Raw genomic sequence first — 576,716 nt, 5'->3', positions numbered from 1 at the left:
TATGCAAGGAAACAGTGGGTGGCCTATTGAATAGTAACAGCAGCACAGATGAATGAAAGAAATGTCAGCAACTGAGTGCTGTAGTTTCAGCTGGTTGAGTATAGGCTAATACTGCAACTGGCTTTCTGCAGTTTTAATGATGACTGATCCCTATAGTTAAAGAAGCAAAATTCAGCCGAAATATAACACAAGACTGTGTGCAAAGTCTGTACACTGCTTGTTCAGATTTCTGCTTCCCTTTGATCTTCATGCTCATTTACTGGTAGTATAACCAGCTGATTATATGATCTTATTTAGACTTTAATAAACTTACTGTTAGATAACAGCTCTAGCAGACGCAAGATGCATCCTAGATCTGAGTGTCTTTTACACTTAGAAAAAGAGGACTTTCAGGAATATATTGATACTTAGTTAAACAGAATCTAGCTTCTAAGCTTTACTGAGTACTTATTGCTGCAGCCATTATTATAAACCACAAATCTAATGTTACAGTTAAAAGCCTATCAGTGGATGACCACACTTTGCCTCCGATGCTTAGAGTATTTCCAGCCATTGCAGGAAAAATCTACAGATCACAATTATGTCAATCGTTCAGAGTGTTCCAATACTGTCAGAAAGTCTCTCACCTTTGGGATTTATATTATAGTGCTAATATCAGTGTTTAAGGGTTCTATAGACAAGTTTATTTCTATCCAGATACCAGCATTACATCCACAAATTCTGAAGCGCCCTTAGACATTTAGGTATATTATGACAAACACTCAGATAAATACTTTAGCTCTTATGTCTAAGTATAGCCCTTAGAGGCCTATGTAGTTCTATAGATCCAAATAAATATATGCCTAGATCTGAATATAAATATACCTATAAAATAAACATGTTGTGAATTGACTTTTGTGGTATGACCTTTGACTAATTAGAGTAAGAATACTTTTCCAAGCTATTGTGTTTTATAATTATGTTGTTAAGGGAACAAAGAGGTAAGGAAATCCCACTTAGTGTTTCTCATTTTCCATCTTGCAGCATATCTTATGCACACTAAAGACCTCACTTATTGACATATTACTTACAGCTTGACACACAGAAGAACTTCTACTTCCACACTGAGTTGTACTACAGAACTAAACCCTTAGTACTTTTCCAGAAAGGTGGTGATCTTCAGTGCAGATGCTTCAGTCTCATGTGGGGAAGAGCAGTGGTGGTAATGTCTGTGAGTGTGCTCAGGTGGCTTCTCAGGTGCTTCTGTGTGCACTGCTCTTTCCATGCACTTTTCCTTGGATGTGGTGTGTGATTCACTTGTGAATACTTGTCTAAATTTATTTCTCTTTAAGTTACCCCTACGCAGCATCTTTGAGCTTGCATTTCAAATTTCAGTTCTCAATATTACAATCTTATATTTATTAAAATTCTTTTTTTTATGTTCCCCATGTTGGTCTGTTCTTTGATACTGTTACTGTAGTTGGCTGTTTCTGCATGGAATTGGTATCAATATGTACAGATATTTCTGTAAAATAAAATGGATTTCCAGGAAATGGAAGAGTTCTGTTTACTCAACACTCCCAAATTTACACCTTTAAAAATCATGTTCTCCTAAAAGTAATAATATATGGAAATTCTTTTCTATTGTATTTTGAACACTTGGGGATTATATTTAAAAGGTCTCTGCAGTGAGATCTTGCAACCGTAAACAGAAGTTGATAAAAAGTGTTTTCTATATTTTAAGTGAATGCTAAAAGTATTATAAAATCATTGAAATCCACAGTGCAGTGCTCTGTGGAAAGATACAGCAACCGCATCAAAACTTCCCTGCAGTGCTGTCATGGGAGTTCCATAAAAATGTTAATAACTTCACGAATATTTTCTCTAGATAACTTTTTCAGTGAAATATTCCAGCAATGTGTGATAGCAAATAATTATCCATATACTGCAGGAGTAATTTTTCCTTTTTAGGCCTGATTCATCAGGCAAGTGTCCATTTTCAGTCTCCCAGCATCTTCAAGGAATTTCACCTTCATAATGAAAACAGTATCATAGATTTACAGTATAGGTTATTATTTAATGGCAGCACAGCAGCTTTTTCTTTATTTTCTATGTGAGTTCCTGAAATACACTCTTCAGACATACTTCAGGAGGGCTACAAAATATATTCAGGCTACTGCTTGCTATTTCTTAGAAACAGCAAGTTTTATTCCACTCTCATCTAACAAGCCAATTTTGAAGTGATGATGTTATAGTTCAGCAAGTGTAGATTTTGAGATGTGAGCCAGGTTCATGACACATAAATTATATAACTTAAGATGGAGTATAACGCCTACGTTACAATAGAGCTATGTCTATTTCCTGAGTTGTAGAACACTCTTGTCTTCTGTCAGTGCAACAGCAACATTATAGGATTTTTTTATGATTAGTGACTCTGTATCATATTTGCTCAGGTTCTAAGTAAAAAATGAAAATCTTCCCAGCTGCAACCCTGCACCTGCATCCTCACCCTGAGATTTCAGACACAATATATCCTTTCAGGCTGTCCTATATTTACTGGCAAAAAAGGCATCTACAAGGCTAAAGTCTCTTTGCAGTTACTACTCCCTCCATTAGGTTGCACAGGTGTAATTGAAGGTAGATTTTATACCATTAATGGAATTAACACTATTGTTGAAAATTTATGAGATGGAAACCCCTCTCTAGCTTATTATTCAGCTATTTATGTCAGTCCTGCTACTGTTGCATCTCTCTAAGGTTACCAGGTGTAGAGAGTAATAATGGTTTATTTCTTCCCTTGAAAATGCATGATGGAAACCTGAAAGCCCTTGAATAATAAGCCTTGGAAGAAGATATCATTGTTACACAAATGCTTTTTTCAATTAAAAGGGTGGAAAACCATGTAAATGAGACAGTTCAAAGTGTCTAGATTTCATGAGCTACGATGTCCAGCTTTAGACAGCACTAGCAGAAGACAATTATACAATAATTTTGGAGTGTATAACTGTGTAGTTCATGGAAAGCAAATTACATCTTTGCTGTTTAAAGCTTGTCCCCATGGACATACATAGAATTCAAATTATGACTGATTATGAATTTATAGCTAAGCATCTATATCCTCTCTTTACCCCTTGAAGATATTCTAGCTTTAGAAAAAGATCAACTAATTTTGAATTTGCTTAATATCTTTTCTGATATGTTGCATGCTAAGACTGCAGTAACAGAGGTAATTCTCATGGTATTTAATGAGGCAAGAAACAGGAGGTGCATACATTAGGAGAATGAGGTGCCTACTGGCTGGATCTCAGATTTACAAAACTCAGTTCTGACACATCCCATTTCTACTACTTCCATCTGTAAATGGCTTTAGTAGAAAGATTTAAACTCTGGGTTATACCCACCTGAAGCCTGTGGGGATTGCTACCAGTCCATCAGTGGTGCCACAGGCTGAAGGTGCTCCCTTGGTGTCAGGAGGCAGTCCCAGGGATGTGTGTACTACATTAGCCAGGTGCCAGACATGGGGTAATTAAGGCCCCAAGTGCTTGCAACACCATATTCTGACACGCCTTTGAATTTTACCATCCTGCTCCTACATGAGATTCCTCTAGTGTCTATGTGCGTGTTTCTGTTATGGATATTCACCCTGTCCTTATGCATACTCTCAATGAGTATGAGAATATATATATAACACTATATGAGAATAGTGTTCACAATTTAAGCTTTTTTTTTTTTTCTGTCTGTGATACTGGCCTGCATGGTGCAAAGGACAAAGCCTTTCAAAAGCAAATAGTTGGTAGATGCCAGAATCAGTAAAATCTTCAAAATTTGGAAGATTTTATAGGGTTGTCACCCGTTATGGTACTTTTTGGAGAACAACCTGCAGGGACTGCTGACCCACCTCCAGGAATCCTGGAAGAAGCAAGGGGCTGCTATGAATCAGAATGTTGTACAACACATACTAGGATAGAAGAAAATACAAAACTTTTTCTATCCTTTCACTGGGAAAAAATCTACAGTCAGCAGCAGCACACAGAACAGATTTTTAATGAGATCAGCCTTATTATTGATACAGAAATGGGCCATCAGGTATTGTTGTTTTCCCTTGCAGAAGACGAATAGTTCAAAGTCTTCTGATATTATGGGCTCAGAGATATTCAGCAGAGGAATTTTCTAGTGAGAAAATGGTGAAGGGCTCAGATTTATCATGTTTCTATCCCATAACAGTGGTAGACATAGAAGATAATATGGCAAATGGCCTACTTCAGAAGCAGCTGGAACCTCAGAAATCTGATGAAGGGACCAGAAATATCATTTGGGGTTACTCAGCTCTTGGGTAGCATGGAGAAGTTAGATTGATAATTAAAAGCTTTTGGAAATGATTGCTTCTATAACAGAAACACCTGAACCTGGAAGAGTTTTACAAATTACTCAGATCTTGAACAGCTACAGAATAAAGGCAAATTATGGGAGACAGTACAGTTAGTCATTACAGCATTACATAGAGAAGGCTGCAGCCTAATTACATTAGTTCCGGAATCTTATCAGCATATCTGATTTCTGTATTGATTTCTGGAAGCTAAATGTAATATCTGGTTCAGATGTACATCCAATACCTCAGATTAATGGAATGCTACTGGGCTTGAGTAATGGCTAATAAGTAACTAAACTTAACAAGTGATATTTGCAGATGCTTTTAGCTTCCCAGATTCTAGAAGACCACTGCCTTTTCTATACTCCAAGAGGAGTATAGCTAGTTTTACCAGTCAATTTTATTGACAGTAAGCTCCAGCAGCATTTTCACACTGATAAAGAAAATCATTTATCTTAACAAGAGATGCACAGTTTGATGCAGTGATCTCAGTTATCTAGATATAGGTGGAACAGCTACAGAAGGTGTAGATGTCTCTGGAACCTTTTAGGATGCTCACGCTGCCCTGCTAACATGGCTAAATGACAAAACGGGTGCACTGAGATGAAATACAAGGGAAATATATTTTTAAAAGTGCAGGGAGAAGACTATGTGCTGGGTTTGACTGGAAATGAGTATGTTTCTCTTATATCAGTCCCTATGGCACTATGTTTTGGATATGTGGTTAAGACAGTCAACTGTTTGGTTTATTGCTAAGCAATGTTTGCACAGCTTTCTCTGTTTCCCACCCTGCCACCAATAGCAAGTAAGCTGGAGGTTGGTAAGGAGCTTGAAGGAGACGCTAGCAATACATACCCAGACTGACCAAAGGAATGTATAAACCATGTCCAACAATAAAATCTGAGGAGAGGGTATTTTGGGGGAGGTAGCCATTACATGGAAGCTGGCTGGGCATCAGTGTCCTTGTGGGGAGTAGTGAGTGTATGCCTGCATATCACTTTTTTTGTGTACTTTTTATTTCCCCTTGTTTCAAGGAGGGAAAGTGAGCAAGGGGCTGTGTAGCTCATAGTCACTGGCCAGGGTCAACCCATCACAGACTGATGAAGAAAGGGCTTCTGCAGGGTGCTCCATTCCTACCAGCGCTAAGCAAAATATTTTTTTTTCTTCTGTCTTTATCTGAATATTGACAAGTTACAGATGATTTTTGCCTTGGTAGGTTTGTTCTAGAACAATGTATTCTGTTAGGTATAGTCATAGCAACTTGTGTGAGTGCAGTAGGTGAGAGAACAAGAATCTTTTGATTTTTATTGGACCCTCAGAGTTAAAGGTGTTCAGATCCATTCCTTCTCTTCCATGGAAAAACTATTACACTGTGATAAGCATTGACTGTCTGCTCACACAGAGGACCGTTAAGACCTTAAATACCACCTGCTTGAAGTCTGTTAAGTGGCTGAAATTTACCCATTAAGATACTAGAAGATTATCCATAAGGAAAAACCGTTACTGACTGTGTGATACTTACATGTAAGACCCTTGCAGAGAGACACTGATTAAATGTCACATTATCACATTAACTGGGACCACACATACAAGTCAGACTTTTGCTCAATGTAGAGTGTTTGGTAAGAGAACCTATGTCAAACATCTGGTTTTACAGATTAAACAAGTGATAAGAAATGAAACTTTTCCTTCTGCATCATGGTTCTCAATCATCCTATCATGTTTCCTATAGCCCCAAGACAGCAGCCGATGTCTGCCCCAGCCTATGACTGCCTGCTTGAGTATTTTCAAGATGCAACTTTTTGAACAGCTGAACGTTTCAATCATGAAAAAAAAACCCCAAAACAACTAAACTCAAAGCTCCCATAACATCCTGTCACTGCAGATAAGTTCCTGGATGTGCATATTATTTCTATACAGCAGTCATGTCAGAAAATGCAAATCAAAGCCTGTTACAATGTATGACACAGCAGAGCAGCAAGTGGATTTCACCAGGTCAGGACCAGATGTAGTTTACATGTGTGAATACACAGAAAAATGGAAAATCTGTTCATGCATCCTTCCAAACAAAATAACAGTTTTATAACTGCATTAGTGCGGGGCCAAACCACAGCTAGCATTGCTTTCATAAGCTGAAAATGAAGTTGTATTTGATTCTACCATCTCTGAGATGACATAAATTCTTGCACATATCTCTGCCAGATTTTGCAATGTATGTTGAGTCTCAGTCAAACCTTTGGACACAGTCAATTTGTTCAGGGTTGAATTGGCTCTACGCTGCACCTAAGAAAACCTTTTCTTTTTCTTTCTATCTGTGGTTTCGTTAACAGAGACTTCTGCTCTTTATAAATGCATGGATTTTTTAAAAAAATTTTTTAGAAGAGTTCAGAACTAAACAGATGACAAAATATTCATATTGAGTTCTGCTATGGGCAATCTCTTGGGACCACACATAAATTACACTACATTGGAGTATATGATGGAAAGAGTCTGTACACAGCAGAACAGAAAATAAGATAGAGGGAATCAGCTTTAAAAGTGGACTCAGGTCCTCCATTCCATTCCCTGCCTTAACTGAAAGCGGTTCTGTTTAATATAAATTAGCAACACACACTAGTGCTAACCACAGAACAGGCACTGCAATCCACTTCCTTGTCTTGTTTATGGGACTACAGCCCCATGTATGTAACCTAATAAACACCTTTTTTTTCTAAATTTATGTGTATAAAATCTGGGACAGATCCTGTTCCCCATCACTGATTTTGCTATGGGACCAATGTTTAAACATTAAAGAAGGTAAGTTTGACTGTTTTATCTGTGGCCATGAGAGGTTAAATGAATTCCAAGCAGCTTGACTCCATATAGCTCCTGAATGACGAAGGGGCAGAGAAAAAGAATGGATGTCTCTCTATTGGAGAGACAACAGAGAGACAATGAATGACTCAACTATGGGTCTGTCTCAAACTTGTAGAAAGAAAACAACTAATGGCTGCTATTATTCTGTCCACAAGTTACTTAGAGAAACAATACATGCATTTATTCCTACCTACTTGAAAAATAACAGCAACTTTTGCATTAACTCTGATATGAACAACACCAAATCATTATTGCACTATTACCATTAAGGTTTCATAGAATTTTCTGCAAAGATAAAAAAAATTCTTTTGAGTTGGGAGTTCCAGTGAGATGGCCCCCTTTTTTTACTGTCCAAAGTTTTCCCACTCCTCCTTTTTTTTTGTGAATCCTAGTAACTCCACCATTATTATGAAATACACCCATTTGATCATTATCTGTGTCCTTGAGCATGCTTAATCCTTTTTTTGGTAAAAAATACACATCTGTTTTAAGTCCAAAGTTAATAGAAATGAAGACTTTTTGGAATGTCTTTGGTCAGATGCTTAATGGTTGCACATATGGTAGGCTTAATAGCTTATGTTCAACGTGACTGTGAGGAGTAAATAAACTCCAAGCAATTTCACATAATTTAATTCCTGAAAGAAAGTTTGACCTTGATATTCCTTATTATGTATATAAATAAAAATAAATTAAGAGGCTTTGTGCTGAGCTGACTAGGGGATTCTAGAATAGCTATGAAGCTCTACATTGAATCAAGGTGTTCCATAAACCTTTAATTTCCTTGAAAAAACAGTAATTTATTTCATGGTAATCTCCTTTTTGCTGAACAAGTGGTTACATTTTCTCAGTGGGAAAGTAAACCAGCTGGAGATTTAATGCAAGGAGTAACTCAGCACTGCAAAATACTGTGTATGTAAAAAGATTTGCAGTTTAATTCAGAGGTCAAAAGACATGTTGCTTCCTAATGATATTGGAGAAATAGCTTGGAATGATGCCCCTTCCTTAATTCTGAGCAGTAAAGAACAGACAAATTAAAATGTCAGTATACTCAATTGAAAACTGTTTTATGATAAGACGCTTGAGCCAGCAATCAACTTTCCAAATACCACACGTGATAGTAGATTTACAGTTCTTGATGGGAAGACTAGTGCTAATTTCAGCATTCAACATATCAGTGAGACAGTGCTGGAATTCAATATTCACTTTTATATCAGACTGGTATTTAAAAACAAAAAAAAATCCTAAATTGGGGTAGATATGGCAGAAAAATCTATTTCAGTTGGAAAGAATTGGGTTTACTTGTTACAGGCACTGATATTTATGGTGTTACTTAGTAAAATGCTGTAAATAACTTCATAACAGTTTAAACAACTGACAGAAAAATATTCTGTTTGAGACCGAAGGAAATATATAACTATGAATTAAAAAAGAATAACTTTCTCCATGGCATAAGATGATGATGAAACAAATAATGGTATTTTACTAATTCTGCTGCGAGCCTATAAATTCTGAAGATATGTATGCTGAGCAGATTCCTTTGTTTAGATCTGAGTTCAATAAGCTTTTTACTTAATAGGAGTTGATTTGGAATGCAAGCATATTTGGAGAATAAAATCCAAGAGTGATGGCTCAGTCAATATTTTCATTGGCTAAAAAATTAGCAGCTGATTCATAGCTTTATCTTCTACTTCTCAGGATAAATTTGTTCTTCAAGGATGCCTGAATATGCAGATAGTGGGATAAAAATACTGTTGTTAGGTGATGAATTTTTGTATTGCCATGACTTCTTAACTCCTATATTGTACTAAACTCCAGTGGCTGAAGGTGCCATACTCCTTAACCCCTCATCTTGAGAATGGTTTTATAAATTCAAATGCAAATAATGAAAGAAAAAAGTACATTTTTCCTCTGCAAATATGGTTGTTCCTTAAGAACTTCTTTGTCTCAGTTCTCTCAGCAGATTATAGGCATCTAAGTGCCCATAATTTTGTGTCAAAAGTTTCTAGTCTTACTGGTATCTGTCTTCAAACTCTATTTACTTTAAAGAGCCAAGGTTTTCCTGTCACACTGCATTATTTTGGGCTCATGGACTTCAGCATTAATACTTCCACAGTTCTGCACAAAGACAGCTACACTGTGAATGCCAGTTTTTGGGAACTCCCACTTAATCAAATTTCATTCAATACACTTTCAAATGTTTTCCCTAGGTAGCCTAAAGTTTTAAAGGGAAAAGTCTCCAGTCTCACAGCTTGCAGTACTAATGAGTGTTCCTGCAACCACATCCATACACAGAGGTAATCTGATGCATTCCTCTGTATCTGGATTCAGAGGGCAAATATGTGGATGGTAAGAGGAGCAGCTACAGAAACAGCTACAACACAAGGTGAAAACATGAAAGTAGGAAATGGAAAAACATTTAACCTCTCATACTCCAACCATAGCCTACCAATTCTTCTTTCCTTAGGATAACGGACAGCTTCCTAGTAGATTCACCATCCTATTATCAAAACACCATTCATTCCATCTCAGTCCCACAATTGTCTTCAACTGTCTAGGATAAAAGTGTGTCTATAAGTACATCTTGTGCTTACACTATTTAGGATTAACTAATATCAGGAGGAAGGTTTGGCATTCATTTAAAGAAAAACATCTCTTCTACAACCTGGGGTTCTTGGAGGAATATTCTAATCTCTGAACTTCCATGCATCGTTTCTGTTATTTTACTCTTATTTTTGCAGGTGGGATTAGATTTGTTTTTCCAAAGGATAGAATTCACAAATCAGTTATTTATTAGAAAATCTATTTAACAGAAATGTTCTTTTCCAAGATACAGGGATAGATATTTGGGCATGGAGAGCCTGGAAGGGAGTCTGGCTGTTGTCTGTCTGTTCATATTACAGGTGGATATATCAAGACCCAATCTAACATACAAACCAAGACCAGAAATAAGACATGTATTTTAAGAGTAAGAATAATTACTCTCTAAAAAATTTTATCTATAGAGGATGTGTACCCTCAACTCCATGCAGAATTTAAGGCAAGATAATTTGCTATGTTTCCAAGCTGTGTTAACTGATCCAAATGATGGGTTTGAGATAATAAGTAACTCCCTGATATTCTCTGGTATTCACTAATTCAGAATGAATGTTCTAAGTGGCACCCTCTAGCTATAAAATCTATGGGTGAATGTAGAAAATTTCTTGAGAAAGTACATTCATTTCTCCTATTTGACGTGGAACTGATTTTCATAAAAGCATAATGCTCCTCACCTGAGACTTTCAGTTCAGTACTTTTTATGTGCTTTGGACCAAGACAGAAATAGTTGGAGGGTCACCTATCTTCTGTTGTGACTACATACTTGCAGGGTTTTTGCTATCACATGACACCACCTGAGAGGGAGCTCCTATTTTTTCTTTCCTCCCACATGCGAATATTTCTGTGGGGAAATTAGTCAATTTGCTGGCAGAGCAAAAGAGAATAACATGCTTCTAGCATTAGTAAAGGGAACATAAGTAATTTCTGCTGATGACAATGTTGAATTGACTCTACCACAATTAGGAATTAACAAAATTCCTTAGGTAGTACTCTCTGAAAACTGCTGGCAGTTGCTGACTTTAACAGCAATCCCAGCACCTGCAATTAGGTCAGCTATTTGCAGTGTGCCCCCAGGGAACTTGGCCAGTCAGGTGTTCCAGTGCCTATCTATCACTGCTACCCACTCCAAAAAAAACCACGTTTATCTTGATACAGCTATATGCTGCTGTATCATTTTTTCTCTACCTCTACCATCTATTCTGCTTTTTATCAGGGTACTTCTCTGCCTAGCTAGATGCTAATGTAGCCTTTGTCCTCAGATGATCACTATTTGTGTGGAACAACCACGATGTCAAAGGAAGAAAACATCTTAGTCCTATTTATACGTGGTACACTGCAGACATGTTCCAATGTTAGAGGTGTGAATGTCACCCCAAATCTGAAGGGTACCCATAAGATTTCTTCTGATGCTTTTTCCTGGTCTTAAAATCAAGAGTCAAACATGGTTAGAAGGGAAAAAGGGGTTTTACCTCTGTATTTATTTTAAGGATCCTTAGGTGCACATGTCCAGGTCATATGCACTGAAATGCACACTGCAATGGACACCCCCAAAAAGATCTGGTATAACATTATAGGTTTTACTAATTAGCATATCTATCAAAGGTTCCCCAATGAGAGGCTCAAATGAGCCCCCCCTCCCCAAGGAACCTTCCCCTGGATGGTTCTATCTTAGTTTACAGAATGTGTTCTGGAGAGGACCTTGGGGTCTGGGGCACACTGATCCCTAGCTATGAAGCTTCTAAAATGTTTAGTCTCCCAGCTGAACAAACAAGTCCAAGAATGTAGGCAAAAAGCACTAAGAATACAGAAGTTATAGAAAGGTATGAAAGGGGTATAAAACAAAAGGCAAAATCATCGTGGCATCACTTCAATAAATATGTTCGTATAGAATACATTTGTAAAAATATGGTGTTCCCATGAGGAAATATTCATCTGTGGTAAACACAATTGCTAAAGTGTTTTTTCTATTAATTAATGTACTTTTTCATTGGACATCTATTTTCTATGGAAATATAATGTAGTTTATTTTCCTAGGGAAAATGTTGGCTCAGCTTAACAGGTGACTACCATTCTCTGACATTTGAATGAAGTGACACAGACTTCTAGGACTGTGTTTCAAATCTATTCTTAGTAAGACAGACATCATTTTAGTACCTTATTATTCTTCATTTTCAAGGGTATGGGTTTTGGTCTTTCTCAGACTGCTAAGCTATTATTATGAACTCATTAGATATACTCCTTGGTTTTTAAATGTATGTAGCAGGATGATTTTCTGCTTAAGAAATATAAAACTTTAAAGGACAAAATGAAGCACTTCTCCAGTACTAGTCACTTTATGCCTTACTTCATAATATTTTATCTACACTTTTTGTTACTTTTTTTTCCACATTTTCTCCTTCCTTTTGCTCTCTTTACTGTAAAATAATCTCATTTATGAGTTTAATTTATTCAAATTTTTGTTTTGTATGATGAGTCATACACTTTTCAACAATGTCATGATCAAATATAGATGTAAAGTTAGGAGTCAGAGATTAATTCTATTAAAATTCAGGAGTCTTCAAATTTGGTATTTTGTTTCAGAGTCTGCTCTGAGTTGAATAGTTTTTTTTTTTTATTTTCAAAGATGGCCTTATTGAGGCATTCCTGAAAAGTAAGAAGAATAACGATTGGGCTCTCATTATGAGACCATGATAGATTTGACAGAACACTGAAAGGAGCAAATACAAATAATCAAAAAACAAATGTAAAATGGTCTTTTTGGGCTTCAAGAAATACATTCACATTCTCTTTAATTTTCTCAAGTTGTGTCTTCTTTTTGGGAAAGCATCTTGGAATGATTCAGCTGGAAGTATTAACAAGCATTACAATTGTGGATGGATAACAATTAAACTAGTTGCCTCCTTTACTCATCATCGTCTAGCTACAATAAGAAGTCTTTTGGGCAAGGCAGATACACCATTAAGTGAGCTAAAAGATGTGAGAAGAAATATCTATTAAATTTCTGAGGAGGTTTTCTACAGACTAGAACTGAAGGCCATTTTACTTGCTCATAGACTAACACGCAATCAATATTAATTATATATAAAAAAAGAGTTAATAACATTCTTGTGATAAGATCAGTACAGAGTAATGAACTGAAGCAACATAAAAGCATTTTTCAGTATAGTGAACTCATACATGACATCAGAATTTTAAAAAATAGATTAAAAAGTCTCTATATTCAGAAAGCTATAGGCTTCACTTTGCTTTGTCTCTCTGCAAAGTTAGGTACAGCATACTGTGTAGTTATCTCAGAGAATAAATAATAATGGCACTCTGAGTGATGTTTTTTCAACAAAACTATGTTCAGAAAGGAGAAGCCCAGTTCAGTTTACAGTGCAAATTCCACATAAAGTACCAAGAATCTCAGTGTTTTACAACATGGCATTATCAGTTCTTTAATCAACATGATCTGCCAGAACATGCTGTCATAAAAGGCATTCTAAATAAAATAAAATGAAACATTCTTCACTATGCATTCTTAAACTTTATAATCTGATCATTTTCATCAGTTGTTATGCACTGCATAGCAATGATAATCCACTTTGTTAGGTAACAGCCTGGATTTCGTGGGAGGTGGAAAAAAAGAAAAGACTTTCATTTCTCCAATTATTTTACTTCATTTAATATTAAAGAAGTGCTGATCAAACAGTTAACAAATGTAAGACAATTGAAAATTTATCACATTTGAGCTTGATTCATCCCATTGAGAGAAGTCTCCTTTTTATAGGATTTTAGGAGACTGTGTTGAGAATGTGGTGGAGATATATCAATGTTTATATTGATCTGGACCACAAAGTTGTGGAATGAATTGAGTTGCCTTTGTGTATAGACTGTGCCCACTCAGCACAACTATGATTTGTCTGAGTAGCATGCAGTAGTAATTCAAGAGGTCTGGACTGTTCACGCATCCTACAAAAAATACTCAATGTAGCTGCCAGAAATACCATCTTAGAGTGCTTAATCTCAGACTCTAAATTGTTCAGAACATTCAGCCACACCATTCTAAATCAGATTTTTATGTCAGTACTTTATAGATTACCTCCATATTGCACTCGCAGCAAAACTGACACAGTGCTGCAGATCTGAAATCTTTAGGTGGAATGAAACATGTGAATTACTGAACATGAATACTAATAAATGGCTTATAATCTGACCAAACAAGAATACTCATGAAATATCACTCTACTAAATTACAGTGTAATGATACAAATTTTGCTTTTACAGAAGTCATTATTTAAAAGCCAGGACACATCATACAATGTTAGAGATCATATCATGTTTATCTACCACTCCAGAAAACAACTACTTGCTTGGTTTATAGAATGTTTTGAAAACATTTGAATAATCAAAGGGAAGAATTATATTGAAGTATTTTCAAAAATGGCACCATCTCCTCACCATCAGTAATTTTTATTCATTTGCTTTGTTAGAGTATTAATTCCAGTTTCATTCTTTGGATGTATATAACTGGATCTTACTTCGTTTATTTTTAAATTTTCTTTTTTTTATTTAATGAAAACAGCAAAAAAATTGTAACTAGTATTTCTTAGTAGAAAATATTCTGTATGCAGTTTTCACTTTTCTTCCAGGATAGATCTTTTATTCTCTCATACTGCTTAAGAGAAGCTTCCAAGAAGACTGTATTTTTAGTTCTTGCACAGTCTTTCTTGACTGGTGAAATTGTGGATTCTTGTGCCTATCTATTTTATCAGACTAAGGGATGTTGACCCCTCAAGCCATGAATGTAATAGTGCAGGTCTGTCTATTCTCCTGGATTGTAGATTCATAAGACAGTGTTCAGCTTGTATCCTTACTTTGACAGAGCCTCTTTTCAGACTCATTTCTGTCAGTCTTCAGAGATTAATTCAGCACTGCAATTTTATTCTGTACATATTACAGAGGGATATACAGCTCCTTCAGGATCTAACCCTCCAAGATATTCCACTCACATTAAAATCTTAGGAGAACATTGCTGAAATATGTGGAAAGATCAAACTCCTCAGCTGCCCGAGTCCGTACTTACAATAGGGTTGGTCAGAAATTGGAAATCATGGTCTTGGAAAACTACAACTTTTGAGAGCAAAATGGTCAATAGTTTTCTCTAGTTCTAATGTGTATCTTCCATCAAAAATAGTATAATTATTCTTTTCAGAAAGAATGTACATTTAACAGGGGCACCAGTTAAAGGTTTATTATTCCTTTTTACACAAAAAATGTTCACTTTGTTATGCCTGCAATGACTCTTACCTATTTACTTTTGTGGTGTTGATAATAGTGATTAAAACAATGTTCTTAGACTCACTTTTGCTCTCCACAAATTTTGCCTCATGAAGAGAGGAAAAAAAAAAGGTTTTCTTTCTGTTACATATACTCTTTTGGTATTCTGTTTCTAGAGAAATATATCCTACCAGTATGTTTCTCACTATGGAAAATTTTTTGTCCAAATAGGCACTGGAAAACAAAGACTATTAATGCACTCTGGGTATTCTGAGGTGTGGTGCCTGCTGTAGTTCTTCATTGAACAAACTGGAGATTATACTAATTCAGGTTTTATCTCAGTCTAATAAAAATAAAGGTTGGTCTATAGTTTAATATTGGTTTCAAATTGGAAAACTTTGAGAAATTTCAGGAATCAGGAATGGCGTTATTTAGGCAGAAGGGCTTAGAGACCTCAGTATGAAAGCTTTCAAGGCATAGAGATTTTCTGGAAGCTGTTCTGAAGAAAGGAGAAAAAAAAACCTTATTAAAAAAGACCCCAGATGTAATTTGTTGAGAATTGCATTAGGAATAGCAGCAATGATATGAAATAAAAAAGGTAGGTTGTCATACAAAGAAAATGCAGAGCTTAAGAAGAAATTCCAAAACAAAATCTGAACTTGAAAATAATGAACACAACAATAATAAAAAATTGCAACTGTTTAAAAATAAGAAAATACTAAAAGGTTAAATTTTAAAGGAAAACTAAGTATTACTGAAATGTAAATAAATATTCTGTCTTAGCTTTTGATGAGGAATGTGCTATCAGGAAAGATATAGAAACCCTGAAGGCTAGAAGTAACTGATCTATTTACGGTCAGGTGGAAAGAAACTTCAGAATTTAGTACACTCTATGCTGAGTGTGATAATAAAATGCAACATGTTTACCAACAGTGAATAATGATTAATAAAGGCACCATCATTTTTAAGAAATAACTCATTACATATTTAATCTATGTGAAGAAATCATAGCTATTCCTCCTTGGAAAATTACTGGCTAACTTCAAAAGCTCAGAAATGTAAACTGCAACCGTGGACAGGATGCAGAAGGGGAACTTTAGACATGAATATGGGATGTATGAAAAGGAGAAATATCTATCCAGCTACAGGGAATTGTTTTGTGGATTTATGCAAGGATTGGTTCTGGGGCAGATCTTGAGGATATTAGCTGTTTCAGCATGAAAAAAAGAACTGCAGTTATGAAATGCTGATAACCAAGTTGGCAAACATCATCACCTGGAGAATTGGAGAACTGGAGAATTAGAGTTTTCTATAGGAAAAACTAGAGCTTAGTGGTAGAAACAGGATGACATTTATTGTTATCATAGAATGGCATTTAGTGTTACAAAGTTGAGGTCATTACAATATTTTGTTATTGGGCTGTACCAGAGAGTGCCTGTCACCTACAAACAACAAGGCAGGAGAAAAAACTGCCTTATCCTGTCAGTGTGAAATCTGTTTAAATATCTTCCAAGTTTTACAGGTCTTGTTTACAGGATGACTAACATGTATCAAAGTAATACACCATGAAGAAGGTGTAAAGACTATAAATAGTAAGATAATCCTACTAGATACTACAAAACATTACGGTTACTGTACAAGTACTTGCTGAAGCTCCATCTGGAATGCCATATATAAAGCTGGTCACCTATATGCAAGAAAAATTAATTTGTACCAGTACAGCTGCTGAGGACTACTGAAATGCTGAAGAGAGAAATAAGCTTGTTTAGTCCAGCAAAATACAGAGCTTGAAAAGACATTGCATTGTTCTCAGTAAATACATATGAAATAAAAATACAGGGAGAGAAAACTCACATATAAAGCCATAATAAAATTTGAAAGAACAAATATATTTTAATAAGAGAAGAGTAACTTTGGAAGAGACTTCTAACCATGAGACTGATAAAATTGCAAAATTCTCTATGCAGAAGCCCTCAAACTATTCACGAACAAACTCAGAGCTATAGTAACTGCCATCGGGTGTGCTGGCTAAACTACTGCACAGTTTCCAGTTTTACTATACAAACAAAACATCTCTCAAATCTGGGTACTGTAAAATCAAAATCCTGCACTTCAGATGTAGCAACTTTTGTTTCTTCATATGTGTCAGACAGGGAACCACTAAAGAGAACCAGAATACTGTGGATACAATATTGCTGTTAACAAGAATTTTTCCTGCTATTTTCTAAGTCTGTGAGAGACTTTTCTCTCTCACAGAAGATATTCGCAGAGTTTTGTAAACCATGAACACCTGCAACCTTGGAAAAGTCTTGTTTATAGTACAGTAGAAAAATATTTTGACAACAGATATTTTAGGATTTTAGCCAATCACCCCCAAGGGGTGGCTGATCCTTTGTCCAATTAGTCTATGAAGAAAAATCTATAAAAGAGTTTGTAAAATAATTAAATAAATCAATCTTGCTGCACAATTCCTGCCTGCTGGATCTTCTCTCCTCCTCCTCCCTATGGCTGCAGTATACGGTATAATCACTATGGTAATATTTACTGCATTAATAGAATACTGTTAGTTTCTTGATGTGGACTTGATCAATTGATTTTAGTTTAGGGATGTAGGAACCTTTTCTATATTATATTTTGTGTCCTCCTCAGCAACATGGTCCTATTACAGGATCTTCTATGACATGTACAACAAAAACAAAGGCAGGTTACTGTTTTTCTCTTCTGGGGGCTCATGGAAGAGGGGATGTAGAAGGGATTGGATGGCCACTCAGTCCATAGTGCAACATGTGCCATCTGGTAAAAGTTGCTTCTGTCCTTGGACTGCTGCAGTTTGGACTAGAGCAGGGAGCAAGGGTGCCTTGACAGATTCTGACAACTCCACTTTCTGGCTATGCCCAGTGTATTCTGCTGAGGAGACATAACTATTGCATTTCTACTTACCCAAGTCAATATATTTGACTAAGTGCCGAGTCAAAACTGAAACATACTTCAGTAGTTCATTCTTTCCTACAGTAGCAAAGCTGTAATAATTATGAATATCATTGATGGAAAATTTTATTCACTCACCCTTAAGCTGTAGAGTTCATACAGCCTTCATTGCAATAGTCTTGTCATTCTGCCCTTATAAATAATATTCATTATACCTCCCTGGTTTCATACAAGGACTGTCTGAAAAACACATGAACAATATAATTTAATTACAGAAACATAAAAGATATTAGGGATGATAAATGAATTTTATGACCTTTAAAATGAAGCCAGACAACATTAATATCGTTTCTGTTTCTTCATGCCTTGGTGAATGTCTTGAGTTTCAGAAAAAACCCCAAACTATTTTGATGGAAACTGATTCTTCTTCCACATTCAAGGGGATTTGCATTGCTGGTGCTGTGAATGATATATCAGTTTTTCAGTCACCACACAAGGTGCTAAGATAAACTTTCTCCAGGTCCTGACACAAAAAAATATATTAGAATAGACAGAAATTATTCATTTAATGACATATTAAAATCCAATAGCATAACTTCAGAATGCATTGAAATTATTAGGTATGTGACCAAAAGGAATTAGAACTATAAAATGCTATCTACAGGTGATACTCTAATAACTATGCACCATATTGCATATAGCTATATTGAATTCTTATTTACAGTAGTTTACAATTTCACTGTTAATAGAAATCTTTACAAAAATAATCTCTGCCAAACATTAGAATTCCAAAAATCATCAGAGTGGCTGACTAGGACTGTAAAATAAAGGTCATATCAATGCTTTCTTACATTCCAGAAATGTATATATTTATTTTACTTTTTTCCTTGTTTTTCTTTTTTCTCCTAAAGAATGAACTGCATTCATTTAATAACAAAATTGGAATTGCAATAGAGAGAACTAAATAGCATTTGGCCAGCTTGGGCTGGCTCTATTACAATTGGCTTAGAAATAGTCAAGATTTATATCAGAAAAGACAATTTGGTGCAGAAATATTTCCATTTTTAGATGGCAGTGCTAATGTTAACATACCAATGACAAGTAATGTAACAATATTATTTATATAAAAATTATTTCTCATATATTTTGACTACTTCTACTTTACTAGCATTATTTCCATTTCAGAGATCCTGGCAGCCAGAGTTTTAAAATACATTTAATACATTGCTTTTTTTTTTTTTTCCCCCAGCAAGACCGCTTGTTTTAGTCAACCTGATTACCTTAGTTCAGGTATGAACTTAGTCACAGTATATGCAAAGGTAAGGAAAAATCTCTCATGATAGTCTACAAGCTTAATTTAGCACTTGGAATGTTGTGTTTCTGATCTGCTGAAATTTTAAAAATACATCTTGGTAATTATATCTTTTTGCAGATGTTAAAATTGTAACTATGTGGTAATTTTTGGCTCTGAGTGTTAAAGAAAGTAGGTATGTTCCAAGTAACAAACAATGTTAGTTTTTCTTTTTTTCTTCCATTCCTTTTTCAGGCCCAAGGCAAAGGTGTCGATCCAGCAGTGAAAGAAGAGTAAATACCTCTACTATTATTGCTTAGCTGTTATTGTCTGGTTGGATGGCAAAAAACAGAGAGAAATGTCATGGTGAGGACTCCTAGCATGCTCAGGGATTATACATTCTGTAATTAATTTCTTTTTCCTTTCTTAACTGGAAGCCACTTTGAGGCCATCAGCCATCAAATGAATGCAACAATTCATACTGCTTGGAAAAGGAGATATCTGAATGACTTGCATAACACACTGAGTAACTGCTGGCATCCAACTGTATTTTTGGTTGTTGTTGTAACTTCATTTGCTAAATAAAAGTTGCTCTTCTCTTTTGCATATTTTGTGCCTGAGTCAATCCAGACTTTCTTTGGCTTTGCTGTGCAAGTCTATATTTACAGCAGACAGAAACCTATGTGTTGATCACTTACTTTGTTATCTCTTTTTTGTTATGGTGTAAGTATTTCGCCTTTTCCCTCTGTGGATAAGCACTTCACTCACGAGCTTTCTGAAGCTGTGCTGCAGCAGCTTAATTCTGCTTATAAGCTAGTTTCAGGCTTTAAAATCTTCTTGTAAATTGATTTTCACACTGTCAGCTGAAGATCTTTCCCTGCTGCCTTCTCTGAAGTCATGGCAAGCATACTTTTGTTTCGTCTTAGTCGCTGCTACTGATAACACTTACCATCTCTCTAGAAAGGAAAATTTCACTTACCTTGTTCATGGGATCTGGGTACACATCAGTCCTACTTAATTTTTAATTTAAAGAGCAAAACATGTTACCACCTCTTCAAAATGAAGAGGCATTCAGTTGGAATAAATATCAAAATATCCTAAGGTCTGGAATATCACTTCATATTAATACATATTTGAATATTTGATTACATGCTAAATATACTAATCACTGAGAACAGTGTGAAAAATAAGATTTTCACTCTACCATTACTCTTGTGTAAATGTACACACTAAGGGAAATAATAAACAATAGAAAAAAATATTTCTAAAGTTACAGAGAAGAGTATGATTTTTCTATGTAAAATCTAAGTTTATAACACCTAATATATGTTGTAACTATCAAAACAGTATATATGAAGCATTAGAGAAAAGAGATTTCTGCATCAACTCTTTCTAAGTAAACTTTGATTCATTTATATCCACTGAAGTTTATTTACCCTTCCAAGCAAGGTTAAAGATTCCTCTACAATGTCAGGACTGGGCAGTTGGGTCTCTCTTCCTTGCCTCCACCCTAGAACTTGGACCTCTTTCCTCTTGTCATATAAAAGTTAAAATGATAAACAATTTCACCTATGCAAAAGGCATTCTTTAGCATCTGCAACTTCATTTCTTGGTAACCTTCTTCTCTGATGTCTGTGAAAATTATTTTGTGTCAAAGAGTAAAAGGGACTCCTCTGTCAGCCAGTAGCACTGTACTAGAACTTCAGCTGTGAGCATGTCCGTAGGTAGACAGACTTGGTCAAATACTGCTCTTGCTTACACTGCAAATGCTCTTGAATCACAGCAATGAAACAAGTTGAATTATGTTGATCTCTCCTTTTCTACTGTGTTCAGGATAGTGATGAATTTAGTCCCCTTCCTAGATTCTTTGAAAACACTTGAAAGCCTGCTCATGGTCAGCTTGAACAAATGTTTTCTGGCACTTGATAAACAAGGTTCATACTTTTTTGGAAGAAACAGGCCCAAAGTAACATAGTATCTATTAGAGGGTAATAAAGAGGAAGAGGAATATCACTTTGGGCCAAAACTAAGAAGTTTGAGGGAAATCTTTATAACCAAAGTTTTAAAAAAATACCTTTTAATCCCAAATGGAGAAGAATAGTGAAGAACGTCATAAGGAAATGGAAGAAATAAATTCATTAAGAACAGCAGCAGCTCAAAATGGAAGTTAGCAAGGTGGTAGGCTATCTTTCCAAATCACAGGATATTAAGACTGAAATAAATACAGGTAATAATCAGGATAGATTTAGACATTTATTTAGATATTCAATCACAGTAGTTGCCCCAGTTTCCTTATTTTGAAGATGTCAGGGTTGCTTTCCTTCAAGGTGAGTTGGAATAATGTGAATAATTTGTTTGGGTTTTTTTCCCGTAACATTGGCTCTTCTTTAGATTCGCGAATATGTTTGGTGTTGGCACATTATTTTCTTCTCATCTTAACAACATTTTGCTGTTTTTGATACAAAAATGTACATGCTTGAATATGTATGAACATATGGTACCTAGCACAATGGCCACCTAACTGGGACATTTGGGGACTAGCAGTATAAAAATAGAGGAGGAAATAGACTTATCCACAGACAAAGTAATCCCTGAAGTATAGCTCCACCAAACTGCAAAATTTTAGCTTCAAAGTCTCCCTTAGTTATACATCACATGTTTTCAAAATGGACAAGTCATTTGTAGGCAAGAGTTCTAGTTTTATGAACTTTTTAAAGTATGGAATTAAACACAGAGCTCACATTCCAACCAGATTTTTTTCCTGGGGTACAGTAGCTATATGCAGATAGGCATATAACATAAAATTCTGTTTTTAGTCTAGATTTACTTATTGCAGTTTTTCCAAAGCATTTAAAAACCCCTACTCTTGTTTTTAATAAATAGTTCCAGTCAGTTCCCAATATTGTTAGTACAGCTCATTAATATCAACTGTCTCCTGTACTCTCTTCCACTTTCAAAATTAATTAAACTAGTGGCACATTAACTGGAAGGAAGAGGCCATAGCTTTATTTATGCAGAAAACAATAAGAACATAAATCAAGAGGAGTAATCCTAATGTTTTGGAATTGACCTTATGAAGGGGTACTTTGCCAAGTGACAACAACATCTGTTCAAATGGAAAAAACAAACATAACAAGTGAAAGGAACATCCACTTCTCTCTCAAATATTGTGGAAATATTACTCATTGCTTGCAGTCACCTGCCACATCAAAAACCCTCTTTGGTGCCCATTATCCCATCCGCTGTACCATTAACAGTCAGTTTTCTTTTGCCTTGTAATTTTTTGCCCATCAACAACTTTAAAATCTTTATTTGAATACAAAGATACTTAATATTATTATTATGATAACTGATATGGTATTTGCCATTCTTCTCTGCTAATATCTTTAAAGTAAAGTTAGCCTTCTGGACCTTACAATCTTTTATAAATATATGTATATTTATACATGAACACTACCACTGAATTAGCTTAAAACAGCTACAGAAGTTTGATACACTAAATAGCTGTAGAAGCTTGTAAAAGGACTGTTTTCTTTCTGCAGCTGTTGAAACAGTTGGCAGCATGTATCAGAAAGAAATGTTTGTGAAAACTGATATTTCATTGGATCTTCCTTCACATATCACTGACTAAAAGGTGACACACCTTCCCCTGTGGGTGAGCCACTACCAGATCCACAGCTGCAGGCAATATTTTGGCTCTGCAGGCTGGGAGCAGGAAACCCAAGTGTGGTGCCTAGGTGATATGCTGAGGATGCTTCCTTGGGCACACAGCTGGAGAAAGAAGGCTTTCCCTTGCATGCTGTAGGCTGCTGCAGGACTCCAGCTCTTTGCTCATTCTGCACAGCTACCAGGCTATGAAATCCAGCCCTGCTGAGGCAGCGTCTCCCAGGAGGGAAAGAATGGAGGAGTCCTGCAGTCTAAGTGCAACCTGAAGGGTGTTGGCACCTGAGTTTTCACCAGCCTTTCCTCTTGAAGCCAAGGACCAGGATTCCATTACCCACCTCCGAGGGTCCCTGTTGACTTTCCAGATTTATTTCCGCATGCAACCTGCATCTTGTTTCCCCCATTATCACACAGGAGGAACAAGCTTTCTGATTTGTAATTAAAACACTTTGGATGATGTGTCAGACAGATGCTTACCAACCCTTGGGGACAGACTTTGATCACAGGTTCTGAATATATACTGCTGATTGATATTTAAAGTAATAATTCAAGAGACCCTTTTCCCCAGAAGCTTGTATGTCTTTGTAGATCTGTGAGAACTGATTATGTTCAGTCTGTATCCTTGTGATCCGTCTTTTGTGATTTAGTTTAATTGAGGAGTTAGACAACCTTTCTCCTCTTTCCCATGACACAGCCCTCTCTCTTCCTCTTGGCCTCATGTCACCTGTCCCGTGTAAAAGCACCTGGATTTCTGCTCAGGACTAGGCTTCTCCTCAGTTCCTCCATTTCTGAAAGCGCTGGTGATATCCACAGAATACACTGGAAAAGAATACCGAGCAGGTGTGGCAATTTGGAATCTTAATTAGCAGAAAGTACTTGGGAAAGTTATTGTTCTGGTTACCAAGCTAAAAGACTTCTTTCAAGACCCTTTCTTTGCTGGGTGTTGCTGAGAGCACCCACTCAGATGTGTGACCTTCAACAGTGTTCTGCAGTAGGCCTGAGTTACACCTGGGTACAAATTTGAATTAATGTAGGAGGCTTAAGGTTTTCTTCCCTTAAAGGGCTTCCTTCTGGAAGACTGTGGCAAAAGTTGACTGAAGCAACTAATAGAGCTTTTGCCAAACACAGCATGTTCTATCGATTCCTCAAGGGTATCAAACATTTAGGATAAAGAGGACTGATTGCTGATGCACCTGTATTATTTAGACCTTTTAATGTTGCTTAGCCAGCTTCCACTCTGACAGAGTCATCCCAATGTGCTTATCACTTCACTCTTCTAGCAGCCTTTTAGCCCACCATGTTCCTTCTCTCTAGAAAAAGTAAAGGTGTTCGTACTGTGCATGCTTCCTCACGTGTTCTTTAATATAGCCTTGAGACAAATAAAACTGGGATGCAGCAGATAAAAAACACTTTCTTGTTCCCTTTAGATGACACATTATCTTGTCTCTGCTTTTAGTGGATCTAATCAGGCAGCCTGCCACCTCCAAAAAGCTACCAGGACTTTTAAGACCAGAATCCTGCTTTTACTTGAGCAAAAACTGAAACAGGGCTAAAAAGATCTTTTAAAACAGAACAACTTGTGAATAGTTAAGACAGACAGAATGAAAGGCATCACAAACATGCACCCTAAAGAGCAGCCTCTTTCTTCTAGGTTTTCCCTCAGCCTGGAGGCCCTTCAGGGACTTCCTGTGCTGTGGCCATCCAATCCAAATGCAGCTCCATACGATGTTACCTCATTCCAGGAACGTCACTTTTTTCCCCTCATCTTGTCCCAGAGTTGCCTTTGTGCCACCCTTTACTCATCTCATCACTTTCTCAGTACTTACAATGCCCACTCTCCCCTGTGAGACACAGGCTGCTCTGGGGAAGCTTCCCTTCCCAGCACATTCAGACAGCACCCGCAGTGTGCCAGGGCAGGGGATGGAACAAATGACTAAAAAATTCCCTTTTTATCCAGGGACTTACACTTAATCCAAGCATTTCTTACTTAAAGGAATCAAGCACAGCAAACAGAAGAAGAAAATGTCATGTATCATGGTGCTAAAAATGAGAAAAAAATAATGAGTGTATAAATATAGATGTTTATGTAAATATATATGCATATATACATATATTTTGCACATATGCAAAACTAGATATATTTATATACATACAAATTCAAAAGCACAAGGAAATAACTGTAGATGGGACTAAATATTTTTGTGATAGGAAACAATAACTTTATTTCTGTGTTGAAAATATTTTGGGAAAAAAATTACAAAGATCCTGATTAAATACCATTCATAGAACTGAAGGATGCATATGGTGGTGCTGATAACAGCCATTCTCTCATATATTCCAGACCCTTTGTTCTGTATATCCCTCCTGTACCTATGCCCCATGGTGCGTGACCGTATGCTAAGTACCTTATAATACAAAACTCTGGGGTGAACTAGTTTCAGTTTCACCTGGTGATGCTTTTCTACTTAAATATTCAGTGGTTGAGAAAGACAAAAGCACATCAACTTAATTGTGGGGCATATTTAATTGAAATTCTTGTTCTGGATAAGATTTTCATGTCTCAAATCCAAACATTCATCTGAAAGATATTTAAAAGGCAGCATTTGCTCAGTATCTGCAGTTAATACAGGCCACTAGGCTCAGAAGACAATCTGTCATACTTGGGGGAATAAATGAAATACCCTTAAAGCCATCAGCTTCTAGAGTCAGTCTTGATTCATACCCAATACTTACAGGGTCAGAGTCAAGGGGAGATACTCTGTGTAACCACCCCAATATACATCATAGTGTTGTAAGAAGGAGTCCTTGTTACAATATGGGATTAATACCTTTCAAGCTGGGGAGAAAATTGATTTTGTGCCTCCATCAACCGAGATGAATGCCCTAACCAGGCACGAAGAGAAAGAAACAGGATCTGTATCACTTTCTTCCAAGTTTTATTAATCTACTCTTTCCTACATTTTTAAGTAGAAGAACCTATCAAATAATTTTAAGTGAACTGGACTATTTTTAAATAATAATTTTATCAAGAAGAAAAATATTTCCTGTGTTACACCAAGGCTCCTACACTGAATATAGGCAGTTAACTGATTTCTGCTTGAAAAGTTGTTCCACCTGTTCTGAAATTTTATGAAATAGGATACTTAAGACTGAATTGTGTCAGCTTCTTACCCTGCCTTTCAGTCTTAAAAGTCTTCATAAACTCCTTTTAACTATTCAGGCAGCCTACAGCAATACACCATTGGAACACAGGAACTCACATAGGACTCACAAAGTTAACACAGTCTGCCAGAAAATCTCAGCCATAAAATAATAATGCTACTTCATTAAGAAATAATCCATTCATTTAAAGGTTATGTATTAATTCACTAAATGGTTTTGTATAGAATTCATATTACAATGAAACCTTTGAATTTCTTGCTCTCTAATATTAAGTAATAATGAAATGAGAGCAAAGTACCATTTTAAAACTTCCAATTTGAAATTATGCTTTAGCTGTAATGAGACATCTATCTAACTTCTCAAAAGTATAATTTAATTACTTATGTTTCAAGTAGCATCTATCACAATTACACATATGCACTGACTCCCACTCACCACTAAGATCAGCACATTATGAATGATAACTCCTCATTGAGACATACCAGTAGGAGACATTTGAGGATGAAGATTTATGAACAGGCAAAGCTTCATTTAAATGAATGAAGCACAATATTTACAAGCAGCAAAACTTCTGACCTTCATATTTCAACTTCTTTCATTTTTTTGTGTTCTAATGAAAAATGAGTGTTTTAAAATACATCCTGTTTTGTAAATAGATGCTGTTTTGTTTGTATACAGATTCTTGTAAGATATGTTTTTGCCACTAAGAACAAGCCAAACCAACTTCAGTCAACCAAAATTTTTTAGCTTAATCTAAGCATAAGATCTTTGAACCCAAACAGAAGATTGGAACATTATAATATTGGACAGGGAGCTTTAAGTCTGCAATTCAGTTGTCGCTAACAATAGCTTTTACTGTGGAAAAAAACAGCAATAATAGTAAATTTCATTTATGAAGTGCTGCTCTCAGAGTTCCAGGGAGTTTTGCATCCCAAGCAAGTAAAAGCAGCACAGGAAAGAGATCTTTTAAATTCTGCTTTAAAAAGCCAAATCCACAAACTGCTTTCCAAATATAAATAGGAATTTCATTTCGTTGGAAAACATACAGTAAAAGCTCAGACACCCACAGTCTTCAAAGTATTTTTAGACAAAATCATGAATTTTGATATTCTGACCTAAAAATTATACCATTAGGAAAGAGAATAAAAGAAAAATTGAAGAACTAGGACCCAATATTGCCAGAGTCCTTATAAAAATAAAAAACCAAACACAAAACTTTAAAATCAAAAACATAATCAAAAGAAGGACACTACTTCTGTATTTTTATATTTTCATGTATTTTTCTTATATCCATAATTCTGAAGAAAAATCTTTAACTCAACAAAGCAATAGACCAGACTATAAATATATTTATATATATAAAAATAAGTATGACTATATATGTCACTAATGAGTTCTGCAGGGTTCCATCTTAGGCCTGTGCTCTTCAACATCTTCATAAATGACTTGATGCAGAACTGGAAGGGATACAGAGCAAGTTTGCAGACAATACAAAACTGGGAGGAGCTTGACTCCTGTGAGGGCAGAGAGGGCCTGCAGAGAGACCTTGATAAATTGGAGGACTGGGCAGTCACCGACCAAATGAAGTTCAATGAGAAAAACTGCTGGATTCTGCACCTGGGATGGGGCAACCCTGGCTGTATGGACAGACTGAAGAATGAGATGCTGGAAAGCAGTGCCATGGAAAGGGACCTGGGTGTCCTGGTCAATGGCAAGTTGAACATGGGTCAGAAGTGCCCTGGCAACCAGCAGGGCCAACTGTGTCCTGGGGTGCATCAGGCACAGCATTGCCAGCTGGGAAAGGGGGGGATTGTCCCGCTCTGCTCTGGGGCAGCCTCACCTCAAGTTGTGCGTGCACTTTTGGGCACCAGAATATAAAAAAGACATTAAGTTATTGGAGAGTGTCCAAAAGAGGGCCACAAAGGTGGTGAAGGGCCTTGAGGGGAAGCCATATGAGGAGCAGCTGAGGTCACTTGGTTTGTTCAGCCTGGAGAAGAGGAGATTGAGAGGAAACCTCTTTGCAGTCTACAACTTCTTCATGAGGGGAAGACGGGCAGCCAACACTGATCTCTTCTTTGTGATGACCAGTGTCAGGAACAAAAGGAATGGCCGGAGCTTGTATCAGAGGAGGTTTAGGTTAGGAGAAAAAGTTTCTTCACCCAGAGGGTGGTTGGACCCCAGAATGGGTTCCCTGGGGAAGCGGTCACAGCATCAATCCTGACAGAGTTCAAGAAATGTTTGGACAACATTTGCAGGAACATGTTGTGACTCTTGGAGTTGGTCCTGTGCAGGGTAAGGAGTTGGACTCAATGATTCTTGTGAGTCCCTTCAAACTCTGCATATTCTATGTTTCTCTGATATCATATCCTAGTGGACAATGGAATAAAAAAGAAAAGTTTGACTTGTGATTCCAAAGATATGTGGCTCTGGCCCTTGAAAGCAACCATATATTAAGAAAAAAAAGTATTCTCTTTCCTATGATGGGAACAGAAAATGGACTTCTTCTGTTGCACCTGCATTTAGACTTCTACCCTGAAAGAACCAGATTTTTTGTGTCATGACCAAATCCTAATCATTAACCAGGTTGTGTGCCATAATCTGGAATTTTTTTGTGCTGTCTGTAGAAAACAGCTATAATCATCAAGGATTTTTCATCATGTCATCACTTTGTCTTAGTAGTTTTATGTGGACAAATCAATACTTATTTCTAAGTGACAAGTTCTATCAGAAAATCACTATTTATTAATCATTTAAAAAAATTTATAATGCTGTTACGTTGCAGATGAAGAGCTGCAGTATTCTGTTTATTTGGTCTGCATGAAATTTAAGGAATAAACAAACATCTTTTTAAGCACATAAATGAGTATTGTATTTTTATTCTTTTTCTTTATGAGAATGTATATTACATGGGTAAATGAGGCAACAAGGAATGCATCATGCCACCAAAGAGAGGACACACCAGTGGAAGCAGGTTTTACCTACTATGAGACTTGAGATTAATTATATCTGTTCACAAATACATATTTATATAAATATAGTGGAAGGATCTTGACATTGATTTGGAAATTGACATATTCAAATGTGGCAATGAAGTAGATCATCTGTTATGTTAATGAAGCAGATTTATAAATGTTGTAATTGCATTAATCAAATGGGCAAAAAATAAAACCTTCAGCCCCACTCAGTGTTCAAAAAATACCCAAACCAAAACACAGGTATTCTTCTTTGAGGTGTGCAATCAATTACCAATGATAATTACAGAGGAGGAGAAACTTCATCATTAATGGAACAAGGGAAAGAAATAGAATGCTAAAACCAAATGCCAAAGGTAAGGCTAACATCAACTCACGAAGGTGCATATACATTAAACATGTCACATCTACGCTGCTTTAGAGAAGGCTACAGCATTTGGTGATAAACAAGGCAAAATTTCAGCCACAATTAGTCCAGGCTCCCAAACCTTCACTCTAATACCACGTCCAGTTACCAGTTTATCCTGCTACAATAATTTCTTTACCTCTCCCCTTTTCTATACCTTTCAGAAATATATCCAGTGTTAAACCATCATTGCTCAAAAATCAGTACGTGTCTTTCATTTTGCTTAATTTAAAACTTCTGTAGACAAAAACATTTATTGTCAATGTTTTAACTGAAATTACATTTTTCTGCAGTCATCCTCTACTTCTAAATGAGAAACAGTTTTACATGCTCAGTGCTGAAAGCCATTGATCATGAGATTTGAAACAATAGGTTTGTGGTGTTCTTACAGCTGAGCTCAGGCAAAAAAGTCTTTAGAGTGTGAGTGGTTAACAGAAAAGCTGCTGAGTGGCACCAGCTGGGTCATGAATATAAAAGTGCCTATTGTCCTTTTAAGTCTGCACTTTAATAAAGCGTAGTGAGAAAAGGTCTATCAATTTTCTTTGACTAAGATCCTTCTTGGCAGATAGTAAGCCATGTGCTCTGTGGAGCTGAATCTTACCGGGTGTTGCCATGCAGCCTCCATGATGAAGCACAAGGAATTCTTCCTGACGTTACAACCCCTCATTTGGGAGTCTGTCCAGATATCTTTAGCCAGGAGCACAGAGACTCTGCAAGTGGTGTATACACAACTTTAAAGATGTTTTAGGGAGCTATTTGGCCAAGCACTGTCATGCTCGTATTCCCTGATACAGCACACCAAGACTGTACACCACAGCACACAGGTGCCAGACAGGTGGTCCCCACAGGGCAGCAGTGTTAGCCTCAGTATCTACCTGTGACTGGTCCTGGATGTTGCTGAGCTGCTGTCTCCCATCAGCTGACAGCTCTGACCACTCAACCCAACGACCCCCAGCAAAACTAATTAGCTTCCCTGTTTCTCTTTTGGGCTTTAAATGATTCCTTGCTGTTGTTTTCCCTCTTGCTTTATTAATGATGCTGTATCAGCAATTCTATTTCTGTAACTTATTTTATCTCTATAGGCTGTCTTGTGGCTCTTTCTCCACAGCATGAGCCAAGGTAACACATCTAAGGCCTGTGGGCTAGACCATGGATCCTTCATATCCACGCAAGTAAACCCCTGGAATAGGGGGAGCACATGGCAAAGATTTCAGGGAGAGGGTTTAATCAGAGATCCTCGAGAAGACCTGCAGGCATAAAGCTGGCACAGAAGCAGTAAGTTTTGTAAACCTCATCAACAATGACTTATATTCCTCACTGCTATAGACTTGTTCATTGATTTAGTACCTACTTGTTCATGTATACACAGGCAATTTTTTTATTAACAGGCTTCATAATAACTTTGTTTCTCACACATATAGAGAAGAACCAGTTGCAGTAACTGAGATCATGAATGCAGATAGAACAGATTTCACAGCATCTGCATGCTTTATGCTTGAAGTTATTTCCTCTTTTTAAATAATTATTTTCCTAAAGTCTGGCTCAGTCTTCTATGAAGTATTACAAGAGAGCAGTGTGAGATTAAAGCTAAACATATTATCCAATTAATAATTAAAAAACAAACATTAACTTTCAAAACCTTGCATATTAAAATAAAAAAGAATAGAACCATCTGTGTTTATTAAAAAAAGTCAATTAGATTGCTTTTTAAAGCAATATGTTTCACAAATTGTGCCTAAAGACAGTAAGAAATACTTGTCCCCTAAGATGAAATCAGAAATGCAGAAGTAGCAGAACCTCTGCTGCATTGTTCTGTGTTAACAGTGATTTTCATTTCCAAACCAACACAGCAGTTGTTCATTTCTTCATCTGAATAATGAGCAAAATGTCCACTGACCTTTTTCTGTAGTTCTCTGCCTATAATCATGGAGCTAATACTGCATTGTATAGCACTCTGATTCACAGGGTGGTCAAATGTGACTGCCAGTGTGGAAATTCTAAACAATTTTTACAAGCATCTCTTTCAAAACATGAGAAATAGAGTTTTATATAAGTGTTCTGAAACACTAGGACAGGACTCCTGAGGTGGATAACGGTTGGTTTTATGTGAGTAATGGCACCACTCCATGAACTGCTGAACTCATGTACAAAATGTTCTCCATATGCCTCATTGATATAGACCATTTGATTGCAAATGTGCTCCCTGGTATTAATCAGTAGATTGTTAATCTTAATATCGTCTTGTGTTGTCACTAGACATTTAAATAAGTAAGTAATATAACAGGGAACTTTTTCCACTGATATGCTAGTAAATGTGCATTAGATGTTTCTGCATGCAGTGAAAGACTGCAATAAATATAGATAGCACAGAAAAACTCATCTGGCAACAACACAGAAAACATAGTAGTTTTGTATATAGCCTCCAAAGTTTTTCTACATAGTCCTAAGAATCCAAAGAAGTCTAATGAGTTTCCACAAGCCTCTTGCTTTCTCTTATCCTCAGGTTTTATAGTAGAAGACAGAGGAGTGTGTAAGTAGCTCCAGTAGCTCTAGAGTTTGTTGCATTTTTCTTTGCCACCTCTTTTTTTTTTAACAAGTGACTTTATTGAATAGAGAATTTTAATTTGTATAAGCTAGAAAGAGACAACAGGTGTATCACAGAAATAAAGTCATAAGGCTAGGATTTGGTCTATGTCTTAAACAAAAGGTAAATATTTTGGGCATGGTATCAATGAAGAAAATTATTTACTTGTAAAGAATAAGTTTATAAGAAAAAGAATATAAAATGGTCCTGGCACAGAAACACAGCATAACAATAAAAAAAACCTTCCTGCATTATCTTGCTATTATTGTAAGATACAACCTTGTTTTACCTCAAACCCTGTTGAGTTGCTTGTCTCCAGTCCACTCTTTAACCTGCTTGAGAAGGTCTCAGAGGCTGGAGGAGATTGCTGGCTTGAAACATTTCAGGTACATGTGTTGGGGGAAAAGGCAGGTCTTGCTCTGGCATGGTGATGCTCTGGTCTGCACTCCCCACCCTAATCTAGCCCCAGAGTGACCAGATGACCAGAAGACCCACCTGGGGGAAAGGCTCAGGCAGGCCAAAGGGTATTTAACCTGACATACAAGGCAAACACGACTTGACCCTACCTCCTGTTGGAGGTTTTATCACCTGAACATCACTGAACCAGGAGTAATAGTTATGTTTGTTAATTTCTGCATCTTTTTGGTCTTCTTCTCTTTCTTCTTCTAATTCTCCCTTTCAGATTTTGTTTAGTAACTCAAAATGTACAGGCTTAGAGTTTGCTGATGGGCTAAGTCAATGCTTTGAGAAGTGTTTTATGTTGATTGAGTGCTGTTCTAAACCTTCTGCCGAAGTTCTTTGATTTTCTAAAGCTGCAGTAAAGTTTTTTTTGTGTTTTGACCTCTTGAGAATAACTCGTCAGCATTTCTCCTCTGCATCTAACTCAGGAGTACATGAAAAACCATAAGCCCTTTTAAGTGGCTTGTGGAGTGAGCTTTCTGGGCCCTACAGGAGGTCACTGCACTGAAATTAAGAAACCCTTTTCCCCCATAATTTCCAAGCAAAGTTATTTTTTGCAACATCTATATCTACTTTTATTTTAATTTTGAATTTGCCCTCTTGAATTTTAAAGATTCTTCCCCACAGATGGCCTACTTGTGGAAACTTTCCTGTCTGACCATCCAGGAGCCACTCTGGCAGCCACATTCCCATTATTAGAGACTGACTGCTGGGATCAAGGCCCTTTCACAGCAGGTGGTTACAGTGTCCCAACAGGTGCCCTGCTTGGCTCCCTACACAACCTACATTCACGTACTCAGACCAGGTTTCCTCAACTCAGGATTCCCGTAGCAGTCTCAGATGTCTGGATCCATAAAGTACAAGGCAAGCACATGACCTGACCCTGCCTGCTCTTGGAATTTCTATCAGTTGAACATTACTGGAACCAGGAGTGGTAGTTATGTTTGTTATGTCCTTTGAGGACATAAGGCTTTCTCTTCACCGGGAGCAACATGGAGATGACATGGGGCAACAGGTACAAATTACACTGGGAAGGGTTTCATCTTGATCTAAGAAAGAAATTTTTACAATGTAAACAATTAGTCACTGAAACTACCTCCCCAGAGATGTGGAGGAGTTCCCATCACTGGAGGTTTTCAAGGTGTCATTGGACAGGGTGCTAGAAAATCTCATCTGGCCTTCCTTTTCCACAAAAGGTTGGACCAGATGATCTTCTGAGGCTTCTTCCAACCTCAGCTGTTCTATCATTTTGTGATTCTATATTACTTTTCTAGAATCTTTTCTATAATTACCATGCAATAGGACACCATAAATTTCACCTTTTAATAAATTTATATGTGTTGGGGGCTTTTTTTTTGTTTGTTTGTTCGTTTTTTTCCAATCGTATTTGCAACATCTTTTCATCATGTCTTTGATACATGCATTACTGTAACAGCTCTTGCACATCACATCCATTTTCTTTCTTGAATTCATCAGTGTACCCTCCTTTTCTTTATTTTCCTCATCTTGATCATTAAAGTGAAAAGTAGAAATCAGTAATTCATCTTATCTCATTCTCTGTATTCTACAGCAAGATGTGTTTTTTCATGCCAGCTTCAATCCTAAATGACTGATGCATCAATTTGAATAAATTCATTTAAAAGCTTCCTTTGTTTCATTAGGAAACTGTAGTCATGTATTCTTTACAATACTAACAAAGGGTTTGTCACCTTCTAATCAACTTTGACTTGGAAAAATGTGACTGACCATCACACAAGTTGTCACTTTTTTAATATCTACGATGACTGGGCATATGCATTTTTCCCCTGTAATTTAATTTACCTCAGCATGAAGGATGATCAGTGAATTCTCCCACGTTCTAACCAAGGTTTTTCCTCAGCTTCTGTGCTACATCTTGATACCTTTATCCTGTCCTCTATAGCCTCCTCAGATTATCAGTTTTTATTAATAAAGTATCTTGAAATACTTTACATTAGCTATGTTCAGTAGATGCCTATAGATCTTGCAACATAGAATCTGAATTGCATTCCTTGCTTGTTCTTCTTCACCATGTTTGAAACCTACCAACATCTGCAATTGACTCCCTAGTCAATGCATCATCTCTTCCTGCGACACTTCCATAACATTGATCACATATTTCCTATATAATCTAATTGTCTTTTACTCCTTTCCATAAAACAACCATTTTGCTTTCTTTTAGCTCTTCTTTGTTTTTGGTCTTTTCCCCCCCCCCATTCCTTCTGTTGCACTCTTTCCACGTGATCTTTTACTTCTCCAGTCCTCCTTCTGTTTGTCTTGAGAAAGAAATTTAGTGATTCATTTACAGACTCCTGAGTTCAAAAAAATATGCTATCTTATCTATCTTATCTTATCTCTTATTTCCAGCATCTCAGGGACCACCAGAATGCAGCTGAAGGCTAGGCCACCATAAAGACTGCTATGAGATATCCACTGTCACTCACTATACCACTCATTTCTAGGTCAAGTAAGATGTCTTTTCCATCTCAGCAATGCAACTATAGTAGTGAAATTCTCAATATATTGAATTGCCACATTTGTATTTGTCTTCAAACTGGAAGGAACTTCTGACATTATCTTGAACACAGAGTTCTATACCTAATGCCCCAATTTAACAGTTAGCCACTTTTTGTCCTGAATTTTTCCCCTTATGTCAAACTAAGCAGTGAGAAGCCAAGGGAAAAAAATTAAAATATCATTGTATACCTCAGTCATGTAAAAATTATCAAGCCAAGTACCAAAAAATAATAGATTTGAAGAGTAGATTTTTAAGAAAGACTAATTTTTTTGTCATGTTTAAAGCAAGTAGGATAATATCTTTTACATCACCTCTTTATTCACTGTAGAAACTTGTTATGTAATGTCAAGTTCTAATTTAATTTTATATGATCCCAGAAGCTAAATCTCTTTGAGAGGCTCTAAGATGGTTGGAAGCAGTGATACTAAGGGTATTAGTCTCAGATATCCCTTGGCTTTTTTCCTGGAAGAGTGAGGCATCGCACAACAATTTACTATGTCTTCTTATGAGACTAAACTCCAGAAATGAAAAGGAAAGAAAATAAAGAGAAAAAAAACCCCAAGCAAACAGATTTTTGGCTTATTCATTTTTTTCATTTCTGTGAAGTCACTATGCCTTCATAGAAGTTAGTAGAGTTGAAATAAAATTTTGAACAAAAAAATATAGATAAGGGATTCATAGCTCTTTAATGTCATTCCTGAATGATAAGGTTATCAGTGCAAGAGAAGGAAAATCTTGTTACTTTCATGGTGAGGTAATAATTTGCTTTCAGCCTATGCTGTCCGTTTAGGCTACCCTGCATTTTCAAAATTATGTTTTGCATGGGAAAGAACTGCGAGCTGACGCTTCAAAATGTGAACAGTTATTTATCAGGGTCAAAAGGACCAATCTCTTAATTCCATGAGCATTTCTTTGTGCAGACCAGAAAGGACTTGAACAACTACTATGCATTACTTCATGAATCATCCTTAAAAAGGCATTTTTTTTTAACCGTTAACGTTATTTCCACTAAACAAAATGGCAGGAAAATAATTTTTATTCTATTTTCTAATTAAAAATAATTTCTTCAGGCTTTCTGAAAAGATGTGTACCAGATTCATATTGTTAAATATCAAAGCTCAAACATTTCATTTAACATCATTGTAATGGATGTTCTTATTTGAGTTCTAATTGGCCTATAAAAGTCTTCAATTCTCTTGCTGATGTGTTTACTTTTTGCTACACACGGATACTCATTCATTTTCATTGTCTTCCAGTCAAGGTTTCTGTTTTCCTTTAGCAGACATCAGCAAATAACATTAAAAAAATTCTGATTTTGTGTAAATTCTTTTCTTTTGATGTAACTTATTCTCTGTAGTGTCAAAATGCAACAGCAATCACCTCGTACTCCACATCACCTGGATATGTTGTTATATTTGCCAGTATTTATTAAATTTTTCCATTTCCCCTGCTGGGGAATCCATATATAAAGTAAGCCCATATGCCATACACAAGATCGGTATATACAAAAAATAGTGTGTGTGCCTTCAAAATCCCTTTGTTATAACTAGATACCACTTTAATATTTCTCTAAAAATATCACAATTCTTTTACACATACTCCGAGTTCTGCTTTACATTTATTAGCACTAAGCATTTATAATAGAGTAACCTTCCCTCTCTTCTTTAACAAAAAAAGATGAAAGTTGACTTATTACATATCAGAGGAAAAAATTTCGTGGCCATAGCCAGGGCTCAGGGAAAGCATGCAGTAGGTAAAATTTTGCCATGAACAGTCTTGTGAAAGGGTTTTGTTCCTGTGATAGTTAGAATTTTGCTCTTACTAAATTTTAATAGAGTTATGCTTTAAATCATGCGTGATCTCCAAGCATCTACTCTAGTAACATTAAAAGCATAAGTATTTAGATATGCTTTATATAATAAAACAAGTATTTGGCATAAGTATCAAGACTAAGGGAATGAAAGTAATACATATAATTATTTTAAATTGATTATTTTAAACAAGAAGTAATTAAAAAAAAGAATTTGAATGCCTTTAGGTACAGTTTAACCAAATGGCAATTTATGCCCTGTAGAGCCAATCTGTTATAAATATTCATTATCTCTGTTCTTGTAACAAAAATACAAAAAGATTTTCCTATTTGGCACTGCAAAGTTAAAAGGCAATGGCACATCCCATAGACAGATATCATGGCAAAAAAAATGAAGAGGGTTCTTACATAAGTTTATATTTCTTTGCATGAAATTATTGTCAGAAGACCCAGTGGAAGGTTCAAACCTGTTTGGTTTGGATCCTCTGATGTGGATGAGGCAATGTTGAGGCCAGTGGGGAGTATGATCATTTTTTTCAGCACAATTGTTCTGAAGAATTTCAGCCTGATATTCACCAATGTTGCCATCCCAGTGCAGTTTACATCTTACCCAAACCTTCTGCCTTTAGTATAAGTTTGTCTGTTCTGTTATGCACAAACAAAATCCTGAGGCAGGGAGGCTTCTGTGGCTAATCTGATAGCTTTGCTTGAAAGCTAAAGCCAAATACAAACACATTCACATTGTGCCTTTGCAGGATTCTTTCACAAAACCTATCTTCAGAAGGGAAAATTTGCCACATATTATTGAGATAGATCTTATTTAGATTTAAGCAGCCAAAAATAGCAAATGCCATAGGTTAGTCTTATGCTTAGTGCTCCAGCTGTGGTGTAGTTCATTAACAAGTCTGCTAGAGGAAATGATAAGAATTTACTGCTAGGAAACTTCTAAGGTGATTTTCCCAGCTTTCTCCCAGCACTATTATTAGGCGCTACCATCTATCTTACCTTAATTTTAAGTCATTGACCTACTCTTATTCTCTGTCAGAACTTCTTAATAGTTTTAGTTCAAATGGAAAATGAAATGAAAAGCGGAGGAGATGAAGTATCAATATATGACTTTTTTCTTATAGTGAAAAATGAGATAAAATCTAAAGACAAATTAATAGACAAGGTACCTAACTTATTGCAGTATCCAAATAAAAATTCTAAAACATAGCACTGTCTTTTTTCAAAAATGTCAAAGTAACCCAAGTCTACTAAAGCTTGACTTCAGGAATGAACCATTGGAGCACATATCTTTCAAGGAAGTAGAAATTACTCATTTTGCATGTGGATCAACTCAAGAAATCCAAGTATACATGGATGGATTTTGCTACTGACATAATTTTATTGTAGAAAAAGATGACATTTAGTATGATGTTCCAACCAAAGAGATAAAAATCAGTGCCAGTATGAAAGCCAAAAGTGCCTGTGTTATGCATTTCTGTAACTAAATGGAAGATGTCAAAATATCTGAGTTTAATGATAAAGTAAAAAATCGACACCTGTTGTTGCAGTGTATATGAAAGCACTTGAACCAGGATAATCTTTGAAATTAAATCTCCCACATCAAAGAATTATTGCTGAGTTTTATTTCCTGGGGATAGTAAATATTTCTAAAAGGGTTTAAACTCAAGTTCTGTTTATAATTGAACAGAAGAAAACATTTGATCCACAGTTTTAAGTAGCTTTTGTCTACCACAAAAGCCACAAAACAACAGCCAGTTTGTATGTCGGGAAGGCAACAGAAAAGGAAGCGATGCTTTGAAAGGGTGGGAAAATGGGTAGAGTAGATGAACATCCACCAAATTTTTTAAAAAGTCAAAATATTTCAAAGAAGATATGAAAGCCACAAAAATCTGAAACAAGACATAGTCTCAATGAAAAGCTTCAATGGAGAACGTATTTATTTGTGAGAGCAAACACCAATGCTAGCTCAGCAGCGACAGCAATTTTAGCAACAACAGCTCAGCCAGGTACAGACCAAATGTTTATAGAGATTACAAGAGAGAAAAATATCAGCAAGCTAAGTTTAAATTAGAGGGTGATGTATAATTCAGTGTAATATCCATAGGGGCATGTGAACAATTTCTGTTCTGAAAACTTCACATCTGGCACAAGAAGATTGCCTGGTCACAAAGGGGAGAGACTACGTTAAGGGCAAGGGGTAGGAATAATGATCAAATATCACACAGAGAGTCTATTGTGCATGGAAAATTCAGAAATACCCCCAAGGCTTCATCCTAAAATTTGCTTGGCTCTTTCTTTAATTAAATTAATAACAACATAGTAAGCATTCCAAGTATTCCAATACACAGCAGGTGATTTACTCAAGGGCAATGCAGATGTACTTTATGATAAAGGCACTGTTCTGCTGAATATAAATCTCAGACGTGAATAACTGAAAATCTTTCAGCAAGTCACCCCTCTCTCCTCCTTATACATAATTTTTACGTGAGCTCTTCATACAGGAAAAGAATAGGAATAACAGTGAAACAAACTATAAAATAGGAAAATATCCTACAGGAAAACTGATGCTGTAAGAGATCAGCAGGGTCAGTAAATGTACAATGAAACCAGACTATTACAGACAATGTTATTAGTTACACTGGATTATAGGGGTTTTTTTATTTTGTAAGACTTCAACACTAGATATGAAAATCAGAGATCCAGTGTGAAAAACTGTCAAGAAACAGAGAGAGAGAAAGAATTGGGAGATAGGGATCTGCAGTACTGTAAATACATGTTTCTGTGCCTTTAGGAAAAAATATGATACTGGGGAGCGTATTACATTGGAAAGACAATGGGGCGGAGAAGATGCCTTAAGTCTAGTCAGACTCAGCACCACAGCTACAGAGCTTTAATATCCTACTTTCACTAGAAAATACCAAAGTACTTTTCTGGAGATGGGAAAGGGTTAATCAGGAATGAGGTTATATCACCTCAGGTACAGGACCTGTACCCAGGTTCTGTATTTATGCACCCAGGAGCAGCATGTTTATGTTGTTTCATTCCATAATTGTATGTACAAAGCCTTCTATCTGAAGGAGAGATCCATCCATTTAGGTTTCTGAAATGATTAAATTATATCTCCTGTACTGTCTTTTTAGCATATCTGTAGCATAAAATCTTAGCATCTTTGTTGTTATCATTATGAGAATTTTGGATGTCATGGATGTCATGGATTGTTTTTCCAGTTACACAGGGTATAGACCTTTTTTTCAATTTAATTTGATTTTGTCATAACCAAATTTTGGCAAGGGCAGACAGAGAACTGTTGGATCCTTTAGGAGCTAGTTTCCTCTTATCTTAATAGTTTCCTATCTTTCAATTTTCTTACTGCATATGCTGTAACCTGTGCATATATATAGTGGTTTTCATAAAGAAATTTTATTTTTTTAATTCAAGCCACATTGCTTAGTAATATTAATTTAAAGCAAGCATCTTTCCATTTAGTCTTTGGTCCTAAACCTAGAGATGTCAGAAAGTGATTGTGTGATTTGGCCTTGCTGAAAACTCTTGAAAAATCATCAGAAAAAAATTCAATTCCATCATTTGCAAACATTCAGAAAAATGTTACAATTTCCTCTTTTAAAAATATTTTCATATTCATATTTTGCAAACAATTTACCGTAATTTTCACCAAGCTATATAATGAACAATATCTGGGAAAAACAGCTTAATAAAAATATTCATAAATTACATTTTTCATAAATCATGTTTGATCAACTCATTCTCTTCTACAATAATACTCTATTTTAATCCTAATTGTACTGGATGAAGAGAGAAGATAGGTGGCAATTATTATCATTCCCTTTCTACTCTTAACTAAAGATGGACATACAGATATAAGTAAATTTTGGTCTGCTTTTCAGTCTCTCTTTATGTGTTTATACAACATCAAACAACAAAAAAAACCTCCTCCAACTGTATCCACAAAAAGCCATAAACTTTTTCTTATGAAAAGGACATACATTGATTTCATTAATATAGAATTCTGCTTCAAATGATGAAATTTTTGTACAAATTCAAAAAAGTAATGTTACAGTAATTCTTCCCTACCTAGCAAAAAAACCCAGAACACATGAAAACTAGCCCTTAAAATATTTCTTTACTTACCATCACCAGAATAAAAACCACATACATATACACATATATATACACACACATATTCATATGAATACATATGCACACACACACACATACAATGTATATAATGTATATATTAAAAAATCCTTCTGCTAGCTATTCTTCTGCTCAGGGATTTGAAAATGCTTTCTGGGAAGCCATGAGGCACATTCAATACGGGCATTGCCAAACAGGTGAAATGTTAACTGGTGAAATTTCCTGAGAGCAAACCCAAAAGATTTCTTCTCTTTTTTTATCTTTTTTTTTTTTTTTTAAAGGATCACTTCTAGGCATACTTTAGGTACTTTATCCCCTGAATCTGCTGCAGCAGTAAGGTAGAAAGCTGAAGTGATAAGATTAGCACATGCTTCTTCCTCCTGGCTTGCAAACATTGTGCCATTTGGTTTCTGACCTCTTAAATGAAAGGTGGAAACTTTCTCATGAAACCCTAGAGACTGAATTTCTCAGAAAGGTTATTTTTTTTTGAGGAGATAGAAGGGTTAAGTATTACAGTACAACTAAAATAATATTAAGAGGCCTGAATACAAAAGCCAACTGGCCTGTAATATTAACATATGACAAATAATATATTAGGAGTCTCATACATTTTGATATTTTTGACTTACCTTATAGGTGGATCTTTTTGTCATGATTGGAGATCTTTTTATGGTGATCTCAAGTTGTGAGCTATATACGCTGCTGTGTGTGCAATACTGCAGCTTCTTTATTAACAGCATTGATCTATGGCCTTGCTGGCCTATAAAGACACTTCCAAAAATTCAGGGAGTTTAGAGTCACTCTCCACAGTCAAATACAGACAGCCTGATGGGGAATGAAGAAGTGTGGCAGCTCAGACTATCTCCCCGGCCAGGGAGTGGGTTGCATTATACTAAAATAACATACATGAGACAGCACTACTCTGACTCCCTTAAGAATAACTGAAGTGAGGTATAAATAGAAAAAGTGAGGAATAAAATAGAGTAATTCTGACCTGCTGAAGCCATTTTTGTCAAGTAAATTGTCCTTAGCAAGCTCTGGAAAAGTATAAGTTGGCTAACCTCCTCCTACCTGCATCAGAATGGACTTTTCACTTGGGTGAAGATCTTTTGTTTTAAATGAAATCTGCAAAAGATTAATGACAATTTCTATCTTCTCTTCCCATTTGCTTTCATATATTTTACCTCCACACAATTACTAAATTATTGAATCATATTCTACCCATCATGACAGAGATCTCCTCTCAAAGCATTTTCCACAGAAATTATCCCCCACTTTGCATAGGACAAGATACACTTCATTGTCTCAGAATTAGGTCTTGAAATCATTAAAGGGAACAGTTTCACAAGCTTTACCATATTCTTGTCATCTGACAGTAATTTCAGACTGCCTCCAGATCTTTAACTGTTTCATTTATAGCTACAGCAAATGTCAATAAAGTTAATATGAATGGAGGAACATTTTTTTAAAAAGCATTTAAAACTATAGAAAAGAACAGTGTTCACTGGAATTTTTATTCTCATAAAATTATGTTGTGGCTTCTGTGTTATATGAGGCCACTGTATTGGCTGAAATTAGGTCCCACCTGTGCTGCTGATTGAGCCAAGAAATCAGCCAGACCCTTCCACACACAATTTAAAACATTGTCTTTTTTCTGCAGTGAGATTATTGAGAGATTGAGAGCAGAGAGATTGAGAGATTGAGAGATGCAGTGAGCTAATCAAGAAAGGAACAAGGAAATTACCAAATAAATCAGTCTTTTGGAATAAATAGTCTGTCATGTGATGACAATTTTTTAGGGTATGTATTGCATCCTATGTATATATTGCACCCTATGTGCTGTTCCATCAGGACCTTAATGGAGCATCAGGTGAAAGCTGTTCCCTTTAAGTTAGGATTTAAAAATTTTAACACCTTGAAGCTATGTTTTCTTTGTTTGTTTATACTTTTATTTAACCGAGTTGGAAACTTTTTATAGAAAAAGTAAAAGGTTATATTAACAGTCCAACATGATGGAACCTTTTGGCAGGACCAATTAGAGCACAGACAGCAGCAGTGACTTAGGGTCATTATTTCCATTTGAAATGTGCTTTCATCTATTGAAGGTGGTATTTCATATGGGAAGTTTCTTTTCAGGAATTTCATAAAATGCAGTGCCATCCTAGAATAGACAAGCAGCAGCTAATAGGAGACTGATACTCATGGTCCCAATCAACAATTTTTGAAATAGGGATTTAAATCTGGATCACTTAATCAGACTGCTTAGGAGTAAAGGTGCACTTTCATCTTCATCACAAAGAATCATTTAAGCTATAGACGGGGAAAAAAAAAGACTCTATATAGGAAAATGGGTTTCATTGTCTGAGTGTATTCCAGTGAGAAGGGCAGAGATCCAAGATTTATATCTTTCCTTAAGGTATACAGGGAACTACATGTATTCCAAGCATAATCAAGCCAACAACTCAAATTGCTATTGCTCTTTGCTTTGTGGTCACTTCTACTCTCAGTCTCAGGTACCCATTGCTTTTAGAAGTTTATGGGTGAAACCTATGAGTGGTATGGTCTAGATGCCAGATTTCAAAATACAGCTCTTGTCATCTAATAGGAAAGGTAATGCTTTTTCCCACTCTGCAATGCAAGGAAAATTGTTTTAAAGAGAGCTCTAAAACTAAGCACATAAAAGCAGCCCTTGCAGACAATAAAGCCTACATGATGAATGTTTATTCCCAGTGCTACTAATGATAAAGGTTCTTGGCTTGAATGATAAGTGGGTTTGGTATCTATCACTAGAATGTCAGCACCTTAGAGGGCAGATTTTAGCTGTAAGGACATGAGTTTCTGAAAGACCTTCACTTATTAGTTACTGCTTGTTCACAAGGTTAAATCCCATTATGGACAGTCATTCCCTGTTCAGAGTTAATCAAAATGATAGTCAACGTCAATACTAGAAATAAAGCTTACGTGCAACTGCGACAAGCACTTAACAGAATGAAGAGGGCATAAAGGGCTGATGCTATTGGAACAGTCACTAGGAGAATGTAAATTTCATACCCAGTGGCTGACTCTTGAGAAACACCATGATTTGTGAAGTAGTTTTAGTTTTTCTGTAGAAAAAAGATATACAGGTCACTTTAAATTTAGAGGAATACAAGCAAACTTATCTGATTGGGATTCTAGAGCCGATTCCAGCAATGGTGCATATCTTCACTGCTGCTCCTTTGAGATAGGGAGAATTTCCAGAATCCAAGAGTTTGGTTCACCAAATCTGAGGTATTAGTAAATTGAAGGACACAATGGAGGTTAAGGAAAAGCAGTAATAAGAGAAAAGTGTACTGTATGATCTCACCATGCTGCACTGCAAATGAAAGTTCTGACTCATCATTTTGTAATGACTGCTGTAACATCATGCTAAATTAATTGGTTTTAGAAATCAGCTGGGGAAGAGTCAACAGGAGTTCAACCAACTGGCATAAGTAATTGTCCTGGGTTGCAGTGTATTCTATTACCATCCCCATCAGCTGTTGAAATCAGGTGGGGCAGTGTTTCCTTGCCTCCTCCCCCCAGACTATCTTGCTGTTAATTGCCCATCATTGTCCTGCCGCCTGACTCAGAGATAACTCCCTCCGGACTATCTTCTGTTAATGAGCCTGATCAACACTTGGCCTCATGACTCGTTACCCCATTGTGAGATGCTCCACCCAGAGGGAGGAACCAAGCATCCCATCGTGGATATAATCTGAGGCTGAACACCAGAGACACTGGCTTCCCACTGGATTTCCAGAGGACAGGAGCTACACAGCCACCATTGGACTTCCTGAGGAAGAGCAGACTCTTTTACTACAGGATCACTGCTTCAGAGGACTGCAGCCACCATTCTACCAGACTGCTACTACCACCCTGCCTAACAGGGTGTCAGGTTGTACCTTGACTCTGTCAGTTTGACAGTGTTTTCTTTTACCTTTTTTTTCCCCTTTTCTTTAATTTCCATTAAATTGTTATTCTGACTTAGTGCCTCCCACTGGTTTGTTTTCAAACTAGTACAGTAATGATGAGAGGTTTTGTATGAAAGCAAAACAGTATTCTAAGAAGAAAGGTTTACTATTGGTAAGAGATGACAGAGAATACAAACATCATACTACCTTACATTTAGGAATTTGGCTTTAGAGGCATTTAGTGATATGTTATACAGTTGCCTTTTTTTGATTAATATTCAAAAAATGGCCTAGGTACCAAGTTTTCAGCTGATATAAATTAGTATAACACTAAACTTTAGTAGATTGATATGGGTTCTTACTGGCTCTTTCCAGCATATAAAAATTGGTCTATAAAGGCAAGAATATAATCCCAATCACAAGGCTGGAGATATCCTACATTTTCATTATTACCATAGAGGAGAATGGGCCTCACTGTGATTTCTAGAAATATTTTCTTGTTTTAGTTTTATCTTGCATGGATAGCAATAATACTTGAATTCTAGTTTTGTTACATTTTGACACCAGACAACCAGTTCATATATACAGAACGAACAAAATGAGCTTCACCTCTGTTTCATGGCAGGAAGGAGGGGAATGTTAAACAAAAGAATTTTATACATGGCTTTTACAACTGTAGAGACAATTTACAAGATGGCTTTTACACTTTCTTTGTCGTGTGGCCTCTACCAAAGTAAAATCTACAGTTTCCTTGGAAACAAAATTTCATGCCATTCAAGACTTGGAAGATAAAATGGATTCTTACTCCTTAGTCATGCAGCATTTTGGTTCTGGAGTCAAACATTATCTCTTTGATATGACATGAAAAATCCAAATGGAACAGAAAATTGGATAATGAAAATGAAATCTGACATCTGTGAGAATCTGAATTAAGTGAAGCTTCGTGAAATTGCAAAATTTTTTTCTGATATGCCACATTTAATTTATTTTTTTAAGTTATCTGCCACATATTTTCTTCCTTCAATTCAGAAATCATGGACAAGAGATATGGACTAGAGCACAGAAACACATGCTTCATATCTATTCATACTTATATTCATGTCTCTACTAGAAGTTTTATTTGTTATTTGAGCAAATTACCTTACTTCTCATAAAAGATTTTGAATCCTTTTAACCAAAAGTTTCGTTTGGAGGAGGTTGAATGGTTTAAAATTTTTGGAAACATCAAAATAGCTTGTGCTGGCAACCCTGAAAACTTTTTTATGGCGATAAGAAAAAGTAAAGTCTACATTCTCTAATCCATTAGTATGCAAGCCCCATCAGTTATTTAATACAAAATTTTCTGGAAATTAATAGAACCTCTCTGAATTCTCGCCTCATCCTGGAGGATTTTGAACACTTTTTTTATCCTTTAAAGGTATTGCATAACATCTTGATGTAGATTGCTTTCACTGCTTTCCACTGAAGTCATTCCATCTTACATGGAATACTTTATATATGCATTGAAAAAGAGAGATAACAACTCCAATAATGACCAGAAACAGCAGATTTTTATGTCTTAGATATTTATATAAAATAGAATTTAAGTCAACATGAAAAAATGAAAATTTTCTCATTTCATTCTCCCTTACTAGAGGGAGGGAGTACTCCACAGGCTACTGTGATTAGGAACTTGATTTGTAAGATAGAGCTAAGATAAAAGATAAAATTCCTTCTAGGAGAACTCTATAACTAAGATGAAGTGTAGAAAGGAGCAAGACATATTCCTTAGAAATGGAGAGACATCCTTTAAATTTAGTGTTTCTTTCCATGGTTTTCCTCAAAAAAAATTTTTTTTTGTGTTGAACAAAACATACTTTTCAACATAAAATAAAAACTTTTAAATTTTTGATGAAAAAGAAGTTTGTTTTAAGTCCATGCAGCTGTGGGGTTTTTTTTCTTCAGTCCTTCCTCAGAAAATATTATTCACACTTTTCCTGACTCTGTGCCTCAGCTGCTCATCTTTAATAAGTACTTAACAATACTTCTTTCTTCTGCTGTTTTCCCATCTATTCTATTTATATGATAACCTTCCAAGAGCAGAAGCTATTCCTCATTTAATTAGAAGCATTTATAGCATTCTAGTCTCAGACATGGCAACTAGACACTATTGTAGCAAATAATGAAAGTTTATCTATGAATAGTGGATTCACACAGAAATTTCACTGGAACAATTGATAACACACAGCAGTACATCAAAATTGCACTGAGTAAGTTGAAATGAGGAGACCATTGGTAGGCAGTGTAATTCCTGTATGGCTGCATCAGGCTTTAGTTGCTCTTCCAAATTATTAAAACTTTTAGGGAATGGAAGGACGGGTGTTGAAAGATAATGCTGTAGCAACTATTCCAAGGTGTTTTCTTGGGAGGAGACTATTACAGCCAGGACAATAGTTTTCTGATTATTAATAACAAGCCAAGAATCTAAAACTAATTATTTATTAATTATCTGTTTTCCTATTAAATTCATGAGAATGCTCAATCATAGGGACTCCTTTTTGCATATTTTTCAGATTTATGGTTGGCTGTTGTTTCTGTCAGTTGTTTGTTACCTTTAATAAAGATTTGCTTAATCATTATGACTATTACTCATGGTGTATTCCAGGAGAGACACAAACAGCAAAACCTTAAAATATGACTCCTCTCACACCTGTGAGGACTTGCAGAGACAATAGGAAGCTTAATTCAGTTTTCTGAGCTTCCTAAAGGTTGTTCTATACTCTGAGAGTTCTTAGGCCTCTTGAAAAGAAGCATATATTCAGAAGCATTAATAAAATGTACGTAATTTTTTGCTTGAAATTGATGCATTAAGTACATCAAAGAGGAAGTGGAAATGTAACGATTCATATTTTAACCTATTCTAAATTAAACCTAGAGCATGAACTCTTAAGTTTATGAATTGTTTTGTAGCAATGAATCTGGATGCATATGATCAGTATTGAAGAACTCAGCACATCAAGTTCTAAAGTTACAGTTCCTGTGATATTAGTGGGTACAGTATTTAATCAAGGCAGTAAGCACATGCATCCATCCATACATGGGTGAACATGTCCAGAGTCACTCTCTGTGGGATGATACATGGATCTGCAGTCCTTTATTCTTAAACACAAACTTAAGAAACTGGGCCTGCTCATGTCATAAATGAACAAAGAGAAAGCTTCTAACAGAATTTAGGAAAAAAGTAAATGAAAAATTAAATGGAACTTGATTAACGATATGAGATAAACTTATTAACATGTTTCTTTAAAGGCTAAGCAGAAATATATATAATCATGACAAAATAATTACAATGTAGGTTGATATCTGGCCTGCTTTAATATCCAGCTTTTAGCATTAAAAAGAGACATCCCAGCAATTCCAGAATTACAAATGGATGAAAATGAACATTCAAAATAAGAAACTTCAATTTCTGCGTGAGCTATGCATGAAAGAGTAAAATGATGGAAAGGATTTACTAGCCAAACACCTAGCATATATCTTGAAATACTTCAAACATTAAGATTGCGTTCAAGTCTGCAGTCAACCACTATCTTTATAAAAGCCTTCAACCACAGAAGCTCAGCTAAAAAGCATCAGGATCAAACAGGGAACTCAATCCTTCAGACAGGCCCAAACTTTATTTCCATTATAATGAGAAAAGCTGTCACAAACATACTCAGCACATTTGAAATTCAGTGTTTCTGCCTTAATGCCATGAGGTAAGGTATATAGACCAAACATGGTTTTAGAAGGCTGTACAAGACACATGCTTCTTGAACCCCAGCGCAGAACCACCTGAGATGTTAGGAAGAGCTCACTTTTTTTTTTTTTTTTGCTCCTGTGCCTCAAGACACACCCTATGATTTTAAGGTTAGGCCTTCAGGACCTAGCCTGATTCTTCTTCCTCCTGCTTTGGCCAACCTGTCTTGCTTTACAAACAGTTTTTAACACCTTGGTATTTCAGTCATGTCCACCAAAAGCCTGGTGTACTTTCTCTCTAAACCTTCTTAGTTGTTGCTTGGGAGAAAGGTGAAGACATAAATAAGGTTCTGATTGATCAAAGTAGTTGTTCACAAAAAAAGCCCTACCAGGCAGAAAACAAAAGCTTCGAGGGAGAAATCTAGTTTAAAACATATTTAATTACCACCAGTTAGATGAAGAACAAACTAATATATCCCTAATTTGAAAGGTTGCCAAGAAATGAGAAATCAAAATGGAGTGTAATTGAAACAGCACAAAGGGAAATTTAATATTTGCTGATCAGACTTTCTCAGTGGATGGGGAAAAAAATGTGTTATTGCAACCACAGCCTTTTATAATAATCTCACAAATCATGCTGTTTATATCTAATAGAGATTATTAAATAATGAATCTGGGTTTGTATCATATCAGAGACCTTTTGTTGAAGAACACACTCAGAGCTGGTAGCTCGGTGAGCAGCTGCGGTGCCACCTCCAGGCTGAGCTCTGGGTGGTGAGAGCCCCAGACAAGAGGCCGTGAACTGGAACCAACCCTTGCACAGCAAAGGGCACGGGGGCCTGTGGTGCCAGCCAGGGACCAGACACTCAGAGACACAGCAGGAGCTGAGGACTCAGCTCAAAAACCCCAGACTTCTCTGCACTTTGACTGTGAGGGTATAAAAGCCCAGGGGTTCCTTTGCTCAGGGCTCCTCCCCAGAGGCACCAGCTTGAGCTGTTATTCTATTGTTGCACCAGGATTAAATTATTGAAAGTTGCACCAGGATTAAATTATTGAATGGATCCAGAGGTCTGAGACTCTGCTATGGAAAGCCTGGGGTTGAGCTGGTAAGGAAACCTGGTGTGACTGTGTGAGTGAGGGGTGTGTAGGGAGCCAAGTGGGGCACCCATAGGGTCACTGGAGCCACCTGATGTGAAGGGGCCTCAGTCCCAGCTCAGGTGTTGCACATGTGACTCCCAGAGTGTGACTGCCTGAGTGGTTCATGGATGGTCAGACAGGAAGCTTTCTGTAACACTTTCCTGGTTGCCACTAGGAGGTACCTCTTAGTGTCCTGTTCTTTTCAGTGCTGGTTATAAAAGGTGCTTGCAGATATTTTCTAGATGTTATTGCTATGTAATATGCACATGAGAAAAAAAAAAAGAGTGATTTCCCATCTGATATATCAAGATTTGCCAATACCATACAGTTGTTTTTATCCTTTTCCTACAGAAGCATGTTGCATTTCATAAATATTTAGTTGTATGTAGGCCTCCAAGGCTTTTATGTAGATTAAACACTTTTTCCCTTCTACATCCCTAAAACCAGTATTTCCCTTGCCATCATCATTCATGTTCCTATTCAGTTTATTTTATGTCTTTCTGTGCACTGATTGATTTACCTCATACAAAAATCTAAGTAGAATATGTTTATGCAGTTCATTACTTCACTGAGATCAGAACAAAGTGAGCAAAAATTTTGGATGGGAATGGTTTTAGATTAGACCTCCAAAATTTATATTCTTTAAAACAAACTGGAGAGGATCAAAAAGCAAAAATTAGTGTTTTGATCTTTGCAAGAAGTAGGCCATGAAATAAGCAGAAAAGGGCAGTTTTTGTAACTTTGTTAGATGAGAGCGACCTGTAGAGTTGACTGTAGAGTTGACAGTTCAGGTGTGTCTTAGGCATGCTTGGTGTGACCTCATCTATGAAGACAGGAGTGCATATGGATTGTTTGCCACATTTGCCTTTATCCTTAGGCAAGTACAGAACTTGAGGTGATAGACCAATTTCTGTATCAGCCTAAAAACAGCACCAACAATATCTGGATTGTTTTAGACTGTGAAATCACAGTGGGTCAGAGAGTCACATAAACAAACTCTAGAGTACCAGCAATAATAGATCTGAATTTCAATGAGACATTTGACAAGGCATGAAGTGCTTAAATCCCACATTTGAATAGGAAAAGGCTTGTATGAACTTTGTGCAGTAGTTGAAGCAGGCTGCCAACACGGCAATTCTCAATTCGTGTACTAGACACTTGAAATACTGCATGCCCAGCGCAAGACATGGCAAGGAGTAATGCTTTTTACTTCAGTGCAACATTAGTCATTAATGTTAACAGCCCATCCCAAATCTAGAAAGTATCTACCAAAACCGGAAAGAAAGCAGATATTTTGACTGCTGAATGGGGCAAATGTATGTCCATTTGGGACAGGAGAATTCCAAGGGCTGACAGTGGGCACCACCACAGATACACAGAATCAGCTGGTCCAAGATTGCCAGCTCAAGAATACTATGTCAATACCAGGAACGTGCCAGTCAGAACCTATCCAAATGTATCTGTGCAAGGAGGCTAGAAATCAGGAAATCACTGACAATCTTTCTTGCCATGACTGTACATCACTTTACAAGAGCATTATTTCAGATCAGGTTCTTGTTAAAGATAGTTATATTTAATATTGCTGAATAAAGCAAGGTCAGAGAACAAGCCAAACCATGGAAGCACTGGCTATTCTCTCTTTTTAGTTGTTAACATACTTCCTGACTTCAAGACAATAATTTCCAAAAGAAATTATGGTCAAGGCAGAGGAAGGTTTATTTCCTGTTAGAGAATCTTCTGTGCTATCCCAGAAGACCCTGCAGCCTCAAGTCTCCCACATAACCTCCCACTGTACTCCACAAAATCGATGGGATAGGTAAACATCACTCTGTCGTGCTGCAACCCAGCTGTCACATTAATATCAGGCACTCTGGACTGAAAATATCCACCCCAGACTCAACAGATGGTAATTCTCCTTTAGGAGCATATGAGCATCACACAGAGCCTTTGGAAGGACAGGCAAAATATACCATAAATTCAATATACCATTAATTCAGCCATTCAAGACCACTTGCACACAAGACCTGAAGACCTGACAACAGTCCATGGTCCTCTTTTATTTAAAAGGGCAATTTTATCTTAAAATTTTCAAGATTAACTCCAGCAATGTGCCACAGTAAAACAAAATAGGAAACAGCAATAAGGAAGTATAGCCTCAAAACAAAATAGAAACCAAACTCCCAATCAAAAAACAGCAAAACATACAAATATGTAGAATGGGATCAAGGTAGTTCTAATGAATATATAAGCAGGTGAAAAATCAACAGATATTAAAAATAAAAACAGGAGGCATGTAAAGTTTTAAATAATATGAACTTAGATTAATTTAATTGTTCTTTAAATAAAATAGAACAAACTAAGAATTTGCTCTAAATGCAAATGCGAGTGAAGTAGAAGTCATTAGCTTAATGCTTGGAATTATTTTATTGGAGTAGTAATCTTTCTTTTAACATATGCTTCTTCTTCTGCACATACAGGAAGAACAAATTCTTTAGTTAAGTTTCCAGCTAATTCAGTTCAATAACAACTTCATTCAAAGCTGGAAAATCAAATAAGATCAGGAAAAGCTTTTTTTTTTTCTCAGTTTCAGTCTGAGACTAAAATAAGGTATGTGGTACTGTGATTTCAGACACTTCTGAAACCTTGAAGGAACTCAGTGACATTTGCCTTAAATGGTTTGAATCAATTTTTTGTGTGTGAGAGTGTGTGGTCAAAATATAATTTGACATGGTGTTGGGAACCTATTCCTGTCAGATATTATCCTCCTTGTGATTTTTCACTGGATGAATCGATGGTTTTTCTGAAGTTCTTCAGGGCCTCTTGAACTCATGCTCACTGAGTAATTGAGAATTTTTGGGTCTGATTTTACATCTGGATGGAAAATTTTGGAAGCATGTGCAATGTAAAACATATAGGGAGCAGCAACAGGGCTTTCCTGACCAAAAGGACTGCTGGATTCTCTCTTTCTTTGCTTCCAAACAACACTGGCAGACTGTTGAGTTCTATTTCATCAGGTAACAATACTCGCTGATATCACCTCAAACTCATGATGCCTTTTTCCATTTCCTTTGTCCTCTCCACAAGATGGAAAAGTGGAGATGAGTAGCAGTAGCTGCCCCAAGTTTAAAAAAGAAATATGTCCAGGACCACCACGGCAGCTTCTGAGAGCTCTTGGTTCATCTAAGACACAAAAGTAAAAGGAGAATTAGTAGCGTTATTATTGTGAAATACTTTAAAGTAGCAAAAATCTGAAAAAAAAAAACCCTCCTTGAGATCTATGAAACCAGAAAGATTATCAGGAAGTTTTGCAGCTTGAGTTCTGGTAGCAAAAGGAAAGGAAGGATCATGATTGATTTTGTGTGAGGCACTCAATTTCTTTGATGACAAATTATAAATACATTTTACCACTTCACGCAGAGAAGCTGTTAATAATAATGGTGAGATGGGAATGAGAGCTCCTCCGTGTAGTACAATGCTATTACTCTTCTGGAGCTATGACAGCATTGTGTATACAAAAGTGTGAATTCTCAGGCTGTACTCATCTTTCTCCATACTGGTAAGGATGTTACTGTGTGCTCATGTGAGCAGGATGTGGCAAAAGATTTCTCCTAAACTAGACATAGCACAGGTAACAAAAAGAGGCTGTGTCTCATCCTCACTGACCAACTTCATAGTTCTATTTCATAAAATGGTCAGGTTATTAAGGAAACTTTCCTGTTTGTCCCTCGAGGAGCCACTCCATCAGTCACTCACACCACCTGAGCTGGGACTGAGGCAATGGGAGGCTCTGTCACTGAAATCATTGGGAAGAAATGAAACCCTCCAACACCATATTTTAAGTGTTAGTGAGCCAGGCATTACTTTATTCTGAACAGGGTATGTAGTGAATCATTCCAGTTCACACACACCTTTTAAGACTTTTCACTCATTAATACACTTTTAGCAAACAAAGAAATTAATATTCATTGGTTCTAAGTTATATAATTCTCTTCATTAATTTGTATTCTATCCCCTATTGGTTATTGACTTCTTGCACTTCATGCTAATTTGGTCCACATTCTTTAGTGCTCTTATTGTCCTTTCTCAGACAGGGAGTCTTCAACTGTCATGCTGTATTGTCTTTATTAATGTCCTCTGTATCTTCTTGTTACTCCAACATCTCCTTGAAGGGCAATAAATTTAAGATCCCAGACACCCAAACTTCAGCTCCTTCAGGCTTTGTTTATTGCAGTTTATCAGGTCTAGTCCAGTGAAACTCAAAGCCTCGATGATTTAAAGATCAAATCAATGACAAAAGTCTATGAAAAGAAACCCAGCCACTTGCTGGCAAAGTGGACACTGTCTATGACCAACAATCAGTTAAAAAGTTACTAAAAAACATTAATTAGAAAAAACATTTAGGAAAGCTATATCATTTCCAATAGCTCCAGTGACCCTATGGGTGCCCCACTTGGCTCCCTACACACCCCTCACTCACACAGTCACACCAGGTTTCCTTATCAGCTCAACCCCAGGCTTTCCATAGCAGAGTCTCAGACCTCTGGATCCTTTCAGTAATTTAATCCTGGTGCAACAATGGAATAACAGCTCAAGCTGGTGCCTCTGGGGAGGAACCCTGAGCAAAGGAACCCCTGGGCTTTTATACCCTCACAGTCAAAGTGCAGAGAAGTCTGGGGTTTTTGAGCTGAGTCCTCAGCTCCTGCCGTGTCTCTGAGTGTCTGGTCCCTGGCTGGCACCACAGGCCCCCGTGCCCTTTGCTGTGCAAGGGTTGGTTCCAGTTCATGGCCTCTTGTCTGGGGCTCTCACCACCCAGAGCTCAGCCTGGAGGTGGCACTGCAGCTGCTCACCGAGCTACCAGCTCTGAGTGTATTCCTCAATGGGATTCTCCATATATTTTCCCAGTATCTGCTCTGTCTGTACCTATCTATGCCTGTGTGGACACACTGATGTAAAATGCCTGTTGTCACCATTTGTACAGAAGACACGTCACATAAAAAATGTAATTATGCCTGATTCTTTAATTCTGAGGTTGTTTGTCCTGCAGGTTTGTAATGCACTGGAGCTGGAATGACCAGTCCTTTGTCAGCATTTGTTGTATCTCTGCAGCACGGCTCCTCCTGATGAGTAATTCTTTTTATAGAGTTATTTTACAGCACCTTCTGATATCTTTAATAGTAATAAGGTGCCTAGATACCAGCTGTCTAAAAATACCTAAGATGGTCTGATAGACTGAATAGGCACAAAGAGTGAAGTCACGAAGACAGAACTGAAAAACAAAGTAAAAGATTTGGAAAGTGCTAAAGCAAATCAAGTATTCTAGAAACTGCAGTTTGATATAAAATCTTGAGGAAAAAAATCTAGATACTACATGGAAAAATGAAGAAAACTTATTGAAATAAAAAACTATGTTAAATAATGAAGAGTTCAGAATGTAAATAGAGATGTGGGAAAGTGTTAAAATATGAAGCATTGGATGTACATTATAAATGCAGTATGGAGACACTAGAAACATAACAACTGTAATCTTTTATTTCCGTCTTCTTTAGCAATGTTTAACTCTTTACTGAAATAGAGGCCCAGAACTGGTTGTTTTCTGGAATTTTTGCATTCCTGCATTTGATATGCTGATGCCTGTGGTTCTTATATTCATCAAAGATTGACTATCGTGTTCTTTTTGATCAATAATAAAGTAATAGCAAGAAACAGAACAGAACTGCATACAGTTTATTTTCAGTCTTCTTTAAAGAGTTGCCATTAGTAGATTAATTGTCATTTGTCATAACATCTACTGTACCTTGTTGTTCTTTATAATAAATGTTTCCACTAGAATGTAGAATATACAGTTTACATATATGTATATTTGTTCTTTTGATCTGTATTCAAATCTTGTCCTCTAAGACTCCGTAGCTTGATCCTAACATGCCGTATGCTATCCACACTCTTGGCAGATTGAAATGTATGACTTAATCATATTCATTTTTAAAATGCTCAGGGGCTTGCCACTGAGCAGACTGCCTGTGATCTCTACAGCTGGTGGAACATCTCTTTGGTCAGTAGCTGACTGCTTCTTATCTGCTTGTGGTAAAACTGGCAGCCCCACCTCCATTAGCAGGCAAATCTCTAAATGCTGCTTTGCTCATTCGTTAGTTTTACATTGTAATCTTTGACCACATTTATAACCTTTCTTCTTAACTGTATCTGAATATTTTCATTGTACTGATCCTGCTTGCAAACTCCAGAAAAAAAAGTCCCATTCCCTTCCCTTCTTTTCCTTTGGGTTGTACAAAATCAAAAAACTGGTGTGTAAAGGACATGAGCCATCATTTGACAGTTTAGCTAAGGGGAAAGAGAATGAGGAAGTTAAGTATACCAGTTTGTGTTCTACCCAGAGTCTTTCAAGGATACTATGAAAAGAAACTAAGTAGTTCCTTGATGGAAGAAAATATTGTGCAAAAGCACTGAAAATTGAGATTATCATGTGATGATAAGAAACCTTCTGACAATTTTGCATCAGTCAGATAGAATTCCAGTGTTACAGCATTGAACCAGAAATCTTTTCCTTTCTTGATATTTTTGCAGATAAGAGAAGACCTCAGAATGTGATCAAATATAAAAAAATTTGCTTGTAGAAGATAAATAAAATAGGCAAGTGTAATTGCACCTATTTACATGCAGAAGCCTGTAGGATAACTTTAAATGCCTTTATGTAATCCCATTATATAACTTCATATAATAAACTTCTTAGGGGTCTTGGAAGGTTATAAATCATTCAGGGACAAATTGCAAGCAATGTTTCTCTAAATCAGGGTGCATTTGTCAGCTAATATAGGAAGCTCCACTCTGTTGGCAGCTCTTTAAAGTGAGTCTTTGTTTACTGTACACCTAGAGATCTTCCAAGAAAAGTGAAAACCTGCAGGTGCAATTTACCATCTACAAGGCACTACATATTCCAGGATTCCCCACAGAAACTCAATTTCAGAATGTGCTGTAAAGGTTTCTCCTAGTGAGACATTGGTATCCCACTGAACTTTAATGATTGCTTGTGGGTTAAAACTAGAGGGGTATATCAACTCTCAAAAAAAAAATTTGAATCCACTTATCAAGACTCCTGCAGATAAAAGGCCTCCTACTTATCTCTGATAGACATGATTGTGCCTTATTGTTTCACAGCTTTAAATATTCCCCTCGTTAATGGTAAGATAATTATCATTCCACCAACTCTGACAAAGCCACCATTTTTCAAAGTAACATTCCATACAAGATGTGGAGAAAAAAAGAAAACATTTAGACAAGACTATTAATAAGATGAACTTGCACGTGAATTTTGAGAGCACAAGTCTTACTCACTTTCAGTTCTAGTTTAATTTAGCACCACTACACTTCAACAGAAGTTTAATGCATCTTAATCAGACCAGAAAAATGCACAATTATTTTTTAAATACTATGTACAGGTATGCCTGATAGACTGGTGGATAAACTATAACTTGAGTAAGTATAAATATATTTATGTATGTATACATCTACACACAAATATATGCACATTGGGAGGTATTTAAAAGACCTGTAGATGTGGCAGCTGGGGACATGGTTTAGTGGTGGACTTGGCAGCATTAAATTTCTATTTTGACTTGATGATCGTAAAGGTCTTTTCCACCTTAAACTATTTTATGATTCTAAGACATGCAGATGACACCATGCTGGGGACACCAGCTAGTATGCTCATGTGCAGGACTGCCATCCAGAGGGACCCAGACAGGCTGGAGGAATGGGCCAATGGGACCCTTACAAAATTCAGTGAAGGCAAAGTCCTGAAGTCCTGCACCTGTAAAGAAACCAACCCCTCCAACAACACAGCCTGGGGACTGCCAGGCTGGAGCAGCTCTCTGGAAGAGGTTCTGGAGATGCTGGTGGGCAGTACCCAAGCAGCAAAGAGGGCCACCACCCCCCTCATGTGCATTAGCAGGGGCACAGTCAGTCAGTTAAAGGAAAGCATTATCTCCCTCTGTAGAGCACTGGGATCACCTTCAGGACATTTTTCCCAGCTTTGGGCCACCCTGTACAATAAAAGTGCAAATCTAGAGGAGATTGACCAAGCTGGGAGGGACAGGATCACGAAGCCTCTAAGCAGAGGCTGCATGACCAGAGCTTGCTCAGCCTGGAGAATTTTTTCCTATGTGGGACTTAAGAGTAGTCCCCAGGACATTCAGGGATGTTGTTGAGAAGATGGAGCCAGGGTCTTTGTGGTGGTGCATGGACGGGAGACAATGGGTATAAACTGAAACACCATGAGATGTTCAGACTGGATGTAAAGAGGACTGTTTTCCCCATGAGAAAAGTCTGTCAGGTCACCCAGAGAGGTGTGGAGTGTTTCAAGACCAGACTAGGTAAACCACTGAGCAACCTGGACTGATCTCCCATCTGAGTTATGCCATGATACTATAATGTACTATATATTTAAGCTCTATATTAGTATCTGTATTATTACTAAATATGTTAGAGAAACTAATTGACTAGACTAGATGGGCTATACTAGTAGAATACAATAAGTTATATAGAGAATTTGATTGCAAAGGCAATGTAGGAAAAGTTCTTAAACCAGATGCTTCCGCTAGATCACGGTTTCTACAGGGTTGGGACTGAGAAGAATTCTATATATCCATATCATTTACTGAAATCAATAGGGCTACTCAAAAAGTGAAACTAGGCACTTGAGGACATATTGCTGGGACTGGTTTTGCGCTCAATTCCACAGAAACTCTTTCTGAGCAGCAGGATGGAGTTTAAAGTTTGCCTACTAAAAAATTGAGCAAAAAATACTAACAAACGCTGTGAAGAGGACTCACTTCATCAAATGGAGATATTTTAAGTATACAGAAACAGAATTTTTCTACTTGGACTTTTTCATAAACTGATAAAACACATATGAAGAGTATTGTATTTGAAATTTTACATGTGGTGTTTTAAAACATCTCTGATAGAAAATGAAAACTGATTTGCTTTGTCTGCATAAGCAAGAGATAATTTCCATTTTCTTCCAAAAACAATGTCAATATATAGTCAGACAAGCTATATTTAGTAGGAAATGGCATAACTTTTTAAATATCCATGCAGATAGAATAGAATAGAATAAATTATGTATTCTCTCAGCTTTCACTAAAACATTATGAACAAGTCTAATAAATAAAAAATTTACTTCAGTACAAAAAAAACCCCAAAAAACCTCCAGGTAATTTTATAAGGCAGAATGCTGTTCTGTTCACCTCTGTATTGTCCTTTTCTTTACTTTTCTGTGATCGAGTTTATATTCCTTACAATTTATGCCCAATGGCTGAGATAATGAAGCTAGCCAGAAGGCAATTGGAAAAAGTGTTTAAATTAACATATATGGGTATGTGTATAAAATCAGTGGCAAAAATTATTGTCAGAAGGTATTTTAAAGCAACAAAAAACAGGGTATATAGAGTAAATCCAGATTTGGGGGGAAAACCACCCCAATTTGTAAAACATATTTATATAACTATGGATATAGTCTTATGACAACAGGACAAAGTCTTGCTCATAGAGTGTTGCATCATTTAATTGGGGTCGCTGAGAACCAATATGAGCAAGAAGCTGGTGGATTATGCTTTTGGTCTACAAAAAGAAAAATGTTTCTTATACATCATATAGATTTTTGTTATGAAAATAAAGAGAACATTTGTTCAGAAATTCAATGACGTTTTACGTTCTATCTTATACCAATCTTATTGATTTAAAAATAGTCTAATTTACTCATCTTTAAATGGAAACAAAACTTCCTAGATGAATAGACGATATTAGATTGTGCCTCATGAAGGCACTGCCGTCTTTGCCACAGGAATCTCTTATGACATTGATGTAAATACTAAAACCACAGTTGGTCAGAAATCATTCTTAGAAGTCTGGTCCTGTTCTGTTATCTCTGGTTCAGAGAATATATTTAATCTTGAAAATATGAACATAGGCATCACTTTCAGAAATTATCATCTTTTTTAAAGACTTCTTCCTTCAAGCTTTTAGGTATAGGTTGGCATACTTCTCTTTTTCAAAAGGGAATAGACAATCCATTTACTTGAAACAAGAATTTAATCAAAGTTAGATTTGGAATGTCACCTAGACTTCTGTGTGTTATCCCTTCTAAACTGTACTAAACAGTACATACTTTAAGGATTCCTGTGCTTGGGTTTTTTCATGTTAGCTTGTCCCTTGGGATATTGCACTTGGGTTCAGTTCCACAGAACACTTAAATTGTTCATTTAACTGATCTTCAACTGAAGAGTAGACTCAGTGTAGATAAGGTTTTTTCAGTCCCACAAAACTTTGAAAAATCTGAACATTTTAAAACTCAAATTTAAATTAATCTTTATTTTTTTTTTTTTAAGGAATCTGTCAGAGACCACATGTAAAAGAAATGAAAAGGCAGGATCCAGCAAAGCCAGTAGTTTCATGACTGAAGAAGACACCAAGGACAGAAAGAATCAATCCCCCTAACTGGGATGGGAAGCATGGATAGTCTGCCTTAGCATAATCAGTAATTTGATTTCCCATGGCAGGAGTGAAATCTGAACATCCCCTGCCCTTTGAGCAAAGCGCAGAGGAGGGGAGCAGAGCTGCTCCAACTGAGCCAGTAATCAATTCATAACACCAGGAAATTCAGTTCTATACTACGAACTTGTCAAAGCTGACAAAAATTGACATCCTGAACAAACATTTTTTGATAGTTTTGCATAAGTATGTGCTTTCTGCTGGACAATGATAATTAAAGGATTTTTTTTCTGCTATGTTGCAGCACTAATTGTGCTGCTGGGAAAACAGACGTCCATGAGGCATCGTCATGACAACGTGTGTTCTTAGGACTTCCTTGCACTTACAGGGTTTTTGGATGTCCAATATCCTTTACTCTGGTGTGCTTACTTTGTAGATGATGTCAGAGAGATATCACATTTGTGGGGACCACTGGCTGTGCTGCAGCTGCAACATGCAACTACAGCCAAATGTAACTGATATATAAGCATCATGCTGTAGCACTACCGATTTTCATCAGTGGTAGTCTTAATCTCCAATAGTCTCAACACATCCACTGAGTATGTACAATGTGACTTCTCAGTCAGCAGCAATGTTCCACTCATGCTCTCTATTCCTCTATTGAGAACGGTTAGGAAAAGAGAATGTTAGTGTTTAAGGAGTTTCTCATGTAAAGCTTTTGTTTCAGGTTCCAGTGATGTAGAGGTCCCATCCATTTCTCCACCACTCTTACTACAAAGTATTTTTTAGGTTGTCTACCTTTGAATTTTTACCTGACACGCATGATGAAACCCAGCTGCCAGGGGAATTTTAGAGTGTGTGTAAAATAATGTATATAGGCACCTCCAAAATTCCTGTTTATTTGAAATAATATTTCTTTTTCCAGACTCACCTAAGTGTACTGCTAAGTGCTTGAACACTACAAAGTAATCATCTGTCACCTATCTGACATGCTCTAGTACACTGTGTAAGACAAGAAGCCACTCTCTCTCAAGAGTTGTAAAAGAGCTGCTTGTACTCTGATTGGTTAGCTAATATTTAAAATCTGTTTCAAATCAGAGGTGAAATTGATTTATACATTCAATAATATATTTTGGGTATTTTTTTTCCCAAGGTATTTCCTCTGTCCCTGGATAGAGATGGAATAAACAACAAAAGACAGATTTCATTCTTCAGAAGTTCATGCAGTGTTTTTAGCTAAATATTTGTCAAAAAGAGTCTTTCTCATTGTTTTCTCCTTCAGCTAAACTCACTTTGCCTGTCTTTTCAATCCTTTACCCCTGAGACATTCCATACAGCTTGGAAATTCCTTTGCCATAGCATTTGTTATCTGTTCCAGAAACAGCTTTGCTTTTCCAGAATCTTGTTTCAGCCTCTTTATGAAAGGACTGACTCTAGTAGAAGCTTCTATTCTCTCAGCTAACTCCAAATAGGAAGATTTAATTATTCCTTCATTTAACCTGAAAGAGAGTTGATCTAGCATGCTATCATCTTCAGTGAAATGTGATTGTTGATAGATTAAATATGTTATTATCAACAAACAGTACCCCTAAATGCAGTGAGTGAAGAGTATGAAGGGCTCCAATTTTTTGAATTATAAAGCAGAATAAAACACTTGGGGCTTTATTATTATTATTTTTATTCTTTTATTGTCTTCTCGTAACAGAAACTGTGTAGGTAAGATACTGGCCTTTTGGTACATTTGGTTAAATGGGTACTTATTTTATATTATAATAATATCAATAAATAACACTATGCAATCCCTATGTGGATCATAAAATATCACTTTAATTAAAGAACTCATTAAATAACTACAAGATTGATTACATTATCCAAGTGTGCTTTCACCAGCAATTTTACCAGGAAGACAAAGGAGGAGAAGACAGATAAAAATATAAATAATCACATTATCCCAGAAGGAGTGTTTTCTCTTCCTGTTCGGGTCACAGAGCAAGATATATCTGCTTCTCAATGTATGTGTGAGGATCTACTCATTTGACAAGGTTATTACTGGTAGACAAGGTTAGATGTTCCCTGTGTGTCAGGGAGCTAGTTCACAGCAATTTCTTTGTGCTTAATAATAGGTGTCTGTTCTTGAGAAATTATTTTTCTTTGTCTTTCATGTGACTGATGACCACATATTTATTCATAGTTTAATACCAAGAATTTAAAACTCAGACCAGATAGCTCCACTGGCCACATACTACTGATTCAATCAGGAGAGCATCATTGTTCTGGCTATCACTGTTAGCATGTAAAATAAACTTCTGGGAAAAATTTTCTCAAAAACCTGTGTAAATGTGCACCAAAGAATAGCAGGATACAAACACCGTGGTTTCTCATGTGTGTAAACCTCCTGTACATACAATCCACAAAATGTGATTGTCAGGGCCTGTGTCAACACAATGTATCATTTACTTGTCTCTCCACAATGACTGTAAGGTATTTGGAGTGGTTATGTCTTTCACAGAATACAACAATTATCTTGGATTTTTTCAAAGTACAGATAAATGTCTACAGTTATTCTGGATTTTTTTATCTGCATAATGTTTTTTCTGACAAAATATTTGATTTCCTTTCCTTTCTTTTTTAATGCTGAGAATGTTTGAGAATTTTTACTTTTCAGCTAAAAAATTTGATATTTTATGTGAAAATTTACAAGATGGCATTCTGAAATGTAAACACAGTGACATTTTAAAAATGTTTTATTGGAATCAATTTTTAGAAACAAAGCATTTCACTATCTTCAATGCACTCCTTCTAGCATAATTTTTTGGCATGTCAAAATTATTATATTTCAAGATAAATCAAGTATTTCCAAAGAACGCTTTATGGAGCATGAACCCTGTTTTTCACATGGCTCTATCTTTTCTCTTTAGACATCTTTGTGACAAGTTATCCCTCCTGAAAGTTTTCCATCTTTTTCTTCCCTATCTCAGTGTTTCTCCATTGAGCAGCAGTTTGCTAAGTTATGGTCAGAATTGCTGCTTTAGTTTCTGACCATAAAACCTCTAACCTCTGTGAAAGTCTGAAAAATCATTCTCTTACAGGGGTAAGAAGACTGAACATCCTCAAATATACTTTTTTATATAGGCAGGTAATTTCATGCTCTCAGTGAGTTCCATCATAGTAGAGTGGTTTACTTATCTCAGTAAAGTTGTATGTTATGTATATTTCCAAGATTTTAGTTGTTGCACAGTTAAAAAGTCCACCTTGTAGCTGAGAAATGTGAAGAACACAAGCTCTTTTAATGGTGTCTATAAAGTTTGAAATTCACCACTGTATTGTATTATCTTTGTTTATATATTTTACATATTTTTATGTATATATATGTCCTGTATTTTTATATACTTTAATTGCATTTGCATAACAGTCTGCTAGCAAATGCTTCATGAAGACAGAAATAACCCAAACCAGCACCACCTCCACCAAAAATCTCACTACCAATAGAAAAACACCTGGCCTTTTCAGGACTTACTCCCACATGAGTTTAACAAGTCTTCACCACTTATCAGAGTGAAAAGTATTGTTTAGTCACTTCAGAGTAAGTGAGGTTGTTATTTGAGCTAATATGCTATATAACACACCTCTAAACTAGAAATGGTGACTGTTTAGGCTGTAAGTTTGTCCTAGTCAGGATGTAATATTATTTGGAATAGAAGGAGGATGATATTTTAAGAACTAGCAAGGTTCAATGAACACTAAGATATATAATTTTTAAATTGGTATGTAAACAAAACCTTCTATTGAAACAACAGGAGATAGAAATTTTTCAATTATATTATGTGAACCATATTTTTAAACACAGATTTTCCTTTAGCTCAAGATATTATTAAGCACCAAAATATTGTTTATATCAAAATAAGGGTTATAAGACATAAAACATTTTTATTAGTAGATCCTATGGGCATATTATTAGCATAAGGCATATTATCAAAGTAAAGGAGCATTTGAAAGAAAAAGTGTGACCAAAAAATTATATTTGCCACATATTTAGATCTCTTCAGTGTTGACTGTGATGCTTTGGATGAATTACTGCACGTAATGTATTAATTTGTCTGGCTTGAATATGGTTTAAAGTCGTGGGTTTTGTCATTTTTCTTTCCTTATCTCTGATTTTTTAAAGGAATTTATATTATCATGTCATTGTGGTTTAGTTGTTTAAAAGAAGCAAAAGCTCAGGAGCAATCTTAAGTTTTAAACTTAGTGGACTCTAAGCTGTGCAATTAAAATTCAAACAGCCAAAGAAACCCCCAAAAACAAAAATCAAAGTTTATTTCAATTCCTCTTCTGAAAAATATTGGGGTATTTTCTATTCTGCAGAAACAGAGGAAGTTAGAGTTTCTTAGAAATACTGATTATTTACATGTGTAGTGATCCACATCTTTGAACCCTTGTGATCACAAATGGCAGAGAGGCTTAAGTATCCTCAATTCTAGACCAAAGTCATCTCCTTAAAACCATGTTGCCTGTCACTCTAATTAGGAAAGGCAAGACAGAAAGGAGTATTTTGCTGTTCACAGTAATTTGCCTAATAACATTCACTTCACTGAAGCAAGCAAAAAGACAAGGGTCTTAAAGTAATAAACATTAATATCATGCTAAGATAAATTCTTCAGAGGCCTCTCCTAGCATTTAATGTCTTTCTTAAAAAAAAAAAAAATTGAATAACAGTGAACTTTGAGCATATTCTGTATATTCAAGCCCACATAATTTACTTGAGTTCTCTGTAATACAGTGATTTCCTTAGAGAGGAGTCATACATGACTTTACTGATAGAGCACTACTTCAGTACATGCTGTCACCTGCCTCTTTTGAATCCAATCCTCTGGTCAAAAGATAAATAAATAAAGCAAATGATAGTAAGAGAAACAAAACCCCAAACCAAACAAAAATAAAATCCCATCTGCTCTTACTGTGGAAGAAAACAGCTGCTTCCAAACTTCTGCAAGTTTTCCCACCTGGGCTGGCTTGGAACTGTGAGCAGATGTATCTTTCATGGGTATCCTAGGTGATGCTGACATGAGTAGGGCTGTGAGAAAATTAAATAGATTTAAAAAGCATGCTTGTTTATTTTGTGCTTTCTCATTGTTTGAATTAATTCAACATTCTTGAAAATGCTTTGTATCTTTCAATATAAAGCAGATTCTATTTTCATGCCTTGTACTGCAATCTCTTTGACACATGCTAGGTATCTGTGTCCAGAATGGGCAAAGTCAGTGACCCATACTCCTTAGTAACTGATGTTCAAGCTTTCTATTACATTCTTAAAAATGAATGTATTTCAGTCCTGACTTTCATCACTTGTTCTGATCCCAGCTCTGAACCTTTTCTAACCAGAGACTGGCAGTCATAAATAATGTGCTACATTTTGTAATAGTTTTTCACTGTGAAAAGAACATCACATAGAAGTTGAATGAGATCACTGGCTGTATTTCTACTTGTGCTGACAGAAACATGGCTATCAAATTTGAAAGTGCTTTACATGCTTTACACTTAGCCCACCCATGTCAAGCACTAACACAGCTGTTACAAATAAAGATTCTGCACATGTAAAGAAAATGAGTAATGGAAAAGTTAAATATAACAACCTTTGTTAGGATAATTCATAAAGAAAAGTTCAAAAGAAAGTACCTGGGTAAGCCCTATGCATGATGATTCTTCTCTACAGTGAGTAGTCTTAAAGAGACTTGTATTATCTTTATGACGATTCTTAAGAAACTAGAATAACATTCTCTGTTTCCTATGACAACACAAGATGGTGTTACATGTTTGTGATCTTATAATCAATCAGAATGTTCTAGAGCATACTGTTGTATGAATCATTTAACCTTGATCCAGTAATTACATAAGTAAGTACATAAAGTAATATCTGTATTCTTATACCTGTACACATACATAAGCATGTGCAGAAATGTGAGTGTGTTCATGCATGCACATGCATTTCACAAAGGTGAAATACTGAGTTAATAAAAAACATAGAGATGTTCAACAAATGAGTTTGTATATATTTCCCCAGTATCTACATCTACTTCAAATTCAGATATACTCAGATAACTTTAAAAAAGTTTAATAATTGTACCTTTATTCTTAATGAGTTCAAGACCTTTGTCGTTCTTTAACATCAGACCAATTAGAAGCCTAGGAAATACACTCTTCAGATAACATTCTGACTTTTGAATTGAGATTAAAGAAAAAAAAGCTTGGAATTTTTTATAGCTATGGAAATTATGGAATGTATTGTAATCAAGTGGTTTTATCTTATATGAATCAATGGTGTTGGATGCTCTAAGGATGAAGAGGTATATTAAAACTGACTGGCTTCCACAAACTAACTGTACAGTTGAAGTATTAGAAAACCATATAATTCAGAAGGTCCAGATCAGAGTTTGCATAAATTAGAGCTAGAGAAGTTTCATTACTGCTGATTTATTGTGGCCTCAGGTAGGCCTTATGTGAAACACAGGCAAGACAATGGCTTTACAATAGCTCCATTCATGGAGCTGAGCTCTGCTCAAGAGAGAGATGCTGTAAATCAGCAGCTTTTGAAGTACCTAACCCGTTACAAAAACACATGAATAAATCTAAAAATCTTCTAGATTCATAGAATTATAGAATCATAGGGTTGTTTGGGCTGGAAGGGACCTTAAAAATTGTCTAGTTTCAACTCCTTTTCCATGGGACAGCAGGGACACCTTTCACTAGACCATTCATAATATATAAAAATATTGAAGTTTACAAACTGCTATTGATAACTTTCTCTATTTTAAGCTAGATTTATCTTCCTGGCAAATCTTACTTTCTGGCCCAATATTACACCGAGCCCAAGAAGAACATCTTCTTTGATGTCACAAGCTCCAGTTTATGAACACTTCAATACCTGAGAACTACAGGCATCTCTACAGCCAAGTTTTTTCCTAATTTTTTGTAAAATCAGCATGATTATCTTTCAAGAAACACAAATTAAATAGATTTTGAGGGTACAAACCTGCTGAGTAAAGAGGAGTTTATTATTTAGGACTTTGATTTAAATAGAAAAGAAAGACCCAGCTTTGTTGCATTAAGTTTAATCTGAAAATGCAGCTGATAGGGATTCCTTACTTTGCAGCCAGTAACTAGTCTTTCAGATCATCTAGGTACTGCTGGTAACACAAGGTTGTACCCTGTAAAAGGTTCTCAATGCTCCCCTCTAATTATTTGCAAAGACTTGCCATTTTTCACAGAACTTCTCTGTAACAATCTGTAAAACCTAGTCACTCCTCACGTTCTGTCCTTTTTTTCAGGTTCTCCCTTTGTTATTTGTTATATCCAACAATTTCTGTTCTGTAGTTTCTCATTTTCTGCTCAGTAAACCTCAGGCCAGGATCCCCTGCCTGCATACTTTAACAATGTTCCCCCATGAAGAGGAAAAATTATTAAGCCAAAGCACTGCCTGTGGTTATCTAAGCTCCCTTAGAAATTTTCCAAAGAGCAATTAAGTCCAGTCTTCTTCTAAACTTAGCTTTAGGTGACAACATTTCACTTAGGTAATAACATTTTGTATATGCTTTTTATTCTCCCTCAAAAGAAGGAAAAAACCCTAGCCTCTTATCCCCTCAGTTCCTAACATATCGAATCTACTGGTAGAAAATCTGACCTCAAGAAACTCTCCAGCCCCTTCATGTTTTCCTCTGTCTGATGCAAAATATCTTTATTAGCAAGTGAGCAGAGGGAATTGATTGGAGGCTCCTTCACTACAGCATTTATTTTATCTTTCACACCTTATATTTAACTTTGTGTGAAGGCACTCTTTCTTCAGCTGTGACTCAAGATGAGGGTATATGCTCAAGACATGCAAGAATTCATGGTTTCCAGGGGTAGAAGGGGAGCAAGGTCAGGTCCCCAGTTCCAGCTGATCAGGGACAGACCCTTCTTCCAGTGTCTATTCATCACCATTAAGTAGAATTGATTCAACTAACCTTAAATACAACTCTCTACTATTTCTACACTCATGACACATCACCTAATGGTAAATCGCAAGAGGTCACAATTCCCCAAGATAAAACCAAATTATAACAAGTAGGCACAGCTTCAGAGAATGAGGGGGAAGATTAATATGGGAAAAAAGTAAATATATGAAAATATATGAAAAGAAAAGGAATGGAGAAGTAAATCCAATAAGATATTAAAAATGTGTGAAATAAACAAAAAATTCAGAAGCCTAGAGTAAAGGAGAAAGACACCAGAAACCTTTCCAGTGAGAAAAGAGGAAGAGAAAGCTCATAATATGGGAAATGAAAAGGAAAATCTTACCAAAATATGACAAAAATATACAGAGTGATAGTTGATCAGTAAAGAAGGAAAGATCTTGACAGAAATTATTTTCAGTGAAAAAACAAGCAGAAAGGCCTATTTCCATGGAGAAGAGATTATAGTTTTCCTCCTAGTAATAAGGATTTCAATAATGTCTCTTAAAATCTTAACAGAAAATATAGCAGGAAATTAAACCCTAATTAAGGGAGGGAGGTTTGCTTTAATTTATCAGGAAAAATTTTACAAAGCTTTCTTCTGAACTGAGAGTGTGCTCAGCAATTTTTAAATCCAGATTATAAATGTTGCTGTTTAAGAAGAATTTTGAAACTGAACATTCATTATCCAATTTTCAGAAATCCTTTAAGACCTTTTAGTTCACTGAATCTTGAAAATGTTTTTTTCTATCAACTTGTTTCAAACTTTCCAGTCAAATCAGGTGTCATGATGAAGAGCACAGCAGTCAGTCATGCTTAAACAGTTCTGCTTCTCATAGGCAAAATGAAAATTTGTCAGACCATATAGTTCTAAAATAAAATAAAATAATAAGGTAGATTAGGCCTGAGGGACTTAAAATATTAATTTTTTTAAAGGACCTGTTGATTAATTCTATAAAAAAATGTAACAGCAAAATTTATTTATCTTGCTTTCGTGTGAACTTTTTTTTTGCAAGACAGGTTTTTTGTTGTTTTTTTAATGAGAAAATCATAAATGTATAAATGTTTTTAATTTCTGTCTTAGGTCAAATAACCTCTTTTTAGCCTTGAAAAGTATCTTCTTCACTGCTACATTTGCTGCCCATTTATGAACAAAATACCCAAAAGCACCATCCAATTTGAACAGTTAGTTCCTGCAATAGATTTATCTACTGCAGCCAGAAGAAGGGAAGTGTGGGAGATGGTACTATTTGCTCTTATACGAGTCAGAGCTCAAACCTAGAGACTTAGGTGTGCTTTAATCCTGCAAGTTGTGTAGCTCCACAATAGTTTTGAAAGGCCTTGTGTACCTTGGTGTGTGTGCTGGAGGCAGGAATGTGTGGGTGGACCAGGCTGACCAAGCCTGTGGCACTCAATCCTGGAGTGGCACTCAATGCACAGGCGCCTGCCCCAGACTGCAACTCAGACAGGACCTAGGGCAAAATAGTAGCCTACAGTTGTGCATCAAAATTAATTTCTACCTTCCTTTCCATCAGCACCTTACATGTGAAAAGGGAGATAAGCCAGAGATGGACTTTTTTTATGCTGTGCCACTTAAAAGACTTATCTGAAGAGGTGTACAGACCTCAGAGGAATTTTGACCAAACCACTGCCCAGCTCATCTGAGCTACCTTCCAGTGTGCTTGTCTGGAGGCATCTGCACTTTCCCATGTAAACTCTTTGTTGACTATAGAGCTAAATAATTAACATTATAGGTTTAAAATCTTACTTTAAAGCTAAGAATCAATGTGGCTCCAGTCCATGATTTGAATTATAAACTGCTCTTGGAACTCAGTAATATTTACTAAGTAAATATATTCTTTAAAAAGCACGTTAGAGTAGTGTATAAACAACCTTATACCATCAGAACAGAGAGTGCATTTAATTTTCAAAATATCAGAGAAAATAGGAAGAGATTTTTTCATAGATGTGACCCACTACTTTCAATATCTCTAGAAAGCTGAGGAAATATTTTTTATTGGACTGTCTGTCATCATTCTAGGAAACACTACGAATTTTTTCATAATATTAGGTAGCCAGAGGTTTCATATTGAAATCTGAATGTCCAAAAACACAACTGAGCTTTAGCTCTCACTAAAGTTGATTGAATTTGCAAATGACTAAGTAAATAAAAATATAGCACAGTTTATAAAATATTACCTTTTTATATCCCATGAATATTATTTATGATAATAAATAAATAGTTCCATTTTAAAATTAAGAAAGTGGAGGTATCAAAAATTCCAGCTGTGTTTATGTTTCATGATTAAAGGTAATAAGGCAAGGTGGACATGGTTTACTGAGAAGGGAAGCCATATTTTATTTATATTAATTCTCTGTTTCTTTAATAAATCATGATTTAAAAACACACGTACACACACAACTTTATTTATATTTAGGCCTCACTTCCAGTCTAATTTCTCTGACAGTGGTGGCAAATTAATCTGAAAGCCATTCTGAAGAGTTGAAACACTGTAGGTAGAGACTCTTTCAGGTTAACTTGACTCCTCCAGGTGGCAGTGAACTGCAGGCATCACGCCTCCTCGGGGCATCATTGAAAACCTAGTCACAAATGTAGGGGTCATGTGTGACAGTGCGCAAAAAACAACATTTTTTTTCCCTTGGCACACAGCCTGGCTGCCTACTGAGCAAAGAAATTTTAACATTCAAGGAGGACAAGTCTTTAAGGCTGGGACTCTGCAAGGAGATTATGATGACCTGTCAGTGACCCCATTTTTATTGCCCCAACTGAAAAAATCGTCTAATGGCTTCTTGAAACCTCTTGCACTGAAACAGAGACAAGTGTGGAAAGTCTTCTGCTGAAGAATTAGACAAGTATCGGAGGCTGCCGCCACGGCAGCAGCCTGCATCAGCATTGCTGCCGCATCGTGGCCCCAGCGGTGCTGGCAGCCCCGGCCCTGCAGCTGCCTGCCGAGCCTGCCAAGGAGCCAGCAGCTGCTGCTGCTGCTGCTGCTGGAGAAAATGTTTTCTACAGCTGAGCAGCTGGGGCCCGCCACTGCCATGCAAAGGTTTGAAATAATAGTTTGAAATGGCGAGGGATGTGGCACTGGGAATTGAGCATTAAAAATTTCTGTTACAAAACACAACAAAAGTGTTTAAACAAAGACAAATGGCCCTGAAAACACTAAGTGCTGATTTGTTTGAAATAATCGAAGTTATAAAAAATTGAGTACATTAAGCAGTTTCCTTAGCTACTTGCAGCAGTAAAGGGTGGGGGGAGAGGTTTGCTCAGTTCAATCCTTATTATTTTGGCTGTAATCTGCCAATAAAAAAAAGGCATCTAAAACAGATACTAAATCTTAACTAGTCTTACCTAGTGATAAACTGAAGCAACTTCCATGATGCACTTATAAATCCCCCCAAAACATCTAAACAAATTCATAGCTAAACAAAAGTTCTGAGGAAGGACGCTCATGCCCAAATTTGGATGCCTGAAGGATTATTCTGAGTTACAAAAGTATAATATTTCCACCAACTCAAAGTTTCAAACTACCCCCCCAAGTGGCTCATTATTAGGGTCTAAAATGTGAATTTAAGAACTGAACTCTAGATTTAGTTTTACAGGTTTCCTGCTTTTGGCTCGGAGGTGCAGCTGCACTCAGGAAATGAAGATGTAAAAATAGCATTGTCTTAGTCAAGGATTTGGCCCATATAAGTAGATATCTCTTCCAGCTCATAATGATGTATTTAATTGATTAAAAAAAAAATCACACAAAAAGCTTCCAATTTATTCCCATCAAACATGTTCCAGGAAAAATGTGCTATAAGGACATGCATTTGTTTCTATTCTGCATGAGCATGTACTAACTCAGAGCTGTCTGAGGTACTACCTCCAGACATGCTAGTAAGGACAGTTTTATTTGTCTTACTGGTTTTGGGGCTATTGGTATTTTTTGCAACAAAGCTATGCCCTGACAGCTACTTTCCTTAGGACCGATGAAGTTGTCAATCATGAGAGTGAAGTCTGTACGAGCTGAGGGTGCCTCACTCAGCAGCAGCACCCAAGCTTGGCAACTCATTACCAAGGGTGATTAGGGTGAACACAAACCTCCCTGGCTTCAGAGCAAAGCAAAACATTCACTTCCTTAGCTTATTTCTCCTGTCACTTCTTCAAATGAAGGTGAGAAAAAGGAAGAGGAGAATAAGGAAACAAAGGGAGTAACAAAAACAAAGAGAATGAAGAGATGGGGGGAAGGTAGTGAACGCTCCACTTCTCCTTAAAACTATCCTCACTGAGAAATTAAAACCATGAAATACTACACACAAACCATTATCAGCTAGGACATTCCATACTTGTTAGAAGTTGTCCAGAAATCATAATTTTAGGCAAACTAGGGTATGAAAAGAGACAGATTCCCACACTTTTGTTTTCAACTGTGACGTGACAAATGATTCATGGGTTTCAGGACCAGAAGTGACCATTATAACCATTTCATTTATCTGCAGTTTAAAACAGACTCATATCACTTGAAAGTCCACCCTGATCAGGTCCATGACTTTGGTTTGATTGGCAGAGCGACCATCAGAAAGACCATGAGGAATGTATCACACACTGCAACTAGAAGCGTGAGATCTGATGCGCTCTTATCTTCTGAGCACCTGTGGTTTGGACCATTTTTTGTGGTCTAGAGGGTGTACTTTTATTTGCGTGATTTAATTTTGTTTCCCATTGGTTTTCATCAGTTATGTGCAGTTCAACATCTCTTACCTTCTAAGCAGTTTCACAGACTTCAGCCAAGCACTGCATCTTATTAAGAGAGAAGTATTTTCATTTTTTTGAAACATTCAAGATATTTCAAATTCTCTCTTACCTCAGGTGCATGGAGTAATTATCAGATTGGTGCATAAGCAGAAAACCACTTATATTTTCCAGCTGTTGGATATTACACTTTACTCCATTAGTTGATAGAGGGTTTTTCTGGATGTAAAATATAATACAGTAATTAACTAGGTCTCTATCACTTGGACTTCCCTGGCGTTGAACAAATGAAATGGCAGTGTTTTCTGTCTTCTCTCCTTTACATGTCCCAATTGTTATAATAATAAAATAGCTGATGAAAATATTGCTGCCTTGTTACATAATTATTTTAACCGGCATTTAATTTAGAGGATGTTGAAGGGGGTGGTCAGGGAGGCTTCAGCTACAAGAAAAATCAGTATTTCTGATTTAGAGGGCATCCGTATCTTCACTGAACTCTACACATTCATTCAGAATAATTTGATCAGTCACTCTTTTCTTGTCATGATCTAAAAAAGGGGTTTTCCTTGAAAATCCTAAATTCAGTTGAAAGTCTCACATTTTCAGTTGTTTACTTCATTGGACAAAGTGACAGTATGTCTCTCACTGACTTTTATGAAGATTAAATGTTTAATAATTTAATACGTGCAACCATATATTACAAGCAAATGTAGATACATATGTATAAATACCTACTTTTAAGGCTGGAACTGAAGACTCAGACAGGATAAAAGCTTTTACCTAAGAGATGGCAGTGCTGAGAATGATTCTGCATGTCAGAAAGCAATCCCAGAAGTGACTCTTTTATTCTGTCAAGTAGACTGTAGCAAGGAAGTTTACAGTATGCTGGCTTGGTCAGCCATGGAGACTACATACAAGCTGGATGTCGATAACATCAGTTAATGTCAATTTACTTTTGGAAAGCAAGGCATCAAATAGGAAGAGTTCCTGCCATCCCTACTTCAGCTGGATTATCCTTTTCAAGGCAGACTGATCTGATCCTCCTCCTCTTGCAGGACTATAAGTAGAATGGTTTGATACAATATTTTAATTATTAATACTCATTACTCTCACCCACTTACCGCAGTTGTATGACTATGCAAGTAATATTTGACCCAGTGCTATGAAATGCACAGTGATTAGATGTTACAATTGCTGTATCAGAACTTCATTATTCCTATCACCATAAAGATGCAAGAGCAGTCTGGATGAAATATTGATTCATCAATTAATCATCAGTTAAATGTAAGCAATAACTCTGTACTGCAGAGAGTAAACAGCAAAAGAACTTTTATACCTATGTCTGTGATTTTTCAATCTATTTTTCACTGATCTGACTGTAATTAAATAAAAAAGCCATTCTGAATGGTAGTATTTTCTTAATGCAGAAAGATGATGTGAATCAAGTTTTTACTTTTTTCCATCAGTGAAAAGAAACATTTCTTGGGTGCTGGGAGCTTACACAACAGTGCGTAAGTTTAGCAGATTGACATGTGTGTATCTGCCCTATTTCTTATCCATCATATTTTTTTTTCCAATTTCCTCTTTATGATTATCTATAACCTCTATTAAATTACTTATTCTGCATATTTTATTTCAGTATTTTTCACTGAGACAGGTCAGGGCAAGTAAGTTCCATGATGAAGAGAATGATCTGAGAAATTATTATCTCCTTAAAAGCAAAATATAGAGATGATTATCCCACTGTATTCATCACTGGTGCAGCCTTACCTTGAGTGCTGTGTGCAGCTCTGGGCCCCACAACTTAAGAAGGATGGGATGGTCCAGAGGAGGTCTGTGGGGTATGCCCAGCCCCTGCCCTGGAGGGATCTCTGCTGAGATAAGAGATTTCTCAATCGCCCAGCAGGACTCCCTGGAAAGGCAACTACTTTGGTCACATCGAGAAAAGACAGACCCACAATCCTTTAGGAGAAGCTATGCAGATCCTTCGTAACCCATTGGCCTGTACCCATCCCAGATCCTCTGTAACCCATTGGTCCTTTACCAATCCCCTGTATCCCTATAAAAGCAAGCCGTCTGGCCCTGTGGGGCTCAGAGAGGGTTCTCGTCCCTGGCTTTCCCCTTCCCCGGAGGGGGCCAACAATAAAGCTACCTCTGTGTGGAACCAGCCACAGGAGTCTCTCGTCTCTCTCTCCAGTCTGGTTTGGCCTGGAGGCTGCCCTGCAGAGCTGAGCTGGAATCACGAGCTGATATCACTAAAGAGCTGACAGCTTCTGCAAGGGCCCTCCTGCCAGCAGCTGAGAGGAAGACACCGGACCCCGGGAAGGCGATTCCTTTCGGGTCCATCTCCCCAGACCGGTCACCTCTTCCTCTGACCCCAGTCTCCAGCTGTAATAGAGGGCAACAAAGTTGGTGCAATGGCTGAAAGGCCTATGATGTGAGGAAAGGCTGAGGACTTTGGGTATGTTTAGTTCAGAGAAAAGGAGGCTGAGGGGTGATCTCATTGCTCTCTTACAGCTTCCTAAGGAAGGGATGTGGTTGAGAGGAAAGGACTGAGCTCTTCTCTCTGGTATCCACTGATATCCAATATGGGAATTGTTCAAAGTTGCACCAGTGGAGGTTGAGACTGGACATAAGGAAGTATTTCTTTACCAAGAAGGTGTTCGAACACTGGAACAGGCTTCCTAGAGAGGTGATCTATCTCCCAAGGATGTCAGTGTTTAAGAGGCACTTGGACAGCACACTTAACAATATGCTTTAGCTTCTGGTCAGCCCTGATGGTCAGGCTGTTGGACTAGATGATATTTGTAGATCCCTTTCAACTGAAACAGTCCATCCTGTTCTGTTCTGTTCTGTTCTGTTCTACTCTATTCTATTCAATGAAATCACAAAGTATTCTATTCTGGCGTGAAGAAAGGTCTTACTCATATTTTATATTTTGCCTCTCCTAATTATGTTTTACATTTAGAAAGGGATACTCCAGATTCCAAAGAAGAGAAAATTTGAAAAAAATCCAAACTATTCTGCTGCATCAGAAATTAAGTACTATCTCTGCACATTCCTGAAAATAATCTATATTATAGTCTTATGTAAATGCTTCTTATGATCACCCCAAGACCATTGCAACAACCTTAATACTGGTTTGTCTTTTATTGTATTTAATAACTATCTCAATCTTAAGAGACATTTTTGGAGATATTAATTCTGTTATTGTTTATCTGAAACAAAGAGAGCTCAAACAATACAAAACAGTATGCACATGAAAGTCCAAGAGCATGACAGTTTCAGTTTCTGCTGGAACAGAAAGTGTTCAGAAGTTAACACACACTCTGAAGTAAAATTGATACTATAAAACCAGACAATTCTCTTAGAAAGGAATGGGTACTCAGATCACAGCCTCATTTGAAGTACACTAAGCATTACCTTATAGACTTGTGTGCACGTGCGTGGATATCTCCAGTAAAATAAGTTCTCGGTTCTTCACTGTGACACTAAATAATTTCAGGTCATGTGCAGTGAGGTGCCTGCCAGCTTCTCAGGCTACAGCTGCACTATGTAGTACAGCCCAGCAGCAGGAGGTGGGAACAGCGCTGAGGACTGATGTGCACAGTACATGCTTTTCAGAATTTTATTTCAGGCTAGCTATAGCCTGGCCCTGAAGGACTGAATGTCCATCAGTAATTGGAGGGAAGAAAGGTACTCTTGGAATATATTTTCTAGCTCCTCACCACCCAAAGGGGCAAGAGAAAAAACACATCAGGACTTTCAAAGGAGCCAACTGGAATGACAGTGTTGTTACCATTGTCCACAGGGCACTATATGGAGACACAAGGAAAGGTTCTTCAAAAGCACACCCCCAATCCAAAATGAAAAAGTAATGAAGAAGCACCTGTAGAAGTGTTATTAGGTGCAAACTTTAATCCCTCCTGACAGTTGAAGGGAACGAATTGTGGTCTTCACAGCTTGGGTTAGTGATGTAATTAGATAAAACAGTGGTAGTATCAGTGGTGCTCTGTCTGGCTGCCATTTCCTGAGAGAAAACCCGCTGTGCACCTTAATGAAGTCTTCTGTACAACCACTTTGTGTGTTATTTGGTGCCTGCTGTACTTACACGTCAGAATACCCGCCAAATCTGGCTGTTCGCAGAATTTAGGCATATGTTTTGTGATCAGATCCTGAGAATCAGGCCCTGCAAATTTCCTGTGAAATTGGTTTGAGAGGTTTTCCAGTTGGTGGGCAGGTTCTTCCTGTGGCCTTTAGCAAACCACTGCCCTATGCAGACAGAAGGTGTTGTGCCACCTCCTAACCTATGGTTATACAGCCTTTATGTGGTGCATATACTCCCAATAAAGAATGGGAATGGGGAATTTGTGGGGTTTTTTCCTGAAAAGATAATTTTCTTGAACCATTGCAATGGGAGTTGGAATTAGGTCACTTCAACTGCACCAGGAACGCGCATTGAATCTGTCATATACCTTCATCAAAACGTTGAAATGAGATAGGTGAGTGTGTAACAGGAACTTTTAAAGCATTTGAGGCTAAGCTTTACTGACTGTGAATAAAAAGAGACAAGGAGGAAGAAAAATGAATAAAAGTAGCATTGAAAAGGAAGCAAATCTTCCATTATCTTTAAGCCTGGATCTACTGGAGGTAAGCAGGGGCATGCTGGTGTGACTAATATTTCAAAAATGAAACATATAATTTCTTTATTTTTTTCCTAATAATCTGAAACCCATTGGATCATCACTGATAAAAATCACAGTGTATCCAGGCAACCCAGAAATCTCATCTTTTGTACTTAACATTGGATAAATATTCAATGGGTTATCAACATACAAAATGCAAATATTTCCTTACTTTAGCTATATTGAAACACAATAGCTTCAGCCAGCTTCTTACTTTTTCACTGCTTGCTGACATTGTAATTGTATTTAAAAGTGCTTCGTAATGTTTTCTTTTTATATATATATTTAACAATGAATTGAGAGCGGTAATCCAAGCGTTATCATTGTTGTTATTATTCTTATTATTTACATTTATGTCAAATCTGTCATGGAAATATCCACAAAGAACCACAAAGGCATCACCTTCACTGGTTCAATTACTCAGGGAAAGCCTCAGAATCAGTTCTGGCAACTGCGTGACACAAACGGTCTGTCTAACTATTTTCATATGCTTGTAGCTTTAAAGTTATGCTAGCAAACATTGAAGGTCTCAGAATGAGATCTTGGTTTGTTCTCAGAACTTAAAATTTTTTTGGAAATATATTCAACATAATGAGTAAAATAAGATTAATTTCTAGCTATAGAAAGTCCTTTAGGCTTCTGATGTGTTATGTATTCCAGAATTTCATTTTAATTGGTAAGAGCCATGGAGTGGGCACAGGGGAATAAATGAGAACAGAGCAGCTATTAGGCAGATATAGATCAGCATATAGACCTCAGCTGCTAGTAGATCACCTTTTCCAGAGACCTAAAAAGCAATAACATAAGCGAGAGTCTGACTCAGCATTGCTGCCTTAGTGGAGAGCAGCAAGCAAAAATGCACATGATTTTGGTAAATAACATCTAGTAATACAAACTGGAGATCACATGTTTTACCTTTTTTTTCAACTCTTCCTTTTTATCAAACCAAGAAGGTAGTTCATTTAGTACCAGTCGAGCTTGTGATGGTGAACATATACGTAAAAATGATAATGAACAGATATGTTCCTGCACTACAGATGGTTATCCTATGAATCTCTTTTTTGTCCATTTTACCTAGCTCGGCAGAATGAGCTCTACTCAGAGCTTCAGCAAATAAAGTCTCAAACACACTGATCAGGTACACCTTAAGTAGCTATGATTTATGATATTCAGTAGCTAAATTCAGACATTGTACATTATGTTGTCATTTTGGAGACTCGGGGATCTAAAGTGATACCAATAACTTAAGGAGTTCATTTTTTCACACAATTGGAGATTTCATATCTGGAAGCTTTCATTATCCAAAGGCAATGAGGAGATGAGGCTGGTTTAGAAGACTGCATTCAAATTGGTTGAATTGCTAGTTTTGTTCCAGATTAAATTGAAATCTTCACAGGTAAGGTAAGAAAAATGGTTTGAAGAGCAGCTGAACTCAAGAAAAAAGCAAAATAAAGGAAACATGGTTATGTGATACTGCTGGGATAGTCACAGCATGCATTTCTGAATCAACATCTGTCACTGATGGGACCCCCTCAGAGGAAAGTTTACAGCAGAGTATTTACTTCATCAATATCATTGAGTTTTAGTGATGGCTGATGCTGAGAAGACAAAATACATAGACATGTAAGGAAGTGCAATAGCAAAAAAAAAGGAAACTAGGAAAAATTCATGCTCTCATGCTATCAAATTAATAAATAATTTTTAATAGCATAAATTTACTTTTTCAATATTCATATTCCCAGAGATATAGGTATTTATATTTCAGTAATATTTTATTATTTCATAGCATGATAAAAACAATCTAAAAAATAAATACGTATCATAAAAACAAAAGGAGATAATGTATTTTTAAAATTCTGTATAAATACCCATGTCAGCCTAACCTGTTTAGAACGGTTCTATGAATATTATCTCTATAAATTATGAAATATATATAAATATATGTAAAGTATGAATTTACCTAAAGAAACAATTATTCCTGCCCATAATTTGTTTCTGGCTGAGACTGCACAGTTCTACATCATCCAGTCTCAATAATTATCTCCACAAAGATTAAAAAATGTGAACCTTTGTTTACCATTAAAGATGTTACTAAAATATACTGTGAATGTTTCCAATAAATGTTACAGTAGCATAGAAGTCTCTCTAGTCTGGAAACTCTCCTATTTCTATAATCAAAAATCACATCGACATTTGTAGGGAGTGTAAGCATGAACGGTTACTTCATATGTAAGAAAATGTAAGAAATATTATCTCCCCCTCCTTCTTGCTATATTCCAAAACTTTTTCTTTTCCTGCTTACTAGGTTACAGTCACTGCTCTGCAAAGAACTATTGTGCTCCTCTGTCTCTGATATGCAACAACATGCTTGATGGAATTAACATACATTTTGTTTGCTTGTATCCTGAGAGCAAACAATCAAGTTACTTTCTGCAATTTCTTGTCATCATCAATGAAACTTATTGCTCCCCAATTTTCATGTGAGACCTTTAAGTTGCACTTGCTATATTTTTATGTTTCCTTGAAATTATTGACAATTTAAACATGGAGATAACAAGAACTGATTTCATAAGAACCTCCCTCTCTTCCAATGTGCAGACATACATCTGTGCTTTGGAAGGCGTAATCCAACTCAAAAACTCCCTTCTCATCACTTAAATAAAGCTATTTCTAAGGCAGATTGTTACAGCTGTTTAGTTATTCAATTTAATACCAGTCAAAAGATCTGGGGAAAGAAAATCCCAAACATATACAAAAAATTTTTCCTCTCATTAATGTGGACGTTGCTTTCTAACCTCTAATATTTTTTTTTTTTTAAGTGAATGGAATCTTACCTGGTTAGTTAAATTCATATTATTTCAATATATTCTTATTTATTTAGTAAGTTCAATAGGACAAATACAGGATGTGCTTTTTCAATGGCTTATTTCTCCCCATACTCAGAACAAGACTCAGTGAGGAATAGGATAGGCTTTTGATAATGTGATCAGTAAATAATCTATCAAAACAGATTCTATTTCAGATGCTTCATAAAAACCTTACTTAAAGGAATTACAAAGATTTCTGTCTTAAATATTTATTTTAAAAAAATCGTAGTCCGAAGTGGATGCTTTGTACAGTAGGAAAACTTGCAACTCAGAGTCTCCTGACTAGTTCTAGAAAAGACACTGGTGATCCTTAAATTTTAAGGCAGAGAGAAGCTTTGGGGTTAATTACCACAGGCCTTTTGAAATTTCCTGTCTATTGACACATCTTCAATATGATGATTTATTTACAGGAGTGAACTCACCAAAGAGGTAAGGTTTGGACAAAGGTCAGTAAAAGAGAATGCAAATTGCCAGCAAGAATCTCTCTTGTATGAAAGCCAGCAAACCTCACCAGGTCTCAGAAGTGATGTACAGTGGATGATTCAAGTGAAAGGTTAAAAGGAGTGTAAGTACAAAAAAGTTGCACCTCTCTTGGTACAGTTACTGAGTTGTTGGTAACCAGCAGGTAAGGACTTTTTGGTCTTGAGATTGTTCTCCGGACATTTCCTTGTACTGATGTTTGATTAGCCTATCATACATTAATTTCCCGATTCTTCTAGCCCTTATATTAAACTCTATCATTCCATGAAAACTGTGACTATATTGTATTTATTAATAATAAGACCTTCTCTTTAATTTCTTTTAAGTGTGTTCCGTAACAATTTTGCTGTGAGGTAAACTTCACTTGGTTATAGTATTTGCACTGTTCGAGATTTTACATAATCCTGTTATACACTCCTCCTATCAGCCATCTCGTTTCTAAAGCGAAGAGTATTTTTGATCTCCATATTTCTGATCTGATTTATCTTCTACCTCTAAAACTGCCCTACTTCTGCTGCTTTTTTTTAACAGGCATGATCAGAATTACATCCACAAGACGTAGACTCACCAGACATATAGGGTGTCATAACGACAATTTCTATTCTTTATTACTTTCATAATATTTCCTAAATTCTATTTACCACTCTAACTGCCTCTGAACATTCAGCTGATGCTTTCAAAAATCTACTTATAATGACTACAAGATCTTTTAGAGCTCATTATTGTGCATCTGTAGTAGGGTTATTGTGTTTCTCCCACCAAATGCATTTTTTTGCATTCATTGGCACTGAATTTTATCTGCCATTTCATTCCCATTTGCAGAGTTAATATCACAAGATATTCCTGCAGGTCTTCACAGTCAGCTGTAGATTTTAGCTCACTATTCTAAATGTATCTTTTACCCACACCACTGACTGTCAAAGGACTCCAGCAGATTTGAGAAGCAAAAATTATGTTGTAAATCACATTCCCTTTACATAAAGCATATTGACCTTTTTCAATGCATTATAGTTACTTCACTATCTAATAAGCCTATCTTTCTCATAGCATTTATTTACAAGTCTCAGTTTTGAAATCAAGCACCTAGAAATATCCAGATACCTCCTGCTGCCCTTCAGAGAGGCTAATTTGACTGACAGATTGGTTACCATAGTCAGTATTTCAGCAATTTGATATTTGAATTTCCTTAGTTCTCCTAGTTAAGAAATTGTATTGATATCTTGCTACAAGGTATTCTATTGAACTCTTCTGACATCTGACACTGGGAGACAGTTGCTCCCTCCTCCTCCTCCTTCTTTGTGTATTAGTGAAAAGAATGAATTTAAATTTTATGCTATGGCCTTGTCTTTCTCAACATCAGTCAATATATTTCAGTTGTCTATTAAACTTTATTTCTGGTTGGATTCCTGCTTCTGATATGTTTGAATGAAACTGGGGATTTTCATTTTTATGCAACTAACAACTTGTTCCTTGAAATCTCTTTTTGCTTTTATTGCTTGGGGTTTATACTTAGAAAAATAAATTCATACTAATGGTTTAAAGTTTCTATGTTATTTCATATTTTTCTTCTTCTAGGCTTTAATTTCTGTGAAAATTCCTTTTTTTGTCTAAGAGTTTCTTTTACTTTGATGTTTTAGTAAAATAAGTGCCTTACTTGATTGCTTACTTCAATTTTTAAGGGGAATTTTGATAAGCAAAGTGCAGGAGAGTACGTAGTGCTAAGTAGTCTTCACTCTGTCGTTAGCATTTTACTCTTCTAGCTGTTCCTTCTCATACCTCTAGTTTCCAAACTGCTGCAGATACTAATGCTTCATACATGGAGAAAAACCCCAAAAGAACAGGGGCAACATGTAGTGATACCTCCCTGGACTCTAAGTATTGTGGGTCTTGGATTTCCTGAACAAAGGTCTTGGTATTTATCTTTCGATTTTCTCCACATATTTGTCAAGTACATTTTTAACTCATGTATTGCCTCCTTTTCTATGCTTCAGACCCTCAGGTACCAGCTTCTACTTACAACGCATTTCACTAACAAGTATACAGATGTCTACACAGTTCTATCTTTTATGAACAGCAATTTTTTCAAAAACCAGTGAGAGAAATGTTCTGAAGTTTCTGCTAAGGCAATAAGGCTGCGTGATTTGGTAGGATTAAATTTCTATTTGTTTATTTATTTGCATAATCCTGGGTAAATGATCGGTATTAAATGAAAGATGTTTGATCTAATGATTGTGGCATATTCAGTTGAGACTGTAATTTACCCCGTACATGTAGATGAATGGAGTTTAAGACCATGTAAAATTAAGATAGTTTAGTAGGATTGCTGAAAGACCTCTTAACACATCTTTTATTAACTTCAAAATATGTGATTATTTTGACCATTGCAATTTTGGGTCCATTAGGAATGTCCTAGAAAGATTATGCAAATGAGGACTGCTTATTAAGCTCTTGCCTTCTCTCTGAGTGAGCTCATCAGGTTTTTGAAGCTAGTGACATTCAATCTTTTGGTCACAGTACATTTTATTTTTTTGAGGAACTGAAGAAGGGAAAATGTTTCCAAATTCAGAAGTTTATGAAATTTGCTTTCCTCACTGCAATGACGAATGGGTTAAAAGACACGAATTTTTCAGCTTTGAAAATTAGTTTTTTTATATCTGTGCCCTGGCACCACTAGGCAGTGTGGGCAGCAGCCAACAGGTGTGGCTCCCAGGGTTACACTGGAGAGAGGGACTCTTCAGAGGTTTTGTGCACCCCTTTTCTGGGAAGAGGAGGCCAGAAGGAAAACCAGAAGGAATTCTGGAAATAGGTGTTATTCCTGCTTTGCATTTGGGTCGTTGGAATTGTTTTGATCTGATTTACTTCTCGCTTGCAGCATTTGGTTTGCAAGCTGCCAAAGCAGAGTTATTAGTAGAGCATTAGAAACTCAGACTTCTTCACCTTTGGGTTTAAAATCATACATTCTGCTGCTGGGATTCAACTTGCATCAGGAAACAATGGTGTAGAGTTTCATCACTAAAAGACAGTAAAAACAGTTTTGTGGAGTCTTACCAGAATGTTTGAAATGTCTAAAGAACTTCTGTGGGGATCCACAGGCAGAATTAGAGATCCTCTGAGAGCCAGGTTTAAATATTTTATCATCAGAACTATCATTTTATGTAAAGATGATGTGCTCAAAAACTACACAGACGTTGTTTTAATGGCATCTTAACCGAAAGATTGTTTCCATTCTTTCCATACTGTGACTGATCCCACATCTGGGATAAATCCAATGCTTTTTCCAAGAGAAATCCTCACAGTTGTTTCCTAATTCCAGCAAATGCAGTGTAAGAAGGCAGGCACTGCTACTAGGAGGCATCAGAAAGCACCAGACAGGGGAAGCACAGAGAGAAGAGAGGCTGAATTTCCACCTGTAAACTTGAAGTGGCTGACTGAGCTTGATTATAATTTATCTGAGAAGGGGGGGAATATTTATCTTTTTGCAAAGCTCCTGGGTTTATTCTCTTTTGTGTTGACTTTGCATGCTTTAAAAGACTTTCTTTGGACTTCTGGGGCTGTCACCTAAACTGTGGGAAAAACAAAAACTTTCCAACAACACTTTTGATGTTAGAGGATTAAGGCATTACTTTATTCTGGCCAGGATGTTGTTGACTAAAGTTATATAAAAAATTTTAAACTTATTATTTTTTCTAACAGGGCCTTGATGGTTTTGTTTTGTATTGGTTGATTTGGGTCTCTTTTTGCAGATGAAAATGCTTCCTTCAATCTGCTAGACCACTGCCAAGGACCTCTGGTTTATTTATTCTCCATTGCAGTGGCTTCTGTTTAGCTCACTGAATGGCAGCCTGATTCCTGGCAGCTGCTTTAAATCTGCATGACCAGAAAGGTTGGGAGGATAAGAGGGAGTGAAGAGCCCCATGTGCTCTTTCAGAGGTAAAATCTATTCAAATTTTATAGATGTTTTAGGCATGAATGCATTTGGAATATAACTAATTAATCTATTAATATACTTCTGCAACGAACCAAGAAGTGGTTATTTTCTACAAGCTATCAGAGCAGTTACTACTTGTGGTCTATTTTGCATATTACAGGAAAAAGATTATACTAAAAGTTTTTACAATTCTGCATTTAACACCTTTTACATTTTTCTTTTCATATTTTAAATGAAAAAAAGGGTATTTAAATGAAAAAAGGGTATTTAAATAACTTCCACACAGCATTTTATAGTTTAAATGAAAGAAAAAAAATCTAGTTTTAAAGTACAGAGCCTATACTCAGAGAAGCTTGTGACACTTTGTGATAGATTCACTTGCTCCTTGCATCAGGTCCTTTCATACAAGCACCAAGTCTGTGATGCGGCACAAACTCCTATAGCTCTGCTTTGAAGAGAAAAACCCCTTCAGAGGAAGTGCAGAAGAAATCCTCTGTGCTTTTGCCCGGAACAATGAATTTGAAGCCCTAATATAACGCATCCTGATGTCTGTTAGGCCTCCTCATCATGACAATTCCTCTGGTTGTCCTGGGAAAAGAGCCTGATAATTTTGCTCTTTTGAACCGGTAAGCATAATAGGTGCCTAAATATCTATTAAGTACCTATTATGTACCCATTAGGCAGAATAATAGCCTATCTGAATATGGCCTTAATTGCTTCTGTGTAAATGTTCCAGAAATTTGTGTGCTAACAACAGTAAAGACTTCCACTGCTGAAAGAAAACCCATAGCAAAGTCACAGCTTCTTGATAATGGGCCATTATCCATTAACTGTACTCACATAAAAAGACATCTCTTTCGCAAAATGCCCTTACAATGGGACTGCAGCTGAGAGATGATATTTCCTCTAACAAGTGTTGTCTAATCAAACAGAGGCAGCAATTTGCAAAGGCCAGAAGGGCAGCACAGAAATTATTCTGAAGGCCCAAAAGGTGAGTTGGGTGCTGGGAGGATGCCTGTAAAATAATGTAGGAAAAGCTGATGGATTCTTTGGGCAGGGAAACCTGCAGGAATTGGCCAAGGCAACATAAGAGTCTCCTAGGAAAACACAGTCTGAAAAAAGCCTGAAGAAGAAATTGAGAAAAGAGTAGCTGTAACATAGGGGAGTGTCCATCTTCAGGCCTTTTCTTGCAATTGGGACTACATATAGTCTGTGTTTTCTCATTATTTTCCTGCTTAATGAGAGCAAAGTGGAGCCTTTTCACTGGATATGAAGGAAATGCATTTTCTTTTTATGTGACCAGCATTTTTCAAGTCCAAGTCCATCGAGCCTTTTCTTTACAGTATCCAAATTCTCTTGTAATATTTTGCATGCAGAAGTTGAACTCTTAACTTCTGTACCAACAGAGGAATGGCAGTCAGAAGACTTCAAGCAGGAGCTGAAGGCAAAAGCCAAGGAAACAGAGCCCAAATTTTGCACGTGCTTTCCTACACAGAGATGCTTCAGCATTTCTGTATGAGTTTGACACGTACTGTAGGTAAAAGAGGTTTCCCTTCTTCTCTCAGAGATATGGGGGACCAAAGAAAAAGTGCTACTATACTTGAGGAACAGAGGAATTATCACAAGTCCTGTGATCTAGTATTCCATGGAGACTTCATGCATTTCTATTGTTTGGAGTGAACAGAAAGCCATAAGAACATTTGAATGAGATAAAGAGCATTCTGAAATTTCTTGTGTTCAGGTGATAAGGAGTTCTCTGTATCATCACACATGTATCCTCAAGTAGTTTACTTATCATGGCAAATCCCAGTATTGTATCTTGGCTAGGAAAGTGATTATTCTCATTTTTCATCTAGGGACTCCAAACAACAAGAACTAATTAAGCATAAGAGTGATGTGACACTGACAAGAACAATTTCTTTTTTGTTTCTGACAATTATCTAATGTGATTTTTTTCTCTTTCTGAAAAAGTAGAATGATCTTTAATTAAAAATGCCACCATTTGAATGTCTCTTGATGACAGTGAGGTAAAAGAAAATAATTTCTGGCACCTTTAATCAGAAAGCCATGAGACCATTTTACATGAATAATACAGTCAAAATAACAGACTATGTGCTAGTAAGGATGATTTAATGTTTGACACTTGTTTGCTTAATTTTGTTTGCATTTATGCAGAAAGAACTACTACATCTTTTGCTAACGGCATAAATAAGTACATCAGCTTCCAGCTCTCATTCACATGGTATCTGCAATATAATGGAGCCCTCAATGCATTACACTGCTGCTGCCCAACTCCTGGCATGCAGGTTGAATCTATTCCCCAGGTGATTCATCATGTCATAAAGTTTGTTTGTTCTCTGGTCCATGAGCAGCACACTGTAATAAAATCTGGCTATAGTTGTCAAAGAAGTTGAAGAGTCCTGTTTTATAACACCCTTAGGCAAGCTAAGTTACAGAGAGCATCACTAAGAATGCAGAGTTACCTAGTCATCACAGGGATTGAGAAAAAAATTCCTAAAGTAGTCAAATGGTTTTCTGAGATTTTTGATTCAAACATTATTACATAAAAAGCTAAAACTGAAATTAAAAAAATTCCTTTCCATATGTAAAGAAATTTTTCTGTTTTGGTAATTTAGGACGCTGACTTGCACAGCAGTGCATAAGGAACATGCATGGGAGCTTTTTCTTGACAACATTCCTCTAAGAGGTGAGGAATGACCAGCCAGGGTAGGTAAAGGATGTATTCTATTGAGCCATCACTTCTGGCTTTTTTTTTACTAGGGAAATAAAATCCAGAAAAATACCTAGATATTAATGCACATATTTTCATCATCAGGATCTCTTTTAAATTAATTTATTCCAGCTGAGGAAAGTTTGCATTAATTTTTTTAAAGTTTCCATTTTTATTTAAAACAATTCATAATTGAATACCTGCTTGTAGTCTAAAACATCTTACTCCTGACTAAAAATAAAGGGGTGCAAACCAGAATTATTTTCTTTATTCAATAGCTCGTCTAATGAAATGCTGTACTGAAAATTAATTATACAGAACTGAATGCAACACAGATACAAAATAATCTATGTATTTACAAAGCTTGTTATCTTTAAGAAATTTTTATCAAAGTTATGAGAAACCAGACTTACATCTGATTATTGTCTTGTTGTCTTTCTATAAATGTTCTACTCTATTTTGAGATAAAAACTGGTATAGATTTTATACAGAACAGATTTTATAGGTTCTTTTTTTCTCATATGGACTGTTATAGCTCAGACTGAATAAATGATGGGTGAAGCTAGTGAGTAAAGTAGTTGCAGGGAGTTCAAGACAAATTTTAAAAACTGTTAAAGTCAAATTTCTATCAGGCATTTCAAACCCAGATCCTAGTTTGGGTAATGCTGTGAAAAACTGCTCGGAGACAGAGTAATGGAAGTGAAAACTGAGGGAAGATCTTGAACATAGCAGCAGTGAATACAGTTTGCATCAATAGGCAAAATCCTTTCAGAATATCACAAACTGAGAGAGGAGACAGTGCCCTTTGGAAAGGAGACTTAGGAACTCTAAGCAGACAAACTGTCCTAAGCTCCCTGTGTTCAGAAAAACAAATCATATCTATCAGTTGATGGTAATGACAATAATGGGTAAAATATCTTAAACCCAAGCAATTCCATCATCTTATTTCTTTGATATCAGCAGATATTTTTTCATTATTTGGGAAAAAGACCCTAAGGCTTTGTAACTCAGAAACAGAGATTATCTCAGGGAATTGGCTTTTTTCCCACATCCAAAACTTTATCAGAACAAACAACTTTGAGTCCTGGAAGCCACTTTGCCTCCTAGCAAGACCAAGGTGGCCAGTATTTCCCATTTCCAAGAACCACACTGCTTCTGTTCACTCTGCCTGGTTTCCATTGCTCTGGGCAATGCTGCAGGACAGTGAGGATACATTCAGCACATGCTGCCACTGCCACTGCTGCCAGGGGTTCCCAGGCCAGGGAATGTCCTCTGCTGCCAACTGTTTTGGGAGCTGGAAGCATATGAATAGGGAAGATCACCTACAGGTGAAGGAAGTGGCAGCATTAATTGCACGATGGGTGCAGTAGGGAGTGTTTGCCACACTGCCCAGCACTGAGCTGGAGCTGCAGGTCGGGGAGAGCACAGCAGCTCTTGGCACAGATCCAGCCAGTCCTGGTTGTGTGAGGAGGAGACGAAGCCTGGGAGATATTTTTATTGAATAAAAGGGAAAGTTTCCATAGAAACTTCTTTTTTATTTTAAATTATTTTAAATTTAAAAGAGAAATTTAGCAAACTATAAAATCAAGCTTCCAGAGCCCAATTTCAGCTATTCCTTATTGATTGCAATACAAATGAACATAAAAGCCTGCAGCCTGGAACTGACAGCGAGAGACAGGCTTCTGCCAGCTCCCTTCTTCCTTCCATCAGTGCATAACCTCTATTAGTTGATAGTGGCAGTGACACACACTTTCTAGCACCCTCCATTTTATAAAAGGAGCTTTCTTTAGAGCATCTCATCTAAAGGCTCTTTGTTCATTAATGAAAACACATTTCTTGGACTTAACATGCAATGCAGGCCTCTTCTTTATTCTGAACATCTCTTACTTTAAATTCAGTTATTTACAAACAAGCAGAGCAGATGCAAAGTGGCCATTTCACTACTACACTACATTTCCTGGAATACCAAAATGCAGCACTGAGGGTCCACACCCCTCTACCAGCTGGAGGTACAGGAGATGGTATCCCTCTTAGCAAGTATCTGCTGCAGTGGAGAAGGTATCCAGAGGAAGCTATTAAATAAGCATCTTGGACTCAGCCACACATATGGCTTATTGAAACAAAAGCATACTAAGGTATGCTTTGACAATCATTAAGTTTTGCACATACCATTTTAAAGCCAGACCCAATTGCCCTCCCCCTCACAGTTCTTTCAGCAAATTCTTTAATATTCAACATACGCTACTAATGGAGCCCTTTGAAATATCCTTATTTTCTTAACACTTAATATTTACTTAATTCTTAATTGTCAGGCTTTTAATCAATGTTTACTGCAATGATAATGATACAAGTTTGTTGGTGAGGTGTAACTACAAAACCTTCCATGTTGTTTTAGGGAAGCCTTATACACTGGCAGCGCACTGTGTACTCCAGTAAATGCAATGCTATCATTCCACGCCACCCCATTCAAGTCCATCATGAATGAGTGGTTTGGCTGCTTAAGGAAACATTGTCAAAAGTACTGGCAGAAACAGGGTTTAATACTAATTTGGGAAAATGTGACTTTACCGAGTTTGATGGCAAGGTTCACTCCATTACATACTACACAGATCAAGGCGTACAAAGGATGATCAAATTAGAAGCAGTTTGGAATGATTTGCATGGAACCTGGAAATGCAAAAGGGGATAGCGGTGAAAAAAATATAGATGTAAAGATAAGGGTGCAAAAGGGTTTAGCGGCTCTTAATCATTTACAAAGCAATTTGATAGGGTTCACCACAATTATAACAATGACTTAACTACAGATTTGAGATAGTAACTTTCAAATCATAATCAAATCACATTCATACAATTAAAGCAATATGTCCACCTATTTTTTTTTTGTGTAAAGGTACCTATAATATATTCCCCCTCAGGTTCAATGAAATACTCACATCCTTTGCATTTCCCAACAGGCAATGGGTTGCAGCTCAAGGAGCATGCAGATGTGGCGGGGATATCAGCCCAGGCCTCATCTTCAGAAATGGTTTGTTGATACTGCAGGAGGGTTTGTGAGCTCCAAGAGGCATCCCACTCAGAGGGAGATGCTCGTGCAGCTTGCTGCAGTCCAGGAGAGCTCAAAGAGCCTCTCTGCTGTTTATAGGGTTGCAAGATGACTAACTTCGGTAATCAGTAAGTTTCCATCCTGATGACAACCCAAGGTGGTAACTACTGCACTTTTTTTTTCCCAAAGTGCAGTGACAATGGTACAGTTCCTCTCAAACTGCAATTCCCAATAGTGCTGCTCCATTCAGGCCATGATTCAGGAAAATGGTTTACCAAAGCTACAAATGATAATTACTTATCCTTTGTTTCCCACCTAGGTTGGGGAGCTGATGTTTCTGATTGTTCCCACCTTTAGCATGCGAGAGCTCCTGGTACATCAGGGAATGCCTCTCAGACCAACTAGTATGGCCAAGGGATGATGTACTGCTCAGCTGGTTTGGCCAGGGCTTATCAGGGAGCTTCTCAGATCATAGAGGAGGCTTGAGGATGAGGAGGGATTCAGATGCAGCACCACAAAGGCACTGCTCTCTTTACTGGCTTCATATAAAAATGGTTAAGTTTTCATTAAACACATGATGGACATTTGGCATGACAGTCATGGTCACACAATCCTCCAGTGACCTAGCAAAAAGGTTGTTCTGCATTTTAGTTTCTCAGAGAAAATTAAAAAAAACACACGCTCCATAAAAGACAGGCTGCTTTTGATCCTGGAATGACCCAAATATTGGAGGTTAGCACATTTTCCCCTATAGCAGATTTTCTCCTGTATATAGGAGCTGCTTTACATCTGCTCTGACAAAAGAGGAGTCCAAATTTGCGTCTTCATGAGTGACACAGCACTGAGTAGGCTGAAAGGGCAGATGGCACAACCTCTCAGTTGCAGAGAGGGAATGAAGGATGGGATCACCTGTACAGCCAGTTCTTTGTAATTTGGCACTGCTATGCTTCTGCTGCTCTTGTCCCTTCATCTTGTGAAAGGATCCTGAAAATTGGAAATATTCCTGCTTTTTGCAAGGATAAAACAAGATACTAGTCGGAACATTTCTTTTTATTTCACTTAATTTTAAAGCTGGACTTCTACCCTGAAGTCTGCTGCCAGGTTTCTGATGTGAGAATAGCTAGAAATAATGAAAGATGGAGCAGCAACAGTGTAAAGGGTGTTCTGGTGGTACATGCTACTTGTGTTAAGGAGGAATCATCTTACCTGTGTATCATGAAAACGGCCAAATAGATTTAACATCTCAGAAAAGAGAAGTGCAGTTCAATCTGCTGTTATTCCACTTTTTGTCCTGTGTGAGCTTAAATCTTAATTCCAAGTTATAAAAGATAGAACAGGTTGGAAATCACATATGCTGACTCACTGTGAATTGTTATGAGTAACTTAATAGCTTAGTCATCAAACATAGAGATATATTTGCAAAAATATTGAAATCTGGGAAGAGGAATGAAGTGTAACAGAGCATATATAAAATGCTCTTGTGTTTTTCTGAGATGAAGGTTTTGATTCTCATCTGTTACATGACAATTGTAAGAAAAGTACTGCCTCAAATATTGAAAAATAGTAGTTTTACAAAATAATATTTTCCATTTTATTTCCACCTAGAAATGAAAAAAGATACCCTGGAAAAGAAATGTTCTCCAACATTTCAGTTACATCTCACATAATAACAATTTAAACCTATTGAAAGAGATAATATTTTTGCAAAAAGTTAAAATTAAATTAATCAGAATTTCAATATTTTTAGCCATTTGTTTTAAAGTTAAGAATCAATAGAATGGGGGCATACAGGTATGAGCAAAGATCATGTTTTCACTATCAATTTGTGCCCAGGCTATGTGTGAGATCATGTGTTCATAGGCATTGCTTCAGAAGACATACGCGTATTACACATAAAAATAACTTCTTTCTACATTTTTGCTCCATCTGTAGTTACATGAAAAAAACATAAGCAAATGGTCTTCATATGGGTTATCTTTAGATGATTAACATTTATTTTCAACTGGACTTACCAAATAGCATGTTCTACTGGTGCAAACAGGAAAAGCCACACATTAGGCCACTCAGGCACTGCTGGCTGGACACTGGGTGGGGGGCAGATAAAAGGCTGGATGCTGCTCTCACAGCCACCTAAGAAGGCCAGTGTTTCAGAGCAAACCAGCTACAACCACTGACCACCATGACAGAAACACTCAAAGTGGTTCCATTTAGTGTTTCAGATGGAGGAACTCCTGAAGGTGCTACGTATTTGTGGTATATAAATATCAAAGAGGATAATTTCATCTTTGTTCATAACACATTTCAGTATGTAGATTTGCATGAAGTCAGAGAGTATTTCAGAACACTTATGTATTACTATTATTATTATTATGAGTTTAGTTCTTCTTAAAAAATGGGAAAGTATATTCCTTGGATTTAGAGCACTAAATTTAAATAAGATACAATGAAAAGAAGTAGCAAAAAAAGAGTAGAGCAGGATGTAAAAAATTTCTAAACAGGTCATTAAAATACATAGTTTAGACAAATGCACATCTTGCATTGGATTTTCTTTGGTGGTTGGTTTTTTTTAAGTTTTGTTCCTTAGCACAAAATTTTACTTTGAAAATGTCTCACAGTTTTGTTCCCTGCAACTCCTAACTCTTGCCAATATTCCTCATACAAGGCAGGATTAATCCCTTGGAAAAGAAGTGAGAAAAAAATAGGCTAGGATTATGGAAGAATATTAGCAGTAGTATAGAAGTTAGTAGCACAGTTAATACTTTGTCATTTCCGGATTTAACTTTTCGGATCAAGCTTTGTGCTGTTTTCTTTTAAAAATGGATGACTACTATGATCAATCTTTGCTGTCAGAGATAACCCCATGCACACTGTATATTAGGATCTGAATGAATGACTCATAAAAATCAGATAAAAGAACAGATGCTAATAATTTATTTAAATATAGCCTTCTTGAAAAGGTTAACTTGTCACATTTCATCTTCAGTCATAAACTCCCTATTTTTATAATCGGCAATATTGACTATCTGCTCTCCTTTTATTGGATGGGAAAGAACACATAATAAGTATTAAAAATAGCCTAAAAATTGAGCCTTTCTCCATTTGTGGAAAATGGTGTCCCGGAAACTATGGTAAAGGTTCTTAACATGTACAAAGGTGCTGTAGTTAAGCTCTTTCTGCCACCTAAAATTCCTTTATTTCTACCTCTTAGTTCAACCCATTCAAACACTGTCCCTCTAAAATTACTGTGTGCTATGAAAAAATTTCATACTGTTATTAGAGCTGCTACACATGAAGTGCTCTTGAACTGTCCTGGCATCTTATTTACTTTTAGTTTATCTCTAAGAAAGATCTTTTCATCATTAGATTTTATATTTATTTATATTTAAGTAAAAAAGGGGGAAAGTCTGAAATAAACTCTTCTACTCAATCCTAACTTACATATGTTGCTTTGCTGGCAGAGCATCCTCTCCCATGCAGTTAGATGTTTGGTACTAGTAGGTGGTAATGTTCAGTTTTGCAGCTGCTATGTGCTTATTAGCCCAGAGGTATGCGCCACATACCTCTCTCAGCAGTCATCAATAGTCATTTATTAGGACTGGGTTTGAAACAGAGCCCACAGTGAACTATAAAAACCCCTTAGAACAGCCCATACTATAAAAAACAACCTTAGAACATTTTTTATTGCAGGTTTACTAAACATTAGGTAGCAATGGAGATGGGTATGGCAGCCTTCATTTGTCTTAAGGAGTTCAAGAAATTCTCAGTGTGTGGATGAGCTTGGGAGGAATGGTGAGACTGCAGAGCATTTCCTCATGAAACTGAAGAGTAATGCCTCACAGAGATTAAGCAAAATGGCTTATTTCCAAACTTCATTTCTTAGAACAAAAAGTATCTCCCTCCAGGACTAAGACCTGATTATGCCGTCAGATAGGCACAGCACTGAAAAGAGGAATAATTTATGCACTGGAAGGGCTAGCTGCAACCCCCATGACGAGCTGCTGTTTGTTAGAGATACTGTCTTCCAAGAAGCCATGCATTGTGCCAGTTACGCATGGTTGCTTCTGCACTTAAATATTTCCCCAAATGCAGGATAAGTTTGACTAGATGTAATGTTGTGTTTCTACATTTAATTTTTTTTAATGCTGTCTTAGATGAATAGAACACTTTGTTGTTGTTGTTGTGCACCTTATTTTGCTCTTAAAGAGGTAAAAAATACCCACGATTACTGGATGTAGTTCTCTGACTGCACCATTTCAGCAAACTCAAAATTCAAGCACTAAGTTTCATCAGTATGCTGGAATACACATCCAATGCTAACTTAGACCAATAGCTTAATATATTGAAAAGATAAATGATATGTATACTTTTTATATTGCCTTGAAGGACATATATGGAAACTCCAGACGGTGTTTGCCCTCTGACAGGACTACAGGATATGGCCAGCTGCATTCAGTCCAGCACTAGAGATGACTTTTTTTTTTTGTAATAAGAAACAGAACCAGATTCATATATTCCCTAATACAATTAACATGCTATTGTTTACATGCTGTATTGTTGGTTGAAAATAGATGTAATAGCACATATGTGCATAAAGATTATATAACAAGAATGTAACAGATAAATGTAGTAATTATAGCAATATAATATAAAAATTGTGTAGCAAGAAGTTATCTGACTACTGCACCTAACAAAGCCTGTTTTCTATTGGATTTGTCTTATGGTTGACAGACATTTTAACTGAAGTAATCAAAGGTTGCAAGATGATCTCACCCTTAACTAGACAGCAAAGGATCCAATGAGGAGATAAAGGTAACTGCAAAAAAGAAGGTTTTTGTCACGTTGTTCCTTGTTACATAGAGAGGATCAATAAGGGGCTCTAAGCTTGGTGTCTGATAGCTGCATATTTATGCATAGAGCTCCTTACTGTTTTCCTGCAGATTTCTGGGTACCTACTAAAGTACACTGACTTTACCCTGCAGTTGTCCTTTTTTTTAGTGAAGGTATCAGCACAGTCTTTGTTCTCTCCCGTTTCAAGTTGTTTGTTTTTACGAATAGGTGGGAGGATCTACTTCAGACTTCATAATGCAGTTTGAAGCTGGTCATTACGTTCAAAAGTTGCTAATGGGCTCAGAGAGGTGTCCATGCACACGTATAAACATGCAGTACCTCAAACCACACAAATCCCTTACCCTCCAAAATCTGACTTACAAATATGTGCAGATTACCAACACACAGCACCCGGGTCTTGGTATTACTTTGAGATAGCTCTAGTTTACATCGTAACACTGTTATGTTTACATTCAGAGCTGTAAAGTAACATGGTTTTCTGAAAGTATGCTCCTCACTCAGAAATATTATTAATGTTTGTGTATTAAATATTAATGTATACATGTATCTTTGCATGGCACTTTCCAGATATTAAAAAGAAAAGGTCTCTGTCCTCAAGAGCTTACAGTATAAATACCATTGTTGTAAAAAGCACTTGCCTCCTGATGAAACTGAACCTACTCTGAAACTATTTTTTTCCTATGGAAATGTCCAGCTTCTCTAAGCAGTGCTCTGGAATATAAATGTTTTTTGTTACATGAAGTGGGAATTTTTTTCCTGATTCATAACATTTATTTTCATTATAGCTACAGGTTTATAGATTTTTCAACCTGATTATATATTTGAGTATTTACTCATTAAAGTGCTCACTTTGCTTGCTAGAGGTCAGCGAATAATTTTGCTAGGAAGTTTTGCTTTTCAGGAATCTGTATGGTTAAAAATATGCATATGGATTATACATTATTGGAATACCTTAAATTATTTGAGATGCAGAAATATTGTGCTTTGTTGTTCTGGAAGTGTGAACAGTGTTTCTTTTTTGAATACCCAAACTGTTGGGCTGCAATTTGGATTACTATGTGATAATACTTTGCAGACTCTTTAATTCATAAACTTACACAGATGGTTAAATATAAATTCCTTCATCTTACAATTGTGGAAATGGATGCAGTAAGGAACATGAGTTATTGAATTACATAAGGTCACAAAGCAGGTCATTTGCAGAGCAAAAGCAGTCTCCCTAACTATGTCATCCCTTGGTTGGATCATTCTATGCATAAATTTGATCTCTTGGAGCAATTTGGTAGAAAATGCACTTTTTCATGAAAAAGATTACCTCATTTTTGTCCCTAGTAAAAAATAATTCTTAATGTCATCGTCTTACATTTTTTCTGAACATCATATTGCTTATTTTAATAAAATAATTTAATTTAATTGGCAAACTAGGCATTATAATGAATCGTTCCAACAAGTACTATCTTTCCTGTACAATTTCTAACACATCAGGGAACTGTAATTTTGATAGGTAGTATTTGAATCTCAGCTCCTAAGAGGGAACATAATCTAAAATAGTTGTATTAAAAAGTTAAGTTCCTCTGTATCAGCTTTTAAACAGGCCTTGTACTGGAATCTTCACATGTAACTTTGTTTAACATGTGAAGTTAGTGGTGGAGACTTTGGAAAATGAGAAAGAAACAGCACAGGGATGGAGAAAAAGGAGAAGAGTTGTTTGGATTGGGTGGAATGATGAGAAAGGCAAGCACAAAAGTTTTGGGAAGGAAACACCTGATCTTTCCCAGCCTAATACAAGTCAAACTACTTCATTTCCCAAGGCTTTCTTACTATTAATGCGATCCAAATATTGCCTTTACTTCTCCATCTTTCCTATTTGCCTTCAGATTTCATTCATACTTTTCAAAGATCTGTAAAGTATTCTAGGATGATGAAGAAGGGTGGTCTTGAAAAAGCAACATACGGTATAGTGCTGCCACTATATTTGTTTGGATCCAAGGTCATAATAAATCCAAATCAATGCAAACTCAGACCATCAATAACAATATATCTTTAAACATACCATTTTTTGCTCATTTTAAAAGTACTTCTGCATTTAAGGGAAGAATGGGATGAGTGTTAGACCTTTTTGTTACCAACACATTTATTTTCTCACACAATAATCCTAAACATAACAGCTAATGGGAAACATGTATTTGCTCTCTGCTCTGTTTTACTTATTCTAGTGTTAGGGTTCTTCTTCATTCTTATCTCTCTTAAGCCCCAGGGCATAGCAATGGTTTACAGGCCCCTCTGCAGCCTTTGCTAAGCCAAGGATAGTTATTTCTTCTGGCTTGAGATGAGTTCTGAAGTATGGAAGACAGTTTGGTACCTTCAGCCCAATTGTTTTATGTTACTCCAAATACTCTTCCTGAGAGGGAACTACAATGTGCCATATATGTACCTGTGTTAGCCTGACATTTGCTATTAAAAAAAAAAAAAGAAAAGTTATATGTTGTGGAGCAGCATAAAAAAACATTTTCAGGTATACAGACTTCCCTTACAACTTGGGAAAAATTAAGTCATTATGTTTAAGAACTATATTATTATTCATCTGTTCTCATATTTTATGCTGAATCTGTATCCCTAGCCTGAAATACTGGGTTTGTGGGTTTAGGAGTTTTGGTGGGTTGGGGTTTCTTTAGAATGGAAAATACCTATGAAATTTATCAAAAGAGTTGTATTAGGTTTTGAATTAATCTTCCATTCTTACTAATAGTACATTAGGAAAATTTTCCTCTACTTTGAAAGGATGAGAAATGAGAAAGAGCAACACCTGTGTCTTCACTCTGATATATTCCATATTTTTCCATGGTTTCATAATGATTTACAACCTTTTTTTCAGATGCATATGTGTAACTCTGGCTTGAGTTCAGTCGTGTCTGTATTAAGCTATTGAGTATGCAGTCCCAGATTCAGTCATCTAAGGAACTCCATGCAGTCAGAAGGAAACAGTCACTCCCAAGATGATCCACACCTTTGTGAAAGAAGTGGTGTTTATCTTCCTGCATGGGCTATCTGAGAGCTTAAAGGAACCCAGTAAGATATTTGTACCTAGAAAAGACAAACCCACACAAGATGATCTTCTAGGTGACCCTGTCTTGGAAAATCCTCTGAGAAAAAGTGTCTTCCAACAATGAGACAGACGTGCTGATGAGAAGACAAAGCACTCTGTGCCATGTCGTTTGGGACATCATGGGGCTCATCTCTCCATGTCTGGAAAGAGAAAGAAATCATTATAGCTATCTAGCACTGAAACTACTGTGCCTATTTAAAAAAGCATGAGTCCTTTCTAAAAAGCTGTACCTTCTCACTGCTCCCTGCACAGATTCAAACTGCACTTGCTCAGTATTTGGATGTATCATAGGGAGAGTTGGCTGCAATTTCTACATTAGCTTGCTAATATCTTATGATTATAAAAATGTTTTTGCAGACTTTATTTAGGAAAATATGCTACCCTGTTGTTTGCATGCAGTCTTAAATGACTGCAGAATTTAATTCTTTTAAGTTCAGGAGGTAACTTTTCCTTATTGGGTAAAATGCTGCTCTGATCTGACCATTGTGAAGAACTGCATATGTTCTCTATCCTGCTCTTGTATTTCAGAATCCGCTCTGCTAAAAAATGTACAACATAGATCAGGAGAAAGCAAGTCTTTCTAGCCCAATAAAAAGAAAAAAATACCAGTCTAGATGACTAATACCAAAAAATAATCTACACTTTACCTTAACCTAAGTCTAGTACTTCAAAGTTAAGAACTCAGTTTTCAAGGATGCTTATTCTTCAAGGATTCTCCTGCCATACAGCCCTTAATTATATCCAGACAACACAATCTTTAATTATATTGGATTTATAATACTTAATTATGCTTACCATGAATGCCTTCCTTACCAGGAAGACTGGGGGACAGAAAAGACATAGGACTAGCCAGTGACCGACATTTTCACAGTGGCTTATTAGTGGGAAAAAAAAACCAACTGAAAAAATTACCAGATGAATGCAGGAATAAAAGTGAAATAGTACCTAAAGTAGCTGAATTTACACAAACTAACATAATTCCTTCATTGGTCTACCACATGTTGACCTGTTGAATCAAGGGCCTAGGTCAAAGTCATTGCTAGGTGAGTTTGCAGACTGTTGCTTTCTTCGAGTTTTTTATTTCCAGACACTCATCTGCACCAGGTTCAGGCATCATTTTCAGAGCTCAAGCTCTAATTTGCTTAAAGATTTGCTGGTTCTTTTTGGCTCTAGCCTTTTGGCTTGGTTTCAGTTTCTCCCTATATTAAGTTTGCAAAATTTTGTGTTGACACTTATGCAGAACACAGTTGTTAACAGTGTTGAATGAAACAGAAAGCAATCTTTAATGAAAATAATAATTCCACACCATGTGCAACAACTAAGACATAGGACCATACTTGAATAATGAGGATGAAAATGCCAGCCCTGTCTTGTGAATTAGAGCTCTGCCATGAGAAAAGAGATGCCTTACAGATTATACACAAGATAAAAACTAAGATATCTGAAGCAACTAGAAGTTTGGTATTAATCAAGTTCGGCATGCCTGCCTCAGCAACAATAAACCCCCCACTTTCAAAGTCACTTGTTAGGCTGTATTAACTATGAGGAGTGAAACATATTTTAAAGTATTATTCAAGGGACTGTCAAAATCAATTTCTTTTGTCTTGTTTACTAAGGAAGTTAGGCTTATATGAGTGTCCTGTCAATTTTCCTTGTCTCTTCCCTGAGCTCCTGACCAACAGCCAAATTCAGCAGAGGATTCTCAAATGCATCACATTGCCACAGATTTTGTGCTAATATGAAAACAAATTGAGGAGTGCCAAATCCAAGAAATTCTGCAGTGTAGTAGCAACAAGTCAGCAGAAGATCAGGCTGCTGCATGTCTTTGGTCTTCTGTTTTTATGAAGTTGCATTTTGGGCAGCTACTTGTTGATCTATTAAGCGCCATGCAAACAGGCATGGATTTAGGGAGAGGCTCAGGAGTCTTCTGGCTACCCAGTGGCACCAGCCAGGGCACCACGGTGCTCTCATGCTGTGTCCCCTGGTTGGTTTCACACACTGGGGCAGTCCTTTCCTCTACCCGTCTTGCTTATTGACACATTTTGGGAGACTTTGGAGTGCCTTCTGAGAGATGTCTTTCTCTAGCATGGTCTCTTACAGAGGCCTCTCTCCAGCTTTCTTATTTGGGGAGGTGGGTGGGGTAGGGTGGTATTTTTATTTTAGGTGAAAACACTCCCTTAAATTTATATAGGTCCTACAGCGGCTTTAGTGTCCTCTCTGGCAGTCTTTTATTTGTACATGAGCATTTAGGTTTACATGGGAACGCCAGACCAAGAGTTCAATCCTTACAAACTGCAGTTCTAGATTAACGATAATAACATTTACAATGCATTCACAATGAACCTGGAAGTCATGCACCATTTGTGCAAACAGGAGAAATGTCATTCGCCTGCGTCTGCCTCGCATCTGTGGTTGTCCAGAAGATGAGGGCTATATCCAGTCTTCAGAAGTAGCTATCACTGGCCATCTTTCAGGGCTTAAGCTTCTACTAACCTTGAAGTGGTGGAAGCTGCAAACAAATCTATACTGAACTGGGAACAGAGTGTATACTTTGAGCTATGAGGTCTGTCTACTTAAGTCAAATTATCAGGAGTATCAACCCTGTTAAAACCAGTGCATAAGACAGGTGATAGTACTTGAAAGTGGTAATCCTGAATTTGCCGTTGATGGAGTTCATAAATAAGGTCCCCAAAAAGCCGATATCAGGAAGCCAAAAATCACAAAAATCTTCTCCAAAACTGCAAGTGACAGATTTATGAAAAAAACTGGTAAAATCTTGGTGGGGAGGAATATGAATTTTTAAATCTAATTTTGGTTCTCTTTGGAGTGATCTGAGAACTAGAACACAGTGGATCCTTTGAAAAAGGGGATTAGTAAAAGTAACACCCTGAGAGAGTCTCAGACTTAATCCACATGCCACCAGAAACACTGCCCCATCACAGCTGCAGCCCATCAATGATACACTCAACAGCTGCACAAAACTGTGCACTACAAGCCAAAGACTGAGAAGTTCCACATCACCTTATTAATTTAGACACACCTGAAGATATAAATACATATATTCATTTTTATACAGAAATATACATGAGTATCATACAAAGCAGTTACAAAACAGATGAAAAGCAGTACCGGCTTTTAAACTGGCCACTGTGCCTGCTATTCAAACCCCTTGGGACCGGCGAGAGGAGCCCTCGGGATCGTGTGGCAGGGGCCGGGGGAGGCGGAGGGATCGCGGGTAGCTGGGAGGGCGGCGCTGGGAGCCGGGGCTGCTCGGGGAGGAAACGCTGCTGTTTGAGAGCTGGAGAAATCCCCCCGCGCGAGCCGAGAGGAGGGAAGTCAGTCACCTGGCGGTGAAGGACAGTAAAACAGGGACGGAGACGGAAATCTCTGCCTCTCTCTCCCTTCTCCTCTGCAAGAGATCCAGCTCCTGTTTTCCTCCCAACTCTTTCAGCATAACCTTCAAAGAAGACTATACCTTACAGACTTTATTTTATTATATATATATGTGTGTATATATACAGTACTATTATTATTATTACTGAAAGACTATCTTTAGCTGCAAAACAATTTTTGAGCCTATGCAGGACTTGGGGGATTTTTTTGTCTTGCCAGCGAAATTGTTCATCGCTAATGTCTTGCGCTCACAGGGTGCTAAATTAGCTACCAGACTACTCTGGTCGCATGACGGAGAAAGGCTTTTATCACAGACTGTTCTCTTCAGTTTGAACACATTTGCTTGAAATTTGCTGCATGATGCTGTCCAGGGAAGCAGAATTTTTTTTGCTCGGGATACAGCGATTCGCCGCTTTCTGAGCTTATTGCAGAAGAAAAAAAAAAATCTTTAAACTGAGTGGATTTGGGTTTGTTTTCTTTTTTTTTTCTCTGCTGTCTTCTCCTTTCATTGCCAGAGGATGCGAATCTATTTCACCAGGGAAGGATCACCTGTCGCTTTAATCCTTAAGGGAGTTATTTAAAAAAAAAAAAAAAAAGTGAAATATTTTATTTATTTATTTATTTATTTATTTATTTTAACCGGTGGAGGCGTGATCGCGGAGAATGAGACTGAGGGGAGCTGCCAGGGTTTGGAGGACAAGGCTGAGTTTAGGCTGGAAACTGAGAGACTAGATTCCCCCCCTCCCTTTTTTTATTTTCTCTCCCCCTCTTGTTCTTTTTTATTTTTTGGCACAACTTCCGTAGTTTCCAGTCCGCTCCGTTCAGTTTCGCTCTATGGACAGATCAGCAAACCTGGACACGGAGGAGCTCAAGGTAGGCGACCCGCCGGGCGCAGTCGCTGTGGTTGGGGTTGGCTCCCCTCCTGCCCTGTCCGCCGCTCGGCCGCGGGGGCCGCACGGGCGCTGCGCGGGGCTCCCGCAGCCCGGGCTGGGGGCGCGGAGCCGGGCGCAGCCGCCCCGCGGCGGGGGGAGCGCGGGAGGGCGGCTGCCCCAGCCGAGCGCGGCTTCCCTTCTGCCTGCGCGGCCCACAGCATCGTCATGACAGTATTAATAATAATAGTTGAGGTGATGATGGTAGTGGTGATGGCACTGCCCGTGTGCTCTCGACGTTGCATGAGCACTGGGGGCAGCGCCGGGGACAGCTGGGAGGAAGCGGCAACTGACCCCCGGCGTTCCCGGCAGAAGTTGCCTCTGAAGCCATTCTCGCCTGGGCATCTCCTCTTCTTCCTCTTTCTCCTCCCCTTGCCGCCGGGAGCGACGGGGAAACCCTTCTCCACCCCTCCACCCCCCCCTCGGCTCGCCCCCAGCGCGGCGTCCGGTTCCCCCAGCCGAGGGAAACTGATGGGTAGCCGGCCCGCTGGGCCCCGGTTCGGGGGCCGCTGGAACAATCAAACTTTGCATTAGGACGATGCGAGCTGGGAGGATTCTGCTCCCCCCCGCCCCCCGGCCCAGCTCTGGCTCCCTCCCCGCTGAAGGAGCATGCCTGAGAGCGCTGAGCATGCTCCTTTGCGGAGATAGCCTTCCTACACCTGCTGCCAACTCCCCTCGGCCCTGAGCGGAATTGGGCTGAAGTCATCATCATCATCATCTCATCATCATCATCATCATCATCATCATATAAATCTCTCTATCAATCTATACGCGGTAAAGAGGGTGGCTGGTTCAGGGAGGCAGCGGAGAGGGAGCGGGCGCACAGGGCGAGCTCCGCGGAGCCGCCGGGCCGGAGTGAAACGACGGCCAAGCCGGAGGGGCGGGACACACGTACACCTCGCCGCGGTGGCGGCGAAGGTAGCGCTAAAGAAGCGATGAGAGAGGCCGGGGAAGACAGCCTTCCTTCATCCACAGCCATCCGCGGGACACCCTCTCAGGGCGCCGGCTTCCCCGCGGCCGCGGAGAAGGGCTCGCCTTTGGGAAGGTAAATTGGCGAGCGCTGAAGTGCTGCTGGGGGCTCCTTTCCTTTTCCTATAAACCAGATGTGAAAGTACTGAATAAATATATTCGCCCCCCAGTCTTGCTCGGAACTCTTACTAATCTCCCCAGGGAAAGGCACCCCAGGACTGTAGCGCTGTTTGAGTATTTGAGGTGACGGAAGCGCAGGAGAGGAAAGATGATAAAACGATTTGCTTGAGATCCACGGATCCTCACAGCGCTTCCAGGGCTTCCCCGTCGCAAACGCTGCTTGCCTGAGCTGCCGGGGAGCCCTCTCCCTCCTGCCTCTGCCTTCACAGGATTCACAGGAGACAGCTGGTGCGGGAAAGGCAAAAGACGAGTCTTCCGATTAAGGGGGGAAAAAGTTTTATTGTACCGGATTATTTTTAAAGGGTCTTTAAAGGAGATATGTTTATGCTACAAGAGGGCAGCATTTAGCGTGAATTGTCCGTAAAGCCTGAGGCACGTCCCGCTATGAGCAGGGCATCGAGCCTAGGCTGAAGAGCAGGGGCTTTCTAGTAATCCCGTAGTTATTTGCGCTGCAATTAGAACTCGTGCTGCAGCGTGTAGAGGCTGAGCGACCTCGAGCAAAGAAGCAGCTGAGAAGTAAGCATTGGCACTTTCGCCGTCTCCTCCCTACCCCTTCCGCTCGTAAGGATAAGAAGAGCTTCCAAAGGAGGCATTTCTGCAGATGCTGATAGGGTCTGGGCAGCTCTCTGGGACCATCCGCTTTGGCACGATGCACTTTCTGGCTTTCCCGGGTGTTTTATTGATGTGCGGCTGCTGGGAGAGATCCCAGGTGCCGTCAGGACGCCGCCGGAGCGGGAGCCGGCCCCTCCGGCCGGCAGGGGGTGGTGCGGGCCCGGCCGCCAGCCCCGCGCCAGCCGGGAGCGGCTTCCCCGCCTGCAGCGCTGGGTGCGCCGGGCCGCGCGGAGAAGCGGCTCCGCACCTCGCTCCATCCAGCACGGTGGGGTTTCCTCGCAGTGCGAGCCGTCCAGACACTCTCCCACCAGCAGAAATACAAGGTGGGGGCAAAGCTCTTGGGGGTCTCGGAAGTTCCCAGCTGATGACCTCGCCGTAATTGGGCACAGTAAAGAGCATCTCCCGTATTGCTCCAAGTCGTGAAAGCTTTCATTAGTTTCTGGGTAGTTTCAGGAGAGGTGAAGTGCGCCACTCCTTTTCCCCTGGGCCGACACAGCTCCTTACCAGACCAAAGAGACAGGGCACACTGATAGCAGGCAGCCAGAGGTCCTGAGGTGTTGAGTGGACTCTACCACACCAGACTGCATGGAGGGCTCGTGTCAAGAATGTCAAATATGGTTGTGCCTTACCGCAGCAGAGCTTGCCAAGAATTTTGGAAACATGCTGGACACTTTCTTGATACTGGGTTTCCTCCATTATGACACATATATGCCAGTAAACATCAGAAAGAATAGTGACAGCTTCCCTACTCATAAAAATCAAATGTGTTGTCTCTAAAGATGATAGTAATAATGACACTGAAAACGTATACTATGTTATATATAAAGCTTCTATACACCTCAAATCAGGCATTATATACAAATTCAAAATCTCTATATTATTTATTGCATTGATTGTAATGAATTCTGAATTATTTATCTTGATAATAGACATTTTGAAAGGTGATTTTGTGAAAAGCTCAACAGGTATCATGTGTGCAACACCTGCTAATGAAGGTAGGTGTGCTTCCCCTTACTAGTCCATGCATGAAACCCCGAGGAAAATAATCAGTATGGAAAACAGAGACTGCTCGTCCAGAGGTTTTGAGCTGTTCTGGTTTCCCTTTGATCTGTCTCATCTCTCTCCTCTGACTTTCTAATTCACAAGCCTATGGGGTTTTTGTTTTAAAGGAATAGTACTGAAAACACAAGCTAAATAATTCTGTCATAGTTGCACTGTCGTCTTGGGTTTAGTGTTGTGAAGGGCTTTCTGTTACCTAAAGCATATGCAAGTCTATACCTACATTTTGAACCTACATGAAACTGGTTGGTTTGTATGAGTATTATGCATTTTACAGGGCTCTGTAGTTTGTATATGTATATAAAAGATGACAAATTAACTTATTTTGCATTTAGTGTATTTAAGAACTATGTGGAGGCATGTAATTGCTTGAAATTGTCTGAGCGTCATTTGCAAAGAAGAGTTGGGAGGCATTTGTGTTTGCTGGACGTTGTTGACTTGTTATTTGCACTGACACTGGATAGATTATTACAGATTTTTTCCTTCACATTTGCGCATTCATTTGACAATATAATTCCTCTAATGTGTATCATGACCATTTCTCTTACATGCGTTTAGCAACCACAATTTGTGTACAGTCTTAGAGGGAGATAGTATTCCTTGTAGTGTGTAAACCACTGATACTTCTCTGGTGAAAAGTTGGTTTGTAATTGAATGTATGATAACAGTAAAATTATTAATATGATGGATTAAAAAACATCCTGGAAGCTATTTATTACTTGAAGGCACTGGTTCAGTGAGAATTCTTCATTACAATCGCAAGATGTTTGATTAATAGTGTGCTTAAGTGTCTTGAAATTACCACTTTTAATATGCAAAAGAATTAAACACTTTATTTCTGAATCATCTTGTAAATATTAGCTGATTTTTTTTTTATTCAGCTTGGGAGAGAATATATATAGTGTGTTTATAGTTTTACATTTCCTGGTGATATAAAACTAGTGACTTAACAGAGCATGAAACTGGTCACAAAAGAGGTTTTTGTGACAATTCCAGTGCAATTTATGTAATTTGTAAAATATCTGATAAAGAAATTTAAACAAGGAAACCACAAAAGTTTAAACAAGGGTAGTTTTGTGGTCTTAAACATGTAAATCACTTCAGTATTTAAAAACAGGAGGACTAATACCCTGAGGAATTCTGTAATTTTTTATTTGTTTGTTTTAAAAGAAGGAGCCAGGGAAATTCATGTGCTTGGTGTGGTGTGGGAGGACCTTTTGATGAGATTAAGTAGGTGTTTTTATCTCTATTTAAAGTCAGTCACTCCATAATGGAAAGTGTAGTACTCTATAACACTCAACATACTCTTATGAAAGTCTGTTTCATTTATTCAAGTCTTCTGCTTGGGACATGGACATCTTTGTGTGGATATTAAAGGATTTGTCTTTTTAATGCAAAACCTTCTCTCTCTCCTGTCTTTCTTTAGTACGTCCCTCCAAGAAACCTTCGTGGTTTACTAGGGTTCTTTCAGCAATACTCAATCAAGACAATTAACCTTTGCATTCACAGTCAAAGCATTCATCTTTTAAAGCATTCTTCATGGAAGGTCAAGCTGAAATGGTTTTAAAGTAATATGCATGCAAATTTCTTTTCTCTGTGTTCCTATTGTGGGATTTCTTCTCCATCTCTCAATATGTGTAAAGACTAGACAGAGTCCAGGCGGCTGGAGAGAATTCTATGCGTAAGATATAGTTGTTCAGCAGACACAGAAAAAAGGTCAAGACAATGGCAGTGTTCTCACTTTAGAGTATTCCTGTACTATCACTGCAGAGAATCTGTATAACCTGTGGCTGAGCTTTTTGACATTGTACATTACAGCTTTGCTAAGCTCAACACTCTTTAAATGGAAAATGCATCAAAATCTGAAGGCTTGGTTAAAGGGAAAAAACCACTTCGTCTTCCTGTTCTTCACGGTTTTGGGAAAAATACTGTTTTCCTCTGCTACTTATTTTGCACTTAAAAAAAAAAGATGAATGAGATTAGCAAGACATTTCTTTCTTTCTGAAAGAAAGTGTGTGATGCTACTGTAATTTGGGTTGTTTCTATAAGTCTGAATGTAAGATTTGGAGACAATGTAAAACTCATGCTAGAACCTTTCAAAGATAAATCTCTAATGTGAAGACATATTTGTGGGTCCCAGTCATGCTTTCCTACTACATTCCTTAACCTTTTGGAGGTTGATACTGTTTTCCCATCTTCCTGATAAGGCCAGGAATAAGATTGCTTGTAAATCAATCTTTACTTAAAGTGTTATGGTAAAAATGTCACAAGAGACGTTTCCTATGAAATCAACCTTGTGGTATTTAATATAAATTTTGTAAGTCAGTATCTAGCATAGTTGTTTCTATGTCCTCATACAGCATTCCAAAGGATAAGGATAAGGATTCAAATAACAGTAATAAAAAAGGCTCTCTGAGTTACGAGTAGACACTTTTTTTACTTTGACATGGAAGTTCCCCACAGGGAAAGTACTGTCATTTTCTTTCCTCCTTCAAAAGAAACCTGGAGAACATGGCTTAGAAATGGTACCATTTCCTTTATTTTGAAACACTTTGTACATTTAAAGAGCTTACAGAAATGTTCTTAACGCACTGTAGTACTTTTGACTGCAGCCATGTGTAATGCCCTGTAAAGCCAGAATTACTTAACAGTCCAAGAAAAAGACACATTTATCTACTAAGCCATCTGATCCTTTGCTAATTCTTAGATATGACATGTTAACTCTTTGATCCACAACAAACCCCTTCTTTGTGAAAAAAGATGTTGTGAGGTTGCTATCCACAAGCACTGGGTTTTGTTCCTTGTCACAGGAAGGAATGACTGTTGGCTAAGCCACAACAGTGAGAGACACAAAATGTGAGGCTTTATTCTCAGCAGTATTACTGCAGCTAATGACACAAGGCCAGATTTACAGAGGTACTGAGTAAGTCAAAGCAAGCTTCTGGTGTTCAGCAACTTTATTAAAAAAAATGTTCTTTCTGTACCTACCTTCTTATACCTCTAGCTAACACATTAAGGAGGATTGTGTGATATAAACCCTGTGTATTTGCACTGCTTGAAAAGTAATAAATGAGGACAGAGTATCTTTCTGCAATTTAAAATTAGCAGTACTTTGTTGAATCACTGCAGTTACATCAGCAAAAGCACATCAGTGATATGCCTATAAATCGGTGCCATAAGCAGTAGAAAGCCTCAGGCATAAAAATCTGGCCTTCAGCCATATTTCTCTGTTGTAGCAGTTCTCTTCAGTTCATGTGGGCAGCATGGTCTGGAATTTATAGGTTCTGCCTTCCTGCTCCTACAACTCTTGAACAAATTATGTTAGTAAACAGAGGCTGCCACTTCTGAAAAATCACATCCTTTCCAGTTTGTATTAAGGTAATTGTGTACATTTAATGGTAGCACATAAAGTGAAAACAGAATTAATTTTAATTTGTGCTTTTTTAAATGCACTGTTCTTTGTACCATGATCAGGGTGGAGAGTACAGATTGTTGGATCAGGTCGGCAAAAGCATTTTTGTTATTTTCGCTCTTCAAGATCGGGGTTGATGGTACTTCTGCTTCTCAGTTATGGAGGTCTTCTTCTACACAAAATTGTTCATAAGTTATTTTGAGTGGGATTCAAGAAAGGGGAAGAACTTGTGTTCATATTGAACACAAGCAGCGCAATTGCCCGGATATGCTGGGACCTCTAGTTGAGCAAATAATGCTGTAAGCCACTGTAATTACAGAAAGCATTCTTTCCAAATGAAGTTAATTATTAGTACTAAATTTTATTAATTCTAGGTAAATATAGTCCACATGCACAAAGCACTCTGTAAAGAGCTCTGCCCTTTAACTGATTGAAGACAAGTGTATGAACTTTGATAGAGGAAGGTTTCATCTTTGCTTAACTTAGACTTGCATTTAACGAATTTCCAACGTGTGAAACAAAACCAAAAGTAAAAAATCAATAGAGCCTTTGCTACTTTATGAGCTAGTAAGTTTCTGAACATAGATCAACAAATACGACAAAGGTTGAAAGGCAATATAAAACTTCATGAGCTACCTATAATAAAGGGGAAGAGAGTTAGTTGAATTAAGCCTCAGAATCTGGGTTTTACATCGCTTTCAATTTAAAGCCTAATGTCGGGAAAGGTGTTAAATCTGAACTCAGAAAGGTGCTTGGCTGCCACACATCCAGCCTACCTGCTCTGTGCTGAGAGGGGTCAGGGCTGGGCAGCCCCACTCTCCACTTTGTCTTTCCTGATTGCACTTGAGGCTTGGGCAAAAACACGGTTTGCTTGTAAGTAGCTTTGGAAGTAGTCAAGCCATTACCTAGTACACTTTGAGAGTTCCAAGTTCTGTTTTGCAGGAACATTCATTGTTTCCCTTAGGAACTGCTACAGGGAAGGTGCCTACAATGCAGCAGAGACTTTGTCCTGTAAAGGAATCCACAAAGACCCCACTTCACCCACAAGGCACAAAGTGCTTCAGTTTTCCCTGCTCATGCTCCTTAGGCACATGAAACTAATTACACATTCGCTTCCATATTTCCCATCTGGACTAAGAGGAGTACTTTATGATTTATCCTGCTTTAGGGCCGTTGATATCCATCCCCCAGATATACTGAATTCTCCTGGGCATCCCAATGAGGGTGCTCAAAGATGATTTATTTGCAAACATGAGTTTAGCACATAATAGTGACCCCAATGGCTTTCACTGGGTAAGTGGCCAAATGAGGTAAAAAATTCCTGGGTCTTCCTTTTAATGTGATTTTTTTTTTTTACTGTTAGCTTAAACCACATATATTTTAAACAATGAAAGAAGACTGTAACTCAACTTGGAGGGTTTGTTTCTATTTAGAAAAAAAGATTGAGCCAGTTTTATGTATTCAAAGTGATTGCTTGGTCATCACAGTCCTGTAGAACTTCTAAAGATGTGAATTGCAGTCTGTACAGAAAATTCTTCTGTTGTAAGGCTTCAGGAGATAAGTAAGAATTCAGTCTGTGCTTTTTTTTTTAATTTTTTTTTTTTTTTTTTTTTGTAATTTGTCTTTGCTAATTCAGGAGTCTCTCTGCTGAGCAGGCCGGCCGTTGTAAACCCCATTCACCACCTAATAGATGTGTGATGAAGGAAGTTGAATGATCTATGCCTCAATAAATGGCAGAGAGAATTTCAGCATGCATTACAAAAAGTCTGGAAGTTTTTCCAAGAAGATTACTTAGCCTTAAAGCTGAAACTCATGGCATCATTTATTACTTGAAATAGTTTGAAAATTAGCTCTGAATAAGTACAAACTAGGAGACATTCACTATAAAAATCCATTCCTCCAAAATGACACAAAATCTTGATCCTCTCAGAAGTTTAGAACAGTTCAGACAAAAAGAAGAAGACAAAAATTGTGATCAAGATCCATCTGTAATTTTTTTTGGCTTGAGTCATCACCAACAGATGGTAAATACTCCATAGAAATCACTCAGCTGAATTACTCCAGTTTATGGGGTTCATAAGGCATCTACCCTTAGTCCTAGCCTCTAATACTTTTTGTCAGAACCTCAGTTCCTTCTGAAGGTTCTGACAGGTACCAGCACACAGGCTTGTGTATAATTATGCATTTAGGTACAGTGCTTGATACGTAAATATTGGTAGTAATTGTCTTCCCTTTTATTTCTTCTGAAACAATAGGACTTAGTCCTAGCACAAAACTGCCTAACTGTGTCAAGCTTTATAGGTTGTTGCAGAAATAGCTAGCAACAAGCTGGTATTGACTGTCACTTCCTGTAGGACTTGAGTTGACATCTACTATTTCAGATACACATCAGCTTAGAAATACTGTGTGTGACATTTCCCAATGATTCCTGCAGTTGAGCAGACATGAGATGAATGCAAAAACTGCCCATTGTATAGACTCATGTTCCCACTTAATCTTCATGCAGAGAAACTTATTCTTCCATTTCATCAATGTTTTATTAGATTTTCCTGAAAAAGCTGGCAGAAGAATATAATTCTTCAGAGGACTAACAGGTTACTTAGTGTGTGCTGTTTCCCCAAGACTGGCATTGACATTGTCATTTCTGTAAGTATATCTTGTTTTCAGGGGAGTGAGCTACCATTTTTAGAATTGATTTCATACCTTTCTTTGTTTCTACCCCAACTCACTAGGTGCGAGTATGTGATTTGAAAATGATCTTTGTTCAGAAAAGACCTCTCTCTAGTTAAGCTCCCTGTTTTGTTCAGTGTTATTTTAGATGAGGTAAATAACATTCACTGTTCATGCAAAGATGTCTACTCAGTCTAGTGAGACCACCTGCACTATTCCTTAGTAAAATTATGAGATTGTAAGTAGTGTCTCTGTGTCTCATGATAAAATTTCCATCATACTGCTGACAGGCATAAAACAGAAGTCATCCTTTGCTGAGGTGCTGTCTATCCTACTGAACTCGGACTTTGCAAACCTTGATCAATGAATGAATATACCTAGTAGGCAGAAAATTGCAGCATGATGAGCAGGCCAAAAAGGGAGCACTAGGAGAGCTGTGCTGAAGCCTAGCACCTGATATGTCAAGAATTATAGATTATATTGAGTAAAAGTTATTTTGGTTTTGGGCATATGCTGCTGCATCAGATGACAATACTTTATTTTGTAATATTAATGCAGAGCTTGCCAAAGCAGTTTTATAATAGCCAAGTGGAATGTGAAGATTTGGAGCTGAAAGGGAAGCCTGAGGGGTTCAATAACAAATGACAGCACAGTGATGGTGTGCTGAGGTGGTGACAAACTGAATCAAAAGGTCTGTATGGCTCTCTGCACTGTTGCTGGTGCCTCGTGGATGTATCTTAATTATTCACAGGTTTTTACTATACTTTGCAATTTTTAAGACATAGCATAACCCTGTGTTTTGTGCTAGTATTACTATTTAGTAAGTAATGTATCTGTGGCATATGCAACATTTAAAGCATATGGAAAAAAAAAGAGTGAAATTTATTTGTTGAGGTGATAGAAAACTTAATGACTTACTCAGAAAATTTGTAGGAAGCCCATGTCTAGGGGACATGGGCCTGCAAGGAGGTGACTGGGCCAGAAAATCTCAGAACCTATGAAAGCAGATGAAATTACTGTCCCAATGGAATGTTACCACTGAACTGGTATGCAATGTGTTTTATAGTTTACTTGCAGTTGACAAGGCATCTTTGTGTGTGGACTCTTTTACATTTTAAATTACAGATTTCTTTAATAATTGATAAAATGCCAAAATATCCTGTAGCATTGATAGGCACTTCACGCCTCTTGTGACTCCTCCCAAATAAAGCCAGTAGCATGAAGAAGGGAAAAGGAGAGATAACAAGATGCAAATCTACTGGAAGAAGCCAATAGCAGAGTGTGAGCCAAATGAGGGTGCCTTCCACTGTCTTACCCAAGCCAGTTCAACACAGTACTGTGCTCTTCTCTCACCCTCATTTGACTTGATAGCCAGTTGCACAGATTGACTGGACAATTCTTCTAGCAGCGGCAAATTTTAATTTTAGGGGACCCAAGCACTTTCAAATGAGATCCAAAGTACAATGCAGCTGACTCAGCAGTCGTGCAGAGGTTGTAAGCTCTGTTGGGGGGGCTGGCAGTGGCAGCTGGCAGCTGTAGCATCTTAAGCTGGATCATCCCTCACAAAACAGAATGTTTGTAACAGTGCTAAGTGCCCATTCTGCATATGATATTTTCCGGATATGTGTATGCTGAGTTGCCACTATTGATATTATTCCAGAATTTGGCCCAAGAATCATGGTGTAAGGTCAGATGTTTGGATCACAATACATAAATTGCCTGCTTGCTGTAGACAGTTATGATGGCAGTTCTATTTCTTGCTTTTTTTTATTATTTACCTTAATTTTTTTCTTCTAATCTTGTAAATGGAAAAAAAAATTGTGAAATTTTTACTATGAAAATACTGTTTTCTACACGAGGAAGTTAAATACTTATTTCCAGTTTAAATAAACCCTACTTTATCTTATCTTGCAATGATTTAGTGTTCACTCATATGTATTTTTACCCCACTAACATAAAAAGAATTGTTTTTTATGAAATGAATTATCTGAAACAGATTTAAATGTAACCTTAAAGCACAAAACGAGAAACAGGAAAACAGAGTTAAACTTTTAAACCAATCAATTTTATTCTGAACACAGCAATTGCTTATGCTGTCAGCAGGAATAAAGTTTACTGCTGTTGGAAACTTGTAAAAAGTCAGATGTGTTCCTGTAAAATGCCTTGTCAACTGCAAGTAAACAAGACCACACATTTCAAGAACCAAACATCTCCTAATTTTAGTGTCTATAAGGTTTGTGTTCTAAACACCTGCTCATAAATAGTTACAAGAATGTGAATTGAACAAAGAGAAGGAAATGCTATATTGCTAAATGGCAAAGAAATCCTGCTTATTTACCTTCTGAACTGCCTCAGCCAGAATACACAGGATTCAGCTGTTTATCTAAGGGGTAGCCAAGACATGCCTATATTCAATGCTGAACTAAGATTAGTATGGATGTCTTTGTAATTATTATGTCCAAATAAAACTAATCCTTATATCAGTACAAGTTGTATCACAATTAAATCTTAATGACGGATACAATCCCAGCTTTTTATTGAAAAAATACCTTCTGTGTACCTTTCAAGGGAAGAGAAGACAGGAGGAGGAATAATTATTTGTCTGCTCAGTTTAGTCTATTTTAATCTAGAGCCAATTAAAATAACTAATTAAAAAAAAATCTACCTTTAAAAAACATACCTTTGAAAGGAGAGATAAAATTGTAATGCATCCCTCACGTAACTGTCTGTATCAGTATCAGTTTGATGGGTAGTTTGCTTCTATTGGCACCTTCTGAAAAAACAATACAAATTAAAACCTCAAAGCTGTAAGCTTTAACAATCCAGGGCTAAGAATGAGATGGTAGTGCTGTTTACTGGGATAAATCAGGTGCTACTAAACAAAATTTCAATACCAAAATGTAATAATATCATCATCAGTAGCTCTTGAAAGAGACCTGGCTGCCTAAAGGCAACTTAATTTTAAACACTGAGACAAGTCAATCAGTATGCACCTAAAAATATGCATTGAGGGATGCAGTTTGCATTCATTAGAGGCTAGTTTTTTCTTTCTAACCTGTGAGATCTTGAATTCTTTTGTTTGCTTATTCAGGAACATAGGCACAGGTGCATTACTTTGTAGGGTATGGGTCTGCTTGCTGCTGGTTACGGGGTGGAGAAAGAGAGTTTCTATGGGAAGTACAGGACACAGAGAAATAGCCTTCTACTCAAAATTCTGTGCTTTCTGTCCTAGTATTAAAACATCTTTCTCACAAGACTGTTTATCTGGAGGTAGGGGCATGTCGATGATCTGGAAATGTAAGTGTTAGCTCAGCCAATGTCCATTGACTATGGCCCGAGAGGTTAGAAGGTGGGCCCATTTCCTGTTTTTACATTTTTCAGTATCAGAACAGATAGCCTGTAGCATTTTAAGTGGCTAAGGGCACAGTGGAAAGCAAAATACTGAGATGTCAGTAAAGCTATCTCAGTGCTTTTGAGAACAGTATCCTGGATCATGACTAAATGGTTGTTTCTGATTCTGACCAAATGCCAACAATTTTGGCAAGGCTGTATCAAGGACAAAAAAAATCTATGGAATTTAACTTTTTATTTTTTAATTAAAATGTCTTTTATGAGCTCCAAGTGTATTTTTGTGTTTCATGGTGCAGGGAGGAACCCATTTTCACCTGACAATCTGTTACACCTTGTGCTTTGAATATGCTCTGATTAGATTTGTTATGTAAATATCCACATAGGCTGGTAGAGAAGGTATATCTGCTCATGATCACAGGGTAAATTATGAAAAGTATTATATCCTAGACATCTATTTTGACTGTCAACCTCAGAAAGAAAATAACTCTTGTCCTTTTAAGTCACATGGAAGTATATGATTTATGGATGATAGTATAGTTACCTGTTGACTCCTGGAAAGAAATACAGCAAAACTTGATTTTAGATGTATTTAAGAACATAATGAATACCGGAAAGTTACAGTTTTATCAAGGGCATTGGTCTCAAAACTTTTCAGAGCAGTCGTTTTGAAATGTTGTCACTAGCTAGGCCAAATAATTAATACTGCAGCAAAGTATCAGTGAAAAAGAATAGCTGGTGACAAAATACCATATCACAGCATCATAGAGTAGTTTGGATTGGAAGGGCTCTTTAAAAGTCATCCAGTCCAACCCCTCTGCAAACAACAAGAACATCTTCAACTGGACTAGGCTGCTCCGGGCCCCATTGAACCTGACCTTGACTATTTCCAGGGATGGGGCAACTACCACCTCTCTGGGCAACCTGTTCCCTTGTTTCACCATCCTCTTTGTAAAAGACTTTTTCCTCATATATTGCATCACATTTTTAAGAGATTTAAATTTTGCTTCTGGGAAAGACTTTTGTATCCTCTCTTCTCTAGAAAGGCAAGATCTGCTTGAGACATTTGCTTTATCTGTGCAGTTAAAGAGAATAGCATGTTCTGTTTTCCAAATACATAACCAGGAAAATACTTATCTTCAATAGCTTGCAGTTGATATGGATAAAGAGGACAAAACATAATTAGTATACTACAGGTTTTTGATTCTGTTTTTTTTTTTTTTTCCATTGCTTTTTTGTACCTTGCCTCTTCTGATTTAGCTTTGTGGCCCTTCAGCAGTTTTCTGAAAAATTTCTCTATATAAAAGACTTTTGCTGGGCAATCTGCTGATTTAAGGTACTGTATTAGCTGAACCAAAGCCATCTTTCTCTCTGAACTCTGCTTTCCTCTAAGTATAATCATTCAGTCCTCTTCTAAGTAGTAAAAGTATTAAAAAGTGTCAATATGTACGTATAGGGCCATATGTGTGTACAGCTTTTACAGGACTGTATTTTTCACTTCTCATTTCAAGTTTTTAAACTTCTTTTTGACAACAGTGCTATAAGAGATGTGCTATTCTTGGTTGGCATCTGATTCATAAGTGCTCATCAGAACACTCTCATTAACTTCAGTAAAAAGAGGGAATATTTGCTGAGATTTTCAAGACTTAAAAAGATGTGGCCTGTATTGTGATATGTTTTTAATAGAAGAAATAGTCAGAGAAACAGGTGGGAAAATTTTTCCTATGTCATGATCAGTGAGATCAGTACCAGATTTATGCTCATGGACCTTGTTGCTGTCTAGAGGCTTTCTTATGTACTCCTTCATTGATGGCAGCAGAAGTTCAATCAACACACAGAACCAGGCCAGTGTGTGGGTCTAATTCCTGCAGCACTGTGTGTGTATGTGACAGTGGGCATTTTGTAGCCAAGAGGAAAACAACAAAGATGGTAGGCATCTAAATTGAAAGGTCTCAAAAATAATGGGCAAGGACTACCTCAGTTTTTAGTAGCTGCCATAGCCAATAATCACAGTGAGCATATTTTGATTTAATCTTTTCTCAGCCATTATCTTCCTGAACAGGCAGGGGCTGTGCTACCTACCCACCTCCTGTTCTGCAGCAGGGACAGACCGACCCATGCTCCAGCGTGGTGTTGGAGCGCGGTCCCGGCTCTGCTGCAGCCATCTCTCCCAGTGCTGCAGTGCCAGAGTTTCTTCAGCTGGGTCTGCTGGGAGGGCAGTTCCTTTCTCCATTGTAAAAGTAGCCGTGCTGAAAAGACAGTGAGGTCTCAGGCCATATTAGTTTCCCTTATGATATCTGTAAAGAAAGGCAGTCCCTGTTGCTGTGTTACATTTGGCTTGAGCCCCATGAACATTTTCCTTCTCAGAAGACTAAGCTTCAGCTCAGCTTCAGCTCAGAAAATCAAGCCCAGGCATATATTTTACAGTTCATAAGTAGTTATAGTGATGGAAGAACATGTAGACTAGTCATCAAAATAAGGGGCAATGTTACAGCTTTTGCAGCCATGTAATAAAAAATATTCTTTCCTTTTTTGCACTGAGCCACTTGCAGTCTGTAATATACTGAAAAGAGATTTTATGTTTCCTTTTTCCCCCTCAGTTTCCAGCATGGAAAACAAATGCTCTGCTTCAGCAAGTGAATCCACCCATGCTTGTGATAACATACTGGCTGTGTGTGAAGATTATACCAATAATTACTGTTTAGAAGTGCTCTGCATGCAGATGCCACAATAGGGCATTGAGAATATATCAATCACACAGTTATGGGAAACACAATAGGAATCTTTCTGTGAGTGAAATAATTATATTTTAGCCACGTTGGAACCAAATAATCTAGCTAGCTCTAAGTCTTTATTGATGTGTAAAATGATTATTTATGCATTGTAATGCACCCTTGTTCAAATAATGGTGCTGGAATATTCTATGAAAGTTTTTGAACAGCTCTGGAATAGCTATACTGTTGGGTGACAGCAGTATCATTAGTAACCTGCATGAGTATTTCTAACCATGTGCAAATTCATCTTTTATTTCACTGTAATTTTTCCCAGTGTTTTCACCTTCTATATATTTCAAGATAAATTATCTTTCTTGAAATGCTTCCCCAGTGCAAGTAGCTCCAGTGCATAGGTTAGATGATCCTGTGTTGGTGTAGGAGAGAAGTGGCACCCTGTGCTGTTCAAGGCCCACCTCTGCAGGAAGACAGAGGGGTTCAGAGGAGAGCCACAACACAGGGAGGATTGCTCTTTAAGGTCTGTCTGTCTGGAGAGGCACAGTAACAGGGTAAGGCAACCGGAGGCAGCTCTCAAAGATCTCTTGTGCCCATTCAAAATATTTTTAATGAAGTCCTTTAGCAAAGGTTCTTAAAACCTTTAAGCATAAAGATCCTCTCATAAACAGTAACTGAACAAAAGAGAGGACATATATTCTCCAGGAATGGAAATTGATGGAAATATCCCTAAATACTTATCTTGTCTTTATAGGGTGTCTCCAAGTATTCTCCTACAATGACCCATTATATGTCTGATATGCTGCAGCTGTTTTTGCGGTCATAAATAAACAAACAACATTGCTTCTAGTGCCTGCGTGTCTTGAAACAGGAACATCATCAAAAATACCCCCCAGTGAAAATCTCAATAAGCTTGGCCTGTTTAATTTAACAAACAAACAAACAAAAAAGAGACTTGATAGAATGCAGGGCAACTTCAGCATATTAAAGGACTTCATTGTAGTGGAGAAGGGCATAATAATAGGTGCACAGGACATGTACATATCCCCATCAGGCAAACAAAGTTATAAAAGGGAGCATGATTAGCTGCTGGAGTAAACTTACCAGGAAAGAGATGAATTGGCAGTCCCTTGATGTTTACGGGTTGAGACTGAGTGCCTTTCAAGATGATATGCCTAAGGCAGTCATAAATTATGCTTTAGTCTAATTTATGTTACCAGCTTAATGTGAGCAAATAAGGTAAATGAGTGAAATAAACCTGTGACATTGAAAATAATCCAATTGTTCCGTAAGACATTAAATATCTGGAAAAATGGAGTAATCTCAAAGTCTCTGACTAAATGTTTAACAAAATGAAGCAATGTTTGCAAGTGCCATGAGCGCATTTTCAAATTAGCTGCAGAGTTTTTAGCATGTACATGCAGAGATTAATTTTCTCACTTTTTATTTTGACCCAGGGTTTGTGGAAAAGATGTACTGCATTTCTGAAGGTAGTGTAGCCGTGCCAAAATGAGTTGCATGTATGTGCTATAGCACCTTTGAGAGGTGCATATGTATAGTATCCAAATGGCAGTCATGGCTTGAATTTGATTGCATTTGTTGTGAGGATCAACTTCTTCCTGACTGTTTCAGAAAAATTTAGTTGCACTAAGATTTAAAAAATAGATTTGTAGGATATATTCCTTAGTTGAAAAGGCCTAGCATCTTTTGTTTGGAAAATCAACCCTCCTGTCCTTCTAGAAGCTAATAGAAAGTATTTTCAAATGGTAATAGTATTCTAGGCAGAAATCCAGAGCCTTATATTTGCTGCCTGAGACTATAATGTAGGAGTTGTAATATATTCCCTAATTAAAAATATCATGCACAGTAGTGATTTTATTATTCATTTATTATCTGGACCATTGAACTAAACTGAAGAAAAGCAGCATTCTCAGGGACACAAGTGAAGAGGTTCCTTTCTATTTTTCCGGCAAAAGGGACAATATTTTTTGTTTGAAAAATAAGGACTTTCCATAACTTGCTACACTATTATTGTTAGACTTTAGCTAAATAAAGGTTTTCTTGTCTGAAGGAACATTCAGGATTACTTTTGTGACCTTTATGTTTTGTGGTATATGGATAATACTTCATAAATATAAATAAATAGGAGACTGAGAAGTAATAAAAAATAGGAGATTGGAAAATAATGTATAAAATCTTACAGTCCTTAACTGTGAGACTAAAGCTAATTTTCAATCATTTGAAGGAAATTGGAAGACATAAAGCTTAAAAATCAGAAGCAGTTTCTCTCGAGTTATTTTCTTGTTGCACCAAGCTTACAAGTATAGGCTTTTAGCTCACATATATTGCAAGTTTCTGTCCATGTCAGTGACAAATGGAGTCAAGCTGTTACAGATTCTGGCTGCAGAGATTTGGCTGTGAAGCAGTAGACCCAGATGAAGTCTGCAGGTCCCCAATTCAGTCCCAAAGTCATAAATTGACACAATCTCCTAATGACAGAATACACTTCTGAATACTATACTGTATAGAATATATAGTGTTTAAAATCCACTATATACTTTATACAATTTGTCCTCCTTTTCATTGTATTGTGGGGTTTGATGCATGATGTTGGTCAGTTCTTTCCTTAGGCATCTTTGCCTACCAATGCTACTGCTTTTGCTCTTCTGAACTTTCAGATGCTATCTTTAATTCAATAACACTAAACTATAAAGAACAAAGCTTTATTTCTTCTAAATTTTATTAGACCCACTTTACCTTTTTCAGCCTTCAACCAGATCATGGGTTTTGAATTTTTGTGGCTTTTTGACTACATATCTTTTAAACCTTTCCTACCTTTGTTCTCCAAAACCTTGAAATCAAGAAGTCAAAAATCTGTTTACATAGTAAAACATGTAATCCATTTTTAGTTTCTTAGTAAACTTGTAAAGAGTAATACTGGACATTCAGGGCAAATAGTTTGGAACACTGAAGCCTGAACCCTACAACTGAGCAATGCTACAGTGACAACCGAGTGGTCACCTTTTCTTCTTTAGATTTCCAGATGCTGAACCTCCTTTACTGGAATTAAAATAAAACATCAAGCATGTATATGTTCTCAGACCTTTTTCTTTTGGAAAATCACATTATTTGTATTGCAAAAATTTCTGCTCAGTTCATTTTACTGAATGTTTTTGTTGTACCACGGGTAATGTTCTTTACGTTATACTACTACTTCATTGGTCTATGCTACAAAAATAATTATTTAATAATAACCAGATTAATAACAATGTGTATGTAGCTGAGTTCTAATTTTGATTTTGTCTATCTGAAACAAATTCATGTTCCAAACTAATTCTTCCAGACTGTTTAACTCATGGCATGGTGTTTTATTTGACGAATGCAGCATTAAATGTAAGGATTATGTAGACAAAGCTCAAAGGTCAACTCAGTGTTCCACTCTGCTGACAAAACTTACTTATTTATCTTAAAATTCTGAGCTGTTATATTTCAATAATTCTCTTTTACACCACAGAATATATCTAGAGTATTACACAGCATTTCTAAATTTTCTATGGATCACAACACAGAAATTGCATTTCCTTTTTATTTGCTGAGTGCTGTCTCACAAAGAAGTAATATGATACAGAGAGAAGATAGCCTGAAGCCCAGTGTATGGTTATGGCCTATAAGCACTTTGGTTTTTCTCAGCATGAGTTTGTTAATTCACATATTGATTGGTGTTCACATATCATCACTCTGCCATTAGGAATCCAGTTACTTTATTCAAGCACAATTTTAGGAAGATTATCTCACCATACTTTTGGTTGGCACAGGGTACTTTTCCTTTCCTTGAAGGAAGTAAGCCCATGCAATACTGGAATAGAAATGCTCGTTGTAAAAGGTTACACAGATACATGTGTACCAAAACTTTTTACAGTTTGTGTGCTAATAAATTTAAGTAAGAAACTTATGTACATATCCCTTAAATCCATTACTACGTACAGCTTTACCTTCAGAGAAAACCAGATTAAGCCATTTATTGTTTAACACTAGGTCATAAACAGCAATTTTTCCCTTCATGATAAAGCAGCTTAATCCATTGATCCTTATGAAAAATGTAAATGTTTATATTAGTCAATTAGAACAAGGCTTTGTTGTGCTCTTGTTCTCTTTCTCTTTCAATATACACCTGATCTATTATTCAATAAATTTTTTCTTTTACATTTTTTCTTTCTACACCGTGACTTCACTTTTTGAAAATCCAGATGTATTTTCTAAATGTTGCTAGGGAAAATCAAGTTTTATTTTGGCTGTAAATTTTAAGCAAGTGTTATTACTTTCAAATCTGAATTTATGTCTATTTTTTATTTTTCTAATGGAATAGCTAATAGTTATTGATCGAAGGTTTGATGTTGTTCCTTACCCCAGCAGCCAAAATACACAAGCAATTGCAATGTCACCTGCATTAAGCTCCCTAAAATGCAAAACTGTGGTGGAAACTAATACCTTGGTGTGGTGAAGTGAAAAATTCTTGCATAATTCTTATTAAACCAAGGGAAGCCAGGAAGAATCATCTCAAAATGGTTTAAGATGATGTATTCTTTTATATCAAGTGAAAATGGAGGGAGGCATATCTGCAACTACTTTGGAGGAGAGGTTTAAGATCTAAAACAATCTTGTTAATTGGTGATTTGGTCTAAAAAGCAGGATGCAGTTCAAGCAGGACAAATGGAAATTATTGCACTTCAGTAAGAATACTCAGCTGAGCAATGAAAGATAGAAACTGCCTAGCTAGCCAAAAGTTGCAGAAAAAAAAATTGAGATGGCAATACCAGTTGTCAAATTCGTATTGTTTTAAGGGGAAAAAAACCCAACCAAACCCAGCAGCTGATATCCTGGTTTGGTTATTGCACTTGAAATAAAACATTGGCCAGCTGAAGAGATTGCGGAGAAAAGTATGGAGAATGATCAGAGATCCAGAAAACATGACCTGAGGAGGAGGGAAATAATTGGCTTCCTTCATCCAGCGACATGAAGGAATGAGCTAATGTTGGAACAAGGGGCATACAGACATTAAGACATATTTTCAAAGATCTGGGGCAGAGTGAAGAGAGCTGTTGTAGAGTATTCAACAATAGATGTTTTTATTGAATGGCCTACACAAAAGCCTGTAGGTGTGGGTGATTTTGGCGCTGTTGATTCTGACTTAGGAGGAAGAAACAGACAAGATCTTATGAGATACTTCCAGTTCAATTTTGTGTGGTTAGTAAATGTGGGTATTCCAGCATGGAATTACATAAAAGAAAGAGTAATATTTAAAAAAAAAAAAAAAGGGAGGAAAGAAAACCTGCTACTTTTAATTATTTACATGTTTTTTAGTTTAGGAAGTTTTAATTTTTCTTTTTTTTAATTATGACCCTCCTTGAATAGCTTCACCTTTCATACACTTTAATTCAGCCTGTGCTTTGCCAGTTAAACTGACATAAAAAGTTGCTGCAAGTTTTTCCTACACATCCCCTTCTGCATGATAGGAACTAACCAAAGAAATCTATAAAGGACTTACTTGATCTTTCCCTGCATCTTTGCTTAAAACTAATCCAGGCTCTGAAACTTACCCAGTCTTCAGTAAGTTACATCCTTGAATTTTGTTAGAAAAATTGTTATTTTGTTGTTTCCATGGAGAGAACCCTTCCCCCCACCCTTTCTGCATTTATTACTTGCAGCTCAACAATATGTCTTTAGATGCATCAAGAATCTGAAAAATCTTTCAAAATACTCTCTCAGGCCAAATGCCAATGTTCTGGCAGGAATGCCCACTAGCTTTTATCAATATTGCTATAAAATCCAAGTCTCAGCTCACTTGAGTTTGTTTCTGTCAGCTGATTTATGTCTCTAGTCAAAATGTATTGAAAGCATAAAATGGAGCTGAATGGCCTTCAAAAAAAGAGGCGTAAAACTGCAGTGCTGAACATAGGAAAACATTTCTAATCTTACAGTCTTTTTCAGACTGCATTATTTCTACATTTTATTCTTCACTGGCCATGTTTTTAACCTCCTTAGGTCTTCTTGCCACTTTAGAAAAATAACTGTTTCCTTTATAAGATTACCTTGGGAAATTAAATTTTCATATACTTTACTACAATTGACTCAAATAGTGCTTAGATTTTAGATTGCCTATAATTTTCTATTGGGAAAATTCTAGAGAAATGAAACAAATGAAGGGAATTTCCATTTGTCAACCTCTCTGATTCAGTACTGGCATCTAAATAACCCTCTCTGGTTCTTTACCTTACTCTGTTCTCCCAAGGTCATTTTAGTTCTTTCCTTAACTGTACCCCAGCATCTTTGGAACTGGAATTGCAGCCCAGTTCTGGGTCTGTCATTCAAAGCCACACCCACTTCACATTTTCCCTATTTTGTACTTCATCTGTGTCCCCATGTTCTCAGACAGAAAAGGAGGTCCTAGAACTAAGTCCAAAAACTGTCTCTCATGCATCTCAGCATCTTCCATGCTTGCTCTTCTCTTCACTTATTTTGTCCCTGGTACAACTCCTACTCGGCTGTGATAAATCTCTAGGCAGAGGAAATATACTTGTCCAGTGAGCCCATGTAGAACATGAGTTTTAGAAACACATTTCTGGAAGAAAAGGGGGAGAGGAGTAATGAAAAAAATGGGTCACAGCACTGCTGATGCAGAGTAGGACTTCTGTATTATATCACACGTGCTTAATGACTTTAGCTGGAAGCCAGAAACATTTTGCTTCCCAAGACAGTGGGAGTAAGATATCAAGGAAAGAAAGGGAGAGGACACTTTCTATAACACAGTTCCGTTTTTATGGACGTCATGAATAAAAATATTCCAGAAGACTGAATTTCTCATTCATGGCCTCTGTTTTCCAGATGGATGAAAAGTGGATAATTATAAGTGAGGAAGACAGAAGGCCTGGTGCTGTAAGAACCATTGCTGTGAGTCATGAGCCTGGAGCACATTCCTTTATGACAACTTTGTATATCTTACCCTATCCATGAGGTTATTCATTCCACAGCAGTAATCACCAGCACATTGGGTCAGTGGTGTTCTGAATATATTCTTTCCTAGTACAGAAGAAGATGATGTCATCATGGACATGCCTTTCTTTGACTTTGGAGACTGCTTTAACTGATGATAAATATTGGACTTCTGTTTCAGACGTACAGAAAATGAGAGATTGGAGAATGTTTCTGATAGAGCATCAACCTGTACTTACTAAGTTCTTTCTGGAAAAAGGAACTAATCAGCAGGCCCGTTATCACAAGCACCCTTTCCCCTTTTGCTACCTAAGTGTAATTTGACAGCTGGTTGAAAACTTGATCGTCTGCTCGAAATCTACTTTTTTTTATGTTGCTGGGCTTTTAAAATTTTCTTTTAAACAGACTGACATATTTCTTTCCACAGTCACAGATATTGAACTGGATTTTTGGGGCATGTACCCAAGTTAAAAAAATACCCAATTGCCAGCCATGAAAAATATTTTTCTCCTCTACTGGAAAAGGTCCTGCTGCTCTCAGTTTATGATCTCTTTATAATTTTATCTCCAAGCTTGTCTGAGTCAAAAGCATCACCCTGGCTTCTGGCCCCATGTATTGGCTTTGTGTGGCAAGGTTTTAGTAGCAGGGGATATACAGGTGTGGCTTCTGCGAGAAGCTGGTAGAAACTTCCTCTGTGTCTGGTGGAGCCAATTGCAGCTGGCTCCAAGATGGACCCACTGCTGGCCAAGGCCAAGCCCAGCAGTCACAGCAGCAGCACCTCTGGGATAACGCATTTAAGAAGAGGGAGAAAAGCTGTGTAACAGCAGGCAGAGAGAGGAGTGAGGATATGTGACAGCAACAGCTCTGCAGACAGCAAGGTCAGTGCAGAAAGAGAGAGAGAGAAGGTGCTCCAGGAACTGAGATTCCCCTGCAGCCCATGGTGAGGCAGCTGTGCTTCTGCAGCCCATGGAGGGCCACAGTGGAGCAGAGACCCATGTCCAGCCCATGGAGGACCCCATGATGGAGCATGTGATTGCCTGAAGGAGGCTATGAGCTCTTGGAATGTCTGTGCTGGAGCACGTTTCCTGTCAGGACTTGTGACCTCACGGAGGACCCACATTAGAGTAGTCAGTGCCTGAAGGATTGAAGCCTGTGGAGAAGTTTGTGGAGGTCTGTATCCTATGCGAGAGACGTTTGGAGAAGGGGGGGTGTGAGGAGCCCTCCCTGTGAGGGGGAAGGAGCAACAGGGGTGTGTGATGAACTAACTCTAGCTCCCATTTCCCACCCCTCTGCCCTGCTGGGGAGAAAAAGATTGAAAATTTGGGAGTGAAGTTAAGCCCAGGAAGAAGGAAGGGGTGGGGGAAGGTGTTTTAAAATTTAGTTTTTATTTCTCATTACCCTACTCTTGTTTTGGTTGGTGATAAATTAAACTAATTTCCCTAAGTCAAGTTTGTTTTGCCCATGATGGTAGCTGCTGAGTGAACTCTCCCTGCCCTTATCTTGACCCATGAGCCTTTCATTATATTTTCTCTCCACTGCCCAGCTGAGGAGGGGAGTGATAGAACAGCTTTGATGGGCACCTGGCATGCAGGTGACCTACCACACCCCAAACACCCATGAACTTGTTGAGTTTGATTGAGGCATCAGTAGTGACTCTGGAATACTAATCAATAGAACAACTCTCTTAAAGAAATAATGAGCTTTTGTTTCACTCTGTTCAATCTATATTATTCAGTTGTGGATTCAAAAATAACTTGCAAGATACAATTTTGCTAAATATAATATTTGTAAAATCTTTATTGAAACAATTTAAAAATCAGAATGTTTGATAATGTTGCTGTTTCTGCTGAGATTTTGGAACAAGATGAATCAAAAGAAAGCAAACTCTAGAGTCCACTGCATTCTTCCACCAAGGATTTTTAAAACCCAAGTATAATTCCTTGCATGCAACACACCCATTTCTCACAATGAACCTATGTCAAAGTTTTTGAAATTATTCTCACAGTTTACCATGTTTTTATGTTTTTTCTTGAGTATTTTCATGTAATTCAGTAACACTAGACAAAAGACAGTGACAGAGATTATTTCACAAATAGTGCACCTTGCTTCTCTTGCTATTTTTTGTTTTGCTATTTTCCCCATATTTAGACCCTAGACTTGTCATTGAGAAAGACAAATTGGAAGAGCTCCACTTTTGAAGTTCTTTTTCTCTGTGGAAGAATATATACATCTTTTTGCTAAGGCAGATCTTGACTGGCATTCACTCTTGGCTTATTGGTCTATATGGAGCAGCAGAATCTCCACACGACCAGGCAGCTGCAGGGCAGGCACACTTGAGCAACAGTGAACAGTCTGACTTTAGTGTCAAACAGTTCATTGACTCTATAACTCAAGAAAGTGAGTGTAATATATGCCTGAATAACCATGGAGTCAAAACTTTGCAAAAGTGTAAAATTCACATTTATTGGGATAAATGGGAAAAGACAGCAAATTTTAGAGTTAAAATAACTTCCAGAAATAACTTCTAGAGATTACACATTGCACTTGAAGAAATTTATTTTCCCTAATTTAGGAAAAAAAGCACTTTTTTTAAAGTTGTGTAGTCAAATATGATTTAACTTAATGTATAATTTACAGGAAAAAGAAGAAAAGAGGTAAAATTAAATAGGTTGAAATAAATACATAATATGCTTCTTGTGGAAAGAAATGAAAAAGGCTGTTTTCCCCACTATTGGGGGTAGAATAAGATTATCTTATCCAGGAAGAAAAATTTAGTCGATGATATTTGCATTAAAATTAGCAAAGAAAGATTTGCAACAAATAAAATGGTTCAACCAGCTTGCTCTGCATTAGATTCTTCAATGATAAAGTAAAATTAGGAAGCTGCAGAATAGTGTGAATTCCTTTGTATCCATCTTTTCATGCTTAGCATTTATTAAATGGCCAGTTAATCAAAATTGTCTACTCTCCTGTTCTTTAAAGGAGGTGCTTTTAGTTCATCAGCTTATTTTAAGCCTGCAAGTGTACTTGGAAAAATGACAAGACACATTTTAGCTAGACTACTTGCATGTTTTACATTACTGTTGATTTGGCAATTGACTTCAATTATTATTCTTGTTACAATTTTCAGTGTAGAATGTAATCTGTTAATGTTGCCTGCCTAATGTTACTGAAAGCTCAACTGTGTTTTTTTCAGTTTGTTCAGTCACTGGTGAGACATTTCATTATGGTGTCTTTTGTTAGATTCAGAACTGAAAATGACTGACATAAAATGGCAGAATTTTTTTATAAAAGATGTTAAGAGCTTGTACTTCTGTTTTTGAAAATGAGTCAAAAAAGTATCAAAACACTGGGTGTTCACTTAGAACTAAAAAGTCTATGACTGCAATACCCCAAGTCCTAAGGAGCTCAATATTTAAGGTTTAACTTGTTCTCAGTGAACTTCTTTCTATGGGAACAATACTGATAAATTGGTTGACTCCTTTGAACTATAGTATGTGTGGTGAAACTTATGTTTTATTTTACCAAGTTCTAGTTCTTCTGTCACAGGGAGGAAAAAAGGACATTCCTCCTCCCTGTCCCTTTTATCCTAGCTGGCAATTCGTTTTATATAATCAGTTGTTACATTTTAATCTGAAGAGAAGCAGCAGGAAGTGTGATCAAAACTTCCCATAAAGTTGTTTCTTTTCAGATTACAAAAGAGCTCTTCAAAATGCTTCAATAGGAGAAGAACGTACAAATGTACTTGTTAATTGGTTGTGGTAGAAGTGAGTGCCTAATTTCTAATTTTAATATGTGTCACTTTAGCTTCTAATCTTTGCTTCTTGTTTCATTTTCTCAGATAGATTAAAGAGCTCTGTACTACCTATCTTTTTCTCTCTGTGAAGATACTTTCATAGAATAATCAAGTTATTCCTCATACTTTTTGTTAAAAGAAGCAGCTTGAGCTCTTTAAATCTTTGACTCTGAAATAGGTTCTTAGGTATTTAAATTTTATTTGTGTTTTTCTTTCAACATACTTCCTAATCCTTCAGAATCTATTTTGAGAAAGGAGCACTATACTATTGAGATCGCTCTGATGAGCTGAAAAGATACACTGCAAGGTCTATCTCAGAGTATATATTAATATGAAAATATATTTTATATATATGTGTGTGTGTTTGTGTGTATAGGTGTGTTTATGTGTCTAGTCAAAGGTTTTATTAGTCCTTTTTGTGTTGGCATTTTACGGATGACTTGAATTCTTGAGCATATTTTCATTATTGGCCAGAGCACTAGTCCATTTTTTTCTCTGTTTAGTCTGTATTTAATTTGTATCTCTTGTTCCTAGGTATGTATGTGAATTCTGTATTAGTTAAACTCACACAGTCCACAGAGGCTCTGTCCCAGGATGGCAGCTCTAGAGGTGACACACCACAGCTGTGTGGTACAATGTACACCATTTATTGCTGGGCACCATTTGTTTTCTTGGTCGTGTAGACCAGAAGGTTCACATGGCATCTTCTAGTGGGATACCAAGTCTTGATGACAAGGAAGATGGAAAGTATCAATGACTTGACTTCTCTAATAATTATTGTAAACCTATGGTTTTTTTCAGTTTTTACTTCCACGGGGAGCTTCTGAATCCATAATTTTAGTGAATTGTCTCTTTTTGGATTGTTACTAGCAGATGGTACAAAAGACCTTTGAGAATCCAAACTTTTATGAGTGCTTCAGTAAAATGACAAAAGCATGAACCTCAGCAGCAAGAAAACTGGATTGCTACTATTTTGGAATCTGGCCCTCAGCAAAGTAATGCACAAAAGCACATGGAAACGCACAGTAAATATGAGTTTCAACTACTCAGTGATGCACATATCATTGATCTGATTTTTGAAGTGCCCCTATATTTTTCGTAGTATACCTAAAATTATGAATAAATTATGAAAAACTGTCACTGTGCATAATGTATTCACATAATGACTGTAAATTCTTAAACCATAACACCACAGTTATCATCTATCTTGTCACATTTACTGTAATATATTCAACTTGGGTTGTGATTATATGTAGGTTCTAGCTATGGAGACCTTTTGGATTTATGAAGAGAAAATGTAGCTACTGAAATACTGTATAATATTTAAAGTTCAAATATTGAGGATTCTCTGTTTTCTTGCCTTGTACACATTTCACCAATTATATGACATATTTAATAATAGCATTTAATAACTGTACAGTATGCTCTCTGCAGTACTGTGTAGCTCTTTATGAGCCAATATGTAAGGCTCATGAGCGAATCTTTCCTAACTGAATACCATTGCTATAGGGCTAACATATTAAAACACACTAAACACATTGAAATTAATGAAATACTGTCTTTCTGTGCCCAGTGGGTGCTGTATTAAGATTTTGGTTTGGGGCATATACAGGTAGATTTACAGAAACTGTGAAAGAACAATCAGTTTAGATTAGTTAGGATTAAGTACCAGATTGATAGCCACAGGAATAATTCCTGTCCTTTTTACCATGTCAGAAGAACTCTATGTTCCTGCTAGTTTAACTTCAATATTACAGTCTGCCTCCTGATTTTTGGCATAAAGCAGATAAATAGATTTCCTCCAAAGAAATTGGTCTAATTTTGTGAGGACAACACAGGAACTGTAGAATACGTTGCATACTCTAGTATCTGTGCTGATGATACCTTTGGCTGAACTGTAAGCAGTGTTTCCCTTCACTCCTAAGAGGGCTGAAAAAAAGATAAACAAACTTTATATTGAAGATTTGGTGGAAATGCAACAAGTAGAGAAGATCCTCAAAAGAAAAGCAGTATTTTCATCCTTTTTTTTTTTTCCTTTGGCTACACTTTTTTTACATAGAGTATAGGGCAAAAGAGGTTGGAAAGGACCTCAGGAGTTGTGCAGCCCAAATTTATGAAAGGAGGTTAGACAAGGTTAGTCAGGTCTTTACTCTGAGTCAGGTTGTGCTCAATCTCCTTGGGAAACCAGCTCTACTTCTAGACTGTCCTCGCAGTGCAAAAGTTTTTTTAATATCCAATTAGATAGGCTTTAGGTGTTGTTTTGTTGTTTCTTAGTGTGTTTTACTCAGTCCATATACTTAAAACTTTTTTTTCACGCATTGTTTTTCAGGAAAAGGTAGGTAAGAATACAGTTAATGTCAGAGTTCAGAGTCCTAGGGCTTCAATATATAGGACACTCTTCTGCAAATCTTTGTGTTTAAATTTCACAAGTTTGCTGAGTTATCAGGTTTCCCCATGGCAGAAATAGCAGAAGTAAAGCTCTTAGTGTGTTGCAAATAACTATTTTTAAACTTTGCCAGGATTTGGAAGTGGTTTTTGACACAAATGGGTACATTTAAAGAATTTCTTCTTTTATGTCGCATGTAGAAAAGGTTCAGACAAAAACCCCCGGATCTTCTGTAAGGAGATTGCCCAACTGCACTGGAGATAGAGTTGTGTGTTTGTTGTGAAAGAGCAATTGCATAGGTGAGCTTTGTTGATCATTGAACTTAAAAACTATTCCTGAAGCAAGGAAGCACACAAAAGAAACTGGAACATGGAACTAAAATGAACAATCGCTAAGGATATAAAAAGACAATTCACTACAACAAACACTCAGGACATTCAAAACATCAATACATAGTAGACCATATGCACTATCTGGCTGTGTTTTAGTGAACTTGGGCTATCTATTTTCTATTTTATTCAAAAGGCTACTGGCCTGGTCACTGTGCTATGCTATCTTTGCAGTGCACTGCTACAGTACATGGAACATGGCGGGTGATATTCTTAAGTCAGTGTAGGAGCTAAGTAAGTGTGGTTCCCTACAAAATGCCTGAAACTGTGTGTATGAGCTGCAATTCACCTATGGACCTCTGAAACCATGTGCAAACAACTTAGTGAGTAGGTGCAGTGCCCATCTGATTTTAACATTGACTGATTTAATGGTTCTGCTTGTTTCAGCTTTCATAGGCCTAATTATGGGCATTATGCATAGTTGCATTTTCATCCTAATTATATGCTGGCTCAGTGATTTCTGATGCTTTAACTGCCAATTGCTAACCAGTGGCATAGGACTGCTCATTAAAGAAAGTATTCTCAAATGGCTTGTTCTTTTAATTTTTTACTCGAAGTTTAGAAATTCCAGAATCAAATAATATCATCCCTGTTTTTCTCTCTATTATCTGATATCTGGATCTTTTTAAAATCAAAAATAAAGCTAAAGAAAATTTCCTTAGTGTGGTGTACTGATGTGAAATAGTGCAATTTTCAATGTTAAGCTTGGTGACAGAACCTGTTTTTCTAGAAATTTTCTGACTCAACCTAATTTCAATTATTATTTAACATGTGGTTTTATGTCTGTGATACAGTGCAATTACTACACATTAGAATTCACGACCTACAGAATTTGTCAGGATATCTGAGTGATTGAAGCAAAATCTCCTATGTACACACAACCAGAATTCATGAATTTAAGGTCCTACCTTCACTTATGAATGGATGAATATTTAATGGACCTTTCTTAGCTTTAATTTCATATCAAACCACAAAGTTTTGGGCTTTGTTCTTTTAGGCTTCCTAGGCTTCTTCTTAGAAGACATAACATCACATGGCTTTTTTGACTTTAGCACTCCTTCTTTGTGTACTCTGACTTTCCAAGGATCTGACTGCAAGAGTTTAGTTTTACCAGCTTAAAAAGTGCACTTGAACTTGAATATTTCTACCAGACATCTGGACCTGAACTTCTACTATATTTAGTACTTAGAACTAAAAATAGTTTAATGAGTTGAAATATGTATAGACCCCAGTAAAAGTGAATAAAACTGTTTGCAATAGAGAACACCATATCAGCCAACAATCTGCAGGATTGGGTGCTGACACAGAGTTTACTGTTTTCCACTTCTAATGACTTCAGATGGAAACAGATAGGAGAAAAGAGTTTGAACAGTGATTTTGTACTCTGTAGTTCCAGCAGTCAAAAGCCACTGGTACTGAAGAGGATTCAACCTAATATCTATAAGCAAAAATACTTTCTAAGAGATTGACCATCACAGATAAGAAGTCAAAAGTTTACCATCAAATATTTAACTCTTTAATAGAGCATTGTTGTTTTCTTGTTTGGTTGGCTTTAACAGAAGAACCAAAAGAGAATACCCTTGGCAAGAGGTGAGTGTTGGGAGAATTTCCATAGTACTGGGCCACCATCTGCCTTTCTGTGGTTAGAACTGCAGGGCTGCTCTTTGGTTTTAGCTAGCTGTCCTCTTCAGTTACACCTTTTGTAGGTGGTACTTTCATACTATCACTGTAGACATAGATGCATGTTGAAGACTGAAGTATACAGTGCACAACAGAGAACAGTAAAGGACATATTTGTGACCTGAAAAATTGGGATATATTGATGACTTTGACAAAATTTGATTGATTGTGATTATTTACCCCAGATAAGAGACCAGAATTTTTATGTGAATATAATTTTTCTATTTTGCTCTTCACTAGGTTGGCAGTTGTTATTCCTTTGAAAAAGCTTCTTTCTGAGAAAGCCCTGCAGTTCAATATCACAAGTATATGCACTGATTTTCTTTCTTTTGAAAGAGAAACCTCTCCAGCTTTGGTTACTTCACAGTCCTTAACATGATGTTCCTAAAAGTCAGGAATAGCTGTGACTGACTTTTTTTTAGGTGTATAGTCATGTCAGGGTGTACTCATTCCTGCAATCCTTCCAGGTTATTTTGTGAAAAATGCTTTGGGAGATGGGATGTTTTCTGTCAGTTTTTATGCCTTGTAGTAAGTAAATTCTGACATTTAATTTTGAAGTACTGTGTATTATCTTAGTTAACATGCTGCCCAATAAGCATGTGTTTGCTTTATTAATAATTGCATTTTCATACTTGTAACAAAAGAACAGAATTTCTCAGCATAAAAGGTAAAGGAAATTACAACATAAGAAGACCCAGCTGAGTCACAGCAATTGACCATCCAGCTTAGTGCTCTCCAGCTGAGAATAAGGAGAAGTGCTATTTGGGGAATAGCACTCTTCCTCATCTTTTTTTTTTTTTTTTTTTCGGTGTGTCCCAGAACAGATTTTTCAGGGACATTGGCAAGTAAGATCTTTCTTGTCTTTTAACTTCTCTTCATGTGCCCTGTGATGGTTGGTCTTTTTTTGTTTTAATATGTGTTATTTTGGGGTTGGTTTGTTTTATTTTGGTGGTTTTTTTGTTTTTTTTTTTTTTTTTTGTAGTGTATTTTTTAATTTACTGTTACACAAGTAAACAGTTATACAAGTTTACAAGTTATAAAGAGTACTATTGTCTCTTTATGGTATTTTTTTTACCTGCTTTAATGTAGTCTCTTGCTACCTTTACTAAGTGGCTACCTTTACTAAGTGGTTCTTAATTCTAGTGTTATTCATTTAGTGAGTAATAGTTTTGCAGTCATTCACTGCATTCAGAAAATTTTGAAGTATAATGATGTTCTTTTCGTGTTGTTCTCTCCAAATTAAGGAGTCTCATCCCTCTTAATCTTTCATTGTAGGGCAGCTGCTGAAAGCCTTTAATCTTTGTAGTTGCTGTTATTTGTACATCATTGAGGCCCCTGTACTTTGGAGTCTAACTCAATTGATATGTGGAGTAGCATGGGCTGCTCTGGATAAGATGTTGTTAAGGTAGTTGGGTTTTTCTTGTGGGGTGGGGTGACTTGTTCTTGATACCTTTCCTGAGGGATAGCCAGTGCTGAAGTTTTTTCACTTTGAGTCCAGCTGTATGTGGAGCTGGTGACATCAGAGAAATATCAGTGATGACTCTAGGAAGTGTTCGTTATGTTGTCACTTTCAGTTCTGGGTTTTTGATAGAGGTTTTAGATTATTGTTTCTATGCATTTAGGCACTTGAAAATTTATCTGTTGTCTTTTAGCATGCTCAGTTTCACAGAATTCCTTAGCTTGTTTTTGACTGCAAGTTTTAGGTCTTTTGATGTAGTCTTTTGTTTGAAATCTTATATCCGTGAATACAGGTGACTGCTTTTATGTGATACTGATTTTCCTGGCCAAAACCTTATTGAGTGTGAGAAATGCTTCTAGGCTGATGATGACGCATATATTGAGGCTCTATGTCTGTGTATAAATAAAATGCACATAGGCAGCATACAGCTTGCTTTCCAGTTTTTTAATACTTCAATGTGTGTGCAGCCAAGACATGTCTGTCAGTTTTTAAGTTAAATATTTTGGCAGATCATTGGTGGATGATTGTGAAGTGCTAATGTTATGAACTGATTTATAAGTGAACTGATTCTGATAGAGCACATAAAATGGTCTAACTTACTGCTCTTGTCATTATTAGTGCTTACTTTGGTAGCTCCCAGAATACTCCTGGTGCTGCTTGTAAAGATGGGAATTCTTGTTCATTGCTCCAAAGAGATCACAAGAACAGATGAAATATAACAGATGAAAGTTGGGGGTGTACTCCAAACAGCTTAAAATTAAAATCAGCAGAGTGTTAAATTGTGATCATAAGGAAAGCAAAACACGGAGAAAAAGAATTTAATAAAAAGATAAGAAAAAGGAATTTGGAAATGTAAATAGATAAAATTTATATTCCATCAATCTAATGGTAACTACTCAAGTATAAGCTTCTCTCAAGAGAAAAAGGTCTTTAATAAAAATGTGCATTCAAAGAGGTAATTTTCTTTTAATAGTTTAAAATTATCACTAAATTCAAGCTAAATTTCTAAATCTAAACTGGCCTCAAAGGACTGGAGGAAACTTCTAGAATTAGACCCGACTTTTATTCAAGGTAGTTTGTACTATTCCAGTACTTTGAAGCATGTTGTCAATGGGTAGTTTTCAATCTTCTTTTAAGCACCCTAAAAACAGACTTCCATCCAACAATACCCTACACTTTATGCAAGTCTCCACAGACCTTCACGTTGAAAATTACATTCCCACTATTTCTGCATTTGTTTTCAAACTTGTGTTAAATTCCTCTTCTGTTATGCTTATATGAAGTAAAATACATGGAATTAAATTACTTTCACTTGTTTGTAGCCATCTAAAGCAAAGGCATCTAGTTTGATCTCGCCCTCCTTTATCTTTATGTATCTTTTGTTACATAAAGGTCTATTTATGTATCTTTTGATACATAAAGGTCTATTGCCATTCTAATGTCCTGGAGCTCCTAGAGTGGCTCCATACAGGAGAATGAAGACTTTTGTGGTGTCCCCTGTCTTATATGACAGCTTTTAACAAAGAGCTGAAAAAGCAGGTGTTTGGATACCTGTCATAATTCCCTTCCCCAGACAGCTAAGAATTAATTGCATTTGAACATAAAGTTAACCAAATAAAACTATTTCGAAAATAAGTCTCGTAGTTTCAGGCTTTTTCTTCTTTTTGCTATATACAGGAAACAAAATATATTTGTGCTTTTTGTCTTGTGTAGTTACAATACATATCATCAGTGAATATTTTTGTATGGATGTGTTTTAAATCCTACAGTTAGTAGCATTTTAGGAATTACTAGATGATGATTATAATCCATAAAAAGATACACTGATACCTGTTCTTTTTGACATTATGTGTGCTGGATACCTATATATATAAAAGACATACCTTTTTCCTGAGTTCTTCTTTTCAAAGGCATATTTACTACAAGTTTGCTTGCATATTATCTGATGAATCAGTTCTATGGTGTCAGGAACTTAATATTATTCCCTGAAAGCTCATAAATAAAATTAGACCTAGATATAATTAATTTTTACTTAAGGAGGTACATGTTCTTTGTTGCACAAAAATTGCTTTTCCCACATACCAAAAATTTAATTGCTCTGACCAATTCCAAAATAATAAATAATGTAATCTTGATATCAAAGTATTGGTCATCTATTTAATGATTATTATATAGTTAAATAAAAGCAATATATCTTTCCTCAGATATTCAATTAAGATTTCTTAAAAGATTTATAAAATATCTCTAGTTAATCAGAAAATTTTTTGGAAGTATTGGTAGCCTTTGTTTTAAAAAATGGACCAGACAAAAGCCTGGTCTCAGAATTGTGCCGAATGATTTGTTCTGGGTATCAGTGGATTTTAAAATGATGTTTAAGCACTCATATATAAATCCGGTATTTTTTTGGTTATTTCTGTAGAAAGGAAGGAAATGTGTTACAATTCCTATTAACTGCAGCACAAAAACAGTGGGGGAAAAAAAAAGCAGAAATGAAAGGGCTTAACACATTCCAGTGTAAGTAAAGGCTATTGCCTTTTTGTCTAAGGAAGGTTGTAGAAAGAAAGCAAATCAGAACTGATAAAAATTATTGTGGGGATGGGACAGGAAGGTTGGAAGGAAAAGCACAGATTGGCTATTCTGAGCATATGCATCCCAGGGTCTAAAGGATGGTGACCACACCACCTGTAATGATTTATGAAAGGCTTGGAGAACTGAGAAGCTGCCACTGAGATGGGATAAATATATTGCTGATAGAAGGCATGATCCTGAAAATTACAGCACTGTGCAAGATTCCTAACTTTAAGTTGTGGGGAAACATAAAAGATGGAAAAGCTCTTAGGTATGAGAAAAAAGCAGGTTTAAGAAATAAAGCAAAAAGAATTTAGGAATCAGCTTTAGCTGCGAAAACCTGAAGGAAGAAGAAGATACAATTAATAGCAAGCAAGGACATTAAAACAATGTTGGAGTTTCTAGGTTTGGCTGAAATAGGTTTTGAAGTTGCAAAAAATATGCTTAGGAGGATCTATAAGTTTAAGCTTAATAATGGAATATTGTGCATTGTTCTAGAAAGGTGTAACAAGCGAGTGTTGTGTACAACAGAAGTACGTGCGCTGTTGAGGACTGGTTAAAACAGTTGTGTGTAAATTTTAGAAGCATGCTAATTGGCTAAGAAGCTTTTAAGAATGGTCTGTAACCAGGAAGTCTCTGGATGCCTGTGCCAGAGTGAGCTTTGTACCGTCTCTGTCTCAACTCAGTATGTGAGACTGATAATGGAATAAAATAATAAAAGGCTCCTGGAACACCTGTCCAGGCTTCTTGTCCCGTTTGTCGCTGAAAATGCCAACATAAGTCTTGATAGTATATGGAAACATGTTGCTTTTCATGCTCTCAAATCTTACTGAGTGATAGAATAGGGAAAGAATGAAGCATATCAGGCAGATGTAACTTCTAAATCATCTAATAACAGACAAAGGGAAAGTAAGAATACAGGAAGCTTAATGTATGCAAAATCTAATGAAGTATTTTGATAGCAAAAATTAATAATATAGTCGTTTGAAAAATCTCATTGAAAAATTCATGGGAATTGACTTGAATAACACAGAATCTGAAAACTTTCCAAAAGACTGAACGTAAATAAAAGATAGTGATAAGCAGCAGTATATTGAGCTGGAATGTGAAGGGCAAGAAGTGTGTAGTGAGATGTTACAGAGATCAATTTTATGTCTGATCTAATTTAACATATTCATTAGTGATTAGCAAATGATATAGCCAGCATGTTAATGAGTTTCTTCAGATAAAGATGTACTAAAAAGCAGCAGAGACCAATAAAGTTAGTTCAGAGATCTAGAGAGGTTAAAAAATATGAGGAAGCTATTTAATCCAAGAGGCCACAAACTTGAATACGTTGTGAAAAATCTTTAAGACATAGATAATTGAAGACTTTTTTTGCATTATAAGCGCACCTATTGTTGGGATAACAAGAAAATAACTGTGTGCAGATCCTGATCAATAGATGCCTTGCATCTGCAAATAGATCTGTGTGCCAGGCAAGAGGAAGATGGCAAATGCCTTCATTTCCTCTCTTTAGTGTTTGCACAAGATGGAGGTTGGCATTTCCACAGTTGCTACCATTTCCACGATGGCTAGTTCCTCTTTGCTTTCTGGCATCATCTATACTTCATATTTTCCAGTCACCTACAGACAGCAACATAAACTGGTATAACCAATATGAGCAGAGGAAAATAAAATAAAAGAATAATCTATTATTTTTACCCATTTAAGTGGACTTTCAGGCTCAGACAGGAAATACTTATCCGAAGACTGAATTAGAAATTCACATTTATCAGCAATTTTTCATAGGGAAAAAGAAAATTGTAATGTGCACCTGGGATGTAGAGTTTGAATGCTGCTTTGAAATTTTTGCTTTAATATTTAGTTCCTTTGCTGGTTATCTGATTAATTTTGATTAATATTCCAAGTCCAGCCTGCAACAAATGACCAGGCTTTCATGTGACTTCTGTTGCAACTTCTGTTTGCTTTTTGCATGGCATGACTGCTTAATGCCATGTTTTGTACTGGGGGCCAGGATTTTCTAGAACAATTTGCAGTACAAACTGAACGTTACCTTTTGGGTGACTGAATCTTTCCTTTTCTCCTGACTTAGTTTCCCACCTATGAACCCGTAGTGACTTGGATTGACAGTGGATCTGAGAGCTACAGAAGGTGCTATGAAGAAAGTGAGGAAATAAAATTTAGTTGGATGTATTAAAAAATAGATATATTTTTACTTAGGACTTTAAGTGCTTATCTTACTGTGCAATGGAGTTTCAACATTTGAAATCTCAAGGCAGTGAAGTATGAGCTCAAGCACTGTTGAGCTGGGTGGCTTCCCTACATCTCTCAGTGGTCATGATGGAAAGAACTTTTCTGTTCGTACATTGATTTCCAGACTCACCTTGAAGAATGACTTGATGATATTAGCTGAGAAGAAAAATTGCAAAACAATTGATGACAATAACCCCACTTGTCTGGAGTGCTCAAAAATTCAACATTTGATTTCCACTCTTCTTTTTGACTCTGAATATTCCATTCTTAAACTGAGACGGTTAAAGTTCGCCTTTATTCTATATGTTGGAAACATGATAGGTCTTTCTAACATTAATGGATCTCAGAAGGGTTGCTGCACTGTATGTGCTGGATCTCAGTAATATGTACTTATGCTGAACAAAATATAGTACAGAATTACTGGGTCTCATGACCTGTTTTCCCCCATATCCTTTAGACACAAGTCAGATGGAGTATGAGAGGTAACTTGGACACAGCTTACATGATCCTCCTGGTTGTTCTTATATGTCAAAATTATAACTTTCTTAGAGAGCTGAAGTGAAATACAATAAATCCTTTAATTAAAACTTTCTCAATTTGGTTCAATTTTGTGCATAACTTTCCAGATGCTGCTGGTTATAGAATAAACCTGTGTCTACAGTGTTCCTTTCAGTAGCTGTGTAATCATTTAATGTGTAAATTGTGTTGTCATGCACAACATTCATTTTAATCTTTAATGTATGTGAATGTATATGCCTGGATTGTCAAATGCAGATACCTAAACCTATAGGAAATATATTAAATCTCTGTTTAGGCACATACTGATTTACAGATGTGGTTTGGTGCATTTCAGAACTGTGAACGCTCCCAGCACAGATGGGAATTAAGAAACTTTATCTACCTCATTGATGATTGGTAGGTAGGTATAAGATACACTAATGTTTGGGTTTTGACATTTTAATGTTTTCCTTCATATAAAGATTATCTTTATTGATATTATAAGACAAAAAAATTGAATAAAAATTCAGACTTGGAGGAAAAAGAAGGAAGAGCATTCTTAATCTAAATAATCCATGAAAATTATAGGATTAAAGATCCATTTTCTGTACTCAGTTAAGAAACATATTCACAGAGACATTGCCCATAAACGATGGGAAAATAATCTTTCCAAAATTACACAGCTAGGTACTTTGTTATTAAGCTATTTTGCTGATTCTCTTTAGTCTGTGCAGCTTGCGCTAAAAAGTTTACAATTCAAGAAATATTTTCATTTTCAGACAAGGGGTATAGAATGCAGAACACTTCACCAGAGAGTGTTTGAGACACCTGGTCACGAATCAATCCTCAGTGCTGTTCCACGGATAAATTGGAGTAGCATCGGATATCCAGAAGAGGGCACTTGTGGCTCTCCAGTCTGTCTGCTCAACCCAAAGAGTGTCTGCACTACAAACTTCTTGTGATTGGGGGGGAAAGGCTTGAGAGACTCTTATCTGAAATGATCCGAAGTGCTAATAAGCAATTATGGGTTACGAATGGCATCAGTTGGAAGATTTGCTTGCAGGTTTCTGCTATCAATGGGCGTGTTTATCACACAAGCTGCTCTCAGAAAAGAACGACACCTTTCAAGTGCTTTCAGAACTGCAGCTGGTAGCTGCAGAAAGGCACTCTTGTACCACAAGAACTAAAGGAATTTTCTGCTAAAAGTTCAGTCCAACCTATTAGACTTGATAAGTATTTAGACAGTGACACTGGGCATAAAGGGGCAAGAAAAGTTCTATTTCTGTATTTGTTGTAGAGGAAAGAAAAAGAAATAAAGGTTGATGGAATGGTGTACTTGATGCAATATAATTCAGTATTTGAGGTCTCACATGGAAAATAAGCCACAAAAATTTTATTTGACTGTTAAGGTTTTTAAACTCCAGGTAATTATGCCTTTGAAACCAAAGTAGGTGTTTGATAGATTGTTGATAATGTAGCATTGAAACCATGACACCTAAGTTCTAGTATATGAACAGAGCAGTCAAATTTGCTTTTGAAGAGCCGAGTTAGGAAGACTGAGACACTTTAACTTCTGTGCCTAATAGATGAAACATAAAATATAACTTCTGAGGGAGGTTATCAATGTCTATGAAGTTAGAGAAATAAAACCTAATCTGAGCTTTTTCATCATAGAAGCACATTTGGTAGCAGAACAAATATTTTGAAAGTGCTTATGTTGCAAAAAATCATAGTATTAAATTGTTTTAAAAGTTATTTCCAGTTAAATAGATTTGGTTTTTTTTGAGAAAATCTCCATGAAAACTTACAACTGAACTGACTGAAACCCTGTGTTATTGTGCAAAAAACCTGACCTCCAGTAAACTCCTCTTCCAAGTGAAGCTTTCTAACCATGTTTTCCTCCACTGTTTTGCTGAAACTAATAGGACTGACTTCTGAGATACATAAACTTATGTCATGTGGCACATGGAGCATTCTGAAGGCTAGAGTTTAATGGTCTCCTGGGCTCGAGAAAAGCATTTTTTAAAACTTAATTGCAATGTCAAAAAAGTGTTTGTTTTACATACTGTGTTAAACTTTAATGGAGTAGATGTAGTGACAAATATTGAGAGGTAGAAAACAATCATTCCACATTCCAACATCTATTGACACCATTTAGTTTCCAAGAAATGAATGTCTTTTACAACTACATCAGTTAAAACTTCTCTATTTTGCTTGTTGAAGAGTGCCGGGTGTGTGTGTGTGTGTGTGTGTGTGAGCTCTCTCTGTTGGGAGGATGTGGAGGGGTGTGAGGCAGTGGCACCTTTGCTTTTTTTTTATTAGCTACTTTTTGCAAATTAGTCTTGCTGAATGATTGAATTGTATACATTTTTAGCAGCTCTCCCTCCAGTTGCTATAGCAATGCTGTGGCTATCGTGATGTGTGAGTAAAGCATTGGCTTTTGGGAAAAGATTGCTAGAACAGCTGATGTGGTTTGAAGGAAAGGGAGAAGCTATCTGACATAATTCTTTTGACCTGAAAGTTTGTTTTTTGTATTGAGCAGTATTAGTTGACAGAAGTCTCTTTTTCCTATAAATCTTGCCTTGTTTGGTTTTTCCTCTGAGATTTCAACACATCATACTAATTGAATAATACAAGATACAATTTGTAAAGCAGTATCATCAAATTCATTCCAGTTATCCCTCTATACTATATTTCTCACCAGTGTCCTCTTGAGTTCTTATTAAGTAAAATTTGATGAGCTATGATGATTGCAGGGTCACCTTCCTGATTTACAAAGAAGCTGCTGAGCAACAATATTCTACAAAGGATTACCGAACTAATCCCCTAATTTCTTGTCCCTCCAAAGACTGTGTTGCTTATCTGTTCAGGGTGGCACGAATAAAAAAAGAAAAATGGCTTTTTTTATTAATGTATCTGTACAGTACCTGTGGCTGAGATGATCCTAAATTTAGAGTGTCATTTTCTTACCTATGACTGAAAAATAGGTAATGAAAAGAAAATATCTGCGTGCATCATCAGGAAATGAGAGACCTGGAAGGTACAAGACTGATGTAAATGTCTACTCCATTTAAGGGAGCAGAACTGTCCTGTACTACATCAGATGAGGTTTGACATTCCCAAATTCATATTTGTGTGTTGAAGAGTACACACCAAAATGGCAGAAAAAAAGGCTGTATGGAAAATCTTGAGTGCACCTCTTCTGTGAGATGGTAAGGATGAGGAATCAAGGAGTGTGAGGGGCAGGGGAGGATGTCCATGCATATCAGTAATGTCTTACAGTTGTGAAAACCCATGAAGGCCCAGACTTGTACCTTCCTTAAAAAAAAATCTCATGCATTTACAAGTGCCAGGTAGATGCCCATTATCATGAACATAGTTAATTTTCTTGTGTTAAAACCAACAGGATTGCTCATGTTTAGTGTCTATAGATCTGGTAACACTTTATAAAGAACAGTCACAGGACTATTGCAATACTGGTTATGCATTCTTTCTTGATATAGGCAGAAAGGTATCAAATGGTTTCACTACATGTCAAATACAACGACTGTGGTTGTAACTGGTATAAGTGTTTCAAATTCTTCTGTCATTACAAGGAAGAAAACAAGAAAAAAAGAAAGTGTTAGCATACTTTTGGATAGGAAGTATGGTTCTAAGCAAAGCATCATTTATTTTTTTCCATGTTTTCAGAGACATTCATTATTGGTGGACTCCTGACTGAATCTGGAATAAGCATGAATCTGTCCTTGGTGTACAATGTATATGATGAACAGAGGTGGTACTAATTAATATGTCCCACAGCTATGAATTCTTTGGCTTGCTAGAACTGTTTTTTCTGCTGGAATGTTGTCTGAATTTTTTTCAGCACAGACACTTGTAATGGTTGTTGCTAAAGATAGCAAAATGAAGTATTTGGATTTTTTTGAGAGCTTTGCATTTTTAAGAGAGACAACAGAAAAATAATGAAGGGTCCAATGTGCAACACATGACATTCCTTTGAAGTCACATGTAGTGCTAAGGAACTCAGAACACTACTTCAGGCTATAGGAGCCTGATGAAAGAACAGATAATTTCACTAATTAAACCCTATTATTGGTAGGAGTGAATAAGGAATGTTGAGGAAGTATACCTCATGATTATGAGGAGACTAGACAGAGGCTGCCATAAGCACTGATACCACGCATCTGACTTCTGTTACCCAAAACATGCACATACAACATATCACCTAGATCATTGTCAATTGCTCAAAAATATCAATTATCATTTTTGGTATAATGACCTGCCTCATTCTCTAAAACTTTTTCCAATTCTTCTGTCAACTAATAGGCATTTAATTCTACTTGAGAGTGCTGGAAGATATAGGATGGCTTGAAGAATTTTTGTAGCCAGCTGGGTCCTTATCTCTAAAGTATGCAGAAAATGCTTCATTCGCAAAACAAGTATCAAGGCAATCTGAAATGCAGAGAAACAATTTTATCATACAGCAATAATAACATACTATAACCTATCCAGTTAAGTAAATGTTTTCTTAACTGGTGCAAACCGTATCGTCTCAACTCTAACAGATTTTATTTATTCTTTAGTATCCCTTTGGCGTATTGATTCAATGAATATGATCTACTTAACAGCAAAACTGATGTGCATAAGGAGGTCTTTGTTGGTTTTATCTCTTTCGCAGTCTGTCCCTGTTCACTGCCATATACAATAAATTTATTCTTCCATCACATATGCACCCCAGGCACTCACTGTAGGTTTCCTTCTTCCACCAGTACCATCCTGCTTCCTGTCTTAATTTGACTTCAGTCTCTTTCCACTAGGTTTGTTCTCTCTGCTTGTCTCTCTTAATACAAAACACATCATGATTTCCTATAATCTGAGAACTTTGAATCTTAATTACTCCATATGTCTCTCCCTGTATTTATTCCCTTTCAATGCTTCCTGCTTTGCTTCTGTGAATTTCATTATTTGCCTTTCAATCTGGCTTTAGACTTAATTCTAACAAGAGCATGGTAGTAAGTGCTCACTAGAAATACTACTGAATAAACAGCCCAATTTACTGTCAGTGCTTCTTATCTGGTGGTTCTGGTTCTGATAATAATTCAGCAATTACCTCTGAGCAACCAGTTCACACCTCCTGTGCTTCTCTTCTCAATTCTTCAATTATTTTGTCTATCTTCTATTAATAGAGTGATTTGGAGAAAATTACTTGCATAGAGTTAGTGAGAATAGAATCATACAAGTGCAGAATGTTAGGAGTTGCAAGGGGCTTCTGAAGCTCTCTTATGCCCATGCACTGCTTAAAGCTGGTCCAATCATCTCAGTTTGTTCAGCTGAGTTTTATATGTATCTAAGGACACAAATTGTACAGCCTCTCTGGGCAATCAGTCTCACTGTTTCACTGTTTCTCTAAGTGTTTTTACCTCTGAGGATTTGGTATTGTTGCTGGCAGTTTGTGCTGTTCTATTGTCCAGGAGTCTTCTCTTTGGAATCTAATATTCTTCATTGCTAGAAAGAAACTTAATACTTTAACTGAAGTTTGGCACTCAAAAAAAATTATTTTTGTCCGAGAAATTAAATAAAAATTATTCTTAAGTTTATAAAGAAGTTTCCATATGGAAAATTTCTAAGGCCATCATTAATAAATTAAAAGAAAAATAATATAAAACTCTCCTGATTGTTTTGTCCACTGGATAATAATTCAATGTGTTTTTTCACAAACACACGAGGAAAGCTGAACCACATTATTGCTATTGTATCAAGTATGTGTGTTGTTTTGGGCATTCAGCAATTGTTTTTCTTGATACCAAAGTGAATAAAATGACAGCTGCATTTTCATATGTTGAATCACAAATTCTCTGATTTCTAAAGGCATATTACAGGTAACTCTCGAAATCAATACTGATTTAAGTGCAAGTGCCTCCCAGAATAAAATCAAGACCCCAAAACAATATGGGAGAATACTGTATGCTTGAATATGACAGCATTTTATCATAGCTGGTAAAATTGCCTGTAAATTAACCAGTCATAACTAAATCAATACATGCAATCTATAACTGCAACCATTCACAATGGGATTGCTCAGTCCAAGTGCTGTTGTAACTACTACTGTGCAACTCCCAGTTCTTTAACCCTGGGGAAATAGAGGGGTACTGCCATTGCATTATTATTGTTGTATGACTAAGATTCTGTTTCCTACCTGTGCCTGTTTAAATACACCCTTCAGAACTGAAAACTGAGTTCTAATCAAGAGTTTCTTAGGGCTGATTCGTATACCTATGCAGTTTCAAAATATTAAGGAGCAAAGATAATCTGCTTGAATAGTCAAATTATATAGGCCAGGATATCTCCATATCTCCTTCTTTCAGTCTGAAATGGTATTAGTTTCCTTTGCTTTTAAACTCAAAATAAAGCTAGAAATTTCCTTTCAATTAATTATTTTCTTTCCAATATCTCTTAATCCTACTTAGTCTTTCTCTTTGATCAGGTTTTAAAGATTGAGTGATTAATCCTACCTGTCCCAAGAACAGAGCTAAGAAGTGAAACTTTATTTTTGATAGTTGCCACACTTCCCAGAGTAGGTAAACCTGTGACAGAAGCAAGACAATTTTGAAGCAATTTGTGCAGCGGTAGTGGTTTTCTCCACTTCAAGTTTTTTTTGTTTTATTTATGTCTTGAGACAAATCTGAGCATTAACAGAATTACTTCCATGCCTTCATTTGTCTGTTCTGTGCTTCCCTTTTTGATTTGAGTGATGATCTTCGTAAATGTTCAGAGCATTCAGCTGTATGTCTGCCATCTGCTTCTTGCCAGAGTTGCTTCTCTGTGCCTGCCACACAGGAAAGGCTTTTCCTCAAAACCTGTCACTTGATGCTGACATTTGAAGTTTAAAAGAGGCTTACCCCAATACCTTGGTCTTTCAAATCTGTCTCAGGTTCATGTACACACAGTTTAATGAAATTTACAAAGTCATAAAAAAAAATTCCTCTCTATTCTTATTAGTTAGCTTTATCTGGAGTCACTTTTAAGACTAGGCAAAATTAATGTTACAGCTCAACAAGTTTCTAACAAAATAAAAGAAATCTTTGATTACAGAGGTGGCAGGTGGAAAATATTGTCAACAAAAGCAATCATAAAGAGCATAACAACTCCAAATTATATTTAATAGTGGTTCATTTTCATCTTAGCACTTCTTGAAGAATCTCAAGGAAGGTTTTTGCCTTGAAAGCTACAGAAAATAACATTCCCATTGCTCTTAGACTGTCTGACACTGTTATATCAAAGTAGTCTGAATGTCTAGCGTGTTACCTCTGTTTCACAGTTCTGAGTATCTTTTATCCCTTTTTGCTCCAGATAAAATGTGCTCTGCCTTTTCTTCTGAAGCTTAAGAAACGTAATTGACTTATTCTTACAAAAGTTCTTAATTTATATACCTTTATTAAAGTTTTTTTGGCAGCTCCTGTTTTCACCAGTTTTCTTCTGACTTACTTCTGTTACCAATAAAGGCCCTTTGCCTTTAGGAAATAGCTGTGGAATAACTGAAGACCACTGACGTTTTTATAAAGAATGAATTTGAAGATAGCACCTCAGTCAGTATTTAAATTTGGTTTTGGGTTTCCCCAGAGGAAATAATAAATTTTAATAAATCCCCTTCAGGCCAAATAAATATGCTTAATAAATTACTTCCAGGCCATACCCTGGGCTTTGGAGATCTTCCAAAGGAGATCTTCTGGTCTCCCTTGACTCTCCCCATTTGATGTGCCTGAGCTGTTGAGGCACCATGTTCATATAGCTGCAGGCAGCTCCTGCAGGAGTGGAGTAAAACTTGTCCATAGATAAATGCTTTGGATGTGCTTATAGTAGTGTTCATGCTAATAAATACATGGTAATATGTTATGCCGTGTCTTCAGCTTTACTGTATATTTCGTACTGTGATCTTCTGTATTCTTGCTCCTTTGGAAAACAAAGGAGACCATGCTGCTGATTAAATCAATACCAAAGCTGAAAAATCTTAAACTGTCAGTAGAGCATTTTGGTTTTAATAGCCCATGCCTCTTTTTCTGTATACAGCTTATAGGCATAAATATTCAGAATTTCTAACCTGATTGTGTCAAAGATACTTTAACTAACATAAAAACGGGAAAAAGATGAGATGCAGTTGAGTCAGGAGAAAACTTAAACTCATAAAAAACCACTCCACCAGCTCCATTAAAATGACACCTGCCTCCTTAAAACAGTCTTCTAAAATAATAACAGAAACCCTTCTACATTCACTTGCACATCAGATGGAATGGAAGGAAGGGCAGCTTTAGGCAGGGTTAGGACCCCAAATCTTGCAGATTTCTCATTCTGAACAAGTGCTGCAATATGCAGTTGACAGCCTGGCTTACCACTGCAGAACAAAGAAGCAAAATATAATTAATTTTTCTTATGCTCATCCTTGTCCAAGAAACAGAACTGGGAAAAAAGGATCCCAAAAGAACATATTCCTATAGATGTGAGCTGTGTATATAATAAATTTGAAGTAGCATTTTTATGCCTCGCCTAATTACTTACTTGAGTTATGCTTCAGTAAGTTTAGAACAGCTATTTAACTGTTTTTAGTTTAATTGCTGAGAGTAGCATTTAAGTCTTACTCACTTCAGTACCAGCATTCATCACAGTCAATTTATACAGAACTATTATTTGTGAAAGAACAAGAATCTTTTTTTTTCTCTCTTTTTTCCCCATGTAGTTCATTTAGGTACCTTGGATAGCACTGATCTGGAGTTCCTTGGTAAACTGTTAATTATCTCAGTTTTATTATCCTATTACCTATCTTAATTTTAATGTAATAAGATTTAAAAACGAAGTACATTTAGAAATAGTTAACTATTCCTTTGACTCTAAAGTACTGGAAGGTATAAGTTCTATTGTATCTGTATGGGACTACAAAGAGCAATGCTGAGATAGTCACGACTATGAACCTAAAAGTTTAGCCTTTGCTTTGCTCTGCCTCCTGACTCTTGAATGTGAAGTTATATTTAAGTACTTCTCAGTGGTTGGTTGTTTTAAGTGTATGGGAGAAGTGTGGAAATGAAGGTGTGAGTGTGTGTATGTGTATATGTGAGTATATATATGTATATGTAGAAAGTACAAAGTAACTGAGCAGCAGTGGAGCATCCTCTTTCAAAACCTTCTGGAGGTCTGAGTGATATGTTTTATCACCAAAATTTAGAGAAAAATGTGGGGTTTGTACCCTGGTAGGCTCTCATCCAACATTTTTCTCACCTTTCCACAGCAATCTGCAATGGAAGAATGGGCTGAGCAACGCTTTGATAGCTGCATCTAGTTTTGACCTTTTTTTTTCGTTTGGTTGGGTTTTTTTCAGGTGGTGGAGTTTGTTTGTTTGTTTTTTCCCATTTGAACTCATTTTACTTGGTTCTCAAAAAATTCCTTGAATTGACAATAGTCCAAATGTCAAAATAGGAAATGGATATTTTTCTTTTTATTATTCTCTGAAAAATATAGAAATAAATGTTCTAGCCTTTACAAAATGTGCAAATAAAGCATGTTCCTAATTTTCCATGAAAATTAGCAGAATCATTAGCTGAAAATTATATTTCTACAGCACAGGATGAAAGGGCCTCTTCTTCTTTATAGGTGTTGCAAGTTGACATAAACATCTCTTCCCAACTTCTAGCTTCCTGGGAGTCCATAGTGTGTATGTAATGCATTATTTGTTTAATTACACAGGTATAAAAAAAAAAGTAGGAAAAGGCCACATGTATTGGAGAAAATCAGTACAATTTTCAGATTTTCTTCTTGAAAACACAAGTATTTTGGATCAATGTGACATAGGCATATAACCACTGTATGTCTTAAGATATGATGGACAGATCATTTAGGTATGTAAGTCCATTCATGTACTTCTGGAGAATTGTTGATTTTCAGGAGAAAAATGTGTATTTAGTAAACAAAATACAGCATCGATCTTATTTCACTCTTATTAGTCTTGGAATCCAAACATTTTGAACAATCACTGCTGTTATTTGGAATATAAAATGCAAAGCCTTACAGATATCTGAGCATATCAGGCTTCAAATTCGACACATATCGTATGGTATATGAAAATTACAATCCAGGCTTTCTCAAAACTTTACCTGTGAACATCTCCCATGATGTAGGGAGGGAGGGATGTGAGATTTGTGTTTTCTTTATTATAAATTTGCTTAAACATAACAGTCAGAGAGAACTGTGGTAACCTCCTTTATCTATAATGTGTTTATTTTCCTTCATAATCTTTTATTGAGGAACTTGCATAGGAAAGGAAAGAACAGTGTTGCTGTGGAGTTATGAAGGCTACTGGAGAGTGAGCAAGGGGATTGCAGTAGACAGGGAGGAAAAACTGACTGAAGAGTGGGAAAAGAGGTTTTGTTGTTGTTGGTTGGTTGGTTGGTTTTTGTGGGTTTTATTTCCATAAGGCTGAAATGGGAAAGGTCTGACAGGGACACAAAAGGAGACACATTACCAGTGACAAATATTTAAGAATGAAATTGAACTGGAATCATAAGCTAATACTGACCTACTTTTTTATGTATATAAATATCCTATGAGCAAATACAATGGAATTTTCTCTGTATGTCACTTTAAAAAACATTTACTGTTTTTTATTTAAATAATTTGTTACCTTAGACCTGTTTCTCACATAAAAAGGCTCATGAAGTCACAACTGGTATCTTTCTCAGGCAGTTCTCAACTTTGGGAGTAGCAAACATCTTACTGTGCTTCTGAGAAATAAAAAAAACCCCATAGAACAAATAGTAAAATGCATTTCAAAAAAGAATGCAATAGGACATAATTTCAGTGTAACTTGCTGGTGGTATGCTCTCTAGTCAAAACCACTTCAAGGTAAATTATTGCTTTACATTATAGAAAACCCAAGTGAAGAGAAGATTACAGATTTCATCTCAGGAGATACCTGACTTAATTTGGAATCACATACTTGCTTCAGCAGTGAAATTAGATATGAAATGTGCAAAAAACATGGACTTTCAGGTCTGAGTCTGCTTTCCCATACAGACATAACTTCAAGGAACTGAGGCAGTCAAGGGCAAAGAAAAGCCTTGTGAGACAAATTTGGATGATGGTAAGAAGAAATAATATGACAGAACTAGAGACAGAGATGAGCTGAGGTAGAGAAATGGTGGCAGTCTTGCTTAGAAAAGCTGAAGCACATTGAGAGAACTGTGAGGAGGTCTTGTAAACACTGAGAGAGCTGTGAGATCTTGAGCTGAGCCTGGGAAAAAATTAGGATGAAATGGGAAGACTGATTCTGACTGTTCTGGGGAGGACTACCAATAGAAATTTGAAAGCTAATATTTTTCTGTTCTTTGGAGGCTATCTTTGAAGGCTGTCAATGAATGTTTCTTGTTCTACCTCCTGTGCTAGTCTGTAATGATATCTTGCCGTTTCTAGAGAATCCTCTCTATACTCATGCAACAGCTTTCAAATAGATTTTAATGCTTCAGTTTTGGTGCCAAGCTCTGCAGGCATCTCAAAAAATCCTATAGATGGAATGTTATTTTAATTTCTGAATTGCAAACTGGGCAAATTTTGCTCTGATGATTTTATTTATGGCATCTTTCACATCTTAAGCAGCTGGTTTTGCAGGCTTACTCTTTGTCCAAGGTTTTGTGCATTAGCCTAAGTCAGTATGAATGTGTGAAACTCCTGCTTGGTTGAAGTTAATGATAGTTTGCTGGAATTTCATTTGGATTCTCATGCTGCTCCAAATGTGCTGTGCCTTTTAAAAATAAATACATTTTTAAAAAAATCCAAGGCTTCATATCTACCCAGTAAGTAGCTTCATGTTTTTGGGTTTGTTCACTGCCATAGCCTCTCACCAAAGTGACAAGTTATATGAAAATTTTAATCTAGTAGCTCAGGAAACTTCCAAATGAGGCCTCTGGCACTTTAAGAACACACCTGAGCATGAATCTGGCCAGCATGTGTCTACATTGCACATTAAAACCTATTTAAAGGGCAAACAGAGACACTTAATAGGGTTTTAGATAATCTCCACCTGTTACAGTGGAATCATTCTGCAACCATTGAAACTTTTTAGCCATCAAAAAAGGAATATGTGTAATTTTCTTCTCTCTGGGGTCTTCTCTGTGACAGCAATTAAAGACTTTCTATTAACTACATGTTAAGTATATCTGCTTTTCTATCTAACTGATATGGATGTTAGCCAGACTGTTACACTAATAGCTCTGCAGAAGTATTCAGGTTCAGGTCTTGAGTTTTCAGGTTAAACTTTCTGCAGTTGTACTTTTTAACTACCTTTGCCTTGCTTTTTGATACAAATATTAATCACATATTAGTTACATATTTCCAAATTTATTTAGCTCTGGAAACAGAACAAGCAAACATTGACTTCCACCCCCAAGACTGAAAATCTAACCTAAGATTAAGATGCCTAAAGCAAGTCCAGAATCATGAAAACTTATTCTGCATAATGTTTCTTCTAGCAGTTTATCATAGCTTTAGCATGACTTTAACTGCAGAAAAAAAATACACCTGTATGTTGTATTTTCCATCTTAAATGTCAATATTTTAGTTTACATTCAAATGTATTTTCTCTGAATATATACATGTATAAATGGATTTATAGACTCCATCATTACAGCATCTTCTATTATATTAAATTAAAAGTAAAAGATTTTTCTTTAGCTTTTAATTGCATAGCGGCTGGTTTTTGAGATCAGTTAGGAGAGAGTCACCTGGCAGCAGAATAAATAATATTCTCCTGGGACATTATGAGACTGTTCATTCCTATTTTCAGGTTCAAGTTTTCAGACCCAGAGACTGGAAGTTCAGTTTACTCTGTGGCTGGAAAGAAGCCCTACTCTGTCCTGTGAGTAGACAAGTGTTTCATCTTTCTGTGGGACACTTTCATTATAAGAGAGAGCTTGTATCTTTTTAAAGAGCTGTAGCAGTTATGAGGTCACTTGATTTGTAAAGGTCATGCTCTCTCCTTTGTGTTGCACCTGGGAGAAGTGGAGAAGGGGAAAAAAAAAAGGAAATTTTGCAGAGACTTAAGCTCTTATCAGCTTAGGTAGTTTTTTTTATGTGGATCATCCCATGTTTCCCCTGCTTCCTTTTTAGTCTTCTCAGTGTATGTGTTACCATCTTTTTTGTTGAGGAAAGAGAAAGATGAGACCATAAAGATAACACTTAAAAGTAACATCAATCAATTAAAGAGAGAAACTTCATTACAGTCCTTTTCAAGAAGAGAAGTGAATATATTCTGTTTGAATTCATTATTCTTTTGTAATGCTTTCTAAGCTATACTGTTTATATAGGCAGAATCCGGACACAGTAGAAACCTGAAAATATTTCCTCCAATGGCTGTCCATGATATCTTCATATTTTGACATAATTGTGTGCAGGCTTATACATGCAGGTTGAATAAATGTGACAGTTTCTGCTTCTTGAAATAAATAATCTATCAGCTTTGTATAATTGCATTTTTCACAGTTCTGTCAACTGGGAAAAGTCTTTGACTAATAAGTAGTGCTCAGATTTAACTCAAGATGCATACACCACTAAAACTAGCAACTCTTATCTGAAGAAGGAAAATAAACAGATTAAGCAAGAAGACACTGTGGTTCTTTAATTCATTAATAAGTTATAAGAAAGCTGTCCTGGTTTTGGCTGGGATGGAGTTAATTTCTTCATAGTAGCTGCTACAGTGCTGCATTTTGGATTCATTATGAGAATAATGTTGACAACACACGGATGTTTTGGTTGTAGCTAAGTAGTATTTGCCCTAAACCAAGGACTGTACTTTGTTTTTCAGTCTCATGCTCTGCCATTGAGGACATGCACAAAAAAGCTGGGGGGGAAGCATAGCAAGGGAGTAGCAAGGACCTGAACTGGCCAAAGGGAAATTCCATAACATACGACATCATGCCCAGTATTTAAACAGGGGAGTTACCTGAAAGATGGGATGGGCTCTGGCGTTGGTCAGTGAGTGATTAGCAATTGTATTGTGCATCACTTTTTTTCTTGGGTTTTTATTCATTATAATTGTTATTACTATTACTGTTATGTAATATTATTATTATATTTTACTTTGTTGCAGTTATTAAACTTTTCCTAACTTACAGGTTTTTACTTCTGGTTCTCCTCCCCATTCCACTTGATGGGGAGGCCAGTGAGGGCTGCATGCTTAGTTGACAGTTGGGCTTAAATCATGACATAAACAAAGAAACACGGTCCTTGCATTTGCAGTGACCAGTCTGACAGCGTTGCAACAACTTTAAATTTTTGGCTTCTGCTTATTCCATTGTTATTGCTGGAAGACAGATTTATAGCTTGCATTTTGCTGGAATAATATTCCTTTCTTTGCAGAAGAGAAAAATGAAAATACAAATTCCATCTATAAATAGACTATGAAAACTGGAAAATCTTCTCTCCAATGTATGCCTGTGGGAGAACGAAAGATTATTCTTTCGAGAAATCACCATTATATATACCAAAAGAGTAAATGTCTGATTATCATTTCTATATGGCTGCAACAGCATATTAAAGTTTTTTCTCTAATTAAACTTGAACAATAGATGCTTCCTGGAGGTTAAAGATGAAAATTAGTTTTTATGCATCAAATACTGATACTTGCATCTGACTGAAGTCATAGGCAAGTTCCTAGGAGTGTAAGGTCTCAATTTTGCTTTCCCTGTGTTATTTTTTTTTAACCTGAGGGTCATAATCCAAACTTCTTAAGGAGAAATTCCCTATACACTTTTAGGTCAAATACCAGTGTGCATGATGCTCTCTAAATGACTGTTGCCATGACTTCTGGTCAGAGGCAATATAATTGCTGGTGATGTAGATGCCAGTTATAGCCCTCCTCAGAGAGATGCTTAGACTTATTTACTGAGAAAAAGATAACATGGATGTTTCTGAATACACTGGGCTCAGTTACCTGATACATAGAAATATACCATATAGTTCACAATTAAAACTATTCCATTAAATTGCCACTGAAATGCACTTGATTATGATTCTCAGAAGTCTAGAAATGGACCATGCCTTTAAACATATGCCATTATAAGCAATTTTCTATTTTATTTCATTTATGAAATATGTTGGAGTTTGTTTATTAAAATCATAGAATGGTTTGGGTTGGAAGGCACCTTTAAAGGTCATCAAGTCCAATCCCCCTGCAATGAGCAGCGACATCTTGAGCTAGATCATGTAGCTAAGAACCCCGTCCAACCTGAGCTTGAATGTTTCCACAGATCAGGCACCTACTACCTCTCTGGGCAACCTGCTCCAGTGTCTCACCGCCCTGACAGTAAACAATTTCTTCCTTACAGTCTGATTCTACCTTCTTTTAGTTTAAAGCCATTACCCCTAGTCCTACTGCAACAAGACGTCTTGAAAAGTCTCTTTCCATGTTTTATATAAGCCCCTTTTAAGTCCTGAAAGGCCTCAGTAAGGTCTCCCTAGAGCCTTCTCTTCTCCAGACTGGACAAACCCAAGTCAATCAGGCTTTCTCATAGCAGAGGTGCTCCATCCCTCTGATCGTCTTTGTGGCCTCCTCTGGAATTGTTTCAACAGGTCAGTGTCCTTCCTTGGGTTGGGGTCTCAGAGCTGGATGCAACACTCCAAGTGGCACCTCAGGAGAGCAGAGGGGTAGAATCCCCTCCCTCACCCTGCTGGCCACAGGGCTTTTTGGATGCAGCCCAGGACACGTTTGGCTTTCTAGGCTGCGAGTGCACATGGCTGGGTCATGTCCAGCCTCTCATCCACCAACATTCCCAAGTCCTTCTTGACAGGGTTGCTCTGGATCTATTCATTTCCAGCCTGTGTTGATACCAAGGTTTGCCCTAACTCAGGTGCAGCAGCTTGTACTTGGTCTTGTTAAATATTATGAGTTCCCATGGACCCATTTCTCGAGCTTGTCCACATCCCTCTGGATGGTATCCTGTCTCTCAGCTCAGAAATACAGAGATGAAAATGGAATTTGATTATTTTATAAATATCTTAAGGTTCAAATATCTTCTGTGAAATAGAACAGAAAACATTTCCTGTATTTATCTCCTTTGGAATGACTTTTTCGCTATTTCTGAATTTCACAGAGAAACTTTATATGTAAAATGGTTATTCCACAGCTCCCATAGACCTTACTGAATACTGAAATACCAGCATTAAGAACTCTTTAAAATTATAATTATCTTGTCATGTTAAAGTGCATGAAATTCATATCCTTTTCCAGGGTACAGAAAAATAATCCTGTTCAAAATAATGCATGATTTTACATTTCTCCAAGTATGTATTTATACTGAATTGTATAAGCAATAAGTGTTTATACACTTGGAAACTTAAATGTCAATGTTGCTTGAAAATAGTTTCAAGCTGTTAAATTAGGATATGCTAAAGATAATATACTTTTCCTGACTTTATTTCATGTCCAGAGACTTTTTTCATCTAAGTGCTCTATCCTCCATTGAGGGCAGAAACTCCTTTCTGTCTGATAATGCAGTGCATGTGCAAAAGGGATTCCAGCATTTTTCAAAACTGCTGGGTATTAAGAACAATACAACTATTAAAAATAAACTTTTGAAAATATTTGCTGCTTGATTTTCTCAGAATTACTTTTTCTTATGAAGCTGAGAGGTTATGTTGAAAGCAGAGCTTTGGAGTCGATAAAGGGGACATTCATTTGTTTTTTTAATATTATCCAAACTGGAATTACATATTTCTGCACTTGTAACATTCTGAACCTATCTTTTGATGTGAAGTTGGTCTAAAAAAACTTTTTCTATAACAAAATGTTTTTATTTTAAACTGTGTAATACATAAAAGTCAGGGCATGTAATAAATTAATGATAACATATAATATCTCCTGAAACTTCGTCCTACTTTTTATAGGTAGTATTCTACTACAACGTTTTGTCACTGCTATAGTCCAACATGCAACTAATAGATGTAAGTGGTGATCAAGAAGAATTTACCAACTTTTTGCATTTATGTGTATGTCCTTTGGAACTTGCAACTCTGAGAAGCAATAAGAATATGCACCCAAGAAAGAATAAAAAAAATCTTTAACAAGCCAGAGGTAGTCTCTGTATGCCAGTTATAAACCAGAGATTGCCATAAATTACAATTTCAATATCACTTTCACAAATGTAGCCACCATAATTGTGCTGCCTGACTGAATTATTTCTAAAGCACATTACTGCTTAAATGGCAGATAGATGCAACTTTTCCCTGTTAAACTAGTGAATGTCAGTAAATCATTTCTTCAAGTATTTTCACTTGAAAAAGCCACAGATTGATTAGGGAAGACTGAGAAAAAACATTGTTCTTTTCCGTGCAGCTCTCTCCCTGTGTGAGATGGTTTTGGTCTCTTGCTGAGCCCAAATGATGGTTGAAAAAGGCACAGGAGCAAAGTAACTAAAAATAGTAGGAAAGAACAGTGCAGCAAGAAATAAGAGAAAAGACTGAGGGAAGAAAGAGGTAACTAAAGAAAGACAAAAAGACAGAAGGACGATACTGAAAACATAAATGTCAAGAGGAAAAGAGAAAACAAACTAATACAGGAAAGAGTAAAATCAAATGATGCTTTATTTGCTTTCTTTAATTGCTGTTACATTTTGTTTGAAATATTTTCTCGTAACGTTACTTCTCTTATAGGTCTTAATTTTGTGTAACACACAACACAAATAAATGTAAAACACTAAACAATTAGAAAAATATTATTAAATACATACAGCATTTAAAAAAAATGTTCCACTTTTCAGGTAAAGTAATTTATTTAAACATGATGTTATTGTATCACTGGGAATGGTTTAGATATGTATGATGGTTATGTGTCCACAGAAAACCAAAGATTGAAATAATGTTGTTTTATCAGTTAAATTATATTTCAAGTTAAATGAAAAATTCCACCTTTTAAAAGGAAGAGGATATGTCTAATCTGGCTACATATATTTCCATTATGCATCAGGTGGCTGGGACTGTCTTTTTTCCCAGACCCTGATAAATTTATGTCTGCAAAATTATACTGATGAGCTACTTCTGTTTTTCACAAAATGGTATGGGCTCAGGACCTTGTTCTTTTTGTTGGACTGAAAGTCACTTTCTGATTTGTGGCTGCTCTGTTTACCTTGTATGTGTGCTGTTAAATACTCACTCTGCAAATATTTGTTCTGCAAATCTTTTCCTTCATTGTGAATTTATTTGTGATGTCCTGGTTTAACCCCAGCCTGCAACTGAGCCCCACAGAGCCACTTGCTCAATCCCCTGATGGGATACAGGTGAAGAACTAGAAGGGAAACATGAGAAAACTCATAGGTTGAGATAAAAACAGTCTAATAGGGAAAGCAAAAGCTGAGTACACAAGCAAAGCAGAACAAGGAATTCAATCAGCCCTTCCAATGGGCAGTCAGGTGTTCAGCCATCCCCATGGAAGCAGGGCTCCGTCACACGTAACAGTGACTTGGGAAGACAAATGACATGGCTCCAAATGCCCTCCCCACCTTCCTTCTTCTTCCCTCCCCATTATATACTCAGCATGATATCATATGGTCTAGAATATCCCTTGGATCAGCTACGGTCAGCTGTCCTGGATGTTTCCCCTCCCAACTCGTTGTGCACCTCCAGGCCCCTCTGAGGTGGGGTGGGGTGAGGAACAGAAAAGGCATTGACTCTGTGTAAGCACTGCTCAGAAATAACAGAAATATCCCAGAAATATCAACACTGTTTTAGTCACAAAACCAAAAATATCACTGCATACCAGCTACTGTAAAAAAAAATTAACTACGCTCGCCAAAACTAGCAGAGATGTAGAACATAAAATCAAGAAAATCAATTCAGCAGCTTTCCCTGACTGTATTCCCTGCTACAGACTGACTATGTACTGAGGGTAAACAAAATGGAAGGTCATCAGCTGATATGAAAATACACAAATGTATTTTTTAATTTTTAATTTATGAAGATGCAATCTATGCTATAAATTCTGAAATATCTAGTAAAACTGACAGGCTTATCAGTTGGCAAGGAAATCAGTCTGGTTGTCATTGGCTCCAGCACAATTTCTTGTGAGCTGAGACACTGATGAGATTTTCTCCAAGGACATGAAAGGCAAGTTCAAAAGTGGGAAAGTAGAGCATTATAGTTAAAATATGTAGAGTTATAGATAAGTATTTAAAGGGTGAAAAGAAAGCCACCAGTATGACATATTTCTACAACTCAACCTATTATTTTTCTTCTTTTCTTTTTCTTTCTTCATTTCCAGAAAGGGAAACTTATTGGTTAAGAGCAGTAGTTTCTAAAAGGCTGATTAAACAACTTTCTTTGGATTGTGTAAACTAACAATTTTTCTCAAACTAACTGATTTTTCTCACAAAAGTTTTCCATTTGCTAAGTAAGTAGAGTGGGAGAGGAGGATACTCTATGTACTGATATATTGCATTGACTCCACTTACATCATATCATGTTTTAACATGAAATCTGACTGCACCTGCCCTTTTGGAATATTGTTTTGGTGTGCCTAGTTATAGGAATATGATTCAAATTGACAAGCTGTGCAGTGAAGATACCAGCTGTTCCATCCATTCATGCTGCACCAAGTGGGTAAAAGGTAAAATCTTTTCTGCATGAGAAGTTGTGAGATGGCTCCTGGGGCACAGCTGAACTGGCTGCTGATTCTTTTACAAGTTGGCTCCAAGACACTCCAGTAACTGCTTCTGAAGGAACTGCTTTGGTCACAGCTCAACTTGGCTCACAACCACCTTTCCTCCCTTTGATTGAACAGAAGAGGAAATGCAACTCAAAAGCATTATGCAATTTATCCTGCAGGTATTACTGAAATGCAAGGTTGTCTTTATGAGGACATGAGAAATGGAGGCTACAGAAGGAAGGGGAATTTTCAAAAGTATTAGAAGTCCTACATAGAGATCCCATCTTTTTTGGGCATTGAGGCTCAGGAGAACTGCGGGAAGCCTGCTTGAAGGAAGGAAAAGTGAGAGAGGCAAATGTAGCCTTTTACTCCAGCAGCTCTAAGAGCTGTACTGCACAGAGAGCAGAACTGTGGGCTTGCTATAAACAGCTGTAAGTCTTACTTAAAAACTAAAATGCTTCCCATTTGCTTCCATTTTTGGGGTATTTTTTTCTTCTCTGTTTTGTACCTGCCTGTTTACTACCAAGAGGGCTTCTTGCTCCTCTTCTAACTGTGCTAAAACTGTGTGAATCAAATAAGAAGCTGACAGAGAAGACCTGGCACAAGTGTACCCAGCATTGTGGCCTTTGCATGTATTGGAACAGCTTAACACTTAGATGCATAATTGGAAAATGCTTATGCAACGATTTTGGCAGAGATGCTTAAGAGAAACAAAGATTGCTAGAACTGCACAATTTGCAGAAAATAACTTTATGCCGTTGTTACTGCCTGGAAACATGCATTTTCAAAGCAAAAGCTACAAGGATGAAAGAGAATAGAAAATGAAAGGAGCATGCATTCCTCTGGCAGAAAACATCCCTTAAATTTCTGTAGTGATTATTTACACACTTTGGCATTTGAAAACTTGAATATTTTTTACTCATGTTTTCCAAAAATTGATTTTGCATTTAAATTAGGATAGAAGGCAATGATAATGTTATAAGATGAAAGCAATAAAACAAAGAAAACCATCAAAGGTCAGCTATGCTTGGCATGAAATAATTGTCTCTAGTGGCAAGAGAAATAACATGTACAGCTAGTAGAAGCCATAAAATCTCTAGAGTATTATTGAAAAGACAGGAATTATACATTAATCAAGTCATGCCTTCTAAAAATAAAAAAATACCATGCTAATGCTTAAGTACTAAGTACGTTACTTAGTGGTAGCTGTACAACTTTATTTAAGATAAATAATAAATATTATGCCTTCATGATTCCATATTTTTGATGAAAAATAAAAGTAATCAATTCTCTAAAAAGCAGAACAGTCAGTTTTATAAGGAAGGTAACCTTAACTTAAATCTTGTGTGATTTTACTACTTTTCAGAAAGTACAAATGTTATAATTGCCTTTCAAGACTTTAAAGTAAGTACAATAGCCCTGTCAGAGAATACTTTGAAATAATTTATAGAAAAGAGTCCTCACTGGTGTATTTGAATATAAAATAAGAATTACTTCTGGAAATTTTTCGCTTGATCTCACAATAAGGAACCATAAGTAAGGTGAAAAATCTGCATTTTTGCAAAAATGTAGTGATCAAGAAAGATTTTTAGAAGCAGGTTTTCTTCCTTTACTCCATTTATTTCAAGTCTTGAAATAAAGCTTATGAAATAATGAAAGAACCAAACAATTATGAGCTTAAATAATTAAACTAGAATTCTGTCAATTTCATTTTCTTATATTGCCAAAAGAAAGAGATCATGGTGGTTTTTTTTAAAGAAGTGTTAAGAAAATGTATTATAAAAAGTTGCTTTTTTAGGAAAGTCACATAATATAGAATCAAATTCTTCCTTAGCATCTTTTATCTTTAATCAATCTGGATCTATGTGCTTAAATTAATCTGGATCATAGCAGTGTAAATTAGACCAAAAGCTAAACCACTTTTACTTTCAATTGTCTACAAATACTATGAAAAATGTGGATATATGTAGATTTTGGAGATTACTTTATATTGCATTATATTGCAATTAAGAATATGGATGTGACAGTTTATTTTTAACTGTCAATTGCTGCACATTACAATCACTTCTTTTCAGAATTCAAATTTGTTATTTTCATGAATTAGTTTACAGTTATGATCTTCCTGCATTTCATTCAGTAGCATGAGGTGTGCTTATTTGAAAATATTGCATAGAGAGTACTTGGTACATAATTAATGTTGGCCTCAAAAATTAATACTGATCCTTTAAAATAGGCAAGTTTCTGATCAGATCAGGCTGTAAGGAGTTGATTTAATTCTGATGAGCTAATGTCTGAAACTGCAAGCCCTAGGAGAAACACTGACTTGCTCTCAAACTGGATCCTTAACCCTTTTAGGCTTTTGCATCTAAGTGTGGTTTCAGGGAACAAATAAGGAAAGAAGTTGTACTTGCTGAATTCTGTCATCTGACGAGTTACACTGAGCAAATTTTCTGTGTGGGGTTGAGGACAGCTGGTAACCAGAGAATATTTTCTTTCAATTTTGGGGACATATAATTTTGATAACACTGAATGCTTATGCCTCTGGGCATATATGATGTACCCTCCACATGTACCTTCTGCTCCAATCCAATGCCTGCTACTGGCACTCATTCAGAGTTTAGGAGTTTGTGTCTGAGTAGTTATAACAAACATTCCACTTTTCCTGACTTTGTGCTGAAAAAACCACAGTGGAATAAATGGATGAGTAGTAACATCCTTCCATGCCTCAAGAGGCTGTCACTGCAGTAAGCCTTTAGGTGTTTGCAGAGCAGGGCTGCAGTCTCTTTGGGCTGGGCACATCTCCACTCGCTGCAGAGAAACAAAGAAAAGGTATCTGGCTGATGTGGAGATTATGTTTTTTTCTCATTTGCCATTTCAAACTAATAATGAGTCACAGTTCTGTCTCCTAAAACCTAGGCTGAATGAGTCCAACTTCTTTTCTACTGTGCCATGTTTTCAAGACAATCATAGGAACAATGTTGAAAGTTTATGAAGGTTCAAGTTAACAGTATAAGCCTTTTTATAAAGAAATTGATTCCATCAAAGCAAAAATAGGGTTTCAAAGTATGGCAGAAAATTTCTAAAAATTGTGTACTGAAATTCATTGATTTTGTGTATAAAGACACTCAAAGGATTTGAGTTATTTGAATTGTAACAGAAAGAGGTCTATGGAATAGGTAAAGGTATCACCAATTTGTAATAAAATCTTGGAGGTTACGGAGGTTATGGAGCAAATGCACACAACCACAAGAAAAGAATAACAATATCTCCTATGTTTATATAGGAAATGTTCACCAAGGGAAAGCAGCTTTTGACTCCATTACTCTTGTTCCACTCTCTGGAGCTATCCCTATAGCTTGTGTGCCTCTCATGCAGAAGAATAGGAATTCCTACCTTGAAGGACCCTGTAAACCTCTCTGCTCCTCACCCTGCCTCCTTATTTCCTCCCCATTTAACAAGAATAGTGTGGTTGTTAACAGCAAACAACAGGTCTTATCTACAGCCCATTATTTAGAAGAAAATCTCTAGAAATATACTCTGGGCTGCAGAAATGTCTAAAGACACCTTCCATACTTGACTATTATGTTGTATTGATATGAAACAGGAGTTAATTGAAAAAGGAAATTATTTTTGCTATGGTATTTTCTTCAAAGATGCCATGTCCATCTTTTAGGACTTTCTATAAAAAGGCAGTGAGACTGGTATATTTACTTCTGTTGCTGTTTTCACAACAACAATAATAACAAAATAATGTGACCACTTGTCACATCAAGTAATCGATTTCTATAGAGAATTAAATAGAGTAATGACATATATTATGACATATTAGCATTTCCACCAATCCATGTGGCTTTGGAGAAATAATGTGCAGTTTTATTAATGACTTTTGAGCATATAAATTTATTCAATTAATTTCAAAGGTTGTCCTCAAAGCAAAGAACCAGGCTGAGGGAAGAAGAATAATGAAATATAGTTTTCAGTAATGGTTCTGTTTCTTGTGAATTGTTTTTGCAATACTTCTAAGAGAAAAGATTAGGATAAATGTAATGCTATTCTCACTTTGCTGGTTTTTGAAACTGGTCTGTGTGTTAGTTGTTGCTCACAGATAAAAAGTAATCAAAAATAATTCAGGATGAGTTGCCAAATTAATAAAGGCATTAGGTCTACATTCACTTAAATTTTTGGAAGGAATGCAATATTCTTTTCCTTACTGCTTCAAATAAAACTGCAGAGCAGATAATTAGTGATACAAATTCTTATGTTCAATGGAACTAACAAGCAGAAACATATTTGCACAACAATGACAATAATTTTTTTGCAAAAGGAATATTTATTAACACAATATATTTATCAAATTTGTGTTTGTTTCAGTAAGTTGTTTGGTTTCATATAGACTCCTCCAGAACTTTGGAAACAAAATATTTTGCCTTCTAGATGTCTTGAAAATTTCCTTTGTTTGGAAAGTCTGCTTTTCATACAAGCAGTTTAAAGGGGTGAAATGAAACTAAGTAGTTCAGATTTAAAAAATGTTTTTGACCCAACTTAGTGAATCTTTCTTTTCAAACTTTGTTTTCAATATGCAATGACCATATTCTTGGTTCTTTCAGTCACCAATTGTTTAAAATCTTTTCTAAATGCCCCCCCAGCCATTAAGGGAGCATAATGCATTCCTGCATATCTCTGTGAAATTAATTAAATTTCTAATGCTTTATCAGGTAGTAAATAAAGGGATTTTGGGCATTTTAATTTAACAGAAAATCTTTTACATTTCAATATGCTGACAAATTGTTGAGAATGAAGCTAAATTTCATAAGTTACAAGGAATGTAATAACAATAACAAAAAAAGTTTTGAAAGCTTGAATAAAATCTTTTGCCTTTCAATTTTCTGACAGTTTCTTGCATGAGCTTCATTCTGTCATAAGCAAAACAAAAGTTGCTAAAAGGAGGAATGAAATAAAGAGGTCAGGGGGGAAAGGAAAGAAATTAAGACTTGGAAAATCATACCATGATGTATTTTCATAGCAATCTAAAGATTTAAAACAGATATATGAACTTCGTGAAGAAGATTGTCTTAAAATTTAGCTTGAATTTTCTAACTTCAGGACTGAAAAAAATGCAAAATAAGGTAGCTAGAAAAAAACCCCCACCTTCTTCACAGTTCAGTTTTTACACTAACAGATATAATTACTACATCTATTTAATGCTAATGCATGCTAATCTTATAAACATACCTGTTAGAATTCTGGTCTAGTGCTGTCTTCTACCAGGTATAAATGATGCTTACGAACACGTCAAATATAAACTGCAGTAAACATAAATCAACTATTTTCTATTAAATTGTCTCTTACTCTTGTTCAGTACATCTACCCAAAGCAAATAACCAATTGTTCATTAAGTAAGTTTCACAGAACCTTAAGATATTTTAAAAACTGGAATTTAAAAAGTGTAACAGGCCTCAAATTATCTTTTTTTTTATATGGAACATGCAAATTTGGAAGTAACTGACCTTTAAGTGGTAAGACAATTTCTGCTTTAGATGATATTGTTAATGAGATTCCATTGTAATGAGGATAACATAACAACTATAGTAATTGCATTGCAATAAGGAAATTTTAGCCTCGAAAGATTTAAAAGCTAATTACCAAGTGCCATAGTGAAACAAATGAAACTTTTTATTTCTATTGTGGTAATATCTGAATTGCTACTAAGCATTTCCTCAGCAAAGATACTTTCTAAGTGATGATAGGCTTAAATATTCCTATTTAAGCTCCAAAATAGTTTTTGCTCAGCAGCCACATTTAATCATACTGGCACAGTTGCCTGGTGCCCATCTGTAGAGAAACTGCCCTGAAGAAAAGGTGAAGTGTTTCTTGGTCAGGATGGCTGATGAAGAACACCCTCTTTTACACTGCTGATAGGAGTTAGCTGGAGACCTGCCCTGACTGATGTCCGCCTTGCACAGGTACAACCTTCTGGTTGAGCCTGCAACATCATCACAGATCTCTTGTAGGGGTCTCTCTTGATTGTGGTCATCCCTTTTCCCCCCCACTAAATACCTTTTAGAAAGCTTTCAAGAGTAAAACCTTCATAGAATAATACTTCCAAGAAGTGCACGAGTAAATTTTGATGCTGATGTGATATATAACACAGGAAAGAACCTGATGTACATGTGCAGTTTTAAAATTTTTTGATTGACCCTCCATATTTGAACCCTACATAAGAGAAAAAAAAAAGGAAACAAATAGCAGAGTCTTGGATTTTGTTTATCCCTTAGTAATTTAAATTTTAAAATAAACTCAAATTATCTTCAGGGATATTAACTCACTACTTGAAATTCTATGTTTTCTCAAATCAAACAAGCAAACAGTTTATGCCCTCCTTTAAATTGTAGGTATAAGTATTTACCGGAGTACTTTCAGAAGCTGGTATGTGTAGGCTTTCATTGGCATTTCCACATAGACTGATGTGGAAAGCAGTATAAAACTCTACAGCACGTCTGCTTCTGTTGTAAATGCCTTATAGAAGTTTATGATGCTGGCATTGTATCAGGCTCCTAGATTTTCTGAAGCTGTTGGGATAATGGCACTAGAAGGAAACATTTTATCCTCCTGCATAGGACCAAAAATCAGAAATGTTAGTGGGACACAGGCTTCACAGCTTTCCAAAAGAACAAACTGCACTGCCTCAGCCTCGGTAACTGTAAAACCAGGATTGCAATTAGTTGAGCCACTGTCTGCTTTCTCACCATGCACAGCAATGTTTTTGGGAGAGTGGCTGTAGCAAGGTAATGCACACAACATCATGGCAACAGGGTTACTGTGAAGCATGAATTAGATTAGAGGCCAAATGCAAGCTATTTATTTGGATATGGCTAATTTCTTTTGAAAAGGGAAAGAAGAAAGACATCAGACACCTCCTCAAAATATTTGAATCTTGGATTGTGTGCCTGTGAAGTATTGTTCAGGCTTTGAAAAAGACTGGCTTCCATGGAAAAGGGACAGTGAACAGCACAGGGTTCCAGAGAGAAAGAACACCAAAGCGTCTCGCTGTGTGTTCTTGATGCAACTCCTTTGGTCTTTTTGCACAGTGATCCACATTGCTTTTTTGTTATGAATCACTCTCATCCTCAGAGACCCACAGTGACAGTCCCTCCCTTCACTGAAGGTAATGGGAAATTTGCCAGTAACCTCAACAGAGACAGGAATAAGTCATTTATCCTCTGCTGCTGAAACACATGAAAGCCTGACAAGTCTATGAATAGGTAGTTTCATCCTCTTCTTATTTTAGAGTTTATTTTCAAATGTTCAGACTGTATCTTCAATGAAAAAAATTAACTAGCCTCTGCTACTTAGAGTCTTGGACACTATGGATTGTTCTCTCCTGAAGTAAACTATTTTTTCAGACATCAATATTCAACAGCAGTAGTAGTACAGGGGGATTATTCATATATTTCTGAAAAGACACAGCTTCCCAAGATGGTTCTACATTTAATGGATATCATGAAGTGAAAACCAGAATAACTTCAATCACATCTCATAATCTTACAATCTAGCTGTAGCATTGAACATGTTTGTTTCTTCAAGTCTTTTCTTTTTCTCTGGTTAAACATGAGACTGGCTGTTATTTTACCTTCTGTAATTAATAGAATTGGGTTATACAGGATATAGGACACAGGAGAGAGTGGAACCTAACCACAGAAATACCTTGAGAGAGCCTTTCAGAGGAATATTTAAGAATATTTGCATTGCAAGTTTAAATGCATTTTCACACTGAATAATCCTTGCAGAGTGGAATTTTATGAAAGAGTGAACTTGGTTTGCAACACTCAAAGAAGATTATTTGTTACACAGCTTTTTTCATTATATGACTGCAAATTTAATATTCCCTTACAAGCTTGAAAATAGACATTTTTCTGTCATTTCCTTTAAAATCATGCTTGTTTGACTTCTCTACCTTAAAAGGTACAAAAATACTTCAAAGAGCAGTTCTCTGTATGCAGAAACATTTTTTTTCTGGAAACTATAAAGATTTGTTATATTTGGAATATTTCGCATTTATTATGTTTTTGCAGAAGGAGTTTTTTCAAAGTTACCATACCACATTACTGAGTTATCACAAAACAGGGGAGGTCAGCCAGGACCTCATGATATCATCTAGTTTATCTTCTCCTGCTCAAAGCAGGGTCAGCTAGAGTAGGTTAGGAACCATGCCTAGTTAGGGTTTGAATATCTGTGAGGTTGGAAACTCCACTAGTTCTCGGGGTAACCTGTGCTGGTATTTGACCACCCTAACAAGAAAAATATTTTATTATATTTAAAATAAACTTTCTGCATTTTAATTTGTGCCTATTACCTCTTGCCCTGTCACTGGGGAATGCTGAAAAGAGTGCAGCTTTATCTTTTTTTACCTTTCCTTATCAGATTTTCATATACATGATGAGATCCCCCCGAGCCTTCTCTTCTCCAGGCTGAGCACTCCAAGCTCCCTCAACCTGAGCCTCATATGAGAGATCCTTCAATCCCTTAATCATCTTCGTGGCCCTTTGTTGGATTTTTCTCCAGTATGTCCAATTACTTCTTGCATCAGGGAGTCCAGCACTAGACCCAGCACTCCAGATGTGTCTTTCCAGGGTTGAGTAGAGGGGAAGGATCCCCATTTTGACCTGTTAGCAATATTCAGCAGCCCAGGAGGCTGTTGGCCACATTTGCCAGAGGGGTATGTTGCTGGCTCATGGCCAACCTGTTGTTCAGCAGGACCATTTTTTTCCAGGCTTTTTTATTTTCAAGCTTTCCATGCTTTAGTTATATATGGGTAGAGGAAACATTAGAGATACTGATGAGGCCAAATTTTCTTTACAAATATGACCTCACTCTTACATTGCTGTGATGGCAGAAACAAGCCCAAAGAGGAAATTTTACCATCTAATTAACCTCCTCGAGTCTAATTAATTTCACCAGTTTCAAATGAAGGTGAAATTGTGAGTTGGTGTGTTATTTAGAAGCTGTTTAGGGGAGAGAACTTCCTGGAAAGTGTTAGAGAGCAAAGCAAGGAGCTAATTTAATAGGAAAGATGAAGTTACTGCATTAAAAAGAACTAAGGTTTTTGTGGTTTGGAGTTTTGTTTATTAGGTTTTTTTAATGAGAGGTAGTTCGAGGACTAACTGTCAACAGTTTCACAAGCTGTGAAATTCAAGGTTCTGGTAAGTAAGTTAAAGTAGTCTTAATTTGTGGATGAGGTCTAAATATGTTAAGTGATACGAGGACTACTAGTAACCTGTCCTCTTTCTTAACCTAAATCTATGTTATAGCTATGTCCCTGAAATTAGTGTTCATTTACCAACATAATCCTGGACTTTTTTGTACCTGAGATAGTTTTCTTCTCAGTATTACACGTGTATGTTCCCCCTTCCCCCAGCCAGCTCTGTGGCACTCAGCCACTGTGAAGCTAAGCAGCACTTGTGAAGCCTGCTGTCTGTACAGCTCGTGTATAATTGAGCTATGCAGATGCAGCAGCTGAGTCTTTCTTAGAATTGTTGCCTGTGTGATTGAGCTGAAATACTGGACTTGTAGTGATTATGCAGATGAATTATGCTTGTTGATGCAGGACTCTCCAGTACAAGTGAGGTTGTAAATACCCAAAAATCTCTTTACATCCCCGTTGCAAGAAACATGTCGGCTTTAGACTCCTGCCCAAAGCAGCTGCAGTGATAGTTACGTCTTTCTCTCTAGTGATCTTCAGAGTATCTGACTGTACCTTACAGCTGCCGTCAGCCTTTTGAAGATTAAACACCTGGGTAAGATATAGGCATCAGACTTCTACTGAGAGCTGTGAAAGACTTAGTGTTTGTAACTTCTGGTATTTTAGCAGTGTTTGAATCTGCTTGAAGGTAAAGCTTTAGTGTATGGGGAGAATACTAGGTTGTTTACTGTCAATACTAAAATGCAAAGCTTCTGTTAGAGCATCTGCTATGTACAGGCTATATTTGGTAAGCTGTCAGCTACTGGTCTTTAAGCAAGCCAAAGTTCCCTATTAAGCCTCAGTTGGTGCTTTTGATTTTTCCATAATTGTGTCAGTACTTGATAGTGAAGAAAATGCCAATTTTTACTAATAGTGGAGAAGGTTTTTGTTTTCTCACTTGTTTTACTTTCTCTCTCTGAGGACGACTTTTCTGGGTCACTCTGAATAATTTTGTGGTTAATAGTTACTTCTGGATTTAGGTCTTAATTTTTAGGGGAAAGGTCAGTATATCAAAGAGCCTTGAACAACACAAAGAAAATGCACAGTCCTCTCTGTTGGCTTCCTTATGTAAATGCTTGTATTTAAAGAAAGGCATGACCCGGCTTAATCAGCAAAACTCACAAAGAGGTGAGTAACATCCCTAACTTGAAGTTCTTGTCTGCTGGAATGATTTCTTTGACTCCCAGGTGGTCTAGAGTGGCTGCTCAATGCTATTGATGGGGGCATTTGTTCTCTGTTGTAAGATTATTCAGGTAGCTGTTATACAAACAGTGCTCTCCTTTTTGTTTTGCCTCCTCTCTGTGACCTTATGGTGTACTAGGAAATTGGGGGGGGGGGGAGGAATTCATTAACATGATAAACTGCCCTTTTTTTAAGCTTAGGTGCTGACAAAACAGTGTCAGTTTTCTCTGATGTGTCTTACTTCTGCTTTTATTCAGTGTCTTTAGAAAAAAAAAAAGCAGTAGCTAGATAAGGTTATATGGGAATTGCAGCAGTCAGTGGAATCCAAACTCTACCTATCTGGGTGGGTTTTCTTCCTGTTGTTTCTGGGTAAGGAGTGTGTGTGAGAGGTGTTTTTTTGTTGTTTAAGATTTTACTTCAGTAGCTTTAGATGCAAGCAATCGTTCAGGAGAAATCTTTTATCTTCAGAGTGTTTTAGCAGTTCTGTGAAAAACAGACATAACTGTCAAACCAGATTTTATTTTTATTGTACTACTCAAGAGTAAGTATCTTCACCCATGAACATCCCCTCTAATTCACTGTGACCACGGGTGTTTCACTGTTATCTTGATTTGATAAGGGCTGTCTGCACTCTTGTGTGGCACTTACTACAGCAGTTTCTGAAAAGCTGATGTTTATTTTTTAAGTGTTGGATCGGAGAGTGTCAGCATACTTAAAGCAAGGAGGCACTTTACTCTCACTTTCTTTGCTCCCAGGACTGCCATGGCTCTGTCGGGCTGGGCACTCCCGGAGGAGTAGCAACAGGAGGGGAGAGCAGTGGGGAGGAGGTGTGTTAAGAAAGAGAAGCAGGAAAAAGCACAAATGGCCCCTTAGTGGTCAAAATAAAATAGCTCTAATCCTAAAGTGCTGCGGGTACTTTCCATTCATTCAGCAATGTGTGACAGAAAAAAGTGGATTCTTATTTGATGTTTATGTAAGACTTGACATGTACGCTTTACAGGGTGTTTAGTAAATTGTAGCTAAATGTGTGATCTTGAAAGAAAAAACATGGGATTTTTGTGTGAAATAGTAACAAGGGCTATTAAAGAAAAAAAAAAAAAAAAGGAAGTGGCTATTTGGCAAACTTTCTTCCCTAGAATAGTAATTTCCAGCACAAAGGGCTGGTGACATGACAGGAGGCACTAAATGAATTCTAAGTGCTATATTTAGAGACTGTTTTCTGGATCTAGCTAGCAGCAGTACTTGACTCCTGGCCTTCTGACTTTATGCTTTTTAGACACCCTTATCTGAAATAATTATAGTTAGACATTGGAAACTCAGTCTGAAATACTAATTCAAACAGTGTCTTTGAAACGAAGGTTCTTTTTCTTACTTAGTGTAAGATTGCAACTTTCTGAGCTGTGGAGTACTTGTTTTTGAAATAACAAAATACTTAACTGCTTATTGCCAAATGGTAGGGATAAGGAAGTCACCAAGACATGCATTAGAATGCAGGATGGTTAGGATGATATTTCAGTTAAACTTTGTAATTTTTGATATAACCATTATGAGCTGTGTGGTGTTATTAATTTCAACCATCTAAGAGGAAAAAAATGTTTTGACTAGTCACTTTTTAAAGAGCTATTCATGAACTGTTATATTTTTAAAAAATCAGTGTAATCTTATAAGAATGAGATTTCACAACATGCTGGTAATTGTAACATGGATTATTAGAGCTATTTAACTGTTCTTTTCACAATGAAAGCTTGAATCAAATGTGCTAAAATCTGTGGTTTCCCTGGTAAACCCAGAATCAAATAAAGGTGACAAAATCTAGGGCACCAGGGCAAACCTACCTGTAACGGCAAGGTAACAAGGGAGTCTTAAGGAACAGCTTTTCTTGATACTTGCCTGGTATATTTCTCCCCCTGGTAGGCACAGGAAGAAAATTTCTGGCAAGCGTTTGAGTCATAAAAATAGTAGCTACTTGTTTAGTTTGTCACAGTGATGATATTAAACCTTCATATAAGGACAAACAGATTAGCTGCTCTTTACTGAAATCTGAAAGAAAACAAAGGTTTGCAAAAAGGATTAACTTGGGGAAATCCTCTGTGACATAGGACACCGGGATAGCAGCAGATGCTGATCATCTGTGCAGCAGGCCATGCTGGTGCCCAGGCAGCTTTGGTGCCCAGGCTCATCAGCTTCTTGGAAGAAAATAAAAATGACACCTTATACCATATTTGAATAGTAACAAACTATAATGACAGTGCTTTATGCCAAACACAGTGACAAGTTAGAGCACTCCAGCAAGTTTTGCATGATCAGTGTGCTGCAACGTGACAATTAAAGATCATTTGGATCAAGTGGTAACTGTCATATCCAGCCAGTAGGGAGTGTTTGACTACCAATTTGGCATATGAGCACATGGCTGGAGTCCATAATGGCTGATGCAGTGGTAGATTCCTCTGAATTTGCAGCTGTACCTCGTCTGATGATAAAGCAATTCGAGAACCATGAGCTAAAAATGTCAAAACATTTCAGGTTGCCACAACAAACTGTTTAAGCATGCAAAAGTGCTGTATTTCTTTCAACTTGTATTGACAATCCATTCAGCAGAATTAGATAGACTGCTTTTTATTTCTGTAGGATCTGTACTCCTCTAAAATGAATCCCAGACCATTTGAAGGCTGCTTTTTGATTATCTACAGGAAATTTTTTCTACACGTACATTACTCTTCTTGGCAGTGGTATCAATATGTCTAATATAGGCACTAATTCAGTAATGTATGTCATCACTTCTAGATGCTATTGGGGTTTTTTTAGGAGAACTGCAGATAAGCTTCTTTTATGGTAGGAATATTGTCTTGAAGAAAGTGGACTAATATAGCATAAAGGCTTCTCTGCACAAATATTCCAAACAATTTAATTTGAGAACTATATCCTAGAGTAAAACTTTTTTGGCAGAGAGTCCAAACTTGGTAAAATTATTTGGTGCATAAAGAGAACGTGTTCCAGGAAAACAAGACAATACTGATCCAGAATTTAGAGGCTGACTAAATCACACAGGTTGTACTACTTTAACTTACACTCTGTTTCCAGAGTAGGAGGGAAGGGACAGGTGTTTTAGTCCAGATGCAAAATGTCTACGTAAAACATGTTTACCAAAATGCGCAAATGGTACCTTTACAAAGAAAAAGAAACAGTGAGATACTTTCACTGAAGTAATGTCTTCTCTGCTGAATTAAATCAACAATTACCACCAATGCTAAACACAGCTGAGTGAAGATAACATATGCAGCTCATTCTGCTGAGAATTTTACTTAGACACCTACTATCCGAGATATTTAATTAACTCATTCAGTTTCTGAGACAATAGACATGATTCTAAATGTTCTTGAGTTTTCCCTTCTTAAGAAAGACTTCATAAGAAGGAACCTTGTTTTATTTCATAAATGTTATGCTTGTCTTTTAAAAAAAGTTTAGTCCACTGCTGAATTTCAAAAGATGCCACTTTGCTGAATTGCCTGCCTTGGTTTGACATTACCTTGTGTCTTTTGGAGCTAAGTTATCAAGGGCCTTTCTGGTTTAACTGGTATTTGGGCTTGTGTTGCAATTAATTCTCTTTCATTAAGTTTTGCCACCCCTTTTAAGAGTTCAGGTATCTCCATTTCAGTTCTGACAGGTTTTCTTACAGCCTGTTCACAAGCCAAAGGTTTGTTTAATGAAACATATACCAGCAACCAATACTATGATTATCCAAATAATTGCACTACATATAGCCAGCATCTGTGATCAGATGGCCAGTGTGTGCTTGGATAATCAAGGCTCCCTTTTCGCAGGCTCCTCCTTGCTGTAGTTAAGTTTGTCTTCCTTGGAGGCCAGTGGGTAGTTTCTATACTTGAATTGTACCTATTCAATTGCTGTTCTGTTAATACTATTGTAAAATTTATTCTTAATCTTACAATCTTATTTAAAACCCAGCTATCTCATTGCAAAACTCAAGTGTAATTACTATGCAGTGTTAGTTTACATTTTAATGAAAAAAGTTACACCTATTCTACTTCCTTATTTTATGAATGAAGGTATCTTATAGCAGTAGCTTCCCCTTCCCCCCCCCCAGTCGTTAAAGCAGCATCTTTTTGCTAATGGGACGAAAGTCCTTTATCCTACAGCTACTAGTTTCATTGCCCACTTGAGCAAATAAACCATTCACTTCAGGGAAGAAATTTATCAGCAGAATTTTAAGAAGGTACTTGAAAAGTACTACCAAACTGCTGTTTTTTAGAATCGTTGGCAAATCAACATTTTGAACAAAAGATGCAGATTATCTAATCATGAAATACCTTCATATCAGGATCATCAAAGAAAGAGTGAGCACAAAATTCTCTCATAAATATTTTGTATCAAAGTATAAGCTTCAAGGTGCTTTTATATATATGCATACTACACAGCACACATGCTCTGCATACCAAGTATTTTAAATTAATACGGCTGTCTTAGACTCTGGTTATCTACAGTGAGGGAAATCTTAGTTCTTCTAGCTGTCAGTATAACCTTAAATCTGCCTCCAGTTGTGCATTCTCTACACATTTACTACACACTGTACGTAGAAGGAAATACTGCTGTTAGGGATACTACTGTGATGTCTACTCCAGACCTGATTTGTGTAATGATATATACATGAAGGTTATGATGAAGCCAGCTCTTTTGTTCTAGCTGGTTTGTTTACTTAGGTATATTCTAGGCTATAAACCACTGTGATGCAGTTTGGCCAGTGATTTCACTGTATTTCTTCTCAGATAAAACATCTTATGCCGTTAGTGAAATGTGACTTAATATGTGGAATACAGCTGGTATTGAGCCAATTGAGTTCTTGCCTGTGCAGTGAACCAACAATCATCGTGTGCGTGAAGTGCAAAATGCCTGATGCAGGGTAATTTTTGTTTTAACCAAATGTAAGGCCTCCAGGTGCGGCAGTGCATATAGGTCAGAACATCCACCTGGCACCCAGCACTAGGTCTATAATGCAAACTGCTCTTGGAACCTGAAAGGAAGAATTTCATCCCAGCAACCACCTGGATTTGTTTGTACTTTTACCTGTTACACGCAATAATTCTATAGTAATATTAGTAACTTCCCAGATTTCATAATGATTGCTTTGATGCCCTGGGGCCTTGTCAGAAAGAGTCCTGTAATTGCATGTAGTAGAGTATCATGGGGTGTCATTAAAATGGATGGTTCATTGTCTCAGGCTGCTGGGACTTGAGCTAACAAAACCAGCCTATGCAACTGACAGGCAACACTTCTCATTTGGAAATACCTTATTTGGTGGTACAACCATGTACAAAAACTGTGAACTGACACTTCATACAAGCACTTGAGAGTGTTACTGAGAAGAAAGCTTTATGATTATCCTCTGAAAAGTATTTGGAAAGGCTTTCAAAACTGCAGTTTTGTTAAAAATCATGTGATAATGGATCTATTAATATGATATTGGAAGCATTACTAAATTTTTCTTCTAGGAACAGATGGAGAAATAGAGAACTCATATGCACTTTGGCTTAGAATGGGTTCTTTATCAATCACCTATTTCTCATTTGAAAATAAACATTGAATGCAACAAAGCCAGCACTTTCTACAGGAGCTATCATTATTGGGAAAAAAAACCCCAAAAACCTAGCAACAGCAAACAACCCTCCCCCTTCCCCCCCACCAAAAAACAAACAAACAAAAAAAAAAAAAACAACCAAAAACTGAGCCAAACAAAACACAAACCAAAATGTGTTGAGAGTTTCATTACATCTGCCAAACAAAATTTGCCCAATTTCATCGTCTGTTGTGGAGATAAGGAGCCAGCTAACTGGAGCATGCTAGTGAGCTTGCATTGACTCTGAGTGAGTGCACAAAATATTTTTGTTATTGATTCCTAAGATGGGCCTTTCTTGAATGTCACCATGCAAATAGTGCAATATAACTAAAACTCTTAAGTTAGAGAATGCAAAAACTTTTAACTCTCTAAAATGAAAGGAGAAGTTCTCTTTGCTCAGTGTACATAAATATGCATATGTGTATGCATAAATATGTATATACATAGATATTTATGTATGTATTTATGTCTCTACATATGTGCATCTGGAATGGATGTATGGAAATATACCACTAGTGATTAAAAGAGAAGGGGGATTTTTATGATGAAGGTCTCACCTGTTGTTTTATCCTGAGGATGTAATTTACAGTGGGTTAATGGAACAGATGCTAGTTTCTGTCAGACTGGATGCCACAGTGTCTTCACAATCAAGTGTATCCTCATGTTAATTGCCATAATTAACTTATATCATAATTAAATGAGTTCTAAGACTTCTGCTTTTTTAGGTGTAGAAAGAGGAGTAAAGGAGACTCATAAAGCTGACAGTCAGCAAATGATAGGTGGGACTGATAGCGCTGTGCTTCTCTCAGATGAGTGATTTATAGATTTTTAACAATGCTTTGATGTTAAACATTGAGGTTCAGAAAACACAAAATGCCACACCTGAACAAAGAAATACTGAAAATCCATATATTGTATCTAGTACTGATGCTCAATCCATATTCATTATTGATCTTCTCCAATAAGCTGCATGTGTTCAAGTGCACAATGGGAAATGAGTTAATTTTAGGGCTGGTTGTCTGCTCCTCTTTCTGTACACTCTTCCTTCTGTCTCCCTCATTCAGAAAGAAAATTTACACTGAATTTTGAAATGTACATCTTATAATTTCATTCAAAGCCATTTAATTTTCATTCATTCAAAGTTGGTTTATATTTTAACTTGAAACTTTATTTTTCTTTACTCTTTATTTCTTTGTTCATCTTTTAATTTCTTTTCCTTATGATATTTTCTGTCATTATTTAGTTGTCTTATAAGGAAGATGGGGACAAATATTTCTCTGAGTGTGGTACACAATAATATCTTCCCTTTAATTACTAAAAAAATTAGCTGTTGTTTGATACTGAACAATAATTGGATTCACATCAAACTGAAGCTCTGGGGTAATTTCCAAGGAAATATTCTCTCCTCCAGTCATTTTCCTCCCACCCCTGTGATCTCCCACATATCCCAGGAGATTAGTTTGTCAGGAGCTTTGAATCCTTCTAGAAATTAAGGAAGTATAGATGTTTGCCATAACAATCACACTCATTGGATAGTTCATAATTTAAAAAAAGTGATTAAACCAAAGACATATTCAACATGATTTGAAGAAAACGCTTTCAAACTTGTTTCCTCAGTGTTTTTTCCCACTAAGTGAAACTTTAGCTTTGTGTAACTAGGTCAAAGAATAGGGAAAGGTGTCCTTTCAAATAAGGTATCTTTTCCAAAAGGTGTTCATTGAAAGCAAATGCAAACACTTCTTTAAAGTACTATTGCAATATCTACTCTGGCTTCTTCTTTTTTTTTTCCACTTATCAAGTTACTTTCTATGCCACACCATCTACGTACAGGACCATGTGCATTCAGATGTCATGCTTGTCATTAAATGTTCCTTTGCTACTGACTTTCTTCTGACTGATACAGTCTATGGCATCACAGAATAATTAGCAAGAGAAAAAAGGAAATGCTTTTTCTTTCTCAAGTTGTAAACCAAAAATGAAACCTTGTAACTCTTAAAAAGCAAGCAGTAAGGAAGAGTAAAGAAGAGTGCTTTAAAAGTCCTTGTTTAAGTCCTTATAACACAAGTAGTGTTTTCTGAACACCTGGCTCATGAATGCTTTTTTCAGGGATGTAACTCATTAACAACCTCTGTCATGCACTGTAGATGCTATTCCATCTCTAACCAGTAATTGGCTGTTAAGTCATCTTGAGTCAACTCATCTATCAGCAGTTCATCTATCTAGAATTAATAAAAGAATATTCTCTTTTCTAAGTACAATCAAGCTTTCAATAAAGAACAAGGAATTTTTCTTTGAGTCATACTTCTTTATGGAATACCTTTTGCACATTCAAGCAATGTGAAGGTGAAAAAGGATAAGGACCACCTTGTCTTGACATCTGCACCTTTAATTACATAATGCCATTTGGGTGAATCCTTCTGGCTGGAAAACCTTTCTGCAGCAGTGCTTGAATGACAGGGCCTGCTAAGATACACATTTATTTCAACATTTTTTAATTTTTTTTTTAATGTCAGTAGCTTTGGCTCAAACCTGAGGGTACCAAATAATGGCATATTTTTTATGAAAATTTTTTTACCTGACATTCTTACCCTTCTCTGAGCATCTGGAGAGCCTTACTGTTGTGTGTACTGTTTCAGGATACCAGCCTCACTGCCATTCATACTGAAAATCTACTGACCTTTCACATGCTGCCTGTACTGTCCAGAGCAGGGTTTCTGTGACTGTAACTCCATGGGAATGCCAAAACCAGCTTAAAAGCCTTCTAATGAAACACAAATGATTTGAGTGTCTCAGCATGTGTAGACTGGTTGGAGCCTCACTCTGCCAAACTGCATTTACTTAATAGCTGTGTTTTATACCACAGGGAAGTGTGCAGCAGCTGGTCACCTGTAAAGAGGGGCATTTTCAACTGAACACTGAACTGAGACTCTGTGGTTTTGGGAGGCTTTTCACTTCCTTACAGTTATGAGTTTCATACCTTGCAGTTTTCCTCTATTTCAACTTATTTCTCAGTGTGATGGCAGGAACATGGCTCAACTGTTTTGTATCAGTAACACTTAATATGACAACCCAGATGAAATGTTTTCCTGCCCACACAGCTGGTGATATTCTGGGGGTTCCAATGTGCTGCTTGAGGAGGGTTATGCACTTTCTTAAACTCATTTCACAGTCTTATGGGTACTAGCTATAGAGGAGATCAAATTTAGTAATCAAGTACCTCTGCCCCTTTGAGTAGGTCCCTATTCTACTATAGCTTCGCATCAGGTCAAAGAGGAAGCAAATTTAAACTAATCTGCATTATCATTAAAACTTGATATTGTACTTTAGTCATAAAGTATTAGTCAGAAAAACAAAAGCTGAAAAAGCGAAGGAAATTAGATTAAGTAATTGAGACTTCCCTGGCCTTTCTTTAATTTTACTGGACACAACGTGTCCACTCTACACATTTCTTTTTGTTTTTCCGAAGCAGCAATGGACATTCAAGGACAATCTCTTTAAAATTTGCTGAGGAAAGTGAATGCTATCTAGTTGCTTATTATAGTTGCTATAGATGTTTGTCTCTCTAATGAATGACCACTTTGGCTGCTCCATGTAAAAGGCCCCAGTTATGGATCTCTGTTGTCACATTTTTACCTACAGATGATATGCTAGCAAAAGCTTTTATACAGCAGTACATATTAGTAGACTTAAAGCAATTCTACCAAAACAAAAACTCTGAATAATGTTGTCATTCAGACTTGTGCACTGTTTTAGGAAAACAATTACTTGGGAATGTTGAAAGAAACAAAGGAGGAAGAAGGCTTCCAGTTAGAAGTGTCTGTAGGAACAGACTCATGTATCTGAAATTTGTCTGTGTTGTATGCTATGGTGCAATTTGTCAAACAGCAGTAAAATGTATGTGACAGGTTCAGGAATGGGGAAAAAACACAGCTGAAAGAACATCTTGTTGCATTTGTTCAAATGAGTTCCTCTGCTGCTCATACCTGAGGACTGCTGTGAAAATTAATTTTTGTTAAAAGAAAGTGCTTTTTTGTAATAGGCTTTAGTTTTTATTGGAAAGATGAAGGTAACAAAAAAAACCCCTCATCTATGGAGACAGGATACTAACTCCCCCATCATTATTTTGCTCAGGAGCTAGAAAACTTTTCAAGCAGCATAAATTAGTTGTATGCCACTATAATGTATATGTTTGACTTTCTCCTGATGCTGTATGTTGTACTGCTGCGGTAGTTCACCAGTTTGGCAATGGCCTGTATCCTGAAACTACAGTTTTAAGTTGATCTAGCAAAAAAAATTATACAAAAGTAAATTTAAAAAATATATTTGAAATATATTAGTGTGACCATTCTTGTGCTGAGTATCTCATAGCTGAGAAAATAATATAGACCTGATTTTGTTGACTAGAAGTTCTCTATTAATGATACAAGTAATTTTAACTGGAAACCTTTCAACTGCCTTCTGTAATCTTTGTATAAACGTCTGCATTGTACAACACCTCTAGCATCTTAATGTACTCTTTACTCTGTCAGCAGTAGCACATTGGCCGAGATGCATGCTCACTTTCTATAATATTCTGATAATATAATGCAAGCAATGTTAACAGATGTTTTAACAGTAAAATAGCTGGAGGTCAGGTCTGTAATATTTTGAGGCTAAAGGTTCATATAGACCAATGAAATGTTCAAAATACCTGCAGTAGAATGGGCTTTGTCCTTTTTTTAATCTGACATTGAATCTAAATTTTCTGAAAACAAGACTGAAAAATCTAGTATTCTGTATAGTTTCATTACATAGCACCCTCAGCTAAAGGACCCATCACATTCTGCCTCTTATTTAGCAGTCTCTTGCCGTAAAACACTAATTTTAGCAGAACAACTCGGCTATTTAGGAGTTATGCTGCAGATTTAGGAAACAGTATTGATTGTGTATGATTTGTTTCCCATTCCTTGGCACATAAGAGCCATAAACAGTCTTGGTTTTTGATATTTTTGTAATTTTTGTAGTGTGTTCTGAAGATGTTTCTGCCAGATAATGTGTTTTATGAAATAACTGGGACACTGTACAAGTGAATGTGCTCACTGAGTGCTTGTGAGCTGTAGTTGTAATAGAAATTGTTACAGATAGAACTGCTAGCACAGTGTATAGAAAACCAATCTTTCAAACTCCACCCTGAAACTTCTTGGTATGTTAAAAATAGTGGGTTTGGAATTGGATCTCATTTGTCTTGATGGAAGTAATTCCTTTTTTTTTTTTAATAATTTCAATTTGGATTTTTTCTCAATCTTTTAGGGATAAAATGAAAAACCTTATGTTGGTGAGAATAGAACTGTGTTGTTGATGGAATATTTTAGGATGCTTTTTTCATTCTTGTGATTTTTAAATTTTTTTCTCCTAAGGTTTTAAAGATGGTCAAATCAATCATTGCAACATAGTACCATTTTATTATAGAAACATGGCATTTGAGTTCTTATAGGGAGCATTTTAAAGATAAAGAAAAGCATAGAATAGATTATGAAATTTTCAAAAAGTAAGAATTAGAAAGGGTATGTGGGGGAGGAAAGGTCACCCTCCAGAGATTTTTCTGAGGAAAAAATGACAGGAAAAAATATACAATCTATCTCAGACTCTAAACTAATAAAACTATAACCTTTTATCTGTGCAGTAGATGAAAAAGTCAACATGTTTCTTCCCCTACCTGCCACAACATGTAGGTCAGGATTCAGTTGCTACTCAGGCAGCCATTGCTACTCTTGCGTAGAGTAACTCAAATACAGTTTCATGCATTTTTTTGCTTTGTTACTTAACAGATTTGTCTGAGGGTTAGGTGGGTACTGGGATTATTGTGTTCTTAATGTACATTAGAATTAGTTTTGCTGTTTATAGCTATACCAAGGAATCACCCCTCCTGGAGCAGAGGGAACCCTAAATTTGTTGTCTTAACTGGTACCAAGTTCACTTGCAATAGACTGCTTGATGACAGTAGTGTTTGCCAGGCTCATCTATAAGTCCTGTCTCTAGTACTGGAAGTTTGTGGAAGTCCAAATGGCATAAACATGGAGCTGTTGGTTTGTACAGGCAGTGCCCAGAATATGCAGGAGAATGGCAGGAGTGCAGTCATGACCTACACTTGCAGGCAAGACATGGTTCGTTGGTTAGAAGGAGCCCTAGTGGGGAACTGCAGGGCTCCGTCTTAGAACCTGTGCTCTTCAATGTCTCCATTAATGATTTGGACACAGGAGTGAAATGCATACAGAGCAAGTTTGCAGATGATATAAAACTGGGTAGAGTTGCTGATTCCTTTGAAGGCAGAGAGATGGAGACAAATTAGACATATAGGCAGTCACCACCCATATCAAGTTCAACATGGGAAAGTGCCAGATTCTGCACCTGAGATGGGGCAATCCTGGATGTACAGACAAACTGGGGAAGGAGAGGCTGGAAAGCAGAGCTGCGGAAAGGGACTTGGTCAGTGGCAAGTTGAACATGAGTCAGCAGTGCCCTGGCAGAGCCAAGAGGGCCTGTGTGTCCTGGGGTGCATCAGGCACAGCATCACCAGCTGGGCAAGGGAGGGGGTTGACCCGCTTTGCTCCGCACTGGGGAAGCCTCACCTCAAATGCTGGGGGCAGTTTTGGGTGCCATAATATAAAAAAGACATTAAGCTATTGGAGAGTGTCCAAAGGAGGGCCACCAGGATGGTGAAGGGCCTTGAGGGGAAGCCATATGAAGAGTGGCTGAGGTAATTTGATTTGTTCAGCCTCGAGAAGAGGAGACTGAGGGGTGACCTCACTGCATCCTCATAAGGAGAAGTGAGAGGGCCAGGTACCGATCTCTTCACCCTGACCAGTGACAGGACTCATGGAAATGCCATGAAGATGAGTCAGGGGAGGTTTAGGGTAGATATCTGGAAAAGGTTTCCACCTAGGGGGTGGCTGAGCCCTGGAACAGGCTCCCCAGGGAAGTGGTCACAGCACAAGCCTGACAGAGTTCAAGAAGCATTTGGACAATGGTCTCAGGCACATGGTGTCGTTCTTTGGGTGTCCTGTGCAGAGTCAGGACTTGACCTCAATGATCCATATGGGTCCCTTTCAACTTAGCATATTCTATCAAATTAATTTTTGAAAACCCATATTAAGACATTTGCATTCCTGAAATTCTTAACTAATGTATGATAACTATGTAATGATAATGGATATAACTGTAGTAATTTTTCAATTGCACTCTCTTTATCAACTGTAAAATGTCCTTGAGATGTAGCTGATTTTTAACAAGGCTCTTATAAAGACAAACAAGGCAAAGCACTCCAGCACTATTCCAATTTTATCAGTGTTAATTCATGCTCTATATTTAATTTATTTTACCTGATAACTCTATACTTTAATAGTACATTTAATTTAATTAGAGATTCTATGTGAGTAAGGTAATTCTATTCTCAATACGAAAAAGATAATTAGAATCAAAATTAATATTTGCTTTCATAATTATTGATGAACATAGGCTCTTTGACAAAATAATCCATGAGTATTCTGTGTTCATTGATATCTTAATTCATTTCAACACCTTCCCTTCATTATGTTTCATTTGGAAATTTCAATGGACAAGCATAAGAAGTTGGGGCATCAGGAGATACATTTAGGTAGGCTCAAAAAGAGCACTGTGATAACATTCATCTTTGAGCAAACATTGGGACTATAAACATTGTATGAGCAGTTTGACTCGCCTGCCTACAGCTGTGTAACCACTAGTGGATAACACCAGGAATTTTGTGTGTAACTGAGCAGAGGAAAACTCTCAAGATCAGAGTAAAGGTACAAACTATAAAACAGTGTAGGGGGTTGTTTATGTAAACCTGCATACTCCGTTTTTACTATTTCTGTGTTAGATTTCTCTCCTGCTATTGGGTGGGATAGTTAAATCTCTTCCTAAGAGACAATATAGTGCCATGTTTTAGATTTAGGATAAGAATAATGTTGATAATATGGTGGGTTTAGAATCATAAAATCATTAAGGTTGGAAAAGACCTCCAATGTCATTGAGTCCAACATTTGACCTTTTGGCTATTGCTCAGCAGTGCTTATACTAAGTCATGGACTTTGCTGGTGCTCACCCCACTTGTGTGGAGGCTGGGTGTACACAAGGAGTTGGGAGGGGACACAGCCAGGACCCCAACTGGCCCAAGAGATATTCCACACCATGTGACATATGCTCAGTGTATAGGAGGAAAACCGACTGGGGGCCGCTGCTCAGGAACTGAATGGGCATCCACTGGGGGGTAATGAGCAATTGCATTGTGCATCACTGTTTTTTTTATATTCTAATTCTTTTATCTTTATTATTATTTTCTCTTCAGTTTCTATCTTATTAAACTGTCTTTATCTCAACCCATACATTTGAATTCATTTTTTTCCAATTTCCTCCGACATCCTGATGGTGGTGGAGTGAGCAAAGGGCTATTTGGTTTTTATCTACCTGCTGGCTTAAACCATGACATTTTCACAGGCATATTAATTACTCTGAGAGTAGCTAGATAGGCTTTTTTTTTTTTTATGGTTTCTGTGTGCCACATAAAACATTAGCATATAGTAATTTGACATATTTAGATAAAGAAAAATATTAAACAGATAGTATTGTTCAATAATATATTTGATATAAATTTCTATTAACTATTTTTCAAGTTTGAAGAAAGGCCCTAAGGACTTAAAATATGTGCTACTTTCAAGATTTTTCAAATAATGTTTCTGATTTTGCATTATTCTGTACTGATCACTGCAGCAAATATTTAGGCAGTTTTTTTCTGGACTTGTTAGCAGACTTCAGATTAAATGATCAGCTTACATTAATGAAACTGCTGATTTTGTCAGTAAAGTGGTTTCTTAACTGGAATATTTTTATGGAGACATGGCTGAGTTTGATTTACTAAACAAACTAAAAGGATTCATTATGCTCTTCTCCCCATATAATGAGTTTCTGTAAAATAGGTTATTTATGCTGATTGGTACTCTTACTGAAAAATTTGTTTCCTGTGGCTTTGCATAAAAGTGTGACAAAGGGGAACTCGAGTTTTGCTAATGCTCAAAAATGTAATAAAAATCGTACTCTAGTCATCCTAAATTAAAGAAAAGAAAAAAATCATTAATTCGGTCATTATAAGCACCAATAATATCAAGAACTTTTGTTTTATACATAAACTGCTGTTATGTTATTAATATCCATATTCTTACTACATATTTATTTGATTTTTTGCCTAATTTATTTCTCAAAATTGTCTTGCAGTAATCTCAAAACCATTTTGAAGGCTTGAAAAATATCAAACTAGCTGAAGTACTTACTGCAAATAATGGAAGGACTGATCATTTTTGTTAGTAGCTGTCACAATACTTCATCTGGGATTGTTTTAGACTGTGAGTTGTACACATCAAGTAGCATGCTCTAATTTAATCAATGGGCACATTGAACTCTATCTCAATGCTCATAAGTCTTGTGCAAATTGAAGAGTAAAAATGTTTTCGGTCCTTATAATTGAAAGAGAACTAATGTACACAAAGGAGAGATAGCAGGTGCCACTTTTTAAAATGGAAGTGCTAGAGAATCAATTTACTGCAGACATTTGCACATACAGTCTGAACTTGTTGCTTTAATTTCATAAATATTATAAATAACAAATGCAGTTTCTACATCTCCCGGTGGAATGTAAATAGCAACTGTTGTTTACATGCTTACTGCCTGGAGACTCAACATGGAGCTAGAGAAAGAAAAATCACTGCTGAATAATATCCATCCTATGGTGAGAGTTCTCCTTTCTAATGTAAGTTTTATGCACAGACTATTTATGTCTCCAAGGTTCAGAATGAATGAAAAATCTTACTATTACAGAAAGGTTGAACCGCTTGCTTTCTGGAATAATCATTCAACCAAACAAATCTAGAAGTGTGTAGATCTGCTTATCAATGGAAATGGCAACATGTTTGCTGGCTTTTGAACTGCATGAATATTTGAATCCTGTTGCACAAAACTAAATGCTGATTTCCACCATCGCCTACACACACACACACACACATATACACTCACTCTCTCTCTCCCCTCTCTCTGATTTTATATGGTGCTGTACTATGAATACTGTGTGTACAAACAAAGCTTACTTTGATTTATTTAAAAAAAATATTATCCATGAGGGTGCTATATTATCTGTGCTGTCCAAGTTTACACAACTATATCAGGTTGGTAGATGTCTGTAGAAGAAGAGAGACTGGAGGTAGAGAACCTGGGGAATTCATGCCCTAAATATTGCTTTTTTATCTGAGCAAACAACAAAAAGAATTTGGGGTTGGAGGCAGCAAATTGGAATTTGATTCTGGGACAAACTTTGAGTATGACCCTCCTGTTTATTACCAAAAATGTTTTAAAATTTGGTTTTAACAGAAGGAATTCCACCTATAATATAAAAATCCTGACCCCCCCCCCCCAAAACTATAACAAAAAACCTCACACCAAAAGCAACCAAACAAAAAACCCAAGCTTTTAAAATAAGCAAACGAAAATTTTTTAGTCTATTCATGAGGTTAACTATGTTATGTACTCAGTGTTCTAAGCTTGAAATATATTGTGTATAAAGTCTTAGTGTAAGACCTTTCTCTTAAGTTGACACATTTGTAGTTTTTAAAAAACAAAAATATAACAATCCCCAAGTAATTTTTCCAATTAATTTTCAAGGATTGTTTGTAAATATCAAGAAGATGGATTTATGTGAATGAACTCATGAATATTCCAAGTATGAAACATTCTATCCTCTACAGCATTTGAACTTGTTTGACTTGTGGATATCAATGTAGTCTGTTGGGAAGCCACTCTTCTGTGACATGTTTTCATAACTAGCTTTCACTGGGGCTGCTTTTCATACTTTTTCTTGTCTGACTATTTAAATATAGTTATACAGAGACAGCCAATAAAGCTTTAAAACAAAAATGCATAAATCTTTGTTCTCATTCATTAACATTTTAGAGAATGCAAAATACTTAAACTCAAAGGAAGTCAGATCTTTATCTAAATCCTCCTTGCAATCAGTAGCAAAGACCCCACAGCATTTCCAGTAGGCCTATTAATCTTGGGTAGATGGACTTCAGTGTTTGGTCTCCTAAGTGCGTTGTATCCAATGCTTTAGCACAGCATGAGTTTTCTTTAGGCTTTCAGTTCTAAGCAGGTATCTCTGTGCATACTTCTGCAATCCTCCAAAAACATCTTGTCCATAAACACCCTTACCCTAAAAATTGTATCTCCTAAGGAATGTATTTCCTGCTTGTAATTAAAAAGGAATGTCTCAGTTCTGGGTGTGACTGGTATAATTGAAACAGACTTTCCCTTTTTATGCTCTTAACTCAGTAGTGGAAAAAAATAACTATTGGTAGATATGCGTAGTACACTTGCCATATGCAAGTAAACTTCTTTAAGAATGGATGCTTTAAGATTGATTGGAAACTGACCATCCTTATCAATAAGCATCTCCTGCTGTGAGGAGATTAGTAGAAAAAGAAATCAACAGTAGTGGGGAAGCCAGCAAGCCAAACCTTAGTATAAAGAAACTGTGAAGGTGAAGGAGTTGCACTCTGCAACATTGTCTGAATGAGAGGCATGTACTGAAAACTGATGAAAAGCAGAGCATAGCATCTAAACAAGGTTTAGGAAAAACTTAGAATATGAAGATTAATAATGTTTATTTAAGATGTAGTCTTTAGGAGCTGAGGGTCAGAAGGAACAACTGTCACTTGAAGCTATTGATATACAGATTGATGTACAAAATAAGTATTTCTTTCATGTTGTCATCTAGTGGTTATTGGAATGGAAAGAGACAAATGCTGTGATCAAGCAATTGAAATAGTAGAGATTTTTCATTTAAGTTTGATTTTGACTCCTACTAGGATTGAACTGTTTATTTTCTATTGCAATACTAGACCACATAGTTCCCGTTGTATCAAAGTGAAAAATAATACTGGGAGGGGATGGGAAGGGAAACTGAAAAAATGGTGAATTTATGTATTATGTATATATATGTATTTGTGTGTTACTCATAATTATTTAAAATAAACAAATAACAAAGCAGAGCAGTAGGAAGAGTGAAGGGTAGGGGGAACATAAATATAAAACACAGTAGGCACAGATATCTATACAATTATATTGCAGGTATCAGTGAGAACACTAGCCAGATAAAAGATCTTTCTCGGTTTTGTTGTGCTAAACATGAAATAGAATTTTTTATTGCTGATGCTGTGTATCCATCAATTCTACATTTCATCTGCTGTGTACTTCCACTAAAAAGGAGCTTGTTTATTGCTTGTGTATTTACTTTCATATCTGTTTGGTGATAAGTGGAAATAAAAGCTTTGACATGTTTCGTATAGAACACTGAATAGAAAGCTTCAAAATGCAGATCCAATCATAGCTCATTTAAAAAAAAAAATCAAGCACACAAAAACCATCCAAGGAAACAAAAAAACCAACCAAAAACTAAAGAAACTGAAGGAGGTTTGAGAGGCTTGGGTGAAATGTGACTGGTGAAAGCTTGTCAAAAGATGAAAGAAAGGGCATTCTGGGCACTTGAGCTATAGAAATTGAAAACAGGAGCTAGATGCAAAGGTTTTTTCTAAACATCAATGGCCTTACTTGCACTGGACTCCGTGGGTAAAAAACAGTAACTTCTCCTCAGAGCAGAAGACGTGCAGAGGGAGCTTTACCTCCTATAGTAGAACTAGACAAGTAGCAGCTTCCCCATCCCTTCTTTTCTTTTTTTTTTTTTCAGCTTTGTAAAACTTGTTTCTTTCTGATATGAAGCCTTTTGAATTTATTTGCACATAAGACACCTTAGATTACATTTTGTTAAATATCTTGGTGACAGTCAACACACATTCAAGACTGAGGAGAAAAAAGAAAAAAATAATTGCTATTTTATTGAAATAAAGGACATGGATTCAGTCTCCCCTATCCTGTGAAACATAAGAGCAGTCTTTTCGGAATGTCTGCTCATGATTTTGTGAAATTTGGTCATTATAGAAGAGCAAAGCCCAGTGTGTTCCACATTACTTGAACATTAACAAGGGATGGAGGTGGTGTGGGATAGTTTAGGCACAAATACGACTTTTCTATGATTCCCACAGTCTAGACAAAATGGGTACAGAGGGATATGAATATGATCGGAAATCTACTATGCAAAGAAGCAAACTTGTCCAGTAGGATCTTCACTGGACATGGTGCCTTTTGTTGGAAAATCTTTAGTGATGAATGGCTATTCTTTAATTTTGATAATGAACATCACAGAATGTGACACTCATGTCCATGTCTGTCTGTAAATCCAGTGGAGGATGGATGTAATGAACCTGAGACATTATTTTTCCTTGGCTCTGATCATTACTTTTTATTTCATTAAATGTCGTTACTTGAGAGGTCAGCTAGATAGTAAAGATATATGAATAGATTCTAAAGAGCAGCCAATTAATCAAATGAATATTTGGTAAAAGGGGTAAAATATGTGAAATGATCAAACTACTGAAAGATAAATAGCTCTGTTAGGAGTACACCTGAAATTTCCTACTTTCTGAATGAAGCTGAGGAAAAGTTACTTTAGGTGAAGCTATCAAGGTGACTCAATAGGGATGTTCAACAAAACTTTTTCTTTGTTAAAGACTTATTTGAGCTTTGTGATCACATATGTTAATAATTGTAAGTCTGGTTTTCCTCTTAGGTCCTAAAAGCAGTATGAATAAATTATTTTATAATTGAAAATTGCATATTTAAAAATATTATTTATGTGTTTTCTGAACCTGCTGTGATCTTGTCCAAAATCATCTGGAAAGTGACTTAGAAACTGGAGCTCACTGTGCTGGATTACTACCTTCATGTTACCCCAAGCAACCATAGGAAGGATCTGAAAACACTGTTCAAGTACTGCAAACAACTGTGTAATGATGCATACCCAGGAACATGATGTCAGTGTGTGGAACACCATGTTAACTAAATAATTTGTGCAATTATGGTTTCAAAAGCACTTTAGCATAGCAAAAAGTTTACTGATGGGTTTTCTGTGGGACAGGAGTGTTCTCCTTACAGTCCTTGTTTAGCACTCTTACTGCCACATTGATGAAGTATTTTGAAACAAAAATCAGAAACCAGATTTCTGATAATCAAGACTTTTTGTCATGTACCCTAGCTGGGAGGTGTTGAAATCATTAAATCAATGGCAAATCAATATGAAAAATTGTTGATTTTTAAATAACTTTATCATAAAAACAAACCAACCCTACTCTACATTTCTATATCACAATATGACAAAAAAGTATGTCAGATGAGTCACACTGGGAAGACTCCTCACTATCACTTTGGTCACCATATAATGTTTCTGTCCAACTCCATGTAGTGGCTGTAATTGGCTTGTGGTTCATGGTCAAGTTAGTCTTCAATTTTGCCTTCCACAACAGCAGAGACAAGTCTGTTCACCAGCAGTTTATAAACATGACTATGAAAGGAAGGACTTGTCCAATTTATACTTGATGAACTCAATACGTAACGACTTTTTTAATGAAAGCCAAAGCCCACAGTCACTGAGTTTGATACTCACTGGTCATTGTGATGGTACCTCATGAAATTTTTCAGTTAGAATGTAGTAGTTCACAGGGGACAATTTTTTCTTGTCTCTGTCTCTTACAAGGATTTAATATATTGAAGATAAATAAGGCCAAAATAAGATAATGTAGTGTGCAAAGACTATTGTAAAATAATACCATTCATTATAAAACAGTCTTTCTTCCACTATGTTCAGTATTTTTCAACAGTGGTTAAATAGTTGCTAAATGAGATAAATATGGAAGAAATACATTTAGATTCTGCAAGGAGGTAAGAAGCTGATGGAACTTATGAAGCTTTTTTTTTTTTTCCCTTCTTGAAGTAGCATATTTTCCTCTGGTCAGAATATAAAACAAATCACTCCATTTTGCTTGTAATTCCACACTGAATGACCTTTGAATTGATGACTCAGAGCCTCATTTCTTCTAGCCTATACAACAAAATAGTATTCCTATGAAGCCCTCCAAGAAAATGTTTTAGTAACAGGCTCCAGACTCTTTCCACAGTTATGAGACTTTGGTTTGGTGGCTCAGAATGACACATTGGTGTGTTTCAGTATATTAATTCAAGCTTCTATGAAATGCTGGTGCTAATGAGAACTTAAATGAGCCAGTAGCTTTTTCCCCACTATGCCTAGAATGGTAGAGATATATTTCTGCCTAGCCAGTCGAACTGCAACTATGCTGTAGCATTCATTTCAGGGCAGTTTGTTAGCTCAATAGCATACCCTGTTTACATATTTCTATATCACTTGAAGCCTTATTCCTGCACAGCAGGGGAACATGCCATTCAAGGCACTCTAAATTGGGAGAAACTGCCACATAAACACCCAGTGTCACATCAGGCTGGCTACTGGTGGGTACAGGCTCGCTAGTGGGGCTCTGCAGGGCTCCATATTCAGCCCAGTTCTCTTCAACACCTTCGTAAATGGATGCAGGACTCAAAGTTATACTAAGTAACTTTGTTGATGATTCCCTCAAGGGCAGAGAGGCCCTGCAGAGACTTAGACAAATTAGGGTCTTGGGTAGCCACCAACCATGAGATGTTTAACAGGGTCAAGTGCTGCATTCTGCACCTGGGACAGAGCGACCCTGGTTGTGCGTATAGATCAGGGAATGAGAGGCTGCAGAGCAGAGCTGTGGAAAGGGATCTGGGGGTCCTGCTCAACAGCAAGCTGGACATGAGTCAGCAGTGCCCTGGCAAGCAGGCGGGTCAGTGTGTCCTGGGGTGCATCAGGCACAGCATCACCAGCCAGGCAAGAGAGGGGATTGTCTTGCTCTGCTCTGCCCTGGGGCAGCCTCACCTGGAGTCCTGTGTACAGTTTTGGTCACCATAATACCAGAAAGATATTAAGGTATTGGAGAGTGTCCCAAGGAGGGCCACAAAGATGGTGAAGGGTTTGGAGTGGAAGCCATATGATGAGTGGCTGAGGTTGCTTGTTCTTTTCAAACTGGGGAAAAGGAGAGTGAGGGGAGACCTCGTTGCAGTCTGCAACTTCCTCGTGAAGGGAGGAGGAGAGGCAGGCATTGATCTCTTCACTCTTGTGACCAGTGACAGACTCATGGAAATGGCCTGAAGCTGAGTCAGGGGAGGTTTAGGGTAGATATCCAGGAAAGATTCTTCACCCAGAGGGTGGTTGGACACTGAACAGGCTCCCCAGGAAAGTGGTCACAGCACCAAGCCTGTCTGAGTTCAAGAAGCATTGGGACAATGGTCTCAGGCACATGGTGTGATTCTAGGGCTGTCCTGCTCAGGGCCAGTATTGTACTCAATGATCCATATGGGTCCCTTTCAACTCAACTTATTTTCTATGATTTTATTATGACTGAAATCACAGATGCATGTAGGTAATCCAAACCAGAGCTCCATAACCCAAGTCATTCAGGGCACGAGTAATCAGCACGTTACTCTTATCAACTACTCAAATTTAATAGTTGACTACTTCTAATGCACAGGCATTATCATCCAGAAATCTTGCAGGTGGGTATCTTTGGATCTGAATCAGCATATCTAAGCAAATTTATTTTAACCTTGATTGTTGCTTAGCTAATCTTGCCTTTTTTTTTTTTTTTTTTTTTTTGGTACTTCTCCAACAGAAAAAATAGAATATATTTTTCTCAGAAAGCCTTGGTTCCTCCCCAAAATACCAGATAATGAGTATAATTATATTACCCTATTTATAGGAGCAAAATAAAAGTCATTCTGGTAGCAAGAACATCAAATCACTTGAGGAAATATTAATGGAACTTGCTGTAGGGGAAGCAGCACGTGAGTGTAATTGAATCCTTTAATGTGAGCACAGACACTAGCTTTATAGTAAAAAAGTATACAGAACATCATATTTCTGTGTCAGCTTCCTGAAAATACTGATAAATCATCCTCTTAAGATTCATGGTTTCTTATATTGAATAGTACACTTTCACACATGAGATGCACTTAATATTAGCCAGCGCCTTGGAAGACAGAGAACTCTGACCCACCAGCATTTTTCACTGTTCTTGTCTGATCTGGTTATGGATCTGTATGTCAGCTGTGTTAGCCAAATATTCACTGGTCTTTCTGTTGAGGTTAAAAGTCTGTGCACTCTGTTACCAATACCAGTGATCTGATGTGGGTAACAGAGTAAATCTTAGCAGCAAAAAGACTCTGCTTTGTGCTCCCCTCCAGATAACACATGGAAGCTAACAGCAGTGTGCTACTACATTATAGAGGGGCTTTGGAGAAATCTTAAGAGTGTTACACAGCTGCTGAGCACCACTACTCTTGACACTAAGTGAAAGTAGAGGTTTATTTGCAGCCAGGGTAAACTGATGTAGATGTGCTGTCAGAGCTGCAAATGAAAGCAAGGTGCAGTAAAATATCCGGTGCTGTGAAAACCCTTAAGATTTTTTTTTCCAAGCACTGAAGCACAACATATGATGTGTTGTTCTCAGAGTGGCAAATCCAAAAAGCTGTCTTGGCTGCACTCATACTCATCCTGTCTGAGTAGACTCCCTCTTGTGGCTCCTTGATATTTGTTCCTGTAGTATTGCATATAAAGAGGCAGTATAGACATGGGAAACAAGAAAAGAGGGGAACCACTCAACCACTAAAGAGCAACTTTTATTTCTCAAGGCAGAATATGGATAGGAGTTCTGATGAAAAAAAGAATTCTTTAATTAAAACAATTTTTTAAATAGCTTATCGGCATATAAGAAAATAGTTTTCAAAAAATGCTGAAACAGTTGTGTGCTAATCAGAGTGTTTATTAATTTAATGCATAGAACTATAATGTATCTCTAGCAGAGACTACTGAAGAGTCCAGACATGAGTAATATCATATTAAGAAGCTTCAGACAAGTTCAGAAATATTTTACAACCTGGTAGCAAACTCAGTTGTTTGCTGCATGCTTTGTTGAGCTTGTAGGTCTGATATTTGAACTGAGGCTAAGGCATTCAAGCTGCAATGTGTCTGTGATGAAGTACCACTTTTTGTAAATGACATGGAAATATACAAACACTGACAACAAACATTTAAGCCAAAAACTACTTTGGACTTCTACCTTTCTGTGTCCAGACTTGAAGGAATTTGACATGTCTTTTTTGAGAAAGGCCAATTTTGAAACTTCTTGTCAGGACATTTTTCTGGTGCATCTCTCCATCTTTGGCTTGGAGACAAGTTTGGTTTTCAGTAATCAGTGCAGAACAAAGACAGCACCTGGGATCAGTCAGACATTTCCAGTGGTTGTCTAAACATGTTTGACCAGAGACAAGAGATCTAGTGAACTAGATCTCTAAGAAACTTGTAAATGTTGGCTTGGAGTAAGTTACTTGTATATTGATGCATGAAGCTGCTGAAGGAAGCTTATCCCAGGTGGACTTTTTTGCTCCAAGAAGTAGTAAAATAATCAGAATTTGCCACTGTGCTGGACAATCTTGGGAGGGGGCAGAGAAAAGTGGGCTGTAAATAGAGGACTTTTCTTCAACATATCCGAGGCCAGAATGACAGTGAGCCATACTAATAGATATAACTTACATTCTGCTTGATCTAATCATATGCTCATCTCTTGGGTCTTCAGCAGCTGCTCAATAGATATTTGCAGGGACTTTGAATAATATGAGTTTTTTCAATTTCTTCACGCTGTAATCCACCACTAACTTGTAACCTCTGGATAAGACAGTTTCACAATTCAAGGTAAGTATTAATTTTCTGAATAGACAACAAGTAATCGAACACATTTGTATTTGAAAAGTAGTCTAGAGTCTGTTGTAGAAGAAAACTTTTCAGAAGCCTGAAGACTTGCTTACAGTTTCTACATAGTGGGATTTAAGGGCTTGCAAAGCTGTAATTTTTGATCTTTGTAACAAAAATTAAAACTGTTGCATTTGACAACTAATAAATTAAACTAATCAAATTAGTGACATGAGTTCTATACTTTCCAGTCTGGGTTGTTTCATGGCTACAATTTTGTTAATCAGTTGGTTATAGGCAATGTCTCCTTGAAGGAATATGGGGCAATCAATTGCTGTCCTGCTATGAGCTCCATTTTTTCCTGTCTATAACCATTCTATTATGGAATTGTGTGCCATTCTATTATAGAATAACAGTGCTGTGACAGATGAAAACTTCAAAGTCCTGCTGCTAGTGGAAAGGGGTAGAAGGGAACAAAGGGAGAGTTGTGTTTTATGACTGTGAAATGACAGCCTGTGTCTGAGGTGAGAATGATGAGGAGCAGTGGGTGTGTATGGAGTCCTCCTGGTATGAGTCAGAGTGCCCTCATGGGTATGTGGTTGGGAACTCTGTGTGATATTTCAGAAATTTCTGCATATCTAGACTTTAAAAAATAATATCTTTTAACAGCTCCAGAAATTATATTAAAGAAATGAGGTATCCTCTAAAACACTACTGCATGTGTCTAATTTTGATGCTACTGCATTTGAATATCTACTTTATCATTGTCCAGACCTTGTGCATAAGTATTCAAAATAATCAAAGTTGGGTGTTAAACACAATTCATATTTCATCATACTCTGTTTGGTATTTGTTTTAAATTGATATAAATAACCTCAGAAAATGGCAGAAATTACAAACTAGGCTTTGAATTCTCGTGTTTCCTAAAAGGTAGTGCTCAAAATTTGGTTGTCCTCTATCAGTGAAAACACTCTATAGCCATTTTCTCCTATGGGAAAATAAGCAATGTATTCATTCTTACTTATTAGTAAGTGTTTGATAAAGTGTTAATGGTGATCATCGCACCCCAAAAAACCACTACCCAACTCAAAAAAAACAAAAACAAACAAACAAACAAAAAAAAAAAAATCAGATGACATGACCATTAAACCAAGGAAGTAAAAACGGTGCACTGACCTAAAAAAGAGACATATAAAGTCACTATTTTTCTTTTCAAAATATAGCTTCTTATTTCATGGAGGAGGTAGTGAAGAACAAATAAAGATTCTCACAGCTTGTCAACTCCACAGCTTAGACTTAAAACCAGGATAATACAAATGAATAAGAAATGTCTTTTGTTGTTGATCCAGGCAGGGGAGAAAAAACTTCCCAAGAAACTATAGGCCTTGTAGCTGTACTCAGTTTAGATGTAAATAGTGTCTCTAATGAGCATTCTAATCATTAGAGATTTTTTTTCTTTTCATGGATGTGCTTTTACTTCTAGGACAAAACATTTACATCGCTGTATTTGAGTTTCTACAGACTGTTTTTAGTACAGATAAGATGAAATTATTTATCATGGGAAATATTGGCAATTTTTTTGTTTTTCTTATCAAATCATTCTCACAAGTCCCTGTTTCTATAAGCACTCTGGTACTATGATGTATTTAGGTGGTATCTCTGTCTTCTTGTCCCTGATAGCTGGGACAGGTCAGCCCTCTGGCAATTCTAGGTTGCAGTTCTGAGTTCAGGTATGACATATCACGTACCTATACCCTTCTGAAGTGGGAAGTGGGCACTGGGTGATATTTAAAATGTCAGGTACCTGCTTTACATCATCTGGGATCTTGGAACAGGGTACTCAAGCCCTCCTAAGGAAGATGAGGCACAGCTCAAGCTGCCTTCCCTCCCTGGAGGAGTGTACTTGCTGGAGAAATCCAGCTCCCAACTGGAAAGGTTACTGTTCATCTCACTTGCATTTTCTTGCCATTTATAAGGAAGTGGAGTATGTTGGAATGGATAACAGTTTAATGTGTGCATTTTTTAACTCAAGTACTTCTTGAAGTTTAGTTCATATATGAAAAGGAATTAACTACCATCGGCAAATTTAATTTTTCTCTAGGCATTTGAAAAATCACTATCTGCAATATTTGATACAGTCAAAACTGGCCACACTTGGTAGCGTGTGATGGTCTATGGAATCCCTACTGTATCAACTGCAAAAAAAAAAGGAAAGCAAAATTGCTTATCAAACTATGCAGAGTATAAAAATGATGCCTACTTATACTGCGAGAAGGAAAAGATGTTTTTAAGGAAACTGCAGTTCTAAGCAGAAAAAAGGGACATACACAAATTGTTAATCCATCTTGCAGCTTGGCAGACTTACAAGACAGTTTTCTTCTCAACGGAAAATATAGCAAAAAAGCAAATAAGGTTTAAATTATTCAAAATCAAGTACAAAACTGGACATTAATCTCTTAAATGTAGAAGTTTCAAACACATTTGCCATTCTAAGGAACCACGATGCCTTTTTACATCTATTAAAATTTATTTCAAAATAGGCAATGATTTTGACAGAAGTTGAAGAAACAGTATGTAATTTTTTCTTATGAAGTTTGAGCAGACTCTTTAACTAGATGGATTCCTATTAGAAGATGGATGCTTAAAGTTTAAGATTCTTACAGTCTTCATTTCCTAACAGGAATTACATAAAATGGCATTCATGTATTTTACCTGAAATTACTTGAAGATCAGAGAGGTATGTAAAAGATTTTCCCATTAAGGACAAGAAACTCATTAAAGAGCTATAAGTAGATCTGGAATGGAATATATATTATCTTGTGAGAAGGCTAATAAATACTTCTCAAGGCCACTCAACAGAATACTATTTTTTCTTGACATTTATCAGCTTAATAAAGGCTTCTTGATCAGAAGTTTTATACCTTTTTTAAGGTTTTTGAGGATCCTCACATGGAGATCTGACAGTAAATATATTTGCAGAGTAGAATCATGTACCTTTTTCTGCATTTTATTATTGCTTGGAAGAGCAGCAGTGCTTGGGCAGATAAGAGGAGATAATTAGTTGCTCAGGCAGTATTTAATTTCCAAAGTTTAGAAGCGCTCTTTTTTTTTCTTATGAAAGATGATTTTTCAAAATAATTTTCTCTGAGTATAATCAGTAGAAACTCCATCACATATACCAGAATACCCCTAGAAAATCTTACAGCCCTATTGACTGTGCCAGATGTATTCTAAGTGTGAATTCAGGAATTGCTTTTTGGATCAAAATGTGAGCTGGGGATATGTCCCCAGTATGCAAATTCTTACTGCAGTTTTGGGGGATGATTACCTGCCTTAGAAAGCTCTGTGTGTTTCTGTGCTGGAAGGACAAGAAATTTGGCAAACGGAATGGCACACATCTCCACACCCCACCTCCACTCTTGGCTAAGGTTCAAGTTGTGTTTTTTTCTGTTTTGGTTTGATTTTGGTTGGTTGCTTTGGGGGGTTTTAGTCTTGGATTTTTTTGTGTTTTTTCAGAGACACCAGTGAACCAGCTAATTCTGTCATATGGTGCAGGCTAATCTATTGCAGGTGAAGGACTTTCTGTCTTTGAACTCAATAAAGTTCATGTTTTTTCCACTCTCTTCCTTGTTGCCCATCCTCGATTGCATCAGTCAATAAGTTAGATAAGGCAAAGAGAGGGAGGAGACATTAGTGACAGCCCTGATGTTTCCCCCTCTCTCTGTCAAGAGTATGAAAACCAGTAATGAAAGCTGACAAAAACTTAAACCCTTTCTCTTTATCCTTTCAGAAGCTTTTCATTTATTCCTTAAGGTATATCCTACTATCCAAATTCCTTTCTCTTGTCCCTTCAATGAAATGTTGCCTCCCATTTTCTACCACAAAGCACCCTGTGTCTCTTATGAGGCAGAGTCAGTCATTGGTAGATATAAAACTCATTTGAGAATGTCAGTGTTGTTTATTTCAAAGATAATTTGCTGTATTTGCAAAGTCAAATGAGTCTAGAACTTGGATTTTTCAGTAACAACTGATATTGGAAGGAAATCTAATTCAGATTCTGAAAAAAGAGAGAGGTAAAACTCTTGAATTTGCACACCAGCTTAATCTCTAATTCCAGTTTAAGAATATCACATGATGCCTTATTTCTCTTAAAAGGTGTTGTCTTTCATGCTTATCTTTCTGTTTGTCAATAAATATTTTTCCTTTCAATTGCCACTACATATATTTTCACACTACACATTTTTACACACTACATATTTTCTCTTTGCCACTATTCCTTATGCTATTACACTGAGGAACGAGCTTAGTCTTTTTTTTGGTTGAGGGTTCTAAGCTTTTCTTTTGCCTCATATCTCAGAGGACTATATATTTTGGCAGCAGAAAGCAACACAGAAAGCACATGCTACAGGAAGCATAAATTCAGATTCTCTGCAAACTTCTTACCTTTAATCTCTGCCACATCAACGTATGTTCCCAGTCTTTTTTTCCTTAATGAAAACCAGTCTCTTGATTTCTCTGATTGGAAACATAATCAAGAAGAGGATCTGGCCACTATACACATTATACTCAGTTTGATTTCATATTCAATTACAACCACTGAGTTTCTGCCACCAGCCAATATCTCTACTCTTATTATAAGCAAATGAATTTAATCAATAATTATTTTTCTGTTAAAGATAAACCAAATGCTGCTATTTGCTTTACACCTCTGTCAAAATCTTTGGATGATGCCTCACTGCTTCAGTTTATTGTCCTGTGTTACTTCCAGAGGTAGTACTTTTCTTGTTTCTAGCAATAATGCAGTGTGTTATTCCCGCTGCACACTTAAAAATTTCTTCTCCTCATGTGATCCTTCCATGTAATATGATGCAAATATTCAATAATTTTTCAAATCACTATAAAAATCTGATAGCAGGTTCTTCACGGGCCTTCACGGGTTTGCTTCTTTAGGAATGCATTATTTTACATCTTGTCTCTTTTCTGTAACTGAGGTAGTTTCACATATAGTAAAATCACAAAACTATTTTCTTTGAGAACGTGGCATTCTATTACTGATTTATTCTCTTGCTACTTTAAGGTAAAATGTAAAACACTGGCTTGATTTATTTTGGAGCGCATATTAGAGATTTTTGAAGAAAATGCAACAGGTTTTATTACCTGTCATCTTTTAATTTCCAGTTACTTCTTTCTTATGTCACTTTCAACTATAATCTTAGATGTCGTTTCTGTGAAGAAGAGATCAAATTTTATATTCACAGAGTCTTTTCAATTATTGTTTTATCCCTACTTCATACCCCTTTGTTCAATATTGTCCTTTTTACGTTTGCAAAGAAGTAGTTCTTAATTATATTTTTTGAACACATTTCTTTTGTCATATTTCTCAAGTCATAGGAAATATAGATATGTAGGTGTTTGATGTCTTTAATTTGTTTCCAAATGATTGCTATTATTGTAATCAGCTGAATGACTAATCATCATTCCACTTGAAGACAAATCCAGACAATTCACCTAATTGCTCCAATTCTAACTGATTTCTAAGCAAGGTAAGATGGATACATATTTTGTAGACAAACACTTATCGGGTAAATCAATTCAAACCATAACAACTAAACAACTTATGAAGTTTACTACAATATCAGAGCTGTTATTATTAATATTATCATCTTCTTGCATTTTCATGTTTCTTACTAAATGGAATGATGAAAAACAAGAATTAAAAAACATTCATGGAACTTTTAATGGTCCATTTTTTGTAGATTGAGAGAAATATTTGTATTTGTAATGCAAGTAGCTATCATGTTATTCTTCAAAACAATGTAAAGGAATTCTCAGTGGAAAGATTTTCCAGTGGATGGAAAAGTATCCAGGTCATTACCTAGTATTAGTTTCAAGTGCATAGCTCCCTGGTTTTTTGTTCATTCTGGGAAACTGAGCTTACTGAGCAAAATATCCACAGCTGCACATATGCCCTGTAACTGAAAATGTGTAAATGTAGTGATTTTGCTGCAGATGGAATTCATCAAAAATATGCGTTGGGTCAACTTGATAATTATCTTGGAACTATTTTGAGATGCGGTGAATGAGCTAACAAATTATACTAATTAAAAAAAAAAGTGAACATGAATACCTTTACCAAGAAGGATTAATTGAATCCATAAGGAAACTATCATTCCACAATCTCTTCTCCCTTAATTTTTATATATATATATCATATCTATATATCATGTTCCATATGATATGAAATGAGCAACTGTACAGACAGGATGGCAGTAATTGCTGGTTATTACTGCAGTATTACCTAATTATGAAGTGAGTCAATCTGTGCTTTAATAAAATCCTAACTTCTCTGTTAAGAGGGATCCGTGAAAGAATAATACTATTCTGAGAACTTGTAAAGTTATCACTTTGCCTGCATATGCTTAATGATAAAGTCTTCCAAGAATACTCTGGGGGACATGAAACTTCATATTCTTTGTTTTATGGCAGAAGAAACCAAATACAAACTTTCTGATTCTGCTAGAAAATGTGTCATTTGAAAGATGTCATCTTGAGTCAAAGCTGTAATGAGATTTGCTGGTATTGTAGAGTATTCATTTTATTTCCTTTTTTTTGGCTTTTTTTGAGATTTTTTTTTTTTAAATTAAGTCAAGCAGTGTTTCAATAATAATTTCCATTAAATATTTCAAGAAGATTTTAAAGTGTAGCAATGGTACATAGTGGCAGGACTTGTAACAAATGGTGCATATTGACAGGCACTATATGTTACTGTCATAGGCAGGAGTGTGTAAATAATTCCACTTTTGATACTAATGGAAGGTGAGGGAAGGAGATTTATTAGTTTTTCGTATTGGACACAAAATGTTTTTACTAAGGAAAACAAAACAAAAGTCTATTTAACATCTCCAAACAATATGGGACAGCCTTAATTAGATGGAAAATATGTCCTGAGATATAAAGCTTGATTCAGTCTTTGTTATTTCACGCTTCAAAAACTACCCACACAACAAATACCTGTCACTAAAAATTATTGTTATTATTGTCATATATTATTACTGCTGCTCAAAAATGCCTAAGTCAAAAGTCTTAATTTTAACATTCCCTTCCCTTAGTCTTGATTGAAAAGTTTTGCCAAACTAGTGATCCTGAAATTCCTAACCTTTCGCACTAATTTCTCCGTCCAAACCAAATAATTATTACTACCAGGTAGTCCAAGGAAGGGGCTCCATGCGTTCATCCATTCTTCTTTTTCCTGATTTGTTTTTGGAGGGCTAATGGAAAGAATTTATCATAAGTGGACACCAGGTCCTGGTTCTTGAAAATTCCAGAAGAAATGAAACTGGGTGGCGCATGGAAAGAGCAAGCAGTTAACTTAGTGTGGCAGTGGCATCAGCTGAGGAGAAAGCCGGGAATGTCTTTCATGTGGAAGGGTTTGCTCAAGGAAGAATGTAGGTAAACCTGGCCACCCCTTTTTACAGGTACTGACTGGAATAATTTCCTGGTTTCCTCAACATCCTTCTCCCCCCACCTCACCTGTGTGCAGTGCAGTTCTCCCTCCTCTAGTCTGTTTTGTGACTGGGAAAACAATTACTGTACATCTGAGACAAGCTAAGCTTTATCCTGACTCTCTTGTGGTAAAGAGATTATGGGTGGTAATAAGCCTCATGGTATTTTAGTTTTCTTGGAGTACTTAATTTTATAAATTTATGATACTGCTGTTAATGAGTGCATGTCATTCTGGTGAACTGGTTATCACTCAGGAATAGCAATCACAAATTTGAAGGTGTCTCTTTATTTAATGTTGTATGCCTGCTCCGTCTCTCTTCTGGGAGGGTGACTGTCCTGTCTGGGGGGTAGCTGGAAAGGGAGAAGCTGGAAGTGGAGGTACTTGGCATTCCTGGGGACCTGTAGCCATCAAAAATGGGGGTCCCAGGTGACAGGTGTGCCACAAACTCCACTTTCCGGATGGTTTTCTAAATAGGAAATTTTCTATTTAGGGCAGGGGCTCAGGAAGGCAATTTTTTCCCCCTACTTTACATTAAAGAGAGTGAAGGTCTTAAAGCTTGATTCTCTGCACCTAAACTACTTTTAAAACCTCCAGGTCCTTCTCCAAGTGAGGTATTAGAATATACCTCAATTTAAAAACTGGTCTTAAAAGCCATTTCAGTTATAACATATGTATGTATATATTTATGAATGAATTTGAATGTATTAATCCATAGTTTAGACTAATATTTATTCATATTAGAAATGTAACTGAATTTAAATATATCTTCAGGTTAATATCTAAATGTCTTGGCACCGTACCCGGATTAGTCTCAAGTAGTCAATTAACTATTTTTTTCCTGTGGAAAAACTAAATAAAAGCAAAAAGCTCATCTATTTTTAGAAATAATCACTGTAAATTAATTAGAGGATGGAAGAATATAAACACTAGTTTAAAACCTCAGAGGGATGTCCTGATTTTCTCTGCCATTAAAAAAGTTCTTTTTTTGTGAATGCTTGTGAGGATCTATAATGTATTTTCATACCAAGCAGCGTTATAGCTAAAATACTCTAATTTCTAATTCTGCCCTGACATTCCCTTCTACTTCAGGAGTAGGTCAATGCAGTGATCACAGAGATTATTATAGAATGACTTGATAACAGAGAAAGTTTCTCAATACACGGTATTTTAAGATTTTCTCATTCCCCCTAGGTTTTTGGAACTTCTGTAGCCAATATCCTCAGTTATTTAGTTTTTGTGTGCTTGCTTTTTTTAATCTCTTAAAGTATTGGCGGTCTGATAGATTTCTTTCTTGTAAAACTTGCATTTAACAGCTTAAATATTACTGTTAAGCCAGCTACAGTATACTACATATTCTGAACTCCACCCTAAACTCTCCTGTTGAAACCTACGCAAAAGCTGTTTTATCATTTTTTAAGTCCTGGTCTATGACATTACGGTATTTTTTTTGTGGTAGCTGATATTTTTGATTCCCAGTCTTGAAGCCCAGCTCTTGATGAGAACTGGGAGGGGTTTATCTCTTTGCAATTTTTTAAAATGACAAATGGAAATTTAATGAGAAAAGTCCCATACCTCATTCACATATATCTGTCTTCATTGATAAACTGGAATTGGCAAAAAATCCAAGCCTAAGGATTGTAGTAATGCTAGCAGTGGAATGGAGGGTAGGAAGCAAGTTTTCCCTTTTGGAGAGAATATAGGCAATGTATATGTAAATGTAATCACTTACATTTTCATTTGCAGCTCTTACTTCATACACTTTAGTTGCATACTGGAGTGCAAAAATCGTAGTTGGTTTAAGTGGATACTGATTTTTTCCTAGAAACTTTCCTCAGATAAGTTCCAAGTTGCATTTGTTGTTTCTAAAAATATCATACAAAATATACAGATCTGTATTAGAAGTTGGTTTTGATTTACTCAGTTTCTCTTTCTTTGTTCAGGAGAGCATGGTCAAGATCATTATATAAGTAATTTCTTGCTGTTTTCTGGAAAGCTCTGTTCTCAATTACCTGTACCTCATGCTTAATAACTCTGACCTCAGCATGAAAGACAAGAGGAAGATCTTAAGATGAGTGAACAACAATAGCTAGTCAAGCACAATAATGATGCAGAGCTTATTTTCTTCTTTATGTAATCTGTCTGTGCCAAACCAGAGCCTGATTCAACCTCTCTAACTTAGTGGCTGGCAGTTTAATGCAGTATCCAACTCAAAATTTTCTTACACAATTAAGCTGAGGAATTACTTAGCCTTTACCAATAACTTAGAGACAGAATTATTTAGTTCACAACATTTTGCTCTGTTCCATTTTCATGTCTGTGGTAGAATATTTTGATCCTTTTAATCAAACAGCTTCCCCTCAAATAATTAGTCCTTACCAGATCTATCAGATAAATATCTGCATACATTTGATAGGCATTAATGAGAAAATTGTGTCCTTTTCTGTTAGATAGTGTTATATGCTTGTAATAAATCCAGCTAAAATATGCATTGATATGATGTAAAAATGGTTTATTTCTATAGCTGTAAGATATAAAAGTTAAAAATATCATTAGGGAAGTAACAGAATTCATGACAACAGTTAGAAATATTAAATTTTTATCTAAGAGCTTAATTGTTTCCTCTGGCAGAACATTGCTTTAAAAAGTGGAAGTTTAGAGAGAGCTTTTCCCCCATTCCACTTTGTTGTGTTGGAATCAAGTCCCTGCAGGGGTACTCAGGTTTGGAGTTTTGATGGATTTTTCGGTACTGCATTGTGCACCCCTCACTCACCACTCATCTCTTTGGCACCCCATCTTGATTTCAAGAGCTTTCATTGCTCTCGCCTTATGCTAGTCTGTACCTTTCCTGACAAAGTCTCTGGCTTTTCCACTGCCTGTGGAACTTATTAATCTGGTATTGCCTTCTGTGTCTGTTTCCTATAACCATTATCAGAATTATCTACTCTAACTGTAAACTTGTAGAGATAAGTGCTGTTTTTCCTCAGGGCACTATCGCAGTCTTGGTTTGGTCCACAGCACTGCTGCAGGGCTGTGTGATAATGATGATTAATGACTCCACAAAAATCCCATTACTACAGCAGGCTTGAAATGTTCTGGTGAACATTTCATCTGTAGATGCTGATTCATAGAGCTCAAAATGTGCCACCAGAACCATCTTCAAAATGGAACCGCTGAGCTGCTGTCTGGACTCTGACAGTCTGCCCCATCTCTTTCCCTGCCAGCTTCCCAAACCTCAGTTTCCTTTCACCACCAGTGTGATGCTGCCATGCACTCAGCTATTCAGTTCTTACAGTGGCATATGTCACCTCAGATACTTCCCAGATGCAACCACTGAACCCTTGCAGTTTTCCTCCAGAGGTAATGCAATTTTTTCTATCTGCAGTATTGAGTAGAGGGTACATCTTTCAGTGTAAAATATCTTCTCTGATGCTTTCTGCTTTGTATCAGCCTGTATACAATAAACATACTTGGTTCAAACTTCTGCCTGGGATAAATATGTAATGTTTGCTTCTGAAGGGACAAGTGAGTTTGTGCTGATTCCAGCGTGCTACAAATCTGCTGTTGAATCATTCATCGACATTCATAGAAACAGGTCAAGAACTAGCTTAGGACAGACTCCAGAGCATTCCCAGGAGCCTGGGCTGGAGGCTGAATTAATCCAGACTCAAGTTCCCAGAAATTTAGTTGGGCCAAATGGGGTGGGGAAGGTAAAGAATTTCGTAGTGTGATGCAGTGGTCCATAAATGTTAGTGTATATTGAACTCTTACCTACAGGCAGTGTGAACACTTTGATCCTAAGCAAAAAACAGTGGTACAGATGAAAGACATGGAAGTCCCAGGGCTCTTGGGTGAAAATTTGCTATTGGACATTCTCTTCACCACAAAAGATAGTTAACATAGCCTGAGGAGCTCTGGCAGACCTGAAGTGACATGCTTTGAAACCCATGGCAGAAGCTCTGAACTGGTAGGTGATACATATATAAAAAACATGAGAAGAATTTCTGTGACTTCCCCATGACTTTTATTCTAGAATGAAAGTTTTGAATTATTCCAGGACTAACCTTTCTTTTTCTTGGAAAGGCAGTATTTCCAGATTACAGGACATTCTGAGTTGAAAGGGACCCACAAGGATGATGGAGGTAATGCAATTAAGAGTCCAACTCTTAAGTTGGATGGGCCTATCCAGGGGTTGAACCAATGACCTTGGTGTTATCAGCTTCATGTTCCAACTGAGCCAATCTCAGTGTCCACAAGGATGATTTTCGGATGACATTTTGTGTTGTACCCGACATCTGAGTGCTGAAATATGCTCCACAGTCACTTGTCTTCAAAGTTAAATTTATGCATGAAATATCTGCTATGAGTAGTGAGTTCAGCATGGAGTTTCTATTGGTAAAAGTGTTTTGAGAGGTGAAACACATTATTTATGCCTGGTACTTAAAACTCTGAGTTAAGGTTAGGAATCAGATTTCAAAGCTAACTTCTGCTGTGAATACTTGTGCAATTAAATTTTAAATATATGTTTGCTCATATGGATTCGTTCATTCATTCAGTTACAAAGGAGAAATATTATCAAAGCTTTCAGCTGAATAAAATATTACTCTAAAATCTCCTGTAGGGAATCACTAGAAGAGAAATACTGCCTGCTGTATCACAAATCATTTCTGAAATACAAAAGCTAATAACATATTGAATAATTTCAGATTTATATGTTAAACAAAACATCTTTGATATTTAAAGAGTAGGAGAAACTCTGAATATGACAAGTTTTTCTTATAATCTTTCCTTTGTAAATATGCTTTAACATAGATTCATTCAGAAATCAGTTCCTCTTTGTTCTGAAGGATTAAATTTATGTGGACAGAATTATGTCAGAATTTAAAAAGAAACTTATGAAGACACACGAATTACACTAAGAATGGCAGTACTGTACCCAGTTTACGTTCTGATTGATCTCTGGTCAGGAAGGCATCAATATATTAAGGTATTTATTATATGTATAATTTATAACGTGATGTTTGCTGGTTAGTTAAAGATATCTACAACTTAGATGCTGAAGGAAACCTATAGGAGAGACCTTCTTAGAGAGTGATCAGCTTGATGACTCTTTGGGTTCCACTTGATATGAAAGTGTCCTCTGTGATAAATAAACCTCTTCCAGAGTAATGGAATAGATTTTCAAGGAGAGTTTAGATCCATGGGAAACTTATATCAATACTAAGATCAATGAGGCCCTGCAAAACTTTTTAGAAAAATCTTGTTCAAGCTCTTCCTTAAGGAATAGTAAATCAGATAAAAGATGTTAAATGCACCTGAGAGGGGACAAGATATTTTTTCAGGTAAGGTACTGTTGTGTTTTAACCTGGCAGGCAGTTGAACAGCGCACAGCCATTCACTCACTCCCTCCCCAGTGGGATGGGTGAAAGACTTGGACTGAGATAAAGACAATTTAAAAGGACAGAAAAGGAAGACAAAATAATAATAATGATAATGATAGAAGAGTATTCAAAGCAAGTGATGCACATTGCAATTGGTCACTATCTGCTGACCAGTCCCTAGCCTGTCCTTGAGCAGCAGGCTAACATCCCTTGGCCAGCTCCTCCCAGTTGTATTGTTCAGCACAATGACATAGGGTATGGAATTTTCCTTGGGTCTGTGAGGGCCAGCTGTCCCAGCTGTGTGCCCTTCCAACTTCTTGTGCACACCCAGCCTCCTCACCAGTGGGGTGGGGTTGGTTGAGGAGCTGAAATGTCCTTGACTTAGCAGTAACTAAAACATCATTGTGTTATCGACACTGTTCTCATCCTAAATCCAAAACACAGTAACCGCTAGTATGAAGAATATTAACTCTACCCCAGACAAAAGCAGGAAAGACATCTAAGAAGGTAGTTTTGTTCTCAGCACTTCTGAATTTAATATTTAAAGAATGAAAATCAAAGTAATATTTTGCAGTTCAGCAGTAATTCAGACTTTTTCCTCATCTGCAATGCTAGTGAATATGTGATCTCTTACTAGTACTGTTTCCCTCAGACATGTATGATATATTCAGAAGCAGTAGCAAAAGATATCAGAACTTCCTGGATAAAAAAGGAGCTTTTTATTATTATGGTTTAGGTATTGTATTTTTAAATTAATGCAGAGTTTTAGTCCAATTCCTCACATGTTTTCTACAACAACTATTTCTTTAATTTTTATTCTTTATAACAATGCTGATTTGACATTGGTTTTGTTTTCTTTGATATAAAGCAATCCTGTAGGAAAGAGTTTCTGCTGTTGAAGTGCAAAAATTGCAACATGGCCATTGCCCAATTTAAAAGAATCTCAATCCTTAATGATTTTAAAGTCTGGTTATACTAGGAAAAGAAGATTAAAATGACATTTTAAATTAAAAATTTGTTTACTTAAGCAAGGACCATAACATTTTCTAGATCATATATCATTAATTAATGTGAAGTGGGTCCAATTTTCTGAAAACAGTCACATTTCTTTTAAAAGATGCTACACAAAAATCATGCACATACACAAGTATGGATTAGAAATAGTTTTAATGGAGTAGGCATATCTTATTGCTATTTTCCATATGACTAAATTTGTTCCTTATTTACAGATTACCGTGATAACCTTTGGCACACATAGTTTTAATGTATCAACAAAACCTAGATATATTTGGCATATAATTGCATTTCTATTTTTGCACAAATCCCTATCACAGTTGCCTCTTTTGGTTTCAATGCAAATGTCTTTGAGAAGTTACAGCTTATTATTCAGGAAGCATCCTTAACTGTACCAAAAGGCAAAACAGATAACTACAGTATATAGGAACAAGGTGGCCTTTATTTGCAGCAATTAGCTAGAAGGCTTTTATGAATTAAGAATTGTGCATCAATACTGAATAAAGAATTCAGAGTTAAGAATCATTGCAGGCCCAAAGACTCTGTCCTCAGTAGTTGCTTAAGGTAGCTTAAATTCAATAATTGGGAAAATCTACTTTTTAAAATAAAAATAAAACCAAAGTTTATTTTCCTGTTACTATTTACTGCAGTGCTATTATAATTTTTTGTGTAAAATGTTTAATTAAACACTAATGTAAGCATCTAAGAAACATGCATGTAAGAAACATTATACCAGGCCATAAGAAGCTGAACAGTTTTCTTCTGTTACATCAAATCTATTTTGTGTGGTGCATGCATGCGCAGGCACACCTAAAAGAAATAGTTCAGAAGACAGATAAAGGAGAGGAGCTTTGGGGGATTGGAAGTGACACTTAGGGATTAGCTGCAATATGAGTTAGATGAAGTGACTATACACTATAACACTTGGAAAAGTAAGAATAAATCGGGACTGATTAAATGAAAATTTCTTTAAGGAGAAAAATGTCCCTTATCTTCCTATAGGTTCTACTATGACATGCAGTTAAGGAGCTTGTCCTTTTTCAAGTTTTTACTATGTTTAATTTAGTATTCTTTGTTGTGCTCTACTTCTGACAATGTATTTTAAACATGCTTCTTAGGAATATGGGAGACAGGTCTAAAGTGAAAGAATTATTAACCTGCTAATTAACGGACTTGACAGCTGAAAGTTGCAAAGGTTATGAGATATTTGCATAGAAAACATAAATGTAGTACTGGTGAAAAGTACAGAGGGAAGAGAGGGAGACATCTTTTCACTATCCACAATACTATTATGAAAAGAGTTGTTCCCCTGTTTCTCTGGAATTATTAATTCTGATTGAACTAAAATGTAGCTATGCACATTTTATTACTAGCTATTACCAGCAAAAGAACACTCCTGGGAAAATGTTTGGATCAATTTACCCATATTAAATGCTTGAAATTATGAACAAGAAGTACATTAGCTTTCTCTTGTACAAATTATCACCGTATTTTCTTCTGCCTTAAGGGACAGGATATAGCAGTTCCTCTTGATTGTTGCAAGTAGCCTGGTACTATGTGGTCTTCTTTCTATTACACTCTTCCTGATGTTCTATATTGTTTCTTTGGGGTCTATCTAGTTCTGCTGTTTATGAGAGTTGGCCTGAAACAGAAAATTTCTTCTCTATGACTGAGCCTGTACAATACCAACTTTACTGTGAAGTATTTGATACAAACTGAACTTTTCTTCTTTTTGCAAGACATGCAGAAGGCTGTAGGTAATGATGGTCTTGTCATTTTGCTGCCCAACTGTGACAGCCACGGTTTAGCTATAAGCTAAATCAGAGCCTAGAGAAACACAAGTTCTTTGTCTTCAGAAATTCTCTAATCTTGCTGTGTCTGTTATTGATAACTTGGTTATTTCAGCAATTTCTGGTTTCTGTCAAATCCCCAACAAGTTATTGAACTTTTGAATGTGTCATATCCTTGATAAAAGGGGCAAAAGGTTTTCTGCAGCATGTGTTGCCTTCTGGGATGTCATGGAACGGTTTTGGTCAAACTAATTGTTGAAGCCTGTGAGGCTTTGCCTGCAGAATCAAAGTACCAAAAGAAAAATAAAAAAGAAAGGAAAAAAGAAAGAAGGGAAAAAACAACCTTCTGCTCAAAACTTTTCCCTTTGTTCTGTTTTTGGAAGTGTGGAGGATTTAACAGAACATTTAAATAGCCCATATTGCTTTCCGCTATGATCCATGTCACATAGTTTTCACAATTAATAAATTGTCCACATTACAACAGTAAAGTCTGCTGGAAAAAAAGCATCTGAATCAGAGCATAAAATTTAAACTTTTTGAAGTTGAATATGTAGCTAGACTAGTTAATGGATTGTTTGATGATCTAGCCATGGTTCCTAAGAAAGGTTAAAAGATATTAGAAAAATTGCAGGCCTGTGTAAGTATTTAACATCTGTATGACTAAGATTTAAAGAAAAAAGGGATGAAAAGCCTCTGGGAATAGCCTGGTTCATCTTTGTTTCTGTGATTAAGGCATACTGAAGGAAATACAAAAACTGGTCCTAATGTTGGACATATCCATAACTCAAAGAAGATGATATGATACATCTGAAGCTTTGATCAGGCTCCACTTTCTCGAAGTGTTGTCCTTAATTTGAAAGGTGTATGTTGGTTTCAGAAAAGGAATCACATATCTACTGCAAACCTCTTGGGAATATTGGTAGCCAAATAAGTTGTAAACTGACTTTCTCTCAGGTCTAAATCTACAGACTGAATGCTAACTAGTTACTTATTACTCTAAGTACGTACATACCTTTTGAGGACTTAATCATATATATCATAGTTTTAGTGATGGACATGAATCCTAAGAATAGGCAGGTATTAAAGAATGCCAAATTTATTACCTTTTTTTTTTCAGTAGGTGAAACTGTAACCCGTCATTATCAGTCTTACATTTTAGTGCTGGACAACAAAAGATCTCTTTGAAAACTCCATAGGAATTACCTGTATGACTAAAAGTGTTCTTTTGAGAAATTATATAGTAGTCTACATTTCTTTAGAATACATAGGGAAAGTCTTCATTCCAACAGATTTGTCTAGCCAAAGATATACATTATAAAGCTATACAATTAAGATTTGTGAATGCTCCACAGATCTTGTCTCTTTTTGCATTTTTCATGGTGAATTTCAAGTACAGCATATCTTCTGATTTTGTAAACATTTAATAATTGCACTTGAATAACATCATTAAGCAAATTCATGGTAGGAAGAGAATGAGTAGCGTTCAGTGCAAGATGTATAAATTGGCATGGACCTGTTAGACTAGTTTCTGTTGCTGAATTTACAAAAGACTGGATTGCTCACACTGTTCTGTCTGCTAATGTTCATCCACCTGTATTTCATATAGGAATCATTACAGAAATGCCCTGCAAATTAAATTTTTATATTTGTTCATTCTCAATAAGCCATCTATTTTGGTTGGCTTTTATTTTCAGTTGAAAATGTCAATTAGGATCTAAAGCACAATTTTGCTTTACAATTTTAAAATATGAAAATAACTGTTTTGATGGTAATAGTACATGGAATCAGTGGATGTTCTATGAGCTACATATACAAAACTAATAGTCTTGGTTTATTCTGCTAAAGGGGAATATGTTGAAGGAATACCAGCCCTTTAATTCCATTGGTGTTCTCTAGTGAGGATCTGCTTATCTATAGCTTAGCCAGTTCCCAAAAGATTGAAGACAAGCAGAGTTCTATTTGAATGAAAGCTGGGAAAAGAGAGATTAAGAAGACTGAAGTATTTTTCTTTTTAGCTTAGATTCATGTTGTAATGACGAGCTCATTGGTAAAAGGAGCCAGATAAAAACCAAGCCTATAGATACAAACAACAGTTTAGTAAATACAAATGTAAATATTAGAAAGTCACATCAAACTGATAGCATTAAACAAAATGTATGTTTCTGGGATGTTACTGGGTAGATTTATGTGCTGTAGCACGCAAACACTGTAGGGATGTTTATACATTTTTATGAAGAGTGCTGTAAACGTCCTTTACTTGGGAGGAAATTATCTACTTAGACCTTGCAGGACATGGAGAAGTCAGATGGACAAACATAGTTTTGGAGAAGCAAGCAGATTCAATGAAGGGAGAGTCAACACAAGGTTCAACACAAGGATTTGGAATTCTTCTGCTTTTACCTCTGATTCATCTTTCACATCTTCTAAGACCTCAATATCCAGGATACACACAATTCTCTCATGAAATGTGCACCCTTCCACTGACACAGAGCTAATGCATCTCTGCAGATCAAGTTTTTGTGCTTTGGGAGAGCACAGAAAATGGTACTTGGCAAGAAAATGAAAAATCTGGAGAAAAGCTAACTTTGTGAGATACCAATCTTTAATTTTACAATTGTTTCTCTAGAGGAAAAAAGAAAAGATAAAACCAGTGTACTGTAAAAATAGACTATATCTTTCACACTATTTCCCTGTTGTTTAATCCTGACCATGAATACAGAGAACCAGAAGTGTAAAATATTGCTCATCGGTTTTTGGAAATTGGATGACCCCATTTTGTATGCTAAAACACAGACCCTTTCTAATTTACTACTAGGAAAAACTCACTGAAATCCAAATAGTTCTAATCACATTGACTACAAAGCAAGGGTGTGATGGGTTATAATGTAGCATAGATGATATATTCAAGAGAAATTGCTTTTGATAGGAAATTTTATTATATTTTGGGTTAGTTCTAGGCTTTAATCCAAACACTCTGTGGTCTACTACAAGCTACCAGATGTTTTTATGCTCTCCCCTTTCTGTGCATTCTTAAGGTCCTTGCGTGTGTTAACTTTGCTTCTAAACTACCCAGGTCTCCTAACTCTAATTGTCACCTATTGATGATGAAGGAAATTGATAACCTAATAGTGGCCACTTGTAAAGGGACTGACAGAGTGAGGGAAGTTAACCTAATACAAAAAGCATTTGTTTTTTCTTGAATATCTCAGTGAATCACACCTGTCAGCAAGAATTGCACCCCAAAGATAAAACCCTCTGCTGTGGGCTGGCTGCTTGTTTCTTGGCTGTTGCACTTGCTGTAATTCTAAGATGATAGCTAGAAAATGAAGCAAGCAAGTTCTACTTTCTGCCTAATCTGAGAGACAGCTGATCTCTAAGATGGTGTTTTAGAAATCAGAAAAATATGGTATGTTCCCGTGAAACTGTTACATTATTGCTAATTTGCATTTCATGTCTTTTGTCTCTTCACTGGCTGTAGTAGATGCTGTTGGTTTTTTTACCTGAGTATGAGGATGTGCACCATGGTGAGGAAACACAAACTCTGCTCTTTGACTATTTCTTTTCCTTTTGATGTCCTTTGATTTCAAGAAACAAACTAAGAAGCTGTCGAGTTTTTCTTTGATTTTATGTAGTTTCTCCAGCTGGCTTGCTGTTTTTCAGGGTATATTTCAAGACAGATGGGTTTGGAAAAATACTGGTGTGGAGAGAAAGTTGTCAGAGATGTCTATGTTTTAAATTATAGTGATTTTTTTCTTTTTTTTTTTTAATTTCTAGGGATGGAATTTGCATCACATGACTAGATTATGGCAGCTGAAGTATCTAGTTGTTTTTTGTGGTTGTTACCCAAGCCTATACAGCACATATAGAAAGAATTGTATGTAGTGATGAAGGTTCCTTAAAGTCAAAAATTCAGTCAGGGTCCCTCTGCTGTTTTTTTAGTGACAGGGTGTAGTGCCTGGCCAGCACACCAAGAACACCTGGGCAGATCCGTAGCCTACTGGCTGTTGCTTAAGCAACTTATTCCTGTTGCTTAACCTTGAGAACCCATATGCATATTGTGTTTAAGTATTTCTGTCTTGGAAATCAGATGGATACTTCTGCTTGTTTTTAAGTTAAAATATGAGGACCTAAATCTTCTTATAAGATGAACCAAACAAAACCAGGTATATTTAGAAAGCAAAACAATATGTTAAATATATAATAATTTTTTTTTTTCTGGAAAAGCATCTTGATGTCCAACCAAAATCAAACTTTGTATTTTAATTTCTTAATAATAATAATAATCTACTCATGCACTGAGGAATCTTGGATAAAAGACTACTTGTTCTCCTAACACTATATTAATATAAGATGTTCAGAATGAGAAAATATTGAAGAGTATTCCTAGTGAAATGTGCTAACATCATCTTTAGTGGCTCATATCAGCACTAAAGAAATTTTAACTGGTGTCGTTGACTCACTTTCAGACTGGAAAAGGAAAAAAGCAACAGTGATTCTGTGGAGACAATGCTGGCACAGAAGAACTATATTTTTTATTTATTTCTTTGCTTTCCCAAAGAGAATTTCTTTGTATATTTCTTCTTATATACTCCTTTCATTTTTCATCTTTCATTTCTTGCCCTGAGATAATATCTGTTAGTTACAAGCAATCATACTGACACAGTTGCAACTGATTTTATTAGACCACTTATTTCACTGACACCGGTTGTCACTATTTATGGTAAATCTGTCTGTCATTAAAGGTAAAAAAAAATGGTTCCAGTACTCTTAGTGATAAAGAGTTTCAGAGGAAAAAATAGAAAAACCCATGCAGTGGTTAGCTCTCAAATTTTTGTCTTGAGACAGAAAAGTTTAATTAATCCTTATCAGCTGCACATTGTGTCAGCAAATACATTTTGTCTTGTGGTGATGTGGAAAAACGTGCTATCCTAAGTAGTCTCAGAGCTAAGTCTCATAAATCAAAATAGAGAATATCTTTTGGGATAACAACACAATGATCAAAATTGAGTGTTGGCACACAGCAACATTACTGTTGCATCGTAGTTGTAGCCACATAGGTCTACAGCATGTGGCCAGACCTTGGTACTTCTCTGATTCTCTGCAACAAAGAATCACAAGACACAGTGGGGGCAGGGAGCAAGCTAAATAAGATTCTAGTGAGAATAACCAAGCCACAGCAGAGAAAGTCAAATTGGGCAAGTCCATAGGTCGTGTGAGTGGATGATAACCGTACTTCCAAACAGTAACATTGCAGACAATTTCTAAGTAATCTTGTTTTGTAGTTTGCCTATACATCTTTTTGCTTTTCCCATGAAGCTGATGAATGACAGTTTGGAAGAAGTGACATTTGCTTGGTAGCATTCTTGATTGGCCAATTTTTTCTGCTGTCACTCTGGAATAAACCAGCACATCTCTTAACTAATGGATCTGATAGACATTCTGATAGTCCAGTCAAGGAAGATCAACTGCTAAGGTGAATTCACAATACAACTCAATAACTACTGGTTCAAATACAAAACTTATCAGAGAATGTTTTTTTTTTTTTTATTGGAACTAACAGCTAGTTAATAATTGTGAACTTCTGTATGAAATAATAATACAGAAACTTGGAAATTCACATATTTAAGTGACATATCGTTCATTCCTTAAACTGTTCCAATTTGCCCGAGTTGGAGTTACTCAACCACCAGCTTGTATCTGCAGATAATCTTGCACCAATCTAATCTTCCATGGTCTTCAGACCACGAAACTTCATTATACTATAGAAATAGTCTATTTTCAGAACATAGGCTAATGAGATGTTGCATGTTTGTAGCACTCCTTCCAGATGATGGCAGCTCAGAATTGGAAGCTTGTAGCAGTCAGGAAGCCCATGCAGTCTTGGATGCCTTCAGTGTTTCTTACATATTTTACCTCTAATGCTTTTGTCTTTCTCATCCTCGTTTCAACAGCTCTAGCTGCTTTTCTCTTCTCCTTTTCAACCTTTGTTGTCTAACTTGCATCAGTCTTCTTTCTGATCTGTTCCTTCTCTCTAACTGAGCTTAGTACACCAGCATTACTACTTTTGAGGATAGAAACAGATATTCTTCTAAGGGCTGTAACACCTACAAGTCTGACTTTTCAAAAATCCGTATTATGTTCTGTTTCTTGCCTCTTCACACCCGTGCTGAAAAATTCAAGAGTTGCTTTCTTTCTGTATGCTCTCTGTGGCAAGTACAACAGTGCAGAAAAATTGAATGATAGCTGTGTATAGGTCTGTAAGTGTTTTATTTGTTTATAAAACCAAAAGTGCAATATATGTATATACTTTGAACAATATATTATTTACCTATGTGCAAACTTTTTTTACACTTGTATGTGTTACCATTTCATCTGATAAATATACATTTGCTGTGGGATTTGCAGTGGTAGAAAAAAAGAGCTAAATTACAATATATTGTGAACTGCTTGCATGTAATGTGTTATACAGAATATGTTTGTCTGACACTGCAGCAAAGATGACTGAAAAGAAGAATAGAGAAGTTGTGTACACATGTTCACATAAAGATTTTGCTTTCATTTAAAGCTTTTGGCTGATTTTTTTCTTTTTCACTTAGAAATGCTTTCTAAGTACTCGGTTCAGGCCTTTTCTAGTGCAATATACCTCATTCAGTGACTGTGCCTGCAAAAGCTTGTAAGGACTTGAAAATTTAGTAATATATCTCCATAGATAAACCTTCAATTGTGAGCATTTTTGTAAAGCTTTTCCTTTATGTACTTCTCTCTTGGACTACTTCATAGCAGAAACTGATTAAGTAAGATTTTTATCATGCTATATCTAGAGATAGATGTTAGTATGTTTCAATAAATACTTTTAGGGTTTTTCTTGGGTATGAAACTGTGCATCTTTAAAAGTATGTGTACTTGTGGTTCCCTATTATCCTTCATAAATGGCTGTGGAAAAGTGCAGTGACAAATATGGAAAAGTATCAACATTTTCCTAGTTTACTGAAGATAAATATCTCATTAGTGAAGAACAATACTTTTAGCTGTCATGTTCTTGGCTGGTATAATTTGCATACAGTTTCAGTCTCCAGTTTTCTCTCTGGAGTTTATTAATTTCATTTTAAGTCACTTATAGTTTTATTTTTTTTACATTGTAGCCAGGGAAATTTGTGTTTCAGTCCCATGCCACTTGGATCCCCTTCTGTAGGGATTTAAATACCTCCAAGCAACAGGATGATGTTGGTTCTTGAAATCTCAGTTACGCTGTCAGAACAGCGTAACTTTTCAGCCTTTGCTCAAAATATATTTAATAGGTTAGTAGAAACTAAGCCTAGTAGTACAATTTTAAACAAGAAGGTTTTTTTTTTCCTTCCTAACTTACCCTAGTTCAGAAAAATAATGCCTTTTTGCATATAGACTTCATTTACCACCTCCAGCCCAACTTTTCTCACAATGTATATCATTTTTCTAGATTTTTTTTCTTAGCTTTTGCTAACAGCTCATAGTAGATCTTTTCTTGTTTTCTTTTCGTTCCTGCTGGAAACCTGATCTTGCAGCTGACACAGTTTATAGTGAGTCAAAATGCTACGTGCAAACTTGTGAATCCTGAATTCAGATGGTGATCACTGTACTCTAGTTTATATAATTGTAAGTGCCTGAGGAGCCAAGGTGTCCCACCACGATTTGCATATGTTCTGGCATCCCTGTGGTGGGTGTTGCTGTTTAGATTTATAGGTAGTGAAGCTGGCTTTAACTGCTTTTATTCTGAGGTCAAGATAAATAAATATAAAAAACCACCAATTAATTTTGATTAAGAACTGGATGCATGGTACAAGTTTTCCCCTAGTTCTTATCTCAGTAATGATGATGATAAACAGCTTTCACATTGCAAAATATTTACAAACAGAAAAGAAATTTGAGTAAAACACTATTTAAAAAAAAAAAAAGGAAAAAAAGAAGAATAAAGAGGCCTGCCATGTAATCCAAACAACAAAAACTCCCCCACTCTAAACAAATTTTTGCAATAATAAAATAAAGCTGTATGGAAAGGGCCACTCTGAAGTCCTTGCCCCTTACTGCTTTTTTTGTGGTCACAAGTTTTAAAACTAATTTCCATTATCATCTGTTTTTGAAAAGCTCATAGCGGGTAAATTTGTCCCATGAGTTAAAAGGCAAATGTGGAGGAAGTGAACAGGTTCTTATCCAGAGTGAAAACCATGACAGTGTTTCCTGGGGTTTTTTATAGAGACAACTTACTCAGTTCTTCTCTGACTTTTATTTTCAGTTTCTCACAACCTACTGTGTCAAGTATTCATGGAGATATCAGCTAAAACAATATTAGTTTAAAAATGGCTAAAGTTAAGACCATAAACTTTAGAATTGTGTGTGCAATTTTGGTTAAACTACCATGATAAAAGCTTCTGCCATGGTCCTAGTTTCTGAGGAGGCTAACAAAAAGTGAGAGTAGGTTTATCTATTTTTTTACTCTTTTTTGCTCTCTATGTAAGATGAAAGTATTAAAATAACAGAAACATGGGGGAGCACGTTTTTAATGTAAAAATAGTTTGCTCTTTCATTTTACATGTTATTCTTAAAAAGGTTACAAATGGAGTTTTGACTGTTTCTAAACATATTTCTATTAGTTAAAAGTAATTTTACTCTTTCAATACAGAAAGATATATTCAGATCCCTTAGGTTACAAATGGAGTTTTGACTGTTTCTAAACATATTTCTATTAGTTAAAAGTAATTTTACTCTTTCAATACAGAAAGATATATTCAGATCCCTTAGGATCCTAAATAACTTATTTCATCATAGTAAATTCTAACACCATGTGCAGAATTTTTACACAGGAATTATAAATATTCTTTTTTTCCCCTGCCACTGCATTCACTTGTTTGTCTAGTTCAAGTTTCCTTTTTAATGTTATATTGATGCTTGATTTCATCTTGCAGAGATTTCAGTAAATTAAAGAATTTGAAAAAAAAGTGCCTTAGACATCACTGAAGTACTTTCATTGTAATTTCCATGGCAAATCTGCTGAATGATTTTCAGCAAGTATGAGTTTACTCCACAGCTAGACAGTAAGTACTGGAATCTGAATAAGAAACAATAGCATTTAAAACAGTGATGTATTAAATTAATTTCACTTACTGAAGCTGCTACCCAACATGGTAACAGGATTTTAAAAAATTATTAATTGAATTACTGAAAGAAAGAGCATGCTGACTCTAACTTTTTTTATTTCTTCTGACTCTCAGCATGGTCTTGGTATCTGTTTGGAAAGATGCAGTCTGAAACTCCCTGTGAAACAGAACTGTCTGCCTGAGATATCTTCAATCCATTAAAAATATTCAAGCAGAGAACTGGTTTTGCTCAGCAGGATTTAAAGGACATCACCAAGAAAATAGAAATTTCTAAATTTATCCAATTTTCTGTTGAAGTGAAGCCATATCTCACAAAGAGGATAACATGCCACAGTTGCCAATGTGAGAGCTTTTCCTTTTGCCCTGAGTTAGCTTAATACAGGGATATTTAATCAATGAATCTGCAGAGATGATAATTCACCCGTTATCCTCTATTTAAATTTGGAGCAGGATGATCTCCATAGGTACAAAATATCCACTGATCCTAATAAAGTCAGCACAAGTTTTAGGTGTTTCCTAGTGCTGAAAATGGAGCCACAACAGTTTAGGGAAAAATATATAGCAAGCCTGTTTAAAAAAATACAGCATAAGGCAGTGTTGTCAGATTCTGTCAAAGACAGCTAGACAAAAGTCTTATGTAGGCTAGCAGCACAATGAAAGTTATTTCCATCTATCATAATTCTGAGGTCCAGAAAAATTGCTACATAAATTACTTTGGTTTGGTTGCTTTGCATCTTTGCAAAAAATATTTTAAAAATCAAGGAAAAAGTATATTCCACAGCTAAGAATTTAGAAACAAATAGCTTAAGAAATTATTCTGGCTGCTTGCCAAGAAAAATCTTTAAACCTTCCTATTCCATGTCTGTTGTTAGCAGATGAGGTTCAGTTCTTGTTTGAATTGTGTTCTCTGCTCTGAAATTCTTGGCACCTCCAAAAATAGTACTTCCTAGTCTTTTCTGAGCTGTAAATCCTCTGTTGCCTGCAATTCTGATGATGTACTTCACTCTTGGATATTTCTGTGACTGTGGAAAGCTGACAATCCCTTTCAAAGTGAGATCATCTCTGGTTACATACAAAGTACAAACCATTGCCAGGGGTGGGAAAAACCAAAGTTAGATTACATTTATCTTCTATCTCTGTATTCAGTTGAAGGCAGTAATTCTGTTCTTTGTAAGATGTGTCAGAAAGAAGGAAACAGAGCTTCATATTGGGGCCTTTTCCAAAGAGATTAATACCATTTCATAGAGTTGCACAATACCGTGTGTGTCGAGAGGAATAATCAATACCATTAAACAGTGACAAATATTTTTACAGTACCTTTTATAGTTAGAATTTTTAGTTCTAAAAATTTAATGAAGCACTGCTAAGCTCTTGCTATGAGCTTGCTCTCTTGCTGTAACTATATATTTCAAATATTCAGCATTGATATAGTAACTGCATAGGTGGATTTAGAGATGTAAGTTCAGCATTTGAAAATCAGACAAGGAAGTTAGTAATATTTTTAGTTGAACACCTGCCCAAGTAAGGACCAGCTTTGTATTTTTCTGAGATAGCTACCCTTTATTTAAGAAACAAAACACCAAAAAACAACTAAAGACAAACCCTGCAGAGATTCCACAATCCATCTGTGCAATCTATTCTCTTAGTTCTTTATCTCTTCTTTAAATATTTCCCTAATGCCTAACCTAAGATCAAGTATGATCCCTTTTACTGTCTGATCTGAGCATTGACAAGAACTGGTTTCTCCTTGTAGGTTTCTCTGTATTTGAGGACTCTTGTGTGATCCCTTGTTGGATTTCCCTTCAAGCTGTCCTTTCCATTCCAAGCTGTCCAGACAAGGTCTCTCATCATAGCCCAGTCCTCATAGCCCAGTCAGTTCTTGATTCCTGTGAGCTGTAACAAGGTACAAAAGGAACACTCAATATACTGTTGTTCCATCCTCCTGGATTTCTAATGCCCTACTAGGTAGAATCTGAGCTAAATATGTTAGTGCTGCTGTTAATAATAAAGAGCAGTGGAGTGAAAATTGAAGATGAGAATCTTGCTTTTTCTCATAAATATCACCTTCTTTTATTCCATGTATTTATTGAACCAAAAGGTTTGCACAGAAGTTCTGAGTTAGTTACAAGCTGACAGCAAGCTGTTATGCTGCATTTCTTCTACAGCCTGATTCTCAGATTGTTACCTAGAGACATTTTGAAAATCCTCCGTGGTCGTGCCTTAAGACAGGACAAAAATATCTTCAATTTCCTGGTATAAATCAATCTGATGGGAATGTTATTGCAAATAACCGTATCATAACAGAACATGTGTTGATGTTTCTGCAGAAGCCGTACCTTTCCATCAAGCACAACCTCCTTACTTTGTTTGCAAGATAAAAGTTATATTAACAGACTTATGTATGCTGGTCAGAGTCTGGCAGTAATACTATTTGTGAATTTGCGCTTGGAGGGAATTTAACAATTTCATGGAAATATATACTTATCATGGTGGAAAGAGTTCCTTTTAGTGGGAAGGGAAAAAGGAAAAAATACTTTGGAATTTTCTGTGATATTATATTAACAGGTTTTTCTCTGATTTTTATTTGTAGTTATTATTTTGCAGTGCTTGAGTATAAATTTAAGGCTCCTTCATCTTCTTATATGGGTAGAAACTTAATATTCTTGACACTTCTCTGGAAATATAATTCTGTGTGCATTTGTAATTTGACTCAGTACTTATTTGAAAAGGCCCTTACGTCAATTGGATATCTGTGGATGGTTACTAAAAAAATGCACACCCAAACAAGAGACAAAGATCAGCTTGTGTTTGACCAGGTTATTTTGTTCCTCGCTAACTATCTCTAAGTGCACCGATAACTGCTGCACAACTGTCTAGCAGATGCAACAACCATTTGGTTAATTAGTTGAAAGTAAACAAAGAAGGAAAGCTGTTACTTGCCTTTTTCCAGAATGGACAATAGACCTCTTCCTATATCTGTCTGACTTAGCAGCAGTTCTCTAAATGTATGTTTGTAGTAAAAACAAGGTGCTTGCCTCAGGAAGATACAATTTCCCTAGTGGCTTCTTCTCCTACGTTTTCATTGTGCTCTTTGGTATGATTTTAGTCTTCAGGGTTCTGGTTGCTTCTATCTTCTGATTTACTTATTTTTAAATAAAAATGAAAGTGCACTGCTACCACAGTAATTGAAAGTAAAGTGACCTGACTAGTGTGTGGTATGAAAGGGAAATGCTGGAAATACCACTTGCACTCTCTCATTTTCTGTTTCCTGAATCACATTTTCTGTGCTGCATCCTCTCAGATCTGCCATGATAAACTGTTGGGGTGCTGAGAAAAGCCATATATTAGCAAAACAATGATCAGAAAAAGAGGAAAGTGCTGCTTTGATGGAGTACTCTCTGAAAGTTGGCTTGTGCCCTGTTATCTCACTGTGGTAGGTTGACCCTGGCTGGATGCCAGGTGCCCACCAAAGCCACTGTAAGACTCCACTCCTCAGCTGGACAGGGAGAGAATATAGAACAAAAGAAAGATGGGAGTGGGGATTGCAGTTAGTTGTCTTTGTTACTGCTTCTTCCTCAGGGGAAGTCTTGCTCCTCTTTCCTCTTGCTGCTACTGTGCAGGCTGGATGTTCTTTTTTTTTCCCCTGATTAAATATGTTGTCCCAGAAGTGCTACCACCATTGCTGATGGACTTGGTCGTGTCCAGTAGCAGGTCCATCTTGAAGCTGGCTGGCATTGACTCTGTTGGACATGGAGGAAGCTTGTCACAGAAGCCACCCTTGTAGTTTCTGTTCCACCCTTACCCCTTTAAAAACCTTGCCACACAAGCCAGTACCATATACCTGTGCCTGGGTTTTGCATGGTCTTTGCAGCTGTGAGACTGGAGGAGGTTTAGCAGGCTGCCTAGGGTGGCAGCTGTGCTAATGCCAAACAGAATCAAACGCTGTTATCTCCTCCTGCGTTGTTACCAGGGGCACTGGTGCAGCCCCAAATCTCTTCCAAATGAAATTGAGTGGAGGCTTCTTGTTTAGGAGCTATGATATTTCTTCCATTTCCATGTAACAAATTTCCCTTTTGACTGGAACAAATTATGTAGTTCTCACAGCAAAGAGAAATGAAAGATATGTCAGGGCTATCATCCAAGGTGGAATCCAATTCTTACCTATTTCTATTACAGAAATGTGAGGCAGAACTATTGTCTCTTCTATGGAGGCTCTGCTTACTGAACATAAAGTAATACAGTCCAAGTGAAATTGCTAATGATTTTATATGGAAAGACTGGTAGGGAAAATAACGTTTTTGGGAAAATATGACTTACTAAGAGATGATTCTTCTTTAGTCAGAAGTAGTTACTCTTATTCCATACTAAAATAAATACATTTATATCCTTTTTCCTCAGAGCATTCCCTGTTAAACTCAATTGTTCACATTATCTAGGAGATCTGCATCTGTCCTGTAGACTATTTCTTGAAAAGCTGAAGCTGCATATATGTATGAATGGTTTGCTCTAACACAAGGACTTTTTAGAGGGAAGTCGCAGGTAGTTAAATATATTTCTTATTGTTTTTATTATTATTTGGATTTTCCGTGCTCCTAACTATAGCAATGTAACTTATGCACTTTAAAACATTCACTATATGCACCGAAATATTCACAAGCAGAAAAAAAATCCCAGACTAAATCTGTACCAAATCTACTCATTTGTATTTGTCAGGAATAAAATGTTAAATTTAAAAAATGTCTTAATCAATTTTGAATGCTCACACCATTTTTCTTATTAGGGGAGTGGGTGTGGAATGAAGAGGTATTTTCTAACACTTAACTCTATTCCAATATTTCCCCTGTATTCTGACATAATCTTTGCACTGAGCAAGCAGGGTGAGTCTGTTCTGAACTTGTCTGGCAGGTTATTCTGTTTAATCAACTGTCACAAGTTAGGCATTTCATTTTCTGTAAACCTGAGAGGTTTTTTTATATCAAGCTCTTGTTATCTTTTTCATATCTATCTATCTAACTAGCTATATATATATCTCTATATATATGTATCTTGCTCTGAGAAGGTTAAGAAACATACTAGTACAAACAGCAATGGGCATCAATTGATCCTGAAAAGGGATGGAATTAGTTTATTTGGGACAGACCCTTGTGATGGAAAGCAACTAAAAAGAAATTTATATACCCCTCCCAACAGTACCTCTTCTGTTGACTACATTGCTTTGTAAATGCTGTTTTTTCATTAATCTACCCATTTGCATGAATAATTAAGAAAATATGCATTTTGTCCACAGCCTAAACCACATTAACAATAAATATGTCAGTGCACAAATAGCATGGAAGGTTAGATAACACTGATGTATCTCAGATCTTCTGCTTTATCCCTCTCCAAATCTACTCATTGATTCATTCACATCCACATATGGTTCTCCAGTCTGACCTGAAGGTAAGGCTCTGGGTGAGTGCACCTTCACAAATCACTACCCATTTTATTCTGACACTAACTAGAAGGACAAAATTTGTTGTTGTGGGTTTTTTTTCTTTTCTGTGTAATGAAAAATGAGACCCTGATTCTTCCTTTGAGGCAATAACATTGACAGTCAATATTTTCTTTTCAGAATAGGAATTAATTTTAAGAAAATGAAAGCATTTATTTAAATACGTGCTTCAAAAGATGTCTAATGAAAGTGATGAGAGGAATTAACTTCACTGTAGTGGTCAATACTTTTTTAATGAATAAACTCCTGCAGTTATTTCCCTTTGAAACTAAAGTCTATCTGAACTTTTTGAGGAGTGGAGGAAGAAGGTTGAAACAAAATCATGGATATGTGTTGAACAGTGTGAATTTCTCACATCTCATTTTTATAGGCATGAATGACTCCTTTCTTCAAATAACTTTGATTCTATTCATTTAGGAAATTTTCACTACCTCAAAGCGAACTTCATTCCTTTTCAAATTACTTCTCTTTAAAAAAACCCCAACCCAACAAACTCGTATGTCCCTAATTTTGTTAGTTTCCCTTTGGAAATATTTATTTTTCTAAAATGTTATATACATAATAACCCCCAAATTTATTTGATTTTTACCTCATGCACAGAGATCCACACCTATCCAAGGTATGCTATTGCTCCCTGGTTTATTTGAAGCTATGCATGATACTGTCTTCACAAGTACAGCACCTTAGAGATACAGAACTAAAATAAAAGACATAGCCTGTAGTCACAGACAGATAAGCCCACACTGGGTGCCAAAAAGCACAGTGCAGGGTTGACTTTGGTGGAATGCCAGGTGCCCACCAAGCTGCTCTATTGCTCCCCTTCCCAGCTAGACAGGGGTCAGAAAATAATATGGAAAATGACAATTTACTAGAGCAAAACTTGCATGTGCACAAGCAAATAGAAAAAAAATAGGTTTTTTCTCACTTCCCATCAGTGAGTGACATTCAGCCACCTCCCAAGAAGCAGGGCTTCAGCATGCATAGTGGTTGCTCCAGAAGGCATTGAGAATAACAAGTGCTCACATTTTCTACCCCTGAAGTTAGGTCCTGCCTCAATGCAGCAGCACAGATGGTTTACCCCTGTGTTGCCAATTGCTGTTTTTCCATTGCTGTAGCCACCCCCTTAGGGCATTAGCCACCATCCAGGAGCTACTTTTCTCCTTCAGCAATCTCTAGGGCCAGTTAGATGGCTTTCTGTTCTGCAAATTGGCTTGACTCACCTTCTGCTTTAGCAGTCTCGGTGACTTGTCTTGTGGGACTCCACACAGCAGCTTTCCACCTCCAATGGCTTCCTACCACAGCAGGATCCATCAGTAAATAGAGCATAGCCTCTTTCATCTTCTGATCATTCAGTATATGGTGGTGCATTTTGGGCACGAATCACCTTCTCAGGCAATGCTCCAAGATCCCTGCCTTCTGGCCAGTCCATAATCTCTTCTGGGTTTCCTGGACAGTTGAGTTTCCCTAGTCAGGCTCTTTGTGTAATCAAGGTTACCCACTTTCTCCGTGTAGCACTGGTTGTGTGATGTGTTGAGGGGGTGTTTCCTTTGAACATCCAGTGTAGCACAGGCAATTGCAGTGCCAGGTTCCCTCCCTCGCCCCTGTGAGTCATATATTTAAGAATTATCATTGAAATATACATTCATGACACAGATATTGCAGTATAACACGATTTATTAATAAACATACTAATGATAGAAAAATTGTGACAGGTTAAATTTTGAAGATTGCTGATGATAGTAACTGACTGCAAAAGCAAATCTGAGGCAGTATACAGGCAAACTCTAATCACCAATGAAAACCAGCTTGAGTTAATCATTTAGTGCTCACAGAGGAAGGTTCTTACCCAATAGATATCATTATGGAAGAGAAGAGAGGTTCAGCCAGCCAACTGATCCCAGAAGTTACTATGGAGTCTTTCCTAACTTCTCCCCATCCTTAACTCACTTTCATACTATTTCTTTATATTTAGGTGGAGCCTGAGTGACCCTAGTCATATACACCTTTGTAGCTGATTGGTGTAAAATTCTCTTGCTTTGCTCTTAAAAGATATAGCTGATAAAATATAGAGTGGTGAGATATAGAGTTGGTGAGAGGAGGTCATACTGTGGGGGCAGGCAACTTTGGGATGGAGGTGTGAGTTAGTATTACAATTAGATAATAGTGAGCTGAGTTCATCTGAAGAGAGTGATACCCCTACAGTCGCTGGTTCAGCAGCAAGACATCCCCTTGGCTGACAGCTGCTGTGTGGTCTATCAGATACATGGCACCATCACGGTCCCATCCCTGCAAGGACTACAACAGAGCCTGGCTCCAGCGTTTCCGCTCTGCTGCACCCTCTGTTTCATCCCTCAGTGTGTGCTGAAGGTTGCAGGCTGTGGGAAATGTATGCGAGGAATCATCATGGAATAGATTTTGTGCATCCCATTCAGGAAGTAGCAGCTGTATTTCACCTTATAATTTCCATACTATTATAACTTCTGTTAGAATGGGAATATAATTTCCCAATTTTCTGGTTTTACCTGCAGTCATCTTCCCACAGACACAGTGTATGCACTCAAAAAAGGCTCTGTAACAATATCCTTATACTGTAGCATTACATAGGACCTTTTAAAGTCTGTGTGCACTAAAGTATGTGATTGTTTATTTGGTAATATGGAAGAGAGTATGAAAAATACTGGACCTGGAGGAAAAAAATGAATGAGATTAAGGGAATTTACTTAAGTGAAAACTAAATATATTCAGATGTTTTTACTCTTGTTCTGGGAATATAATGACTGGTTTATCTAACCCACTTCTAATGCATGTGATCTACTTAAAAATTTACTGATGGAAAGAATGCATGAGCATCAGATGGTCAGTTCATCTATGTGTACCATCTTAACAGTGATTTGGGAACTGCTAGTGGAGAGAAAAGGATTACAGAAACATGAGAACAAATATAGACAGAATCACTGAAAAACTCCTGATCAGTATTTCTGCTCAAACTTGTTCTTCTTTTATTCAGTAATTACTTATTCAAGGTAAACTCATGCCTGTTTGGAATAGAATATATGAAGATGAATTGTTGTCATCCTAATTTATCCTTTGCTTTAATCTTGAGTGGCAAACCATGTGCTCCCATTTGCCTGCAGCACTGTAACATTTTAGTGTTCCATATCTCTGTGGTGCATGTAATAGAAAAACTTAATTAAACTGCATGTGGCTTTAGGTGGTCACACAGACTACAGCTAGGAGGCTTGGCATTTCAGCTTAGTTAAATGTCTCCAAGTACCGATTTCTGTTTTATGTTGATAGATACAAGGTAGCATAGCCTTTGAGAGCCATCCAGCATGACTGAAAAATGCATGACAATGAGTGTCTTGGTATGGTAAGTGAGTAGGGCATTCATGAGGTATGTTCATCAGATAACTTCGGCTTGGCTTAAGTAATTAAATCGGGTTTGGAATTTCTCCTTCAAGTACATGACTACTCTCCTGTCAAGTACTGTTGTAGGAATTAACACCTTATGTATTTCTGGAGAAACAGTTGAGAGAGTTGTAAATCTAATCATCACGACTGCTGCAAGAATGTTATCTTGTTAACTCTGTAGCATCCTTCTGGTTGTGTGTTCATACAGGAGATTGGATGTTAAGAAATTTCCATGTGTGTTCAGAAAATGTGCCAGCATTGTTATAACATCAAAGCTCTGAAATTGTTCTATATTTTTAAAAATAATATTTGAACTTGCAATGAAAGTCAATTACTGCATTATTAATTGCTTTTCTACTTAAAAAACATTTTCTGCAAACAAATAACAGAATATTTTGATTTTCATTTAGTATAGAACTTATGTGCTGATTTCTTATGTAGGATTTTGCTTTGGCAAAAGCATTTTAGGGAAAAAAACCCCATGTTTTGCAAAGCTTGTTTGATTTTCTTGTATGAAAAAGCCAGTTTTTGTAAATGAGGTGTTGCTGGGTCTGTGAACTGCCACATAGACTCTTTTAGGTAGAAGGGGGATTACAAACTAGGCAGCCGAATCCCAGAGAAACTTCTTACTGCTTGATTCTCCTCTTTTCCTTCTCTGTTTACTTTTGGTTTTAATTTCTTCTAAGCAAACCTAGACAGATTTGATCTCTTGATTCCTTTGTACTTTTCACCTAAATGAGCAAGCAGAAGCTTACCAGTGCACATTTTGATTTGTCAAGGTTGTTCACATCACTTCTTTTAAGAGTTTGAAATTTCCTATGCTTTCAGTCACCATTTAATTTCAAGTGGTGTTATATTTAATTCTACCTCTGAAGTAAGAGGAAATATTTGTTACTATATTACATGTGGGAGGGAGCAAGAAGAAATTTTCTTTTCATCTGCAAGTTCACAGGAAGACTAGAGAAACATGAAACGAACAGCGTATTTTCCTCCCAGAGATCCCTTGCAGTTTAAAGCACCTGTGTTTGAAAGCACATATAAATAGGAACTCTCATCTGTCATGAGATTCACAGAAATTATTTCATTTCAAAATTTTACTAAATCTCAAGTGTTTTTACTTTGTTTCCACCTAGTTTTTCAAAATGTGACCTTGGTAGCAGAGGAAACCAGGAATCCTATCATTTGACGGACACTATTCCCTTACAGCCTCTTGGGCCAGCCAGCAAAGACAACCCAGAGGCCTTGCACATGAATGTTTTAAGAATTGAGGAAACCAATTTATTCTGACTGTGTGATGCAGAACATGATATTTTTCCTGTATGTGCAGTACACAGATACTGTGTTTATGTACATTTGCAGCTCCCCAAGGGAACTGTGGTGAAATAGCAAAGCAAATGATCTGCTTTGATTAACTGACAAGTTTCAATAAAATGTTTAATTTCAAATTTGTGTGTCTCTAACCAAACCAATAAGAGGAAATGCTAATTTTAGACACTGCTGTAAAAATGCATTTTACAATGAACATCTTAGCAGATGTTCTACTGATCACAGAAATCTAGTAAGAATAAATCTTTTCTGGAACACAAAAAATATTTCTTAAGATTTAGGAGTCACAAAATATGACCATGGGAAAAAAATAACACCAACTTTCTTGTGTTCATTTTTTAAGTATAAACAGATGAAGTAAGAAAATGCAGGAAAAACCCCAAACAGTGTGGACCCAAAGATATTGTCAGAATTGGGTAAAAATAAATGACCAGTAATAGGAAAAATAACTGCTAAGGGAGGATATCATCATGCATTTATATGCATGTTTCCATATGTACATTTTTGGGTCTAATAACAAAAATACTGGATTGTAAAGCGAAAGTTTGGCACAGTCTGTCTTAAAAATTGCTATGGCTTTTCAAGAACCTTTGCATTCAAACTCTTCAGTTTTTCTCAACACCTTCAGTTCAAGAGAATCAGACTCCTCAATATATACTACAGAAGAATATGAAATAATAAATTGTTTGTGCCTTAAATATGATAATGTATTTCATTTTGGTGTCATAAAAGTCATGCTATATCAGTTCCATACCCTTTTACAACAAGAACATGCAATGAGAAAATACTAATAAATTGCCATTTAGAGAGCTAGAATTAATCCAAATATCCAAATTGGAAAGAATTTTGGTTTTCTTTTTGAGTTTTTTTGTGTATTATATTTATTAACAAGTTAAACATATCAAACATTTACCATTAAAGCATATCTCATTTTTTCACCTATAAAATTAATGTGATTTTTTTTAGCCCAATTTTCTGTTCAAAATCATAATCTATCATCTATAAAAAGTGCTATAAATATACAGACATTCATACAGATAATACAGAGGTATCAGGTACCAGTTGTATGAAATTATCTATCCTCAGTAGGCTGATTTGCTGATGTTTTCATAATTTACTTCTTAAATACTCAGCTGCTGTTATGTCTGTATATTGACTCCTATAAAGGAAGGAGGGGTTTTTTTATTACTTTTTAAAAGATATTATTATTATTGTGTGATATGTTTTGGTTAAGGTGAAATATAACATTTACTTTGTGTTTGTTTACTTCTTGGTTTTATTCTACTTAAGTGTGGAAATTCCAATTTTACAATGCAAAAGCAGCTTAGTCTAGAAAACCTGCACTAATGAAAGTTTCAAGCTTTATTGCTATCATCTGCTATTTTGGTTGGTACAAAGCCACATTTTCAGCAAGGAACTACTTAAAATAGTCATATACTAGTAAAAATTAAAGCTAAAATTTTGGCAACTCAGCTCATTAATAAACCACACTTCAATGGTGAGCTTGTTAAATAGCTTAAATGGGTCAATATTAGTTTGAGTCTTCAATCTATATCAGAACTGAAGTGGACATTGCTTGTGCTTTGTGATCTTCAACCTTCCATTGAAAATTGGGGTTTTGGATTTGGCTTTTAATTATGGGGTTTTGGATTTGGTTTTGTTTAAGGAGAGATTATTGCAGTTCTGATGTATGAGGTTGTTCTAAAGCCACTTCAATACATTAATATTAATATTTTCTATCATACTGTGCTAAGCGTGCTGTAGTGCTCCAAATCTGTTCCATCAGAATTTATTTAATCTCTTTCCCTGAATTACACTCTTCCAGAGTATTTCCTTTCTTGCTCAATGCATACAATCATAGTTTCATTATTTACCTGTCCTTTGGAGAAATAAATTCTAGTCAGTGAAAGATACTGGGAACAGAAGATTAAGAATACAAACATGAACACTTGTTTTTGCTAATTATTTTTGTCTGTACATTGAATGAGTTCACTAGAGTGTGAAAAAGTCCACAGGTACTTCTATGAAATCTTTCTGTTATAGGGCAAAATATATTTGGTGAAGTAGCTTCTGAACTTACAGGACCAAGTAAATCTTGGCATTCAGTTAAACAATAACATATGGCAACAGGGATACTGCTTTGAGACTGTCTTCACAGCTGGGGTGCAGAGCTATGCAGGTAAGCATTTCTATAGCAACTGATTAAAAATTCCACAGAAAACTCTGGTTTCAGCCACTAAAGAAAATTAACTTGAAAGTTTGAAGGGTTAGACTACATACTTCAACTGAAGCTTAGAGTTTTCATACTGAGCCTACCAATTGGCTTTCAGAAAGCTTGGTCATATTGCTCTCATTTTTACCAAGTTGTTCTCCGCAACAATTTTGTAAATACATCAGACAACTGCATGACTACGTTCTATGATCAAGCACAGATATTTGAAGCTCTCTTGTCTCTCTATCAAAGTCCTTTTTCCATGCCATGGATTTATAGATAATGAAATAATTAGTTTCTATGACCTTCTCATGACCTGGAGCTTTCAAAGAGCTAGAGGTGTTAGGGAGAGGGGATATTCCAGAGAGCAGGGAGAACTAGAGCCTGGTTCTGCTGGTTCCTAAAACAGTGGGCTAACAGCTAGATTGCAATCACATTTCTCTCTTGTTTAGAGACAGGATTGCTTTTCTTTTTCATCAAAGTAGCCTACAGGCCTATTGTGCCAAAAAAGGGTTCTTTCTCCTGGCGTCCAAGAAGCTGAGCCACATAATGAGTACAGACATTTGTTTATTTTTTTATGTCTGTGCAGAGATGGGTGCTAGGAGGTAAATGCACAAGGCTAACACACCGAGTTACAGCCAAGCAGCATATTTATAGTTTAAAAATGCATCAGTACGTACTTATCTAATTTCTAAATATATGCCTACTTAACAGCCATTGGACAAGCTCACTTTGATTTAAAGGTACAATGCATTTTAAATTTAGTGTTCATGTTGAGTGGGTAGAGACCTTCGTTTGGAGGTGGGTAGCCTAAGATTTAGGGGTGTGTTTTTCACATTATAATGAGCAAAGTTCATCTAAAGGACAAGTTTTTACCTGATTTAGCCAACTTGAATAAAACTTATGGTGCATTGCTAAATGCAGTGTCTAGTATCTAATTCAAGGTCCCTCTCTTCATGTTATATCTTCACTTGTTTTAAAACTATTCTGCCATTTCCCATTTAATTGGTTCTCTATAGTATTTATTGTTCTCTATGATTCACTCTGCAAAATCTTTTCTTAAACCACTCATCTTTCATGCCTATGACTAGGGTTGTTTGAGGTGAAGGAAAAGTAGATTGGAGTTTCTTCAGAAGAGCAGGACAAACTGGTCTCCCACTCACTGAATAATTTAACCACTTGATTTCAAAGCAAAAGGGAGTGGTGACTTCTTCATTCGCCCTGCATCTTCAGAAGTAACGGTTGTGCTGGAATTAAGAAACAATTAGACATATAAGTGATTAATTCATTTTGTCACAGGTGTCTAACTTTTGAGTCAAGTGCTTAAGCTGGGTGGAATGAATTTCAGGAACAGCAGTGGTTATTCCCAAATGGTATGATGGTATGTAGAGGATGTGCCCCCTGTGAGGCTTTCCCTGAGAGGCATGTATTTTGCCATTCAATAACAGTGAAAACAAGGGCTTGGCTTTGAATTTAACTCCAGCAGCTAACTTCTAGGCACTTCAATACCATTTGTGTCAGCATCCATCTACTTTTTGGAAACAACAGCACATTACTGCCAGTTAAATGTTTAACACTGTATAACTCAGCAGAAATGTAACTTATATGCTACAAAAGTGATCATGGTGTAAATTCCAAGCGTCCAGTTCTGTATTCATTTTCAGCTTGTATTTGGACAAATTAATGTTCAGTAAATGCACATTTTGCCTTGAGAAAGGTGCGTCTAATTACAGTAGCACAGGAATGGTGGCACTAAAATACTTCCATCAGATTTATATTCTTTTTGTGATGATGCAGGTTATATTTATTATTTATTTAGTAATATAGTAATTAGTGGCAAATTTCTTCTTGATAGATGGCCACCTGTGCCTGTCTCCATCCCCTAGCCTCAGTGAAGACAGTGAATCTTACTCATTTGAATTGTTGCATAGGGAGTAATGTAACAAAGCTTTGCATTCAATTAAAGTTCATAATTCAACCTGAAAAAAGCTAGATTTTGAAGGAAAAGTTAAAAATAAAACAAAACATTAAAAACTCCTACTTTTTAAAAACAAATTATATATTTTGAATTGTTTGGATATTTTTTAAGCTTTTCTGCATCTTACTTTGTTTTGATGGCCTGCTGTTACTTCAAGGGTTTTTTTCCCCACAAATGCTCTGTTACCATAATTATTTTCACACGTGGTAATTGTCCAGCACTGTAAATTGCTATGAAGGGATAGATTGCTGTTATACATTCAACGTGGTTGCATATATTTCTGCATTTCATATTGCTACCACCCCATAGAATTTGGCATCCTTGTCATGTATATCAAGGACTTTGTTTCTGACCAGTCTCTTTATCTGAGTAATTTCATATTCAGCTTCTATTACTGGTTCTATCTATCTATCTATCTATCTATCTATCTTTTCTGATCTCAGAAACTGAGAAAAGTTCCTGAGCTGCCACTATAACCTCAACCATGCATTTCCTTTTAGTATTTCTTATAATTTTTCAGCACCAGGTAGTTTTTCTGCACTGATAAAAAGACTTTCAGTTTACCAAGTTTGTCTTGGGATTGATAGGCCAGGAGATACCTTTATTGTGAGGGTTTATTTTAATTCAAACCATGATTAGAAAATGCTTGTACTCCTAGGAGGAAGAGAAATGTGTACTGATGAAAATATTAATTAATTAATCTCAGAAGAACGTAATTATTCCTTAGTTTGATTACATCAATCTGGAATATGGTCTTACAATGTGGACTCATTTAAAAAAAAAAAAAAGGCAGCTAAATTTAGTCAGTATTTCTGTCAATATTTTTATAGCAGATGCTAAACAGAGCATAATGATATCTATTCTTTTTTTTAAAGAGTATATAAGCCAGTATCTTGTGTCTTAGAACAGATACAAAGCTGACATTCTTTGATATTTTAATCTAATGTTATTAGAAAAATCGTAACTTTGTAGTTTGGTTCTGCATGTTGGAGAATAAAGAAGTCACTTTTATAGAAGTATGCAAATGTAAGATTGCACCTTATTAATTTTTAAACATACACTGAAATGCTTGATCAAAATGTGAATTTTTGTCTGTTAACTTTATTTCAGCAGCAGGCAATGCCTATATATATTTGAAACAGACATTTGCACAATATCCCTTTGTTGGTCTGCTCTTAGTAGCTCAGGACAGATGTTTCATACTCTGAAGCCCAAGATTAATTTACACTGTTGGACTTTGAGGCTTGGGTGCCTATTAGGAAAGGAAAACAGCCCTTTACCACTGACTACAATTACTCCAAGTATTTCTGCAGATTTATCTTTCTTATTTAGCACTGGAGTAGAGATAAACTTAACGATCCAGCACTATGATATTTTAATCCATTTATGATAGATGATGATGCATTGGACCAATTCTCAAAAGTAAACTGTCTGGGTTACTAGAATCTGCTTAATCTTTTATACTCTACCTTTTCATGGCTGCCTCTGCATAGCAATCAGGATGGAAGAGAATTGCCAAGTCACCTGCTCCTCAGATCAGAAGGTGATTGTGGCTTTGAGTAAATATTAAGCAGCCACAGCACTGCCTGGTCAGAAAGAGCAAGTGTACTAGCCTTTTACATCTTGAAGATCCTGGTCCTCATGAAGGTGCAAATGTTTGACACCTGGAAGAGAATGCTGCTGCTTCCCTGTGGACACCACATCATGAACTGCCTTTCCATATAATCTATATCATTTATCATACCCTCTGTTCAGAAGAATCCTGGAGCAGAGTATCAATAATACCGGTGAGGGATAGAATGTCAGCCTCTGTGACAGCTGGCGTTTCTTGTACTATGCCCTATGACACAAAATTATTTCCTTGAACTTATACCTCTAATCACTTTTGCAAATATAAACAAAGATATGCTCAGTAGGGAATACTATAATGTAGTTTCTTCTTAAGTGTGAACAAATTAAGCTTTTATGGAGCTGAAATCTATTTAATTTCTCTTACAGAAATAAAGAGTTATGTGGATGCTTTGAAACACTAAGAATGAATGTAGTGCTTTGGAAGAGCAATGCTATAGTCTTTATGGAATAAAACCGTGTACCATGTTTGCTTCAGACGGTAATTAGAGCCTAAAGATCATTGTGGTTGTACAGAATGAAAATACTCTGTTCTTCAAGGGTATCTGAGGGCAGTAAGACTGTAAATGACTAGATTTACAAAATGATGAAATTATGTGGCCTGCCTAGGCCATAGGGCTATTGTTTGGATCATCAACCAACAATGTTTCAGAAAAAGTAGTCTTAATTAAACATCTCACTAAGTACTGCCTAGTCCATTGATTCACTTTCTTTTGTGATGCAAACGTGTCACTCTGCTGTTAAGCAGCAGTGAAACAGCATACTTAATAAAGGAAGTAAGTTCAGTTCATTAGTAACACTTCGAATATGTTCAAATACTTGCCTATTTTGCTTGATGAAGCTACATGTCTCAATACTGTGAAGCACAGACGTTCTGGAGAAAATAGAGCTCCCTCTGAATATGCAAACAGAAAAACGAAGCATTAAGATCCCACCATGGTTAACATATTGGTTCTTCTCTGCAAGGATGATCTCATGTCCAGTAACTGTTGTCTGTACTTTAGATGTTCCTTCAGTGGGGCAATAACAGAGTCACTTGAATCTGTCTTACTGCTGTTCTAATTAAATAAGTGAAAATTCAGTGAGTCTAGAGTTTCTTACCAATGTCAAATTTGGTTGGATATGGACAATTAATTTAAAAATGGTAGGATTTCCTTTTACCTTGAAAGCGCTGAAGTACAGCTAGAGAAAGGTCTCAGCACGTCACTTGCTTAAGAAACCAAGCTAAGAAATATACTTGTTTGTTCTAAATACAAGCAGTAGCAAGATACAGGAAAAAGTGAAGACAAGTTCTTAATCAGTAGTATTTCTTGTATTATTAGTATCAGTAGTATTTTGGCTAGTATTTCTTGGAGAAAACGCAGCATATGTGTGCAGAAAGAGACCAACCAGGAAGAGAATTCTTTTCAATTAACTTCAGTAAAAGAGAAAATCTGAATAAAATAAAATGTAGCCCTAAATATGCATGTACTCTGTGTCTGCTGTGTTTGATTATGCACCTATGCTATATTTATTTAACTGTGGTAAGCTACGCTCACACACTAACTCCAAGTGTAGCAAGTAGCTGAATTCTTAAATATTATGTTTCTTTTTGTATAAGTGTTTTGGAAGAGTTGTTCATGACAATACATGGTATGAATTTATATTTATAAAGTGTTTAGCTTAACTGAAAATACCATAATCATTTGGGTGTTCTTTAAAATACAAGGCAAGCAAAGAAGAGTTCTATTATTTCTACATTCTATTGCATCAATTTTTGCTTGCTAACTAATATTGATTTATATTTATGTTCACTTCTTCTACAATATCAATCCATAATTTGTACTAGATTTCTGTAGTTATGATAGTAATGTTTTAGAGATCATCTTACATATTTGACTAGGTTTACAGTACTAACTTCAGTGTGCTCACATGTAAGCCAAAACTTGTTTAGCATGAAGCTGTATGTGGAAATATATAACAACAACCTGATTTCAGAGTCATTAATTGGACAAAACAGGTTTAAAAGAAACATCAGTGGGTTTGATTTTTGAATAATTTTGTAATTATTACGTGCTATAAGGTTGGGGTTTTCACTGGCTCTTTCAAAGTCTTAGAAAGCCATAAGAATTATTATAAATGGTGGTTAAGGTAGTGTTGGAAAGATGAGAAATATTTTGTGAAAATAACTATTCAAAATTTTGGTTAATGTGCTTGGAGAATTCAGCTTATATGTCTATCAAGATACTAAAAATATTGTAATATTTGATTTAAAGTATTTTAATTGTTTAGAATGATGTTTTAAATCCCCTTTTCACTAACATAAGCATATGACCTAGATACACGTTTGTCTGTGACAAGTACCTTCTGCTTGCTCATACAAATATTTTAAAGATATTTAAGAGCAATGTTAAAGAATACAGAAATAGGAAAGACAAAAAAAAAAATTCCAAACACACACTTTATTGTTTGAAAGTCCTTTATATGTATCTAGAAAGATGGGTAGGTGTGTTAGTTTCATAGAAGACAACTAAAAAGGTACTGACCTACAAAATCATTCATACAGTGTTTGGAAATTCTAAATATTAGAACAGAAAAAGTGGGAGCTACTCATTATAACTTCCCTTTGGTTTTCGTTAATATTGCCTTCACCCAAAAAAGCTGTGACACAACTGTAACCTCAGGCTTTTAGTCCTCAAAAAAGCTCCTTGTTAAAACAGAGTAGTCTCAAACTTCTGAAGCTGCATTTGTTATACTTTGTCCTGGCAAAATTTATTCAAATATGACTCAAACAGACACATTTTCACGTCCAATTTCTTCTCCTAAATCAAGACCTTGGAATATTTTGCACAAAGTACATACTGTGATTAACAGAAATCTCTACTTTAATCCTTATTTGGGAATGCATTTGCTCTCAAGACATTATCAGTGCATGTTTGCATGAGTAACTGAAACTGGTCTGGAGATGAAGTGATACTTTTATTACTTTGTAATTTTATTCTGAAGAATGTGGATACATTGCTGTACTTTTGCAGACTTACCTTTACCTAGCTCAGATTCCACCAATCTAATGGGTTATTAATGAAAGAGCTCTGTCTACTGAGTACTACTTTAGATTTTACAGCCCATGCTAAAATTACTGTTTGTTGCCACAAGGATCTGAGCCAAGAAATTAGAGGTAGCCTGAATATGTGTGTTGGATTCACCCCATTAATCTTTCATTTGTCATATTTGTTACAGGATAGCCTTGGTATCCAAGATAATTTAGTTTTTACAGGTGGGATGTTTTTGATATCAGAAATCTTCAGTATCATCCTTGGTAATTACAGAATTTACTTTTGTACTTTTCCTATTGTTTACAAAAAATAGACTTCTCTTGTCTCATTTAGAAAGATCAAATATACATATTTAATATCTGAACAAAGAAAGGGGAAGACGAGTTCTGATCACAATGCTTTGGGGGAAAAGTGGCTACCTCATTTATGTTCTTATGCTTCAGTTTAAGTAACATGTTTTTCATTGTTTCTTACATTTTCTTATTCACATTATAAGAGTGCACTTTTCAAAGTACACTTTTCTATTATACTGAATATAGAATAATAGCCCATTTGGTCATTTTTAGGGCTTCCAAATACTTTTGTATGTCATATATTACTGGTTCTATCCATTTGCCAGTGCCAAGGAGGGATTCTCTCAGACAGAGTGTGATACAGATTTTAGAAAGATTCAGAACGTATTCAGTGACCATCTGTCACTACATGCACAGCAAGCTTGGCTTCAGTGCAGTTGAGATTCTGCCCAGGAGTACTGGAAATTGTGATCTGGCAGTAAAACTAAACTGTCTTTCTAGTGCAGAAGATGGGGAAGTGAATGGGCACCAAACTGTTCAAAGCTCAGGCTCTGATGACTCGTGGTAGAGACAGTTGGTGTTTTGTGCATGACTATGACCAGATAAAAGTGGGGGGGTGGGGGGAGGGTTGCATGGTTGTTGTTTCTTCTTCTTTTTCCTCTGACCTGTTGATATGAAAAACTATGTGAAATGAGGGAAACTAACCTTTTGATGGTTCTGTGTCCAATCTGTGTGCTTCTTCATTAGTAGAACTACAGCAGGGATACATACACCGAAGCCTATTTTAAGATTTAAATATGCACCTAGTCTCAAATGAAAATAAAATGCATGATTGTTCCATGTGGGAATTCTATGAAAAGAACCAAAACGCCTAAAATAGCCAAACACCATCTCCTAAAAATTAGTGGGTTTTTTATATTTTAAGCTGCATAGTAAGGACAATTTGACGTAAACTTGTTTATGGTGGGCAACTTTCATCTCTTCCTCAGAATTGCATTCTGAGGGGTTTTGTTTTTGTTTTTTAAAATAAACCAAGACACTACTGTAAGTTCAGCTGTTAGAACAAGGAAGGGAGGTCCATTCTTATTTTACTCAGGTCAGCTATTCATAGCAAATAATTGATTAAATATATTTTCAAGTTATTTGATCTCATAATTTAGAGACTAGAATTTTATGAAAACATAAATCTATGTCAGTTTCTGTGAAATGAGGACTTTGATATAGGATGTTAAAGCAGAATTTTACTAATATTCTGATAGATGTATGTGGCCCTGGAGATTCCATATTGGTAACCTTCTTCCTAGCTAGTTCTAAAAGTAATATCTTAAGAGTAGTGGTGTGACAAACTGTGGGGTACATATGAAAAATATGTAAAAAGTTGTGCATCACCTTCTGGAACACAAGAGCTTGTGTGCATCAGTCATACCTCTGACTGGAAAGGACTGTGCATGCAAATTATGCACTCATTTGGTGTCTTAGCCCATTTGTATTCAGCTGAATTGCATTTGAACAGAGTTTAAAACCAAGAATGGAACTGAAAGTTTAGGAAGCAAGTGAGAGTCAAATGAAGAATCGATCCCCCTCATTCCCATCTGCCAGTCTTTCAGAACTGGCCATATGTCTTTCATGGCATAGGTATCAACTGTTGTATACCATGGTTTTTAAGCCATGAAAACAATCCTACTGATGGTTGCGCTACTCTCCAAGGACATTAGTCTACTACTGTCACGTCTGTTTGAAGACCTTTACTCTGGAATTTAAATAGCAATTAAAAGGAGGTTTTTTTTTTAATTATTATTGTTTAGTAGATGCATTGTTTTAAATACTGCTGTAGTGTTTCCAATTCTCTGCACATACATTAATTACAAATGTAAGGGAAACACAGAATGACACTACTGAATATTTAAAAAAAAACCAAAAAGCCAAAACCAGTTTAGCTTGAGTTCATGTTATTCTGATTTTCTAGAAAGCTGGGACCCAAGTTTTGATTGTGCTCAACAGATTGTGTCTTAGGTTGAAAAAATACTCTCTAACTGCAGAATTGAAGACCCTTCTTTTCAAGCATGAAGAGTGTGTTCTCCCCTGTAATCAGCAAAAAATGTGTGTAGAAATTGAGATCTCACCAGTGGTGATAAATCAAATAGAGAAAAAACATGACTGTTATCTTTTTCCAAGTTTCAACACTGTTTCACCAAAATTTTAAAAGAATATGTACTTAAGAGCATGACATACTGACTAAAAGATGGCTAGAAGGACCCTCGTTTTTATGCCAAGGCCATTTCTTTGTGCCGACTACAGATTACTTACAAGTTATTAAACAGAGAGAAATAGAGTGTTAAAATAAAGAAATCTAGGCAATACACTGCCTGAATCGGGAAACTGGGAAGAAAACCCAATGCTTTGAATGTCTATAATACGTAACAGTGTAGATCACAGGATTAATTCTAACATTAAACAAAATATTTCAGTGTGTTTCTTAGAAAAAACCAGAAATTCTGTACAAAATTCAGCTATGCATTTTTGGAAATGGAAACACTTAGCCACATCTAAGCATCTGGCATCCACACCTCCTTGGAAGAGAAAGGAAACTGAATATGTCTGTTGAATGTGAGAACAAAATATCTTTTTTGCCAAACCCAGTACAGATCATCTGTGCCAAGGCAAAGTGCTTTCAAAAGCTTGGCTGGAGTCCACTAACTTATTTTAATCAAATTTAAGGAGAAAGGAACAATATCAGGCTGTTATTTCATGTTAATATTTGCTCTTATTAGCTAAAACCCACCAAACAAAACCCCCACATACTTAAAAAAAAGTTTAATTGATTAAACTGTGTTGCAATTTGCCACATTTGTTTCATTTCATTCTAGTTTTGATAGGAAATCTTGGAAACCATTGTTGAAACTGATTACCAACAGATAATGATTTGCATTATCATGATTATAATGATCAGTTGTACTCTCTAGTACCTGAGGAAGTCTTTCACCTGTAACTAACTCTGTTTACAGCAGTTTTTAAGGTAAGCAGGAGCTAAGTGTTCTGAAAGCTACTGAAATGTATTATGGCTAAAATGCAAGAAACCAAATCTAACAGCACACTATCCATGCCTCAACAAACACATTTAGGTATAGATACAGAGTATCAGTTTCTAGCAGGATGGCACATTTTAATGCTCTTTCTCTGTGTTCGAACCTACAAAGACAAAAAAGCTGTTGCAGAATAGACAAAAAAAACCAAGTTGTGGGACACAGCAACATTCATATGAGGAGCCTAAGGCTCAGGAGCTTAGAGCATTAGTAAGAAAGGAGGAGGGGAATAGTTAAGTGCTTCCAAAATAAAATATTACCATGCTAAAAATCTGAATCTTTCTCTTGTCTGCTGCTTCTAAACAAGCTGAGAAAGACATGCCCAGGAAAGCAACTATTGCACCCCATTGAAAATCATAAAATTTGTGTGTACTACATCTTCCTGCTTCCAGTGCCCTCCTCTGAAAAAAGCCAAGACTGATAACAAAATTTTCATCAAAAGTTATAATATTTCTTACCATACTTCATTTCTCATTTTCTAGACCAGTTCTGGAAATATCACTGGGTCAGTACTGAAGTAGTTCCCTTATCCCTCTGGATAAGGAATAGGGAAACCTTTATTTTAGCATTGATTCCAAATACTTTTGAAGTGTGTTGAAAAACAAACAAAAACCCACAAAGAAACACAAAAATAATCAACCCACTCACCTCTCCCTGCCCCCTTATAACATTGTGGTATTTCACAGCTTCAGTATTAGCAGTTCTAATGAGTTATTTACATAAAGAGAAAAAGTGTTCTCTTTTAATTATTTTTCATTCATTTCAAAGCAGTCTTCCTTTCACTCACTACAGTTTTTTTTCTCTGTCCCATACCTGTAGGGAAATACAATTATACTTTGACATGCTTCTCTCAACTCTTCTCTTCCTTAAATGATGTTGGCAATTCCTTAGGCTGTCACTCTCTTGTGAGGCTTCCCTGCTGTCAATTTGCCTTTTTTTTTTCATCTAGTAAAACATAGTGGATTTGCTGCCTTTTTCATTATAAAAGTAATCTTGTCCAAGAGGTGTCCTTTAATTTAAATAATAATTTTTTTCTTTTTTGCTTTCTCTGTGATCCACTTAAAAATCAGTCTTTGTTAATGGGTCTATAGCCTCTGAACATATTTTCTAGCCTCTCTCTGATAGTACTCTGATCGCCTTCTCCTTTCAGGCATGATAAAAGGAGTAAAGGATACAATCAGAATTAGTGGGACTGGAACAAAATGTTGAGATTTCTGTGATGATGAGAACTCTGGGACCATTCTCCAAAGGCTTCTCTCCTCTGGGTGTTTTGCATTTGCATACAGACACCATCTAAGCTTCCAAAAAACTCACCTGCTCTTTAATGTAGTTCTAGGAAGAAAGCCATTAAGAGCCAAGACTGCTAGCAGAGAGCATGTCAGGCTTCTGCAAGCAGCACCAGTGCATTCCACCTAGTCAAACGTCTGACTCATGGTAGTCTGAAGGCTTCGTGATGGCATGACTGATGGTGTGGTTTCCTTGTGTGTTGTTTCACCCTCTCCTTAAAAAGTGAATTACGTGCAAGGTGCCTTTGCCTGCAATGTATTTTTCTAACATTTTGTTTTGCCTTCATCTTCTCTCTTCTCCACAAAAAGAAAATTACTTTACAAATCATAAAGTCACCCCAAGACACTTCTATATCAAAAAAATCAGGAGATTTGTGACACTCATTTGCTGAGAATGCTAATGCTGTTGTATCAAACTGGTTCCCACAAAAGGTTTAACAAATGAAGTAGTTAAAATTTCCAATGTAGTGTCTATGTTATATTTCTGATTACTTTTAAAGTAGGAACTGATATGAAGAGATCTGGTGTTACATTAAAAAGCACCTCAGTTTTACCCTAACCATCGTATGCAATTTGAAGGCTTGCTACAACATAGAGAGTGCATCAGTTAGTCCATGGTTCTAAAGTGCAGATCATAATGATTTCTCTGCACCTTCATGAAAGGATGCAGAACATCCAGATGTGCGAAAGAAGGCGGTGTGGCAGTAGTGTGACATATCTCACAAGAGAGGGACACTTGCCTGACTTTAATTTGCTGCAGTTACATGATGCACTAAATCTCTCACTGCCACCAGCAAAGAGCCACCTTGCAGAATGGGAACAACAGGAAAAATGGCAAAATTGTCCTGCTGTCTTTGTACCTTCAGCAGGGTGAGCAAGGAGACTTCCTATAGCAGATCTGCCTTTTCATGTAACCAGCCCTGTGACTGCATAGCAAATTTTCCTTTGAGTCTTCCAAAGCTGCAGACATGTTGAGAGAGTCCAACTGTCGGAAATACGGTCTCTATAAATTTCTTCCCATTTCAGCTCCAGGGGGTGAACTTATCCTCAAAACTTGGTAGTATCTTGGGGAGCATTATTCTGTGCAGGACTCAGCAGAAAAATGCTCATACTCTATTTGTATTCCTGCTGGGTAGTATCTGTAAAGTGAAGCAACAACCTACAGCAATAAACAGCAAACTTTCTAGACCACCAGCTCCAAATGCTTTGAACTGACCAATCTGCTATGAAAACAGTAGCGTTTGCCACAAATATTTGCACATATTTGATACTACAAAATTACATGTGGCTAAAAGACTATTGATTTTCTTTTTTCTATGCTTGTTTTGATTCCCTAGAACAATACATTGCACATAATGCTTCAGGGCTTGTCCCTTCTGGGAGTCCATGCTTTTTCAGATCAGACTGAGTAATTTTGAAAGTTGTTGCTGCTTTATTGATTTTCTGCCCAAATCCATTTTGGTAAGTAAACTGATACAGGAAGTAGGGATTGCGATTATCTCACAGACACAATAGCCAAGCCATATTCCTTTCCAAAACTCCAAGGCTTTATAAATTTTAAATCTGATTTTTATTAGACCTAGGTGACCTGTAAAATAGGAGAACCTCAGATCTGCTGGGTAAGATGGAATAAAAATAAACAAGTTTGCAAACCCATTTTCCCTTGCTCCCCGTGTCCTTGCAGGGGCAAGTCCTTTGCTGTGAGCTTCCACTCCATCAACTCTAACACTCACCAACCACAACATTTCTCCAGTCCCTTCATATTTTATGAGGAAAGGCCTTTATCCATTTCCAGAAAGACCCAGCCTGCCCACACCTCTTCCCATAGGGGGCAAACCAGCCTACTGTCCACTTCTGGGGACCTGCTGCCTCTCTGGCTCTTGAAGGTTCTGCTAAACTGGGGGACTATGGTCCCTCATGGCACAGGTGCAGCCAATGGAGCTTGCCCTCCTCTCCCCTCCCACCTCATCAGCCCCAGTGAAACCCTCCCTATTGCTCTGGCTGCTCTCCCTCGCACTCCAAGGACAGAAGTTTTTCGTGGCAGGATGGTCAGTCAGAGAAGTGAAGTGGGGGAGCTGTACTTTTCACAGCCAGTGAGTTAGCATGGTCTGGTGACTGGATGTGCAAATGGCTGCCAGGGCACACCAAGCCCCTGTTTTCCAAGGCTGGTCATACTCCTGAACCTTTTTCTGCTGCTGTGCTTTCTGCCCTGCCTGCTGGCACTGGTGGAGCTGCTGGTGCTTCAGTGCATGGGTGGAAAGGGGCACTAGGCTGCATAGCCCTCTGTGGGCAGCAGGCAAGGTATCCTTGAAAGCAGGGGAGCAGCTGAGACCAGGGCTCAGTAAGTGACAGGATTTAGGTGCTTTTTTAAAATGTATATCTCTTTTATTTATTTTAATAATAGTGAGAGAAAGAGCAGTTACCATTCAATTTGCAGTAACTAAGGTCCCATTGTTCTGATGTCCCTGACTTCTGTTCCTTGCAGAAGAGAAGCATCTCACAGAGTTTAGTGCTCTCTGGGGCAGCTGTTCTAGGGGCTGCCCCACTGAACCACCTTCACAGACAAGTAGTGTTCCCTCACCAAGTGCTGTGTAGTGGTGATTGAGCCTCTTTTTATGCTTGTGTGGAATACTTAAGAAGTAAACAAACCGTTCATAGAGACTGGGGGGAATAAATATTCGCTCTCTGAAGAGTGGTTAGCTCAAATGAGTTTGGATGGTTAATTTCCTTATGCTTACAAGGATATGGTGTATTGCATTTCTTTTCCTATGATGCCAGGTGCCAGCTCAGTACTTTAAATGCACTGCATCATTTTAAAGATAAACTCTGTAATACTTCTGTATGAAAGTTTTGTAATAATGCTGGATATCGATTTCTACATTTTATATGGTCAGTATAAACAGCTGTGTGCATTAAAATACTAAAAATATCCCACACCACTGAGGAATTGTATTTTGCGTGGTTACTGTATTTTCCTGGCTTACTTGGTAGAGAATATCTCAAACTTCTGAGATGTTTATTTGCATTCCATGAGTAGTGGTTTAGGAATTTCATGCAATTTAATTAATTTTGGTTTTACCTACAAGGAAGTTGAATTAGTTTTGTAAGCCTTCACTCATTTCAGATCTCCTGAATATAGGGATGACACTGCTGTTTTAAAATTCAAATTGTATCAGGACAATTCTTAAAATTTATAGTAATTTTTTTTGGTTTTGAATGGTAAAATATATCACTAGGGATCCATTTTATTTTTTGACCTGATCTCTTATATAAAAGACTGTAGATATCTCAGAGATATTTTGTTTAAATTAGTATGTTAAAGAGACCTTGATTTAGAAATTATTTGAATTGATGTTTTTTAATGAATTAAAAACTTAAAAAGCTACTAATCATCAGTTTATTTAACTTTAGCTAACTAAAAGCATCAATAATGATGTGTGTATTAGAAAAGTATAAGGTTACAATTTTTTCAAACCATGAATAAGTTCAGTAGAGTGAATAGGCAGTGGGGGTGATAGGAATAAATACCTTATTTTCAGACCTAAAGCAATTTCTGCAATATACTGTAGTAAGTCCCTTGTCTCATGGCATGTATTTGAGTTTTTACTAAATAATTATAGCTTCTGCAAAAACATGTTATTTTTTGGAGATATAAAAAACCTTTCTATGTACTGTTGCTATCCATCATTAATGGTAAAGGATATTCCAGCTTCTTTCATCAGCTTGCTTTTTGAAGTACTGATTTTCTGTAGGTTCATGATTGAGATCTTGCCAGCCAAGTTTTGAGAAACAGGTTTTAAAATCAGTAATATTATGCAATTACATATGCAGAGTTGAAACAAATAATAAAATTTCTCTACATTGCAAACTAATTCCATAAAATCAATTTCCTGAATGATCTGTCATGCAGAATGTACAGAAGTGCATACTAGGGAAAAAGAGGTTTCTGAGAATGCACCAATTGCTTCTCTCAGTAGGTTTCCAATTGGCACACTGTACCTCTTTCTTTTAAAACAGCTGTTTAGAAAGCTGCTTGCTGCTTCAAAAGTTTTAAGTGAAGACATTTTTAAGGCCAGCTCCATGGTTATTTAAAAAAAAAAAAAAATAAAAACAAACCATCAAACTGTAACCTGAGAGAGTATAGTGACTTTGTTTAAAGGATGGAGAAATCTGACTGGAGATATTTGGTGGCACTACTACTGTGTGGCATCTGACAAGAGCAGGTGAATATAGGTTACAGTCAGAAAGGATATATTTTACTTGCTGTCATGGGTGATATCTGTAGTTACAGGTATTTTTCTTTCAAACGTGTTTGCTTTTTTTTGTAAGCTATAAAGAAATAAAATAGACACAAGAACAGATTCTGAAGTAGAAATAATGGAGACCAGGAAAGGAGAGCATGGATTCCTAACACTATTTTTAAAGTGTGAGTGGACATAGAGAAGTATAGAGGAGTTGACTTTTGTGAGTGGTTTCAATTTAGGTGATGCCATAATTTCTTAGAGCAGTTCTTTAGGGAATAGCTTACAGTAGGGTGGGAGGAGAACTAGTTTTTGCATTGCTATGATATTCCTCCATAACATATCTGCTATGTATGGTCACAGTGAAGATTTTGCCCAGCTTCAGCGAACTGAGGGAGGAAGAAGCCCTAACTGTTTGCAGGCTAGAGGCAGAAAAGTTATTTTTTCATCCACTGAAGGAAAAAGTGATATTACCTCTCAATATTCTTAGCTAAGGCTTCACAGCTTCTCTTTTTAATGAAAGCCTAAGCTTATCATCAGTGGGAAGTTTCAGTCAAATGAATGACATGGGTCTTTGCTTTGATGAAAGTCTGTTTATAAAGACTGCTTTTAGGGAGAAGGAAGATGGACTTGAGGTGGCCAGGGTCCAGCATCAGGTAGATTTTTCCTTATTGGCTGGGGAAAAGAAAATTACTGTGAAGCAGGTGACTAGCTGGCACCTACGGGTTGGCCACAAGACTGTGATGTTTATTTTGATGTATGAGGAGAAGGTGGACTGTGGTCATTCTAACATTTAAACATTTTGATCTGTGGATTTCAGAAGCCACTCACTATTCTAATTATTACATATGTGGTTTTTTTAATATGATTATTTGAGAGGAGGTATAATGCCATGACATATTTAAGCATTTACACTGCTTTTAAGTGTAATTCTTTTAGTGAAATATGCTATATTTTGATTTTTCTATGAATAAAATAAACTTTTGTAATTTTGTTTGCTTATGTGTAAGGCTTAGATTTTTATTAGTCTTCTTCCTATTTCTTTGTGTCCTGGCTGGCCGGCAAATGTAAAATTTCTCTCTCACTCTTCCTCCTCTCCCACTTTAAATGCAGTGACAAAACTATTCCTCCAAATCCAAGGGCTGTGTAGAACAACCATCCACCCGTCCAAAACAGCTTTATTTTTCTATTGATTGCCAACTTCACTCTTTTATAGCACAAAGAATATTGAAATATTTTCTTTTCCAGACTGAAATTGCATTATTTATGGTTTTTTTTCTGTTTTTTCAAAAAGTCATGAGTACAAAGCTGCATTGTAATACCATTGGTAGAACTCATTTAGCCAACCCATTTGCATTTCTGAAATAAAACCCATGTCTTTGCATTCATCATTGCTTAATTTTGATAGAAAGTATCCCAGAGAGCTAATTTTCTGGTAGTTCAGCACAGTTCATTCTAACTTACCACTGCAGCATCACAGATTAGTGATGTTGGACCTCAAAACCAGAGTGAGTAGTATCTGTAATATTCTGCTAGTCTGTAGTGAACTACAAACAATGTCCTATGTGATGACTCTTAATAAGAGCTAGTGTTTGTCCTGAGCTGTTTAAGGATCAACAGTATAGTATGTTAAAAGGGAGAGAAGCTGTAATACAAAAGGTCATTTCTATATTTCTAATGAAAATGGCCACTAAAACCTGAATTTCCCCACTTCTTAAAGACTTCATTTCTATATTCTGTTGCAGCTCTGTGTAGAGAAGTTAGAGAGTATCTTAGAGTACCAGGCTGTGCTGCTGCAGCCCCTGTGAGTGAAATTCTTTCTCTAGGCCAGGAGTACAAACCAAGCCAGGGTTAGGTAAACAGCCATTTTGGCTTGGTGCATTTTCAGGTAGAAAACTTTTAAGTCCTGTCATGACCCTTGTCTGCCCCTACTACAAGCACCATGTCTTAGTTCTCAAAGTTTTTGGGCTCTGAAGCTCCACGGAAACCCAAATGCTCTTAGTGCTCTGGGAACAGTGGGGAAGGCAGTGATTTGTGCTGCAAGATGCTCTACTGTGCCAGGTAAATCTGTACTAGCATGTCTGTTGTCAGGGAATGCCTGACATATAGAAACAAACACCAGTTTGCCATGAATTGGCAAGAAAAAAAATCATTAAATATCATTAAATGAAAAATCTAATTTCTTTTGTCTAAAAAGTATAGTATATATTTAGGAAAAGCTAAGTCCCTTGGTATACTTTTAACTAACACTTTTATAGAGGCAATGGATAAATTCAGGAATACTTAAATACACAAACAGTTTTTTAACTAGCAGTTCAGATTTTTATGAGAAATTGATTTATGAAGGTTGCAAAACAAAACAATATTGCCGCCAGGGAGCTGAATTCTTGTAGTTTATATGTAACAACCAAGCTGTATCAAGGCAGTGTTTTGCCAGATTTTGTATGCTTCTTAAGTATTATTAGAAATTATTTCTGATAGATATCACAAAATCCTTAAATAATATTATATTATTAAATAAATTTTGAATAGCTGCTAGCATTCGGTTTTGAACAGTTAGCTTGCTTTGGGAATAGCGTGGCTGGAACACCCTTTGTGTTTTGTATACCTGTGGTCTCCACAACTATGATTAGGGGATAGCTCATTCAGTTTTATGTCAGAGCAGGTGTTCTTCTGGTATTTATCCTCAGTTGCTCAAACTTATGTGTAACAGCGGAAATGGCTCCTAATCACCAGAACTGAGGAAACATTAAAAAAAGCCTAAAACTATGATTTTGATTGAACAGATCCATCAAATATTACCTTGAGTTTGCAGTGAGTGGGAGGGTATGTACATTCCTGTATAAGCCTTAGGAATAAGTTTTGTGCAGGCAATGTAATTATGGATATTTATATCAAGAGTTGACATTCTGTAAATCCCACTGCTTTTTTACAATAGTTTTTTACAATCCAGTCCTTTTATACCATGTCAAATAGAACTATTAAGGAGAAGAAAACTTCAAAAACCCACCACAAAACACCAGGATTTGCAAATCCAAAGACTAGATTAATGAATTAGACGTTAAGCACGGCACTGCCATAAATGTGTATGATTATATTGAGAGTAATTGGAATGTGAAAATAGCATAATGATGTTGATCTTAAGGTTGATATTTAATACAGCATTTAAATGAGACAAATCATTTTTTGTATTTTGTATCTCGCATATTTCATAGCCTTTATTAACTTGAAGAATTGAAAATTCTTGTGGTGTTAAGAATTTTGGGCTTCTTTACATTTATCTGTAATCAGTTACAAGGCCTTTCTTTTCTTCTTTCACCAGCCACATCTCTTTCCATCCTCACTGGTTTTATCAATTCCTTGGGTTTGTTTTATTCATCTTCACCATACCTCCTCTAGTCCAAGGATACTATTTTTGCTTTCTGAAGTTTGTGGAGAGATATAGCCAGCAAATGAGGGTATGTTGGACATTTTAGCAGTTAGCAATAGTAGTAAGATAAAGTGTTATGTAATTCAAGACACGCTAACAACCCAAATAGGGCAGAATGCTTTTTAGCTAGCTAGCCAGCTGAAGACCATATCACCATTATATCTTTTGTACTATTATTTCTGTTAGTAGTGTGGTAATAGCATTTCTCATGATAAGATAAACCTTATATTATACATGTATGTTTTGAAAGATTATAATACAGTTGGTCTGTGGATTTCTTGCATCTAAGACTGAGGACTTGATCACTGGACAATATCCTTTCCTTACTAACACATAGTGCATGGTGTTTCATTTATAACATGCAATATTCCTCACCATCTTGAGTTATTTATCCCTAACTGATAAGAAATTACAAACAATTATTGATTACAAAAAAAAAAAAAACCCAAGTGAAAGAGAGTCCAGAAAAAAATAGGATGGAGAATAAAAGTCCTGCAACCCATTTTGTATATTCAGTTCTTAAATTTAGGATCTTGTAACACTAGACTGTAGACTCCGCTTTAGCTTTAATTCTCTCTATGATGTATTTATATATCTTTTGATTAAAATTTAGTTCACCAAAAACTGTTATTTATGTCCAACCTGATCTTTATCTAAGTTATTGTTGTATTTCTTATCAACTACTAATATTCAAGGGAATATTTTAGTAACTTAATGCCATTATGAGTTTCCATTTTCATAACTGAAAAATATCCAAAGGTTGAGTAACTGAGAATAATAGAGACAAAAGAAATAGTAGCAAGTTAGCAGCATTTTGCCCGGACATCTTTTGCCACAGATCTTAAAGAACCTGTGGACCTTGTAATGAGTTTTATCCAGAGCAATGTTCTTTGCTTCATAAAAGAAGCTTTAATCTTGACTTGTGAGACTTCATGACAGATATTTTTCACTTTGTACTTTTCTCTGCAGCCAAAGCTACGTGCTGTATTGACACACATGAATGTACACCTGGATTGAAAGCAAAATCTGTTTTGTTTTTTTATGTTTCTCCTTTCATAGTTCTACCAGAAAAGTAAAAGTTTATGCCTAATATTCCTCAAATAACTTTTTCTAGCTTTGTTTCTATATGTCTGTAAGAACTGAGTCAACCATCCATATTTTATCAGTTTTCTACTAACTTGTAAAGCTGAATGTTATTGTGGAAACCCAAGAAGTCTATCTGTGTGTGTTTGATTGTTTACATACACATCTCTAGTTTACAATGACATGCATATTTGTGTGTCTTGGAATAGTTACACATAAATATATATGCATTTTTTTGTATTATATATGCATACCCTTCTCTAATACCTTCTCATTTATACTGCCCGACTCTGTAAAATCATGTTAAAATCATATAGTCCTTTTGATCAATCATATTTTATCTCCTGGCTCTATTAGTAGTTTGTAGTTTGACATGTACATCTGCCTTTTTTATTAATTGAAAACTTAAAATGTTCCTAAGGCAGAATCTTTTTCCTAACATGTACTGAAAAAAATAGAGCATAAAATAATGCCAGTGTCTTAACCAGAACTCTACATTATGGTCACACAAACATAACACTATATGTATGTCCTTACAGTAGGTTTGTTAGTTTTGTTTTTTCTACTAAGTGTACTTCAGTGTTTATGAATTATTTCATTAATATGTGCAGCTTATAACTGCCTTTTGCTATTGCTTTCATCTAATGGTGAAAAAAATTTTACTTAATTTCATCAAGCAAAGCCAACCGTTTTCAGCAAATGCCAAAAGCTAGGCATTTCAGATTCGGGTAATCTTGAATCTCTGAATATGTTGATGTTTGTATATAAAAACTGACACATAAAAAGACCAAAACTGTTTAATGGCAGATTGAAGGTGGAGTGTTAAATTTCATTTGGTAGGTTATCAATAGCTTGAGTCCAAAAATATGATAGAAGGATGTAAAAGACAGCTTTTGCAAAGCAGGATGGCACAGAAAAGGGGATGACAGACAGGTTTACAGGGTTTATAGAGAACATCAAAAGCTGTATTTGTGACTTTTATTTAAAATTTTCTTAAAGTTTTGCAGAGAATCTTTACTTGCTTATAGTTTTTCAGAATCTAATCTTTTAATGTTCTATTTAAATTCTGGGCTGATACATTTTTGGTTTTGACTGGGATGTATTGTGTGAACCGAATATATCCAGGTAACACCAAGATGGCCATCATCCACAGCTGAAGTGTGAAGAAAAGATTTATCCCATTATGGATAATTTTGCTGGCAAAGCAGGGACACATACACTGCTAAGCTTATGTCATCTTAGCAGGGGCAAAAAGTGCTCAGGCTGTTTCCTGGCTCTCATATTGAAAAGGTCTGGCACAGGCACAGTTCTTCACAAAGCTGTGTTTTATGATCTCCATGCTTCTTATCTCCCTTCCCCCTTACTAGGCCTGTGAGGAAGGCTTCTTAGGTCTTTTACAGCATTCTGTCACGTGACTTCTCAAGATAGACAGAAACAGTGAATTTTCCCAGACCGAATATTCTTAGCACTCCCCCAGCTGCAAGGCCATCTTGAGGGAAAACAATTATAAAAACAACTCTTTCTCCTCCCCAGTTTTAACCCTGTCCTCCCCACGTGTGTTAACAATAACCAGGGAAATATGCTGTCGAGAACTTTTTGTTGAACTGGACGGAATATGTTAGTAACCAATTATTTGGTATAAGGTACCTAAATGGAAGTATAATCAATTTGTACTTAAATGAAGAAACTGGATTCTCTATCATAGTCTGTATAATACAAGCCATTCTTTTATTCCCAAGAAGATGTAGTTTTATATGTTAATTCTTTCTTCAAATTCAGGCTGACAATGTATAATCTAGTTATGAATTGTCTGAAAGACTGGCTCTTTTCCAACCTAAATGATTCTATGATTCGATGACTATACCATGTTACTGAAGCAAAACTACTCAGTATTAATTTAAATGTGGGGAAACTGTTTTATACATACCAATATTACTATTTTTTTTCTTTCAGAATTGCTGAAATGTAGGTAACTATGCATATAACTACACTTGAGTGATGCAATACAAGGAAAACTCACTCTTTGGTTGTTCTGGGAAGGAATGGATTACACAAAACCATTAGGAACAATTAGAATTGTCTGTCTCCAGATTATTATTGTGAATTTGTCTTGATTTAGGACTGAAAAATATGACAATTTGATGGCTTTTTGACAGTCACAAAACCAAGAACCAGAAAAGTGATTGGATGGAGTTGTAAATGGTACAAGCAGAAGAACATTTAAATACAAATGAAAGTTGGAAAGTAGAAAAATGTGATTGATTTTGAGTCTAGCAAGCAAAATAGTTAGTTGTGTCATTGTTTTGAAAGCTTTTCAAACAAGGTGGACTAGTCTAATTATGAGAAAAGGCTTCTTTTTTAAGGTGGGGAAAAAAAAATCAGTGGCACTGCGTACTGTACTTAGTCATTCCAGTTTACATGAGCTAATCTTCAGTCAAAGATAAGCTCATGTCACGTAATAGCAACAATACATATGTATAAGAAATCTGATCTTCCACAGATTTATTTTTGTCTTGTAGAGGGGCAGTACATAATGAAATGAAGCACTGTGACTTAATGCTCAGAAATCAGTTCATTCTTCAGAAATGTCTGAGTCTTTAGAGATTACTGCACTCAAATTTCTCTTGATATTCAAAGCCCACAGTGAATAACATACATAAAGAATAATGTTCCTCAGCTCTCAGCATTGTACTTTTAGGGGTGAAAATGCAACTTCTCTACTGTGTCTTTTTGTAGGAAAGCTCTACGGAGGGCATAAAAATTACATTCATGCTTTTATTAAAGCAATGATAAAGCTTAAAATGGAATATGCCTCATGCATGGCACGTACTTGTTTCTCATTCAATATATTTAGGATTTTATAGAGGGTTTTCTTTTGGTTTTGGTGTTTATTTTGTTGTTTGGTTTAGTTTGTTTGTTTATTTTTTGAAATTTTGTTTTGGTTTTGTTTTATTTTAAATCTGTTTAGGTGTTTTATTTCACAGAAGTCTATACAGACAGTAGAGAGAAAGGTGTCCATGTCTCCTGTCTTGTACATCTCCCTAATTTCTGTTGCAGAAACCTATTGCCTTTCTACATCTTCACTACTACTTCACTACTACCATATTGTCAGACGTCCTACTTTCAGACAAGAAAATGCATTTGTCAGATGTGTTCCAAACTGTTAAGGAAAATGTCTGAGACTGAATGGGGGCTATGTAGAGAGTCAAGTGGAGCCCCCCTTGCTTCACTGGAGCTGCCCTGCTGTGAAGGGGCTTCAGTCTCAGTAGTTAAATTTTCAGCTGTTGGGAACATGACTCCTGGAGTGGCTTCTGGATGGTCAGACAGGAAAGTTTCCTTAATAAGATGCATTGCTGAGCCTATTTCTCATCTAGAGTCTGTCGTGCTTTGTAACACAATAAATCATAGATAATGAAATATTCTCATTTATTGGCTACTTGAATTCACGCTGATTATGAAATTAGATGTAATGACACAAACCATTGTACAAAAATGGTCAATAATCTAAAGATAAGGAAAAGTCCACAAACATTTACAAGATAATGTATAGACATATATTATTAGGCTGTGGGATGAACTGTTCCTCATTGCTTTATTTTGCATTTTCTTGGTATTGTGTACTTCAGTAAAAAAACCCCAACCTTCTGTTAAGAATCTGTATGTCAGATGTCATAGAAATATTCAAAAAAGCAAAAATACTGTAGAAAAATAGACGTAAGATTGTCCCAGTGATATTCCCCATTAGGAAGAACTGTACGAAAATTTCTCTTTTGGTTACTAATTGCAAGTAAGAATCTTGAGCGTATAAAAGTCTTTTGATCTCTGGCTGCTGGGTCACTCTTCTTCAAATTTCAGGTTATGACCACACTAACAAAGAGCTGTAGAAGATCACAGTGTCCCTATATTGTCAATGTCTTTTATACACTTTTATAATTCTTACATTTTGGGTTTTAACAATAGCTTTTTATTTCATCTTTGATCTACAGGTTAGGTCTTCCTACAACTGAGTGTAAATGAGCAATGGTGAGAGGTTCTGTGCTGGTCTCATTTGCTAATACAAAGTTTATTTTTAAAATTTATGAAATTAAATCCTTCTCTAGTCAATAAGCATTATTCATAACTTACTCTATCAACTCTGCAGAGTACTTTCTTTGATAATTTTGCATTGAAATTGTAACGTTTTCCAATGTATGCTGGATGTATAATGTTTGTCACTGTGTGAAGTCTATCTCACATAAAATTTTTTTGTGTGGTTTAGAGTTTTTAAAATGGTCAGATGCTTAAAAGATAGTCAGTAGAAGATGCTGCTCTAGCTGGAAGAATAACCATAAAAGATAAGGTGGTGTTTTTCTCCCCTCATCCTCGTTTTCTCAAGAACCCTTTATTGTGCTAACGCTAATGTCTAGAAGAAAGGATTTTTAAATCCTATGCACCCCTTTCAGACACCCATCCTTCCTCTATCACACTCTTTAAGGACAATGAGTCATGAATTGTTTAGTATATAATGCCACGTAATGTTTTCCTGATTTGTCTCCTTTGAAGAAGGAGAATTGGTTCCCAAATCAGTTCTTATTGCTCTGCTCTGGCTTTTGCATGAAGCCTAAAAACCAAACCTTGCTGGTGTTTTCATATTAAGAGGTCATGGATTTTTCTGAGAATTACTCCTTCATGGCAAGATGCAGTGATTTGTTTCTTTTATGTTGAATGTTAAATTTTACTATGGATTATAGCCAGAGTTAAATTTAGTCAGTCTCACAGTTTGAAATACATTTTAACCTTCAGCATTTATATTAGCTGAATAACAAGAGTTCAAGAGTCCAGTGTTTCTTCAAGAGATGCTTGGAGTGCTAGGCACTGAAGATAAAGCAACACTGATTATGCTATTGAAGCTGTGAAGCTTTCTACTGGGGTACACCAAATTGAACATAACATCAAAACAGTTATATAACTAAATTTTTGACATGAAAAAAGTTTGCATAGGAAGAAGAGAGATTTATCCTTAGAGACAGATTTATATTTGTAATATTTTGGGATACTTTCTTGGCTTTATGTAGAATTTAGTCAAAATTAATGTAATTTTAATGTAATAAAATATGGTGCTGAAATATTTTGGTTTGGATTTAGGTGCTATCGTGGTAGGAAGTACTTACAATATATTGTGACAGATTATTGTTGCATAATGTTTTAGATATGTAGCTCATCCTGAGATATTTTCTTTTCCTAATTATGGGAAATTGTAATGTCTCTGTTTCAACTTGTTTTACGAAATGTGAAATGAACATGAAGTATAATTTTTATCTTTGTGGGAAAGTAAGGGTTTTTTGCATGATGCTTGTATGAAGAACCTTAAATTCAATACAAATTACTTCATTAAAATAGTTGCTATTAGTTTCCCCTCAGTGAAAATACACTTCTAGAGAACAGAGGAACCCCGTTTAGTACTTTTTTCTCTCAGGTTTGTATTCATGATTTAATGAGGGAAATAAAAGTTGTAACAATAATAGATCTCAAATGTATGCTTTAGATCTGATATGTATGTGTCCAGACATCTGCAAATAACCACATTTAAGCTGACTTTTATTTCTTTTTCCTAAACCCATTTGAGGAGCAATTCACATGGAATAACAATAGCAGATTTCATATTTAGGAAAAATGCACTTTCAATTTAGTTTATAATGATGCTTTAGGAAAAGCTCATGTTATTAAACGAGTGAGTTTGATTTCTTTTCTGACTGCAGTTTTCAATTAAGAATAAAGTGTTCTATTCATATGTCAAAGGAGAGGGAAGTAAGGGAAGATTTTTACATTAGCAAATAATAAATGCAAGTAAGCACTTACAAGAAAACAGTGTATTGTACCTGTATGCAAGTTATTTTCTAGATTGAAATAAACATAGCTACCTTGATTAAAGATGCACTTGAAATGCCGCCTGTCACAAAAATTTTTGAGTTCTGTTTTTCTTAAATAGTTTGAAAGTGTGCGTATGATAACAAAGTAATAAACATTTTGACTGGACTTACACTAGTCAGTAAAAAGATTGTATCTTTTATACAGAAGAAACTGTCTGAACACTTTATTATTTTTCAGATAGCTGTATTCCTGCTTTTGAATGTTTTGGTCTATTGATAGGTCATAAAACAAAAATTCATTCTAGTATTAAAAAGTTAAGTTGCATTGTATCCATTATAGTATCTGTATCATAGTATTTGCCCCTTTTCTGAACCTCTCCTGTGCCTTCACAGACAGGTAGAAAGATTGTAATGTGGGAAAGTAAGAGAGGGACCTCTGTTCAGAGTCCCTGGATGTGTGTATATCTCAGTATAAAGGAAATCTGTATGAATTCTAAGTGTGAATTTAATGAATGTAGAAGGAAAGTTGTATTGTAAGAGCTCTCACCTCCAAACTGTAGAGTTTGTTGGAGTTTTCTTTTTTGGTTGGTTTTGGTTTTGTTTGTGTTCTTTTGGTTTTTCTCCTGGATCAGGCTTATTGTAGAGGCTAGAGGATTAAATTTTAATTCCTGGCTGGAGTCTAGGAACAAAAATACAGACAGAACATCACGGGCAGAAAGACCTAAAGAAGCAACCTTACAAAAGTGATGTATTGTCTTCTCAATTACAATCATTTAAATATTAACAATTAAAGTTCATTGAAAAGCTGAGTATGAAAGCATAAGTAAATCCTTAGTTGAATTGAAAGGTATATTCTCCTATTCCTTCAGAAGGCGGAAAATTTTGGATGGATTATTTTTGCAGAATTTCTGCTTTAAAAATCACTTTTTGCTTTAATCAGCACTTTTCCCTGACAAGCTATTCACTGACCAGTGTCAGCTGAGAGCAAGCACTTTTTACTTCCTCTCCTAACGTGCCAAGCTGTCCAAACAACTATGATCTGTAGATGTAAGTCTTACACTGTTTGTAAGTAAGTTTCCATTTTAAATCCTAACCAGTAAACTGTGAATACTCCCACAAAAGTTCTTAAAACTGAGAACTGAAATACTCACTCAGAAATGCACTGTGTTGAATCAGGAGTAGTAGGATTCCTCAGAATAAGAATGGAAGAAAAAAATTGCACATAATTTGTAAGACAGCCTCTGAAAAATACTGTTAATCTATCCTGCCTAGCAGAAAAGTGATTAAAATCCCATAATATGTGATCTTACCTCTTTTTGTAAATTGCTCTTGTAAAATATCTTCTATTTGCTTCCTATGAAGGCATGTTTCATGGACTTGCATCAGGCAGAGGCACCCTGCCTGTCTATCCAAACATCACAATATTCTACTCAAACCTCTTTCACAACATGCAGTGACCTATTGTTCGTTTTATGGCTTTCAGCTCCTGGGAGGAGTAGGTTAGAGTTCATCACAGAGGGATGTTCTGTGAAAGTGGTAACATTGATTTAGATAATTGCAATTTATTGCTTTTAAGGCTACCGTTCAGACTTTTATGCACTTTGCTAGATCAGAAACAACTAGTGACAAAAGCTGTAACTTTTCCTCTGATTGCAGTGCACAAGAGCTGTTCCTCTTCAGTTTTTGTAGAGAAGTCTTGTCATCTTCCAGATATGCTTTGCTAGGACAGTAGGTAAAACTTGAAAGGATTCATTACAGAGGGTAGAATCTTGTTATCTTTATTATAGTTCTGTTTAAATGATGCATGGTAATTAAATAGAAGGAATGATAAATTAATAAGACTAGATATCATTTGCAAACAAATCTTATATGGAAATGGGACTTCCTGTTCTACAAAACATGGAAATTGTTGTTTGAACATGTCAGTGAGCTTGTTTCAGTCCTAAACAGTATTCTCCAGAAGCAGATATCAATGGACTATTTCAGCATTCCTCTGTAAATCACATGTACGAACGTGGAGCCAGAAGGTTTAAGCAGTGCTGAAAATTAGCTGAATCTACATCTTATTCTTTTCAACATGTACAGTAAAAAATTACAGAGATTTATCTTCCTCAACTACTTCATTACAATTTTGTTTCATTAACTTGAAAATATAAATTAGCAAATATTTTCTTGGCCAGGAAATCCCAAAAATTAATGAATTTACTTACTCAGAAATGATAATCATATCTTCCCACTATATAAGTAAAAACCTGTTTCATGTGTGACTTTAAGAAATGTTGCTATGCTTAAGTGGATAAAATAGATAAAGGTGTTGGTTTTTATGTTATTATACAGGAATTGTAAGAACATAGTGTAAACTGGTTTTTTTTGCTTAAGAGTAGAATCTATTTTAAGGATTTTGTACTTGATCTAAAAATAAGCTGTCATGAATAGAAAATCGTACCTGCTTTATCATGTGTGAGAATTGGAATCCAGCTACTTCATTATTTCTTTTACAAGATTTTCTTTCAATTTTGAAGCTCTGCGGTCACCTCTTTCTTCAGGGAATGCATACTAAATATTTTTCTACAAGATTTACATAAATAACAGATTTCATTCAGTGGTTAATAAATTAACTAATTGGTTTTTGTTTTTATAGAGTTCTGTGTGCTTTTGGTAAAACAAATGATCTTTTAGGAATAATTTAGTCAACATAGTAAAGGCTTTAGATATTTTGAAAGAAAGCACACCACTGAGGAGAGGGTCTATAAATCTAATATGGCAGAATCCTAAATCTTTGCATTGCCTTGTAATTTTTATTTCTCATGCATCTCTTGGCAAAAAGACTATCTTTTTGGAACCTTAATAATGGAAACAAAAGGTGATTGTGCATATGTATGATACTCAAAAAAATTTATAACTTCTAAATACATTCTTCGGACAAATGTTTTATTTATATACTCCCTGTCAAATATTCCTACAGTAGGATCATGTATTCAGATAACTTATTATATTATTCTACATATAACTAATTATCATGCATGGACTTTTTTTTTGTGCTTGACAATCCCTAGAGTATCTGTGCAGAGGCTGTGTTTTCTAGCCAGCCCCTCATGGCACTTTGGCCCTTATTTACTATTTTGAATAAAGAGATATTTTAAGCTATATTTATTTGCACACAGTATTGTATGAACTGCAAGGGAATTTTCCCCAAACTTTACTGGGATTGCCTACCACTTGTTTGCAGTTTGCAACTCCCAGTACACATGTAGGCTATTTATTTTCCTGTCAAGATGTATATTTCTCTTCTCTCTCCACCTTCTTTCTCCCTTCTCCCCACACACTTGATCCCAGCGTTTTGGAACCAAGATTTGAGTGGTAATAGTAAATTGTCACAGTTAAAAAAAAAGATCATTTTGTCTAGAACTTAAAAAAAATTAATTGAAATTTGAAGAGGAAAACCTCTGAAAATAATTGGGATTGCATAAAATAACGTTTGGTGTTTGGGTGATTGTACCATTAATCTGAATCTTACATTTGTGAGTGAATATTTGTGGATTTGTATATATTCAAAATATTACACTGTATGAACATGAAAGATGAGTTGATATGGTATTAGTAATACAGGATAAAGAGGTTTTAGGGAGATGTCAAGCCAACTATTAAGGAAGATTAACTGTTATGATTAAATGTGACATTCAAATATATATTTAGATGAAGTCATTATTAAGACAGTCAAATAACCTTAATTCTGATCTTTTTTTAGTACTATTCACTAGCACCATAATCATAGTTGTGAGATTGCAGTATTTCTGCAGGTTAGATTAAAACAATTTCAAAAAGTGTCTTTGTTTCCTTATATGCTTCTTACCTATTTTGGCAGATATTTCTGGTGTGATATGTTATTAATTTTCTGTATCCACTGTAGAGATGTTTTTGAGGCTTACAGCCTTCTTTTGCTCAAACTCCTGGTGTTTCTAAAGGCTTTTAAAATATATATATACGACAGGGTGTTAATCTGCTTTATAAGAATTATATTTTTTTATTAATTAAGTTGTCCATGATAGAGAATTCATTTTAAGTTATAACTGTCTATCCTAAATATTTATTTTAGAAGCATAATCTTTTAAAGCATTATTGAAAGCTATATTTTTTGTATATACAGTTTGTATTCTAATGCATGTTATGGTTAATAATTTATAAAAAATCACTTAGAATTGAAAACAGATTGTAGATTTTTATAAAAACAATTTACTCAAAAGTGATTTTATAGAAAATATAAATATTTTGGTTAATCTAAAAGTTTTAACAGGTTCATTTAGAAAGCAAGGCCATATTTTGGAGACATCAGAATTTAAATCTATTCCTAAATGCTTAGTTGACCCACCTCTAGATTATTCCTTAGTTAAGTTATAAGAAAATAATATAGGAAAGAGTAAAGGATGCTGTCAACTGGCTGCAGGTTTGTAGAAGATATTGCAGAGGATTACTGAATTTTTCATCTGTGAGAATTCAAGGCTTGGATCTGAGTCCTTAAATATTTGTGAATAAAGCGTGGGCCAGTTTGTAATTAGTATTAATTCCAGCTGTGAGGATTGAAAAGCAGAAGGATAATATTAGTCAGCAATTGTAAGAAAATGAGAAGCAGTATTAACATGAGTTTTGCCTACTGTCTGCATATAAATTATTTTGGAGTTCTCGCAATAAATATAATCCCAGGTAGTAGAGAATTAGTGCTAAAAGTTAAGCAAAATAGGTGGTGCTGAAATGTCTTGTTATGGAAGATATTTTTCTAGATAAATGGTATTAGTGAAATAAAGTAATAAAATCTTTTTAACCATTCTGATAACAAAATAATATGTTTAAGGATTTAAGAGTTAGGAAATATTAGAAATAATTCTAGCTGTATATAACTTATATCACATCTTTTCCCCTTGCATTTATGTTTAATATGTTATTCTGTAAGTACATAGTATTTCCATGGACACTTGTTTGGTTTTTTATTTTTTTGAAACTCTCACTTTATGGGATGTGTAAAGTTCAGAGAGTAAGTGCTAATTATGTTTTTTTTCTTTTGATTACTCTGTACTTGACTGATTCCTCATTTATTTGTAAGTATTGTGTTATGCTCTAAATATAGAATTCTTATTTTTCCTTACCTTTCTTTAATAACAATTATCTTTATGGTTCCCAAAAGATTCACAATCCTAAATTTATTTTTGTAGCATCATGAAAGGGGAAATTCCCATTTCCATCCTTACTCTTATAGTGAGAGTATGAGTGGTGGATTTTAAGTCTTAAGTATTAACTAAAGATGAATATTCGTTCAGGAACAGTGAATATTTACAAACAGTTATCAGCATGTAATTTCAGTATGTTCAAGCACAGCTCCTTTGACTTTAGTTCCAGGTAGAGAATTTCCCCACATTAGATCCTTCGGTCTAATTCAAATTCTCTTGGTTTTTTTGTGGAAAGATACCAGTATTAGTGTCTGACATCCCAAAAGTTTTGCTTGAACATTCACTAAAGTATTTTGGTTTGTTTCTTCTGCTGAAATGCAGAAATAAAAGAAAGTATAGAAACAAAAAAATTCAGTACTTGCTGCAGTACAGAAAGGGTTATAAACTGACTCTGTGGTAACTAAAGTAACCAATTCTTCCAAGACACTGAATTTAACAGTGTTCAGCATGTGGTTTTATGTGCGTATGTTTTACATGTTAATTTGAAAAATTCAATTTTAAAAGTAGGCTAATGAAGAGACTTGAGCTTTTTCAGTGCTTGATATAGGTGACATGACATACACATATCAGTCGTAGATGAGTCATCTGACTTGAAAGAAAATAACACGACACTTGGAAAGAAACAGTCGCAGAACTACTTAATATTCCTTGATCTTTGTTTTGAAGTTTTGCTTTGATGTATATTCAGGCCTGTGAGAAATGTTGCCAGCTAATGCTTGTACTAGCTTTTCCTGTAATTTGCATCGCAAATTGAATCATAGACTTACTCGGAGCGGGAGGGAGGTCCTCTTGTCCAACCCCTTTCTCACAGAAGGTCCAGTTAGATCTGACTCTGTAGGTCCTAGCCCCCATCAAATTTCAAATGTTTATAAGGACTCTAATTCTCCATTATTTGACCGTTCTCCTGTCAAATTTTTTCTCCTTGTAACTAGTCAGATTTTCCTGTCTTGTATTTTATATCTATAGTCCATTGACTTTGCTCTGTGAACATCTGAAAACTAGTGAGCTTGACACTTACTTGAATTCAGCAAAGGGAAACAGGAAATTGTAGAATCATAGAATCCTTTAGGATAGAGATGACAGCTAAGGTCATAGGCTCCAACTGTCCACCATTAATCATGTCCCTCAGTGCTATATATACATGTTTCATCTGAACTGCTTCACACATCCACTACAGATGAACTCTACCTCCTCTTTAATAACTTGACTTTCTTTTACTGTAAGGTTAGCTTAGAGTAGTTTACACATACATGTTGATGCAATAGGTCGTTTCATCAGTTAAAGATATCTCTTGCTCCAAGAAAGATATCAAGCATTAACAAGAGAAGCTAAAACTCTATAGTGAAAGTGTTTTTATTGAGAAAACTATATCAGTTCAACAAGCTTGGCTCATCATTATCATCACATGAGTAACAGATAAAAGATAGTCAGCATAGGATGGATAAAACTTAGGTCAAAAATAACAGTTCAGAGGGATAGAACACCTCTCCTGTGAGGAAAGATTAACAGAGTTGGAGTTCTTCTTCCTGGAGAAGAGAATGCGGCAGAAAGATTTAATTTCAGCTTTTCAGTACTAAAGAGTTCTTATAAGAAAGATGGAGACCCTGTAGAGGTAAGACCAGGGATAATGGTCTTGAACTACAAGAGGGTTGATTTAGGTTGAACTTAAGGAAGACATTTTTTACTGTAATGGTATTGAGGCACTGGAACAGGTTGTCCAGAGAAATTGGGGGTGTCCTATCCCTGGAAGTGTTCAAAGTTCAAAGTGAGTGGGACTTTGATCAATGTGGTCTAGTGAAGAATATCCCAGTCTGTGGCAGGGCCGGGTGGACTAGATGATTGTTAAAAGTCCCTTCCAGCCCAAACCATTCTATAATTTTTTTTGTTGTTGTTGCACTTTGCAGTGTTCTTTCTATTGAAGACACCTGGTAATGCTAAAAGCCTCTAGTTTTGATTGAAAGCTGGAATCCCTCTTTTTGGCACAGGGTATGAAACACCACTTGAGTATTACTCTATTCAGAAGAGAATCTTAAGATCTGCATTTATTTGCTATCATCAAAAGAAAGATATAGAGGTAAAAAAAGTAAAATTCTTATGAAATTTCATGTTATTTCTAACCCATTGAAAAAATTGGAAACCATTCTAAAGGGTATGGCCTGTCTGTTACTTTTATATAATACAAATATGTATATTTTTTTATGTTTATAATTGAAATCTTAAGCTATTTATTGACATAGCAGTCAGTCACTGGAATAGATCAATGAGAAGACAGTTTTCATTCACTGTACTCTTGCTGTGGGGTTTTGTTTCAGTTTTAAAAAGTGCTGTGTGAATGGAGAGACTGTATTTTCTGCTCTGTTTTGACCAGAGTATTAGCTGGTCCCTGGATTTTTTTTTCCTTCTTTAGGCATGCCCTGTACATTTTCTCTAAAGTGACTGCTTCTGAGATTGAAAAAGTTACCTGTATTAGTCATAAAAGACCTCCCTGGTGGTAAGAAAATGAGGAAAGATTAAGCACAACCTTGACTGCATTGCTCATCACTTCATCCTTCTGCTTAATAAAACACAAACGAAATAGAAGAGCAAAGATCCCATAATAATTTAGAAGTAGAGCACTGGTTGAATTCTTTGCCAAATATGCCAAACCTTTAGCTTTTATATAATTCCTTGTGATTGATATTAGATCCTTTTGTGTGTTACCTGCCAGCTGGAATGAAATCTGGCATACAAAAAGTGGTGGTTTGACATTAATGCAGCTTCAGAGAAATTAGATTTTCTGTAGAGTTTTAGTAGCACTGAAGATAAGTACAAAGGGTTATAAGCAGTGTAATGATCTTTGAATCTGCAGCTTCATCCTATCCTGTATCCCAGAAGGCTAATATAATTTCACAGGAAAAGGTACCAAGATACATCACTTATCTTTCTCCTCCATGCATATGCTATCAACTCTGATGTAATACATTAACATTATAATGAAAAGAATTTGTCAATCAGGAAGTAGATAGAAGCAGATTTTGGAGGCAGAAAGGAAGGAAGAGAAGGAGAAATACAATCATGTTGATGCAGAGATTTTTTACAAATTCTGACATGCATTTAATTTATTAAAATCTCTGCTTTGAAGTATAAATAAAAAGCACATATTCTGTCATTGATGTTATCATATTGATTTTGTTAGCCTTTATTTGTGCATTACTATTGTGAAGACTTTTCTGTAAAGTAATTGCGGAATTTTGAGTTAATCAAGGTATTTCAATACAAATGTAAAAGGAAAAAAAATCTCAATGGTTTTAAAAGCTGTGAATAGATTACAGCACTGGTATGAATTAATTGAAATGTAAATTTTCACTATGACAGAAATAACTTCAAAGTCACAGCAGCTCTTCTCATCCTCTTTATTCTACCATGTTTACTTTCTTTACTGGCCATGTTTAGGTTATTTAAGGAAATCTGTAGAGGTTCTAACTAGCTAAATATTATAATTAACAAAATTTTTCTCATTATTTTGTATTTTCAGGTAACATGCATTTGGAACAGGAATGAATACAGGTCAGGCAAAAAAATCTTTAATATCCCATCTAGGCAGTTTTTTATGTAATTGAAAGTTTAATATCAATGTGCCTATTTTCTCGATACAATACCTAAAAAATACCTATTTTGTCATCAATGTATCTGATCCAGAATCTGTTTCTTTGGTTTCACAGTTACTGGCTGTTTTTCATATTCAGTGTCTCTTTCACTGTCTAGTCACTTTGACTTCTAATTTTTTTTGCTTTAATGGCCAACAAAAGAAAACCCCTTTTTTTTGTCCCTAATGGTAGAAATCAGAACATGAAATCTTACTACTCTTTTTTTCTTGTGATTGTTTATAGATTTCTGGTTTAAATTTTGTTCTGTATTATGTGAAATTCCAGTGAGCACTGGCTGCACAAAACCTAGAAAGTACTCCTTGTTCTGAACTTGCAAACATCATAAAACTGTTAAGGGTTTTTTTTCCCATAAATTCTGACTGAAATCCATGATTTCTTAGGAGCTATCAGAAAGAGGTAAATTCGAGGATATTTGCTTGAATTTGGGCTGTGCGAGTTCTGCCCATCCATATAAAAATTTGTTCTCTCTACAGAACTAATTTTGAGAAAGTGCCAAGAATCTGTATCTTCTCAGTGATCAGTAGAAATATTCAGTAAAAGAAGTCTCTAAAACTGAGAAACAGTTTTCTTGGAAGAAGGTAATTGAATGATTTCCTTCTGCTTGTTAGGTAGATTTTTAGTTCCATTTTAATATGAAGGTACAGATAGAATATAAATAAACCAGTTTGGTTTATAAATTTAAAAAGGAATGATTACATTTGATTTTGCATAATGGAAACGGGAGCATTTGTATCACGCTTTGGTACTAGCCACTTTGAGAGCCCCTGTGTATGCCAGTTATTTTCTTGGTGGTAAAATGGAAGTTCTGCCATAATTATTTTTCTTTCATTTATGGAATTACATATACTGAAGTATAATTTAACTGTGATAAATTATTGTTATTGTTATCTCAGAGACTCTTTGGAAGCTAAAGACCAGAGTCCTATGTCAGTATTTAAAATAAACAAGAAACTTTAAGTAAGTCTGCTTACTTTGATGTATGTAAAATACGGTCAGTGCTTATTGACTGTGACATTTTAAGTCAGATTTTGTTTTCAGAATAAGAAATATTTATAATCCATGATTTGTAGGATATGAGGTCAATGAGAATCTGCAATGATTTCTGTTGTCTTTGGGTCAGGCTCCCTAGATCTTGGAAATCATTACTTAGAATCTTTGCCAGATATATTTCTGAGTAGTTGAAAGCAATATCTGTACCTAGATCACCAAACTTTGCATAAACATAAAGCTTTAATTTTGAAATTTTACGGTTAGGATGATTAATGAATTGCAAAAATGCCTTCAGGGAAAAGATGTCCTACATTAGTGGAGAGAGAGTCAGACAAGACGTCTGTTTGGCTTAAAGCACTACCTGTCTCGAAAGGCAAGACTGTTACTTTTCAAGTACTATTCTACATGTCAAAACCATTGAAGTCTACAAACTAACTGTAGCCAAGTGAGGCTGTCAACTGATTTTGAAATTATATTTTAAGTAAAATTACATCTAATTGTGTGCACATATATCTGTGAAACTGCAGCTTTTTGAAGCGATAATAGATCCTTATTTCTGAAAATTAATCATAGGGATCTTTTTCATCAGTCCATGAACATGATGCTTTTAAGTTTCTCTGATTCATTTTCATACACATACAGTCTTATAAATAATAGAAAACATGTAATAAAAATAATCCTCTACAGAAATTGCTTTCCACTTACCATATTTTTGTTGTGTTTCTAGATTGTTTCTGCCCCTATTTACTTATTCTTGTAATTACACAAATAACTTTTTGTTATTTAGAAATTATTTGGATTAAAATATTTGTTTAGCACTTATTACAAAATTACTGAGGCCAATTGCATTGCTCCGAGTTCTAGTGGATTGCTTGGAAATGTGCCAATATGAATAAATATCCTTTAAGTAAAATTTATGGAGGTTAATGAGATGAACTACCCTTCTTTAATGCTCTGGCCTGAATTCCTTAATGTCTTTCACAAGCCTCAGTTTCAAGACAATGAATTTTAGAAATGTTACAGTTATTTCAATTAATAAAACATAGTATTGATCCTGAGAGAACAGTTTTGCCTTAGGTATGCTTCTGAAATACCAACTAGTCATACATAGCTTAAATATTTTGGGAAGCAGAGCATTCTGTTAGCTGTGGAAGCTGTCTAAATGTTTAGTTCATGAACTGGTAGATTTTAACTTATTTATTGTTTGAAAATACATGTTTCACTTTTAATTCATATCCTAATAAATGTATCTGCAAATAATCACCGTTTTAAAATAAAGATACTCATTATACAAGCCATATATTAGGTATTTTGTTTAAAAAATGTTTGCTCCTAACAAGTATTTTCATGTTTTGGTGGTTTTGAAAGCATTTAAACATTTTTTTTCTACTAACACCAAAGATTATTTTTGTACTGTTTGTTAGATGGATTATACCTTTAATTTGGTAAGTGCAAAACATTTAGGAACACATTTGTAGATATTATTATCTGAAGAGCTGTTGTGCAAGACTGTACTACCTGACTTTGTGTGTACACTACAAAGATAAACTATTTTTAATCTATTAATGACTGAGTGAATTTTTCAGCAACAACAATTTCAAGGCTGACCGTGTAAATGACTTGAATTAATATTGTAATTCAAAGACACAATGGTCATAATTTTCATGCAAACAGTTATGATTGTCTAGACAATATTTCTTTTACAAGATTGTTTAGTACTTTATCATAATCATACAATCATTAAGATTTGAAAAGGCCTGTAAGATCATCAAGTCTGACTGTCAACCTAGCACCATCACCATGTTCACCACTTAAGCATGTCCTTAAGTACTATATCCATGTGGCTATTTAACACTACCAGGGATGGTCACTCTACCACTTCCCGGGGCAGTCTGTTCCAATGCTTTTAAACACTTTCCAAATTTTTGTTTCCCCTAATATCTAATCTAAATCTCCCCTGGAAGAACCTGAGGCTATTTACTGTCATCCTGCCACTTGTTACCTGGGAGAAGAGACTGACACCCTCTCACTCCAACCTCCTTTTAGGTAGCTGTAGAGAGTGATAAAGTCCCTCCTGATCCTCCTTTTCTCCAGACTAAGAAACCCCAGCTGATAAACAAACCTCAGTTACTCCTCATAGTGTAAGGTGGAAGATTTGGTATCTATCTTACTGCTTTTTCGCTGGAGAGTGATGGTTTTCATTATGCAGGGATCATGTACAAGCACTCTTTTTAACTATGTGTTCTGTGAAGCTAAATTTTTCAATTTTTAATTTTAGCTACTTGGAACATTCTAAAGGTTGTGGGTTTATTGGTGGTAACATAACTTATTGATGGCTAGGAAAACTTCATTATCACTGTACAGAGCCTTTTATTGGTGTTTTGTAAATAAAAATGGTGACCTTAGTTATATTTGAGAGCTGGAAACAAAACTTGTCTTTTTTACTTTTACTTTTTTACAGTTTACTTGGTTAGACTGATTCTTTGGGTACAACACAAACTATGGCTCTCGAGCAAGACCTTCTATGTGAACTGTCATAATATTCCAAGAGGGAGTTGTTGGTTCTTTTTTCATTCTTGTAGTTGAAACCAAATACACAACTTCAAAAATACCAAAAGAAATTATTTTCTTAGAACTTCAGCACTTAGGAATTACCATGTTTCCTTTAACTACCAGCTGTAATGTCACATATCTGCATATGAAAGCAATGAGTTAACACTGCTGCTTTGAAATGTTTCCTTTTGGGACTATGAAATCCCTAGAGCTTTCTACAGACTGTTAAACTACAGCATTACTCTGAAGATGTTTTGCATCATTTCGCAGAATATAAAATGTGTGTCTACTCCATGTTCTCTAGAGTAGGTACCTCTCTGGTTTGACATATTATGGGCTTTTCTGTCACTGATGAATGACAGTTATACAGGAACTCCTTTTCATAGAAGTTGTAAAATAAAATGTCTGCCTTTAAATTTATAGAGAAAAGAAATATCAGGGAAAGGGGGAGTAATATGGAGTCATGTAACAAAGAGATGATTGCAAAAATGTGAGGATTTTTTTCTTCTGTTGATTTTCTTCTTCTAAAAGAAGCATGCTAACAAATGCTGTAAGGATAAGGTTTCCTCTAGACAGGATCTCTTTCCTTCTGAAAGAGACCTTGAAACTACATTAATTAGGTGATCTATTGGTAATTGATGAATGGATACTGAGTACGCTTGAATTCTGTTTGGGTTTAATTGTCCATTTCTTTGTTTAATTGGTTTTGCTTGGTTTTTTTTTTTTTTTTTTTTTGTGGTCAAAGGAGAATTGTGGAATTAGTGGCTATCACATTGCTTAAAATGTCAGCTTTTTTTAGTAATCCCTGAACATAAATAGTGGGTGGCCAAATTGCTGGGGTTTGAATGTTACAGTCCTTTTTTTCTCAGTTTGCTCAAGGGCTTTATTTGCTCTTTTAGGCTTTCACAGGCAAACTTAAAGTCTGTTCTATTGCTTTGAAAGGACTGTCTTATAATTTAGAAATCTATTTTTGTGACTAAACCATTGAGGAACAAAAATATAGACTTCAGCTGAAGAAATGTAAGTGCATCTGGAGGTCTGTGAAGATGCTTTTTATTTCTCCTTTTCCATTGTATGTTTTTTTCACGTTTGTTTGATTGCCATATTTATATCAAAATCACTATTAATCTTAGGATAATTTAATTAAGCATTTTTTTTAGTAGTGACTGGTATCCTGAGAGGATTAATAATTATGGATTAGATTTTGTATACTCTTTAAAAGTGCTGCATTAAAAAAGGACCAGTGGGGATTTTGAACAAGCTGTCACTTAGATAGAACCACTGAGTAAGAAAATAAAACAAGTCAACTGAAGAAAAAAAGCCATCATAATGTTTCTGAACATTTTGAAAGGTTTGTTTGTTTTGCTTGCATTTCTTGATAGTTTTTTCCTCCTGCTACCTTAATCACGTGTGAACTGCTGAACCAATTTTGAAATAATCTTTGTATACAAGAGCAACTCTGATAAGAAAACAGTGGAAACAGTGGTGATTCTACAGAAAAAATTACACAGCTGTGGTGTAGAAATTGTTTTCACTGTGTATCAAAAAACCCAGAATAAAATTTCTTGGATCTGCTGACTTCTAACTCCTGTCCTTTAACTAATATCTTTCTTTGTCTTGAAACTACAAAAAGATAGTTCTTCTTTATCAGTGTTGTGGTCCCTCTCAATATTTTTAAACCTAGTCTGCTTGGGCTTTTCTTCTAATCAGTGAAAAACAGGTCCTTTATAGTGTTAAAGGTAAACATCTATTCGGAATCGCCTGCTATTTGTGATCCACCAGTGGGTGCTAAAGATGGGGGTAAGCAGCCACTGTGCCCCACTGCAACAGAACCCTCTTCAGCTTTTCCTGGTTTATTTTACACTTAAAAATATTATGTACTATTTCTGGCAAATTAAAATAGTCCTTTTTTGTACTAAAAAATCATATATGACAAACATGATGTGGTGGATAAAATCTGTTGACAATGTCTGACTGCACAAAATAATGAAGTGAAATTTATGATAAGCAAAATAGTTTTCAAGACATTCAGCATAGTTGTGCTGATCCTCCTCACTATGATCAGTGGTCTGAAATCTTTTGTCACAAAGATGATTGAGGAACCTGCCTATTTGTAATGTAACAAAGCAGTGACACGCTGAATATATTTAAACAGCCTTTCCAGAGCAGGAGGCTTTCTCATATGGGAGAAACTTCTGATGAGGATGCTAATAGGAAGATGGGTTTAGTAACGTGTAAACAGTACCCAGAACAGTACTCCCAGAAAGGGAGTAGTCTTTCCAAGAAAGGAAAAAGTGAATTTAGGCTTACAGCCATTTACCAAGAGTTGACTGTGCTAATCATTCAATGGACATTCTCAGCTGAGGTACAACACAAGTGGTCCTGAGTAGCAGTTGTGATAATGATAAATGGTAAGAAAGTGATTGGATTGACAAATAAGATGAGCTATACCTACTCAAATAAGAAATATAATAACAGTGAAATTTTTTCCCAAACTGAAATCTGTTTTAAATTCCCTCTGGCTGAATGGTTAATAAGACATCAATAATGCAGTATTTATGGACTGTTGTCCATAAAGAGCTGAAATCCAGGAAGAGACTATAGACTCTCAAGCAGCACTACATGTGCTGTTTTTGGAACATCTGAGAGGCAATAGAATTGGGGATTGTAAGGACTGAGGGTAAGAAGAGTAAGATCTCTGAAACTAGAAAAGGAACAGGAAGAGAGAAAAAAGGATGAAGTTTTTATTATTGTCTCCCGTTTTTTAACACATTAAGCCTGAGTACTTAAGTGAACAAAAACCAAAAGAAACAAAGGTACTAGGAACTTCAGAATGAAAGAAAAGACTTTATGTGCTTCTGTTTTGTTATTACTACAACAAATAGTAACTGCAGTCATGGAGAGATCTGTTACTTTTCTAGGAGCTCTAGAATCTTTTAAGAGTGAGTCCTGGTGGTGTCTTTTGATATAAGATGGAGTTTTTATTCTAAATGTGAAAAAGGCAAGTTTCCTTGCCTTGTTCTTCTGTCTTTTTGGAGGTGTTCACTTTATCAAAAATGCTGGTTGTCTTCTGATTGTATTCTTACTGCAAGCAAGGCTTTTCATTTATTTCTGCATTTCTTGTATATATAAGTACTGAACCTCTTAGAAGTACTGCAAAAAGATCTGTTGATTTAATTTTCCAGTCTCTCTAGGAGTTCAACTTAAATGATAATTTCTTGAACCTATTATCCTCTTCTTTTCTCCAACAATTAATATTACAATCCTTTTTGTCTCAATATTTTTACTTAGTTTTGATCTTTTTGTTACACATTTTAATAATATATAAGAACAATGGATGATAAGAGAAAATAAATATTGAACTTTCTTTTAGATCTTTATGTTAATTTGAGAGCTCACACGTAAAGGATGTTTTGAATGTATTCTGATACTGTAGTAGTCACAGGCAATAGAATAATTTCTGTAGTTAAACCCAGCACTCTTAGGGGTTTCATTAGATCTAATTATAACTAATTTATTTATATTCCCATGAAAATGACTTAATAAGCTAAAACTCATTTAATTGTACTTAGTTAATTACTTTTTGGTAAAAAGAAGCAACTGAGGGCCTGCAAAGAAGAATACCAGAGACATCAGTGACTGAGACTTTCTGAAATCATTAGTTGAAATCTTAACCTGACTTTTCCACTTATGAGTTAGTTCTTTTAGCATGTTTTGGAGCTGTATGTGTGCTATCTCCCCTCAGAAAACGAGCTGATATACCAGTCAAAGTTGTCTGTGTTTAAAAAGGCCGTGCTGACAGTATTTCTGGGAAGAGATTTTACAAAGTTTTATTCATTGTCAACTTAGCAAAGTCAATGAAGCTGCTGAACTTGGAACATGCCAAAGTTATACTTACTACTGCTACAACAGCCGTACCCATCAGTATGACTTTTCTGGTAAAAATTGAGAAAACATTTTTCCCCCACAACATTCTTTTGCTAGAGAAAGATTAATAGGCCTATTGGTGTAATAGTTCTTGGTCATAAGGAGGATTTGTGTAATATTTGTTTAATGATACCCTCTGGTCACCACTCCTCCCACCCCCAAAAAACTAAAAAAAAATAAAAGAGAAATTGTAGTGACTTTTCATACAGTGAAAGATGCCTTTCTTGAGAGTTTTGAGTGTATTACTTAAAAGGTCTTTCAACCTTTCCATGCCTAAAAGAATAGATAGCTATTTTCATGTAGTCTTCAGTTGCAACTATGTTGAAGAAAATGGCATTTAAGTTGTGTGGGGTTTTTTTGCTTTAATTTTTTTAAAGAAATGGCTAGAACTGTTATTCTTCCTAATTCTATATACTTGCCACATAAATGAGTCTAAGAAAAGGTTACTTACAGAATTCTTTGCAGACTTGGTCAGGAAAAAATAGAACAAAAAGTATCTGTAGTCTACTGCACAGTTCTTCCTTGAAAAGCCTCTTTTCACAACAAAGTTCAAAACTAGTAAAAATCTGTTCAGAATTTTGGATATAGCAAGACTTTCTCAGCTGCACTTAACCAAAAGCAAGAGTATCAGCCTACAAAATACTAATTGTATGAAAACCATCTTGGTGTTTCCTTTTGTTCTAATGACCTGCAATTCTAATGACAAATATTTTTTGTAAAGTGTCTGGGCAGTATTCCTAAGGGCACACCTCTGTTTCTACTTTGTTTTTACAAAAATGAGGCTAAAAACCCGCTTGAAAATATTCCAAAGAAAGATGCAATATGACCAAGATTTGTAAAAACCAAAAAAGAAAAGGGGTGAAGTTCCCCACATTTCACACTCAGGAGGATGCTTCATATACTTAAGGTATGGAAAGTTGGCACCCAGTGTTAAAAGGAAATTGTTTGATGACATGGAAAATTCAAACTGGCAAATTTGGAGTTAAACTGCCTGATAATGCAGCTAAAATTACAATAGAGCTTCTTTTGAGCAAAGATTGAATTGTTGATGAGAACTAGGACTGTAATTCATGCTGTGCATTGAAATTTAAGACCTATTTTATTAAGGATAGTACAGTCGTGCAGGTGAGAAAGGGAAGACAGGAATTAAATCTAAATTACTATGGTCAGATTCTATAGAATTCTGCCTGTCTTTCTCTGAATAGGCAATAGCATTTTCAGCTAATGAAATAGGAAAGCATGTTAGTTAATTAAGTTCACTTTACACTCTTTTAAAAAGAAATATGGAAATTTTCCTTTATCAGGATTGCAGTAGAACAAAATGACTTTTTTTTTAAATGTCAAATATATCAGGAACCAGCTACTTTAAAAATGGATGCAATATTCAGCAGTAGATTATCAGACTGACTTCTCTATCTTTTTTTGCTTCATACTATCTGAAGGTAAGAAAGTAAACAGTGACTTATCTAGCTGTTGTACTCTTTCGTTTCAGAAAAATAGATGTTTCCTTGGCATGTTTGATGGTAGTGTTCCCTAAAATACTTAAACAAAAGGTTAAAACTATACGCTTGAATCTTGTGGGTTTATATTCTCATCAGTTGTAATAAAATGAAAGTTCCCTTAATAAATGCTGAGTTCCTTTTTTGTTTTTGTCTTCTCAATTTTTGTCATCATGTGTTGACATGCATTAATTTGTATAAATTAGTGAAGGTCTTGAGCTGTTAGAAATGAATGGCCACAAAGCCAAGAGGTGTCTTGTCATCTTTACAAATGTGCTTTAAGCTTTTAAGGTCAAAGGGTGTGCTCTTCACTCTAATTTTAAGGATTACACACCATAAATTAAAGGAATAGATAGCATGCTTTCAGGACTTCCACAATTCCCTTTCCTTCTCCTCTTTATTAAGCTGATAAAGGTGTATGTGTTTCCTGCTGCTAAAGCTGTTGAGTTTGTCTGTATTGTTGCACATGTGTGTGATTTTTGAATTTCTGATGAAAGGCCAGCTGTGGTCTGATCTCAGGACTATTTCTTGGAAGGTTTGGATCCTGCTTTAGCCATGAATCTTGGGTGAATGCTTTAGCCATAGATCTCCTATAATAAAGTACTTCAGTCTTGTTTTGATTTTGCTTATCACAGGATGATGTTCTTGAGGAGTGATTTAAAATACAGTTCCAGGACAGAGCAAGGGCTCTTCCAGCAGGTTATCAAGGAACAATGTTTAATATTTTTTATCAGTTAAGAATATGCTTCTTATCAGGAGAAAAAAAAAATTTTTTAAAAAAACTAAATAAAAGCATTTCTGTTTTAGGCATATGCCCATAATATAAGTGTTTGGGGACCTACCAGCATAAGATGTAGCCATCCTATGTGCTCTTTACATGGTCCTGTTAATTAATAAAGACTTTTGCATCCATTGCACTGTGCTCTTACACGTATTTTAAGAACAATAGGGAGGACTGATCTGTGGTACTTTGTACTATTCTGAATGTGTCCTCTAATGGCACAATTTCTGAGCACATTCCATAGTAATATCTCTGTGCCTAAGACAGCAGTTAAATTTATTAACCCACTAAGGCTGTTCTGTAGGACTATACCAGGCAAAGGGAGGCAGATAGCCTGAAGAGTTTCAGGTGTCATTGTAGAGATTCTGGGGAGAAAATAAAGGGTAGTAAGATATCAACTCTTCTCTTATATATAATAAATGCCTTGTATGAATAGAAGTCCTAAGAGCATCTTCTCTTTGGGTGGTTGAGGATTAGTTTTGGTTGGTTGGTTTAGTTTTTTCCTCTTTGTCAGATGTTAGCACTTCCACTAGTTCAGGTGTCATATTTTACCATTTGTAATGCTGTTCTCTCTGCAGTCTCTTTTCACTGATATGAGATCTAAGAATAAAGCAACTGACACTTATGTGCTCTTCCAGCTTTTGTATCATAGATTGGTTGTAGATTTTTTGTGGGGGTGACAGACATACTCTCTTCATGTTTCCTGCTTCTACTATAGTTTCTCTTTGTGTTGTTTTCAGTTGCAGAGAAGCAAAACATCATTTTCATGAAGTAACAGCACTTTTCCAGGTTTCAGATTGATTTTCTCTGTTTCTGAAAGTCCCCAGCATCATCAGTGTCAGTTTTTAACATCACCGGCTTTTTTTTTTCCACTTTTATGTTGAAGAAAATATCAATAGGTGAAACCATGTGCTTCATTGATGCTATTCCATAACGTGAACTGCTAAATACATTTCTGAGCATTGCTCTGTCAAATTACATTTATTGTTCAACACAATTCTTTAATGTGAGTTCAACTATGGCTAACTGACTAGTTAAAACACTTGTAGTAACATGGATGCCTGTACACAATAATAAGTGAGTCTAGCTAATTTGTAATACTACTTCTTAGGGATATGTGATTACTATGGAGCAGCTAACCCTTGAAGGACCTCCTTTCCCACGTAGTCAGCATTTTTACATAGTTGCAATTTCATCCTTTATGGAAAATGTGTTGATCTTGGTATACAACTCATCTGTCACATGAGTATTTTTGAAAGATTGAGTCAAGCATTACTCTGTTTTAGACAAAATTAACCTGAACTGTAGTGTGACTGAGACCACTTTTAGAAGAAACTTCTTCTATCTATTAAACTAAAGTTACAGTGACCAGAAAGATAGTTTGCAGCACCTAATTCCATGCCCTAATGGAATTCAGGTAGTCCTCACCATTTCACATCATGGGGGTGGAGTTCAGAAAGAGCTGGACATGGGGACTTATGATGATAAAGACATAAAAATGTGATATTTTCTGCTAGATTGCCTTTCCAGTATCCACTGCATTTTGGGGCTGATAGGATATAAGGAAAGGAAGATTTTAGGTTCTAGTCATCTCAGGATTGTTTATGCCATTTAGTTCAAATGTTTTCAGATCAGATAAGTCAGCAGCATAAATTTCAGACTGAGATTTTGTACTAGTTTGAAAACAAACCAGTGGGAGGCACCAATTCAGAATAACAATTTAATGGGGAAATTAAAGAAAAGGAAAAAAAATAAAAGAAAACACTGGTTCAAACTGACAGAGTCAAGATACAACCTGACTCCCTGTTAATCAGGGTGGTGGTAGCAGTCCAGTAGAATGGTGGGTGCAGTCCTCCTGAAGTAGTGATCCTGTAGAAAGGGTCAGCTCTTCCTCAGAAGGTCTAGTGGTGGCTGTGTAGCTCCTGTCCTCTGGAAATCCAGTGGGAAGGGTGTCTCTGGTATTCAGAGTCTCAGATTATATCCACGATGGGATGCTTGGTTCCTCCCTCTGGGTGGAGCATCTCACAATGGGGTAATGAGTCATGAGGCCAAGTGTTGATTAGGCTCATTAACAGAAGATAGTCCGGAGGGAGTTATCTCTGAGTCAGGCGGCAGAACAATGATGGGCCATTAACAGAAAGATAGTCTGGGGGGAGGAGGCAAGGAAACACTGCCCCACCTGATTTCAACAGCTGATGGGGATGGTAATAGAATACACTGCAACCCAGGACAGATTTAGACAAAGAAAAGGTAGCTATTATGATGGTGTTTGTTTTGAGGTTGGTTTTTTTTCAATTTGATTTCATTGTTTTTAATTTGACCATTTAACAAATTTCCAGTAATCTTTAACTATGTGGCCATTCTGACTTCTTTAATGCTTCATTCAGTATTTTAAACAAGAGTTGGCATTGTTCAGCCTGGAGAAGAGAAGGTTCCAGGGAGACCTTGCAGCAGCCTTCCAGCACCTGCTGGCTACAAGAGTTTGTAGTCTTTAAGAATTTTTTGTGAGGGTATGTAGTAATAGGACAGTGAGAAATGGCTTTAAACTGAAAGAAAGTGGGATTAGACTAGATAGTAGGAAAAAGTTTTTGCTGCAAGGGTGGTGAGGCACTGGAATAGGTTGCCCAGAGAAGCTGGGGATGCCACATACCTGGAAGTGTTGGATAGAGTGGCCTGGTCTAATGGGAGGGGTCCCTGTCTGTGGACAGGGATTGTAACTAAATAATTTTTAAGATCCCTTCCCCTTCCAACACAAACCATTCCATGATTTTATGACTTCAGTAGAAGATTAATTATTCAAGAGCTTTATGGTCAAGTAGATTGTGACATTTGTTTCCTCATAGTCAGTGTCAAAAATTCTCTTAGTAGAGATTTTTGTTTAAATAAATAATTGGGATTTTGACATAATCTGAGATAATCTTAAATTTCTGATTACTTTCAGGGAAGATTCAGACTTGACATTAGGAAGTTTTTCTTTATCAAGTGGTTGGGCAAATACTAGAACAGGCTTCCTAGAGAAGTGGTTGATACCCCAATCCTGTCACTGTTATAAAAGCATTTGGAAAATGCTCTCAATAACAAACTTTTCATCATTGCTGAAGCAGCCAAGCAGTTGAACCAGATGATCATTAGAGGTCTGTTCCAACAGAAATATTCTGTTCTATTTATGCATTATTTGGGGGATTCTTACTTTCATTTAGATTTTTAGATCTAGCCTTCTTTTTTTAATATCAGCCACTCTCTTTTTCAGCTTTTTTACTCAAATATTCACCACAAGATATATTAATGAACCACTGTTGTTTATGGTAGCAGTGTCAAGAATAGAAGTATTGACATAGAACCACTGGTTTAGCCTTTTTTTTTTTTTTTACATTTTTTCCTTTTTTCTTTTCCTATAAAGGGCTTTAAAGAGTCTTATGATTCTACTGAAGTAATTTATCCTATGTGCTTAGTCTTGTCATGATCCTTTTGATTCTATCCTTAGAAGTTTCTTTCTAATGCAGTCTTATGGTATTATTCATTCTTAGTTGGTCTGCTTATTCTGAACAAAAACACCAGGACAGAACACCCAGCCTTGTAAAGAGTGATGCAAGGCATGAATTTATAGCAAGTGAAACAAAAGAAAAGAAAACAAAGCACAGCCTTTAATTTATCACACATGATCCAGTAAGTGCGTCAAAGAAAAAGGAGGAGATTTTGTTTTCCTTTTTTTCAAATAGACTCCTTGAGAGAACCCAGGGACTCAATCTATTTGAATGAGGTTGGTTTATGGGGTAGCAAAATCATAATTTTGGAGGAAGCCTTGTATCAATAGGTATTTATGAGAGAAAAAAATTGGTTTGGCAGTTAATAGGTTACTATCTTACAAAGATGGGAGGAAAGAAGGGGCAGTTACTACAGGAGTGGTATAAGAGGGTATCTTAATTTTGCATACTGTCAAGGGATACTAATGAGCCAGCAGCTGAGGTACCCTCTGTCATGGTTTCACCCCAGCTGACAACTCAGTCCCAGGGAACCACTGGTTCACTCTTCCAAAAGTGGGATGAGGAAGAATCAGAAGATTAAAAGAAAGAGAAAACTCATGAGTTGAAATAAAGATAGTTTAATAGAGAAAGCAAAATTGTGCACATATGCAAAGCAAAACAAGACATTCATTCACCAATTCCCATGGGCAGGCAGGCGTTCAGCCATCTCCAGGAGAGGAGGGCCTCATCATGCATAATGATGACCTGGGGACACAAACGTCATCATTCCAAACATCCCCTCACCCCCCTTCCTCCTTCTTTCCCCAGCTGTATGTGCTGAGCATGATGCCAAATGTTGTGGAATATCCCTTCAGTTAGTGACAGTCAACAGTTCTGGCTGTGTCCCCTCACAAGTCCTTGTGCACTCCCAGTGTCCTCACTGGTAGGGTGAGGTGGTGAGCAGAAATGGCCTCGACTCTAAGTGCTGCTCAGTAATAATGAAAATATCTATGCTATCAGCAGCAAAAATCTGAAATGCAACCCCACACCAGTGAGTATGAAGAACATTAACTCTACCCCAGACATAATGAGCAGCATCTCACCTGACCTGCTGCAGTTTTCTGGCAGTGCAAGTGGAAGGGCAGACGCTTGTTTAGCCCACATTATTATCCATAAGGACAAATTCTGTTTAGTAGGATACATGCATGGTACACAATTACTGGGATGGCAGATAAGATAGTAAAAGTTCTTATTTCCTTTAGGGAAGTGTATATAACCAAAAATAGCATGTTTGTCACAAAATGAAGCGACTTGTCTTCCTACCTCGATCTTTGTAAAGTGCCAATCTCTGAAATAGGGTCTTGTAGTGCCAAGTGTTCATATATAAGCATTCATAACATTTATCAAATATCATAGTGGTTATAAGAGACACTGGAGGATTTTATGTATAGTTCTTTGGTTTAGGCTCGTTTGTTTGGGATTTTGTTGGGGTTTTTTGTTATGCTTTGGAGAGACTTCTATCCATGGAACAGGTTTCCTGTGCCTGCAAAAAGAAAACAGAATATGCTAAGAAAACTGTCAGCACTTCTGTCTGCAGTGAGTTTCTTCGTAAATTGTCATTTCTTTTAGTTTTTATAATGAAACTGTGGACCTTTAGTGTGCTTGGAAGTGAACTCTAAAGGTCAAATTTCATCTTCTGTTCTGATGAGTTACAAGTGCAGTGGAGTTCTGGAGTGTTGCCTCCTTTAGATTAAATTTGGCCCAAAGCATGATGGAAGATAAGTTTGAATACCATATAACCAACAGCTGAGACTCAGCCTTTTCTGATTAAAATATAAAAGCATAGGTTTGGTTTTCATCAAAGCCCACTGCAATGTGTTCCACTCTAGATCAATTCAGACTAGCAAGAATGCCAAATGAAAATAGCCACAAAATATCTGTCAAGTAGAGTGACGAATGAAAAGCACAGAATGTGTTTTCAAAAGGTGAAAGCTTATTGACTGTGGATATGGTATCTGAATAAAAGCATAGAAATGCTTATATGGGAGCACATTTCCCCACAGTTCTGTGTGAAGTCATGATGTATGCTTGAGCAGAGAAATTATTTGAGCTTGTTTGTCTTGCATTTACTGCAGTCTACCCTTGTCCTCTGACTAGACTTTCCAAGTGCTGTGCCAACAGTGTTCAGGTAATACTTGGAATTCTTAAAATAAATTTCAATTTTCCCAAAGTTGTGCCTAGATATTTTGATAAACCACATTATTTTCCCTAATGTTAAGCTGACAGGCAAAGAAGCAACAGGTAAAATTTGAATTGAGTAGGGATCCAAAAGAAAGCCAAAGGATGCTCAGTCTTGGCAATATGTAATTGTACACAGATAGATGAGAGCCCACACAGTTTGAATTTGGCTAACGGTCAGGAGACAAGAAAGTCTAACACAAGAGCAGACATCATTGCTGCTGATTCAGTCATGGGCCATCAAGCTCCTTGTGTAAGTCAGTTTGCATCAATTATTAGGTGAGGTCAAAACGAATATGTTTCTAGTACTCTTTACCTTTCCTGTCAGATGGTGTTTCTAGTTTTTTCAGATTAACTTTTTTACTTTAAACATTGTAAAAGGACCATTTCTTTTTCGCTAAGATCTAAAATATCTAGACAATATTACGTTATCCATCCATGTGTCTGCATTTTCAGTATGCATTTGGGTTCAGAAGACGTTACTGTCTTATAGTGAATATTTTGTGTATCATTTGCATAGAAATTTTTATAAGTCCTGTTTAATACATGCTACAGGAAAAAATACATGCAGTTAACAAAAAAAAAAAATTAGATTTCATTTCCTTTTTTTATATAAACAGAAGTGAGTTGGTTATTAGACCTTATATCTGTGTCCTTTAAAAATGCCATGTTAGAAGCTGCAGAATAAATACAGAATAAGGAATACAGGTATTTGTTTCCTCATTTTAGATGACAGGTTCAGGTTATTGTAGCAGCTTTTCTCTAGTACTTAACATATAAGCACTGAATTTATGAGTAATAAGAGATATATATATATATATATATATGGGGATGCAGAGAAGGAAATATCTTTAAATGCAAAAATTAGAAACTATCTGGATTATCATGAGTACCACCAAATAAAAGTAGAGATGAAAAATAAATCACACTTCCAGAGAGGGACATTGGTGATATGTGCATTTTACCCTGCAAATCCAAAGCAGGCTTTTATTTGCATCCTAGTTATTTAAGGTGTGAATAACATATATTCACATTTCTTGGGTTGAGAGCAGTGCTGTGCAGCTTGTTATCAAGCAGTATTCATTTTGCCTTAAATTGGTATTCCCAGTCCCTTCAGTGAGCTGAGAATCTTTTATTATTGATAAAGCAATCTTTTTGTGTATCTTGGAAGTACCCAGCTTTGCTATTTAATTATCTTCTAATTAAAAAAGTTTATTAGATTGCACAGAGACAGTTAGTAAAAGGTGTATGTTGTAGATTAAAAAAATGAGTCAGATGTGAGTAGCATTTAACCTGTTTTTTTTTCTTTTTTTTTTTTTTTCGAAAGTCACTAATCAAAAGAAAGGGCTCTGAAGTGTAGCATAACTTCAATAATGATGGCGCAAATGTGTATCAAACTTACAAGGCAATCACTATTTTTCAAGCTTACCTCTGAGATTGCTTCAGGAATAGGAAAACTTAATTAGTAAGCCCAAGTTCTACAAAATTCTGGTGATGGACTGTCACTGGAGAATACAGACATTTTTAATCATAATGTATATAAACATATTTTCAGGTTGTTTGTGTCCCTACCTTCCCATTCCTCCTGTTGCAACTGAATGTCCAGCAGGACCTGGGATACCAGAAGAAATGGTTTGTTTGTTTGTTTGTTTGTTTGTTGGTTTGGGGTTTGTTTTGTTTTGTTTTTTTGCTTCACTCTGGTTGCCACCAACCAGGAGAAAGACATATATCGAATTTATCCTTTATCTTAGAGAGTATTGCAACTGCAGTACTAGTGAGATTAATATTTTCTATATTAATTAAAGATTAGTACTTCCTAGTACATTTGGCACTAAAAAGTAATTAAATGTGCTGTTGGATCTTTTCACCAATTTGTTTGACTTTTTTTTACTGTGGAGTCACCCTCGCTTTCTTGCTGTCTATGTTGAGAAGCTGATCTACATCTGTGTACACATCGGGGGGCAATCATTATTTGAGAACGCAAAGGAGGTAGGTGTCAGGTTTTGCCAGATACTATTATGATGTTGCACATTCTGATGAGCCCAAAGAACTAATAAATAAGACAGAAAAGAATCTCAAAAGTCAATGTTGTTAAGATATGCAAAATAGTTTTTGTTTATTAATGGAGAGTAAATAGGGTACCTGTGTCCTGGTTGAATCTCTGCAGTAATCTAAGAATACATATTGAAAACTCTTGAAGTATAAAAGGCTTGACTGTGACAAGAGATCAAGTGATAATCATGCTTTCACTTGTGGGTGGAATTGGTTAGTGCTGCTTACCTGTACTAAGGTGAGTAAAATGAATCTTCATTGGTGACTTCAACGACACCACAAAGAGGGGGGATGTCTGAAGAGGTGGCATATAAAATTTAATAGATCTAGTGTTTTATGATGGCATCTTTTTCCCAACTGATGCACTGGTAGATGGCCTAAAAACACTTTTATCTGACAACATTATTTTTTTTTTATCTGACTTGACTATGAATGGATGTAATAATACTTTCTATTGAATAAAAAACACATTTCATTCAGTTAGAATGTAAGTTGGAGGTCTTTTTCCTTTTAACGTTGACATACCACAAAAAGAAGATCCCATTTTCTCTGCAAAATAACACATTTTAAAGACATGCAGCCCATCTCTGTATGGAAAAAACAGAAATGGAAGAGTTCAGTGAGGTGAGCTTACTTTAAGGCATATATTTAGAGATGGAAATAAGGGGAAAAGCTGACGCTGCTACAGTGTGCATAAGGCTTTTTTTAGGCATCTAGTGCAAAAAGAAGTCTAATTATGGTATCCCAAAATACAAGCTTACCAAAGAAGCAGAACTAGAGTAGTTGCACAGTTTGTTTAGATTTGAGCTATTTGGTGTCACAGAGAGAATGCTAACAGCTATTTTAGATTTATCTGTAGTCTGGCATAGTCACAGTGTGATGATGACAGACACATGCTATTTGAGATTAAAACCAATTAACATGGTACAAATGAAGAAATTGCTGTCCATGACTGATTTCAGCTTTAACTTATCAAAAGACAAAATCTCTTCTGGTGATGTCTCTATACTGCGGTTGGGTTAAAGAAAAAGGAAACACATAAGTAAAATGAAAGCCTTTTACATGCTCTTTTTCATTTTTCTGTCTTCTTTCAAAATTATATCTTTGCTTTTTCGGTCTGCTTTTATGTGCATTCTAGTGAAAATTGTGGTTGTTTAGTCATCTGTGTGTTTACTTTTCCTTCAGTCTGAAATTGTAAATTGACAATAAAATTATTGTAAGCCAATTTTAAACAGGATTTATGCAGCAATTGGTGTTTGGAGATGGCAAGGAAAATTGAGGTGGAATCTTGGAGGAGACAGTGGAACGTGAAGGGAATTATGTTTACATGGATCACAAGGGGAGAGCTAACTGCGGTTGTTGCAACAGAGGTATAGTATGTCTACTCAGGACTGCTGAAAAAAAGCTAGAGAACCAAATCTAAGGTAGTCCAAGTCTAAGGTCTTCCCTTGTCTCCAAATAAGATAGAAATAAAAATACGTTTTCATGATGTGTGGTACTATGACTTACCTGCAGATTAAGATTACCAGTAGACAGTGAAATACCATAGTTTATGAAATGATAGCACAGAAAGCTTTTGAGCATGGCTCTTTGGGGAAATATTTCCCAGAGGAGATTCTGGCTGCAGTGAAATGGAAAGAGTGGCTCATTTGGGACTGATTTCTGGAAAACTATAGTCTTTAAAAGTATTAATTAGTGACATTATTGCAGAAGTAGAAGCTCAAGAAAACCTGAGTTAATGTCTATAAAGACATATAATGTCTATAAAGACCATCTGGTATGGTTTCTGATTGCCTATTGTACAAGAATATTTGCTTCATTTTTTCAAATAACTTTTTTTCATTCATTGTTTTCTATATTATCTTCTATCATTGCTCTGTCCCGACCTTTGATTAACATTGATCCAGTGTGCTGCTGCACCACAGGTAACAATAAAAATGTTACCCTTTCAGTAAATTGCAAAGCCTTTTTTTTTTAAATTTACATTTTGTTTTTCATTGTTTTACAATTGTAGGCAATTCTATACCACTACAGTCAGCTTCACTGTCATATTTAGTACCCTTAATAACGTTTGGTGAAGTGATTGTAAAACATTCTGTAATAGTTTGCAGTATGCAGGCTATTTGAAGAAATACTGTTTTTCAATCTGCATCAAATCTCAGCAAAGGAGTGGAAACATCATTAATAACCATGATAAGAGTATATGCTAAGTAATGAAAAACATGTCAACTAGCAATTCATATTATCCAGGAAAACTAGAAATTTTGGAACATGCTGCTTCTAGTTAGAAATTAACCTTCTCTTCCAGTCTAAATTAATTGTTTTTCTTATGGAAAAGCTGAGCCATTCTTTGTTTTGACCGTTTTGTTTAGGAGTCTTCAGCTGAAATTTTGAGTTTAATTACGGACTTAATTAAAAAATGAGAGATTTACTATGTGTAATTTCAGTCAAACTCTAGAAAATCATATTGTATTGTGGTTTCAGTGTCTAATGTCTGTGAATCAAAACTGTCAAAATTTTTCTCCTAAGACTGAGGAAACTAAACTCTATTTTTTTAATATATATTTGAGTTTTTAAGTAAGTTAAGGCATTACTTTATGATAATATAATTGATTTATAAAAAAAATATTCAGACAATTTGCTGCACTAAAAATTTTGTCAGTCATTAGCCAGTCCTTCTTCTGAGAAAATCAGCAATAAGTTTAGAAATTTAAAAGGTTAATGGAATCATAAGTCGGAAGACTAAAGGAAGGAAGGAATTTAAAAGTGACCAAAAAGTTTACAAAGGGATTGGTTCCAGGAAAGGGAGACTACTTCTGCAGTTCTCATATGCATTTGTGTTGTGTGTATACATTCATGCACACTTATGCTTGTAGTGTTGTCTTAAAATTTGTGACCACTTGCAGATTTATATTTGGTTAAATCTTTTTTTTTTGGCTAAATCTGTTTTGCTTCAGATTTTTCTGTGGGTAGAGGGAGTATTTTTGTATGACTAGGTAATGCTAGCTGAGTGATTCTGTGATGAAATGTGAGTTCTTAAACCCATTTTGAAATATAAACTTCATCTTAGACCATAAGTGCTAGAGGGAAAGAAAAAAAAAAATGTACTTTTCATATAAGTTAAGATTACTCCTGCTTAGGATAGACAAAATAATTTCTAGAGAAGGGAAATTAGACTAGTCAGATAAGCTTCAGGAACAACACACATTTTAAAAATACTGGTTTTATCTAATAAATTCTGATGCCTTGCCCTGTGTAATGTGACTTGTCTCAATGCCTTTACCAGCTATCTCTCAATATTTTTGGATGATTTTTTTTAGTTTTTAAAAAAAAAGTAATTGCTGATACACTTTTTGAAGTATTGCAGTTGCTGTCTAGGGAAATCTACTGTTACAGCTGTTTTAGCTACTCCTTTGTGTCCTCCTGAGGAGCAGCAAAGTGGATTGACACAACCTGCATGCCTTCTCATTTCAGCATATCCTGTCTTGGCATTCATCCCAATGTCATTAATCTTAAAAACTTTGTAAGTTTCTATTTCTGTAGAAATGTAAATCACTATAGTTTAATATGAATCTTAATTAAGCCATTGGAGGATTAGAAACTTCTAAGAGGTAATGCATAGATTGGACCAGCTCAATTTATTAAGCAAGTGGCACTCTGAAATTATAAGCACAGTTTTAATAAAATGACCACTCTAATGTATGAAATTCATAGTGGGAACATAAACGTACTCATTGTATTTGAGAGACAAGAATGTTCTTAATTTTTTTGTTTTTAGTTACTACCTTATATTTTCATAAGAAACTTGCCATGGAAGGAAGAACATTGAAAATATAAATTAGGATGGCCATGAGATATTAATAATTAATATTGGATCTCAGAAGATATGGCTCAAATAATACATTTACATTACATTATTGCTTTTTCTGTGTTCATGCCACTGCTTTGAATGTACTACACAGCTTACTGGAAACTAAAAGCATTAGATTTTATAAATACACTTATAAACTTGAAAATGGCTTGCAGGTATATCTGAGCCAACCTCAAATATAAGTGAACATGGATAAAAACTTACATTAGTTATGAAGTAACCTAAATGGAACATATTTTGACAATTCCTATAATTCTTAAGTTATCACACTTACACAAATGAATGAACTGTGAAAACACTAAATCTTTGCTATATACTTAGAAGACATTTCTATCAAAAAGAGTTACATATGGTTTGAGTGCAGATGTTATCTGAGATGTCTATGAGTAAAAGTTAAGAAGCCATTAGAACTTTTTTCCAAGTTGTCTCTTCCATTTGACAGCAATTTGTGTATAATGTTTTATAATTTTTGTATAATCATTATCATTTGTTCTTTACTGAAATTTGCCTTCTTCTAGTTATGTAATGCGTGTATGATTACTTAGCGTCTGAAGCCTAGAATTCTTATTCAGAAAGAGAATTAATCTGAAGTAATTCTAAGTTTAGAGGAACTGAAGTTCTTAGCATGACCAAATTTTAATTGCTCATATTAATGTGCGTTAGCAAAGGTGCAATTAAGGTTTCTTAAACCTCTTTGGAAAAAATCTGCTTGGCTATAGTGATAAACTGCTGCAGCTTTTGGTAGGATATTAATGTCTTGTTCCGGTGAAGATTTGAGAGAGTTGTTTGTCCCAGCAATAGATGCCATGTAAGTCAAAGTTCCCTTTTTAAAGTGTAGGAGTCTTGTTTAAGTAGTGTGGAGAGCAACAAAGAACTACATTAATAAAGCTATTCAGAACCATGTATCTCTGCCCTGCAGACTAAACGTTTCTAAATCCTGCTACATTTAATGGTTTTTCTCCCATCTTTTCTCCCCCAAAAAGTTTTACAAAAATTTCATCTTGTCTTTTAGTGTTTTAACAACCTCACTAGCAGTCATGATTTCACCCTTGAGTTATGCTGTCCTCCTTTCCATGTCGCAGCAGGCTGCTACCTTTTTCTTCACAGTAAATAATTAATTTTTATTCATTCTACAGATTTCTCTACCCAACAGCCTTTCATTTTGTGTCATTCATTGAAATCAGCATAAGTTTCTACAGGTTATACAGTTTTAAATTTTCACACCTTTATCCAATTTAGTATTCAAATTTCTGTTGGAAACAGACATGGGATACTATAACAGTATCTTTCATCTGGATGAAAACATATTTGATTCTGTAAATAACACTGCAAGTCCTAGTTAGCAGGTTATAAGTAGATTTTGTATCTTTTTTTTTAAGGAGGTAAATATTTCCTGAATGGAAAAATTGAAAGATTGATATGAAGATACGTTTAAAATTATTTGACTAACCTCTTGAACTTTGTCTAACTCCAGACAACCGGACTGCGAGTACATCTGGAAAACACACAAGTAGTTTTGTATATTTGTGCATTGTTAATTGGATAAAGATATGCCTGACATTTTAAAATAAGTTGCAATGAGATGTTATTTATTGTTGCAAATTTAGCTGGAATACTCCTTAATAATATTAAAAATAAAGCATTTGGTGCAATGATCTAAAATTTCTAAGCAATACTTAAGCAAGGAGAATGCACTAATATTTGGCCCAGCAGAAGAGTGAGGTTTCCAGAATTTGAAGAGAGATGATGTTTTTCATGTCCTTCAAGTGCTATGTTGTTGAAATAGTTTAGTGATATAATGAAACACAGAGAAAGGAATATTTTTGCAAACTGTTAGTCCTCTGAGAATAAAGACCCAGCTCTCTGACTGTGCAAGCCTTTGCATGAGCAGTGCCGAAGTGTGAACAGGAAGATATCCAATAAAAGTACTTTCCAAATGGAAAATTGAAAAAAGGAAAAAAGGTGCAAATATGTTTTATATCCTCCAGTTCATTTATTTAACCTTACCTTATTACCTTTTTGTTCATTAGTACCAGACTGGTAGCTTCTGATAGCCTTTTCATTTAAACAGTCATGGATTTTAAAGCTCCAATAAAGCCAGTGGTATGTGATGACACCTAGCTGCTACTGTCCCTGAATTTATAATGTTCACCTAACTACACTGGCAAGGATTAGTTTTCTAAAACTTTTGATATGTCTGAAATATGCCTTTTTAGTTTCTTACCTCAGTGACCTGGAGTTTCAAAAAAATATTGTCAAACATATTTTTTTTTAATTTTTCAGGAATTGGAATTCAGAAATCTTTTAAAGCAAATATTTTCTTTTATTTTGCTATCACTTTTTAACTAACTGTTTTGAAAATGCCTTTGAAAATTGTGAGCAAAATTTTATGATTAGTACTCTTTCACCAAAAATCTGTCACCAAAACCAGTTTATTTATGTCATATAACTTATTTGTAAAAATCTGGAATATAATCGGAGGGTTTTTTTTTGGATTTGGTGGGATCGGTTTGTCACTTATGCAATAAAATTCTTTATAAATTAAATGCTAGTAATAGAAGAAAAAATTCAAAATATATGGAAGAGTTAAATGCAAGAGTCAAATAATACCAAGAATTAGACATTCCAGCATGAAGCTTTTTTGTTTTCTTGTTGTTTGTTGCTTGACTTTGTTTTCAGCAATAAAAAACCCCCTTAGATATGTGGAATTAAAACGAAAACCTCAGAATTTGTAACATAAATGTCATCCACCATTTGATCACACTGTCCAGTCTTTTCAGAGAAGTCTTATGATTGTGATTTTGCAGGTAATAAGAAGGAAAAATATGGAACCAAACACCGTAAAAAAAGAAGTAGAAACTTCAGTAGAAACTGTGTTTGTTATGTAATCCTTCTATCTTATCTGTCTGAAGATGGTCAAAAAATGGCATGGAAGTAGTAAAAACTTCATGCAAAAGATTAATGTTTTTCCCATTGGTTTGTACCTTTTTTCCTTGTAAATTTTGGAGCAGAATTTTAGCTGAGTTCCAGGAAGATATTTTTCTTACTATGGTTCATATTTTTACCAGTTTCTTAAGAGCACATGGGAAGGCAAATTCTAGCTATTTCAAGAAATATGTATGAAAAGTACACGAAGTTAATATCTGTGAATGATTTCTCTTTGGCTACCATTAAGCTACAACATGATATTGTCATCTGCTAAAGTCTTCACTTGTTTTATAAGTGAATAATGCAGTAAAAATGCATTATTTAAAAGAAAATACTTGGAGGAAGAGACTTAATTTTTCCAATCAGTTAGGCAAGTAAATACATTACAGTGTAATATAGAAATTATCATTTGATGTGTTAATGACCTATTGAAATATGTGGAATGATTCATTCAAAAATTAGGGGTAGTAATGAAACTAACTTCTCAAATATATCACTCCCTAACTTTCTGTAGCTTAAGCATGTTTAGTTCATCTTATATGTTAATGTAACCATCAAGTGTATGGTTCTACTTTCCTATGGCCTAAGTCACATCAAAACTTCTAACATCCTTTAAAAATTTTTAACCTACTAAGTAGGAGACTTGCCTTTTTTTTTTTTTTTTTTTAACACTTACATGGATGCCTTTTAAAGTAGATTACTCAAAATCAATTATTTTCTAAAATGATGCAGGAATTTTGTGATCATAACTGAGTATGTTAAGCAATGCAGACTGGAACATACAGAGCATCACATTTGTAATCAAAACTCCAGATGGTATATCAAAACTGTAAAAATTCCTCTGCTTGAAATTAAGGCTTCAGATTTGGTTACATCCTGAAGAGTGACTTTCACCATAGGGAAGAATGGATGGTACATCCTTAAAAATCAAAAATTGGAACAAGTCTGTTGAGCTCAACAGAGGAATGGCCATTCGCAACCTCACAAGGCTAAGAGCAGCTGCTCTCGCTTCATGATGCTGCCAAAAATTTGAAAGACAATTATATTTGGTCCATACAGGCATCTGTATTATGTTGAAAAAGACATTAGAAGAGGTTCTTTTTACTGTAAAATAAGGGAAGACAGAAATGTGCTAGTGGCTGGACAATATGTTTCACTTAAAACCAACCAACCTTTGAGAAAGGTTGTAGAAATCTACGGAGACTTTGAACACCTGAAAAAGTTTAAGCAAGTAGAATAACTGCCTGTTTTGGAAAAAAAGTTCTCTAAGACAGTATTTTACCCTCAATTTTTATATAGTATTTTGGTATTTTCCATTTTTCCTACTTCATATGTGTTTCTAGGAACTTGCACATTCTTCCTCTTGCTGGAATTTAGTAAAGGAAATATAGGTCTATCTTTTATTTTGTGCACTGAAATAAACTAATTCAGTTTCTACACTGTGGCATATTCTTTTTGTTACTGTGTGACCTGAGCCTCAACATGAGCCTAACACTGTACGAGTTTCCACAATGTTGTCTTGTTGAATATCTTTTTTTTTTTTTTTTTTTTTTCAACATGTGAAATTAGTCAGAGCAGGAGCTGTACAGAATGTCTTGGAAGAGCCCAAATGAGGAAGTTGAGGGTTAGTGAAAACATGCAGGATCCTGATAATAATTTCAGTAGAATGCTCAGATGGGCATAGAAAAAGCAAACAAATAAAAAAGATAGACCGCGTTCTTTTATATTTTTTATATTGTAATCAGGACAATATAGGGAATGTTGACATATTTGAACTGATAATTTTTATTCTTTATAACTCTAATATATCTTGTTAAGGTCTTCCACCAGATTTTTCTGTTGAATTATTATCCATACTGTGAATCTCATATAATTTTTATACAAAACATGGGAGTTATCAGCAAATAATTCCCGACACAATTGCTACCATACAATCAACTAATTCTGGCAGCATACCCGCTTAAGTTTGAAGAGTGTTCCTAGTTTATACCCTGTATAACAATTTTAGAATTGCTTAGGCTACTGAGAGTTATTGCTGATTACTTCTGCTTTTATGATTTACCATTAAAAGCTTCATTATCATGATTTACTATTTACTTTTACTTGTGAATTTAACTCTGATATAACTCATTTGAGTAACGAAAAAATTAATCCAGGATTTGACTTCTAATTTTCTGCATAGGATTTATTGTTCAGCTCATTCTAGGGTGACTTGAAGTAATATCTGACACTGGATTCTGTAATCAAAAAACCTGCCTTTTGAGGTACTAGGTAAAGACAAAGTGAAGCAAGGGCATTTGTGGTCAAAAAAATGGCAGAATCTTCATTCAAGTTTTGTAGCTTTACTTTTTTATCATAAAAGTTTCAGAGACAGCCTATGTTATTAATTTTTTAAGTTTTAAGATATTTTTGTTTGGAAGAATATACACTAATATTCATGGGTATGATTAATGAAGGCTGTTGAACGTTTTGTATAGAAGCAAATCTCTAGACATAAATTTAGTTATGCTTCATACTTGCCTTAGTAACTAATGTCTAAGATTAAATAATCCATTTCAATACAGTTTTGTGAATTTTGAGCTTTACTTAAAGTTTCATCAGTTGTGAAACCTATTTCTATCCTTGGATTTATATGCAGTTTTTCTTCAAAGTTTTAATCTTAGAGGAGGTTTCATATTAAGTAGTTTTGTGCAACTCAGTGTTTTGTTAGTCTAGCCCAAAAGTTAGTATCTGACACTTGGATTTCCTAACATGCAGTAAAGTTCATAATGTATTTTTTCTTTCTTCTCTATCTGAACTTTACAAGAATTTCCATGCAGTGAAGTGTAGCCTAATCACAGACTGACTAAAACAGATAAAATTAGTTGCTGAATGCCACTTCAGTACTTCAGTTTTCTTGGTGGAAATCTATGCATGATTAAAGGCAAATCAATAAGACTCTTACAGTACTTTGAATAGAGAATTTTATCATCAAAACATGGGAGAGAAAGAGAATGATTCTTACACAGAAATGGTATACTTCATGTCCTCTCTGGATTACCCACAGAAATTTTTTATTGACAAGTCAGAGGAATATAACAATTGTATGGTAATTTGTTTCTATGGTTCTCAGTTTATTTCTGGGGTCGGCAGCCACTGTAAATGTCTTAATTTTGTTCATCAGACTGTAAATTCAGCCTACTGTTTGCTCATTCTTTAGAAAATGAACATGAAAAGCAGAAGGGAAATTTGTGCTCAGTGCAGGTGATGTAAATATGATACTAGTTTTGAAATCAATGGATCTACTGCTGGAATATACTGGCGTTTCCTTTAATTGCAATGCTATGTGTGACATATTTGCCCTCCAGTTAGGTGCTATAATGCAAATAGTTTTCCCACTGACCTTGGAAATCAAAGCCAGGGTTTACCTGCTGTTTCCCCGCAGCAAGAGGAGAGGAAGGAACCTCGGGCTGGAATCAGGGCATGGGTAATGTGTGATCTGGGGCAGTTCACTGCAAGGCACTGAGCGTGTTGTGGGATAGTCATACAAGCTACATTTCTAAGTTTTTGTGGGAGTGCCAAGTAAGTAGCTGTGGGACAGCCTAGATATATTTAATTTTAATTCAGTTTATATGATGAATTAAATTTCATCAGAATAAAATATCAGCTGTTTGTTGTAACAAATTACATGTTTGTTATATTACACTTTAATGATTTCATGATTACTCTGACAGCTGCTTTCCAACAATTAGTCTCATAAATGTCAATGCAATCTGCTCATACCATTTGCTCTTTTATTTTTTTTTTTTAAATCTTTAGGCTTTTTTCCCCCATTCTTCAAAAATAGACAATCTTTCACATCTGAATTATCAGAATTATTCAGAATCGGTATTAAAGTTTTGAAGTTTCTTGCAATTTTTTTGATTACACTTCCCTTAATTTTTACATTAACTTTTACATTTTACTTAACAGTAAAATGTCAATAATTTGCAATAAGTTTGCAAAAACTCCTGAGATTAATGTCCTTTTACCATGGCAATATTTATGTCATGTTGCTATTTCTTAAATACTTTGTCTCTTCCATATCATAATTAATGATTTCATGCTTCCAGTGTCATTTCAGACAAGATGGCTAGAATTTTTTTAAGTTATGTTTGTAAAAATTTTAGCTTATGTGATCAAGGCTTTAAAATTGAGTGTCTGTGTGGTTCTCTCTATAATGACATATGAATATATAAAAGTTAATTGCTTGGACTAGAAAATCTTTCTCTTCACTTATGCTTAGGCAGGAGATATAAGATATGATTGCTTGCATCTAGAAAGCAGATTGCAGTTTATATTTCCCTGATCACTTCCACCTTTCCTCCATCTTTATCTAATTAAGGAAATTATAAAATAGTTACAAAAGTTTGAATTTATATTCTGAATTGAGTTCTGGGCAATGACATCATGTACACAAGGGATGAATCATGAAATACCTGTAGAAAAAGTTACGGAAAATGTAGTCGATATTACAACAACATTGTCTGACTTCTATGAATCATATTTCATTTTATGATCCTCATTCTTTTATTTGATGAACAATATATATGTAGCTTACAATGAAGGGTAGGTGGTTTTGATTTAGTTTCCTACTTAGTTTTCTTTTGTTCAGATGTTATTCTTTAGCTTTATAAAGACGAAACAGGAGTACTCCATATCAGCAGAATAACAAATTACAGCTCATCCCTGCTTTTTCCAATTGCAACAAAATAATTCTGTTCTCATTGCTCAAAGTCTAGGAACGAAGTATTTATCACCTTATCAGGAAAACCTCAGCATTTCAGGTTCTATTCAGATGTCTAATTAAAATCTTCCAGAAGTTAATAGAAAATCTTTTGGATAAACCTCTGTTTTAAGAGCTTCATTTGCTTATGCACTTAAGGATGCTTTTACCAGTAAAATGCCTCATCTAGAACTGATTTTTTTCTTTTGTTTTTTAATCCTTTTAAGCTGTCAAATTTCTGTTGGTGAATTACAGTGCTGCATTTCTGTTGGCTTTCACCTGTTTTTGGAAAGTAGAATTGTTGACCTGGAAAGGCCTATCAGTTTCCACCAAGTACACTCTTGCTAGAAGAACTTGGCAAGAGTTATTGATTTTAATCATGCTGCCATTTGTAAGAAACCGATAAGGTCACATCACTCCAAACAGAAACATTTACCATGTACTTGGGGTGCCAAAAGCATTCAGTGTTCAATTAATATGGCTTGATTGATAGGTGATTCAAAATGAGTGTGTTTTCAAGAAAATGTTTGAATGAGGCATAACTGCAAGATACCTTTGGTCAGTGAGAGCTGCAAATAATAAAAATGGAAACTTAAAGCAGGGGTTGAAAAGTTTGCATGGAATGAAGAAAATGAAGCTTACAGGTGGAGGAATACTCAAAATGGTATTTGAAGGGAAAGCAAAAGATGGTCATGGTAGGAAGACATCCATTACAAAGATCTGATAAAGACCATGTGATAATGTCTTAGTGAATAACGACAGTTCATTAGAGATTTCTAGAAAAGTGTGAAAAAAAATAGGTTTAGAGAGGTGTTAGAAAAAAAATCAAGAAATTCCCAAACTTATAAGAGCATATGGGAACCTGTTCTGGTGTTGTGACTGAGTCTTGTAGCCTGCATTGATGACAGCTGCAAAGATGTGGGACAGCGATGGGAAAGAACTCCTCTTTTTTGCTTTGCCTTAAGTTATTTTATCCCTCTATAAAAGGCTTGTAAAATATGGAAATGTAAAGATCTCAGATATGATTCAAATGAAAAGCAGCTGGTAAATATGAATTCAAAGTTATAACCACATTGCAGTGGTTATTTATTCCTATATTCTCTATATTGTTTCTATACCTTTACTGTTTAAAGTATATTGTGCATGCAGTATATTTATATGTAAACTGACATTTTAGTCCAAATTATGTCGGTATTTTCCTTCAGAACTGAGGAAATTATATTTTACTAGACATATTTTGAGGTGTATTAGGGCTACTAATATCTTTTTCCTGCTGTTTTGGTTTTCTCCAGTAGTCGACTTCGTTAGTACAATTGTATTTGCACTAATGCATATAGGCATTTGTTGCAGAATGATGTACTGAGAGAAGCTTAATTTCTCTGAATGGTTCAGTATTTTTTTCCTGGACATTGAGTGACACTGCCAGAGCAGAAATGCATCCCAACTTAGAGCTGATTTACCATGTCAAGGTACTTATCTTTTGCTACTGTAATAGAGAAAGTTTTCAATATACAGGCTGAGAACTCATTGAAATGATTGAATTGCAGTGCTGAGCTAGTGGTAGTACAGCTGATGTGTGTGCATGTGTGGGTCTGGAGTGCTTTTTCTCTCTTGGTGGAATTGTCTTTTTACCCCTAGGAGAGATACTGTAAAGGTCTGGGTCATTGTGCAGTGGTCTGCTTATGGTATACTGTACATATTGTTCAGGTATACTTACACCTGGCTGACTAGCAAAAATCAGGAGCAGAACTACTTTAGATTTGTGTCATGGGTAGCAGGGACATATAGACCCTTCATCTCACAGAACTTTGAACTTTGCTTGTTGCTTCTGTGTGGATGGGAATGCAGCTAACTCTGCAATACAAAGCAACAGAAAATTCAGTAGTAATTGATGTATTTTAAATTAGATAGTTGGTGGTTAGTATTTCTTATTTATAAGTAGTAAATTTGCCTTTTAATTATGTACACTGAGAAACCTGAATATTACAAGTAGGTAAAGGAAAATGAATGAAGAGTTGCCAGCTTTTAATTATGCAAATGAGCACCAGTGCAGAAGAATTATTAGTAATCTTTTGTGCTTAGAATTGCAAATCTATCTCCACAATTGTGTTTGAAACAAATGAAACTGGATTTTCATAACTTCTGATATTTGCAGTTAATGGATTGAACAGAAGTATTAGTAGTCTTAAGAGACACTATATAATGTGCAGTGGATCAGGGTAGTAGAACTGAAATATTACTGCCAATATTCTGTCTTCTAGGGGATCCTATTATATTGTAAAATATTACTTGAGAAACAGCAATTATCTATTTTTCATGATTTTTTAATATTATGCTTTTATTGAAATGTTTTATTAACTTTTTATGGCTGAATATTTTTTTTTATTCCCATTCTGCTGAAGAGTGCAGTTGAATATCTAAGCTAGGACTACTTCCCAAGTGGACTACTTTTCATTGCCTCTCTCTACCTCTTGGAATACCTTTTTTTTCTGTCTCATATTGGTTTTACAGCTAGTGCCACTCTACTGGTAAAATACTTAGTGCTCTGGCACTGGCTCAATGAGTTAAATAGTGGTGAAAGAGCAGGCTAATGTATACGCTCTTCACATCAGCCTAAAATGTATCTGAGGTTCAGTAATGCTAGGTAGGCAGTAAGAAGTGTATTTTTAAAAATTCATTGGGGAAAAAAAGAAGGAATTAAAAGCCCTGAAAAAGCAGTATTGTGACAGAAGGATAAATGATGAATAAAATGCATTTAGAAGATGTACAGTAACATTGAATATCCTTTCCTGACCAGGGAAAGAGCTGTGATTTAGGTGAGGGAACATTGTCCACCACTCCCCATCTTGATTGAGATTTTACTTTTCTGAGTGAGAGAGAACTCTTGACTTTCCAAGTCTAAAGGTCAATATATGCTATACCAAACACTACACAGAAGCACACTACATGTGTTCCCCAATAATGAAGATCTGGCAGGTATAGATAAATAGTGGCCATCAACACAACCCAGTAGTCAAATTCATGCTTGCATGTAGATCTGCAATGAAATTGAGTCTTGTGATTGGAAAAAAGGAATTGGCTGGTGGTGCTAGTTGCTTGCACCCATGAAGAATAAACATTCTTCCCTGTCCCAGAATGCTGAGTCATTTTTCAGTTTCAGCTTTGATTGTCATTATGCATTTATTCTCATAAATTACAAGGAATGAATTCCAGCAGGGTTGGAAAAAAAACTCACTGTTAAAATTATTTCTTCTACATTAATATTTAAAAAACAACATGGGTATAGTCACACCAGATATTGAGATTTTTCCTTGCTCTTGCTATAGGATTAATCAGCGTGCTTATTCTCCTTATTCATTGGTGCTGTTTAGAGGAAAGCTGACAAAGCACTGATATATTCTGCTCATTATCTGTTGATGTATAGGATAAAGAAATGTAAGTGGAAAAGGTTGTAAATGTGATAGTTCTTTACTGAATTGAGAAAAAATGCTCAGTCACAAGAAATAAATTTAGAACTATAGATGGGTGTAATTCAATCTCTTTTCTTAATTCACTTCTAGCTAGAGATTTACTGAGACTGGACGATGAGGGACTTTAGTTATCCTTTGCAATGTAGAAAGACTTTGGGAAGATAGAAAATGTTTCTTCTAGCAATTGTGTGTTTTACAAAGTAAAAGCAAAGATAGGAAACTGGAATAATTAGTGGGTAAAAGAAGTTTCTAGGTTAAAGGGGTAGAATATAAGAAATACAATATGTAATTATTTTACAGTTGAAGGGTATTACTACAGGATATTTCATGTGCTGCCTATCAAAGCTGTGGGTGGTTGAAGATAGCTTAAACAGTTTCTCTTTGCCTCTCTTCAGTTGGGATTCATGATTTCGCCTTTAAGCAGAAGTGCACCACCTTTTTTATGAAAAGGAAGAGAAATAATGTAATTTTTAGAATCTCTTTAGCTCGAAGACCAAAACCCAATTAAAGTATCTGTGAATGACATTAAAAAAAAAAAAAATCACACACAGAAACCAGTGGAAAAAAAAATCCCACACATTTCCGCACAGGGAGCTTTCAATTTACGCATAATCTTATCATCACAACTTTACTGTTTCTGTCATATACATATGCAGCTTGGCTTTAGGGAATTTTTTTCATATATGCAAAAATAAAAGTCACAACTGCATCTAGAGAAAGAATGTTGTTTATTTAAGGTTAACTGTTCTTTGAAAGGCTTAGTGGTGGAGAAATGTAAAAACTAATAAATGCTAGTTTTTGTAGTTGGTTGGTGAGAAGATTGAAAAAATCCTTTTTCTCCACTAGCCACATAGTTTTTACTGTCCAATTTTTATTAGTTTACTTTACAGTATGGTAAAATCTCCTGCTAGTTACCAGCTCCATATATAAACAAGTAAACATGTTTCTTAATTTAAAAATCCTAGGTAGCTTGTATGTTTTGCTGTGTTAGGGTGGGTTTTTTAGTATTTTGGGAGGGTGGGGTTTTTGTTAGGTTTGTGGGGGTTTTTTGCTTGTATGTTTGGTTGGTTGGAGTTTTTTTTGGTAATTCCTGTAACTAGCGTGAACTATCTTGATATTTCAACATAACCAGACCTCAGAATTCAGGCAATCCTCCTCTTTCATTGATGTTTCTCTCGCAGTTCAAAGATAAAAGTAATGCTAAGGAGCACGACTATAAGATCAAAACTGAGTGTGTGGTTCATCATTGTGTCCCAGAGTGCTGATTAATTTGTTTTGAATGTCTCCCAAATTCACTGTCAGAGTAGAGCTTTATTTCATGGTTGTGGATTAATTACTCGCCACTGCTTTATGAGTAACATATTCCTGAATTTGCTAGCACCCGTTTTTTTCTGTTTCATGTTCAACTCTTCATCACATATTTGAGGAGCCTTAAAATGTTTTCATAACTTTGGAATTGTTAAACTGATGTTCTACTTTCTTTTTTTTTTTTTCTTTTTTTTTTAGTATCTTGGAAATATTCACCATGTAATTGGAATAAAGCTAAAATGTTCTAGAATATGTTGCTGTTTAAAAGATTGAAATAAAATTGTCACCAAATTATTTAAGTCAAAATATTTTCATACTGCATAAGTTAAGTTTTTATTGACAAAAATAAACATGGACTTTTTTTATTGTTATAAGCACTTATGCTTTTATAACTACTTGGAGACATCTCAAGAAGTTGTTATTGACAGAGCTGAATCCTTTGTTCTCCATTAGTCAGCCAAGACTGATTCGTGACTGAGAAACTCCATAAGTGGTTGTGCTGTTTTGAAAAATTCAAAAATTTATGTTTTATTTTATATATTTTCTTTTGGTTTGGCTAAACAGGTTATAAAATACAGGGAAGTTAAAAGCACAGAGATTTCTTGAATTTACCTTAGTTGTTGGCTTCTTTTTCCTGTATTACTTGAGGATGAGGATGATGATTACTATTATTGTTATTATTTCAGCATCATTCACATAATGAAGTGGTATATAAGTTTGTAGGCTTTTTTTCCCATTTCATTTTGAACTTTTGAGGGTTAATAGCTCCAGATATAATGTGCTTTGAGGTAAAACTTGACACTGACAGTGAAGAACCTACTTCAAACATAATTTTTAATATTTTGGGATTTTGTGATTTGAAGGATTGTGTGTATCCTTAGTTAAGAAAAAAAAATCTTTATTTTGGACATATTTGCCTGCAAAGCAAACATGCCTGAAATATATTAAATGAAATGTAACAGACAATTTATTTGTTACCTCTCTCCATTCCATCCAAGAAGGAGGGGAAAGTAAAAATTAAAAAAAAAAATATATATATATATAGATTATAGTGTCTGCTGATTCAAGAGAGAAGCCCAAGATCAGCCTATGAATCAATTTAATCCTATAAAAGTTTAATGATTGCTACACAGGCCATTTCATTTCAGGCCATTGTGAAAATTGTTGATGCTGGGAGATATATTGCTATTCAACTACAAGTGTCTTCATAGATGTTGTTTCAGAAGTGGACTTTTATTAGGGTAAGATTCTACATAAATCTTGAGGTCTGCATTGTATTTTCTGGAATATGAGAGGCTGCAAGAAGAATGCTCTGGAGGTCTTACTGGTAATAATAAATGAATAGTAGAAAGACTTTTTCTGGAAAAGAAAGAGTCTGAAAAGTTACTTCTGAAATCTGGGAAGTTCCAAAATTTTGTTGATTCTGGGGAGACTTTACTAACTTCTTGAAAAGATACATTCTTTTAAGATCTTTCATGTGTCATATTTTATGGTGTTATTTTAGTAAATGTTGAATTTAGAACTGCATTGTACATATTGTATTGGGTTGAAATATTAACTTTCTTGGCAATCTAAACTTTAATACTTTTATAGCATTTAATTTGTTCATTTTGAATTTGCTAAACAGTTCAGAAAAATATTGCTACATACAGAATGGGATGAAACTGCTTACGCTGTTATGTGTCTGGCTTCACAAGGTTTCTTAAAAGCTACCTGTTACAAAATGATGTGGGGGATTAAAGGGCCATGTCTGGACCAAAGAAAGGGTGAGGAGCAGCTCTAGAGGAAGAGTCTGAGAATGAAGTGGGCAGATGAAGACAGACTGTTGGTTGTCTGAAAATATTCATAATACCAGATTGAGTGGCAAAGCCTTTGTGTGTGGCTGGCAGGGAAATGCAGGATCGAGAAGTTCACATCCAATAAACATTGATGTAATTTCTGAAACGGCAGGAGCTCCCAAAGTGATGAGAATCATCATCAAAAGCCAAAGGAAAGGGGTTCATTTCTTAAGTAAATGGAACTAAATTACTTTCAGGTTAATTTACATGGTTATTTAAAGGGCTTGTTAACAAATGCAGTAGGAAATAATACATATATATACATATGAAACAACAAGAGGCTGAGGATAATATGTTTTAGGAATGAAATCATATATAATCATATATCTTCAACCAATTAATAGGCAGTGACAAAATTCAACTTTAAAATGACAAGGAACAGCCAGGAGAGTGAAAGTCCCAATCAGGCTGGTGACAGAGATAAAAGAAAGAGACAAAACTGTTTCAGTTGAATTGACAAAATCGGAGGGAAGAGGAATACTGTCTTTTTCTGAGGATAATGACTGAACTGATAGAAGTTGAGTGGAAGGAAGAGTGGAACGAATTACAGTGCCAAAGCACAGAGAATATAGGAAAGTTTAGTGTAGGGGAACTGGTGGTGATGGTACATATTTTAGAAAGAGAAATTTAAAAAATTAATGATAAATCCCTTTGGTTTTTCTGATGGTTTCAGAAGTAAAAAAATTTTCAGACCCTGTAGGAGCAATGTACAGTCAAGAAGGCAAAGGCCCTGAAAGATAAGACTGTGCAAGAAAGATGCAGCAATATTTTTGCATCCATCTTCTCTGCCAATCCACCTTTAATCACATCATGCTAGAAAATCTGTTTCAATTGTTGGCAGAAGACAAAATTGACAAAATCAACTGTAGCAAGCTACTTACTCTTTACTTAAGAATTCTTAAGCAACATAACAATGTATAGAGGATACTATGCAGCATATATAACTTCTGCTTTGAAGTTGTCTTTGCATTGGGGATGAGAAAGGGGCAGATGTTATGCAGATCTTTTAAATGGATGCAGAGTTCTAACCCTCAGCAAGAACTGAGGTAGGAAACAACAAAGTTCTGGGACTCTGCTTTCAGGAATCTATGCCTATTAAAGTAACAGATTTTAAATGGTTTTCTTTAGAACCTTAAATGTGTTAGAAGACATTACAATAAAGAATAATATAAGCAGCGTGACGGAAAAAAAATAGATCAGGGAAAAGTCTAGTATTTGTAAAAGGAGCTCTGTGGATACAGTCCACTAGAATTTTCGAAGAATTCTCTGAGTGCATGAATAACGGAGAATTTCTAGTTCTTAGTTGACTTGGATTTCCATAATTCATGCAACAGTAACTCTTGTCTGATGGAGAAATGGAAGTAAATGATTACCCATAGAATGAGAAGGAACTCATACTCTGATGTATATTAAGACTAGAAAACACAAAACGAAGAGATATAATATATTAATGGTAAACTTTAGAATTTAACTAGTTCAGGTGATATGAGCACTGACTCTCTACACATGCATTGATATGAAAGTACAGAAAATAAATGCAATTTAAGGTTGTTTGCAAATATTTGCACGAGTCTGTTTATTTAGATACTACTGTGTTCTGTAAAGAGTATGGGACTGTTATATGAGTGGTGTGCTGGAATACAATAAAAGTAAAGTAAGTGTCAGGCTGAGTTAATATTAAATGAAGTGAGCAATTTTTAATTGGAGATGGAGTGTCCTAACTTTGGATATTAACTGAAAAAAATCTTCCCATAAAATACTTTAGTATTAATGTGATATCTAAGTTTGTATCTATCTCTTATACCTTCTTCCTCTCCAAATTTGTCTCCTCATCATTAATTTTGTACATTGTTTTTAATATTTACCTCTATAAATCAGTGTAAAATTAAATAAGATGGGTGTGACATAAAATTAAAGAACGTTAGTTATTCTTATATTGATTGTTAGGGAGAGTTGCTTTTTAACTTCTTTCATCTGGTAAAACTTATCCACTATTTTCAATAGTCTTATTCCATTTGCACAGGTTTTTTATCTCTTTCTCCTTGGAATAGCACCACTCGTCTCACTTATCACAGTAGTTCTTTCCTTAAATGACTTCTTAGATATTTCAAAAAATTGGATAGCAGTTATGATATTTGACTTCATCTTTTTACTAATGGAAATTATTTCATTGGGCATGTTAAATCAAGTCACAGTTATTTTCCCCTGAAGATATCTGTCACTGTAATACTTGCAATTTTGTATTAGTTAAAATATCCATTATCAAAAATTGGACAATTTCCCCCTCATTTTTTTAAAAAATGTAAAACTGAGTAATATTAATAACAAGAAGAAAGTTACTTTGAAGGAAGCAATAGAGATATTCTTCAGACTAGCTGAGTGTTTGAGAGCTGACTTTTTTTTTCTGGTGTGATGAATGTGGATTTTTGAACTTACTATTCCATTTGTGGAGTCAGCCTATAGAACCTAATGTGGACGTGTCTCATGATTGCTTTAAAACAGCTGTTGTTTTAACTTTATGCAGCAAATCCTAGGCAAACAGGAGAGAAACATTAAGGAAGGTTTTCTGCCATGTCGAGATGACACTACATTTTCAATGTCCTTCCTCAGTCATTCCCAGCATTTTATTGGCTTATTATGTCTATTTTTATTCATTGAGCTGATAATTTCAGAGAGAGGTTTCTAATGACCCCTAGATCCCTTTCCTTCATTTTGCTCCTAAATCTGAGTTCATGGTTATGTAGGCATGGCTTAGATTAATTTCTACAGATACATTACTTTACAATTATCAACTCTGAAGGTCATCACACTCATTTGATTTGGCTGAGTCCACTCTGCAGAAGTTGTGGTGGCTCTTTCCAGCAGACCATGTTTGTCAGTGTACCCAGTGACATTGTGCTGCATTACAGAGTCTTAAGTGATTGCCAGAAATGGAAGTCAGGATCGGTGGTCTGTAGTTCCTCGAATCACTTTGGAAAGAAATGAGTCCTCTTTACAGATGGATGCTGCACTGAAAACCTAAGGCTGTTCTGCTGCCTCAGTTTTTTGCAGAGAGAGTGCAGAGCTTTGCCAGCAGTTCTGCAGTTCCCGTTGGTAGTTTGGGGTGAATGCCACACAGGCCAAGTAATTTACTAACACCTAACTTACCTATTGATCTAATAATCTGCATAGACACTGTTAAACACCCCTTTTCGGAGGGGAGGTGATAGAGAACAGACTGATTCCTTATTTTCCCTATTTTTTTTTTTTTATTTGATTGCTAAGAGTCTGACCAGTTACTGACTGGGGTTTTTTTTTTTCGGTTTTGTTTTATTCAAAATGACAATTGCACCCTTAGATATTTTCACAAAGAAAATTAATTAAGAAAAATCAGATAAAACTGAGGACATAACCTTATATAAGATGGAAAAGTTATAGGAAAAATGCTAGCAATTAGATACAAGACCCAATCTTAAATATATAAAATATACGAGCTGGAAAATAGTATAACTTGAACTGTGAAGAATTTTATGAGAGTGCATCCTTTGAGTCTCTGATAGCCTCCTTTTTTTCCCCACCAAAGTTTTCTTCTGTTTTAGGACTACATGTGCTTTATTGTCTTCCACACCACTGATTAAGCATTGTTAATCTGAAAATAATTCCATATGAGATGTGTTAGGATAAAGTATGTATGATTCTGCACAAATATGAATATGCTGGAGTTGGATTTTCTATCCACTGTTTTATGATAGGCCCAGAATTCTCCTATAGCCAGTTATGCTCCTGTCTTATTAATCTTTTTGGCATTGTTAAACTCACCTTTGTCAGATGGACAACTTAGGTTGACGAAATAAGTTATTTTGAGTGATGCTGCAGTACTCATTAACTTCAAATTGAACTACTGCTCAGAGAATTTTTTGTCATATTTAACATCTTAAAGCTGGAAATGGAGCTGTTTTATGTACTTTCCTCTTGGATGAACGTGTCAATCTACATACAGCATCCTGCCTTTTTTCATAAGTAAAAGGTTTGTATGTTAACATATTTAATTCCATTTTTTTATTTGTGTGTTTCTAATTCATGGAGTGAATGTCAATGAGTATTGGTCATTTGGAAAGTAAAAGAAAATGACTGATTTGTTAATAGAAAGTGCTAAGCCACTTCAGTGATCTTAAGTGAAAATTGAACTGCAGATGTTAAATTTTAAATTTGGTTTCCTTAAAGTAGTTGTTTAATCATGGGAAAAAATGCAGTTAACATTTTTTCATTGCGGTCATTAATTCATTGTAACTCTACATGGCATTTAAGTTTCAAAACTTTTTAAGATTAGTCGTTAGTAATTAGATCATGGAAATGAAGGAATTAATTATGGTGAAATTAATAGATGTTTAATAAAGAGGATTTTAATCTTTGATAGCTTTCAGAAGCTCTTCGAATAGATGCAGTTTTTTCAGATATTTTAAAGCTTGTCATGTAAGCCTAATGTTTAAAGGGATACCCTGCACGAGATCTGTGGTTCTGCCTATGGCAAGTTTGTGATTTTGCAAGGAGGAGTAATGTTTAATATGTTTTTTCTAAGCATTTAATATTTTGATATATGTGCTAATTGGTTAGACACTCCCATTGATGAATACAGTTTCGGGGGACTGTATAGATCTCTTGTAGAAAACCAGAGCCATGTGATGGTTATTTTTCAAACTAGGATCATAATAAGGAGAAAGTAAGCATAGGGCATTGTGGGGTAAAATGTTTCTAAATACCATTTCGTATTTCTGTGTGGAGCTACAAGTTGTACAAAGGAAAAGGTGGAAGAAAAAAAAAAATTTCTTCCTTTTCATTTATGCAACACCTGATGTATAGCATCTTAAAATCTCGTACATCTGTCTGAAATATTTGCAGAATGAAAATGGAGCATAAATTAAAAGAGTTTGTCATAACTAATGACAGGTAATTTGGCTGTCAAATACAAAGCAACACAATAATTCAAGTAAAGAAATAGTAATATGGCTAGAAAGAAATGCACCAGCTTTCAAGTCTCTCTTTGAAGTTTTCTTGTGGAGACTTAGATGGGAAGGAGAAACATTTGGAATGCAATGAATACTGCATAACAGGAAAATGAGTAGTGCTCTTCATGAAAGTACTGCTTGAAATTCTGAAGTTCCTTAGTCAGACCATCATATGAAAAACAATCTCATTCTGGGTAATGTTTCAGTTGAAAATAAGCACCTATTTCTTAATTAACTTTATTGCATTTCCAAGTAATTATTAAACAAACCAAAAAAAAAAACAACCCAAAAAACCCATGGCATCAGCAATCTGTATGGCTAAAAGCAGCTCTCCATTCTTTAGTGTCTTCAGGCACTAGGTGCCTGTTTTCACATTTATTTAAGAAAATTAATTCACACTGCAGTTTAATTTGAAAGCAAACAAACTTCCTGCTTTGGAATCTTCCAGAGTTGAACTGCAGATGTTAAATTGCAAACTTGGCCTCCTTAAAGAAGGTATTTAATGAAAGAAATTTGTTCCAGATATTCCAAAATTACTTTCAAAATATGTGGCAATGTCTTGCATTGAGCTTTATAGGGATGATTGTGCTGCTGTCGAAGAGTTTACCCAAACAACAAAAAGCTGTCAACAAATTTCTCCTTTGAAGTAAGGAGCAGAGGCTATTATTGCAACAACACGTACAGAATTAATGTCAAATTCCTTTATTTTTCTCCTCTACCCTCCTCCCCCTTTCACTTTTTTCTGACAGTATAAAGCACTCGTTTCCTTTTCAGCAAGGTGTTATCAAAACCTCTGTAGACCAGAATACTGCATGAACTAAAGTTGGTTTAATGAATTGCTTTTTAAAAACTTGTCCCCTAGTATTCAAGTTTTTATTCATTTTTTCTACAATGGATTGGTGGTGTATCTTTTAATATTGAAGAGTAGATAATTTAAAGTGAAAACTACAATGCTATTGTGCTTTTTTTAAATGAAAAATTTATATTCAGGACAATTCTGACATAATGTGCGTTTTGGAGACAGATCAAGTAACAATGGGATTACTTTTGTCTTAGTACAGATTTGATCAGGTTTTAGCTCTGTATAGGAAGGTAAATGTATTCTCTAGTGAGTACATTCCTATATGACAAAAATAGTTTTATTTAATTAACTAGTACTTGTTCCTGAAACACTTTTTTTGTTGTTTGTTTGTTTTGGGTAAGTTTTATTTATTAAGGATTTATTAAAGCATGTGCAGGTACTCTGGAGAGGTCTGGTCACTAAATTTGGAAGTTTTCATGCAAAACCACATTTAAAAAACCTCAAACCCAGTGATGCTGATATCTCTGAAATAAGGCTGCAGATGGAGATTAGATTTTCATTTCCAGACCATTTTAGACTATACTCATGGTTGGCAGACCTTATTAGGGTTAGATATATCCTAAATGAAATGTGACAGCTAATTAATTAATTTTGGGCAGTTCTCTCCTATTCTTGTCCTTGCCTCCTACTTTTCACTGCCTCCTTGTTTTTCTGAAAATAAGTGGAAATTTTTGTTCAAATTACAAGTGATCAGAACAATTATACAAGGAGGAATCGGAGTGGGCATGATGTGTTTAGGACCTTAAGGATACTTCTGTCCTTCTGCTAGTAAAATGTATTGAGACTGATCTTGGGCTTGTCCAGCTAAATTATTTCTAATTATTCCTGGATCAGCAGGAAATTTTTAGTTTTACCTGGCAGCTGTTGCACCAATCTTAGACAGTGCAGAGAATTACAGCTTTTATCAATGTAAGCCATACTTTCAGGTGGCTCATTTAGAAACTTAAAATTTATTTTAAGGTCATATATATTAAAAGACAAAGCTAAATACTTCTTGCAACACTGTGGTTATATTTTAAAGTGTTATAATACTTAATAATTTTATTAAATATTGATAATTTTTCTACTTTTCAGACAGCAAAAATTCATTAGCTCTAAGCTCAGAAAAAATCCCTACAAGGAACAGTTTTCAAAAACTGTAGGATGGTGATTTATCCTCAGTTACACTACTGTAGTCATGCTTTTGAGATACTTGTGTCAATTTGGAATTTGTATGAAGAGAAAAATCAATAGATTTTAAGCTAATTAACCTCAGAAATTTTGATTTGAATGCAGTTCTTGTTTAAAACAAACTGATCTCACATGAAAACTGACTTTTAATACTTACTAAAACGTGTGATAATAAACTAACTAAACAGTTTTAAACAGCTCCCTTGTGAATACATCTATTTCATATTATTATCCTCCTGGATCATAAACACACAAAAGCTATATTTTGTAGTGAAATACTGTTATTAGAGGCTTCTGAATTAATACCATATTTGTGCTTCTTAAATGTTTCTACAGAAAGGTATATAAAAGTATATTTTACTGAAATGTACTGACACAAGGGAAAAAAAAGCAGGAACCCCAACAGCACACAACAGGTCAAAAAACAATTGTCAGTGTGTCATAAGTACACTATTGACTGAAGAGAATATTACCAGAACACTCTTGCATATTGATTTTAAATTCAGGCTACTCTTCCATAGAAAGAGCTTGCTTCTCTTCTTGTAAAGTTTCCTATTTGTTGTAAATCATGTTCCTTGCTATGATTTGGGGTTTTTCCCCTTCCTTTCTCTTTCTTTTTGTTCAGTATTTTAACTTTCATAGCATGTGTAATTCGTTTGATGCACAATAACTGAAATAGAGCTGAAGTGTGTGTTTACATTGTGGAGTGTAGAAAATACATTGATAAGAGTTTTCCTATGTGTGATGCTATAGGTAGAATTAGACAGTTTGGCAGAAGCCAATCATGGTTTCTCTCTTTTCTACTCAGAAGCATTGTTTTTTTCTTTCTCTCTTTCTCTCCTTTGGATTGGCAGGGAGCACATAAACGGCCTACAAGGGTTGTGTCGGTAGTGGTGTCTGACCACGTCATTTCATTCTCTTAATTGTTGTTCATGTCACTGAACTTGCAACTTGAATGACTAAGTGAAATATGCCATTTCTCTAGGACTTCACAGTGGCTTTCTGCTTTCAGCATTAGCTGAGTTTGTGTGCGTATTTTAGGATGTATCCTCAATACCCTTTGGCATCTAGACCTTTTTCTCCCTGGTTTTGAAACAACTTTTAGAAAAGGGTCAGGACATAAAGACCTTTGTTTAAATGAAATAATGATATGGTGGGCAACTTGATTCTTCTGTTTATTCCAAATCGTCATAAGCTGTAGATACCTTTCAATTCTTTCCCATTGCAAGGTTCTATTATCAGTCTTGAGAAAGTAATAAATTATTGAGAAAGTGATAAACTATTCAGATGAACAGCATAGTGAATAAAGTTGCACCAGGAAATCTTTACCAACAAATATAAAGCAACTCTAAATATATTTTTGTAGATAATAATTTTTACATCTGGAAGAATCTGCGTCATTATGAAAAGAGTAGAAAATTCTCACTCAAAAAGGGAATTTCTCAGGTAAAAATTTTGCCTTTACACAGAACCGAGTTTCCAAGGAGTCTAATAATCAGTATGCCGATACACCTGACCTAGAAATTTAAACTGCAATATTAAATTCATTCCCTTTCTAGGACAGAGGCCCCACTTTTAGCTGTATATGTGCTAGATTGCCTTGGAAACATTTTCTGTGGATCTCATGAGACGATGTCCCAGAAACTTGACTTTTAAGGCAAAAATGACTCACTCTCTATGGGGTGAATGCATAAGACACAAAGTAGGGATAAAAGTTACTTCCTAAGCAATTTTGTCAGTGCTTCAGAAATAATCTTTCAGTAGTATTTTCTAATAAGGTAAAGTAGAACTCTATTTCATTTTCCTTTGGCAATAGACACCTCATAATCCAAGCTATTCAAAATCAAAGGATGCAATAAATGTCTCATTTAAGCACAAAAATTTTAAACTTTTTTTCTTTTAAATTTTTATCCATATTAATTCAGAGCAGTTAGTCTTGCTCAGGAAAAATGCTCCTCATCAATAAATGGATATAAGCTTAAATTGCAGTACTTCCCTTTCTCCTACACTAAGTATAATGCAGAGACTTCACCACTGTAATGGTTTAACCCCAGCCAGCAACTAAGCTCCACACAGCCTCTTGCTCACTCTTCCACCCACCAGAAGGGGGTGAGACTCAGAAGGGTAAAAGCACCAAATAAAAAGAGTTTAATAGGTAAAGCAAAAGCTGCACACACAAGCAAAGCAAAGCAAGGAATTCACTCACTGCCTTCCCATGGGCAGGGGTCTCCAGGAGAGCAGGGCCCCATCCTGCATAACAGTGACTTGGAAAGACAATTGCCATCACTCTGAACATCTCTCCTCTTCCTTCTTCTTGCCCCCCACTTTATAGTCTGAGCATGATGCCATATGGTGTGGAATATCCCTTGGGTCAGTGGGGGTCAACTGACCTGGCTGTGTTCCCTCCCAATGCCTTTTTCAGCCCCAGCCTCCTCACTGGTGGGGTGGTATGAAAAGCAGAAAAGGCCTTGGCTCTGTACAAGTGCTGCTCAGAAATGAAAAAAACATCCCTCTATTATCAACACTGGTTTTGGCACAAATCTGAAACATAGCCCCATACAAGCTACTCTTGAGAAAATTAACTCTACCCCAGCAAAAACCAGCAAATAATGAAGAGCCCGCTGAAAAATTTTGTATTCACTAGGTGAAATATCTTCCTGTTCAGAGGGCTCAGGGTAATACAGCAGTTTCAATTTTTTTTGGTCTGCCTGAAATTTAAAAGCCTGTATGATAAAATGAGATGTTTCGTACATAAACAAGAAGATCAATCTAAGGCCTCTAAGGGAAACTTATTATGAATGATAGTGGTTACTCTGATTTTTTTTGTCTGCCACATTGATTTATCCACTATAAATGTTTGATTTCAATCTAGATATATCAAAATGGGACTAGCGTAACACAGTATTCATAGACTTTATTTAATTTAGAAGGCCATAACATCACTAAAATTTTGGGTTGAAATATTTACTGACTACAAAAGCCATGCCTGTTCTAAAACAAACAAGTAATAAAACCAAACCAAAGTTATTATCTTTAGATCATGCAGACAAATTAATCGCATTTTAGGACTTATAATTCCAAATAGGGTATGATTACCCATCCTTTTTTAGTAATTTCAATAAATAAATGAAATCTCTTACCCAGTCATAGAATCCCGAGGACGTGGCCATTTCCATCCTAGTTGTACACATAAGTTTACACATTTACAGTACAGTATTGCCTTTCTTAAAATGAATGGCATTGTAGGCTCAGGTTAAAAACAGTACTTTGAATCTGACATTTCTCTTTGTCCTGTGTACGTTTGTGGTGCTTTGTAAATGCTTGCATTTTCCCAAGATAGCCTAGTGAAAACAAAAGGAGGGTACTGATGGTGATGAATATGTGCTTGGTGTACGAATGTGGAAGTGGTCAGTTTGCTCCTGAGCTTGTGTCTGGTTACAGGGGTTGAGGCTTCAAAGGGGAAAGCTCAAAGAAAGCTTTACATACATGGGGAAGGTTTGATGAGGAATTGTGCTTCCTCAGACAGCCTAACAAGTAGCTATGCAATGCCTTGCTACTCCAGTAGCAGTTTCTAGTGATGAGCATGTAAGGTGAAGTGCTTCCAGGGAATTTAAAAAGAGAGTAGGGCAATTGCTAGAATCACTAGCTAGAATCTGTAAGCATGAGTGGTTGAGTCTTAATACCCATTTAAAAAAGCCAGAGATAACTAGTTTTTATGTCTGCCCAGTAGTATTTCTTTTTTTTCCTCCTTCTCTGTGAAGTATTAGAAATGCTGTGTTTGAATTTCTGTCTTCCCTGAGGTGTAGAAATAGTGTTATTACTCTCCTTTGCAATATGATACTTCTGACTACGAATTCTGAAAATGGTACCTATTCTTGTGTGAGCCAGACGCTCTTGGCTTTACTTACCTTTTTTTCCTGTCCATCACCAGACTCGCGTTTCTTTAAAGATTCCTAAAATAGTTTTTCCCACTTAACAATAGACTTTTTATTCTCAGTTTCTTTCTATTCTCAGTTTCAGCTTGCATATTTTGAAATAAAAAATTGCTGTATGATTATTTTAGTATTCATAATATCAGGAATTTTAAAATTCTGTGAATAACATTTCTTAATCTTCAGTGGTGTTTTGGTGAATAAATGATGCTGTGTAGCAATTCGCTGAAGTTGTTAATGAAAATATTGAACAAAAAGAGGCTCATAATTACTGCATTCGATCAGATAATACATTAATCAGTTCAGAAAAATATCATTATATGATATGATAGTTAATCCACTGGAAATTCATTTTGCAAAATGTTTAGGTGCACTAGTACAAATGTCTTATGAAACCGAGTTTTATTTTCCATTTTGCATTTCATTACAAAGGAATTATTCTTTGAGACAGAATTGAAACAGGTGTGTGAAGTTTTTACATTAAACCTCTTTTTCCTTTGTTAATAAATACTTTGTGAAAGGATCCTGATTTGTTGACCAACTTCTACTAAACAATGCCCCCTAAATTAATGAAGTATTTAGTTGCTGCTGCTTATTTTCATAGGTCTACTCCACTGTTGGTCATCAAAAGCTCAGTATATAGGATAGATAATTCCCAATATGTGTATTTCCTACGCTTGATTTGTATTTCCTCTATTTTAGATGACTAAGGAAGTTGATTCAAGAAAATGATTGTAAGCATTTATTATTTTCAATGTACTAATTATGTTTCAAGGAATGAAAAGCTTTGAAACCCTTTTTAAAATGCCAGGTTGCCTGTTGCTTTAGCAGACTGGGGAGGGATTAACAGGGAATAGTAGGAATGGGTAGTCTTAGTGCAATGATGAGGTCATTTTCTATAAAGGAATATCTGTATAGCTTTATAGCTATACCTCAATAATAGGCTGAAGCTAGTGAGGAATTAGCTTTCCACAGAGATGGAGCTCAGCATGGAATGGCCCTAGAATCTTAAATCAAGATCCTAAGTCAATTGATGTCTGGAAGGCAAAAGTCTGCAAAGGCTGCATCACCAGAAGTTGCCATAAAGAAGAAAAAATGTACCAAGATATAGGATATGTCCACCAAAAATTACTGTTGCTGAAGAAAAATGCAATGATGCATGAGGAATTTTCTGTAAGTGTTAAAAACTATTTTCAGGCTTTAATGTAATCTATCAGTAAGTTGGTTGATCAGAAATGAGAAATCTAGGGATTCTTTGTAGAAAATATGCCTTATGAGAAATGTAAAGGATTGTGATTTCGATGTTTGCAAACTCTAACTTTGGACAGGATCTAGTCTGAACATTTCTGATCAGAGGGTTTGATTCATTGATCCAAAAGTGAGTGGGTAGTTGGTCAAATGGGAGATTCTGATTCCACCATACTTCCTGAAATTTGTCACAAAACTTATCATTCATGTTGAGATTCTGGTGAGAGTGGTTATGAATTACTTCATTACTGGTGAGCTTACAGTAGCCAAATTAACGCTGAAGAATAATAAACATGGTACATTAATCTGACAGATTTTACCTAAATGAAACTCTGGAGCCTCTTATTTGTTCATTAGACAAGTGGGATAGCACAGTAAAAGCAAACTGTTGAAGAAATAATATTTTCGCCTTTTTTGTTGTTTTTGTGTTGCTGAGGAGCTTTGCTGACTCTGGAAATTTCATTAATTTCCTGGATTGTTCTCAGTAAGAGTTGCTTCTTGCTTTTTGACAGTCACAGATAGTTTCTAGGATATGCAAAGGTGTTTTCTGCTGATGCGGTAGCTGCCTTCCCAAAATACGCAGAGAATTAGCTTACTTTTGCCAATTTGAAGAGTGAATGCTTGGCTTCTTTCCCAGTTCTTTGTTAACTGCAAAATTTGTTGTTTCTTCAGCCACAGCTATGTCATTTTTACTGTTTTTTTTGGGGGGATATTTTGGTGTTTTTCTTCTTTTCTTTACACATATTTTTTTACAACCATACTGATTGAATCATGCCAATCTTTCTCACAGCTCATTTATTAGGCTTTCCCCTTACCCACAGATATACAACCAGTTATAAATCTGAGTCTGAATCACTTGTAGGGTTAAAATGGACTTCTGGAGGATATCTGTTAATTTTTCTCTGTTTTTATAGCTGTCTTCACACTAGCATTTTCAAAGATTGTTTTCCAGTCTTTTTTCTTCTTCCAGATCATTTGTCTGTCTCTCTTTTCTTTACTTGATCTCCTTTGAATATCCTGTTCCCAAGAATTAGACTGAGTAATGACTTTTGAGTAAGAGTCTCCAACAAATCAGTCGTTTGATATTTGTAGGTTTTCCATTTTGCTGACCATGGCTTCTTGCAGGGACAGGCAGCTGCACGCTGTCTATTGATAAAGCTGGCTCAGTAGAGTTCCAGTGAAGAGCAGTTATTTTTTTCTTCCGTTCTTCCAACTGTGCTTATGTGTATCTTAGAAGATAAAATGGCATTGGCACTGGCTCCTCCTTCAGTCTCTTCTTAGTGTGAAAAGAAGACTTCATTTGTTCAATTCCAATCAGTCATCTCTTCATCAAGCTATATTGATTCTTTTTTCTTTTCACAGCAGGGAGAGCACATTTTATGTAGGGTGAGTCTCATTTAATTTCCATTAATCATGTGAGGAAAGTCAGGAAAAAACTGAGCCTGCATTAGACTATCAAAGGATTTAGCCCAGTTCCTTCCAGTAAAGAACTGAAGGTAGTTGAAAGCAGTAAAGATGAGATATAGATGACCACCTGAATCTCTCTCGATTTCCCACAGTACTTGAAAGGTTTGGATATTTTTCGCCTGGAAGTTATTTGAGTTCACTTCTATTTAACCCATGATGTGGTACCATCCTATTAATTTCTTAAAGAAAAAAAAAGTAAAAAACAGTCTCAGTACTGCTAACTTATATAGTTAATTTGGAATAAATATGTCATTGAATCTTTACATATTAAATGTCTTCATTATTTGTGAGTACTTGAAACCCCTCTTCAATAAGGAAACAACTCCTGTATGGTTGACCTTCCTTCCTGAGTGCTTTGTATCCTGCTAAATCGGAACAAGTTGACTGTTCCTCAATGAATGTACTTCTCCATGCATTTTCTGGAAGAAGCAAATGCAAACAGAAGTAGAATGGAGGAAGTGAAAATGTGGAAATTATTCTAATAAAGTGTGTGGTTCCATTTTTGATGAAAAATATTGCCAGACTGATTCAGGAGTTTAGATCTCCTTTTTGTAATTAGTACTATGCCTTTAATACTGTTAACCATGTTTCAAATAGGTTTGGAAAATATTGTTAAAATCTTTTTCATCTTGGGATCTTAAGTGATCTGAGAGCTAGCAACCAAAAACTGTTATGTTTCTTTTCCAAAATATCAACTAATATTTGAAAAGAAAGTTAAAGTTCTTTTGCACTTTAAAATACAGAACTGTTTAGTTATTGAATATAGTTTTAAAGGTATAGTGAGCAATAATTTCATGTAATGAAAAAAACCAGTTATTGCTCCACCGATGTATTTTTAATGCTGCTTTTAGATCATTGATGAAAATGATTCTGAAGGTTCTTTCCACTTGAAAGTTTTACAAATTGCACTTCATGTTCAGCATCCCTTGGTATTGGATTCTTTTTCTGTGAGATGTCATTGGTCATGTGGGTGCTAGAAAGATGAGTAGTCTTTTGTTACAGTATTGGGATGCCATGAAGACAGTTTATAAAGAGGCAGGCAGAGATAGGAAGCATCACTGTGAAACCACATTTATAAATTATAAGATTGCTGATCGGGGGAACAGTTGCATCCATTAGTAATAAGGAAGATGAAGAAGTTAATTAAAGGGAGGAAATGCTGAAGGCAAAAAGGGAAACAAATTAGAGTGCTAGTCATATATATTATACAAAATTAAAAACATGTAAACTTAAGAAATGGAGGTGTAATTTCATTTTACATTCCTGATCTCTGCACAGACTTCTTAGGTGTTCTCCATAGCTTTATGGTATAATCTGAAATACATGGTAAAATTATAGATTAATAATTTAAATCTGTATTCTGAGAGTATTTAAGAATTGATATGTCATGAGTGTTTGTCTTTGTAAAATAGCAGTGACCAGAATGTTAATATTTATGCCCTGGTAAAACATCTCTTTTGTTATAATTTAAAAATGTTTTTCTTTTAGACTGGAGCAGGAACCCCTATGCTAGGTGTTATAAAATTAGAGATTACTGTATGTGTGTTTGTGTATATATATATATATTTACACACACCTATGTATTTTTAAACTTGATTCTGACAGTGAGCTCTATCTTCTTCCATTAAGATGAATTCAGCTCTTTTCTGCCTGTAATGTTATCAGGCAGACAGGTGAAATATAGTTTATATTTTTAGAGATTTGGATAGTAGTAAGATTTGATCCATGATTGTGTTCCTGTAACACCAATACTTTATTTTGCACATTGATATCATTATGATTACTTATCGATTGATTGTGATTACTATTGATTAAAAAATCTTGAAGGGATGGAGAATCTATTAATACCAGATATGAGGACATTAAATTTACATTAAGATAAAAAATGATGAAAAAAAGAATCAGTGTAGCTTTGCCTATGTATCTTACTGAAGAAGCTCAACAAATACAGGTAAAACCCAAAACGTTGTTGGAATTGTAAAATGGACGAGACCCGGCTCTGGCGGGGGGAGAACCTTGCAGACCAGCCAATATGGTTGATAAAAGCAAAACTCCGTTTATTAGCAATCCAAAGGCACTTACATAGTATACCAGCTTGTTAACTCCTAAGTGGCTTAAAGCTTATCAAAGCGCATTTCTACTTCTACATAATTGGACTTACATTGGCAAGCTTCTACAGTTATGTATGATAAAAAAGAATTCAGTGTTCACCCTCCTCCCTCTGGGTCTTATCTCCACAGCTGTACCTTTTCAAAACTCCCTCTTTGTTCCCAGCCCTGCTTGTTTTCTTCACACAAGAACTTTCTCATGGAGAGTTTTTTCTCACACACAGGCCTTTTGCTTTCAGGCCTATTGCTTGTACAGTTCTTCTATTGATCCCATAATTCTATCAATGATCCATGCCCCAGATCCTTTAATAATTGCAACAAAACGTAATCATTCTCTTTTTAAGTAATACTCCTGTTCTTCATATCATAGCACTTAGCGCATCTTTTTCTGTATTCTGATATCTGGTCCATGTTATTTTTAATATTAATTAAGAGAGTTATGTGTTTTAGTCCAGAAGAGCCATGTGTGTGGATGCAGATCTACAAGTATTGGTTTTCTAGCCATATGGCAGAGTTGTGCTACACATATATGCAAATAAAAGGAAAAGGAACATTATTTAAAAGCTTATTTTCCATCTTTCTAGAAATTCAGGTTTTCATTCATATTCCCAATAGCTTTCTTCTTTTTTGGTTGTGGACTACATGATTACCCCACCACATGAATTTTAGACTCAAACTACCTGCAGGAATAAACTATTTAAAGAAGGTATTTCCTCATAAAATGTTCACTCCACCTGCTACTTCCAGTCCAGCTGAGTTTGGTGAATCTGCCACTCCTAAATTTTCTTTCCTGACTCTTGAAGGTTACAGTTTTGCCACCATCTACTGAAACCGATTTAATGAAATGTATAATTCACAGAGGAAAATTAGTGCCAGTTTTTGTGAAGATACTGAAATACTGGTCCTGCCATCTTCCATTGATGCGGTTGCCAAGTTTTCTTCTGACGAAATATCCTTAACAAAGACATTCTTCATCTTATCTTCTCGGCGGCCTTAAGAGAAGGAGCTGAGCAACGGAAAGTGCTGATCGTAGGTGCTTGTGGATGTGCTGTGCCTTACTGAGATATGAAGAGCAACAGAGATGAGGGCCCAGGTTTAATAGAAAAGTGGTAGGTTTTTCAAACCGAGATCAAATGGTTTTTTGTATTTTTCCTGACTTTGTTGCTATTTTGATAGTCTTTTAGAATCTATTCAGTAAGACAAATTTTATCTCTTTATCTAGCAGAAGGATTATTTGACATAAAGTCCAGAGACCTATCAGAGGTGGTAGGGCAGAAAGAGTGCTAGTGTGTCTTTCAGCAGTCTGCTTGTCTCCTTAGGCGTCTGCTTTTCTCTAAGATAACTCAGCTATGCAGAATCTTGTATTGCTGTTGCTAGACTTCTATGATCCCACCTAGTTTGATTAAGGTTATCCTTAACAGTCAGTGTAGCTAGATAGACCACCTCAAAAAGTTATTATCAAGCACCACATACAAATTTGGATGATTATAAAGCAAAATAATGTGAAATAATGAGTAAATTTTTGAAACCAAAGTTTCTTTTAAAAATACACTGAAAGTGTACTGAAATTGTTGTGGTTGGGTTTTGAAAATGTAGCTTAAAAAGGTATATTTTTGAGAAACATCAAGCCTGAGGTAGATTTAAATCCAGCTTCCTTGAAAATTCAGTACAGCACATTATTATTTAGCAACATTTCAAGTCACAGAACAGTGGGAAAAATATGTTTCTTTTCATTACATGATTATTTATTCTTTTAACATGCTGTGAACTTCATTGTGCAGAGAACATTACAGTTAAATATGTTAAACAGACCAGCAATAAATGCTCACACTAAGTAATAATGGTAATAGTATCAGGTCACTGATATCCATTTCTGTAAAGTGATAATTCCATTGGAGAACGATATTCAAGATCCAAACATTTATTGTCTTTTTATAGACAGTTGTTACAATAAGGGTTTAGTGAGCACTGGCATCACAGGGAGAAAATTGTGTACCTCAGCTGCTGTCCTGCCTGTGGCTGTAATGAAGTCTCTGTAGTAATCTAATTGTATTGACTTAGGGAAAAAATGAAATTCTAATTGTCAACATAAAGCCCGGCAAATTGTCAGTAAAAACATAGTGACTTAAGCTTTGTTGACATTGATGACAAAACTGTACTTTGTGGCCAAGAAAAAAACAGATTCTTTTGAATTATTAAACTTCAAATCACATAAATTATGTAATAAACTGACATTTTGTACAGCTTGATAGTGAAATTACTTGCATGTGTTCTTTCTTTTAGATTTTCAAGGGTGCAAAGGGATTTCCAGATGTGTTCATTAGAAAACACAGTTTTGGAGTGTTGTGTACAAAACTACCTTAATTTGTGAAAATTACAAGAAGAAAAATCCAGAGTGGAACAAAAAAGCCTCAAACCCTCAGATTAGAATCTTGAAATCCCTCTGATTTGACACCTACATGACAAAAGTAGTCTATGAGGAATAATTTTTTTATTTTATCGTGAGGTACAGTTTGTGTAGTCTCCATCCTTGGGGTTGGACCAGATCACCTCTTTGAACTCCATTCTGCGATTCTAGGACATATCCTAGTACAGGTGTCAGAAAAACCACACTCCCCAAATGCTTTTGAGCTACTGAAGCTGTTTTAGTAGTGATCACAATTATACTAAAAAGAAAAATAAGTAAAATCCAACAAATACAAAACTGCCCATCAGGGCAATAAGGATTTATGCTGTTTTGCATGTAATGTACCATAGAGTGATGGCAAACAAGTTGCGGCCCAATGACTGTGCTAGGGTCAGTTGCTGACAGTTTTGATTGCCTTTGAAAGGTTTGAATGGCTAATATCATAAGGAGAAGACTCAGAAGGTGTCAGGTGTAGCCCATATAAAAATGATTTCAGAGGAAGCTGCTCTCTTCATCCAATATTTAATTCTCTAAGAATGCTGCTCTACTACCTTGTCAATCTACACATAGTTGATATAATCCCAAACAATTCAAGATAATACAATATTTTTCTGTTAATTTTGGAAGCATTCTAGATTACCAAACACTTGCAAAAGAGAAGGAACAATTAATCTACTTCAACACGTACTGGAAGTGACAGCAAGAGCTTTGTGTATAGGTGCTTGGCATTTTAAATGCTTTCCAGGAAAATGGATCTGTTTATGCATCAGGCTTTTTCAAAAGATACAACCCAATTGCTTGCCATCTTCATATTTGTTTTTATAATGAGCTTCTTGATTTCACGCCAAGTCTTGATTTTAGGGCCAAGGTTGGGATGTAACATGCTAAGCATTTGTGTATTTGCTACACAAGCAGTGTTATGGTTCTTACAGTACTTCCGGCTCTGTGTGATGCATTTTTCACTATGTATGGTAAACTTTCAGCTATAGTCTATAAAGAAAACAGTAACATTATTTTCTGCTGTAAGCTTAATGCCACATACTGTATGAGTGGAAGCAAAATGAATGACCTGCTGTAGTGTCATACAAAAAGAGAGCTCTCCACAGCAGTAACTGTTGGCCAGGGTGAGTGGGGAGAGCTAGCCGGTTCAGATAAGTCATCTATATGATGTTTTCAGCTATGGCTAGTTATGACCAGACTGCTTTCTGATTTTTTTTTTTCCTCTAAATGCTGGTATGAAGAATTTTCCCTGTTAGCTATAGTTCTTCTTCTTTATCTGAAAATCTACAGCTCATCCAATTCCAGTATGTTCCTTACCGATCCAAATGATGATTGGGCCTAGATGCTGCCATAGTGTGAATTTATATTTTAAAGTTCCTTTATGTCTTTCATTCTTTCTATGAATTAAGAAAATAATGCACAGAGAATCAATAAGTAATGAAAATGTCTAGGACCAGCATTATGTTCCAGGTGACAGTTTCGACAGGAGGTGTGGAACCCCTTCCATGGGTTCACAGGTCTAGACAGGCTCCTGCTTCAGCATGGGCTCTCCATGGGGTCACAAACTCTGGCACCTCCGGCTATTCCAGCATGGGATCTTCCATGGGCTGTAGTGTGGATATCTCCTCCTCCATAGCCCTCCACGAGCTGCAGGGGGACAGCTTGCTCCACCAAACCTCACAGAGTTGAACAGTATACAGTGAGGGAACTGAGTGATGCCTGGCTGTGGTGGTGGAATAAAATGTCATTGTATTTAATGCCTGTGTTGCAAAGGGTCTATTCCATGGGACTGTATTCACAGTTTCAGGACCAGTGCTACTTCTGACATCCTCATGATCTAAAAGTTGGCTTTTCAACTATTTTTAATGAAAATAATTTTTTCATAGATAATACATAAAGTTGTCACAAGAAAATGGTGTAAAAATAACCAGTTACTTAAAATCTCAAAATTTAATCATACATTGCATTTTTGTTACAATGGCTGGCTAAATAATGTGTAGAAACTCATTATAAGGAGAAAGTTGATTAACCTATTCATGTCCTCAGTTTCTGGATTCATAAGGCATTTACACATAACTAGGATGAAAACTGTCAGGATATGATAAGAAGATGATCTAAGGTCTTAAAACCTGGTCATGCTTTGTTTTGGGAGGATTGAGAAAAGTCATTGAAAATTTTGTTTGTAAAATTTACTACATAAATAAACTGCTAAACATTGCATTTAGTTAAAATTGAGGGCAAAGAGAAGCAATCATGATTGAAAAAAATAAAAATTACAAAATGCCTGTTTGCTAATTTATTTAAAACCTGCTTATTAAGTTCTTTATTTCTGTTTTGACTAATTTCAGTGATATATGTATTGTCATAATATCGATGTGACTTCTATGACTTATGGCTCTAATTATTCACTGTGAGTTAATTTATACTATTAATATCTCATTCACTAGAAGAATGGTAAAACCTAGAGAGTGTTGATTTTGACAAATATCTAGCAACACAGACAATTACATGAATATTTTTGAGATTCACATTTTAAAAATCTTATGAAAACAACATTTCTTTGATCCTTCAAATGAATGTAATCTGGTTTTTATTTCTCATTGAATCAACTGACTCATTTTTGTGCATTTTTTACCTTCTTTTAGTGAAAAGAAAGGCAGCTCTTAAGTGCAAAATTGATTGTTTTATCTGGTTTATAAGTCTGTTGAATTTGTTCGTTTGTTTTGGATTTTTTTGTTCTGTTTTGTGTTTTCTTCTTCCTCCTGAGAAGGAACATTTTTAATGGGTATATTGCAGAAAGAACTCTTCCATAAACAGAATGAGACTGCTTTAATTTAATTTTTAAGTCACAGAGAAAATTTAATATCTTCCAGTCTAAAGGCAATGTGACGGCTGAATATGAATATAAATATCTGTAAAAGAAAGTTAAGGAGGAAAAAAAATTTAAACAATTTCTTCTTAAATGGCATAAACACTTTTATTCTGAAGAAATATTAGCAGTAAGTTCTTTAAGCAGTTTGCAAACAGTTACTGCTTGCTTGTGTGTGAGAAGAACTTAAACTAGTTTGGGAGTTCAACAGATTATGATTGTATCCATCTCCTAAAGGGCAAATGAATTTTTGTTTTTCTAAAATAAGGATGTGCATATAGTAGGATCAGTTATTAATTTAATTTGCTAAGTATAATAAAAGAGTGCAAACTTCATTTATTACAGATATATTTTAGAAAGGTGAGATTTTTCTTCTATGGCTGAAAGCTATATGAAGAAAATTACTTTTACCTCAGCCAAAACCAATACAAAAAAAAAGGTACATGACTCTCTTTCTCCAGAATCAAATTTTCCTGAAGGATCTCATAAAGGACAATAAAACAATATTCAGAAATAGAGTGTAAGATACTCTGGATGGATTACTTTTATATTTTTAATAGTTTCTTACTGATAAATTTGAAATGCAAATCCAATTTAAAATAGAAACCAAAGATTTACTTTAAATTCATGAAAACTACCAAGTTCTTAATAGATGCCTAGTAAAAACAGCATTGATGTGGTTAATGCTAGACGAATGCATCTCTTCTATACCCATAGAACCTGATTTTCTATACATTCTGAGATAATCTTCATGTAATATTATATGTGAAATACAGGCCTCTCATTTACTTACTTATACTTGCATCTTTCTTTTCCAGATGACACGAGAGCAATATATATTAGCAACACAACAGAACAGCCTTCCAAGGACTGAACATCCTCAGTTTTACCCAGTAGGGATTTATGGATGGAGAAAGAGGTGCTTATACTTCTTTGTCCTTCTGCTGTTGGTTACCATGATTGTTAATTTAGCAATGACAATATGGATTTTGAAGGTCATGAATTTCACAGTGGTAAGTATTACAGTAACTTTATGTACCTCATTTCTTCAAGTACTAACTTCTAGTTTTTTCTTCTTCCTTTACCATATTATATAGAACTCTGATAATTTTGGATGAAAAAATCATATGTACCTCTTTGGATGTTAGTTCAGATATTTATGCTTTCTATATATATTTTGCAATGAGTGGACTGGTGCCATATCCTGATATTTTTGGTTAATCATATCTTCTGTAATTATATCTAGATCTTAGGGTTTTTTGTTTGTTTGTTTGCCCAATCGAAAGTGTCATGATGCATGAAGCATCTTTTGTTTTCTTGTCACCACTGGACAATAAGCAAGAGGAGCTTACTATATCTGTTCTGTATAGTATCTCTCTTAGGAGGGAACTGCATTGGTCAGGTCAATTTATGATTCCTTTTATAGGTGTTTTTTCTTCTTTGTATTTTTTTAGAGTTTACTGACAATTCGGACTGTGTTTCACCTAGAACCTAGAGTAGCTGTTTTGGTGTTGACAGGGGGGAGGTGAGTCTGAAAGACACGTGCTTTAATGAGTCAGTCTCTGGCTGGAATCTTTTATATCAGCAAAGTATCTCAGATGTACTCTGGAAAGAACATCTACATTCAATGGAAACTGTGGTAGGAGTGTGTACTAGCTGGCAGTGGAGTAGTGACTTTTTGTATATCGAAAGAAAAGATAGAACTATACACAGTTTAAAATAGCAGTGTTTCTGTTAAGATCAGTGCAGTCTTTCTCTCTGGATTTTAACCTTCATAATCCATATTTTGATGTAGTTAGTTACAAATTTCTAATTCCTAGGGTATAGCACATTTCTGTTCTCCATTAGTTTATCAGAAATAAAAGAATAGCCAGCAAAACCAGCATAAAACGTGTCTAAAATTGTTCTATATCTGTAGATGATCTGTAATGCATTGGGTTATCTGAGACTGTTGTCTGGTGAGACATATTGTGCAAATAAATTGATTCTTCTGAGTTTTCCGCTAGTGGATATGTTGAATTCATATTTTGACAACTGTGTTACTTTAATATTCATGTACAGAAACATTTGTGAGAATCATTGGGGGGGTTGCCTTTTTTCAGAGGTGGCATTATTTTTTTTGTTTCTGTTTTTTCTTTTTTTTTTTTAGAGCAATGTGCTTTCAAAATAGGACACCCATATATGTTTTCGCTTATTGCAATAACTGTTCATTTGCACTGGAAAAATATTTAGGCATAACTGTTTTAAACAATTTTAAAATATAGGTGTTTTAAAAAGCACAGAATTTTTCTCTGTGCAGAAGATTGCATTCCAATAGAATATTTGAAAGTACTGTTTCCATATCTAGGGATTTTTTGACCTTCCACATTACAAGCTATTATAACACTATCCAGTTTAAATCTTTTCGAATTTGATCATGCAATTTTTTAAGACAAAACCAAAAGAGAAATTTAGAAATATTTTTCTTTCCCTGATGTCAAACTTTGTTGGAAAGTTAAAAGTGTGTGGTGAATTACTAAATCAGTGCAGGAATCTAGTGCAGAAAACAAAAAAATTGTTGCAGCTCTTATAAACACCTTTTCCTTGATCATATTCAAATACAATTTTTAAATTATATGCTGAAGTATGACTTTACTTCTGCAGATTCATGGAATAGTAGTCTTCTATTTTGAGTAGTTAGTATTCACATTGGAATCTCTGTACGCATTCAAAAATTGATTGCTAGAAAATTGTCATGTTAAAAGCTGAGTAACATCTTCATGCATATGTCCTCACATGCACATCTGAGCATGAGTGGGAAATTTGTATTAAGTCTGAAAGAGTCACATTCTTAGGGGCAGATGTTTGAGAGTAAAATAATTCAGTTTATGAACCTAAAGATCATGTATTTAAAAAGGCAATCGCTTTGAAATATATATGCATTTCTTCCATGTGCATGTGTATATTTACAGATGGATATAAACTAAGAAATTTTGTTTGTATAACTGGATGGTGATAGGAAATCAGAAGTGCAGCTAGAAACCTAGAGTGTTTGCTCAAAAGAGGAATATAACCATGATAAAAATAATTGCTGAAATTGGACTGCTTTGACATTTTGACATTATTTTAAATTATTTCCCGTTTTAGCATAAGCCAATGTTGAGCTTTCTATAAAGACAATAGTAATGGCAGCACTTCAAGGGGTCATGAAGAGCCAGGTCATGGTTTGTTTGTCATTGCTGTCTGACAATTGCAACACTGTTAATTTGTATTAGCTGTTGACTTTCTATTTTTAACTGTAAAGCTACAGCCACTGACAATTTGGCATAATAAAAGCCTTTCTGCAATCAAGTTTCTAGTTGGAAAAGTTTTCTGAATATACTGACCTTGCACATAAAAGTCACATTCTGAATCTGAGCTAGTTTTCCCATGCTCCCTTATACTCAGAGAGGAGAAATGGGTCTCCTGTAAGGCACTCATCTCAGTAAGATAGGCAACTAATGCGAATTTTTCTTTTGGACAAATGTTGAATAGCTTATCAAAGAAGTAATTTTTTAAAAAATGGTTTATTTGCAGTTGTGTAAAAACATAGTACAGGCAAGCTGTGCAAATGTCCTCTTATCAGGATATGTAGTATGACTAGGAAACATGGAGAAATATTCAGGGATACAATCTCTTCTGGTGTACAAGGTAAGAAACTTGAAAGGTAAATACAAGTTACAAATAACTGCCCTGATATATAATATGCATCAGATGAGCAAAACTAAAATTAATATCTGTGTAGCAGGAATATTAGATGGAGGAATCATAGATGTAGTAATAATTTTTGAAAGATATTTTCGCACTGGTAGTTTAGTCTTACTGCCCTTTAATATCTAGTCAAGCTCTGTTACCTCACTGTTCAATTATCTTTTTAGAAAGATGTGGCCAAGAAGGCCAATGGCATCTTGGCCTATATCAAGAACAGTGTGGCCAGCAGGACTTGGGATATGATTATCCCTCTGTACTTGTCACTGGTGAGGTCACACCTCAAGTACTGTGTTCAGTTTTGGGCCCCTCACTTCTAAAACAACTGAGGTGTTGGAGCATGTCCAGAGACAGGCAACAGAATTGGCAAATGGTCTAGAAAACATGTCTTATGTGGAGTGGCTGAGGGAGCTGTGGATGTTTAGCCTGGAGAAGAGGAGGCTCGTTGCTCTCTACAACTGCCTGAAAGGAGGTTGTAGTGAGGTGGGGGTTGTTTTCTTCTGCCATATCTCAAATGAAAGGATGACAAGAAATGGCCTTAAGCTGTGACAGGTGAGGTTCAGATTAGATATTAGATTTTTTTTTTTTTTTTTTTTTTTTATTTTCACTGAGAAAGTAGTTAGGCATTGAAATAAGTTGCCCAGGCAAGGTGTGACATCATCATCCCTGGAGGTGTTCAAAGGGCATCTGTACGTGGCACTTGGGGATATGGTTTAGGGGTGGTTGTGGTGGCACTGGGTTTATGTTTAGACTGGATGACCTTGAAGGCCTGATTTTTAAAGGAGACATGCAAAATATCTTGGAAAAATCTGTAAGTTTCATGAGTATATAAAATAATTGTCTTAGGGTACTTGAGTTTCATGGAATATTTATAATTTCCTTTCCTTGGACTAACCTTGGCATGGTTCACAGGCTACCCCGTGGAAACTGTCTTTCACCTTCCATCAGGATGTAGTTACCTCTCTCTTAGTCTGTGTTATACGTGCTCAATGAAGCTCAAAGCTGTTAGTTACTTTTTTTCTACCAGTACAATTACTATCCTAGGGATTTCAGGAAGGATGGGAAACTCAAGTCATGACTTGGTACCAGAGCCACAGGTTAAAATATTAATTGCTTTGTGTTTATAACATCCTGGTTATTTCACATATGTAATATATGGGAATTTTAAAGGCTTGTGAGGAAAGAAATATTTTTTTATTGGGCCTACGTTCTTATCATCCTGTGTTTACATGGACTACAGTGTAGGTAATTAGCTGATTTTTATTTAAAGATCTAATCACTTGAGCATTATTGTCTGATACAATTTTTTTTGTGTGTCATCTTTTAGTTATTCTAACCTCTACAGAGCTATAATTTTATATAATTTATTCTTCATATAGCTGTTAATGAATAGAGTATGTTGACACTGTCAATCTGATTAATTACTTTATAAAAGAGATATGTGTAGCAATATGTGACTGAAAATTTTCTTTATGTATTTCAAATTAGCTTTAAAAAAGGAAATTGAAAGTATTGCTCTTATTGTTGTGGCATGACATGTGGCATTGTGAAATAACATGGAGCAATCAGCACAGAAACATAAGTCCAGCTCTTGGTGGGGGAAGCATTTAATAACAGTTCATTTATACATGCTTATTACATTACATCAAAGTCTGGAGTTTACTAAAGCTGAAAAAATGGTAATGTTAGAAAAAAATGCTCATGTGAACCCCTTTAATTCTTAGATCTCTTTTTGTGCCCTGTGACAACCACATACCACCAAGCTGTTTTACTGGTTTTGGTTGTACATCTGGTTTTGTGTGTCTTCATATTCTAATTACCCCTAGGAACCCATATATGAAAAGACATTTTGTGGCCCCCTGTAAGAACGCAGACACCTATTTCAGATGTTTTCTCTTGCTGTAGTCACTTGAAGTGTTGCAAGCAGTTTTGACTGCTGTCATCACACAATGTTGTCTGTATTGATCCATGTTAAACTCCTCTTGCCAGTACTACCATGGGAATTACTTTTAAGATCAGGAACCAGACAACTTATCATCTGGGTAGAGACACTTATTTCTCCAGGGAATTTGAACAGTGCTTTAGCTTCAGACATAAGCAGAGTGTAAAGAGCATCTCCTGGTGTAAAGAATCTCCTGGCTAGAACACATGTGCTTCATGTCCCCAGCTGAGCATACTCTCATTGCTGGCTGCCTAGCTCTGGATTCACATTGTATGGAGAGCAGGTACTTTGCACGTGGAATGTCTGCCTGAATATACACAAGCCAAGTGAACATGATGTAGATACAAAAATGCTGCTAGCAAGGACTTTCTTGCTATTTTCTAAGTCCGTGAGAGACTTTTCTCGCTCACAGAAGAGGTAGCAGAGTTATGTAAACAACCAAATGTGCAGCCTTGAAAAGTCTTATTTATGGTACAGTAGAAAAATATTTTGACAATGGATGCTTTAGGATTTTAGTCAATCATCCCCAAGGGGTGGCTGATCCTTGTTCAATTAGACTCTGAAGGAAAAAGTCTATAAAAGAGTTTGTAAAATAATTAAATGAATCAATCTTGCTGCACAATTCCTGCCTGCTGGATCTTCTCTCCCCCTCCCTATGGCTGCGGGACACGGTGATGTACCCTAGGGCTGCGGTAATAATATGATTTCTTTGTTATGTGACAGCATAATAAGGCAGAAATATGCAACCATTAATTTCTCCCTGTTTGCATCATTACAGATTATCCCTATATTCCTTTACAAGTTTCAATTTTTTTTACAATTGGAAACTCTCAGATCTCCAAAAATTTAAATCTGAATTATAACATTATATTAAATTTACTTATAGAGACCAGTAAACACAATATATTGTCCTGGGTTTTGGTTGATGGGCAAGAAAGTGGAAATCTTCCAAATATTTGACTTTCTGTGTTGGGACACACACACATTTCTGATCTTAATATCCAAGATAGTGGCAACACACATCATTTCTTTAAAAGTACAATTTCTCCATTAAATTTATAATTTGATACCTAATGTTTTAGTGGTACAGAAATAAAGCAGCTGTGTTCAATGCTTTAATCTAGATGCAGACCAAACTGTCTTGGTATACTGAAGAAAAACAAAATTTATTTGTGAAACTATACTGTAACACTCATTTTCCATTTCTCAACAAGCATGATAGTGATATGAACAGTTAGGTTTCTAAGATTTTTTGGCCACACGTATGTCTTCATTTGATGGTCAAAACAGTATTTGGTTATCATTTCAGCTGGTTCTGCTGATCTAGGTGATGATGATAGCGTTTTCCCATAACAACTAATACAATTTCAACTAGAACTAAGGCAAGGATCTTTCCCATTTCTTAGATAATCTTTGAAACACATCCAATTTGTAGCAGATTGGCATTTCAAATTTATGAAGTTCTGTAATGTTGTTCTTATCTCATAAATAATTTTGCTGTTTGGCAAACAGAAAACTTCTTTCATTTGACAAAGTCAGTAGTTTTTTATTAGGTTTTGAATAAATAGAATAGCAGCAGTTGTACATTTAATAAATTGTCACATCTGCAGATTTAATTTACTTCAATGGCAATAATTTATTGTCAATAATTTATTTAAAACTGTAAATTTTCTCATTTTTAAAACTTTTTATCTATTAACTAGGTAGAAAACTATTTCTCTAGATCCATCAGCGTTTTAGCTTTCAAGGACATGATGTTCGGTTTTGGGATGAATGCAAGAAAGCTCTTGTTTCCTTTTTGTTTGATTTTTGTAGTGACAAAGTTCCAATCCAGAGCAGGCAATATCATTACTTATTAGTGATTAAGAGACTTAGTCAAGATATGAGAGACCAAGGTTCAAATTGTCTCCAACGTACATTGTGTTCCAGATAAGTGTTTTACCAATAGGTTATTAGTCCTTCTGATTTCTGACATTTCTTTTTAATAGATACGTGACATCTGTCTTACTATTTCTTAACCTCGAATATTACATACCATCCTTGTACCAAATTTTATTGAAAATTCCAATGAAATAGCTGTGTATTCCTCAGGAATATTTTCTGCATTGATTTATAATTCTTTTCAAGATTTGACTTATACATGATTTGAAAAAATGTTTAGAAAATCTTCAGCCAGCTAAAATGAGTATTAGAAGCCAACTGACTGCACATACACATGTATTCATGTATGCACAAAGTTTTATTTATTTAACTATGTTCTCATATCCTTATGGTGCACTGGAAATCAGAAATTTCAGTTTCTTGAATGAGCCTATCAGCTCCCTGAATAATTCAAAAACTTACTCATAGAATGTCAGCAAATTAATTTTGCTATGTGTTAATTTTGCTTGGGCTTTTATATCCCATTTTTTAACATTCGTGTAAAAGCACAACTTTATAGAGCTGGAGGGTATTTTGTAAAACTTGTATCCGCTTTCATTTTCAGTACAGTAGGTAGGAATGAACTAATTCATTCTTATTTATACTCTCTTTTGAGCATTTCACATATTTGCTGTCCTGGGCACAGTGAAGAACTCATTTTAAGTATTTCTATTACCATTCCTCTAAATCACTTTTTTATCTCATCTTGTATATGTCTCTCCTGTATTTTATACTGCCTTTCCTAGCCTTTGTGGGGATGAAAAAAATCAGTGTCAGTGCAAGTATGGTGTAAGTTTACTTGATTGTACAGTAATTAATATAAAATCTATTGTGTCACAGTGGAAAGGTGACTAATCTGATAAGTTTAGTCAGGTGACTAATTTGATAAGTCAGTTTTGTGATACGTAAGGCAACAGCTTGCATGAACATTCAAGCCACTGTTAATCATATTTGGTTAGGTATTTTACAGTACTGGGCACCTCATGGAAAGATATCTTTCAGTAAAAAGTAAGAAGGTGTGTTTAAAACCTATTTAGTAGCACTTCTCAGCAAACATTAACTCCCTTGCTTTAATGTGCAGGTTACATTATTGATTCCGTGTGGCTGAATGCAGATCTTAAATTATTTATTTTGTTTCTGAGAAATACATCTGTACATTTGGGGGTTTGTTTTTACAGATGATCTCTGAAGAAGAAAGAATGGGATAAAATTAATTTTTCCTTTTTAAATTTGTTTGGTATTTAATGGCATAGTACCAGTAAAGTTCCCAATAGAAAAATTAAATAAATGTGTTGCACCCTATACAGTCTTGTAAAAATGTGATTTAATTAGCTGTAAAAAAAATTAATCTATTTGTACAATTGTTTAAGCAACTTCAACCTGACCTTACAGTGGCTTTGGAAAATTGTACTGTAGTATCCAGGTTTTGACTTCCTAGGGAAAACTGCCTATAAAAAATGTTTTCTTTGTAGACATGCATTGAGAACATAAAGAGGCATTTGCCTTTCCAAGGTCACTTCTTGCTTGTTTGTCTCATTGCTTTAGATTTGTTTCATTAAGTGTCAGGACTGACTTAGAATCAGCTTAAGGGACACAGACATCACTTGTACCTTTATGCCATGTGAGCTGACCAGTATTTCAAAGGTAGCTTGCCCCGTGTTTCAACATGTGGATGAATACATCTTCTACCATTCATTGGAGTGATTCTGATTGTGCATTAAACCATGACTGGTGCAACCTCTTATAAGGGTCCTAAAATTCAAAAAAAAGACCCAGACCATGGCTATAGAATGTACAGAAGAGAGCAACAACAGCTTAAATTCATGTGACAGGTTAGATAAATATGTGTATATACATATGTGTGTGTGTATATATATATATATATGTGTGTGTGTGGGTGTGTGTATATATATATATATGTGTGTGTGTGTGTGTATATATATATATTCAGTTTGGGGATGTTTGCCTTCTATTAAATAATCATGTGTTTAAGCTGAGTGAACAGTGTTTACTAGATAGCTTATTCTTAATCATTCACTGTGTAAATAGGCTGGAACAAGTGTCTCAGAATTTTTTTCAAATATTTGCTTTGATGAAAATGGAATTAACTTAATTTCCATTATAGGTTCTCTGTTTATTTTCCATGTGTATTCTAGCATGACATTGGTGTTTGTAGAAAATGAGATTTTCAAGATAATATTATACAAATTTAACTTTGAGTTCTTAAAGGTTTATTGAGTGAGATAGTTCTGATACTTATATTTGTCCAAGTGCATAGCTTGAATAGCAGATATTTGAAGAATGTTTTTGATGTGCAGTCATTTTTAATGAGGGGGAAAAAGAAGGGAAAAATTAATTTTGTATACTAGAGTTCATTAAAATAATCAACAGAAAGTCATGGAAAGAAAAGAAGGCTAATGCATCAGCATGTTTGTCTCAAGTGGAGTGACTAAATCAGACTGAGTTAATTTTATAGTTCAGGCCAAGAAGTAATATTTTGTAAGTTTATTTAGCAGTGATTAGAGAGATACAAACCACTTGAACAAACTTTAGTTGCTTAAAAGCACCAACAGTCTGTATGAATAATGAAATGTGTCATTCTTATTTCCTTTCTGTTATTGGGATGACTTATCCGAGTATAGAGTGCAATAAAAAATTACATTCTCTGCTTGGAATCCTGCTTTTATTTGTATGAATCTTCCATCTTGAAATACATACAAGTCTTTGTAAAGGAGCAGAATGTATTTATGTAAATCTAGCCTAAATTAGACCTACCTCATTTAGGAATTATAATAAAAAAGAAACAGGAAGATAAGACAGAATACATAGTGATAAATGTCTTACATGGCAGAGTATTTCCTCTTATTTCTTATAAGTAGGGTATTAAATGTTTGGTTGGAATCCCAGACAGGATTAAATGATGAATCAAATGTTTCACTGATGCAGAAGCAAGGACATTTTTTTTTTTTAATAAAAAGTGTGAATAAGGTGTTTGTCTGTCCTGCGGCAAATGAGGACAAAAATTTTCAAGACTTTTACCTAAAAGATGCAACACTGATGGGGGTATCTTATTTATGCCTGACAAACATATTTTACTATTGTACTGCTAGGTGCCAATCAAGGAATAAAAAGCTAGAAATCCAATAAAAGCAGATTATAAATGATATTGCCAGAGGCAATGTAGAAGTAGTGGAAATACCACAAAAAGTTAATACACAGTCCTAAACCTCTTAATCATAATATAAATTTGGCTGCCTTTTCTCGGAAAGCCTGGTCTATTGGAGCTTGTCCAATGATTTGTTATTCAGGCATCACTTTGCATACCCTCTCTGTCACACCAGTGTCCATCAGACAATAATGTAGTCCTCACCATTTTACTGTGACATTCAGTTAAGTACACCAAATTGTGAACAGCCTTGTGCAGGATCTTAAGAGTTTTGAACTTATTGCACCTTACAAAAAAAAAAACCAACAAAAAAGCCCAGATCCATATTTTTATGTCTCTAATAATAAAATGCGCATTTTTGTGAAGCAAAATCACAATCTGTACTATTTTTTTAATTATAGATCTTCCTTTCCTCTCACCTCATTGACATCTGTTTATACAGTAGAGTAACATCAAGAAATGTTTTCCCAAAGAGAAATTTCTAATTACTGTGTTTACTTTTCATACTATCGTCATGGTTCAGGTTTATAAAAGCAAGGATGTGCAAGCAGGTAACAGATTTCTGTCTACATCAACAAAAAACAAAAAGTTAAATAAGTATAATAAAAATACAATAGGAATTAATACATATTAACATTGACTAGTTCAAATTTCAACACATCTTTCTTGTCATATACTGGGATGGCACAAGTCAAAAATTTAAAAGCAATTCTTTTTATAGAATGAAAAACAAAATTGGTATCCTACTCTGCTCAGTTGAGATGCTATTTTAATACTAAAGGTAGATGAAAGATGGAAAGATAGAAATTAAAAATATATATACTTGGTTGTCTTCAAATAATTCTCCTATGACATCTTTTAGAGATTGAGCTCTTTCACATTTCCTTCTTTGTGTTCAGGAATATACAACTCATATAAGTCATCTTTCTGGGTCTGGTCATACTACATGGAAGTAACAGAGGAGACAAATATCTGTGTTAGCTTTATTGGATGAACAAGCAATCTGAAACACACTTATTTTAAATAGTTTCTGTCACATACTCTAGCACTTTTATTTATTTACCAAAAGATGATAATCACTATTAAAAAATGTGTGCATTTTTTTACAGCAGTCAAATTAAAATAAAAATGTATGATGCAAACAATAATAAAAGGAAATTTGACTGTAGATTTGGTCTCACTGATTGAGATAAACTTATGTATGTATAAACACCCAAAATTATTTTTTCTCAAGAGGAATGCAAACTATTTACATTTGAATTTCCTGATGGTTTTAATGGTTTCTTTGGTTCTTGAATAATTAAAATGCTAACTATAAAGGGAGAGGGTTGATTTTTAAGCTTAGTTCTATGTTATCTTGCTCTTACTTTTAAATTTCATAAATGATTTGCAAAATGATTTAAATTAAACCCTATCTTCAGGATGCTATTGTGGAAATCCTTTTGTCATGATTGTAAAAAGTTCACACTCTTGTGGTACCTAAGCAGGCCCTGTTGGACAGGAGAAAAGGCCAAAGAGTATGGCAACATGAAGTCTGTGGCAGATATAAAACTTCGGGGGAATATGCTTTCTATAAACTCTCACGTCACTTTTGATATTAAGCAGGAGTGTTCTGGCCTGCAGTTCTTAATATCAACTGTGGAAAAATAAATATCCTGTTATGAATTGTTATCTCTCCTTTCGTCTAACTGTCAAAGGACTGTTATATTTCTGGTTTAAGATTCAATAAAGCTGTAACCTGGAGCTTGCTGAAGGTTAACAAAGCATTTACTTTCAAGAAAATAAAATTCAGTGGCAGATAAAGGCATTTATTACTGTACAAATAAAAATATAGTTTTTGTAGTCTGAAGGGAAACATTAAAGGATTTTGGATTCATGGTGTGTGTGAATAAAATTACTTCAGATATCCTAAGTTTCCGGTGAAACCTGAGTCACATGTAAAGTCAAAATACAATAAAACACCTGATAATTCTTAAACATTCTTAAAAATTTTGAACACACTTAAACCACTGCTTCAATCAAAATGAAAATAAGTACAGTAGGATATAGTATAATCACAGGTTCTCAAAGGTATAAGCTCAGCTGAATTATTCTGCAGACTACTACTATTTGTTGACAGAAGATCTCAGGAGCTGATCTAACTATTCCAGTCATATAAATAAATATGTCACGATACTCTTTTCTAGTTAACTGAAATTTATTAGTAGAGTATTACTGAATATTCAGTAAGCTCACAGTGTATAAACTTACACACACACACAAAGATATTCCTAAATAATTATTTTACATCAAGTAATCTTTCTGTATTTCAGAGAACATTTCCAGAATCTTACTTGGCAACTTTGTAGTTTACTGGGTATTAAAACCTCTCACTACCTGGTAGTGTACTCTGTTGAATGTGATTAGAAATATTTCTATAAACTTTTTCACAGTTCTGTGTGGTATTTTTGTATGCTTTAACACTTGGTATTATTTTTATACATGCAATCTAAAATATTCAAGTGTCAGGTTAGCAGTTAATGGCTGGGTTTTCAAAAGTAATTTGAAGTCAACCTTGACAGCATGTATGTTATTTGAAAAATACCATCCTACACAGCTTTATGCCTGTTGGTGTTGTAAGACACCCTCTGGATCCATTCTATGTGAAATATTTCCTTACTGAGCACAGTATTTTTTGTGTGTCGTACCTATTCATAGTATGCTGGGTGGACTCTGGAAAATAACAACTAAATAAATAAATACTCTGCTATAAGGGGTGTTGAAGAACAGTATGCTCATGCAGGCTCTAAAACCTCAAAGCATGGTGCTGGAAGTATTGATTCTCACGAAGGTGGAGCAGTGAAGTATACAAACAGAATTCCTGTGACTGGGCTGGATAGTGAACATCAGTAATTGTACAATAGAGGTGTATGTGAGGCACCCAAGTCTTTTACCTGCCTTTTCATTTAGTGACAATTAGAAGTACCAATTCCAGAGCAAGCCCAGGAAAATAAGGCAGTTAGGAAAAGGTGTCTGTATAGTGGGGAAGCCAGCTGAGCATGAGCTACAGAGAAGAGACAGCTGTTCAGGCCACAGAAGGAACATTCTACGGTGGGTTGCCACTTGGATGGAGAGGAGTTGTGAGAAGTTAGAGAAAAGTGTTACTCTGACAGCATCATCTGTAGTTAATCTGTGGAGAACTTCACCACGTGTCGTGGAAGGTAAAAAAAATTGTTGGATGTTTGAGAAATGAATGAGTAAACACAGGGAAGGAAAATGTACAAAAAAAAAAAAATCCTGTCTCTATATTCTAAAATATAGAGACTATATTCTAAAATATAGACACTATATCTCTAAAATATTCTATTTTAATATTTGTGTGTCTGGTGCTATTGGAAATGAGATATTTGGGTTGATTTTTGGTCTCACCTAGAAGGGCCATTCTTATGATTTTATGAAAGCAGGGCTGAGGACATGATTCTCAGTTTACGCATCATATTGATAAGCCAGTGGCTTGTATTCTGTATTTCAATACATCACAGTGTGCACTCAAACTAGGAATTTAAGGATCATATTTAGTCAATAGATTTAAGTGGTTTAGTCTTAATCCCAGGAAATTAGAAATGATTTAAAATCTTTACTTCGTCCTATAAATGGGTAAGAAAATAAAGGGGTAGGCTGAGTAGAAGTGTTGTAGCACAGCAGAACAAAACTAAACTGGTATCTTGGCAAACTAAATTCTGGATTTGGATCTGTAAATTATTGCTCTCTGTCATAAAAGTGTGACTTAGTTTACTAAACTATTTCCAAGCAATGTCTGCTTTCATATAATTTTGTAAACAGTTTAAGATAAATTCTGAAGAGATTGTAAAAAGAACTATGCAAGCTATTGAAATAACTATGAATATATTTAGGATATTTTCTAAGTTAGAATTTCAAAAAGTTTTTTTTCCATCACATTTAAAATTTTAACTATGTTTGTATTGGTTGTATAAATTCTGAGAAAAACCCCAGCAGAATGTCTTGAATAGAACACATTGATCAGTTGTTTCAGTTTTTGCCCTTGGCTTCAGATAATACCTTAGGCAAAGCAGTGTTACACTTGTATAAATTTGTCAAGAAAATGTTATAGATGTTATTTTATAAATGCTTTTTTCAGTTTAATAGAATGGATAAAACTCACTTCAAATTACTGAAAAATTAATCCATATACCTAGAGTAATTTCTGTGCTTATTCTGAGATCTCTCTCTCTGTCCCTTTGCAAAATCTATAAGGAAGAGGCCACTATAGCTGAGATCATGTAGATTTCCTTTTTTTAAATTTCTTAATTGCTGCTTACGACAACAATTTAGAGAAGCAAAAGCATGTTTCAGCTCTCTCTATCTTCCTAGAATTCATTCGGGGTCTATTCCATTCTGGTGTATGCATGCAAGGCCTTGTGTTTCCATATGTGTGTACGAAACACACACGTGTGTCGCGGTAAACCGCCACCACGTGTGTACAGGTACCCCTGTGAATCACAGACAGCCCTTCTTATGCTGGCTGCCTTTTGCTATTCATCTGTTGTTTGCCCTCTGACCCTTGATCAAATCAATGTACAAGCAAGGATACCCAGAAGCTTCTCCATACATTCAGATTTGAATATATTTTGGATCTAGCTACAGGAAGATGATATAATGAGTGTTTTAATTGACTTTGCCCACGTGATTGGAGATTATTAATCTCTTTGAAATGGAGTATCATCACAGAATGCTAGAATATTTTCCACAGTTAGTTTTGAAACTAACAATATTTGAAGAAAAGCACACCTCCAATATTTTTTAAATAGAATGGCAGTTTTTACTTGACTATCAGCTGAAAATAATGAAAAATGCCATAATCTCTGATCGACACACAGCAGGTTAGAGGCATGGTGGCAGTATTACTAATATCTGAGGTGGTTGTTTTCCAAAACTACCTAGAAACTAAAAAACACTCAATGTAAGAAAAAAAACAACCTTTCCAATTCAAATTTAATGTAAAGTGAAAGCAGAAAATCCTTGCATATTTTCAGTCAGTCTTTTTTTGTTATTTGACAAAAATTGTCTTTATATTGAGTGCTCCAACATTCTCCTGTTTTTCATTAGATTTCCTTGGAAAGCAAAACAAACCTATATGCCAGTATAAAAGCAGACTTCTGAGGTCTGTCAAACTCTTAAAAGTACACAAGTTAGCAAAAACTTCATGAATCTTCAGGTAATGACATAACAAAAAAACGGTTTCCTTTTTTCACTTTTATAAATGAATAATCATAGAATTATCATACATAGAATGGTTTGGGTTGGAAGGGGACACTGATTATCTAGTTCCAACTCCACTGCCATGGGGAGGGGCACATTCAACTAGATCAGGTTGCTCAAAGCCCCATCCAACCCGGCCTTGAACAGGGATGAGGCATTCACAGCTTCTCTTGGCAACCTGTTCCAGTGCCTCACAACCCTCACAGGAAAGAGTTTTCCCTAATACTTAATCTAAACCTACTCCCCTTCAATTTGAACCCATTTCCCTTTGTTCTTTCACTACGTACTCCTGTAAACAGTTTCTCTCCATCTTTCCTAAAGGTTCTGTTCAGATACCGGAAGGACGCAATTAGGTCATCCTGAAGCCTTCTCTTTTCCAGGCTGTACAATTCCAGTTCTCTCAGCTTTTCCTCGTAGGGGAGGTGTTCCCTCCCTCTGATCAACTTGGTGCCCCTCCTTTGGACTGAGGGTTAACTCTGTTCCTTTTTTTCCCCCAATCCATTGTCTTTATCACTATCACTCATGGTTATCAAATTACCCCGTGTGGTTATCACCATGTAACTGATATTACTTGCATGTTACTGCAACATAGTCATATTGCAGTGATGAGCATGAGGACAGAAACTCCAAGAAATAAAATGCTTTAACTAATGTAGTTTTATGCGAGTGGAATTATTCATATAGCTACACTTCAGAATTGGTTGTATATATTTGAATTTCCTCATGCTGCAAAGTGAAAGCTTAAGGGTGTACAGGAGAGGATGTATAGTCAAGGGAAGAAGAAATAGGAGGCAGAAGAAAGGCCTAATCAAATATGCTAAAATTATGAGATTAAAAAAGGATTATGAGATGGAAAAACTGAAAAAAAGAAAAAAAGCCATTTATGTTTCATGTAAAAGAGTTTTCTTAGCTAATAGATGTATTAGATGCAGGCAGCAATAAGTTTTAAAAATGAAAAACAATACATAGTTTTTAGATCACTAAAATTAAAATGGTGAGAGCACTAGCAGGTATGATACGCTGCAAAGAAGTATTCTAGTCTTCTGAATAAATCATTGAACAAGGACTCTGAAAATCAGAGTTTGTTTTTTAGCACTCTTTGCAGTTGCCTAGCTGTAAATATTAATGATTTATTAGTTCTAAATGAAAGTTGTTAGAAAACCAGCTTGAATGAGAGCAGCCCTGAGAAGGATGTGGGGATTCTGGTGGATGAGAAGTTTGACATGACCCATCAGGATGCAGCTCAGAGAGCCAACGTTATCCCGAGCTGCATGAAAAGAAACGAGGCCAACAGGTAAAGGGAGGTGATTCTCCTCCCCTACTCTGCTCTTTTGAGACCTCACCTGGATAATTGGTACAAGTATCTAATTTTTTTTTTATTTCCTGGATTTTGTTATTCTTTCTAGTAATACATTATCTTTAAATAAACATTGTCATTAAGAAAAGCTTTTCTGATAGTAGCCACCTTAATTATGGAAACCAGCTTTTTTAATATATAGCTTTGGAAAGGAAAGGAAAAGGAAATGAAAGTCAAGCAAAAATTGTGGATAGAGGAAGCAACAGAAAAAGGAAAGAAAAGAAAAAAAAAAGATATGAAAATCAGGACAAAACAAACACCTCTACTCATTTTTTAAAGTATACAGGACTACGCAAATTTTACAGAGACAGAGGTGTACTCTGAAATATATCTAAAACTAGGTTCTTAGAGTGATTTTGGCATTTTATTCATGTGGAACTATACTGAATATACTTTATTACCTTTCAGTGGAAATAGGCACTTGGTTTATTTTCTCTGAAAATCCTTGCTAGAGGAACTATAAATCTATTCTTAAAAATTATGATTACCTTTCACATCACTGGAAGATAAATTCTAGCATATTTAGCAATACCAACAAGGTGTTATTTATGCAGGTGTGAGTTTTAACAGTGTCACTACAGATGCAGCATGTATGTGTTAGCAGAGAGGCACAAAGTACACGGTACATTCATTTTTATGTTATTTATAGTTTTAAATGTATCTTGAAATATTTAAGTATGCTAAAAGTGCTTGGAATATCTAGTAGGTACTCATTAGTTGTCCCTTTATTACTTTGTTCAATTAATGGAGGGCTATAAATTTCATATTAATTTAGAAATGCTTTTGGCCTCTAACGATTATGATCTTTTGTGATGTAATAGTGACATTAAATAAGCACAATCGCTGGATGCTGGAATTCTTTTAGAAATATTTATTACTTACAGTAAAACTGTCTCTAAACTCTATAATGATACTATAAAAATTACAGTACCAGGAGAGAGAGGTCTTTAGGAAGAAATGGTTTCAGGGTCATACTAAGGCAGAGCAATACAGGCCAAGTCTTGAAAATGAGAGAAGATGAAAGAAGAAAAGGAAGAAAAGAGAGAAAAAGGAAAAAAAACCATCTCTTCAATGCAAATTACATTGGCAGTTTCTAGTTGTTGATCTGAGACTCATTAGCTGGGTATAGGTAGCTAAATAAGCTCTAAGGAGTATAATTGGTGAGACAAAATATAGGTAAAATTTGATGGATTAGCACAGAATTATTGATGCTGACAGCCCTCTGTTTTCCAGGGAAAAGTTAGGAACAAATGCTGAACAATATGGCACATCTGATTTCATGCTGTTTGTGCAAGATGACCCCTGGCATTCCGTATGAGGTCAAAAGATTTCTGAAATTTTGGTGAACAGGGACTGTGGACATGGAGGTCAACAGTTTAAATCAGGTGTGTGTTTTGCCTTTCAGCAAATATCTGATGATAATGGGCTTAAATAAAATCTAAGGCTCACGAGAGAATGCCCGAAATGTTAGTTGTTGTAGAATTTTGCAGCTGTTAAAGATCTATTATATCATCTGTCATAATTTATTCCTCATCTATTTTTATTTTCTTCATTTGAAGGGTAGAAACTCTTATTGAAAGTTATTCTCTCTACTGAGAATTGATTTCAATGAAGCAATTTGTAATGCACAATTTAGAAAAGGGTAAAGAGAGCTAAACTATTAGTTAGCTAGAATTACATTTATTATTTGAAATACTATATTTATTTTTTTTAATTGCATAGGAAAAATAATCATTCATCCAAATAAAGATCCAATTTTCATTTAAAATTTAAATAACTGTTCTCTCTATCTCAATAATCTACCTGCTGATTTTTAACATTTAAATACTGTTACTTAACCAAACTCTTGCTTTTTAGAATTGAGCTATTAACAGACATTTGTCTCTAGCTACTTTCTTTCATGCACTTTTGCTACAGAATAATTAGTCAGTAGATGATGATTTCAGCATCATATCAGTTAAGAATTATGGGAGATTATGAGAAACTGCAGGTGAATTAAACATACTAAAGTGTGGAGTATCACAACTTTAGATATGATTTCATATGCAACAAACGTACCAACTGAGCTGCTCAGACTCAGCAATAGGGTTTTTCTTGATCCTTAGAGAAATAATCTGTTGAAAATATGTTTCAGCTGAGTCAATAAACCTGTCTTCTGAATATGTTTTCAACATAAGTAAAATTTAATAAACAAAAAAGATTAAAATATTAATAGATCAATGCAATCTGAATAGACCTGATAGTGATTTTATGATTGATTTTCTTGTAACAAGCTATAGGAATGCCTGACATGAGTGGAACCAAAATTTTTTTCTGGTCTGGGAACATCAGCATCTAGGAAATGACTGTTACCTTTTGCAAAGGATTCAGTCAGCCTGTCTGTCTCAGAAAGGTTAAAAATCTGGATGTGGTGACAAATATTAATTGTTTCAGAGGTTTATTTGTTTACACAGACAGATTTACAAATAAAAAAGCTAATTAGGTAATAAAAAGGATTCACATAGAACAACAAAAAATTTACTATTTTGTATACAATCCAGGGCAGTAAATATAATGGAATGGCACAAAACTCCTTTTAGTATTAATTTTTTATCATAGATGGCTAATTTCATGCCTGATGATTTAGCTTATGATAATTATTTTTAAAATTGTGATGCAGTATTACTGCTTTGGACATACATTAAGTATTTGCTGGAAAAGGTAAAACTACTTTCTCAAAATCAGCAATATTTATTTCAATAGCCTTCACAATGATCCAAATAAGAACAATATGCATGTTCAAGAAAGGACTATAGCTCTCTTCTTGTGAAATTTCCAGCATCTTAGGAGAGTGTCTTGTTAATGGAAGTAGTTTCACACTTTTGACTGTGTACTTCATTAACACATTATGGGAATGCATGAGCATGGTGATGAAAAATCCTTTGTAGTTATGGGAAAATTGATGCATATTAAGCACTTTACACAGGACCATTTTTTTTTATTTTATTTTTTGCCCAAATGGTTATGTCTGGGATTTGAGGACACTGAAAATCAGGCAATTTGAGGCATTCTGTTGTGGTTTTAAAATCTACTAGCGCATCCTCTTTTTGAATAGCTGTTCTTATCAACATATTAAGACAAAAACAATGTATATAAGTAATCAAAAAAACCTTTTCTTAATTCAAATCACTCAGCGTCTGCTCTTTATATGCTCCACCTTCTTAATGCTGAAGTGAGACAAGAACAGGTACTTTCAGCAGCTCAATCTTAATTTAACTTTATAGACTATGGCTTATGACGTACCTTGTCCTTCAACAGTCAGTTGGCTAAATTTATACTGCAAAATATTTTGTCATTAAAAAACGAATTTTTTCAGTAAGAAAAATATATTCTCCCATTGTGCAGTGAGAATATTGTATCTATTTTATAATTAGTATCATTCTTACATATGTGCTAGAGAGTGTAAAATGCATTGTATAGTTATCAAAGGGAATTTTTTTGCGTCAGATTAGATACTCAGACACTCCATATTTCAAAATAAATTTGTATGGACAATAAAGAACAGAAAATCTCAGTGAACAATGGGAAAACGTTTTTTCCAAAATGGTTATTCTATTTCTGACCTTTTTTCTGCTCCCTAATTTTCAATGGAAACTTGCAAAATATCTTCAGCAAATAAGTCTTGGAAGTAAAGCTAGAAGCAATAAAAACATGGAAAGATTAACTCAGTGAAAATACCAGGTTCATGACACATTATAATTTTCCTTGCATCTCCATGTCAGATGACCCTTAATTTTCTGTAGGTAATAACCAGCTTTCTCTCTCTCTTACTGTTTCTCTAAAGGTTATTCCTTTGCTAGTAACTTCTCCTCTGCATGGGTGCCAACCACACTTATCTTTCACATTACCCAGCCAATTAATGTAATTAAGTTAGAGTCAAAACAGTTGTATTCAATTTGGACTTGCTTTTGTTTCAGTTTGAGTTTGTTTCAATATGTGAGTTTATCCCTTTAACTATACCAGCTGGGCTAATAAGTGATATTATTTTGTCTCTTTTCTTTTCCTTCTAATTTCCAGATAGTTACTTCTCATATTTTACATATGTCATGGAGGAAAGGTGGTGAGAAGATGATCAACTCTTGTACATGATCTCTGTATATCTTCATTGATCCTGCCAAATTATCAGAATGTTAGACACGGGGGAGAGCCACAAGATCAGAGATACAGCAGCAATACTGGCTTGTGAAATTCCTGTCCATCACCATTTTAATATTACAGTTGAATTTTTGCACCACTACATGACTGAAATAACCCATTAAATAAAAACACAGTTTGCTGGGGAGTACAGCTGATAGAGGTGAGCTGTGACTGGGGAGTCAGGAAAGTTACTCCCTCAGGCTGCCTGTGTTGCTGTGAACCTGGTTCTTACCAGGTTACAACCAACCAGGTGTCCTCTGGGCGTTTCTTACAGTAACATCTAGGAAAACCAAATCTATAAAAAGTAACATGAGTTTTAAAAGAACAGATTTATGCTTTTTATTTGGATTTCACATCATGTTGGTCACAGAAGTTCTGCTGTGCCATTGCTACTCTATCTCACTCTTTGAAAAACTTAGCCTTATATTGCATCACATAAAAAAAACTTATTTAATTCCCAGACTTATTATATGAAAAATAATTCAATCAAATTAATTTTTGATTTTATATTTTTCTATTTGTGTGTATTGTTTTTCACACTGTACTGTAACTTGACGTTCTTTTCTGATTCCTCGGGACCAAGACTATCCAACTTCATTTAGCAAGCGTTAAGTTTAAAGCAAATAAAAACAAAGAGTAATGAGATTATAGTAAAAGAATGGAAAGCTGAGGTTGTCAGAAGACTAGAAGAGCATTTGGAAGGTGTCAGCAAGGAATGCAGGAATAAAGATCCATCACATAATCATATTGAATAGAAACTTCACCAAGTCATGGGCACATTTCTGCTGCTATGGAAACTGTTTTCTGGGTAGACATAGAATCAGTGCACTGCAGTGATTACAATCAGGGAAATACATGTGAAATACAATATGAAACTTCCTTTGAAATACTGGAAATATCTAGAGAAAAAAGGAATTTCAGTAAGTGAGGAAAACTGGGTAAAATATTTTGTGATTTTATAAACTTTTCTTGTTTCCCACTGAAACAAACACAAACTTTTCACCATTTTTAAGAACTATCCAGTAGTCTGGCACTAAAACTGCAATTATGGGATGTAGGAGACAAAGTTCAAAGGAGGTAATACAGCAGCTTTAAAGTGTTTGATCATGCATTCCAATACATCTGAAGAAATCTTTCTAAATTAGAACTCAGCATATTTCTAATGTATTCTGCAGTAATCTTATAAATTATTATTTTCACTGGAAAAGTTTATCACTTGAAAACTATGAAGTTACCTGAATAATGACAAAAAATGTATCTGAGTTAATGGGGTATACTTGGGTTTACACCAATGGAACATATAATTCCATTTCACAATTTTCTTTGTGAGAATTTTTCATTATCGAGTTTCATGAACAGAGAAGCTTACTATAGGGAATTCTCAGATTTGAAATGATCTCTAGTTTGTTGTTTTTTTTAAATGAGATATTCTTCATGTAGTATTGCTTACAAATTTTACTTGCTGCTTTGTGAGTTGTCTATGTGTAGTCTATTCTGGTAGTGGCCGTGGCTCTCAGCTCATGAGCTGCTAATAGCTGTAGGCACTCAAAAAAAACCCACTGTCCCCCAAATACCTCTTAAAACCCAACCCACCATTTCTTTCACAGTAACAAGCTACAGGCAAAGCTAAAATAATTTCTCTGTTGCTGGGAAGGCACATGCAGACTTAATGGTTTTGAACAGGTATATAGGTGAAGAGACCGCGCTGATCATAATTATTTACTCCTAAAGTGTTTGCTTGGATATATGAACACAGTCCTGTAAAAAAAACCAACCACTTCAGCTCTTATCTCATATTCTCTTACCACTTTAATGAGTCCATTGTGCTTGTCATAATATCTGGATAGCACTTGCAGTTGGGATGGGAGACAGTGTCAGAACTGCCTTTCCGCTGTCGTGGACTGTTTTATCAGGTCACTTTTCCTTCAGGACTGCAGTCTGAAGCTAGTGGAGTCATAACTTCTTAGACATTTGTAAACCTCTGTTCCCTTGATTTTATTAAAAAGAGTAATGTAGCTTCTGCATTGTACCTGTTGCCAGGACAGGAAATCTTAAGCAGGCCTTTTCACATATTCTCTCCCTTCTTCCACAACACATTCCTCTTCCTTCAACACAGTAGACTAGCTGTAGTTCTGATGTTAACATTTTGTTCCTTGTTTGTTTTGGGTTTGTTTGTTTGTTTGTTGGGTTTTATTTTGGTTTTTTTGTTGTTTTTTTTTCTTTGGGGTGCAGAATCAGGAAGAGTAAGAAACTATCAGGAAATTTTACTGTTTTCATTTTTGTATATGTATAATTTTTTTCTTTTAGCCCTTCTTGGTTCATTTTCCCAATGGTAAAGGTCTGGGAGAGAAAAAGAAAGAAACAGAGCAGCAACTGCTGCTGCAGATTTCATTTTGTGAGACCATATCTTGAGCCAGTGTAAGTCAGTGCTGCATGCAGCCACCGTTGCCCAGGCTGGCTGCTACTGCAAGTGTCTCATGCCTTCCTATTCCATTCTCTGCCATTTGATTTGGGAGAGTCTGACAGACACCTTGATATGCGCTTTGTGCTCCCTGATTTAAGTGAAAATACAGAATTGTGGATAATGACAGGGCTTGTCCATGGCTATCACAAAAAAATTCTCATTGATTACAGTCAGTGGCAATTGCAGTCACTATGGTTGGCAATTTATGCCTTTCTTTACTGGACATACATTTTTAAAGTTTTGCAAGATATTGCAAACTTAATAGAAGCTTTACAGCAAAGAGAGGAGAACAGATAGCTTACTGTTCTCTACTAGGAGTAAGGTTTCAAAGCTGCCACCTTACAACACTGTAGTTTCCTCTTTTTTTGGGCTATTTTATGAAGTTAGAATGCCATTTTCAACTCTGAAAACTGCTTTGGGACACCAATTCTGCTTCAGAACGAGCAGTAGTCTCTTTCATGGGACTTAGGATGAAAAAGTCTCTTCATTCTGCTCTATTTGAATCCTTCTATCCACCCAGGCCTAGTGATGCACTTGAGATCAACCCTTTATGAAGAGACTGAGTGCTCCCTATGAACAGCAAGGAATTCTGAGACTGCAGAGGGAGCAAGTGGGGTGGATCTGTGTCTCTCTTCAGAGGTGTTGCTTTAGTTTGGCACTACCCAGGAATGGAATATCTGAAGTGGGGTCTGTAACTTTGTATAAAAGAGTATGCTTGTATTCAAAAGTTTGTACAAGTTCAGCAGTATAAGAAATGTATTCTGTGCAATGCAATGGAATATGCATTTTTCAGTCAATAATTGATAGAGACAGAACACGACCAGGAAATTTCTTCAGAAGCTAAAAATAATTCAATGCTATAACATTGGTTGAAATTTATTTACTTTAGAATTTTTGATGAAGCATTGCATTCCCCTGTGACAAAATAAATTTTTCCCCATAGACATAATTTGTAATATTGAATAACAGATTCAACTGATTTCTTTTTACATGGTTGTAATAGGATGTATTTCTTTGGCTGCTCCAATGTTACCTTCAGGGAGACTTATGGAACTGTGCTCTTATGTTTTCCATGAACTCTACAAAAATCTACACTGAATTAATGAACAGATTTTAAAACTTTCTGTGATATCTGTAATTTACTCCAAGGTCTTCCATCAAATTCTTCAGCTTTTATAATATTAGAATTCAGTACTATAAGTTCTAAATTTCAATGATGTTGGAAAATCAGAAAGGACTTTAACCTAAATGTTTTAATAGAAATTCTTTTATTATATGCAGTGTCAACTTTGCTTCAGTAAACAGTAAAAAGGATGACATGATTTGATCCTAAAATTTTTGAATAACTTAATATAATGAAAGAGGATACCCTAAGATCTGAGAGTTTCATATTTTTAATGATTTTGCTGTAAAAATTTTTCAGCATATGCAATTTATGCAGCAATTACCTAATAAAGTTGGAGAATTACTTCCAATTAAACAATCATAAATAGTGATGCACAAGGCATCACTATTACGGAGAGGTAGTACTGCCCTTTTTATGGCAGTGCTGTGTGATTGTTACTTTTGAAACAAAAACATCTGCTTTCAAAAAGCACATTTTCACACATTGTGATTTTTCACAATTTGACAGACCATTTCCACATCCACTTAGATGTGTTTACATTGATTCATTGAAAACTGTACACCTAAAATCCCTAAAAATTATCATCCTGTTTAAATTGGAAGAATTTGCAATTAGACTGTTATGCTGTGCCTGAACAGCAGCTGATCCAAAAATATTAAGTGTTATTTGCTAAGTGATTATATGATGTGTATTTGATATATTTATTTTTCTTTACTGTGGTTGATGCTTTCTCTGCTTACATTTAAACCCGGATATGAAAGAAAGGATTACATTTAAAAACTAGGAAGTGTTTGTTGTCACTTGCAGGCCATTGAAATTTTTCAAGTTTATGAACCTCTCTGTGAGCTCTTTACAGACTTCCTCCATCAACATCCTCAATGATCTAATGATTAACTTTTCTGAACATTCACAAAGTACTCAAGAATATTAATCAAACTCTAGCAGGATGTAAATTCCAACTAGGTAAGGTGGCCTCTATTATACCATTGAAATCCAAGTATTATTTTTATTTGCTGTATGTTTGAAAAAGGTGCTTTTTTTGTCAAAGAAAATTTTCATCTATATTTTACTTTCAGAAGTATATGCCACTACTTTATATACATTCAGACACTTATTTACATAGATTTAAATTACTAACATAGAAGGCTTGATTATACTGTCCAAATTAATAGCCTCCCTGCACAACTCCGAAACTACATTAGCACACTCTAGATCTAATGAAAGAACAAGTGCAAAATCTCCTCATACTGTTCACAGAGTCCAGTTTATTACTGACACATCATTCTATGTGAAGAATAGCAGAATATTAGACTTTCAGATTTTCAGTGTCATGGCTACTAGAAAAAAATCTGGGGATTGATTGATTTTAATGCCCTTTGGATATGCTGCTTAGTCATATGAGATTGCTTATCAGTGTTGCTTCTCTTAAGTTTCACTTTTAACTGTTCTGATGGTTCTGATAGTTTGGCCAATTTTCCACTAATTTTACAGTTCACTAATCCAGTCCACATATACTTTTTTGGCTACTAAGATCTAAAAGTTGTTAAAATCAAGATAAGTTACATCATGTACTCTCCCTTCCATCTACAGAACTGTTCCTTTGATTATAGAAACAATTACTTTAATCAAGTGTGATTTGCTAAATCACCTCTTTGTTCTGTAGTTGGAATATTAAATAGTGTCAGCTACAAGTTAGTTTAATACAATATATTTGAAATATTCGTGGTGGAATCTGAGAACAGTTTGAGTTGGAAGGGACCTTAAAGGCCAGGTTGGTACGGGGGCTTTGAGCAACCTGTTATAGTGGAAGGCGTCCCTGCCCACAGCAGGGGAGTTAGAACATAGATTTATTTTCTAACTAGAACTGGAAAATCATGTTGCACTTCTAGCTAGTAGTGTTATAAAAACACACGACTCTGTAAAAATGTATGAGAAGAAAAATTCTAAAGTAGAAATGAATGATATTTTCTGGCTTGATTCATCCTTATTCTTACAGAAATATATAGAATTCGTCCTGTCCCTTCTTTACTTTGTCAAATGATACTCTTGCACACGATTCTACTGCAAAAGGTAGAAGAGAAGGGGAAAGGAAAAAAAAAAAAGGGACACTTGCAGACTAACTGGAAGTATCAAATCCTAAATAAGAACCTTTTCTTTTCCTTTTAGGTTTGTCAGTGTCAGGTTAAACTCAGGTTAAACTGCAGTGCTATTTGAATGACGAGTCAATCCTGCAGTAAGTGCCAGTCACCCTGACCAGAAGACAGAAAGTGTGATCCACCACTAGAAGCCAACCTCGCATATAATCTATGTGTAATAGAAGTTTTATGATAGTTACTCAGATGACATCAGTACAAATAGGTAAATTGGGAACATAAATGGGTTATAAAACAGTGTTTTTTCTGTAGTGGTGTAAGTTATTATTATCCAGATTGCCAATCAAGGAATTTAGTAGAGATTGTGCAACATGAAAGTGTTGATATTAAGGTTGCTTTAGCAGGAAACAGATGGTCCAGGTTTTTATCAGCTCTGAGGTTTAGATCATTAGTTTTAACTGCAGTAAAAAAGGGTCTTTGTAATGCCAGTACAATTTACCTCATTACTCCTGGGTAAGTCACTCTTGTTAAAATCATGAAAGAAATAATCTTGTATGTGTGTGTGTTTTTGTATGGGTGACTTTATTTGTGGCTGATGCAATTACGACATCAAACACTAAGAGGAATATTAAAAACAAATTGCAGAAAAAGATCTGGTTTGGATTTTAGGTAGAATAAAAACATCTTGTGGTCAGATCATAGGAGAACAAATTAACATAAAAAATACTCAGTCTTGAGTGAATGAACCTTATTTTTTTTGCTACCAAACAAATCTTGAATACATCAAACAATTTGCAGTATCACCCTACAGAGATGCATGTGGCTATTAAATGATTATGAAAGATAAGACAAAATATTTGGTGCCCATATGATACTAGCATTTAATTGAACAATCCAGCAAGGTGATATCATATACAAGTTATGGCAAAAACTACTTCCTATGGCATGTTATAGGAATGAATGGAAACAATATAAATTTTTCAGTCCCTATGCATACTTAGAAGGAACTAAAGTATCATATAGGAGGAATGTTTTCTATATCACTACAAAATAAATATATTAAGATAGTCTCAGACATTGAAATCATGCAAATGTATCAGTTAATTAGAAATTCTCTTCAAATGCTGATGATTCAGTATTCATAAGAGAGACTATACATTCTACTGTTGCCTTAAGTAGAAATTCTCGATAGCATTTCAAGGCAGCATTGGTGGTTTTTGACTGGTTGAAAAATTCTGAATGAAGATTTCTTAGAATATTAAGTTTCTGTATCTTCTAGATTTCATCAGACTTTTTCCTTCTAATTTTTTTTTTTTTTGTGTATGTGAAATGTTTCTGAAGAAATGCATAAATTCTAGCAATTTCTTGCTTGAATTCATAGCAACAATTCTGGCTTGAATTTCTAAGTTCTAAATTTCTAGATGGAATCAAGGGGTCCTAAGTTGGCCAATTAAAGTTGCTCATTAAAGCAGTTAGAGAGAACTCATATGGGACTTCTGAACAATCCATCTAGAGTTTCCAGGTGCTAGGATGTGGAGCATGGATCTGTGTTGCCCAGCCACCAGCATTGCTACCATGTCAAACAGCTAACAAGCAGTGTGCAGAAATTCCTGATCATGTCGGTGATATCAGACAGTGCAGCTTAATAGTTTTTACTCAATGCCTCTGCATAATATTGACCTATATTTCACCTGACTCTGTAACAAATTTGGTTGCTGCTTGTGGATGGATCTGTGTTCAGTGTTGAATAGATAAAATTTGCAAAACTTAGGTTTCCATTTAGTCTGTTTCACAACACTTGTACACAGTTCAATTTTATTCTCATGTAGAATATTCACAGAACCTGCTTTCTGGTAGTTTATTACATACAGAGCTGGAAATAAAAATTAATTTGGTGCAGTCTTTCATATTTGTTCATTTTAATACTGTGAATTGGAAATGCACTGCATGCTGAAATTATTTATAACTAATATTATATTTCTTATCAAAATGGATGCCATAGAACCATGTAAATCCTAGGAAGAAAGATATATATTTAACCTAGTCTACAAATTGAAAGGATAAATTTACACTGGAAGGATTAACACAAAATTGTTCTTTGTCATTAACATTTTCTTTAGACTCTGCAGTCAGATTTGGTATTCTAAATAAGTGAATAAAAATCTTACTTCATTAAGTGCTGGCTATTATCTTTAAAGGCAACATCTTTCAAGGTAACTTGAAATTAGTTAAGGTAATGGCTAGGCAGGGAAAGGTAATAGAATAAAAACCTCAAAAGATAGTCACCTACACCTATACCTAGATCCTCAGTTTAGTAGATTGCATTGCTTGTGGGTTTTTTGACTTTTTTCCCTCATTTGCGGCACTCATCAGCCACAGTATAATTGACTGATTTTAATTACGTATAATTGCTTTCCTTTTATGTAGCTGTTGATGAGTTCACACCAATGCATGCAGTGTGCGTAACAAGCAGGAGGAGTTGGAAAACATAATGCAATTGGAAATCTATGACCTAATTGCTCTCACAGAAACATGGCAGGATGAGTTACAGAACTGGAACGCTGCCAGTGAGGGCTACAAGCTTTTCAGAGGGATAGGCTGGGAAGGAGGGGCAGAGCTCTTGCTGTTTATGTTAAGGAATGGATACGTTGTGAAGAGCTGCCTCTGAGTAACCGCTGTGAGCAGGTTAAGGGCCTGCGGGTGAAAGGGAAGGCCAGGAGCACCGAGGGACACCCTTCTCTCGGGGTCTGCTATGGGTGCCTGAGCAGGGAAAGCCTGTTGATGAGGCTTCTTGCGTCAGACACAACAAACATCACGCTCATAAGCTCTCATCCTGATGGGGGTTTTGACCACCTGGATGTCTGCTGGGAAAGCAATACAGCAGGATGCAAGGAATCCAGGAGACTCCTGGAGTGCATAGAGGCCACCTTCCTGGTCCAGGTATTAGACAAATCAGCCAGAAGTGAGGTGCTACTTGACCTGGTACTCACCAATGTCCTGGATGAGCTCATAAAAAGGAGTTAAGACTGGTGGAAGCCTGAGTTGTAGCAACCATGTCCCAGTTGAGTTTGTGATCTCAAGGAGTCTGAGCCCAGCAAGGGGCAAACTCAAGACCCTGAACTTTAGAAGAGCAACATTCCAGCTCTTTAAGTAGTTGGTGAGCAAGATCCCCTGAGTAACAGTCCTTAAGGACATGTTTCCATACTTTCCCTACTTTTTCCATACTTCTGTAATTACTTTGACTGTCAGATTGTTTCATTCTTTTCTGATATCCCTACAGTAAAGCAGTGTTGAACCATTGAAAGATGTGAATATTTAAATATATTCCTTAAAATAATATTAGACAGTAGTAACAAATAGTGGAAAATGTAAATATGTAAAATGGACTAAACTATTATAATATTGTTTTTCCTAGAGAGCATAAAGGTGCCATTGTCAAGTATAACACAGCTGAGAAACTCTAGATCTGACTGATAATTGTTTCATCTCCTAGTGTAATATAGAAAATAAAGAGATTGACAAATTATCCCTGTTACCTCTATATGATAGTTAGAAATACCCACCAACTGTAGCAAAAGGCAGGACTGATTGAAAGAGCTAGTTTGGGGGTGTCATCATTTTAAATGCATAGAACATCACGTTTTATTAAGTGGAAAGAAGTTTTCAAAGCTGAAATTTCTCTTTCATTTCCAGACAGCATTTGAACTTTGAAACATTTGAATTTTTGAAATAATATCAGGACACTTTGGAGGGGAAATGTAATTTAATTTCTGCTGACCTTGGTGATACTTCTGGTTTTTATTTCTAAAAAAATATCACAGCAATAGCAGGCAGGTAGAAGAATGTGGGATATGACGAAATTTGAGATAAATTTCACAAAACAGAGATTGCATGTCTTGGTTTAGGTTTACAGCATGAAGACATTGTGTTTTCTCAGATTTACTGCACATAATTAATGGAATTATGAAAAAGATTGCAGAGTAAATAACCAAATCTAGAATCTAAAATGTTTATTTCGGAGCAATGCCTTTCTTTCTTTACCAAGTGGCTACACAGGAGTATGGAAACTAAAATCCTTCAGCTACAATAAGGTCATCTTACTTCATTCCCTTCAGTCTTTCCTTACTTTTCTTCCTTATATAAAAATGAAGACAAAGAAAGCTAATTATGGCAATGCTGGAAGAATACACCACTGTCTCCTTAAATCAGACAGTACATAGCAAGAAAAATACAAAATCTTGCTTAATAATCAGAAGTTCAAGCTCAGTGCTTCTCTCCATGCTTTTTCTGCTGCACTGCTGCTATCCAAGTGTGGAGAGAGCTCAACAAAGGTTAAATAAAAATTTCTTCAGTGAAATCCTCCACACTTACACTTCTGGTATGAAAGCCCCTGAAACATCTGGATTTACTATTTTTCTCCCTGTGGGAAGTCTCAACACCGCACTTCCAAACTGTAGTCCTGAAACCACTAATCTGTCCGTTGTGGGTTTTTTTGCAAGACCTTTTTTTTTAGTATTTTCTTTATTCATCCTAGAGAGTCTGGCAGTGTGTGGGTGAATTTTAACTTTATGGTGTACTCTTGACAGAATTATACTGCAGTCTTATCTCATGTTCCTCCATAGGGAATCCCAGAAGTCCACCTAAATCAGCCAATGCATCCATTTTCATTTCAAATTATATGTAACAAGATACATATGAAAGAATGGGATACGGTCAGTTCTATTCTGTTACTTTAGTGGAAATGGAAGTTTATCAGGTTCTATGCTGCACTTACTATAATTATGTCATGAATCCCAAAATACTTTTAGCTGAATGTGAATCTTTAATGTGAACTCACCTTAATATGCCATGGCATTGATTCTGTTCCCTACTGCTACCAGGTCATTCCTTAATTCTATCAATAGAAAAAAAAGCCAAATCTACTATGTCTGCCTGTCTGTGGCCATATATGACCCTTCAGAATGGAGCTTATTTAAGAGCAAAGAATCTAAACTGAGCAGTCTATTTGGTTTTAAATGTAAATTACTTGCCTCAAAAATTCTAAGCTTTTTGCAATTGAGTGCAGCATCCTCTGCCCTTTAGTAACATGCTGATACACACTGCTGCCTTGCAGACTGAGTTCAAATAATTTATTTTGGCTCTTTGTTAGATATTTTCCTTTGACTACTGAGTTGAAACCAGCACCTCACCAAGATTATTTCTTAGCTGTCACCTAAATTGGAAATTAACAAGCGACAGTATCAGGGAAAAAAGCGGATATTCTGAAAGATGTAATTTCTGAGTATCTTAGCATAAAGCCTATGACTATTTTCCTGAATTTATCCTCTTCATAATCCTCACCATCAACATGCTTGTAATTGTGAAGCCATGAAGACAAAGAAACCTTTTTATGCCTTCTTTTAGGGTGCTCACAAAAGCCAAGAAAATTCTGGTATTCAGTGACTCAGAGTGTGGATTCACATATACAGTTGGACTTTCCTACATTTTCTGTATAAAACTTACTAGAAGTCATGTCAGTAGAAAGCAGCCTAAACAATGAACTATCAAAAAATCAATTTTCCCCCAACTTGCAGTGTACAAATGCATTATAATGAGCTGTGAAGCATTCCTTAGAAGATCTTTTCCTGAAGAAATACAATATAGATTTTCACAGCTAGGAAGAAAACTGTTTGAATAAAGTAAACCTCTCATTTTTGTATTCTTTGAAATGAATAATGATGCTTATTTTAAGAGGTCTGGAAAATAGCAGAAAACTTGCTCAGGTTCTAGTCTAATAACCTTCATATAATGCTGTGTCCTTTCCTTCTTGAATGGTACCAGTAATTGATACTGACATACTAGAAAAAGCCAAGTTCCATCCTTCCTAGCACAGACAAATTTTATGACAGAGTATAATGATCTTTGGCTTCACAGCTTTATTTGCAACAGAACTCTGCCAATCTTATGAAATAAAAGAAGTGTGTTCAAATCATTGCATGTTAATCTGGGTGTAAAAACTATCTTTGACAAAAAGGTAGAAGATGTGAATATTCAAGTCATTTTGAAATCATGTTATGATAGTAGAGTATGGAAATACACATTTTCATTTAATCTGGGAATACTGAATGCCTTAGAAAATGTTGATTATGTTTTCTAAATTCACTACTGAAAGTTTTGCATAATTGGTTAATTGTCTAGTAGATTACATCAGTAACAATATCTTACCAAGTCCTTCTCAGTGGAAGCATGCTCTAGTGTCATCACTGATGGTGCTGACCCTTCCTTCCCTCATGATACATGAGAACATCCATAAAATTCTGAATCATTGGTAGACCGGTCACAAGTATCCATGCTGGGTTCAGGAAAAAAAATCTTAACTGGATATAAAAAGCTTAGCTGAGATTCAAAATGTAAGAAATAAAGGATGATGTAATTTTTCATTAATATATAGCTGATGAATCTCTTTGGTCCTTAGAAATTTTTGAAAACTTTTCAAACCAATGTCTCACCTTCCTCTTCAAGCATTTATGTAAAAAAGATAATTATTTATAGTTATTTGGTAGTTTTTTGGGCAGAAGTGTCTTTCCATTTTGTTTCTTTACAGAGATTTATACTTCTTTTCTGGATAAGGTTGATAATGCTACGACTTAGAGGGAAACATTTACTTAAAAACATTCTACAACCTACTATGTTACATCGCTAGTGATTCACAGACAGAATATGCACAGAAAGTTCAGTGAAGAACCATTACTGGGATCTATTTAAAGGAGAAATCAGCTATTATCAGCTATTTTGGATCAGACATACATTTCAGAATATATATCTATCTATACATCTATATCTTTCTAAGATATATATATATCAGAAAGAAAGGGGAAGTGAAGCTGCAGAGCGTTAGCTGCAAGGCAGATCTCAAATCTTCAAGACGTTAGAAACCACGTTCAAGCATTATAACAATGTGACACCAAGGCATAGACCTGCACTGTCGGAAAGCCTTTATTGTTTGGCAAGGGCTTAAGTGCAGATCACCATACATGAGAGGTATTAAAGGAATCTGAGGCTGGAGACTCACAAGATTATCTGTATCTGTTTCTTTCACGTGATCAGACAGGAACTGGGGAAGAGGGTGAGTGGAGGCTTGGCATTCACCCACTGACAACATCTGACAAGACATGGTGATGCAATCAGGAATTGTCCAGGACCAGCAGAATGTGAGCCAACCACAATATAAAAATGGGTTATTTCTATTATGTCCCATAACCTGTGCATTGCAGTCCATATTATACTGGAGAAGAAGCCTTGATTCTAAATAGAATCTAGCAATCAATTCCTCTCTAAATCAAAGTCTGTCTGCCCTCAGAGGGAATAAACATACACTGCCCCTTATGACGAGGATCTTGTCATTTACAGTTTAGAAAAATATTAACAGTTTTTGTTGCCAAGAACAATATTTATTTATTTACTTTCTTACTTGCTAACTGCACTCTTGTGTAGATGTGATTTTCCACAATGCCTTTCTATCAATATTCCAGCAGCATATGTGTGAATATTCATGATGCTACACTTTTATGGCTGTTCTTGGATAAAGCCAGTGCCTGCAACTGAGAGGATGATAAAATCCGAGATTTTACTGAAGGAATGTTACTGCTTAGTGAAGGTCAAGGGACTGGGCTTTATGAGTAGGGATATCTCTTCTAGTTGTATAATCCTGTTTTAAGTCAGCAACTAGAAAAGTATACAGTGCAAGAAAATAAAATAGAATTGAAACAGAATCCTACTGTTTGCACGTCTGCAGATGATGTCTTAAGGCTTACAAAGCAGCCTTTTTCAGTCCTCTGGTTGTCACATCTGAATTATTTTCATACTGATTATACTTGAGAATTCCAAGATTTTTATGAATATGATCTTGAGCTTAGTAGAATTAGAAGTAATGGAATAATCTGGTATCTGCATGAATTATGTGTTATTTAAATTGCTTTTGATGATTGACTCAATTCATACAGATTAGTGCTCATGTAAACTAGAATTGCAACAGTGAAAGAGAATCGAATATAAACACTATGGTATAATTTTCCTCTGTTGTTTTATTTGTATCCCTTTACAGTTTAAAATATTTGCATGTCAAAGCTGTGTATTGATAATATACATAGACCGTACTTGAAAAGAAAGAAAATATTCCAAAAGAAAAAGATACAAAACAATGCTGAAAAAAATATTCCATTGTTCACCCAAGTAATATTTCATTTTTTAAAAGCTTTGCCCAAACTTTAAAGCTGCAATTTTGCATATGGAAAGATCTTTTCTGACTGATTTCTCCAGACTGGATTGACACATGTAATTTCAGTTAGTCTTTCTTCCTGATACTGGAGAAGTATCTTTGTGTAATCCTGTGCCATCTTAGGTAATGTGCCTCAGCAATAGATTTAGTACAACTGACTACTCACAAGATGTGCTTGGCAGCAGTAGACTCCAGATGGTGAACTAAAAATCCCTGCTTTTCTGCAGCAGCAGTAGCATCTGGGTATGTGGCTCCTTTCTTGTTGTTTTCTGTTCAACCTACTTGGCTCATTTCCCTGGTTTATATCACCATAGATATCAAACTACTTGTGAGGAGGGCTCTTTTTAGGATGCATTTTCTTGTAAATAAAAAGTGATTAATCCTTCTGATATGCTTCAGAAAGTTAAAAGTTTTGAGGTGAAGCTGGTAAAATAGGAAGCATGATTTTATTGTCCTGAGTTGTATTTCCCATGGACTGAATACCCTTGAATGATTTAAAGCCCATCTAGTTTCATTAGAAAATACTCTGGTTTTCATGTGTTTTGAGAATTAAGCAGCATAAATGGTAATGATCTGGAGATAATTTCAGCAGATTCACACCTCAATTAAAACTATAAGTTTAATTTCACTCTCAGAGTTGTTCTCAAGGCTTGTGCAGGCCTTCAAGAAGTTCAGAAAATGAGGATCAAGCTAGATAAGGGCAGTAAAGTACAAGTGTTTTGCAGTAAAATTTGAAGTGAAATAATTTAGAATGAAGAACACTTACCAAGTTTATCCTGCTCTATCAAGAGCTTGATCTAGATGAAAACAAAGATGGTTTTTCTGTGTTAACAAGAGGAAGCTGTTAGTCACCTTTTCACATCAGATTGAAAACTTGATCTGCCATTCATTTTTTTTTGTGATTATAGGGAAACAAACAGAGAATCTATTTGTTGGTATTTGACAGTGTTAAAAATAGTTGAAAAACAATATTACCCAGTCCTTGCACTTCAGTTGTTGGTTATTGGGTGTTTTGAATATGCTAAGAACATCCATTCTAGCAACCCAAGCAAAGGCAGCCTACAGCTGCCTGTATGCACCACATCAGATCTCTTCTAGGACAAATCATGTAATTAATGCTATTTAGATAAAAGTGTAGGGTGAGAATAGATGGGATACAGCCTGACAGGTGGGTCATATAACTTGCAGAGGTGTATGCAAGCCTATGCAAATAGGCAATGAAGATCTGTATTTTCCACCTCTGAAGACTTTCATTGGTAGACTCCATTTGCCCATGCTTGAAGAAACATTGTCATGGGCAAAAGAGAAGTCATATATGCAGGAAATGCAAACTTCTTTAGTTGTTAAAGCAAGTATGATATCTTATTATCAAGTTAAGCAATAATCTACCCTTGTGCTTGCAGATGAAATTCTTAAATCATAGAATCACAGAACGAGATTAAATACTTGCTATTAACCTTAACGGAATGACATTTTTACTTATGATATTTTTTCTGACTACTTAAAAATCCCAAAAGCAGTTTGACAAATCAGAGTACTCAGCTCCCAGTTGTAGAACTCCCAAGTCAAAGATCAAATTCTACTTCAGAGTAGGATTTCTTATGCCTTCATTTCACAGGAAGAACTGTTTGGTTGCAATAGATATTTTAGATGCTACTCTATAATAACTCATAGAAAATATCCAAACATAAATGTCGTTATTTGTAATACATCCAAAGTGATATCAACTTTTACAGCTTCATTTTTCCAGGAAAATCTCACACATTTTATCTGTGATTGGTTTGAAAAATCCTTTCTCTCATTATTGCTCTCTGAAAACTTGTACGCCTTTTCTGTTAATAAACATGTTAAATTGCCTTGGTCTTATCCAAATATTTGCTTATTCTAAGTATGTAATTATACAATTACATACTTAGAATAAGCAATACAAAAATAATTCATAGAAGTATTTGACTTCACAGTACATTTATCTGTCTCTCATTTATTCTGTGTGTTGCCCTGGCTCTAGAAGTTCTGTTTTAAAAAAGTTTGGGTTTTTTTTATTTTTTTAAAATTTTTTTTAATTTTTCTGTTATGTCTTGTGCTGTACTGCAGAGCAGAGGAAGTTTTCTAACTATTGAAAATAAATATATATGGCTTGCATACATTGATACTGAAAAAAGACTAAACGCTTCAAAGGCTCTGAAACTTAGAATATAATTACAGTTATGTAAAAGTAAGCTAGATTGTGATTTATGGCCACTAGTATTTTAAAATATTCACTTGCATTAAAAACTGTTTACACAGTAATAAATCCATGATTTTGAATAATGAAGGCAAGAGTATTTAAGATATTGTTCTCCAAATGACCACAACAAAGGAGATAGACTTCCACAGATAGCTCTGATCCCATCCATATCCCATTCCTTTCATGCATCAGGTGCTTGTCATTTCTCTGGTCATAATGGGATCGAGGCTAAACTGAGGAGACCAGACTGCATCTAAATATGCTAACTTACTCAGAGAATTTGACAACCAATAGGGAGCAAATACTACAGGCTGTAGAGGAATGCAAGAAATAGCAGTCTGTGACTCTGCACTACTTGACCTTCTACTTTTGGACAGCTCTTCCACCGGAATGGAGTTGTTGTTTTCTCTCATTTCACCCAAATTGATTTGCTTTGTATGATTCTTCCTTGTACACCTTTTGTAAGCTGATAATTCAATTTGCATTCCAATTGTCCAGTTTAACTGTGGTAAGAGGAGATTTGGCAAAAAACATTGTGCAGTGCAAAAATGCAATTAGTCATGACGTTGGTCTTAGTGCTTCATTTTTCTGGATAATGAGTAGATTATCATAAGTACCATGTTACTATTGATTTTGGTTTTCAACTAATGTTTGTAGTCTTCAGGGAGTTTTTTTTGATAATTGAATAATGCATATCCAAACAAAACTCCACTGCTTAAAATTTTTGGGTTTTCATGGAATCCTTTTCAAAGGAGTAGCCACGGCCACTGGTACTTAAAATCCCTTCCAAAGGAATTCTTCTTGTGAATTACAGTAGGATTCATCTAGTACTGTTTAAATTAAATCCATCTTCATAAAAATTCAAGTACAATAAGCTGTCATACTAGTTTCTGACAACATAGACTTTTCTGTTAGGACCACTAGCTGTGCTTTTTTGGGGATGTTATCTTAGGAATTCAGAGTATCAGAGTATTACATCTGGGATTTACAAAAGTATCATTTGTAAAACATCAAACTATATTAGTGTATGTACATTGGATGGATATTGTGAATTTGTATTTTGTAAGTTTAGGTGCTGCTTGTTAAATTACCTATGATGCCTTTTCAGGATGCCCTGAACTTAGAGGAGAGTATGCTAACTGAAGCTGATTTTCATAGAACAGTAGAAAGGCTTGGGTTGGAAGGGACCTTAAAGATCATCTAATTCCAACCTCTTCACCAATGGCGAGGATATTGCTCACTAGATCTGTTTGCTCAGGGCCCTATCCAACCTGGCCTTGAATACTTCCAGGAATGGGACATCCACAACTTCTTGTTACAATGTTTTCCACTGCCTCACCATCCTCACAGTAAGATTTTTTTTTTCCTAGCATCTAATCTAAATCTCTCCTCTTTTAGTTTAAAACTGTTCCTTACTGTCTTATCACTATCTGCACATGTAAAAGTCACTCTCCTTCCTTTTCATAAGCTCCCTTTATTTGCTGGAAGACTATAAGACACTTTTGCCAGAGCATCATTTCTATAGAAATGGTGTTCATTAAACAAGTGTCCAGAATAAGGAGTTTCAGTTTAAGCAGTGAGCATAGGGAAGGAGTTACATATATTCCCCTTCTCTGTAAGTGTTATGATCTGGTTATTGAAATCTTTAGATAACATTACAGTCTCTAACAATAAGTGGCAGAATTACTGTATTTCTTTTACAGAGTCTTACCCGTGTTCTATTTGTTAAAAGATCAGAATTGCTAAGTTCAAACCACAGAGAACTTCCATTCTGGTCAACAAGATCTAATAAACAGTGCCTCTTTTGTTCACATACTCTTCAACATATCTGTTGGAGATTTTTAATTATACAGACTATTCTGTGATTCTGGCTATGTTATAGCACTCTTTCCATAAACCTACACAGAATGGTGTTATTGCTTAGAAAGGTATGGTTGTTTTCAGCTCCCTAAAGTGGCGACCAGCCACATATCTTTGTTTAACCACTTGGTAGAGAGATATTTCATTGTAATCTCTTTTTTTCTGTTGTGTTAATTTGCAAACATCAAAAATAGTGTTTTTTATGTCTGCATAGCAGCTATCATAATTGCTCTAATGTGATTAGCTTCTCTAAGCAGTACTGCAATTTAATTAAAAAAATAAAGAAGAGAGGAGAGGGAATTAATTTATAACATAGCTGGTGAAAGATCTACTGTGGTCATTTCATCAAACTTGCTATGTAATATTAACAAGAAAGTACATTCATTTGATAGTGCAGTATGTATGGTACCTTGCTTTTATATTTAGTTCCTAGGTACTGTATCAAGATTCTTATAGAATTTTTCTTTCACATAATGAGTGGGGTTTTTGATTGTACTTCCTTACCTTTGACTCCTGTCCATTACTTTAAAGATGGAGCTCCATGAATCTTTTAAAATAAAGTATAAGGCTTTGCAATATTTTTCCTGGTCCCTTAACAGTTCGTCTCATTCCTAAACTTTCTCTTCAATTTATCAATGTACTTCTTGAGTTTCTGTTGACCTTTACACTTTGAATTTCATGTAAAGATGAAAGAGCCAATATTTAAACTCCTAAAATTTGGCAGGTGCCTATCTGTCTGTTCCACCATGAAGATTCAGAAGAAAGTTTTCACTTTTTAGATGAAATTTTTTCAGAAACTAGTCTCCCATTGTAAAGTATTTTTAACTCTGTGTTGGGTTTGTGTGGCAAGGTTTTGGTAATGGGGTAGAGGAGGTGACTGGTCTATCGGGGTGGCTTCTCTGCAAAGATGCACACTGAAACAGGGTAGTAAGAGTGTGAGTAGGGGTAGCAGAGACAAGATCTGATGAACTGACCATAACCCCCATTCCCTGTCTCCCTGCACCACTGCAGGGGGAAAGGGTAGAGAATTCAGGAGTAAATTTAAGTCTCAGAAGAAAGACTTCATTTACTTTAATATTTATTGCTTCTTGGCCTATTATTTGATGCAGGAAATAATGTGTCTAATTGTCCTAAACTGTTAAAAGAGTAAAGGTTGTAGTTAAAGGTGGATACAGAGCCTAGGTGCCCATCTGATAGTATGCATATTTTATATAAAGTGTATATTTTTTTACCAAGCAAAACAAGAATAATTATTTCTAGAAAACACTTCATTCAATCATATCTCTTTTTTTTCCTTTTTTATTTTTAAATGAATAGATAAATTTTCAGAAGTATTTTAATGCTGCATCATTCATCTTGTGTTTTGCTTATTTAATGTTCAAGACATTTTAATGACTAGAGAAGTGTATACCAAATACGCAGATGAGATTGTAACACTAGATATTAAAACCAGATTTATTAGTATTGATCAATCAGAAATGCTGCATGAGACATTTATGTTCACTGAGTGAACGGTTCCTACACTTAGAAGAGGTAAAAAAAGGAGAAGAGGGTATGATTTGTAAAAACAAAAATAGAAGGGAAGAGTATGTTCATATATGACCTATAGAAATGTGCAAGAACTTCTATAAAAAGACTGCAATAAATACCTTTTAATGAGTTTTTTCTTTATGTAACAACAGTGATATTCTACCAGTTTATGGGTTTATTCTTATAGAGCTGTTTGTATTAAAGAGCTTTCTTACATTTTCCAGCTCCTTAGTAGAAGGTGTACAAGTCCAATGGTGTTTCATCAGAGCTGAATTCAACATGATTAAGCTTTTCATTAGGTAGTTTGCTCTTGGGGTAACTACTATTTATGTGATTATGTACACAGAAAGACACATACATATCTACATACAGATTATAATCAGAAAATTTCAGAATTTGTCAAAATTTATGACTGTATCAGTCTAGTATTAACCTCAGTAAAATATCTCGATAGCCCACCTTTATTGACTCCTCCAAGTCATTGATAAAGACACTGAAACAAGAGGCCCCTGTTTTACACCAGTTGTCACCAGTCTCAGATAGGGGATGAGCATTAATCACTATCCTGTGCATCTAATTATGCAGCCCACTTTTACTCTCGCACTTATCCACAACCTTGGATCATCCCTTTGCCCTCATTTCAAGGTGGGTGCAACCCCTATCTTTCTCCAGCTGCTGTGGACTTTCCCTGATCTCCATGACTTTTCAAAAATGATATTGACAGGTCTTGCAGGTACATCAGCCAGTTTTCTCAGCACCCTCATTCAGCCCACTAGGTTCCACTGAGTTGTATGAGATGAATTCTCCCAATCAGTCCTTGCTTCAGTATCATCCACTGCTGGAAGCTCACCTCTTTGAATTGTTTTTCTAAGTAGAGAGGCCTGGAAGACTCAGGCGGTGAGGATGGGGTCCCCACTTTGTGCAAGAGTTACTTGAAGGGCTATGCCACATCACGTTATATGTAACGATTATTGTCTCATATGTAATATTTAATATATCTCTATGTTTTCAGGAAAAATGAATCATCTCCTGTGTTTTTTCCCCCTTCTGTCTCTGTGTTATCAGTATTTGTAAAAACCCCATAAATCTGCTGTTTAAAATTTAACATTTACTATTAAAATTCAGCATTTTGCAACTATGAAAAATCCCTGTTTAATGGCTTAGGTCTTTGAATTTTTCATGTAACTGACTGATAAAATAGCTCACCTAGTAGAATCTAAGCTAAATTGGAATTCATTACCATTGTTTGTAGGATTAGGCTTAGATAAATAAAATAAATAAACAGATTTCTCTTCTTTTCTTTTTGTTTGGTTTTTTCTTTTTTTTTTATATTTTAACAAAGTAAATCCTCATCAGAACCCTGCTGTTAGTGATTGCCAATTACCTGCAACTGCAGGAACACTGGTAAAGCATTGCCTTAATTAGGGAGGCCTAAAAATGCCCTTGGGATCTAAGCAAGCATAAATGTAGCTGAAAGGTTCTGTTTCCCCCCGACAAGCACAAAATTTTGTGCAGAAACCAGTGATAGGCATTCTTGAAAATACCTTCATTGAGCTGTGCTGAATATTGTGTTAGTCAAATAAGGTAAATTCACCGTCTTGATATTAAGATTGTTTTAATGGTATTTTCTTAAAATACTACATTTGCAGTCATAGGCAGGTATACAGTGCCCCATTGTTCAGATTTATTTGCTAACTTTCATGAATGGGAAAAGATTATTTCATCTGATATACTGTAAAAGAGAAAAGAGCAGTCAACTTCAAGTTAAAAAGAATGAAACTAATTTGGGTAGTATAAAAATCTGAAACCATTAACATTTGTGTTGGTTTTAACACCTTCAGGGAAATTAAACTCCAAGTAAGGCACTCCCTTTCCTCTGCTCCCTTTGGTAAGGAAGGGACCATAAATGAGATTATAAGTTGAAATAATTTACTAAAAACATGCTAATAACAGCAGTACTAATAGCAAAAGTACACAAAAGAGAAGGTGGGAGCTGGTGGGCAGCAGGGGTTTTAAGGGGACTGTCCACTCTGCTCTGGTGAGCCAGGCAAGATGACAAACTTCTGGTTTCCAGTGCTCAGCGTTTCCTGCTGAAACCATTACCCCAGCGATGGTGTTGGTGATATTGAATAAACTTGGCAGTGACACCCAGACAGTGCCAAGAAACTCCACTGCCTCTCTTTGTTACTAGGACAACATTGCAGACCTAGCTGGTTTTGATGTCCACTTTTCACGGTGTTAGAAATCTTAAGATGATTCAATCTTTGATATTTCTTTTTGCTATTTACTTCATCTTTAGTTGATGGCTGGCGGTGAAGTTACCATTACATGTGACTACTAATCCTTTTAATGTTCTGTTTGCTACATTATAATTGTGGTGCAAAATTACCATTAAGGAAGGTTTTAGCATAGTTGCATTTATAGGTAGGAAACTTCCTTTGCTCTAGTTTATCCAGAGACTAAATTATGAAACTTCGTTGTTTACCAAATTGAAAACACCCTTCAAATTCATCTTTACTTTACTGTAAGATATACAGTGAAAACCCATTTAATAGTGTTAGTAACAGGTTTTGTAATGGTCATTTGCAACAGAAATTAATTTATTTGTTCCTCAGTTACTCTCTAAATTTAGTTTTCTGGCTGATAGAACATTTATATAAGGTCGTTTCTTTCAATTGAGATGTGAAATGCATTCTTTTCCTATACTCCCCATTATAATGTACAGCTCTGCTTGTATTATTTAGGTAGAACAATGATCACGTAAGAGCAACAAGAGTTTTGGGGTCTTTTTACTTTCTTTGGGTTTGATTCTTTTTGTCTGTTTGTAGATTCTTGCGTTTTTTTTTTTTATAACTTTTAAGATTATTTTTTCAAAACTCAATCAAGCATTCCCAAATCATAAATTAACATCTTTTCAGTGTAAAGATATCTAAATGCCATGCTGTATTCAGACATTAATTTCTCTTTTATGTCAACAAAATTATGCTGGAGCTGAAGATTGTTTCAGGATGTATAAGGATCCTGTGGCCCTAGGAGGAGCAGTGTGAACTGAATTTGGGAGAAAGGTTGTGAAGGTGTAGGATGCTGGCTTGATTCTAGAGAAAGCAATGTCTTACTTGCTAGGTCCTAAAATAAGTGTCTCTGACTCTAAAGCCAGGAACTAAAAACAACCAAAACAGCAGAAGAGAAATAGCTCCACAAAGCAATTTAATTTCACTAAAACATTTTATGTTACTGTAATCTTACTTGTTTAGAACTGCAAAAAAAAAGCTACCTGGCTCCTTTTCTGAATATTTCTGTGGCTTTTCTGTATGAATTGTATGAACTGTGAGCTTTCTAGCCTTTATTTTTCTTCGTGATTTTAGATCTTTTTGTCTCTACAGTACCCTGTCCTTTTCAAAACATTGTATCTGCATATTTCACGCGGACATTGCTGTGACACAGTTCACTGGGACAGTATCTCCAAATTTCAAAGTTTCTTATTTTCTGAATAGAGGATTTAATTTGGGTACAAAAAAATCAGTGGGTTTTTTTCTTTTATATTAATTCAACTGTGTGGAGTATCAATTTATGCAGTAGACTGTGCTTTGCAAGTAGTTGAGAGTGACAGTCTGGTGTCCCTCTGAGTAGGAGGGAAATCTGCAAGTGATCCTCCTTAGCCTCACTGATTTTGGAGGAGGGAGTGTTCTCATGTTCAGCTGTTATTCTCTCTTATTTGTTATTTTACCCTGCAGAAGGATAGCATTTCTATATTTTATGTATTAGAGTTATGAAAAACAGTAATAGTTTTATAATTAAAAACTTGAAAACTGAATCTGGGATGAAATAAACTTATAAAAGAGAGTACTGCTGGCATGGATTCCTCAAGTGAAGAATAGGTGTCTGGGCTTGGTGTTAATTTTGCATAATGCAATTGAATTTAATCAGGAAATGTTCACACTGAGTATTTAATTAGACTCGAGGTGATCAATCTTGGTAGGGACTTTGCTAATTATCAAGTAGCTGAGTCACTGAAGAAAGTCAGAGTAATGCTTCAGAGGACTGTACTTCACTGAGGGGTTTGGATGTGTGAGCAGGAGTTTTTAAGGTGATAAATGTTAAAGAAGGTTAATAAATAGTTTAAAGTTAATAACGAAGTTGCAGGAATAATAGATGGAGGTACAGATGTATGAGAGACTGGAACTGTAGCCTACAGTAATCTGTATAAATTATAATTGATCCTCTAAGAAGTATGTACAGGTTAAAATTCTGAGCAGAAACAGTTAAGAGAAAAGTTGTACCTCTCCTGACAAGGCCATGTTAGCTCTAAATTGCAACAGCAGGGATGATTCTGTTCTCCCTTCATGTCTCTCTGATGTATTAAGTGGGAATTGCATAGACCTAGATATGCTTTTGCAGAACAAGTCAAGTGCATGAAGACTTTCTCCCAAAATGAGGTAACAGTTCCACTGACTCCAAGAAAGGGTAGAAAGACTGCAAAATCAGCATCTCTTTCTCAACCTTTCCCTGTTTATCTAAAAATCTGTGATATTCCCTTAAACTGTGCTCTGTTTCTGTATGGCTTCTGTTAATGCTTTGCATTTCCCTAACATTCCAGCACTTTCTGAAGTTTGTTATTGTCATGGCTTAGGAATGGTATTCTTGAATTTAGTGTTCCCTCTAAAACCACAGGCAGATTCCCCTCCCCCTTCTCCCGCTGGAGGCAAAAAAGGCAAAGATCATGGGTTGAGATAAGAACAATTTACTGGAAACAGCAACCAGTTAAGAGAAAGAACAGTAACAGCAAAAATATTAATAACAAAATATATAAGGAAAGAAACGATTCACAAGGAAAACACACGACAATAAAAAATACTGGATATCTCCCCCTGCCACATTTTCTCAGCCTTCAGGAACCTTCTCCTCTGAAGCGAGTCCCTTTCCTCCTACCCTCAGCAAGGACCTGAGGAGGTAGAGCAACACCTCTGTGTCCTGGTAGCCACACCCCCTCCTGGCTACTGCAAAAAACTAACCCTGTCCTGGCCCAAACCAGGACAGTTCTTCTGTACCACTGAAGACACACATAAAATGCTGGGTTGGAACACATCTCATTTCTCAAACTTGGAGTTACATGCTCTGTAACACGTTATATGCGTCTACGAAAAAGCTTCATATCCATTGAAATCTGTAACTGAGCAACTACTGGGATCTTGGGATCTTGACACCCCACCTAGGCTTTTTTGTTTTTGGTTCCTTTCTTCATCCGTCAAATACACAGTTCTAGGCCTTCTGTAGTCCTGCATAAATCGCCCTTGTATAAGTGCTCTCAGTTTATCACCTTGCTTCCAGTTACTGTGCCTGGCTGTGAGTCTAGGAATAGTGGTAACTTGATTTCAGCAGCAGTGACACTAGCTTTCAGGTAATTAATTTAAATTTTATTTGGAACATTATCACATTTTAAATGAAGCTGTGCATGAATAGCTGCCAGGGTTTTCAGCACTGATAACACAAATCTGTGTGCATTTTCCACTTCCCTGGGGTTCTCTTCCTGCAAGACCCTGTGTCAGGGCCTTCTTTCTGCATAGAAGGCAGCTGGCTGATGTCAAATAGCATAGAAGTTTCAGGGGTTGTTGTTAAAGTATGCTTAGTAATTATGTTTATTTCAATATTTAAATTTGTATACTTAAAGCTGTGTATGAATAATTCTACTGTATATGTAAATTCAAGTTCTTACTAAAACTCACCTAATTTTCCATTAGTTGTTTCTTGCAGTCACATTCATTCGTCAATGCTTATGACTTATTAGATTATGACTTTTGTGTTATAGATAGCAGCAAGTTTTATCTTCTCTTTGTACAATGCTAAGCACAGTTGGATTTTTACCAGGTAAATTGTAACACAAGTAATAAATCAAATGTATTATATTAGTGCAGTCAAGGGATAAGTACAATTAGTTTTGATGCATTTATGCAAATAATCTGTTTTCAACAGTCCATGCTTAGACATATATTCTTCTACTCTCAGAGTACTCATACAATTACTCAAAGTATTTTAATGGATATTTGAAAAAAAAAAATATATATGTATTTATTTTTAAAGCCATAAATATTAAATAATTTCTTGGGAAATATAACAATTTCCGTAAGAATAGCAAAAATCAATACAGTGATAGTTTATGTGCAATGTGGAGTTTGACTTCATGGGCTCCTTTCAGAAGATGGGAGTCCATATTTTTAGCTCTGCACAGTTGAGACAATTGGGTGCTCTGCAGAGTGAGAATAAATCCATAGGCATGATGAAACTATACTGTCTCTTTCGAACACAAAAGAAAAATATTTTTGTAAAGACACAAGCAGGACTGCTAATATTTTTAGGGTTTTTTTCTCTGAATTATATCTGCATGATTTAATCTCCTTACTGTCTTGCCTCATCAGTTATCTTTTTACAATGATTATTCTAATCCTTAGTTGCTTTGGTGGTCCCAGTGCCCAGGAATGTTTTATGGAGAGTTCTGGTGGGGATGGACTTCACAATTCCAAAGCCAAAAACTGCCTATGGGTGGAGTGTGGTGCATTTTAGCTGACAATATAGACAAGTATCTTCTGTGGATTTTGGTTTGATGGTTTAGGGTTTTAGTAGGTTATTTTTATTTGCTTGATTTATTTTTTTTTTTTTTATTTGGGCTTTTTGTTTTGGTTTTCCTTTTTTTTTTTCTTTTACCATAACTCTTGTATGTCAGGTACAGATTTGAAAAAAACTACAAGAAATTCATAGAAGAAAACTTTGTCAAGGATCATTTAACAGAACAATATATTCTGTAGCTCAGAAAATACCATTATCTCATTGTCTGTTGTTGCACTCTCTGCCATCTTAACCATTTTAGTACTCAGACAAATTATTCTCATATTTGCCTGTATTTTTTTATGTTTTCTGTGAAGGTAATGTGAAAATAGATGCTAAGTGTCACTGGGACAAAACTCCAGTTGTGTTTTGTGAGGTTGTGTTGGATAATGACATAGATGACTGTTACCTTTCCCTCACTTTGGTTTCTGACTGTGCCTACCTGTGACATTCAGGAGCTCAAGGATATTAGCCTGGAGTCAGTTGCTCTTTCTTTTTTTTTAAGATAATTTTCCCCATCTACACACACTTAATAATAAATCAGCTAAAGAAGGTAATTTAATTTTAAATAATGAGAAAAGAGAGGTAACCTGTTTTAAGTGTTAGTGTCATACAAGAGTATACAATCATACATCAAAGTCACACATTATTTCTTTCTTTTTAAATATGCATAATCAGAAGTAGGAAATATTTCCTCTTTGAAGTATTTTATAAATAGGAATACCAGTCTTTGTCCCTGTCTGTGAAAACAATTTAACTATGCTCTGCAGAGGTCTGTCCCCTGCTAGGGAAACTGTAGTTTTTAATTATTTTTAATATGTTATTTATTGAGAAAATTAAGCAGAGTATGATGAATTAGTTTTTTAATTGTAAGCACAGTTATTGATGTGAAATTTATTTTAATTTCTTGACTAAGTTTTTGGTTTTGTTGTTGTTATATTATTTTGCTGTCATGAAGTGTCCCCAGTGTCATGATATATTTGAAAACTAAACACTGTATTTATGGGGTCAGAATATTTATTTACAGGACAGAGGATGTTATATAGGTACACTTAAAGTTTCAAACTTTTCAAAATATGTTCTTCAACATCAGATGAAGGAAAAAAGATCCACAAGCTCCATGTAAGCAGAAGAACAAGGAAGGTATTTAAGTCCTTCAGACCTTTAAACTTTTTTTACTATATCAAGGAGATGGAAAAGATCCAAACCCAACTTTATATGTCCTAAAGTTTTGGATTTTCTAACTGCAGAAATTAACAGTAAATCGTAAAATAATCCTCCATAACACTACTTCCATTATCTGATTAAATTTATTTTTGTTAAGAGCAAATACAATCCAGTTTTCATCTACAATGGATGGTCTTTTGTTTTCCACTCACGGTTATTTTGACAAAGGTATTATACTGTCTACATTTATAGTAAAGCACATGTTTAGAACTTCTGAAAATTTGAGGCCAGTGGCTTAGTCAGATACCAAACTATGGGTTTGGAATTTATCAGAAAAGTCCTGAACACCTGAAGTATGCTATTATCCTATTCCATCCATCTGCACCTAATTTCCCACTTCAAATACACCATGAAACTCTCTCACTGCATCTTGAGAATAAAATATTGGAGAAAGAGGATCATAGAATGGAAAGCTATGCCTTATAAAGAAGGGCTCTCAAACATGGAAGAATAGATAAGGAACTATAAAATTAGGAGTGGAAACATGAAACACATTACTTCAAATTAGCTCTAAGCACATTTGAACTGTGAAGATTGCAGCTGGGCAAATGTATAAATAGATTTTTTTAAAAAAGCTTAGAGCCACTAATAGCAGATATATTCATCAGTGTTCATTAAACACAGTAGTCAAGGTCTCACCTCAGAGCCTTTATAGCTGGGCAAGTATCATTCTGCACTGGTCCTATTTTATTATTTTTCTAATCAAATCCTGCTGACAGCTGTCAGAACAGGGTGTGCTGCTGGACAGACCTTGGGTCTGAGCCAGTATGGCAATTCTTGAGATCTTGAAATTTCTTTTAAGAATATTAAAATGTTAATTCTATCATTATGCATTGGAATATTTAGAGCAGTTTTGGAACTCTTGGAGGGATTTTTTTAGTTTGTTTTGATAAATACATATTTTTGAACAAAACCCTCTTACACCCATAACTGAATGAGTTGGTTTTGATATTATTATTCAGAAATGTTTCTAATTTTGGATTGTTGGTATATTTGTTTTCACTTTTCTGATAAAAGCTTGTTAACTCTGATATGTTAGGATTTGATCAGAACAGGATTTGATGTAGCCTGTAGGGCTTGCTAGTGACCAGTTTGTTCATGGGCATTTCAGAATGAAGTGGTGAGCTGGACAAATTACTCTGCTCACATTAGTCCACTCCTAATGGGTACAATTTCTGGGGATTTCCACAAAACAAGGTTTAAACAATTTCTAAAACGCACTCCCCTCTGCTTTGTCAGGGGGATAGTGGATATCCTGTTCCTTTTGAGTTTGTTGCACTGTGTGTGCACAGTATCTGTATGGTGTGAGCAAAGGAGTTCTTGTGTTCAACCCTTCTCTGCACTTGTAACAAGTTGTATGGGCTATTCAGCTGTAAGGATTGGAGATCAGTGGACCACACAGAGATTACATTTTTAGCTTAGCTGTTATGAAGTATTTTTATCTATTGGGGTCTGAGATAATGTTAGAACATCATCATCTAGGATATCTCATATCAAATGTTGCTGATAGGTCCCTCAAATACAGAAATATAAGATATTTGAGAGTGATGTGATCTTTCGTTTTAGTCCCTGGTGTGAGAAAATAAAACTAACACTTACAACAATAATAACATGGAAAAAATGTTAGAAGGACCTTTAAAATATCTTATTTTTTTTCTTAAATGGTTGCAACCCAAAATATCACATTTCTGTTAGGTAGGGATGCCTGATTTCCACCCAAATCTCTCTTTCTTCTTCCCATCTATATGCGTGTGTGTGTGTATATATATATATAATTTTGTGGTTTTATATGTATGTATATCATACTTTCTGGAGTTTTTTTCCTTCATTTTGTTATGAAATAACATATCTATAAAAAAGAAAATGTTGGAATCTAGTGTAAGTGATCAGTGTTCACATCTTCCATGCTTCAGGCAAGTTACATCAATACCATATAAACAAAACATAATGTAATTGGTTTCCAGCTCAAGAATAATTAATCTAGTGTTCTACAGGATATCATTTTCTCAAAGTACTGGAAGAGAACAGCAAAATTTTTCATTAAAAATCCTTTTTATATCTCAAATTCTTCCTGTAGCAAATATTGTTGATTTTTTTTTCTCATTTTGAGAAGAAAAAACCAAAAGTATAAATATTGTGTTAGTCTCTTAAAGGTACATAAGTACATAAATACAGACTTGTATTTTTCTTTTCTATGAGACTCACGCTATGCACATACTCAGATACGTATTATAAAGTGGATGGTTTCTATCTTGTTAGCATCATCCTAATCATCCCTGCACTCAGTAAAGCAAAGAATTCCTCTTTAATGGTGGGTCTGGTGCTGTAAGAAAAACCCAAAAGGGACTTGAGAAAAGCATTACTGCAGTTATTCTTGGGCCTGGCATGCACCATTCATAACAGAGACTATGCAAAATGTAGTACTGAATACTGTTTGATAAAATAGTTGTGATCAATACCATTTAAGGCTTTTGATATAATTCTATAATTCTTTCTTATTCAGTACAAAATGAAATAATAAGAGATGTATTTACCAGTTTAAAAACTGTCTAGTCAGTCTTGGAGCATAAATGGATGCCATAATCTCTTCAGTGATTTTATTATCAGTATTTTTCTTGATGACCTGTAGTTGATGCCAGAGATTATTATTAAAAGGAGATAGCTGCATATAGGGCACAACATATACATTGGATGTGTGAACATTTTTGAGGAAGAAAAATTGCTAACAGTACATTGTTATCATGTAGATCAAACATTCATACACATACCATGTTAAAACACACAAACAAAACTCAAAACCCAAACCCAGACAAAAACTTGAATGGAAGTTACTTAGCTAGGGACAAGAATCATTGACTTTGCAACAGGCTGAGGGAAGTTAACTTGAAGGAAAATCTTTAGAAAGGAGTTAAAAGTCATAATGGATGATGTAGCATGGCAAGAGACTTGTGTTAGTGTAAAACATATTTAAAGACAAAGAAACAAAAACCTAAACCTAATAAAACCCCTAAACACACCAACTGTCCAAAACCCAACATCAAAAAAAAAACCCTTCAAAATGAACAAATGAAGAACTTTAGCACTCATCTACTCATGCCCCTGCACCTCCAATGACTGAATTTGATTCGGAGTTGATGTCCCGATGGAAATACTGGGGTATTTCTTGTATTTTTGTATTTTTATTCCCAAAAGAATAACAATAAGACAAAAAGAACTTTAAAGCTCAACTGTGTACATATGCAGTGGTTTGAAAATAAGTTTTAAAGTAAAACACTTAAGGGGCTCAATTTATTTCTCATAAAGGGGGCAGTTATCTGTTCTTTAGATGCACTGTCTCACTTTTTGAAGGCTATGAGGTAACTCACCATCTCATCAAAATGCTGAATAACATTAGAGATCTTTATGCAAGGCTGCTGTGTGTTCATTTGGCAAGGAAACAGCTGTACCTCTGCAGACACACTGACTATACAATCTCTGAAAATTGTAGATTTTACCCCAGGATTTAGCAGTTTGAATTCCATGAGCTCTCAGTGCTGTATTGAAGTCTTTTCTTGTGAAAACCTTTATTGTCTTTAATTGTTTTTTGTTGCCTCAGTTGTCTCATAACTGTGGCCCTATTAAAAAAACAAACAAACAAAAAAACCAATCAACCAGAAAAACCCACACAAAACACCCCACATCTTGCAGCTTTACGCTGGAAAAATTTTATTCTCTGCCTTCAGGTACAAAGGAGTACATTTCTTCCAAACTCAACTGCTGGTGTCACTTTTCAGCTGAAGTCATATCTACAAACTCCTTACATTGTTGTTGTCATCTGTTAAATGACATAATTTAAGGATCTATTTTGTATAACTTCACTATGTAAAATGCCTAATACAGAAGAATCAGACACGTTACAAAGGGAATATACAGTCATCACGTTGTAATGACTGCACAGTTGAAGTCCTGCACTATTCTTTCTACCTCTAACTAAATCCCTGAAATAACATTCTTCATAGGAAAAGGTAGTTCATGAGCAACCTATTTACTGATATGTTTATTCCCGTGAAACCTGCTGAGTTGCTTTATGCAGTGCTACCACTAGATTTTGTTAGGATTCTTGGGTACTATTATTCACCCCTGATCAAGAGTCTATTCACATTTTTTTGACTCTGTAGTTAAAATACTAACCAGAAAATAAAAGAGCATTTGAAAGTTAATTTTAAAAAATCATCTAAACTTACAGAAGTATAATATATTAATATATATGATATACAAATATAAGATAATAATGTAATCATTTTCCTAGCCTTTGCATAAATTTAGGGTTCTTCCCTGACTCCTCTTCCTCCCTCCTCAGCTTCTAGTTTTAAAAATGTTATTCTAGATTATAACTGCTGCTAAAGCTAAATATTGATGTCTAGAAAGAATTTTTTGCCTGATTATACTTCTGCTTATTTGAAGAGGAGAAAATCAGCTATAATTATTTAAACTTTAACAAGACACCTGCCTTAATGTACAAGCCAGACTGATTCTCACTTTTTATAGTTCACATCATGGTTTAGAATATCAAATACTTTATGAAACCAGGAATTTCTAATTAAAGCAATGCCATTCCTCTGTCTATGAAGAAAACTTCGATGCTTTGTCATCCTGATGGAAAATGCTTTTTTGTCTGTGTGTGTCTACTATAGTTGCAAGTACAGGGTGTTCTTCCCTGCAAAAGCTTTTACCTCAGTTGGCATTTATTCCTATCTGCTGCAAAGTGAGCTCTGAGACTAGGACTTTGAAGTCTGCTCATAGAAGATGCTTTCTGTGAATTGCAACTATCTAATCTTGTTGCAAAGCACGTTGTATTACCTAGTGAATAGGTGGCTTACTTAGACTGAACAGCACAAAGCATTTCTGATAAGTTCATATAACTTGATGGGCTTAAACTGGAAAAATACCCAACTGGAAGATTTATGACACTATTATATTTCAAAGGATATCCATCAAAGGACACTTTGCATCCTTATTTTACATTTTAATAGTTGAGTTGGCTTTGTCCTATAAATAATTAATACCACTAAGAATTTAACATCTGAAATGATAAATAGCACTTGGCAGTAATAAAATATTGTTTTTATGCTAACAGGGCATAATTCTACCAGCTGGAATTCAAAAGGCATAGTGGAATAAATTGTATTACCACTTGATTTATTGTTATAGAAAAATGGAAAGATCAAACTCCAGGGTCTTGTCACATGGGTACTTCAGTGCTGTCAACCTTTTAAAAGGTAGAGGCTGCATTGAACCTGTCTTTTGTGTATGTGAGGATTTGTACCCTTCAAAGCCTTTTCCAGGAACACCAGTGAACTGTCTTGCCATGCATTCTGCAGTGGCCAGTACAGATTGCAGGAAATATTTCAGAAAGCCTGTTAGTGAATGCTTGGTTACTGAAATCCTAACAGGGTGGCTTTCTTTCCAGCTTCAAATTTCTATTGCTTAATCCTGGGCTTATATTTGAATTGCGGGGATTTAGTGCTGAATTGTGGCATGGAGTTCTATAATTTAGTTGCATAGCTAGATTCTTTTTCTTTTTTTCCAAGTTTTAATTTATATTTTCTCCTCTCTTTAATTTTCATATGACAGTTATCTAAGGCACTCACTTTTTCTCTGCTCTACCTCTAGCTGTGTTTTATCTTTCTGCTGTGTACCACCTTCACACCATCTCTAAATTAAATAATTTTCTTTTTTGAATCTTAATTTTTGTATGCTAAGCTTTAATTTCTTTAGTCATCTTTTTGCTCCATTTCTACACAGCTTTATCTTACAGGAAGCAACATTTTTCAAAACCATATACCTCTTTTGTAGCAGTAAATCTGTAGAGATTTTTCCAATTATTTTTGAACACAAATATTCACGGGAAAACTGCTAGATGTAACCTCTGGAAGTCCTCTGTCCTAGCCTCCTGTTTCAAGTTCCATGAACACCAGAGTAAGTTCAGCTGGTGTCCTGAAAACCTGCAAGTATTGAGCTTCTATGGTATTTCCCAACATCGTGCTCACACACTGTCCTCCTCTCCTAGAAAAATGGATTTTCCTAATGTTCAGCCTCAGACTAGTAGTGTGCAATTCGTGGTCATGCACCTTTGTTATATTGTCATAACTGAGGCTCCACATCTTTGTAACTGCTGCCCATGTAGTTAAAATTTGTGTTCTATCTCCCCTCATCCACATCTTCACCAGAATAAAAAGCTCCGGTTTCCCCAACATCATCTTGTAAGTCATGTTCTCTGGGATCCTGACCATCTTAGCAGCCTTGCACAGAACTTTCTCTGAATTTAATAGTCACTCTTGAGCTGGGGTTGGGTGAATGAAGAACTGGCCATGTATTCCAGATGTGACATCATCAGGACCAAGGGAGGGAGTAGAGGGAAATAGAAGTTTCCTTCAGTCTCATATTTAACTTGCTGTAAGCCTTGAATGTATTTCAGCAGGATTGGTACTCAGATAATTGTTTACATGCATGCCGTTATTCTTCCCATGTGTGTCTTGAGGGAAATTGTTAGATTTTTTTTGCCCGTCTCTGAAGCTCTGCTATTCAACATTATCAGCTCCTTACTTATCTTTCCCATTAAGCATCATCTACAGATTTGTTATTGAGGGGTTCTGTCTCCTCACCCAAGTCTTAAAAAAAATTTTATAGTGTAGGACTTATTATAGAGTAGTTGGAGTTAGAAGAGACTTTTAAAAGTTAGTTAGTTAGTTCAACTTTACTGCAATGAGCAGGGACACCTTCACCTAGGCAAGGCTCAAAGACCCATGATGCCTGACCTCCTTTAATGTTTCCAGGGATGGAGCATTCACCACCTCTCTGGGCAATGTGACTTTTCAAATGTCATGGTGAGTGGCTTGGCAACTACATTAGCCAATTCCCTCAGGACCCAGGGATGCATGTCATCAAATCCCATAGACTTAACTGTATTCACAACTGTGTTTGTATGGTCACAAACTGGACTTTTTGTCACAATGGGAGGAATTTTCCTACCTCAGTCCCAAATCTGCTGTCCACCCACTGGAGAGACATGGGAAGAGGGGTTACCAGTGAAGACTGAAGGGGAGAAAAGGCGTGGAGTATGTCAGCCTTCTCCTCATCCATTGTTACTGGGTTGTCAGTCTTGATCATCATGGGTGCACACCTTCTTTGCCCTGCCTCTTCTGGCTGACATACCTGTAGAAGCCCTTATTCTTCGCATCCCTTGCCCAGTTAAACTCCAGCAGCACCTTGGCCCTCCTGACCACATTCCTACACAGACAGGCAGCATTCCTTGACTCTTCTCAAGATATCTGTCCCTGCTTCCACTGCCTGTGCATTTGCTTCTCGTCCATTAGTTTGATCAGCAGGTCTCAATTATGTTGGTCTCTTTCTTTCCTTTTTTACCCAACTAGTGGTTTGTTTTTGCAAACAATTCACTGAAGGACATGGCTGGCTGTGTTAAAAGCCTTTTCTAAAATAGTGTTTGTCATTGTCTGCATACATATAAATTTCCATACAGAAATATCTTGCTGACTACGCAGAGCATGGGGACATTTTACATGCAGCCTGTTGAATTTACTGAGCCATTTCTTCAAGCACGTGTGACTCAGAGTGTCATTAGTCACACTGAAATTATTGTCTCCATAAAGTGACTGAAGTGTTTTGAAAATTGAATATATCTCAGTGCTCTTGTTAACTGTTGTAGAATGCTCTGTAAGTTATATAATTGTTCTAGAATGGTCTATATTTTAGGCTGCTATTAAGCTTCAATCAAAAATAATCTACCTTTAACAAAATTTTCAAAACATGCAATAATATTGAAGAAAATGTTATGATAGAGGTAAGGAAGAACTACTGTGGAATGTGTAGAGGTTTTAATTACTATATTTGAAAAGAACATAATCTAGTACATGTAGAAATAAATGTGATTTCACATGAAAAAAATGAAAACAAAACCAACCAACCAACAAACAAAAAAACCCCACCAAAAACCACACAAAGGGCCTTGAATATAGCCAAAGTCAACCCACTGAGAGCTTTTTGCACCCAGCAAGTTTAGTCTATACCAAGTTCATTGCTAAATAAGAATGAGGAATGAAAAGCAGGTCAACTATGCAGTGACAAGTAGCAAGTCACAAGCAATGGGTGTCCTAAATCACAACTCAATGGAAAGAAGGTTAAGGAGGCATGGAGTAGCAGCAAAAAGCATAAAGATAAATGAGGTAAATAAGGGTGGGAAATTAACAATTAACACATCAAAATCCACATTTTTTTACTAGTTTTGAGGATCTAAGGATTTATAGAGGTTTTGTTTGTTTGGGGGTTTTTTCGTATCAGCCATTTCATGATCATATTTATTACAGGGCAGTGGAGAAATGCTGTATTTCAACTGGTGAAACAATATCATTACTACATAACATTAAACATTTGTATATAAGTAAAATATATATTACTCATTTTAGACATTGGCAGAGGTCTGGGAAAAATTCCTTTGAATCTCATTGTTCTAAGTATCTTTAAAGACACTGTCCTTTTTTCCTCCCTGAATGGTTTTATCTCAATACATTTTCACCCAAATTCATTTTTGTAACTCCTGAATAAATGGCTTGAGGACTTCCCTTTAAAAATATTTTTACTGTTTTTTAAAATTGTTTCTAACTCTTATTCTTTTTAGTTTTTTAACCGGATGTGTGCAGGGGAATGTAATATGCTTTTTTTTGGTTTGCAACTAGAATTTAGTAAAAGTATCCTGGCTTACTAAACTTGTATCAGAATGACAATTGCATTGTGATTTTTTAATTTTTGTAGATAAATTATCGTACTGATGTGGTATTCACTCTTTTTATACAGTCTTTATTTCATTTTCAGGGAAAAACACTTGGAGAGAAGGGGGGTAAGGGAGAATACGGACAGCATCCATATAAGCAAATATTATTTCTGTTCTCCTTTTATGCCCAGAATGGAAGGAAGTGGGAAGCTAGTTTAAGTTTTCTTTTCTTTTTTTTTTTTTTTAACATGTTATCAGTTTTATGTATAGTAATATTGAAAAATTTGTCATATTAATCAATTTTAAAGCCAGGCCTTCACCCCTTCTCAGTACTTCTAATTAATCATTAGTATGTACTGTCATTAAAAAGCCATTAATTTTGACTCATACTAATGTCAATACAAGATAAAATTAACCTAATAAAACAACTTATAATGTATTCCAGACTTCTGTGTTATATTTAGCTTGTGCCAAAGCGAATAAGAAAACAGATGGACCTGCCAACAATTTTAAGTTATTTAAAACTGGAACCTGTATAATATACCTATGCAGAAGGAAAAAAAAAAATCACATATAACTTGTATCCATTAACATTCTACTTTATTACTCTCGATTCAATCTAATTTTTTACATGTGTAAACTTAGGCTCTAATCTCAGAATGGCAATGCATATATTTTATCTCAGAATCTGTAGAGATAAGACACCAGATTTTTTTGAGAAATGTGGTAACACACAGTGCATGTTAGAGATTAAAAGGCAAAAGATCATTTAGGGTTCTCGTACCATGTTGCTTGTTTTAATCTAGTTTACTAGATGTTTAATCTAGTTTACTCCATTTTCATATTTGTTTTGCTGGTTAGTTTGTATTTTTTTTCCTCCTTCCAGTATCATTCAGCAGCAGCTTTAATTCATCATACAATTGTTAAATATGTTCTTGAAATATACTGGGGAGTCTTAGCTATGAGAAAACTTTTTAACGTAGGATACTTCAGCCAATGCAATCTCTCTTCCTAGACTGAGTGCTACATAACAGTGCAGAGGCTCAGCATTATGTGATCATATCTGTCAGTATGGGGCTCATGAATTAGCAATGAAAAAGGCAATTAAAATCTGAAAATACATTCTGGAGAAGGTGTCTTTCTGAAAATGTCTAAGTTCTTGATATAATTGAGTTCTTTAAGCTCTTATGGCGTTGACAACCAGGAGCTTGGAGGCAGAATACTTCGATTGTGGGACTTGAGGTTAACAACATGTATTTCTTTATCCTTTTTTCATTATTATGGGAATTTCTTATGGTGAAGATAGGAACTAACATGGCTCTAAATTCTTGCAAACTTTGGATTTATAAAGTCAGAAATATAGAGTTAGGATGCTTTTCAGTCTGCATATAGCATTTATCAGCCCTGTTAAATATAACTTCTTGAACATTTGTAGAAAAGTGTGCATTATGCAGTGGAAGGTAGTACCATACTAAATTATGACATCTATATCTTTGTATGATGGCAATCAAAATCAGTACCTATCTGAGAGAAAAAACTTCAAAGCTCTGGGCAAACTGCAGTGTAAGTATAACTAAGTAAAATTGGATTGATGAAGGAATCAACTCAGGTTGCTTATGGTCTCCATTTCTGTGTGAATATTATGATAACTCTTGGGTTTCAATTATAAGAATTTGAAATAAACTTCACATTTGACCAGGTTGTCATTATAGGGTTGTTTTTCAGTAGGGAGAAAAATAAAAAGACAAAGCACTAGATCTCAACTTTTGTCATATTTCTTTTATTTTAAAAAACTTTGTTATGATATTAAAACTCAGATATTGAAAATTATACTGCATATATTTCCTGAAATACTGACTAAAAATGGGTGGCAGAAACCTCAGTGCCTTCATTTGACCCATGATTTCCCCTGCAGCAGGCACTAGGAACCTCTTCATTTCACTGTGTGAGCTTCACGTTAGTTCTGCGGAGTCCAGGTCTGAGCCTTGACAATATGTTCTGTTCTCTTTCTATTTTTGTAATGCAAAAAAATTGAGATAAACTCTTTAGCTTTCAAATTTAAGTAAAGTGCACCCAAAGGACCTGTTTTTCTGTGAGATTGATCAGGCACTGAAAGAGGTTGCTCAAGGAGGTAGTCCTTGGAGGCAAAGCGACAGTGTCCTGAGCAAGCTGCTGTAGCTGCTGTGAGCACCCAGTAGGCTGGATAAGTCAAACACCACAGGTGCAGTCCAGTTGCAATGATTCTGCATTTCTATTCATGTTTTAATTGACTGAAGGAATACATGCAACACTACTGATACTGCATGAAAATATTTTCTGTAATCCAAGACACATTTCTAAGTTCCCATGTTTTTTAGACCTCTTTTTCAGGTGTGTATGAGGTACGTTCATAAGTTTGAATACCAGGCAAATCAAATATTATATATTATGTCTTTGAAAGCTTGATGCCCTTTTCTGTGTTTGAGTAATTCTTGCTTTGTTATTTGACAGCTGCATTATGTCTGACTCTGGTGATGCCATGATGATTTTTTTGCCTTTTCTTTTATACCCCTTTTATACCTTTTTACAACTTCTGTATTCTTAATGCTTTTTGCCTACGTTCTTGGACTTGTTTGTTCAGCTAAGAGACTAAACATTTTAGAAGCTTTGTAGGTAGAGGATAGTGTGCCCCATACCCCAAGGTCCTCTCCAGAACACATTCTGTAAACTAAGATAGAACCATCCAGGGGAAGGTTCCTTGGGAAGGGGGGCTCATTCGAGCCTCTCACTGGGGAACCTTTGATAGATCAGCTAATTAGTAAGACCTATAATGTTAGACCAGATCTTTTGGGGGTGTGCATTGTGGTGTGCATTTCGGTGCATTTGACCTGGATGTAGTGCACCTAAGGATCCTTAAAATAAATACCAAGGGCAAACCCCCTTTTCCCTTCTAACCGTGTTTGACTCTTGATTTTAAGAGCAGGAAAAGGCATCAGTGGTGTATGGCTATCTTTATTTTGCAGTGTGCGCAGTGGTACGCTACTCAAAACTGGATTTGTGCTTTCTGGGGCTTTGTTTCAATTTTCTGTTAAAAAAACATAATCAAACAGATTGTTCTCAGTCTGTTGTCAGCCCAGTTCTCAGGGTCTTTCTTCTTTTGTCTTCCATCCTGTATCTAAAAAAGGACCCTGCTCACCCTTCTCCTGTGAGTGTTGAGGAATATAAGTAAATGAGGTATGCGAATAATTTGCTGCATATTTAATTGCACTACAGAACAACTTATATAGGTATTCTTGAAACTGTCTTACTGTCTGCACAGAAAGAAATTGTGCTTGTTCCATTGTTCTACTAATTCTTCCACAAAAAACACTCCACACATATAGATTGTCAGTTATTTAGACTAGAAAGAGGTACTTTGTTTTCTTGAAATCCAATAAAACTTTGACAGTGCCTATTGGTGATCACTACAGTAATTTTATCATAATCCTGAAAAGTCAAGGCAAAACACTTGTATAGTTCTTAAACTAAGTGTACATACATTTTGCTCATTAATGAAGTCAGCAATAAGTGTTGAAACTTACATGTTAAATATGTTTCTGTTTGGATTCAAGGTCAATACTAGAACAAAGTATAATTCCTATTAAAACCAAAAAGGAAATCACTGAAAATTCAGATATACTTCATTTTTCTTCTCTTATAATCTTCTTTCTTTTTCTTTTTTTTTTTTTTAATATTAAAAACTGTTTGGAAAAATATGCAGGTGTGCTGCATTTGGACATCTGTAAGATGTTGTATGGAAACAACATTTTTATTTCCATTTGACTACAGATAGACTCAGCAAAATACTGTAGATACAGTAAACATGGCAAAAAAATATTATGCAAAAAATAATAAAGTATAAATTTTAATGTATTCTACCATCTTTTGATTTTTTCTTTAGTTGTGTGGCTTAGATATTTGCAGTGTTATAGAGCTGGCTTAAAGAGACTTAAATGCATTTTATACAAGGATTTCCTCAACAAAGATGAAGCATCTTGTGAAGATACATACGGTGTGTAATAGTTTCTGCATGGAAATCTAAAAACAATCATAGGGAGAATGTCAGGAAAAGGTTTCCAAAAGTCAGATGCTTCACCCTCTGCTGCAACATAGCTTAAACAGTGCATCATTCTTGATATGTCTGTCCAAAAATTTATTTAAAATCTTTCCAAATGGATATTGCACAACCTTGTAAGATCTTTCTTGTCTAGTTTCTAGAGTCTAAATATTCTACTGACACCTGCTTGATTCTCAGTTCCTTCATTATAAGTTCACTGTTTATTGTTCAATTATCAGAAGGCATGAAGAATGTGTTTCTGTATTTTATTATCATGCACTTACTTAATTTCTCTTCACCAGTTTGAACATTGTAATCAATTTTAGCCCTTCTTTGTACGTCTCTCTATTTTTTCTCCCTCTTATTATTTCATGTTTATTTGCATTACCCCTTGTGTCATCCTTATCCTGTTTTGGTTTTTCATTGCTTTTGCATCTCATAGATCTCATGGGCATCTTCCATCTTACTAGAAATACTGTTTGATTATCTCTTCTGGCAGAGTTCATGATATTTTTCAAAGGATTCAAGGTAAGTTGATCTTTACTGCCACTGTTTTGCCTTTTAAAAGATAAATGCCAATTCTGCCTTCTAGTTTTCACCTTTACAGTTTGCTCTCATCTGTCCTTTATGAGCCCTCACAGACTTTGTACTCATAGGCTGTGTAATTATGAGCCACACAGCAAAAACTATTGTGGTGCAATATGAATAGATCAGTAGAAAAAACAGTTTGTACCAAGGACCCAAAAGTTAGACTATAGGTATGCATATTTATTTACTTTATGATTACTCTGGTGCCCTGGAGAAAACATCCCTATTATACATGTTGCTCAAAGACAGCCAGAGGAAAGTTATTTTTCAAACTCTTGCTTTCAGGTGTCCAGGCTTCTTGGTGTGCTTCAGCAAGTGCCAGATCATATCATCTGTTTAGTGAAGGTGACAGGAACACCTGGGTCTTCTCATGCCCTTTTCCATCGAAGCAAATCTTATTTTAGTTGTTGTTCTCCTAAATGTAACACATAGTGCCCGTTGCTTCCTGACTTTGTGTTTGGGTATTGGCTAGAATGGAAGAGATTGTATCTTCAGTCTTGTGGCAGAGGCAAATGATCAAGTTGACACCATGAAATTATGACTTTCAATGTCTCAGTTCTTCCTTTGTATGAGGAAGAGGCAGGATAAATGAGGGAGGATGTGCAGTTTTGCATTTGGACAGATGGAACTTCAAAATCTTGGGGATGACTGACAGTAGATAGAGAACTTGTGGATGCAAGGCAACATAGCTGAGACCCTTGACCATGAACTGGTATTATGACTGCAATGTATTGCATCTTCTATGACACTGAAGAAGTTGATTGGAAAGGAAGGATGGAAAATTAAATCATTGTTAATTAAAAAAAAAAAAAAAAAAAAGGCAGGCAGGTGAGACAAGCAAATCAGAAAATTGTTGAAGAGGGATATGGCAGCAGAAGCAAGACGATTGTATATTCAACCATAGAAGGTCTTGGTATAATATAAAAGAATACCCTTAGCTGAGGTCATCTGTGTGTACTGGTTACTGACCCCTTGAGACCTTTAGGCTTGTAAGTGGTACAAGAACCAGAAGGACACAGGAGGTCTCTATGGTTTGAGAGCATTCTGTCGGTGCATGTGCACTTGGTACTTGCTGTGGAACTTGCTTGTGCTGCAGATCACACATTGATTCAGACCTTTCTGTTCCTTTTAGAGACTGTTGCTGCACTTTGAACAGATCTTCTGATTTAATTTCATCCAAAAGGAATCCCCTTCACATGCAGAAAAACTGCCCCACAGTGTGAGCCAACATGGAGTAAGTGGGGAAATGAGGGATTGCTGCACTCTACTGCTCTGAGCTATGTCACTGTTGTAGACAACTTTTAGCTAATATTTTATCATTTGCTGATTTTGTATACCTCAAGATGAAGTTATTTTCACTCAGTTGGCTTGAAAATACTGAGGTTATACAAGAATTCATAAATGCATTCATCCTTTCCTTGCAGGATCTTAATCCTTTATCACTGGTGCACCAATTAAAACAGAAAACCAGTTTATGTTGGCCTTTTGACTAAAGAAGGAATTTTAAAAGCAGAAAAAAAATGCATAAGAAATGGCAATATTCTTCAGTATCTATCAGAAGCCTTTCTTCTCCTTTGGGTAAATTAGTTTTTTAAAGAGCTACCACTTCACTCTAATTTCTTTTCTCACCTTTGGCAAGTCTCCCAGGAAATTTTTGCTAAGAGTCCTTTTACTGGAGTTTGCCTTCTTGAAACACACTGCTTTTAGTTTGAATTATTTTCCTTCTAATCTAACTTTCAAGAATTTTGTCCTTTTGTGACCAATCTCAACTATATTACCACTTAATCTTCCCATTCACTCTTCATTCTCTGTTAATTGGAGGCAAATGGGAAGCAGTGCCTAGTCCCCCCCCCCCTTATTACTCCTCACTAAAACATTTCAGAAGCTTCCTCTTCATCATGGCTCCTGCTGTATTCATAAAGAATGCTAGGCAGTAACCTATATTATCATTGAGGTCTGTGCTCTGGTTTACTCTTCACAAATACATCATCTAATCTGTCCTTCTGGTCTTTGAGGAAAATCCCAGAGTGGTAATGTTGTATGGGGTTTGTTTTGGTTTTTTTCTTTAAGTTTGTACATGTCCTTTTCAGTCACTTAGCAGTTCTTTCTCCCTTTTGGTCTGAACCTCAGAACAAGTGGATTCATTCATGTTCCCTTACTGTTCTTCTTCAACAAGATGTACTATATGAATTATAAATCTTCAACCTCCTTCTCTCCTTAGATTGTTATATTATTACTATCATTACAAATCAGCTGTATGAGGTAATAATCAGGTGGCTGGTGAATTTCAAATCCAGTCTAACTCATGATTCTTGGGTTAGTGATGTATAGCTTCTGTTCCACTAGCACTGAGATGGGTTCTGTATTTGCTGTTGGGGATTGGACCATTTGCTTCCTTAATCAGCTACTTCAGAGGGAGTCCATTTCAGCCTCCATATGTGGTACTCCTGCCTTCCTTTCCAGATGGTCAATTACTTTTTCACTGGAACTCCTTGTGCCTAATGTTACTGATATACTTTTCATCATACGGGCTTCTCTGTTTCACCACTTTCTTTATAAGTCTTCTACCAGTTTCCTAAAGGATGTGTGCAGGGACTCTTTCATTCCTGGTTCCTGCTTTTGGAAGATATAGGTCTGTGTTCCCTGGTTTCAGCACAGGATCTGAACTGAATAATTTCCCTCCACAGTTCCTTTGTGGGTGCAACAGCAGGTAGCTTCTCTGTGTCCAGCCTGCATCCTCAGAGCTGTAGACTGAAAATTATCTGATGACAAAGGTGATTCTGATGCTGTGCTTTTAAAAGGGTGAATTGTGATACCAAACTTCTTTCTAAATTCCTTTCTCCAATCTGTGTCCTAAAGTTGTCCTGCTATGAAGTCAGTGAGCCATTGAAATGTTGATTCACAAGTACATATCTTTCATTTGCTTCTGTGATCAGTTTAGTCACACTAAAGGAAATTTATGATACCTGAGAACATGCTATCATCCCTCGAAATGATGCAAGTAATTCTTTTTTTTTTGTTTTCTTGTGAAATTATCCCCTTTACAAGACTTCTCCCATTTGCCAACATAACTGATAACTTCTCAGTTACTTTTACCATGCTGAGCTATATGCAAAGAGATTAGGTAGGTCCCTTTTCCACTGTGGTTTTAACACTCCTCAAAAAACTGAAGGTATTTTTACTCCCTTCAGACTGCAGAGAAGGAACTGGAAGCTATCATTTAGGAGATGAGTTTTCTATTGAACAGGATGTTAGATAAAAGAGGAGTTATTTTCAAGCAACTTTGTGGCATTTCTTACACTTTCATTTTCTTTGCCCTTATAACGTGAGATGGGTCTCTGCAGTGAGCTACTTTGCTCTTTGTCTCATTTATTTTATTGAGTGTATCAATGGAGCAAGGTATTGCTTATTGAAAGATGTGTAGAAGTTCTTTTGAAAAGCATGCGGTGTTTGTACTGTAATACTAAATAACTGTCTAAACTTAGATGATATAAAGACTGCAATGTTATATAGTCACACTTCTTGAATAGTAAAATTCTTCAGCTCCCTAGTTTGATACAACACTTTGTCTTCACATGAAAATAATAATTTTTGGTTTTGACAGCAATAGGTTCCTTAGACTGGACTGCTTTGTAAATTGATTTCTTTAATGCTATGGTGTGATCAAGGAAGCAGTGTGATAGGTCCTACTTAATGATATTTGTTTTGTTATAAGAAAAGCACACTTTGCTGAATATAAATGCTAGTCCAGGGAGCTACTGAAGGATGCGCTTGGCTGTGGGTACTTCAGTACCTCCATGGTATGGCTCATGAGGTTATTGTAAGTTAAGCCTTTATAATGAATACAGAGTCACAATACAGCAAAATATTTAGGAAGGTACATGTGCCTTAATATAAGAAAGTAAAAATTAAGACTCGAATTCCTTTGGATGCTGAAATCTAAATCAGCAATTATTTTAAATCTAGGACTCAAATCTGCAGATGAGAGTCTTAGATTGTGAAGCTTGTCTTAAAATGGCTCTCAGTCTTTTCTGAGGGGGCAGCATGGATTTTCTGGTAATATTGAAAAAGTTTTCTGGGATGAAGAATGTTGGTATTAAGGATTTTATGGGCAAATTACTTCATTGTTTTCAAAAAAGTTTTTTATTACTTGTATGAACTGGATTGTTACCTAGAAAAAAGCAATCATTAGAGTAATGGGGTTCTATTATATCAATAGACTAGCTATCATGTACCAAGGAGGTAAAAAAAAAGGTTTTCCCTTTAATATACAGAGGAAGTACCTAATAAGTACATAAAAGAGAAGCTATTCTCTGGCCAATTTGTGGAGTCAAATTTTTAAATTCATTTGTTCTGATGACCATATCTGATTTTTAGAAAATTTTAAATTTATTTGTTCTGATGACAATATCTGATTTTTACCATATCATCAATCAGAATCAGAACAATATTGCAGAAATACCAGACATGCTGAAATAAACAAGTGAGATAATTTTTCTCTGCTTAGCCATGGCAAGTGTTCACAAGTTGTGCTTGTTCTGGGTTCTTTTATTCTTCTTAGAGAGATCTGGGTGATAATGGCCGACTAGGAGCCACATGAAGCATTAAGATGCAAAATGACATACAAAGAAAATGAACTGTGATTATTTAGTCTAAGCAATGATGTACCTGAACGACAAACAAAAGTAAAGTAATTGCATTACAGCTCTGGAGTTCCAGGCTATGTATGAAAAAATACTTTTAACTGTAAAGATAGTAGAGGCAATATAGTAAATTGCAGAAAGAAGATATAGAATCTGCCTTTAAGGAAAAGAACAAGAGAAAACCAAATCGTTATGTCAGTAGTAGCTAAGGTAGAGCTGAATTTGCAATAGTGTAAGAGAACTGCAGTCTTTACAGAACCTCTTCACTAAGGCCACCTCTCAATTCAAGACATGCTTTATCATTTTTGAGTAGATATAAATGCTGCCAGAATGGTTTCTAATGCTTGTTTAGCACTTTTTTTTTTTTCTGCTGCCCCAATAAGAGATTAGTCACAAGAGCCAAAATTTTGGTTGTGTCAAGCTGATTGAAAGGGTGAGGTGCAAACATGAAAAGCACAAAACATGATTGCATTAACACAACCTATTTCGTGCATGTGACTGAATGAATTTCAAGGCATCTCCACCCAAATAATCTTTATATTTCTCAAAATCTAGACAATGCTGCATCAGTTCAGTGTAGTTCACTGTAATATGCAATAAGGGTAGGCCCTAAAAATTGTTTGTAGAAATTCCTAGAAAAATATCAGGACCTCTTCCCCAACATTTTAATTAAGTCATATGTGTACACAACAAACCAGTGGGGCTGTACAATTTTTATTTTCTTTTTCTTATAGGTAAATATTTTTTACAGGTTTATCAACAACGTGGACTGTTTCTGTATAGAGCATATTTGCTTATTGTGCTCTTATATCAGTTCTTAATTGTTCTTTCTGAAGTCAGGCAACCACTTATTTGAAAAATAATAAAAAAAGTATGATTAAATTTTCAGCATGACTATATTATCTTCAGGATTTTGTGCTGAAATTACAACCAGGACTCAAACACAGGGAAGTGGATTAAATAAACTGTGAAATTTATGTGGACAAAATAAACTCATCCACACCCAATACTGCTGGTTCATGGACAGCTAGTCTCCACCAGGACCCCCAGGTCCCTCTCCACAGAGCTGCTTCCCAGCAGGTCAATCCCCAGCCTGTGCTGGTGCACAGGGTTACTCCTCCCTGGGTGCAGGACCCTGCACTTGCCTTCACTGAATTTCCTTTCTGCCCATCTCTCCAGCCTGTCGAGGCCCTTCTGAAGGGCTGCACAGCACTCTGGGGTATGGACTGCTCCTCCCAGCTTTGTGTCATCAGTGAACTTGCTGAGGAGGCATCTGCCCCTTCATCCAAGTCATTAATGAATAAGTTAAACAATTCCAGTATTGAATCTTGGGGGACAGCACTAGTGTCAGGCCTCCAGCTAGACCCTGAGGCCACTGATTGTGACTCTAGCATCTGCCATTCAGCCAGTTCTCAATCAACCTTGGTGTCCACTCAATCAGTCCACAGTTCCTGAGTTTGCCTGTGAGGATCTTGTGAGACAGCCAATGTCAAAAGCCTTGCTGAAGTTGAGGTAAGTCGAGATAATATGCACACTCTCTCAGCATCCCTCCAGGTAGTTGTTTCTTTGTAGAAGACATCAGGCAATGATTTACTCTTAGTGATCGCCTTCTTGTCACCCACATCAATAGAAATGGTCTCCAGACTGAGGCACTCCATCACCTTTCCAGGGATTGGGATGAGGTTGACTGGCCAGTAGTTTTTAGGTCCTTCTTCTTGCTCTTTCTGAAGACCTGGGTGACATTTGATTTCTCCAGTTTTTAGGCATCTCTCCTGACTGCCACAACCTTACAAAGATGATTGTGACCAGCCTCACAATGGTGACATTAAAAGACATGTATATGTTTGAATGAAAAATAGCATAAATCCACTTATCAGGGAACAAAATCAAAATTTTAAACATTAAATAGGGATTCTGTCTTATTGTCTTGATAGGTATATATTTTATATTAATATAGGTATTTTATAACTGAGGAACCAGGTCATGCTCCACAATTTCAAAAACTGTTCTAAGGTAACATATATTCAGGTTATTCTAATTCCAGTTAGTTTAGATGGTAGTCTGACTTTTCATTCTTTTAACTGTTTTGCATGTTTTTTCCCTAGTCTGTGTCCCTTTAAACATTGCTGCACCGTACTACAGTAATTTCTTCCCCAGCTTTTTCCTGACATCTACAAAGTGTCTGCTATTATTTTCAGGAGATAGATGAAAGCAGGTGTTTCCATCAATCCAGACTTTTGCCATTCCAATGAGTAGCTTGCTATCATTTTACCTTTATTTTTGGCTATTGAAGTTCAGTTATCTTTCCTAGTAATCCAGGAAAATACAGTCTGGTTTTGTTGCTTATACCACTTTTTGCTTATACTACCCATTTTGTTTATGCAGGACTTTTGCTGCCTATAGATTTTTCCTTCAATTGTACATCCATAATCACCTTCAAGCACCATTTTTCTCCAGTTGGAATTATGTTCCAGCTCAGTTTATTAAATCCTGGTTTTTGCATGTGTGAATACAATACAAATAATTTCCTTTGTCATCTTCCTTCCAACCTTTTGTGTACGTCTTCCATTTTATCAACAACATAGCTGCTAACATATTTCATCTTCCTAATCATCCCCATCACTGTCCCATTACATTACCTGCTTCTTATGCCATCATATCAAATTCAGTGTTCTTTTCCATCTTCAGTATAATTCACTAATGCTACATTGGCTCAATCACCTTTCTTCTGATATCATACTCTCTTTTTTTCCTTTGGCATGGCATGTGTGTATGCTTAGATGTTTCATCTGTGCTTTTTCATACCAGTGCAGCCACATCATCCACATCCTATGTCATGTTTAGCTTATGCTATGATTCCTACAAGGCAACAGACATTGAATGCTTATTAATTTATAGGACATCAGATTTAGGCACTTTGTTTAAACCCTACTTCTCTATTATTATTATTTTCCCCATCCCTGTTTTGTGCAATGATTCCTTCTTCAGACTGTGAGCTTTTGGGCTTAAATATATACTCAGAAAACATGCAGGATTTCACATCTAACATCAGAACTTTTGAAAACCTTGAATATTATTGATAACAATGAATTTCCTGACCCACCAACTACTTGCCTGTACCTGCTGTAAAGTATTGAAACACATTTTGTGTACGTTATTATTAAGGAAAACAGAAAAAACACCATGCAAACTCAAAAACAGAGTATTGTTTATTCATGTTTTAGTCAATTCAGAATAACCAGCACTTCAGTTTGCTTTTCACTGTGCTTCTGCATGTAAGTTCATGATCTCAAGAAAAAAGCCTGCATTTTAGTTAGCAGAGTCCTTTATTGCCTTCTCGCTGCCCACTTTGTGAGATAGATGACAAATTATTGGAGGATCTATCAGAACTCTGTTCTCACCCCACATAATGAGAGTTTTCATTCCTGACCTGAAGCATCATGCCTTCCAACTTGTTTTCTCCTGACCAAGAAATTTTGAATTCTGTGGTCTGAAGCACAAATTGCAGGTGTTTTCTCCACTTTCATGTCTTTCATAGAGCAATGTTACCCATAGATTTGCAGAATTTTTAAATATTAAAGGTCTGGATTTGATCTCATGCAAGGAGGTGTTATTTCATCTAGGTGGAGTGAGTTTGTAAGATGTAGTTACTGTCTTCCAAAATATTATTTCTAACTGAAATGGTCCACAGCTTGGCTTCAAAACTGTCCTTTCTGTAGCTTAAAGATCTTCTAAACCAGTGTAGTGAATCCTGTCCTAGGCCTCCAGTTGTTGTCATCTATGATGTTACAGAGGACTGGCTCTACTGTGTAGACAGCTAAGCTTGTTCTTGCACACACCGCCACATATTTCATTAGATAGCAATATGTGTAGTCCAGGACTAGTTGTAGTAGTTTAGATTGTAGATAGGCTACAGCAGATCGCAATTTTAGCCAACTTCCTGACTTGTTGAGAAGCATTCATAGTTCTAGCATATATTTTATATTTGTAGTTATCATAAAACATCCTGCTGTAATAGTTTATTGGGAAGAAATAATACAGGTTGTATAAGTAATACACCCTTGTAGAATTCTCAGCACATTGTGAAGAAATAACTTAATCTTTTAAAAGATCATCCTGCCTGTTTAAAGACAGTGTGAATTAATTTCTGGTTTTCTTATATACCATTTACAGGACTATCCAAGAACATTAATCTCTGCCTGTTTACAAACAGGTCACAGCTTGAAAAAGCTCTGAATGTCAGTATTGTTTGCCTCCCAGAATATTTTTCTGAGAAGTTCTTTTATGCTTTGATTCAAAGTTATACTCTTATCATCACAGATTTATAGTAAGTATAGTTTAGGACTTCACTGACTTTAACATAGTGTTCAAAGTCAGTAAAACTCTTCCTTAGGTTGCTGCAGTTGTAAGACAAACAACTGCATAAAATAAATGCTTGGTTTTCCTATTTTAATTGCTGCTTATCTGAATTTCTGGGTTTAATAACTGATGTACTCTAAGAATAACATAAAATATTGATAGTGATGGTTTGGGTTTTTTTACAATCTCTGTAAGACTTATTTATGGATGTAAAAGTTAAGGGGTTGTTTTTCGTAGTGTCTTAGGTAGGGAAAAGAGCAACGTAAGTGAGGCAGGATCACAGTTTGTTTCATGTTCTTAAATGAGAAAAATGGAAAGTTGTACATGGTATAATAAACAGAATAATAATAAATATTGAATAATAATAAAGAGGATTATTATTGAATAATGATAAAGTGATGCAAAGACAATCACTCACAACCTAGCACAGACTGATGCCCAGTCTGTCTCCAGTGGCCACTTTGAAAAACAATCTTTGTTTTCTCCCGCCCTCCACGCCTCCAGTCCCCTTCTTCTTCTACCACCACTTTTTCTTGCTGAGCATAATGTTACAGGTATGGAATATGCCTTTGGCCACTTGGGGTCATTTGGCTTAGCTGTGTTACCTCTCAACTTCATGGCCATCCCTACTCTACTTATTGGGGGCAGATAGGGGGGGAAAAATTAGGTAGGCTTGACACTGTGGAAGTGCAGTTCAGCAATAGCCAAAGCATTGGTGTGTTAAGAGCATTGTTTTAGCCAAAACTCCACAATATCATACCAGCTGCTATGAGGAAAGAAAACCTCCATCCCAGTCAGTCCCAGTACCTGAACTTGACATTTACTGATTTTAAGTACTTGGCATAGTTCTTTCAAGTCTATTTTTGCACTTGAATAAAATCAAATCACACCAAAAGGATAAACTGAGTATCAGTTGCCTGGAAAGCCTAGACTTTATAGAGTTTTATTTGTGAAATAAGCAGGAGATCTTCCTCTGATTAATCTTTTTGATATTAACAATTTTTTAATCAAGTTGTCTTAGTTCTGAAAACTGTTGTCCTTTTCTCTGTAACAGCATAGTTCTAACTCAATGAAACAAGGAACTCTTCTTATTCCAACCCCTGTTTAAACTTGATGGGGAGTTATTGATGAAAAAAACATACTGGCAAGTAATTCTTTGAATGGGGTGATCTTCATTAAGCAGGTCTGGCTGTGTTCTTTATTTTACTATTCAGCCTTATTTCGTGTCAGTCATTACAGACTTCAGGAAATTATTGTCCTGTAAGATTATTGCATTTATGAAGCAATTGAGGTTACAGTCACCCTATTCCAGTTTTATAACACCCTTTTGTGACTTAGGGTCCAGAATGTAGTGTCTGTCTCTTGTGTTGAATCATGTAATTTTACTGAAGCTAGAATGCTTTCTGTCTGTGCAGAGTCTGTCTGCATTCAACCTGCTAAATTCAATCTGCTAAAAGGATTTCTCACTGCTGAAGGACTAAGAATGAGTACTTAGAAATGTCACTCAGAAAAGTGAAAACCCTTATGGATACAGTAGGTCTATCTTTACTTTGTTTCTGGACTCTGACAGTTTAATCTTGCTACACAAATTAACTTCCCAATGCTGAAAATAAACAGAAAAGATGATAAGTATCAAAAAAGTAGGTAACAAATTGATTTTTTTGCTGTAGGTCTCTGTCAGTAACATAAGAACAGTACCACTATATAAAGTTAACTGAAAGCATTTGAAAATTAATTAATAGTTGTGAAGAACTGTATACTTCAGTAATAAACACTTGTGAGAACAGAAATCAAGAAGGAAAACTGATAATACTGTCTTCAAAACGGAGTTTTAACACAGTACAATAAACGAGGAGCAAAGAGAATAATGAGGTGAAAGCATAATAGTGAGTAGCTGGTGATTGAGGTTAGTGCCAACCTTGTGTGGAATTAGCTGAGACTCAGGAGTGTAAATATCATATATAAATATAGAATTTTATCCTAAACCTACTTGAAAGACAGAGCAGATGGAATTTTCCTAGGCAACTTTAATTTCAGCATTTCTAGTTTTCTGAAAGTTTGACTTGACATTTTTGTATACTTCGTGGTTTTTTCACTTCCTCCTTTTCTCTCCTTCTGTATTTTTATTGTGAATATATTTTGTGTGTATTGGTTACAAACATTCCACAGAAGCAGATAAAACAAAATATTGAATTTGCCCTTTCAGTCAGAAAACATGTTTACATCCAAATCAATAAATCAGTACCTAATTCTTGTTGAGTATTTATTCTTTGCCAAAAACTACAGCATGGTTGTATTTTCTCAGGCTATCCTTTCTTACTAAAATTTTATATTCTATTACTATAGGATTGATCAAATTGAGAATTAATTTTTGTTAATGCAGACTGCACATTCCATAGCAAACTCTAATTTCTTTATCTTATTTCCTTTTCAAAAACAGGCATCACTGTTTCATATTGCACTTTTTGTTAGAAAGCCTACAAATACCTGAAGTTTTCTATGTGAAAATACTTGTATAAACAATACTTGATTTAAGATAAATACTTTAACATATATCATCACTTTTTTAAGAAGCATTATTTGACAATTCAGCTATAGCAGTCAAGGACTGTTACCCAGCTGTTTACCCAGTAGGCAGAGGTTACTTGCTTCACAGCTCAGCCAGCAGAGCAGAAGTGCAAGCTCTCATTGTTCCAGTACACTAAAGTCAACAATGGCTTTGAAATATGTAATTAGCAATTAGATTAAATTTTCTTATTTTGCACTTAAATGGATCAACTTGAATTCCACTGGCTGCACAGTGAAGAATTATTTTTCTGTCAGGAATATAGTAACAAGATTCTTAGAAGAAAACATCTTGAATTTCTATTGCTGTGCAAAATAATTTTGTCTCCTGAGTATCGAGCGTGTTTCATTGTTTTTTTTTCCTGTAAGAATACAGCTGAAGCCTTATTATGCCACTTTTGTGTGCTTATATTTTATTGAACATTGTATTATGTGGTTTGTTTTATCCAGACTTTTAAAATGGTGTCTTTCCTTTTTCTATTCTGATAAATAAACACAATCAAAAATAGCATTTTTGAAGTTGTTTGCCAGCAACATGCCCCTAGTAGTGACAAGCAACAACTAAAAACCATTTTCTTTATTCCTACATGATATTTTCCTTTGTATTTTAATTACTGGGAAAAGAAAAAACAGTGGATTCAAGATATAACAATTAATAAATTGCTTTACCAAATGTTACATATACAGTGAGAAAGTTAACTAGTTTTTACTGAACAATTGTAAAATTCAGGATCTAGTTTTACCTCTACACAGGGAATAGTGATGATCTACACTTGTACCCTGGCATTAGGTGCAGCCAAGAAATAGCCTGTGCAGGTCACCATCAGGTTGCACTGTTAAATACCTCAGTCCTAGGTGAAGCTCTGGCTATAAAGTTCCCATCTACCTCCTGCCCAAGATTATGAGGAGAGCTGGGGATGACACTCATTATTTTTAGGGGTTAAGCCAACTACTGTCTTCTTTTTAGCTTGTTCTGGATAAGGTTATTTCCTGAAGTGAATATATATATATATTATTGATTGTAGGATGGAATGGGAAATTTGAGAGTCACTAAAAAAGGAATACGACTTGAAGGAATATCTGAATTTCTACTTCCACTATATGTGAAAGAAATCCATTCCCGAAAGGTAGGTGTTTTTCATCTTTATTTCTTAATTTGCAGGTAATATAAATTGATCTCCTCATTCTCAAACTACAAAGTTTAGTTCTTACACCTCCTAGATTAGCAATCAGCAGAAATTTGCTTTGAGAATACCTTAACAATGAAAGCTTCCTTCATGTCACAAATTATTTTTTTTCTGAAACCTTTCTTGGCTCTTAAAAGAAATGTTTTATCCTAAAGAAAGGAGATTCAAAGCATGTATATTTTATACTTCAAATGACCTCAGCACTGGGAATGGAGCATTTGACTCTAATTTGATGTGAAGTCCAGAAAACAAGAGTGGTGATAAGTGCAAAATACAGTGAAATAAGGAATGCTCTTGTTCTTTCTGTCATTAGCTATAATGATTTCCTTTTCTTTTTCATTCTTTTTTTAATTTTAATTTTTGTTTGGGTTTGTTTTGCTCGTTAGGTAGAGGAAATCCTGCTATACTCTGTCTCCAGGATTTAATTTTTCAAAGCAAAACCTTTCTAATGTTATTTAAATGTAATTATCATATGCCATCAGGTTATTACAGAGGAAAAAAGAAAAACAAGAAATTTTGTACTAAGGAATTCAGTGTAGTTCATTTTAACCCTTTCATTTTGATTCAATTATGCTGTTTATATTAACATTGTCAATGAATTAAAAAAAAATTGAAATACTAGAAAAATCTTCTTTTTACCATGCAAGTGATTACCTATGATCAGAATAGAATGTTACATTGGTTTTCAGTCAATCATCTGCAAAGAATTTTAATCTGCGTACTGCAACAGTTGATAGGAATCACAACTGTGTTGACCCTAAATGCCTTTGTGGAAAATTTTGTCTGTTGAAATCTGTCTTCTATGTACATAAGAAAAGTCTTGAGTACATTCATAAATGAGATCATGACAGTTTTCCCATTTCTCTTAATTAGTTCACTCTTGTGTTAATAAATCCTTGAGGCAGTCTCTTCATCCTCTTTTTCTGTAAAGCTAAGATCTTTCAATGTTTAATAAAGTAGCAGTATTGTCCGAGGTAATGAAAACTTTTATAATATTTAAGTAACCTTGGAGGGAGCATACTTTTCCTTCAAGGCTGCAGAACATTAGTCATGATGTGTGTATTTTTCCTGTTTCTTTTTTGTGAGTGGACAGTGTCTATTATTGCTCCGTGTCCTGTTACTGTTCGTGAAAGTTATGATTCAGAATATTTTCTTGCCCAGTGCTTCATATTGTAGAACACTGGTTCTATTAAAGTGAAGATAGAAACTTTTGTTTCAAGTGATAATAATGAGACGAGTAGGGTCCTAATTTCATTTAGCTGCTAACAAATCTCAGAAAAAAAATGCACACAGATGCATTTTATACATATTTAGTGTATAATTATTGCAAAAAGAAAAGGATGCAAAATCTACCAGATGCCTAACATAAGGTCCCACTAGTCCTGTGAGGCTCATGAAAACCTGACACTTGCCAGTAAGTATTCTCAAGCCAGCAGAAAATAGAGTTGATCATTAACTGGTCAAAATAATTCAAGTAAAATATTTTTGGTGTTCCAGTTCTACTTACACATACTAACTTCAAGACACTTGTCACCTAGATAAAAAAGTGGTATTTACACAGGCTTTATTCTCATCTTGCAGTACCTGTGAACTAGGTTCACTTTCCAGTCTTTTGCCAACTTGCTCAGTATTGTTGTGCTAAAGTTCAGTAACTTCTGTATGCAAATGTGGATGCCACAAGGGAATGATGAAAGAAACCTCTGGAGCTGTATTCAGCTTAGCAGTAGGGTTTTGTAATGTCTCTGCAGGATATTTCTACAGCTGTATGGCATCTGCATGTGACATTAGCTGTTTTGGCACTTACAAAAGTGACCACAGTGCTGTTGAAATCTAAAAGTAAGCTAGGTTTTCTGAGTTCTCATCACAGTCAGTAGACACCTAGTCAATACTGACAGCAGATTCTGATCAGCTGTCCTTCCTGCTCACCAGCTACTAGTGTTTACTTTAGGTAACACAGATGGGAATGCTTTTTGTCTGCCTTTTCCATGGAAGTAATAATGACTTAATTTTGATGTATATTGGAGTTAAAATATTCAGTGAAAACAACTCATTGCTTATTTTCTAAAAGGAGAGCTAGCTCTTCAAGCCATTTTACTCATTCCCCTATAAAAGAACACATCCATTATAGTGACATTTTTTGATTAACTCTTGGGATGACTTTAACATATTCAGTAGTAGCTTTGCAGGAGAGGTATATTTCCTCTGCACTGGGGAACATGGTTTGTGGAATGGCCTCTGAGGGACTTCCATGGAGGGCTCTCAGCTGAGGAGGTCAGGCCTTCCCTGTTCTCCCATTGCAGCACATGGCAGAGTGAGGTGGGAAGGCCAGTGCTAGTAGCAGTGAGGTACAGCAGGGGGTGTGGTGTGCTGTGACTAAGAGGCATGACTGAAATTCTTGCATGTTTGCTGGTGCTATCTTTTAGTAAGCTGGATCTGAAGGTGATAAAAAGTATTAACTGAGAGGGCAGCATTCACCTCTAATTCTGACAGTGAATTATTGCTGACAAGAGTGCCCAGCAGTCTGTTCAGTAGGTAGGCTGAGCTGAGCTCTCTGCTGCTACAATTTAAGTGTGAGACTAGCTAGATTTGCTAGTGTAAAGCTCACATATGCTTACTGATGACCACTTGCCTGCCGCATACCTGGATGCCCAAATAAAATCTTTTATGCAGTGTTAAATGCAGACCTTAAACTGTCTTTACCAGGAGAATGGTATTGTACTTTGTATATAGATTGAAATACTGCCTTTTATCTTGTGACTGCTTCATTGAAACCCTGAATATTCAAAATAAATGCTAAAATACTTAGATTTAAGTCAGTTGGAAAACAAATGTATGTGAATTGTTAAAACTTGGGATATTTTCTTCTGATAGCATGAAATTTTCCTTCCAAAAGTAGTAGTGAAATTCCAGGTCTTGACTAAAATGAATATTCCCTTTTCTGTAGAAGTTGTGTAAATGAGAAGGCTACTCAGAGTGTGCTGTTTCCCTAGCCCTGCTCCTCTTACATTGCCCTTTTTATCCTATCCAGTTAGTGGTGTCCACAGTACTACAGGTTCCTACCCCAGTTCTATGTTTATGCAGGGAAGAAACTTCTGCATTTTCATCAAATGGCTTCACTGCATGCCAGAAATTAAAATGATGCATCAGAACCTGAGCAGATAAGGGCTCATTTGATCCTGAATTGACATCTTTATATTCTCCAAACCAGGGCATGTGTACTCTATGAAAGGAATTTTACAGAGAATTACATTTTGACTGTGAATGGCCTAGCTGTATACTTTTGATCAAATTGCTAGCCTGAAACCATTAAGTTTCATCCAGACCTTGTTATAGTTCCCATGTTTATATCATTTGCATTGATATAATGCAAACTTCATTCTTTATAGTGTACCATTAATGGGGTGTATGAAATCAAATAACACATAATGCAACATCCTCAATTATTTCATTATTTCAGTTCTTCTGAATTAAATTTTTTTATTATGCTACTGCATACATACTACTGCACTTTTGAATGGAAACAATCAAGGTACAGTCTTATTAGCTTGTCATATAACAATAAAAGGAGTTTGTGGTGTTTTCTTGAGAATGGGTTTATTAATCTTTTCATTTGCACATACAGTTCTTGAGGGCTGAAGAAAATACAGTTTTCTCTTTGTTAAATTCTTTCTATTACAAAAAAAGAAGTAATCCATTGTCCCTTAAAGTAGAGGGGAATTCCGTTGGGGTTTTTTTTTCACAGTTAATAAGGTTTAAAATGTATTCTCTTAAATTAGCATGTGTTTTCCAGAGATATCCTTAGAGAACACAGAATTTAATAATTGAGTTAAAAGTCTTTGGGAAAATGTCAAAAAAAAAAAGAAAGAGTGAATATATGTGATTTTCTAACTGAACATGGGAAACTCTGAAAACTCTCTGTATAGCTTGTCCATATAAATTATAATAATTTAAATATAAATTATAATAATTTATATTTAGTTTAAATATAAATTATTTAGTTAATTTATATTTAGTTAAAATATAAATTATAATAATTTCTATATAAATTAAGAAATTGTAGGTGGAATTCAAAGCAGGACTTCTTTCACATATTTTTTCCTCCAGATTTTTACTTGAGAGACTGAATATCCTTGTAAGCATTTAGAGAGCTTTATTTTACATTGGTTTATTTCCAAACCTGGATCAATCTTGACATAAGCAAATCTACAATATATTTCTTTCATCACTGTTTCTCTGAGTGTATATAATCATCGAAACAAATTAACCTTTGCTAATTTCAGCTAGATGATTGCATATATACTAAGGTTTATGTTTGGGCCTCAGGTGCCTTTGCAAGAACCTCAAATTCTTTTCCTGAGACAATGTCTTTGTTGAGCTTCTGTCTCTGATCAAGTTATAAAGATGCAGCATAGGAGATCACATGAAAAACCTTTATGAATTTGAGGAAGAACATATACTCTTCTTGTGCATTGAGACAGTCTTCTTTTTTTTTTGCAAGACCATAAATCAGATGCTCCTTGCCTTTACTAACCCCATGCTCATTTTGTCCCAATTGCCTTCTTTTCATGTCTACATTATGATTTTCAGGGCCTCTCCCACATAATCTTACAAGGAACTGATCTGAGACTGACTGGGCTGTAGATTCCAAAGTCTTCCCTCCTTCCAAGATGCTCATTCTCTCTTAGAAGGGCCTGCCGGGATGGGGGTTTTGTTGATTTTGGGGTTGGGTAGGAGGAGCATATTCCCCCACATTCCACTCAGACATGTTCTCCCAAAATTTCAAGGCCAGATTTGTTATATCTACTCTCTTTTCTGCTCTATGAGGTACCCCATAGCCATTCAGTCAAACTAGTTCAAGAATCTGCCAAGTTCTACCACTACTGAAGTGTATAGGTATCAGAGAAACTCCATTTAGGAGATGTCATTGCACACTTTTTTGTCAAAAAAATCACAAAGGTACCTAAAGAATCTGCCACTGTTATTACACAGGAGGAAATGCAATACTTGTTTCTGTAGCTGCATGTCACAATCCACTCAGATAAAACTTGAAATGTTTCCCAGTTCATTTTTATGATACCTTCTCTTCAAGCCTTGCCCTTTGGGATCACTCACCTGTCACTAAGGGTAAAGTCACTATTATGGCATTGTCCTGGTTTCGAGAACTAGGACAGTCATAAAGGACTCCTTAAGTCATTTTGGCTCTCAACACAATGTCATTCCAATAGTGTCACTTTTATTGGTATGAACAAGATATAAGGTTTTCTTAATCACAAGCTTTGCCAAAGGACAAGTCACTTCTATATTTGTTGGTGGTCTCTGGAGGGACTACCACTCTGAAATTGAGTTGGCTTTGCTCCCTCTTTGCTGACAGCTGATAGAAACTTCCACAATTCATGATTTTGTCCTTGATTTGCTATACTTCAGTGGAATCTGTCTGGGGATCATCCAGTTGAACAACTTTGAGTGTCGCTTTTTCATGTCATCCTCTACTCTTATTATTGGTATGACTTGTTGCTCAGTCAAGGAGGATCTCAGCTTTTTACACTGAAAAATCTGAGTTAATATCACCCAAGCCTTTTTCTTTGGTTGCTTATTGTTCATGAATAAAGTCACGAGAGGCCTGTATTCACCCAATTTTATACAAGCCTGAGGAACTGAATTTGTTTGGGAGCACTCCTTCAGATGCATGTGGGAAAGTTATTGAAGTTGTAACTGTTTTTCTGGGGGTTGGTTGTCGTTGTTTTTGGCATCAATTGCATTTCCAGTTTTCCAAGTACTTCCTTCATGTAACACATCTGTGTCCTCCTGGGGAAAATTTCAGTGAAACCATGTGACGTCTCAGTTTGATGTTCATAATGTCTTGTATCTGATTCTTATGTAAAGTATATTTAGATTGATGTTTTAACTGCGTGGGCATCTTAGGCTGAGGAATGACCTTTTCTTTCCCGAACAACTTTGAAATAATTTAGTTGCAGTTTACACAAGCTAAGCAATTACAGAAATTCTGTATGTTTAAAAAAAAAGTTATTAATATTTCCATAGAAAGTCTGATCCAACACAATAAAGTAAAAGCAAATGACTTGTAAGTGACTTGAGAAGGGGAATAATCTCTGTCTGACTTTCTCTCTTTGTGTATGAATTTGCTTCTGTTTCTTCTTGGAGAATATTTATCCTTTCCATGCTATTTTGTAACCTTAAGGAACACCTTAGTTTTTGTTCCTCTGTATAAACCTTAGGACTATGGATGCACAGGTAATACTAAGAGGCAAAAATGGGAGTCATTGTGACAGAAAAATATCTGTAAAAGCCATTAAGCACAAACAAAATACATTAACATAATTTTATCTCCCCAAAATGCTGATAGTTTTTTAGCCCTGACTTGAAGGCTGCTGAGATAATTTTAAATGCATTTCTTACAAGTTTGGCAGTGCAATATCCTCGCTCTTAGCCCTTTGGTAGGGAAAAGACATATTTTCACAAAAACCATTTTAAACCATGTGTCTTAAGTCAGAAGGAGATACTTCATATCCAAAGATTCAGTGTATTAAAAGATAAGAATATTCATGTAATATAATTATAAGTCTAATGATGTTGGAAGTTGCCAGAATGGATTTCTGAAGGGGAAATCAGGCCTGCCCAAGACGACTGTCTTCTACAACAAAGTATCATGCTTGGTGGATGAGGACAACTAATATTTTTAATCTTGTCTTTAGTCTCCCGTCACATATTGATTGATGATGTACAGTACAAAAGAGTGAAAACTGGCCTGAAAACTGGTTAAACTGCTGGGTTTCAAGAGTTGTGAGCAGTGGAGGCCAGTGTCTCCTGGTGTAGTCATGGGATCAGTACTGAGGACAGTGTTGTTTAATTTCTTCATCAATGACCTGGACAATTGCAGTGCATTCTCAGCAAGATTACATATGAGACATAATTAGGAGAAGGAATGTACTAACAAATAATTTTTAGAAGCAAAAGAGAACAAGAAAAATAATGAAAGCGTTGCAGTTCTAACTGTTCGAAAGTTTATTATTCCCAACTCATTAGTAATAACATTCTTTTTTCTTTTCCTGTTTCATATCATGTGAATCTCAAAAGTATTGAGGGTAACTATCAATCACAACTTCAAAGATAGCCCTTTGAAAATGAATATAAGAAAGATTCTCAAGGTATTTATTCTGAAACAGAAGTTGATGTCCTAAAGTTTGAATGTGTAAATTCCAGAAATGCAAGTTAGCTTACAAAATTAATTTTGCCCATTATACATATAAAAATTATTTTTTATATTTAAATAAAACAGAATTATTACAATCTTCTTTTACTTAGTCAGTTTTGCTTTCAGAATACTTTGTCTTGATGTTTCTCACTTTAAAAATATTTGTAATGAAATTATATAAAGTAGTCAAGTCATTCATAATCTACAAAAATAAATATCAATAAAATTCCCAGAATTCCCCAAACCTAAAGACTTCTTGTTACAGATCAGAGTTGTGAAGTTCTTAACCAATTTTTGTTTTGATGACATCTGTGACAAAGTTATAGAAGCTTACTCCCAGAGTTTCTTGAGACAGTTTGGAAAAAATTATTCTTCTACCTATTTATGTAATTTGTCAGACCTGTATTGTGTTAGAACAAGGGTTGATGGGTGGAGGGGTTTTTTTTCCTATTAGTATTCTCAATATTTCTCTACTCTCTCAGGAAGAATAAAAGTCCTGAGCAAGGAAAGAAAATTGCCTTCTAACCATTAATAAATACTCTACATTTTTGGACACTGCACACAATATTGTGTCCAACATCCTAATAGAGAAAATTAATGAATATTTCAAAGTTTACAAGGAAAAAAAAAAGAACGAATCTCATCTCAACTATCTGGAGTGAAATTCATAGGATAAGTTATAGCATAATCATTATGACAGTGTCTTATTAGGACACCATTGCTCTCTTAAAGGGAAAAATTGCTTATTCCTTCACAGCTTCTGATAGCCACTACAAGCAAATATAATGATTTCATTTAAAATACTGTCCCTCTCCCATTTGAAATGAGTATTGTATTTTCTTGGTTTCAGAAAGAACTAATTTGAATTTTACTGCTTCATAATAAGCAACATTTTTTGTATGAAGACATATACATGACCTGCTTGGTCAGTCTCAAGAGCTGGAGTGTTTTATTCCAGATAGCAAGCATGCTTTTTGATTTTGTACTTTACAGCATTTGTTGTCATAAGAAATACATCATGCTATAACCTCTAGTTTCAGAAACAACTTGTCTCCAGCAATGAAATTTTCTTCTTTGAAAATGCCTTTACAGAGCAATTTTTGGGGTTTTTTACCATCCCTGAAGGAGTTTCCTGTCCATCTGGTTCCATCTCTTTTATATAGTTCTAAAATCCCTCCCTCAGTGACTAAAACTTCATGGGTTTTTGTACTGTCAGATCAATTTTTCAGGAAATCTGCTGAACTTCCATCAATTTTAGGAAGCAATATGGCCACAGCATTACCTGTAATGGGGAAGCATCAAGCTAAAATAAGGTAGAGAAGGTAAAGAGATGCAAGAAAAGTACTAAAAGCATTTTAATGAAATAGTGCAAATTACTAAAACATTTTGGAATAAAAAGTATCCTTTTTCTCTTTCCCTTTTTAGGCAGTGCAAGAAATACATCAGTTATACTTTTTTTGCTTATAGGTCTTCAATACATGGTTAATTCAATTCATCTTTAAAAATAGACAGGTAGAACAGTCATTCTCCTTTTTAGATGCAAAATTAGTACCACATTTCATCATTTTACGGATTATATTCTTGAATCTTTGCTAACAGGTTTACTCCAAAGTAGCTGGCAATTTGTTATTTGAGGAAATGAAATGGAAGCATTGATTATACCACAACAAGGACTGTGTTTTGACGCTGGCCTCCATCCAAGAGTGATAAGTAACGCTAACGTTAATTGAAAGCCTTGTTGGCTTGAAGAACATCCTCAGGAAATAACTGCACAAAGCCAAACAATTTCTATTCTTTCTATTACCAAGTGTATGATGAGTGACTTCATTTAATCTGAAGCTATTATGATATGTTTAAATTTCAAATTAAAAAAATTACTTCTCATCTTTAACAAGTTATATGACGTTAATTTTTAAAACTCAGTTTTGATTAGACTCTACTAATTCACTAAAATGTGATTTTTTTTTTTAAAGTCTTAGAATTAAATTTCAAGAAAATTTTTTGAGGTAGTAACTAAGCGTGTAGGTTTTCAAAGCTAAATCTCCAAACTATATGAAGACTTCACATTAGAGAAGGAAAGCCTTAAAACAGAAAACTAGTGCATTGTTGTGTGGTGTATTATTTGTGTCTCATAAACAAAAAGTGAGGGAAAGATTTTTTTTCTTGTTAGAAATTCAACGGGAAGTAAACACTAGCAAAAACTTCAAACTACATGTAGTGAAATCCATGGGTGAGATTAGGACAAAGAAAACTCACAAGTAGAAATCTTAAAATGGAAGAAGCTGAACAAGTTAGCATCCTGTACTGGAATTGGTAATTATGGGTTCAGCATTATGATTGTACAATAACAGCTGGGGATTTACAGTAAAGTTGGCTCTTGAGCTTCAGCCAGAGGCTCATTTGTATCTTGCTGAATTTAAATCAGTTGTTCTGCAAAGGAAGTAACTATAGTTCACAAAGTTTGTTAATTTACAGTGGCAATCTGTCATACATAATTCTACAACAGCTACTACAGTACATACTCTTACTGAACTCTTTGCAAGTGTAAGTGGTAATTGCAGTAGTTGGCTGAAGGCTTACACTGAATTGTCTTTTGGCCTGAAGTTGAAATTATTTTTAAAAATAGAAAGTTATACATAATTCTGATTAGTAAAAGTGAAACTGCAATTGATACTAAACTTGGCACTCCAGTTATGATTTGCATGAAGGCAGTTACAATCATTTTTAATAAAAAGGAATATTGATGTTTACAGCAAAAATATAGAATGGCTAGAATTTCTTTTCTTCGCTTGCTAGATCAGTATATAAACTACAAGGTTTGGACAAAGTTTACTTTTGCCTCTGAGCTTCTCCATTGGCATCCACCAGCTTAGAATCTTCCTATAAATCTCCAGTGTCTCTTTCTGGGTATAGTACAAAATCCCAGAAGGAAAGTGTTCCACACTTGTGTTGTTGTTTTGATAAAGTACAGGCATTTTGGAATGTCAATTAACTCTCCTGACAAGCTGAGCCAAAACGCTGCCACAGAAAATGCAGATAGTAGATTGGCTTTTTGCAGCAGAAACTACTTTACATTCCACAAGCAACAAACTAGTTTTAAAAATATTGTAGTAAAAATATTATTATGACTATTTAGATCAGAGATACTACTGAATGTTCTTTTAAGATGCAAATATTGCTTCTCTTATAAAATATTCTCTACTAGGAGGCAGTTGTTTTTTGAAACAGTGTGGATCATATTGAACAGTACACAAATTCTGGAGTAGCTTCATTGGTTATTCAGCATGAATAAGAACAATAAAATTTTGTTATTCTGAAAGTGAGGAGAATTATACATTGGCATAATAATTGGTGGGACTCATAATGCTCAGATAAGGTGTTGGGATTACTTGAAGCAGCCAATGCAAGAATAGTGTCTCTTTACCATTTATAAGTGGTGGTGATTGAATACTTGGGAAAATACAGTCAAGTTTATGGAAAAGACAGGTATACTTTGGCAAGGGAAGGGAATAATCCTTATACTTAGCTGTGGCTCTTACTGTTCCTTTAGGTTAGGACATAGAGGGTAATGGTTTTAAACAGAAAGAGTGTAGATTTAGATCATATATTAGAAAGAAATTCTTTACTGTGAGGGTGGTAAGGCACCGGAACAGGTTGCCCAAAGAAGCTGTGGATGCCCCAGCCCTGGAAGTGTTCAGGGCTAGGTCGGATGGGGCTTTGAGCAACCTGGTCTAGTGGAAGGTGCTCCTGCCCATGGGAGTTGGAAACCAGATGATCTTTAACGTCCCTTCTGACATAAACCATTTGATGATTCTTTGATTTTTGTTTCCTCAATTTTTTTGTCCTATTAGGTGAAAAACAATATCTTGAGATGTTTCTAAAGTTGTCACACACAAACCACAGAAATTATTAGCTGAAATATTGTCAGTAGTGTTTGCAAGAAGTCAAGCTTATATTCTCCTGACTGAAGACCGCATTTTTTCTTAACTCCATATTTTGCTCTTTGCATTTTTAAATCATTTATCAATTTCTCTTTGGAATCAGAAGAGCATTAAAAACACTGTTTTTAACTAAAAATAGAATTGGTGTTAGGATTTGTGTATTTATGGCTATTCTGTACCTTTCTAAGGTTTGCAGGTATTTATTGTTCCGAAATCTGTGGATTTCAGCAATTAGAGGTAATTGCCAATCAAAATATTGGAAGAAGCATCTGATGAGCATGACACAAATGCTTTATATGTGATTCCAGCAGTATAAATCAGTATTTATGAGGCATTCTACTAAGAAATCTGTTGCATGTGTGTATTTTTGTAAGAGTGACAGGCATAAATCTGATTTTGACCTTAAGTTCAACATTCAGAAGATGGAGTCTATGTACACCCATATTATTTAGTCTCTCCACCCAGTGCCCAGTCCAGGAACATGTATTTCACACATGTTCCTGAATTTTAGTGCAATGAGAAACAGGTGGGTACCAATTACCCCTTTATACCCCAGGTATCTCAGTTTCTACATAGGAACCACCTAAGCACACACAGACTACAGATACCTGGTGTGCACGACAGTTAAGCTGAGATTACAAGGTGTGCTGCATAATTGAAAAGGAGTCACAGATGCAACCAGCATAATATAACCTTCCTGCTTAATTCCCTTCCCTTGAATAAACCAAGTTCAGGCTTGGAGCAGAAGCAAGTAAAGTAAATAAACATAATTTAAACCTTAACTGTGGATACTAGAATCGAACACATGCCTCAGCTTTAGGCTGAAATGACCCCGCTGCCCAGGCAAAAGAATCCAAAGGCCTTCAGTTCTCCTAACACAGTAATGAAGTCTTTTATGAGGTACATAGAGACACTTTCTTCACAACATCTAGGTTTTCTATGCGAGTTTCAGTGTGAATTGAGGAAACACATTTAATCGCATGTTTGGGTCAAATTCCACTTCATGTACAAAATTTTGTTGTTGAATCACTTATCCCTTAAAACAAATTACTGCTAGATCAAAGAATTAAAAATATTAAGCCTAGGAGTGTTTCCTTTAATTGTAGAAAAGCCCATAGGCATTTTTATTATTATTTTGATGTTCTGCACATTTTTGATTTTGATAGTTTTTGAATAGTAATTTAATAATAATTTTAAAATTTAAACAAGCCCAACATTTTAATTACTCATTTGGGTTTTTTTTAATAGATCAGTTTAACATTTATTCTTGAAGACAAATTGCAGGTGAAGGACTTACTTTCCAATTGCTGGGAATAAGTCCCTCAGAATTTCATCTTGTAGTCCTTTTCAAATGAGATTCTCACTCTTTAAAACAAAATCTCCTCTGATCCATATCATAATATTTAGCATTTCAGTTTTCATCAAAAGACCACTTCTGTAATGCCTGTCCTAATCCTCTCCAAATACTGTTCTTTGATATGTGTTGTGGCTTGGTCTTGCAGCATGCAAACTGGATTTCTTTCTGCAAAGCTAAGATGGAATATGCAGAAGTATAACTTCCAAAAGCACAAATAGTATCAACACTATTTCCTAATGCTATGTCCTCAACACTTCAAGTTTCATTGTAAAAGTCTGTTGTAATTGGATCACACTGCTGTAGGTATAAACAATTTCTCACTTCTGCTAATCAAGTTATTCACTTTCTTTTGCTTCCCTTCCTTAAAATGAAGCCAAGGGCCCTGCTCTTTTGTCAGCCTGCCTGGGGGTTTAGACAGAAGGCTTAATTAATGTCTTCAGCTGTGATCTGGAAAATGCACTCTCTCACAGACAATTTGGATAGATCCCTATGATTCAAATAAAGTAAAACTGAGAAACCTCTAAAGGCTGAAAGTTCCAAGTCAGAAATGTAACTGAGAAATCATTATCCTGAGAATGAACAAAACTCCTTTTTTGTTGTTTTCATCAGAAGTTCATTAGTTTCTTAAATATCTTAATTATATTAGACCTTGAATATCTAGTCTTCTTGCTTGTGATCCTACTATGCTTTCCTGTACAAATAAGAAACTATTTAAACTAAATTTTACTGGGAAGGGAATCTTTATAGAATTAGAATCCACATTTCTCTGTACATATGCATATGGTTTTTCAGAAATTTTACAAGTACCTATGCAGTTCATTGTTGGGGAAGATGAAACAGGAAAGCCTTATAAATATGATTGCCTGACAAAAGATTTTGGGAATATGAAAACTATAAGCGACATCGAAATGAAGGCCACCTTTGAGATACCAAGTCTTAGTTACTGAACAACTGGAAAACAATGGTATGGCCGACTGAAGGTAATCCCCTCCTGGTTGAACAATACCCTCTGCTTGTAAGCAGGTCCAACGGTCAGAGCAGACCCTACTAGCTCAGCAGAAGGGGTCCAAAGAGTAGTTTTTAGGAGTTAAGATGTAACACTCTATGGTAATATAACAATTCTTATAGGCTGTATGTAAATGCTATAGGATTTGTATCTTGTATTAGATTAGTTAGTGGAAATTAGAATATTCAGTACAGAAGATGATTTATTGTATTGTAACGAGGACTTCTGCACCACTCTACTTACTCTCTTACCCGCTTACTCTCTTACTTACCTCCTCTCCACTCTACTTACTCCACTCTTACCTACTTGCTCTTACTTTTACTCTCTTGCTCTCTTGGGCCTGCTCCGAGCTGTGGCTGGCAGCTCTAAGCAGTGCCCCTGTACCCACGCCCGTTGCAATAAACCGCATGTTCCAAGATCTGACTTCAGAGATCTCTCGTCTCCGTCAGTCCCGACCGTCCGACCCACCCAAGCTCCTACAGTTCATCTTTTCCTTGCTAAAAGATTTTATCTTTTTTTTTTTTTTTAATTTTTTTTATTCAGTCATTTTTGAATCTTCAAGTATCTAGTGTATGTTTAGGAAATGTGTTTAAAATTTTATTTTACAAATCACTGTAATGTCTTAGGATCACAGTGTCTTGAGAATTTGCTATATGTGCCTACTTACATGTTTATTAGGCTCTACCTTTATTCAGTCTTCTTTCTGTGTCTTGGAGTAATCTTTGGTGATTAAATGTTTTACTTCTTTTCTTATTTTTTACAAAAATATATGCTATTCTAAACTGGTTGTGATATTATTGTCAAAATAGTTAATGGAAATGTGTTATTAAAAAACCAAATCATTATTGTAGAAAGATGGAAAACGGAACAACTATCTGCTTCACTTTTTATATGTTTTGGTTTTCCACTTCTTTAACAAAAGAATGAAGGGTAAATTTGGTAAGACTTTAACAGTAAATAAATTAACCTTTTTTAGACTGAGATAAGCCTTTAAAGATAAAAGATATCTACAAAGAATGTCTTGCCCTCCAGTACCTTCATGTTTCATATTGCTTTTGAGACCAGAAGGAACTATTTCTAGGCAATACATGAATGCTTAGAATTTAGTTTTATTACCTTTATGCAATTTGTGTTTTGTATGATGATGGAGTACAACGGTTAGGAGAAGCAGAGCTTGACCAGTATTTATTTCTATAGGTTCATAGCTCTCTCCAGAATTTCAGACAAGATGGTCTCTGCACCTCAATTTCTTGTCTGCAAAACAGGGCTAACAGCACATCCCTATCTCACAGAAGGTCATCAGCTACATACTTAAATGATTGTGTGTGCTGTTAGATGACGTAAGCAAATAAGAACATCAGTCAATGAAGGTATTAATAAAAAGCACAGAAGTATTCTAATTTGCATGGAGTATTCTATGTGAATCATACTGAGATCACCAATTAATATTCAGTGCCCTCTGTTATTATTACAAATATTATTTTGTTTCCTCTCTTGAAGATTGGGCTTGTAGGCATCATTCTAAGCTCATCCTTCTCTTATAATTTATTTCCTTTGTGTTTTGAGATGGATGAGCTATAAATTGCTCATGAGATGTAATGGGTTTTCTAATTAGAACCTGTGAAGAGTGGAGCCTGGCATTATTTTATTGCTTTACTAAACAGTTTTACTAATGAGGCTACTAATACAATGTCGCCATTAAAAGATGAAACTCATAATGATATTTCTCCTGATTGGGAAAGAAGAATAAGCAGTTTTATTGTGAATTGTTTCTAGCAAATATCTTCATCCTTTGAGATGTTTTGGAGGCAGGATCACCAACACTAGAAATATGAAGGCAAGCAGTAGCTCTGTCAAAGTAAGATGGAAAACTAGGAAAGATTTAATTAATCCTTCTTTTCTCAAGCAATTCCTTCCAAAATAGTACAAGTAAGCTCTGACTCTCAGCAAATGTATTTATAGCATCATAATATCATATTTCTTACAAAAATGCATTAGGAATACAGCATCACATCCTATAACACTTTCACAGGGCTTGTTTTTTCTCCTTTGAAAAGTGAATAAAGTTTGATCATAAAGACAGTATGCAAAGTGTACCATGTTCTGAGGAACTGAAGGTGTCACTGACTTTCTGGAGCCAGGCACCCTACGACTTGCCTACCTCTATGAAATATTTGGTTTGGTTTTGGTTTGTTTTTTTCTCCATGAGAATAAATCATTATCCTCTGCAAGAATTAATCTAAATATTTTTGATTCTCTTGTGCGTATGTGTGAAAAAGTGGGAGAATGTGATCCTCACCACAGGCATAGAGTTGTACAAGATTAATATTCAAGACTCTGATCTTGGTCAAGGTGACTTAAGAGAACTGTGGTCTCCAAGGTGACGGGGTTTTTTTTTCCTGGTTTTGATTTGAAAAAAAAAACTCCCACTTCAAAAAGTTATCTTGTTTTATGTAACATTCATAACTAGTTTGATTCCAGGCACCTCTTGAATTTCCAGAGTAAGTGGGGAAGTACTACTTGATTCTCATGCTTTTAAAGCATAGCAAGAAATGAAAATAACTTTCCCAACCAGTTTGGATGGCTAAGAAATAGTGATTACAGAGTGTTAGAACTTTAACTGGCTTGCCTCACAGTGGATGAATTATGCCAGGTTCAGGAAAAACTTCTGTACAGTGGAAAAGACTTTGAGTTTTATTTTGCCTTTTGTAATTGTGGAAGTTGACTAATATTGCTTTCTGATGTAGTTTCAAGTCTTGGTTTGAAAGGTAAAGAAGTGTGTTAAATGACCCTTTGCCTCTCATCCTTTAGAGGAGTGTAGAATGGAGAATGGACCACCACCATTAGAATTTTTTTAAGTGCTGGAAAATTTTCATGTTTTTTGAAAATGATCCAATTTTTAGTGCAGGTTTGCATATTGCTCCTTAACCAGAAGAAAAGGTAGGGTCTGAGAAATTTTCTCTTCCCATTATTCTTCTCAGCAAAAAGCATAATTTATTGGTATGCAGATCAGTGTGACTGAAGTAACAGCTGCATCATTTCCATCAGATACGATGTTGGACACAAAATTTCCAATATCATTTGTATTTTGAAATGTGAAGACTCATTCCTGACAGAAGTGTAAGTCTGATTCCTCAGAGTGTGTGCAGTGTAATTGAAATGAAATTATCAATCTAAATTTATTATAGGTTTGTGAGTTACCCTTATGGTACAGATTAGGAAGTTAAGTGGTTACTTCATAGAAAAAAATCACAGATTTTCCATAAGGGTTAATATGATAAGTTGAGATATTTAATTATGATATAAGTGTGTTGTTTTTTTCATGAAAAAATAATTGTCTGTGCCTTGTGTCTCATCTCTTTCAACAGCCACAGTACTGAGTTTCTCGTAATTCAGGTATCTCTCAGCCCAATTGTCCTCTTGTGTAAATTATATCTTTTCAGAAGCTCCTGTCTTTGCAGTCTTACAGGAATTCTAGTGATTGTTCGTGTCTCCCTTACCTACCCCATTAGGACACACTGAAAAGGCAATTAAAAGAAAAGGAAATCATATGCCAACCTTGAGATATTAGTTTTATACCAGCTGAGAGCCATTAATTGAATTGAAATAGCCCAGCAAATGGACCTAATTTGAATAACAATGACTTAGAAAATGTGTACCAAGGCTGAGGTGTTACTGTCAGTGGGGCAGAGAAGTGCATTGAAAATCTTGTCAAATAAAAACTTGCTTTCTTTTTATTTGACTAAAATAACTAATCATGCTTTTATTAAAATCTCTGGAAGCTTGATTTGACTTGAACAAAATCAGGATTCAGTTTAAATATATAAAGTGAAAATATTTCAGTGTTTTTCAGTCTCAATACAGATCCTGACATATATAAATACTATCATTTTAAGACTTCTTAGAAGTACATTTATTGCTAATGTTTCATTTTGCTAGCAAGATCAGCTGAATTTTCTAACTTGTAAGAACTTGCAGAAGTTAACTGTGACTATATTTGCATGCCCAAGTAGAAAGGAATTAAAAAATATTATTTCCAGTTTATCTTCAAAGTATTTGATTTTTATTCAGTCATATCTGTTTTGCAGTTTACAATGAAAAATAGAAAAATCTTGAAAAAAAACCAAACCAAAAACCAAACTGCCTTGTATTCAAGAGGCATTTGTGATGGTTTTATGGTTGGTTATAGGGCTGTATTTTTTTTTGGAAGTAGTGGTATACAGCTAAAGAATTCTTTTTTTCATGTTTGCTGACTCATTTCTCATGGATTTTAGAATAAGGAAACCTCTGTGGAAGATAAAAGAAATAATGGATAAGACTCAGATTTTGGCCAAAATACAAATGGTATTAACAACTAAAATTTTAACGTAACTCCATAATAGATCAAGATTGTTTCTTAATATCATTTTGTAAATAAAAATTAATAGTTTTCTGTAAATGTAAGACTAGGTTAAATTATTTTTTAAATTTATTAGTTTTAATTTAAATAAATTATTTTTAAAAAACCTTTTTCAGACTTAAAATATTAGAGAGAAGATGCCCCAAAAAATGGCATGTCCTTGAGCACAACAATTACCATTCTAGTTTATCATAGTAACTGATTTGCTGTTCTAGTTTTGTTTCTCTGGAATTGTCCAGAGAACTTCGAGAACAGATCACGGAAGCGTGTGTGATGTTTATTATGTTCCTTCAGCCTTCCCGGTTTCTGTCACTTAGTGACTGATTTAGACCTTGTAACATGAAGATTTAGGTATCTTGTTTTCTTCTTTTCTTGCAGCCATATCTATTGTAGCAGTAGGTGTTCTGCTTCCTTGTGATAATCTCTAATCCTTTCTTAAACTATGTAGACTGCTGTGTATCCCTATTAACACTCTTAGGTCAGTTATTTGCTTTATGAACCCCTTCCCCAAAAAACAACTTGAAACATTCTTCCCACCCACCCACATATCCTCCCACCCCCTGCCAAAAAAAGAACAGAATGACACAACAACTTAATAGTTTTCAATCTGTTGACCTTGTGCTTTCTTAGCTACCTCATGTTAGTGTATTAGAACAGAAGGGAAAGAGAAGCCCTAAATTTCTTTATGTATGATATGTATTTTAGTCTTGATTATATTTCCACTTCAATCAACAACAAAAGCAGTCTATTTAATTTAGCTCCTGTGAGAAAGAGGTACTTTCAAATCACTGGTTTAATTTTAAAATGTTTTTAGTTAATGTCATTATTTAAAAATCTTTAAAATGGAATTCCTCTGTAAGTTGGGTCCTCATCAAAACTTTGACACAGTGCAACCAATGCAGTGCAGAAGATATGAATTAATTCTAAAGACTGCAGAAAGTAATACTAACACTTTAAATTATCAATTATTATTTCTGGTGATAACTTATTTTAAATAGATGCTTCTGTTGATGCACTTCAGATGTGTCTCTATGAGTGGAGATTAAAAATTCAGTTATCAGGTAGCTGAGAGCTCAAATATCCAACGCTTTGACAGCCTCTGTGATGTAACTGATTTATTTAGAAAAAGGTTTAAAAATTGAAAAGCTGAAAGCCCACTGTTATCTCAAAATGCTTTGTATTCATCAGCCTAATATTTTAAAAGACCAGTAGTTGTGGTTTTAATTTATATTTTCGCATTTAATTCCACAAAGGTAATTGTTAACTTGAAAATAAGCTGCAATGAAATTTCACCTGCTGCAATTGTAACCAGGAGCCTTTGCCTAATGATATAGGTTCGTATGAGTCACTACAGACGTTTGTAGTAACAACCTTTAAATCGTACACCTACTATGGCAACCAAGTTTATGGTTGGTGATTGCCTGCGGCCATGACTTTCAAAGGGACTTTTCAGCCTTTGCTATTGTCAAATCAATATCAGCATTGCAGTTAATAGGCTTACTAATTGATATTTAAGGCTGAGAGATCTGAGATCTGGGGTGGTTCAGCATGGAGAAAAAAGGCTCCAGGGAGACCTTACTGCACCTTTTCAATATTAAACAGGGCTTATAAGAAAGATGGGAACAAACATTTTAGTAGGGCCTGTAATGATAGGACAAGGGATTTTAAAATAAAGAGGGTAGATTAAGACTAAATATAAGGAAGAAATTGTTTTACAACGAGGGTGGTGAAATGTTGCAACAGATTACCCAGAAAGATGATAGATGCCCCTCAATTTTGGTTCTTTCCTTTATGATAATTCTCGGTGGTTTATCACTTCACGTAAATCAGCAGCACGTGAATAAGGTAATAAGAGACAAACAATTTCCTTGCCAGATGCAGGGTAGTGGATTTACCTTAAAAAAAACCCAGTTAGAAAATCTGAACACAGACAGTCTTTCAGGCCTTGTTACCTTTCCTTACTCTTCTTGATATGTTTTGGCTCCAGTCTTTTCGCCTCTTTCCTTTCTTGTATATAAAAATCATAGACTTCTCAGAAAGAGTAAAAGCCCATACAAATATCTGTTGCAGATTACCCACTGGAAATGTAATTTCATCAAATGCCTGTATAAGCTTTTTTGCAAACACAAAGTTTATGTAATATGGCTTGGATTTCATATGTTATAATAGCAGGGTATGTTTAAATAAGGACAGTGCATTTTTGTTATTCTAATTCTAAAATATCTTTTGAAAAATATATATAAGGCACAATCCTATGTTTTATATCTGCACTGAAAATATATAGTAGTACAAATGTGTTGGCGTTATCTTAGTGCAACACCAATTTGAATAACAGCCTGTAAAGATCTAATCACTTAGTACTGATTTAGAGACTCTTGTTTACTCAATTTTCCTGTTTAGACTTGCTGCCAGGACTAATTTGGCATGGTTTTATCCATGGACTTTTACTTCAGAAATGTCTCTCTATCTGTACCATACTGAAATTTATGCAAAAAATTACACAGCGGGTTGCCTTAGTGTATAGAAGTTTCCATGCCACTGGATGATTGTTTATAGAAGTTTCTTTTGGTACTTGTTGGTGATGCACTTAGTGAGAGCAGTAATGTATTTCCTCAGTCAGTGTGTAAAACTATTTGATTTGAAGCAAAACTGTAGCCTGCAGGAAGAAAGGAACTAAGGGACAAAGGCATTTTGAAAAATCAAGGAAGGATTGATTTACAGGGCAATATCTTCTAAGTATTTTCTGGTGACAAAATATAAGTATTAACTGTCTCAGAGGGGTCTTTGATAAATAAATAAACTTCTCCAGGAAGAACCAGATATAGCCTTATGGTACACATTTACAAACCAGAAACTTTGTACCAAATGGTTGTTACTGTAAACTAATATTTTTAATATTAGTTAATTTCTTATCATTAATAAATACCATACACTTGTAAATTGATTTAGATGACAGCATGATGGTATAGAAGATAGAATTCTGAAATATCAAGCTGTTGTATTCTTCAGAAAAGGAAACTTAAGTTTTGTCAAAGGACTTTTTTACCCTACAATGTTTTTAGTAATACACATGCTAAATAAGATACTGACTGTTTCTGTGAAGCTTAAAAAGTTTAAGAACAACCTGAATGTTATTTTTGGGTGCTGTTGTAAATGTCAGTCTAGTCCATAGACATTTTTTTCACTGATAAGTACCACCCAAGAGTCTCTAATGCAGTTCTGGAACAAAGCTTATCTTCATGTTTCCCCTCCTGGAGATCACAAAGGTTTCTGAGGATATGCTTTGAAAGGGCTTCTACTGAGGCGTGGTGAGATATCAGGTTTCAAGAAAAGGGAGGTCTTTATACAAGAACAAATACATGAAAAAACATTAATTCACCTTGATCAAGATTGATTTCATCACCGTGTTTATCAATATACTACTGACAAAACAAAGTGCTGTCAGCTTTTTTGTGGGGGGACTCCACAGTCAGGTGAGGAACCTAAGGAACAAGAATTAATACCACCCCATACTTGTTTCTATTAATACAATCACTGCAGTTGAATATTTACTCCAGGTGGAATGTACCTCTGCTGGTCATCTGGTCCAATTCCCCTGCTCAAAACAGGGCCAGCTAGAGCAGGTTGCTCAGTCAGGTTTTGAATATTTCTAAGGATGGAGACAACAAAAGATCTCTGGGTAACCTCTTGCAGTGATTTAACACACTCAGACTATTTTTTTTTTTCTTATATTTAGATGGAATTTCTTATATCTTATTTTGCACCAATTGCCTCTTTTCGTGTCACCAGGCATCACAAAGAGGGCTCTGGCTCAGTCTTCCTCCCACCTTTTATCGAGTATTTATAGACATTATTAAGACCCTTTGCTTTGAGGCTTCTGTTCTCCAGGCTGAACAGTACAGGTCTTGCAGCATCTTTTCCTGTGACACATGCTCCAATTCTTTCATAATTTTTGAGGCTCTCTGCTTCAGTAGGTTGGTGTCTCTCTCATACTGGAGAGCCCAGGACTTGTCCTAGAAGTCCGGATGGTTCTTGCAAGGCTAGGTAGACCTGTTGGCGATGCTCTTCCTAATGAAGCTCAGGAGAATTTTGACCTTAACCTGTTGAGGTCCCTCTGAATGGCAGCATAACCATTAGGTGTATCAACCACTCGTCCCTGTATTATGTCATATGAAGTTTCTGAGGATGCACTCTATGCTAGTGTCCAGGTCAACAATGAAGGAATTAAACACTATTGGTCCCAGTATAGATTGCTAAGGTACACTCCTAGTGATTGGCTTCCAGCTGGGCTTTGTGCCACTGATCACAACACTTTGAATGCAGCTGTTTAACAGGCAGTTTTTAGTCCACTTAATTGTAATTTTATGTAGACCATCATTTTGTCTATGAGGATATCATGGGAGACAGGGTCAAAACCTTAGGATAAACAGCATCTACTGCTCTCTCCTCATCCACTGAGTTAGTCATTTCACTGTAGAAGTCTGTCAGTTTGGTCAGACATTTCTTCTTCATAAATCCATTCTGACTACTCTGATCACCTTCATCAATTTGCAGTTGCTAAAACCATTTTGAGAGTGCATGTTTTAGCAGTATCTAAGTATTTGTGATGGCAGTGTTTATTCTAAGTGAACTAAATTGAAGAAAATAGTTTAAGAAGTGTCTATAAAATACTGTTCCTCTAGGTTCTTTACTTTGGTAGATAGTTGCATGCTATTTTTTCCCCACAAAAAGAGAAACATAAAACATTCTGTATTGATAAAATTACATTGACCAGTAATATAATATGTATTAATGAACTTTACCACATTACATAATATTTCAAAATAAATTATGCAAAAATATGACTCAGGGAAGTTGACAGAATTTCCCTCCAAGCAGAATTCTAGTGTAGCATCAGCAGGGAAGAATGCCATCTGTCCATGTGTTTTTCTGAAAAGATATTCAGGTTTCTTTGGAAAACAACCAGACCCTGTCCTTGTAGAGTTTGGCAAATCTGTGATACAAAATGGAATCATTTAACAGATAGAAGGTTTTTGTGAAATTCAAGAGACTAGAATGACAGGGAAGGCAACTGCCTTAGCAGTAAAAATCAGTGTATGCCCTGTCCTCATGAAATAATAATAATGGCAATACTTAGAGCTTGATAGCTCTTTAAATGTTAATACATATAATAAAGCCTAAGCTAAGGCAATATCATCTGCTGCACGTACTTTTAAAGCTCTTTATAAGTATATTCCCTGTAAGTATCTTCCCTATGCCAGGAAAGGATACAGATTATTCTTCCTCTCTGCAGTACTTTAAGTCCTATAATTCCTGAAATGTGTTCTCTTCCAAAAGACATTGAAAATTATGCTCATATGTGGTACCTGCAATTATTGAAACTTGAAGTTTTATCAAGAATTAATTTGAACTGTAGAACTGAACTTTCTCTGAATACAGCAATCTTGTTAAATGCAAAATTCTCATTTGAGAATTTTACTGTCAAGCTATTTATGGTAGAGATACTCAACACCCATGGATTTTCTTGCCAGTTTGCCTCGCTAACTTACAAATCCTTGAAGATGTGCAGGAATGTCACCTGTTGCAACTCATGTGACTAAAGCTGTTCTTCACGAAGAAATCTTCTGGATTTCAGCTCTGTCTATATTTTGTTTTTCTACACTTGAAATTAGTTCTTTTACAAATCTTGGCCTGCAATGATGTTTTGATACATATAATTCATTTTGGTTAGTTGGGAAAGAACATGGTTTGTCTAAGGGATGTGGGAAAGAGACCATTGCAGAAGTTATTGGCTTCAGGCTCTGTGATCTAGATTGTAATGAAAGCTAGATTAATTAATTGTTCTGACTTGAAAATACATGTATATAGCAACTTAACTTTTTTGTCTTTTGTCAAAGAAGTGAGAAAATAATTTCATAAAATACATTGGACTCAGACTGTTGAGAGAAATTACTTTCCTGGCATAGCTGCTTTTGACTTAACAGATGCACCATTGTTCTTGGATATCCTTGGTTTGATGTGCTGCTGTTGTGACAAACAGGAAGAGATTACACTATGTAATATTTAATTTTGCACTCCAGATTATATAGAACTTCATAGGTTTACAACAATGCCATTTATTGTGCTCAGAAGATGAGAGTCAACCAATTTTAAATTAATGCAATGTGATCCTCAAGGAAAAAAGTAAGGGAAGCTGCAATCTGTTCTTGTGGTTTCGGCACCCTGTAGAGCAAATTCAATTCAGTGAGGATATCATAAATGCCAGAAATATTTTGTGAAAGCTACATTTAGCTAGCTATACTTATGAGATTTGAGCACCAAGCAAAACTCCAAGAATCCCTCTGAAAAGGGAACACAGGTGAAAAATGAACAAGATTTTTTAGGTACTGAAATTTTAAGAAAATTTTTCAAATTTGGGTTTTTTTAGTCTCTCTGGAACAGTCCTACACCTTATTAAAAAAAAAAGAAGTTGACTACACATTAGGAATTCATAACATTTAGTTTATATATTTATAACTCTGAGAGAACCCAAAGAAGCATTCAAATTATGGTACATGCAAGATACAGGAGCATTAAACCCCCTTGAAATGGTTTTGACATATTAGGCAGTTATGACTTTTAAGCTCAGTGATTCGAAAATTTAGTGACACAGCAGGCCGTGTGGATTCAATATACCCATTAGTGCACAGAAAGTCAGTTTATTTATCTTAGAGGGTTTATGGTCTTTTTTTAAGGGAAGAGAACTGAGGCAGGAGAATCAGGAAATAACCTTTAAAAGAAATTTCTGAACAGATCAGCCATAGAGAAAACTGCTTCCACTCTTTAGCTGAGCAAGAGATTGATGTTTTAATTAATCTGTTGTTTCTGATAATACTTCATTATGTAGAAATATCAATTTTGACTCACAAATTAGACAGTCCTGTGTTACAGATGTGGAACATATCTATTGCTTCATTTCAGTAGGTATAAAATGAAATGAGTTCTCGAAAGAGAAAACAGATAAAAATCATAGTTCATAGAATCACAGAATATTAAGGGTTGGAGGACACCATAAAAATCATCTAGTTCCAACCCTGCTGCCATGAGTTAAAGCATTCAGTATTATTTTTGTTTTCTGTGTTTGACAGATCAACTCATCTTACTCTTCTAGAAGACTCACACTGAAATTCAGGTCTTCACACATCCAAAGTTTGTGACTTTAAAGAACAAACAGCTGGCCTTGTGAAAAAGGCAGGCTTCGTTTCGAGAGAGAATACTTGAAAGTGATGTACTGGCTAAAGTGTTTTTCTACTATAATGTAGCAATTAGAACAAATATGAATTGTCATTTTGCCATGCAATTTTGTCTTAATCTTTTGAAATCCATGTACAAGTAGGCATACAGAGCAGGTAGAGCAGTGTCCGCTCAGGGATACTGGTCTGAAATACAATTCTTTGTTATATCACTCTTAGGGAAATGATTTTAATAATCCAGAGACATTTCTGCAAGCCCTGACACTTTTGCAAAATGCCAGCAATTGTAAACAATCTTCAGTATGCCAGGAGTGAGGTAGAGTTCCTTGTATTTGACCATGATGTTTTACATGCTGCTAGACAAATGGAGGAAGAGCTTGCCTCAGAGAGGTCCAAAGGGAGTCCTTTGCACTATGAAGCCTATAGGAATTGTAAGAGCCTAAACATTGACAGAATAGATGGACACTTTTATGTGCCCTTTTTGGAATGACTCTTAAAGACAACATAGATGTGGCCAAAAAGGCTATGGAAGAAGTTGCCAGGAATTCTGGGATTGGTCTTGATTTCACTTAAATCCATGTATGTGAGTCTACAGCCTTATTCACCCTGCCATTTTTCTAAAATTCAAGACGACTCTGTTTTAAACACAAATACTTATTCTCTCCCTATTGTTGCCTGAAAGTTGTAAATGGGGTGAAATATGGTCATGGGCTAGATTGCTAAAGTGTTGGTCATTCACTGAGTTAATATTTGGTTTCAGTTTTAACTCTTTTGTTATTTAAAATGTTTATGAATCTAGGTTTTTTACCCCCAAATCACTGTTTCACAGATTGGTTCCGAATGATAAACCAGTATTCCTGCTGATTTTTACTTATTATTATTTAAAACAAACCTGTTTTGCTTTTTTTATCTCAGTAATAAACTAAAAATTATATTGCCACTTTTCCGAACTAGAGAATGAAGAAGTTTAAGGTAATTTTGTGTGTTCAGGCAGTAAATGATACAGAACACCTATTTATATTGTAAATTCCAGCCTTTTCCAAAAAACAGTTAGTAGTGTGGGAGAGTCACAGAGATCCAGCACACAGTTAACTAGACAAGTTTCACAAGTTTCTCTCCAGCAGTGTGAGAGCACTAGGCTTTGGTTCTTTGATGCTATTGCAACAAGGTAGAAAAGATTGCTTAAAAAAATACTGCTGGTTTTTCTGTTTTGCTTTACTTTGTTTCGGAAAGTTTGAAAGATTCAGATTTTACCATCTATCTTGTACTTGCAGTTTTATATAAAAAAATATTTCCTCATTGTAGGTGGCAGCAAAGTATAGACAGTACAGATATATCATTGCCATATACAGATACTGAAATGCCATTTTATAGTGAGCAGAGACCATCAGAAATAAATGGCACAGTGAACCCTGTGTACACACAAGGCCACTGTATCTGAAGCAGCATAAAGAAACTTATGTCAATTCTAGCACCTCTCTTTCTACAACTGTTATTAGCTATTTACACCTCCTAGAATTCCTATGTAACACTTGAGCACAAAAGAACCTTTGGTTTGGTAAAGCATCTACATCAGAAATTCGACTAGTGACTGACTTATGTGTGTGCCTTTATTCCCTAACAACAGCAAAGCAAAGCCAGCATTTCTTCTTCCTCTTCTAGAGATAATAAAATACATTGTGATCTAATCTATGCCAAAGAACTGAATGAAAGGCTTTCAAAAACACTCTTTGCTATTAGCAGTCTACCACTTGTGACTGGACTTGTCATTCAAACAATCTAAATTAAACTTCAGTAATCCATTGTAATTAACACTAAGAAACTGATTTTCTGGAGGGGGAACTCAAAATTAATCACACTGTGCAGAACTTGATTTTGCTTTTAAATTCTGTGAAATTTCCATTGTGTTTATAATTCTACTACAACACTTGAAGAAAGTTTATCCCTAATTCAATCAGTCCTCTCACTTAGGGCTTTAAAAGAGCCTCTAGATATCATTAATCCCTGGTAACATGGTAGAATTGAATGACACCAAATGAATCTATATTAATAGAAAAGAACTGGTAGATGTATTACACAGTACACTAGGGAAAAGAAGACATGACACAATAAAACATATATTTCAACCTTAAAAGGTGGCTGTAATATTTATTGCATCTTCTTAGACAGCTAAAGCAAAGGCTGAAACTGTTGATGCAAGACTGTTGTACCGAAGAAGGTAAATTGCCCACAGGGATGAATATCAATAGTCTTCTCATGTAGAAATCTGTTTTAAAATCGTCTCAGATTAAGCCTGTTGCATTAGTATCTGCTAAAATCTGTGTTAGGTCTTGACAATACTGGGAGTGGCTTCTTTTGAGTGTAGCACCTCAGATAATGAAAAATCATGAAAATTATGTCTGAAAGGTGTAAATCATGGGGAAACAAAAAAGTTCAATCTTCTGTGTAAAAAAATAAAAAGAAAAAAACCTGGAAAATATATTTGTGTTGTGGATAGCATTTGAGATTCCATACTCCGTTCTCTTGCTGTGAACGTCATCAGGTGAATGAATTCATTTTTCTTTCTTTAAGTTTAATTAGAATAACATTTCTAAAGTGTAAATACTGAACTGGGAGTATTGAACATTGTTTTAAAAACTGAATGAACTAGCGAAAATAATCTTATACAGTAAATCTTTTTCGGCTAAGTAAAAGGGGGCTTCCAAGACTATGAAGTACTTCCCTAAAGAAGTTCTTTGGCAAGACTTTTGTCAACCTTGTCAGAACAGGTAGCTTAGTCTCATGAAAGAATGATTAAGGGTGTAAAAATTATTATTTGACATATGTAGTCTTTTTAGAACCCCTGTGGAAAAGATGCCAAGTTTTATAAATCATATGCTTCCACAGGAGTCAAATTGGGAAGAAATTCCATGGGAACCTGGAACAAATTTGAGAACCTGTCCTTGAAACATGCGGAACAACCTTGCAGCTCAGCTTGTCAGGAGAAAAAGATGATGGAGAATTGCGCTGTGATACTTGGAGTGCTTCCCAGGTCTTGGGTTTTGGTCTTCTCTGTTCTTGACTTCACCCTGGCATGAAAGTCAGATGAACTGCATCTGTCCCTCCTTACCCTTCAGCGATAGGAAATCCAGTTGCCTGAGCACAGGAAGAAGTGGTTACTTTAAATGATTCCTTGGAAAAGGAGCCAGGGCTGTAAGGCCTGCCAGGCAGAGCACCTGCCTTAGTGTGTACACACGACATAAAAAGGAGACGTACTTGCAAAAGAAAGCAAGTGTAAAAGCTGTAACTCTGTCCCTGACTGCTTGTTGAGGAATTAGCTAGGGCATTTAAAAGGAGCATCATATCAAAGCAACATGGGAGACAATTACACGGAAGAGTGTTCTATTAATTTGCTTTTTATTAAGTTACTTTTTATTTTTACTGCTGGGAATTTTATATTTGAAATTTGTTTCCATTTTGTTGGCAAAATGCTGTTTTGAAAATACAGCCTTCCTGATTTTGAAAAGGATACTCCATATTTTTTATCAATTTGGCATATAAAAGATACATCCAGATAAAGGTAATGAAACTGAATGTCTCCTTCCTGATTTTGTATTAAAATGAAGCTAGTATAGAACTTTGTCCCTGTGACTCAGTGGGAATATAATAGATTTTGTCAATCTTCATTTCCCTTTTATATAAATTTGGGTTAGTGTTCTTCTATTGCTAGAATTCCTTCTGTATAACTTATGAGACATAAAAAAATGGATCATAATATAAGTTATGGCTATGTTTTTCCTTGCCTTTTGCATTCTCTTATAAAAATTTTGCCTGAGCTTTTCACACTAAAAACTACACAGACGCTGACTCAGGGTAGATTTTTTCCCAACTAGAATTCTTCCTTTTCCCTCAGGATCTTTGACACTTCAGAAGTGCTGACCTAGAAAGAGCACACTGTTAAAATACTGTTTTATGCTAGAGTCTCAAAAAAGAAACTGATAGATGACTAGCATTCACAGCCTTTAGCTGACATGGGTCCATTTGCTGATGGTTGTGAAGGAAAAAAAATTATGAAATTCAAGCTCAGGAAATTGGGAAATGCAACTGTGTTTCATCATGGCTTTTTTAATTTTTATGGTTGAAAAAAAATCCTCTAGCTAATATTAGTATAATGAAGCAAAACTAATTCTGGTATGATTTCCCTTATTTGATGTATAGTTCTACTTTTGGGGGGATTTATTATTATAGGAAGATGAAAGCATTGAGTTTCATAATTGTTACCACTATTAATCACAGAATGACAGAATATGCTGAGTTGGAAGGGACCCACAAGGAACATCAAGTCCAACTCCTGGCCCTGCACAAGACCGTTCCCAAGATCACACCACATGTCCAAAAGTATTTTCTAAACACTTCTTGAACTCTGTCAGGTTTGGTGCTGTGACTACTTCCCTAGGGAGCCTGTTCCAGTGCCCAAACATCCTCTGGGTGAAAAACCTTTTTCTGATATCCAGCCTAAACCTTCCCTGACACAGCTTCAGGCCATTCCCCCAGGTCCTGTCGCTGGACACCACAGAGAAGAGATCAGTGCTTGCCCCTTCTCTTTCCTCAAGAGGAAGTTGAAGGAATATCTCCCCTCAGTCTCCTCTTCTCCAGGCTGAACAGAACAAATAACCTCAGCTGCTCCTCATATGGCTTCCCATCAAGGCCCTTCACCATTCTTGTGGCCCTCCTTTGGACTCTCTCCAACAGCTTAATGTCTTTCTTGTATCGCGGCCCCCAAAACTACAAAAAGCACTTGAGGTGAAGCCACCCCAGTGCAGAGCAGAGTGGGACAATCCCCTCCCTTTCCCAGCTGGCAATGCTGTGCCTGATGCACCCCAGGTCACTGTTGCCCTCCTGGCTGCCAGGGCACTGCTGACTCATGTTCAACTTGCCATCAACCAGGACCCCCAGGTCTCTTTTCACAGCTCTGCTCTCCAGCAGCTCATTCGCCAGTCTGTCCATCCATCCAGGATTACACAACCCAGGTGCAGGATCCTGTCTTTGTTGAACTTCATATGGTCAGTGACTGCCCAGTCCTCTAATTTGTTGAGGTCTCTGCAGGGCCTCTCTGCCCTCAAGGGAGTCAACAGCTTCTCCCAGTTTTACATCATCTGCAAACTTGCTTAGAATCCATTCAAGTCCTGTGTCCAAGTAATTTATGAAGACGTTGAAGAGCACAGGGCCATAGAAGGGTGAACTGCCATGCAAACTGCTGTGCCATGCCCTTACCAATGTGCCAAATCCCTGTTTGCCTGCTCCTGTTTGCTCTGCTCTGGGTTGCTTGCCTGCCCTGGAGATATTTAAATCTTCCTTGGTTGTTCACAGCACTGGCCCTCCTCGCCTGGTTGGATACCAAGGATCATGATGAGGCTCCTGAACCTTGGGGAGTCCCTGTATAGCTCGATCTCACCCCTGATCTTTCCTTCAGTTGCAGCAGTTTATTTCAGTCAGCTTTGCTGACTGAAATAAAAATTCACAAAGTGTTTGATCAAATTTGATTTTTGATGAAATGAAGTTATTGAACAAGAGAAATGAAGAGAAAGTAGTTTTTTCAAGTTGATACTGGAGTAGATTTATTGCCAGATTATTAGAGGAACCAAAAAAATGTTCAAGATACATGCATGATTATACATTCATTATTGCATTCAAAGGTCTCCTGGTGCAAGTTGATTCATCCATTATATCATCTATATATACAAGAATATCTTCCATTACTTGCTGAAAAGCTACCACCATGGGTTAAAAGTTAATAAATTAAAAATATAAATATAACATATTCAGATGACAAAAATTTAATAATTCAGATTTTCTTATCTAAAGGTTATAGGTTAGCACAAATACATCTAAAATTAGCTTTTTTTTTTTTGTTAGATTGACATTTCATTAGATAATATTTTTTTGTATTCTTGAAATAATGTACTTAACCTTCCTTCCCCACCCCCATGGCATTGAAAAATGGAAGAGCAAGAATTATTAATGGAAAAAAAATTAAATGCTGTATTGAAATACTGCATAAGTTAGTGTCCTGATATGACACAAATTCAGACAAATGTCCAAAATGAACATCCTCTGATAGAAAGCAGGTTACAGCGAACCCTCCCCCAGCAGGTTTGGAAAGAATTTTCCTTGGAGGAAAGTAAAAGGGAAAAAAACTATTTATTTAATAAGTAAAATGCATGCAAGCACAGGAAAAGAATAATGCTAAATAATAAAACCTCTTGATGTGGAGAGAACCTGGTAAATTTCAGAGTCCTTCCTGTGGGTGTGGTCTCCCTCTTTGAAGCTGGCCGAAGCTGGCCCTTCAGCATAACTGCTGTGGGATCTCCCTGTGTGTTCCGGTATTGTTGAACAGTCCTGAAGAGAAGAAGAAGAAGAAACCAAAGTTCCAGGAAAACTCCTTGCTTTATCTAACAAAAAAAAAGCTAGCTAGAAAGCAAAAAGAGCATAACTCTCCTTCCTGCTGCAGAAGCAGAGCAGCCGGGCAGGAGAAGCCAGAGAGTTTATCTGTGTTGTGAATGCAGGGCCAAAGGAATTCCACCAGCTCTCCCTCCTCTCTCTAAGCTAGCTTTAAAGCTACAGAAAAGGCACAGGATTCATGTCTGGGCATAGAGAAGGCGATAGGGGATACACATCAAAAAGTGACCCCAAGACAGTTAGCTAAGATTCTCTTTAAAAGATTTTAAGTTTGCCAGTGATGGCAAACCAGTTCTTCCAAAGAGATGTTTCATAATTTTTTTTACAGGGAAGGATATTTAACAGTAGAGTGAGAATTAGTTACAAAACTTGACTTGAAATGACTTTCCACTTTTTTTGGCTGGCAATCTATTGTAATCGGTGCCAATCATCTGTGTAATCCCCATGGCAAAATGGAGAAAGTAAAAACAAAAGAAATGTCCTCTTCAGAGGAGGAATCATCACACAGTCAGTTACCAGTTAAGGGCATTTACAAACATATTAAAATCCCAGAGGACTCAGTTTGACTGATGGGACAGTTTGTCTTATAAAGAATGTGCTGCAGTTTAGACAGCACAAAAATCATTGCAGTTCATTAGTTAAAATTTATTTTTGAGCAAAATTGGTTTTTTTAAAGTCTCTAAGGACTTGACTATAAACGTCAATCCTATATAAAAGCAAGGAATTATCAGTGGGTTAAATTAATGTTGTATGTTTTTATCTGAAGGGAAACTAAAACCCTTCAAATCAATTCTTGTTGGTCTCTTCAACTTTAAATACCTACTGTCTGAAGCGGTTTTAATCCTCAATGAATGAGACAATGAATGCATGGTCACATTCTGCAAAAGTTCTGATGTAGTTTTTCTCACTTGGCCATAAATCATTTGGACAGAGATTATGTGAATATTGGAAGACTACAGCACAGTTACACATTAGGTTCTTTGGCAGAGAAATAGGCCTCTATGCTCAAATGTAGTTTAAGAAGTCTCTGTTTTTGCTACTCTGAGTTGGCCAACCCTATCCTCTACTGCAGAACTTCCCTCTTACCTCTATCAGTTCAATGGTTTTAGTTGAGCTGTGTTTTTAAATTGTCTTAATAAACAATCTAAATTCTACTTTTTGCTATTGTCTATTACCATTGTTTGGTAAGCCAGCTCATTTGAGTGATGGGATGAATGCTTTTTCTTAGCCGAGAAGGAAAAGATAACACAAAACTGTATACTGAGAGAGGGTAAACCACTATTTCTTTCAATATTCTTATTTGGTCAGGAAGAATCTGAAAATTCAGTCTTATGTCATTAAAAGCAGGGAAATGTTCACTATATGTCTTTAATTATCTTTAATTATATTCTGAGGACTTCTCCAATCTTTATTATTATCTCTATAGCACCTTCCTTTAAGTATACATTGTCCTTAAAATTCTGTAGAATGACTGGTCATTTGCATCAGTAATCTTTGTTGAAAGGAGTCACTAAGGCACCTCCCTACACCAAATATTCTATTAAAATTTGTTACTCACAGGCAAGATTTTGTCTGAGGAAACTTGGTATAATTAGCTCTGAAAATATAGGTCAGCTGATAGACATGTTTGTTTGTTTTAGTGCTAAAAGGAGCTTAACAAAATTAAACCTGAGAAGATGATGAACTAGTAAATTTTTTTCATTGCCACTTAGAATAAAATAGGAAGATATATTGATTTAATTATAATACTAAGTGTAGGAATTTTATAAATTTTAATATTTATTAAAATGTTAATTAGTAACTGAACAATGTCTTTGCTTAGTTCAGTATAAACTACATTGTTATGACAAATTTTCTTAATTTTATTTGAATTGCAGGACTGAGTTTAAGGGTAAATATTTAAAGTCACAGTGGTTTTAAATGCTCATAAAGCTCCAGAATCCCAGAAGGGCTGACAAAATTCAAGGAAGAAAGAAATTGTTAGACAGATTTCTTAAGGTCCTCAAGAATTTCCCTAAAAAGTTCACTGTTAATTTTTAAAAAATTTATTATAAAAATGTTACATATACAACTTTTAGAGTATATTTGGACAACTTGGACATAATTTTCATATTTTGAAACACTTTGACAGTTTTAAACCAAAGGCTTTATGCTTTACAGGAACCATTCTGTGAGGAGTACTAACCAAGTTAAAATTTTGTTCATTATCTTTGTTCAAAAGCCAGAGCTTAAAACACAGGCCAGAACTTTTTTCACTGCCTCTTATGATAAATGTGGGGAAAAACAAATTTGAATCTAAAGTTGCACTGAAAATAACTAAGGTGCACTGGAAATACTTTACAAAAGTTTTAATAAGATTATAGAATAATATTAATAAGATTACAATGGAAAGTTAAGTAGAAGGGTTTGTATTGACGATTACTGTAAAAGTCTGATACAGAATCACCTGGAACTGTTTGATCTCTTTACATCAGGAGAGCTTGACTAGCTGCCTGAAGGTCAACATAAAATATTAAAACTACTGTCATGCCAGTAATGAAGAAAAAAAAGCAGAAAGCATTCTTGATTTTTTGGTGTGCCATGTGCACTGCTTTGCTTATGCAGAAGCATGAGAAATACTCAAACACTAATGCAAGCCAGAATGAGTTCTTTTTGGGAGTGTAACGCTGTTGCTAAGGAAATACAACCATTTTTAATTTCTGATATTGCTCTGTGATCTTGAATTTAAAAGGAATTCAGTCTTTAGGACTCTACTGATTAATTCTGCAGGTTGCAGAAGTGATCCAGGTCCATGGCATTTCTGACATTGTTTCAATCTAAATGTTATCTGTGAAAAACTGCAGTAATGGAACCCTATTTGATGTAGTCTTTGTCACTGGAGAGAAGTTTTCTTCAGTATTTTTAATCTGCAGTGAAAAGTGTTTGGTGTGGAAAAATTACCCAGTTACTGAAACAGAAATAAATTCTGAATAGCTACAGAGTTTAAATGAAAGTCAGATTGTTAATTATATCCTTTGGAAAAGATCTGTGTTATTAAAAGGTGGCAATTATCTCAACAGCAAAGTTGACAATAGTGCAGTTCCCACTGGGAAATAATATGCTTCCCTGAAGGGGCATGTGCCATGTCCTTCCCTGAACCATAATCCTTTCTACAGAATTTTATTTCCTCAATTTTGACCTTCAGAACAGGTCTGGTGACTTGTTTTAGTCTGTGATTGGCAAGTCTCAAAGCAAATTTCCTAACAGAAAGACAATTTATTGAACCACCAAGATATGTCCTACAATAAAGGTGGGGATGAATATCTCCTTTCCAAAGATAACAATTTTTAGAGGAGACATGGAACAACTTCTGAGTCTAAATATTCGCCAAGTTTGTGTCATACTAATGTCAAACCTACTTATTAAATTTTTTGCAAGGTTAAAGAATATTGAACAGCAAAACCTGAGATAATACTTTTCAAGGTCACTTTCTAGATGTTGATATGTCAGGATTAAGGGTGACATTAAGGGTGATATGTAGGAGATATTTGGGGTTTTTAATCTTAAAATACTCTCTTCTACTTGTGTTCAAGATAATGTAGCATTTTCTATTGATTCTTCATACCCTATGGTGATAAAAAATGCATACTTTGTTGAAAAATAATAAATCAGATTAAGATCTTTTCATGGGTCTGCCTGGAGGATTGGAAAGCAAAGACTGTTCTGACTTACTTATTAGCTGTTTGCTTACTTATTCAAAAACTGAGGATGCTGTACCAACCAAATAAGTATGAAATATCTTCATTCCTTTTTATATCAGCAATGTTTGTTAATGGAGAATTTAATGGTTGTCTTTCAATATGAGAAAACCACACTCTCCTCCCTCAGGTGGGAAGGGAACTTGCCACCAGGCGTCATTTGCCCTGGGAAATTCAAAGCAGCCCTAATCACAGAATCGGGAATAGTGTGTAGTAAAGAGAGGAGGAAAAAGAGGTTTTATAGTGCATTATCACCTAGGGAAGCTTAATGATCAAGAAGAGAAAATGATAAGAAATAATGAGATGGATCCTTTCTTATGAGAAGATAGGATATATCTGGGATACAAGTACTGGTGGCCCTGAAAAGAAGACTGTGACTCTCTGCAGGGAATATGGAAAGGAGGTGTAAGTCATCGTTCCATAATTAAAACAGTTAAAAATTAACTTCTGTTCTTTTAAAGCCAGACCATGTGGAAAGTTATCTGATTCTTCTTACCGGACACTCAAAATTGAATTTTCTCAATAACACCACAGAAGTTGCTTTCATGAAAAAAATGCTGCGCAGACAAGTTTGGACTGAATTTCTTGCTTAGGCGCTGGTAAAATAGATGCAGACACCTTTGCAATAATGCTGAAGTTCTCAGTCCTGGCACCTTAAAGAGCATCTAGTTGCAACCCCCCTGCCATGGGCAGGGGCACCTTCCACTAGACCAAGTTACTTAAAGCCTCATTCAACCTGGCCTTGAACACTTAGAGGAATGGGACATCTACAACTTCTCTGGGCAGCCTGTACCACTGCTGCACCACTCACAGTAAAGAATTTCTTCCTAATATCTAATCTAAAGTTACACTCTCTCAGTTTGAATCCATTCCCCCTTATCCTGTCACTACATGCCCTTGTAGGAAGTCCCTCTCCATCTTTCCTGTAGGCTGTCTTCAGGTACTGGAAGGCTGCAACCTTCCAAGGTCACCCCAAAGCCTTCTCTTCTCCAGGCTGAAAAACCCCAATTCTTTTGGCCTTTCTTCTCACCGTGGGAGAGGTGCTTCATGCCTCTAATCATCTTGGTGGCCTCCTCTCAAGTCATTCCAAGAGGTCAATGTCCTTCCTGTGCTGGGAATCCAGAGCTGGATGCAGGGTTCCAGGTGGGGTCTCACCAGAGCAGAGCAGAGGGGCAGCATCTCCTCCCTCACCCTGCTGCCCACGGTGCTCTGGATGCAGCCCAGGACACGTTTGGCTTTCTGGGCTGTGAGTGCACATGGCTGGGTCATGTCCAGCCTCTCACCCACCAGCTCCCCAAGTCCCTCTTGGCAGGACTTCTTTTGGTCTGTACCTGGCCTGTGTTGATACCTGGGGGTTATGCTGACCCAGATGCAGCACCTTGCACTTGGGCTTGTTAAATTGCATGAGCTTTCCTTGGGCCCCCTTCTCAGGCATGTTCAGGTCCTTCTGGATGGCTTCCCATCCTCCACATGTGTCAGCTACACCACTCAGCTTGGGGTCATCTGCAAATTTGCTGAGGCTACACTCAATCCCTTTGACATTGATGAAGACATTAAACAATGCTGGTCCCAAGATAGACCCTAAAATGACACAACTTATGACTGATGTCCATCAGGAGCTGTTGACCACCACCCTTTGGATGTGATTGTCCAACTAATTCCTTATCCACTGAACAGTCTGCCCATCAAATCCATCTTTCTCCAATTTAGAAAGAAAGATGTTATGAAGGGACCGTGTCAAAGGCTTTACAGAATTCCAGATAAACGACATCTGTGGCCCTTCCCTTGTCACTCTTGACCCTTGTAATCACTCCATCAGAGAAGGCCACTAGTTTGGTCAAGCAAGACTTGCCCTTTGTGAAGCTGTGCTGGTTGTATCTCATCACCTCCCTGTTCTCCATGAGCCTTAGCACAGCTTCTAGGAGAATCTGTTCCATGATCTTCCCAGGCACAGATGTGTGGCTGACAGGTCGGTAGTTCCCAGGGTCCTCATTTCTACCCTTTTCAAAAATGAGTACATTTACTTTTTTACAGCTACCTGTAACTTCACCTGACTGCCTTGACTTTTTAAACATCAGTGGGAGTGGTTTGGCAACTACACAAGCCAGTTCCCTCAGGACTTGTCAGCCTTCTTCTCATCCATTGTTACCAGTTGCTACATTCTTTATTAGGGGCGGTTACACTTTCTTTGACCTTCCTTTTCTGGTTAGAAACAGAAAATCAGTGAATTATCTGTAATTCCTGTAATTGCCATTCTTACTCTCATTCCTTTTGATGCCTTGATCAAAGCCTTGTTGTACCTCATGCTAAAAATCCATGTAACTGATAGTTCTTGTCTCAACAAAGTGCAATAATGCAGCCTGAAAGCACCTAATGATTGTAATAGGCAGTGGGTGTGTGCAGGGGAAGACCCTGCAAGTCTGTAAGTAACAATAGTTACTTACTGTAAGTAACAATAACAACATCCCCTCTGTTCGCCGTTTCAAAGTTCATTTGAGATGTGTTTGCTTCTGATTATTTAACACAGGAACGGTAGAGAGGACTAGCAATGCAGAAAGTTTTGCCAAGGTAATTAGGATCCAGCCATGAGTGATTCTGCTTGAAGGAAGGCTTATTGGGAAATATAACCATTGTAGAAACTAGGATAGCTACATGAAGAAATAAAAATTACAAGTAAATCTGATTTTTGCTTTTAAAGCTGCTGCTAATACTAGTGGTATCACTTAGTCATATAGGTTGCCACTTCTATAAAATAATAGGTTTAATATGCACCTAAAATAAACCTTTTAACTAAAAGTTTAAAATTAATGACTCATATTGCCTTACTTTTGTGTCTTACATTTTTAACATATTCATTTTAACGTGCATTAAACAGACATTTTATTACTTTTTGTTAACAGTGAGTCTTTTTTTCTGCCTTGAGCTACAAGGTTCATTCCAGATTTCTGCTACAATTTACTCATTTCTAAAATTCTACTTCCATTCCCTAAACTTTATTTAGAATTTGTTTATTCTTCTTCAGCTTTAGAATTTGAAAAGATCTGTCAAAGAAATCATAGTGAAATAAAAACTGCTGATGGAAATATTATTTCTATGTAATCCTTTGCTTATGTCTGCAAGGCACCACAAAAGTGGAACCAGAACCTATTGATGTGCTGAAGATTTCACAGTTTTCAGAACTTTTATTTCAGATTTTCCATAGACATTGATAAATATAATGAACAAAATCTTGTTTTGAATGTTTCTTACAATTATATCTGTTTTTCCATTTATTGCCAAGTAAAACTGATGTATTTTTCCTGACATGCATCAAGTGAACAGGTGTTGACACACTTTCCTCTGTCGTAAACATCTCAGAAGCAAGAAATCTTTTAAAATATTTACAAATATCCAGGTTATCAGACCACTCGCCACAACATGTTATTGGGTTTTATTTTTTGTGGTTTGTTTTTTCTTCTTTCAGCTACTTAATCTAAAATAAATGTAATTCAAATTTTGTAGAGAAATTCTCCCTCAACAGGGACTGGTGGGCAATAGTTTTTAAAAGTATGAATATACTTTGATTTATATAAATTTTCCTGTAATATCTTCAATCTCTTCTTGGTGTTAATTGTTGCTATATTTCATCTTCTAGCACTTTAAGTTAAAACAGCACGGGAAAGACAGTCCTGTTTCACTGTGGTGATATAGCATGGTCAACACTTGCATACAAACAAGAACTGAAAGACTGCTTTCCAAAATTAAAAATAGCATAATGGATTGTTGATTACCATTCAGCATAACTTAAATGACAAAAATCCTTTTGATAACTTATACACCCACACCACAAGAACTTTGAAAGGTTTCAAAGGAGTGAAGTACGGTGATTCCACACTTAATGTTTTTGCTTCAGATTTTAAGACTTGCATTGGTTTTCTTCATTTGTCTCCATTAAGGTTTTGGGAGGCTTTGCAGTTCAGTAATATACAGTTTTATTTGTTGTGTCACAAGCTTAATGACTAAGGAGTGAGCTTTGGGCATTTAACAAGCTTCCTCCAAGTGTATTTGTAGTGTTGCTTTATTTTTAGTTTGGATGTTTATATCTAAATCCCATTTTAAATTTTATTTGAAGTTTAAATCAATTCCACAAAAGTCACGTCTTTTGTCTGCTATTTAAATACCTGCTTATGCTTTATCATTAAGTTTTTCTATGCATGATCGAATTCCCTCATAATAAAAATTTCATGGTGCATTATACAAGGAAGTAAAACAAGTAGGTTATTTCTGTCTGGAGGTTATAGCCATGATCATTATTCATGTGGCTCTCTGGAACTCTGTGTATAATTCTTGTTGGGTACACCTATATTACTTTGGTAGGTGTAGATGTGTTAGGGTTCAGATTTGGTGTGTCAGGAATCTGGTTGATATCTGTGATTGCCTTTAGTGTATAACAAGGCTGACATGGACGCAGACCAGAGGCTGGGAATCAAGATAACATCCTTTGATGAAAAAGAATTATCTAGAAAGTATGTTTCTTGAAAATTTATCAATAACCTCAAACATCAACTAGGGTGTTCTGTTTGTTTGTTTCAAACTATTTGCTTGTGCTTCGTTTGCCTTTCTTCCACACCTTTCATTTCTTTGGTGAGTCAATTACATGAGGTATATTGCCCTTTTCTCAATGGTGATGTGGCTCTATATCATTATTCGGGCTATTTTTACCAAATCAGTTTTGACATGAAGTCAAAGCTGCTACACATTTTGCCTGTGTGTTACATGAAAGATCTGTTTCGTTGCTTTTTCTGCTTGCATTTTATGACAATTATATGCAAATCAGTCTGGCAACAGATGAATGAAATGCATTGACCTATTTATTTACCTGAATACTTTTCCAAACCTTATCAGTGTGTAAGTGTCATGTGGAGAAATACAGACTTTTAATAACATTTGGTCAAACTTTTCAGATATTTGGAATGCTCCCTTAAAGCAGAAGTCCAAACGTGTTTATTGAAATTTTTCAATCAGATTTGTGATGTTAAGTATAGGTACTAGCAATTAAATTGGGACTTTCAGGTTTGAAAGGGCAATTAGACAGGAAGAACACTAAAACATTATGTGAAACTTTGTTTTGGGAAAGTGGGGATATAGAAAATAGGTAAAAGCATCCAATTAAATTGGACCAAAACTCATATTAACTCTTCAGCTCAGAATTGCACAGGAATAACTTGGACAATAAATTATATTAATTTCTCCCTATTTGAAACACCTGTGTTAGGGTCCCTACTGTCCTGACACCTTGAGAAGATTCTTGGGAATTTTTGAGAATATTCTTGGAAATACTGAATGTTGGTAAATATTGATATACAGGAATATTGGAAATATTGGAAAAAATATTGTGGGAATATTTTGTGGAAGAATAGTTTAATTTGTGTTTTAAGAGTTCCAAACCTGTACAAACTTCCAACAGTTTCAATGGAATCTTCACTTTTTTAAGTACTCAAGAACTCAGCAACTGCTTTCATTTGTAGGACTTTTTCTTTCAAATCTTTCCTAATGCAAATTTCTTCATGTTTTTTTAGGGCTAGTAATAACCTTAATGATAGAAAGTCTGTCTCTGAGACTCCAAGCCCTACAGATGTGTAGTTTTTTAGTCTCTGGGGCTTTATCTTCCATCTCTACTATTACCTCCCCATTTGCAGGGAATGTTGCTAAAACATGCTGATGTTCTGGTTCTGGACAATGGATAACCTCTAAGGAATGCTTTTTCCATCCCCTCACTTTGCTCTGCTTTCTACCCTTCTTGACTGATACTCTCTTTAATATCCTTCTTCTAAACTTTTTGCACTTAATTCCTCCAAGATATTCTTCACATTTGTTATCCCTCATGTGCCTTAACTGCAGTTGCCCCTGTAGTTATTGCACATCTACTCATCTGTTCTTTGACTCCTGTGGTCTGATGCACTGACCAGAGTACTAAGACTTTCTATTTCTTTCAGTTCTCATTTTGTTCCTATGGAGTGGTCAAATAACTCATACATATTTCATTCTTCTGTCGAGGTCATTGACCAGATGCAATCAACTTGTCCAGTGGCACCCCCAGCACAAATCCCTAAAGCAACAGGAAACTGTAGTGCTCCTCAGCAGTGGGGAAACATGTTCTCTGTGTTTCTTAAAATCTGGTAATGGTGAAATTCTTAGCAAACCAAAGTCTAATACTGATTCTTTTTTCTGTTTTCTGTTTTCTGTAAAGGTGCCTTGGCAATGTAATGGTCATTCTGAGTCACTAGTGTATCAGGGTATGTTTGGGAAGAGTCCTGGTTCTGCCAGGAAAGGTTCTGTCACAATTATTTTAGCTGCCCATACTGGGAATAGGCTCAAATAAAATAACAATATATAATCTTGCATCATCTTACAAACTGCCAGCAGATGGTGTGGCAGATGTCAAGTCCTACCTACTTATTACATTACTTTTTACATCTGTATGACACCATGTAGAAGTCCAGAGACCTGAAGTGATGCACTTGCCTGAGCACAGAAATCAAATCATAAAAGAGCCAGTGCTTGCACTATAACAATGTAGACATATTGGTACTGTGCCTGAGTGTCAAAGTTGGTGGTATTATCATAATTAGCTGTGTTCTGAGCATGTCTGGGATTATATTTAATTATACAGTGTACCATTTTACCTAAAGTAAACCAATGTTTTATTAAACTAACTGGAATTAGATTTCTCCATTTAAAGTGTTTCTAATTTAAAAGGTTCATTTTGGAAAGACTCTTCAAAACTGAGCTAATTAGCTGGGATTGCCTATTTGAATGCTGAACAAAATGCATGAAATTTGTCCAAAATAAGTTAAAAATAATTGAACCAGCTGTAAAAAAATATTAGTTTTTCTATGATTGCTCATGCAGAATATTTTTTGGTAAAATTATTTTATAAAGCAGTCTATCAGTTTTTCATATACTTACAATAATATGCTCATCTAATTCTGAAAGCAAATGTTGATATTTATTACTGAACTGACTCACTCAAAAGAAAACCCCAAAGCAAACAAACACAAAAATCAGAACCCAGACCCTTTTTCCCCAAAATTTTCAGTGTATGAATGGATTATACAATTTATAAATGGATTACAATTTGAGAAAGCTTTCTGAAAATATCCTCTAAATTACTTAGATTTTCTTTCCCTTTATGAATCCTATCTGTAAACCTGTTTCTGATGAGAAGTAACTATAGTAACATGTTCATCTGATTTACCTTTAATCATGAAGTTGTAACACTTTGGGGCTCGTAAGAGTCAACTCATACATTATCATGAACAGCAGCCAGTTCTTCAGGTCCTCATATTTGTCAGGAGGCACTGAGGGATGAATGCTCCTTAAACAGTGAGGGGAGACAAGGAGTACACCCCAACCAGAAGGCCTTTGAGTGGGACTGGACTGAAATACATCACCCCAGAGAGGCTGGGTAGGGCCAGTAAGGGCTGGTAGAGCCCTCATGGCCCTGACAGTATTCCTCTATAATATTTTTGTTGTTAGCATATTGACATTATTAAAACTCTATGTAACTGTAAGAATGTTCTTATATTGTTGATTTTTGTTATCTACAGTATAATTTTTAAAATGGCATCAAAAATCACTGTAAACTGAAGTTTGCATCAAGAGAGTAACAGATCTGGTCATCCAGAAAGAAAATTACCCAGTGTTTTTATGCTTTAGGTATATTTGTATTCCTATGACTGATATTCATTGCCCTTTATACTCTTACAGATCAATAATTCCACTGATTTCAGCTAAGTCTTCCCTGAATGTCTAGATCCTCTGAGTAGACTATATTTGAACTCCTTGAACCTCTGTCTTTAGGCACTGCCTGTGTAAAATAAAGTGCAGGTAAACCATGTAGATGAAATGCTGGACTGCTTAAATTGATAGGAGTTTTGCCACTGTGTTTTCTTTGGTTCAGAATTTAGGCTTGCTGCTCTGTATTTTTCATCCAGAAACTGAGGAATATAGATTTAAGTTCTTAACTGCTTCATCCCTCTTTTTTATCTTTTATATAAGACAAGGAAAGAAGAAGAAGGAAGGCTTGGCTCACCTATCTTTTCATTATCCTGTATTTCAGAATTTGATGTTCAACGTTCTTTTTTAAAAATTAGAAGCTGAGACGCATATTTTAGCCTGAGATTTGTGTTAAGTATTTTCCTATGGTGAAAGGAAAGAAACCTTCAGATCAGATTGGGATAAGTTTTTGTGAGTGTAAGTTCCCAAACTTTTGCTAAACTGGCAAAAATAGGCATGGCAGTATCCTCCCTTGCTAAGGGTGAGACTATTCTAACTGAGAAGACTTTTCACCAAGTAGTGACTAAGCAAAAGTGAAAAGGGCTCCTTAAAAGCCTTTGGCCTTGCAGATGCCTATTAGGACACCTGCCTTTCCCAGAGCAGCAGTTACCTGGACTAAAGATTTTCAAAGGAGCGTAAGGAAAGTGGAAATCAAGTGTTGAGAAAAAGGTCTTTAGCAGCTGCTTTTGTTGCCAGAAGCTCCCTTGATTGCATCACATGTTTAGCTCAAACTAGTAAAATTGAACACTGTGTCTCACTGATAATTATAGCTTTTTATCTAGAAGATGGACAAGCCAAACAGTGACTTTCATCTGCCAGACTCTGTGATGCAGAGCTAATTGGCAGGATGTTAGAGAGGTCATAGCATAGTCCAGTGAGAGATTAAATACACCTGAACTCTTTGAAATTAACTCAGAATCATTTCAGACTTCCCAGGGAACCGATTATCATTTAAAGTTAATAATCATAGTGAAAACAACTGGGAAGAGTGTTTCTCTTTCTACAAGAAAGCCCTGGATTCAAAGGAAAGGACTGTAAGGTCTGGAAAATTTTAATGAAAACCTAAAGCATCATTCAGGTTAAAATTAAATCTTTATCTATAAAGATAGATATAGTGATATAGTCTCTTTAAGTCCTTTCCTTCTCATCTAAAAAACTTTCAAGAAGAGCAAGAAGCAATATATTAAGAGACATACACAAGAGGTTTATTTAAAATTATATGCTCAGTCCAGGGATGACCAATAATGGATGCCCGGGGAAGAATCTAAGAACATAACAAGTATATAATAAATTTCCCAAATATCTTCCTAGCCCTTAGTCATTCCTACCTAAGACACATCCCCAGGTGTTTCTGTCAGATGACTTACTGCTGTTGGATAAACATACATAGGCATACTGAGTGCTAGCAAACTGCCTGAAGCGTGGGGTTTTAGGTGATTCCAGGGAGAAAAGTGCCTCTCTGCAGCAGCAGTCACAATCCTACTTTTTCTATTCTCTCATGCACTCACCCCACTCCAGTGAGAGCATGACTAGTGAGCTTGCTCTTTTCTTCTTAGGCTATTTCTCTTGGCTCTCTGTTGAAGCTCTTCCCCTTTCCTGTGCATCTGTGCTTCCCCTGGAGGAGTGCATCTGGCTCCTCATTCTTCAAGAAGCAAAATTCAATTATTTCTGAGATTTTTTTATGCTGGCTTTGGACACAGGATAAGCGTCAAATGCTTAAACCTAGCTGGATGCTGAGAGCCGTGTAGTCATCCTGCAAATTGACTCCAAAATTGTTAAAACTGTATTTAACATCGTAAAGTGTTTGTCTCCTTGCTGTATGTTTGATCCCTAATAGTACCTCTAAGGTACTACTGGCAGTGGATCAGGGATCTCTGTTAGATCTCACCTTCCAGTGCTCTCTTTCATTGTTGTTTTGGGAGTAAAAATTCTCTTTATCATCAAAGGAATTCATTTCTGTGTTTGTAAGGTTTCAGTAAGTGAAATGCAAATATTATAGATTGTGCAGATTAATAGAATAATGCAATATACTGTTGGTTAGGTAGTTAGAAAAGTAAAGGTTAACAATATATGGGAAAGGCTAGTGAAACAGATTGGCGTTAAGGTTTTGTGAATTTGGAACTTAATAATATTGACAGGAAATTAAATCCAAATTAAATAAATCAAGTTCAAATCTGATTTCTAAAGCAAGGATTGTATGCAAAAATATTTCAAGTTTAAAATAGTATTCTTGGTATTCTTTAATATAAAATTTTGACTTTTAAAATATTAATGAAATTATAAGAAAGGCCTATTATACTTGACACAACTTCCCTCTCAGCATGCATGTTTATGTTAAGTTCTAACTTAATTTTACCTCAATTTTTTGTTCTCTCATTTATTGTCTCATACATGTTTCCCAGGATAGCCCACTGGTCTTACAGTCTGACAGAAATGTAACAGTGAATGCAAGAAATCACATGGGACAGTTAACTGGACAACTGACAGTAGGTGAGTGTTCTTTATTGACTGTTATATTTATCAGTTTAGCTTTATTAATAGGTTTCATTAATTAACATCACATATAAAATATTCCCTGAAAAGCCATGGAATAAAATCTCATCACCATATTCAAGCAAAACCCACTGCATACAATGGATCATAAGAGCATGATTCAGCATTAGCTCAAGGAAGAAAAAGTAGAAATGCCTCAAAATAGCTAAAACAGCTTAATGAAAAGTTATTATTTTTGAGACTACTGTAACAAAACAAACTGAAAAAGCCTCAGCAAAATATGTTTCAACAACACTTTCAGTGGGAAAATAACCATAATTTTCTTACAATTTCTGTCAGTCTTCCATTACTTCGGTGGTAATTGCTTTGTCCCTGTCACTTTTGTAAGGCATTTGTGTCAGTACAAATTCAAAGTAGTTGGAGTAACAGAATGTAAAAAACCAGAAAAAAATCCCAAAAATCGAAATGCTTTCCTAGTCACTGCAAAATTTAAATGAAAAGTTAACATACTGGCAGTCATTCATTAGAACGGATATTTCACAAAGTATAAAATACAGCTGTTCCAAATGAAATAGAAATAAAAAATCCTTTACTTATCTTACTTATCTGTTTCAATTACCATATACTTTCCCCTGCTTTTATGAAGTTTACTGTGTTATCTTTGGTTTTAGTACAAATCATACTTCTTGCGTTAATAAATATGAAGTAATATTTTTTATATTTTCTGAAATAGGAGAGTACTGATATTAATTTATTTTTAAGAATATTAGGCAAAAAATTCACTGAAAAGTAACATATTCATTCTGATACAAAACAATATTTATTGACTGGGAATGAGATAAAAAATAAAACAACATACATGTGTAAGACCTTAGTGTATAAAATTCAAGGAGACACCCCTTAGACTCTATGTGTTTTCATTTTTTTCACTTTACTTCTGGATTAAGATGTGTTTTATTCATTGTTTTTTTCTCATGTGCTGGGGGTATGCCCACAAACAATTTTAAGTTAAACTCTAGTTGTAATCTATACTAAGTTTTCATACTGACTGAAGACAGTGGCTTCTAGTTGTAAAAATCTTTGGCAAGTGCACACAGTGACACACCATCTGCACTGATTTCCCTGAATGACCACATCGAATGAGTGTGCAAGGGTAACCAGACTTGCTAGCAGGTACAGATGAAGAAAATTAAGCTAACACCTGTTCTGGCCGTATTGTACTTGCCCAGTGCAATTACGGAACACCATTCTCTATCATCTGGTAATTCTATTGTTAAAACCTCTACTTCAGCTGGTAATTGCTAAAAGGTGAGTTGCCCATGGCAGACATTCACATTGGATGACATAGATATAATATTTTTATCACTGACATTATTCTGGCTGAGTGAACCCAGCACAGAAGATAAGTGTGAATGTATTGAGACTGACCTACTTAAAGGCATCACACTAGAGGTTAATATTCTAAAAACATGAAGGCCTGAAAAAAACCCTGTGTTTTTATGTTACCATTCTTAGGGTGAACACCTTAAACTTCTTGGTGTGCAGCTGATGCAGTCTCTGGAGAGTAGAAGCTTGTTAAACTGCAATATGTATTTACATTATTTCTTAATCTATCTTCCTCTATATTTCATATATGGCCTTCACTATTTCTTATATCAGTATAAAAATCTTATTTATTATTTTGCAAACCTCCTGTACAGCATTGGATGCATGTTAAAATATTCCTCATCTCTTATTAAATATTTTTTACTTAGTAAAGACAGTCACAACTGCCAGTAGAATCAGTAAAACCTGGACCTTCTACTATTAGAAATCAAAGAAGTTAACAGGAACCTAAAAATAAAAATATATATTTTAATGCACTCCCTTCTAAACTTTTTGTTGTGTAAGACAGAACAGAGAAAGACAAGTTTTTACTTTTGCCTAGGTAAAAGCATGGCCATATTTGCTGAAAGAAAGGGAGAGGACTTTTCTGTGCGGGGTTTGCTGACATAAGAAAATATACTTTTCTATTAGTTGTAAATGCGCCCCTGAAAGTCCCTGTCTTTAAAAATGCTCTCTGTCCATTCACTAGTGCTGTGTGCTGAAGCAGCTGTTTGTGTGGCTGCCCAGTGAAAGGAATGAAAGTAAACAGTGAGGAGAAATGTTTTAAACAACAACAAAAAAGCAAATTATTATGTCTTGGTGGAAAAAATTTTCTTGTTAACAACTTTGCAGTGTCATTATCTGTTCAGCCTTTAAAGAGTTGAATAATAATCATGAAAAAAAATATAGACTACAAGTTTATATGCATGGCAGGAGCATTCTACAAAGAAGGATGCCAGTGCATTCAGAAGCATGATAATGCACTTTTTATACATGTGATATCATTGGCATTTTATCCACATTTCACAGGACTGAAGCGATGTTACAAGCCAGCAAATAGGCTGGTCTCGTCTTTGGTAACCAAATTGCTGCTCATGTCAAATTTTAGGACAACTAAAAATTCTTTCTGTGGTGTTTGTGCCATGTAAGACTAAGAAAGACTTAAGAGCATATAATTAGAACTGTAATGGGAAGATAGATTAATGTAAAAAAGTTGTATTGTGGCTAGGAGGAAGAAGGCTATATGTTCACTCAGGGAGATGGAAAAATCCAGTGAAACTATTAACAGGTATTCAATTCTGTGGGAACTATGGAAGACAAAATGCATCATTAAACTGCATCATTAAGACATCTTGGGAAACATCCTAACCTAGGAGGAGTGAAGAAAAAATATATTAAATAAATTTTAACAAAAGTAACTAAGTGTATCAGATGATTGAGTGGTTTCATATTTAAATGGTATAAATTCAAGTTATGCTCCAGGTCATACCAAAACAAGGGTACACCCATTATTGCAGTACAATATTTTTATACTGGCACTAAAAACTACACAGAGAGAAAGTACAGAGAGAAAGTCACAGCTGTAGCAATGCTTTCTGTTGGGATCTGTACCAACTGAGCAAGAAATGTTGGTTTGTATTCCAGTCTATTCATGACATATGCTCTGGAAACTGCCAAGTTTGTGTCTGGATCTCCAAAAGGACTCCACAGACTTCAGTTTTTAGACATGCCATTTAAGACCAATGGAGCAGATGTACCACAGACATGAATTGTATCTACAAAATACAGATGAAAAAATGCCAATCCATTGAATTTTGTATATAAGCTGGATAGTGATCACATCTCTCCCCTCCTAAGCCTTACTTAGTAATACCTTTTGCATTATGCATTCTACTGAATTACCTTTATACAACCTTTTTTCTCTGTTTAATCAATGTTTGCATTGTTTATATGGAAAAATATCTATTTTTTTTTCTACCAATCTTAGAAATGCACATTAGTTGCTCACCTTGAGCCACAAGTCTTTTGTCTCCATACTGTCTGCACATATCATGTATAACTTTGCCTGCTTTTCAGTGGAGTACATTAGTCTCGCAAGCACTAAAAAAGGTTAATGTGACATTTGAAAGGCACATTTGTATTTAATGTAAATTCATCCTCAGACTGGATTTTTATTTCAGCTTTTTTTTTTTTTTTTTTTTTTTTTGGTGAGAGGTTTTTTCCACTTTTTTCCTTACTGCAACAATTGCTTCTGACAGCAATTTTGACCTTTATCTCTTCATAAAGAACTCTGGGGATATCTGAAATGTGCAAAAAAGTGCATTTCATTTCTGCTAAGCTTTGAGCCCTCAGACTGAATCATAAGTCTTACAGAGGTCCAGATCTGTACAAGTCGCAGCTTTAGAGAACTCCTGAACCTGTCGCTCTACACACTGAGATCTTCAGAGCCATGCAAATTCAGAAAAAATATTTGAATACCAAAGTTATATCACATTCTTGCAGTTACTTTTTGAAAATAGCAGGCAGATGTATGATTTTCAATTACAGCACTGCTAAAGACTGATAACATTGCTAAAAATATATTCAAATAGCTTGTCAAATTTGGAGATCCTTTCCATACATTTACGACAAAACTCGTCTTGTGCATTCGATATCTTTTTCTTTAAAATGTGCTTGCTTACTTGCTGTGTTCCATCAAGAGCACATGGGTTATTGTGCAGAAACTATTGGACATTAGAAACTGCAGCTGTGTAACTTTGTGGGAGTGGGAGTCTCCATTATTCATACCTATATCGCCCATGGCAATTGCATATGCTTATATCAAGTGATACCTCACCAGGTGACACATCCTGCTACCCCTTCACTTCTGAGGCGCTCAAAGTAACTCACCACCTAAATGTCGCCTCTGATGTTCCCTATGCAACCTTTAGATATCAATGAAGATCTGAAGCAAGGTACAACGTTTTAAGCATTCTTGCTTTTAGAATCTGCGAGAGTAGCAAAATATTGTAATATATTCTTACTCTGTGGGGTAGTAACAATAATAATAAGGTACATGTAAAAATATGTGTACGTGTTGCTCTAAATCTTTGATATTGTCAGACATTTACTTAAGATTTTTATGAACTTGAACTAAGTATCCATTAATAACATGCTGAATTAGACAAGAAATGTTTCTGTATTTTTTAATCTTGTTCGCATACACAGTAGCCTCAAATGTAAGGTCTTTTCTCCTAAGCATTGCAAGAAGAGGGTGGTTTTAGACTGATCATACACATATACCCTTTCCTCACTGTAGGAAAAGGGAAAAAATGGTCTCAACTCTTTCTTATCTGCACAGTTGTGCTTGTATCATCTGTAGTAGGGTGCTGGGAGGGAAGGGGTGGAGTTGGTTTACAATACCTCATTAGCTCTTTCTGCCCTTCAACTGAGAAAACATGGATTAGAACTTGTCAGGAATATGTGAAATAAAGACTTTCTCCTTCCGCTTACGAAGAGGTTTGCCTACCTGTTGTTCCAAATTTCAGTAAGATTTTCAAAATTGAAATAGAGTAAACATTCTGCTAGTCTAATTTTCATATTAAAGCACTTGCTCTTGTAACCACTGTGGTACAGTAGGATAATTATTATTGCCAAGAAGATATGTTGCTAAAACAAAGCCAAATAAATGAGTTATCCATTTCTCAGCATTCTCTTGATTTCTATTCCTTAACTAAAATACAGACTGAATAAACACAAATTTTGGTCCTTAATACCACTTTACCATACCTAGATGAATTAGTAGTCCAATTTTTGCAGTTATATACGAAGAAGAGTATTTCACATTGAAATTCAGACTGAATAGGTAATAGCTTAAAATCTTCGTTTGGCACATTTTGTCATTTATCAAGTTATTCTCATTGTAGCAAAGGTTTTTAACTTATACTTACTTCACTTCCTCTTAATTTTCTAATACAAAAAATAAATGAACACAGAATCTGTAATTTTTGGGCAAAATAATTTGCATTGCTTATATTTTTTCAGATGTTTTTGCATCTTAAATAGAATTTTCTGTTGACAATTGTCTGATGTTTTCCCTGGTTTTAGATTAGGTATTTGTCATTCAGAGAATATTTGGATAATTTACCCAGCAAAATCTTATACATAATGAGTGTACTAATTTAAAGTATAATGGTTCTTAAACCTTTATAGCCAGTTAAGTACTCTTTCCAAGTATAGGAATATAAACAATTTATCAGGAGGTGAAAATACAACCGATGTGCTAGTTTGTGGTACAAATCCATTGTCAGGTCTTTTAAATGGAGGTAACTGGGACATAACTTGCTCTTTTTTATACAGGTCCGTTTGCCTTGTACTTAACTGCAGGGTTAAAGGATTTCTTTCAGCTTCAGGACTCACTGCAGAAGGAATGATGGAGCAGTGCCTGGAAGGCCATATGGCTTTATATCTCCTCCTGGCAAAGCATGCAAGATGAGCCAAGAGGCAGTCAAAAAGTGAGCCATGTTGCTCATAACAATTGAAATGTCCAGCTGGAATCTCAGTCTCATCTCTTCTCACAATTTACAGGGCAATGTGATGTTGCCTCCATTTCTGTCTGTCTAATCCATGGAAAAGTCTTTTTACAAACCATCTGTGCTGTAACAGGTTTTATGATAGGAGTTCACCTAATATATATACCCTTAATGACTTTGGCTAAACTATCTTGAGAATCCATTCCCATTAATTAATTATCTTGAAGTGCAGAATTAGGAAAATGTGAAGCTCTCTGAAAACTGGTCAAAAAAATAGGTCAAAACTTTGACCTATTTGCCAGCACTTTGATGGGTCTGCCAAACTAATCCTGAAAAAATTAACATTGTAATTTATTTGAAATTCGTCCATATTTCTCTTGCAATTCTCTGTTCAAGTAATTTAGAAATAATAAAAAGCATCAGGATTTGTTTGTTTTGATTCAGCATCAAGAGGCAGGCAATTTTTTTCTAATTTTTGTTACTATTTCACTTGGAAATTGGTTGCATCATTTTCTGTGTTAATCTTCATATGTGCATTTGAAATTCAGCTATGGCAAACATGCCCTGGTGACAAAGCCCTTGCATTAACTGGATTGAAAAATAGTATTATTTTTTACACATCCATTACAGAACTAACTCATAAAATTATTAAATATACTATGTCAACAATTTTCAATCCAGTTTGTGCTTGGTTAACAAGATCTCTTTGAAAGAGAGAGATGCTTTACACAGTACTTCTGATAAATTAGGTACATTTTTCAATTTTTAAGCAATATCTTTCATATCGTTATGATGATCTTATTGTATGTTATATGCAGACATAACACTACATTGCTGTTTAATATTTGAAATACACTTTGTGTAAAATATATCTTAAGTCTCCCTCATTGCCACATGAATTTCCACATGAATTGCTACATGAAAACTGTGCTGTAAAAATAGAGTAGTAAGTTATTTCTCTGTCAGTTATTAGGACCAAGTGGTAATTCTTTCTGGTAGGTATGGCCATTATTTAGCCTGATACCTCCTTCCTAAAATACAAGAGCATATCACATCAGTTGATATGCCCAGAATTAAAAGTTCTTTATGAATAAGCACAACTGCAAGCAGCAGTAGGACAGTAATTGAATTCTGTGCAATTTCCGCATGGTTATTTCAGTGGAGAGAGAGTGCTTGTGCATTGTTGGTATTAAAGAGCTTATCCAAAAAGGTCGATGCAGTGGATGTGATTCCTTGCTTCAAGTTTTATCATCCTCAGTAGTGTGTTATATGTAGTCTTCTTTGAATCTTAAAACTAATAACTTCAGTACTTCCAGAGCTGGGGTCTTAAGACCTCTTCCCCTTATTTCTGCACTCTGTATTTTTTTCTACTTTCTACCTTCTTCAGACTCTAAAAGTTTTTTCCATTTGAGTCTTGATCCAGCTTTTCTTCTTTTCTTTTTCTTTCCCTCAGTCTGAGCTCAGGAAGACTATTTCTACCTCAGATACAAGGTACAGCTCATGTTAGTTCATATCTGAAGTTGTTTTGATCTAACGTGGAAAGCACCATGTCTGTCTGTAACTGACAGACAAAAAGAAAAACATACTTTGTACTTTAATAAATAGTCTGATTTTTTTTTGATACCATAGATAAAATACATGCAGCTAATTTCCTTTCCTTGTTTGTTCATGATCTAAATTTGGAGGGAATTTTAAGGTCCAGTACCTTATTTTTGATGTGGTGCTGGCAGGAACACCTGGACTGGTGACGTGCTGGCTTCTTCCAGGGCGGCCTTCAAAAAGAAGCCACCACAAGTCTCTTTTTCTCATGAAAGCACAATGGTCTCTAGCCACTGTCACTTTAGAGGTGATATGAAAAGGATGAAAGGGAGCACTAAGTCAGTGTTTTCCAGGCAGGAGTTATGGAGGGGGAGCAGGATTACAGCAGTGACTATGCAGAGCAGTGTCCAATCCACTTGGTATGAGCCTCAGCTCGCTGCCTTAGTATTTCATCTCAATGCTAACTTTTACCCCAGAGCATCTGTAGTGATTCTGGACACATAATGAAATAGGTTTCAATTATCAATAGCTATTTGGCAGTGATACTGCAGTCCTCTGCTTACTTTGGTGCTTATCGGCTCTTTATTTCACCTTATATGTAGTTTAAATACAAGTTTGGACCTTTCCACTCTTTCTAGAAAATTGGCACTGAAAAATAGGAGAAAAAGATATTCTGTTTTAATTCTCAAATATTTTATCCCCTTCCCATCCCACCCAACCCAACCTCATGACATATCAGAGGACCTGGAACTACAAGCAGTTGATTGATTTAACTGTTGAGGTAGAGTCTGAGTGGGAAGAGGTAATTAGTGTTTTCATGGTGGTGTGCAGAAGTGTTAGTGTTTAAACATTAATCCAGTGCCATCTGTCCTGCTGCTGTTACCCACATGCTGTTGGCCAGTACAGGCAACGTAGCTACTACCCAAATGTTCAGAGCAGGGAAGGAGAAGTGATTTCCTTTTGTAGGAGAGACATCCCAAGAGTCAAAGAAATGGTGTTATTCAGAGGTATATAAGTAGGTTTTAGAGGTATAGGAGTGGGTTTGAAGGATGCAGCATAAATCTTCAAAAGATGGCTCTAATTCTTTGTCTTTAGCTCTATCTAAAGCTAATACTTCATTTAACTTCAAAAACAGCTGCTGTGCATGCACTATGACATTCACAAGGCTGCTGCTGGGCGCTAAGCATTATTAAATTACCCACAACATCTGGACTTTTAGCAAGTCTCTGACAGGACATTAAGATTTTATTTTTACCCCTCTTTTCCCTGATGTTCAGACAGCTCACTAATATTGTCAGGAATATATTGTTCTAAGGGGTGAAGGAGAAAATAGGGGCAAAAAGTGAGAAACCTATTTTAACTCAATTAAATACAAAAACATAGTTTAAAAGAAAGAGAAGAGCAGTGAGATCTTTCTTGTGTTCTCCTTTATTTCAGAGTTGCAGAGAACACTTAGATGTAGAAATTCAACAGCATGCGGATGTTTTAAAGGTGTTGAAATAACAGCAAAGAGATTTGTCAAACCTAGGGATAAGAAGTAATTTGATTGTAGACTTAGATTCTCTCTTCAGCTAAGTTATCTTTAAAAAGTCTGAGTTCTATCAGTTTCGTTATTGAGGCTCTATGGGAAATTAGCCTGTTTCTGTTTGTGAAAGAGATTCTTTCAAGTGAATAGTCAGGCTTGGAAACATTTGCGTTTGCCCATGAAAATTATTTGTTCATATGAAATTGTGAACCTCTTAGATAGCAATTTCTGGTTTATATCTATTAGATGACTAGTATTAAAAAAAAAAAAAAAAATCAGTTTTATGGAATATCCCCTCACATATCTTTAGAATATCAGAAATTGCATCTCAGTGTTATGTTGCAACTAGTATTGTTTTCTAAAAACATTAATATTGAAGTTAAATTTCTATTTATTGTGCTGCTCCAAGTCCTATAAAAATAGACATTTCCAAAACCAACTTCAGTGTAACACTGTAACTTTAAAAATACATTGGAAAATAGCAATTAATAACCACAGCTAGAACACTGCTGCTTTTTTGTGCTTGTTTATAAACGAATTAGTTTATTTGCCTTTTTTTTACCTCCATTTAGAACATGAGTTTCAAGTTCCATATTATGCCAATACTAGATATGTTTAGTTGTGCCATTTGTAGATGGGCAAAGCTGTCTTGATGTAATTTGTCTCAAGCACGTACAGGATATTTAAAGGTATATTCATTATGGATTAAAAAAATTTCTTTAGTACATAAATATATGTCTGAAAATAACTTCTTTTTCCTTAGGCTATTCTTAGAGTGATAAATATTGCAGCTGTAAGTGAATTATGAACAGATGGCATTGAATTAATGACTAGCTGAATATTTTTAAATTTTGACTAGATTTCTTCCTGTGAAAAAAAGCACTCCATAAATCTGAAATTAATTAGTCACTGGGAATAGTTATCACTCACTGAATCGCTAACATGAGTTAGAAATCAAAATAATACAGAGTGAGCATTTTTTTCCAAATAAAAATTAAGGACTACCTTGCCTTTATAATAAGTTATTACAACATTAGAGTTCCAAAACTTCATGATTTTGCTTTTGTGTTATTCTAAACATGTATTTTGGTTGTAGAAGTTGTTTTGTTGCCCTTTTATCATACATATTACCAAGGCACCTCCTATCCATTTTGTTTCCTGTACAGAATAAGAAGCCAGGTGCTAATTTAGCACACCTATTTTTCTCTAGCTGAGCAATTCTGGTTGGCTTGCCATACTTCCGATGCGAGGGCTTTCAGCTGGTCCAGATGAAAATTCCACCTATGCTGCAGGTCTTGTCTCTGAATTTGTACATCCATCTGCATCTAGATTGTACTTCTTTCCAGATACAGAATCATACGTTCTTTTAGGGTCACTTCAGATTTCCCAAGGGTATCAATATAGCCTCCATAAGTAGGGTATTTCAAAGGTAGACAATCTGGCAGTGGTTCAAATCACAAAGATACAGAATTTCAGTGTCAGCTGGGTAACCAGCCGAGGTAGATGTCTTCATCAGTGAATTGAATTGCATCTTATGTGTTACAAGTCAACAATGAACTCCACTGAGAACCTTAATCAAAAGAGACACTTCCAGAAGCTAAGAGACCAAATATGCTTTTATCCTGCTTCTGCAGCTTTCTGGCCCTTGTCCCACTGTCAAGGGCAAGGAGACAAGTAATTCCCTAAATGGATAATGCAGAAATCCTGAGAGCTGGGTTAAACCCTCATCATCTTGTGCCATCATCATAGTGGAGGCTAGTTGTTCAGAAATCTGGAAATGCATTTCACTGATCTGCCAAGCAGCAGAATGGTTTAAAACTATCATTTTCTGGTCATCACGCTATATTTTTTTCTCTTGTTTTTCTACCCATTAGTACCAAGTGGTAGCCTTGTAAATGAGTCGTGTATCTTTTAGTATTTTGTACATTCTTTCATTAAATCTTTCTCAATTAAAGTGTAGTTATATGAAATGGTAAGACCTTTTGCACAGATAGCTTCAGGATATTTTTACTCTCTAGCTAAAGCAGATAATCAGAGAAACAGTTTGTAAAAAATAGACTTTTTTAGTCTTCCTTATAGAGTAGCTAGCAGTATTGAATGAATATAAAAATGTAAAATAGGGGTTCTTTAACATTTCTTTTTCAAGAAAGCTTCTAAGTACTCTGGTAGTTCATATCCTTTGTTTCAGTCTTCTCTCTCAAAGTGTGATTAATTAAATTCTTTATCTCAAAAATTTTGATTTGCATTCAGAAACATTATAATGGTCTAATTCACTACATTGTGAGCAATATTATAAAATATTTTTGAGTCACAACACATTTTATTTGAAGTCCATGGGAAACTGCCAAAAGCATTTGGAAGAACAATTTTTTTAATAAAGTTGGGGGGGAAAAAAAGGAAGATGCAAAGCTAACCTCTTAATAACAAGGGTACATAAAGAATATATTGGCAAGGTGGAGATTGGTCAAAGGTTGGACTCCATGATTTTGGAGGTCTTTCCAACCTGAATGATTCTGTGATTCTGTGAATATGAGCAAAAATATTTGCTAGCTTTTAATTTATATTAATAAAACACAAAAAAATGTTCAATATGTCTGGAGGGTAGAAAAAAATCTCAGAATAACTGTCTAATACTTACAGAGAATATTACAAGCAAGAAAGACAAAACTGAAATGCTTTAGTTTCTAAATCTTAACAAAGTAAGATCCACAACAGTTGCTTAAAAAGGTCACAGGATAAAATGAGTAAGAGGAAAGGTAAGGAACCATTGGATTACATGAATGTATTTCACTTCATCCAATTTCATTTTCAGTCCAGTTACCTCAGAATGATAAAGCAGGATGCATAAAGGTCCTTGCAGTACTAGCACGTATTTCAGACAGCATGCAGATGAGAGATGAGGAGTCAAAAGATGCAGATAGGTCAAACATCAGATCTGTTTTTAAGAACAAAGCAGAGATGTAGAGATTTATACATCAGTCACTTTTCAGTAGAATTTCTGGTAAATTGGTAGAACATTCAATGGAGGAGTCTGGCTAAAAGTCTGACCTAAAGGAAATATATAATGATAAACAGTAACAGGTTTAGCAAGGAATGATTGACCTTATGATCTGCGAGATGTTCTATTTCCCAAGGAGAAATTCAACAGTCCTGTTTTGTCTTTGAGTTTCCTCTATCTAATGAAGACGTTTCATACTCCCCTTACTATTTCCACATGCTCTTGCTGTTTGATTTGAATGTGGTGTTCATCAAGTACAGCAGGTAGTCATGTGTCTCACTATGAACTGTTCTGTCTTTTTTTAACTCATTTCTCACCAGTTGAATGTGCAGTTACTTAGAAGCAACTGTATTTTCATAAAACATGTAGTGACCAAACAGCATAACTATAGACTTACAGCCTAGCTCAGCTAACAGAGACAGTGGAAATATTCCCACTAATTTTGTATGAAAAAGTGGTGCCCAGACTGCTTCAATAAGACTCAGATTCCAAAAGGTGTAGGATCAGCTTTGTAAATTATTTATGTTGTAAAAACCAATCACATCACAGAAAGCTAGAAATGACAAGGTTAAGGATAAGGCTGAAAACTTGTAAAATTCTCTTAGGATTTAGTAATATTCAGATTGCATTCATCATGAGTAAGAAAAATTGATAAGCTTTCTACTCCCATTCACATCTTGTAGTACACAAAATATGTTAGAGTTATAAATAATACAGCTGCTTGAGCTGGACTTTTGAGCTTGTCAATGAAAGCTAAGTTGATAAATGCAACTACAAGAAAAATTTAACATATTGTGGCTATTTCTTGATCTCACAAAGAAAGATTCCTGGACAATAAAGGAAAACATGCATAGGAAAGATAATGTAATAGATCTGGTAATAAAAAATATATATTTATTTATAATTTAACCTACTATTTACTTTATATTTTAAAATACTTTATTTAATAATCTAGTTTAAATGTAAAATATCTGTTTACATATAGCCACATATATTATTAATATGTTTATTATATATTATTTGTTTATGTTTATAATGTGTCTATAGTATTATGAGAAAAATTAGTCCAATAGAAAAGTCATCTTGCCACAAGCCTCAGTTCAAGAATCTAGATCATGTTTTGAGTAAATTAAACTTAATGGGATTATAAGTAGAGCAAAACATACAGTGTGAATTCCTACAGATACATTTTGGTGCCTGACATATCTTCCTGTGTCTTGCTTGGCTTTCTTATCTAGGGACCCATATAAGCAATTAAAATGTTGTAGCTAAAATTACAGACAATGCACATCCTTTTAACCATTACAGAAGCAAAATAAATGTGTTGACTTAAGGCTCAAACAACCTTCAAGAAGTAAAGAATCACATTTTACTTTCATTCACCCATGTGTATTGCTCATAGCTGATGAAATTATGAACAGCTGTATCTAATCAGACCAAAGGTCTGTTCAGCCATGTAGTTTCTGAGTCTCATGGAAAATACCATATGTTAGGAATAGTAGGAGGAAAAGCGCAGAATTGCTCTTGAGCTGTTGTGGCCTCATGCAGAAGTAGCATGGAGAGTGCTGTCTGCTGCAATTTTTATCCAACTTCTACGTACTATTTTCATAGTTCCACTGTCAAGATGCACCAGGAAGACAGACTGCAGGAAAGAGGTATTGTATCCATTGCAGAGGTGACAGGCAATATTTCAGATGTGTTTTTCAGTGAAAATGATATGCCATATAAATGGTGGACTCGACAGTGTCAGGTTAAGGCTGGACTTGATGATCTTAGAGGTCTTTTATAACCATAATGATTCCATGATTCTATGAAGTTCCTAGAAGTGAAATCTGCCTGAGAGGGGAGAATTTTCATTTGACAAAGTCTTAAACCTGTAACACCACTAATCTTTCTTGGATATTAGTGGGTCTGTGGATTATGATGAAGGAAGTGTCCTGCCTGATTCAGATGGTTCTACTGAGTTTCCTCTTATTATAATGTGTGGCTTATTCCTATGCTAATAATTTTTGTCGACAGCTGTTATTGTTTGCTCTCAAAAAGGGTAACAAATGTGTGCTTTGCTTCTTCTGGCCTAGCACTTGCTCCAGCTTCCCTTGTCTGAGTAGAGAATCATTCAGACTAGGAAACCTTAAAGACCAACCTCTCCTAGAAGCAGTAGCTTTCTGACATCTCTACAGCATGGCCATCAACTATTGACAAACTAAGCTAAGGGGTTTTTTACCTTCTACTTTCATGCTTTTTAGATATAATGAAGGTGGTCCCTTCCCTTCCTCAGCAAACGAAACACAGAATATGTTCTGATTGCTGTGAATCTTTGATTCCTCAATGCTTCTATTCAGCTGGTATGAATCCTTCATTTGCATTATTGCTCTTGCATTCACTGAAATTTATTTGAGATCTCTGGTAGTAAAAAAAAACATAATGTCTAACATTCCTATGAATATTAAAAAAAAATTATCTAGGTATACACTTCACAAATATTGATTTTAGACACAGATGAGTGTTGAATCTTCATTAAAAATGCTTTATCTCTTTTATCTCCAATCTCAGAAGCATCAACACATTCTCATAAAAGTAACTTTGTCATCCAGATAAACTCAGCATGTAATAAATTTTAAATAACCCATCTTTCATTGAAGAACCAGAAGAAAATATATTGAACTTTATTATGTTTACTATTTACAAGGATCAATCTGTAGTAATTTCATTTGAATTCTAATCCCTATATTTAATTTAAGGTTGTTGATTTTTTATCTTTTTCTGTGTCTGAATTTTTTGTGTGGTGGGTGGACATGGAAGGTGATGGAGAAATCAGACACAGCTGCTAGTGTTTGTAGTCATGTCTAAACCTTGTAAGATGGCAAGTTCTTGTTACTATTTATTATCATACCTAATAGTGGTTCTAGTTAGTATTTCTGAATCATAATGACTGTAAGTCATCATTGACTTTAAAATGCAAAATGTTAGAACACACATTCTTCATGTCGTTACTATGACATTTCTTAATGAGTAAGTCAAAATCTCTACAAATTCAAAACAGTACAGTTCTTGTTTTGAAATTTATTCTCTAGTACTGTTAATCCAGATTAAAGAACCATTATTTTCTGTATTTTTATTGTGTGTACTGCCCAACATTTTCATTTAATGCAACTTCATTATAGTCAAAATGAACAATTTTAGGCTTTGAACCATTTTAAATGTAGCTGGTTTAATGACAGTTTCAATTATACAACTGCTGTGCAACAAGCATGTGTTATAAACCATCATTACATGCCATGTATGTATGAATATGAAACATATATTTTTCATCTATATACTTTAAATGAAAGGAATTTCACAGAAACATAATAATTTAATTGATAATTATACAACTGAATTTACAAATAAATAGTTTTCCTGAACACAAGATGAGAAAAGAGTTTGTCATGGACATCCCTTGAACCTGATTAAAACTGTTAGCAGAGACAACTCCATGTCTAGTATGAAGTAGATCAGTAGTACAGTAAGGAGTAGCAAAGCTAAACAGCTTTTCTTATAGTCATGTGTTTGACAGAAATTACCTTTCCAAACAGAATTTAGAAGATAGATTTTCTTCTGTGATTCTCTGGACTGAAGTATGCATTATTCAAGCAGATATGATTTGCTGAAAATAGTGATTGCTCTACAAGTTTGAGATTAGAAATTCAAAATATTTCCTTTGTTCATGCATGATATTCTAAGACTTGATGCATTGTTTTTGTTAGTAGTGCTGTTAAAGATTCAGACATTTTATGAGATGTGCGTGTTTGTGGAGTGTTTTTGGAACAGAGCAATTTGCTTTACAACTAAGAAGATAATACCCAAATACATTGTAAATGCAACTGCTTGCTCCTATTTCAACTGGGAAATGAAAATGCAATGAAACAGAATTCCATTTTGATAGCATTGATTACTCTGTAGGCAGCTTAACTTTTCAAAACCTGTTTTATAACATTCTCACCTGGTTCTATGTCAAAGAGACAGATTTAACATGTGTTATGTTTTTTAGTACTCTCTCAGGTACCTTGAATACACTAGCTACCATTTCAGCAGTAAGCAAGGAACACCAATTACTAAGTCCTGATTGCAACATGAAGTAAAAGCCCATTTATTTTAGCATTAAAATTTATTTACTTCCTGTGATGATACTTTGGAATAGCTGAATTCTATGTGTGCTTTTATGCAATGTGATTCTGAAGCAGCACACATGCTGAACATCTAAAATACATGCATTTCTTAGTCAAAGTTCTAGATCATTGTTAAGTAATTTTTCATAAAAACCTATATTATACTAAATGCATCATAAGTTTTAAAAAGCAGTTATTGAAACATGATATGTCACTTACAGTGATATATAATGAGTAAGAATGTGTCAGGTCTTTTCTCTTTTTGATTTCTGACACATTTTCTGTTAATTTCTCTTCCTTACAGAGCTAACAACTTTGACGGGTGTAAATTATCAACGTCACAGTATTTACAATGCCACTTACTTTTAGGTGGCTAAGCTATCATCAGCTCTTACATAAAGATGAAACTATTTAGTATTAAGTTATTTGCAATTATCCTTTGGTTTTCTGAACCATAAGTATGGTTGCAGGATAAGGGCATCCCCAACTTCCTGCATTTGGTTTGCATGGGAAGGTTCAGGTAGTTTGGGGAGGGTACAGTTACACGGGTGGCTTCTCTGAGAAGCTGCCAGAAGCGTCATCCATGTCCCACAGACTGACTACAGTGCAAAAGAATAGAGCATCCTATGCAATTGTATTGCTAACATGCATCACTAGGTAATGGCATTTTGAACAAATAATTCACGTATGTCTGCAGGGCACCACTGTCAAGGACATCACCCACCTTTGCAAAGTATTTAGGGGTAATGGATGAATTGCATTAGAGAGATATTTATGAATATATATTGTGATTACAATTACCTGATGGACTGTTAGACTTGTTATACCTTTTTTCAGTGAGCATTCTGAAATGTTTGAGAGATAGAGCATTTATCCCATGGCTAACATTAGATTACCTGAAATCTGCGCCGGTGTGTTTTTACAATGATTTTGTATTTTTTCAAAACAAAGCCTAATTAACATATTTTTTAAAAATTTCAGCTGTAGAGAAACATTTACAGAATCGACATGTCTAAATTCAACAAAATGCATCATCACAAGTATTTTGATAATTCCTTTTCGTATTTTTTTCCTTCATGAATTAAAACAGCCAGAAGTTTTTTACATTACAAACATAAGTTCATCTGAAAGTAGGAGGAGATGTTTTGATTACACAAAGAAATTTCACAGAAACATAATAATTTAATTGATAATTATACAACTGAATTTACAAATAAATAGTTTTCCTGAACACAAGATGAGAAAAGAGTTTGTCATGGACATCCCTTGAACCTGATTAAAACTGTTAGCAGAGACAACTCCATGTCTAGTATGAAGTAGATCAGTAGTACAGTAAGGAGTAGCAAAGCTAAACAGCTTTTCTTATAGTCATGTGTTTGATAGAAATTACCTTTCCAAACAGAATTTAGAAGATAGATTTTCTTCTGTGATTCTCTGGACTGAAGTATGCATTATTCAAGCAGATATGATTTGCTGAAATTGATTCTGCAAATTATGGGCTGCTAAGGCAATTCCTTGACCAAAATTCATTATCACAGTTTTTAAATTCCTTATTATATATTTTGATACCATGAATTTGCATATTGAACTAAAATCTTTCATATTATGGAGGCAGAAGTTTTGCACAACCTTATAAACCAGGCTGTTAAACTGAGATAACATACATTAATTTCTTTGTCCACAATGCCCTCCCCATAATTTTTACCCATATAGATTGATTCCAGTAATGCATTACAAAACTAATCAGAGATCAAAGAGAAAATTTCAGATAATTATTCCCTGAAATAGTGCACCTTGCCTTATATCTGGCTGTGCCATATGCAGTTCCTTGCTTTTCAAAACCATTTTCAGAAGAGATGTTTGCTTTCACTTGTTAATAAAATAAAAGTTTCGGAAACAATTTAGTAGACAAAACACTGAAGAGTAAGGATAAGACCTGTAAATTGAAAAGCGTAGTAAATTTAAAAGTCTCAATATCTGCAGACTTTCTTTATTGCAGTTAGATCAATTCCATCTATCTGTACAATTTCAGAATTATTTTAGGGTTTTTGAGCTTTGGGACATTTGGGAATATTGTTTCATAAAATACAACATAAATTATGATATTTTAGTTCATGTTTTTTGTTTGTTTTGGTGCTTTGTTGTGGGATTTTTGTTATTCTGTTGTCTAAGTTTGTAGTAGAACTGAATGAAAACAACCCTTTCTGCTGTGTTGATTTGTATGTCTTAATGGAATAAGGTCATGCGTTATCTTTATTTTTTCATTGGCAAGAAACTGCAATTTAAACTGAAGAAAACCCAGAAAGCTCTGTCTGAATTGGCATTTCAAGATCTCAGTGCTTAAGTACATTCTAAAGTTTACTGTTGATTTCCACGTAATGTTGAAATAGATGTTTTCAAAGTTATTTCTGTAAATTATTTTAACAGTATTTTATAAAGCATATTATCTATCAGGCTTATAGAAAGCCAAATATTTTAGTAAAGCATCATGTATTCAATATGTTTTGGATATTCCATGAATGCCAATGATTAATTCTTACAAAATATCTTAGATGTAACAATCACTTCTTTGGTTTCAGGAGCTGATGCTGTGGAAGCTCAGTGTAAGAGATTTGAAGTGAGAGCAAGTGGCAGTGGAAAAGTATTGTTTTCTGCAGATGAAGATGAGATTGTCATCGGAGCTGACAGACTGAAAGTAACGGGTATGGTAATATTAAAGTTTCTAAATTGATGTAAACATATATATATTAATATCTTTAGTAGTAATTAAACTATCAATCTTCTAAAAATTTTAATCCACTGGAGAAAAAAAAAGTCTTCTCATTATCAGTGATTGATTGATCAACCAAAAGATACTGCATAATCTAAATATCAATTCCTCTAAAGTTAGAATTGAATTTGAACTCTGCAGGATCAACTGTGGTACAAATCACACTTACCACTGTTTTGGCTTTTATATGTCACCATTAAGCATTGTTTTGTGGTGTGTGTGCCATTTGTTTAGGTAATGCTCCTTCAAAATGATAAAAACTATTGTTACATATGGTGACCTTTGTTTTTTCTGTATACAAAATATCAAGTCTACTTTCCACATGAATTAAGGGTATGTATTCTGCTTTATTTCATGAGGCTCAGCTGAAAAACCATGCCTTGATTTGGCTATATTAGCTTATAATGAATTATAGGTTACTGTTATGGTTTCACCACAGCCAGCAATAAAGCTTTACACTACCGCTGGTTCCCTTCTCCACCAGTGTGGGTGGGGGAGAGAATTGGAAGGGTGAAAACAAAAAAAAAAACCTCATGGGTGGCGATAAAGACAGTTCATTAGGTAAAGCAAAAGTTACACACAGAAGGAAAGCAAAACAAAGAAGTAATTCATTGCTTTCCATGGGTAGTGTGGTGTTTAGCAATCTTCAGGAAAGCAGGGCCCCATCATACATAATGTGGAAAAAGAGAATCATACTGAATCCTGCTAAGGCTCAAACTTGGTCATAATACTAAATGCTGAGAAAATTAATCTTAAACGTATAATTGACACAGAAGATTTCAAAGCATCTATCATAAGTTAAAAAATAAAACATCGTGCAAATGGCAAACATCTATCATAAGTTAAAAAATAAAACATCGTGCAAATGAAGAATTAGATTCCCCGCCACTGAGAAATGCAATCATAAGTTTTAGATATAATGATCATTATTTTTTAATCAAACATTCGGCACCATAAGAATTAATTTTATCCAAAGGTTGTGTGATATCTTTAAATTCTTCAGCAAACAGATGAAAAGTGATGAGTCCCTGTGAGCAGCACCAATCAGACTATATTACTCTACATGGCATGATATGACTGATGAAACCTGGCAGGAAATCATAATGTCAAACATCAACCAGAATTTTTTTCTTTAGTTTATTTTTCTCAAGCTTGTGTTTTTATTATCATGGTGCCTTGGGGTGAATATAGGAAAGGAATTATAGAAGAAGAAATAAAACAAAAGTTGAATATAAAATAAGAAAAATAAGATGTGCTTATTTGGAGATAAAGCTCTCACATGTATTTTTTTAAGGATGGTACTAGAAAGAAATGATTTTATTTTCTTCTGTAGCAATCAATAATGTCTATTTGGAAACACTTCACTGTGAATGGGTCCAATAAATGATTTATTTTGGTAATTAATTTTCAAAGTATGTCCATGGGCATTGATAGACTACCATGGTAATATGGGATTTTTTTGTATATGATTTTTTTTCCATTCAGAAGAATGTTTTTTAATGCTCAGCTTTTAAAAGCAATCTATCATAAGTCAGTCTATGAAATTGTTGATTAATAAAAACTTGAAAGATTAAGTTGACAGCTTCTCACTGATTATTTTTTGTAACATTTTTATTTGTAAATTTTTTTATAGGCAGCCTATTCCAAGGAAAAGGGTATAGTAGAGACAGGGTAGTAATCCAGGCATCAGTTTATTTCCCAGATAAGAAAAATATGGGATCAGAAGTAGTACTTTTTGGTTTAGCAATATTGCAGTTATATATTTCTATATTAAGAGTGTCTCACTTTAAAACTAGGCAATTGGCTGGTTTCGTTTAAACTTCTTATTCTTCCATTGCTAGTTTTGCTTTTTCTTTTAACTGTATCAGCTCTTTTCTACTTTATTACTCAAGGAAAGAAGAAAAAGTGTTCAGATTTTGCTTTGTATCAGAGAGCTTTGGAGGGAGGAAAGAGAAAGGCTTGATGAAGTGAACATATTGCTAAAGAACTGGGGAAACAAGTAGCGATAAAATCATTTTCTGGTGGGTTCACAGGCGCCTTTCTCCATCTCTTATATTCACCCTGATATTCCAATGGACAGCATCTATAGCATCACAGAGTCTTCTTCTCTCTCTGCAGCTACAGAACTAGAGTATCTATTTGATTTTGACTTCTCTTACTTAAATCGTAATTCAAAGTTTGCTTCCCTTTGCTTTTATTTCATTTTTCTTTTGACTGGAATATGATCTCTGTAAGATACTCTTGTAGCAGAACTGTACTGGTCAACCTTGTTCATGATAGTACAAGCACATATCATGAGGCAGCTTTATCCTGCCAGAGAACTTTTGAGAAAGATTAAGAATCCCTAGGTCAGCATATATTTTTCTGAGACAATGCTATGAAAGAAAGTTGTATAAAAACCTTCAATGGATGGCTGTTAGTATTTTTTGTCTTTCTCTTTTTTCTTAAACCGAACTCATAATTAGCAGCTGTATAAGAAGGACTAAGGAATGTGTAACTCACCTAGTTTTAGTCAAACTACACCTACTTTTTTTGACAATGTAAATGGTTTTTTTTCTCCCTTGTCTTCTGAGGTGGCTTTCTTAGTTAAGGCTAAATTCTCATTACCAGAAACTCTCTTTTTTCCCATTCAACTCATAATTTTCTATCCAAATTATACAATCATTTTGCTTTTTGAAAAGGATATTTCTCTCCCTATGATTTTGAAGGAGAAAAGACAGCAATTTAACTCTCATGTTGTCTCCTACATGTTCTTTTGGTCTATATAACTCCCTCACTTTTCTATAACGTTCTTTAGTATGATTAATATAATATCATGATTATATCTCTGACTCTTCCAAGACCTATAAAAATTATAGTGTAATTTGTTTTGTTCCAGGTTTACATAGCTTCTATATAAGTTATACTTGCACATATGGCATTTTATGTTTATTAATCATGATTAAAAAAGGCAAAGCAAAAAGACATTTGCCAATTAAATGAGATAGGTCTTCCATCAGAAGCCATTACTGTTCTGCAGTCATATCCAATTATGTTTTCTGGATGTAGCAAATCAGTTGTATCATTTTTTTCTAAATAACCCAGTCTAAATTGTTCGGAAAATATTTCTTACCTCTAAGGAAATCTAATTAATTTTGTTTCCTACTATTTTCTTAATTGCTGGATTATTTTCTTTCATCTCTTATTGCTGGATATCTGTGTGGTATGGTCTGTTTTAGCACAGGACCTGAAGTCCTTTCTGGATATAAATGAATTTTTTTATTACGATCATTAACATGTCATCAGTAATACTTTTCCCCTAAAAAGAAATAAGGAGCTGCTTAAAAACTCACGAGTTGTAGTTTTACCAAGATTTTAGTTCTGTAGAGTTCAACTGCTTCATAAATTTTGGAACCACAAATTTTTAACATACATTAAGTTTCACGTCTGTATTGTATGAGCTGATGTAATTAGTTGAAGATCACTTTTTTCCCATATGTCAAACATAAAAATAGTTCTCATTGGGGGAATTGCAGTGGTACGAAGGTTTGCACTTTGTTGCTAGCAGTTCTAGGAGAAATAAAAGAGGCATAAAAAATTTGCAGATCATTATGACTTCCTAAGAGCCTTCTTCCTTGTCAAATAGCACAATTATGTAGAAAAATGGAAGTCAGAAAAGAACGATAGAGTACATTCTTTGGTAACTTTCTCAGATTAATAGCAGAATATACACAGGTCAAATCTACTTTGACAGCAAAACAGTGTCAGGAAAACGTATGTGAAGGGCTGCAAGTATCTTTTTCATTACACTGAAGTAAATGAAGTAAGTGCATTCAGCATGGCTTTTGATCAGCCATTGATTTCACTACAGGAAAGATCAGAGCCTTGATGTGTCAAGGAAGCTTCAGAAGGTTCCAGCATACTTATATTCTGATAATATTCTAATAATAATCAGAATTAATATGCAGAGGAGTGCATCAATCCTTCAGTTTTGATTTTAAGATTATGTTGCAGAACTGGGAGTCTGCAGGTAATTGAAATATAGAAAGGTCTTCCAGGGTAGTTAAAAGAAAATGATAAAATAGAAATATGGCTTATGGCTATAAAAAGGGAATATGACAGAATTATGAGAAAATATATGTGAATTGCAAATTAGGTTGGAGAAGTAGAAATAAAATATTTATAACAAGTACTGAAATGCAGAAAAATAACTTATTATTTGATGTATGTGGTTATTACAGTAGGCTTATATCTAGTGCCTTGAGAGACTGAAGGGGAATTTCAGTATGAATGGGAAAGAAGATCTTGGATTTGCCACATTCAGTGGGTGGATTGTCATTCCAGACAGGAGTTTGGAGAGTGAAGTGGCATAAGATGAGGGGAAGCATTTAATCACTTTAAGGTGGCTTATGGAGCCAAGTTATCTGAACGCAGTAAAACTACTATATTTGATGTTGTACTAAAGTTTAATCCTTTAAGCAGATATGACAAATTCTTGGTATCCTGAACACTGAACCAGAATTCTTTTACCATCATCGGTCAGTAACAAAAATGCATCACATATATAGGATTTCTGTGTTTCCTGAAAATGAGTACATTAATATGTACTCCAGTGATGAATAAGGTTTCTGATAAGTTTATTTAGATCTCAAGAAAGCACTTAATGCCCAGGTTTGTCTTTATGGGAGCTCTGACTGAAAGATAATATTATTGTGGTAGTCTAAGAACTTGGCAAAAGAACGACCTGTCAGGGCATTACTCTGGTGGTACAACTACAGAGCTGATTACAATCACATATATACCTGACTCCAAGCTGTCTATGAAGTGAAAGCTTTATAGATAGGCTACAAATTGTGAGAATAAATAAATAAATAAATAAATAAATTTCTTATCCAGGAGATTGCTTAAATATATTTATATCTCCTATTTAAGGGTAGAATGCATCCAGACAGCTCATATTCCAAGCAGTGTGTACTTACACCAGCCTGCAGACGACTGTGTAGATTGTTGGAGGAATATATCAACATAAGGATAATAACAGTTTATTGGCAAAGGAAAGATTTTGATTTTTGGCACTTAAAAATGTGTCAAGGAAAATAAGAACTGGTCTCAGAAGCATGTGTAAAGTGAAATAAGTCTTGGTAAAATAAATTTTTCTGAAAAGGGAATAAACCAGAAAGCAGACAAATGTGCAAACAGCTCTGTCAGAGCAGGAAAACATGTTCAATTCCTCTACAGCCATTTCACTGGAAAATACCCATCTAGGCTGTTCTGTAGACTGAGATATAGAAGAAGCCAGCATATAGTCAGGCAGAAGAAAGGAAAAGAAAGGGGGAAAAAAAAATCCAAACAGCTAAATAACACTCTTTTGAAATAGAGGTAGAAAAAAAATAATCTCCTGCCTAGATAGTCAACCTTTCTATAATCCATACTTTTTGAATACTCCCTTAAATAATCAACTTTTTTTTCATGATAGCATCAGTTACAAGAGAAGACACATTTTAATCCTTTCCTCTCCTTCTGGGCTGTAATCTATTTAATTCTATTAAATAGGGTTTGTTTGGGTTTTTTTTTAAGCTGATTCTGTTCTTGTCTGAGCTATTCCTTTGTAGAATGCAGCCAGCAATTTCTCAAGGCTAGTGGAGACCATTTTCCCTGTTCTGGTACAGAGCAGTATCAATCCAGAGCCTGGTTCAAACTTACAGAGTGAATCTGATTTTCAGGATAAACCTTTGACACCAAGATATTTGTGGCCAATGTAAGAATTAATATTTTTAGGAAAACCTGCCAATGTCTGCATTATATTCCCAGTCATATTCCACATTACCTGTTGAAGGACTGTGCAAAGTCCACAGATGCAATTTAAAATAGTTCCACTTCGAAGTACCTGAATTGCATGGTACCAGGCAAATCCACATGATATATGGAAGGGTCAAAGCTCAGTGGAAAATTGCCCCACTATTAAGTAAGCTAGATCTTAAATCAAATGAAAACAGCTTGTTTGGAAAACATACACTAAACATTCAGAAGGTTTTGATGCGCGAATCAGGTATTAATTGGGTTCAGATTTTGTAGCAACTTTCTAACTCTTAAACCTGAGATAAGTCTGACACTCACATGCCCTCAGGCATTGTAGTTTTGAAAATGCACATTTAAATTGCAGCAGCCAGACCCATCTCTATTTTTAAAATATAGCTACTCACAGGAGGGAAAGGTGAATCATAAAAGAGTGCCAACATTCCTATTTTCCTTTTTTGTGCCTTAAAGAACGTGCTTGTGGTTTACTGATACCTGGAAAAAAAATTCTGTTGTTGGAGATAAGGGTCAGTCTGCAGAACGCCATAGGATATCAGTTCATTAAAAAAAGAGTATTTGGTTCCAAATACTCACCATATAATGATGACACTACAGGCCAAATATATTTTGCTTTGTCCTGGAGCAGTATTCTCATTAGGTGCTAGAAGATGAAATCATTTGGATTTCAATTTGTAAAGCTTTCAGAATAGGAGAAATACTGTTACATTTTCAGGAGATATTGCAGGCATCTGACTTTTCACTAAGAATATACTGATGTACCTCTTACTGTGAGACACATAATACATGTTGGGACTGCACTTCATTTTCTCTGAATTCTATTAGAAACCACTACAAACTGGTTTTTTTATTTTTATCTGACCGTAAACAACCTTTTATCCCAACTTTAAGCACAAGCTAATGTATTTAGTTACCACAAACTGCATGGTGGGATTACACAAGCATTTGTCATGACATACATCATACTTTACAAACTTACATGAATGAACAGGAAGATCTTGACTCTAAATTTAGGTGGAAAGTAGCAGAAATCCTCACATGAATGTACTGTTTGAGTCCATGGCAGTCACAGTTTGATACAAAGCCTTACTCAGAGGAAGAGTCAGATCGCCCTCAGTAACATGTTGTACTTCACTGTTTTCCCTAGGTCTGTTTATAAAGCAGGTATGCAGGTATGCAGGTATGCAGGCAAAGCTGAGAAAAACGTAGATTCCAATAATGTCTGCTCTGCAATACACTTCAGAGCTTATTCATAGCAGACTCCTATAGGCTAGAAATAATTTCGCACACAAGAAGCAACTCCAGAAAAAAAATTATTTCACCCACAAAAATATAGCCTGCAGCTTTCAGCCTACATTGTGAATTTAAATTCCTATTCTCATTGTGGCTAATGATGAGTTTAAATTTCACAGTGTCTGACAGCATTAAATTCAGCACACTAAGACACAAACATAGTAAGCCGTCATTTTGGCTTCAGAAAAATACCATCCATATATATATAAGCCTTTGTATTTGAATTAAGAGTGTATAACAATGTAGCTTTGCTCAAGGTTCAGATAGTACAGAAGTATGTACGTGTTACAAAGTTGAAGAAGTATAGATAGAAATGCTTAAAAATTCAGAATAAGTAATTTACTTCTGGTAAATTCCAGGAGTGGTAAAAAATCAACACATATTCTATGAAAGACATGAAATTATGTGTGACAAAAATTATCTCACAAAAATAGAATGAAGAAAAAACCTCAATATCCAGGCAGAAATGGATGCATCTGAAAGCTGTATAACTGCTCTGAGATTTAAAATAAATTATTATTTATTCATGGGTATTGAAGAAAGGGCAAATAACCTATGTAGTAATGTTGACCACCAAACCAAAAAAATGAAACAGATTAGGCTTTTGATAAAGAAAAAGAATCATCTAATGTATGGGGCCTAGTGACAACATTTTGAAATATTTGGGGGCCTCTTGTTTAACTTTGAAAGACTTTTAACTACAGAGATAAACATCTATGAAGAAAAAAAAAAAGAAAATATCAGGATTGTACAAAAGATATATAGACTGTAAGGATGACAGTGCTGAAAAAGTAATGTGAGAAATGTTGGTGATTAGTGGAGAAGAACTGAGAATGTGAAGGTGAAAAGAAAGCTTAAAATTATTTCAAATGAAAACATCCCCTGCTCCAAAGTTACAGGGAAAGACAACAGCAACACAAAATCAAATTGACTTCTAGGGGTCAATTTTCAAATCTCAAAGAAATCATAAGTAATACTTAAAAGCATCCCCAGAAAAAGAGCTAGAAAACATTTTTATCACAAGGTCAAGAGCATCATGTGATACAAGAAAGTGAAATATGAAGCTGGAATGTCTAAACAGGAGTAGGTCCTACAGATCTTCTCACCTATTCCACACTGGCAAGGTCCTCTTCAAAGAGTTTAGTCCTGTTTGGTGTACCATTGCTCAGTAAACAACTGGATAGAACCTACATCCATGAGACTGATTAGTTGTCCAGAATAATTATTTCTGAGGAAGAGAGAGGTTGGTGCTGTGTAGCTTGAAGAAAAAATCTCAAAGAGAATACCATATCAGTCTTGAGGCCCTGAGAAACAACCTGCTTAAAAACAAGGAATGCTATCTATCAGTTAAAAAAGCCCAAAACCAAAAATAATACCCAAACAAAACAAATAAAAAAACCACCCCCAACCAACCAAAAAAAACCCTAAAAGCCCCACAAAACACCCCACACCAACTAATCAACAAAAAATACACAAAACTTTGACATGAAAGAACAGGGAAATTTTTTAACTGCAGAGAATGTAGAATTTCCTTCATTTTCTACTTCGGAGTTAATTACATCATCTGTAGAAGATGAAGTGGTTAATCTTGATTTGGTTTTGAACTTAATGATCACAGAAAGGAATAAGGCTTAGCAGTTATGAGATATTTCCTTTTTATGTCTGGTCACAAGCTATCTAATATAAATTCAATAAATTTTTTTCTTTTTAATCTTAATTCTTATTAACATATTAGATATAGTCCTCTTCATTGTAGTTTTATTTTTATTCTTTAAGGGGTTTTTTTAAGCTATAACACATTGGTTAGAATGAAAAAACATGTGGGTAGCATGACCAAAAAACTAGCCATCAGTACATGCATTTGCACCATTTTGATCTCTTACTAACCGCTCATTAAATCTATCAATTACAAAACACTCATTTTGACTTTAACATAAAAGTGTTTTTGTTCAAGCTAAATTGAAGATTCCTTTTTTTCTCTTTAACAAAATAAAGGAAAAATTATAGCAATTTTCTTTTTCTTGAAATTTTTCCTTTCCGTTTTGCAGAGGTCTGCATTGAAGTCTGCCCATAAATAGTGAGCAAGTCACAGCATGATGGGACATTAGGAAAGAGGTAGAATATCCCCCTGCTATAGAAGGAAAGGCATGCATTTTCAAACAGGATCCAGCAAGAAGTGTTTGTACAGCAATAGAACTAGCACCTACTTTCTTGGATTTCTCTTCACCTTTCAGCGTGTGCTTTCAGAGGCAGGCTGAAACGTGACAGACATTTACCAGCTTTGCTGTCTGCACTTCTTCACATACACTTAATACTTTTGCTCTGGCTTGTTCCAGGGAAGTCCTTCAGAGTCCTTATCCCTTCCACATGGCAGTTCACCAGTCACAGCTTGACCGGTAGTAGGTTAGTAGCTTTATTCCTTTACTCCACGAATACTTTTTTTTTCTTGCAAAATATGTCATTAAGATAAGCACAAGTCTTTTGGACTCAGTGGAACTTCCTTATGTATTACCACTTCAATTTAAAATTCTCCCATCTACCAGCCAAACCAGTTTTTTCCAGCAGGCATTTCTCTGGGGGGAACCTTCTTTTTTTCTGAGATCTGATCATAAGACAAGAATCTCAAGGTAAATCTTCATAATATATTTTGTGTGGATGCAAACAAGCTTTCCTCTTACTTGAAATCTAACTAGAAACAATCTAGCAACGATGATCTTGAAACTGATGATCACATTGGTTTTGACCCTAGTCTGATTGAATTTGCCTTGACCCTCAGGAGCTATGTGATCCTGTGTTTATGCCGGATCATAATTCCAGGCTTAGAAACATAGACTCTATGGCCCTTCATTCCTGCTTTTTCCTCTGTTGTAAACAATCCCTGCAGATTTTTTTTTGCCCAATAAGAGTGAGGATCCTTCTTGGTAAATCCCTTTCAGTTTCTTCAGACTTCAGCTAGTCTCTTTCTGTAAAGAATTAATTTCTTTCTTCCTCTTACATCTTTCTTAGAACTTAATTCCTAAATTTGGTGGTCACTTGGTTAGTTAAGTCCAAATGATTTGAACACAAATTGCTCAGACATGTTTCTAAGAATAGGAATAAATATTTTTAAGAAGTTTGTTAAGCAGTAGATGTGGGTGACTTTCCAGTTCTGAAACACCCATGAAGAAATAGTATTTCTCTTCTATTTAATTGTTTGAATTTCAGTGAATAATTTATGACAGTGATTTGATCAAGATTTATTTTTTTGTGACTTGATAGGATTTGAAATGCAAGTTTTTTGACTTACATCAGAAATAAGTTTGTTTCATAAATAGATAAAGTTAATCCTTGGAATTTAGTTGACAGTGCAAGTAATTAAAATGCCAGGATTTGTTTTCACAGAATGACAGAATATTCTGAGTTGCCAGCGATCCATCACGACCATTAAGTCCAACTCCTGAACCCGTACAGGGCAGCCCCATGAATCACACCATGCTCCTGAGATGCTTCTTGAACTATGTCAGGCTTGGTGCTGTGACCACTTCCCTGGGGAGCTGGTTCCAGTGTCCAACCACCTGCTGGGTGAAAAACCTTTTTTTGATATCCAACCTAAACATCCCCTGACACAACTTCATGCCATTTCCATGAGTCCTGTCACTGGTCACAAGAGTGAAGAGATCAGTGTCTACCCCTCCTCTTACCTTCACGAGGAAGTTGTAACTGCAATGAGGTCTCCCCTCAGTCTCCTCTTCTCCAGGCTGAACAGACCAAGTGACCTCAGCCACTGCTCATATGGCTTCCCCTCAAAGCCCTTTACAATCCTTGTGGCACTCCATTAGATGTTCTCTAATAGTTTAATGTCTGTCTTATATTGTGGCACCCAAAAACTGCCCCCAGCACTCGAGGTGAGGCTGCCCCAGTGCGGAGCAGAGCAGGACAACCCCCTCCCTTGCCTGGCTGGCGATGCTGTGCCTGATGCACTCCAGACACTGTTGCCCTCCTGGCTGCCAGGGCACTGCTGACTTATATTCAACTTGCCATCAACCAGGACCCCCAGGTCCCTTTCTGCAGCTCTGCTCTGCAGCCTCTCCTTCCCCAGTTTGTCTGTACATCCAGGACTGCCCCAACCCAGGTGCAGAATCTGGCACTTTTCCTTGTTGAACTTCATATGATTGGTGATTGCCCAGTCCTCTAATTTAAGGTCTCTCTGCAGGTCCTCTCTACCCTCAGGGGAGTCAACAGCTCCTCCCAGTTTTGTATCATCTGAATTTTTTTTCCATACTTATTTTCAAAAGATGGTGATAGCATATATTTTTATTAGTAAATTTATTTTATAGCAACATTATTAAAATATAAAAGAGACAGTGCTTCTTCTCCATTCCTGCCAGCCCACATCAACTGGAACTAGTGGTGTGGAGCTTGAAATCAGTGTAAGGTTTGCCTTTTATTTGTATAGAAGCAAGAATGAGCCCTAAACTAATAAACTAAATTGATACTTAAATTCACTAGTTTTTTAAAATTAATAATGACTTACTGGACTTAAAATATTCATTTTCTCACCCACGGTTCGTTATTTTATTTGTCTCATTGATCTGAGCACTTTTTCATTTTTCAGAGGTTCACTGCCTTTCATTAGGGTTTGAATTTGCAAGGCCAATAGCTAAACACTCCAGCAGTAATCCTACAAAGCAATTTAAATATGTGCTTGAATTTGGGTCCTGTGAGCTGTAACATTGAAGCTAAAACATACAGTGAGGAACTTTGTAAAACTCAGGTAATAAATAGCTCTCAAGATCTTGATCTGACAGTAGAACTGTATGAACAAAAGAACACACAACGTATGTAGCTGGTTTTGATCATATTTTGGCAAACGAGAGCATCCACATTTAACCACACTGATATTCTACAATAATGTTTGAGATCAATCCCTTCATCTTACTGAATAGAAAAGAGAAAGAATGTGGGTTTGGCCATAAAAAAGAACCATTCTCTTGTCCTTCATTTCCTTCTGCATACAGTTCCTTTTGGACAGTATATTTCCCATACTTCAGTTTTAGAGGTTAATTGCTTTTGGGATGTATTGTCAACTTCACTTTTGAGTAAAATTTGGTACAGTGAGGGGAAGATGAGAAAGCTGCATAAATAAGCACAATTTGCTACAAGAAGGGATAGAATGAATGAGCTTAGCAAGGTAAAGCAACCAGAGACCTCTCCTTTCAGAAACCCATCATACTGTACCTGTAGCTGGTACCCACACTAAGACCTACATGCCCATGCTTCCTGATCATTTACATTCATAGTTAACTGAACTGAATATGAATAACACAAATTTTACTGGTTTAGTGTGTGAAGAACACTTGCACTGATCCTAACATTAATATCAGTAATGGTTATAGTGGGATATGTTTATCTGATTATTCCTACTTAGAAAGCATTAGAATTCAGTTTAATGGTAACTGTTCTTTAGCATATATCTTTGTTGTCATTGAAGCTATCGGATTTGTAAAATGTTTGGACCTTATTTTGTGAGCATGTTAGAAAAACACTACTAGAGAGTAGATCTGAGCACACAATTACACAGACACACATGCACGATCATGTACAGACAAATGCCTTCCAGTTTTTCCAGGCAGCCTTATTACTTTACAAATGCCAAAATGTCATTTAGCTCAAGTAGAGACTTTTCCCTTAAGTATCATCATTCTAAACGAATCTGATTCATAAAGTGTGATAGAAATGACAGCAAGTGCTACAGCTTACACCACTTACAATGGATTAGTGTATTTTCCTGTCCTTTATCTACATCACTGTCTGCAAAGTGGGTTGTGTTGGTCAGAGGTCTAGATACAGCAGCATGGAAAATTTTAAAAGTACTTGGATGTTGTGCTATGACCCCAGATGGTTCCAAGTTAAGCAAAGCAAGATACTGGAAGTAGCCAAATGCTAGGTTCACTTGAAAAATTCAGGTCCCAATTTATGGTTTAAAGCATGAGGTGAGATTGGTAGTTGCATCTGAAAGTCTTTTGTCATTAAACATCAAAAGGAGATAGCTTTTTAAAAAGCATTTATTTTTGTATCAAGCAAGCCAATTGTATTATTTTTGGTATTTTTATCTTAGCAGCATTACCGAATGATGGACTACTTTTTAAATCTGTTTTTACACTCTCAGTGTGAAGCAGGGAAAATGCAATAGATAAAGCATACTGTGCAGAAAGAGTATCTATCAACAAGTTTGTTTCATGTTTTAGCTGTCAGAACTGTTTTCAGGCTTTTTATAGTTGCAATCTTTTTTCTTCTCACTGTCATTCTTGGCCTTTCCTCCCTGTTTTATATTTAGATTTACAATGAAAGAGAAGACCAATTAGAATTTCTGAACTTGAAGTTTTAATGAAAACACCCTTTTTTTTTTTTTTCCCCCTTCTTGACAGCTAACCTCACAGTAACTCAGAACAATTTCATTTAGGCAAAAAAAGAATGTAAAAAAGTTGTATACATACTAAATGGAATTTTAATGCAAAACAAGAAAAGGAGCAGAGGGAGTATCCTGCTGAAAAAAACCAGAATATATTACTTATAGTGATAAGATGTCTGGAGGCCAGAGGGAGACTAAAAGACAAGGAAGATTAAATCTAAAAGAAGTATATTCCTTTGGAAGGTTTAAGAATAAAAGAATAGAGGTCTTCCCAGTCACATTCTCTTCAGTGTAAGCTGAAAGGCTGGAGTGGTAAGCATCATGACAGTTTATTAAGTGGATAATATAGAGAAATACCTCTTAGAGCTGATCTGAAAAAAAGGCAAAATAAAAACTATTTTCTTTTTTGTCTCTTAACCTATGTCTGAAACTAAAAATGGTTTTTGTTGATAGTTGGACAAAGGAAATATATTTTTTCTGTGTTTTTAACTTAAAAATGATAAAGCAAAAGAATTAATTTCATTACGACTGTCAAATCATATGACATTCTGTTCCCTAGGCATGACTATCTTGGTGCCCAGGATTCAGTCTTCTGTTCTGAAAAGGCCTGAACATAATGTACTTTAAGAGGATGTGAATAACAGGTTTCTCTGGCAGCTGACCATACTGAATTTTCATGTAGCATTAAAGCCTGCTTTTCTAGTTTTAGCTAGACATGCCTTGGTATGTAACAAGGCAATGGAAAGCACTTAAATCCTAAAAGTCTGAATTTATGATAGGTATGTGAAAGGTGAATTTATGATAGTTGTATTGCAGCAGTGATGACTGTGATTTTTGAGTCTCTCCTGACTCACAAACAGTAAAAGAGCAAAGACTAGACGAAGGTTTTGCCACAAGACTCATGGCAGAGCTGGGCTGTTGCAAGATTTGCCAAGTAATCTGAATTGTGGTCGTAGTCTGAGTCCAGGATACTGCTCCTTGGTGACATAGAAGTAACTATTGAGACTGGCACTGATAAATTACTCTGTGCCCAGCTCAGTCCCATCTTGAAAATGGAGTGGTAGATCTAGTGGTAAATTACTGCCATAAACCCTCTTCCTACAGCATCTGCAAGGTATGTGGCACGTCTCTTGTGGTTCTTGCCTGAAAAAAACATATGGGTCTTTGGCAAAAGATGTATATTTCAGCCAGCTTCCACTTTGCTTTAGTATCTTGTCCTTTCCTGCAGAAAAGGCTGTCTTTCCTGTGATTAGTACAGATAACAAATAGGCACGTGTTTGCTAACACAACCATTGGTGGTTTACAGTCATTGCAGTTAATTGGTTTGAAATACATCTGCTTCCATTTTGTTGCTAAATTAAAAGGCTTGCTTCATGGCTATACAGACTTGAAGGTGAGAATATTAAGTGACAAAATTACTGTTGCACATTCACACTCCCTCTCACAGCTGCAGAATTTCCATTTAAAGCTGCAGTAAAGACTTACCTAATGCCAGGTTTAAATGTGCTGTATTCATCTGTGTAATTTACTTCTAGAGAGAAAACCAGAACATAATAAAGAGCAGGAATAGAAACTCATAATAGGTTATAATCACTAGTGGTAATATCAAAAGGAAACCTTTTAACAACCTTGTAAGGATTTGATATAATAGCTTCATTTTATTTCTTGTATCTGAAAAAAAGAAAAAGACTTTCAATAATTCGAGATACTAGTATTTTTGTTAAATTTTGGTCTAATAGGCACCAAAATGTACTATGTACACATATCTCCATTTTAGCATTGTGGAAATACATGTGAGGATTTGTCACAGATTTTCATTTTTGCATTTATTTAGAAGTGTTTGGAAGCATTTGAAGACTTTTTAAATACATATTATATATTCACATATGATGAACTATAGGGTGCCTGAATGCACTTATCTAAATATTTTATTATAGTTTATCAATGGTGTGCATATTCCAATACAGTAAAAATATTATAGTAGAGCTATTTTAAAAATCTGGATAATTGTCCTGCTGCTTTGTGGCCTCCTTTGCATAAATAAAACAATTTACTAAAATTTATGCATGCAGCAGTAATTATCACATATTCATAACAATTTTTCAGTACGTTTCAGTAATGGCAAAATAGAGAACAGAAATTAATGCACATTTCCATATGGCACAGAGAACTCAGCTTTAAAATGTAAATATGGTACCCTATGAAGCAGTTAAAATGCTAAGGGTAAGTAACTTAGATGACTTCTGATATGGTTAAAGTGATATTTCCAAACAAGATTTTACCAATTTAGATAAAATTCGTATCATCAACTGCTGGTCAGATGTTGAAAGCAAAAGCATCAAGGTTCTTGGGTTGTCTGCACTGTTGCTCTAGTCTCAGTCCATTAGAGTTGGTAACTATTCTCTAGAGATGCCAATTTCTCCATTTTGGCTAGAGATAAAATATAAGTAATCTGTGTTCCTAACTTAGACAACAAATGTGATGGCTAGACTTAATGTAGACATTCCTGAAATATTCCTCTGAGCTTTTAACTTTTCAAAATCAAACTATTTATTTATGGAATGTCATCACTGGAGGGCAAATGCCCTTTACTTTTATCAAAAGATAATGATAAATTATTTTGGTTTAGAGTTTTTGAAGCAGATGCATCCTTGCCTGTATCAAAAATAGTGTGGCCAGCAGGACCACAGCAGTGATGGTCCCCTGGTGCACTGGTGAGGCCACACCTCAAGTCCTGTGTCCAGTTCTGGGCCCTTCATTTCAAGAAGATACTGAGAGTGTCCAGAGAAGGGCAACAGAGATGGTGCAGGGTCTAGGGAATGAGTACTATGAGGAGCAGCTGAGAGAACTGGGATTGTTTAGCCTGGAGTAAAGGAGGCTTGGGAAAGACCTCATCACTCTCTACAACTTCCAGAAAGTGGGTTGTAGCAAGGGGCGGGTCGGTCTCTTCTCCCCAGTGACTAGTGACAGGACAAGAGGAAATGTTCTCAATTATACCAGAGGAGGTTCAGATTGGACATCAGGAAGAATTTGTCCACTGAGAGGGTGGTCAAGCATTGAATGGGCTGCCCAGGGAAGTGATGGAGGCACCATCGCTGGAAGCATTCGAGAAATGACTGGACATGACAATTAGTGCTATGGTTAATTGTCAAAGTAGCAATCAGTTAAGGGCTGGACTTGATGATCCTGGAGGTCTTTTCCAAACTTAGTGATTCTGTGATTCTGTGAAGTTGGATAGGCATTCCTGGCTAGGTTTCGTGGGTAGGCAGCTGTACATTATATTTTTCAGAAAGCTTCAAAATGGGAAATTATTGCTGTTTGTTCTCGAAACTGTGTGAGAAACAATTTTCTCATTCTCTCATTTTGTACTTGGGATATCCAAGTTTATGTACCCTTCTTTTACATTCCAGGTGAGTCCCCTGGTTATGAAGCTACTGACTTGTTTGATAGTCTTCTCATTCATTGATTAATTCATTTTTCATCAGGGAAACAACTCTGCTTTGAAAGTCATTAACAATTCATTGGAGCATAAGCCTGAGTGTTCCAAAAGCTAGGGTTATCTACTACAACAAAGTGAAAATATGATCTTTTTGATTTATTAAATATGAAAATAATCAATTAAAATTCTATATTTGGAATGTAGACATGTACACTTTTTGTATTGGATGAACTATTATTAACCCAAAATCATTTACACAACTTTAAGAAAAGTGCAAGTCCAGATTATCATCTATATGAAAAGATGAAGAATTTTGAGAGGGAGTATTAGAAATTATTTACTGTGAAATCTCAATGTAAGCTTTAAGTCTATCCATATATTTAGCGGTTGTAAAGTTTCAAGGAGGCTGTATCAATTCAAGCAGAAAATTATTGTATTTCATCATTTTTATTGTCATGTGTACCTCCATCTGTTATACATAATAGGGAAAAAAGTAAAAGATATTACAGAAATTATTATTTTTTTTTAAATCTCTTTGCTCTAAACCCTTTATATATATTTCAATTCCATTCATGTTTTGAGGAACTATTCAAATTTAATGTGACTTCTCAGCAGTTTCATTTACATTTATTGGCTTTTTCATCTCAGAGGGAGCATTTAGAATAGCCATTTCCAATTATTAATTGAATGATGTTACTGCTATTCTAAGTCCAGATTTTATTCAAATAGATTTACTTTTTCAGAAAAGTAAATCAAGTGGTGGCCAAACATAGATTTTAGAAGTGAACCCTCAAACAATTAGATGGATAAGAAACTGAACAGATAGGCACAATCCAGTTTCATTTGCATTGCAAGACAAGAGGTATCTCAACTGCCCACCAGTAGGAAGTTATGTTTCAAATGTTTCTACTTAATAAGCTAAAATGCTGTTTAAGAAGATACTGACTGTTGCAATTTTGCAAGTATTTCCAGGAGATGCAATTTGCTTTGATCAAAATTTAGCACACTGAAAGTGCTGAATTTTGATTTATTGGGGAACTTGTTCTTCTTATTTAAATAAAAGGCTTAGTAGAAGTCTTGTTTTAGTAAAGCTACCATACAGAAAATATGCATCAAATTAGTCATAGTCGAGGACTTTGAGTAATAAATCTAAATCACTTCCTTTAGAATTTACTTTTTAATAACAGCTTACCTCTGAAGATTTCAATACACATGCTTTAGTTTATAAGTAAACGACTGCATCTAGTCAGGCAGTACTACAGCTTTCTATCTAAAATATACCTCATATATATGGCCGCATCAGTGTCATATCCGAAACCTTCACCACTTAACATTAGTCAGTTTTGCTGCTGAGGGACTCTGCAAGATTGAAATGCCAGCAATCATATCAATCATGTTTTCATAAAATAACTCACTTACTTTCATTTTAGTCATGTACACCTCCATAGCAAAAATCCAGTTGAATCCTACCTTTTTAATACAAGTACCTAGTTAAATTACACTTCAAGTAACTTATAAAATTGGAAGTCTTGAAGAGATGCACAACCAACATGAAGGCCAGAAGCTGCATTCCTACTCATCCCAAAATAAACTGTAATAACCGGGCTTTTATAAAAGGAGGAACAAGTATTTTATGCAATCTTTTTATGATCGTTGGTTTGTGTAGTTGAATGTTTCTGGGGTTTTTTTCCAGTTTGTCAGTGATTAGCTCTTCCAAGGACTTAGTGCTGAACAACAGCTATCGAAGCTCACAAAAGCCCTTTTAAATTTTATCTATGTACCCATGGTAAAATAATTAAGAATTTTATTTTTTATTGCAATTAAATTTTTAAAACCTAAAAGTTCCAAACATCAAACATGTAGTCTGTGTTTTTAAGGTTTCTTCAATGGTAAAAAAATATTGATTATTTATTCCTCTTTCTGAAATCTGTCAGTGCTTTAACTTAACTCATTAGTGTGCAACAAGTAAAATTGCAAGCTTCAAAAATAATGAATATTTTACAAACCCTTCTTTAAAGTCTGTAACTTGGAGGACAAACTGGTATCCCAAACTAGTACTTGCATAATCTTAGTAACTGTTTCTTGATGTTTCTGAAAAACCTAGTGAAAGACCAAGGTGGTAAAACTGAGCTGTGTCTGTGATGCTGCAATGCCATGTAGTTGTTACACATCAAATTGGTTCACAATTCCATCGTGAGGTGATTTGCTTACACAAATGAAGTGAAGGAGTGGGATAAGGGTAATATGTGGGTCATTTCCCATAGCAAAATACTTCATTAGCTTTTAGTTCTTGCCTTATCAACTCAGCCAGCATTCCTTTCACAAAACAAAACAAAATATACCCCACACTCCAACAAGCCCCACCAAAAAAACCAATCAAAAAAAAAACCCAACCAACCAACCAACCAACCAACCAAAACCCCAGCTCAATCTTGTCATCCTAGTCGCTTAAAAAGCCACTGAACGGTACCATTTTGTTATGTAAGCTCATAAAGTATGAAAGGATTATTTGCTGGTTGAATAAATGAAAAAAACTTCCTCAGCATACACATACAGAAGCAAATATAATGCAGAACCAAGTGCACTTCCATTTTTTTTATGACATTTCTCGTTTCCCAAAGGCTGAATTTCAGGAACCAGTAAGTTGAGCAGAAATTAGTAGTTTGCACTGGTCTCTCTGAATTCAGATTGTTCAGTTTCAGCAGGAATGTGTGACTGTTTTTGCTTGTACCAAAAGGGTAATTTTGATTTGCTCTGTGTCAAAGAAGTGTCTTAAAGGTCTGGTGCTTATAAATCAGCTATGCATAAAAAGGTTTCTCTATAAATACCAAACTGAACTTTTGGCCTTTTACCTGACTCATGTTATTTACTGAGTTTTCTCCAGCAACCCCTATAACAACTGGTATTCTTTGATCAGTAATTTGGCTGCAGAGATGCTTCTTTCTTAGTGAAGTCTTTACTTAACTCATTCTCTTCCACTGGAAGCTGAAGGTATGAGTAATTTTGTTCAGTTACACTTAACAGTTTTGATTTTAGATCCTTTGCACTTGTGATTTTATTTCCTCTAAAAGGATCACTTTTTATAGTTATCCATTCTAACTCTTGTTCCTTTGAATTCAGTTCCCTAACTACTTCCTTTGAGCTGTACTTGAAAGGGCCTTAAGGTTCGAGCCTTTTCTTTTTATACCTTTTTTTGTATTTATTCATCTCTCACTAGAATTTCACTCATGTCAAAGTAGGTCTTGGCTATGATTCTGTAAGTCTGGGAATACAGTTATTAGAAGCTCCTCTTATTTCTGTAAAAAATAAGTGTTTTAACACAGTAACTTATCAAATACCTAAAGTATATTTCATTCATTAAAAAAATAATGCTATGGATTTTGAATTTGGATTTATAGTTCTATTTATTTAGTTATATCATTAGAAGATATGTTCGTAGTAACATTTCTTAAGAGTACTAAGCTACATGGTCTAAACTTTCCATCAAATTACTACAGATTTGCATATAGTAAATTGAAAAAAAAAATTCAGTTTTTTCTTCTGTATTTTTTAGTAACGCTGATCAATTTCTTTTATTTCCTGTACAACCACTTTTCTTTTTTCTTGATCCAGCTGTTTAACTGCTTGAAACATGTCAGTAAATTCTGGTTGGCTGATCTTTTTCACCTTTCTTACTAAAACCAAGATAACTGAAAGTGCCTGCTTTTATTCCACAACGTAATAAAGGGAATTGGAGATATTATTGAACTTGTTGAAAGCTTTTTTTTTAAGGTTAAAGCATTTACCACAAGAACTGTTATGCTTCTGCTTTTGAGGCTGTATGAGAAGAAGAAAACTTACCAAGATTGCATCTTCAAATAGCAAAAGGAGCATATTTGGTTTGGTTTAACTTTAACTATATTTTATTTAATTATATCAGTTTGTCCTTAATTCTATGTGCCTGGATTTCCAGTCTGATTGAAAAACCTGGTCTTTCTTTGCAAAATCCTATTTTCTTAGGGAAAAAATGCCTTGTCTTTTAAAAAAAATGATGCTAAAAGTGAGGAAATACTAAAGCTGGGTTATAACCAGCTGTCATTTAACTTCTATTATCAGTCTTTGCCTTTGGCACTTCTGATTGATTTAATGTCTGACTCATACTAAAATGAAGTTTTGTGCATCTTTGCATTGATAATGCTCTTTCAAATACTTCTCATAAGGGTCAAGACTGGGGGCAACTCTGCATTCTGCTCGGTTATTTACAACTTCATAGCCCATTGTCACCTTCAAAAATATAAAGGGCCCTTAGTTGTAGAAAGCATTTCATTTTACTGATGAAAGAGATGAGTGGAATCTGGAAACACATTCTTTGATTTTGGATATTCAGCTCCCAGAGGGTTTCATTATAGATGGGGATGAGCTTTATTTTGAGTGACACAAGGCCTGGCTATACAGACATGCTATTCCAGACTTTTAAAGGAAAGAGAACAACAAGTCATTGCCAAATTTAAAAAACAGATTCTGCACAGCACATTTAGGAATAATACTTGGAAAAAAAGAAATTCTGGGTTTTTTCCTCCTGTGGTTTTCCATAACACTCAGCAAAGCTTGAGGTTGAGGTTTTTTGGGAGATCTTCAAAGCAGCATTGTAATAAAGTTGTTTTTGATGTTCTTTTCCAGAATATTTGTAAAGGTTATAGATTTCTGGAGATGAAAAAGTAGGATTTTAATTCATTATGCTCAGAAATCTTCTCTTCCTGTCTTCAATACTCCATACTAGTTGACCATTTTACAATGAAGGTTTTGAGGAGGTGTTTGGGGTTTTTTTTGTTTTGGTTGGTTAGTTGGTTGTTTGGTTTGGTTTGGTTTGTTTTTTTTTTCTTTTAATGAAGGTGGAGTTTAGAAAATTATAACCAGTTTAAAAAACAATTTTATCAATTTAACATTTATAACCTCATTGTGCTTTCAAATTCTGGTAAGGATTGGAAACTAAATATCATTGGTTAACTGCAAAAATATTTAATAGCTACCTTCCTTGACATTCGCAGTTTATGAAAAAGTTTGCAAAATATTTAAATATTTAAAAAATTGAAAACATTTTATTGTATTTAAAATATTGTAGCAATTAGAGTGGTGCCTCTGTTGAGCACTTCTTACAGATCTACTGTGAGATATTGTAGGTATATTTTTTGGTTTACTCAGAATTCAAGTCTCAGAACAAAAGAAACCTTCTGCTGTTGAAATATGGCAATTAATTCAAGAATATTTAGTAATCAGCTATAGTTATCCCAGACAGTTTCCTTGACTTTATTTTGATAGAAGATAAATGCATTATCTGTTTTACACATTTTTATTCAGTTATTTCACCTTTGCTGGAGGTTCTCTGTCGGTAAGACTTTCACTCCGTAGTTCTAGGCTATTTGCATTACACAATGACCAGTAAACCATCTTCAGAGAAGGAAAGTAAAATTTATGTAAGTGGATGACAAAAATACTGGCATTGAATAAATCAGTAAACAAGGATGATTGTTCAGGGAGTGAAAGAAAGAAGGCTGATTTCAAACGCCTAAGAACACAGGGAAGTTATTTCTGCCTATTAAATGTGAATTGAGTGGTATAAATAACTTTTATGTGTTCAGTCCTTGTAGGTGAGAGTTAAGAGAAATGCTGATTTTATAGTGCTGTTCCCTACATATAAATTTCTTGAGTTTTCTATTACTTTAACAAAGAACAAAAATCCCAATTATTTATTTTTTTGTGGTTTTCTCCCCCCTCATTTTCTTTCAAGAAATGCATTTTAAATTGATTATGTAAAGAACTGTCTTTTTTTTCAAATAACTTCAGTGAATGTTTACCAGAATTCTGTTTTTTTAATTGAAGAGGAGTTTGTCATGAAAAATCTTGGTCATCTAACGAAAACTGTGGAATTATCAAATTCAACTTGGACCTAGTAATATAAATCAAAATTCAATAGAGAAGCAATTCTGTTTTGGAACATTGTTACCCGTTTTCTTTGCCTGGATTTTAAATGCCTAGTAGGAGATACCTTAGCATCCACTACTAACACTCAACCCAAAGCGCATTCCATGAGAATAAAATTATTCAATGAGAAAGATCTGATGGAAGGAAACTCTGAAACTGTCAGATATCTAGATTGAGCTAGCAACTTGAGGCAATTGACTGTTATTTCAAAACTTCTAACAGCTTGGCATGTCAATTTAAGTAATCAAAATAACCACAGTGTAAAATACAGCATATATTTCTCTACCGTGTTTTTGTCACACAAATTTATGATATTATTTCCATTCTCTGTAAAATAACTGTTCTCCAAAATATGGAGATAAACATTCAGGCAAACCATTGCTGAAAAATTTGGATCTGTAAGTGTTTCAGATTTGTATGTGAAATTCTTCTACTGGTAAGCAGAAATCCAGAGTTTCACAGGATGTTCGTCCAGATTTTGATATAGAAATGAAAATGTAAACATGAAGAAACATCTGTACTCATTAATAATGGATTTGATCAGAGGCTTTGGCCTAAAAGTGTCAATTTGTGGTTATATATGTCAATGTGTTTTTATTTTCCAAAGTAATTGTACTGTATTTTATTTATGTATTTTAGGCACAGAAGGGGCAGTGTTTGGGCACTCTGTGGAGACACCCCATATCAGAGCAGAACCTTCCCAAGACCTCAAGTAGGTGTTCAAAGAATTGTTTTAAAATCAAACATTCTCAACAAAAGTTGTCTGGATTAAAAGAAGAATATCTGTGTAGTAATATATATACTGCCTATTTAATGACTCATAGATATCCAAAACACTGGAAGACTCCAGTTTGTTCTAGCTAGTCAAAAAAACCCCACAAAGTTCTATCACATGAAATGTAAAATACAGTGCTTTTTTATATATGACCTGTCTCCCCTAGTAGAACTCTTGAGAAATATGTTTTCCCTAGAGACTGGAATATTCAGGTGATTTTAAGGTCCAATGTGTACAGTATTGTTCAATAGCATCAGACCAGGTGTTTGATTTTTTATGAGCTGTTACAGAATATATAAAAGTCAAGTTAAAGTAAACAGTCCCAGATTTTTACATTTAGTGGTGTTTCTGGGTTGTTGGGTTTTTTTTTTGAATACTACGCACACATTTTTCAAAAATTCATTACCAAGTGAGGCTCCATTTCTAAATGAAAAAAATCCAAAGTTTTCTGTACATAGTGGAAAAAGTGGAGAAATCAGTAGATAGTAGAAGATCAAGTTTAAAATTTACTAAGGCATCTGTAGATTGAGAAAGAAAACTTAGAAAAGTTTAAAGTGAAAGCTTTTCTTTGAAGTGCATGTATGTGCACTGCTAAGTACTAATCTGTGATTTATATGGATGAGTAATGAGAATCACAAAAAATCAAAGGTCCTTCCTTGTATTCCTCCCAGCAGAACTGGTGAGAAACAGCACAGACTTTGATTCAATTCTACTATGATTTTTTGAACATTATATAACTATCCCTTTACCTGCCCAGAAGTGTTTATGATTAATTGCTACAGAATAGCATAGTTAAATGCTCTTCCTTACATTTGCAAAGGCATTTAGGATCATTGGCCAATAATGATGTGGAAACCATTTGCAGGAAGCTGTCCATGTGGACAAGTTTGACCATTGTATGTGGAGTGTGCGAAGTAAATGATTGTGTTTGATTATTTACACTAAACATTTTAAAGTAATGTATGGCTCTGGGGTCTTCCAGAGGATCATGATCACTGGATTTCTGTCTTAAAAATCTCTATCCACTTCCATGACTCCTGTCAGTCCTTTGTGAAAAATAATTATAAAGGCATTTATTAGCAACAATCACCAAGGTCATATCGTCTCTAATCAGAGGAGGTTCAGCAGAAATCAAAGTAGAAGCATAACAAGCTTTTCTTTTTCCAGGGGACCAAATATTTGGGTTAAAGGCTGGAATTTGTTCCACTCAAAAGAACATGGAAACACTGCTTTCTCTACTTCTTTTTAATCATTAAATAATATCAACAGAGTGAAAATGTGTGTAAAACAGATTATCCTGTGCCTTCAGGATTAATTTAAGTAAGGTTAAAATCATCTCATGTTGCTTCTGGAATTTACACATGGGACATTGACCCCTCCAGTCTTTTGTCTTAATTCATTGCCATGATTCCTATTGTTGCTTAATGTTTTCAACTCCACTGTTCCTTCAGTTCATTTTTCCAAGATGGGCTTAAAGTAGTAAGCATTTGGCATTCAACTTTCTGCCCTCTCATTAATAATTAATTTAACTCATACTTTTTATTAATAAAATTGAAGAAATAGAAAACCTTGGAGTTTGGTCAAGCAACCTTAGCTTACCTGTAAGTGATTTATTCTTAATGTATTCAGTCCATATTGTGTTTTGCAAGTTTTTGTATTCACGTGCTCCACTCTATTATTTGGGATTCTATCATATTCTTTTTTAAAACTCTCAAGTCAATTTAACAACTGAAATTTCCTTATAATAATTGTCATTATTACTTTTTAATGTTTTCAAATAAACTTACCCAATGTGTTCAATAATGGCAGTCAGAAAAGTATTTTTCCAAGTGTTGCATCCCTGTGTCTTTGGATGGTTAAAGTTGATGGTAAGTAAGGGGAGAGTAGAAAATTTGTTGAATTAACATTTTTCATTTTTTTCAGTGGACAGACTTGAATGCAATTTGACAGCAAGTTGCAGTGCTTAAGTGCAAATATATTAGGCTATGATAGTTATTGTATACAGGGCTGAAAGATAATAGAATATACATTAGATCATTAATTAAAGCATAAATTATCCCATATTTTTCATGTTGGAATATATATTTTTGGTCAATCAGTAAACCTCAGGCATGATACTTTTTTTTCTTTTTCCCCAAAATAAAATATGCCGGACACCTATTCATAGCCTTGTATATGTAAAACGACTGACTACTGAATTTAAAAAATGGAGCAATGACCTCCTTGATTACTCTGAGTGAAACATAACTAGAAAATTTTGTCTAAGAATTTGATAACCACAAGGATCATATTACTTCCTGGGATTTTAGTTTAATCTATTGTAGACAGGGAGACAAAAAGGGAAAGTCAGATTCACATTACCTCCACATATCTAAACCTTGCCTCAGACACTCTTAGTTCTATAGCCAGATTTTGAGGTTTTCATATAGAGAAGCTCCCCTGATATTTACTGTTAAAATTTTGTTGTGCAAAAATAAACCTTAGTTGAGTTCTTATGTAATTCATTCCTATGTGTCCAACCACTTTGGTCATATCTTTCTCCTCTCTTGCATTTTCAAATAATAGCTAGAAAGGTTTGGCTTTCAGACAGTGTTGTTATATGTCCTTTGTGAAAGCTTTTGTATCAAATCCCAAAAACTAATTAAAGATGGCTTTCATTAGTTGGGATAAGTAGCATAAAAGAATCATGCATTAGAATCAGGAAAATGAATTATATCTTAATAATTTAATCTTCCTATTTCTCTCGCTACTGTTTCTCACAGGAACACAGTTAGGAAAACTAAACTGCCAATATATTCCCCAATTACTGGTTTTAGGCCAACAGTGCATTAAAACATGGTGCACTAATAGGCAATATCCATGCACAAAATAGACAGTAGTTAGATGCAGATAAATTTGCTCTCAATAACCTTCATCCTGTATAAGGGGATGAATTAATTTTTTGTTGTCCTCTGGAGATAAATGCAAGATAAATTTAATTTTTTTTTCTCTTCTATGTCATGCCTTGCACACCACTACCAGTTAATCCTGCAAGCTAATGCTGGGCATAATGACATGAAAATTGCTCAAGTGGCAAGGAACCACACAAGATAGTTGGATCCTACTTTATCTCTAATAAGAATTCAAAATACATGTATCTTACACAGGAGGTCTGGTTCACTCAGAGTTGTCTGATGGTTTGTAAGAGACACCTTTTGTGACATTTAAGGGGTGGTTTACTAATAGGCAAAAATATCTATTCTGTAAAAGCCTGGAGCCAGAGAACACATCAGAAATTTTGACCTTAGCCTGTTAGTCAACTGAGCAGGGTGAGAGTGACAAAATCACCTTGACTCTGTTCATCTATTTTTAGCCAGAAATCAAATAATAAACAAAACCTCATCAAAAGGTAGAAGATGCAGCAGAGTAAATAAACTCCTCTTCCTTACTATAATGTTTTAATGATATCAGATTCTAGTTACTTTCAGTGTCCTTTTTTAATAAAATAGAAATAATCATTATTTTTGTTTTTCATAATTTGGGTTAGTTATTTCATTGTTTGGGCATGTGTATTGACCAAAACTTGTTTGCTTAGTCTTATGACTAGCTGTTGAAAATACTATTTTTTTTAACATGTTCATACAAAAATATGTATGAGTATAGTAAAATTCAAAAAATTTCCAAAAGTTAAGCTTCTCTTTTTAAATATATATGTGCTTATATATATATGTATACACACACGTATATATGTATATAAAACAATTTAAAAATACATTGACGTAAACAGAGAAGAAAGCCAGTAATGAAAGGTTGTAGTTGCTGTGCAGATAGGACAGAGTAGAAACAAAAGGTAGATGTGTATGGCTCTTAAACAGAAAGAATAATTTGCTTTAGTGTTCAGTGATGATGATTATATTTGACATTGGAAAGGGAAAAGGTAGGAACCAAGATATGAAGGATAAAAATATTACTATCGCAAGAGATAGAAAAATCTCTGGAGCCTCTCTTTAGCCTCCAGGCTAAACTACCCCAGCTCCCTCAGCCACTCCTATGTCTTACACTGTAGACCCTTCCCAGCTCTGTTGCCCTTCTCTGGACACGCTCCAGCACCTCAACGTCTTTCTTACAGTGAAGGACCCGGAACTGGACACAGGATTCAAACTGTGGCCTCACCAGTGCTGAGTACAGGTGACAATCACTGCCCTGGTCACACTATTGCTGATCCAGGCCAGGATGCCACTGGCCTTCTTGGCCACCTGGGCACACACTGGCTCATGTTCAGCTGCTGTCAACCAGCACCCGCAGGTCCTTTTCTGTTGGGCTTTATGATGATGCCATGTCATGGCTCCAGGAACCCACAGATGGGCTCCAAGCATAGCTGTGTCAGGCTACACAGGATTATGAGAGTAAATATATTACTCTATCAACCTCATCTGAAAACCCATATAAAGCTCATAGGAGTAGAAAGCATTTGCACAGTGCTGAGTTAATGAAAGGCATGGCAACTTTACACTGCAATTAGTGTGAAGGCAGCCGAGGATCTTTGTTTACATGAAGCTCCCTCAGGTCTAACAGCAGGCATGACCAGTGCTCAGAGTACCACAGGAAGATATTCAAGGTTTCAGGAGGTGCCCTCGGCTCCTGCAAGGCTTGTTTCTACTGTGGTTGCTCTTCAACTGCTTCCAGATCCAAGCTGCTACTTAAATAATTCTAATTTCACATAGGTCCAGCCTAGGACTAGGTACAACAGCCCACAATTTGTTCAAGCTCTTTGTTTTCACAGATACTGCAGGTAGAAGTGTTTCACTCTCTTTTTAAATGGAAGTTGAACAACAGTCCTTAATGCTCAGGAGATGACATTAGAGATACTAGAACTCATTTCTGATGTGCTTTGGACTCTAAACCAAACACAGTCTTGTTTCACCATACCTGCATACTCCATTTTGCTGTAGATTTTCTGATGAAACATGATTTGATATACTACTTAGAGTCCATAAAATTTGTACTGTACGACATTAAGTAATGTTGCTGTAACACAGTATTTTCATTTCACGTCTTTCTTTTGATTCTAAGTGAACAGGCTTACTAACGCATTACTAAAAAGGGCTGCTTTTATTTTTTTTTTCCATCTGAGCAATATTTAGTTTTTTTAGTCTTTCCTTATACTAAATTTCTCCACGGAGATTTTTTCCTCACTCCACTGTTCCTTTTCTGCGAGTATCTTCATTTTCAGTGACACTGTTTAGCCACTTCCACAAGGAAACAAGGCTTCTTAATTTTGCTGTGTGTCTGTCTATTCTCTCATGTCCCTCATAGTTTGTGAAGCAGTTAGGCAGTTTCGTACATATTTAATAGAAAGGCAAAAGATCTTTATGTTTCTCTGCGTTTTCTGAAAGCCAGTGTCCATCTAGAAACATGTCTTGGGGTGACTTTATGATGTGTGTCCCATATCACTGCCCTATGCCCAGAAATTAATTCTTGCTCCTTTCTATGCCTCTAAACTGAGCCTGAGAGGGGGAAGGAAAAACTGAGCAAAACTTTTTCAAAGCAGTTTGCAGCTTGTTCAAGGTCACACAGAGATAAAGACTTTTTTTCCCAGCTGCGGCCAGGGAGGGAGGAGGCACCCGGCTTGCTGCTCCCGGGTCAGTTTTTGGCCAGTTTCAGTTTCTTTTTTCTCCGGAGAGAGACTGAGAGTTGAACTTTTTTCCTTCCCTGGAATTTCGGATTTTCTCCCTTTTCTGCTGGACTGCTTCAACATCAGAGCACATCGGGAGGACTTTCCACTGAGTGCAGAGGGCCTGGCCCTGGGCCAAGTCCCAGCTCCAAGGAGACCAAAGGGAGGACTCCAACACTTTCCCAGGTTTTTCCTCCACAGCGAGAGATTGTATTATTTAGCATTATTTTCCTTTTCCCATGTGTTTGTTAAATAAATAGTTTTCATCTCCTTCACTTTCCTTCGAGGAAAATTTATTTTTCCCGAACCTGGTGGGGGAGGGGTGGTTGTGCCTTCCCTCAGAGGATATATTTCTAAATTTGGCCAAACCAGCACAAAACAGTAACTGAAAAGCTGCTCACAGTACTAGTATTTCCTGCTGTAACTTTACCCATTTGTATACACCTGGCTTCAGAATACCCTCAGCTTCTGAAACATCTTGCTTCATGGTCAGGTGAAGGTTGTACTCCACCAGCATGTGGAGTACACAGAATTTGTAGCAGTGTTGTGGTTGTGAGTGCAGAAGTATGGTTTGGGTTCTAAGCACCATGTCAGTGTCAGACAAAGGATCTGGAGCTCATAGAGACTGGATATAAGAACAAGGAGGCTCAGAAGTTACAGGGAGTACAAGAGTTTCTAAAACTATTAGTTCTGCAGTCCACCAAACTGCTCCCACTGCTTATAGCTACAATTATACAGAGAACTCCAAAGATAGCCTTTAGCCCTAGAGAAGAATGCATGATTTTACATGTCTTATCCTCAATTCACATTTTGTCATTTGCTGTATCTCAAGATGGAATTCACTTCCAAAAGAATTAGCAAACCTTTTTGACTTCTTCACTATCTACAACTCAATTTTGTATTGCAGAAAGTAAAAATAGCTCTCTAGATTTTTTGGACATGGTGGTTGCCCTAAAAAAGTGACTGAAAGTAAACTCACCAAACCTTTTCTGATTTGTTTTTATAATTGGCTGATTTTTTGATTTTCTTCCTGGAATGTTTCAGTACAGTCCAAATATGGGACATTGGAAAGTATATTCCAAGCTCTCTGCTATGTTTAATCTGCAGAGTTTGAAGTAGACCTGTCAAAGGAATTTCAGGAGAATAATTTTGCATGAGATGGAGTTTTATCAAAATGTGGATCAAGCCATGTGACAGTTTGTCTCAGCTAAAATATATCTGTTTATATCAGCTTAAGACTTCTTAGAGGAACAATGTAGAAAGTATCATTAGACTATTTCATGTGGTCTGGACTGTAACTTCCTAATCACAGGAAGCTAATGGTTTTCAAAACTGAGACCCTTCAGACTCCCCCTGGCACTTTATCTTCAGATCTAACTCTTGACAAGCACTCGAGCATTTGCTGTGGGCATGTTGCGTCAATCTCTTTCTGACAAAACAGATTTCTATTTCAAGGAAATATATTCTGAAAGGCAACTCAGGTAATGGAGCTATTTCTGGAAAGAAGATAAACTTCATGTAAGGATGTGTAGCAGAAAGACAGGGCATGTGTAGGAAGGGATTCAAGCCAGAATAAAAATCAGGAAGATAATGGAAAGGGAAACATTTAGGGTAGAATGGGGTAGGTCTTAATTTGTCAGGACTGTGACAAATCCTTTTCCCATACCTTCTCTTAAACAGCTGTTTTGGATTGTCTCATATCCAGAAGTTTTACTCACAGCCTGGAAGTTTAGACTTTCAAGCATGTTTTGGTGTTTCTCCAAGAAATAAAAGCTCATGTTCTAAACCTTATATTTTTACTAATTTTCTTGATTTTCAAAGGTTTGAGTTTTAGTTAACTTAACAACTGCATGATTTTTTACTACCTGAGATGCCACTTTTGGTTTTGGTTTGTTTTCTTCTTAATATTATTTCTGGTTTTGACAGCTTCCTTGTCTTTAGCTTTTCTGGCTATGCCTTCACCCATGCTAAGAAACAATCATACAGTATGTTCTCTTTAACCTTCCTTATATCACCTGCTTATTTAGTCAAGCTCTTGTGTTAAATTGCTTTCTCCAGCCTTTCTCACTTTTTCTTGATGCTTCTTCATTCTTTCTATTCATTTAATAACAGTTCTGAAAAACTCTTTAATGATCTTTTATTCCTTACTTTTCCTCCTCAGTAAGAACTATTTTTTTAATGTTCTCAGAAGAGATCCTTTATTTCCTTATGTGGGAACTTGTTTTTCTGATTTATCATCTATGCCAAATAACATTAAAATATTCAGTTGTTTCAAATGTTGCTATGACAATGCAGACCTATTGGATTTAAACCTGTGGCATGTACAGGGCAATTAGAACTCATCTTTGAGGCCAGTGAAGTGATTTCTAGGTTAGTGAGAATTTTAGGAGTTATAATAAGGGCATGCTGACACATGCCAAAGTCAGTGACATGCAGAACATGGACATAACATGAAATGCAGTACTGAATGCCATTCTACTATTCTTATTTAAGTCATGAAAGTTTCCTCTTTGCTTAAGTTTATCATCCATGAGTTGAACAATTGGAAATTGGGAAAAAAAAAGGTTAATATTTTCTGGTTCAGGCCAACACTAATTTCATAAAACACTGATTTAACACTCTGTTACTTAAGAGCTGTGTGTGCTGTCACAAAACTGAGAGACAAATCACGCTCAAGATTAGGTTTTCACATAAATGAAAGTAAGTTTCATATGAACATATGAGAATTTTTCTTCTTAAAAAAGAAAAACTGATGATCAGTAAACAATATTAAGAATGCTGAGTCCTCCAAATTTACCCCTGCTTTTCAATAATAATATTAAAAAAAATAAGCATTTTGTTAAAAGCATCAGAATACAACAAGCTTCAGGAAATAAAATTATTCTGGCAATGATTCATATGCATCTTGAAGAGGTGCATATTTTGACACATGTAAATGTATCAAAATATTTTTTGCCACTTTTATATATATATGGTAAAATGTCCATGTATAAACTTGTAAATATTATCGGTAATAAGATTGGAATGATTGAATAATCATGTTATTTTCATATCATTCCCACTGTGATGTCAAATGTAGCTATTCAAGAATCCAATGTTTGAATAGTTACAATATCTTAATAAAAAGCTTTAAGATTTTTTTTCACCATGATCATAAAAGTCACTGGCTATTCCTTATGGTGCAACCTGACTTTCAAGAAATTGACTTAATGGAAAGCCTAATTCTATCTATCATCATGAGTGTTCATTGGACTTCTTTAAGGACCCTTGGTCTCACTGGAGGACTCTTGAAAATTCTTTTTTTTTTGAGCATCAGGACAGCTAACTGTTCCTTTCATAATAATAGAAATTGAAAGAATATATATTTCAAATTGTTTGAGGTTTCTGGAAAACAACATTTTCAAAATTATTTTGAAAAAAAATTTTTAATTCTAATTTGGAACAAAATCATTTCACTCGTGGGAGAGGAAAGTCCTGCATCCTCTGAGGTTTTGGGGTTGAGGGTACTTGTTTACAATCAAAAAGTAGGAAGAGGAATAGAGAGAGATTTGGTACACCCATTTGCCTTCCTTCTCTTTGTGTCTTACCCACCCACAGTCGCAGTCTGCCACAACTCTTGACCTACAGGTGGCAAGATCAATGTCACAATGATTTTAATTTATGGAAATCTACAAAAGGCTTACCAAGTAAATGTGTGGACTTTCTGTTGGTTTTATATTTGCAAAACTTTTTTTCCTAACAGGGTTCCCATGCTCACTGAAAAAAAGGCACAACAATATGTGTTGGCAAGACTATAATATATAAAAGTTAAATACTGGGAAGTGTGGAATTATTACTTGACCCCCAAATATAAAGATGTCAATAAAGAAGAAATTAGTGCCTGTTTTACTTGTGAGATCTCCAGCTGACATATTTTTAATCCACTGTTTCTAATACAAATTCTAAATCAGTAGAGGTATATATCAATTGTTTTACTAAGTAGCATGGGTTGGATATAGGGCTTAAATAGAAATGAAGCAAATAAATTATTCACTTCTGCACAGGGGAATCTTCTATTTCCTTCTATTTTAAGAAATACTTTCCACTAGCCAACAGAAAAAAATTAACATAGATAAATTATATCCCATGTGAATATAAGGGATATGAAGGAGGTAAATCTAAAACATTGCTAAAAACCCAAAAGGAAACCTTTTCTTTTTGGTTCATATTTTAAATTATTTTTCTCTAATACTATCTAGGTCAGCTTGTAAACAGAAAATACCAAATGAAGAAATAATATTTCTGCATTCCTGATGATAAATATTTTAATACCTTCAAAGGAACATATTCAATATATTTTAAAAGTTTCTTTTTTCTAGCCATAATTCTTTCATTATTTCAGCTCAAATTCATATGGCTTTGATCTTATGAAATTTATCTTTTTTCACAAATTAACCACTGATAATTAAAAAGAAAAAGCCCTTCTCTGCTGCGGATAGATCATCTTGCTTCATCACATACAACAAATTGACCAATTATATTATTTAAAAACTCTTTTTAAAAGTCTCTTTGTCTTTCCTACAGTTCTGTAGTTTCTGTCTAATAATAGCAGTAGTTACCATCTCCATCAGAGCAGTGTGTTGTTTGGGAAAGAAAAATTAATTCTATTAATAGGATTCACTCATAGATGTAAATGCCACTGTGACAGGCCATCAGTAAATCTGAAAGGAAAGCAGATTTCCACATGCTGTTATAATAATGCACTTTTCCTTAGAGGGATGAGCATTACAGTGTGGGGTGTTACAATGAGTTTATAGTAGAGATTAAAGGTATCAGAAACATGGTAAAGAAAAGATACTATAAAGAAGCTGCATATCAAACCTAATTTATCTCAAAACATTGAGGTAATAATCTATTTGTATAGACTTTTGCATTTGCAGTAGCATGCTGCAGTCACTTTTCAGATGCAGATCAGCCAAAGAATAACAGTAAGAAAAGTAAATGAGAACTGTAAAACAGATTTAAGCATTCAGTTTTACTAATAGATGGGTGGTGTTTTAAAACCTGCCCTGATGATCATCAGTTATTCCTTGACATTTCTACCACTTTATTTGATTTCAGAAGACTGCTAAGAAACTCTATTGTCTAAAAAAAAACCACCAAAAAATTAATCTCCATGGTGTGGAGAACTCTGATATCATCAACTTTTCAAGTTGAGAAATTAATTGCCCAAATATCTTGTTTTTAGACAAATTTAAAGCAATTTATGCTAATGTCCTTCTTGAAAAACTGTGATGAAGCTATACTAAACAACTCTAAGCTATACACTGTCAAAACTTTAATCTTCAAAGAAAACCATAGTTTCTTGATGGATGTTCCTAAACAGATTTTAATTGTCCACCTGCTGAAAAGTTTTAGTTAGCACTGAGGCATTTTGATGTGATGACATCAGAACTATTTGTGACTTTGCTAAGACACATGAATTCAATGCAATAAATGTAGCTAAGAACACTTTCAGCTCTATCATTATGAAATGGCAGCTGAAACCACAGAGTAATGTTAATATTCTTGGAAAGTAGGTTATAAATCAAAATGATATGCTGCTTAAAAATATGGAATCAAAGTATAAAATCATTTAACATTTATACCATTCAGTTTCCTTTTAAGATCAAGGTAAAGCCTCATTAAGGCTATGGAGTACTTTCAGAAACCTAATTTCTAAACTTTATAATTTACATCATTTATAAAATATTTTGGAAGTTCTTTTTCTGCTGTCCTGTAGCCATCAGAAGTTCACAAAGCGCTACCTGAAAACCACTTGTGTATGTTATTAAATAATTCATGATAATTAGATTCTTCCCCAGTACAAAGAACTGCAGAACTTCCTATCAACTTCTCCCTACAAAGCACCAAAAAAAGAGAAAGAAAATGGCCTAGCCGTAGCAGAGATATATATTTTTCTATTGCTCCTATCTATATGTATCCCATGTAGTTTTTTTTTTCTTTATATCAGTATCTACAAATAGTGTTTCCTCTATCTGGACACCTGCTTTTAATAGCTTTATTTTGTGTTGCTGAATAAATGCTTTGCTTTTTTTTTTTTTTTTTTTTTTTTTTTTTTCATTTCTTTTCTTCCTTTCCCTATTGAGTGTCAGTGACGTGTAACAAACAGAAATGTTTCACAGACACCATCTCAGTGACTTTCTTTGCATGCAAATGTGGTACTTTGCTTTTAAAATGATAATCCAGTACTATTCTGTGTACTTAAAAAATGCAATAGTTGAAATATTTTGAAATTCTCTTGTTCCATTGCTTGACAGATTTCATCTGGCTTTTTTGCACCAAATTCTTTGTCAAACTACTCTCTCCTTTATACATCTAGTACCTCATTATATTTTTGGATAGATATGACCCTAATACTTATAATTTGCTTAAGAGGGAAATACAGTGTTTTCTTCAAGCTACTCAGTCTAGACATTTTTATCATTAGCATATTTCATATTACAAAAAGCCTTTGTTCAGATAAAGTGGAACTGTGTCCTGCCATTATATTACTAAGTTATAAGTAGATAAAAAATTTTGTCTCCCTCCATTATAGTACTATGCAATATGTTTGCAACTGAACACAATCAGAACCTGAGTTACTGTTTCCAGTGTTCATCCTGTCATTTTCCCTATTCAGCATGTGAGCATGTTTTCTACAAATCTTTGCATTAGTATTTCCCCTTCAAGAGAAATCTCTACAGTACTATGAGAAAGCACAGCTAAGAAATTATCATAGTTCTGCATCAAGGCTGATGGAGCTTGAGTATAAGGAAGAGAGAAGTGGAAAGACTGACACTAGAACAAGGATTGGTTTGAACAGAGATACCAAGGAGCAGTGATGTGTGTCTTAACCCCGCTATAACAGGGTTATATGAGCATGATGGGTATTTTGGAGAACAGAAAAACCATACAATGCCCCAAATAATAGCAACATAACAGATTTTCTTATCCTCTCTTCATACATGAAGCTGCTAAACATACCGAAAACATGAATGAGTCTTTCAAGGCAAAGTCATTCTACCCAGTTTCACATAATTGAAAATATTTAAAGGTTTTGTTTTCTCTTTATTTAGTTAAACATTTGCCATCAGTCACTAAGAAGACTTTAGTACTAAATTGTCATTACAGAAGCGTTAACGGAGATTTGCAGATTCTTAAGCACCTATATTTCAGTATTAGTACAGTTGGATGCATTAAGTGCTAGTGCCAGAAAGCATCACTAAGCAGATAAGTTTATATCAATATATTCTTAAAAGCTTAACTTTTTTCTTTCTCTGTGCCATAGAAGTCAGTCATGGAATCACACTTATAATCCAGTTTTCCTTTGTTACCTCTCACAGTATGTTAATATCTACCTGCATCATGGGTTTTGAGGCTGGGAAGATTTTGGTGGTTGGATTCAGTGCATTTTTCCTCAGTGATTGTTTTTGTCTTTCAGACTTGAATCTCCTACTAGATCTTTGGTGATGGAAGCACCCAGGGGAGTGCAAGTCAATGCAGCTGCAGGAGACTTAAAGGCTACCTGTAGGAAAGAGCTGCACTTACAGTCCACAGAAGGGGAGGTAAGTTCAGCCAGCAGAGAAATGTTATACAGCTCTGCCCAGCATAACACAAACAGTGTGAGGAAGGTTTATTCGACAGCAAGGTAAACAACACAAAAACTGTTCTGCATTTGCCTTTGTTAAAGTAATTTTGGTTTAGTTTCTTCAGTTATTAATACTTATTTACTTTTTTACAAATATTTGAATCCATAAGTATCATTCACACTGAAAATAAACTTAGTTAAATTAATACAGATCAGAATTACTTGTAAATTAAGAGTCAAGGAAAAAGCTTCCATGGAACAGAGTCGGTTAAGTGATACTCATAAAAAATTGATTTGGATTAATCTGTAAAAATAAGACAGAGAAGTTTGGATTAATTTGGATTAATGTATCATTAAACCATGATTAAGAGGTTTAACACATTTGCTCTACCTGTGGTTTGAGTCCTTAAACTTTTACTATCTCTGTAAGAGAGATAGAGTACTTCAATTGTATGTTCATTCTCCTGTTTCATTAGCGTCTTGTTTCAGAGATCGGTGATCAGTGATTGGCATAAAACGACTTTGGTATAGATTCTTCACATGTAAACCTGTGTGAACTCATGAAAATGATTCAAAATTGGGTCACTTGTTGGGATGACAATCTATGTATTGTAAAAATGCATGAAAGAGTACTGGCAAAGGAGTCCTCTCATCTTCAGACCATAAAATGATATAACATTAAAAAAAAAGCAAAAAACTTGTTGAAGGCTACCAAGAGCTCTCAGATTTGTATTAGGCACTTTGGAGAAATTGACAGATTTTCAAATTGTTCTCAGAGGGACTTGCTACATTACAGCACTTTTGAAAATCCATAAGGTAAATATCTCATTGTGAATTGAGCTCTTTAGAAATTTTTTGCCTTTTGTGTTTGTATTTTGTATTTTCTACCAAATGTTTCCAGATATTTTACATACTATCCAAAATAAGCAAAACCAAATAAAACCAACATTCAGATCTGTGACAGATAGTCCCCTGCAATGCACACTCTGCATTACAATGCAGACAGGAACATTTTGGCCAATATACTGCATCAAAAGCCTATTTTGATAACATTTTTCTATTGATGCAAGTATCTGTCCAGCATAATTAAAGCACTATGTTTTCCTGATTCAGAGCCTCAAATATTTATATATCACATGCCCCACCTTATTTTTGAGTTTCTCCAAAAGTTATCTCTTCCCCCAGTGTCTCACCTTTACTTACCACCTGTTACTGTTTCCTAACATTACTGAGATAGAAGTAAAAAATCTAATCCTCTTTTAATAGTAAATATTGTCCTGCCTCACCACTGTCCTTTCTGTGGGTATTTTTGGGTCTAGAGCTTCTTGTACCCTGTCTTGTTTTCCCTTCATAAATCCCTACCTGGCCAAATCTATCATGCTTCCTACATTTATTAACCTAAATTTTGCAAATAGAATGTATTCCTTTGTTCTTTCCCTTCATGGTATTGCTAGAGGGTAAAAGTAAAACTTAAATTAAAATTAAAGTTAAAAAAAAAAAAAAGAAGCCAACAGAAAGACTGTTACCTTTCCTCAGCCTTCCACTATTCTTTAAGCAATGCTTCTTTCTATATTCTCTTTGTTTTGTATCATACACCTCTATGGGGATTCGTAAAATATTTTGTCTGTGGATCCATCAGGTTTTTTTCGCTATATCTACACTGTGAGTTCATTGCATGACTTCTCATTTTTCTTAAGTATTTATCTTATTGAAAAGGTAGTTTTGGGAATAATGTCCTTTGACCTCAGCTGGACTTTCAGAATGGGAACCCAAGAAAAGGTATAATGCCTATATTATGTATTATTCAGAATGGGAATTCAATTTTGTATTAAATGTTTTGTAGGAAAAAAAATGCCAGTGAAAAGCTGACTTTTCTGAACTTATTAAAAATCAGTATTTTCTCTATGTGCTAAGACTTTGCACATCTGTGACTTACTACAACGATGTTAGATTGATAATTATCAGAAAACTAACTACCAACCTTTGCCCACTCTTTCCCAATGAACTGTTCTATAAATATACATCTGACAAAGTTCAAAGTCTTGAATACTTGCAATTTCAGTACAATCTGAAATGAACTGTAGCTTAAATCCACAGAGAAATTATATCTTGACCAATTCTATCCTGAGGTCTGACCAATGCCTTTATAGTCTACTTTTTAATCTCTTACACTGGAGAGGGTTAGAGGAAAATGCAGAAACAATTTGGAAGGTATATGATAGGCTCCACAGCATTAGCTGTTGTGCAAAGTTCTGTGGCCACATTAGGGAATTGCTGGACTAATTACAGCCTGGTGTGAGGAACCAGGGTAAACATCTGATGGATTAAATATCTACACAACAAAATATTGATTGGTTTTCTTGCTTACAGACCAACAGATAAACCAGAGATTAGCAGACAGCATAAAAAACCCCCCATGTTTAAAGGGTTTATCATTATTCATTTTTAAGAAAACACATTCTAAAATGACAAAGTATCTGTATTAAAAATAACCTTCATTTTAGCCTAAGAATTATATGCCTTATCAGTCAGGTTTCTTCCACAAATAAATTAGTATTGTCTTTGTGAATTGGATCTGTGAACCATTTTCATGACAAGACAGTTTGAACTAGAAAGAAATGCAGGTTTTTTTGTATTACTTTCATTCTGGTAAACTAAATTTAATTTTTTAATGTTTGTAAGCTTTTCCAAAAACTCATCAAAGATATGTGAATTAGTATTTTCTTTCTCTAGCAAAGTTGTTGCCATATTATGACAGAAAATAGCACTGTGGCACCTGGAATCAACCAGTTATAGCCATGTTATATAGAGTTATGCATTTACTGACTATGAAAAATAGATTTTCCTTTTATTTAAGAATAACTTCAGAATATTTTTAAGAACATAAATGCGTTTATGAAATACTTTTCCTCTAGCTTTATTTCTATGCAGTATAATCTTTAGCCTCCCACATCACAAACCGAATGCCACTGCAAGCATCCTGAATTCTGCTGTTTGATATATTTTCTTTTTATTTACTGCAGTATTATAATAATCCTTTTAGCCCTATTGCACATTATAATGTGTGATCCCAGACGGAATACTGGGGGCTGTAATTTAGATTCAGATTCTGCTGCCCTTTCTAAAGCTCTTGAGCTGCACCCTTGTGAGTCGAGGCATCGGCAGAATCCTTTGATTCAATTAAAACTTGGCATTTAATTGTGAACTATGTATTCTACTATAAATAAACCATAGCCAATGGTTTAAAGCAGCAATCATTTACAAGGAATGTGAAATGTGAAGCTCCAGGCTTCAGCTGAATCCACTGGTTCACATAAGAAGAAAAAGAACACTTCTTGTCTCGAAATTCAGCACAATGACTGCTAGTTGACTACTGCTTTTTCACATAAAAGTGTAATGCAAAAGTATAGATCAATTTTGAATTCTGTAGATATTTTATTTTCCTAGATATAAAAATATTTGAATTGAACCTGGAACACATTATTATATAAAGACAGCAAGCTGAAAGGACTATTTGATGGTGTCCACTCTTTGGCCTAACAACTAATTGCAATAATTTTGACCATACAGAATCACAGAATGGGTCAGGTTGGAAGGGAACCACAATGGGTCATCTGGTTCCACTTCCCTGCTTAAGCAGGGTCATTCTAGAGCACAGGATTTTGTCCAGACGATTCATGGATATCTCCAGTAAGGCAGACTCCACAACTTTTCTGGGCAATCCGTTCCTGTGCTCAGTCACCCACACAGTAAAAAAGCTCCTTCTCATATTTAGGTTGGAACTTCCTGTGAAAGAGTTTCTGCCCACTGCCTCTTCTGCTATTGCTTGGCACCACTGAGAAGAGCCTGGATCCATCCTCTGACATCCTCCCTGCAGATACTTACAGACATTGATGAGGTCCCTTCTCAGCTGTCTCTTCTTGAGGCTGAACAGCCCCAGCTCCCTCAGCCTTTCCTCATAAGAGAGATGCTTCAATCCTTTAATCATCTTTGTTGCCCCCCACTGGACCTGCTCCAAGATCTCCATGTCCCTCTTGTCCAGAAGAGCCCAGAACTGGACACAGAACTCCTGATGTGCCTCACCAGGGCTGAGCAGTGGGGCAGGATCACCTCCTTTGACCTGCTGGCAATGCTCTTCCTAATGCAGCCTAAGGTCCCATTGGCCTTCTTGGCCACAATGACACTCTGCTGGCTCATGGACAGCGCGCTGTGCACAAGGACTCCCAGGTCCTTCCCTGTACAGCTGCTTTTCAGCAGGTCAATCCCCAGCCTGTGCTGGTGCATGGGATTACTCCTCCCCAGGTACAGGACCCTGTACTTGCCTTTGTTGAATTTCAGAATGTTTCTCTCTGCCTAACTCTGCAGCCTGTTGAGGCCCCTCTGAAGGGCTGCACAGCACTCTGGGGTACTGACTGCATCACTCTGAAATAGAAGGCTACTAAGTAGGCTCAGCTCTTAGGAATCTTGATCAGCTGCTATGTCTCTTTGCAAGGAGCTTCTATGTAGGTTAGGCTCTGCACTTTCATTGCATCCTGTTGACTGTCAAAAATGAAGTCAATAAAAGGAGAAAGATGTACAGAGGCTTCTCATTTTTACAAATGTATTTATATTAATCACCCTGTCTATGACCTTTTTCCTATTTACTTCTTTATGCCCTTGTATTTCCCTGTCAAATTACACTCTATCATGGCATCCTTTGTAGAGTATATTTTGTTGTTTCTGGCATAATATGGCTGATCTCTCATTATGGTAAGGCTTATAGCTGTCACACTAAAAATGAGCAATATTCTTTAACAGACAAAGTTTACTCAAAATCAGTGTGGCAGACAAGAGGTCAAGTTGATATTTACCATTTTAGCACACCAGATTTAATGAAGCATGCAGACAATGTTATTTTGTAGAGGCTAACAAATGCATATGGTACTAACATTTGATCTATAATCCTATCCAGTTCTAAATCCAGGAGATGCATTTAACACAGAGATTAATAATTAAGGGTTAAATATTAATATTTAATAAATCTGCAGAAATCTTCACTTGTAAGATCAAGTAACAGTACTATTTTAAAGCATTTGGTGGCATTTTTGTGGATGGTTTTTATGTTCTGAAACAGAAAACAAAAAAAGAAACAGGACATTTTAAATTAAGTAGGTATACTGAAATTGAATTACCTTGTTCTACAGGCTGCTTGCCATAACTAGGAGGAATGGCAGATCAAAGACAACAACATTTCATAGATTAGTTCAATTCAACCAAGTTGTGTTTGTCTGAGATTAAATGTATGCAAAAAAAAATTAAATGTTTGCATGCGTTAATTAAGTTCAACAGACAATAAGCAATGGCAGGCTATAGAGCTCAAAGATCCACAGTTTTTTCACCAAAAATTATCTAATACTTGTGCTGCATTTTGTTTTCAAAGCCTTTTTCATGGTATTAAGCAGTTGACTTGTTACTGTTGTCTGTGAAAAAAGAGATTAGTGAAAATGAAGCGAATTTTTCCTGTATTCTTTTAAATTATAGGTTTAAAAAATTCTATTAGTATGTTTTGACAGATACTTAAAATTGAATGCATATTATTTAAAAAAGAAAAAAAACCCTTTCATTTTCAAACCAGTTATTCACATGTAATTTAATTTATAGAAAAAAACAGTGTACTGTACCAGTCTACAATTAAAAATACAAAACTACAAAAGCAAAGCAGTTTAACTGAAAACACCCATATTTAAAATGTTTTTTTCGTGGCCAAATGTTCAAGACCCACACCATAAGGAATTTTATTAGAATGGTAAAAATGGCAATGAATAATTTATTATATAATTTTTTTTAATTAGTATTGCCTTTTAATCTAATGATTATTTGAATGGTAATTAAGTTTTTTTACTCTGTAGTTTTAGCACAAATATTCCAAGTACATTTTCTTTTCTGGACTGTGTACATAAATCACAAAGAAGTCACATCTTTCCAAGACTGAATGAATTTGCAAAGACTGAAAATTATTTCCATAATAGAAAGAATAAATACATCAGAAAGTTTTTTGCTTCAGTAGACACCCATATACTGTAGTGTGGTTATAACTCAGAAGTTCCAAGATGTACTCTTGTGTATTAAATTTACAAAAATTCCTACTTAAGATGAAACCTTACCCTCACAAAGACCTCTTTGGTACTGACAAGTCAAAACATAAATTCTTCCATTCAAGAACGAACTGTACACTTCACTAATGTACAGTGTTATTTTCAACATATAGATATGTTATTTTTCAAATCTTTCTCAGATGTCAGTAGTTGCAGTCATAAAATGAAGATGAGAATGGAAACAATACTGCCAGGGTGGCTCTGCTCAGGTGTACCAGGTATAATCTTTAGAAAGAGAGCATTCACCACACCAGGCCACTCTTAGGCCTGCAGGTCTCATTTGTCTTGTGGTCAGTTGATCCTAGTACTGTAGAGAATACATTTTCAATATGCAGTTTGGACCAGGTATGTTGGTCTTCTCTGAATATTTAGTATATTCAGTTTCATCTCAGTCATTGCATTAATTTCACTCTTAACTGTTCCTCAAAACTATTAATCATTACGACCAATATGGTTCCAGATATTGTGCCACCATATGTTTAAATTTTCCAGTATATACACTATCAAGTTAATATTTTAATTTTTCATTATGACTTTTTGTTCCTTTTTCTCAGCACTATCATATAGATTTAATGAAAGCCACAGATAAGTGTTAGAACAAATGGTCCATGAAAACTAAAGTACTTCAATTTATCCTATAGATCATCTCAACCTTGAATATTGAAACACATCTGCATCTGAAAATTGTATAGCTGACTCTAGTGACCTAACCTATATAATCCTCTTTGTGGGATGCTTCTGATAGCATATGCAGAAGAGCAAAAAGCCTAAGAAAAATCCTTGCATTCCTGTAATTCAGATTAATTGAATATTTAAGGGAATCCAAAAGGTTTATTTAGTGAGACATCACTACAATGTCATCTCAAACTGGTTAACACCCACCTATCAGATTGCCTTCTTTTCTTTCACATTTCCTCCAGTTTCCTGCCCTTTCTTATCTACATTAGACTTGAAATATGCCTTTGCAGCTGTATAGAATTGCTCGTTTAATCAAAGAGTACATGGATACAGAAAATTCTTCAATGTCTATAAATCCCAACTTTTTCATTTAGCTGTATCAACTTAAACTGTCATTTGCTCTCTTGAGAGGACTTAGTCAAAGACTCATTGGAGAATTTTATACATGACAGGTTCATATCTCTGCATTAAAGACCTTGTACAAATATTTGATTTTTTACCTCATGCCTGTATCTTTCCCACTGAAAGTTTGCTCCTTCAATTTAGTTCATTGTTTTGTAGGTAATCGATATATTCTGGCTTGCCTTCCTCTCCCTTTCCCTCTCAATGTTCAGATTAGTAATACAGTCTGATGAGCAGGTGAATGACAGATCTTCATTAGCAAAAAATGTATGTAAAAAGAGTACCATTTTTCCATTCCTATCACATGCACTACAGGCTGATTCAGCTTGATACTTTAATTAGTCAGAAATCAGATCTACTTTTAAACATTGTAGAACTAATTTATTTTTCTCTGTACTAAGATGCATGAGACCAAGCAATGATCTGGGATTTCCAAACCTTAAGTATTTAGAGAGAATGATGCTGCTCAGGACTCTGCTCTCCATGAAATAACATTTCTTTGAGTAGCTGCTGCCTTTTCCATTTTGCAATCTGTCAATCAGTCTCCTACAATGTTTCAAGAATGGATGAAGGCTTTGGTTTTATTTGTGCCTATTTATCTGCTGAGGTGCGAGGCTCTCAGAATGGGTATGACTGGCCAGCATTGCCTTGATGCATGTGAAGTATTAAATGGCTTCTCTCATACCTCTCACAGGAAAACAGATTAGAGAAAGACTGTGTACACAGGCACTTCCATTAACTACTGTCATCTAGCAACAGTGCTCCCTAGAATCATCATACTGTTTAATTTTTTGTTTTGTCACTTCTTCCCTTCTCTTTAAACAAACACCTGATATCATCAGGCATAAAACAGTAAGTAGTTTAAGTTTTGCTGGTCTTGGAGGAGTTTTAGCCATGAATTTCACTTTTTAGCAGATCAGAGGACAGGAAATGGATATCCTCAAATATGCATTATGTTCTCTGAAATTCCTAATTAATTGGGCTACTCTGGTGGTATATTTGGATTCCTGCTTAACTAAGAGATAGCAATGTTGCATCTCTAAATTTCGTCTTTCATTTATAACCTTGACAGCATATGTACAAAGTAGGTTTTAATACTGGCTTTAAACCAGCTTTATTAATCCTCTTCATCTCAGGCTTCACCAGGGAATAGCTATAGGAACGTGATTAAATTGGACTCACCACAGCAGATATCACCCTCTCAAGAAACCAGTTCAATTTTCTCAGACACCATACCCTAGTATCCACACTGCTCACCAGATGTTCTAGAATGCATGCTGGGACAGGACTTGATAGCTAACACTCAGGATTAGGATACCAGCTAAACCTGGATTGTTCTACATCACAGTGTGAAGTTTGTAAGTATCAGTGGAAAAGTCTGCACAGCTATGCTTATAAAGATTATTTCATTTAGTGAGCAAAATAACTGAGCTACATTGTATTGTAATGCACATCAGAGTAAGGTGCTCTGAATTAAAGTCTTGGAGCAGTATGAGGAGATATACTTACAGCTTTTTACCGGCTAGGCTCATAGTTCAATGCCTTAGAAAGCCTCGGGCAGCCTAGAGAGGTAGCATGGGCAATCCAGCATTTCAGTAGCTCTAAAAGCAGTAAATCGCAGCTGCAAAACTGATATCACCAGCAGAAGCAAAGAGGGAGAAATATAGCTTTTGGTTTGCCTAATTCTTGCAATTAGAAGCTTTCAAATAGAAACAGACAACAAGATGTTCGCAGCAAGGGTTGCAAAGCCAAAGAGGGCGGGCCCCCTCTTGGTCCTTTCTTTTATTCGGAGAAGGGGAAAAAGGAGGACTGGGGGCGGACCTGGGGTGACCGGCCAATCAGACACTGCTAAAGAGTTGGAGTTACATTTGGTTTTGCCTGCACTTGGAACAAAGTGGTTCAGAGCACGTGGCAGAGACAAGTGTCGTGGGGAGGAGGAAGGGAAGCTCGGAACAGGCAGCAACAGCAGTACACTACAGAACATCTGCAAAAAGGTTGCAGAAGTGTAGCTCTCCTGATGTAAACAAACAGAAAAAATTTGTGAGCTCATAGAAAATAATATAATAAAATTTATGAGATTTAACTCCAGCAGATCTCTGACACATAGGCCCTCTTAATTTTTGAGTTAATTCTTGTTTGAATTGAAACATGTCTTTTAGAACCCATTTAATTTTGTTTTACAGATTTCTCATGATCCTTCCCCATCATCACTGCAATTAAGCTGTTAAAATGGCCAGTCACACAATCTATCAATAGTATAAAGAGCTCATCTTGTATTTTTTTGCATTGCCTTACACGTATGTCTTCTACATTGAAGTGCATTTTATTATTGCATATATAATATTCTAATGTATCCAGCTTCCTTTTTTTTTTTTTAATAAAAGCAAAGAAATAGTCTTTTTCTTATCTTCTATGGTATTCCAAGTATATCAAGGTGTGCTGGTTTTGGCTGGGATAGTTTTTATTTTCTTCACAGTGGCTGGCATGGGGCTGTATATTAGATTTGTGCTGAACACAAGGTTGATAATATAGAGATGATTTTGTTATTGCTGAGCAGGGCTTTGTTGCAGTGGGGATTTCTGCAATATGTATAGACAGCGAGGCCTGTGGAAAGAAATAGGGACCGATTCATGATAGATGTTTCAGAGATCTTTATTCTTCAGCCACGTGGCCGGGGGACTGCCGAAGAACTGAGCAATCACGGGACAACCAGGGTACTCCCCGGGCAGGGGAACACCAAACAACCAATGGGGAACGGGATTCACCAGGGAGCAGGGAAACCCCATAGGCCGTGCCTCTACTCCAGGGTCCCCTCCCCCCAGACCCCAGGCCATGGGGGAGGAACCCCAACAGGGCTTAACACAGACCCAAGGACTTTTGCTCTTCCTGCTGCCATGCTGGGGAGGAGACTGGGCGTGCATGGGAAGCTGGGAGGTGACACAGTCAGGACGGGTGACCTCAACTGACCAAAGGGACATTCCATACTGTATGACATCAGGCTCAGTATGTAAAGCTCCTGGGGAGAGAAGGAATAAGGGGAAGGGCCTTTGGAGTGATGGCGTTCGTCTTCCCAAGTCACCATCATATGTGATGGGGCCCTACTCTCCTGGGTTTGGCTGAACACCTGCCTGCCCATGGGAAGCAGTGAATTAATTCCTTAGTTTGCTTTGCTTGTGTGCATGGCTTTCCCTATTAAGCTGTCTTTATCCCAACCCATGAGTTTTCCAGCTTATACCCTTCCAATCCTCTCCCTGATCTTTCTGGTGGGGGAGAGAATGAGTGGCTGTGTGGTATATGGCTGCTGCCTGGGGTTAAACCATGACACAATGATTACCGAAAGTCAGCATTAAAAGTCCAAAAGGCCACTCAGATTTTTTTTTTTAGCTCTATTTGTTAAAAGTTATCGAGAACTGCTGATTAAAAGTATATGACATTACTGGCTCCAGTTTAATATCCTGTTGAATTACTGTTGAAATTGAAAGTATTTTATCACAGTCATGTTCTGACATCAATTTTGGATCTTTCTCCAAGTACAGAACTATGCTGAGCACTATTTAGTACAAAAGATATACTTACACAGACCTTGCATTGTAAAATGCTACTGGATTTTTATTCAATGCTACTGATAAATCTACTGTTACTAATTTAATAATGGACCTGTTACCCTTTGTTTTTTCTTGATATGAGAAGTGAAAGAATACTTTTAATTACTTGTCACTCCATTCATTATTATATCCTTTGTTTCCTTCCCACATTTTACCAGTTCCTCGTTTCTAGTTTGTTATTAAACTCTTTTTCCCCCAATCTGTTATTTTGTTTTCTTTTTATATTTGCCATAGTTACTTTCACATTTACTCCTAGCTGAGCATTTTAATATATGTAATCTTTTTTTTTTTCCAGTTGTAATTCTAGCAGAACATTATTAAATTGTTCCCAACACCATCCACATTTCTTGCATAAAAACTATTTCTTCAGGGGTTATGACTACTAATATTCTCAGGTCTGCGATACTGGACTTTCCAAGCAACACTGTGGGTTTGTGTGTCTAAATACATCATTCCTTTGTCATAGAAGTTACAGAACAAAGATACTAATTTGCTGCATTTTAGTTTTGTGATCACTTTTTCTTTCAGTCACAATGTAAACTAAAGCAGGCATTGTGACCTGCAGAAGCCACCTTTGCCTCTGAGATTCTCCCTTTCTGCCCTTTTTAGTGAGTATTTCCTCCCATAACAGTAATTGCTGTGGAAGCTGGAGAACTTAGAGTGATGGGGAGTTGTAGTGTTTGGGGCTACCTTCAGACTATAATTACCTTCAATAATTCCAGTCATTTACAATGCTTCTGCTGTGGATGGAAACATGACTATGCATCAATCCTTGTATGAAATTTTATCCAGCCACTTTATTTTTTTCCCAGCCTGCTATTCCTCACATCTCTACAGCAGGAGCTCAGTAGTGCTTCTCCACTGCTTGGCTGCCATATACCACTGATTTTATCGTAAAATAATACTTGCCTCCTGTAGAAAAAAACCCAATACTTTCCATATGTCTTCAGGTTCTTTACATATATTGTGAACATTGTGGTATAGCAATGTCAAGTTGGCTTCATTGATTTTAGATGCCATACAAAAAGCACTAGCAAGTATTTAAGGAACTCACCTTCTCCTAGGCTTCATACTGTTACCTCCAGAGCTTAAAGCCATTTTGATTTGTAACCTGTCTTCTAGAAATTCTTAGTCTGCTCCTGAGATAATGACTGATCTTACTTTGGCTCTTATTTATTCTTTCTATAAATAAAAAATACATTCTAAGCAGCTGGACACTCATCTGTTTGTGTCAGTGGAAGACATGCTGTTTTCTGCAAATGTAAGAGTAAATATCGCAGAACTCAACAGAAATTCATGAATGTTACTGGTATCTACAGTTTCATACTGACTCATGTTATTTCCAGTGGAAGATTAAAAAAAAACACAATATTTTTTAATCATATTCAATGTTCAAAAACAAATGGGAATATCTTGATAACCTTCTTAATAAGACTAACCTGAAATCTTTCCTCCTCTTAATTTAGGTCAAAGAAGCTCTTTATTTTGTGCATATGACTTTGTAACCTTATTTAATTATTCTCTGGAAGTAGCTATTGTTAAGCCCCAATAATTTAGCACAGTTCAGCACATATTTTCAACTGCTTACTGGAACACACTGAGGAATATGCTTTAATATCACTTCACACTCATTAAAATACAAATTCTGCTAGAGCAAGTATATGCTGCTGCTATGAGTGAATAAATTTTAATCATAAAGTTTCCAAGTAAAAATTCAACCTATTGAAGAAGATCGTCAAAATGTTTTTGTATAATAATCTTTGTACCTGAATAAACATGTTGGTGAAGTAATTGCATGTACTGTAATATGATTATTAATGCAGAAACGACTGCACAGAGATGAAAAAAATAAATTATGACAGCTTTTTTATTTCTAAAAAGAGTAATTTATAATATATATTTATAATACTTCTAATGAAATATTTCTAAAAATTTAAATATATTTCTAAAACGTCACAGCTGCCTCAAAGCACTTCTTTAAAATATGTCTCAATGCTGAAAGAAATTTATGTACTTCTTTTTTTTCTCCCTCTTTTAGATATTTTTAAACGCAGATACAATCCGCCTGGGAAACCTACCGATGGGCTCCTTTTCATCCTCTTCCTCCTTCTCCTCCTCCTCCTCACCCAGCTCTTCAGCTCCTCGCCAGACTATCTATGAGCTCTGCGCCTGTCCCAATGGTAAACTTTACCTGTCCCCAGCAGGAGCAGGCTCCACATGTCAATCCAGTAGCAACATCTGCTTGTGGAGCTAGAATGACTCCGTTTTATCCTCACACCAGAATAGCCTTTTGCTACTATCCCTCTGCTTCACAGTTCTGTTCGGTTTCCCTTGTGACCAGTTTGACGCTTCAAACAGCCTGCAGAGCAACTTCTTCCACTGTAAGCAGGAATACAGCGCTGCCTTCTCTTGTGGTTTGTGCTGCCACTCAACACAGAGATGGGAGAGAGATCAATGTATTCTTCATCAGGAAACCTAGAACACAAATCACCTTTTTTTCCAAAAAGGGACAATAACACAGGTGCCTTTGCTACTTGAAGTGAAGCACATAGTTTTAGATTTTTGCGGGACCTGGATATGAACTGCACATAAATATATATCTAGACAGAGAGAGAGAGTACAAGAATTTGCCCAGAATCTGATAGTGAGATGAATTTGTTCCCCCTGTATGATAACTTTACTGTCTGAAAGCACAATTTTCCATTCATCTTTTTGATGTAAACTTTTATCCCTGAATTTTAAAATTTTAAAGCATTGTGTGATGCTTGCTTTACTAAACAAATTCAGTAAATGGTTTTTAATACAAAAAGAGACAGAATTCCTCCCTGACTTTGGTTTCTTTAAAAATGTGTTGTTACTATTTGTCTACTAAGTCTAGGGTTTTGTACACTAGGAAAATTTTGGAAGTGCTCAGCAATATTACTTTCAAAGTTAAAAAGACATATGCTCTTGTTTGTCAGATCTGAATGACCTTATATAATATTTTCTTGGCCACTGCATGTGAAGCGATTGCTTTGAGTAAAACATACAGCTTCTGGAAAAGAAGAACAGGGTAAAGAACAAAATTCTGATGATATGTTTGTTGATCAGTGTATTGCTCTTCACAAGGTCCTCATAATTGGCAAACCAAGAGAGAAATTTTCAAAGGTACATTTTGTCCGTTTTCTGACCATGTCTAACTGCTGCCACTTGAACACAAATGTTGGTACTAATGTAACGTATGATGCTGAGAAGCAGTGCACTAACAACCTGTATGACATTCACATTTATTATTCTCTTTTGTTTACCATCTGCTGCTGAGGTTTCAAAGTAATAGTAGTATATAAAAAACTACACATTAAATGACATTCAGTATTAAAAAGTACATCAATATTACATTGACTTTACCAGGTCTGTGTTTAAATTATGCAGCCTCATTTACACTCAGATCTCACCCAGTTTCATGTGGGATTTGTTTCTTGTATCAGTGTTCGTACTCATTTGGTTTGATTGGTAATTGAAATCTTATAAAAAAATGCTTTGGTATGCTGCTGGTAAATTTGTCACAGCATTAATTAACAAGAATATCTTGAAACTTGCAGAACCCAGGAAAGTAAAACAGTATAAAAATGTTTCCTATTGTGGAAGATGGCTTGATTATGTGAGGTAAGTGTGCTCTTTAATTCTATTCTTTAAATTACATCACCTAGCTAGTATTTTTAGAGGCTTGAATCTAAGATTGCCAATGAAATGAGAGCTTTTATGAAGTAATTCTAAAGCCAGGGGAGATGGTGCAAGGTGGGTATTTCTACACAATTTTGCTTTTAGAGAAAAAAAAAGAGAATGAACAAACTAGTGCTGTGACTGCCTTTGCATTTTATTACCACCTAATAAGCCTGATTTTGTTTTCACTTCAGGTGAAATTCACTCCTATGCAGAAGACCAGCCCAAGACGTGTCAATGGCTTGACTGGTGCTTGCCTTACCATTGGCCCTCTTCAGAGGTGTGAATTTCACCCCATAGCAAGAATTCTGTATTTTCTGGTTTTAACAGTTAAATGAAGATTTTAAATTGATTATTTTATGTCTTCAAAAGAAGGCTGTTAAAAGCTGACTTGTTGTCTATTTGAGATTTTTCTTCTTTGAAAGAACATATACTAGAAAATAGTGCAAGAAAATATATTAGAAATGAGGATTTTAGTAAGAGGGACAAAAATAGAGATGACAAAGAAGACGACAATAAAACGTTAGAAAGTGTAGCCATACAATAAACCCTTAAAACTATAGGGATATAGATGTCTTTTTCTTATGCACACAAGTAATAGAACGGTAGTGTGACAGTCATGAACAAATAGCATTTCAGGAGGAAAAGTATAAGTATGAGGGCACATCTACGCATAGTCACTATCTGTGCACACCTACATACATTTGTTGCTTAAAAGATGAACAAATATAGTGACTAATCTACTTGATGAATTAAAATGTGGCTTCCTACAAATTGCATACAAAAAGGCTAAGGAGCTTTTTTCTCCTCAAACAAACCTGCAGGATGGCTTGCAGATACTTTGTAATGAATTTTCCACAAAAAAATTCTTATTGGTTTGTTCTTCACCTTCTGAGATTATTTACCTGTTATTTGTTTAACAAAGGTCTCTGTTCACTGGATGGAAGGACCCAACCTTAATAAATTCTACACCAACTTGGTTGGGAATGGGCAGGTAGGAAAAAAAATCTGTTACGAGATTAATTTTAACAGCAAGACTGAAATAATTTGCCACTTTATATGAAGAGAACTCAGAGGAGATATGTGGGTAGTACATTGGACTCCTAAAAACCAAGCCAGTAAGTTCACATACCTCTGCACTGTCAGGATATTCATTATTGGAGTCCCATCAATATGAAGTAGAGCATAATTAAGAGCTTCAACAACCTATGAGATAGAAAAAAGTTCTCATGATGTTTTAATGTTCTGGTGAATTTCATAACATTGATGTTTTACTTTAAATCCATTGAAAACTGTAAGAAAGGAAGAAAACAGTTTTTATTTGTAAAAGTATTTCTAGTCCACATGATTTCAGGGAGTATTGGAAAAGTGATCTCAATGCATTAATCATACTAAAAATTTAAAATGCCATCCTTATGACAACAATGAAATATTTGAAAATACCTTATTGGCTACATGTATTTAATATATGATAGATTTATCTCCTGTAAAAATATTTGTGTCATATTATAGGATACTGTCTCTTTCTTGTTTTAAAAAAAAAAAAAAAAAAGAAGAGAAGAGAAGAGAAAAATAAAAGCATCAGCCAACCTCTCTGAGCACTGTTAGCTGTATGGTTTGTATTGCAGTTCACTCATTGGTTAAGTGTTAAGACCAAAGACAGACACTCCTATTATATCCAACACTATGACACTGCTGTTTCTACTAATTCTGTTGGAATGAAGAGATGAGAAGTTGTAATTACAACATGAAATGTAACATAGTTTAGATTTGTGCAGCATTTTGAGCTGTAGATTTTCACTTTTTTCCAGGGTTTAAATTTTTGTCAGTGTCTTGTGATTACACTACTATTCATGCGTATAGGGGTCTTTTGGTGTTCCTAAGAAAACATGCCAGGACATTGCTTCTTTGAACTGAAGTTATACTGGTTTGCTTGCAAAGTTTGCTTGACTGGGTAAAAGAATTCACTTTCAACCATTTTAGATGCAGAGGGTTATTAAATCTGGAAGATACAGCCATAAATGTCTAGAAGGATTTAATGAAGGATGTTTAAGATATTTGGTAGCTAACATAATGTACCTTTTAGGGGTTTTTTGTTTTATTTGTTTGTTTTGATTTGTTTTTAGATTCTAAATAATTGCTAAATAAAAAAAAAATTAAAACTTTACACTATGGAATTGTTATCAGCTGATTCACTGTAATGCATGTGAAAGTTGGATCAAAATCTGAGTGTCATATTGTTTCAATCCCTACTCAGTAAAGGTCTTCTAACCCTTTTTGTTTTGTAACCTTCATGTTAATGGTTTTCTTGTGTATAGAAGTATATATAAAAGATGGGAACTATTTTCTTACACATACTATGCAATATGTTTGTAGAACTGCAATATTACCAAAATTACAAAAGCTGTGCTTTTGTACTCTCTTGCTTTATGTAAAACAAATCTTTTTTCTATTTAATGGACTGTCTGTCTTAAAATTGTGGATAACATTATTCAAAAGCAGTACACTGAAACTTTTAAGATTTTTATTTTATTTTCCTTGGACTTTTTTTTTTTAATGAAAATAATAGCAAGGTTTTGGAAGTTGGAAATTTCTTTTCTTGGAAAGCTAGAACTTTTTCAGCATGTAATTAACACTCTCAGTTTGAAATGTTTCCTGTACTTCTTTAATTTGTCTTAGCATTTTCATCTGGTGCTACTATATAACCATAAATAAATGTGATACATTAAACAGGAAACATATCAGAACTAATTTCAAGAATAATCAAACAGGAATCCTGCTAAGGGTGAGAAGAACATGTAGAATAGCTGATGAGAAACTTTTGGATTTTCTGTATATTTTTGATAAATATTATTTGTTAGTTTGCATTTCCTTACCTCTGTCTACATTAGCAGCATGGTAAGAGCTTTTATTTGTTTTTCAATTGTTTTGTCCTCGCACACAGAATATGGTACCGTTTTATTTCAAACTTTTTTTTTAAAACAACAGACACTGCATTTAAATGCAGTGCTTATGTTAAGAAAACCAGTTTTAAGGAAGTGTAGGCTTTATTTCTACATCAGCATTAGTAAAGTTAAAATTACAGTGCTGCTTTTTCATCTACCATTAGAGCATATTACACTGCTCAAGTTCCTTTGTGTCTTGCCAGAATAAACTTAAACTGTATGTTCGTTTGAACAGCACTTTTTTACAAGCCACTTGAGAATTACACAGTCATGTAAAAAGTGATGTAACCAACTCAAACAAATGCTCTCTGTGTTTAACTTGGGCAGTGTCAGTGCTGGTAACAGCACAGCCTTGCACAGAACTCTGGAAAAAAGTAAGGTGACCATTTAGGGGGTTTGTTCACACTGAGCTCCTTGATGCCATATTACGATTTCATCAATATCCAGAGTAGCTAGACAGCAGCTACTTTCACAATGCCTAAAAAAATCAGTGATTTCTGTACAAGAGCAACAGTTGTATAGAAATATCAGTAATATAGGAGAGTATATCAGTAATATAGACTGATAAGTCTCAAGTGACTAAAACATGATAGGTGATACAGCAAGAAAAATTATTCGTAGCTATTTTACTCAGTGTTGGACAGGTTCCCCAGTCCAATCTGGGGAAACTACTGACAGTAAAAGAAAAATAGAAGATAAGTGAAAAAAAAATCCACCATAAGCATTGTGTTGATTCAACACAGTCCACACTGAGACTAGAATTTAATACAAGTTCTCTATGTAAAATATAGATATTTCTCCTCTGAAACTTTGAACTGAGCTTCAGATTACGTTGTTTGAATTTGAAAGTAGTATTTGAGCTTTAACCAACACATTTCTTATACAGGCCAGGATCAGGAGAGCTCAGGTAAAATCTTCTACTGTATATCCTGTCTGATTAGAGTCAATTAGCCAGAAAAGAAACTAGTCCACTTAACTAAAGAAAAAAAAAAAATTAAAAATTGAAATCTGAAAGTTTTGCTGAGTTTTGGAAAAATTTTAAGTGGATTTCACATTTTCAAGGAGTGCCCAGCTCTACCAGTGTCTGCAATTCTGACATGTTTAAGCAGTGACAGCAATGTATATTAAAACATTTGGCCTTATGGCTTATCAGATTCACTTAATGCATGACTTGATCTGAGAAGTAAAATGGCTTTTGTTCATATGTATACCTCCTGGTTTGTGAGACCTGCGAGGGAGAAGTTCAGCTTTCAGCATCATCTAGAGCACAATGAAAAGTAGGATTTAAGCATTAGAGAAGCATTACTGAAGGCAAGATGTATTGTTTTCTGTGCTTTATGATATTTTGAGAGCTTGCATACAGTCATTCTTTACCGCTGAGAGATCTGCATTCTAGCACAATAACTTATTTCTAAGTACATATTTCAGAACTATTCTGAAAAAAATACATAATTGTTTTCTTTCTAGGTGATGTTTACTCAGTTTTCTTGTCCCAAACACTGCAACAGTTAGTAAGTCAAATCCTCCTTCTTAATTCCCACCCACTCTTAACTCTTCTTCAGCTGAGCTTCAGTTGTCCCCTTAAGCATCCTCCTTTCTTCACAAATAACAAAAGAATAGGCAACAAAAAGAATTTTGCCGTCTCTTTATCAGGATGCTTCCTCTGTGACTTACTTAAACTGTGTCAAAGGGGAGATTATTTGCTTTGTGACAACAGAAGTTATATAAGGAAAACACACATAGGTAAATATCAGTTTTAGTCTGTCTTACTAGAATGAAACTTCTGGAGTGAAAGATTTTAGACTATAGGCTTCTTAATAACTTTTAATTTCTCAGAAGTTTTGTCATTCAATGAATGTATTTAAAATACCATAAAATAAAAATGCAAACTATCCTATCCTGTTACATTTTTTTTAAAATAGAGAAGGAATCACTGAGCTCATTATTTGTCCCTCTCTACTTATGTGCTTATTTACTTTTACAAATTTGAAAGGAAAAACAGAGCTAAAATGTTAAATAGTATAACGATAACTATTTAAAACCCCTATTAATAACAGAATATTGTTCCTTTTAGTCCATGACTGACATTCTCATTTATCTTTGGAGAATTAATGCTCTAATTTCTTATACAGTGGCAAGTCTTTTTGCTGTTTTGTGTGATCTTTGGGAGATAGGAAACCTCTGATGATAAAGGAAAGAGGATAACTACACAGTATTAAAAGAAGCATGTGTGACAGTATTCCCCATGCTACCGTGGAACCAGACAAGATCTGAGGGCACTTACTCATGAGGAGAGAGGGTCTTCTACAGCATTTAAATATTGTGAAGAAAACAGTCAGGATGCTTTCCAGCTCCATGCTCCCCAGGATGACTGAGACATGGTGTTGCAATAATATTCGAGAGACAGACAGAAAGAAAGTGGTTTTCTTGATCTGCATAGGGATGTGTAGGACAGTGGTGCATAGGCAGTAAATCCAAATCATGTTGGAACAGTAAAATACATAAATATAGCTGAAAGATGGATTTTTTTTTTTTTTAAGTGCAAAAACAGTCACGAAACTTCTCCCTAAGCCTCAGAGAAACAGAAAGAAAGTCAGGTGAAGATGTATCATAGATTCCTAGAATGGTTTGAGTTGAAAGGAACCTTAAAGCACATCTAGATCCAGCTCCCCTGCCCTGGGCAGGGAGGGCCACCTTCCACTAGACCAGCTTTCTCAAAGCCCCATCCAACCTGACCTTGAACACTTCCATGGATGGGACATCCACAGCTTCTCTGTGTAATCTCTGCCAGTGCCTCACCAATCTAAACCTAACCTCATTCAACTTAAAGCCAGTAACCCTTGTGCTGTCACTACATGCCCTTGTAAAAGGCCTCACTCCAGTTTTCTTGTAGGCCACTTTTAGGTACTGGATGACAGCTCTGAGGTCTCCCTGGAGCCTTCTCTTCTCCAGGCTGAACAACTCCAATTGTCTCAGCCTTTCCTCATAGAAGAGGTGTTCCATCCCTGTAATCATTTTTGTGGCACTCCTTTGGAACTCACTCCAACAGCTCTATGAGTAGTTTTTGTATCTTTATATTCTTGAAAATTTCCTTTCTTTTCTTGGCTCTTTTAAAAGCCAGCATCAGGAAGGAGAAAAGCAGTAAGCTAAGTATAAATTTTGTGCTTCTCAAATAGAAGGTGACAATGAACTCTCTGTTTGAACATGTACTCTGTTTATGGCAGATAGAGGTGAAAATAAACCAGTACAGTAGGGTGGATTCAAACCCTGGTAAAGTCAATAGGAAATACTGACAAATTTTGTGTCTATGCATTAGGCTTATATGCTCATTAAAGGTTTGTGCCAAAAAAAAAAAAAAATTGTCATAGTCCATGACTTTTTATACTGCATTTCTAAAACGCATCATTAACATTAATGCAATTTTCCCTCTGCAAATTGTTCCCACTTCTAACTGCAGGTACCACTTTAGCTCCCCCACAAGGAGAACTCTAAATAATTGTGCAGTCTTCAGTCATTTGTCAAAACCAAATTAAAAAATTACAAGATGTACAAAGTGAGTCATAAAAAAAAAAAGGTGAAAAAAATCTACTGCCACTGCCTTTTTGTATTTTGGTCCAGTGTTTTCCTCATAGTAGAGGAGTTGCACTGTTTCTGGAAGCAATAAGGTTGATATTTCTGGCCTTCTCACTCACTTTTAAAGAGGCTCTGCAGACCATGCTGCTTCCCTTCCCTTTTGCACAGGAGAGGAAAATTAGGGAAATTAATTCTTTCCCTTGGGTTTGGGCTTGATTTTTGTTGCATGGTCTATCTTTAGATGTACTTTAATCCCTAAGTGTAAAGGGAAGGGAAAAATCTGATGGCAGCTACTAAGGCTGACAATATTAATTGCAGCATGGAGTGGGTTATTGCTCGAGATAATAATTACTGCTATGGTGAAGCAAAATGCAGGATGAGAAGGGAGCATACAAAGAAAAAGCATGGAAAGAGAATAAAGGCATGGGAAAAAGAGACAAAGAGTGATATTAGAACAGGTTTACTGTTTAAAGGGGAAGAAAGTGCTATATAATTACTAAAAATTCTCTTTACCTCTCTGACCTTGTCAAATATATCATTCCAAAGTGCAGAAAGAAGGGGAAGGCTTCAGGATTGCATTGATTCAGAAGTCCTTTTCAAGACCAGAAAAGTACTATTCCTAGGAACAAGACAGTACAAACAACATCAGAAAATTTCTGTTGCTTCTCTGACCTCTCTGTGACAAGTGGAACAGTTATGGAAGCTGTAAGCTATGGAAACTGTATAGAAGACAGAAAGTTTTATGTACAAAAGTACAGTTCTGGAAGAAGAAGTCACTGAGGCTTACATTAGACTACAGCAGTGTAAATGGAAAATAGCTGGAGCAAGAATTAGCAAATGGAGAATAGTCTATAGGTTGGTGAGGTTTTGTTTGGTTGGTTGGTTTTTTTGAGGGTTTTTTTATGAGGAAAGAATCTGGACTGTAAGGTATTTTCTTCTTTCTTTCTTTCTCTTTCCTTTTGTTCTATTTTATTTTCCAAACAGCATCTGAGAGCAAACAGACTTCAGCTGTGATTTGTTTCACAGCAGGAAACAAATATATATATATATGAATATATATGTGTGTATATGTGTGTACATATGTATACATATGTATATATGTGTGTATGTATATATATATATATGAAAGAATAAAGAAAGCTGAGCTACTTACAAGCATTTTGGAAACAGCAGTTTTCTTGTTTTATGAAAGGTTGATCCATCAGCTAAAGAATGGGACTGATGAAAGCACATATTTGTGTTCAGAGTTTTTAAACATATTTATCTCTTCTCACATCACATTACACAGTTTTCAAGCCCAGATGAGTCCTCTTATATTACCATGTAAAGACATATTTTATATCTCTACATATGAATTAGTTCATATGCAGTGCAAATTTTCCATAAAGGTATTTATTCTCTACAATGACTATTGCCGCCTCATCTTCAAGTTTCTTAGTATAAACTGCTGGACTCTAGTAGACCTACTAAAATTCTGATCTTAAAATCTTAGTACTTCAGTTTTTACTTTGGGAAAGTCTAGGACACTGTACCAGTCCTTTCTATGGTGCTGTGATAATAAATGTCTCTTCTCATGCATGTTAGCATACATTTGTGAGCAAGCCACCACAGGCTTAACCAGATTCCTGGAGCTGCTTCTAAAATTATTTGTTTATTTACCTCCAGTTTCCAAAATCTTGCATGGCTTTAATATAATGTGGGTTTTTATCTTTTTAATTAACTATAGTACATTATGTACTTTTTAAGAGATTTAAATTATATACTTAAACCACAAAACTTTATTAATGGCCATATGTTCCTGAGAACTGAAAGGGAAAAATACATTTAAATCATATTGTGTCACACTTTACAGAACAGTATAATTTCTGTTGTTTTAGATAATTTTCCTATCTATTTTTAGGAAAGCTAACAAGCAAATGTTTAATTAAATTTGAGATTGTACTGTACTCCCAGGAAATATCAGTTCAGTTAGACTATTGCATGACAAAGTATCAACATTCCAAAGAAACAATTCTAAATGGTGTATTATTCCCTTTTAGAAGTAAATAATGTATTCTCATGTTGTGAAGTATCACAAATTAAGTTATATCAATTTTTAAATAAATGTAAATAAAATACTTTAGTAGAAACTTCTGTGAAATGTGCACCTTCAATTTATTGATTTTTTTCTGGTAACATAATTAATTGGGAAAATATGTTAAGCTACATGCTAATCCTTTTCATATTTTATTGTGCTTTGCATTGTCTCACACATCTTTTTTGTCAGTGGGATATACTTTTCTATGGTTTTTATGCAGAAATCATATATTTTTGTTCTATTATTTAATTAATATCAACTTATCCTTTGGATTTATTTATTCTGAATGCAGTTTTGTCACTACACTTAACATTTAGGTCAAGCTCATCCGAAGCTCTGGATATGTATTTAGCTATGTGAGTCATTCCAGTAAACTTAATGGAACTTCTGAAGTTTCAAGTTAGGAGCATGATAAAATATTTTGCTGGATCAGTCTTCATAAATCAAGCAAATTAAGGCAATACCATGCTGGTCTAAAAATTATTTACTCTAAAATAATGAAGGTGAAAGACTATTCTGACTATTCCACAGTGCTTCACTTTGCTTAGTTTAGTTGAGTAAAGCTGCTCTTGAGAAGACTCATTGATCACTATTTCCCTTTTCAGATCTGTGTGTAGCTTCTATACACCACTGGCTCTCTGCATCATAACCATTTTTATTCCTGATTTGAATTATATCAGCATCTATTATGTTGAAAGTGTTTTGTGCAACTCCTAAAAAGCCCTGCTGACTTTATATGAACATACTCTGTTGTGTCTTTGAGGATAAATGCCATCAATCAGCAAAGTGAATCAGTGGCATTGGGCTATATTTCACATATACAGCTCTAGAAATTATCTAAATTTGAAGCCTTGGAACATGGATAAAACATTTACCCTGCACATAAAGGGCAAAAGCAGCTTGATTCCATACTTCATCTTCCATAGAGCAGTTTTCTCATCCTGATGTTCTCTTACTAACAATGTCTTCCCAGATGTATTGGATGGTGTGAACACACATCATCAGGCATGAATTCCACAGGATGAAGAAAATCAATTTGAATTGTCAAAAAATGAAGGTGGTCGCTATATATTGCCAGTTGTTCTACAACTCTGGAGTCTTTGAGAGGGATTTAAAAAACAAACAAGAAATCAGTTTGTAAATTGTAAAAAGCTTCTGAGCTTCATGACTGCCCTACTTGTTACCATGGGACACAGAAGAGCTCAAACAAAAGGAGAATGAAACTTTCTTCACACCTGCAATAATCAGTAATCACTGTATAGCGGAAGAAAGAGAAGGAGGAAAATTACAGGTTTTAGTTTTGCCCCCATGAAAATATCAGCTCTGTAATATCAGATTTTGTATAGGGAGGACCTGGCTATCAGCTGTATAAGAATTGACTGCTCTGTCAGCTTTACTCTGTGGAAAATAATTATCTGCAAAAATTTTTAGTTATGTATTTTCAATCATTATGATTATTCTGCTTCTGCTTTCTCTTTTTTTATCCATTAAATTTATAACGCCTTAGGACTTGTTCTGTAAGAATCTGTAGCAAATACTCGTATTAGGAAAATTCACTAGGTTAATGGCCTTACCTTCTCAAGATTAAAGAATAACACATAGAAGTAATGCTTCATTTTATAAGACAAACTTAAAAATCTTGTCATAGTTACAAATTAAATTATCCTAATAACTCTCTGAATAAAACACGTTGGATATCACTCTGCATAGTATTCCTGTTATAGTTCCCCTTGGACTTCTGTGAACTCTGGAAAAAAAACCTCATCAATGCACTTATCCCAACCGATGTCCAAGTCTAGACCAGACTGGCAGTGGCAGCAGAGGATGGTATTTAAGGAAAGCATGGGTGTCTGGCCAATTTACACAGTCCCTTCCCCAGAGATTCCCCAAGTACCCACACTTATATTCCTTACTTTGTACCTTTGGTACTGGATTATGAAACTGTTGTGCTTGGGTTTCTGTAATCCTTTTTTAAAACAGTTGACAGTTGCTTTCTCTAGTTCACTTGTTGCTCAAGAACATTTTTTCATCTTTTTTAAACACACCTTCAAGTAATTTCACTGACTATCCCTAGTTCTTTTATTTTGGGATTTAGAATATAACAGAATAGACTGTTTCAGTTGGAAAGGACCTACAGAGATCATCTAGTCCAACTTCTTGACCACTTCATTGCTGACCAAAAAGTTGAAATGTGCTCTTAAACACTGACAGGCTTCAGGTATCAACCACCTCTCTAGGGAGTCTATTCCAGAGTTTGACCACCCTTTTCATAAAGAAATTTTTCCTAATGTCCAGTCTGAACCTCCCCTAACTGGATGAATAATAGCTCTGTAACCACCTTATTCACCACCATAAAAGTTAAACATATCTCCTTCAGCCTTCAAGAGACCCCATCTTCTCTTCAGTTTCTTCTTATAATTCTCCAGAACTCTCAGATAAATCCTGCTCAGTCCTGGCCACTAACTAACACCTAATTTATTTGGTCTGGTAGTTCTTCTGGCTATATGCTCTAGTGATTTAGCCCCACTGAGCTATCTGCTACACAGAATATGCTGAGTGTGGGAATATCCTCAGTACCATCAGCACCCTCTGCATTAGGCTTGCAGTTCTGGCACAGAAAATAAATTTTGCCTTTGCTCTACTTTGATTTCACAGAAAGGGTGATTAGATATTGGAATGGGCTGCTGAAGAAGGTTGTGGAGCCACCATCCCTGGAGGTTTTCAAGGAATGACTGGATGTGGCACTTAGTCCCATGGTCTAACTGCCATGGTGGTATTGGGTCATAGGTTGGACTTGATGACCTCAGAGGTTTTTATTTCTGGACTGATTATTTCCATGTGAGTCTGTGATTCTGCATTTGACATTGTACATGCCAGGCTGAGAGCCTGGCTAGCAGTCTGGTTTATCTGCCCTATTTACAGTGATTGCAATATTTATTCCCTCCTGGCCCTTCAGAAACACACTGAATATTAACCACATCCTCTCAGGGGATTCCTCATTCTGAACCAGGTGCTCCTATGTGCCTGTTGGCTTTCACCTAGTCCCTATCATAAATACTCCTCTACAACCCTTTTAATTCAGTGCCAATAGACTGTCTCCATTTCTGTTAAAGTGCAGTATTAACAGGATGACTGAGGGCTTTAAATCTATAATTCTCAAAGTGTTGCTGCAAAGGGTACGTCTGTTCCTCTGGCATTATTCACCTCTTGTGACAGCAAGGATCATGCACACTTCTAAAGTTACAGAGACCTGTAACCACCCTTCCCAAAGTACATGAATCAAGCTATGCTAGAAAGCAAGAAAAATCTGTTCCTAGACCATTGCTTGGACATTTAGCTCTTGTTTTCCAAACCTGTATTAAAAACACACCAACAAAGCAGCATTTTTAGTTTTGATTGACTATTTTATTGTTCAATGAAATAACTTCTGAATAATTTCTGGTTGTATTTCCTCCTTTCCTAGTAATATGTTTTTTCCTAGTAATTTTAGTTTGCTTTTCCTCATATTCCCAAAATGTTTATTGCAATAAAATTTGTCCCACATATTCATCTGGCATATAAATTAGGTTGCTCTCTGAACATCCAGCAAGACAAAATGAGGTTTTTTTGCTGAGGGAGAATTGGATTTTTAAAAAGTATCTAAGACTCCAGGCCTGCTGGGTGTTTGCTTGGTAATCAGTGCTTGGGGTTGTTGCAGATGGTGGCTTCTTCCTCCTGCAAGGATTCTGTCTTCCGGAGTAGATTTGGCTCTAGCTCCTGATCAGATCCCAGTCCTTGCTCTTGTGCTGTCTTTACTGCTGACTTCTGAGGTAGTTGTCATGTTCGGCATCCTGTCACACTTCATGCCCTCCGACCGACGTGTGAAGCAGAATGGTAAGTACTGCTGGAGGGAAAGGAATTGTCTGGGTGCACTGTGGCTGGTGCCTTCTCAGAGCTCTCCAGACAGCTGAATAATCATCACAATACATTGTTTAGTGTTTTCTGCATGGAAAAATATAACTAAGCTAGTTTCAAATGTTTGATTTTTCTCCATTGTTGGAGACTATCTTAAGTGCTTCACCTTCTCTTAGCCTGTTGCTAAGGTTCCAGTCTTAGAGAGAAGTATGTAAGGCTTTCACTGCTGGTAGGCAACAATCTTCGTAAAGTTTTATGAGGCTGCACACAAGGTTAAAATCTAAGTTATCAGTGTGAGCATCAGTAAATGACTTTGTACCACGTACTCTATGGGCTTTACCCAAATTCAGAGAACTAAAATAATGTGCAGTGATAAAGACCAGATTCTTTTTAATACCTTAGATCCAGTTAAAGGGCCATTCAGGATTATATAAAAAAAAAAAAAATCAAGAAAACTAGACGAAGCTAAGAAAAAAATCTTGAGAAGCAAACAAGCTTTAAAGGGAAGAATGTTGTTTTTCTAATGCTGTCAAACTGATGCTTCCCACTGTGTTTGAAAAATAAAAAAATCAAGTGATAATAGATTTTCAATTAGCAAATAAACAGCTCTTACAGTTATTAAAATAAGGCATTAATTGTTTATAATGTCTTGAGAGCCATATTTTTAATATTCTATGCAATTAGATTTTTTACAAAAGCTCTTCTTTCTGTTTTACTCTTTGCAAGAAAAATTATCAGAAAGAGAGGGAGAAAAACCTAGACAGAAACTTTTGTTATGATTTTTAAGGGTATGTAAGTGTGTGTGCTTTATCCATGTCTGCTTTATCATTTTGTATGAGAACAATTGTCATTGTTTTCAATCAATAATGAACAAACTTTAAGAATTTACATACAGTGTGTAAACCCCTGGCATTCAGGGGTTTTCGTGATTAATCCTGTTTTGCCCAGGCATGATAATTTTCTAGGTTGAGGAAGAGTTAATTAGGGAACACATTTTTAATAACTTTGTGTGATTGGTGTTTTTTAAGGACATCTGCAGCAGTCCATATTTCTTGTAGATATATGTAATAATTTGATAAAACTCTGGATTATTTCCTCACTACAAGAAAAATTTGTCATCCAGAGAAAGTCAGAAGGATAATCAAAATTATCCTGAATCAAAATTATCACCTAATCTGGTGATATGAAGAAAAATTCAGAGCTATTCAAATAAAGCAAAATCCAATAAAAATCTCAGCTCACTCTGTGTGTAAATATTTATGCCAAAGGCAATGATTTATGCTCAGTTTCTTTGTAACCTTACATACAGGGATTTTTTTCTCTGATTCTTCTGTTCACATAGTTAATACTTCTTCTTGCAATATTACTTATTACTACTTCAGTAATTATATATAAAAAATTACACTGCATCACATATTAAATTACATGTCAATACATTTGGTGCTTGGCATTTATGACTTTGGTAAGAGGCTTATAATTTTAGTAAGCCTGACCATTTGTGAACTATTTAAAGAGCTTTTCCTAAAGTCCAAAAATACATGAAGTATTGCTGCTATTCTCACTGTTATTTATGTAATCTCATGTCTTTAGATATCTTAAATTGTATTTTCAGTAATTATCATGGGTAGATATAAAATGTGTGGGGATTACAGCTTAACAGGTGTCAGTTAATACCATGCTTGAGTGCAGCAAATAGCCCACAGAGTATATTCATGTCTAATTGTCTACACTCCAGAGCACAACAGCTGCCACTTGTAGCAGATGCATCATCTGACTGATGATATTCTGCAATGTGTCGACAGGGATTTCTGGTGCAGCTGATTATATATGATTGTATTTGGCATAGCTGCATACCCTTAATAGACACTATCATTGTTCTCTGAACATTGGAATACTTTAGTCAGCTGTTTGTTATGCCAGCTATAAGTAACTATCAGCCAAAAAGTTTCATTAAGTTGAGGGTTTGCTGGGCCATATAAAATGAATCATTGACCTTAATGAACTAGTGTCCTCATGTCAAAAATACACTACAGTGGGTGGAAACAACAGCCTTGGCAAGAAGTCTTTATACAGAGAATGGATACTCTTCTAATATTGATGGGTAATTGCACTAGTATTGGGCTAGAAAATAATTAGGTGATAGTTCTAGGAATCTGCACTGCTGCTACTGTGTGGGTTTCCAAATAAAGGTCTCATTCCTATGAAGATCTTTGCAGCATGACTGTGCTTGACAAGCTCTCATATCCCAAGTCTTTTGCATGCCATTATTTAGAGAGATGGAGAGAGGAAAGAAGGAAACAAAAATAAGAGAAAAAGAAAAACATTATTTTTAGCATCAAGACTAACTTTGTTACCTGGTTATACACTTTAAAATTTTATCTTATATCCAAGGAAACAAAGCCCTTGAGGGTATACAAAGCATTGACTGATTTAAAAGAAAAAAAAGACGGGTAGAATCCAAAGTTTTCTAAAGTATGGAAAAGCTTGGAAAAAGCAGGTAGAAAAAAGTAAAATTATTAACAGTTTTGAGATTTGTGAGAGAGTAAACTCATATATTTTTCTCCTATGTCTTCATCCAGATTCTTGATTTTCATGAAAACTTAATCACCCATCATTGCCTGGAAGAATGACTAGAAAACATTTAATGACTTACCCAACACTAGTTTGACGGTTTTTTCCCCCTTCTCCTATTCCCACCCCCCCCCCCCCCATAGTTTTTTTCAAATCAGTGGCTTCTCTTGGAACTAATGTAAAGAGTTCATAAACTCAGACTAGGATTTTCTTGATTTCTTCTTTTTATGGCAGAACTCTGTCTTTAAAACCAATATAAAAGAGAGGGTCTACAATATTAACCTCTACTAACTCAATAAGGAAGGAGTTCCATTCATAGAAGCTGCTATAAAACAAAATTCCGGTAGTGGACTGGGAAGTTAGATGAAACACTCTCAAACTATTCAACACCTCTCTGGTACATCTCCTAGATGGAGCTTTCAGATGTTATTATTTTTCACCACATGTAAACTCTTTGGATTTATTTACTTCTATTAACTTAATGAGTGGAAGAAAAAAATTAAATAGATCTAGGACATTTTTTTCCCTGTAAAACTCCTGCAGTAAAAGTTTTGGAAGAGAAAATATTAAATCATTTTAAGCTGATGAGGTGAAAACAGTCTGAATTGCAAAATAATTGAATTATCATATTTCATACCAGAGTAATTTGGGGAAAATTTATTTTGAAACACATGGTAGATAAAAGTAAGGGAATCGTTTGCAGCTTCTTCTGATAGGATAGGTCTCATGCCATGCAGAGTCTGGTTTTCTGATTCCCAGAGACAGATTTCAACAGTCTCTTAAAATAAATAAAAACTACTTTTATGGAACTTGTAATGTCAGCTACTAAGGAGGTAAAAATAGTGGTGGATTTTTAGAAGTAAGCCACTGAAGATTGATAAAAGGTCTTTCAAACGAAAAGGGTGATCAATTCTAGGATTATGGCGATTATGGCCTGCATTGTGCAAATTCTCAGTTGATCTAAGTTAATAAAGTTGAAGTCTTATTAAGTCATAGGTCTCTACATTTTGTTTGTCATAAAAGGCAGGAAGTCCTCTGTGGAACAGATGTAACTCTAAGCAGTCAAAATTATGTTGGCATCTGGAGCACACAATGGTAGGTTACACCATGGTGTTTTAATAGAATTAATTAGGGAAAGCTACCTTATACAAAAATAAGTTTGATAAGTCAAAGCAAGATCTCATAAAAAAAAGATACCTTTTGCATCTCTTGAGGTTAGTGATGCAAACCAAGCATGTTTAGTACTTCAGATTTCAATAATCCAGTTTTGTGGAGGTATGGAAAACTTTCAAAATGATGCAAATGTCATTTGTTTACAAAGACTGTCAATTTTTAACAAGGTTAGGAAGAAGATCTCGGAGGAGTCATTGACAAAGCCCATATTCTGTATGAATTTTGCCTGAATTCTGAACAGAAGACAAGTTTACATGCAGAAGATGAGTCTGTCATCTGGGAAGCACTGGCTGGTAATTTACAGGGAATTTCATGGTTTAGGTACAACAAGGCAAAGGAAAATTTTCTCTTTAAGGATGAGTTTAATTATGTTGGCTTTTCAAAAATTTCCTATATTTTAATAAGCATCAAAATACTGAATTAATCAAAAATGGGCTAAGCACACATGCTTACATTACAATTCATAGACATTGCACCAACGCATGGCATATAGATGTGTGTGTATGTATATGTATGTTTGTGTGCATGTGTGTGTGTATATATATATACACATACATATATATATTGTATACTTCAAAAAATCTGTCAGTGATATATCAGATTTCAAAAAGGTGAACTGTCAATTCCTTGTCTTAAACTTGTTCTTATCATTCTCTCTACCATGAGTAAAATTTTACAGAATGTTCTTTATGCTTAATATAAGTTTCCTCAGCACACAGAAAGACTGAAGTTGGAACTCCATTGTTCTTAGACATTTTGATTTGCTCTCATTGTGTTTTATCTTAATGACAAGCACGTGAAAAATTCAGATTCTATGTTCTAATTATTATCTCATAGAATAAACCCTTCAGTTTTATCTTAACAGAGCTAAATAAAGAGAGTTAGCAGCTATGTACAGAGCTGGCTGCAGTTTGACATTCTTAGCTGCAATGGGACTTCAAGACATATCAATCAAATCAACCTGTCACTCAGGGCCTTAGACAAAAGAGTGTGTGATATCTGACATGCCTTGGTATCTTCAATTCCCATAGCTAGAAACTCTTGTTATGTTTTAATAGCCTTTTCAGCCTGAACTGATAACTCTGAACAGGGTAGTCTATTGAAGAGAGTTGGTTTTTTAAGGTCAGACTCAACTACTATAAAAACATGCTGGATGCAACGCAGTCGTGGTAAAGTTTGCGTGCCTTGTACGTCATCTGCTCTGCCAGGAAGGCACTACAATGTGCATCTAACCCTGTGAATAGTAGAGAGTCTGAGCATTGGTATTGCCCATTGTGACTCTGAATTTGATTTTCTCCCACAGTCAATACAGCATAAATACTCAGAGCAAATACAAATTAGCTCTGCATCCAAATGTGTGGAATTCAAGTCCTGCATCAATATGCACATTTTGATGATATAAATCTATCATGGACATTGCTTGACAATGAGTAGCACTGAAACTCTTTTTTTTTAATGGGCCAGTGTTCTTTTCCTACTGTTTACATTATCTTCTGTGAAAGCTTTGATGATAACCTCTTTATTAGTGATTCCTCAAACTCCAGTTTTGCCTCAGGCCTTTACCATGTTTATAGAGTTAAAGAATTTACCTACCCATCTCTTTGCTAATGATGACTCTGATTTGGGGAAATGGAACTTCTTTACATGAGAGTCCACTTTACTATTTGTCTTTTCCAGACATTATTTAGCCTAACTGTGAATACATTCTGGATGTAGATTATAGGAAAAAAAGCAGAGATGTCTAATTTTTTATTTCAGTATTTAGCTTCCTGCTAAATCTCATATGTCTTGAAAGAAAAAAAAAATCTATGCTCTAAACTTATCTCTTCAAATCTCTCTAAAATGTAATATTTTCTTATGAGTGTCTTCCTCAGGAACATTTCTCATTTCTTCACTAAGACTACCTAGTTTCTCAAAATCGTTTTTTAGAGCTTTTTGCCTCTGAAGGTCTTGATCCACCATTTTTATATGGTTTTTAGTGTCACTTTTTCCATTGCATCCCTATTCCAGGATGCTCTACAAATAACGATTTGGTCCCTTTTTAGTAACTTTGCACTGGTATCTATTTTTTTCTCATTCCCAATAGTTTTTGGGGGTTTTTTCCCTCCATCTCATATCTTATTATGTCCCTGCTGTTGTGATATTTGAGCTTTCCCAAAGGCAGTAATCGCAGTCATCAGAGATTAGTAACTAACTTCTGTTATTACTTCTCCCAGGGAAATTTCAGATGCAATCCTGACATGATGTGTAAGGATTATCTGCTGTTTAACTTCACTCAGACTCTTCAGTAGTCACTGTTTTTATCACACACTACTCCTCTAATTCTGAAATAAAATTTTCAAGGAAAAAGTTAAATGCTTATTAAGGACATTAACAAGGAGAACAGAAATATGTGTAAATATCTTTGTTTTTTTTTTTTTTTGACAATTCTCATTCTTCATGCAATGAATGGATATTTCAGCGTCTTTTAGGAAGCATTTTTGATTTTTATGTTCTCTGAAGCTTAACACAAGACACTTAGTACCAAATGTTATAAAGAGATAAAAGCGACCTTTAGATTTTTCAACTGAAATTTCAATTTAACATTTGCCACCTACATAGGCAGAAGAAATAGCCGTTGTCTGCAGAAGGGCATCTGACTAGATTTTGCCCAAGTTGTCTCTTTTTTCCAGTAGGCTATACTGGGGGGAAAGCCACCCTGATTTCCATCTCCACTGCCATCACCATACCTAGACAATTTCACAAGTTCTCAATGAATGTTTCCATTCAGTGTGCCTTATTTCTATTCTGAATTTTAGTGTCATAAATTTTATTTAAATCTTGACCACTGATAAAAATTATTATTTTAATCAATTTTAATTTTCAATAAATGTATTTGTCACATCGTGTTCAGTAATTGTTTCACCTTCTTTTTTGTCCAAACAATGTAAGTTTATTAAGGCTTTTCTTTTTTCCCCACCAATTCTATATTTATACCCATCTTTCTTCTCTAAAGCTCCCTCTATCATTTTCATTTTGGAAACTTGGTGTTCCCTCATGAACAAAAAAGGTGACATAAGATTCTTGGTTTTCACACAGGATGGTTGAGACCTTTCTAGAGGTTCCAAGGTGTCTTTAGGTCCCGCCTCGGGAGACGTGTACGTACCTGGATTCTTTATACAACAGCAAAACAGCTTTTTGGCTGTATTTAGCACTTCTCTGATTTTTACAGCTAAGGATATTCACTACTACAATTATAAAAGCGAATCTCCATATCCTGCTCATATTCACGACTCCTTTCCCCTTTTTTTGGCCTTAAAGGTATTACTTTGCATTTTATGACTTAAATATGTATGGTGGTTGCCTGGCTCTACCTTACCAAATGATTTAGGTAGCACTGAAATTGACTCCTGAGAGAAAAGCTTCAGATGGCAGAGCTGTGCTGTCATGTGTTCAGAGACAAATTTGTTCTTCTGCTTTTAGGCATGTTCCCATAAGGGAGAAGTTTAGAATCATTTGCACAGAATAAGCGTTGAGGGCAAATTTTTCCACCTCTCTCCCTTGTGGATATTTTTATTTTATTCTGCAAATACCTTCACGTTATTTACACTACAGTAGGAGGAAAGATTCAAGACTGTACTATCGCAAAGAAGATAAATCTTCTATAGGCTATGGAAAAATACTTTTTGTCTCTCTTAGTGTATGTGTTGCCTCTGCAAACGTTGTCTCATGCTTCTCACACAACTTTCTCTTGAACTAGAATTTTTTCAAACCTGTTTTGTAGAGTTGCAATTGTTCTGGTTTCTGGTTTACAGAAATGTATAATAAAGAGGCTGAGCCATAATTCTCTCAGCCAATGATTCTGAATTTGTCCTTTAATGTTTCTTAAATTATTGATTTTTTTATCCCACCTGTTTCACAGACAGTGGAAGTATCTCAATGTATTCACATTGTAAACAACAAAAAGTACTTATAACTCAATTCAGAGTGGCTCAGCATGATAGATAAACCTTTTCTCGGAGGGAGATGCTGTCACCAGCAAGATATCCTTTTGAGATAAGCAGGTCAGATTACAGGCATACTTGTGTAGAACCATCATTACTAAGTTATTTTTTACTCATAGTCCATTTTATATGCTCAACTCCAGTCTTTGTACCCAGCATTTATACTTGGTCTATTATATTCATTAAAAATTAATGTGCAGTTTAAATGTATGTTTCAAAGAGAAGATTATATTTTAATTTTCTTCTTCTCTTTAAGAGAAGATTATATATTATATTTTAATTTATGTTTAAAGCCTTATGTCTGCCTTTATTATTGTATGAATAACAAAGGGGTGTAAGTTTTACCTTAAATTTTTCATTCATAGGGTAATGGTCTCCTCTTTGCTTGAGATATGCCAAGTTGTAAGGGCAGACATAGAGGAAATTAAAGGCTTTTCTGTGGCAGCCAGTAAATTTCAATTTATGGAAGATTTTAGCTAAACTGCCAACACCTCTAACATGGAAGAGGAAACCAGCAAAATGTCTCTTGAAAACTGCCAGGGGGGTTTACTGGTGTATTCAAAAGGTCCATTTTCTGTGAAGTGGGACACGTGGAATAAAATAATCAGTCTATATTACCCCACGTTTGTGCTTCGTACTGCATGGACAATGAGAGAGAGAGAATGCCTGCTGGACAAAGTAAGCAGTAGAAATACTTGTTAAGTATCAGCAAAGATGGAAAACTTCTGGCTCTATCAAATTTGTAAAGTGTTTATACACTGATTAAACTTTTGAAGGAAACAAAAATTAATTAGAAAGTTCAGAAAAGGATTTCTGATGAGGCCAGATTGATTGAAATATGAAGAGGGCTGCGTTCAGCTCTTCTGGGAATGCTGAAGTCAGAAAGCTACCACATGAACTAACAGAATAGGCCAAGTAAGTCACTGTAATAGTTTGGATATTTTTTAAGGGAAGGCACAGGACTGCAATACAACCTTTGGCACCTATTGCAGTAATTTTTCTAGACTGAAGACTTTGAGATTCTTGACATTCTACCCACAAAACAAAAATCCGCAGCAAGCAGTACTTAGAGGGTTTTTATATATTCAACACTTCTGCACTTTATCTTTTTCAATAACGTAGTCTTGAAGGGGTTTTGTGCATGTGGTAATATCTCTACCTTTAATATCAACACCACATGCAACCATCCCTGGAGTGCTTGTGAACACTTTGGTCACATTTCTATATGTGGGAGCTCAGGAATCACTAGAACTGGAAATCAATTTGATTTAAAATTCTGTTTTCATCTCTACAGGTAAGGTCTATCAAGCTAAAGTAATATCCCAAGCTGTAGTATTATTCAGGGAAAAAGTTCTAGCTTTCCTTGAAATAGTCTCCTGCATGTAAAGAATGGAGAAGTCTCTGAAGAAGTTCATCACATATTTTCAAAGATCAGGAAAAATCTGATGTTGGCAAGACTAGTACCTGCGTGAAGCAGAAAGAAAGGGTTGCTGCAGAACAACCAGAACAAAAATAGAGCAAATTCTAACCCCAGATCTCTCAGTGGATTTAACTCCAAGCCACAATTAATTAGGTTCCCATCACTATCTTGAAGGCAACAGAAGATGTTTTTTCAAAAATAAGGACTGGTGATAACTAAGAGTCAAGATCCTGGCCATAGTGAACCATAAAAAAACCAAAGCTATAAAGACCTACCAAGTCAAATTATCAGTACATAAGGGAATGCCACAATTAAATGGATGGCATAAAAGGAAGAATTTCTAAAATACTTGTTTGGAACAATTTTTCTGTTACCTGCACAAAAAGAGGGCAATCTGTGGGCTCTCAAAGAGACAATTGTCTGCAGAAGGGTATCTGACTGGATATCTGAAAGACATTGGTGATGTGTTTAAGCATTTAGAGAAGCCTCTTTAAGTATTAAAAAGAAAAAGGTTAGCCTTATGTAGAATCATAGAATAGCCTGAGTTGGAAGAGACATTAAGAATCACCTGGTTCCTACCCTGCTGCCATGCTCAGGGACACCTTTCACTGAACCTGCTTGTTCACAGCCCCATCAAACCTGGTCTTGAACACTTCCAGGGATGGGGCATCCACAACTTCTCTGGGCAACCTATGCCAGGGCCTGAGAACCCTCACAACAAAGAATTTCTTCCTAATATTTAAGCTAAACCTACCATATTTCAGTTTGAAGCCACTCCCCTTTGACCTGTCAGTACATGATCTTGTAAAAAGTCTCTGCCCAAAATTAATTGATGTGAAAGCTTGGGCATAAGATTTGAGATCCTAGAAAAGAATAAAGTACTTAGTATTTTGTTGGAAGCCAGGAAAACTGTGTGTGACACTGTGTATTTTGACTATCTGAAATAATAAACAAGGAGTTATAGACTGAAGCACCCACTCTTCTTCTGCCTAGAAATACTCAATTCACCTCTAAATAGGAAGTAGCATGGGCTCATATATTTGCATCTAAGACAAGTATGGCAAAACAGCAGTGCAAATCCCCAGAGCAGTAGCACCTCTTTGTGGAAGTTATGAATTGATGACGCCTTGCTGCATAACAGTGACTTTTAAAATTTCCATTAGTGGTGTGCTGCCTGCACTAGCTTTATGCAGGATATTCGAAAATATCCCATCCGTTTCATCAAGGCAAGAACATTTCAGCAGAGTTTTCATTGTGCAATCCATTGCATGTAGTAATATCCACAAAAACATTTTTCCTGCTGAGAGCATGAGCATTCACTTCACACTGCTCAACCAACCAATTCTCTGCTGTCGGGCCGGCTTACATCTCAGGGAATACCTGCTGAGTTGCTGGAGGGAGTTTGTCATGCAACTCCAGGAAAATGTGGGGGGTGTTTTTTATGATTCTGAAGCAATGGCTGCGTGTCACAGATTGGCATTGCAGATCTGTGCTCATAGAGAGGCATTAAGCTGCTGGTTCACTGTGACGGGTTTCTTGGAAATCATTTACAGGACTGTTGATCTTCAGACACTGTCATCCTGCTCCTTGCTGTCCCCAGCTATTTGTCTTGCTGTTAGAATGGGCCTTCAAAATGCCAAATATTTTGTCTGAGCATGCTGGGAAGTACTCAAGAGTTTTTTTTCTCCAGAGTCCAGTGTTTCAAAAGTTAGCTTAGGAGGCAAGAAAAAAATCCTCAAAGAGATTGGGGTGGAGGAAAAGGAATATGGCACCGCAATTCTGCTGTCACAGATGTCCCACGTATGGAGAGACTACCACTTTGTGCTGACCAGTGCAAATGGATCACTGGGCCTTCACTGAGCTGGTCACAGTACCTCACGTTGCATTGAAATTTTAGGGAGCAATGTTTAGGCACAGGCATATGGATGTGGATGCAGAGTAGCTCATTAAATCTCCTTCAGGGCAGTTTGCCGGCAGGGTATTTTCTGGTAGAACTTTGTGGCTTATTTAAGGTTTTAATCTTGTAATCTTCCAGTGTCGTATCCCTTGCCTTGGTCTGGTCAAACTTTGTGGATATTTTTAGCTGTGCAGAATTCCAATAATATTTGTAAGTCAGGGGCCTCCTTTCTGACCTTGCCAATTTGCAAAAGGATTAGTTTTGTTCTCATGATCAGTGATGTGAGGGAGTTGCTACCCATCTCCCCTCCAAAGCGGACAGTGGTAGTATCATCAGACCGAATGAATGTCTCTGGCATGCCTGGCTTCTCAGCTGGTAGAAGTACTGGTAACCATCTCATGGAACCACTGACACGCAATCACTGCTCCCTGTGCAGTCCAAATGATGAGTTTTGCAAAGTGGGTCTGATGATGAGCTTCAGGTCAGACTGCTTCTTTCTGAGCTCTTCTGAGCTCTCTCTGCTGTTGCCCACTGCAGGTTCCCCACTGCCTCAGGCTCTGTACTGGCTGGCTCCCTCAGCTGTGGGAAGGTTGGGGCGGTTTCCCAGCTGCTGGGTTCCCGGACCTGACTGCCAGGGGTCGGTGACGGACTGTCTTTGCTGGCTCCATTGGTGGCAACTTCTCTTGGGATATGCCAGAAGCCAGGAACTCCAGCTGGTGGTCACCCAGCTGGTGGGCTTGATGCCCAAACTGCTGGTGCTAAAGACTTGGCTGAAGATCTTGAGTTTATATAACAAATGCAGTGCCTGCTTAGTGCATGAGATCTCTGGGCATGCCAGTCTCTGGTTTCAATGATATTTTTCTGGGCTTATTCTCTTGTATATCATGAGTAAAGATTCAAATTACTTCTGCTCTCTGTTGATCTGATAAAATGGTAATTGTTTTGCTGAGGTATCTTATTAAGTTCTGTACATTTTATATTTCAAGAGTGGTATAAATAACTTGGAAGTGATACTGAAGGCTGTGTATTTTAGCTTTGGCCTTCAATGCCAGTTGCAAATGAAGGAAAGGACCACAGCGCAGGTGGAAAACAGGTATGTTATTGCTCTGCTCGTGGCAAGATTATGGGAGCCAACTTGGCTGATCCAGATAAAAGGAAATTTTCTAGCAGCAAAAATGATACAAAGGTTTATTTTACCTTTTTGCCCTCTTCTGATGCATTTTTGAGTGGTATTATTTGCTATTTCTCTGTGTTTATGATGAGCAAATAAAAAAGTGATTATAAAATGTTGTACACTTTTTGATATTAATAATAAATCTTAAAGTATTTGAAGCAAATGCACTTTTTATTAACTTATAATTTCATCCATACCATTACTTTGTCTCTAATGTCATATTCAGGAAAATAAGAAATTAAAAAGCTGCTGTAACTCTTATTTCCTAACTATCTGGGTAGAGGCAATATAGAGACATGCATTGTAAATGTGCACAAATAATCAGGTTTTCACCTGCTACAAGTCATATAGCATATGATGTTTTAAAATGAAAAGTTTTCTAGTATACACAAATATCTACATTGACTAAATAGAGATGAAAGTCATGGGGGTTTGTCTGCTATTTGATATTTTCTTCATTATTTTCTCACCTGATGTTTTAATCCACAATATTTTGAACAATTTAAGTTTAGGGAAGAAAACTATCAACACATGGTTACCAAATATTCTTGGACTGTGACTGTAGGCAAAATAAATAGTGGATGAAGTTGGTTGGTTTCTAATGATAAGGTTTAATGGCTTTACTTTTTTCCCTATCCTAACTGTACAAAAAAATTCAAAATTGAGAATATCAGGTTCTGAGTAGAAAATATGCTGCTGGATGCTAGAAGATCACAGTTTCAATATGTTCTGGATGCAAATGAAAAATGAAAATTTGATGGCAAATCTCATCAATACTTTTTAGCCAGCTCTGTTCTGAGTTAGGCAGCAGGAACATGGAGGCTCAAAAGCCCTAAAAAGCAGATTTGTGCAACAGATTTGTGCAGCACTGATGGAGAAGTGCTTGAGTCCTTCAGTAGTAGTAGACTTGTTTTTTAAACTGTCTTTTAAACTGTTGCCTTGTACCTTCCTTTTCCTGCTTTTATGGTTCATTTAATAGGAGGGGAAGCTGCTCAATGACTGCCTACAGTTATGACATTCCTTCTTAAATGAATAATACACCACATTACGACCTATTTTTCACTTATTTCTATTTGCAGGGTTAGCTAAGTATCCTGAATGAGACTGGAACCTCTTTTCTCGAAATAAGAAACTGGTATAAGAGATCTGGGTCCACACCTGCAGAATTCCTAAATCATGCGCTCTGAGACTTGCTTATGCCCCATTATTAGTGAGATCTGATATTTCTTAAACTTCTATTATGAGAAAGAAATTAATTTAGAAGGTAGAGAAAAATATAACTAATTTAAAACTAGCCATATTTCTTCAAATGACCTAATTTTCTGCTTTCGATATTTGCCAGAGAACTTTTCTGCCCTGAATAAGGGAAATGCATTTAAACACCTGACCTTAAACATAGTTAACTTTGTTTCATCTGCATGTCAAAAAAATGCCTTACCCACCAAATCATTCTTTTTCCATGTTAACTCTGTGCTGTTATCTTGTAAATTACTTTTGAATGTCTGACATTTTGATTTACTTTTATCAGAACATGTAGACTTTTTTATTTTGCATATTGTTAAGAGATTTTTTTGAAGTTAGGAGAAGATTCTATATTTCAGGTATTAAAACACTAACTTTTGTGTTGGAATATTTTGTTGAATGTTCCAGTTTATGTATATTTACCCTTGTCAAAGCACACAGTATGATCAACTACATTCATACCAATCTATACCAGGGATAATTCCATTGCAGCAGAATCGTTTTCTTGGACACATCTAAGTTTAGTATGCAGCCTGTAATGCCTAATCCTTAAACTGTACATTTCACAAATGAGAAACACAAACATTAAACTATCAAATGCTATTATTCCATAATACAGAATTTGAAAATATTGCATTATTATCAAATACTTTAATTACCTATTAAACCTATCCATGAAGTAGTCACTTCATTAACCCTCAGAATCAATTAAATGTACTGAGTGCCTTATTGTTCAGGTCACATGTGATTCAAATGAAATGATTTATTAAATATTTTAAGTTAAATTCCTCAAACTATTTTTCAATATTTTTTTGCCCCTTAGTTTGTTGGCTGGGCCATTTTTATACATATGTTCAGCACTGACAAAGCAATAGTATTCAGTATTTTGTATTCAGGTTTCAGTGTTGCATTTAAAGAAAAAATGGTACTTGGAATGAATCAACAAGAGTGTAAGAAAATGAGCAGAGAGCTACAATACAGCACTTATGAGGATATTATGGAAGCTTTTTAGATGTGGGCTCTACACAAGTTAGGGAGTATCTATGGCTGGTGGTGCTTCAAACAACTTCATAACCAGGGCTTAGACTGAATAATTTCTTTTGCTCCTCTTCAGCTCAGTGATCCTGTATTAAGTTTCTTAGTTACTGATAAAAAATTATTCAATAAAGCAGGCATTTTTTTAAGTTCTAGAAGTAGTATTTGTGAAATATTTCTCAGAGACACAATGGATTCTTTGGAAATGCATCTCAACAAGCTCTTCTATGTGAATTTTCCCTCATCCAGTTAGAACAGTTCAGTATCCTTTACTATTAGTCATCCAATTTGTGAGTATTTGCCTAGAGAGCTATTACCAGGTTTGGTGAGTTTTTTCCTGGAGGAAATGACACTACATTATCTAATTAGCATTTGGAAGAGTGTTTGAAAACTCAGAGGTATGGAGCCATCTGAGCAGCTCCTGGGAAGGGCTTACCTTCCTGTTGCTAGTCTAAGGAGCATAATACAAAGTGTTGTGACAGACAGGATATAAGTTGTGGCACTTCGCATGCTCAGTGAGGAGACTGGGTGTTGAGATGCCGAGAATGAAGGAAAAGAAAGGTAACATTTACATACACACACACCTTGAGTTGTCTCATTCTCCTCATCCATAGCTGAGAACTTGAGATGACAGTTAAGCCACAACAAAAGAGAGTAAATGCTTTTGGCTCACTGCCTGGACTCCCCAGGGTTTGGGAAACAGAACCTGGATCTTGGCCTTACTGGTATGCAAAAGAATAATGACTCCAAAGTTCATAAGCAAAGAATATAACATGGAAGTATGTGCATTCAAAACATATGAGGTCCAGTTTCAGTGCATATCTTCGAGAATTATTAGAGATCAGTGACTGACAAAAATCCCTGCAACCTTTCTTTACAGATGTTTTCAGATCAGTCTTTGATTGTTGTGTTAATACATATGTAAAAATGCTCTGTTCCTCATGCTGTATCTAGTCCTTTTTCCATAGAGCTTCTGGATTCTAATATCTTCAGAGACAATCTTGAGAGCTAATCCCAGCATAGTCGAGCAGTTATGATGCAATGACGAGGGTACAGGCAGGGAATCTGAGATGTTTATTCAAAGAAACAAGCTGGTTTTATGCACTACTTCAAGACCCAGTATTTCCTTATATGCTATTTTTTCACTAAGCAACCTACCACGCATTGCCATGTCAGTAACAAACTTTCTTAATGTCCTTACATGGGGGTGATCACACGCTGCCCACCCGTCTGGCAGCTTCCGGCAGGCTCCTCTCCGCACGGCTCTGCCGTGTGGCATCTCCTCCCCCTAAGGTCAGGTGGAGACAAGATTCTCTGTCCTGTCACAGCATTCTGCAGGCACATCCGCAGCCCACAGTTCAATTCATTCCCATCTCTACCCACATAGTTATTTATTCCTGACAAATAATAAAAAAATTGTGTTGTTGACGGAATTCTGTAGGCAACCAAGAGAAACTAAAAGGGAAGAGGGAAGGTACAAAACACCTCAAAATTTTAAAGCATTCAGGGAAAGTTAGCTATCCACAGGGAAGTAGATTTTTGTGTGCAAGGCTTGCTTTACTAAGATTTTCTAATTAGACAGATAGCTTAGCTCAGTGCAGTGAACCTAAAACAGTAATATATGACAGTTCATCTTTTCAGATACATTAGCCCTTTAGAAGCCTACCATAATACTTCTGGTCCCTCTGGATTAAGGAAAAAATATCTAGAACAAGAGATGTATCTTCTTATCTGCACTGTTCTTCTGCAAACTAAGGTTGTTAAAACTTTGGGAAAATAAAAAAAGGTTAGGGTTGGTTCAGCAGTTCCAATTAATTCACTGTTTCATTAACTGCTTAAAAATTAAAGGTGACACAGAAATAGCTTCATCTATTTCAGAAGTTCTCGGATATTTGTTTTCGTACTTCTACAGGACCAAAAAGAATACAATTGAAATGGGTGAATTTTGCATTGAATTTGCGTGGCAATGTTTGGTAGCAGAGTGGAGTGGCTTCTGTGAGAAGCTGACAGAAGTTTCCCTCGTTCAACACAGCCAACACCAGATGGCTCCCAGACAGACCCAGCTGTGGTCAAGGCTGAGCCCAACAGCCGTGGTGGTAGCACCTCTGGGATAATGTACTTAAGATGGGAAAAGAAAGCCGGTGCAACAGCAGGCAGAGACGACAGGGGTGAGAATATGAGAGAAACAGCCCTGCAGACACCAAGGTCAGTGAAGGAGGGAGAGGAGGTGGTCCAGGTGCCAGAGCTGAGATTCCCCTGCAGTCTCTGTTCTTGAAGGACTGCATCCCATGGGAGGGACCCACACTGGAGCAGGGGAAGAGTGAGAAGTCCTTCCACTAGAACTATCCAAAGCTCCCATTTCCTGCCCCTCTGCACCTCTGGGCAGGAGGAGGTGGAGATTTTGGGAGTGAAATTTAGCCTGTGAAGAGGGAAGGAGTGGGGGAAAGGTGTTCTAAGATCTGGTTGTATTTCTCATTATCCTACTCTGATTTTGATTGGTAATAAATTCCATTTTTTTTCTCCAAGTTGATTCTATTTTGTCTGTGACAGTGACTGCTGAGTTATCTCTTCCTGCCTTTATCTTAACCCATGACCCTTTTATTATATTTTCTTTCCCCAATCCAGCTGAGGAGGGGAGTGACAGAATGTCTTTGGTGGGCACCTGGTATTCATACAAGGTCTGTCCTTCACAGTTGAAATTTGTTTCTTAGATTGAATAAAAATTTCATACATCTTGAATTTTCCTGCTAAATTTTAAAATATTGTTTCATTAAGAATATAATAGTAATCACATCTTCTTTAGATCTGTTTTGTTACACAGATTAAAACAGATGTTCATGCCCTTTGTACCTCATTGAAACAAATTTTGTCATGGAGTCACTTGCACCTATCTTGGGAATTGGTTAGCTAACCATAAAAAGTGTCTATATTGTGAAGATAATTAAGAAAAAAAGGAAACATAAAAAACCCCAATTTTTCTCACTGGGGTACTCTGTTACTGGTTGCTTACATGAGCTGAGGTGCTTTTATGTGATTGTTCCCATCTTTTATTGCTGCAAAAACTGGAGAAAAATAATATCATGTTATTTGTTTTAAATGTGGATTAATACTTAGTTTTACTATTTTGTAAGTAAAGCACAAATGTGGCTACTACCTACAAGTATCTTTTCTTTCTGTTGCCTCCAGGCTCTCTATTTCTTTGAAAAGTTAAATGCTGGTGATACAGGCCTTCTTGGAAAGAACAGGCAATATGAAAATTCCTATTTTAGACAACAAATATTGTGGAAAATCCTTGGCAAGAAGAGCTGTTGATCTTAACCTTAATGGTTATTTTTAATAGACTAGGATGAAATCCAACCAAAATTATTATTTGTTTAATTTGAATTACATTATAATTCCATAAATTATAATTTTGGTTAAATTTTTTAAAATGGAATTGTATTTATAAATCTTTTACTTGAAGGTCTAAAGGGAAAAAAAGTCATGTGAGAAGGAAGACCGTGTGTCCTCTAATGTCCTAAAATGCCCTTCAGTTCAGTGAATTTCCAGAGATTATAAACTGGAGCAGTAAAATCTGAGTTTAATCAGAGAATTTTCAATATTTCTCTTACATTCTTTAAATGTTCAGGGATAAAACAAAAGAGTGAAAGCAATATATGTTATTATCTTCACTTTTTTCTTTCATCACTGCATGTGTAGCCAATGAAGGCAGTTAGTTTCTAAACTCCTGAAGGAAAGTCAAGAGGGACTTGAAAGAACTTAACTTTTGTACAAAGATTAATATTTTTCTGTTTTAATATTGGCAGGGGAAATGTTGTGTATTTATCCATGCTTACAAAAATAAGTAGTTAAAAGACTATTTAACAGTAGAATCAATCTCATTTTCTTCATATTTTATATTCTATTTAAAATTGGTAACAGTCAATCCATATCTCCAGGGTTTTTTTAATCCTTTTCAGCATCCATAAGGAATATAGTCAGAAATTTTTTGCATAGAATCCTGGATAAGGATATAGTGGACAATACCTGTAAAATGTTGGTCGAGGTTTCCTTGCTACCACTGTCAACCTGAAGTGGTATCTTTAATAGGGATTGTCTAGACCTATCTTTGTAGACTCAATAATCCACCTGCGTAGGGTCAGCTGTGCTCTGCCACTGCCGGGTCCTTTGGCCTTTCTCCAGCTTTTCTTCCTTCTCAGCTGTTCAGCTGACAAACCCTGGGTGGGTAGTGCTGCCTGATAAACTAGTGCTCAGATTGGTTGCCAATCAAACAAGAAACAAATAGCAGAAGTCTTTGGCCTTTGAAATAAGTAAATATTGTCTGCCAAGAGGATCAGGTTCCCAGTTTTGCTGTCCTGTCCTCTATCCATTTCCAGTTGGCTTCACAGAAGTAACTAGGTCTGAATTAAGGCTCACAGTTTTAGACAGCAATAAATTTTTTAAGTGCATTTTTTGAGGCATTTATACAGAAACACAAGAGCTCTCAGTATGCAACAGTTTTTTGTCTCTATGTATGTATTTTTGTATGGCCTTGGCATTAATTAGAGCAGGGGTACTTTTGCAGAAGACTGGTGTCAGATGGTAAATTTTATTTGAATGTGATACTGCATTCTGTCCTTTAGATTTTATATTTCTGCATGTCTGCCACAGCTGATTGAAAGGAAGGGAGCATGTAGCATCTGGTAGGCTGAGGAGCATGGAAGCTAAATACTAAATAATAAATATTTCTTCCTGGTTACTAAATGTTACTAAATTGTCTGGCTTAAAAAAAAGTTTGCCAAATGAATTAGTTGAGTAACCTTATTCTGAAGGCTATAATCTATGACAGTGAATGTGGTACATAGAAACATGTATTGATAAAATGTTCTTGGCTCCACTTATTTTATTCTGGCAGAACTACAATTCTTTAATCTAACTTAAGAAAAAGGAAAAAAAAAAAAAGGAAGCAAAGTTTATTAAGTTCTTTTTGCCAAAAGAAGGAAGAAAGCCAAACCTCTTTCCTCTGTGACAGTAAAGAGAAAGACAGGAACAGAAGGTATCACTAGTCATTTCACACTCTCCTGTAGAGCTATACGGAAGGGAAAATATCACTGAACAGCAGGAAAAGTATAGAATTCATGAGCAAAGGAATATTAGTTATAATCTTTTCTTCCTAGTGAAATTCTCAAAGCAGAAATCATGAGTGCTGCATTATGACTGTAGAGACTTAAAGAAGAAAATATCTGAAGTGCATTAACATGTTCTAGTCTCTGCCATTTCCATTCCTATGCAAGCATCAGTTCTTCAATAGAGAACTAACCCTTTTCTGACACTGTAGCAACTCATGGGAATACAGTGGAAAGTCAAAACTGGTTTAAGGAGGCCCTGCAGTTGCTCAGGTGTGTTTTCCTTATACCTACAGATATTTAAGTAATATCGTTTTGAAAAACAACTCCTTAGGTAGAGTCAGTGTGGCTTGTCATTTGCTGCTAAATCACCTAATATATAGTAATATTGGCTCTGATCCAACAGGCATTACTGTGATTACAAACTAAATTAGTTTCCTGTAAATATTTTCTTCAGGCTTCCCCTAGGCCACAGGCTTCCTCTTATTTTGCTGGGTAATGAAAATTCCATCAGCATCTCTCTTTATTTTGTTCAACAACTGAAAAGAGAGAGCATCTTGTGCCTCTTTCCACTGACCACAGCACACTCACTTCCTAAGCAGTTTTGGTTCAGCTCTACAAAACTGAGTACGAATTGCACAAAAGGCTGTTCTTGATTTTACAAAGCTAAATGTTTGCATTCTCAACGTGAACATTGGTAGACTTTTATAACACTACTGTATGTGGTGTGCTGGATCAGCACAGTACAGTTACCATTTTTCCCATTATACAGAATGCAAGTTGGTGCTTTTTGTTAATGGTTGCAATTTCAAGGAGAAATTATGCTGATCTTTAGGTGCTTTTTTTTTTCATTGACGAGCTATCTTTAGCTTCTTGTTAAGAAGAAGCGGTTTTGTTTTGCAAAGGAAGAAGTTTTCTTCCTCTGTGGCAGTGTATTGGATATTATGGGCTTTCCTACATATGGAACTTCTCTCAGATGCCTTAACACTTAATGATACTTCCTGAAGTTTGGTTATATGTATGCATTTTTGCATGTTTTTACATATTTTTGCATATATTTACCCATAAATATATACATAGCTAATATACACCAGAGCTTTTTGTATGTGATAATGGATACTGGATTTCCACTTCCCTTCTATGTTTAAACTTTTGAAGGTAAATATTAGCCAAGCAAGGAAAGACAGAACAATCTTTCCAAAAACTCATGCATCTGTCCTCATGATAAACATAATGAAGTGACCTGAATTTCCCAGCCTACATGGCCTGAACTCTAAAATTATACTCAATCTGAGAAGTCCATAGGACAGATATTTCTGCAATAAGAAAAAAAAAACTGTTCTGTAAGGATTGTTTTTTATAGGAGAGAAAAAATAGGGCATGCTGATCTGGCTGTTCTGCACACTCATTTCACAGGAAATAGATACAAAAAATAAGAGCCACATTAGGGGAAGGAGTTAGGGTGATAATAGCTGGCAGGAAATGGAACTCCAGTGGGAGAAGAACAGCCGCAACAAAAAAGTGTGCAAATGAGAAATAACAAAGTCTGTTGCCTTTGATATATAGTAGATACCTCGAGATGATCTTAATTTGGTGCTGCCTATGAAGTGCACAGAGCTTGCCAACCTACTCGGGTTTATTCCCAACTCAGTATTGCTGATTTCAGAGTTTGCATGTAGTCTGGAACTGTGCCAAAAATGGATATACACTCTCTTTTGGTTTTTTTTTTTTTTTTTCAAATATGTAAATCAATAGTTAGTGTCATTCAGTTAACAGGTATCTAAATTGTTGCGAAAACGCTTAGGGGGAGGAACTGTCATTTAAAATTTTCCTTGTCTGTAATTAGAGTGCAGTAGTTAATCATTCTTGGTAACACTGTATTTTAAACCAGTGTTGTGACATGACCTTGAAGTGTTATAGCAAGCTCTTTCTAACTTTACTAATATATCAGCTATATGCACCCTAAGCATTTAGTATGGCTGGACCTAATCTACAGAAGCTTGATCTGTTCTTATCAAGGAAAAAAATATATAAAAAAACTCAGTTTAATTTTGTGACAATAGAGGTGTAAGCACCTGATGAACATGGTCTTTTTGTACTGCTTTTTTATATTGTTTTATTAATGTAAGAATAATTGTGCTATGGAAATTGCTATAAATAATGCATTGCCTTTCTGCATATAGAGAAAACTGAGCCTGCCAGGTGAGGTGCTAGAAGCAGCATATTTACTAAGTTGTTCCGGCTGCTGGAATTTCATCTTATTTTATCTCCCTTGCCGCTCAACTACGGAAATGGACAAATAGAATCTGATGTATAAAAGAGGGATCTAAAAAGAGAAAGAAAGTGTCAAGGTTAATCAATAAGAATATTAGAGTACTGTGCTGTCAGCTGAGAACATAACACAGGTTATATCACTACTTCTAGTGTCATTATTAAAGGTATGTGTGACAAATTCATATGAACCTGACGAGATTAATATGATCAGCATATGATATTAAGAAATACTATAATTTATTATTCATTTAATAAAAAGTTTTCTTCATCCAGTATAGTGGAAAATAGTATAAAAGCCAGAGCATATAAGCAGTCTGTCACTCCAGAGTATCACATTTTGTAACTGATGAGATTACTCTGAAATATGACTGACATAAACTAAAAAGCTCCAAGGTAGGTAACTCTTAACAGAAAGCCATTGTCATGGTTAAATTTAACATTCTTTTGGGAGAGAAAAGTTTCTAGGGTGTTAGTCATGATGGTATCAATCATAAGGGAAACACTTCTTTAATTAGGCACATATCCTAAAACAGGGATGCACAGAGATTTTATACAATTGAGCTATTGAGTAGCTCTGCCTTTCAATCTGAAACATATACTCATTTTAACTTGGGTCAGCAATTGTCTGTCAAACCTTTCAATACTTCTCTGCAGGAATGGTCTGTATCTTTCTAATTCTGGGAAGATTCGATTTAGTTATTGGCAGAAGTTTCCAGTATTGAAATTCATCCAATTAAATGAATTCTACATTTCTGGGTGTGAATGCAGACAGCCAAGATCAGTGCCAACAATAATTTACCACATTATATATGAGCATAATGTCATGGAAGGCCAATTTACTCAGTCTATCTCCCAGACAGCACACAATTGTTACTGTATTTCTGGCAGGATCTTTTCCTAGTCTAGTTTGAGATTATATTCTACTTTATGTGAGTATGTGATAGGAAGGGAAGGGATGGCAGGGGCATATCTAAGACTTTCCTTAATTTGCTTTATTTTGAATCAGCAACCACAGAGCAGGTTAATTGATGCTTTATTTGCATAGAACTCCTCTGTTACTACTGAAGCAACTGAATGTAAATCCCAGATTTGAAAGCAAACTTGGCAAAACGGTCCCCTACAAATAGTTCAGAAGAAAATTGGTGTGAACTAAAAATCCTTGTTTATCATCGTTGTTCCAGTGCTCTTGAGGTCTTATCAACATTCTCTCAGAGAACAAAATAGAAGATTTAAGAGCTCTAAAAATAAAACTACTCACTATGTTCAGCATGTAGCAGCATTGAATAGATTTATTTTTTCCCTTTCCAAATTTTTATTCCTCTTTTAGTCAGGTCCACTAGGTCGCTTGGAACACTCAACCAAATCACACTGTTTGGAATTTTTCTTCTAAATGAATTGGGTTTTTATATTTAGCCCATTTTTCACTGCCTTTCTTATCTTAGTCAGACTGCATATACACTTTTTTAAAAGTTTTTATTTGCTGTGTAGTAGAATATGAAGTTACATAGTCTTAGAAATACAATTACCATAGTAATTGCAAGATTTGCATTAAAGTAGCCCTTAAAGGGCTATCAGTAAAATCTTTAAATTATATGACAAGTCACCTACTCCCAGTAAACACCTCAATGAGACATCATATCTTCAGCCTAGTTGTTTTTATTGAAGTGGATAAGAGAGGGAGATATACCACATGAAATGCATAAATAAATAAACAAATGTGATGTCAAGTGCCTATTAAAATGATATTTTATAAAATAAAGGCTTGGTATTTTTATATGAAATCAAGTTAGAAATATTTTTTCGTTAAAATTAGATTTCAAAGATAATTATGGTGTTGTTAAGTAATACTTTAATGATATGGTTTTAGCACTGTGTATGTCGCCATCTGGACTATTCTCAAATTGAGACTAGAAGCATCCTGGTGAATTTTCCCGGCATCAGTAGAGAACACCTCAGATACAAGACAGCTTTTTCTTACTTTGTCAGTGTTAAAAGTGCAAGGATAACATAACAGAACATAATTTTATATCATATTAAGAAAGCTACCTAAGATGCCAAAAGCATCAAATTTGATAAAATTATATTAGGCAAGCATAAGCCCTCATGTGTTCCCACTAAAAAAGGGCAGGAAATGATACTCTGATAATGCAGTGGTTATAAGTGCAGGCTGATATTGAAGATACTGCATGTCAGTACTGTCACTGTGGGCCTTATGTTTGATTTTCTGTTCCTCTCCTGTGCTCCCAGGGTCGTGCTTCTCTTCCCTTGCTATCTATATCTCCTCCCATTCCCTGCCCCCCTCCTGTGCTCACTTTGGTAGAGTTGGGGTGGTGTTTCTAGCATGGCTTCTCAGCTCAGGAGCAAAGACACGCTGAGCACCTCTTACTCTCTGTCTCTGCATTGCTGTCCTCCCCTTGCTTTGCAAAGTGCAGAATAAGCTGTTCACATATTAAGTCAGTAGGTGTGGGCTTCAGCTCCTAATTAAAGCACTTGAACTACCATGTGTGTGAATCAGGATGTGGGCTGCTCCCACTACTGTCAATAGCAATCAACAGTCAGTGGAGGTTGGAGTGCTTGTGGCTAGGATTTCCCTAAAGGACGTCCTTACTTGATGCTGAGAAAAATCGGCCAATACTGAATTCTGGTCTCCATTGATTGCGCTGTCTGTATCACCACTGCCTGTATCGACCACAGCTTCCTTGACAATTATGGGAAATTAGATATGCTCAAATGTGTAAATCTCTCTCTAATAGTCTTTGATACCAAAACAGTGGTTAAGGAATAAGACTGTGGAAGGAGGAGGTGGAATGCAAGGGTTTTGGTATCAAAAGATTGAGAAAGAGTGGGGATGCCAGCATTTTCCTGAGCTGCTGCCTCTGCCATGGAATACACTTCCAAAGAGAGATCCCATCAAAGCAGCTGCATTAGATTGGGTGAGTATTTGGGAGATTCACAGATACTCCCAGGTTCTTCCCCTGTTATCCATGAAATCCTAATGATTCTTTAAAATAGTCTTAAGAGTAGGAAAGCATGTAATAATATCTGTTGGTAAGAAAGGGTCAAAGCCTGCAGATTTCGCAAGGAGGGAATAGTTTTGCTCAAAGTGACCTTGCAGCTGGGAATGCTGATTTTCAGTGTGGGTAACTCCATTTATTATGGCTAGTGTTGTTCATCCTCTGCCTGTGTTGAGAAGTAGAATTACTGTGTAGCAATAACCCACTCTCACAGACATGCTTGAGCCTCCTGCTGGGAGAGAGAGAGATCATAAAAGCACAGACTCTGCGTCTCTGCCACCCAGAATTGTTAGCAAGGTAATGAAATAAATCTACTCTTTGCATTTCAGCTCTGGTTTGGGGTTGGCGTGGTTACTCATATGTGTCAATTCACCCAATATCACAACTTGTTCTCTACAACATTGTGGGATATGGAGCATGGTGGATTCAAGGATTCAAAGAACACATCTTGTAAACAGCAGTTCAGCAATTCCATGAGTGAACCACATTGTTGGGGGGGATGACACAGGGGATTTTCTTTCGTTTAAACCAGTGCTTCATAGGTTTGCTTGGTTATCATTGAGGTGGAAAAGTACATTGGGAGGTCCCACCTTAATCCGAGCAAAACCAGCTTCAAAGACAAAATTGATCTGTAAACTGTCAACAGCAAACTCAGACATGCAGGGTCATATTTTCTATGTTTAGCCCAAGTTAATTCAAGTTATACTGCTTGCAGGCAGTTAAAAGCAAAGCCAGGAAGAGTATAGTACTAACTGTTTGCCTTCAATGACTTCTTGCTGAGTTCCTTTGAGAAATTCCAATAGCAAGCAGAGCTCTGTTGTGAGACGAATTCCTGCTTTGCTTTGCACTTGCATCCTGGGGCTATAAGTTCCTGTTACAAAACAAGTGTAATACTCATGTGCCTTAATTTTTTTTTTTTTTTTTAACAGGACCTGATTTTTATAACTTGTCTTGTTTCCAGAGGAAAAATATAAGTGCTCAAAACAATGATGATGAAAATGTAAGGTGTATGTGTGTGTATATATATACCACAAATATGTGGAATAAGTGTAAGAGTTGATAATCTATCATAGTAGCTATTACAACTTTTTGCATTTTTTTCACACAATTAATGTATAAATTCTTTTTAAAGGACAATAGTGTTTCAAAGTTCTGGATGAGAAAATTGATTAAACTTTTCCCCCCCTTTTATTTATGCCATCATGTATTTTGGTGTTCTAATACAGAAAATTTTATGTCCTGTTTCCTGTCTTTCCTCCAACTCTCTCATTAATGGATTATTCCATACCATTTTAAATAATAAATGGAAATAATCTCATAATGAGATATATAGATGTACAAAGCTTTCAAAAATCTCAAAAGAATAAAAGCCAATTTGTTGTCAAGAGTATTGATACAGTCTGGTTCCATTTTGTAATAAATGTAGAGAAGCAATAGAAATTCTACCTGTATTATTCTAAGACAACCCACATTAAAAAAGTTTTAATATTTTGGAAGAAATTTATACTTCTTAATTCCTGTAACCTAAGAATCACAATATTTCTTTTTAACCAGCTAAAAACTATTCATGTTTGTTGTGCAGTCTAATTCACTGAAATTTAGCTATTAAGACAAGCATTATTTGACATCACAAAATATTGGTTGTGCTGCTTCATTCCTATGGTTTCATATCACTTTGCTATATAATCTTAGTTTTTAATATTGCTGTCATTTCTGATCAATTTCAGCATATACTTTTGAGTGCTTTTCTAAGTAAACCTTGACTGCTTTATATATCACCACTTATATATCATCTCCCTATTAAAACTCCATTGAGTCCTTTTTACTGCACATAATGTTTTTATATGCTCTACAATCTAGTATATGCCATTTTGCCAGGCTGTAAAATTGTTTAAATTTGCATATCTTTTTCAGTCATTAATATGTTGTCCTTTTTAATTTGTTTAAAAATATGCTCAGTCCATTGTTACATTATTCTCTCAGTAGGAATAGAATAACTTAATTACAGGCCCTTGACCTAAGGCAGTTAAGGGGAACCCAGTATTACATTCCTGTGCATAAAAGTCTAGAGCTGTCATTTTCATGTTTTAAGAACTCTCTTTTCTTTCTAATGAGCAATTCCAGCACATTACATACTGCCACATTTTTAAGACATGCAGCTTGCTGTTTTGATCTGGATACCACATTGTGTCTGGAATCTGTGCTTTTGAACAGCTGTGTTAATCTGTTCTCCCATAGAAAGTAGTGGTGAGAATTTGTAAAAAAATGCGCAAATTCCATCCTGCCCACAGTAAACAAAAGCCAAACTAAAAAAACAAAGAACCCCCCCACCTCCAGCCCACAAAAAGGAACCCCAAACCAACCAAACAAAAAAACCCAGTATCACAACCAACTCCAAGGTTCAATTAATTCTGGCTTGAAACAGACTGTGATGCAGAGAAGTGCAGCCCAGCTAACTGACCATGTATATGTTTCAGTTCTTTAAGATTTTCGTCCTTGGTAGATTTATAATGAGTTTATTCAACTGTCATGTGTATTATGTCTTAGGACCCTGGAAAACTTACTTCATTACTGATGGGCAAATTACATTTTTATGAAGTTTTGAAGAGAGAGAGAAGTTTGCAAAGCAGCGTTTGCAATATGTTGCTGGTCATGAAGCCGTTGCTAGGAAACTATGGTGATTTTACTTTCATGAATGTATTTTTCATGAAGTCTGAGCAAGAAGTCTGATAACTTTGGATTTATCTAATGGTTTTGAAACTGAGTTTAAAATGTTGTTCCTTCATGGTGGTGTTCTGCTCCCTTCAGAACCATGAGGGATTAACAAATGAATTTGATTCCACTGAAATGGTGTTCCTGTGTCCCATAGGGGGCAATTGGATAAAACAAAAGCCTCAACAACTGATGGGGACAAAGAAAACCCAACAGGAGCTATATTTAAGGGATGCACATATTTTTCCTTAAGTGGTATTCTATTTTTTATTACCATCAGTTTCAATTAGAAACCAACTGATAAGTCCTTTCACTTATTCTTCTTGTATGGAAGACCTCTGAAATAGCTAATTTCTCCTTTTCTTATTGCTTTTGAAAGTCTAATTTCCCTTGACAATAATCAGTTCTGTCAAGTTACAGAAAAAATAATTTAAAATATTCAGTTAACTCATCTCTCTGTCAACAAACTAAATAGCTGAACTGTTGAAGAATGCAAACAAAAACTAGCCTTTATGAATAATGGAAAACTGATCTTATATTATTTATGCCAGTAGACACGGTGGTTGTAGGATTGATTTCCATACAATCAAAGTGCAATGATTTAGAATTATAGGCATTTTTCTATTAAATACTTATAAAAGCATAAATATAGCCATCAAGACCGCAACAAGATCGCACCATCTTCCTGAAACTGCTCTGAAAGTGAAGAATCTGCTGGACTGAAAGTGAAGAGTTAATCCAGGCAGTCATAAAGTATGTTGACCTTAAGAAAAACCTTATTTGTTGATCTTATTTTTTAAAAGTAAATGAGTACCAGTTTCTTTCTTGTGAAAAGAAGAGCTGGATATTGTGACCCTCTAAAAGACACTGAGGTCTATACATATTTCTTCATTCTTCTAGATGGATGTACAAAGCTAAGATAACTGATTTCTTGATCTCAAAGCTTAATCATTGGGCCAGCCTCTCTTTTGAATATTACTGTGTTTCAGAGATGATACTTCGCAAAAATTGTTATGCGAAATATTTTCTAACATCATTAGGGAATGCAATACAGTCTAAATCAAATTAAAATCTTAGTCATTCTCAAGACTGGGTGAGAATAGTTATGTTAAAGAAAGAATGCTTCTTTACATGTTAAGGTAGACAATGTTAGTAGTAATATTTTAGATTTGCAACCATCATAGTAAACAGAACTTTTGAGTGTCTCAAATATTTGTATTATATATGTTATGAAAAAAAAGGTAAATGTACTTCTTAAAATCTTGACATATACCAATGTAATTGCACTTACCATGTTATCTGAATTAGCCTGCCTGAATTACTTTTCTCAAAACTCTCAAAATATTTGCTCAGAACTTCAATGGAATTTGGCAGACCTATTTTTTTTTCTACCATGCTACGAGAATTTCTATGTGTACAACACAAACAACATACCTTCAGTTTGTTGGTTTCTAAAAAAAAGTCCCAAATGTATCAGTGAACACTTGTTACTCTGTCTCAAAATTGATTTACTTGTCCTTACCAAATGTTCATTTTATTTGTTTTGTGTTCAGCAAGTTTATTTTCTTAGGACTAATTTCTGCTTTAACTCACAGATGTTATCTATATGTGTAATTACACACATATATATATGTATGTGTATGTCTATATATAGATAGATAGATACACATATACGTATGGGGTGTGGCCACTAGGGTGGAAGAGATGTACTATGGGCTGGTTAAGCAAGTCAAGTAAAATGTTCTCTAGCCCCAAAATCTGAAGGAAGATGAAGTAACAGCAAAAAAGAAAGAAGAGGAATGGAAAAAAATATTTTCTTAGTAACTAGTATACCTACTACAAACTAACTTTTAATCTGCTTGAAGATAGGGACTTGAGGACGGCTGAATAGTCACAGGAAGATGTTAATTGTACTTTATGTCTTTCTAAAGCCATGTATATTTCTGTAGTCTTCCATGCAATTGGTTTTGAAGTATGTGTTCCAAGCCTATATAATAATAAGCAAAACAAATTAAAGGAGAAAACCTCTGCCAGAGCACCATACTTTATACGAGACTAGAGGTGGAGCAAAGCTTGGTGCCCTCTGTGTGAAGACAGATTGTATATTAGAACACAGGAAGAAGCAGACAGGGGAAATTTGAAAGAAAATGATATAGTAAGAAAAAGGTTTTCTTTCCCCTTTCTTCTTTCCCCCCCTTCCTCAATTTCAAACTTCACGCAGCATAGATAATATCAAAGCTCTGGAATACAACAGGGGGTAGATAGAATTTCTTTATATTTCCTGAGTGCTCTATTGCTAAGACTATAGAAGGTTCATGTAAAACAGTAGAAACACTGAACAAGGTAAAAGTACAAGGTGTTGTACTGAAGATCTGCCTTGACTGGAGAAATTTATTATACCATCCTCTTTAGGAAAAAAAACCAAAACCATAAAAAAACAACCAAACAAACAAACAAACCAGAACAGACTTTCTTTGGGGTGTGTAATTTTCCTAATTCTTCCAACTTTCAAATTGGTGCTTCAGTTTTGGTTCCATATTTTACTTCTTCCTCCCTGGCTAGTCAGCACTATAGTTGGCAGACCTCAGTGGCTCTGAAACTCTTCACACCTTCTACTGCTGGTTTCTGACCCTGGTTTAGAAGCACCCAAAATGGGTGAATGGGTCCCATGTGTAGGTGCTACCTACCTCAGGAAAATTGCATCAAACCATAAATACAGTTTGCATCCCTTATCAAAAATGTAAGGGAAAAGACATGCTCTCCTTCATGCTAAGAATATTTTTGGAAGACTCTGTTTTTCATTGAACATTTGTAATATATTTTACAACAAAGCAGCAGGTCACAGATGAAGCCTTTTTATACCAGGAAATTATCTGACAGAACAGCTTGTGTGGGTAAAAGAGTAGATCTCACTGAGGGAAATCTCTAGGCAGGAATCAAACACCTCTTTGTTTTTCTTGTGTTTGGGTTTGGTTTGAGTTTTAAATTATGAATCTGATGTATCTGTTGGGACACGTTTCTGAAGTTCTAATAATTTTTAAAAAGATGAAGAAATTTTTAACAGGCAGTGGAGAGAATCAGGAAGGTGTCAAAAGGAGAGGACATCAGAGTCCTATGTTTGCCACACATTTATGTGCCTCTCCATGGAATAAATCAGGGTTTGTAATAAGTAACGTATTTTTTAGCATGTTAAATAGTAGACAAGGGTGTAATTTATCCCATATCATCTTTTCCATGTTTTCTAGTCCCCTACTAATATATTCCAAGATATTTTATAGCCTCTAGTATAATCTGAAGTCAAACTTAATATTTTTACTGCAACAACACTGAAACAAAGCTGGTTTTCCTTCCTCTCATTCAAAAAAGTAGAGGTGCTATTAATGTAATACAACAAATGTAGGCATCAGTTTCTGCTAACACTAAGAAGACCTAACTCCTTTGCTGGGCAGAGAATTCTGCTTTCTCAAATTTCTCAGACTGCTCTGAATTTCTTCTTGAAAGTTGTCTCATACTCATTACTGTACTCTGTAACATTTCTTCTGCAAGTTTCGTGTGATAATTCAAGGATCAGCAAACTGCTGGAATTCTGATGTATTAATGGCACAGAAAAAAAAAAAAGAACCTCTGGTATTATTTTTCAGTATCTGATGAGATAAAGAGAAAATAAAATATCTATCAAGCAGGAGAGGGCTAAAAGCATAGGACAGAAGAAGAACAGAATAGAATTTTGATTTATGAAAAAAAATAGTGTAATTCAGCAATGGGGAGTACAATTCACATAGGATTATGGCAATTAGATTTCTAGTATGCAAAACCCATTAAGAGAAGGCTTAAAGAAATAAGGTTACTGAGTCTAGAAGTTTTCGTCCAAGAATGAGGGGATATCAGATAATGGCCTCAATGAAAATCATCTAAAGAGGGATAGGTGGATGGATGGATGGATGGATGGATGGATAGATAGATAGATAGATAGATGGATAGATAGATAGATAGATAGTTTCTCTGTTCTTTGTGGAAAAGTTCAGTAATGACAGGTTAGCCACATAGGAAATCCACCTAGAAAGTTTGGTAAGTCTGGAAATAGACTGAGTGGGTATATTGTCAACATAGTCGCTGGAACTGCTTAAGAAGAAGTTAAGCAAAGTAGAAGATAAAGTAGCATAGATGCATGCAGTTGTTTATATGTGACAGATTTCCTTTAAAAGACACATGGTGGGGAGGATAAATTTACTCTGTGAACCAATTTTTTTTCATGTTTGACCCTTCTATTGTTGGTCTGAGTTTGCCTGCTGTTAATGCTGAAATATTGCAATACAAATAAAACAGATACTCTGACCTTCCAGTGAGCTACACAATGTTCAAACAAGGTGTGTTTTTTACCACTGTGTAAGTAGGAAAAAAACTTCACTACAGTCAGTAAAGCAGACTGAAAATCAGTTTTGTGTGATGCTCAAAGGGCTTAGCCTTTGACAGTATAGCACATTAAATCTGCTTGGAAAAAAAATGGTCTGGTTCTTTTCTTTTGTTTCACAACATAGTGAAAAATTATTTCTTTTTCAGTGGAACACAAGGACAATAATATTGGCTGCCAATATCCAGCTTTTTTACCTTTCGTTCTCTACATAATGTTGAACTTTCAAAAAAATGGCAAAGCTCTTGAAATTTTATTTCTTTGGTCTGCTGAAGTAGCATGTTATTCACGGCAGCAGGTCAAATGATATAAGAGTTTGAAACTTGCAGCTAGAGAAGCTGTGCTGTACCGTCACCCACTGTTTGTTATTTATGAATAGTTTGTAATTTAAACATAGCTGGAGAAGTTCACTGGAACAAAACATGCATAAAACCAACAAATTATTATAGAGTTCTTTCTTCTCTCCCTGCCATCAGTCCAACTGGTCCTTATCTACTGACAGTTTTATAAGGAGAGGGACAGGAACTTCCCTAAAGGAAGTATCTCTATCCAAATAATAAGACCTTCATGCTGTTAAATAAACTAATGTACAACCTTTCAAGGATTAACCTAAATCACACTTCCCTCCCTTTGCACTCCACCCCAAACTGCTATTACACCATGACTCTACCTCAGCATAGTACTGGTCTCTGTTGGTTCCTTGAAGTCCACTTGATCTTGGTATTCAACAATTTATTTTATTGACATGTAGAAAAGATTTTTATGATCTAAGAGAATAAATTATTCTGCATGATGCTCAAAAATGTGTAGAAAAATCTCTTTTCTGTTTTTTTCAAGCAAAATTATTGAGACTTCATAGAGGGCACCATGGATATTTTCAATTTCATATATATTATGAATAATTTATGAGCACACAGTGGAGTGGTTGACTACATATTAAGATAAACCCTAATCACCGACTTTTATTTCAGTTTTGCCTGACGTGTCTTTCAGAAAACTAAACTTTTATTCCAAGCATTGCAGTATACACTGAAAAATATAGCTTTTTTTGTTCTGCTTTTATTAGACATGCATTACCTATTTATCCAGTGGGCTCTTCATCATTATGTAGAAAGGTAACTTTTGCATTATCTAACATTTTCTTTTAAAGTCAATCCATATGTGATCTGTAACTGTGCCTGATTCAGTCAATTCATCAGTTATGCTGGACTAGCTTTTCAAGACTAGAAAATTAGCCAGTCTACCATTCACCTGATATGGCTATGAACAGAAGGTAAATTTTCTCTCAGTAAGTATTGATATTAGGCTTAGTGAAATCTGCTTTGAGGACCCAATTATATATCCTGGATTTCTTGGATCTGCCCTATACAAGATTGATCAGATTAATGAGTGGTGTGAATCACAAAATATGCTATGTACATTGTAGGATAATGATTTTTTCCATTCCCTTTATCTCAGCTAATCCTTGTTCTACTCTACTCCTTGTGGGAACAGCTTCCTCTGCTTCCAGTATCAGCAGGAACTTCTGTGGGAAGCAGGGGAGAGGTTTCTACAAGTCCTACCAAGAGCTAAGATGTGCAGCACAGAGCTCCCTGAGGCTTGTGTAAGAAATCTTTGTGTTTCAGCTTGATTCAAGATTACTTTGAGATACATACTTGTTCAAAGCCTCCTGTAGAACAGCATCGTGTCTTTAACTAAGAGGTATTGAGAAGATTCAGAAATTTGAGTAGATATTAGTATCTCCTATTAAGATATCATATTGTCTTTTGCTAGAAAGAGAACCTTCCAAAAGAAGAAATTTCTTGATTTTTGTCTTTGACCTGTAAGTCCAGTGTTCAAGGCCAGAGGAGAATGAAGAGCATTTTCTGAAGCCTAAAACTGTGGCCTTGTTCTCAGGTTAAACTATATATATATATATATATATATATATATATATATAAACGCATGTAAGTTTATTTTTTCTGTTTGGTAGGTTGTTATAAACATGGGAATGCAAAATTCAAGTATCTGCATATTTTGATTTTTCAGCCTTCTAAAATGGACATTACTGCTTAGTTCAGTTCAAATCCAATAACTTCACTCTTCCTTTAAATCAAAGGAAAATTTTTAGGAACTGAGAGGGAAGGGGCATAGAAGTATTTTAATTATTTAAACTATTTGTGGGTGTGTTGATCCAATCTCTTATTTATTTATTTATTTAGTATTTATGAGAAGAACTCAGCTTTTTCTCCTTCATGAAGCAACCTTACTGTTTGGTTTCTGTTTCATTCTGGGGGTGGGTGGGTTATTTTTTGTCTGCACTAATGTGCAATAACTTTTTATGGTGGTCAGTACTTATTCATGAGGGAAAGGGCCGAGAGACAGCACTCTCAAAATATTTGTCATTCATTCTTTCCTGGAAATTACTTTTGACTGAGGTTATCAGGCATACCTGGCAGGGCCTGGGCAGCAAGGCCTCGGAGATGACAAGGCAAGCCAGAGGCAAGCTGGGACACTGTGAATGACCTCAGCCAGGGCAAGAACACAAAGAATCATACAGCACTGGATGAAATACAGCAAGAAGGATGATGGAGAAGCAGAAAGAAACCAATGAACACAGAACTCCAACCTCCTATGCTACCCCTCACCTCGTTGGAGAGACTGGGACAGGTTGAATGTCACCACACCAAAAACAGGGCTTGTGGAGACCAGGGAAGAGGGAGATGATTCTTTTGTAGGATGCAGGAAGTCATGATGGTTTTGCCTGTGAAGATGGGTGAAGAACTTTTTATTTCATTTCAGTGTACATTGCTGAAACATTCCTGTGACATCCATTTCATTTTTAAACCATTTTCTTTCCTTATGCAGATCATTATTTGAATCCATACAGCTGTAAGTTTTCCCTAGGTGTGTTTTTACAAAAGGTTTGTCTTTCTTCAAATGATGTTCTGTATGTAAAATGCTCAGTGTGCGTTTTGATTTGCTGCTTCTTATGTGACAATGAACTATCAAACCAGCATTTTTATGATTAAAATTATAACACAAAAAAATGTATAATTTTAATAACTTATAAATTTGAGAATATTTTATCTGAAGATATTGTTTATATAGAAAAAGAAACTGTTCATAGGTTAGAGATTTTAAGTGTAAGTTGCTGAAAGTAGCAAATCTGACAGTAGTTTTCTAAACTCAGTTATATTTTCCTCTGAGCCAGTTCTAATAACTTAATGGATTATGCTACTAAAATGCAAATATTCCAGTTAAGCTAGACATCTCAAAAGTATTTTGACTATTCTGTCTTTTAATGCTATACTATAGCAGATAAAGAAAGATTGGGCTGTTTGAGTATTGAGAAATTCCATATTTTTTATCTAGAATTCCCCTCATTTTGGAAACGCATGGGAAAAACATTTGCTTCTTTTATTGCCATTAGTAATAGCATTCTTAAAGTGTCTATTTTCTCATCTTTGGTTCTCAACTCCTTTTCTATTTCAATAAAAGGAGCACACACTCACAGAATCATTTCATAGGACCCCATCTTGAGGATTTGATTTTCATTATTATTGTAGCAGATTTTGTTCTTGAAAATATGTTTGAGCTTTCTAGCTGTGCACTGCTTTTCAGAACTTCCTTTGGAATTCGTTTCAAATGACTTTTCTAGCTGATAAGCTGTGTTTGTGGTTGACTTTTAACATTTGATTATACCCTGAGCAAAGTCTGAACACTTCTTACCTAATTAAGGAGTCAGGCTGACATGTTTCATGAGGAGTATAAGAAGTGCATTTGACTTGCATAAAATAGCTAATTGTTTCTGCTCTAATATTTAATACTCAGGTGCTATTCATATGAACTACAAGTGGAAAGCCATACCATGCTGTTTTGATGTCCGTGCCAATGCTGTTTAGAACAGCCAGAAGTGTCTTTTGGCTAGAACAGTTTATTTTAAAAGAAACCATTACAGATTAAGTAGGGCTTGCAGGAAAAGATAGACATAAGGGAAACTGAGATGGGAGGATGTAACTTTATTGGTTCCACGGTAGTAAAATAGCTGAGAAGAAGGCTCCATGTTGATTTACACACAGCCTACCACTATATAACCAGCACCCTGGGCAAGCTTCCCTTCAGTCTAATCCTCAGAACTTTTTATGGGGAAGTTCTCGTGAGTTTGCTCCCGTTCCCCACTGTCAGGAGGGCAGCATGCTGCCAGTAGGCAAGCTAAGCTGCCAGAGTGCTACCAACCACATCACCAAGACCATTAACTCTCAGGGATGACACAGCTCCCCTGTGCTTCAGCCAAAAGCTGCCAAGAGTCTGCAACCTCTTGCTAGCACTGAAATTCCTAATCTTACTTCTTTTATCTATGTCTCACCAGTAAAGTCAGGAAAATTAAGATCCATCCTTACTCCAACATTCACTCTTAAATATCTGAAGTCATTTGAGAGGGAGTAGCAGTACTGCTATTTCTGGAGCAGATTATCATCATGTGATACTTATCATGTGAGTCTTTTAAACATCCATATCTTGTAATTGCTATATAAGCAGGATGAACTGGTTTAAAAATTGAATGTGTTAGAGCAAATAGTGAAACCTAAGCATGACAGAGACATGGCATAGTCCCTTAGGTTACAGCATAGACATATGAGTTAGAGTGTGCCTGAGGGTTGCTAAAGTAACCATGCTTGTCAAAGCACCTGATTCTGTTTGAGGATATGAGTAGAGAACAGCTTGAATAAGGATGTTTACCTTAATAGTAGTGCAGGACATACAAAAGATTGCCTTGGTGCTGTTCCAGTCAGTGGTGGAACTGATGACATCTCCTTAGGAAGAATACTTCTATTCCCTCTTTTTCCTCTGTTTCTCTGATTCCTGATGTTTGTATGATCTAGCAAGCAAGATCTGACTAGCAGTGCCTTTCAGTGCCTTTCATCTTCAAACACAGCCATGCATCCCAACTCATTTGACAGTAACTTTCTTTTCCTGGAGTTTAATTCCAATCCACAATCAGCAAACTATATATTGTACTCTCATGGTTGTTCATAATGCTACCATTTTTCCTCATAATCTTTGTTTTATCAGTTACAACTGAATGCTGCAGTTAAAACTGAGTACTGCAGGATTGTTCTTCACAGATTGTTATTTCTGGCACTAGGATACTTCCAGTTAGCTATTACATATAGTACAGTTGAATTTTTCTAGGCCTGAGGAAAAAGTTTTTACTGTATGTTGCCTTACTAGAGAACGCAATCATCATCATACAGCAGGTATGTGGCAGACTTTCTGTCTTAAAATATAAAAATAGCATAATTTAAAATCTGCTCATAAGGAAATAGAAATTTCCCAGGGCATGCAACCTGCTCCTCTGACTGGTCTGACTTCTGACAGAGCTTCTGTAGTCTTCAGGGGCTGGTAATCTGCAGCAAGGAACCATTCATTCACAAATATTAAAAATCCAGTTCATCTTAATTACAGGAGCTTTCTGTCCATCTTCAGTATTTTTGTTTATTTTATGGGCTTTTTTTAAGGATCATCTCCTTGCCCTGTTATCCGTCACCAGCTGGATACCTCTTTTTGTCATAAATGATACTTTTTCCCCAATAAAACCCTCAAATTTAATTCTTCCCCTGGAGAAGTAAGCCTGCACCAACCCTTGTAATCAAGTCCAAATTCATTAGACATTTTCAAAAAGTGTTTTCTGTGGGATCCTTTGCATACCAGTAGTTGCTGTGGCAACCATAGTTTGCCCATTCAGGTTATTTTCCCAAAGCATATAACAAAATTATCTCTTGCCTCCAAAATTCCACAATATGTTCAGCTCTGAAACCTGGTATATCTCCTTAATCTTAGACTATTTTCTTTCTCTTTACTCTGTTTGGCCTCTGATATCCTACCAACTTGCCAGACCTGTCAGGTCTAACACATATCTAATGCAGTTCTACAGCTCTCTTTGGTAGGAGTTCACCACAGGTAGCCTTTGCTAAAAAGTTTCCTTTCCTAATTTTGGATGTCATTAATTTTGCCAGTTCCAGTAGAGCAGAAACACCCTAACTACCTGGAAAACATACTTGTTTCTTTGTTCCATTATTTCTTTAGAAAGAAGTGGAATTAAATGTGCTTGTTTCTCCCTCTATAATTTAAAAAATATTTCCGTATAGTTGAATTGTCTCCTAATATGTCTGGTGTTTGATGCTTAAATTGATTTGATAGTTTTCATTCAAACATGAGAATAACACTACTGTATCATAATAGGCAGCTTTCCAGAAAAGTGTAAGTTTTGGCATATTTCTCTAAATTGTTTTTCACATTTCAAACATGCTTAAGTAAGACATGTCAACATAAACTAAGCTTAAATAAATGTGTACAAAAGTATTTCCTTTTAAATACAGGGTATATAGCTTTCATAAACAAAGCTCCTAATAAAATATGAAATTTCAATATCCAGTTTTCCACTGTGCTGAACCTAAAAATATTATCAGTTAAGGTTATTCACATTTATGGTCTTCTGAATTTCCCTTTCCCTACCCCACCCCCCAATGAACACCAGCATTTCAAAACCTCAGGGTTTTATAACTTTCCTGTCCCAATGAACTTAGTATAAATCACCTATACCCACTTGTCTTTCACTAGTAGGGAATATAACCTGCATTATGTGGTGCTAACTGTGTTCTCATGCTGTCTGAGGGGGTCAAGTACATCTTTTGCTTTTGACCATGCAATCAGTGTACTTGCTATTGCAAATTTTATCAAATAAATCTCTTCTCCCTTGCCATTAAATGTGTCTATTCTCTTAAAAGCCTCTAGTGGTGCCCATTAACCTTCCTACCCTCCAAGGGGTAGGGATCTTTTCCTGTCCAAAATTACCCACAGCACTTTGAACAGAGCTGGTGCAAGATGACAGCTCTCTCTCTCCCTGTTTTCCCCTTCCAGTGGCACACCACTGCACACTGCTTCTCTCTCAGCTCCTCCTGCTTGCTGTCCCTGCAGCTCCCCTTCTCTTGGACCTGCTTGTGCAGTGTACCTGTCAGTCTGCACTGGCACAGGTTTAGTACAGCAATATCCCATAAGTCGAGTTCAAGAGTGGCCTTATTACCAGGGGGTTGGATGAGTCACATGAGATAAACTAACAGATGTTACTGAAAGCAGAACCTTTTAATACAAAGTGCCCGTCCTTACACAGCTGTACAGAGAAAGCTTTGTATAAAACACTTCCACTTCCCACGTTCTTTCTATTCATTCCTTTGAACAATCCAGAGGCATGTCATGCAGAAGATTTTTTTTTAATGTTGCATGGTAAATAACATAACTTGAATGTTGCCAGATGATATGAATTTTTTTAAATGCTTGCTTTATAAAATAACATCAAATGGTTATGAACCTTCTGCTCATGCCCTGTATTTAGTTTGCAACAGGAAAAAAATTCTAAATATTTTACCACCTTTGTGTGTATGTAATCATCCCTTCCTGTTGGCATTAAAACACATTTTTTCCTATGAATGTAACTCAGAGCTTCTGCTATGAAACCTCTCTTCTATTCATCTCTGTATTTCTGTGTACTAGAAATGCAGTGTCCTTATTTGGGATTGGACTAGATGGTCTTTAAAGGTTCCTTTCAACCCCAGTCCTTCAATGATACTTATTACTTTGTTTATTTTCATATTAGCTAAGCTACTAAGAGTTTCTGTTAATTTTTAACATCATCTTTCTATCCTGGAACATCTTTATCATAATTAGAAAGTTATATTGCATTCTTTCCTCACCTAGCACCTCACAATAGCATAATCCTTCATTTTTTTTCTGGCTAGTTAAAATCTGCTATTCACTAGGACAGCATGCCTCTGACTTCTCTGCTCTAATACACAGAAACCTTTCATGTGAAATTAACTTTTTCTTGTCTGTATTTATTGTGACAAGGTTCATTTTTTATCTTGATAAATTATGACATATTAACATGTTTTCTCACTGAATTAGGGTTAGTATACTGAAGAGCTCCCAGTCTGACAACCACTGTAGATTCTACATCAAATTCTACCACAGTTACTATGGCTGTAATACTACCATTGTGTATTTCTTGCTGTTACCAGGTATTTTGGGAAAAACTGTACAAGCTTTTTTAGCAGTTGTTAATAAATTAAACGAAAGCATTCTTCAAATGTACAAATACATACATAACACCCGTGTGTTATGCATTATAGCTTGCTTGTGTTCTTCACTGTCTAATCTAAATCCATGTCATATATTGTAAATTTTACTCATGGGGAGCTGCAGTTTAAATTATGCTGTACCACACAGCAACAAAAGATTGAAAAAATCAGCTGAAAAACATCTATTCACTAATTGCTATATAGTTAAACCACAAAGAGCTGGAGTCCCTTGTTAAAGTTCTTTTTAAAGTGATCATTCTGCTCATTTGAAACCTCTAAAGAACAACCACAAGCAGACGAGTTCTTCCCACCTGGATTCCCGGATAACCAGAGGTAATCGTGTTTTCCTGTCCCAGATTTTTCTTTCTATTTCTTTTTTCTCACTGCTATTGGGAAATAAGTTGGAAGGACTCCAAGAATGTTTTGATCTTTCAGATTTTCAGGTTAGTAATGTTTACCATTCATTTTTAAATGATAATGTGTCATTCATTTTTTGCTCATTTTTGTCTGGCATGCTTCTGAACAAACCAGGAATTTTACAAAGAGAACATATGAAACAACTTTTTTCAAGAAGCTGATGTCTTAAAACACAAGATATTAGCAAATATGTAGTAAATTCTAAATTGAAGGTTTAATACAGGATGTAGTTACTCACCTAGATGCCTTGTCTATATTCTGATGCAATAGCATGTCTAATGTTTATTGATTGCACGCTATCTCTTCACTTCAAAATCCAAGACAAAATGGAGAGATTAGTAGATAAGTTAGGGTACATATATATAGGATGAGAAGTCTCTGGAATCTCAGATTTCAGCCCTAGAAAAGAAGAAGTGGCTGAACCTGTTATTTTGAAACCCACAGGACCTTCTGAAGCAAGAATTAGTAAGTGAATTCAACATTTTTAGTGCTGCAGTGTGTTTGATTGGAATAGCTTAAGGCTACACTCCTTCAAATTCCCTACCTAGCATATTATTTTATCCTGGTATTCTGCTACTGCACATTGGCATTAAGATGACTGATTAGCCTGCTTAGTACTCAACTACCAGTTCACAAATTATAACATAATCATTACAAAAATGGTTCTCTGCAGAATTGTTATATAGTTATCAAATATTTTAAATTAGCCTACTAGTACCAGTGCAAATACCACAATTTGTTGTTAAATAGATTTGCAACATTTCAATATATGCAAAATGTCAATAGTAATATTTTTTTTAAATAAATATAGTGTATTTTATAAATATAATTAGCATTCTTTGAATATGGAAAGCCTGAGTTTTAGCTCCATTTCCAATCAAATTACCAAACCCAGAAGGTATATGGCAGAATGAAAAACTTCACTGCAGTAACAATTGAACCATAAGAGGAATTTCTCCAGTGTTTCCAGGGATTATGGGATCAAGAGCAGCATGTGAATTTTTCTGATGAAAGTTTGCTCAACTTTCTTATAAATTCTCACCTCCTTCCCACTGAGTTATTTTTTAAATCTACTCTTGAATTATTCTTGCTTATTGCATAAACAAACTGCCTGAACAAGATCACATTAAGTTCACATTTTTAACCCTTTTTATAGTTTTGAAATATTTGTCTAAAACATTTTGAATTACAAGAGCTACTCCACTGACCAGATTTATCAGGAACTAAAAGTCTAGTCTGAGACACCACACTTCGTTGGCTACTGTTGACTCTGCAATGTAATTTGACAGTAAAGACAGGTGAATGATCTCCTCCGAGATTTGTGCCACTACGTAAGGCAGCCTTGCTGAAAAGAAATGTGCAAAGGAAAAAACCAAACGAACTCGCTTTAAGACTATTAAAGCTGTCTGAAGTTTGGTGGGTTGGCTTGAAAGTCACTAAATAAAAACCCTTTTTTTTCAGTTTATACCGTCTCACTCTATTCCTCTTCATTTTCCTTGTTGGTTTTAATGCAGATGAAAAATAATTCAGCCAAAACAAGTGTTTTCAATGTTCTCAGAGTGAAATCTTGAATCTATGAATAGAAATAGAGGTTAAAAGTCACCATTATGATTACCTTTGTGTCTTCTGTTAATAATTTTAATTCTGAAATTATATTTATATATATTTAATATATATTTATATATATTTAAAGATTTCTAAAGATATAAAGTGACTATAGGCTAGGTATTTTTCTTTAAGTAATGTCACACTTTAAAAAATATTTATTCATTTTAACTAGTTTGGCTTTGGCTTGCAATGTGCACTCTTGTAGTTATAAGCTAAAATTCCGATTAATCTCTTTTATATTGCCTATAAAATCCCTGAAAGAAAGAACTAAATTACTTTTTAGCTTCCCTCTCAGTAGACTGATTTTATTGTTTCAGTCCTTCATTTTTTTCCTTGACTTTTCCTATTATTTTAGATTATGGTACTGAACAGAGGTCAGAAAAAGTCATTAAAACTACTCACAAAGAAAGTGATTATGAAAACCTGACTTAGGTGCTAGTTTTTCTTCACTAATATGGGCTTCTAGTGAGTTTGTTTAAAATGCTTAAAGCCAATGCTGTCACTGTTCCCAGCACCTTTCCACCTGTGATCTGATATGCAGTCTGAAACAACCTCAGAACAAAATCAAACATTACAGACAAGACTTCTTGGAATTTCTTGGAGTATCATCAAAACAGAAAGGATCCTGAAAGCTTTCAAGGTTGGAAACAGCAGTGATGCTGGATAAGCCTCTATTAAGCTTTACAGAAACCGCATATTTAAAGGACCAATGCAGTCTTCATGAAATCACTTGGAATATTAAAAAAAAACCAAAACATACAAACAAATGAATGAAAAGCTGTGACCTCTGGAGACAAATAAGAGGGCAAAAGGATTTCATTAAGTCTTTTTAGCTAGCATATAGCAATGAAAAGAGAAATCTGAAGGAAACCTGAAGGAGATTGGATAGTTTACATTCTCCCTAGAGGATTTTGCAGCAGTAGAGTTGCTGTAAATAGTGATCTGTGCTTTATGGAAGCCTGATCTTTGTGGGAGGTTGTTTGGGGAATTCATTAAATATTTGATTTCTATTCTGCTGCTCAGATTCCCATTCCTTTATTGCCAAATAAGTTTGCTATGGTGTTGAACCTCTCATGAGGAGATTGCCAAGGGAAGAATTGTAGCTGATTTTGTTTGCCAATTTAGATGGCAGGTATGAGCACACATGGAACCTGGCAAAGGTCCAGAACCAAATTTAATCTACTGATTTAACTTCATTCACCAGTTAAAAAATAAAATATAGTTTACCGTCTTGAAAGCTGGGGAGAATATCTCTTGAGGATAGGTTACTCAATAACCATCCCACAGATCTCCTCAGGGCAAAGTTACCTGCACAATACAGGTAAGGAGCTGGGACTTTCAACTGCTAATTCTTAGAGATTTTTCAATTTAACAGAGGGAGGGGAAAAAAAACTCTGTTACTCGATTGTGTATAACTGCCACCTGGGAATAACTTCAATACATAGCTATATTATTTTCTCCCTCAAAATAAAATCCATTTTGACTTCATTTGCATTTTTGTTTAAACCCAGACAAAATAAATCCCAGGCTTGTCTCTACTAATATGTATTTATTAAAAAAAAATTCACAATACTTATCTAGGAATAGAAAAATATTTGCACGTATAATCAATACAAAAATCAGAATAGCACAAAGTTTTCCTATTTAGAAAATCTTGCTCTCTCTCTTCTTTTCTCTGTCTCAAGTATGATCTGCCAATTTCATTTCTGCTGGCTTTTCCATAGAATGTGTATTTCACACATAGATTTACAGGCAAGGTTTTCATGTCCCAGGTATTGTTAGAGCAGAATTTCTTTTTCTTCAAAAAAGAGAAAAAAAACCCAAGAGATAAATGGTACCACAGGGGGAGGAAAGAACAAAATAGGTCTACAGCAATTGTTTCTGTCTGGTATCAGACTTCACATGAACAGTCTACTAACAAGATGGAAAATGAAGAAGAGGCCTAGAGGTCACAACTAAGTTCAGCTTTTTACTCATCGGTGAATGGTCCTGTGGGAACCCATTGGATCTCAAAAGACAGCTGGTGGCTCAAGGTGTCGGGTTAAAAATGAGTACAAATATGAAAGCTGGATAAAAGATCTAAGATTCTGTAAGAGTTGTTACAGTTGCACAGACATGATACAGAAAAAAATGATAAGTGTTCAAGATTCCAAACAAAAAGGAAATCTTAGACCACACACTACTGCAGAAATTCAAGATAGTCACTAATTTTACCTGTAACAATGGTATTTTTCTTCCAGAAGTAATATTATTTATACTGTGGAACTGCATTTTGTACAGTAACTTGTCCAGTGCAGGGCTGCATACTCTATGGGATAAATTATATAAATATATAGATATTTTTTGATGAATGACTCAAGCTAGACATTTCAAGGACCTGAGTGGGGTGGGGAAGGAAGACTTGTTTCAAATATAAATTCCTTAAAAACTAACTATTTTATAAAGCAGAAGGTTTTAAAAAGCTGTACCAGGAGGCAGCATCTTTGGGAAATACCTTTTACACTTTGTTGCCAAGCCTCCTCTCTTCTCTGTAAGGATGGGTTGCAGAAATTGTAAAAAACTGTGATAATATTTTTGAAAGGTTTTTTAACTTGATTCATCAATGAAATTTGAATGCATCTGACAAAAGGCAGAAGGGGGTGAAGTGGTAATCAGACCAAAGACTATATCATGCAAAGGGCACCAACAAGGGCTAAAAGCACAGTATCCGAGGGCTACACCCACATATAATATATATAATGTGCATTGCATCTTGGCTGAGTCTTGAAGAAAGATGGTAGGCACTATAGCAGCACTAAAACTCTATAATGCTTTATTTTATTGAGTCAGTAACAATGCACTTTTCTGTTCTGGGACAAATAGTTGCAAATATTATGCTCACTCCCCAAAAGACATGAGTGATACTCATTCTGAACACAGGCTGGAATGCAGCTTATGGCTTCATAATTTCTTGCCCATACTAATGACAGCACTTTTCAGGAAAAGAATCTGAAATTACCAATCTAAGTAAGAAACAAAGAAGAAGAACCTAGCCTTCTCAGAAATGTTCCAGAAATGTATGAGGCTCAAAATCTGTTGGGGAAATAAAATATTAGTATCAAGGCAGTAAGGTTTTCATTAGTTCAGAGGTACTGCACTACAAATAGTGGTTTGCGGCAGAATGAAAGAATTTTGACTATGCATTTGCATAAAATATTTTCAGAATCCCAGATGCATTCTGCATATTACTTCTGTATGGCAACAATTTCTCCCTTCTGAAGGATTTTTTTTCCTTTTTCCTCCACAGTATATAGCGAAATGCAATGTGTTTATACACAGAAGCATTAAGTATATGTTATGATGTATTCATGTCATCCATGTATCATTGTCTAGTCCACATTAAAATAAATGTTGATTTTTTAGTTTGTTCAGCTAAAGCTAATTTCTTTTTTTCTACAGGTGGCCAAATCATTGGTTCCTTAGCTACCCCAGCTGTGCTGTGGTTACATCTCACATGGTAACAGGGTCAGCCCTGCAAGAAGGAATCCATATTGCTGAAAGAAGTCACATTGCTGATTTGGTAGGTAGAGACCAGCCTGTCAGCGGAGCTCCACCACACTACCACGAACGAGGCAAGACAAATGTCTTGTTTTAGTGTCATTGTTTTTAAGATGAGACACAAATGTATGCTTTTTTTCCTGGAGAAGCGTGAAGCCACCAGACACTGTCATAATTTAACTTAAAATTTCTCTGGTGACTTCAGATACTTTTTTTCATTTTGTCTGATGCTGTGTAGTGCTGTTTTATCACTACACAGTTCTCTTCCGTGCCACTCATCTCTATATCATAAAGATGGGTAGAGATATTACTGTATTTGGTCTGAAGGTCTTCAATATTCACTCTGAAAAAATCCAGCACATAAGCATAACAAAGAGTGGCAATGACTACTACTCATAGCTACTGTTTGTTGGAGGTGTGCTCCTTCCTTATTAATTCCTTGGTATAGCTATGGATTTAAGCTTCAGTAGGTAAAGCAGGAGTACGTATTCACCTTATTAATTTATATGTATTCAGTTATAGCCATCTCTGCTATAACCTGCTCGGTTAGGCTAGCTGCCTGCCACAGAAATAAGAAAAAGTGTCCTTCTCAACATGTGAGAATTGATCTGAGAAGCAAAGAGTCATCAGTTTCTTTGAAATTTTTTTGCTTTCCCAGAGCAATGCTAGTGTCTCTTCCCCTTGGAGGCAGCAGAGTTTGACAAACAAGGAGTGAAAACACCAGGAACAATCCCAGCAACAATAGTACTAGGTCTTAAAGATCTTCCTATCAGGGGCTACCACAAGAGACTTCTCAGCTTCTTATTACAAGTAATCAAAGAAAGATGAGTCCATGTTTAGTTTGTCCTGTGGTTGAAAGGCTGGAGAAGGCAAACAAAGCTATATGAAATTCACTGATCTCTAATTAAAATTGGTAGATAAGGTAATCAAAAATACTGCTGAATATGAAAAGTTTTTTTCTGTAGGGAGATGGTCTCTAAACATCCATGCAGGGCCATTTAGATTTTCAAGCATTTTTTGCTCTTGTTTGGCTGCTTTGAAATTTTTAAATTATTTTGATTTCCCTCTTGCCAGGTGACTGACATTGCTTCCAAATACATTCTCCAGTGAATCAAAATGTTGTGCTGGTTTTACATATCATGGAAAGTTATGCACATAACATATTCAACAGACTCCAGTAAAACAAATTATGAACCTTTCTTTTGGAGCATGCAAGCAGTGTTCAAAAATTCTGCTTAGACAAATGAAAATACAGTTCTATATATTTTGAAAACAGTTACTCTAAATATCTTATTTAGTCTAAGTGATAAAAATCTTTTTTTGGTGTTTTTTTTCTACAGTTCCTAGAGGGCCTTTGATTCTCACAGAGTATAGTTTAATCAGATTGAGGCAAGATAGGTGTGATGGGCAGACTTATTTATTTAATGTCAGGAAAGCACTGTGATCTCTGTTAAGCCTCTCAGGCTGCTGCAGGATGAGGCTATCAAGGGGCTATTCCACAGGACAGCTGCAACCTGTATTACAGAGTGACTTTTATTGAACTTCCATTTAGTGCCCTAATCAAAATACTTGTTCATTGATATTTGCACGTGATAGCTTTATCTTATTCTGTTAGCTTTTACAATGAATAGGCTACTTCTTAAGAAAACTGGACTTGGTAGCATTATAAAGCAAACATACATTGTAAAGCCAGGCCAGGCATAGCAACCACAGCAATCCCAATAGCCACTTGTTTTCCTAAAATGTCACATTTTTTGAACATTGAGAATTAATCTCAAGCTGCAGTAACTGAACAGAAATTCAGGACATCTCTTTCTTTATGAAGTGATTACAAGGCTAATGGTTTCTCAATATCTGTCAAACAGGAGAAACTTATCATGGCAAAGTCATTTAGGGTAGACCTAAAAAAGCCAGATTGAGGATACCAGTGCTGTTCAAATGAACATTTTAATTAACACTCTTTCTAGTGGTCACTAGGGGCACGGAACTCAGTTTTAGACACTGGTTTGTTTTTAACCTTTGTTGCCTATATAACAAACCCTTATGTTGGTCAGAGTTTTGAAAAGACTGCACCAACTTTAAAGTGAGCACACCAAAGCCTTGCCAGTGTATCAAGCTAGGCTTTTCTGGAAAACAAAAAAAAAATAAAGTATCTCTGAAAGCAGAGAATAAAGACCAGGTCTACTAAAAGACTGTGGTATTCTAGACAGTTTGTAGGCATGTTTTTCCTTTGCCCAGTGTGCCTGAAGGTTTCAGTGCATTCCTGGATTTGTTTCATTTCCTCAGGGTCCTCAGGAAAATTTCTTCTGTGCTATTGATGGTTTAGGGATCTGTTCTTGCCATGGGCAAGCTCAGTCACCCTCTGCTTTGCATTCATTCTTCCTCCTCTGACCAGCTTTTAAAAATGAGGCTTTCTCCAATCTTCAGGCCTAAACTCTCCTTTTCCTGCTTGGTCTTGGTCAAGCCATCAAACAGTAAACTTTCTCTTCCATTGCCCAGAAACATCCTTTTTAAACATAGCATGCATTTTCAGCTATATATTAAAACCATGATCAAACCAACCAATTACAGCCTGGAAAGAGTAATGTAGGATGTCAGCTTAGTGAACTCTATAACAGTTGTTTGTGGGTGCCTTTGTACATTCTTCTTTTGGAAACTGTGAAAAATCACAGGGAAAAAGACATTTTTGTATAAAATGTCCCACATACAGGTCCCACATTTGTGTCACTTTAAATGGTGTTCTGTATCTTTGCTTCATATGATTATCACATTCCCTGTGTTAAACTTCATTAAAGTTATTTTATAGGGTTGACAGAATTACAAGTTTGTATTTTAGTTCCACAAGAAAACTAAAATAGGTCTTTTGTCACAGCTAAGAACTACTATATATATGTTTTATTTTGTAAACCTTGCGTGGTAAGGTGTCTGCAAAAGTGGTCCTATAAGACTTTACTTCCAACGGATTACAGCATAGTGTTGTGTAGAAACTTTTCTTTTTCCCCCATTCTAAAAGTAAAATCAATTTTTTACTACCTCCCTGCCTTTCTTACTAAGCTGACCCTGTAAAATTTCCCTGGTAATGATTAGGAGATAAGATAAACGTAGGTTCTCTCCCTTGAGATTAAACTATACAGGAATGGGAGAGAAAATGTTACACTATCTCAGTGTAAAAGTCTGGTGTTGGAAATATTTGGTCCTAGAATGTGGATTATGTGCACATTGATATTGAAATCAATTAGATTTATAAGACCTAAATTGTTACAACTACATTACCATGACCTCTGTGCCCATGAGCACACAGGAATGAAATAACAGTCAACCACTTTTGGCTTTTAAATGAGAGAAATCCATGAAAGATTTCTGTTAAAGTGTTAGAGCATCTCTCAGCAGAATGCTGAGTCACATGAGTTTATTGGGATGAAGCTGGCAGTAGGTAAATTTAGATCACACAGTACCTGTGGAAGAACTTTAATTTTCTTAAAATAACTATCAAGGCAATTGAACAATTCTAATGGAAGAACACAAAGCAGCCTCTAGCCCCACTTTCACTATGAGAACTCTGCTTTCCATTTGCTACACAGCTGAGAACAGGGCTCAGTTGAAATCACACAGTTATTATATATGCTAACCCGGAGGCTGCAGACAAGACCCCAGCTGACTGCAGCTAGCTTTTGCAACTTGTATAAATAGATGCAGTCTCTGAACACCCCATGTTATCAGCTATGCATGGGGTTATATTTATAGCCAGTGCCCTAACATGCATGTAGAAGACAGCTAGAAGAGCCATATGCTCCAGAGCATTTGTGCGGTATATTTGCATCTACGTAAATGGAAAAAGTTGACAAGAAAATGACTGTTGCACTGGACACAATGACTGCATCTACATGCCAGGAATATTTGCTAGGCCAGAGACAAGCCAGAACAGTTTTTCCACATCTGTCCACCCAGCTCTCTCATCTTCCAAAACTGACTGTTGAGAATGATTTCCTTGGTCTATGCTAATGTCCAACTCATGGTCAGGAATTACCTAAATAAGCAATAGCTGGGGAGGTAAAAAATACTTCCTCAGTCCTGTGCATTTAATAGAAGATGTTGTCTTAGTAGAAATTATGGGTTGGTTTTCATTTTTTATAATTTTCTAATTTTGTAATTAATTTCAACCTCTCATCCAGGTATTACCAAAT

The 576,716-nt window shown here is 35.8% G+C and overlaps 1 protein-coding gene across 3 annotated transcripts; it reads left to right on the top strand.

Moving 5' to 3' along the window:
- The first annotated feature begins 102,117 nt into the window (after window positions 1-102,117).
- Window positions 102,118-523,004, top strand: SGCZ (sarcoglycan zeta). Of its 3 annotated transcripts, XR_004240334.1 has the most exons (10): window positions 102,118-103,020; window positions 324,133-324,327; window positions 398,267-398,368; window positions 443,972-444,059; window positions 462,728-462,850; window positions 486,435-486,507; window positions 499,686-499,809; window positions 512,690-512,831; window positions 512,967-514,296; window positions 514,548-523,004. XR_004240334.1 is itself a non-coding variant. In XM_032109901.1 (9 exons), exons 1-9 carry the CDS (start codon window positions 102,982-102,984, stop codon window positions 513,128-513,130), a joined length of 1,050 nt encoding a protein of 349 aa, XP_031965792.1. In that variant the 5' UTR covers window positions 102,118-102,981; the 3' UTR covers window positions 513,131-523,004. The 3 variants fall into 3 exon arrangements, 2 of the variants coding, with proteins under 2 accessions (XP_031965792.1, XP_031965793.1); XM_032109901.1 differs by having other exon boundaries at window positions 512,967-523,004; XM_032109902.1 differs by lacking the exon at window positions 514,548-523,004 and having other exon boundaries at window positions 512,690-513,059.
- The last annotated feature ends 53,712 nt before the right edge of the window (window positions 523,005-576,716 follow it).

The sequence above is a fragment of the Corvus moneduloides genome, chromosome 5, assembly GCF_009650955.1.
Source record: "Corvus moneduloides isolate bCorMon1 chromosome 5, bCorMon1.pri, whole genome shotgun sequence".
Taxonomy (NCBI): domain Eukaryota; kingdom Metazoa; phylum Chordata; class Aves; order Passeriformes; family Corvidae; genus Corvus; species Corvus moneduloides.
Note: the sequence above shows the minus strand (reverse complement) of the source record. Positions and strands in the feature narration are given on the sequence as shown.

Coding starts and splice junctions, on each gene's coding strand:
- SGCZ (XM_032109901.1), top strand. CDS start 102,982: ATGGACAGATCAGCAAACCTGGACACGGAGGAGCTCAAG. Junction 398,369..443,971: donor AAGAAATCCATTCCCGAAAG/GTAGGTGTTTTT, acceptor CATGTTTCCCAG/GATAGCCCACTGGTCTTACA. Junction 462,851..486,434: donor TGACAGACTGAAAGTAACGG/GTATGGTAATAT, acceptor TATGTATTTTAG/GCACAGAAGGGGCAGTGTTT.